This window comes from Mobula hypostoma, chromosome 8 (genome assembly GCF_963921235.1).
Source record: "Mobula hypostoma chromosome 8, sMobHyp1.1, whole genome shotgun sequence".
Taxonomy (NCBI): Eukaryota; Metazoa; Chordata; class Chondrichthyes; order Myliobatiformes; family Myliobatidae; genus Mobula; species Mobula hypostoma.
The window spans coordinates 31,215,442-31,731,227 of record NC_086104.1 but is presented as its reverse complement, the minus strand read 5'-3'; the positions used below and the strand labels follow the sequence as shown (position 1 = coordinate 31,731,227).

Here is a 515,786-nt window from a genome sequence, read left to right as displayed (position 1 = left end):
CACTGCACCTGGAGTATTGTGAGCTGCTTTGGGCCCCTTATCTAAGAAAGGATGCACTGACTTTGGAGAGGGTTCAGAGGGGAGATCACAAGAATAATTTTGGAAATAAAAGGGTTACCATATGAGGACCAGTTGATGGCTCAGGGCCTGCACTCACTGGAATTTAGAAGAATGAAGGGGGGTCTCATTGAAACCTATCAAATTTTGAAAGGCCTTGATAGAGTTGATGTGGACAGGTGGAGGAGTCTAGAACCAAAGGACACATCCTCAGAATAGAGAGACGTCCATTTAGAATAGGGATGAGAAGAAATTTCTTTAGCCAGAGACTGGTGAATCTGTGGTATTCATTGCCATAGGCAGCTGTGGAGGCCAAATTTAAGGCAGAGGTTGATAGATTCTTAATTAGTCAGGGTATGAGGGGATATGGGGAGAAGGCAGGAGACTGGGGCTGAAAGGGAAGTTAATCAGACATGGTGAAATAGCAGAGCAGACTAAATGGGCCAAAGGGCCTAATTCTGCTCCTATATTATATGTACTGATGAATTTATTCTTACAGCAAGTTAAAAAAACCTAATCAATAGTGGAAAGTAATTAACATTTCTAGGCCTTTATTCTACTATGTGCAATCTTGTCATGCAATGAATCTTTAATCTAACTGATAGATCTGTACATTCAGGCTGAGATATTCTACCGTTGTAGAGAACCTCAGTCAAAAATAATAAAAACATGCAATCCACTATTGTGCTTATTATTTACAAATACAAGTCAGAAGGAGCATCACATAAGAAGACGAGAGAATTTAATTTTCAGAAAATGCAGAACAACATAAAGGTTCTTGAAATGCCTCCAGTATATCCACTCACTTACTCTCCAAGGGAATGTTGGCTGTTGCTGTGTGAGCATATCTGATGGCTCAGCTCTTATGCAGAGTGGTTCTTGTGAAACAAAATATGCGGAAGAGGAGCTGTCAGAACAGAGGTAGGCCCCATACTGCAGAATACACCCAAGTTGGCAAACATTATTTTTATATTTTAGGGATATAGCATGGAACCAGCAAAATGAGTTGCACCACCCAGTAACCTGCACCAATTTACCCAGAGACTAATCATAGGATAATTTACAATGACCAATTAACCTACCTACCAGTATGTTTTTGGATTGTAGTGGGAAATCAAAGCACCCAAAGGAAACCCATCTGCTCCTGGGAAGGAGTTACAGGTGGCTTCAGAATTGGATTCTGAACTCTGAGGCTTCGAGCAGTAACAGTGTCGCGCTAACAGCCTCGCTACCATGACAACCCCAGTTATGATACACACAGTGGCCTCACTAAGTGTATGTGTGAACATATGTTTAAGAACATTTTTGTCTGTGTGCATTCAGGAAGTTGCCAGGGTCCCATCTTTCCCTGTCATTGCACTGCCTGTGTTGAGAATACAGAGCAGGTCAGAGGGTGAGTGAGTGATATGCCTCCTTCCATCATCTACAAGGCATCTCTCTCCTTGTATGGATGAGCTCGACTCCAACAACATTCAAAATGATGTTTTTCTTAACTCAAACTGTGACTAACCCATTCAGGAGTTCACAACCCAGAGTCCACAGACCCCTTGCTTCATGGTATTAGTCCATGGCATTAAAAGGTTGGGATATGTCTATGAAGGTTCTCAGTCATCCAGATCATTGTGTATCAAGCAGTAGTAATCAAGGCAACTGGACTTACTGTGTTGTCTAGAAGATGTTTCACCGCTCATCCAAGAGGCTTAGAAAGATAAAAACCTACAGCACATTACAGGCTCTTCCATCCACAGTGTTGTGCCGAACATGTACTTACTTTAGAAATTACTTAGCTTTCATAGTGGGTAGTTTCCTGGCTTATAAACTCTGTGAGTTGTTTAAAGGTAATCACATGAGGGTTGTTAAGAGTCGTAGAGGTAATTTCGGGCTGGAACGTCCACTGATCGTTTCCACGGATGCTGCCTGACATGCTGAGTTCCTCCAGCGTGTTGTGAGTGTTGCTTTGACCCCAGCGTCTGCAGATTATTTTGTAATTAGAGGGCCATTAGTCTTATCTGTGCATGAACGGAGGGAATTCTTGCACCCATTTCACACCTGATGGCTTTTTTTGTTCGAGCCTCCCTTGCCCCATAAACACAGAGTGTTGTACATTGTACAGGGTAATTGGTGTGACTGGCAACATTGTTCAGCTCCCTACACATCTGACAACTCCACCTGTAGTCATTTTGTACCATGTATTAAATGTACTGCTGTTATTTTCCTAAACTATTCCCAAAGTACCATCCAAAACCATATCGTCATCTACTTTTAAGATTACGCTTTATTTAATTCCTGCCACAACAACGAATTAAATCATCGGACAGATACTTCATGGGAACATGAACGTCTCTCACACTAGATGATGGGGCAGATACAAGGGCAGCTGACCAAAAGCATGGGCATGGAATTCAGGAGTTGGAGATGTTTGGATGGGAATCAAGAGACCCTTATTAGGAAAAGGCAAGGCCTTCAACCAGGAGGCAATTCATTCAGAAATGATCAAGCCCAGTACTTGTGGAGTGAAAATATTTGAGGGTTGATAACTGCATAAGACTGCAGAGACAGAGAGAGGTGTGTCCACAGAGGGATGTTACAATTATGGTGCACATTTTAAGACTAAGTTGTTTAACAGAAGTCAACATGTCAGCACTTGCAAGGATGATGGGTGGATCTGACATCACAGGCAGCAAAACTTTGGATGCCCTAAAGTTTATGGGCAACGGGAGGTGGAACAAAAGAAATCATCCAGATCATTGTATATCAAGCAAGTAAATCAAGGCATAGTCAAAGTTTGAGCTAAGGAAGGCATAGATAAGAATTCAGCAGCTGGTGGTCAAAGGTAGATGTGAAGTTGGTAAATTGCAAATGTAAGTGCAAAGGAAATAACCATGTTTCTGAGGTTGCTGTCAACAGTTGCTCACTGACGGGTTACATACTGAGTTTGGTATTCCAACACAGATATTTCACAGCAGGTAAACCCATAAATATTTACTTTGTATGTTCCCTCTATTGACATGACTAAGCTAAAAACACCTCCAAAAAGAGAGTTTCCTCCTACAACACAAAGGTTCGTAGACCGCTAGGTCAACTGGCAATGTAAATTCACCCCACCAGGTAGGTGAGTGGTAGAATCTAGAAGTGTTGATAGATTCTAGAAGATAGGTGGACGGCCAGGAGTTTTCAGGAAGTAGAGAGGCTGAAGAAGGACTTAGACAGATTGGGAGAATGGGAAAAGGAATAGCAGATGGAATACAGTGTTGGAAAGTATATAGTCATGCATTTTAGTAGAAGAAATAAAAGATTAAACTATTTTCTGAATGGCGAGCAAATTAAAATATCTGAGGTGCAAAGGGACGGCAGTCCTCGTGCAGGATCCCCTAAAGGTTAATTTGCAGATTGTGTTGGTGGTGAGGAAGGCAAATGAAAAGTTAGCATTCATTTCAGGAGGACTAGAGTCTAAAAGTAAGGATGTAATATTGAGACTTTATAAGCACCGATGAGGCCTCACTTGGAGTATTGTGAACAGTTTTGCATTCCTTATTTAAGAAAGGATGTGCTAACATCAGGGAGGGTTCAAAGGAGGCTCACAAGAATGATTCCCGGACTGAAACTCTTGTCATATGAAAAGCATTTGATGGCTCTGGGCCACGACACACTGGAATTCAGAAGAATGGGAGGTGACGTCACTGAGGTCTATCCAATGTTGAAAGGCCTCAGTAGAGTGGATGTGAAGAGTGTATTTCCTATGGTGGAAGAATCTAAGGTGAGAAGTCACAGACTCAGAATAGAGAGGTGTTCTTTTAGACAGGAGATGAAGAGGAATTTATTTAGCTAGAGAGTGGAGAATCTGTGGAATTTCTTTGCCACAGGCAGCTCTGGAGGCCAAGTCTTTGGGTACATTTAAGGCAGAAGTTGACAGATTCTTAATTAGTCAGGGCATGAAGGGAAATGGGAGAAGGCAAGAGAATGGGGCTGAGAAGGAAATGGATCAGCTATGATAAGATGGCAGGGCAGACTCGATGGGCCAAATGGCCTTTCTGTTCCTATATCTTACGGTCTTATGATTCCAGTAAGATGGTAGTGCACTCGGTATGTAGCAGCCTCTCTGGGTCCAACCAAAGATGTAATTGTTTGTCCTTTACGTCTTTGACACTGCTGGTTATCATCAAGTACTGCAGGTCTGCCCCACAGGCGCATTGATCGACAGTGGTGCAGCTCAGCTTGCTGCGCACCCTGTTCCAGCCACCCAGGGGAAACAGGAATCAGAGGCAGTGTACAATCCAGCATACAGTGCAAACGGTTTGCTTCGATGTTTTATTGTGATTGTTGTACATTGGTAATGTAGACTACAGCAAGTCCTATTTACTGGTCCATTGGAAAAACTGATGGTGGGGGAGCTCAGTTGTGGTACGGACCAGGCCCTCATGCCTTGGACCGCCACTGAGGAAAGAGATGCTGGAGCTGGCTGTGTGCCGCTGGATTCCATACTGGCTTGTGGTCTGGCCCGGCCCATTGGTGCTGCTCTCCAGTGTTCACTTGGTGGAAGACAAGCTGGAATACGTTCATCTGCGGCTGCACTGCACGATATGAGGAACTGCTGTGGGCTTGTTCTTGCAGGAACACGGCTCCAGGCCAACAGCCCATGCCCCATCAATCTACAAGCCATGACACTCAGGGACTTGGGCTATATTATTTCCTTAAATATTATTTTTTATAACTGTATGCTTTTGTGCTATAATAATTATATTGCTCTATGTGTTGTGTGCTTTGTGTGACTGTGGTTCTGTGTTTTGCACTTTGGCCACAGCGGAACACTGTTTTGTTTGGCTGTATTCATGTACTTGACTGAACGACAATTAAACTTGAACTTGAGCTTGAAATGTGAGAAGGATAACATGGGATTGATGTTGGCTTAAATAAATGCTTGATGGCCAATGTGGACTCAATGGGCCGGGATTCCTAGAAATATGACTATATGTACTGAACATGAATCAACTACTTCAGGAAAGAAAGGAGATAAATTGAGAAACATTATCCGTGTCTGGATATTTATTATCTTAAAGAAATCAATATCTTACATTTTTGTCAAACTGCAAATGTCCATATTTCCTAATTGTTAGAAAATCTACAACATCTATGTTTTCCAAAATATACAATTTTTAAATGATTGTGCAAAAAGTAATGTTTCTCCAAGTACAAAAGTTGTTTTAACTACTTTTGCTTTTGTACTGGGAGTAAGCAAAATAAATTATTGATATCTGCAAGCTTTCTGCTTGCAAGAGACACAAAGATGAGAAGGGATGAGTGTAGATCGACGAGGGAGTATGTAATCTTAGTACAAATAGCAATGTGGCATAACCCACAATTTAGGTTTAGATTTGCCGGATGTAATTTATAAAGCTCTTGGTTACTTTGAAGCTGTTTTCAAGAAAAAGTATTTCTATTACAGACTGAAGGCTTTTGACTGTCACTGAAAGTTAAGCCATGCCATGAAGAAAACTATGTAAGGACTCTTTGGGTGTGGCATTTATTATGGGTTAAACTTAGAAACGTAAGAGTCAATGATGAACTGTGTACTGGGGTGATGAACTGTGCCTGCAATGTCTTAAACTAGTTTTGGGCATCCACCCAGCTGCAATCAGAGCAGTTTTACATAATGCAAATCAGTTCTTCATTGATTGAAATCACATCGGCTGAGTGTAATAGATACTGTAGGTGAATGATATCATTACAGACATTTCATCTTTCCTTGATCCTGCTGTTAAATGGTCATATTTTGGAAATGTAAAAAGACAGGATGCTATTTATAGTCCTCCAGGTTTACAGGAGTGTTAATAGGAGCTCTTCATATGCCAGTGGTAAACGTGGATAAAATAATCAATAAAATATAGTTACACAGTTTCTTCAAATTTTTGCTAGTATCATTTAACAAATACTGCATACATTAAAGTATCACTGATTGATTAAGACATAACAGCCAATGCTCTCTGTGCTCTGTTTCCACCTCCCCCTTGGTTTCCACAAGTCACTAATTATTGAAAGCATGGATGTTCTCTGTTTAAGCAGCCATTCTTTAGGTATGATTTTAATCTGTTCAGTTTGGAACCATCCTGATCCCACTGCCAAAGACTTTGATTCAGGGTCTGGGATTGGTGAAAAATAACTGCAGTTCACCAGTAAAACAGGAAGGCTCTCTACTCACACATGGTCATTAATGTTTTGTTGTTCTTTTAGCAGTGACCTACGCAAGGAATCAACTCCAGATTTTATGCCAAGTTCAGGGTACTCTTCTTCCAGGGCCAGAACGGAGGAGGTACTTTCTCAAGCTGCACAAGTTTAAGTCATTCCTGCCTCCATTGTCACTTCCCATCTCTTCCTTTCCACCAGCTTCACAGCGAGTTACTGGCTGTGGCCAGTCAGGGCTGCCCAGTGTCCTGCAAGCTGTCAGCTGGTTCTGTCAGTACCATGGATGGGCAGTGAATGGTGGGAGGCAAAGAAAGTTGAGAGACGAGACAGCCTGGGACAACTTTCTGTTGCTGCAGGCAAGCATCTAAATCAGCCATTCACGCATCTGATCCTCAGACCTCCAATTAGATGTTGGATGATTATATAACAGGGTGAGTTCCAGAATTTGTATCCATATACAGTAAACACACAGAAAGTGTCATTGAGATCCAGTGCAGGGCAGGGCAATTTAACATAATCACTGCAACAGTCCAGGTGATGATCAAATAGTTCTGGCATGATTTCAGGCAATATAAACAAGCAATGCAGCACCAACGGATGTCCAATTTACACCATCCTCAGCTCTCCACTGATCTCTGTCTGGAGGTAGGAAATCACCATCCTTGCAGTGTAGAGCGTTTGACAGAATTGTGCTAATTGCATTTTACCAATCCTGGTTTGATTTCTGCTTGATAAACCTTAATGAAACATAGTAGAGTATCAGGAATCCAATACATATGGCTATTAGGATGATGTAGCACACGTAGAGTGGTTCTGAATTCATGTCCATAGATTCAATTATCTAGAAAATAAAATCAAACACAGAGGAACAAGCTATCAGTTATCGATCAGTCAGCTTCTCAGCTTGCTTTGGTTACACTGTATATTACAACATCAGCTCCATTGGTTACATGTCTTTCTGCAGTGAACTTAAATTCATTCCCTACAACGCAGTTAAGATTTATAGAGCGTATTTACATTCTAACTTCTTCATTAGTTCCTTGTGTGCTTTTCTAACTAAATTGCCTACTAAGCTGGATGATTTCAATCAAATTTACAATTGCTGTGAAACCAAAATATGTTTAAATTCAACATTATCTACTTTTTTATTGAATGTATCTAAACGTAAAATACATGATTATTTTGGCCTCCTATGTGTATGGGTATTGTCAAAAATCCTCTTCCTTGTGCTCTGTTTGTAATCATAGTGCATTCACTTTGTGACAGTTACTTCCAAAGCACAATCTCTCTTTCTATTTGCAACTACAGTGGTGCTAGAAGGTTTGTGAACCCAGTAGAAATTTCTCTTATTTCTGCATAAGTATGATCTAAAATGTGATCACATCTTCATGTAAGTCCTAAAACTCGATAAAGATAACTCAATTAAATGCATAAAATGAAAACCGTTATACTTGTTCATTTATTTGTTGAGGAAAAATGATACAATATTACATGTACTTGTTGAGAAAAGTATGTTGGGTAATGCCTTCTACAAAAGCTATTTGGAGTTAGGTGTTCCAATCAATGAAGTTAGATTGGAGGTGTGGGTTGTAGAGGCCCTATAAAAAAGACACACCAAGTCAGGTTCCTGACTGAGCCTGCTCTTCTCAAGAAAGATCTCTTTATGTGCACCATGCCTCGATCAAAACAACTTTCATAGGACTTCAGAAAATTTGTAGAGATGCATGAAGCTGGAAAAGGCTACAAAAGCATTTCTAAAGACCTGAGTGTTCATCAGTCCACAGTTTGAGAAATTGTCTACAAATGGAGGAAACTCAGTACTGTTGATACTCTCCCTCGGAGTGGGCATCCTGCAAAGATCACACCAAGAGCACAAGATGCAATGCTGAAGGAGGTGAAAAAGTACCCAAGGATAACAGCAAAAGACATGCAGTGACCTCTAGGACTTGCTAAAATATCTGTTAATGTGTCCACTATGAGAAAGACACTGAACAAGAATGGTGTTCATTGAAGGACACCACAGAGGAAACCACTGCTCTCCAAAAAAAACATTGTTGCATGTCTCAACTTTGCAAAAGACCATCTGGGTGTTCTACAACACTTCTGGGGCAATGTTCTGTGGACAGATGAGACAAATGTTGAACATTTTGGCAGGAATGCATATTGCTATGTTTGAAGGAAAATAGGCAGTGCACCAACACCAAAACCTCATCCCAACTGTGAAGTATGGTGGAAAGAGCACTATGGTTTGGGGCTGCTTTGCCGTCTTAGGGCTTGGATAGCTTGCAATTGTTGAGGGAACAATGAATTTAAAATTGTATCAAGACATTTTAGGGAATGTCAGGGTAGCAGTCCATCACCTGAAGTTTAATAGAAGTTGGATAATGCAGCAAGGCAATTTTCCGAAAGACAAGAGTAAATCAACAACAGAATGTGTTTTGGAATGGCCAAGTCAAAGTCCTGACCTTAAATCTATAAAAATTTTGTGGAAGAACCTGAAGCAAGCAGTTCATGCAAGGAAGTCCACCAACATCCCAGAGTTCAATCATCTTTGTAAGGATTAATGGCCTAAAATTCCTCCGAGTCGAGGTGCAGGATTGATTAACAGCTACCGGAAACGTTTGGTTGAAGTTATTGCAGTACAAAGGGTCACAACAGTTACCAAAAGCAAAGGTTCACGTACTTTTCCCAACAAATACTTGTAATATTGGATCATCTTTCTCAATAAGTAAATGAACAAGTATAATGTTTTTTTGTGTTAGTTATTTAATTGGATTCTCCTTATCTAATTTTAGGACTTACGTGTAGATCTGCAGAAATAAGTGAAACTTCCTCTGGGTTCACAAACATTCTAGCACCCCGCTGTATTGCCTACTTGCCAGTTGTTGTTGTTCCTTTTCATGCCTTGCGGCACATCAGACGGCATTTTTGCCATTTCCTTAGCATTTGTCCGTGTCTTATAAGGTCAAGTTGCTAGCTCAACGCTTAACCCAACATGAATAGAAAGTGTGCAAGCAGCTGGCTGGATTCGAACCCGAGACCATTTGCCTCAAAGTCCAGTGCTAATGCTACTACGCCACTGGCCAGCATCTTTTGCAGGTGGTATGCTTAAAAAATGTTTATGTAGTTCTTCAGTATTTGTGTCAAAATGACTTCTGAAGATGACCACCCACAATCTCAATCTGTGTTAAACGTGTCACCAGATCTACTCAGTGAAAGTACTTTCTATCTTCATGCAATGTTTGTTGCACCAAACTGTCCTTTCACGAGCTCCATTAATTCAATAGATTATTGTCTTCGGAATCAAATACAATGGTAAAGAATTCATATGATTACATTCCACATGTTAACTGGAAGTGTTTTGCTTATCTTAAAGTTAACTTCAGTGTAAGTCTCACTTACATCTGTGCCTTTGATTGGAATGGTAATATTTCCTATCATGAAGGAATAATAATGTCCAGTGAACTGAACCTGGATAAGACCTTCAAAGCCCCATCGAAGGAAGGATATCTTGGAGAACCAAGAAGCAACTGCAATGAAGTGCAAAGAAATAATATTAGTTTACAAATAGTCTTTTCCTTGATTTCCACAGCACAAACAATCAGCCTCTGCTTCCAATGCTCCCAACTCATGACCATTTGCAAAGCAAAGGGTAATTTTAACAGGATTTAATTCAATACTGCTTTTCACATCTCTTCGAGTGAAAGAATAAGACAAAATAAGCATATACCTTGTGTGTGAATTATCCTTGAGTTTGTGGAAGTCTGGATTCAATTTTGGACTGAAGATACAGGGGCTCTGTACAAGAAGGGACAGAACCGACTATACTTCCTGAAGATGCTCCAGTCATTCAATGTCTGTAGTACTATGCTGCTGATGTTCTACAATTCAGTGGTGGCCAGCATTCTATTCTACGCTGTACTCTGCTGGGGCAGCGAGGTGAGAGCAGCTGATGCCAAGAAAATCGATAAGCTCATCAGGAAGGTTGGTTCTGTTCTGGGGATGGACCTGGACTCCCTGGTAGTTGTGTCTGAGAGGAGGATGCTGCAGAAGCTACTGAGTATTATGGACAATCCCTCTCACCCCCTCCATGACACACTGGACAAACAGAGGAGCACCTTTAGTAACAGACTGATTCCACTGAGGTGCACCACTGAGTGCCACAGGAGATCCTTTCTCCCTGTGGCTATAAGAACAACTCCTCTTCCTTAAGTACATTAGTTTATGGTTTCATTGCGCATCTGTATTTTGCACTATTTCTTTTTAATACACATTTTATTTTTATTTCATACCTCAATGCTTACATTTTCTATTTTAAAGTATGTATTTCTGACTGAGCAACCTTGCAACAATAATTTCCTTCAGGATAAATAAAGTTTTAACTTATCTTAATTTTGATTTAATATTAAGTATCCAAGAGCAAATGGTCAATCTGTGTCTCAAAAACAATCGTAGAATCAATGAGTAAAACAACTTAAAAATAAGTCCTTGAACTTCATGCAGACCACTAAGAACCATCTATACTGATCCCATTTACTTGAGTCTTAGCCTTCTATGCTTTGACATTTCCATTCCTTAGTACTCCCTAGGGTGCTACCATGCACAGTATCTGTTCTACCCTTACTAATTCTCCCAAACATCATTACCTTGTACATAGCAGGATTACACTCCATCCTCCATTATTCTCTGTGTCTTAGCAAGTGATCAAGATCATACTGTTGCTGAGACTGTCCTCTTCATCATCAACTACATGCCAGTTTTCATATCATCTGTGAACTTACTCATTACTTATTGCTAAATTCATATCTCAAACCATTAACACATATAATAGACAGTAAGAGTCCTGTGCAGATTTCTGTAGTACACCACTGGTCACAAACTTTCAATCACAAAACTAATCCCTGCATAACAACATTCTGCCTCCTATTGTCAAATCAATTTTAGAACCATTCATCCCATTTGATATCACTGGACAACAAAGATTTTGCTTTCTGAATACTTTTGGGCTGCTGATCATGAAAATCACCATGACATTTCCCTATCACGCACCATTTTTTTAAAAAATCACCTATATTTGTAATTTCAATTCATATTTCAAGTCAATTACAATGTTGCCCACAATGTAAGCAGAAAAGTATTCTATCTTGTCTAGGCATGGTGGATGCAGCATGGCAGGACTGGCTTTAGAAAGGCTATAAAAGCAACACACACACACACACTCGTCACCCTATGCACTGTGTTAACATGCATATCGGTTTGCAATCACGTTGATGCGTGTGCTGTACAGGTGCAGCATACTGTATGTACTCATAATAATAAAGTAATTGTATTTTCAGGTGTATCTGTGATAGCAAAATGTCTCACCAATGTTGCAACAGCCACAATTCTATTTGTTATATTTGTGGCGAATATACGCTTCATATCAAAGACAGAGCATGACTCCTCTTATTAAGAAAGCCCACAAGCTCGACTTTGGGTGTAAAATTGACAACCAAGACAAAGAATGGGCAACATGCGCTGTCAATCTTAGAGCTTGGCTCAGGAGTCAATGCAGTTCACTGTCCCAATGATATGGTGAGAGCAGAAGGATTATGTGACAGACTGCTACATCTGTCTGACCAGCAAATCTGATTTCTCTGCTAAAAATAAGAAATCCATTGAATACCCCAATCTCCCTTCAGCCATGAGACCTTTGCCACATGACAACAGTCTTCCTGGAGTGAAGCCACCATTGACATGGAGTCTAGAGGAGGCAGACAAAGATGCTATGATGCACAAGCCAGGAATAGAAAATGACACTGATACTGATACAGATTTTGAACCCTTTATGTTTAGTGAGCCTCATCTGATAACTCATTAAATGACCTGGTCAAAGACTTGGGTTTGTCAAAGGCAAAAGAACATAAGAACATAAGAAATAGGAGCAGGAGTAGGCCATCCGGCCCATCGAGCCTGCCCCATCATTCAATAAGATCATGGCTGATCTGTCCGTAAACTCAGCTCCATCTACCTGCCTTTTCCCCATATCCCTTAATTCCCTTACTATGTAAAAATCTATCTATCTCTATCTTAAATATATTTAGTAAAGAAGTCTCAACTGCTTCCCTGGGCAGAGAATTCCACAGATTTTCCACTCTCTGGGAAAAACAGTTTCTCCTCACCTTCATCCTAAATCTTCTCCCCTGAATCTTGAGGCAATGTCCCCTGGTTCTAGTCTTACTTACCAATGGAAACAACTTTCCTACTTTTATCTATCCCTTTCAAAATTTTGTATGTTTCTGTAAGATCCCCTCTCATTCTTCTGAATTCCAGAGAGTATAGTACCAGGTGACTCAATCTCTCCTCATAGGTTAACCCCTTCATCCCTGGAATCAATCTGATGAACCTCCTCTGCAGTGCCTCCGAAGCCAGTGTATCCTTCCTCAAGTATGGAGACCAGAACTGCACACAGTGCTCCAGGTGTGGCCTCACCAGTACCCTGTATAGTTGCAGCATGACTTCCCTGCTCTTGAATTCAATCCCTCTAGCAATGAAGGCCAACATTCCATTTGCCTTCTTAATAACCAGAATTAAGAAGAATTACTCAGTTCAAGACCGCAAGGGTGGAATCAACTGTCACCAGGCACAAAAATTCCCATGAAGGATTTCAATATTTTAGACAAATGTTTCCCAAAATAACTGATGCCAAGATTAAGGATGGCATTTTTGTTGGTCCACAAATCAATCAGGTCATCAATGACGGGCAATTTGAAGACTTTCTAGTGGGACCGGAGAAAATCACATGGAAGGCATTTGAGGATGTTGTTGAAATTTTTTTGGCAACTACAGTGCACCAAACTATGTGCAGCTGATTGACAAAATGCTTCAAGCATACAAAACCATGAAGTGTAACATGTCACTAAAGACTCATTTTCTGCATTCCCATTTAGACTTCCCTGCAAATCTTGGTGCTGCCAGTGATGAACATGGTGAAAGGTTTCACCAGCACATTATGGTCATGGAGAAAAGATACTAGGGCAACTGGAATCCATCAATGCTGGCTGATTATTGTTGGACACTTAAACAAGAAGTTTCAGACACTGAGAATAAATGAAAATCATCAACAAAATATTTTACCTTAGTTGAACTATTGCAAAGTGTCAGCACTGTTATGCAATTAAACACATTATATTCAATAAAAGTTAATTTCTTGTTTCTCCAAAGTCCTTCATGATACAAGTGGCCTGAAATTACATTTGTGTTCAGCTTCAAGTGGTCTATCATAACTAAAATAGATTTCTGAGGAAACAACACTTTCAAAAAGATTTTGCTGTCAGTGTAATCTTTGACACTTTTACTAATCAAGAACCTATCAACAAACAAGAGAAAATCTGCAGATGCTGGAAATCCAAGCAGCACACACAGGCACAAAAGACTGGAGGAACTCAGTAGGCCAGGCAGCATCTATGGGAAAAAGTACAGTTGACGTTTCTGGCCAAGGCCCTTCGTCAGGACAGATCAACCTATCAATCTCTGTTTTAAATATACCCAGTGACATACCCTCCATAGCCATCTTTGGAAATGAATTCCACAGGTTCGCCATGCTCTGGTGAAAGAAATTCCTCCTTATCCGTTTTTTAAAAAAATAGATGTCCCCTTTATTTTGAGGCTGTGCTCTCTGGTCCTAGACTCTCCCAGTACTGGAAACATCCTTTCCACATTCATTCTATCTCAGCTGTTAAAATTTGTCAGGATTCAATAAGGTCGCCCTTCATCCATCTGACTAATTGCATTTACCTTCCTTACCACTGACTCAACCTGCAAGTTAACCCTTAGGGAATCCTGCAAGAGGAACCCTAAGTCCCTTTGCACCACTGATTTCTGTATTTGCTCTCTGTTTTGAAGAAATTCTGCACCTTTATTCTTTCTATCAGAGTGTACAACCACACACTTCCCTACACTGTAATCCATCTTGCCCAATCTCCTAGTCTGTCCAAGTCCTTCAGTAGATTCTCTGCTTCTTCAACGCTACCTGCTCCTCCTCCTTTCATTGTATTATCTTGGCTACAGGGCCATCAATTCAGTTGTCCAGATCATTGACATACTGTGTAAAATGTAACAGACTCAACACCAATCCCTGTGGAGCACTGACAGCCAACCAGAAAATGTTCCCTTTATTCCCACTCTTTGCCTTCTGCTAGTCAATCTTATATCCATGCTCATACCTTTCATTTAATATTACGGGCTCCTATCACGTTCAGCAGCTTAATATGAGGCACCTTCTGAGAACCTAGTGAACAACGTTCACTGACTCTCCTTTGTCTCTCCTGTTTGTTAGTTATTTATCTACCTATTTATCTATTTATTTAGCGATACAGCATTCTGGCTCAAAGAGCCTTTACCATCTAATAGCACCCTTGTGACTTGTACGTCTTTGGAACGTGGAGGAAACTGGAGCACCCAGAGGAAACCTACATGGTCATATGAAGAATGTAGAAACTCCTTAAAAAGAAGTTGGACCTGTGTCATTGGTGCTGTAATAGCATTATGCTAACCGCTATACTACCCTGCCACCCTCAAAAACTTTTTACAGATTAGTCAGGCAAGATTTACCCTTCAGAAAACCATGCTGACTTTGGTCCATTTCATCTTGTGCTCACAGTACCCCAAAACCTTATCTTTAAAATCATCATCATCATCATCATCATGTGCTATGTCATAAGACGTGGCTATTCATGGTCTTTGACCATGATTGTTCTTGGAAACTTTTTCTACAGAAGTGGTTTGCCATTGCCTTCTTCCGGACAGTGTCTTTACAAGATTGGTGACCCCAGCCATTATCAATATTCTTCAGAGACTGTCCGCCTGCTGCCAGGGCTTGTGATATGCACCAGCTGCTCATACGACCATCCACCACCTGCTCGCACCCGGCTTCACGTAACCCTGATCAGGGGCTAAACAGGTGCTACACCTTGCCCAAGGGTGACCTGCAGGCTACTGGAGGGAAGGAGTGCCTTACACCTCCTTTGGTAGAGGCATGTCTTCACCCAGCCACCCAACGTTTAATAATGGACTATAAAATCTTACCAGTCACTGAAGTCAGGCTAGCTGACCTATAATTTTCTGTCTTTTGCCCCCCTCCTTTCTTAAAGAGGATTTTCTAATCCTCTGGAACCATTCCCAATTCTGTTGATTCTTAAAAGATCACCACCAATACCTCCACAATATCCTCAGTTACCTCTTTCAGAACCTTGAGGTGTAGTCCATAGAATCTAACTTCCTTTTTCTCTATGGTCCAAAACCTTTGTGGACTAGTTTCTCAGGTGGAACCATGTCAAAGGTTTTACTGGAGTGTATACTAAACCATAAGACCATAAGACATAGGAGCAGAATTAGGCAACCTGGCCCATTGAGTCTGTTCCGCCATTCAATCATGGCTGATCTTTTTTTCTATCTCCTCCTCAACCCCAGTTCCCAGCCTTCTCCCCCTATCCTTTGATGCCATGTCCAATCAAGAACCTATCAATCCTTGCCTTAAATAGACTCAACAACCTGGCCTCCACAGCTGCATGTGGCAACAAATTCCACAAATTCACCACCCTTTGGCTAAAGAAATTTCTCCGCATCTTTGTTTTGAAAGGGCGCCCTTTTATCCTGAGGCTGTGCCTTCTTGTCCTAGACTCTCCCACCGTGGTAAACATCCTTACCACATCTACTCTGTCTAGGCCTTTCAACATTCAAAAGGTTTCAATGAGATAACCCCTCATCCTTCTGAATTCCAGCAAGTACAGACCCAGAGCCATCAAACGTTCCTCGTATGATAACCCTTTCATTCCTGGAATCATCCTTGTGAACCTCCTCTGGACCCTCTCCAATGCCAGCACATCTTTTCTTAGCTGAGGTGCCCAAAACTGTTCACAATACTCAAGGTGAGGCCTCACCAATGCCTTACAAAGCCTCAGCATTGCATCCTTGCTCGTGTATTCTAGACCTCTTGAAATGAATGCTAACACGGCATTTGCCTTCCTCACCACCGACTCAACCTGCAAGTGAACCTTCAGGGTATTCTGCACAAGGACTCCCAAGTCCCTCTGCATCTCAGATTCCTGGATTTTCTCCCCATTTAGAAAACAGTCTGCGCATTTATTTCTACTACCAAAGTGCATGACCATGCATTTTCCAATTTGTATTTCATTTGCCACTTTCTTGCCCATTCTCCTAATTTGTCTAAGTCCTTCTGCATCCTACCTGTTTCTTCAACACTACCTGCCCCTCCACCAATCTTCGTATCATCTGCAAACTTGGCAACAAAGCCATCTATTCCATCATCTAAATACAGCATAAAAGAAGTGGTCCTAACACTGACCCCTGTGGTACACTACTAGTCACTGGCAACCAACCAGAAAAAGATCCTTTTATTCCCACTCGCTGCCTCCCACCAATCAGCCAATGCTCTAACCATGTTAGTAACTTTCCTGTAATACCATGGGCTCTTAACTTAGTAAGCAGCCTCATGTGTTGCACCTTGTCAAAGGCCTTCTGAAAGTCCAAATATATAACACCCACTGCATCTCCTTTATCCATCCTATGTGTAATCTCCTCAAAAATTCCAATAGATTCATCAGCAGGATTTTCCCTGAAGGAAACAATGCTGATTTTGTCCTATCTTGTCCTGTGTCACCAAGTACTCTATCACCTCATCCTTAAAAATTGACTCTAACATCTTCCCAACCACTGAGGTTAGGCTAACTAGTCTATAATTTCCTTTCTGATGCCTTCCTCCTTTCTTAAAGAGTGGAGTAACATTTGTAATTTTCCAGTCCTCTGGCACCATGCCAGAGTCCAATTGTTTTTGAAAGATTATTTCCAATGCCACCACAATCTCTAACGCTACCTCTTTCAGAAACCTAGTTCACCTGGTCTGGATGACTCATGTACCTTTAGGTCTTTCAGCTTTTTGAGCACCTTCTCTCTTGTAACAGTAACTGCAACCTCTTCTCTCTCTTCACACACTGCAACATCAGGCACATTGCTAGTGTCTTCCACAGTGAAGACTGACGCAAAATACTCATTTAGTTCAGCAGCCATCTCCTTGTCCCCTGTTATTATTTCTCCTGCCTCATTTTTTAATGGTCCTATATCCACTCTCATTTCTCTTATTATTAATATACTTGAAAAACTTTTACTATCCACTTTGATATTATTTGCTAGCTTGCTTTCATATTTCATCTTTTCCCTTCAATTATTTTTTAGTTGCTCTCTGTAGGTTTTTAAAAACTTCCCAATCTATTTTCCCACTAATTTTTGCTTTGTTGTACGCCCTTTCTTTTGTTTTTACAATAGCTTTGACTTCCCTTGTCAGCCATAGTTGTACTATTTTACCATTTGAATATTTCTTCATTTTTGGAATACACATGTCCTGCACCTTCCTCATTTTCCCCAGAAACGCACACCATTGCTGCTCTGATGACATCCCTGCCAGCAGCTCCTTCCAATTTACTTTGGCCAACTGCTCTCTCATAGCACTGTAATTTCCCTTACTCCACTGAAATACTGCTACATCAGACTTTACTCTCTCCCTATATAATTTCAATTTGAACACAATCATATTGTGATCACTGCTTCCTAATTGCCTCCAGTTCATTACATAACACCCAATCCAGTATAGCTGAGCCCCTAGTAGGCTCAATGACAAACTGCTCTATCTCTTAGGTATTCAACAAACTCACTCTCTTGACATCCATTACCAACCTGATTTTCCCAATCAACCTACATGTTAAAATCTCCCATAACTACAATAACATTGCCCTTTTGACTCGCCTTTTCTGTTTCCTGTGGTAACTTGTGGTCTACCTCCCAGCCACTGTTGGGAGGCCTGTATATAACTGCTATCAAAGTACGTTTACCCTTGCAGTTTCTATATAACTGCCATCAATGTCCTTCTACCTTTGCAGTTTACACCAATCAGACTGCCTCATTAATTTAATGAAAATCGTCTTACTCATCAAGTCAATTGTTCGCTACCAGGTAGAAAAAAAGAAGTGGGACACCATCCAGGTAAAATAGAACTGGAAATTAGAAAGCAACTCAATAAAATATTGACATCATGTTTGCCTATGTTATCATCCCACAATGTACAGATAAAATTGTCCTTATATAGAATATACAATACAAAATTGGACCACTCAGCATGAACTAGTCAGTGTTTGTCAATATACCACCCATTCTATCATTAACTTGTAATGTTCACTCCATTTTATCTGTCTTCACAGATACTACCTGACCTGCTGAGTATTTCCAGCCTCTTATTTTATTTCAGGTTTCTAGTAACTATATTTCATAGTTCAAGCAACACTTCTCTCTCCCTTGCTCCATTCTTGCATCTCCTTCAGACAGATCAAGTACAACTAACAAGTTTTCATTTAACTCTGATTACTGAATTAAAACATTAACTATTTTTTTCTCTTTGGAGATGCTCCCTGTCCTGCTGAGTACTTTCAACATTTCCTGTATTAATTTCAGAGTTCTAGCATCTGTGGTTTTGCACTTAACATAGATTTAGTACTTTAAAATTGTTCGTCTGATCCACTTGTTCTTCTACTTCATTCATTTTCTTATTTCCTAAGGCAGGTGACATTTCTGCTTCTTTGTTAACTGTTCATTGTCCATTTGAGTGAATACATGTTTTCTATCATTTTCTTGCATTCCTTTATGTTAAGCTCTTCTTCAGTTTCGGGATCATCAGCCAATTAGAATGTTGAGTTACTTATCTTTAAATCCATATCACTAATGTTGGAATCTATGTAGAGTATTTTTGTCATATCTTCTGTATGCTTATACTGTTAAATCTCTTTTGGTCTAGATTTCTGAACCGCACCCCTTCACTTAAATTTAGCTAAGTTTAGTTCTATTGTCAGAAAGGCAGCCTCTTACTTTGTTCTATTGACAGACACCCCATTTAAGGTTGAGGAATTGCACCTCACCTTCTGTCCAGGCATGATGGGATTCAGTACAGAAATCAACTATTCCTAATGGCCAACCTTTCTTGTTTGTATCATTCTTGATCAGATCTGAGGTGAGGTTTTCTACTTATACTCAGTCCTTTTTGCCTCCACAATTGCTGATATTCCTGGATTCTCTTAAATTTGAAGTTGCTCTTCAATTTCCAGCGACTGTTAAGTTCTGCACTCCACAGTTCCTACATTTTCTTTTATTTCTCTTCCAACTCTGTCAGGATCAAAAGTAATATATTTTTTGATCATTTTTGGTCTCCATCCTATTCTGCTTCATCTGCTGAGAACTTACAGCATTTTCTGTTTTAGCTGTCTGCCACTCTCTCTCTCTCTCAGAGTGTAGAAACAATACTATCTATTCACCAATCCTCTGGCATCAACCTCTCTTCTGTGGAACTTCTGAATATAAATTTGATTTGCATCATTTGAGTGTGACCACCAGCTATCAGTTCAAGACTTAAAGCTATCTCCATGTATCCATTACGGTTTATAAAAAATCATTCTGTTCTGTTTTCTGTTTCCCTGAGTTATCTCTCATTATATTGCATTTCCCAGCAGTATCATGTGGGATTTCAATAGGAGCATGCTCTTTATGCAGCTGATATCTGATGGCAGACTGAATGAAAGATTGACAAGCTTATCCACTGATAAATGCTGTGGATTCCTGGGAAATAACATTTTATATTATATAGCTAAAGTCATGATTGAAGTAATCTGCTTCTCTTTGTGGAAAGAAATCGACAGTATAAAATGAATTTTATCTTCACAAATGTCATCTTGCAGTTTGGTGAAATTGTGAAAAATGAGAAATGATGTTTGGTGCAGTGTAATGTAATCATTGGAGACAAGTGTTCAATCACTTCTGAGATTAGGGCTGATGATGTGCTGTTGCAATTTAATGTGAATAAATGTGAAGTTATCCACTTTGGTGGCAAAAATAGGAAAACAGATTATTATCTGAATGGTGGCCGATTAGGAAAAGGGGAGGTGCAACGAGACCTGGGTGTCATTATACACCAGTCATTGAAAGTGGGCATGCAGGTACAGCAGGCGGTGAAAAAGGCGAACGGTATGCTGGCATTTATAGCGAGAGGATTCGAGTACAGGAGCAGGGAGGTACTACTGCAGTTGTACAAGGCCTTGGTGAGACCACACCTGGAGTATTGTGTGCAGTTTTGGTCCCCTAATCTGAGGAAAGACATCCTTGCCATAGAGGGAGTACAAAGAAGGTTCACCAGATTGATTCCTGGGATGGCAGGACTTTCATATGATAAAAGATTGGATGAACTAGGCTTATACTCGTTGGAATTTAGAAGATTGAGGGGGGATCTGATTGAAACGTATAAAATCCTAAAGGGATTGGACAGGCTAGATGCAGGAAGATTGTTCCCGATGTTGGGGAAGTCCAGAACGAGGGGCCACAGTTTGAGGATAGAGGGGAAGCCTTTTAGGATCGAGATTAGGAAAAACTTCTTCACACAGAGAGTGGTGAATCTGTGGAATTCTCTGCCACAGGAAACAGTTGAGGCCAGTTCATTGGCTATATTTAAGAGGGAGTTAGATATGGCCCTTGTGGCTACGGGGGTCAGGGGATATGGAGGGAAGGCTGGGGTGGGGTTCTGAGTTGGAGGATCAGCCATGATCATAATAAATGGCGGTACAGGCTCGAAGGGCCGAATGGCCTACTCCTGCACCTATTTTCTATGTTTCTAAATCTGATCTGCTCACGTTCCCATCTTTCTAAGCAACAGTGTAAAAACAGTTTCTCCTTAGGTTTCTCACCATTTACAAAAATTGTATAAAGTAACAGCTTATCTAAATGAAGCATTGGAGATATTTGTATATAAGATATTTATGCAAGAAGACCTCAACAATGGAAACATGAAATAAAAATAGAAAGCGTGCAACTACCCATTCAGCTTCCAGAACAGAATGCAGGATCCACAGATACACAGTTATACACCATGGAAACAAGCTCTTCAGTCCAACTTGACCATGCTGACCAAGATGCCTAAACAAATCTCATTTGTCTGCATTTGACCCATGACTCACATTTATTCATGTACCTGTCCAAAGGACTTTTAAGCATTGTAATTCTGTCTGCCTCTACCACCACTCAAGTGATTACAAATGCTGGAATATGGAGCAAAAAAAACAAATAAACTGCTGGAAGTAGACAGCAGGTCAGGAAGCACCCTCAGAGGCAAAGGGATAGTCAACATTTTGGACCAAGACCCTGCATCAGGACTACCTTCTCTGACAGCTTGTTCCATATGCCCGCCATCATGTATGAGCACAATGCTCTTCAGATCGCCTCTAAATTATTCCCTCCCCTCCTCAATCTTAGACTCCCCTAACCCTGGGAAAAAGGCTATCAAACATCTCTTAATTTTATAAACCTTTAAAAGGTCACCCCTCAGCCGCCTTGTTCCAGGTAAAAAAGTCCCAGCCTTTCCAATACAGTGTCGGGAAGTCTATGGTCATGCACTTCTGAAGAAGAAATGAAAGCATAGACTATTTTCAAAATGGAGAGAAAATGAAAAAAATCTGAGATGCAAAGGGACTTCGGGGTATTTGTGCAGGATTCCCTAAAGGGTAACTTGCAGATTGAGTTGCTGGTGAGGAAGGCAAATGTGATGTTAGTATTTAAGAGGACTGGAATATAAAAGGATGTAATGTTGAGGCTTTATAAAGCACTGGTGAAGTTTCTCTTGGAGTATTGTGAGTAGTTTTGGGCCCCCTGTCTAAGAAAGGATGTGCTGAAATTGGAGAGGGTTCAAGAGGTTCACGAAAATGGTTCCAGGAATGAAAGGGTTAATGTTGAAAGGATTGTCATATGAAGAGTGTCTGAAGGCTCCGGGCCTGTATTTAGTGGAACTCAGAAGAATGAGGGGTGACGTTATTGAACTCTATCGAATGTTAAAAGGCCCCGAAAGAGTGGATATGGAGAGGATGTTTGCTCTGGTGGGGAAGTCAAAGACCAGAGGACACTGCCTCGTGATAGGAGGGCATCCTTTTAGAATGGAGATGAGGAGGAATTTCTTTTGCCAGAGAGTGGTGAATCTGTGGTATTCTCTGCTACAGGTAGCTGTAGAGGCTAAGTACATTTAATGTACATTTAAGACAGAGGTTGATAGATTTTTGATTAGTCAGGAGATGAGAGGGAAGATGGATCAGCCATAATGAAAGGATGGAGCAGATTTAATGGGCCAAATGGCCTAATTCTTCTCCTAGATCTTATGGTTTTATGGTCTTAGTCAATTGAGTAACTTACTATAGATTCCATGTGTTCTAACTTCTGGTCAGCCTTACCATGTAGCACGTTGTCAAGGCCTTGCTAAAGTCCAAATACATAATACAGTATTGTCTGCTCCACTGTCTGTCCTCTTGGTCACCTCTTCAAAAAGCTCCATGAAATTTGTGAGACGATTGCCAACTTGACCTTGCCTTTACAAATGCAAATAAATCCTATCTCTCAGAATCCCTTCCAGTAACTTTCACACATTGACGTAATGCTCACCAGTCTGTAGCTCCTTGATTACTTTTAATTAAAGCTTTTAAATAATAGAAAATGTTTAATAAATAATTTGGTTTAAATCTTGATGTGCCTTTTACTTAAATAATAATAATCTATAATATATGAAATATTAGATTCTGTTCCTATATTCCCAATCATTCACCATGACAGTTATTTGTTAAAAAGAAACATCTAGTATCTGTGTAATATATCTAATATGACAGTACACAATTAACTATTGTCAATAATTACATTAACATTCATCTTGCAAATTCTTTTGCAACAGGAATTGCAGAAAAAAGGGACTATGAAAAGATTGGAACTAAATTTCTAACACTATAAGAATCAAAGATTGTTACAGAATTACTGTCAAATGTCTGTGGACTCACAGCAATTGACAAGCAATGCAATAATCAAAAAATACCGACACCAACAGGAACTTGTTGAAGTAAGGTCAATTATGAAAGGTTTTTAAACCATAAGATATAGGAACAGAATTAGGCCATTTGGTGTATCGAGTCTGCTCTGCCATTTCTTCATGGCTGATCCAAATCCCCCAGTCCCAATCTCCTGCCTTCTCCCCATATTCCTTCATTCCCTGATTTCAATCAAGAACCTATCAACCTCTGCCTTAAATATACCCAATGACTAGGCCTCCACACCTGCCTGTGGCAATGAGTTCCACTGATTCACCACTCCCTGGCTAAATAAGTTCCTCCTCATCTCTGTTCTAAATGGACATCCCTCTGTTCTGAGGCTGTGTCCCCTGGTCTTAGATTCCTCCACCATCTTCTCCACGTCCACTCTCTCGAGGCCTTTCAACATTCTATAGGTTTCAATGAGATCCCCCCCTCATTCTTCTGAATTCCAGTGAGTACAGGTTCAGAGCCATCAAATGATCCTCCTGTGATGAGCATTTTAATCCCAGAATCATTTTTGTGAACCTCTTTGAACCCTCTCCAATATCAGCACATGCTTTCTTAGATAAATTGCTCACAATACTCCAAGTGAGGCCTCAGTAGTGCCTTATAAAGCATCAACATTACATCCTTGCTTTCATATTCTAGTCATATTTTAAATGCAGAAAACCTTCAATACTGGCACCAAATCAAAAAAAAAGGGAGAGATTAAAAAGTTCAACTATAGGTTTGGCTGAAGAAATCGCCTTCACAGAAAGCTTTAGAGGACAGAATAGAGAAGGACAGGTGAGAAGATTTAGAGAGGAGATTCTGTAGCCTGGAGTTTAGGGTGCCGAAGCTACTTACACAAATGGCAGATTAAGAGGGTTGGGCTGATAGCAGAAATCAGGGTTGGAGGAACATAGAGCTCTTAGAGAATTGTAATCTTTCAGGAAGTGAGGGATGACTCATGGAAGTCTCTGAATGGACATTTTCCTGACAAGCCTTATCTGAATATCATTAACTATTATGAGTTTGAAACTGCAGCTCTTTCATATATTTTGAAAACAGTCTAAATGTCAGTCCCCTTCTCTTTTTCCCAAACTCTCACTTATATCCCATTGTATCCAATCCCTGAGATGAATCCAAACTAAACAACCACAGGCAATTTAGCAGGAATGAGGTACTGAAGCTACAGAAGGAAATTATTACCAAGTCTGGAAATCCAATAGAGCCCGGAAGTCAGGACAGGCAGCATTGCTCTTGAGAGAAGCAAAGTTAACATTTCAAGAAATGACTTTTCATCAAAACTGGGAAAGTTCGATATGCAAAACGTATTCAGCAAGTACAGAATCAGGGAAAGCAGGGAAGCAGGACTGCAGACAGGGGAGAGTAAGAGAGATAATGTTTGTGCTAGGGTGCAAGACAGAATAACTGACTAAGGCAGTACTGATAAAGGCATAAGGGGGGTACAAACAGGATAAATGAAGAATCAAACAAACCCCGAGGTTTTGATTTGCAGGTAGGATCATTGACAAAGTTGCTGTCCAGAAGCATGGGTGACAGACTCAGGAATGGAAATTGCTGAATTGAAGTGTGTGTTCAGAAGGGGAACTAAGTGAAAGAAATGAAACACGTCAAAGTCACGCAGGACACAGTGGTCCGTAAATTCTGAAGATCAGAACCTGTTGACGTAGGAAATGTGAACATTCAGCAAGTCAGGTAGCATCCATGGAAAGAGAAACGGTGTTGGTGTTTTAGATCAAGTCCACTGGGAAAACAAACAGTGAGGAAAACAAAATAAGATGTCCATGAAAGAATAGACACCAGGGTTGTCCAGGCAACACAATACTTTTGATGTGGAATGCAGACAGTTGGACAAGAGAGAGAGAATAAAAGTTAACAAGCTGGAACTGTTAGAAGAAACCAGCAGATTTTCTAATGTTTACTACAATGTTATTACAGTAAAAATGCCACAATTCCATTTAAAAGACAATTGTACAATTCCATGAATATGCAGTCTATTTTACAAAACTGGATGGTACATGTGCTAAGGGATTGTTTGGGAAGTGTGCCCATGTCAAAGAGCAGAGAATGAAGGGCTGCTTTCGCAGCATGCAACAGGCCCATACCGCCAATTTCATGATGCTCGAGCCACAACACCTTCAATCAAACTGAATGCTGTTCACCTTGAAGTAAATGCACTGACAGCTTCAGCTGGAGTGCCTGACCACAACAACTCTGTCCCTGTTGCCCCATTCCAATAACATGATGCACTGTTGGTCAACAGAGGTGCATGGTAGCTAGCCTCTTCGCTCAAGCTGTGGGCTGTTGAATACTTGCCCCCACACTCATGCACCAAACCAGCCATTTTGAATCACAAAGAAATGTCTAGCCCATGATCTTTAGGCAGAAGATCATCAGCCTATTGGAGCTACATTTCAGAGTGATATACAGTCAGTGGCTACTGGTCATTAACGCAAATATCTAATCAGCCAATCCTATGGCAGCAATTCAAAGCTTAAAAGCATACAGACATGGTCAAGCAGTAGTTGTTCAGACCAAACATCAGAATGGGGAAAAAATCTGATACAAGTGACATTGACTATGGAATGATTGTTGGGGTCAGAAAGAGTGGTTTGATATCTCAGAAACTGCTGATCTGCTGGAATTTTCACACACAACAGTCTCTTAAAGTATACAGAAATTGGTGTGAAAAACAAAAAAAGACATCTAGTGAGCATCAGTTCTGTGGGCAAAAATGTCTTGTTAATGAGAGAGGTCAGAGGAGAATGGCTAGACTGATTCAAGCTGACAAGAAAGTGATAGAAACTCAAATGACCATGCGTTACAACAGTAGTGTGCAGGAGAGCATCTCTGAAATCACACCACATCAAGCCTTAAAGTGAATGGACTACAGCAGCAGAAGAAAATGAGCATACATTGTGGCCACCTTATTATCTACACGAGATACATAATAAAGTGGCGACTGAGTGTATATTAAAACAAGCCACATTTTAAAAGAAACTTAATAAGCAAAGTATGATTGATGTGTGTGGTAGGATTGTAATCAGGTTTAATATCACTGGCATAAGTTGTGAAATATGCTGGTTTGTGGCAACAGTACATTGCAATACATAATTATAAAAACTATAAATTACAACAATAAATAAATAAGTAAAGTAAGCAATGCAAAAAAAGAAACAAAAATAGTGAGGTAGTGCACAGGGGTTCATTGTCCATTCGGAAATCTGGTGGTGGAGAGGAGGAAGCTGTTGAGTGTGTGCTCTCAGGCTCCTGTACCTCGCCCTTGATGGAAACAATGAGAAGAGGCTGTGTTCTGGGTGATGGGGGTCCTCAGTAATGGATGCAACCTTTTTGAGGCATCAACCTTTTGAAGGTGACCTTCTTAAGGCATTCTTTAGAAGATGGGATTATTGAAGGTCAAAAATGAACTTAATGAGCAATTGTGAGATTAGTTTTGCAGGATATCATATCCTTCTTGGTAGTTAGGTAGTTCTGTTAAAAACACATCAGAAATTAGACATACAGGATTCCCTGATTGGATTTAAACATGCTTACCTGTCCACATGTTTTTTAGACTAATGACAAAACCTCCTGTCAAGTAGAAGATTGTAAAAAAGGTGTTTCCTATTAAAGAAGATAACTGGAGTGTTGGGAGTAGTGCCGAGACCCACAAAGCCATGACTCTGCTGCAGTAAACCACCAGCCACACCAACAAAAAACTCAAGAGGAACAGGCGGGCCTCAGGTCTGAGAGCTGCTATCCAGTAGAAAGGTACGCCATAGATTATTACAAATGCACAGTGTTCTGGCAGTTCTCCCAAAAGCTGCAGAATGAGAGATAATGACAAGTGGTTATAAACAAACTAATTACAAATTAAATAATTAAAATAGAAAATGCCAGAAACATTCAGCACTTCAGACTACATCTGTGGAAAGATAAACTGTGTTAATATTTCTCTGACAGGAAAGAGTTCTGACAAAGGGTGTTCACCCCTGTTTGGTTTACATTGATATGGCCTGATTTCTATGTGTTTCCAACATTTGCTGATTTTATTTCAGATTTTCAGCACCTGCAGTTTCATTTACAAATTAAGTGAAATGAAAAGTTCCATCACCCCAACTGTTTTGGTTTGTAGCAGTTGTAAAACAATTACAGAAACAACCAAAGCATTCATGGGACAGCCTGATAGGCTGAGAACTATAATCCTCAACTCCCCTGTGTGAAAATACAGAAAAATAAACTAACCAGGTAAATATGCATTGGATATTTAACTAGGAAGCAGATCAAGTATGCACACAAATAGAAAACCAAGATTATTATTTTTGATTCCTGCAGTATATCAATCAAAACCCCTTTATATGCCATTTGAAACAAATTTATTGTACATGATTTTCACCCATACACAAAACCATTCATTTGGTGGAGATAGTTTTCCTACTTTACACTTTTCCCATAGTTTTCCCAATGGACACAAATATTTACTGTTAATTACTGTCCATGACGCCGCAGGCATTCAGGGCAGCAATGAAGGTCCTTCATCTCTGTCTGTCCTTGGCCCTATACCGTCGCACACAATTTTTATTTGACCAGTTAGGGTTGTTAGCCCTGAGCTGAACCCCTGAACCTGGAGGACTGGTGGGACCACCCTTAGTCTGGCCTCTACCCTTTGACATGTTTACCATGGGTGACCCAACCAAAAGCCAAAGTATAAATCCCTGACTCCAGCCGACATAGCTCTCCAGGTCATTGAAGCACATAAGCCTCCAAACGTTATGACAAGGCTGTGGTCCTCTTGGAGGATATTTACAGTACTTCTCTAGCATTTCTGATTTAGTTAGAAAAGTGAAGATTAACTTACCTTAGCAAAAAAGTAGGAAGTGATGGAATACATCCCATCCTCCAATTCATGGTAAAGCATTGCCCTTTCTGAATGACCTATGGAAAGATAAAGATAATTGTTTTCAGTCCAGAAGAACTTAGCAATGTATGTGGTCAAGTGTCTTCCAGTAGTTATAGTTTTTAGAAGACGCAAGATGCTGCAAATACTGGAGCAGTAAACAAAATGCTGGTTAAGTTCAGTGGGTCAAGCGGCCTCTGTGAAGGGAAAGGAATTGTCAGTGACGCAGGATTTCTACTCGAATTATCAATACTTTCTTTCCTCCCATAGTTGTTGCTTGACCTGCTGATTTCTCCAGCACATGGTTTATAGTTTTTGGTATTGCCTTGGGTTGGCTGGTGGTGTAGTAGCATCAGCACTGGACTTTGAGGGAGATGGTCCTGAGTACAACCCCAGCTGTATCTGCATGGAAGAAAGGCCTGGCAATCTACTTCTGTATCTTGCCACAGAAACATTATGGACAACTACACTATCCATTGTCGAGTCAAAGGCACTCAACAATTGCCTTTCCGAGCATCCTTTAAGGGAGGAAGGGTAGAGACAATTGTTGCACTTTTTAGTTGCAGGGGAAATCAAAAGAGCAACGCTTAGATATCTAACGCTTTCCTACAGAGCTGATAGAAGTAACTAATGTGTTATTTCACAATGGCAAAATTTCTTACTGTTGACAATTCTTCTTTTGCTGCTACAGAATTATACAGTATGTGTAATCTCTTTCAGGTTAGGCCCCATATTTGCGATCTGGCTGTCCAAGTTAAAATGCTGTAGATGTAGCTTGAGGTCAGAGTTTAATAATTTTTGGATGAAAACTTGGAAACTGCAATGTTTTGGATTTTGGTAATTTTTCATCTTGAGAACTTTCTCTTAATTAAATATTCAAGTATCCACAGATTATTTTTATTTACTTATTATTTGCAAAATTACAATTTCTCTAATGTGTTTAGAAATTGTATTTGGCATGAATGAATTCAGTCTGCCCAAAAGGCATTGAGTGCAGATAAATCCAACAGATTCTTTCAATGTCTTGCGTTCAGGAGGAAACATAATTAAAAATAAAATACTTTATTAAAACATTTTAAACGATAGGAAATAAAAACAACTTACATTTAGCAGTAACATCCAAAACGACTGCAAATGGTGTCAAAGCTCCAATCATGTATAACAATGCCACCATGTCCTGGAAGGGTAATTTCTTACCGCCTTCATTGTAGTATAAAAAGCCAATCAGTAAAGACATCAGAAGCGCCTCAAATCCATGCACAGCTAGGGTTGGCAAATCTCTGAAGTCATTAGAAACCTGTCGACTGGCTCAAAACAAATAGTACTTTAAAAAGTGTTTTAAGAGTCATTTATTTCAAAAAGAAAAGTTGACTTAAAACTACAGCTAACTCTCTTACCTCACTAAGACACAAAATTGTCTGAAGTGTCCAGGTAGGTTGTCCACAGATTCTGTTTTAACACTATTAATCTCGTCTGAAGTTAGTGAAGCTCTGAAAGAATTTTAAAATGAGATTTTAAAAAACAAAAGCAATATGTTGGAAACATCATATTTATGATGCTAAATTTAATTTCTCCACATGCTGATTATCTATGAAATTACAATTTCCCTAATGTTTTGACATGAATTAATTCCGTTTGCCCAATAGGCAATAACTGTTGATAATATTTGCATAATAAAGCCATAAATATTTCATGAACCACATTGCAGCAAAAATAATAACTAAGAAATAAAATTTTCGGAACTTCACATTTACTTCTAATTTAAAAATTTTTTAAAAGCTTTCTATTTGACACAATCACTAAGAATCAATAATTTAAACATTCACATACACAATGTATTTACTGCTTCAATTATATCACTCAAAAAAAGCAAACCAACAGGTTTTCTTTCAGTTTTCTCCTGCTTAACTTTCCTACTTGACTTCTACCTCAGCTCTCCTCCAAACTCTACAAAGCTTATCGTTGTTCACCTGCTTCCGCCATGGGCCTCTCATTCCTTCAACATCCTTGATCTTGTCCTATGCTCCATTGCAAATGTGCTCTTTCAAATATGTTTCCATTCTTTATAGTTTTCACATAATACTATGCCTTTTAGATACTGATGCAGATTTGCAACTGTTTGTTTCTCAGACTCAGTATTCTCAATTTAGATTAGATTAGATTAGAGTCAACTTTATTGTCATTGTGCTGAATACAGATACAAAGCCAATGAAATGCATTTAGCATCTGACCAGAAATGCAAAGAATAGTGTTATTTACAAAATAACTGTGAATAAAAAAAGCGCTACAGCACACAAATATAAAAGTACTGAGACAGTACAATACAGATGCAATACTGCTTAGTGCTGTGATGAGAGGTTCAGCAGTGTCACAGCCTCAGGGAAGAAGCTCTTCCTGTGCCTGCTGATGCAGGAGCGGAGGCTCCTGTAGCGCCTACTGGATGGGAGGAGAGTAAAAAGTCCATGGTTAGGGTGAGATGCATCCCTGATAATGCTTTTCGTCCTGCCCAGGCAGCGTTTATGGTAGATGTTCTCAATGGTGGGCAATTGGGTGCCGACCATCCGCTGGGCAGTTTTCACCACACGCTGGAGTGCTTTACGGTCTAATACGGGACAATTGCCATAGCACACTAAGATGCAGTTGGTGAGCATGCTCTCACTGGTACAGTGGTAAAAGTCTGTCAGTATCCTGGGACAGAGGTGAGCTTTCCTGATGCTCCACAGGAAATAAAGGTGCTGTTGCGCCTTTTTGATCAGGATGGAGGAGTTCAGGGACCAGGTGAGATCCTTGGAAATGTGGACACCAAGGAATTTGAAGCTTGATACATGCTCCACGACAGCTCCGTTGATGTAGATGGGGATGTGAGTGTGACTCCTAGCATGCCCGGTCCACAATGATCTCCTTGGTCTTCTGGGTGTTAAGGGCCAGGTTGTTATTGGCACACCACATGGCCAGGTGCTGGACCTCATCCCTGTAGGCCATCTCGTCATTCCCTCTGATCAGGCCAACCACCGTGGTGTCATCTGCGAACTTGATTATGGAGTTAGAACCATGTACAGGAACGCAGTCATAGGTGAAAAGGGAGTACAGAAGAGGGCTCAGCACACAGCCTTGAGGCACGCCAGTGTTCAGGGTGAGAGTGGAGGAGGAGAGGTTATCTAACTTAACTGATTGGGGTCTGTTAGTCAGAAAGTCCAAAGTCCAATTGCAGAGGGATAAGCTGATACCAAGCTGGCAAAGTTTGGTGACTAGCTTACAGGGGATCACAGTATTGAATGCCGAACTAAAGTCAATGAACAACATTCTGATGTAAGAGTTGGGGCTGTCCAGGTGGGTCAGGGCAGAGTGAAGTGCCATGGAGATGGCATCCTCTGTTGACCTGTTGGTGCAATAGGCAAATTGATGGGGGTCCAGGGTAGTGGGCAGACAGGATTTCAGATGTGATAGAACCAGTCTCTCAAAGCACTTTGCAATGATGGGGGTGAGTGCAACTGGACGGAAGTCATTCAGGCTCGTGGCAGTGGAATGCTTCGGCACTGGCACAATGGTGGCGATCTCGAAGCTTGTGGGGACAACTGCCTGGGCCAGGGACAGATTAAAGATGTCCATGAAGACCCCGGCCAACTGTCCTGCACAGACTCTGAGCACACGGCCAGGTATTCCATCCGGACCAGCTGCCTCCCGTACATTCACCCTGCTCAGGGTGGCGCAAACGTCGGAGGTGGAAAGTGAGAGAGGCAGTTCACCAGGTGGGAGATCCGCTTTGAGGGTGACCTCCTTTTCTCTCGGCCAAAGCAAGCGTAGAAGTAATTGAGCTCATCAGGGAGGGAAGCAGAGCTGGAAGGGGCACAGTACTAGGAGGTTTGAAGTCTGTAATGACCTGTATGTCATGCCACATGCACCGGGGGTCCGAGGAGTTGTGCCTGGATTCCATAACACTAGGCAACTGGTAAACTACACAAGCTCAATCTAATGAAGGTGCTACAGTTAATGATTTTCTTGTCTCCTGAAACTTCTCAATTGATTTTATATAGAAATTATTTTTCATTAATATTTCAGATTATTAGAACATTTAGCATTTGAAATTTATTATAATAAACAAGCACATAAAGGTTTTCGGTTTTGTTGAAGATTTGCTTCGCCTGATTACCATAACATAGAGGAGCAGAATTAGTCCATATGGCCCATTGAGCCTGCTCCATCATTTCATCATGGCTGTTCCATTTCTCTTGTAGCCCCAATCTCCTTCCTTCTCCCCGTATATCTTCATGCCCCTATTAATTAAGCATCTATCAACCTTTGCATTCAATATACCCAATGACTTGACCTCCACAGCCACCTGTGAGAAAGAATTTCACAGATTCCACCTCATCTCTGTTCTAAAAGTATGTCCCTCTATTCTGAGGCTCTACCCTCTGGTTCTACATCTCTCAACATAGGAAACGTCCTCTCCATATCCACTCTATTGAGGCTTTTCAATATTCGATAGAATTCAATAAAATTACCCCCCCCCCAATCTTCTGAATTCCACTGAGTACAGGCCTGAATCCATAAAACACTCCTCATATGATAAGCTTTTCAATCCCAGAAACATGTTTGTGAACTTCCTTTGAACCCTCTTCAAAGACAGCACACACTTCCTTAGGTAAGGGGCCCAAAGCTGCTCACAATGCTCCAAGTAAGTGCTTTATAAAGTCTCAACTTTACATCCTTGCTTTCATATTCTACTTCTCTTGAAATAAATGGGAACATTGCATTTGCTTTCCTCACCACCGACTCAACCGGCAAATGAACCTTTAGAGAAACCTGCACGAGGACTCCCAAGTCCCTTTGTACCTCAGAATTTTGAATCTTCTCTCCATTTATAAAATAGTCTGCACTATTTTTTATTCCACCAATGTGCACGACCATATGCTTCCTGACACTGTATTCCATCTACGACTTCTTTGCTCTTTCTCCTAATCTGTCTAAATCCTTCTGTAGCTTCTTTGCTTCCTCAACACTAACCGCCCTTCCGCCTGTCTTCATATTGTCCACAAACTTGGCCACAAAAACATCAATTCCACTGTCCAAGTCATTGACGTATAACGTAAAAATCGGTCTCAACATTGACCCCTGAGGAAAACCACTAGTCACTGGCAGCCAAACAGAAAAGGCTCCTTTTATTCCCACTCTTTGACTTCAGCCAATCAACCAATGCCCTAACCATGCTAATATCCTTTCTGCAATACCATGGGCTCTTAACTTGTTAAACAGTCTTATATGCGGCAACCTGTCAAAGGCATTTTGAAAATCCAAGTACACAATATCCACCGATTCTCCTTTGTCCATCCTGCTTGTAAATTCTTCAAAGAATTCTAACAAATTTGTCAGGCAAGATTTTCCCTTAAGGAAACCATGCTGACTTCAGCTTATTTTATTACGTGCCACCAAGTACCCCAAAAGCACATACTTAACAATCAACTCCAAACTCTTCCCAACTGCTGTGATCAGACTAACTGGTTTATATATTTCCTTTCTTCTGCCTCTCTGCCTTCTTGAAGATTGGAGTGACATTTGCGATTTCCAGTCCTCTGGAACCATGTCACAATCTTTTGATTCTTGAAAGATCATTACTAATGCCTCTACAATCTCCTCAGCCACCTCTCCAGCATCATTTTCCCTCGGTCTGATATCTACTCTTGCCTCTCCTTTACTCTTTATATTTTTGAAGGAAGTTTTGGTATCCTCTTTAATATTATAGGCTAGCTTATCTTTGTATTCCATCTTTTCTTTCTTAATCACAAACAAGAGAAAAACGCTGGATATCCAAGCAACACACACAAAATGCTGCAGCAACTCAGGAGGCTAGGCAGCGTCTATAGAAAAAGGTACAGTTGACATTTTGGGGTGGAACCCTTCTTAAATACTTTTTTAGTTGCCTTCTGCTGGTTTTTAAAGGCTTCCCAATCCTCTAACTTCCCACTAATCTTTGTTCTATTTTTGCCCTCTCTTTGGCTTTTATGTTGGCTTTGACTTCCTTTGTCAGCCACAGTTGCATCATCCTGCCTTTAGAATACCCCTTCTTCTTTAGGATGTATCTATCCTGCACCTTTCAAACTGCTCACAAAAACTCTAGCTGTTGCTGCTCTGCTGTCATCCCTGCTAGTGTCCCCTTTCAATCACCTTTGTCCAACTCCTCTCTCATGCCTCTGTAATTCCTTTTAATCCACCGTAATTCTGATGCATCTAAATTTAGCTTCTCCCTCTCAAACTACAGAGTGAATTCTATCATATTATGATCACTGCCTCCCTAAGGGTCCCTTTACCTTAAGCTCTCTAATCAATTCCAGTTCATTGCACAACACCCAATCCAGAGTAGCTGATCCCCTAGTGGGCTTAACCACAAGCCTCTTTAAAAAGCCATTAGGCATTCCACAAATTTCCCCTCTTGGAATCCAGCAACAACCTGATTTTTCCAATCTATCTGCATATTGAAACCCCCCATGACTATTGTAACATTGCCCTTTTAACATACATTTTCTATCTCCCATTGTAATTTGTAGCCCACATCTTTGCTGCTGTTCGGAGGCCTATATTTAACTCCCATCAGGGTCTTATTACCCTTGCAGTTTCTTAGCTCTATCCACAATGATTCGACACCTTCCGATTCTGTATCACCTCTTTCTAAAGATTTGATTTCATTTTTTACCAACAGAGCCACCCCACCTCCTCTGCTTACCTGCATATCCTTTTGATACAATGTGCATCCTTGGATGTTAAACTCCCAGCTGTAATTCCCTTTCAGCCACAATTCAGTGATGCCCATAATGTCATACATGCCAATCTGTAACTGCTACAGGTTCATCTATCTTATTCCGTATAATGTGTGCTTTAAAATATAACACCTTCAGTCCTGTATTCATCACCATTTTCAATTTTGTCTCCCTTTTTATGTTACAACATTATTGACTGCAATGTTGCCGTATTATCAGCCTGTCCTTGCTAGAAGTCTCACTATACATTGCCTTTGTCTGTAAGCCAACTAACTCATCTTCAGCACTATCACTCTGGTTCCCCTCCCCCTAAACTAAAACTAAATTAGCTTAAACCCTTCCAAATAGATCTAGCAAACCTGCCCACAAGAATATTGCGACCCCTCGAGTTCAGGTGTAACCAAGCCTTTTGTACAGGTCATACCTTCCCCAGAAGAGATCCCAATGTTCTACTAGTCTGAACCCCCGCCCCCTCTTCCAGTTCCTCAGCCACGCATTTATCTGCCAAATGCTGCTAGTCTAATCCTCAAGGGTGCGTGGCACAGGCAGCAATCCAGAGATTACTACTCTGGCAGTCCTGCTTTTTGGCTTTCTACCTAGCTCCCTAACATGTCTCTTCAGGACCTCCTCGACTTTCCTACCTTTGTCATTGGTGCCAATATGTACCATGACTTCCAGCTGCTCATCCTCCCCTTTTAGAATGCTGTGGACTTGATCTGAGACATCCCCGAACCTGGCATCTGGGAGGCAACATACAATATGGATGTCTCTATCACGTCCATAGAATCTCACCCCTCTTCCCCTAACTATGGAATCTCTTATCACTACTACAATCATCTTCACCTCTCTTCTCTTCTTACCTTTTTGTGTTGCTTTTATCTGGAGTGGTGTGACAGCTATCAGATTTCCAAGTGTAATCATCTGTGCCTTTGACTTTTTCCCAAAATATGGAAGCAAATCTGTTGGCTTTTTCCTGTGTGATTTGCTCCTGTTCCTTGGAACGCCTATCAATGCTGATTAGATCAACTGCAAGAGACAATATAATTTTTTTTCAGAGCTGTTACTGACCATTCTAAACAAATCAACAGTAGAGGTCATAATTAAGAGTTGCACAACAAAATTACTTTTGAATGACATTGGCCCAGATTTTGAGGTAAAGGTAATGGTGAACCAGTTAGAAATTACTGTTATCAAGAAATCGTACAGGCAGTAACTTTGGCATCTGCATGAATATAAGTGCAAATATCAAGACATTTCTCTGAGTTGTTCAACTTCTCCAAAATTAAATTTTTTGCTATCTCACCTTTCCTTTCATTAATTCCACCTTCCTTTACTCCATTCCTCTTCATGTGTGCCACAGTTCCCAAGGAGACGTTGGATTGTACATAATTAGTCATTTGGGAAGGAGTTAAGTTAAAATAAAAAGATGTTAAGTTTAAGCGGAGTGGCCATTGTGTGAGTTGGCAACTGCAGCTGGATATACTTTTTGTGAGTGTAGTTGTCAGGGATATTGGAGATCTCCTTGCCTTGCCACATTCTACAAGAGGACCATTCCACTAACCTGCCTGGCATCTCCACTGCTCCATGAAATAAGAAAGAAAGAAAAATTAAACCAAAATATCTGCCTACAGCCTCTGCATCTCCTTGCTGAAGCTTCTGTAAGTTAAAACCTGAGCTCCCCACTCAGAATCAGAATCACTGACATGTCATGAAATTTGTTGTTATGTGGCAACAGTACATTGCAATACATAATAATAAAACAGTAAATTCCACACACACACACACACACACACACACACACACTATATAAATATATATATAATGTTACACACACACACACACACACACATACACACACTATATAAATATATATATAATGTTACACACACACATACACATACACACACTATATAAATATATATATATATATGTTACACACACACACTATATAAATATATACATATAATGTTAAATTAAATAAGTAGTGCGTGAAGAAGAGAAAATGAAAGAAGAGGAAATGTATACTTTTGGGTTTACCCTATGGATTTTGGCTGCCGATTATGAAAACCACCATGAAATTCCCACTATCACGCATCATTTTAATTGTTATTTCAATTGGGAAGATGTTGGAGTCAATTGCTAAGGATGAGGTTATGGAGTACTTGGTGACACAGGACACGATAGGACAAAATCAGCATGGTTTTCTTCATGGAAAATTTTGCCTGATAAAACTGTTGGAATTCTTTGAGGAAATTACAGGTAGGATAGATAAAGGGGATGTTGTATATTTGGATTTTCAGAAGGCCTTTTACAAAGTGCCACACATGAGGCTGCTAACCAAGTTAAGAACCCATGGTATTTCAGGAAAGTTACTAACATGGTTAGAGCAATGGCAGATTGGAAGGAGGCAGCGAGTGGGAATAAAAGGATCCTTTTCTGATTGGCTGTCAGTGGCTAGTGGTGTTCTGCAAGGGTCGGTGTTGGAACCATTTCTTTTTATGCTGTATATAAATAATTTAGATGATGGAATAGATGGCTTTGTTGCCAAGTTTGCCAATGACACAAAGATTGGTGGAGGGGCAGGTAGTGTTGAGGAAACATGTATGCTGAAGAAGGACTTAGACGGATTTGGAGAATGGGCAAGAAAGTAGCAAATGAAATACAATGTTGTAAAATGCATGGTCATGCACTTTGGTAATAGAAATAAATGGGCAGACTGTTTTCTAAATGGAGAGAAAATCCAAAAATCTGAGATGCAAAGGGACTTGGGAGTCCTTGTGCAGAACATGCTAAAATAAACTTGTAGGTTGAGTTGGTGGTGAGGAAGGCAAATGCAATGTTAGCATTCATTTCAAGAGGTCCAGAATACAACAGCAGGGATGTGATGCTGAGGCTTTGTAAGGCACTGGTGAGGCCTCACCTTGAGTATTGTGAAAAGTTCTGTGTTCCTCATCTAAGAAAAGATGTGCTGGCATTGGAGAGGGTCTAGAGGAGATTCACAAGGATGATTCCAGGAGTGAAAGGATTATCATAAGAGGAACATTTGATGGCTCTGGGTCTGTACTTGCTGGAATTTAAAAGGATTGGGGGGGGGGGGAATCTCATTGAAACCTTTCGAACGTAAAAAGCCCTAGACAGAGTAGATGTGGAAAGGATGGTTCCCATAGTGGAGGAGTCTTGGACAATAGGGTACAACCTCAGGATAGAGGGGCGTCAATTTAAAACAGAGATGTGGAGAAATTTCTTTTGCCAGAGGGTGGTGAATTTGTGGAATTTGTTACCACAGGCAGCTGTGGAGGCCAGGTCATTGGGTGTATTTAAGGCAGAGATTGATAGGTTCTTGATTGGACACAGCATAAAAGGTTATGGGGAGAAGGCTGGGAAATGGGGTTGAGGAGGGGAAAAAAGGATCAGCCATGATTAAATGGCGGAGCAGACTTGGTGAGCCAAATGGCCTAATTCTGCTCCTATGTCTTATGGTCTTATGGTCTAGTTAATAATTCAAGTCGATTAAAATGTTGACCACAATGAAAAGTTTTCTACCTTGTCTAGGCATGCCTGGGCATGCTTAGACAGGGCGGATGTTGCATGGCAGGACAGGTTTTAGAAAGACTATAAAAGTATCATGCACACTCCATTCTATACATTGCCTTTACATGTATATCGGTTTGCGATCACATTGAACTGCATGCTCTACATGCATAGCATATTGTGCGTACTCATTATAATAAAGTAATTGTATTTTCAGGAGTACTTGTGATAGCAAAATGTTTTGCCAATGATGCAACAGCCACGATACTTTCTGTTATATTTGTAGTGAATATATTCTTAAATCTGAAAGATGGAGCATTTCTCCTCTTATTAAGAAAGCCTATGAACTCTATTTTAGGTGTAAAACTAGCTCCAAGCCAAAACCTGGGCTCCTCAGATTTGTTGCACAACATGTGCTTTCAATCTTAGAGCTTGGCTCAGAAGTACTCGAATGTCAAAGCCATTTGCTGTCCCGATGATATGGCAAGAACAGAAGGATCAGGTAACAGACTGCTACTTCTGTCTGACCAGTGCATCTGATTTCTCTGCTAAAAACAAGAAATCCATTGAATATCCCAATCTTCCTTCAGCCATGAGACCTTTGACACATGACAACAGTCTGCCAGGATTGAAGCCACCATTGACATGGAGTCTAGAGGAGGCAGACAAAGATGCCATGATGCACAAGCCAGGAATTGAAAACAACACTGACACTGATACAGATTTTGAACCCTTATTGTCGAGTGAGCCTCATCTGATAACTCAATCTGAGTTAATTGACTTGATCAGAGACTGGGGTTTGTTACAGGCAAAAAGCAGAGTTACACGGTTCAAGGCTGCAAGGATGGACTCTGTGGTCACCAGGCACAAAAATTTCTTTTTCATAGCTACTAAGCAGATTTGACCCAATTCTTTGGTTAGGTTGATAATCTGTGTTTCTGCATGGACAGATCAAACAGATAATCAATGACAGGCAAATTGAAGAACTTCTAGTGGGACTGAAGAAAATCACATAGGAGCATTCAACGATGTTGTTGAAAATTTCCTTGGCTACTACAGAGCACCAAACTTCATGCAGCTGATTGACAACATGCTTCAAGCGTACAAAACCATGAAATGCAACATGTCACTAAAGATTCATTTTCCGCATTCTCGTTTAGACTTCTTCCCTGCAAATCTTGGTACTGTCAGTGATGAGCATGGTGAAAGGTTTCACCAGGACTTGCAGTCATGGAGAAATGGTGTCAGAGCAATTGGAATACAACAGTGCTGGCTGATTATTGTTGAACATTTCAGTGAGAAGCCTCAGACGCGTCAGCACTACTATGCAATTAAATTCATTATATTCAATAAAAGATAATTTGTTGTTTCTCCAAATTCCTACGTGATGCAAGTGGTCTGTAGTTATATTTGTGTTCAGCTTCAAATGGTCACAAATACATTCTGAGGAAGCAACCTGTTTGAAAAATTTGCTAATACGGCTCAGGAAGTTCCAGAGTACAGAGTTCAATTCCAGCGTTGTTTTATATGGAGTGGAATGCATGGGTTTTCCCAGGGTGCTCTGATTTCCTCAAACAGTCCATAGATGTACCGGGTAGATTAATTGTCCATCGTAAATTGCCCTGTGTTTAGGTGAGGGTTAATCGCGTTTGTCAGAGGTTGCAAGGTTGGTATGGCTCAAAGGGCCGTTAGTGCCTACTCTGCCTTGTATTACTAAATAAAATAAGTAAATAATAAGAAAGACATCAGGAAAGCTAAAAGAAAGCACAAGGTTGCTCTAGCAGACAAGTTGAAGGAGAATCCTAAAAGATTCTACAGATATGTTAAGAGCAAAAGGGTTGCAAGGGACAAAATTGGTCCTGTGGGAGCACATGCAGAAATTGCCAGGGCCCTAGTAGAAATATTAAAATGATCATTACTGACAGGTAAGGTACCAGAGGATTGGAGGATAGCTAATGTTGTTCTGCTGTTTCAAAAAAGCTCTAAAAATAAACCAGGAAATTATAGGCCAGTGAGTCTGACATCAGTAGTAGGAAAGTTACTGGAAGGTCTTCTAAGGGACCAGATATATAAGTATTTGGATAGACATGGACTGATTAAGGATAGTCAGCATGGCTTTGTGCATGGTAAGTCAAATCTAACCAATTTTATAGAGTTTTTCAAGGAGGTTACCAGGAATGTGGATGAAGGCAAGGCGGTGGATGTTGTCTACATGGACTTTAGCAAGGTGTTTGACAAGATCCCACATGGGAGGTTGGTCAAGAAGGTTCAGTCGCTCAACATTCAAGATGAGGTAGTAAATTGGATTGCACATTGGCTTTGTGGGAAAAGCCTGAGAGTGGTAGTAGATGGATGCCTTTCTGACTAGAGGCCTGTGACAAGTGGAGTGCTGCAGGGATTGGTGCTGGGTCCATTGTTGTTTGTCATCTATATCAATGATCTGGATAATAATGCAATTAACTTGATCAGCATATTTGCAGATGGCACCAAGATTGGGGGTGTAGTGGACAGCAAGGAAAGTCTATCATGGCTTGCAGCGTGATCTGTACCAGGTGGAAAAACGGGGTGAAAAGCGGCAGATCGAATTTAATGCAGACAAGTGCGAGGTGTTGCACTTTGGGAGGACCATCCAGGGTAGATCTTACACAGTGAATGGCAGGGCACTAAGGAATGTGGTAGAACAAAGGGATCTGGGAATACAGGTCCATAATACATAGAAAGTAGTGTCACAGGTAGATAGGGTCGTAAAGAAAGCTTTTGGTACATTGGCCTTCATAAATCGAAGTACTGAGTACAGGAGAAGGGATGTTATGTTGGAGTTGTATAAAACATTGGTGAGGCCTAATTTGGTGTATTTGCAGTTTTGGTCACCTACCTACAGGGAAGATGTAAATAAGGTGGCTTTTCAAAAGATGAAGGAAATTGTGACGTCAGACACTGTACTCACACATTATGATCCACGTTGTCCTGTGAAGGACACACCTTCTGTTATAGATATAGTAATTTTACATGCTATGAGTGATGGAAGTGAACGCCCCATAATCTTTGCACTACATTCCCTTACCACTGCAGAGAAAGATTATGCACAGATCAACACAGAGGCCTTGAGTCCAGTTTGGAGTGTAAAACATTTTAACCAGTATGGGAGAGAGATTACCCTCATTACTGATCATCAACCACTGGTGTCCATTTTCAATCCCCAGAATGGTGTTCCACTAACAGTAGCAGCATGAATGCAGAGATGGGCTCTATTTCTTGGAGGATACAATTACAAGATCAAATTCAAGAGAACAACTAATCAAGGAAATGCATACAGATTGTCCCAGTTACCCTTGGAAAAAGAAATACCTGAAAAATGTACAAAAGAGGACACTCCTCTTGATGTATTCTCCCTAATGCAAATTGAAGGTCTCCCAATTATGGCCAAGATGATCCAAAGGGAAAGTAGATAAGACCCCACACTCAGGTCTACATGGCAACCCAAAATGGCTGGAATGTGCAGCAGAAATTCCAGTTCCTCCATTTTCACCAGCGCCAGGATAAACTTGCCTTTGATGGGGGTTGCCTTATGTGGCGATTGAGAGTTGTTGCACCATCCAAGCTGAGAGTTAAACTGTTGGAGGAGCTATACACCAGCTATCTGGGGATGGTCAAAATGAAAGTGTTGGCTCAAAGCTTTGTCTGGTGGCTTGGGATAGATCAGCCTCTACCTCCTCAGGAGCTTGCGCAGATTCAACATCTCATCAAAAACCTTGACCAACACCAATGCCTTTGAGTGGAAAATCCTGCAAAAGGTAGTGGATTCGGCCCAGTACTTCATGGGCAAAGCCCTCCAACCTTTGAAACATTGGCATAGAAAAGCAGCATCTATCATCAAAGATCCTTCCCACCCAGGCCATGCTCTTTTCTCGGTGCTGCCATCAGGTAGAAGGTACAAATGCCTCAGGACTCGCACCACCAGGTTCAAGAACAGTTACTACCCCTCAACCATCAGGCTCCTGAACAAAAAGGGATAACTACAACTCATTCTATTTCTCGTCTCATTTTAAGGACTCTTTACCTTGTTATTTATACTTGTTATTTATTGCTATTTATTTATATTTGCATTTGCACAATTTGTTGCTCATTAATCCTGAACTGACCATTCTCCTACACGGTGGAGATTGCATCTGATGTCATCTGCAGACAGCACATTGATCAGTTGAGGAGAGCAGAGTCAATTGATGTCCATATATGTCAGAACCACTTCCTGCAGTACCAGAGTCAACCCCTACAACCACAACGGAAGAGGCCCCAGAACCTGAGATTGTTTCACAGCCACAAGTCTCACTTGCCAAGAAGAGTGACTCCCCCCCACTTGTCAGGAACGACATTATACCACAACAGTAAGAAATTCTCCACAGCGATTAACACTCTTGGCCTGAATGGGGTAATTTAAAAGTTACTGTGGTGTTAATGTCTATATAGTAATTGTTTTATATAGTATAACTTATATATAGTATATGATGACTAGAGAGCAATACATTACATATCTGAGTTGAGATGCATTCTATATTGAGCTAAGCAGGGAGAAGTGTAGTGTATTTAATCTTTCAGTCACATGTATTTGAGTAATATTGTAAATGGATTGCCTGATTAAGCATCTTTTGTTTGTTTATATAATTCATTATGGATTACACATAAGAAGTACATGAATGGCATACGTCATCATGCCACCATGTCATACAAGAGTGCCTCACTTAAAAAAAAAGAGAAACTGAGTAGACAAGTAAACTAAGTTGGTTCTTGTGTTTTTCTTTCGACGAGTTTCCCGAGTTACAAAACATAACAGTTCCTTCTAATTTTTGTTTAACCGCTGCGCTGACCAACCATTGCTCCGAGCAGGACATTTTTACACAGCCTGAAGACCGCACAGCACCTCGGATGGTTTTTTTGTAATATGCACACTATGAACATTTAGAATGAAAATTGAAAGTCACATACTTCTGATTTATTTATTAACTGAAAGGTATAATGAAATCAAAGTTCAAGGTTCAGGTTCAAAGTAAATTTGTAATCAAAGTATGTACATGTCACCATATCCAACCCTGAGATTCAATTTCTTCTAGCATAGTCTGTAAATCCAATAACAGTAATATAATCAATGAAAGACTGCACTGACAGGACGTCCAACCACTGTGCAAAAGACAACAAATTGCAAATGCAGAAGGAAAGAAAAAAGTAATAATAATAAAAGATAAAGAAACAATAAATATCAAGATAAGCAATAACTATCAAGAACATGAGATGAAGAGTCCTTGAAACTGAGTCCATGGGTTGTGGGAACAATTCAGTGATGGGGTATATGAGGCTAATCGCTCTGGTTTAGGGGCCTGATGGTTGAGGAGTAATAACTTTTCCTGAACCTGGTGGTGTGAGTCCTGAAGCTCCTCTACTTTCTTCCTGATGGCAGTAGCAAGAAGAAATCATGACCTGGGTGGTGGGAGTCCCTGATGATGGATGCAGCTTTCCTGTGATAGCACTCCATGTAGATTTGCTGAATGGTGGGGGCAGATTTATCTGTGATGGACTAGGCTATGTCCACTACTTTTTGTAAGATTTTCCATTCAAGGATTTTTCATTTCAGAGGGCCTGTCTTGGGTCCAGCACGTAGGTGCAATTATGAAGAAAGCACGGCAGTGCCTCCACTTCCTTAGGAGTTGTATGACATCTATAACTTTGACTAATCTCTATAGGTATGTGGTGGAGAAATCAATTATTGGTGGGAAATCAACGATGAGTAAAAGCTATTCAATATATCACCTGTCATTGATAACCCTGGTTGTGGCAATACTGTATTGGGGAAATGTTTTCATTGGGAAAACAAAAGCAGAAACCAGAACTAGCTTCCTTGTAAACAACAGGAATTCTGCAGATGCTGGAAATTCAAGCAACACACTGTCCTGACGAAGGGTCTCGGCCTGAAACGTCGACTGCACCTCTTCCTAGAGATGCTGCCTGGCTTGCTGCATTCACCAGCAACTTTTATGTGTGTTACTAGCTTCCTTGTGCCCCTCTCCCAGGGTAGTCTGATCACCTTCCTCAACGGGAACAGAAAGAAAGTAATTCTGGTTTCTGCTTTTGTTTTTGCAAAGAAAAAAATTATTTGCAAGATATCATGACAGAATTCTTCCACTGCAAATTTGGGTACATTTCAAAGATTACTTAATTAGATATAATGTACTGTGGGTAATACTGAAAGGGATGTGAAAACTACAGTATAGCTGTTGGTTTAACTAATATGTCTCCACATGACAAGGAAATGAGAACTGAGACTGAATAATGAATACTTTTGAAAACTGATGGCTGTCTGTTGGTGATTCATGGCTTCACTAATGACAATTGAAAGCCACTAAGTCAAACTTATATGTGAATGTTCTGATTAATTATTTTACAATGTCACAAGGAGAGAATTTGCTGACAAATGGCAGGGGGAATGTGTTTTATAAATGCTGATATAGATCAGCTTATTGCAAGAGACCTTTGACCACAGACAGTTCAACGTGGAGGTTCATTGTAAATGTGCAGACATAAGCTGGAATCAAGAACAGCCAACTCCAGATTTGGCAGCAGGTGGAGCATAATGCTTATGACATGAAGGTTGGCAGTGTTGTGGATAGTGCAGAAGGTTGTCATAGGTTACAAAGGGAAATAGATGATGCAGACTGGGCTGAGAAGTGGCAGATGGAGTTAAACCTGTAACAGTTTGAAGTGACACACTTTGGAAGATGGAACTGAAAGCCGGATACAAGGTTAATGGCAGGACTCTTAGCAGTGTTGAGGAACTTGGAGTTCAAGTTCATAGACCCCTCAAAGTTGATTGGGTGGTTAATAAAGTATGTGGTGTATTGGCCATCATAGGCCACACATGGAGCATTGTGTTCAGTTTTATTTGCCTTGTTTTGGAAGGATGTGGAAGTTTTAGAGACAGTGCAAAGGAAATTTATATCAGGATGCTCACAAAATACTGGAGGAACTCAGCAGACCAGACATTTTGTGTGTATTGCTAGGATTTCCAGCATCTGCAAAATTTCTCTTGTTTGTTATCAGGATGCTGCCTAGATTTGAGAACATGTCTTTTGAAGGAAGTTTGAGTGAACTAGGACTTTCCTTTTTGGAGCTAAGGATAATGAAGGTCAACTTCACAGAGGTGTATAAAATTATGAGAAGCATAGACAGAGTGGACATCCAGAACATTTTTCCAAGGATGGTAATGGCTAATACTAGAGATTATGGTTTTAGGGTGCGTAGAGCTATGTTTAGGGGAGATGTCAAAGGTAGGCTGCTTTTTTCACACAAAGAATGGTCGGTGTTTGTAATATATTGTTGGGCCGTGGTGGTAGAGGCTCATGCATTAGGAATTTTTAAGAAACTCCTACATATGTACATAGATGAAAGAAAAATTGAGGGTTATGGGCTGTGTAGGAGGGAAGAGTTAGAGTGGACTGTGGAGTAGGTTTATTTCAGTTGGCACAACATCACATCTGAACTGTGCTGTACCGTTCTATGTTCTACAATGTGAGAGGTCACAGAACGTGACCAAAAAGGCACTTTGCTGGGGTATTTGGGACAACAAACAAGAGGCAAATCCACTGACTCCTAGACTTGGATTTTCTCTGAATATTGATCCAGCAGACCTCATTTGTTGTAGCAGAGTTTTGAGATAAGATGGAGTTTTCAAACATCTAAATTATGGATTCATACCGAACAGGAATACTTCAACCTTCAGTACCTCGATGGCTGCTTCTCATAATAATTTGTAGTGATTCTATGGAAACCATCCTCTGTATTGTGGTCAAGCAATGCCACTGGGAGGCTCTCAAAGCTCAATAATGCTGTGATGATCCTGGGGAGCAAGCTGGTTCACAGGGTTCTACTGGTATTTAAGCATGGTATTAGAAGAGCAAATACACTTAAACTAATGAACACCCAGTGCACAACTCTATAATTAAAGTCACTCCCATTATCTCAAATTTAATATAGATAGGGTTGTTAGGATTTATTTACCGACTTATTGTGATATACAAGACATTCAAGGCATTCATTTACAAGCCCACCAAATCCATGCCAGCTTTTCACAGAACAATCCCATCAGTTCCATTCTCATTTCTCTTTGCCCCTTCAACTTATTCTGCCTGATGTGCCCATTCACACCTTTAATCCTTTTGTCAGTTGCCTACACAAGAAGCCATTCAACCTACTGGTACATCTTTGATACGTGGCACGAAACTGGAGCAATTTACAGAAATCCATGTGGTCACAGGGAGAACGTACAAACTCCATGAGGACATTACTTGGGGTCAGCACCACAGTGGCACAATGCTTTACAGTACCAGCGACCTGGGTTCAATTCCTGTCAGTAAGGAGTTTGTACATTCTCCTTGTGTCTACATGGCTTTCCACCAGATGCTCCAGTTCCCTCCCACAGTAAAAGACGTACTGGTTGGTAGGTTAATTGGTCACTGTAAATTGTCCTGTGATTAGGCTCGGATTAAATTGGGGGATTGCTGGGCAGCTGGTAACACCTATTCAGCACTGTGTCTCAATAAGCAAATAACCAGATGCTGTGAGGGTGCAGCTCCAACTGGTGGGCCACCACACCACCCGGAAACATTTGGATAGATATTTAAATTTAAACTGAACTGTGCCAGAACAAAAAGGGATATACTTCAGAAGTTCTGCTCATGGCTGTAGAAGAAACATTAACCCATATTCGCTTTCAGATGCTGACTGGGCTAATGAACATTTTCAGCACTTTCCCGCTCTTTTCATTTTACGGCCTCTGAAAGGTTGTCAATGCTTGAGGTAATAACAAGGATGGATAAAAGCTACTATAATGAGAATTACTGTGAATAGTTCACACATGCTTGACGTCGTAAAGCTTCTTATTCTCTATCACTGTCATGGAGCCAGTGATATAACTGAAAAAGTATAACTTTCATACTTTTGATTTCAGTCTAATGAAGATTTCCCAACCTGGTGTCCAGGGACCCCTTGATTAATGGTATTGGTCCATGGCATTAAAAAGGTTGGGAACCCCTGGTCTAACATGTTGTAATTACCATAGGGAACTACTACCAGTATATTTATTTACTTACCGTAAAAATCACAAGGATTGCAAAACCTTGGACAGGGATGTCCAATGGAGGTAAAGTAGGGAATCATATCCCTAGCTGTCCCACAATAGGCTGTTAATCCTGAAGAAAGGAGAACTACCAGATCGAATAAGTGAAATATGTCCGATCGTGGCTGATGGATTGACATTAGGATCAGTCGATTTCCTCTGGCAAGTCTTGAGAGAGTCATCACCAAGTTGTGTGCTGTAAAACTATCAAGTCCAGACGTAGGCTCATCTAATATTAAAATACCTAGAATGACAAAAAAAAACAGTAAATGAAACCAAGAAATCAGTTTAAATAGTGGCTTTTCTTTCAATACTGGAGGAGCTCGTATTTCATTGTAAGACAGGGGTTCCCAACCTGGGATCACGGACCCTGCGGTTAATGGTAGGGGTCCATGGCATAAAAAAGGTTGGGGGCCCCTGCTGTATGCCACTGTAATTAGAAAGGATTGATATAGGCATTAAACTGATGTAATATGAAGGTAGTGGCAATACTGAATATTTAAATGTTTTACAGAGATTACTAGAAATACACTGCACATCAGTTAGCATCTCTGTGGAGAGAAACAAAATTAATGTTTCAGGTCAACAACTTGAAATTAATCTGGGAAAAAGGATGAGACTTTAAGTCAAGGGAATGAAGTCTGGAAGGAGAAAATAATAGAGAAGTAAAAACAGAAAATTCTGGAAATACTCTGCTGATCAGACCACATCTATGGGAAGAGAAAAATTAGCTCCAATTCTCTTCCTAGAGATGTGGCCTGACTTGCTGAGTATTGTCAATTTTTATTTTCATTACTTTAGATTTACAGCATCTGCAGCTTTCTTTTTTATTTTCATGAATATCAGGAAAAGGTTTTGATAATATGGAGGACAGAAGAACTTAAAAGCAAAAGTGATGGTTAGATTTGTGGACCTTCGCCCCATCCTCAACAGGCAACATTTCCTATTGGCAAACAATTTTAATTCCAATTCCCAGTCTGACAAGTCAGTCCACGGCCTCCTCTACTGCCACGATGAGGCCACCCTCAGGGTGGAGGAGCAAAACCTCATATTCTGTTTGGACAGCTTCCAAACTCATGACATAAACATCAATTTCTCTAACTTCTGATAAGTTTCTAACCTAACCCGCTCCACCCCCCTTCCTTTCCTCTTCTTCCATTCCCCACTCTGGCTGCCTTACTCTTCTTTTCCCTTCACCTGCTTATTACCTCCCCTATTGTCACCTTCCTTCCCTTTCTCCCATGGTAAACTCTCCTCTCATATAAGATTCCTTCTTCTTTTTCAGCTCTGTCCCTTTTGCATTTATCACCTCCCAGTTTCTCACTTCATTCGCACCCCCCACCTCTCCCAACCATCCAGCTTTACCTATCACCTTCTAGCTTGTATTCCCTCCCCTCTCACCACCTTCTTATTCTGGTTTCTTCACCCTTTCATTCCAGTCCTAATATAAGGGTTCGATCTGAAACGTTGACTGTTTATTCCTTTCCATAGATGCTACCTGACCTGATGAGCTCCTCCAGCACTCTGAATTTCCAACATCTGCAGAATCTCTTGTCTTTATGAAGAAGGTAAGTGCTGGTTCAGAGGAGGCGTAAAGCAGAATCATTACAACAGCTGTTGTCAGAAATAATATGGCCGCCATTTTGATGTGACACTGTTCAATTCAGCTCAAAGTCCAAAAGTACTTATCCAAAAGACAGCATGCCATTAGCTCCAATAATTTAAGAGGCTAAGGAGAGATCTGGGGTCCCAAACACTCCTTCCAGATTCATCAAAAAATTACTTGCAATTCTTTAAGATACCTCTAGTACTGGGGATAAGGATCATTTGGTGTTTGACTGAAGTGTGCAGATGCCACACTCTCTGGAAAGAATTTGATGGGATAAATAATTCTCATTATCACAAGACTCTTTACACCCAAACTTTAAAAATTGTGCAAGACTCCCAGAACATGAAAAGTCACGTCAACCTAACCAAAAATAGGTAAAGCTCACCTATTGGTCTGTTTTTCATATTAATCTTTCCAGATACCTATGTAAATGCTTTTAGCACAAGTTTATCACATCAGTCTTAATGACTCCCAAGTAATTTTTTTTCTACACATTTTTCCAATTTTGATGTAAAGCATCTATTAAATCTTTTTAATTTTTTATTCAATTTTGTTTTATTTTGTTTTAGCTTTTCAAAATGTCTTTACTATTTTGATTTTTCCCAGTATTGACCAATATCAGTGATATGGAGCATTCCCCAATACACCAGTGAAATGCACAGCAAATCTCATGAGTCCCCAGACCCAATAAACAGGTATTAAATACAGAAATAAGTGATGATTAGAGTCCTGAGAGTGATCTGAGTCTTGTCAAGTAGCACATCAAAGGATATCAACATCTAAATGGCAGGTAATTTCTTAAACACATCAAAGAAAGTAATAAAACAAATATTGTGAGGAATTAGGGAAGCAAATAATATATTCTAAAATCACTGCCAATGTACTGAATCAAAATGAATAGATTAGTATTTATTTATTTCTTTCTAGCCCTTTCTAGCCCTTTGAGCCGTGCTGCCCAACAACCTTCGATTGTCTCCTGATCATGGGATAACTTACAATGACTAATTAACTTATCAATTGCTACGTCTTTGGACTGTGGAGGGGAACTGGAGCACCCAGAGGAAACCCACACGGTCACTGGGAGAAGATACAAACTCCTTACAGACAGCGTCATGTAGTAAACAAAGTTAATGTCAAGTATGGGGTGACACTGAAAGATCATAAAGATTAAATTGCAGGAAGGAATGGAAAATATAAGAAATGAATTGCCTCTTGAGGCACATAATTGAATGCATACAATGTGAAATCTACCTTTTTTTTGGATGTCATGGATGGTAAGGAAACAAAAATGTATCCATGGAAATAAAAAGTTTCAGAAAGGGTGAATCTCTGATAAACTGATGGTCAGATCAGCATGCGACCTTCAAGTTAAGTTGATACAAAAGAAAATCAGCTTGCAAAAGCAGTGATATCCTTTTTAACTCTTTACAGAATAATCAGAAAAGGGCATAGTGCCCAAGGTTTGGAAAACAGCTAATACGTGAAAACAATTTTTCAGATTGGAAAATTCCAGGAAATTATAGACTGATGTCACTGCCTTATGATACTTTAACAGGTAACTTGGAAGAAAACAACTTAGCCTGACAAACCTTTGGAAGATATGCATAATTATTTATTCATGGGAGGGAGATCATTTTTAACAAAGGTATTGGAATTCTTGGAGAAAAATCATACACCCTATTGATGAAGGCAATTCTATGGATGTAAACTAATAACTGTTCTCCATGTTAGTGACTGGTGCACAGGGGGTAAAGTCATGGAATAGCAGACAGGCTTTCCCAGGTGAATCAGAAATTTGGCCAAACCTAAGCAATGGGGAAGGTGAATGAAGTTATGATCAAGAAAACGTAAAAATCAGTCATATAAACGCTACTAGCAATGAACGCTTCTCAATATCTAAGCTGGTTGGTAGCAATAGCTTCAGGTAAAGATCTCAGCACTTTTAGAGATAGTAATGTGACAGTAATTTGTTTACCAGGATTCCACAGAAGCTGAACTCCAATGCTCACTCGACGCCGCTCTCCTCCAGAGACTCCTCGAATTAAGTAATTCCCCACTCTAGTATTTGCACATTGTCTCAGTCGGAGTTCTGCTATAACATCCTCTACCTGAGAAATGTAAGAAACCACTTTAATAGTTACCAATTACTCTATTGTTTCTTCGGTTCCTAAGGTGGGTGGTAGTGGGGATAAGCTCCCACTACCTATAAAGTGCTCCAAATGGCATGCAGCTCTAACAGCTGCTGACAACCAAGTCCAACTCTTGGCCTTCACGTGTGGCTTAGCTACTAGGCCCAGCGGAACTGTTTCTACTGACAAGAGAAGGGTCAAAGGCAGACCACTGGCACCTCAAATCCAGTTGCTTCGGGCAGATAGGGCCTCATCAGCCTTGGATGGCAGCCCACCTAGGAGAAGGAAAACTCTGACTTTAAACAACCGCTGCCTTGCGGCCATACCCACCCATGGGAAACGCTTCGGGAATAAACCCCGAGGCAGAAATCTGGAGCCAGGCTCCCCAAGGCAGTTTGATGTTGTTTACAACTTCACTCTGGCAACCTCTGTGACAACACTGGTGCCAAGCTCTATTGGCACTTGCCCTTCCCTTGGTCTCCATCAGTGACGTGGAGAGGGGGGAGCCCGCTGCATGGGCAACAGCCGGTTCTTCAGTCCACCAGAGGCGCAAACCCATGATCCCCTGGGATCGACGGCTGCCCCTACTACTGTTATTACTATTGTTTCTTTAACTATTACAGTCTGATCTTCATTAAATCACAAAGGCAACATAACTTTACATAAAGCTCTGATCATCTGCTAAATGTAAATCCTTATGGATCAGCATATGGTTCATTGGGGCTGATTCCCATGTTTCCTGGAAACTCACTAGGCCCTTTCCTGATTCCCATGTTTCCTGTAAACTCACTGGGCCCTTTCCTGATTCACATGTTTCTGGTAAACTCACTGGGCCCTTTCCTGATTCCCATGTTTCCTGTAAACTCACTGGGCCCTTTCCTGATTCCCATGTTTCCTGTAAACTCACTGGGCCCTTTCCTGATTCCCATGTTTCCTATAAACTCACTGGGTCCATTCCTGATTCCCATGTTTCCTGTAAACTCACTGGGCCCTTTCCTGATTCCCATGTTTCCTATAAACTCACCGGGCCCATTCCTGATTCACATGTTTCCTGTAAACTCACTGGGCCCTTTCCTGATTCACATGTTTCTGGTAAACTCACTGGGCCCTTTCCTGATTCCCATGTTTCCTGTAAACTCACTGGGCCCTTTCCTGATTCCCATGTTTCCTGTAAACTCACCGGGCCCATTCCTGATTCACATGTTTCCTGTAAACTCACCGGGCCCTTTCCTGATTCCCATGTTTCCTGTAAACTCACTGGGCCCTTTCCTGATTCCCATGTTTCCTATAAACTCACTGGGTCCATTCCTGATTCCCATGTTTCCTGTAAACTCACCGGGCCCTTTCCTGATTCCCATGTTTCCTGTAAACTCACTGGGTCCATTCCTGATTCCCATGTTTCCTGTAAACTCACTGGGTCCATTCCTGATTCCCATGTTTCCTGTAAACTCACTGGGCCCTTTCCTGATTCCCATGTTTCCTATAAACTCACCGGGCCCATTCCTGATTCACATGTTTCCTGTAAACTCACTGGGCCCTTTCCTGATTCACATGTTTCTGGTAAACTCACTGGGCCCTTTCCTGATTCCCATGTTTCCTGTAAACTCACTGGGCCCTTTCCTGATTCCCATGTTTCCTGTAAACTCACCGGGCCCTTTCCTGATTCACATGTTTCCTGTAAACTCACCGGGCCCTTTCCTGATTCCCATGTTTCCTGTAAACTCACTGGGTCCATTCCTGATTCCCATGTTTCCTGTAAACTCACCGGGCCCTTTCCTGATTCCCATGTTTCCTGTAAACTCACTGGGTCCATTCCTGATTCCCATGTTTCCTGTAAACTCACTGGGTCCATTCCTGATTCCCATGTTTCCTGTAAACTCACTGGGCCCTTTCCTGATTCCCATGTTTCCTATAAACTCACTGGGTCCATTCCTGATTCCCATGTTTCCTGTAAACTCACTGGGCCCTTTCCTGATTCCCATGTTTCCTATAAACTCACCGGGCCCTTTCCTGATTCCCATGTTTCCTGTAAACTCACTGGGTCCATTCCTGATTCCCATGTTTCCTGTAAACTCACTGGGCCCTTTCCTGATTCCCATGTTTCCTATAAACTCACTGGGTCCATTCCTGTGCTTCCTTTATACTTATTGGGTTCACAGGAAATGTTATTGTACTTATGCGTAACACACGGGTTTGACTGAGTGGCACAGGCTTGTTGGGAAGGGCCTGTTACCGTGCAGTTTCCCTAAATTAATACAGTAAATAGATTGACTGACAGACAAACAAACAAATTAAAACTTTGTTTGGATATCAATTGGAAGAAGATCCAATTGTCTAAAAAAAATCTGGCACTTTCAAGCATATTGGACTAACAGAATTCTACTTGAAATAAGAACACAAGTTTTTAAATGTTTTTTAAAAATCCTAATATACTGTATACAAATGTTCATAGGGATGAGCACAGAATAACAGGGTGATTCATCTGCCTCATAACTACTTACTTTGGTTCCAATTAAAATAGACAAACTGGTGGCTTAAAACTACTCATAACTTGGTACAAGAGTTATGACCTCATTAGAAAAATCTTCAGAATACCAGACATGCGAAAATGAAAACTGCCTTTTTGATGAAATAGAGGGTATCTACTTGATTGGAATAATGCAGTTTGGATTTGTGTCTCCTTGCACGACACCAAGTGATCAGTACTCAAATGTGAAATGGAAAATGCTCAAACCCTTTGCCACAACATCTTTCACACTCGGAAAATGAAATTATTGTACACAGAGATATTTAACAATTCTAACTTAATGTTAAAAAGGCATAACAGTGATGTCTATGCAAATGTTATGTTACTGAATTAATAATCCATGTTTGAGAATTTGCAAAAACTATTCCTGGTAAGTGACCACAAAACTATCAGATTTTTGTAAAAAAAAGACTTCATTTTAACTGAGAAAATAACAAGTATCCTTTCTAACACGGATCCATATGTGACTTACTTGGATGCATCAAATCATCATGTGTTAAGTTGATACTATTGGTTAACATTGTGAGATTACAACCAAGTCTGATAATTCTTTGTCATCCAGTTTCTTTTCATAAAAAAGGACCAAAATTGACACGCATTCTATGAGAGAAAATTTTTATCCAATATCTCAGATTTTTTTTGCTGGTGATTTGTGAACCCTGTACAGGTGAATTTCTGTTATCTAAACTGCTGTAATGCAGGGGTCACCTGTGCACTTTACAGGCACCACTAAGACAACCTGACATAGAAATCGTGGCTGATATTTTTTCCCCTCCCTGACAGAAAGATCAGGACACGGCAAAGATGGAAGCTGTGATCTTCATGTCTCTGTGATTCTCAGTGCCACACAGAACTGTTATTTTGGAAGTGTGGTGAGGATTATGAAATAACACCTTGCAGCACAAGCTGTAGAACAATCGGACAGATCAGTGACATTAATTTTGAATTATACTTTCAAAGAGTCATTAACAACAGATAAAAGACTAAGCTCTCTCTGTGTTTTGAATTTCTACGAATCTTACCCTTCTATTTCTCTGTTCTTCAGTGAAGTCTTTTGGAAGACGTAACTTTGCAACAAAGTTAAATGTTTCTCTTACAGTGAGGTTGGGTAACAATCGGTCATCTTGTCGCACATGCGCAATACATTTTTTAACCAGTTGCTCGTTGACTGGAGTTCCATTGAGCAATATTTTTCCTGATTTGCTTCTCCCTCCTTCATCTCTGCAGGTAATGATGTCAAGTAAAGATGTTTTCCCACATCCTGTTTACGAGTCATAGACACATAGATTCATATCCATCCACAAATTACTAAATAATAACTACTATTGTTTAACTTACTTTAAGGAGCATTATCAAGTAAATTTCCAACATGTTCATAGGATAATAGTGTGTTTTTCCTTTAAGTAACTAGTATTCATTTAAAATTAAGAAAGGACGATGCTGTTTCATTGCCATCTGCAGGAATTGGCTGTGTGTGGATTAAAGATGGTGAGAATATCAAATCAATGCATTAATATTAGCAGAAGTTTGAAACAACTGTTATAAAGCTCAGCAAATTGGGAAGCACTCCAGTTAACATACAGGTAGTTGTGTCACTAAGCCTAAAATTTCTGGCCTTAAAAAATCCAATTGACAAAACTGCAGTATCTAGAATAACATAAACGTTATTTTCCATATTTCAAATATTGGCTGCACATTTTAAAAATTTATTCAATAAGTTTTCTAGAGAGCTCTGACTCAGCTAGAGGTAAAGTTTCTTAAACAATTGACCATTAATGATGGTAGACTATTCAATTATTGATTAGGCAGACCTAATTGTGTGGTCCATCAGATACTCATGACCAGAAAACCATTCCCCTTCTGCAGCTGTAAACACAGTCTGCAGTTACATCAGATCACAGTGTTCCACATCCAAAGTCTATTCCAGTCTAGAATAACTTTCTAAACAGCTATGTTACAAAAAGTAAACAGATCCAAAAATCGCTTATGTTAGGAACCTGAAATTAAAATAACAAAGACAGTTACATCATTCGGTAAAAAAATAGAATTGATTTTTCCGCTCAAGGACACTTCATCAAAGCTGGGAAAATGAGAAGATGTGAGTTTTAATTTGCAGAGAAGGGAAGAGTCCAGAGAATAGAGATTCTGCCACAGGAAAGAAACAAGAACACAATCTGAAACTAAAAGTTATGCACTTTCTTAAATTATGGACATTTAGTGAGGGGTGGTCTCACCTTCTACCTGTGCCACATTAATCGCCATCATGAATACAGAATATTATTTGCTGTCTAGGCCCAGGGAGGGGAAAACCTCCTCCCATATCCCAAAGACTGGTCACTGTAAACTCCCCTGAGTGTGAGGTTGAACGGCAGAACCTAGAGCTAATGGGAATGTGAGGAGAAAGATTAAAAAATGATAATTAGGGATGAGAAGAGATTGCTTTGTGAACTGAAGCAGGGCTTGCCCTCGTCACAAATTAAGGTGCTCAGAACATTGTCTTTCATTCACAAATGTATACATTTGTATACAAATGTATATATATATCACACAATTAGAAAACCGATTACAAAAAGATATCATTAATTTGTACTACTCTTACCGGAACTCCCTATAATAGCCAACATTTGCCCACTTTTGACTTTAAGATTTAAATTCTTCAATGCTATTATTTGCCCATCTGAACTTGAGTTCCATTCCCATGGCATTTGTAGTTCCGCCAGTTTTTCATACCAGGGGATCTGTGCAGCAGTGTTAACCTGCAATTGGTAGCCAAGAAAAACAAATTAAAATATTGTCTTGAAACACGATTTCCGGACAACACTGTAAAGCACATCAGACTCTAGTAATGGCCCAATTACCGTTTGTTATAACACACTTGAGTTAGACTGTTGAGGAATGTCCATATGACTAGGTCCATAGGACATTTGGCACATTGAGTTTGCTCTGCCTTTGTATCATGGCTGATCCATTTCCCTCTTAGCCCCAATCTCCTGCTTCCTACCCGTAACCCTTTATGCCCTGACCAATCAAGAACCTATCAACCTCTGCTTTTAATTTAGCCAATCTTTGCCCTCCACAGCCACCTGTGGCAACAAATCCCACAGATTCACCCTCTCTGGTGATAGAAATTCCTCCTCATCTCCATTCTAAATGGATGTTCTTCTATTCTTAGGCTGTATTCTCTCCACCACAGGACATATCCTCTCCACATTTGCTCTACCAAGGCCTTTCACCATTCAATATGTTTCAATTAGATTCCCCCCACCCCCCATTCTTCTGAATTCCAGTGAGGACAGGCCCAGAGCCATCAAACACACCTCATATGATAATCCTTTCAACCCCAGAATCCTTTTCATGAACCTCCTTTGAACCCTCTCCAATGTCAGCATATCTTTTCTAAGATAAGAGGCCCAAAACTATTTACAATATTCCAAGTGAGGCCTCACCAGTGTCTTATAAAGCTCAACATTACATCCTTGCTTTTATATTCTAGATCTCTCAAAATGAATGCTAACATTGCATTTGCCTTCCTCATCACCGACTCAACCTGAAAATTAACCTTCAGGGAATCCTGCACAAGGTCTCCCAAGTTCCGTTGCACCTCAGATATCTTAATTTTCTCTCCATTTAGAAAACAGTTTATCCTTTTATTTCTTCTACTAAAGTGCATGACTATATATTTCCCAATACTATATTCCATCTGCCATTTCTTTGCCCATTCTTTTAATCTGTCTAAGACCTTCTGTAGCCTCTCTGCTGCCTCAACACTATCTGCTCCTTCTGCAAACTCGGCCATAAAGCCATCAATTCTGATATACAGGTCTTTGCCATATAATGTAAAAAGAAGTGGTCCCAACACAGGCCCCCGTGGAACACCACAATCTCTTCAGCCACCTCCTTCAGAACAGTAGATCATCTGGTCCAGGGGAATTATCTACCCTCAGACTTTTCTCTTTCTCAAGCACCTTCTTCCTAGTATTGCCACCTTCACTCGCGTTTTCCCCCGATTCTTGAACTTCTGGCACGCTGCTAGTCCTTCTACAGTGAAGACTAATGCAAAATACTTATTCAGTGCATCCGCCATTTTCTTGTATCCCATTACTACCTCTCCAGCATCATTTTCCAGTGGTCCGATATCTACTCTCTCGTCTCGTTTACTCTTCATATACCTGAAGAAACTTTTGGTATCCTCTTTAATATTATTGCCTGGCTTACTTTTATATTCCATCTTTTCCTTCTTTATGATTTTTTTTGTTGCCTTCTGTTGGTTTTTAAAAGCTTCCCACTATTTTTGCTCTATTATATGCTCTGTCTTTGATTTTTATGTTGGTTTTGACATCCTTTGTCAGCCACAGTTGTGTCATCCTGCTTTTAGAATACTTCTTGTTCTTTGGAATGTATCTATCCTGCTCCCTGACTTGAGCTATTGCTGTTCTGCCGTCATCCCTGGTAGTGTTACCTTCCAAACAATTTTGGCCAGCTCTGTCTCTCACACCTCTGTAGTTCTCTTCACTCCACTGTAACTCTGATACATCTGACCTTTGCTTTTCCTTCTCAAATTGCATTCTCCCATAAGTGTTTTTATTTAGCTGATCACAGGCAGGGCATTGGTGGTTTGCTACAGTTGTCCATTCTCTGTGCCTTGACTAAGATGGGAAACTCATTGGCCTGATTTTACTTTTGTTGCAATGTACGTTTATGTGATAGTGGTTTAGGTAGGACTAGGCTTGGTTAAACATCCTTTTTATTAAAAAAGACAGTCATAGGCTCTTGCACGAATAATAGCGAACATATTGCAGGCAAATGTGGAAAAATTGCCTATACTGTTTGACAAAAATATCCTCCAAAGTTTTTAAAATGATTGCCAGTGTTATCCATGAAGAATGCCTTTTGATGTAAGGTTATGATAATGCAGAAATCTACTCCAATCTGCAGTGGTTTCTTCAGAAAATAAGAATAAAATATTCTATTTTTCAATATTATTTACAACATACCATAAAAAGAGCTATATACAGCTATATACATAAACTAAAAAGAATTTCAGTTTTTTCGGGTATTAATTGTTACCATTTTAGAGATCCTGATTCAGGAACTCCATTGCATATTAAGATGATATTCTATCTCAAAATGGATTAAAGCTAAATCTCACCCCTTGGCAAGATCTGATTTACAATCTGCAGTCATATCTTCAATTTTTTAAATGTTATGATAGTTGTTTATTGCATTAATTTAATGTACTGTTATATAATGTAATTGGTCCCAATAGACTGCTGCAGTTTTACAATTGTGCCACCAGACGGCAGTATGGGAAACTGGATTCCACATTATTGCAAATCAATGCAACAATGAGTACTTTTATATGTTCCATGAGAGCTGGCCAAATTACTTGAAATTAATCCTAGCTATCTCTGATTTTCAATGATAGGTGGTCATGTTTCAATGTCACTACTCAGTAATAGACTGACCTATAATATAGTCTTTCACTTTTGCTTAAGAATAGAAATGGGGGAAACCTTGGGCACTTCCTCTTGGATTGAAGTGGTGACCTCTAAGGAGGAGATGAATGTTGCTGCTTCATCCAAGGAGTTGACCAGATCCTGATGTCAGGCCAATATGTCACAGCTTATCTCCCCTTCATAGATGCTGCCTGACTTGTAGGAGTTGTGAACTGCTGGATTGCAACACATGTCCAACTGGTCTGGTTAAGCTAATAAAGAGAAAAACATGAACTACTATGACAGATGGTTGACCTGGTCCTTTCTGAGACAAAGAGAGCTTACTGAAGCTGTAGAAACTAACACTGAGTCAGGAAGGCTGCAATGCATGCAAATAAAGAAGAGGTAATATTTCTTGAGCTTGTGTTAGGCCTTACTCTGACAGTGAAGGAGATCATAGACAGATATTTCAAAATGGGAATGAGACAGAGAATTAAAGTGGAAGGCAACAAGAAGCTCATGGTCATTCCTGCAGACTAAACACAGATTCCCCATCAAACATCTGACCTGCATTTGGTTTCTTTACTGTGGAGGACTCCATTGGAAAAAATGCAAATAAATTACTGCTTCACTTAGAAGGAGAATTTTGTTTGCTGTAAGCTGAAGAGGTGAAAAGACAGGTAGTGTATACCCTGTATTTGCATGGGATCTGCCAAAAGAGTGACTGGTCTGCAAAGAGAGCTGACCAGGGAATCAAAAAGTAAACCTCTCTCTAAATGCTACAAGGGGAGTGAGGGGATGGAAGGATGTGTCCAGTGCTGAAATTTCTTGGAGGTGTTGGCAATTGTGAAGAAAGAGTTGTTGAATGTGGAGACCAGTGGAGTGGAAGCACCAGGGAATCGCTATCCCTGCTCTATCCAGCAGAGGGAGAAAGTACTGAAGAACAGTTACGAGATCAAGCTACTTTAAGTCAAAGTCTGTCCCGAGCCTTGTGGCCCATCAGGCCGTGAAGTGACTGAGAGTACGAGAATCCCCCCCTCCCCCCACCGGATAGGATGCCAGTCTATAAGGGGGGCTGTTAAATACCTCGCTCTTGAAATATAGCCCTAAAAAGCTATTTTAACATTCACATATAAATCATTTTAAATATCTGCAGCATTTCTAAGCATAGAAATTTAAAAAAATAATTTCTTTAAACCTAATGAACTAAGAGCAACTCACTGAATACTGGAGGAACTCAACCAGTCAGGTAGCAGCTAAGGTGGAAAATGAACAGTTAGCATATCAGGTTGAGATGTAGACTGTTGACTGTCCATTTCCCTCCGTAGATGCTACCTGATGCTAAATACCTCCAGCGTTTTGTACATTGCTCCAGATTCTAGCACCTGCAGTCTCATGTGCATCTAATGAAATAAGAATTCAATTTAGAGGAAAATCTTTCCAGGTGCAAGTTTTATGACAATGGTCAGCATCAAAACAGCTAGTCACAATGACTCAAGTTACAAAACGCTTACAAGCAGCCACATCAGTTTGATTGAAAATCACATCTGGTGCCTATTGTACAGTGATCCACAAATCAGTTCTATTGGTGAAGAGATGTTTCCCAATAATATATTATTGTGAAGCCAAACAGTAGTGAAATAAAATTAAAGTGAACATTTAAATTAATACAATGCCTTTAAAAATACAAGATGTCTTGAAATTTTAAAGCCAATTTACTATTTTTGAACAACACACATCAAAGTTGCTGGTGAACGCAGCAGGCCAGGCAGCATCTATAGGAAGAGGCGCAGTCGACGTTTCAGGCCGAGACCCTTCGTCAGGACTAACTGAAGGAAGAGTGAGTAAGGGAGTAAGATCTCAAATCCCTTACTCACTCTTCCTTCAGTTAGTCCTGACGAAGGGTCTCGGCCTGAAACGTCGACTGCGCCTCTTCCTATAGATGCTGCCTGGCCTGCTGCGTTCACCAGCAACTTTGATGTGTGTTGCTTGAATTTCCAGCATCTGCAGAATTCCTGTTGTTTACTATTTTTGAAGTTGTAATTGGTAACTGTATTTAGTTAACAGCTACATAAATCACTGAAGGATAGTACACCTGCATCTTCAGATTGAACATTTTCCACCTTTCACATTTCTCATTTAAAATTCCCCAGTCACTAGCTTCTGCAAATCCTGGTATAATACCACATGCATTCACATGGGAAACTTCATGTATTCTGAATAGTGAACTTATTCCCCATCTTCAAGCTTGAGACACAGTTCCTTACTAATAACCTTTAACAAAGTCTTTAATACAAGGGTTGACGCAATAATTTTACTTTCTGGAAACTGGCTAACGTCAGACTAACCCATAGATATGAGTAGAGTACTGCACATGCGTGCAATGTGAAAGTTAAAAAATGCTGCAGACACTCAGCAGATCAGAGAGCAAGGCTGAACAGGGAGTGAGGCAAGGTTAGTTCAGGTCAATGAACTTTCATCACTTTCGAATTCTTATCAAAGATCATTGGCTTGAAATGTTGACCAGATTTCTCTCTCTCTAAATCCTACTTAACCCGTTAGGTTCAGTGCTGTTTTCATAACATACTACCAGTACATTATTTGGTTTTATTTGTTTAAGATTTGAGAGTACGGAAACATCTGCATTCCATGTCAAACACTTTTGGTTATTGATGCCTTTCGGTAAACAAAGAGCAAGCATCACATACAAAATGCTGGAGGAACTCAGCAGGCCAGGCAGCATGTATGTAAAGGAGTAAATAGTCGACGTTTCAGGCTGAGACCCCCCACCCCCCCATCAGGACTGTAAAAATAAATGAGAAATCAGAGTAAGAAGTAGTACAAGGTGGTAGGTGATAGGTGTAACCAGGAGAGGGGGTGGGGTGAAGGAAAGAGCTGGCAGGTTGAATGGTGAAAGAGATAGACGGCTGGAGAGGGGGGATTCTGATAGGAGAGAGTTGAAGACCACGGAAGAAAGGGAAGGGGAAGGAGCGCCAGAGAGAGGCGATGGGCAAGTGAAGAGATAGGGTGAGAGAGGGGAACGGGAAGGAGTCAGCATGCAGTCCGAGAGAGACCACCTATCCTGTCTCAAACGGATAAAGTGTTCGTGAAGAACTTTGCATCCATCTCTTGCTGCATTTAGTTTCTCTACCATTAAACATGAACATTCAGGACAATTAGTGAAGAGTTCTGTGTGTCTCTTGCTTCAGTGTGGTCACGATGCCATCACCAAACAGCCAAGTTTAAATTACACCATTTCACGTACATATAAATAAACAGCGCGGAGTATGTCCTTCCGGCCCTTCCAACCCTACCTCGCCAGCAATCCCGACAAACCCTAACCTAATCACGGGACGAATTGGCCTGTGTAAGGAAACCGGGGCATCTATGGGGAGGATGCATAGACGGAACCGTACTCCAAAACGCCCCGAGCTGTCACAGCATCGCGCTAACCTCCACGCACCCGTATTTTGTCCAATGCAACATTAAATCGTTATCAACAGTCTCTCAAAATAGAGACGTTACCATTAAAATTGTACTTCTACGCTTGTTTAATACAGAACAGCTTTAAGTAAATAGCTAGCTAACAGTGAATCTAGATCTTCCGAACAAGAGAAGTCACTCGCCTCGTAACTAAGGTCCAGCACTTGGAGTAAGTTGGGTTTGCCGCTGTAGGTGAAGTAAAGGCTACTTTCTTCCTCCAATGTACAGAACACCTGATCTTGGAGATGGCCAATCTAATTTAAAAATACAATGGAAATCAACTAAAATAGTTATAACTCGTACAGAATAGAACTCAATCAAACTTATAATTGTCAAAACCCAAACGTCCCAGAGTTAGTTCTGGGCAGTTTCAGCTCACGACTGGGTCACTCACATTGGGCTCCATGCTTTTGGTCAGGACGCTTGAGGGGCGATTGAATTCTGCGGATCCTGGAAACTGTGAACCTTTTCCCCATAAAGAGGCAAATAATTAATCAATCCACGGCGACAGACGCACCGATGGGCTTTAGTATGAGCAATGACCTCTGCGATCGCGCAGCCATGCCCAGGAGTAAAGGGAACTCGATACAAGGCGGGAGTTGCGGGTTTAAAGGCAACTCGGTGCACCGGGCCCGCCTCACGCCGTTCCTGGGGCAAGGGTCGGAACCGCCTCACGCCGCGCCGGGCTCAAAAGGTCGGAATACCGGCTCCAATTGCCCATCTTCCCCGCAGAAGAAAGGCAGTGGAATACCCTGCTATCATTTTGCTTAAATGGGTGTTTTGATACTTGTTTATTTTTAACATTTTTTTGTAATTTACTGTGTTCTAGAACATGAGCTGTATGGAAATAACGGGCGTGGAAGTCACTTCGTCGGCGAATTTATCTCCTCCGAATAGCGCGTGCAGCAACCCCGATTCTCCGGGAAAAGCAAAAGCGAATTGCACGCTCTGTGTAAGCCACTTCAACTACACCGTCAGGTAAACACACCCCTCCCTCTCAGTTTTTGCGGGTGGCTCCAATTCAAATGTAAATGAATAAATTTAGATCAGGTCAATTCAGTGCAATTTATTCAGAAAACACTGCAGTGCGTACGAAAAACAAACAAAAAAAAATGGGTCCCAATTTCTGGTGCTCCCTTGTAACTCATTGGGTCGCCAGCGATGAAAATTTTCCCTATTGGAAAGTTAGAGAATATTGATTTGTGATGAAAGCAGAAATGAAAAAAAAAATTCTTTGTAGCTAAGGTTGAATCCCTCATTTAGGATGTTGGTGCTCAGAGTAAACTGTAAAATATCCTCCATCAGGTACAAAGTTAGCGTAAAATTGTGATCTATCTGTCAGCAATCAGACTACTGGTTCAGAAGCCATGCATTATCGAAACTGCATCTATATTTAATAGAATCAGATGTATTATCACTGTAATATGTGCTGAAATTTGTTATTTTGTAGCATCAATACATAAAAATTACAATAAATGTTGCAAAATAGAAATGCGAAGCATTTCATGGGTTTATGGACCATTCGGAAATCTGATGGCAGAGGGGAGGAAGCTGTTCCTATGACATTTGAGTGTGGGGTCTTTAGGCTCCTGTACCTCCTCCCTGGTGGTGGTAATGAGAAGAGGGCATGGCTCGTTGGTGATGGTCATTAATAATGGATGCCACCTTTTGAGAATGTCCTTAATGGTGGGGAGATGGAACTGGCTGAGTCTAGAACCCTCTGCTTAGAAACTCTATATCCAACCAGACAGAATGTTCTCCACTGTACATCTGTATGTCAGAGGAGGGAGATGGAAGTGGACCCAAATGCAAGACACAGACACTGAAGTACTAGGAACTGGACTATGTTCATTAAGAATGCTAGGGAAGCCAAGGAGCGAGGACAAAATGATAACACAAAGGTAGACATAGAGTGACAAACCAGAAAACCTGGACTTGGACTTGGGACTTGAACTTGACAGGGAACTCAGGTCTTGGCAGGGACTCAGTACCTGGGTCTAGACTTGGCTCTTGGCTTGGACTTAGACTCGGACTTGGCCTTTGCTCGGACTTGGCTTGGACTTGACTCGGACTTGGCTTGGACTTGACTCGGACTTGACTTGGACTTGACTCGGACTTGACTTGGCCTTTGCTCGGACTTGACTTGGACTTGACTCGGAGTTGACTTGGAACTTGACTCTCAACTTGGACTTGGAAATTGACTCTTGACTTGGACTAGGGTCAGACTTGACTTAGACACAGGACACAGAACACTGAGCCGGGGCTCCTCCTTGGACACAGGACATTGAGCCGGGACTCTTCTTAGACACAGAGCACAAAACACTGAGACTGCTCCCCCCTCAGGGTAGCAGAAAATGGCCGGACTTACCCAGCAGAGGAGAGAACACGGAGAAACGAAATCACACAATGATAGACTGTTCTTTATCTTGATACGAAAAGGCTCCAAGTAGCAGCAAGCCCTCGACATGGCCCCGGAACTACAGACAGTGGCTCTAGTCTCACTCCAGTGGTTTAACTTGATGGGGATTCTGACGAGGTTACTGATGAGGATGGTCCAGCAAGAAATCATTGGACCCCAGAGCTATTTATGTTGCCAGCCCCAAACAAGAATCAGGTGCCTCAATTAAGGTGCCCAATGGAACAAGGGGGAAAAGGAATAGCCAGAATACAGAATCCATGGACCGGACCGTGAACCGGAATATGGACTTCACGGGCCGGACCGTGATAGTATCCACCCCCTCTATGGGAGCCTCCTGGCGAACAAACAGGCTTGCCTGGATTATCAATGACCTAGGTGGGTGGGAGGGTTTTCAACAAGAGGGAACCCTGGATGGCGAGAGTTTAATGACAGTGTCTGTGTCGGTGGGTCCATGTTTGACTGGGTCGTTCTGTCATAGGAGGGTGATGGAAATGGACCCAAGTGCAAGACACAGACACTGAAATACTAGGAACTGGACTATGTTTATTAAGAATGCTGGGGAAGCCAAGGAGTGAGGACAAAATGATAACACAAAGGTAGACGTAGAGTGACAAACCGGAAAACCTGGACTTGGACTTGGGACTTGAACTTGACGGGGAACTCAGGTCATGATTTGGAACTTGGGTCTTGGCAGGGTCTTGGCACCTAGGTCTAGACGTGGCTCTTGGCTTGGACTCAGACTTGACTCGGCTTGGACCTGACTCTCAACTTGGACTTGGAACTTGACTCTTGACTTGGACTAGGGTCAGACTTGACTTAGACACAGGACACGGAACACTGAGCCAGGTCACCTCCTTGGACACAGGACATAAAGCCGGGACTCCTCTTAGACACAGGGCACAAAACACTGAGACCGTTTCCCCCTCAGGGTAGCAGGAAATGGCCGGACCTACCCAGCAGAGGAGAGAACATGGAGAGACAAAATCACACAATGATAGACTGTTCTTTATCTTGACACGAAAAGGCTCCAAGTAGCGGCAAGCCCTCGACGTGGCCCAGGAACTACAGACAGCAGCTCTAGTCTCACTCTGACAGGTTAACTTGACAGGGATTCTGACGAGGTTACTGATGAGGTTACTGACGAGGATGGTCCAGCAAGGAATCATTGGACCCCAGAGCTATTTATGTTGCCATCCCGAAACGAGAATCAGGTGCCTCAATTAAGGCGCCCAACTGAACAATGGAAAAAAGTAATAGCTGGAATACTGAATCCACGGACCAGACTGTGTACCGGAATGCAGACTTCACGGATCAGACCTTGGCACTGTAGAAATTTTCTAGAGACTTTGGTGACATCTCCTCAAACTCCTAATGAAGTACATCTGCTGATGTGCCATCTTCATGACTGCACCAATGTGTTGATCCATATGAAGATTCACGAGACCCTCAGAGCCAAGTTGGAGGTTGACCCTCGAGGCAGAGGTTGCTAGACTCTTGATTGGTCAGGACATAAAGGGATATGGGGAGAAGGCAGGAGATTGGGGCTGAGAAGGAAAAAGGGATCAGCCATGATGAAATGGTGGCACAGACTCAGTGGGCCAAATGGCCCAGTTCTGTTCCTATACTTTATGGATATGGACTTATTATTGCAGTAAGTTAAAAAACCTAATGAATAGTGGAAAGTAATTAATGTTAGAATATAGTATTAATGGTAAGATTCTTGGCAGTGTGGAGGATCAGTGTGGCTTTGAGTCCATAGGACACTCAAAGCTGCTGCACAGGATGACTGTGTGGTTAAGAAGGCATATGGTGTATTGGTCTTTGTCAACCATGGGATTGAGTTCAAGAGCTGAGAGGTAATGTTACAGCTATATAGGACGCTGCTCAGACCCCACTTGGAGTACTGTGCTCAGTTCTGGTCAACTCACTACAGGAATGTTGTGTAAACTATAGAAAGGGTGCAGAGGAGATTTACAAGGATGTTGCCAGGATTGGAGAGCATGCCTTATGATAATAGGTTGAGTGAACTCGGCCTTTTCTCCTTGGAGTGACAGAGGATGAGAGGTGACCTGATAACAGTGTAAAGGATGATGAGGGGCATTGAATATGTGGATAGCCAGAGGCTTTTTCCCAGGGCTGAAATGGCTAACACGGGAGGACACAGTTTTAAGGTGCTTGGAAGAAGGTACAGAGGAGATGTCAGGGGTAGTTTTTTTACACAGAGAGTGGTGAGTTCGTGGAATGGGCTGCCGGTGACAGTGGTGGGGGCGAATACAATAGGGTCTTTTAAGAGACTCTTGGATAGGTACATGGAGCTTAAAAAACTTGAGGGCTATGGGTAACCTTAGGTAATTTCTAAAGTAAGTACATGCTCGGCACAGCATTATGGGCCAAAGGGCCTGTACTGTGCTGTAGGTTTTCTATGTTTCTATGTTTCTATTTATAGACCTTTATTCTATCATGTGCATTTCTACTCCTAAATCTTGTGGTTTTATGGTCTTAAAACTGAGTCCACACCAAACATTACGAACACCCATTTACAATCATCCCATTTTATTCTTTGCACATTTCCATCAACTCCTTCCCAGCTTCTTCCACCCACCTACACACTCGGAGCAATTTACAGTGTGAATTAATCCAACAACCAGAGCATCTTTGGAATGGAGAAGAAACCAAAACATCCAATCTCATAGAGAGATCATGCAGATTTGAAGTCAGGATTGAGTGCAGATTGCTGGAACCATGCTGAACAGATGTACCACCTGTGGCACTGTGCAAATAAGGGTCAACTGGAAGATGATGGATTTGGAAAATTGTTATGATTTACCGACTATCTGTTGTCTTTTGTTTCATGTGTTCTTGCAGTGAGAGAGTTGGGCCTTGGTGGGACGTACAGTTGTACCTTAAAAAGTGGACAAGGCACATCCTGAAAGATGTTTCATTTTATGTGGAAAGTGGACAACTTATGGGAATTTTAGGAAATTCTGGTAATTAATTTATGGATGTTAAAATAATCATTTTGTATCGCTTAATACCTTCTTTATTCTCAAATAACTTGCATTTTCTATTAGTTTGACTCATTTTACCCATTTTCCTCAGATTTACACATCCAAATTAGGTCAGGTTACTACAAAAAATATTTACAAGAATAAACCATTCAGTGCCTTCTCATTCTTTACATTCATAGTCAGTGGTTTCAATACAATCCTAATACAGATCTAATACATTCCTATACATCAGGGATGGCCAACCTTTTACATTCCATGTGTCAATTTTTTCACTCACGAGTTCAGATGCGCCATACAACTCTTGTACCCCTATTCAATTGTTGTAAAAATATGTTAATATAGAACTTGTGCGTGAAAAAAATCTCAGTGTGAAAAAATTGACGCATGGAATGTAAAAGGTTGGCCACCCCTGCTGTACATCAATAGTACCTGCTGCCTCTCATGTGGCCCTCTAGGGTGATATAATTAAATATAAAACCACAATAATTAAAGGGCTTCCTCACACATCCTAAAGGGTCCCTCCCTATCCAGTAGCAGAAGAACCCCGTACTGTGGTCCTTCCCCACCAAGATTTTGCAGTGGCTGCACCAAGCTTCAGTGTGTTTCTCAGTACATACCCCAGCAGCATGGAATGTGCCAGTCAGACATCTCTGTGTCCTGGCAGATCAACAACATTTGGGCAGACCAACACCATTCTATTAGTAGATTTTTGCAAGTAGACAATGCTGCTTGATCAGCCTCTTTCCCCCATTGCTGAACTTAACCTGTCTCTTTAAGAAATTCCTACGTTCTACTTGCCATCTTCCCTAACAATATTTCAGATCTGGCGACAGAAACATGAGTACAAACAATACCTTATTGTCTAAAAATATAACATTACCCTGCTCAATTGCAATGCTTCATAAACAATACTACAATTTGCAATATGCAAATAATTTGAACTGAATTTTGGGCACTTCAGAAAATGATCACAATTTCCAGTGCAGTTTGGCCATACTAAAGACTAAGGTTTGTATTTTTGCCACCATTTTGCTAAAGGTGCTTGCCCATTATCTGGATAATATCAGCAACTTCAGCATTGATTGAGCATTTGAGTTGGATCTACCTCATCTGGTTGCCCACCAGACTATCCTGCCAGTGTGACAGACAATTTAACATATATAATAGCATGAAGGATTGAATTATTTTTATTTTGATATATAAATAATTTTTATTTAAAAATATCCTAGTTCAAACTTTATTTTTTAGGGTCTGGAAAGACTACCCTGCTGGATGCAATTGCAGGAAGATTACGAGGGCCAGCAAACCTAACTGGTGATGTATATGTGAATGGATGCAAAGTTAGGAAGGGAGATTTTCACAACTACTTTTCCTATGTTTTACAGGTAATGATAGTGTCGTAAATATTTTAAACTGTATCCTTGTAACAATGTGTCTACAGCTGTAATATTTTGATGTACACATTTATATCCTGATTCAAGAAAAAAACCCACAACATACTTGCTTAGAAACTGTGCAATGAATGTTCAATATACTAATTCCTGGAATGAGAATCTGGTCTGTGAGGAAATTGCTTATATTCTTTGAAATTTAGAAAAATGAAAGGTGTTGCCTTTACTTATTTTCTCTCTGTATTGGGTTAAGAATGTGTACAGTACATGGAGACTAAATTTGAGGCCTTAATTTATTTTTCAAACCAGCGATACTTGCTGTTAGCCAGAATGTATCTTTATAGTCCTGAGAATTTGTAGAAGGGAAGGGAAACCTGTATCACTGTATTTTTGGTTGTATCATTTGCTCTGATGTAACATTCTTTACTTTTGAAGATTGTAGAAGAAAGGATTTATTAGACTGTGACTAAGACAAAAGTGTATTGACTAATAAATGTCAAAAGAACAGAAATGCAAGTTTAATTTTTCTTTCTTGGAATGATAGATTAATCTATCTTTGTATACTTTTTATTCTTTTTTATTCCCTTTTATCCTGGTGTCTACCCTCTTCCATCTCGGCCTGAAATGACAACTGTTTATCCATTTCTGTAGATGCTGCCCGACCTGCTGAGTTCCTCCAGCATGTTGTGTGTGTGGCTTTGTACAGCTTTTTTTTCCTTTTGAACAGAGATTTCAGAGGTAATGGTGATGTTAAGGTTTTCTTTCCTGTTACTAAAATGTTGCTCAGCTAATCTGGAGTGCTGCATAATAACACATTTGGCAAGTATTCATGTATGGTTTGGTACTGAATTATACAGATAGCTCATCCATGCTGAATTAAGGAAAAATATCTGATTTGTGACATGTCCAAGGAAAAAAACATCAATCAATAGTTGTTATTGCAGCCGATATTTGATAGGTCGTAATGGACAGAGTGTGAGTGTTTGGTGAGGCTTGATTACCAAAATGAGGTTTTGCAGTTGAAGCGCTTCCTTAGACATCGATGATAGTAACTAGGGGCTCTTAAAGTAGATAATAATGAATAATTTTGTGATGAATTTCCAAGGTGAGCTCACTCCACCTGTTTGTTTTTCAGAGTGACAATTTACTCAGTTACCTTACAGTGGAGGAAACACTGACATACATAGCTTTGCTCACACTTTGTGGAGATACCAATGCCATCAAAGAGAAGGTATATTTACTTTTCAAATTGGTTTAACATAAATAATTTGTGAAATGACATCGTCAGTGGCAAAATACAGATTATGCATTCTTATGCTTTGTTTTTCTAATTGTCTTATGTTTGTCACAAGTCTTATGCTTCTAGAATTCCAGTATTTTCCTGTTCTGACCAATCATGCTCCCACAAGAAGAACTACTATTTTTTCCGACCCAGTTTGTGGCTTTGTGAGGGGCAGGTCATACCTTACAAGCCCGATTGAATTCTTTGAGAGAACAATGAAACAAATTGATGAAGGTAGAGCAGCGGATGTGGTATATAGGGGATTTAGTAAGGTGTTCAACAAGCTTCCTCATGGTAAATTCATGTAGTGAGTCAGGAGATATGGGATCCAGAGAAACTTGGCTGCATGGATTCAGAATCAGCTTGCCACAGAAGGTGGAGTGTGGCAGTAGATAATGCGCATTCTGCCTGGAAGTAGGTGACCAGTGGTGTTCTACAGGGATCTGTTCCAGAACACCTGTGCTGTGATTTTTTTTTACAGATTACTTGGATCAGGAGGTAGAAGGGTGGGTTAGTACGGCTGTGGATGACACAAAGATTGGCAGTGTTGTGGAAAGTGTAGAGGGTTGTTGCAGGTTCCAACAGGACGTTGATGGGACGCAGAGCTGGGCTGAGAAGTGGCGATGGATTTCAGTCTGGAAAAGCGTGAAGTGATTCAGTTTGGAAGGTTTAACTTGAAGGCAGAGTACAAGGTTAATGGCAGGATTCTTAGCAGGGTGGAGGAACAGAGAGGTCCTGGGGTCCACATCCATAGATCCCTCAAAGTTACTGTGCAAGTTGATAGGGTGGTTAAGAAGGTGTAAGGTGTGTTGGCCTTTAGTAGTTGGGAGACTGTTAAAGAGCCATGGTAGTGTAGTGGTTAGTGTGTTATTATTACAGCTCAGGGCATCGGAGTTCAGAGTTCAATCCCAATGTCCTCTGGAAGGAGTCTGTACATCCTCCCCATGGAATGCATGTGTTTCCCCCGGGTGCTGCAGTTTCCTCCCGCAGTCCAAAGACGTACCGGGTAAGTTAGTTGGTCATTGCAAGTTGTCCCGTGATTAGGTTGGGGTTATATCAGGGTTGTTGGAGCGGCACTGCTTGAAGGGCCAGAAAGGGCCCTCTCTATGCTGTATTTCTAAACAATGAACTGTGAGGTAATGTTGCAGCTCTATAATACTCTGGACAGACCACATTCAGAGTATTGTGATCAATTTCTAGTTATAGGAAGTATATGGTAACTTTAGAGACCCTCTAGAGTTGACTTACCAGGACACTGTCCGATTCGGGAGTGTATGTTATGAGGACAGGTTGAGCAAGTTTGGGCTCTTCACTTTGGAGCGGAAGAGGAAGAGCAGTGACTTTAATAGAGGTATATCAGATAAGGGTGGCGGAAGGAGGTACACCAAAGGAGGTGTGAGGCGCTACTTCCCTCCGCTAGCCTGGAGTTCACCGTTGGGCAAGGTGTAGCACCTGCTTAACCCCTCCCGATCAGGGTCACATGAAGCCATGGAGCAGGTGGTGGATGGTTGTATGAGCCGCTGGTGCACATCATAGGTCCTAGTTACACAACTACTGACACCAGGCAGGTTATACTTACCTGAGGAAAAAGAAGTAATTTTTCTTAGCCTCAGGTTTTTCTTGAGAGGGACATGAACCTTCTGAAAAAAATGGCAAGATTTCTAACAGCTGCGTTTGATACTTCAAATGGAATTTTCCAACAGATTACGTTCTCTACACTCTCTGGCAGTCTGCAAGAACTGTTGCAAATTTTAATTCTGTATTAATTTTATTGAACTACTTTATTAACTCATAAAAATTCATTTAAAAATATTATATGGCTTGGTGCACTAATCTTTCACTTAATGCTTTTTATACATAGATGTGCTATACCCTGTGAAGATGCTAGAGGGATATATTTGATAGGTTCATAAAACACTGAACGGCTCCCAATTGCCCACCATTGAGAACATCTACCATAAACGCCGCCTGGGCAGGGTGAAAAGCATTATCAGGGATGCATCTCACTCTAACCATGGACTTCTTACTCTCCTCCCATCTGGTAGGCGCTACAGGAGCCTCCACTCCCATCCAGCAGGCACAGGAAGAGCTTCTTCCCTGAAGCTGTGACACTGCTGAACCTCTCATCACAGCGCTAAGCAGTATTGCATCTGTATTGTACTGTCTCAGTACTTTTATATTTTGTGCTGTAGCACTTTTTTACTCGCAGTTATTTTGTAAATAACACTATTCTTTGCATTTCTGGTCAGATGCTAAATGCATTTCATTGGCTTTGTATCTGTACTTGGCACAATGACAATAAAGTTGAATCTAAATCTAAATCTAAAACTTCATTGAAAATCAACTGAAAATCCAACAAAGGGTCTTTGGCCTAAAACGTTAACTCTGTTTCTATTCCCACAGATGGGTCCTGACCTTTTATAAAGAAGATTTCATTAACTGTTCTTGTGTATTGATATCTACAGGTGAAATCTGTCATGTTAGAGCTTAGCCTAAGTCATGTAGCCAATCAGGTGATTGGTGGCCGTGTGTTTCGAGGAATTTCAGGTGGTGAAAGACGTCGGGTCTCTATTGCTGCACAGCTTCTCCAAGATCCAAGTAAGACAGGATATAACATAGCTTCAATCGACTTTCACCTTGGCGCAGTGAAATTGTTATCTGCATAAATATTTTTGTTTTGTATAGAATCTTTAATAGTCATTGGCCATCTGAATGAAACGTTCCAGTCAGTCATGTAGGAATTAATGAAGGCATCAATCTCAGAATGAATTTTGTGCTGGATATGTAAAACTATCTGAGAGGGATTTTCAAAAATGGTGTATTTTAATAGGTGTTTAAAATTCAAATATCATAGGAGGAAAGATGAATTCCACTCTGAGCACACTGTAATTGGCCATAACTTCTTAACAATTTGATTTTATCAATTTATGTGTTATAGTGAGCTTGTGACTCGCTGGAGTTTAGAAGAATGAGGGGTGAATCTCACTAAAACCTGTTGAGTATGGAAAGGCCTAGATAGAGTGGATGTGGAGAGGATGAATCCTATAGTAGGATAATCTAAAACCAGAGGAAACAGCCTCAGAACAGAAGGATGTCCCTTCAAAACAGAGTTGAGTAGGAATTTCTTTAGTCAGAAGCTGGTGAATCTGTACAATTCATTGCCATGGACAGCTGTGGAGGTCACACCATTGGGTATATTTGAAGTTGAGGTTGATAGGTTCTTGATTAGTAAGGACTGAATTAACTGGTCTTGTGTATTGATATCTACAGGTGAAATCTGTCATGATAGAGCTTAGCCTAAATCATGTAGCCAATCAGGTGATTGGTGGCCATGTGTTTCGAGGAATTTCAGGTGGTGAAAGACGTCGGGTCCAATGTCATATGATCTAAATATTTGTTTATTTGATCAGCAAATTCTTTTTCTTTGTGTTTACTTATGTATCTGGAGCTTAAATGTATATTCTCTAGAGATTTAATATGATTACAATTGTTTTATGCTGCTGCTTGTTTTAAACAATCATGACGATAGGATACTAAGCATCAGTTGGAATGTAATTAGTTAAGTTTGAGATATCTTGGTGAAAAGCCAACCTCTGACACTGTAGCTATTGGAAAAAAATTACACGAGACTGGAAGATCTAGATTTTTCTAAGAAAGTGTATATTATATTTCAATATGTGTCTTTGTTTTAAATCAGAAGTCATCTTACTCGATGAACCAACCACAGGTCTGGATAGTATGACGTCCAACCAGATTATTCGTTTACTCTCCGAACTAGCTCACAAAAATCGAATAGTTATCCTGTCAATTCATCAACCTAGGTCAGAACTTTTCAAGGTGAGCATGCTCTCAGTGTCACTGATTAAAGCTTTCTAAATTTGGGAGACAGAAGCATTAATGTCGTTTCAGTGAGAAAATGCTGAATCAGCTTGCTTAGCTGGGCCAAGGTTCTGAAATAATTGGAATGAGGTGTGATTTTTGGAGAAAATCCTTAAACCTGCTGTCAGAAAGAAAAAAAATCATCCTTCGTCTATAAAAATAGACATACTTTCTGAAGAGGTAAAAAGGAAAAAAAAAAGAAATACCACAAGTCATAACATAAGTTGCAATGCACAACTCCCCCATTGTGCTCTGAAAGATTAAGATGTGCTTTGGGAACATTCCCACATTTCTGTACTTATCTCAATTGCATGAGCTTTTGTTTTGTTACTGCACATGTACAGAAGAGACCATTTAATTTTTTGATTTCAAATTTCTCAAGTTATTTGACAGAATTGCAATAATGAGTTGTGGAGAGTTGGTGTTCTGTGGTGGAACCGAAGATATAGTAGAATTTTTCGGAAGTTGTGGCTATCAATGTCCTGAATATTGCAATCCATTTGATTTATATGGTAGGTACTATAATCATTTTTATGTGTCTTACATGGAAAAGGGAAAAAACATGAACACCATAAACTGGAAGTTAGCAGCTCATCAGACTAGGCATGGTAGCATCAGCTTCTAAAAGACAAAAATAGGCTAAAATTAAAGTTTCAAACAACAATGCATCTTTTTCTGTATTGGTTACTGATACAACTTTTTATGTCTATTAACAAATCTAATCTAATCTAAAAATATTAGCAACTTAAAAAGAGAAAATTCCATTAAAATGTCATTTTGATTCACACTTTTAAGGAAGAAAACTAGTGCAGGTGCTTGGAATACTGCATTTGGACATTGAGCCAAAAATAATATTAGGAGGGAGGTCAAATGAAATCTGAGGAGATTGCTTTTAGGGTGAATCAGAAAAGAGTGTGGGAGGCAAAGAGAGAGTTTGAGGAAAGTATTGCAAAATGCTGAAACATTTAAAAAGCACAGACAGGTGCATGGGTAGGAATGGTGTAGAAATGGGGCTTCTATATATGAAAATGCAAGATTAAATGATAAAGTAGGAATCACCTCTGGCTGAAAATCACTACATTTGTTTCAAGCATGATTTTAGCACTCGGATACTTGACCCTGCCATTTTTGAGATTAGAGCTTTCTCCTCCTGTTAGCTGTTTAATTGTATGCCAACATTAAAATAATTAAATGTGATAGGATTACAAGACTTCAGGGAAATCCACAGGAAAGAATACTGCTTATGCTGTGAATCAGAGTTAGAAACTTCTCATGTGGCACCATTAGTTAGAGAAGTGGACTAATCTTCTGGTACACCTGCATGAGTGTTGGGGAAGGGCACTTGTAATCATGGGCACGCAACTACAAATTTTATTTGCAGGTTTCAGGCACCCTTGAAGGGACATTCCAATTTTCTGCAGTGGAGATCAGGAAGTAGAGAGAGAAATGGTGTCTGAAGGGTAAGAATCAGGTCACCATGGGAGGCTAAGTAGAAGCACACAGAAGATTTGTTGGGGAGATGCAGAGTGAGTGGTATAAAATCTGGGGTCAAGAATCAGAACTTGGGACAGTTGAGCGGTTAAATGGTGCAGGTGGGAGTATAGATTGGAGATCTCACCAGGACTTGAGAGTGAGGTGAGTGAGAGGGGACAAGCTCAGGAAAATTCATTTTGATTCGTATTTCATACATTTACAGTGCCCTGTAAAGGTATTCAGCCCCAACCCTTTGTTTACATAAATGAGTATTACAACCAGGGATTTTGATCAATTGAACTGAGAGTTTTTATTTGTGACAGCTTAGAGATTGCAGAGTCTTGAACTTCATCTCCAGTTGCAGGCACTGACTTCTGCCGCTCACTCAGAGTGACTGTTGGCGTCACAGTGGGCTCTCTTTAACGTGCCATTCATCTCCAGCAACCAAGTTTAGAGGGGCGGTGTGACCTAGGTAGTATGGCTTTGGTTTTCATATTTTTTCCACTTTTTTGCAGTGGACTGCGTTGAGTTTCAAGGTATGTTCAGTGCCTTTGCGATGGTCTTGTACCCTTCGCCAGATTTGTGCTCCTCTATTATCATTTCCCTGACTTGTTTTGAATGCTCTTTTGTCTTCATTTTGGCTTGATCTGTTGAAAATCTACCATACTGTTGGAACTTAAAGTGAGAGAGGACATTTATTCTTATGAATTCATTGAAAGCAGGTGATCCTCCAATTTTCTACATCAACAAATTGGGCGAGCTGGTAAGTTAATATCTGAGGAAAGGTAGCATTGTACTTACAAGGGAAATTAATACTTCTTCAGCTTCACAATTTTGGTTTTTAATTTTTAGTTCATTATTGACAGGTGTTTGAATTTTTTTTCTTTTGATTTGACATGATGCACAATATTTTGTAAATTAGTGCAAAAATCCTACTTCAATATATTTTAAATTTAGAAAACGAGACATAAAAATGTGAAGATAATTGTGGGGCTGAATACTTTTTCAAGGCAATGTATCTGCTATCATTGTCTTCATTGGGATTAATTGGAAAAAAATCAGTGGCATCCTGGCAGATGGAAGGTTAGTAATGTCAGAGGCTCTGAAGGCGAGGAACTTCAGAAGCTTGGGAGTCATGTGTTCGATTGATGTGCAAATTGTACCAGACAGACAAGGGAGATATCCACTAGGAAATGTCTGGTTAAATTTCTGAAGTGACCTGGAAATTGTATTTCACTCCAGGAAGCATTTTCAATGGCAAAAGCCTGAGAGCAGTAGAGTGTTGCAAATGTTTCAGGTTATTGACCTCTTATTCGAACTTTGTTTGACAGTGAGTGCTGTTGAAAGGTGCATGCATTTTCAGTATTGAGAAAGGCAATCAATTTGATCACCTCCTGCAGCATTTCCCCCTTATAACAGATGGTACAGCTGTACACATACTATCGAATGCTGAACATCGTGCAACAAACAAACCAACAATGTCAATCCGCAGAGTTTGTAGTTAATAGTGCAGCAATAAGAGCTTTCTTTGCCATCTGTCAGAGTCAATTTTACTTTAGTGCTAATTTAGACTGATTAAAAATAGTTTTCTTTGCGTAGGGTGTCACAAATTCCCCATTTAGTACACCTTACTTTATATTTAAAAGTAAATTGAAACATTGAGATGTGTATTAGATCCGGAATAGAGCACAAATGGAAATGCACAGAAAGTGGACATAGTGATTTTAGCTACTCTTGTATGAACAGTTTGTATCAGTTTACCCAGTATCAGTGATGGAACCTGTTTGAACAATGCTTCAATTTGTTTATTTAAAATTAGATATCCATGTACAAGAAGGCATAACTGTTGGCATGCCATTGAAAAGGTGAGGTCTTTTTGTACTGGAGAGGGTGGAGATTCATTAGGATGTTGCCTAGTTTGGAGAATCACAGTTATAAGGAGTGATTGGGAAGGCTGGGGTTGTTTCCCCTGGAGCAGAAGATAATCTGATGGAGGTATATAAAGTTATGAGGGCAACGATTTAGGTAGATAGTAAGAGTCTTTTTCCAAAAGGGCAAAGTTTAAAAGTGAGGAGTTAGTTTTTAGAGGACTCTAGGGGGTGTTTTTCATACAAAGTGGTTCTGAATCTGGAATGTGCTGTCTGAGGAGGTGGTGAAGGCAAATACTCTTACAACAATTAAGGAGCATCTATCCAAGATCTTGATTCACCAAGGCATAGAAGGCAGGTTGAATGGGTGCAGCAGTTGGTGTGTAGGTGGTGGTGGACTGAAGGCCTGTTTCTATGCTGTATGACTCCAGGATTCTATGACCCTGTGAACAGACTTAATATTAGTTTGATGTGAACTGAACTGTCCATTTCTATACCTGTTAACTTGTTAAAATTTCCAGTGGACCTGACATCTGTTGACACCAGAAGCAAGGAGAGAGAAATTGAGACTTACAGCAGAGTCCAAGAAATTTCAACATCCTATCAAAATTCAAGAATATTTAATGACACCCTGCAGCTTATTGATGCTGCAAAGAAAACAAACCAGTTGACATCCATTCCTTTCAAGAACACAGCTTCTCCAAGCGTACTCTTCAAACTCTGGATACTGATCAGGTAGAAAGAACATCTGCAAGGATATCTTGCACCAAGTGTTATATCTGATAACATTTATTCCATTTGTGGTTTATTTTAATATAGATTAGATATTGAGAGTGTGCAACCGTACAGATAGCACTTACTCACCAAAAACCTGTTGAGTTTGGGTTTCACCAGTACTTTTTGTCCTGCCCCCGACATTCCCACAGTCTTGGAACAGGTGAAGGGTTAAATTGCAGATGTAGAGTGAGAGCAACTGCCCATGCCTGTGCCATCAGGCAGCAGCTGACTGAATGTGGCGTTAAGAGGAGTGATGAAGCTGACTGACATCAATGGGTGTCCAGGGAAAATCACTCCAATGGTTTCACAAAAAGAACTGGGTGAGGTTGTTGAAGGTCAGGTAGTTATCCTGGGTCCGAGACACTGCATGAGTTTCACGGGGTAATGGCCTTGGCCCGGCCAACTTCAGTTGCTTCATCAATGATCTTTTTCCATGTTAAGTCCAGAAATGGGGATGATCACTTCTAACTACAGAATGTTCAGTTTCAGTAGCAACCTCACAACAAGTGCAGGAGTCCACATCTGTGCACAGCAAACCGAGACAGCCTTCAGGTCTAGGCTGATAGATGCCAGGTAAATTTGAGCAGTTAAGCTAACGGGGGAGGAGCACATTAAAAAGAGAGAGTCTAATTATGTACTCTTGACAGTCACTGACATTACCCTCAGCTGGTCCTTTACCATTAACAAACTGGAGATCATCGTTGACTGGAGAGTCAGCTGCACTGCTACACAAGAAAGGATTTACTGAGAATTGATTTACTGAAATATTTCTCATTTTCAATTAAAGGCGAATTGTGAGAAATTTATCAAGAAACAAAACTGGGATATTAATGCGCCTCTCCCAAAACCTGCTGTATGGCTTGTTTGTTGTGTTCTTCTTGATGAGGTTGAACAATGATGCATCAACAGGTGCTCTGCAGGACCGAATTGGAATCATCTACCAAAGCATAGGTGCCCCACCATATACTGGGATGCTGAATGCTGTTGCTTTATGTACGTACCTCACTGATCATGCTTTGGTTCATAGAACTCTGGCGAGTCTGTTTGGTTAAATGAGTAGATGACGGGATAAAAGAATATTTACCACGACAAACATCAGCATTTCAGTACTTAAAAACAAATCAGTTCAAAGCCAGTTTATATAATAGAACATAGAATATAGAAAACCTACAGCACATTACAGGCCCTTCAACCCACAATATTGTGCTGACCATGTAACCAACTCTAGAAACTGCCTAGAATTTCCCTATCATGTAGCCCTCTATTTTTCTAAGCTCCATGTACCTATCTAAGAGTCTCTTAAAAGACCTTATTGTATCCACCTCTACCACCTTCGCTGGCAGTGCATTCCACGCACCCACCACTCTCTGTGTGAAATACTTACCTTTGACATCCCCCTTGTACCTACTTCCAAGCACCTTAAAACTATGCACCCTCGTGTTAGCCATTTCAGCCCTAGGAAAAAAGCCTCTGGCTATCCCCACGATCAATAAAAGCAAAATACTGCAGGAAATGGAAATGAAGACAGGAAATGTTGGAAATACTGTGATCTTGCCCCCAAACCAATGATCCTACCTGAAATGTTCACTTTTTCCAGCCAGCTTAATTTGTACATAATATTTTAAGTACTTTGTTGACATCTTGTGCTCTTAAAAAATGTGTTTACACTGATAAGGTTTCAGAATCCTGGCAACAGTACAGAAACTGCTCATGTTCAATCTGTACTTTAAAAAAAAAATTCCAGTATGTTCCATAAATTAAAATTCTGTAATTTAACATTTACATGTATTAACATGTTTTGTTTCTTTTCATCATACATATTTTTGAAAGAAGACCCTTCATTACGTTCAGTCAGTGACCAGGAAAACTCAGATGGCATTTATCAGAAATGGTTGATGTTGATGGCCTACATTATTCACATCCTTCCTTTCAGCATTGTTAGTGTGGCTATTTACAGCACTTTTGTCTACTGGTAAGAGTTGTTCCACCTATCAGAGAAACATTTTAGCAACGTGTGTTCTGTGAAATTCTAGAAGAATGATCTGAAACTAAAATTGTGTTTTTTAAAATAGTATCATGGGAACTTTTACTTTTACCTGAGTAAGAAGATAGAACCCTGATTTAACATCCAATTTGAAAAGTGGTACCTGCAAAAGTGAAGCGTTCCCTCAATGTCGTTGAAATTGGCAACAAAGATCTTTCTGGAGAAGGAGTCTCACCTACAAATTCTTGATTCAAAGGCAAAAATGCTTCTAACAGAGTAAAAGCTGACAATCTGGAAATCAGAAGGGATGTTTAATAGATGGCAGATTCACAGTCAAAATTCCCTGCAACAGATGACAGATTCACAGGCAAATTCCTTCCTCGATCTTTTGTTTTTTTGTTTTAGCAAACGTAAGCCCACCCAAAAAAAGCAGGTTCTACGGGCTTTACTTGGAGTGAAGATGGGTGCCCTCAGCTTCCTCTCCTCTGCAATCATCAACCAAGTTGCATTACCTTCGTGACCCTTAGAACAACATTGATTTCGACTGGGGTATGATAGTCACTGTTGGCACAAAATATAATCTAGAATTTGTGTGAGATAAAAATTGTGTTGATTTTAAGAACTGCCCTTTTTCTGGAGATTCTGCTCAAACTTATTTTCATATCTATCATTTGCTGTAAACCAATGCATTATTTTGAAATTGTTGCTTTGAAAAATATTCCATGTTATATTCATAATAACAACAGTACAACTTAATTAGCATTGTTGAAATTAGATAATACACTGGATTCCAGTTAATTGGGCCATCGGTTAATCAGAACACTGCTTCTTTGGGACAACTCTTAAAGAACACAAACTAATTGAAAAAAAAATTGCTGTGACTCCCTACGTTTATTTGGCACAGTAGACTGTTGCTTAACAGTTTCTAACTAGCATCAGTCGCGTGCACTTGTGTGGCCATTAGACACTACACCATGCCTAGAGTGATCAGTTTTTATAGCATTAGTTGCATGTGTTTGTGTTCAAAAAGCAGTGATTTTTGTTACTGATAGTTGGCATGAAAGAAGCGGTAAGACAATTTGGAAGTGTTTTGCTCACTGTGGTTTCAAGAATTCAGGCTTAGAGATGCGAGAAATGGCCGGGAGTGAAATTGAAACAGGCAGTGAGCAAAACACTTCCAAATTGTCTTACTGCTTACCTCTCTGCCTCAACTCACTACCTTAGCAAGTTAGGAACTACAAAGATTTTGACGGTATCGACAATTATCTTGAATGTGACAGTGAAATTAAAGAATTGGAGGTTGCAGTCTCCAAAGGCATTGTACGAAGGCAGTCCATTATCTAGACTAGGTGTCTGCGCTGATTTTGTTCATTTATAGTCAATCAAGTGAAGATGGCAGCATACAATTCCTCCTTTGATAACTATTGGAAGCTAATACACAATTTTATAGCAATGTTGTGTATTGGTAGTGTTCTAATTTGTTCTGTATTTCATTTAAATACATAATTTGTTACTCATTCACTAATTGGGCCAAACTGTACTGATCACGATGTGTTCCAATTAACCATAATCTAAATTATTTAGCTTTTGCCTTATTAGGTATAGATGTAAATTTCTTTCCCCTTTTTCTAGAGGAGATCACTTTTTTTCCCTATGCCTAATTTCCAAAACGGTTTTGGTAAATTTATTTGTGCAAATGTTAGCAGTAAGAGAGATACGTTGCGCTTAGTGTATTGAATTGAATCACTTTGTTTTTCAGGACTCTGGGAATGTTTCCATTGTGGGAGCGATTTGGATGTTTTTTTGCTGTACTCATTGTTCCACATCTAGTTGGTGAACTTCTGACACTCATCTTACTCGGTGTTGTTCAGAATCCCAATTTAGTTAATAGTGCTGTGGCTTTGATTAATGTTGCAGGACTTCTGGTGGGATCAGGTTTCCTAAGGTGAGAAGCATTGCAATGCATTATGATTCCTACAACTTTTCTTCCAGAACTAAATGAATATATGCTGATACATTATAATCTGGGGTTTTAGACTATAAAATACCCAAGATACAATTCCTAAATAACAGAATCACAATTGTGACCTGCCTTGATTATTACAAAACAGAATTGTTATCTTTGGGATAAAATAATTGGTAACCTATTAAAGGAGAACTTAATATACTTCACGCAATGGGAATGGGGCAATAATATTTTGATCACAGCATGGCCTTTGGCATTTTATCAGAGCCGAGCCAGTAGTGGCCTTTTTTTCAGGTTTTTAATACAGGTAACCCTCCCCCCCCCCCCATGTTACAGTAAGGGGGTTCCTAGAAAATGGTCTACATTGTAATTTTCTGTAATGTGAAACTCACATCAAGAGATGCAAGTGCAGATAGTAATAGAATGTGTTTGTTTCATTACTTGATTTCACATAACATCAAGGAGAGCAAACTTCAATCCATATTTTGAAGCTTTGGGTAGTGATTTGTGAATTCTGTAACGGTGAATTCCCTTTACCTAAAGGGCTGTGACCTGATTGTCGCCTGTGGGTAGAGCACACATTTCAGTACATTGAATGGATTATGATTATGAAGACACATAGTCCTCTGTTATTGTCATTTAGTAATGCATGCATTAAGAAATGATACAATATTTCCTCCAGTGTGATATCACAAAACACAGGACAAACCAAGACTGAAAAAAACTGATAAAACCACATAATTACAACATATAGTTACAAACAGTGTAACAATACCATAACTTGATGAAGAAACCCATGAGCACAGTAAAGTTCAAAGTTTCTCAAATGTCCCACATCTCACGCAGACGGGAGAAGGAAGAAAAACTCTCCCTGCCATACCGACCACAATCCGACTCGAGTCATCCGAAAACTTCGAGCTCTGATCAGCTCTCCGACACCGAGCACTGAGCGCCATCTCTGTCCGAACAATTCGACCTCCTTCTCGGTCGCCAAAAGCAGGCAAGGCCGGGGATTTTGAGGCCTACCCTCTGAAAGATTCCCGACCACACAGTAACGACAGCAGCGAACGGGCGTTTCAGAAATTTCTCCAGATGTTCCTCTGTGCTTTCACGTCCATTCTCCATCAAATCAGAATTGTCCATGGCCCCTATTTAACAGATATGATATCATTTTTCACCAGAGGGCTGCGCACACGTGGCGCACCGCCATCTTCTCCTCCCGCCGAAAGAGGCATGACATTTTAATAAAAACTTTTTGTTTCAAATTTCTCACAATTTTTGTCAGCACTCCTGTGAGTTGTGACTCAGTTAATAGTTCTTTCATGTTGGAATTACAAAGTTGTGGGCTCAAGGCCTAAGCCAAACATATCAGAACACAAATTTAGATAGACACTCTTGACCAGTGAGCATTGAGAGACCACTGCATTATTGAAGGATAAGCATGCAGCTGAGGCCTAATGCTCTCTGAAGTATAAGGATCCTATGGCCTTACTCTGAAGGACAGAGGGGAATTCAATCGGTGTACAGGCAATTCTTTTCACTTAACCTACGTTACCAGAAATGGTTTTCCTTCTGATACTGCTATTTCCTTTGATTGAAGTGATTACCACTTTCTGTACATTGCAGACTATGCTTTACACTTCACATTAAATCTTCTGGGATGTGTTATTTAGTGCATATAAATTCAAATCTACCTGATACTTAATATAATGAAATAATTACACTATTTAGTGATGGGAAGTGAAAGATTACTTGAAAACACAGTCCAACACAAATTTCCGGCTTTCAGACTCTTACTGACTTTTCTAATTTATTTAAAATAATATCTGTTCTGATTAAATGACTGCATTGTGAGTGTATAATGGGAGACGTTGAAATGCAATGAACAAGGTCACAGTTCTGATTATTGTCCTGATCTTGACTAGATCAACAAGTCGAACAGTACAACAAGTCTTGGTGATAACCAGGAGGAAATCTTCCAACTACCTCATAACTGTGACTCTACAAAGTCCTTGAATGAGGAAATGAATGGTGTTATTTAACGTGTTTGTTCATTCTTCCTTATCTAGTACCCTTGCTAGAGAATGTATTGGGTAGAATTTTGGCTATAGTGGCATTATAATCTAATAACTTCTTGGCAATTGGTGTCCATGTTTACCCGTGAGCCATGGCAACTTAATACTTGCTGGCACTTTGGGAAAAAAATGTTACGTACCGTAGGAGAAGGTGGATGAAAACTGAAGCAGTATTTCAACAAACTATTGCTCATACTGTTTTGTTATAAGACAATATGACCTAATACTGGCTTGCTTTGATTCCATGATGTTAGGAGTGCAGAAGGAATGCCCGAACTGTTTCGCTGGCTGAGTTACCTCACATTTCAGAAATATGGTGTGGAAGTCCTGATGGTTAATGAGTTTTATGGTCTAAATTTTACATGCGGGAATGGTGAGTGTTTACTTTGATAAAGAGTGAAAATGAGAGAAGCTTTTCACCTGATGATTAGCCATGTTGATTGAACATTAAAGATTCAAGATCAAGATTGTGATAAGTAGGGTCATAAGTTACACAGCTGTTGCATATCAAAACCAAATTTTAATAGCTTAATAAAATAAATTGGTAGTGTTAACCAACTCTTACCAAGAGTTTAATTAAACAAACCTTACAAATGCAATAAGTAAAGGTCTTATAAATAGAATTATGATAGAAAAATAATAAGAAATTTCTCCTTTTTTGTTACTATCCAAAAGATGTTGTTTTGGTAGTTTTAAAATTATAGAATTGGTGCTGATACTAAATTCTCACCAGGTCTGTCCAAATGATTTGTATTTAAATAGAATTCAGTGACTTCAAATGTTCATTGCAGTTTAGTCTGCTGGTTACTAGGATGAGGTGAGTCAGTGATACCAGGTATGAGGCACTTTCATGATGGAAGAATTTAGTAAGGTTTCATCTTCTGGTCCTGACATCTAGAGTGCTATTTTGAAAATAAATGATATCATTGATCCTTATTATCAGCTTTCTAGTCTGTGTAGCCTTTAATTTATATCACTTCATGATGTCCTTAAATTGAGAGTTTAAAAGTCAAAAATTAAATTCTAAACAGGTTGTGGGTGAATTTCCCAGTTCTTTCAATATCAGAGATAAGAAACACGACTGATAAATTATATAGTTGTAGTTCTTGCAGTAACAGCTTTTGAACCTTCTCCTGGCTGTTAAGTGTCTATCATTTTTGTTATCTGGTTAGTCTTTTGTTTTAGCATAGCTGCTTAATTACGTAATTCTAAAGGATGACAGCATTGAGCCCAGTATCTAAGAAAGTCTATGCTGGCATTGGAGAGGACCCGGAAGAGGTTTACATACTCAGATATCTGGTCCCTTAGAATATCTTCTAATAACTTCCCCACTACCGATGTCAAGCTCACTGGCCTATAATTTCCTGGTTTATTCTTAGAACCTTTTCTAAACAACGGAATAACACTAGGCTACCTCCAGCATTTCACCCGTGGCTAAGGACATTTTAAATATCTCTGCTAGGGCCACTGCAATTTCTGCACTAACCTCCCACAAGGTCTGACAGAAGCCATAAGGATTGTCAGGCCATGGGGATTTATCCACCCTAATTTGCCTCAAGACAACAAACACCTGCTTCCCTGTAATCTGTAAAAGGTCCATGACCTCACTGATACATTATTTCACATCCATAGACTCTGTGTCAATTTCCTGAGTAAATACAGATACGAAAATCCGTTTAAGATTTCTTCCATCTCTTTCGACTCCACACATAGACTACCACTTTGATCATCCAGAGGACTAATATTGTCTCTCGCAGTCCTTCTGCTCTTAATGCATCTGGAGAAGCCCTTGGGATCCTCTTTCACCTGTCTGTTCGAGCAACTTCAGGTCTTCTTTTAGCCCTCCTGATTTCCTTCTTAAGCATTTCTCTACCATTTCTTATACTCCTTAAGTACCTCATTTGTTCCTATCTGCCGATACCTGCTATGCACCACCTTCTTTTTCTTAATCAGGGCCTCCATATCTCTCGAAAACCAAGGTTTGGTAAACCTGTTATCCTTGCCTTTTATTCTGATGGGAACATACACATTCTGTATTCTCAAAATTTCTCATCTGAAGGCCTCCCATTTATCAACAGCAGTCCTCAGCCAGAAAACAACCGATCCCATTCCTTTCTGATTCCATCAAAATTGGCCTTTCTCCAATTTAGAATCTCAAACCAGGCAGAATCAGAATCAGAATCTTAATTCCATGTGCTTTCTCCAATTTAGAATCTCAAACCAGGCAGAATCAGAACCAGAATCATAATTCCACGTGCTGATCCATGCCCTACTCCTTGCATTGAAATATACACAGCTTAGAACAGTAGCCGCACCATGCTCAACCCTTTGATTCCTGACCTTGAAGGTAGGCTTCACAACATGTTTCTCCACAACCACTCCACTATTTGTTCTGGTGCTCCAGTTCCCATCCCCCTGCAACTCTAGTTTAAGAATTGGAGCAAAACGTTTGATGAGCAAAGTTATTATAGAAAATACAAAACTGCATGTAAAGCAATAGCTCATACAAATTCTCCCTCAACCTCTCGCTCAATGTTGCAAAAACAAAGGAGCTGGTTGTGAACTATAGGAGGAATGGAGACAAGCTAGCCCCAATGGACATCAATGGATCTGCGGTTGAGAGTGTGAACAGCTTTAAGTTCCTCAGCATAAACATCACCGAGGATCTCATGTGGTCTGAACATACCAGCTGTGTGGTGAAAAAGGCACAACAGCGCCTCTTTCACTTCAGACGGTTGAAGAAGCTTGGTGTAGGCCCCCAAATCCTAAGAACTTTCTATTGGGGCACAATTGAGAGCATCCTGACTGGCTGCATCACTGCCTGGTATAGGAACTGTACTTCCCTCAATCATAGGACTCTGCAGAGAATGGTGAGGACAGCCCAGCACATCTGCAGATGTGAACTTCCCATGATTCAGGACATTTAGAAAGACAGGTGTCTAAAAGGACCTGAACGATCATTGGGAACCCGAGTCACCCCAACCACAAACTGTTCCAGATGCTACCACCTGGGAAACAGTACCGCAGCATGAAAGCCAGGACCAACAGGCTCTGGGACATCTTCTTCCACCAGGCCATCAGAATCATTAATTGATGTTGACACAATTATATTTCTATGTTATATTGACTATCCTGTTGTATGTACTATTTATTATAAATTACTATAAATTGCACATTGCAGAGTTATACAGAAACGTAACATAAAGATTATTACTCCTAATGTATATGAAGGATGTAAATAATAAAGCCAATTCAATTCCAATTTTTATGTATAACATTGTTTATGAGACTAAAGAATGCAACAGATAGTGAGGTCAGCTGAGAAGATCATCAGGGTCTCTCTTCCTGCTATTACAGACATTTACACCACACGCTGCACCTGCAAAGCTAACAGTATTGTGAAGGACCCCACGCACCCCTCAGACAAACTCTTCTCCCTCCTGCCATCTGGCAAAAGGTACTGAAGCATTCGGGCTCTGACAACCAGACTGTGCAACAGTTTCTTCCCCCAAGCCATCAGACTCCTCAATAGTCAGTCTAGACTGACATCTACATCATTTATTATTATATTGTAATTTGTCCTCTACTGTGCCTATTGTCTTGTTTATTAATTATTCTACTGCCCTGCACTGTTTTGTGCACTTTATGTAGTCCTGTGCAGGTCTGTAGTCTAGTGCGGTTTTTATGTTACTTCACGTAGTCTAGTGTAGCTTTGTGCTGTCTCACATAGTCTAGTGTAGTTTTATGTTGTTTCATGTAGCACCATGGTCCTGGAGGAATGTTGTTTCATTTTTACTGTGTACTGTACCAGCAGCTTATGGTCGAAATGACAGTAAACTTGACTTGACAACTAATTGTTTGGTATTTATACTTTCCAGGTGCACAGACATCTCCTAACACCACAAGTGCTTTTTGCCAGCTTACCCAAGGGGTTCAATATCTTGACGCTACATATCCAGGGGCACCTTCCAGATTCGTCTTTGATTTTCTGATGCTGTATGCCTTCTTGCCTGCTCTAGTTATCTTTGGCATTATTAGCTTTAAGATTCGAGATTCAATACAATGGTAATGAGAACAATGATCAGGAACTTGTAATGCATACACTCTGCAAAGGATGAGAGGAAAAAGGTTCAAATTTAAAGTTATCTTTTCATGTGGTCAGTGCTTTACACCTTGCCTGCTGATTACAGTTCTTTCCTACATTTCATCAGTATTATGAGTGAAAATTTTAATGCAGCTAGCACCACAGCCAAGGCAAAGTCAATCCCTTTCTCAATTCTGCATTGAATGGTAGGATGAAGATAATGCAAGAATCCTGACAGATACCTTTCCTTCTCGAGAGTAAATTTTACCTAAAGTGCTTCTTTAGGTAATATCTAGAATGCAGATACTTGATATTCCTGTCCTGTGTTTTTAATGATCTTTCATTGATCCTGTTATAGTTACTATTTTATAAATTTTGCTGAGTATGCCCACAGGAAAATGAATCTCAGGGTTGTATATGGTGACATATGTACTTTGATAATAAATTTACTTTGAACTTTAATGGAACTTTCCTAACTATGAGGGGGAGAAGGAAAGCAGAGGGGTTTAACAATTTATTTGAACTTTAGCCACAGACATGAATCTGGGACCATTTTAAGTAAAAAGCAATCAGGTTGAATTTTGATAAGAGCATGCAAAAAAAAAAATGATTGTTTATTGAAGCAGCCAAATATGATAGTGGACTGGTCACGGAGAAAATGTATGGTAGAAATAGATTGGGTAGAGAGATATTTACACTGTAAAATATTAAGTTAAAGTGGATAATGTTTGTGTAAGGTATTTCTATTCCTACCCATATACTTCAACACATGCCTGATATATTAGCTAATATTAAAATATTTTAGTCAATTTGTATCAGTGTACCAATTTTCATACAAATTTTCAAACAAGAAAAACAACAAAGGCACAGTTTTCCACAATTTCTAAATGTGGCCCATGACAGTGGATGGCTTTTTGATATCACAGACATAAAAATACTATTTGCACATCCTATAAAGATTGGTCATTTTGCTTTCAGTCTAAATCTTTGTGGTGTATGCTGATTTTTAATTGTTGGTACCACATTCACAGAATAAGTTATTTTGAAAATAAGTTTCTGAACAAAACAAAACTAAATCTGATTTTCTTTATGTTCCAGTTCTATAGCAATGAAATAAGAAATTGTAGAGTTGTAAATAAAAGGTAATAAAACTGCATTATCAAAAAATATTTTGGTATATTTTGTTACAAGTTTAGCAAAAAGTTTTGATGTTCATAGTTGCAATCTTAAAGTAATTTGGGTTGATAATTTGGTTGCAGTAATTTTTTTTGTCATGATAGTACTCAAGAGTACAGTACCTGTTTTGGGAGTCTGATATTGGCTTTGCCTGTCTGGTGTATTTAAAGACTAGATGCTAGGAATGCCTGGTAGAGGATACTGATACTGACTGGTTCACTGTCCTGCCAGTGGAGTTGTAGGATTTTGCAGAGATAGGTTCCACCAGCACTTTTCACAGACATCCTGTCTGTGGTAGGTAGTCCATACCTTTGAAGTACAGAAGGAAGTGGAAATCATTGTCCAATAGATAATGAATTTTATACCAGGTAAAACGCAATGTACCAGCAGAATGAAGGCAATTTTGAATTCATTGATATTTAAGTCGATGAAAGGTGGCTACTTAGATATGCTAACAGAAGCACATCCTCCAGAACCTTATTACAAACCTTTACTGCCAGAGTGTTGGACCATGCAATGGAGGTAGGTTGGCAGAAAACCTTTGCTTTGCAAATACATTCTGCCCATTCTCTCATACCTTTCAGTGAATAATTTGACATTGACGTGGAATTTGGCTTTTGAATGTACGAATACATGTATGAGTGTCATCTTCATAATTCACCTTTAAAGAGTTGCAGTTACTATGGTTCTGGAGTTGAAATGTTTATAGGCTGAATAGTTATTCATTTGCTTCAATAGGGATTAGCTCCACTCCTGCTTCAAGTTTTGGAAGTGAGATGTAGTATCCTGTTGACAAAGTGCAACTATGACAGGATCAGATCGGATGCTAGAAATGCGCTTAACCAACAGGACGTTAGGTCTGTTGCGGATTGGTGTCAAGCAAAGCTATATCATTGTCTCCCAACACACACACCCCCACATCCCCCAGGACTAGGATTGTCAGACCTGGTAACAGCTTCTTCCCTCAGGCTGAGAGACAATGAATATCCTGCCACCACTGAGATCTTGCCACTAGGACAGCAAGCTATTTACTATATGGTTTACTTTTTATAGTATAATATTTTGGTTAATGTGCTGTGTGTGATATATGTTGTGTGGGTGCACCGTGGTCTGGAGAACATTGCTTTGTTTGGTTGTGTATATGTATAGTCAGATTACAATAAACTTGAACTTCATCATTGTCTTCCAGAGTGCTGAACTAGTTAGCATCTAGTGGGAGTAAATTAAACATTTTCTGAGTAAGGATTTTACATTCAAAACATTAATCTTTCTCCTTTTTAGATGTAAAAACTGATATTTATAAAAGATTGCTATTTTACATTTATACAGTCTGTATTTCATTCAATTCAATTTCCAGTGTTTGCAGTTTTCTCACTAATTGCCCATATACAGTTTCTACAAAACTTTATTTTTGAATTATTTGAAATGGCACAAAAGCTGGTGAATTTATTCATTGATTCATGAGAAGTATTGGGCCAATTAGTCAGTAGGGATATTTTATTTTCAAAAGGTCATAAAGAGTCTTCCACATTTCTATAGGTCTGGATTTACATGTGGGCCTACCTGAGCCAGCACTGAACCAGATGAGTTTTAATGTTAGATCAGCAGCTTCATGATCATCATCAAGGTTAATGTGGGCCTTTAGAACATAATATGATTGAATTTTATATTAAAAAAACTTAAAGTGACTGGAGTCAATACAAAACTTGCTATAAGGATTGTGTTGGCTATATTAGTAAGTTACTTTTAAAGGGTATGACAGAAAATTAGCAATGTCCAGTATTTAAATAATTAATATATTATTTACTAATCCCTGTAAGGGACAAAAATGTCCAACAGGGGAAATGGTGCATTCAGTTTAAGCTATCAAGTCATTGTCTAAATTAAAGGAAAAGATGGGCAATATTGTCAAACTAAAAGCAGGTTTTTTTTAAAAAAAGTCAGCATCCAAAGGGAGACCAAGGAAATAAGATTGTGAGAATGGTCCAATGAGAAACAGTACCAGAGCTAGAGCTTTGAAGGATATGTGAAAAGGAAAGGAATGGCTAGTTAATGTGGGTACCTCAGAGACTGAAACAGGAGAATATAGGAACTCTTTTCTGCCATTTTCTTCTCTTCAACCTGAACCTGCATGAATGGGAAAGAGCAGTACAACTCAATACTTTTAAAAGTTTATTAAAATCTGACTGAACACCAGGAGTAAGTGATACAAATAATATGTCAGACTATATTCCCTCTACACTCTGTCCTGAAGCAGGGGCTCCACCCAATTCATCAACTGTCCCTTTACCACCGCAGATGTTGCTCAGCCTGTTGAGTTCCTCCAGCAGTTTTGTTTGCTTTTGCATATGACAGTGTTATTTGATAACACTGGAACTATGATATAAAATGTTACAGATTATCTAATCTAATTATACTTCTATTTCCCTAACCCTTGTTTAACTTCTGATTACTGTCTTTCTACAGAAATGGTCAATCGTATGTGCAGTACCTTTGCAACTGCCTTTTTAACTTTAATTACTACTTATCCTTCCACTTTTGATGATTTTAATAGAGCTCAATCACAACAACTGTTCAGTGTTCTGACTACAACTCGTAGCAAATTGCCCCCATCTCTTTCTTTCTGAGACCTTTTCATTTATTATCCAAAAACTACACCAGTGATTATAGGATTGACAACATTTTCCATTTTGTTTGCACCAATATCCTTTTATTCCAGACTGCCTAGTAGTGTCCTCAGTTGGCATTTGCAAATGTGAACATCAGGAGAAATATCCTAATGGTTGGAGTTCAGATATTTCAATATTCTGAGACACTAAAAAATCTACAGATGGATTTCCAGCATCTGCAGATTTATTCATGTTTCAGAATATGGGAAAGTCTGATGTCCAATCAGTAAGATATTTCTCCTGATGTTCATATTTGCAAATGCCAACTGAGGATAGAAATAGGCAGTCTGGAACAAAAGGCTGTACTATTTCTGCTCAGCCATTCTGCATGATCTCTGATAATTTTAAAAACTTAACAAAATGTATTCATCTGTGAAACAGACAGACAGGCAAGTTGCACCTTGTTCTAATCACCTTTTATTTTATATCCTTTCTAATACAGTCATATTTAAAATGTATGGCATAAAAATATACAAAGTACATAATCAATTTTTCCATAGACAAATCTTTACAGATCTTACCATCAGACTGAGGGGAGAACAGAAATTAAATTATCAAAATAGAACTGAAGTGTGCAATACAAGTTTGTATACAAAACAAACAATAGTGTTAAAATAATACAAGTATAATGGCTCTTTAATGCCCTTTATAGATAACTGCCAAAAAGTTAATATTGAATTACACAAATTATTCATTGTTTGAATCAAAAATGCTCCATTACATACTTAATGTTCAATTATTTTCCACGTATGTCAAATTCCATTTCTTTCCATAATTTAGAAGCATTTCTTCTAAAATGCTCAAGTTCCTGAAAGGATAAAGATAAAAATAAAAAATTGAAAAATTTTGTTACTGGCTAGTGTCTAAAGTAATTCTCTCAAAAAAAAAGCTATGACTTGCAAGTCACCGGGAAGTATGCACTTGTTTGACCTGTTTTAATCAGTGAAGGCTCTCCATTTCTTTAACAGACCCGGCCAGTTCCCCTCCATCACCACTCTCCTCTAACTGACGGAACTGGTTCTCACCTCAACAATTTCTTTTTCAGTTCCTCCCACTTTCTCTAAACTCAAGAGGTAGCCATGGGCACCTGCATGGGCTCCAGCTATGCCTACCTTTTCAATGGCTGTGTGGAACAGTCCATGTTCCAAGCCCTCCCTGGTAATACTCCCCAACTCCTTATGCAGTACATTGACAACTGCACTGGTGTTGCTTCATACACCCATACTGAGCTCATCAATTTTGCCAACTTCGCCTCCAACTTCCATCATGCTCTTAAATTCACTTGATCCATTTCTGACAACTTTCTCCCCTTTCCCAATCTCCCTGTTTCCATCTCTGGAGACAAACTGTCTTCTAATACCTCTTATAAGCCTAACAATTCCCATGGCTATCTTGACTATACTTCTTCCCACACTGTCTCCTGCAAAATGTGCCAGTTCTTTCTCTCAATTCCTTTGTCTTCACTGCATTGGTTCCAGAATGATGCTTCCTTTTCCAGAACGTTAGATATGTCCTCCTCCTTCAAAGTATGGGGTTACCTTTCCCCCACCATTGATTCTGCTCTCACCCAATTCTCCTCCATTTCCCAGATATCCACGCTTCCCGCCATTGTAACAGGGGTAGAGTTCATTTTGTCTTATTTACCACCCTCATTCTCCACACCTACCGCCATCTTCAATGGGACCCTACCACCAAACATATCTTTATCTCCCACTTCACTCTCCACTGTCCGCAGGGATTGCGGCCTCAATGAATCCCTTGCCCCTCACTACTGATCTCTCTCTTAGCATTTATCACTGCAAGCAGAAGTGCTACACCAGCCTAGGTCACCTCCTCCCACACCTACATTCAGGGCCCCAAACAGTCCTTCCAGATGAGGAAACACTTCACCCATGACTCTGTTGGGGGTTGTCTATGGTATCCAGTGCTGCTGATTTGGTCTCCTTTATATTGGTGAGACATGACAAAGATTGGGGAGTCACTTTGTCAAGCACCTGTGTGCCATCCACAAGAAGGATATCCCAGTGGCCAACCATTTTAATTCCAATCCCATTTCTGTCTGACATATTGGCCCATGGCCTCGTCTTCTGCCACAGTAAGGCCACCTCATATTCAGTCTAGGTAGCCTCCAATCTGATGGCATGAGTGTCGATTTCTCTAACTTCCGGTAATTATTTCCCTTCCCCATCCTCATCTTCAACTCCCCACTCCAGTCTCTTACCTCTTCTCCTCACCTGCCTATCACCTCCCTTTGGTCCCCCTCCTCCTCCTCCTTCTCCCATGGTCCACTCTCCTATCAGATTCCTTCTTCTCCAGATCTTTACCTTTTCCACGTATCACCTCCTAGTTTTCAACTTCAACCACCTCCTCACCCACCTGGCTTCAGCTATTCCTTTTTACCTTGTCCTCCTTCCACTCCATCCACCCTTTTATTTTGGCATCTTCCCCCTCCCTTTCTACACCTGAAAATGGGTCTTGACCCGAAATGTCATCTGTTTAGTCATTTCCATAAATACTGCCTAGCCTCCTGAATTCCTCCATCATATTGTGTGTGTTGCTCTGGATCTCCAGCTTCTGCAGAATCTCTTGTGTGTGGATGGTTGAATTATTTGGTCACGGAATCTAACTTTAAAGTGAGCATATATAATGCAATTAGACTTTAAAAGAAGTGTATGGGGTGTCTGGGAAGGGGCTTGTCGTGTCTATTCTAGGACAACTCACTCACCGTTGGGCCCCACTGGACACTCAGCTCTCACCTTTGGCTCCATGTAGCTGTTTGCATGTGACAGTGGCCACAACCTAGGCCACTTCCACAAGTGGGCTAAACCAGGCGAGGGTAGCCTGCGGCCTTCATACCCTGGTGAGATAGGGACATACCTGTCCTAGCATGTGATGTCAGCTCCAGTGGACTTGGCGGATGAAATCTACAGTGAAATACAACAACCAGGTAGGCCATTCTGCAAAGCTATGTGGAGAGCAAAAGGCATGGTAAGGCACACAAGTCATGGCCATCCACTGCAACCAAGGAAGACCTCAGTTGCGACACTACGCGTGCCACTGGACTGGGACTTCTGAGGTTGACAGAATGGGACCGACCCAGTGTAACAGTTTTTCCACTTTTAAAATACTCTCACATGGGTCTCCTGTCATTGTTGGATATGACAGACAACCAACAATATTTAAATGTTTTGAGGCAGCAGTTGATACATTCTACTCACTCATGTAAAGGACAAGAATTTTCTACAATAACCCTGGAACTCAGTATTTTACCCAGACACCAAACAGATCTTTGCTTATGGAAGTCTCTGTTGCTGATAACTCCAAAAAAATATCATGTATACTAAACTTTAACAATGCTTTAAAATATTTCAATGTTTTCTGAGAATATGACTTGCCAACGTCTTGTTATTTTTACTTTACTCTGTAAGGCTCTGGCTTATGTGTTATACACTAATAATAGGAACTTGCATATAGCATGGTTGCATTTGACCTGCTAAACTTCAAGTCATAACAATATCAGCCCAAACTTTACAAGTCAGAGTAGGATTCAGAGTAGCTGGGTGACTGTCAGGAGAAATGGAAATAGGCTGTTAGAGCAGAGCACCCCTGTGGCCGTTCCCCTCAAAAACATCCTTTTGTGTGGAATGACCTCCTGAGAGAATGCCACGGCGACTGGGTTACAGGCACTGAGCATGGGTCCATAGTGCAGAAGAGTAAGAGAAAGAAGAAGGGAGCAGTAGTGATAGGGGACTCAAGAGTGAGGGGAACAGACAAGAGATTCTGTGGACATGAACAGGACACCTGAATGGTATGTTGCCTCCGAGGTGCCAGGGTCTCAGATCTCGTCCATAACATTTTAGAGAGGGAGGGGGAGCAGCTAGATGTCTTGGAACATATTGGTACCAAGGACATAGGAAGGAAAAGCAAAGAGGTCCTGAAAAGAGAATTTAGAGAGCTAGGTAGAAAGCTAAGAAACAGGATCTCCCGGGTAGTAATTTCTGGATTGCTGCCTGTGCCACGCGCCAGTGAGGGTAGAAACAGGATGATTTGGCTGCGAAGCTGGTGCAAGAGGGCAGGGCTTTAGGTTCTTGGATAATTGGGATCTCTTCTGGGGGAGGTATGACCTGTTCAAAAGTGACAGGTTGCACTTGAACCCGAGGGGGACCAATATTCTCATGGGCAGGTTTGTCAGATCTGTTGAGGAGGGTTTAAACTAACTTTGCAGGGGGATGGGAACCAAAGTGAAGTGACTCAGGATAGGATGGTAAAAAAGTGAAGACAGCATGCAGTCAGACTGTCAGGAAGGGCAGGCAGGTGATGGGAATTAGTTGCAGGCAACAGGCTAAGTATCAAATCATTAGGGATGCAAAATCAGAAATGATCGCAAATACGGTACTCAAGGTGTTGTATCTAAATGTGCATAGAATAAGGAATAAAGTGGATGCTCTTGTTGCAATATTACAGATTGCCAGGTATGATGTTGTGGCCATCACTGAATCGTGGCTAATGGACGGTTGTAGTTGGGAGCTGAATGTCCGAGGTTACACATTACATCTGAGGGACAGGAAGGTAGGCCGAGAGGGTGGTGTGGCTCTATTGGTAAAGAATGGCATCAAATCAGTAGAAAGATGTGACATAGGATCGGAAGGGGTTGAATCCTTGTGGGTTGAGTTAGGAAACTGCAAGGGTAAAAGGATGTTGATGGCAGTTACATACAGGCCTCCCAACAGTGGCTGGGAAGTGGACCACAGGTTACAAAAGGAAATAGAAAAGGCGAGTCAGAAGGTCAATATTATGGTAGTCATTGGAGATTTTAACATGCAGGTCCATTGGGAAAATCAGTTTGGTAATGGATCTCAAAAGAGTGAGTTTGTTGAATGCCTAAGAGATAGCCTCTTAGAGCAGTTTGTCATTGAGCCTACTAGGGGACAGCTATATTGGATTGGGTGTTATGTAATGAACCTGAGGTGATTAGGGAGCTTAAAGAACCCTTAGGAACCAGTGATCACAATATAAATGTGTTCAATGTGAAATTCGATAGGGAGAAAGTAAAGTCTGATGTAGCAGTATTTCAGTGGAGTAAAGGAAATTACAGTGGTATGAGAGAGGAGTTGGCCAAAGTACATTGGAAGGAGCTGCTGGCAGGGATGTCAGTAGAGCTTCAATGACATGCATTTCTGGGAAAAATGAGGAAGCTGCGGGACATGTATATTCCAAAAATGAAGAAATACTCAAAAGGTAAAATAGTATAACTGTGGCTGACAACGAAAGATAAAGCTACTGTAAAAGCAAATGAAAGGGCATATAACCAAGCAAAAATTAGTGGGAAGCTAGAGGATAGGGAAGTTTTTAAAAACCTACAGAGAGCAACTAAAAAAATCATTAGAAGGGAAAAGATGAAATATGAAAGCAAGCTAGCAAATAATATCAAAGTGGATAGTAAAAGTTTTTTCAAGTACGTTAAAAATAACAGATAGATGAGACTGGATATAGGACCCCTAGAAAATGAGGCAGGAGAAATAATAACAGGGAACAAGGAGATGACTGCTGAACTAAATGAACATAGCGGTATGCCTGATGTTATAATGTGTGAAGGAAGAGAAGTGGATGCAGTTACTGTTACAAGAGAGAAGGTGCTCAAAAAGCTGAAAGACTTAAAGGTACGCAAGTCATCCGGACCAGAAGAACTGCACCTAGGGTTGTGAAAGAGCTAGTGTTAGAGATTATAGTGGCATTAGAAATGATCTTTCAAAAATCATTGGACTCTGGCATGGTGCCAGAGGACTAGAAAATTGCAAATGTTACTCTGCTCTTTAAGAAAGGAGCAAAGCAGCAGAAAGGAAATTATAGACCAGTTAGCCTGACCTCAGTGGTTGTGAAGATGTTAGGGACAATTGTTAAGAATGAGGTGATGGAGTATTTGGTGACACAGGACAAGATAGTACAAAGTCATCATGGTTTCCAGGGAACATCCTGCCTGACGAACCTGTTGAGATTCTTTGAGGAGATTACAAGTAGGATAGATAAAGGGGTTGCAGTGGATGTTATATATTTGGACTTTCAGAAGTCAAGTCAAGTCAAGTCAGTCAAGTTTATTGTCAGTTCGACCATACACAGTAAAAACGAAACAACGTTCCTCCAGGACCATGGTGCTACATGAAACAACACAAAACTACACTAAACTATGTGAGACAGCACAAGGCTACACTAGACTACGTAAAACAACACAAAAACTACACTAGACTACAGACCTACACAGGACTACATAAAGTGCACAAAACAGTGCAGGGCAGTACAATAATTAATAAATACAACAGGCATAGTAGAGGACAAATTACAATATAATAATAAATGAAATAGATGTCAGTCTAGACTCTGAGTATTGAAGAGTCTGATGGCTTGGGGGAAGAAACTGTTGCATAGTCTGGTTGTGAGAGCCCGAATGCTTTGGTACCTTTTGCCAGATGGCAGGAGGCAGAAGAATTTGAGGGCGAAGGCCTTTGACAAGGTGCCACACATGAGACCGCTTACCAAGTTAAGAGCCCATGGTGTTACAGGAAAGTTACTAACATAATTAGAGCATTGGCTGATTGGTAGGAGGCAGAGAGTGGGAATAAAAGGATCCTTTTCTGGTTGGCTGCCAGTGATTATTATTGTTCCGCGGGGGTTGGTGTTGGGACCACTTCCTTTTATACTGTATATAAGTGATTTAGATGATAGAATAGATGGCTTTGTTGCCAAGTTTGCAGATGATACGAAGATTGGTGGAGGGGCAGGTAGTGTTGAGGAAACAGGTAGGATGCAAAAGGAGAATGGGCAAGAAAGTGGAAAATGAAATACAATGTTGGAAAATGCATGGTCATGCACTTTGGTAGTAGAAACAAATGTGCGGACTGTTTTCTAAATGGGGAGAAAATCCAGGAATCTGAGATGCAGAGAGACTTCGGAGTCCTTGTACAGAACACCCTGAAGGTTAACTTGCAGGTTGAGTCGGTGGTGAGGAAGGCAAATGCCATATTAGCATTCATTTCAAGAGGTCTAGAATACAAGAGGAAGATGTGACGCTGAGGCTTTATAAGGCACTGGTGAGGCCTCAACTTGAGTATTGTGAACAGTTTTGGGCCCCTCATCTTAGAAAAGATGTGCTGGCAAAGGAGAGGGTTCAGAGGAAGTTCACAAGGATGATTCCAGGAATGAAAGAATTATCATAAGAAGAGTGTTTGATGGGTCTGGGTCTGTACTCACTGGAATTCAGAAGGATGAGGGGGAATCTCATTGAAACCTTTTGAACGTTGAAAGACCTAGACAGAGTAGATGTGGAAAGGATGTTTCCCCATAGTGGGAGAGTCTAGGACAAGAGGGCACAGCCTCAGGATAGAGGGGCGCCCTTTCAAAACAGAGATGTGGAGAAATTTCTTTAGCCAAAGGGTGGTGAATTTGTGGAATTTGTTGTCACATGCAGCTATGGAGGCCAGGTCATTTGGTGTATTTAAGGCAGACATTGATAAGTTCTTGATTGGACATGGCATCAAAGGTTATGGGGAGAAGGCTGGGAACTGGTGTTGAAGAGGAGATTTAAAACAAAAGGATCAGCCATGATGGCCTAATTCTGCTCCTATGTCTTACGATCTTAGTGTTTGAAAGGTTATGAGGAAGATTTGTTTTTATTATTTTGCATATTTATTGCACCTAATTTAGATTACTTATTTTCCTTATCTCAAGGTGAAATTTGTTATAGCTGACCATAGGTCAGATAAGTACACACACCTTGACAGCACAAAGAGTTGGGATAACCATTTAAAAGTAATTTGTTTTTCACAAAACTATGTATCACTGAATTGTTAACTTGATAACAGCATGAGATCAACAAATACCCAAATACAGGTAAGAGACAATTGTTTACTTCCTGTAATATGCCTTAGATTGACATTGGCAAAGATCACACATATTCCTAAGAATATTATGGAAAACATTTCTAAAAATTAACTATTGGTAATATATCAGATATAACATAATGAAATGTATTCATGGAAAACCTTTAAGATATTCATTAGGGAAGAGCCAAGACTAAAATGAACCGAAGTAACCTAGGGTAATTATAGATCATAATCTGTGGGGAATCTTGTGAACTCTAACTCAAGGTTAACTTACATAATGGCACAACTGTTGTGAGTTCAGAGTAATAACATTATTAGCTGGATTCATCATTCATATATGATTATTCATTTTTAGAAAGAATACCGACTGACCTATGAGTTGGGAAAATGTGCCTCGTGAACTACTTCAGGAAAATTTGCAACTTTTTATAATCACTCAGATTAACTTGTCAATTTATGTACAATGCATCTTGAAGTTATTGGTTTGATAAGCGGAGAAACTACAAAAGGAATTTTAGTAATAGTGCTGATAAAACTAAAAGTATGGCCAATATAATTGAAATTTAACAAATGCACACTTTCAAGTATGAAGGATATATTGTCCATGCTAAATAAACTGCTGCAACTATTTAGTAAATCTCTTAAAAAACACAGGATTGAATTCAAAGCATTAGGAGTGATACAAAATCTGTACATAGCCCAAGTTGTCAAGTCTCTGAGCAGTTAACTAAGCATGGTTAATAAAACAAGGTCGGTGCCAAACTGAAAGTATTAGCTCAAAGCAAAGTGGAAACCCAATGCAATGAAATAAATGAAAGAGGTAATATGATAGAGAACAATTCTAGAAAAAAAATCTATACATTGTTGAAAAGTAAAAGTAAAACATTACATTTAACATTACATATTTCTTTTTAACCATTTGCATGCTTATTAAATACATATTCGGCAATGTATTATGAGCAAAAGGTAAATGGCTTATATTCAGCAATAACTTTACTGCTGAGGAGCACATTTTTATGGCATAGTCCTTCAATATTAGCATTTTGCATACTGTGTAAAAGTTTCAAAACATTTGCCAATTTTTTTCAGCAACTTAGCTTGGCAACCTGGGGTGATGAACCTTTATTTATTTAGAGATTATCATCATCAGGTGCCGTGCCCAGTTTGAGCTTTGACTGTCATGGCCCACACACTCTTGATTCGGGTCAAGTGGATCAATTCATTGGTATTCATTTCCAGTTCTTTGGCTGCTGTCTCCATCATCATTTGTCTTTGTCTTCCTCTTGTTTTTTTCCCTTCAATCTTTCCCATAATTACCGTGCATTCTAACTCCTCTTTCCTAATCACAAGTCCAATGAAGTTACGTTGCCTTTTCATGTATTTAGAGATACAGCATGGTAACAGGCCCTTCTAGCCCAGCAAGCCTGTGCCACCAAATTACATCTATTTGACCAATTAACTTATGCGTCTTTGGAATATGAGAGAAATCTGGAGCACCCAGAGGAAGCATACACAGTAACAGGGAGAATGTCTAAACTCCTTGCAGACAGTGGCAGAAATGAACCCGATTTGCTGGTGCTGAAAGCATTTGCCTTTATAAAACATATTTCATGACTAAAAGTACTAAATTGGCAGTAAAATACTTATAGTTGTAATGGAAAATAGAAAGAGAATAAATAATGGCCTGAATCCAATTTTCCTCCTCTTCAAAGTTGTGCCACACAGTATCTTCTAAATCCTAATAGAGTGGATGAGACCTAGATTCTCATCTGAAAGATGGCACCTTCAACAATACAAATCACTCTGTCTTAGGTTCTTGTACTCAAGTGCTTAGAGTGGATTTGAACTCACAGCTACTAACTGAACTGCAGCTGATGCAATCCTGACAATGACACTGGTATTAGTGGATTTAAAATATGACAGATAAATAAAATATGCATCTTACTGAAACTTTGTAAGTTACCTGGTCCTTTTGTGTTCTCATTGCATCCACTTCAGGTTCAGCATACCGTGGGTCCTTGGCTGGATCCAAAACCTCTTTGATTTCTCTGGTACTCTGTAAGTAGAAAACAACTAAGTCTACAAAACCATAAGATATAGGAGCTGAAGCAGACTACTCGGCCCATCAAATCTGCTCTGCCATTCAATCATTGGCTGTTCCAATTTTTCCAGTCATCCCCACTCCCCTGCCTTCTCCCCATACCCTTTGATGCCCTGGCTAATCAAGAACCTATCTATCTCTGCCTTAAATACACCCGATGACTTGGCTTCCACAACCGCTCGTGGCAAAAAATTCCACAGACTTACCACACTCTGACTAAAGTAATTTCTCCGCATCTCTGTTCTAAATGGATGCCCTTCAATCCTGAAGTTGTGCCCTCTTGTCCTAGACTCCCCTACCATGGGAAATAACTTTGCCATATCTAATCTGTTCAGGCCTTGTAACATTTGGAATGTTTCTATGAAATCCCCCTCATTCTCCTGAACTCCAGGGAATATAGCCCAAGAGCTGCCAAACATTCCTCATACGGTAACTCTTTCATTCCTGGAATCATCCTCGTGAATCTTCGCTGAACCCTCCCCAATGTCAGTCTATCCTTTCTAAAATAAGGAGCCCAAAACTGCACACAATACTCCAAGTGTGGTCTCATGAGTGCCTTTTAGAGCCTCAACATCACATCCCTGCTCTTATATTCTATACCTCTAGAAATGAATGTCAACATTGCATTCGCCTTCTTCACCACTGACTCAACCTGGAGGTTAACCTTTAGGGTATCCTGCACAAGAACTCCCAAGTCCCTTTGCATCTCTGCATTTTGAATTCTCTCCCCACCTAAATAATAGTCTGCCCGTTTATTTCTTCCACCAAAGTGCATGACCATACACTTTCCAACATTGCATTTCATTTGCCACTTCTTTGCCCAATCCCCTAAACTAACTAAGTCTCTCTACAGGCTATTTCCTTAACACTACCCGCTCTTCCACCTTTGTATCATCGGCAAATTTAGTCACAAATCCTTTAATCCCATAGTCCAGATCATTGACATACATCATAAAAAGTCAAAACTGAAGAGCCACAAGACTGTTAAGATTTAGGATTTAAATACTTACATGTTAATTCAATTATTCACAAGCAAATTCCATGTTTAGAATGGAAACTTAACTGGATTTTACAATATTCCTCCCAGCTTGAAAATAGTAGCTAGAGATAATAAGGTTTATGTAGAAGTTTACAGAAATCTGAATGCAACCAATTAAAAATAAAATGGATGTATTAGGGCAAAGGAGGCAGCTAATCGGTTCATTAAATCCATGCTGTCTATTTGCAGAGCAATCCAGTCAGACCCATTCTCCTGCTTAGTCTCCAAAGCTCTTAAAACTTATTTCCCTTCAATGCCTATTCAATTTCCTTTTGAAGTTATATTTCACCTCTGCTTTCATCATCTGTGAACAGCTAGTTCATTACCACTGCCTACTTAAAAAAAAATATTCTGCACATTTTCCAAGCATCCATTGTCCTGGTATATTTCTGATAATTTTCTGGTTAATGGTGACTCAGGTATATTGATGACAGAGGAATAATCATTCAACGTATTACCGTCAGCATGTGTGGGTGGCAAGATTCTTTCTTACTGATGATTGTAATACTCTGTCACCTTTAAGGTATAAATGTTAACTGGCATTTAAAATAAAACAGAAAATGCCAGAAACACACAGCAGGACAGGCAGCACATGGAAAGAGAAACAGAATTACCAGTTTAGGTTCAATGCCCTCTGTTAAATCTGGGAAAGAGAGAAACAAGTTAGTTTTCAGTAACTGAGGCCCTGGGAGGGATGTCAACCAAATAGGACATCCCTGATGGAGTGAGGTCAAATGGGTGAAATACAGAATTTGAGCTGCTACATTATGTGTTGCAGGGTTGAGGGACATGCTCAAGGAGGCCAGGCTACACAATGGAGAGAAAAAGCTGAGCTAAACTTCCAAGTGGATGGCAAGTAGAAATACTCCAGTTCTCATACAGTCAAAAAAGAGCAAGTTACCTAAAGTAGGAGAATTCATTGCTGACTGTGCTCAGATTGAAGAGATGGTGTTCTTCAAACTTGTGCTGGGCCTCATTATAACAGTGCAGAGGCCTCTGACAGTGTGGTACTGGGGTGGAAATTAGATTGGTGAGCAACTGGAAGCTCAAGCTCACTCCAGTAGATTGAATACAGAATCTCTGCAAGTGACTATCCACTTTCCTCCTCAGATGCTGCATGACCCACTGAGTTCCTTCAGCTGTTGTGTTTTGCACTTAACACACTGATCATTAGCTTACAAATTACCTCACATGGGAATAACCTCTCATATACTTTCTTCCACAGATCAATTGGATTTCGTGCACTAATTTTGCTCAATTCAACTTCAGCAGCAGGTGGAGATCCTGCATATAGAAACATACAAATAGATTTAAATAGTACAAATTATATTCAAATAGACTTAAGATTCCTTTGAATCTGTAGTATTTACATGCAGATTTACCAGGTCCACATGATCAAAACTAATTGGCACGAAGCATGCTTCCAAACGTCACTGCATATTTAAGTTTGTAATGTTCAATATATCCCTGCAAATAAAAATCTCATAATCTTATAATAGCTAGAAGTTCACAGCACAATGATGAAAAAAAGATCAGTTCGCACAAGTGAAGTTTGAGAGCCAGAAAATACAAAATAAAATAGATCCCTTGATAGCTTCATTTCCTGGTTTAATCTTTTGGGTCTATGCTGACTTTGGTTGGAATTCTATACCCATCTTCAGTACCTTGAAATAATAATAATAATAATAATAAGAAGAAGAAGAATAAGAAGAAAGAAATAAAAAAAAAATAATAATAATAATAAGAGAAAGATCCTCCATGGAAGGCATCCCCACGATCTTAACAGGTGAGATGTTGACAAGAAAGTGTTGAAAGCCTGGGTCAGTGTTGGAGACCTCCTCCCAGAAACAGAAGGGTTCCTTGTGGCAATACAGGACTAGATGGTTAACGTAAAAAATTATCAAAAATAAAATAATAAAAAATATATAATAAAGGACCAACAAATTCAAGATGATAAATGCAGAAAATGCATGATGGCGGAGACGATGGTGGCGCGATGCAGTGTGCAGCGGCCACTCCGGTGATGAATATCTGTTATCTGTCAAGCAGGAGACAGTGCACAATCCTGATTTGATGGAGACAGATGTGAAAGCATGGAGGAACATCTGGGAAAACTTCTGAAATGCCCGTTTCGCCGCCGCTGCTACTGTGTGATCCAGAATCTCCGGAGGGGAAGGCCCCGAGTCCTCGGCTTTGCTTGTTGCTCGGCGACCAGGGCAGGGTCGAAGTGCTCGGCAGAGATGGTGCTCGGTGTCGGAGGGCTGGTCGGAGGCTCGAAGTTTTCAGACGGACCCAGAGTCGGCTGCAGTTGGGTGCTTCCAATGCATCGGCAAGTTTGCGGTGCTTCCGTCTGCGTGAGATGATGGGGCTATCGGGACTTGAGACTTTTTTTTTAACCATGCCCATGGTCTGCTCTTTATCAAATTACGGTATTGCTTTGCACTGTTGTAACTATATGTTATAATTATGTGGTTATGTCAGTTTTAGTCTTGGTTTGTCCTGTGTTTCTGTGATATCTTTCTGGAGGAACATTTTTATCATTTTTTAATGCATGCATTTCTAAATGACAATATACAAGGACTGAGTGTCCTCATAATCTAAAAAAAATTTTTTAAATTGCCAAGAGAAACCAGAAACAATCCAGCACATTACAAGATCCTGCAGCTCGTTGACTCAATCTGATTATTTACACAGGCACAATCAACTGGCAAACATTATTCAGCAAAAACTTGCTTTAAAATACAAACTCATAAAAGAAACTATACCTTACTATAAATGCAAGTCTGATCCAGTTTTAGAGTCTTGAGTCCCACAGAAGTATATTACGACTGATCCGTTATTACAGATAGAACAATCCATAATAAAATCCAGATATAATATCACAGGATAAACAGGCAAGAATAACTTACTAATAGAAATAACCATTCCAAACACACATAACATACAGAAATCAGTAAGTGAAAGAAATATGCTGAATTAAAAGAGGAAATTGAAAGACAATGGAACATGAACTGGGTACGTGTATATGTATATATTGCTCCAATAGTAACATCTACAACTGGTATAATCCCAAAGTCACAATTAGGTCTACAAAGCAATATTTATGTAAATCTCCACAAAGCCACAATACTAAAAACCATTAGAATAGTCCGAAGGTTCCTAGCAATTGAGAAATGAATGTGCTTGGCTATGCCGTAGCTCAGGTTTTACCAGCTTGAGCTGAGAAAAATATAAAAATACAACAATAATAATAATAAATAGAAAAAAAAAGGATTTTAGGGTTCCCCACCTTGACTGCTCTATGTAACAGGTTCATGTTGGAATTCATATGGACAAGCAGTAAGCATTCATTGGGTTTTTCCACAGTTTATGAAAAGTAGTTTCATATGAACTAACTGCCATTTAGACGACTAGAGATGCAGGTAGAATTCTGGACAAGTTCTGATTTAAGATTTTTTCAATGGCAGTACATACTAGGAAATTGCAATCTGCTGCAGAAAGATGACAAAGACATGATATCACACTGGTTGTAGGTCTGCTGAAGTCCTAGAAGTGCTTCTCTGGCTCTTGATTGTTCACTGAGTTTCTGATAATTTGTCCCTAGTCTATTTTGCAAGGAATTAATGTAAAATTTCTCCAAAGACATCAACAATAATAATGGTGGGTGGGGTTAGGATTAAACAGCAATGTATATGTACGCTATGGGCTGGTCCTATAAAAAATGACATAGAAGACCGTGCTACTACTTAAAAGGTGCATTTGGAGCTTCCTCTTCAGTCGTTCATAAGAGTTCAGTTCCATGATAAAATAGCAAAAGCAAGTATTTACAAGTCTTCTTTTCAAGCACTTAAAGAGACTAACACCTAAGCAAATATACAATGGGTTGATTTATTCTAATAAAAAAAGACTGTTTGATTTCTGATTCTGGGGCACTGTAAAAGTGTATTTTTTATCATATAAATAAGAGGTTGCCAATTTTAGTAAGCACTCAAAGAATCTATTAAATTATAAATATATATTCTGAGAGGAAACACATTTTTCTTTGTAGGTCACATTAACAGAATAAGTAAATGGGCAAATTGTTCCTTGCCACTCAGATGTCAGGACAGCTTACTGCATCTAATGTCCTGCTCTTGTGATAAGATGGGCTGCAGGAAGTTACCTCTCTACCTCAGTCATATGTTATAATAACTGACATTGCCAAATGAATTTGTAGCACTATAGATAATTGTGTGGTAGAACCAATTTTTCTCCTTCATTTCCTGGACATCCGTTCTCACCCCACGTTCCCACCATCTAAACAATGATAGAGTTCCTCTTGCCCTTACCTACCATCCCATGAGCCCCCAAATCCAACAGATCATTGTCCATAACTTCTGCCATCTTCAAACCCATCTTTACCTCCCCCTCTCTATTTTCCGCAGGGACTGTTCCCTCTGTGATTCCCTTGTCCATTTGTCACTCCCCACTAATCTCCATCCAGGCACTCTTATTCCTGCAAGTGGCAGAAGTTCCTCACCTTCCCATTCACCTCCTCCCTCAGCTCCATTTAGGGCTCCAAAAAGAGCTTCCAGGTGAGGCAACACTTTATCTGTGAACCTGTTGGGGTCGTCTACTGTATCCAGTGCTCTAAATGTAGCCTCCTCTACACTGGTGAGAGACGACTTGATTGAGGGACCGTTTTGTCAAACACTTCAGCTCCATCCAAAAAAAGCAGAATTTCCCAGTGGTCAACCATTTCAATTCCCATCCTCATTCCCATTCTAACATGTCGGTCCATGGCCTCATCTTCTGCAATGATGAGGCCATTCTCAAGTTGGAAGAGCAACACCTCACACTCCATCTCAGTAGCCTCTAACCTTATTGCATAAACATCGATTTTCTCACCTGCCTATCACCTCCCCTGGAGTCCCTCCTCCTTCCCTTTCTCTCATGATCCACTCTCCTCTCCTATTAAATTCCTTCTTCTCTACCCTTTGCCTTTTCCACTTATCACCTCCCAGCTTCCTACTTCTTCACCCCTCCTCAACCCACCTGGTTTCACTCATCATCTACAAGAGAAAATCTGCAGATGCTGGAAATCCAAGCAACACACACAAAATGCTGGAGGATCTCAGCAGGCCAGGCAGCATCTATGGAAAATAATACAGTTGACATTTTGGGCCGAGACCCTTCAGCAGGACTGTACTCTTTTCTATGGATGCAGCCTGGCCTGCTGAGTTCCTCCAGCATTTTGTGTGTGTTGCTTCACCTATCACCTTCTAGTTTGTCCCCCCTCTCCTCTCCCACCCTCTTATTCCAGGATCTTCCCCCTTTGTTTCCAGTCCTGATGAAGGGTCTTGGCCTGAAACTTTGACAGATTACTTATTTCCATAGATGCTGCCTGACCTGCCGAGTTCCTCCAGCATTTTGTGTGTTTTATCAATTTCTGTTGTTCACTTACCAATCTGACTCAATGAATCCATCCCAGCAGGGACAAACAGTGGTTTGTTATACTCTACGGATATTGTTTTGCTACAAAACAAAATAAATTAAGTATTTTGAGGTTATCGCATTTTTAAATTTTAAAAATTCTACTTCCATTCCATCACTTTGGAAAGACTGTTGGACCCTTCTAGTCTGCAAAATCAGGAGCTGATATGCAATGTTCAAACTGAGCCATCATTCAGTTTTGCCAAGAATCAAAGTTAGCAAGCTAGTGTTTAGTGTTATTCTTTTCAAGAATGGCAGAGCATTTTACTATTATTCCCCACAATACACACTTAGCTATTGGAAGTGAAATACAAAATGCTACTCACCTTCTATCAGTGCCAAATGCCAAATTGTTCAGGACAGTTCGCATCTTTGATATTGTACTTTCTGATTTATTGCTGAAAAACTAAATAGATATCATATAATATTGATAGGATTTGATATGAAAGTTTTTCTTCTAGGTTGTTACTATTTGACAAAACTGACACAAAGCTCAAATTGCTGACAACAGAAGTAAATGGCTAGGTTCCTGACTGATTGATGTCACTTTATGCACAGAGAAAATGGAAGCAGTAAATATAGCCATTTCACATAGGATCATGCCTATGATTGTCTATAAAACCATGAACACTACCTTGTTTATTTTTGAACTATTTATTTATTTCATCATTTATAGTAATTTATGTCTTTCCTCTCTACTGCTGCTGCAAAACAAGTTTGACAACATACAAGTCAGTGTAATAAACCTGATTCTGATGAAATTATCTGTATAATTAATGAAGAACCATTCCAGATTTACTTTGGTTTCCTCTATGAGTCACAGTGGCCAAAAACATTTTTTACACTGTTGGTTTTCACAAGCAAGGAGGCAAAAGGCAAGTTAACTCTCCTTCATGACTATTTTGTTTTGCCTCATCAATTGTTCATAATTATTATTTATCAGACCATCTATATTGTGAATATCGAATCATTGTTTTGGTTACCATTGGCAATTCGTTTTCCTATTCACTTTAACCCCACATTAAGTTTTGGACCTCATATCGATGCTACTGAGACCTTCTTTTCCAAATGACTCCACCCTTGGTACATTTCATTTGCTGCCTTAGTTTCCTTCAAACTGGTCTTACTAATATACTCTTGGCCGGCCTCCATTATGTTTCCCTCCAAAATCCTACCTCATTGATCTTAACTTGGACTGAACCATTCCCCTGTCCTTTTACTATGCCTCTAGCATTGGTTTTGAGATTCTTATCCTTCTAGGGCCTTGTCTTCCTCATCTCCGCCATTTCCTCTAGCCTTCCCTCCGGAATTTTGCTCATTTCCTGTATTTATTCATTCCATTACTGGTGTTTATGTTCAGTTCCCAAGGACCTAAGCTCTGTAATTCCTTAACCACATCTGATTCCAAAGATACTCATTTAAACCTACACCACTAATGCAACTTCTGGTCACCTGCAACAGCCCATTCTGCTCATCTCCACTATCAAGTACCTATCTAAACCAATCTTATCTTTTCTCCTCTCACACACAAATCAAATCCTCAGTCTCCAATTTTCCTGCCACCCACCTCCACAGGTGCAATTTACAAAAGCCTATCAACCAGCATATCTTTGGCATGTGGGAAGAAACTGGAAAACCGTGAGGAAACTACATGTTCACAGAGAGAACGTGTACATAGACAGCATCTAAAGTTAGGAATGAATCTGGTTCTCTGGGGCCATGAGAGAGGGGCACTAACCTTTGTATCACTAGAATTTCCTGATATAAATTGCATTTTATTTCTAAAATAATGGTCCAGTAAAGCATAGTTTTTCCCCCCATTATGATAAAAACTCAGTTGTACAGAAAGTTGAACTTATTACAAACGTTAACAATGAAAACATACCAACAGTGAAGCTCCATAGTAATGAGCAACAAAACGCAGTGTCTTGCAAATTACTTTTCTTTTCTCAGATTCAAAATTCTATGGAAAGAATATTAAATTAGCACACCACTGGAACAACTGTTTTCACAAATATAACATAATACTATGAATTAAATGACAATACAAGCTTCACTGTACCTGAAAAATATCATACTTGCTTCCCATTATAACTAGAGGAAGGGGAAATGGATCAACAAGTTCCCAATCCTGATGGAATTTAGAAGAAAAAATAAATATACTTTGGTGCTTAAGAAGTACACATACTGTTTAAAAAAAAGCTAGAAAAATCTTTGACTGTCAAAAGTCTGGATTCAAAATTCAATTCACTAAACCTACTTCATTAAAGCTGAGCAAATAACACCATCCTGAGATTAAGTAAGAACCAAAGCAAGTAACTGCCCTGACACAATTGAGCAAAATGTGTTCTTCAGCACTTTAAATATGTATTGAGAGATCACCCAATTATAATAAATTTTATTTCACCCAACCAAAATTTAAAGAGAAAATTAGAGTAGCTGTCATCTATATTTAAGGTAGCAGAATAAAGGAACCACGAAGGGATATTCTAGAAATAAATAAAACTCTTTCTTACACTCACATCTGAGATAATATAATCTTAATATCAGCCTCTGTGATTCACTACAAAGGTACTTCCATGCTGGCATAATTCAGCAACAGAATATACACACAGTGGCCACTTTATTAGGTACTGCTGGTACCTAATTCAAAGTCACAAAGAACAAGGAATTGATTGTGGAGTTCAAGAAGGTGGGAAAACACATGCCTGTCCTCGTTGAGTATCAGTGGTAGAAGGGTGAGCAACTTAACAGAATCTATCCTGGGCCCAACATATTGATGCAACCACAAGAAAGGTATGCCAGTTGTTATATTTCATTAGAAGTTTGAGGAGATTTGGTATGTCACCAAAGACTCTAGCAAATTTCTATTGATGATGGTGGAGAGCATTCTGATCACTTCCTGGTATAGAGTCTCCAATTTATGGGATCAAAAGAGGCTGCAGAGGGTTGTAGACTGAGCCAACTCTATCATGTGCACAAGCTTCTTCAACATTGAGGGCATCTTCAAGGGGCAGCGTCTCAAAAAGACAGCATCCATCATCAAGGACCCCCATCTAGGACATGCTCTCTTTAAAAGAGGTTTGAAGCTCAGATTCAAGGTCATCAACTTTGAACATGTGTTCCTTAAGCAACCAACATGATGCAGATGTGGTTACAATGAACCACAATGGGGTCCACCAGCATGGTATCCAATTTTACTGATGATATAACAATGTTTGAAAATCAAGCTCCCAGGAATGTATAATGAGACATAAATAGGTTAAGCACTTGATTTATTACAAACATCAGTTCAGATGGGTAATGGCAGTTACATGTGAACATGAACCTCTCTTATATTCTCCCACAGCAGCAGCATTTCATTTCCACTTTCCTGCCTATCAACTTGTATTACATAGGAACTCTACTGCTTTGCTTATCAAATAGTCATGTCTTTCTCTTTAATATAAAAATCATTGTATTGTGTAAAATCGGGATAGGTGAATAGGTTAGAAAATTTTAGTGAGGAATTTGTGAAAACTCTACCAAATTTTCCCCTGTACCCTACCTTTGCCTAAAACTGAAGAACATATTTGGTTTTCACATCACCTGTACATAAACCAAAATTATCTCAACAAAATCTTACTTCTAAAGGTAAGATTGCAGAAAGTTTTCTTGAAGCTACACTCACCGGATGATCCTTCTGCAACATTTTCCAGGTGCTTTGCTTGATTTCATTTACTTTAATGGAATCTTTTTTAGCTAGTTCATTAATGGTTTTATTTATCTGGTTCTTTGTCACACTCAGTAGCTTCTCCATGCACGGCCACAGTTCATTGGGTTTGGAAAGATCCAAAACCAAAACAACAGAAAGGCTCCTATTGCAAATTAAGTATCACAAATATCTGTTAATAAATATCTTTTCAATGCATTTTAATTAGATTAGGCATGATAGTACTGAATGGCATGAATCCAGATGATCTAGTTGTGCTACTTATTAGATGCTTATGTGAAAATCACTGCTCAGTATATTCCTGTAGGTAATATTACATCCATATAAGCCAACTGTAATATACAAAGTGGCAATTTTTTTGGCTATTAAGTAAATTGTACAGATGTGGTATTCTACTTAAATGGATTTCTTTCATCAGCATAAATATCCAATCATAAATTATGGGTGAAATAAAGCATGAGCATAGGTCAGAAGTTTCTTCATATAAAAGAATGACAACTGGTAGGCTAAACCTCTGTGTGATCTTGCGAATATTTTAAGGAATTCAGTTAGACTAGCATTTGAGGTTCTGAAAACTTTAGAATTCTAGCACATATGATCATGATCTATCCTTGAGCAATGAATTTAAAATTTTAATAATAGGCTGTAATAATAAAACTACAAATGTTGTAAATTGTGCAACAACCATGAGTAATGATAAAAAAAATCAAAGTCTACAGGCCAACCAGAGTGAAAATACAAGTACAGTACAATTTCTTCATGTGGACTTTGGTCTCAGCATGAGCATGTAGAACTCTGACCAGGCATAAAGCAGTTCTCAAGCACTTATTCAAAGGACAAAAGCATGCAACAAATAAATTCTTGTTAAAATCTATTTCAGTTCCATTTTTATAATTTTCCAGTGGAGGTCAACCCCTGGACCAAATAGCAACACAAACCTTATGTTGTTGACAGTGATTGGAATCTGGGCAAGGTCAGACAGAGAGGTTCCACCACCTAGTTCCCAAAACTGGGCAATATCTTTTGGCTGCAAAATAGAGTTCAACACATCAAATAGAGACACAAGAGACTGAAGGCGCTGGAATATGTAGCAACAGACAAGTTGCTGGAGTGGTACTAATTGCCAGTGCACCTTGCTGAAACATAATAGAAAATTCTGCAAATACACAGATGCTGGTTATATTTGGTATAGATTGTCACCAGAGCTCCAAATGAAAACTCAACCAAAATGTCCATCATGTTAATTTGGATTTCTTGCAATGTATTATTACACAGGTTTTATTAGGGTTGAAAATTAAGCTAATGCCCTCCAGTGACAGAAAATTGATGAATTGTGAAATAAATATCACCAAAAAAAAAAGTTACAATCTCCTTTATATTATATCTCCAATCTTACTTATCAGCTCTATCTAACTTTTATCTTTTTACTTGGAACTGCTTGGAACAGATCACACCTATGAAACTTTAACACAACATCACTAAGATCTGTTGTGCTGACCAATTGTGAAGATGATTGATGGTATTCCCTAAACTGTGCTCACATTCACACAAATCATACAAATTAATTTGTTAGCACTTCATACACTCATTTACATTTCTTTGCAACAGAACTCAGTGCCTTTGATATGACAATGTGTACATTACATATTAAAATAATTGTATGGAGCAAAATGACTATCTTCAGAGGCCTGGCAAGTATATTCAATTAGTACTAGGGTATGGCAGATCTACCTATTTTTTTTGAAGATTGTCAGCTTACAAAAAATTCTACAACTCCTACTAAGGAACACATACAATATGGATTTAACATGCATATAATGTATTTAAGACCAACTTGTGGGGTCTAATGAAGATTTTTAATTCAATTTAGCTTAAAGAAATTTAGACTGGCAGCTTGTGAGGGTTTAATAATTGATGGGCTTGGGGACACAGAGATTTTAGAGTATAAATTCCTTTTGGTGTGATTGACAAAGCCCTCTCTCACATTTTCTTTGATTCTTAGATGTCTGCTCTTACTCCACCTCACCCAGGCAGAACAGATACAGCTTCCCTAGTCCTCACCCCAGGCTCTGCATCCTTCATTTCTGCCAGCAGTAACAGGACTCCAGCACTGGCCACACCTTCCCATCCTCATCCCTTGTACTTCCACAAGAACCACCTTCTGTGACTCCATGGTCTGTTTATTCCCCCCCATCTACCCTTCATGACCCCTGGCATTCTTCTCTGCAACACAGAAGATACAACACTTGTTCAGACACCTCCTCCATCACCACCATCCAGGGAACTAAATAGCCCTTCAAGGTGCAGATTCACATGCATCCCCTCCAACCTTGTCTACTGCATTTCCTACTCTCTCTTCTATATCGGCTAGACCAAGGGCAGTCTAGGCGACCAATCCGCAGAGCACCCGCACACAATACCTGTTGCATGCCGTTTCAACTCCTCTTCTCATTCCCACAGCAACCTGCCCAACGCAAACTAAAACAACACTTCCTATTCCACATGGCTACATCGCAATGGTATGAGCATTGAACTTTTCATTTCCAGGTAATCTGTGCTCCCTTTCCTTCAGATTCGCCTCTGAACCTTCCATTTTGTTCGCTTTCCCATACTGACCGCTGTTCCAGATTCCATCACCCTTCTGGTTTCATCCACCTAATACCCACACACTTCATCCATTATATTCCCTCTTCCACCTGCCCCTTACCTCTCCCATTTTCACCTTCCTTACTGATCAGTCTCTTGCACTTGGACCCATGTGCCCTGCTTATCACCCTCCATCCTGTCTCAGCTTTCACCTTGCCCTCCCTCTGCCTAGCTCTTCTCGGCTTCCATCAATCATATACTTGCCGATAACCTCACTCCACTTCTCCCCCTTCCCCACATCATCCTTTACCCCCCCCCCAGTCCACCTGTAACTACCAACCCCTCCCTTAGCACACGCCCTCTTCTATCATCTTTCTTCTGTCTCAGTCCTAATGTAAGGTCTTGAGCCAAAATGTCAACAATTCCTCTCCTCCAATAGATGCTGTTTGAGGAGAGTTGTTGAGTTCCTCCAGCAATTTGTTTTTTTTTTTGGTTAATAAGTCTATTGTTTACCTCCATTTAATCACTATATTAGTTCACCACAAGGAATTTAACATTCTGTTACAATTACCAGTCTGACATACAATCCCGATTTCCTGCTTTGTCTATACTTCATTAGCTAACTAGACAGGAGCTTGGACCAGCCATAGTTTTGCTCCAAATCTCTCTGGAAGTGTTTTCTTGCTTGGAATCAATTTACCAACAATGTCAGTGCTTACAGTGCTATGTCCTCTTGCTCTTCTTCCAAAAGTATATTCCAAAGCTAACGTAGGCTTTGAAATTTCATCTCTGCCAAAACAAGTTTATTGCACACATTATTATCAAGCTCATCAAGTACTGCATGGTTCTAATTTTTCAATTATTTATCTGAAGTTATATCTGGTAACATAAATATTACAAATGTGTAACAGTGATAAACTATTATGTTGGTATGGGCAGTTTAAATCCACACTCTGGAATCACTCAATTTTATAGATTTTAAACTCATTGACCAAGACATACCTGTCAAGAAATCTGAGTAATATTGTAGTTTTCCCCTGTAAAATAAAATACAATTACATGTAAGCGACTCCAGACATGTATACATCCTAATTAACAATGTCCATAATTATTTTGTTATTGAAATTGTTTATGAAGAGCAGTTTTTTTTAAATTGACACATAAAGCAAGAGCATAATTTTCTGGAAAACAAATTTGGAGAATACATTTTGAAAACTGACACCCATCCACTCTTCCCCAGTTCTGAAGGTATAATATTAATCATTTATTTTCTTTCCAGTTCTGCCAGCTGCATTTCTGTTTATGATTTGTCCTGGGCCCAATATATTGATAAAATCATGATGAAGGCATGCTTCAGTAGCAGTTTCGAGGAATTTAGCCAAAAGACTAGTAAATTTCGCTGCCACAAATATAACAAGTTTCATGTCATAAAACAGAATAAACCCATTGCTAACAAATAATCTTGATTTTGATTATTACATGCTAATTATGAAACTTTAGTCAATGCAATTATTTATATTAATTATGCAATCAAAAGGACAATAGCCCGCATAATCAACAAACTCATTCGTAAGGCCACTGATGTTGTGGGGATGGAACTGGACTCTCTGACGGTGGTGTCTGAAAAGAGGATGCTGTCCAAGTAGCATGCCATCTTGGACAACGTCTCCCATCCACTACATAATGCACTGGTTGGGTACAGGAGTACATTCAGCCAGAGACTCATTCCACCAAGATGCAACATAGAACGTCATAGGAAGTCATTCCTGCCTGTGGCTATCAAACTCTAGAACTCCACCCTTGGAGGGTCAGACACCCTGAGCCAATAGGCTGGTAATGGACTTATTTCCTGGCATAATTTACATATTATTATTTAATTATTTATGGTTTTATATGGGTATATTTATACTCTGTTCTTGGTTGGTGCAACTGTAACAAAACTAAAGTTCCCTGGGGATCAATAAAGTATGATTATGACTATATTAACCTCCAATAATATCATAAGGACTGAGCACCAGGAGATATATGGGAAAGCACTCCCTCATAATAAGGATGAATTACTTCTACTTTAGTTTTATGGGCTCCATGCTGGCTAATCAGCAAGTTGCATATATTTCCAGATAGGTGAACGCTGACAAGATAGAATCTTGGACTGAAATGTCAGCTATCTATTCATTTCCATAGATGCTGCCTGACCTGCTGAGTTCCTCCAGATTTTTGTGTCTATTGCTTAGGATAGGCAGTTTGTATTTTTCTTTCCTTCTGCTATCTAAACAGAATGTCTGTCTGCCTGTAATGAATGCCTGGTCTCAAGGTTCTCAATTTCATCCCAAATGCTTCTTTTTCTTTGAATGGTCAAGGGCCAGGAATTCCTGGGAATCAATGGGCAGTGAGGATTTGATCTTCAAATATCTTTTCCTCATCTGACCAAAGATTGCCCAGGCACATTGAGGTAGTGTTACATTTTTATCATCAATGCCTGCCTATGCCGAGAAGTAGCTTCTGACATAAGGGAAGTGGTTGAGATTTCTGGAGTCCGACCATTAACCTTTATGGTCATAGACAATGTGATGCAGGTATTGCACTCAACATGAGCAAGATCAAGGTCCTCTACCAATGCAAAAGCAATTAAGGGGAAACTCACACCCTCTGATACATTCCCCTCTGATATATTAACAAGTATCTCACTTCTCCTAGCCAGGTATCTACAACAATGAGACCAAAGAAATGAGTTGAGACCATATTAATTGTGATAGAATCAGCTAGTTGGGGTTTTTGTGGTGAACCAACAGTTGGCTGCAGAGTGTATGGTGGTACATTCTGAACTTCCTTGACTGCACATTTTTGCATTGAAATTGAGCTGGAGGTCAGAACTGCTTAGAATCAGAACCAAGTTTAATATCGTGGGTGTTGTGAAATGTGTTAACTTAGTGGCAGCAGTACAATGTGACACGTGATAAATATAGAAAAAAAATGAAATAAGTATATATGTATATTAAATAGTTAGATTAAAAATAGTGTAAAAACAGAAATAATTTAAAAAGTGAAGTCTTAGCTTTGGGTACGATGTCCATTTAGAAATTGCATGCCAGGGAGGAAGAAGCTGTTTCTTAATCGTTGAGTGTGTGCCTTCAGGCTTCTGTACCTCCTTCCTGATGGTAACAATGAGAAGAGGGCATGTCCTATGTGATGGGGGGGGGGTCCTTAATAACAGACGCTGCCTTTCTGAGGTACTACTCCCTGAAGATGTCTTGGATACTGTGGAGGTTAGTGCCCAAGATGGAGCTGATTAATTTTACAATTTTCTGTAGCTTCTTTCGATCCTATGCAGTAGCCCCCACCCCACCCCCACTCCCATACCAGACAGTGATGCAGCCTGTCAGAATACTCTCCACGGTACATCTGTAGAAGTTTTCGGGTGTTTTTGGTGACAAGCCAAATGTCCTTAAACTCATAATGAAATATAGCCACCGTCTTGCCTTCTTTATAGCTGCATCAATATGTTGGGACCGGGTTAGATTGTCAGAAACACTGACACCCAGGAACTTGAAATTGCTCCTTCTTTGTTCCCTCATCTTACTCTTCCTGAAGACCACAGTCAGCTCTGTGGTCTTACCTATTCAACTGGTAAAGAAAATCCCAAACTTTCATCAAAAAGGTGCAATTTTTGTACATTTTCTTTACTTAACTGTATATTTAAGTTTTTAATTATTTCACAATTCAGAATCAGAATTAGGTTGACAATCATTGGCATATGTTGTGAAATTTACTGTTTTGCAGCAGAGGTAACACATAATAAACTATTAAACTCAATAAGTATATAAAAAATTAAATTAAACAAGTAGTGCAAAAAGAGAATAAAAAAATGGCAGAAGGGAAGAAGCCGTTCCTGAAAAATTTGAGTGTGTCTTGATGCTCCTGTACCTCCTCTTTGATGGTAGCAATAAGACCATAAGACCCTAAGATACAGGAGCAGAATTAGGCCATTTGGCCCATTGAGTCTTCTCCACCATATCACTATGGCTGATACAATTTTCCTCTCCGCCCCAATCTCCTGCCTTCTCTCCATATCCCTTCATCCCCAGACCAACCCAGAATCTATCAACTTCTGCCTTAAATATCCATAAAGGCTTGGCCTCCACAGCTGCCTGTGACAAAGAATTCCACAGATTCACCACTCTTTGGCTAAAGAAATTCCTCATCTCCATTCTAAAAGGACGCCCCTCTATTCTGAGGTTGAGACTTCTGGTCTTAGACTCTCCCAAAATAGGAAACATCCTTTGCACATCCACTCTATCAATGCCTTTCACCTTTCAATAGGTTTCAATGAGATCACCCCTCAATCTTCTGAATTCGAGTGAATACAGGCCCAGAGCCATCAGGTGCTCTTCATGTGACAAGCCATTCAATCCTGGAATCCTTTCTGTGAACCTCCTTTGAATCCTCTCCAGTTTCAGCACATCCTTTCTAAGATAAGGGGCCCAAACCTGCTCACAATATTCCAAGTGAGGCCTCACCAGTGCTTTATAAAGTTTCTACATTACACCCATGCTTTTAGTTTCTAGTCCTCCTGAAATGAATGCTAACACTGCATTCATTACACTGTGGTGCCTTCCTCACCACAGACTCAACCTGCAAATTAACCTTTAGGGAATCCTACACAAGGACTCCCAAATCCCTTTATGTCTCTGTTTTTTGTAGTTTCTCTATATTGCATTTAATGAGAAGAGGGCATGTCCTGGGTGATGTGGGTCCTTAATGATGGATGTCTCTTTTCTGAGGCATCGCCCTTTGAAACTGGGGAAGCATGATGGAGCTGGCTGAGTTTATAGCTTTCTGCAGCTATCCCCCCATTCTGGGCAGTGACCCTCCAAACCAGACAGTGATGCAACCATTTAGAATACTCTCCACAGTATATCTGTAGAAATTCTTGAGTGTCTTTGGTGACATACCAATCTCCTCAAACTCCTGATGAAATATAGTGGCTGTTGTGCCTTCTTTGTAATTGCATCAATATGTTGGGCCCAGTACAGATTTTCAGAGATGTTGGTGTTGACACCCAGGAACTTGAAACTGCTTATTCTTTCCTCCGCTCATCCTTTGATGAGGACTGGTGTGTGTTCCCTTGAACTCCCCTTCCTGAAGTCCACAATAAATTCTTTGGTCTTGCTGATGTTGAGTGCAATGTTTTTGTTGTGACTACACTCGACCAGCTGATCTATCTCGCTCCTGTGTCACCAAATGAAATTCTACTAACAATAGATGTATGGTTGGCAAATTTAGAGATGGCATATGAGCTGTGTCTAGCTAGAGTCATGGGTATAGAGAGAGTAGAGAAGTGGGCTAAGCACACATCCTTGAGGAGTGCCAGTTTTAATTGTCAGCAAGGAGGAGATGCTACTTCTGATCCACACTGTGGTTTCTAGCTGAGGAAGTCCAGATCTAGTTGCAAAGGGAGGTACAGAGACCTAGATCTTGGAGCTTTGTTGATTAGAACTGAGAGAATGAATGTGTTCAACACTGAACTGTAATCAATAAATAGCAGCCTGATGTAGGTATTGCTATTGTCTAGGTAATTCAAGGCTGAGTGGAGAGCCAGTGAGATTGCATCTGCTGTAGACCTATTGTGGCAACAGACAAATTTCAGCAGGTCCAGGTCCTTGCTTAAGATAAGTTGATTCTAACCATGACCAACCTCTTGAAACACTTCATCATAGTAGATATTAGTGCCACTGGATGATAGTTGTTGAGGCAGCTCATCCTGCACTTCTAATTTAAGTTTTTTTATTTAAAAAATACTTGAACTTCTCAAATAATCAAAAAAAATAAATGTTTGATTTGCACCATTCGTCTTTAATAAACGATGCTTGCTACTGACTTAACCTCATGCAGCAAGGCTGGTAGGACTTAAAGAACCGTGCAATCACCAAAGGCTAGGGCATTCACAGTCTGACCTTGGGGAAAACGGTGAGACAAAGGCTATGCTGACTGAATTTCAGCCCATTAACTCTGATATTTTACTCTCTCCATTGAGGCTGCCTGGTTATACATTTCTGGCAGTTTTTAAAAATTAAATTCAGACTCCTAGTATTCATAATATAATGTTATTATTTTAAGCAATCGTTCTTTATCAATCTTTCACTGTTATTTGGCATTTGCAAACACATGAGTGACTAATTTTAGGCCTTTGATTTTCTCTGTCCATTTGTGAGGAAAGTATGTGTGTGCGTGAGGGTGGGGGGGGGTGGCGAGAAGGAAGTGGTGTGCAGGGGCAAGAGGGCTGACAGTTGGGGGAAAATATGTTGCGAAAAATTCTTTAGCTTTGAAAGTGGTCCACACAACTTACCCCACTCTTATTTCCCAAGAAAAATACAGATCTTTCCCTGGCTTCCACATTATCTTCATTTTCGTTCTTTTTAGAAACTTCAGCCAAAGCTATGTCCCACAGAGTGTCACTGCAAGTGAAAAGCAATGTCCATACAAAAAGAATATTGCTAGACAAGTCAATGCAGCAAAGTATTATTTCATTTTCTCACAGCAAATGATTTTAGGACAGTTACGCCAACTTATATTGGGGGAAATACAACAAACTCTTCAGCACAAGCTTATTACCATTATTGATTTTTGTTTAGGTTTCTAAGTGCTGTAAAACTACTGCTACTCATTTGAATTTTACATTTTTCCTTTATATCTCCAGATAAAATAATTAGGCTTTTGTTAAAAAAATAGCAGATATTTAACACAATGTTTGATTCTCTTCATGCTATTGAGTCCTAGAGAGTGTGAAGTGATGCAATTAAAATGAGAACGTATAACTTTGTTCCTTCATCTACGGCAGCACAGTGCAGGAGTCTCACAACTCCAGTGATTCAAGTTCAATTCTGACCTCTAGTGCAATCTTTGTGCAATTTACTAATTCTCCTTGTAACCTCAGGCTTTTCTCCAAATGTGCCCATTTCCTCCCACATTCCACAGAGATTAACTGGCAACTGTAAAATTGTCTCTATGTTAGGGGCACACTCATTGGGTTGAACAGACTCTACATCACAGGAACACAAGAAAATAGGGAAAGGAGTAGGTCATCATCAGGTCTTCTTGCCTACCCACCATTTAATATGATCTATGATGGCCTCAATTCCTTTTCTGTGCTATTTCTTCAGCCCCCTCTATTCTTTAATCTAATAAATATTTATTCACTTCTACTTTAAATATTTCTAATGATCCAGCATCCACCAAACGCTGCAAGAAGAAATTTCAATTTACCTAATTTTTAAGTGAGCAGTAAGTAGCTTAGAGCTATGTTACCTTGTTTGAGACTCTTCTTCTAACGATAAAAACAATCCAACATCTACCTTGTCAATCCCCCTTGGGAACTAATATGTTGGAATACAATTACCACTCATTCTTCTAAACTCCAAGGAATACAGGCCCAAACCATTTGGTTGCTCATTACAGGACAACTCTCTCAATGCTGGAATTAGACTGATGAATCCTCCTTTATACTGCCTTCAATATTACTACATTTTTTTGGGTAAGGGGACCAAAACTATGCTGCAGAGTATTCCAGGTGAGGCTTCACCAATACTTGCAATAAAACCTCCCTATTTTAAAACTCTAATCCTTTTGCAATGAAAGTCAAAATGCTGTTGTCCTAGTCCTTTGGCCTAACACCCTTGCCATTTTTATGCCCCAATTTTCAATTTAATATAAATCTTTACCTTCTTGGTTAACTACAGATTCTGCCTCTTTCTCATGGAATCCCTCCTTTTCATGGAATACACTCCTGCCGAGCACTGTAGACCAGTTGTTTGAATACCTGCCATATTTCCTCTACAGATCTGTCTCTTAGTTTGTTAACCCACTTCACCTTAAACGACTTCTCCGTCATACTGTTATAACTGTACACATTTATGTATATTTAAGATTCTGGTTATAGACCATGGTGTTTATTGTCAAATTGCATTTGGTCACTCACAAATTGCACTTGGAATTCTATCATATTATAATCCCTACTACCCGTAACCACAAGATCCCTTATTAGTCCTTACATTACATAAGATCACATTTTACATAGCCTGTTCCTGGGTAGGCTCTACAATGTACTACTCTAAAAGCAATCTCTGCCATATTCGACAAATTCTTCTTCTGCAGTGCCCTTGCCAATCATAAAGAGATGTAAGAAACTAGTATTTCAAAAGGTAAAGGAACAGCTTTACTCTCATTCAGTAAGGCCATGTTTGTGGATATAACACATATTATTACACTACTCAAGGTGCAGTGACTACTCAGCTTCCCATACAGCATTCAATGATACAAGCAAAATTACCAACTAGTTCTGGTTTGCACATATTTATTGCAATATTTGAAAATGAAATACCATCAGCACTTCAAATTAATTCAATGGCTATGCAATGACTTAGCAGTAAATAGAACATAGAATTGTACAGCACAGGAACAGGCCATTCGGCCCACAATGTTGTGCCCGACCAGCTATAAAGCAAATCAAAACCACCGTAACACTAATCCCTCCTACCTCCACAATGTCCATACCCCTCCATCTTCCTTACATCCATATGCCTAGCCAAACGTCTCTTAAAAGCCTCTAAGGTATTTGCCTCTACCACCATGCCAGGCAGCACATTCCAGGCAGCCACGACTCTTGGGTAAAAAACTTACCCCTCAGATCCACCTTGAACCTACCCCCTTTCACCTTCAATGATTGTTCCCTGGTATTAGAGATATTAACTCTGGGAAGCAGATACTGCCTCTCATAATCTTGTAAACCTCCATCAGATCTCCCCTCAGCTTCTGCTGCTCCGGAAAAAACAACTCGAGTTTATCTAGCTTCTATAGCGTCTACACCAACCAGCATCCTGGTGAACCTCTTCTGCACCCTCTTCAAAGCCTCAACATCCTTCCTATAGTGGGGTGACCAGAACAGTATGCAATACTTCAGATGTGGCCTAAACAGGGTTTTAAATATTCATTTTCTTTTACTACTCATAGACTTGGGTTGAAATTTGAGAATTCAGATTTTTGTACGACATAGGTGGTCACTTACCCCACCTAATTTATGTATTTGACCCATTTAGTCTATATTATTTTTCAGAGCAATCACATTAACCCACCAATTTCCGTACCTCTCTTCCCATCAACTACCCGATTCTCCTACCATCCACCTACACTAGAGGTGATTTACAGTTACCAATTAACCCACCAAACAGAACATTTTGGGGTAGAACCCAGACGGTCACACAAAACACGCGAAAACACTGCAGGCATTTGTGGCTGGAAATCAAACCCGGGATCGTGTTTGTGCGGCTGCAGAACCCTGTGCAGTGAATACAAGCTAAATAATGAAATAGTATTTCCAAAGTTAGACAAGGGCAGAAAAGCAGGATTAAAAGATGCAAAGGCGGGTTAGCAGGGAGCATTTTCACAATCCCCCAAATGGCTAGCGCCCTAAAGATTATTTACCCTGTCAGCCAGTATCGCTACAATGCATTCCAGGGTTGCAAAGCGTATCCATCGCCCACGATATCTATGGTGCACGATCTAGTTATCGTGTTTCCGATATTACATGAAATAATATTTTAAAGGTATTTTATTGCCTGTCTAGGGGTTTGGAAACTTAAAGGGACTCGGAAAGCGCTATGTAAATGCAGATCTTGAATTAAACAGATCGGTTTGTGACTGGGAATGAACAAGAAATTGCATAGATCCGTGGTTGCCAACTGGGATGGCGTGCAGCCCGCGTGTGACTGAACCAGTCTGCTGAAGCTGCTAACCAAGCCGCTAGACAGCATCGTTATCTAATCACCTCGACCGAGGCATCCTCCTCGCTGAAATAACCGCTCACTCCAAAGCAGCCTTCATCGCCGTCTCTGTCACCATTACGTGCCTAGGCCCCCGTTGTCATAGATACTGTGAATGGTTACGTCAACGAATACGTCCCACACGTCACACTTACTCTCGTAAGGATCTCTGGGAATTGTAGTAAGATTTAGCCAATCGAATTAATCTAGTAAGTGGAGGAGCAGTGATCTTTTTTTCAAAGCAGAATTAAACATCCATACGATACAAGAAAATAAAGAAATAAAAACTGCTGAAGCTATATATCTAAAATTTAAAAAAAACAAAATGCTGAAAACACTCAGCAAGGCCATAGAAACACACAAAAAATGTCTCAGGTCAGAATCAAAATCAGAATCAGGTTTAAGATCACCAGCATATGTCGGGAAATTTGCGGTAGCAGTACAATGCAATTGAGAGAAAAATGTAAATTACAAAAATTATATATAATAGTTATATTAAATAAATATGCAAAATAGAAAAAAAAGTAGTGAAGTAGTGTTCCTGAGTTCAATGTCCACTCACAAATCGGATGGCAGAGGAGAAGCTGTTCCTGAATCGTGTAGTGTGTGCATTCAGACTTCTGCATCTCCTCCCTGATGGTTACAAGGAGGTGAAGGCATGCTCAGGGTGGTGGGGGTGCTTAATGATGGACGCCATCTTTTTGAGGCCCCACTCGTTGAAGATGTCCTGGATACTACAGAGGCTAGTGCCCATGATGTAGCCGACCAAACTTACCTCTCCCTGCAACTTACTTCAATCCTGTGCAGTAGTTTCAACACCCCCTCCCCCCATACCGGACAGTAGTGCAGACAGTCAGAATGCTCTCCACCATACCTATGTAGAAGTTGCGAGTGTTTTAGGTGACAAATCAAATGTCTCCAAACTCCAAATGAAATATAGTCACCGTCTTGCCTTACTTCTAGCTGCGTCAATATGTTAGGTCCAGGTTAGATCTTCAGAGATATTGACACCCAGGAACTTGAAATTGACCATCCTCACCATTTCTGAACCCTCTGTGAGGACTAGTGTGTGTTCCTTTGTCTTAACCTTTCTGAAGTCCACAATCAGCTCTTTCATCTTACTGACAGTGAGTGCAAGGTTGTCGCTGTGACACCACTCAACCAGCTGGTATATCTCACTCCTGTAGGCTCTCATCACCATCTGAGATTCTGCCAACAATGGTTGTAGCATCAGCAAATTGATAGATGGCATTTGAGCTCTGCCTAGCCACACAGTCATGGGAGTAGAGTAGTGGGCTAAGCACACACCTCTGAGGTGTGCCAGAGTTGATTATCAGTGAGGTGGAGATGGTCCAATCCACACAGATTGTGGTCTTCTGGTCAGGCAGACCATTCTTCAGAGTCTTCTTGGAAGGATTTTACAATTCTACCACCTTCAGTGAGATTTTGATACCAGATGAATTGTCCCCTTTCAACATTCCAAATTCGCTGGGTCTACTTTTATAACTCCATCAACCACTTTCCATCTCTTTGCATTTTTCCAAGCAGCTATAGAAGATGCAATACCTGCTCTTTTACCTCAGCAACTCACCAGGAATCCAAACTGCAGGGATTCACATGTGCCTCATCCAGTTAATTACCTCAGTGCCCTTAAGAATCTAAATGTAGATTGGGTGACTGTTTTGTGAACTACCTTAATTCTGTCCACGACAATGCCTCTCAGCTTCTTGCTATATCTGGCACTTTAATTCTCAAACACTCTTCCACTCTGTTGTATCTGTGGCTATCATGAGGTTGAGTATAAGCTTGGTGAACAGCATTTCACCTGCATGTGGTGAAACTAAAGTTCAAACAATTTGCCTTTTTCTGAAGGCATCAGAACTGGCCAGCCTTGTTAAAAGAATATCCGTTTATAATATGACTCAGTTGTCTTTCTCCACATATGTTGCCTGATCTGCCAGATAATTCCAGCATTTTTATTTGGATTTAGATTTAGAAGCAGCGCTGAACTGCATTCTAGAACTTTAACAGGTTCCTTTGTCTATTTTTTTCTCTCTCTAACTTCCCTCTTTAATCTGTTACACAGATGGCTCTGTTAACACCTTGGCCACCCTGGTATCACTTCCCTCAGCAAAACCTTCCTCTCTGAAACTTAAATCGAACATATTTTCTTACTTTCCTTGATCCAAAGACGGGTCTTTGGCCTGAAATATTAAACTTTGCTTTCTTTTGACAGTTGCTTCCTTGAGTTGCTGAATCTCTCCCGCATTTTTTGCCTTGCCAGCAACTGTACATTTTGATTGCCTGACACCAAACTAGCTTATCCTGGAAACATCACATAATCTTCCTCCTACAGAAACCTCATCCAGTCAAAATCCATTATTTTAATTATCAATAATTTTAAACTAATAAAACAATAGGTTAAAAAAATCATGTAAATTAATTTCTAATCCCTAGAATCTACAGGGGAGTTGCCAACAGCCAAGATGTTGAAGGATCTCAGCAGGTTAAGCAGCAGCTGTGGAGGGAAATGGACAAGTATGTTTCACATGGAGATTCCTTATCAGTCTAGCTGAAGGGTTTTGATCCAAAATGTTGACCGTCCATTTCCCTCCATGGATGCTGTCTGACCTGCTGAATACTGCCAGCATCTGGATTGCTGCTCCAGTTTCTTACACACGCAGTCATCTGACTCCCGAAAGTTGCCGCCTCTGATACAGGGTGACTGGGGATAGACAGGAAGTTAGCAGACTTACAAATTCCAAAGATCCACACATTTCAAAGATGACCTTTAAAATCACATTAAGATAAGCTGGTTGTATATGTTAATAATGTGAAAATTTTAAACACAATTTTACCACCAATAAGTTAAAAAGCAGCAATACCTTAGGCCCAGAGGCAACTGCAAACACCCACCATGTAATACCCAAGATGCCAAATTTCCTGGATTTTCCTCAAATCTCCAATATTTAATGATCAGTAACTGGAGTGGGGGATTGAATTCAAGAGCTGTGAGGTAATGCCGCAGCTCTACAAACCTCCAGCTTTTCCACACTTCAAGTGTTGTGTTTAGTCCTGGTCCCCTCATTCTAGAAAGTTTGTGGAAGCCTTAGGAAGCCTTGTGGAAGTGCAGGGTATATTTACCAGGATGCTGCCTGAATTAGAGAGCGTATCTTGTGAGGCTATGTTGAGTGAGCTAGGGCTTTTCTCTTTGGAGTGAAGGGGGATGAGAGGTGACTTGATGGAGGTGTATAAGATGATAAGAGGCATAAACAGAGTGGTCAGCCAGAGACATTTTTCCCAGGACAGAAATGGATAATATGAGGGACTTCAAGCTGTTTGGAAGAAAGTATAGGGGGATGTCAGAGGCAGGTTTTCTATGTGAAGAAGTGTATGTTGCAAGAGGCATAAATACTAAGGACATTTAACAGACTTTTAGATAGACAAGTGAATGAAAGAAAAATGGAGGGCTATTTGTGGGGGAAGAGGTTTTAGAGTCGCTTAAAGGGTCAGTCCAATTTCGTGAGCTGAAAGACCTGTACTGTGTTGTTTTGATCTATTATTCTGATGGATTTAACAGTAAGCAGCATAGAAGTAACAGCAAGGAAATATTATTAATTAGAAAAAGAGCAGGGATGGGAAAATGGGATGTTTAACTGAATGTACTACAAAAAATTAGTAGTCGTGTGTGAAAACCTTTCCACTCCTCTCTACACACGTGCAAACAAGCAATTAAATATCATCATTTTTAAGAGACATTTTAAACAGATATCTATTATTTGGATAAGTGGATAAACAGACATAAAGATTGTGCAAAATGATTATTGTTGGGGGTACTGATAGGGAGTTGTTCCCTGTAGGAGTTAAGCAAGGTGCAATAATCGCAAAGGATATAGAGCTGATGGTGATTACAAAGGTATGGTGGGATGAGGCAATGTGAGCTTTGAAAACAAGAATTTTCAATTCAATATCTTGCTTAATTGTAGGTTTCAAAGCACAGGTTGATGGGTGAATGGAATTGGATGTGAGCTAGGACACAGGCATTAGAACTTTGAATAACCTCAAGAGCACAGAGCTTTAAGATGGGGAGATCAGCCAGGATTGCTTTAGAAAAATCTGAATCTAGAGGTAACAAAGGCACTGAGGAGAGTTTCTGCTAAACAGAAATTGAAGCTGCAAACGGAGTCTAGTGATTTTACAGAAGTGAAAATGAGTTAATTTTAGTAATTGCACAAATGTATACACACACACATACAGACACACACAAATATATATATATTATAATATATAAAATTAGTAACAAAGATCACATAATGGTCAATATACATTTTATACTATTAGCATTTGTACTTTGATATACTTAAGTATTTAATCCATGTATTGTAAAATGAGTTATTAATTTATAGTAGCTTTGCAGGAGCTTTAAGAAAAAAAACTGTTTGTGTTTTTAATTAGCATTTTCCAATTGAAACATCTGGTAACCATGAAACTTTGTGACAAGATTATGTTTAGCTATATTTTCGTGTGTGTGTGTGTGTGTGTGTGTGTGTGTGTGTGTGTGTGTGTGTGTGTGTGTGTGTGTGTGTGTGTGTGTGTGTGTGTGTGTGTGTGTGTGTGTGAGAGAGAGAGAGAGAGAGAGGGAGGGAGGGGGAGGGAAACAATTAAAACTACAACTCCCAGCGTGCTCGGCGGGAACATAGAGACGCAGGTTTCTGATTTACATGTTTGGCTGCAGTTCCTTTTTTGGTGGTTCAGTCAGATTGCAATGGCTTCCAGAATATCTTTTTCACAGTACAAATTGGAGGCGGAAATAGAAAAATGTAGGGGAGAATGTCAGTGGGACAAAATTCAAAATCTTGTGAAGCAACTTTCTCCAGAGAATGGTCAGTCATACTTAACTTTCTTTCCCTATTTCTAACTAACATGCGTTTTCTTTCTGGAGCAGTATGTTGACCTTTAGGTCTTTTAAATGTTATTAATTTAAGTAATTAATAACATTTCAAGAATGAGAAGTAGGGAAAAGATAATGTATGGGGATACAGGTCTGAAGATTTGCACAAATTACTGTGTTGCCTGTTGATCTGAAGAAACTTGAAGGTGTACTAATCGCATAAATAATTAACTTTTGTACTTGCAGTGTTTACATTCGCAGAAGAGCCGCAATACAGTACTTCTCTTACCTCTGAATATTTTTCACAATTATTTCCTAATAGGGCTGTTGCTTACTTGTTCTACCTATGGTATGTAAATATTCCTGGCATGACCACCATTTATTGCCAAACTCCAAGTGTCCTTGAAAAGCTAATAGTGAGACTGCATGAACTGCCGCTGCCCTGATGTAGAGTAGGCAGTTCCAGGATTTAGGCTCAGCATTCATGAAGAACAATGGTACATTTCCAAGACAGGATGGTTTTTTTACTTGGAGAGGTACCTACAGGTGAAGGCCTGATGCTCTTGTCATTGAGGTGGTAGAGGCTGCAGGTTTAGTACTGAGTTGTGGTGCGTTGCCATTTCTAGATGACCTATACTGCAGCCGTGATGCAACAAGTAGTGCTGGTCAGTCTTACAGGCTGCTTTCTCCTTGATAATGTTGATGCTGCGATATTCTGCCTTTTGCCTTTTGAAACTAGGGGTTGAGATACTTGGCACAGAATACCTAATTACTTGATGTTGTATCTAATGGTAGCTGGACCAGTTTGACTTTCTGACGCTCAGAATGTTGACAATGGGAGATTTGGGAATGGTAAAGTTGTTGAATTGTTAAACATAGACAACAAAACTTGCTCCTGCTGGAAATTATAAGATGAAATTGTTATTTCTTTCTTTCATCCAACTTTTGGGCAGCTTCATTTTCTGTTTCTGATGACCTTTACACACAATCATCAGTGAACACCCCCACTCCTGACCATATGAAAGCAGAAAAGACATTGTTGAAACTGTTGATGGTGTTGGAGACAGCAGAGACTTAAAGGAGGACAAGGATGAGTTTTCACATTTCCTAACATACTTAGTTCTTTGTCAGAAATTTCTGAGGGCATTCATATCAGCCTGGAAATTTTTGGATGCAGCTTCATTATATTTTCATATTAACTTTGACTGTCTGCAGTAATGAAAGGTGCTCTTCATTTTTAATGTGTTAAGGAATTTGATCTGCTTTTGTGGTTTTAACAATATAATGGCATCATTTATTAAACTTGGAGTTTGGTAACAAAGTGTTCTTGCCAAGTCATGCTTTGTTTGCAGGCATTAATGCACAGGGAAATTTATATCTTCCTTGAGGGTACTACTGTACTATTTAGAAGGATAAATAGGTCTTAACAATGCATAATACTTGAATGCAGCATAATTCTTTTCACACTGTTTTTTAAATGTAGTAAAATTTCATGGATCTTTGTGTCCTCCCTGGAGTAGTTCCAGAGGATTGGAGGATGGCAAATGTCGTTCCCTTATTCAGGGAAGGTGACAGTGATACTCCTGAGAATTATAGACCAGTGAGTTTTATATCAGTGGTGGACAAACTAATGGAGAGGATTCTTAGGGACAATATTTAAATGCAGTTTCAGCATGTCAGCTTGGCTTTGTGAGGGGCAGGTTGTGTCGTATGAGCCTACTTGAGTTTTTCAAGGAGGTGACAAGACAACTTGATGAAGGTAGAGTGGTGGATGTGGTGTATATGGATTTTAGTGAGGAGTTTGATAAGGTTACCCATGATGGGCTCATCCAGAAATTCATGAGGCACAGGATCCATGGAAACTTCACTGTGTGGGATTCAGAATTAGCTTGCCCAGGGAGGGCGGTAGCTGGGGAAGTATTTTCTGCCTGGAAACTGGTGGATAGTGGTGTTCCACAGGGATCTGTTCTGGGATCTCTGCTGTTTGTGGTTTTTATTATTTTCTTGGATGAAGAAGTGAAGGATAGGTTAATAAGTTTGTAGATGAAAAGTAGGTGGAGTTATGGACAGTGTAGAAGGGTGTTTAGGTTACAACAGGATTTAGACAGGACCCAGAGTTGGGCGGATGAAACTTGTAGGTGCGGTATGAGTTTAATGGCAGGATCTTAGCAGTGTGGAGGAACAGAGCTGTCTTGGGGTCCATGTCCTTAGATCCCTCAAAGTGCAAGTTGATAGGGTAGTAAAGAATATCAGAATCAGGTTTATTATCACTGGCATGTGACGTGAAATGTGTTAACTTAGCAGCAGTAGTTCAATGTAATACATAATCTAGAAGAGAAAATAAATAAATAAATAAATAAACAAACAAGTAAATCAATTACAGTGTACGTATAATGAATAGTTTAAAATCATGCAAAAACAGAAATACTGTATATTTAAAAAAGTGAGGTAGTGTTCAGGGATTCAATGTCCATTTAGGAATCAGATGGCAGAGGAGAAGAAGCTGTTCCTGAATCACTGAGTGTGTGCCTTCAGACTTCTGTACCTCCTACCTGACGGTAACAGTGAGAAAAGGGCATGCCCTGGGTGCTAAGGGTCCTTAATAATGGACGCTGTCTTTCAAAGACACCACTCCCTAAAGATGTCCTGGGTACTTTGTAGGCTAGTACCCAAGATGGAGCTGACTAGATTTATAACCCTCTGCAGCTTCTTTCGGTCCTGTGCATTAGCGCCCCCCCCCCCCCCAATGCCAGAGAGTGATACAGCCTATCAGAATGCTCTCCACGGTACAACTATAGAAGTTTTTGAGTGTATTTGTTGACATGCCAAATCTCTCCAAACTCATAATAAAGTATAACTGCTGTCTTGCCTTCTTTATAACTACATTGATGTGTTGGGCCCAGGTTAGATCCTCAGAGATCTTGACACCCAGGAACTTGAAACTGCTCACTCTCTCCACTTCTGATCCCTCTGTGAGGATTGATATGTGTTCCTTCGTCTTACCCTTCCTGAAGTCCACAATCAGCTGTTTCATGTTACTGACATTGAGTGCCAGGTTGTTTCTGCGGCATCACTCCGCTGGCTTTCAGTCATCAAGGAACTGAGTTCAGGAGCTGCGAGGCGAATTCACTGCTGTATAAAACTCTAGTTGGACCACACTTTGAATACAGTGCTCAGTTATGCTTGCTTCATTATAGGGAAGATGTGAAAGCTTTAGAGGAGGGGCAGAGGAGATCTACTGAGATGCTGCCTGGATTAGAGAACATCTTTTTTAAGGAAATCTTGAGTGAGTTAGGGCTTTTCTCTTTAAAGCAAAGGAGGATGAGTGGTGACATGATAGAGGTGCATACTATTATGAGAGGCATAGATCTAGTGGACAGCCAGAACCTTTATCCGAGGGTGGCAATGGTGAAGACCAGAGGACATGCGATTAAGGTGAGTGGAAGAACGTTTAGGGGAGATATCAGAGGTGGGTATTTACACAGAGAGTGGTGGGTGCCAAGAACACCACCGAAGTTGGTGGTAGAGTCTGATTCAATAGGTACATTTGAGAGTCTTAGGTAAGCACATGGTTGTAAGAAAAATAATAGTTTATGGGTTGTATAGGAGGGAAGGGTTAGATTGATCATGGAATAGATGTGTATAATCAGCACAGCATCATGGGCCGAAGGGTTTGTACTCTGTAGCACTGTTCTATGCTCTCAATAGTCTCTTGCACTTGACTCATGTTGAACATCCTACTATTTCCATGTTAATGTTGCTTAGTTAAAATGATAATTCAAATTTGATCTGCATCAAAGTATTGAATTATTGGGAATAGACCCAACTCAAACAAAATACTGCTGTGGAGGCTACCTCAGTAAAGATATTTAAGACAAGGTTGGATAGATTTCTGCACAGTAGGGAAATTAAAGGTTATGGGGAAAAGGCAAGTAGGTGGAGATGAGTCCATGGTCAGATCAGCCATGATCTTATTGAATGGCGGAGCAAGCTTGATGGGTCAGATGGCCAACTCCTGCTCCTATTTCTTATGTTCTTATGCATTTGGGATTAGTAAATATTTAATGAAGACAAAATAGTGCAGGAATAGTTTGTGACTTGGAACTGTAGGCAGTGGTATTCCAATGTACCTGCTGTCTTTCTCTAATTTCTGTTGTAACCTCTACTAGGTTTGGAAAGAGCTGATCAATTAATTCCAGTATCTTTTGCTCATGGCACTCACTGTGATCATAGCACGGCAGTCAGGGGATTTTTTTTTGTTGTCTTGGATAATATCAAGTGGCTTGCATGTTTTGGAATTATACTCATCCAGAGAAACGGTGTGTGCCTTATAGATCATGAAAGTATTTTTGGATGTTTGTCTCTTGCTATAGGATGCCTAACTCTGGACTGCTCTAACTTTATCCCAAACTGTGGGGGTATTGTATTCTCTGATGCTTTTGGTAAATAATTTTTTTTATAATTTTAAAAAATGGTGGAGTTGTGGTTAGTTGTCAATGGATACAAATCAGTTGCAGACATGTTTTTAATCTGTGCAAGTGAGGCATTACACTTTTGGAGGTCAAGTGTAAGAGGAAAGTATACAGTAAATGGCATGACCCTCTGCAGCATTGATGTACAGAGGGAGCTTGGTGTCCACATCTCCATGAAAATGGCAACACAGGTAGATAGGGTTATATGGCATGCTAGCCTTCATTGAGTACAAGAGTCAGGACATCATGTTGCAGCTGTGTAAAACTTTAGTTAGGCCACATTTGGGGTATAGTCTGCATTTCTTATCAGTGTATTACAGGAAGGATGTGGAGGCTTTGGAGAGGGTGCAGAGTGCACAGCTTCAAGATGGTGAGAGGTTCACTTGGATTAATTAAGGTGTATTATCTATAAGGAGAGATTGGACAATCTTGTGGATTGTATTCTGTTGAGCAGCATAGAAATGTCAAATTTGAGAGAACATAGCTGTATGTCGAAAGGGAAAATTGGAATTGGTTTATTATTGTCACGTACTGGGGTACAGGTACAGTGAAAAGCATGTCTTCAAGATTCCAGATTGTTTGTCATTCTTCAGTACTCGAGTGTAACATACAGATCAAATCATTACACAAGCCCTGAGGTAGTACAAGGTAAAGTAATAAGACACAGTGGAAGGCAGCTGGAACGTGCCGCCAGGGATAGTGGTGGAAGCAGACACAGTGGCAGCAGTTAAGAGTAATTTAGACAGGCATATGAGAGGCGGAACAGAGAAATACAGATCATATGGAGAGAGATGGGAGTAGAATGATTTGGCATTGTGATTGGCGCAGATATTGTGGGATGAATAGCCTGTTCCTGCACTGTACTGTTCTATATTCCCAATCTTTGTATTGGTTTGCAAATTGCCATCACACAACAAGTTCAAACGCAAAATGGAGACAAATTTAGAAACAGTTTACTTTAACTAGTGTCTAAATTATTTTATAGCTTCACTCTCCCCTATTTTAATAGCCTTCTTCGGGTCTACATTGCTGTTTAAACTCCCCATTTCCTATGACTTTGCTCCCCTTTCCCTTCCCTTCACCCACATTTAATAAAGTTGCACTTAAAAACTGAGTAATTGTTCCTAAATTCTTTTTATCTTTGGCTGACTGCCACCTTTGAGTTTAATTGCACTTCTGTATTGACATGCAATATCTTGGGACATAATTCCATGTCAAAAACATTTATAAATATTTGTTGTAGCGAAAGAAGAAATGGATTGGAAAGTATTTCTTGGCTCTGAAATATGATTGAACTTCTTTATATACATGCTCCATTGTTCCAATGGTATTTTGTTATTTTGTTTGCACATGGCGAAATAAAGATGATTTTGGGAATCTGCTGCTTGCTGAGGTTCTCTTGGAACAGTGCCTGATGGAAAACACAGTCAAGCTGAAAGATTGCATTCCTTTAATGGAAAAGAATGAACCCAAAATGAGAGAAGCCAAAAATCACTTGAGCAGTATTTTGAAAAGAGGCAAACTACAAGTAAGTACAGAGCATGAATCCGCTGTATAAACTGCCAATTTGCTGTTTTATTTCCTACATATGAGTTGAAGTCACATCAGGGGAGATTGCTACTGCTTCAGTATATCGCAGAATGCCAAGCACTGGAAGTAATGCATTCCCATATCCAAGTGTTTGAAAATCATGTTGCTTCAGATTCTGATATGCTCGATAGTGCGGAATGTGAGCAGGATGTGCAGCCAGGTCTGTGGTTGGGGTCAGGAACATGGGTAGGTTTAAAACTTACAAACTGATATGCTGGGTTTTATTTCCTGCTTCCTGTAAACTCACCAGGTTCCCGCAAACATTTATACTGCAGTGCAATGTGTAAAACAAAAAGCCTCTTCTTTTGTAGGTACACTTGCATGCTGTTCAAGAAAACTATCACAAATACAGTGGTGCTAGAAGTTTGTAAACCCTGTTGAATTTTCTTTATTTCTGAATAAATATGACCTAAAATGTGATCAGATCTACACACAAGTCCTAAAATTAGATGAAGAGAATCCAATTAAATAAATAACACAAAAATAATTATCCTTGTTCATTTATTTATTCAGAAAAATGTATTTGTTGGAAAAAAAGTATGTGAACTTTTGCTTTCAGTAACTGGTGTGACTCCTTGTACAGCAATAACTTCAACCAAACATCTCCAGTAACTGTTGTCCTGCACATTGGCTTGGAGGAATTTTAGGAATTTTAGGCCATTCCTCCTTAGAAAACTGCTTCAGCTCTGGGATGTTGGTGGATTTCTTTGCATGAACTGCTTGCTTCAGGTCCTTCCACAACACCTCTATCGGATTAAGGTCAGGACTTTGACTCAGCCATTCCAAAACACAAATTTTCTTCTTTTTAAACTATTCTGTTATTGATTTACTTGTCTTTCAGATCGTTGCCTTTTTGCATCATCCAATTTCTATTAAGCTTCAGGTGATAGACTGCTGCTCTGACATTTTCCTGTAAAATGCCTTGATACAATTTTGAATTCATTGCTCCCTCAGTGATTGCAAGCTGTCCAGGCCCTGGGGCAGCAAAGCAGCCACAGACCATAGTGCTCCATCTACCATGCTTCACAGTTCGGATGACGTATTGGTGTTGGTGTACAGTACCCTTCCTCCTCCAAACGTAGCAGTGTGCATTTCTGCCAAAAAGTTCAACTTTTGTCTCATTTGTCCACAGAACATTGTCCCAGAAGCGTTGTAGAACATCCAGGTGGTCTTTTGCAAACTTGAGGCGTGCAGCTATGTTTTTTGGAGAGCAGCTGTTTCCACTGTGGTGTTCTTCCATGAACACCATTCTTGTTCAGTTTTTTTCTTATAGTGGACACATGAACAGAGACTTCAGCGAGTTCTAGAGATTTCTGCAGGTCTTTTGCTGTTATCCTTGGGTTCTTTTTTTTTACCTCCTTCAACATTTTACATTGTGCTCTTGGTGTGATCTTTGCAGGGAGAGTAGCAACAGTACTGAGTTTCCTCCATTTGTAGACAATTTCTCTTAACTGTGGACTGATGAACACTCAGGTTTTTAGAACCTCTTTGAAAGTTGTTTTGATTGAAGCATGGTGCACATAAACAAATCTTTCTTGAGAAGAGCATCACTGTCAGTAATCTGACTTTGTATGTCTTTTTTTTTAACAGGACAGGGAACCTCTACAACCCACACCTCCAATCTCATCTCATTGATTGGAACACCTGACTCCAAATAGCTTTTGTAGAAGGCATTACCCCAGTGGTTCACATACTTTTTCCAACAAATACATATAATATTGGATTATTTTTCTCAATAAATTAACAATAATAATGTTTTTTTTTTGTTATTTATTTAATTGGATTCTCTTTATCTAGTTTTAGGACTTGCATGAAGATCTGATCTCATTTTAGGTCATATTTATGCAGAAATAAAGAAACTTCTACCGTGTTAACAAACTTTCTAGCACCACTGTACATTCTATGAAGTCTTCCTCAAGACTGCCTCACCAACTTCATTCACCTAATCTATGTCCAAGTTGAAGTCCACCATGACACCCTTACATGCATTTTTGTGGCTTATTGCAGATCCTATTGTAATATTATTACTTGATGGCCAATAGACAACTCCCACAAGTAATTTTTTTTTCATCACTATTCCTAATCTTTACCCAGATGGACTCCTTAGATCTTACCTCATCTCACCCTGATCTTACCCTGATCTCATCCTTAATTAAGAGTGCTACCACACCTCCCTTACCTTCCTGCCTATCCTTATATATTACCTGATATCTCTGGATATTTAATTCCCAGTCATGTCCACCCTGAATCACAGTTCTGTGATGGTTACCAACTCAGACTCCTTTGTACTGATTTGTGCCACAAGTTCATGGATCTTATTTCAAATACTATGGGCGTTTTACAAAATATTCTTACAGATTTGTTTGTTGTTTTTTTTTGTTTTCAGCATAACCTGATGTCTGAAGCCATTCTTACCTTAGCAAAGTTACAGTTTGTGGAAGGGTCATATCGTGATGCGCTCAGCATGTATGCTCGAGTAGGCATCGATGATCTTTGTATTGACGATGAACCACTTTATAAGAAAAGACTTTTAGCAGAGGCCTATGTTATTAAAGGTAATGACAATTATACATTTATCTTGCTGTTGTCGTTACTTTATCAACCACTTCAGTACATTTAAAGAAAACATTGCAACTTTTTAAAGTACTAAGCAGTTTTGAGAAATCTATAAACTATGTTGACAATGTCAATCTTTTAAGTTGTTAATGGGCATTATCGTGGACAAACTTCATTGGAAAGATGTTGTTTGATTCCAGGCCATTTTTTAAATGAAGAATTTACATAATTAGTGACCGTTCTGTTTAACAACGTTGTTGCATGAACCAAGTCACCGGACAGATGTCACTGGTAGATACGAAGTGGTCTTTTTATTGGACAAAATGAAACATTTTGAGATCCTTTCGGAGGAAGAGGCCTGTTCGACCCAACATTACATGACATTTTATATGCTATATATCAGAGGACAATTCTAAATTAACAATGTATCTATGGTGCTTTCCTTTGAATTACTTATAACTTTCGCACCTCCTTCATCGTATCCACACTATAGACACACAAATGAATTTTAGATCAGCATTGTCTGGTCTTCCAATTAACTGGTTCACAGCTCTTCAGAACCCATTGTCCAGAACTGCATTTTAAATTTAATCTACAGTCCATATTCAGATCTGAAGATTGGTGGCTGAAATTAATTGATGAAGTTATTATTTTGCTATACACCTTGAGTCTAGAATATGCTCTAACAAACAACATTGTGTGCATGAATTTGTTCACTAAATTAATTTCTTAATTTTCTCCTATCAACTTCAGTGGGATGAAATTCCAAAGCTGCAATGACCTCTCAATACCTTGTTCAAGGGACAGTTTGGAAAAGGAGTGTTGTCAACTTGCAGAATTGTCTTGAGGAATATGGTTTAATACAACCCCAAAAGTACTCCAGATTGCATTTTCCAGTAGGACTAGATATTATGATGAGAATTTTGGGCACCCCCTCCTGATACCCACACTTGCTTAAGAATGTTAAGACTAAAGAAACAACTTCTACTGGTGCATTGATTGGTATTAACCTGCTCAGTGACATTTCGGTATTGAATTTGGACTTTCGCGTCTTTATATGGCAGTGCTCATCACCAATTGTCTGATTTTCTCCTTTTGGGATGACTGAGATGAAGATGAGTCAAGTCGTCACTTTTTATTGTCATTTTGACCATAACTGCTGGTACAGTACACAGTAAAAACGAGACAAAGTTTTTCAGGATCATGATGCTACATGAACAATACAAAAACTACACTGAACTACGTAAAACAGAAAACTACACTAGACTACAGACCTACCCAGGACTGCATAAAGTGCACAAAACAGTGCAGGCATTACAATAAATGATAAACAACACAATAGGCACAGTAGAGGGCAGTAGGTTGGTGTCAGTCCAGGCTTTGGGTATTGAGAAAGCTGATGGCTTGGGGGGAAAAGCTGTTACATAGTCTGGTCGTGAGAGCCCGAATGCTTCGGTGACTTTTGCCAGATGGCAGGAGGGAGAAGAGTTTGTATGAGGGGTGCGTGGGGTCCTTCATAATGCTGTTTGCTTTACTGATGCAGCGTGTAGTGTAAATGTCTGTAATGGCGGGAAGAGAGACCCCGATGATCTTCTCAGCTGACCTCACTATCTGCTGCAGGGTCTTGCAATCCAAGATGGTGCAATTTCTGAACTAGGCAGTGATACAGCTGCTCAGGATGCTCTCAATACAACCTTTGTAGAATGTGGTGAGGATGGGGGGTGGGAGATGGATTTTTCTCAGCCTTTGCAGAAAGTAGAGATGCTGCTGGGCTTTCTTTGCTATGGAGCTGGTGTTGAGGGACCATGTGAGATTCTCTGCCAGGTGAACACCAAGAAATTTGGTGCTCTTAATGATCTCTATGGAGTCGTCGTCGATGTTCAGCAGAGAGTGGTCGCGCCGTGTCCTCCTGAAGTCAACAACCATCTTTTTCACATTCAGAGACAGGTTGTTGGCTCTGCACCAGTCCGTTAGCCGCTGCACCTCCTCTCTGTGTGCTGACTCATCGTTCTTGCTGATGAGACCCACTACGGTTGTGTCATCGGCGAACTTGATGATGTGATTCGAGCTGTGTGTTGCAGCACAGTCGTGGGTCAGCGGAGTGAACAGAAGTGGACTGAGCACACAGCCCTGGGGGGCCCCCGTGCTCAGTGTGATGGTATTGGAGATGCTGCTTCCAATCCGGACTGACTGATGTCTCCCAGTCAGGAAGTCTAGGATCCAGCTGCAGAGGGAGGTGTTCAGGCCCAGTAGGCTCAGCTTTCCAGTCAGTTTCTGAGGAATGATTGTGTTGAATGCTGAACTGAAGTCTATGAACAGCATTTGAACGTACGTGTCTTTTTTTGTCCAGGTGGGTTAGGGCCAGGTGGAGGGTGATGGCAATGGCGTTGTCTGTTGAATGGTTGGGACAGTACACGAACTGCAGTGGGTCCAGTGAGGGGGGGCAGCAGGGTCTTGATGTGCCTCATGACGAGACTTTCGAAACATTTCATGATGATGGATGTGAGTGCAACGGGACGGTAGTTGTTGAGGCAGGACACTGAAGACTTCTCCAGCACGGGGACAATGGTGGCGACCTTGAAGCACGTAGGAACGACGGCACTGCTCAGGGAGATGTCGAAGATGTCAGTGAGAATCTCAACTAGCTGGTCTGCACGTCCTCTAAGCACTCTGACAGGATTATTGCCTGGCCCAGCAGCCTTCCGTGTGTTGACCCCGCACAGGGTTCTCCTCATATTGGCCATGGTAAGAAACAGCACCTGGTCATTTGGAGGAGGGGTGGTCTTCCTTGCCGCCACGTCATTTTCCGCCTCAAAACGAGCGTAGAAGTTGTTCAATGCATCTGGGAGGGAGGCATCACCAGCACAGGCAGGTGGTGTTGTCTTGTAGTTGGTGATGTCCTGAATGCCCTTCCACATGCGCCGCGTGTCGCCGCTGTCCTGCAAGTGGCTGTGGATTCGCTGGGCGTGTGCATGTTTTGCCTCTCTGATGGCCCGGGACAGCTTGGCCCTCGCTGTTGTTAGGGCTGCCTTGTCGCCTGCTCTGAAGGCAGAGTCACGGGTCCTCAGCAGTGCACGTACCTCTGAGGTCATCCATGGCTTCTGGTTAGCGTGTGTAGTGATGGTCTTGGCCATCACTATAGGATTGAGGCATTGGGCAGCTAGCAACAATGGATACAATGATATCAATCAACTCATGGGGTAGATCCTTAGGCTAAGTGTTTATTATTTAGAATTTGGATCATTATTTTAAGTTAGGAATTTATACCTCTCGTCCTCATTAAGGATGTCATTATCATGGTTTCAGTGACATGCTTTAGCTCCCATTTCAATGAATGGACTTTCTTTAGCATCCTCTACTGTGTATTCTTCGACTGGAGTTCATCTTTGCACAGATTATAGTTTGCAAAGAATTATGCTGTCTTCTCAATTTGATATTAATATAATTGAAATTCTAATGACTGTTTAAATAGTATTTCTTTTTGTATAGGAATTATTCATTGAATGAAAAACCATTTGTAAAAAGACTGGAGGAGTAATGTTTTCCCTTTATTATGCTGAAAACGAATAAGATTGTTACCAGGCATTTAAGAAGTGAACTGTTTGCCAGTGTGTGGAATATAATGTTCATATTGGCATATAAAAAGACAGTTGTTTATTTTTAAATTGATTTCAATTTATAGGCTGTTATTTTTGATTGTTGGTAGAGCTCTGCTGAATTTTGTGTGGTCCATATTGGAGAAAAGTTTTCATTTTCCTTTATGCAAATTGTGCTGCAAAGGGTCAATCAGCTTCATTTCAGCTTTCCAAACTGAATGTGGAACCATCCTGAGCATGATTATATCACAACCAATATAAAGCAGGTTTTAATGTGTAAAATTTAAGATTCCTTGAATTGTATTTTTAGACACTAACCGAACAAAGGGCCAAAAAGGATCATCAGCTCTACTTTTTTACTAAGATCAAAAAGAACACCTGTTTTTGGACATTTCAGCAGTGTCGTTTCCTTCTGATTTGAAAGGAGCATGGAAGTAAGAAATCAATATTGTACTCAGATTGGAGAGCAGAGTGTTACATTGTCAAACCCCAGTGTGAAGTGTAATGACATGATTGAGGCATTTAAAGATCACAACTTAAAAGATGTAATCTCTTTTGAGAAAAATCTGACAATATTGTCTTGCCTCACAATATTGATATGTAGTATTGAAGAAAACATTTTAATGATGTCAGTATTCTTCTGGAAGATAGTGGAAGGATAGTAAATTAACCTCTTTACAGTTAATCTTGAGTTTGGTGTAAATTTGCCTAGATTGAATGGTGTTGTATAATGGTGTTTGTTTTATTGCAACCGATGTATAAATGACAATTTCTTCCTTCATAAGCGCAATCTCTTTTGCAGAAGAGGACATGTTTTATTCATAATACAGTAAAAACTTCATTTAACAACTTTTCATAGAATGCCAAAGTAGTTTTGATTAAGGACCTACATGGAGCTCCATTGCCATATAGAGTAAGAGATTGTTACATCTCTGGTGGTGTGCTTCCAAAGATTTCATTATAGATAGTTAGAGTTCTCTCAATAATGAAAGGAATTCTTTGCACTTTACAAGAAAGAGAGAAGGATGTTGAAGTAGGGGTAGGATATGGAGGAAAACCCTAAAGTTGTGCTTGAGAAGATATTATACTGCTGAGCAAATGGTGATGAAATTGATCAAGCAGCATATCTGCCAAAGGTAATGTTTGCTACGTTCCCTAATTGTATAAAAGCACACAGTTAATAGGTCAACTGGGCAAGTGGCTTACTGTTGCTCCTGTTTTGTATGTTTGTCTTTACAGGTGGGTAAAGATTTTTTTTTTTTCGTTTTTAGAGCTTGCTAACAAGCTCCATTCTGTAATGTCTTTCAAAAGTTGTTGAAAAGCCACTTCCCAGAACTGCTGCAGTACAAGTAACACACTTTATAGTAATGAAGTTTCATAATAAGTCAAAGTTGAGTTTTCTGCTGTATGCAGAGGTACACTGAAAAACCTTACAATAATTGGGGAGAGTTTATCGTATTTTAGACCACATAACAAGTTAGATTAGTAATGTTCAGAATCAGAATCAGGTTTATTATTACCGGAATGTGTTGAGAAATTTGTTAACTTAGCAGCAACAGTTCAATGCAATACATGGTATAGAAGAAGAAGAAGAAGAAAAAAAAAGTAAATCAATTATAGTATATGTATATTGAATAGATTAAAAATCATGGAAAAACAGAAATAATTTATATTTAAAAAGTGAGCTAGTGTTCATTAGTTCAATGTCCATTTAGGAATCAGATGGCAGAGGGGAAGAAGTTGTTCCTGAATCACTGAGTTGTGCCTTCACATTTCTGTACCTCCTACCCAATGGTAACAGTAAGAAAAGGGCATTCCCTGGGTGCTGGGGGTCCTTAATAATGGATGCTGCCTTTCTGAGACACCGCTCCTTGAAGATGTCCTGGGTACTTTGTAGGCCAGTACCCAAGATGGAGCCGAGTAAATCTACGACCCTCTGCAGCTTCTTTCGGTCCTGTGCAGTTCCCCCTCCCCCCCCCCCATACCAGACAGCGATGCAGCCTGTCAGAGTGCTTTCCACAGTACATCTATAGAAGTTTTTTGAGCATTTTTGTTGACATGCCAAATCTCTTCAAACTCCTAATGAAGGGTAATTACTGTCTTGCCTTCTTTGTAGCTGTATTGATATGTCGGGACCAGGTTAGGTCCTCAGAGATGTTGCCATCCAGGAACTTGAAGCTGCTCACTCTCTCCACTTCTGATCCCTCTATGAGGATTGGTATGTGTTTCCTCATCTTACCCTTCCTGAAGTCCACAATCAGCTCTTTTGTCTTACTGACGTTGAGTGCAAGATTGTTTCTGTGACACCACTCCACTAGTTGGCATATCTCGCTCTTGTATGCCGTCTCATCTCCATCTGAGATTCTACCAACAATGATTGTATCGTCAGCAAATTTATAGATGGGATTTGAGCTATGCCTAGCCACACAATCATGGGTATAGAGAGAGTAGAGCAGTGAGCTAAGCACACACCCCTGAGGTGCGCCAGTGTTAACCGTCAGCAAGGAGGAGATGTTATCACCAGTCCACACAGATTGTGGTCTTCCATTAGGAAGTTGAGAATCCAATTGCCGAAGGAGGTACAGAAGCCCAGGTTCAGTAACTTCTCAATCAGGATTATGAAAACGATGGTGTTAAATGCTGAGCTGTAGTTGATGAACAGCATCCTGACATTGGTGTTTGTATCATCCAAGTGGTCTAATGCCATGTGAAGAGTCATTGAGATTGTATCTGCTGTTGACCTATTATGGCGATAAGCAAATTGCAATGGGTCCAGGTCATTGCTGAGGTAGGAATTCAGCCTAGTCATGACCAACCTCTCAAAGCATTTCATCACTGTAGATGTGAATGCTACCGGGTGATAGTCATTATGGCAACTCACGCTATTTTTCTTAGGCACTGGCATAATTGTTGCCTTTTTGAAGCAAGTGGAACTTCTGGCCGTAGCAATGAAAAGTTGAAAATGTCCTTGAATATTCCCGCCAGTTAGTTGGCACGGGTTTTCAGAGCATTACCAGATACTCTGTCGGGACCTTCCATCTTGCAAAGGTCCACCCCCTATAAGGACAACCTAACATCAGCCTCTGAGACAGAGATCACAGGGTCACCGGGTACAGCAGGGATCTTCACAGCTGTAGTTGTGCTCTCCCTTTCAAAGCAGGTATAGAAGGCATTGCGTTCACCTGGTAGTGAAGCATCACTGCCATTCATGCTATTGGGTTTCGCTTTGTTGGAAGTAATGTCTTGCAGACCCTGCTAGAGTTGCCGTGCATCCGATGTTGCCTCCAACCTCATTCGAAATGATCTCTTTGCCCTTGAACTAGCCTTCTGCAAGTCATACCTGGTTTTCTGGTACAAACCTGGGTCGCCAGCCTTGAATGCCACAGATCTAGCCTTCAGCAGACAACGTACTTCCTGGTTCACCTACAGCTTTTGGTTTGAGGTACTTTAGATGGAATTCGAGATAGTGTACGGTGATATGAACAATCATGTAGAATAAGCTTGGGAAACTGATCAACACTACACTGGAGAGTCAGCAAGCTTCTGCACAATTTTCTATACTAGAACTTGTACTTACCGACTTCTGACCCAGCGTTGGGTGCTGTTGGGCACTGGGAAGAGTGCAAAGATGATATGTTCAGGGTTCATACCTTTAAATTATCAAGAAAGAATTAACAGACTGGACCGCTTCTCTTGAAAAGAGAAAGCTGAGTTGTTTAAGTTATGAATGTGTGATTTTACTTGTTGGAAAGAGTGAAACAAAACATGATTAAAATGAGAAGGTAGCCAAAAAATTCCAAATAAAAGTCATTATCAGAGAGTGATGAAAATATGGAACTTGCAACAATAGAAAGATATTGTTGCAATAATATATGCATTTAGGTGTTATTACAAAAGGTTATACTTTTAGCAGGTTATTGAGCAATAAATTTTTAAAAAACGATTCCTGGATGCTTTTATGGGAAACATTATGACAATTTTATGCTTGTGTTATGCATGCGCAAGGAAAAAAGAAATAACATTTTGGCTTACACACCAGATCAGATGTACATTGCTGTACGGTAAATTTTACACTGATCCCAGCTGATAATGAGGGTAATTTTTTAATGTACAACTGTACTCTCTCTCAATGTAAAGAATTAGAATTACCTGAAAATGAGTTTAATTTATAAGTTTTAAAATTTAAGTTTGATTCTTTGGCTTGTAAATCAATTGAGGTTCTTCAATAAGGGAAGATAAATTATTCATTTTATGATTTCTAACAGCTTGTTGCAGCTTCCACTGCTTCATGTTTTTGAGAATTTAAAAGTCTTGTTAATTATCTTGCTGTGTAAAGATAATTGAAGGATACTCAGCTTTTAAATGCATGGAAACACGTGCTTTTTAAAAGTTTTTTTTTTAGTTTTGATGCCTTATGCTATTTCTATGTTGTTCTGTTCTGCATGCAATCCCTACCAGCCATTGCTTAGATGTTCTTTCTACCTTGATGATTTATGGAGGAAAATTATACATATCTGTACTTAAAAAATCCACACTGTTCTTGCAAATGAGAATATTCTTAGCGTTCCTGTTGTAAATGTTGCTTAACCTTGCTATCTGTCCACTGCTCTCTTCCCTTTTTCCAGCACGAACAACCTGTTTCGCCATTGAAAGCACAGCGATGAGACAAGGTCTTTAAATGGTATGTACACTTTACACTTCAATGCCACTGCTGAAAGCACACGCATAACTTGCTTGCTTTGCTAAGACTGTACATTAATTAGCAAATTGGTTTGATGTGATGGAATATATTCCTACTTGCCAGTAATTAAATTTCTGATTCTCTGGATGACTTGTGTTACAAATTTCAGTCCTGCCTCTTGGGTTTAAAATCTCAGATTTCTTTACCACACCTTATATTTGTTGCTTCATCGATACTATAAATTTCTAGATGTCTCCCTTAAAGGCTATCTTGTCCAAACCAAAAATCCTTAGCATACAGCAATTTTTGTCAATGACAGTTAATTTATTAACTGTTCTTTGTTAGCAAACAACAAGCGGAAGTTAATGCTTTACTAAAAGAAGGTAAGTGTTTGGATGACATATTAATACAACTGTATTTCTACTGAGATTAAAAACAGGCTAACATTTTAAAATTATTCTTTACCATGAGATGGAGCCATAGCTCTTTGGTCTAACAGCTTGCAATATGTATTATATGTAACTGTATAATGAAGTCCCATCAGGTGAATGAGAGACATGAACAAAATAACATCCTTCAAATTTGACATTTGTGGTTTGGATTGAATCTGCCGCCTTCAGATGACATTTCTCCCTTCACCGCACCCCGCCCCCCCCCCCCAGTTGCCATAATTTTACTAGTTTAAAATGGATTGACACCATTTAGAATTTTTCTTGGAAGTTAATACTCGAATAGTGTATCAGAAATATGTGCCTGGGATTTTTCGGTAGTTATGATATAGCTGATTTAGGAGCTGGGAGAGCACACTAAATTTCAGTGAATCTTTGAAATTTTGTCTGGACTCCTAGGGACTCAAGGTGAAGGAACTTTGTGGTCCTGCCTAATTAGTAGGAGCACGATTTGAAGACAAAAATCTCATAGTAAGGGTATCAAATAGCTTCAGTTGTCTGTGTTTCAGTGTTGCCTAAGTGGACAAGACTGCAGATGAAACTTTCAATCAGCTCCTTTATTTGATAGGGAAGAGACAGGGAAATGTATTTGGTAGAAAAAGCTCACACCACTACTGTATTGCTTGTAAATTTGACAGCATGCAGAAAGTTAGTTACAGTCAAGAAAATTAGTTTTCTGAAGCAGAACCAGGTTTATTTTCACTGACTTGTTTGTTGTGAAATTTGTTGTTTTTGCAGCAGCAATACAGTTCATAAAATTACTATATTCAATTTAATTCAAGTTTAATTGTCATTCAACCATGCATGAATACAGCAAACAAGAGGCCATTTCTCTGGGGCCAAGGTGCAAAACACAGTACCAACAGTTACATACAGCACAAGCACACATGGCACATACAAGCTAGCAAGCTCATGTAAGATATCTGTAAAGTACAGCCACGCAAAAAAAAAAGTCTCTACCCGGAGTACATGAATGCTGCAGAGATATGCAGTTGACCACAATACGGCTCATTTTCTGCCAAGTCAATACTGGGGCGGGCAGAACCAACTCCAGTCTGGATGCTGCACCACAGTGGCCCCTGATGGATCACACCGGCTTCATCACCTTTCTCCTCCTGGCTGTATACAGGTGACACCACGGCTCCAGGCCTTGTTCTTGCTGTGGCTGGGGCCACGCAACTCCCCCACTGTCCACTGCGAATAAATCAGTGAATCGGACTTGCAGATTTTCACATTAACAATGTTCAAGAGGGTCGTGGAATCCCAAGAAAAGTGACTAAGACAGTCACTCGCTACCAGATTGCATGCCTCCTTCACGTACCGACTCCTCTGAAGCCTGTCTGATGCAAGCAGCTACATGATCCACACCAAGTCCAGCTCCCTCGGTTTCTCCGCCAACGAGCAACTCACTCGTGGTCGATCTACAGTACTTCAAGTTCTTAATGTCTACCAGGATCGTGCGATCATAACAAATATGTTTAAAAAGGACTGAAGCACCCATCGTTGACCCCATAGAAGCTGCTGTGATCAAACATGTCGCCATCTAAATGACGAAGTAAACCAAAAGTGCAAAAAAGAAGGATATGTAATGGTGTTTATTAGTTAATGGACCGTTCAGAAATCTGATGGCGAAGGGGAAGAATCTATTCCTAAATCATCGAGTGTGTACCTCCCTGCATACAATGACAGTAAAGAGAGGAGGATATGTCCCAGATGGGTGAGGGTTCTTAGAAATGGATGCTGCCTTTTTGAGGCACTGCATCTTGGAGATGTCCCTGATGGACATGTCCGTCATGGAGCTGGCTGAGTCTACAAACCATTGCAGCCTCTGTAGATACCGTGCATTGGAAGCTCCACACCAGGCTGTGATTCAACCAGTCAGAATGCTCTCCACTGTGCATCTATAGAAATTTACAAGGATGCCCGGTGACACACCAAATATCCTCAAACTCCCAATTAAATAGAGCCACTGGCATGCCTTTTTCATGGTTACATTGATGTGTTGGGCCCAGGATAGATCTCCAAGGTGTTGACACCCAGGAATTTGAAGCTGTCCACCGCTGACCGCTCAATAAGGACAGGTGTGTGTTCTCCTTGACTTTCTTTTCCTGAACTCTGCAATTAATTCCTTAATCGTGCTGATGCTGAGTGCAAGATTGTTGTTGCAACAATTAGCCAACTGATCTGTCTCACTCTTGCATGCCTCCTCATTGCCATCGGAGAGTCTACCAACAGTGAACTTATAATGGAATTTTAGCAATGCTTGGCCACACAGTCATGAGTGTCGCACTGAGTTATGGGAGGCACGGTAGCATAGTGGTAGGCGCAATGCTTTACAGCACTAGCAGTAAGTTCGAGGTATGATTGCCTCTGCTGTCTGAATGGAGTTTTTCTGTTCTTCCCCATTACTGTGTGGGCTTCCCCTAGGTGCTCCCATTTCCTCCCGCATTCCAGTACGTATAGTTAGGGTTAGTGAGTTGTGGATGTGCAATGTGGAAAAGTGTGGCAATATTGACATAATCCTTGCAGATTTGATGTGACTCAAACAATGCTTTTCACTGTATACTTCGTACATGTGACAAGTAAAGCTAACCTTTAATCTTTAGAATTATCCAGCATAGATACAGGCCATTCAGATCAACTTATCCCTGCTGACTGCTGGGCACCCTTCTATATTAACTCTTATCGCCAGAAAATCATGTTCTCCTCCTCCAAGACATTGAAGTTGAATAGTAAGCGGCCTTAAGTGAGTTTGGATGATATTCCTGCAATGCTTGACCAGCTGACAAAGGGAAAACTTTGAGATGAATGTGAGGATTAGGGCAGATGTGAGAGTGGGATGATGTGACTGAGCATTTGAACGTTGAGTTGGAATCTTGATAACAAGTGGCTAGATGAGTGACTGTTTAGTGAGAGCTGGCATTTGGCAATGTAAAAACTGATCTTGATCATTTTTGTATTACAGCATCCTTATCTTGGCGACTTCTTGTCCTCATTTCCTGGTACACTACAGTGGGTTAGATACCTTCCAGTACATCTTAGTAAAAGGACCTACCATTCACTGAATAAACCAAGGGCTTCCGAGCCTCACCAATACATCTGGGTCCCCATTACTTTTTCTTGCACTGCAAAAGCTTTCAGCAGACTCAAAAGCCTGTAGAATGACTTCCAGCCTTGATTGCAGGCGCAGACCTGGTTTTGTCAATACAAGCTCACTTTAGCTGGTTCTTGTGGATGAGCAGTAAGGCACTAAATGGTGCTTTTAGTGATGACTGGTCATTGAAAAAAAGCAAATGAGACTGCAGCATTCATTTTGTGCGTCCTGCATCAGGTTATATTAGTGTAGAGTTATTGACCATCATGATTCCAGCAACTATTGTCCATCGTTTTTCAGTTTAACCACTGAATGATTTTGATAATGATTATAGATGTAACAATGTAGGAACAATTTCTTAGGAGATACCTCAGAAAAAGAAATTAGTTTGTAAAAGATTAACTGAACTCGAGATAGGTAAACCACAGAGTTCTTGCATTGCTGTATGAATTACTGAGTAGATAATAGAAAATGAAGGCACAATTCTCTAGTCTTTTAAAATATTTATGTTGTATAATGGAATTGGAGAGTAAATGCAGGAGCATCGTTAAATTGCTCTATAGTTACTCAATTTATTCTTCCCTTTTTCAAACATCAGCTGTATTTGAAATCTTAGAATCCTTACTTTAAAACAAATTGGCCAGCATTTAGGAAAGCTCAAATCAATCAATGTGACTCAGCACAGATTTGTGGAAAGCAAGTTGCATTTAATAAATTTAATATATTAAAATAACCAATTGGAAAGCTGAATAAATTCAGGGTGTGCTGCGGGATTTGAAGTCTGAAATAAAAGTGGAAAATGCTGGAAGTAACTCAAAGGAAAGTAATGGAAATAATCAGGTCAAGCAGCATTTTTGGAAAGAGTTCAGCAGCACAGCAAGAAATTACTGGCAAGTCCATATGTATTGGCAGCACTTGTATCAAAGATTTGGGCTAGTATAATGAAAATTTGCATTAGGAAATGAGGCACCAAGGGGAAATGAAAGATTAAAGATTAAGAATAGGTCTACATGAAACTTTATGAAATGGGACCTATTTCCTTAAATTTAAATGGTCTTTTATTATTTTTAGGAACTATTCTCTAGGAATACTTAGCTTTCTTGTGGAATTACTGAAAGGATACTGATCTTCAGCTTTAGATCGGTGGGAACATTCTCACAGGACATCAGTATATCGTGAACGTTTCCCAAGTTATAATCCATAAAATGCCACAAAAGGAAAAGGATAATAACTTTGCTAGCAATCTAAAACAAAGACAAACATTCTGTAGATGCATAACAGCTCTAAGTAAGTATTGCATCAGAAAAATTTAATCAGGTGTTCCCTCCAATAGTCCCTAAATGAGAGACCCTGCATTGAAATCGAGGGACGGGTGAGATGTTGCAGCGCTTAATATATTTCCTAATGAACAGACTTCGGATAGTCAGGATGCACAGTAATTTCTCCCTCCCCATCATCAACACAGGTGCCCAGCAAGGGCTGTGTGCTGAGCCCACTGCTGTACGCTCTGCTCTTACATGACTGCATGGCCAAACATCTGAGTAATCACATTGTCAAGTTCACTGATGACATGGCAGTGGTGGTGCTGATCACCCACAGTGATGAGATAGACTACAGAGAGAAGATGGAAGAACTCGAGGCCTGGTGTTAGGCACTTTCCTTAATGTCAACAAGACCAAGGAGCTGGTTATTGTCTTCAGGAGAACTCACACCACTCACACTCCCCTTTACATTGGTGGCACAGCAGGCAGTTTCAAACTCCTGGGAGTGCACATCACACACACAACCTCTCATGGTCTAAGAACATATCCTATGCAGTCAAGAAAGCTTAACGACTCCTCTACTTTCCGAGGAGTCTGAAGAGAGCTGGACTTTGCATATCTCTACTCATATCCTTCTACAGATGCGTGGTAGAGAGCATCCTAACAAGCTACATCACTGCTTGGTACAGAAACTGCACTGTGGCGGATAGTAAGTCTCTACAACGGGTGGTCAAAACTGCCTGATGTATTACCGGCATCAGCCTACGTGCCATCAAAGATGTATATATACAGGAAGGTGCCAGAAGAGAGTCAGTATCATCACGAAGGATCCCACGCACCCTGCTCGTGGACTGTTTGCCCCACTCCCATCATAGAGGAGGCTACGTAGCATTGACACCATCAAATTCAAAAAGTTACTTTCCCCAAGTAGTAAGGCTGATCAACACCTTCACCCACTAACTCACACCTCTATGCCCCCAACCACCATTACTTCACTTTTTCCCTGTCAGGCACCGTTTGTACAGACACTCCTTTGCCGAGTGTCTCTTTATGGACATAAAATTAATCTATGTATATAAACTATCTTATGTATTTATATTTATTATTTTTTATCATTATTATTGTGTTCTTTTTTTTGTGCTGCATCTGATCTGGATAACAATTACTTTGTTCTCCTTTACACTCGTGTACAGGAAATTACATTAAACAATCTTGAATCTTCAACTTGTAATTCTTCAAAGAGTTGAATGGATTTCAGATGGGAGTGATTAAATAATAATTATTACTGGCAGGGAACTTTTCAGGCATAGTATACATAATTTTCTAGCCTTATTCTTTAGAGCTCAAGTTGTTTAGATATCTGAAAAGGAACAATATTATTTTGTCTGTCCTTGTCAAGCAATTGCTTCTCTCCCTGTGCTGCTTTGTCCATTCAACTTGTCTTTTCAGTCTTCGTTTTATGGATGTTTATACATACACTGGGTGACAAGATGGCGATGCGTCTCTACCAAAGGAGGTGTAAGGTGCTCCTTCCCTCCGCTAGCCTGCAGGTCACCCTTGGGCAATGTATGGCATCTGCTTAGCTCCCTGATCAGGGTCACGTGAAGCCATGGGAGCAGATGGTTGTATGAGCAGCTGGCGCATATCACGAGTCCTGGTTACGCAACCACTGATGTCAGGCAGACAAACTTTGAAGAGTATTGATAATGGATGGGGTCACATGTCTTGTAAAGGCACTGCTCAGAAGAAGGAAATGGCAAAGCACTTTTGTAGAAAAATTTGCCCAAGAGCAATCATGGTCATGGAGAGACCATGATCGCCCACGTCATACCACACGGCAGATAACGAACGAATGATACATATATGTGTGCGTCTCTCTCCCTCTTCCCCCATGGCGGAGTTGCTATCCAACCTAGAGACAAAAATCGAGGGCCATGTCTTCCAGCACATACTATACTCTTTACTCAACAAATTGGTTATAAATCATACACTGCATACACCCCAGATCAAACTGCTGCAGTCAGTCTGCATTCTCTCATAGTTAGTGAAAATGTGTTGTGCTCACGGTCTTTCAGCAGAATACTTCTGTGGAATACCGGAGATGTTTATTACAGGCCATGCTCGTACTCATTAGATTTGAGTGTTAACAATCTGCATTTATTTTGTCGATGATGCTGAAGCTGAATTGGGTAAAGAATGTTGTTATGAAGAAAGAAACACAATTGTTAACTCAGAATGAGAAGAAGATTTTTGCATTCACTGTTGAATGCGTCTTATCTGTAAAGTATTGCCCCACGAACCCCAGAGCATCACCACAAAATGCGTCTCAAGTTTTCATCTATATATCCTTCTAGATCAGAATTCAGGAAAAACAAAACTCATTAAAGACATGCCTGAACAGGCAATAGGCACTAATATTTGGGTATTATAAGGGAGGTGAGTAGACTGGTGATGTGTTGTTTCCCTCCCTCCCTCCCCTCCATCCCCATCTATTTTATGAACTTGCTTTTGTCTGTTTGGGAATGTTTCGTGAAATCTGTTAGTCTGCAGTGTATGAATTTCCTTAAAACGAATGGGGTTGCTGTTTGCTTTTTTTTTCCAGAATAGCTTTATATGTTGGGCTTCCCACTTGCTGCAAGCCCGAAAAACATTTTAAAGCCATGTTCTATGAATGCAGTATTGGCTGCAAAGAATATGCAGAAGCTGCTGTTTGAATTTTTGTGAACCTGAGCATGATGCACACAATGATAATAAGCAAATGTAGAAGAGAAATATATGAAGTTAAAAATGGTTTGCACAGTTATTAACTCCAATTGATAAGAACCATTTTGACATAAAAGTCTCCCGAAACAAAATGATTCACACGTTTGCAAGTTTTCAGTACAGTATATTAACGAAGTTCTTAATGTTGCCAAAACAAAGGTTGAGTAGATATAAGTTTAATTGGTTCATTTTACTACAGTTGTATGGTTTAAAGTTCAATTCAGGTCAAGTTTATTGTCATTTATGTATATATAAGTACATAACATAAGTAACCATATAATATATATAGAAACGACACGTTTTTCCCAGCCAGGGTGTAAAGCACAGTAGTACACATGACACATGTAGCACATGATAACTTATGAAGATGAGGGTAAAGTCTACAAATGAATCACACATAAATAACAAGCTAAAGTAAATATTGTAAGGTACAGAACAGATTAACCAGTGACACTTTGAATACAATGTGGCTGGGAATTCAGAAGCCTAATGGCCTGGGGGAAGAAACTGTTTCTTATCCTGACCATTTAAAAACGCAAACAACAGGAATTCTGCGGATGCTGGAAACTCAAGCAACACACATCAAAGTTGCTGGTGAACGCAGCAGGCCAGGCAGCATCTCTAGGAAGAGGTACGGTCGACGTTTCAGGCCGAGACCCTTCGTCAGGACTAACTGAAGGAAGAGCTAGTAAGAGATTTGAAAGTGGGAGGGGGAGGGGGAGATCCAAAATGATAGGAGAAGACAGGAGGGGGAAGGATGGAGCCAAGAGCTGGACAGGTGATTGGCAAAAGAGCCTAAAGCCAACTGGAGTAAGTTGGCGACGGAGGCACATTCCAAGAAAGGATATATGGCTGTGATAGCGAGTCTGAGTCAAAGTGTGGTCGAAAAGTTGAAGAGCCGAAGAAATTACAGATGAGGAGCAGTGAGAGATGGTTTCACTGAACTCCCGTCGAAGAGAGGATTTAAACTTCTTCGGTGTAGGCATCACCGGAAGAGGCTTCGCAGTAGTGAATTTAAAAACGCAAACAACAGGAATTCTGCAGATGCTGGAAATTCAAGCAACACACATCAAAGTTGCTGATGAACGCAGCAGGCCAGGCAGCATCTCTAGGAAGAGGTGCAGTCAACGTTTCAACGTAGCCCTTTTGCCCCGTCACCAACTTACTCCAGTTGGCTTTAGGCCCTTTTGCCCCTCCGTCGCCAACTTACTCCAGTTGGCTTTAGGCCCTTTTGCCAATCACCTGTCCAGCTCTTGGCTTCATCCCTCCCCCTCCTGTCTTCTCCTATCATTTTGGATCTCCCCCTCCCCCTCCAACTTTCAAATCCCTTACTCACTCTTCCTTCATTTAGTCCTGACGAAGGGTCTCGGCCTGAAACGTCGACTGCATCTCTTCCTAGAGATGCTGCCTGGCCTGTTGCGTTCACCAGCAACTTTGATGTGTGTTGCTTATCCTGACCATTCTTGTTTTTATGCATCAGAGCCTTCTGCCTGGTGATAGAAAGTCAGAGAGGATGCTGGATGGATGGGTGGGATCCTTAATAATACTAACGGCCTTGCATACATAGCACTCCCAAGAAACGTCCCTGATGGATGGATCATAGTACCCCTATGATCCTCTCAGCTATTCTCACAGTCCTTTGCAGGGACTTCTGGTCTGATTGATGACTGTTCCCATACCAGATGGAAAATGGAGTTAAGAAGTGGGGGGGGGGCCTTGCTTGCCTCAATACTCTTAGGAAGTGGAGGTGCTGCTGTGCTGCCTTGTTCAGGGAGGTGATATTAAGGGACCAGGTGGGGTCATCTGTGATGTGATCTCCCAGGAACTTGGTGCACTTAACTTTCTCTATGGAGGAGCCATGTAGTCACAGAGGGGGATGGTTCATCTGCACCCTCCTGATTTCCTTTGTCTTTTCCACATTCAGGCTTAGGCTGTTCTTCTCACATCAATCCACCATTATTTTAATTCCTAAATAATCAATGACTGTTAGTAGCAGCAGGTTCTATTTCATGAGAGACTTTTCTTGGCATCTGGAAATTTCTCATAAGATAAATAATTAGCAAATTGTCAATGTGACTGCTGTAGATGGCTGAGGGGAAGTCACACATCAATATTTCAAATGCACAGATTCTGAATTTAAAGAATCCAAATGTTTGCTTTAAACACAGTGCAGTTCGGGTAACAGGAATTTGCCCTTGAAGAAATCACAGATCACTACCAAAAATGTTGTGACAGGGAATAAAAATTCATTCTTATGTATGCAAGAGAAAAATAACCAAGTAAATACAAAAGGAACAAATGTAATTTTTTCTCAAGGATTTGTGTTGTGGAAAACTGCAGTACAAATGGTTTTCTAGAAATGCAGTCCCTGCATGATGCAGGGGTGCACTGTTTATCTTTAAGTGAACGACAGTATTTCCAGTTGATCTGTATCCTGCTCAATCTTTTGTGGCCTTCCTCACTATTCGCAGCTCCTCCAATTTTTGTATTATCTGCAAACTTACTAATCAGCCCACCTGCATTTTCTTCCAATCATTTATATATTGGATTCAGTGACCCAGTTTGTGTATCTTTAACATTCTGGACCAGTCTACAATGCAGGACCTTGTCAAAAGTCTTACTAAAGTCCACATCGATAATGCCTACTGCCCTGCCTTCACCAGTTTTCTCAGTTATCTCCTAAAGACTCAGACAAGGAAGAGAGGCAGCATTCCCCCTGCACAAAGCCATGTTGACTATCACTGTATACTGTATATTGTCTCTTAGAATTTCCTCCAATAATTTCCCATTACTAATATAAGGCTCACCAGCCTGCAGTTACCTGGCTTGTCCCTCCGGCCTCTCTTGAATAATGGAAAAATATGTGCTATCAGTCACTCGTTTGGCACCTCATGTTGTTATAAAAGATGCAAATATCTTTGTTTGGGCCTTGATTTCTCCTCCTTTGCTTCCCATAGCAAAATGGGATTGATCACATTCATTTCTGGGGATTTATCACCTCTTATTCAAGCCATCTGACATTTTCCTTTTTTAATAGTGACCTGGCCCAGATAATCCACATTGCTGTCCTTGAATTCACCACCTTCTCTGTCTATCTCCTTGGTGAATACAGGCAAGGAGTATTCATTTTGGATCTTGTTCACATTGTCTGGCTCTATACAGAATGTTTGGCTGATAAGTTGTCCCCAATCTCCGGGCCGCGGACCGATACCGGGCCGCGAAGCATGCAGGGGTGCAGCGGGAGCCGGAGCGCACCCAGCACGTCTTTAAGAAAAAAGCCGAAATAAACAAGCTAATTAATTAGGTGCCACCCGGTACGTAAATGTCGGTCCAGATCAGAGGCGATTGCCGATTTCACTCGCTCTACACGATGTTCACTCCTCTTTCCAGGGTGCTGGAGCCTTTAGCTGTTCCATTGTTTGGTCAATTTAAACACCAGCCAGACAGGCTGAAAAGACAGGGCTGTCAGGATCGAGGTGACATGTTGAACCTTTCAAACTTCTAATAAAGTATGGGTGCTGCCATGCTTTCTTTGTAATGACAATCACGTGCTGGTCCCGGGACAGATCCTCTGACACTTTTCAGAGAGAGAAACGTCGATCCTTAATGTCGAAGAATTTAAAGTTATTGACTCTCTCCATCTCAGTTCCTCTAATGAAGACTGGCTTCTGGGTGGCACCTAATTAATTAGCTTGTTTATTTCGACTTTTTTCTTAAAAATGTGCTGGGTGTGCTCCGGCTACTGCTACACCGCTGCATGCTTCGTGGCCTGGTATCAGTCCATGGCCTGGAGCTTGAGGACCACTGATCTAGTATAATGGCTCAAAACAGAAAGCATTCAATGTACAGCTACTTTTGGGGGAGCAAGTCATACAGTCCTTGTATAAAATGCACGTTAGTCAGCATTATGAATTATTTTCTCCCCAGTTGAGAAATTGCTGAATTGATGAGAGCTTTTCCATTTCTTCAATTGTTGATTCCTTTTTTGTTCATACTCATTAACTTGTTAGTATCCCCCCCACCCCACTTAGATAAAATTAGGATCAACTTGTCTCAAATTTTAGTGTACAGTTAGCAGAATGATATATTATTTGAAATCTATCCCAATTTAGGGATGCAATTTCCCACTGGAATGCAATAAATCTATGTTAGTGTAAAGATTTCGTATTGTATTTCTGTGAGATTGTGCAAAACAGTACTGATTGTAAACTGCAACTAATTAATTAATGTTCCTGCCCATGAACATTGTCACCATTTATAATCAAAGGTCTGAATAAATTAAGTGTAAAGGAAATGAAGTAAGAATTTCTTGAAACGTTATCCTATGCTTAACTCAAATGTTTATACCAAACCTGTTGTGATATCAAGTAGAAAAATTGCATATAGGAAAGGAAAAGGATTTGTGGTTTATGTGTGGAAGCATTTTCCATAATTGGAACATTTTTGTTTGCTTGCAGGCAAATTCAATGTTCCAGTTTGAAAATTTACTCAGTCATCAGATCATTCCAGTCAATAACTTCTTAAAAGTGTATGCAGGTTTCCGTGACAATTGTACTGTCCTTAGCTGTGCTGCCTATGTTTTTTGAAGGACAGTGCTCCATCCTTGGTAATTCTACAAAAGAGCTTTTAAAGGCTAAGCTGTAATTGCCTTCTATTAAACAAGTAGAAGGTGTTTCTAAACAGCAGATAACCCATTCATTTTTCCAATGAATTATATTGAATTTAATGTTCTGGGCTTTCTAGAGACTAAAATATGTTTCTGTAGCAACAAAGTAAAAGATTTCCCATGGTTGTGCAGAATTATGTGCTTTCTATTTAAAGAGTAGATGCTTGACACCATGTTTAGCCGTAACTCAAGTATTAACCCAGAGTATTGATAAATTTGCACTCTCGGTTTTCTTGTGGAGTTTAGAGAAGAATTACATGGAAGAATAAACTACTTATTCTGCAATAAAGTTCCATGTTATAATGTTGCAAGTTACATGCACATAGCATTTCCTGTGAAGTTGTATGGATTAATCATGAAGCGAGAAGTTATTTCTAATTTATTAGGTCACTATTGTGAATTGATAAATACTTCCATCATGAAACTTTCTTGAAGTACAACAGATCTCCAAAACTCAAAATGCAATATGAGAACTTCCGCAACAAAAATCTTGCCAGCAGTAGGTAGGAAATAGTTTATTGCTTTTAGCCAGCTTTCTCCCAGTCCTTTCTCCCATCAGATTCTCCCTTCTCCAGCCCTTTATGTCTTTCAGCAATCAAATTCCCAGCTCTTTACTTCACCCCCTCTCCCTCTCCTGGTTTCACCTATAACTTACCATCGTCTTTTTTCCCCTCTCTCCACCTTCTTACTCTGATTCCTTCTCTTCTGTCCAGTCCTGATGAAGGGTCTTGGCCTGAAGTGTTGACTGTTTACTTCTTTCCAAAGATGATGCCTGGCTTGCCGATTTCCTGGTGCATTTTGTGTTTATTCCTTTCTCTAGGACTTGACTCTTACTGAGATTGGAAGTCAGCTTTCCTCTTGTACCTTGTACAAGAAACCTTTCATATGTGAAAATGGATAATACAGCCACGTTGTTCAGATATTCTTGCCATGAATTATTTTTCACTGGACTTATCTCATGCTAAGATCAGCAATGGTTTTGAACCAAACAGCAATTATGTCTTTTGAGATGTTTAATCCTTGGTTGAGTTGCTTAATGTAAACTCCAATTTCACTATTGGCTGACAATGTCATTTGTACTGGTTGAAGTGAAACTGACATTCTTAGTAATTGAAAAATGTTGGAAACACTTGACTGGTCTTTGAAAAGAGAAGCAGATGTAATGTTTCTGGTTACAAACACTTCATCCAAATTCAGTTTGATGAAGGGTCTTTGACCTGAAAAGATAACTCAGATTTTCTTTTCTCAGTTATGACTTGTGTGTTTTTTTAGCATTGTCTATTTATATTTCAAATTTCTAGCAGTTTTTTTCACTTTGTGTACACAATTGAGGACATAAGGACAAGATTGCTGTATTGGAGGGAAATGAGGGATTGCTGCATTCTGTGTTTTATGGAGACATGGTGGATCTCAGACACACCAGATACGTCGGTAAGATCTGAGGGCTTCTTGATTACTGGATGGAATGAATTGCTTATTCTGAGCAGGCATAAACTGGGGATTTGTGTTTCAGGATAAGCTTTTTGTGGTACTCAGATCTAGTGATTTAGTCACATTCTTGTTCCCCTGACCCAGAACATCTAATGAATAAGTGCTGAGCGTTCTACTTACTTTCTCCTCCTCCTGTCGAGGCATATGGCGTTGACACACCCAGCACCAACAGATTCACCTACCTGGGCAGCATCTTTTGGCAGGATGGTGGAACCAAGATGACATCTAGTGCAGACTCAGCAAAGCTAGAAGTGTCTTTGGATCAATGAGCAACATAATGGCGATCAACCAAGTACAGCGTACACACCAAAGTGAAGCTGTGCCGGAGCTGTGTACTGTCCACATTCTTGTACGGATCCAAATGCGGGCTCATGACAGTGACTTTGCCAAGCTGTTGTCATTCCAGGCTCATGACAGAGAGTGACCTTGCCAAGCTGTTGTCATTCCACACCATGAGCCTCTGGAAGATCCTCCGGTTGGAGAGAGATCTCCAACCACACCCTACTCCTTCAGTGTCTTCAAGAGGACATGGCCACAATCATCATGAGGAAACATTGAAGATGGATTGGCACGCGATGAGAAGAGAGGCCAACTCCATCATCAAGACAGCATTTCATTGGACCCCTGAAGGATGGAGAAAAGGTGGGAGACCAAGACCATTTGATGCCATACCATAGAGGCAAAAATGAGGGCCCTGAACCACACCTGAGGTACTATAGAGAAGATGGCCAAGGACAGACAGTGATGGAAGTCCTTCATTGCTGCCCTAAATGCTAGCAGCGAACTGGCAGTAAGTTAGTTCTACTTACCAAGAGTTCTCCTTTGTGGTCCTGAACACAGTTTACATACCACCAAAGGCCAATATTAAGCAAGCACTCGAGTATTGAGGGCTGTGATCAATAAACAAGAAATAGCTTACTCTAACACCTTTCAAATCACTGCCAGGGATTTCAATCAGCCTTGTTTGACAAAATCTCTGCCCAATTATCATTAACATGTCACCTGCAACACAAGTGGTCCCAACACACTCAACCACTGTTATACTTTGATTAGGGATGCCTACGATTCGAGCCTAGACCACATTTCGGGAAGCATGATCAACTGGCTGTCCTCCTACCTGTATACAGACAGAGGCTAGAGAACAAGACTCCAGAGATAAGGACAACAAAGGAGTGGTTGTGGAAGGCAGAGGACCGGTTATGGGATTGCTTTCAGGCGTGGACTGGGCTCTGCTCAAGGAGTCAGGAGAGGATCTGAACAAGTATGCCACAGTTGTCATGGACTTTAGAAAAACAGTTGTGGACGAGTGTGTCCCCACAGAATCATTCAGAGTCTTCCTCAACCAGAAGCCCTGAATGGACCATGAGATCTGCAGTCTACTGTGGGCTAGGACAGTGGTGTTCAGGTCTGGTGAGCAAGTAGAATCCAGGAAGCAATCTCACATACGAAGTGGCAACCCCAGACTGAACTTACGTCACTGAAGGATGCTTGACAGCTGTGGCAGGACTTGATGCTGTTACCTTCTGTAAAGTGAAAACAAGTGACAAAGGTGACAACAAAATTTCACTCTCGGATGAGCTCAATGCCTTTTATAAACAAGAGAAAATCTGCAGTGGCTGGAAATCCAAGCAACACATGCAAAAATGCTGGAGGAACTCAGTAGGCCAGGCAGCATCTATGGAAAAGATATTTTTTGATGTTTTGATGTTGATGTTTTGGGCCGAGATCCTTTGGCAGTGCCTGGCCTACTGAGTTCCTCCAACATTTTGTGTGTCAATGCCTTTTATGTTTGCTATGACCATCCAAACCTTAACAAACTCCCACAGCCTCTGATGACCCTGCGATTTCAGAGGCTGATGAGAGAGCATCCTTCAGGAGGGTGAACCCATGGAAAGCATCCGGCTTAGATGGGGTAGCTGGCTGAGTACTAAAGACCTGTGCTGATCAACTGGCTGGAGTGTTCACTGAGATCTTTAACCTGTCGCTACAGGAGTCTGAAGTACCCACCTGCTTCAAGCAGGCTTAGTTATACCAGTGCCTAAGAAGAGTGTGATGGACTGCCTCAATGACTGTCATCCAGTAATACATCTTATGGCTGTATGGCTAAGCACAGCTCCAGTGCCACAGTTAAGTTTGATGATGACGCCACTGTCGTCTGTGTCAAAGGTGGTGACGAATCAGCATATAGGAGGGAGATTGAAAATATGGCTGAGTGATGACACAACAACCTCTGATTCTATGTCAGCAAGACCAAGGAGAAGATTGTTGACTTCAAGAGGAGGAAACCAGAGGTACATGAGCCAGTCCTCACTGGGGGGAATATGTGGTGGGAGAGGGTCAGCAACTTCTTTGATGATATTATTTCATAGGATCTGTCCTGGATCCAGCACGTAATTGCCGATATGAAGGAAGCATGTTGGTGCCTCTACTTCCTGAGAAGTTTGCAAAGATTTGGCATGATTTCTAAAACTTTGGCAAACTTCTATAGATACATGGGGGAGAGTACATTAACTGGTTGCATCATGACCTGGTATGGAAGCACCTACGCCCTTGAACGGAAAAGTTTACAGAAAGTGGATACGGCCCCATCCATCATGGGTAATGCCCTCCCCACCTTTGGGCACAAGTACACAGAGTGCTATTGCAGGAAAGCCACATCCATTATCTAGGACCTGCCATCCAGGCCGTGCTCCCTTCTCACTGCTGCTATCAGGAAGAAGGTACAGGAGCCTCAGGACCTGCACCACCAGGTTCGGGAACAGTTATTAGCCCTCAACCATCAGGCTCTTGAACCAGGGGGGATAACATCCCGACACTGAACTGTTCCTACTGAACTAGACTCTCTTTCAAGAACACTTCCTCCCTTTTTTTTTCTCTTTTTGTATTTGCAGTTTGTTTTTTTCTGCATATTGATTGTTGTCTGCCCTATTAGGTGCAGACTTTAATTGATTTTATTAAACTTCTTGTATCCACTGTGATTCTGGTTTAAGATGGCGCTGGGGAAGCCCACTGACTACATATTGGTGGCAAACAAAAGGAAGACAGTACTAAATACCTTATTAATAACACCTTATTAATAATGATCACCGCTAACAATGGAGAGATGAGTGGAGGCGGAGGCACAGGCAAGGCAGAGTCGAGGCACCCCGAGAGCGAGGATAGACCCGATGTTTGGATGATTTAAGCGCTGGGTGAGATTGAAGAGGTCTGGGTGTTGGGACCAGAGGCGAGGGACGGGCTGTTTCCGCTGGCTGTTCTGTGACGTTTACTCAGCTGTGCGCTGAACTGAACCATTGCTCCGGCTGCAGTAATGCCTGGCTTCATGTCTGTGATCTCGCGACATTTACTCGGCTCTGCAATGAACTGAGGCCGTGGCCTGCTGCGGCTGTAGTGATGCCTGGCTCTATGTCATTTGTAAAATTTCAGTTCTGAATGCTGTTTGCTTGCTTTTGTTAGCACAATTTCTTGTTTTTTTTTGTCTTTCTGCATGTTGGACTGTCTTTTTTTTTAATGGAGTTCCTGTGTTCTGTGGCTGCCTGTAAGAAGATGGACCTCAAGGTTGTCTAATGTATACATTGATAAGAAATGTACTTAGAACTTTGATTGCCTGTAAGAAAATGAATCTCAGGGCTGGCTGTATATGGTGACCTATACAGTATGTACTTTGATAATAAATTTAATTAGAACTTTGATCTTTGGGTAATCATGTATCCATCAGATTATTCCCAAGATATGTTTGATTCTATAAGGTACAACCACTAGGCAGTCTAAATTTTATCAAATATTTTTATCTAAATCTTTTCAATATGTAAATATCTTTTCAATAAAGTAACTCTACTTCTAGCTATGTTTTGTCATTCACATGTCAGAAGGAGATACAGAATCTTTAGTCAGAGAGATCTATTAATAGTATTTTTAATTTCTCAGGCTTTTCTCTTGAGCGTCAGACTTCATCTGTTACCTCAAGAGTTCGTCTGTCTGAACGAGAAGAGGAAACAATGTCCTGTTTTGAGAAAGCTGGTGATATTGCTCTGATTTATTTACAAGAAGGGGAGCAGGTAAGGAAGACTCTTTAATTTTCTTTTGGTTCTGAGTGAGTGAGGATGGTGGAGAAAACCAAGAGGCTGTGTAACTGGGGAGTGCAGAGGGCTTGATGACTTTCATCTGTTTGGTGTCATGACAGCAACTAGCAATGTCAGCAAAATGAAAGAGTTGGTCATTGACTTCGGGAAGGGGAAGGGGATGGTACACATCCTCCTAGTCTACATCAGTGGTGTTGAGTTTGAGAGCTTCACATTCTAAGGAATGAACATCACCAATGGCCTTTCTTTGTCAAGAACATAGATGCCAGGGCCGAGAAAGCTCACTACTTCCTCAGGAGGCTAAAGAAATTTGGCATCACCCTTAGACCTTTACCAATTTTTTATCAAATGAAAGCATCAAATTTGAATACACAGCAGCTGGCTAAAGCAATTGCGCTGACTGTGACTGCAGGAAGTTGTGGACACAGCTCAGTACATCATGGGAGCCAGCCTCCCCTACGCGGATGAAAGGTGTCAGTCAGCCTTAAACATCAACTCTTTATTCCTCTCTGTCGATTCCACCTGACCTGCTGAGTTATCCAGCTTTTGTGTGTGTTATTCTGGATTTCCAGCATCTGCAGAACCTCGTGGGTTTATGATGCCCTTCCTGTACTCTGTCTATACTTCTCAGCGCCTCAGTAAAGCAGCCAGCATAATCAAAGACCCCACTTACCCCTGACATTCTCTCTTCTCCCCTCTTCCATCGAGCAGAAGCCACTAAAGCCCATGAACACAACTACTAGGCTGAAAGGCAGTTTCTACCCCCACTGTTATAAGACTATTAACTCGTTTCCCAGTACAATCAGATGGATTATTGACTTGACAATTTACCTCATTATGATATTGCACCTTATTGATTACCTGCACTGCACGTTCTCTATACCCAAGAGATTCTGCAGACGCTGTTATTCTGCATTCTGTTATTGTTTTATTTGATCTGTATGAACAATATGGAAGACAAGCTTTACTATATCTCAGTACATGTGACAATTAAAAATGAATTCCAATTATAATTGGGTGTGAATTTAGTCAAGGCTGATGACCTGCAAGTCTCTCTTCACTTCCAGGAGCCTATATGAATTAACTCTTAAACATTCTAAGATATCAGAATCAAGTTTAACGTCACTGACACATGTTGTGAAACTTGTTAACTTTGCAGCAGCAGTACAATGCAATACATGATATATATAGAGAGAAAAACTGAATTACAATAATTATATATGTATATTAAATAGTTGAGGTAGTATGCAAAAACAGAAGAAATGAAGTAGTGAGGTAGTGTTCATGGGTTCAATGTCCATTTAGACATCAAATTGCGGAGGGGAAGAAGCTGTTCCTGAATCGCTGAGTATGTGCCTTCAGACTCCTGTAGCACCTCCTTGACAGTAACAATGGAAGAGGGCATGTCCTGGGTGGTGGGGGCCCTTAATGATGGATGCCGCTTTCCTGAGGTACTGCTCCTTGAAGATGTCTTGGATACCACGGAGGCTGACACCAGTGATGGAGAGGACTAATTTTACAACTTTCTGCAACTTACTTCAGCCTTGTGTGGTAGCTCCTCCATACCAGATGGTGATGCTGCCCGTCAGAATGCTCTCCGTGGTATACTTGTAGATGTTTTTGAGTGTTTTATGTATAAACCAAAACTCCTCAAACTCCTTATAAAGTATTGAAATATAGCTGCTGTCTTGACTTCTTTATAGTTGCATCGATATGTTGCAACCAGGTTAGGTCCTCAGAGATCTTGACACCCAGGAACTTGAAATTGCTCACTCTCTCCACTTCCAATCCCTCTATGAGGATTGGTTTATTTTCCCTCGTCTTGCCCTTCCGGAATTACAGAATCAGCTCTTTGATCTTACTCAGTGCAAGGTTGTTACTACAACACCACTCAACCAGCTGATATATCTCGCACTTGTACGCCCTCTCACCTCCATCTGAGATTCTGCCAATAATGGTTGTATCATCAGCAAATTTATAGATGGCATTTAAGCTATGCCTACCACACAGGCATGGGTGAAGAGAGATTAGAGCAGTGGGCTAAGCACACATCCCAGTGCTGATTGTCAGTGAGGTGGAGATGTTATTTCCAAACCGCACAGATGGTGGTCTTCCGGTTAGGAAGTAGAGGCTCCAGTTGCAGAAGGAGCTACAGAGGCCCAGGTTCTGTAGCTTATCGATCAGGACTATAGGAATAACGATGTTAAATGCTGAGCTATAGTCACAGAGAAGCAGAGAAGTAGTCTCTGTCTTTTTGTCTGCCCTGGAAATAATTTAATTTTAAATTCATAACTCAGGCTGCGTGCCTTACTTTTAGAAGTTGCTCAAGGATATGAACTTCTTATTCTGTCCGTACCCATTTTCCCCTCCCCTCCTCTTAATTGTAATCACTGCTTTTTGCATCTCAGTAGCTCCCTAGAATCTAGTTCAGGTGCCTATGTAGAAGCAAGCCTAGCCAGAGAGAACGGCAAACCATCCAGGTATATCAAAGAAGTTGTAAGCAAGTAATCCCATCAAACCCTGCCATCAGTGATATTTAGAGCTCTTCTATTTGTCAACATGGTTGCAGGCAGTAGTCAGATACAAGATTAGCTTGTATGTCTGTGGGAAAGATGAGCTTTCTTGCAGAATGATACAGGACAAGCCAGTTGATTTTTTTTGGACTTCTAGAAGGAGTGCCCAACAAGCAATTTTTAAATGAAGTTAGACTGACAGATTGACATACTTCATATCCATATGGTGTTGTGAAAGAACCTAGATTAGCAAAAGCGAGTAAGAATAACATGTTTGGGCTTTGTACCAGTGTGTTTCAAGCCTAGACCTTAACTCCTCCAATCCTGCTGAAACAAAATTGCATTGCATAACTGCAGAATCACATCTCTTGGAAAATGTTGTCTGGATTTCCAATTCTTTTTATATTAACCCTTTCTCCCCCCGTTTTTTTACTTGAAGGCCATGATGAATACTCAGTCCAGATCGATCAAGGGGATTGTCCCGGTCCGAGAGGTGGAGCTTACTTACTTTCTTGAAGCTGCATTGCAAAGTGCTTATGTGTCCTATTTCAAAAAAAGGTAAATATCCTCGAAATCTATGTGTGGCCTTCCACCTGCTTTTAATGATCGCCCTTTATTATTTGCTTGTGATGTAGTTCATTCCAGGGGAATCATTTGTACAACTTCTTTATGCACTTTTAAGTAGTAGGTAACCTTCAGACAAGGATGTGTGAAAAACGTAAGGTAATATGAAAGTGTAAGTATTGACCCATAATTTCCTGTCAAAATATCAACGTTGTTTATGGCAACTTGGCACAGCAATTTAATGAGAGCAGGTACAAGGTTAAACATGGAAAATGATATGCTGAGTGTTAAGTTCTGCTGATCTAATACTGAAAATTGACCACTGTAACTAATTCTTTCATGGTTTACTTGGTGCAGATTTTTAAAAAAAATCCTGTCCTTATTTCTGTCTCATTCTGGTCTTTCTTTACCTACAACTCTCTTTAATCTGACATTAGATTTATTTTCAAATTGTTAATTTTGCATTGCTTCACTGTGACTGTTTGAGATGATGCGCATTGTTTTTACAGTTCACCGTCTTCCTGATATACACTCAGTGGCCATTTTATTAGGTACAGGAGTGAAACACTGCTTTAATACATCCACTTCAGGGTTCGACATGTTGAGTGTTCAGAGATGTTCTTCTGCGAACTACCATTGTAATACATAGTTATTTGAGTTACTCTCACCTTCCTGTCAGCTTGAATTAGCCTGACCATTCTCCTCTGACCTCTCATCATTAACAAGGCGTTTTTGCCCACAGAACTGCATTTTGTTTTTTGTTTCTCTGTTACCTCTAGAGACTGTTGTGCATGAAAATCTCAGGAGATGAGCAGTTTTTGAAATGCTCAGACCACCCTAAGTGGCACCAACAATCATTCACAGTCAAAATCACGTAGATCACATTTCTTCCCCATTTTGAACTTCGGTCTGAACAACAAGTGAACCTCTTGACCTTGTCTGCACTTCTTTATTGCTGATTTGATATTTGCATTAATGAGCAGGTGTACAGAAGTTCAAAGGTTCATTTTATTATCAAAATATGTATGCAGAATACAACTCTGAAATGTGTCTTCACCACAGAATACAGAAAACCATATAAGTAGTTGAAAGAAAGACATCAATACCCTCCCCCCACGAAAAGAAAAAGAAACAAAAACTCGCACACCCCAACCCCTCCCCTACACAAAAACTAACACACCATCCAAACTCCCAGCAACCCCGCCCCCGATCCACAACAAGAAAGAATAGGCAAGAATATGAAAGAAACATAGAACTGAAAGTAATCAGTGTGAGAGTATCCGTTTAGTTTGAACTACAGTCCTATCTATAAATCTCAGAATTTTGATAATATCTCTGAGAGCATCGGGACTCAGCAGCCCCTCCTAAGGCAGCGACTCAAGCCAGGGGCCCCTCCGAGGGAAGCAACTCAACCTAGCAGCCCCTTTGAGGGAAGTGACATGAACCAGTGACCCCTCTGAGGAAAGCAACACGAACCAGCAGCCTCTCTGAGAACCGCTCGCTTTTCTTTGCGTTTGCCTCGATGTTTCAATCTTCCTTGTCACTTTAATCAGCGAGAAATGTAGTCGATCATGGCCCCTCGTCTTGTCTTTGAGTTTCACCTTGCGGTAGTTTGTGCTCGCATTTCTCTGCTGGAGTATTCACAGGGTCAGCAGAATGCTAGCTCACTTGAACAAACTACAGACTGTAAGCCACAGGCTCCAACAGTTTCAAAAACAAAATTAAGATAAAGATAAGTAGAAGATGTAGATAAGCTGAAATGATTGACTATCTGGAAGATGTTGCCTGAGGAATGTTTGCTGGCGCCATCTTGTAGGTAGGTCATAGAATCTAACCTAATAAAGTGGTGACTGAGTGCGCAGTTTGCTAGATGACAAAGTTATCAGTATATCGACACATAGAGAGAAGTCTGATCAGTCTAGATAGGCTATTGCAGGAAATTATGGCCCAGAATGATTTCATTCAGTAATCCTTTCAGAAGTAGATACAACAAATAGAACTTCTCTGCAATGGCATATTCTGTCTCATGTTTTCAACATATAGTGTTTTTGATTTTTATATACTGCAGAAATTTATTTTGGGAGCTTGTGTTTAATTTATTTTGTGTAAGTTTATTTGGCATTGGTTTATTACTGTCACATGCACCAAGATAACGAAAAGCTTGTCTTGCACACTGTACAGATCAGATCATTGCACAGTGCATCGAGGTAGAACAAGGTAAATAATAACAATGCAGAGCAAAGTGTAATGGCTACAAAGGAAGTGCAGTGCAGGTAAGCAGTGAGCTGCCAGATCATAACAAAGTAGATTGTAAGGTCAAGAGTCCAATTTCTCATACTAGGGAACTATTTAATAGTCTTAAAACAGCGGGGTTGAAACTGTCCTCGAGCCTGGTTATACATGCTTTCAGGATTTTGCATCTTCTTCCTGATGGAAGAAGGGAGTAGAGAGAATAGACTGTGCTTTAACCGTTCTGTCAATCATATTCAAGTTTGGAAGGCAAATCCATTACAGTCATTGTGAAGTGAAGCCAGGAGTGGAGTAGGGTGAAAGAATTGCAGTGGTAAATAGGAAACTTTTGTTTATAAAAAAAAAGATCATTGAGGGATCAAAAATATTATGAGTGAATTCAACACAAGTTAACTTGGAGGATTAGTACTGTAATTGAATGTGGCCGGTCACTTTTCCTTTCCTATCTTCTGGTGCATTCCAGAGCTTTGAATGGATGCCTACCAGAGGAATTGCTTGCAGCTCTGTGGAATCTGAGGAGAGAGCTTAAAGTAGTAATGTCAATGATACTTATTCAAAGGGAGTGCAGGAAATGGAAGAGCTAAATACACAAATTCTTCAAATTGGTGGGATAAGTTGAGAGCCTCTTTCCCATTATGATCAGGGGTAAACAATACTAAAGTAATTATGAAATTATGCAATAAAAGAATACTAAAATAAAGTAATTATGTTAATCATGTGTTGGGCCTCAGCAAGAATATGGTCCAGATCTGGGGACCCCACTATAGGAAGGATGATGCTAGAGCTGTATTCATTTCACATCAGACATCCATAATGTGAGCAACATTTGCAGTAAAATCTTTGAAGTGGTCAGCTTATTGGTAAATTCTGGCAATATTTAATTGTGATTATATATAAAAGATTGGCCATATTGTGCAGATAATTCTGTTTGGGTGGATTGGCTGGCTGACATGTATGTGCCTACCAGCACTGCATAGCTCAGATTTGGTTGCTGATTGAACTGAGGCAAGGATTTGGATATACGTTGTACATGGCCCCTCAGCTAAGTGTAGTACACAAACCAATCTTCCGTCCTTGGACTCACTTTACACAGCACGCTGTCGGAGCAGTGCTGCCAGGATAATCAAGGACACGACCCACCCAACGAACACACTTTTCGTCCCTCTTCCCTCTGGGCGAAGGCTCAGGAGCTTGAAGACTCATACGGCCAGATTTGGGAAGAGCTTCTTTCCAACTGTGATAAGACTGCTGAACAGATCCTGACCGGGATCTGGGCCATACCCTCCAAATATCCGGACCTGCCTATCGTTTTTTTTTTGCACTAGCTTACTTTCCCTCTTCTAGTTTCAATTTAAGATTTATAATTTAAATTTTTAATATTTACTATCGATTTGTACTCCAGGGAGTGCAAAGCGCAGAATCAAATATTGCTGTGATGATTGTACGCTCTAGTATCAATTGTTTGGTGACAATAAAGTATAAAGTACAATGGGTTTGCTCATTATGGTCCTTTGTATTTTAATTAATTTACACAAGTTAAATGTTTCTAATTTTTTTTACTTTATTTAATTTTGACTGCATCTAAAAAAAAATGCTGACTTTCAAAAGTTTGGAAACATTAAGGAATTCTAGCTTCTGCTGCTTAAGGCCTAGTCACCACTTACAGACCACTTTCTTTCATGGGACGGCTACGGCAGTGCAATCACTGGATGATTACAGAGAGTATTCATGTTTAGACCTCTCTTACCCACGCTGAAAGTGAGCTGCCTGTCATCAATGTCGATGGATTTGTTGGTGTGGGTGGTGATGATATATGGCGATGCAAAAGTTAAGGAACTTCCTTCACAGACCTGATAGTTCCTCAAAACACTTGTGTATTTGCACAGGTGCTTACAAAGTCAATCAGAGAACTTGATTTTATTTTGAATGGGTTAGCATTTGTAGTGAAATAGGAGTTTTTTTTATGTGTATGTATTCAGTGGTAAATCTCAAAGCAAATATGAGATGACAGCTGTACACAGAAATGCCAAATTCCCAATTTGTTCTAATTTTTAGCCATTATTGAAAGGCCTGGAAGTGAGAAAAGGCATTGCATAATATAATACTTCATATTGCCCAAATGTCCTTAAGTTATTTAGACCAGGTTCACTATTTTGGCAGTGTAAATGCTGAAGTAATTTAAGGATCTGTGCTGGGACCAGCACATATATGCCATTACAAAGAAGGGATGCCTGTTCCTCCGCTTTTAGATGTTTGCACAGATTTAGCATGTCACTTAAAACTTTGGTAAACTTCTGTAGATGCACAGCGGAGAATATCCTGACTGGTTGTATCTTGACCTGGTATGGAAACACCAATGCTCGTGAATGGTAGAGCCTACAGAAAGTGGTGGATATAGCCCAGCCCATCACTGGCAAAGCCCTCCCCACCACTGAGCATGTTTACAAGGAGTGCTGCCACAAACAAGAAAGCAGCGTCCATCCATAAGGACCCCCACCATCCAGCCACCCTCTCTTCTCGCTACTACCATTGGGCAGGAAGTACAGGAGCCTTAGGTCCCACACTACCAGGTTTAGGAACAGTTATTATCCTTCAGCCATCAGGCACCTGAATGGCATGGATAATTTCATTCACCACATCACAGAACTGATTCCACAACCAGCAGACTCACTTTCAAAGAGCCTACAACTCATGTTTTGTCTTCTTTTGCACTTTGGTTGTTTGTTAGTCTTTGTTCATGTATAGTTTTTCATGAACAATATTGCATTTATTATTTACCTGTAAGTGTCTGTAAGGAAATCAATGTCAAGTACATATCAATATGGTAACATAGCTAAACTTTGATATTAAATTTCCTTTGACTTTAGCACAATCTTGGTGCTTTAATTGTGGGTTTATTTTTTCCTTAGGAATATGGTCAAGGGAGTAAAACGAATTCGGGAAATGTTAAGAGCAATGGAGACAAGAGCCACACAGAATTTTAGAATGGTATGGTTACAAGGTGTTTATTATACAGTATGTAAAAAATTTGTCAATTCCAAAGCATTAAATCATATTGATTGAGGAGGTATTGTAATATAAAATGCGAGGATCAAGTCTGCAATTGCACACTGACATAACTGCCACCTTGACACTTCACAGTGTTAGTCAATGCAAATCATCTCCTGATCTTCACATCATGATCCATTCATCAGGATTAGACCGATTAATTTACGTTGTACAAAATCCTGCTGTGGACGCTATGCAATCTGTGGCCTGGTGTCGTGATATCTAATGTCTGGCTACCTGTGACAGTGAGCAATAATTTTTCAATAACATTTCTAGAAGCATTGCATTGCATGTTGATCAGGCAGTTGCACTTGGCAAGAGCTGATCAGTATCTGAGCAGCACATCTTACTCATTAATTTCTGTGGCATCTCACTTGGCTTTGTAGTTACTTTACACATCCTTGTGCTTTCAGAGAGTTGCAGCGGATTCAGAAAAGTTATTCATTTTTAAAAGGATGACATGTTGGTGCTTCAGATGCAAGCTTATGCAGCTTCATCTAGATTCGATGCCAGTGAAGTTGAGCAGACCTAATTTTATGTTTATAAGAGACATTCATGTTGTTAGTTTAGCATGAAATATCTTCAGTTTCCTGTACTCTGAATATCTGCAGTTAGAATTTGCATTTTATTTTTAATGTGGCTTTTTAAAGGACCAAGAATAAGAATTAAAGTTAACTGTAAATGTAAAAGATATTTTGAAGAAAACACATTGTAAATGTGTGTTGTTAATAAGATGTTCCTTAAATATTTTTTGGTATTAGTGATTTAATTTCTGATACTAATATGTCATTTTTTTATTATCAGTCTAGTCAGGTTAGTAACTGTATTGCCTTCAGAAAGAAAATAGTTTTCAATTCTAAAAATCCTATCAATTCTAGTTCATATCAAGAAGATTAATTAGAAGGAAAGAGACATGAATATTTTGCAGTATTTTTCAGGGTAATGGGACATTCCAAAGCATTCTACTACCACTAGACTTGGGGAATAAGACAGGCCTACATGTCTTGATTGGGTGAGATGTGCAGGATTTTCAGTAATACATACGGGCACTTTGCAGAAGTCATCGTGGGAAATGACAGCTGTGCCTTTCCACCTCCCAGCATACCCAAAGAAATCTAAGTTATAGTACCCTGACTACCTCTTCATGGCACACCACAGTGAGAACTTGGTACAGCTAAAGGATTGGCTTTGGGAGAAAATGTGCCAACTTGCAGCAGTTAGTCCTTCCTCACAGGAACACTCTTGAGCTCGGTTGCTTAATAGTGAGATTCTGGTCATCGCATGTATTTGGAGGGATACCCCACATAAGCAGAATTTCATAGCACCCATTCTCAGACATCCCACCTCTCCCGGAAGTTCCGGGAGTCTCCCGCATATGAATAGTGGCTCCCTGATGCCCACAAATTATATACAATATCCGGGAAATCAAATTTTCGGGGGGCGGGGAGGGGAGAGAGACAGAGAGAGAGAGAGACACAGAGCAGAGAGAGAGAGAGAGAGAGAGATAGATAGATGGCAGACTGTTCCAAAAAAAAGAAAATGTAAAACGTATGTCACCTCAGACTACCCTAAAGTATACCCCTGCCTAATAGGGGTCAAAAATAATGACAGTGTTGCTCGCTGCACTGTTTGCAACAGTGACTTTTCTATTACCCCATGGTGGGTTAAGACTGTAAAAGGCACGTTGAGGTGAGTTTAACAGGTGTCATTCATTCATTAGCATAGCTGACGTTATTTAAACTAGCTGGCTAGCTGCTAAAGAGCTACTCTATTGCAGACATCCCACCTCTCCTGGAAGTTCCGGGAGTCTCCTGCAAATTGATGGTGCGACCTCCCTGAAATGAGTTTTTGCAGGGTGAGATGTCTGCTTTCTGTACTGTAATCTCAATCTCAAGAGTCATTTGACCTCACAATACCATTTTGCCGAGCAGGCAGCATCATCTATTAAATGGGTTCCAGGGATACGCTGTATGTAATTTATTCTTTTGAACTAACTTCTGTTTAATTGTTTCAGGACAAGCAAAATAGTTCAGTGTATTTTTATGGGTCTATGATTTGAAGCTATGATTTGAATCATGGATTGCATTTTGATAATCTCAGGAACAGAGAAAACAAAAGAATACTTAATTATCTGTAAAAAGCTTAAAGCTTAGTCCTATTAAACACAAATTCATTCTCCAGAGCAGTTGCAAATGATGCACTAATTTTATTTTGAGATTCTTAATGATTTAGTTTGTAGAGTGCTGTGCTTACTTTTTTAATACATAAGTTTATTATCCTCTTTCACAGACAATAGCCAGACAACTGGCTGAGGTGCTTCTACACAGCCTGTGTGAGGACTGCTACTGGAATCTATTTTCAGACCCGCCTTCTGAGCTCATTACTGAGGAAAGTGGACCTTTTTCAAGTGTTGGCTACATTAAAACCACTGGTCCTCAGCTCTACCAAGGAGACAAGTATGTGATGAAAATTTTATTTATTTGTATAAAGCAATACTTATGAACAAAGTGCTTGTGATGTTTAAGAATTTTTACGTCAAACTGAAGTAATTTTCCCATTTATTCTCATAAACTATATGCCATATATTTAACAAAACTGCAGGGCTATCACAAAATCAAAATATAGTCATTCTTGTTAGTATGTTCTGAAGTATACTGCAAGAAATTAACATTAATGCTTTCAATGCCTTGCTGTCTCCATAATTTCTTCCACACCTCGCTATAGTTTAGTTAATTTCATGCCGGGAGGGAGAAGATCATTCTGTTGTAATGAATGATACAGTATTGCACGCTGTCATGGAAGATATGATTTTGAACAAATAATAGTACTTTCATCATGTTTAAGAAACAGTACAAAGAAGCAACAAATCAAACATGTTGGTCCCTCCTGGCCAAACTGATTCCAAACGTGATAGAACTAATTCCATCTATCCATTAATCAACTCTATCTGTAAACTTTTGTAAACACTGTAAATGCTAGGGGCTGATCAATTCAGACAGTGATGTTGATTGTAAGTAGGGCTGAACATCCAAAGTGCATGGAAATTGCTGAAACTTCCCTTCAAAGCAATTACTCACCTTTTTCTTTACTCTAAGCAGTGGAAACAACAATGCAAAGAACAAAACATAACAAAAATAGAATAACAGGTCTGAAATTGAGCTATTTTTGAAAATGTAAAGATTTTGTACCTTAATAATCAAAGCATAAAATGCTAATCTATGGATTGGTTATTTTATCTAAACTCCGAGAGTGTTTGAACAATCCTTTCACCAAAGCCAGTCTCAAAGCAGCCAGATGTATTTTCATGCACCCTTCCTGTCTATGCATCGTGTTTTAGCAAATGAAATATGTGAAGTACTTACTCTATTAAAGTAAGAAATTTTGAGAGTAATTACCAGCCTAAGCCAGTGTTGTATTTTTTTTGTAAGAATAAGATAAAAGTCAATCCTTTTCTGACCTGATGTGAAAAGGTTTGAGGAATTTTTGCTGGTCATATAAAAGGAGCAGGCACTCCATCTGCCTTTTTGGTGCAACATCAAAGTAAGGACATTGAGATCGTACGGGGGAAAGTAACCTTTGCCTTCTTGTAGGTGAGATTGTAAAGCAGCCATCAAAACTGGAGTCATAATCAGTGTAGTTATGCAATACATACTTCATTTATGAACTCAACTTTTGAGTTGCTTGTTTCTAGTAATCATCACTGATTGTGTGGCAAACAAATAGGAGACCAAGTATAAAGGTGCATCAGAGCATTATCATTGAATGGCACTGAATAATATTTATATATCTTATCACTGATGAATAATACATAAAATCTGTAGACACTAGCTCGCTTTAACAATGAAAGGAAGGAATTATGCAGGGTGAATTTGACCTAATTCAATGCAGTCTTTTTCTCAGCCTTTTCTGCCCACGGGATATTGTTGAAGAAGCACTCCTTCTCCTCCTAATCAGCGAGTCGATGGTAAGCAATGTCGATAATGAGAATAGAACTTCCAGTCTTTCGAATCATGAATTTTTATGAATTTGGTCTTGAGCTCATCAACAAAACTGTGAAGAGAAACTCAGCTACATTACTAATGTCAAGTGTCTCTTGGAAAAATAAATGCCTACATCTACAAGTCAGTTTCTCTTGGAATAAAACATGTATAAATTCTTTACAAAGTCTCTGGTACTTTCTGACAATTTAGTTTCATTGTTATTTTCATTGTACTTACACAGTCACTTGCTTCTTTGCACTTGTGTGGTGATTGGGATGAGGCAAATGATTTGATCTTTGTTGCCTCTTAATATTTGAAGGTTTGCTGCCAATCAAGATACCTGCATATTAAGAAGAGACCAAAGTTATATTCTGGAGAGAGTTAGGTGGATTATATTCCAGATTTCTTTCTGCAGACAGTTTGTTTTCAAGGTTTTCCATTAAGAATGCAGTTGGATTTCTGTTTATTTTTGTTGATGAGTCCATGATATCAACTGTGGAGAGAAGCAATGTGCAAAAAAATCGGAACTGCTGGGACATGTTGTAATGAGTTTATTTTGATATCTAAAATATGCAAAATTTTGACTTGTTGAAATATGGGATACAATAAATATTACTGTATATAACAATTGGGGTAAGGAATCATTAAGAGAGCTTGCACAGAAGTTGCACATCTGGCTAGACAAGTGAAAGATAATTAATAAAAGTCAAATTGAATTTTTGGCTTTATATTCAGAACAGTATAATCAAACTCATAGATAACACCAGATATTAAAAGGATGCTCAGATTTTTAACTGGTATATAAAAAGCAACGGTGACAGAGTTTGTAGGCTTGGTGGCTGCTGTCAGAGTAATCTTGATGAATAATATCATTGTATTTTGTAGATAGTGTATGCTGCATCTACTATGCATTGATAGTGGAGAGAATGAGTGTTTAGATTGGTTCTTGGGATGCCAACCAAATGGGCTGCTTTGTTTTAGATCGTGGCAAGCACTTTGAGAGTTATTAGAGCTGGATGAATACGGATAAGTGAAGACTATTTGATCATGCTTCTGATTTGCACTTGTAGATGGAAAAATTTGGGAATGCTAAGAGGACAGCAGACAATAGGTGCAGGAGTAGGCCATTCAGCCCTTCGAGCCATCACCACCATTCACTGTGATCATGGCTGATCATCCACAATCAGTACCCTTTTCCTGCCTTCTCCCCATATCCCTTCACTCCGCTATCTTTAAGAGCTCTATCTAAGTCTTTTTTGAAAGAATCCAGAGAATTGGCCTCCACTGCCTTCTGACACCCAGTCTCTGATCTGCTCTTGAACCATATTATTACTTGTGATTGGTCCAGTTGAATTTATGGTCAGTTTTAATGCCAGGATTTTGATGTCAAGGGACTTGATGGTAGTTGTGCTATTGAGTTTCAAGGGCAGGTGGTTAGATTTTCTCTTGTTGGAGCAGGCTATTGTGTGGAACTTTTGTGGCATGGATTTGTAGCTCAAGCTGCAGAAAAACACAGTTTCAAAAACTGCAAGAGTGAAATTAAACAGAAAATTAGGAAAGCAGATAATATTTAAAACAAAACCTGGCAATTAACATCAAAGAAAATCAGAAGTTGTTTTATAAGTACATAGATAGCAAGAGTATAAAAAGGAAAGAATTTGGCCAGTAGGGACATAAAGAAGGCTTGGAGGCGGAGGATGGATTAAGGTTCCTGATCCATATTTTGTGGCGAATCTTTGTGAGACTTGAACATAGGGTACATGATGAAGTTTGCAGATGAAGTAGATATCCTGTAAAGCAGAGAACCGGAGGAATCCTGATCCCAAAGTAAAAGGGTTCATCAGAAATCGGCCAATTCTGCCAGATTAGTCTCCTAAATGTTGAGGGCAAAATCTTCTTTAGTGTGGTGGCTCATAGGCTGTCAAGATATCTGCAAAGAAACCAGCTGATTGATACGTGAATCCAGGAAGCAGGGATCCCGGGCTTCTCCGGCAGTCTGGAACACGCTTGCACTATCTGGCATCAGATCCAGGTCGCCAAGGAGGAGGGAACAGATCTTCACATGGTGTTCCTGGACCTCGCCAACACCTTCAGCTCAGTCCCTCATAACCTCCTCTGGACTGCTTTTGATTTCTTCAGGGTCCCAGTGGCCCTTCCAAGCCTCGTTCCAGGCCTACTTCCAGGATGTGCAGCTATGTTTGACAACAGCAGATTACACCAAAGTGTGGCAACATCTGGATGTGGGAATCATGGCCGGTTATACCATCTCCCCGCTAGCCTTCCCCATGGCCATGGAGGTGACCATTAGAGCATCTCGATGGGTGGTTGGAGGACAGTGCATAACACCTGGCCTGAGGCTGCCGCCTATCAGAGTATACATGGGCAATCTCACAATACTCACCATGACCAAGGCTTGTACTGTACGCTTGTTGAGAAAGCTTCAAGAGAACATCGAGCAGGTTCGGCTGAAGATCAAGCCGAGCAAGTCCAGAAGCATCTCTATTGTCAAGGGGAAGGTGGTAGACCAATGCTTCTACATGGGCGATGAGATGATTCCAGCGGTCTATGAGAAGCCTGTGAAGAGCCTAGGTCGGTGGTTTAATGCATCCCTCAAAGACACAGAGCAGGTAGATCAGCTCAGGAAGGACGCCGTCGGTGGCCTCGAGAGCATCGACAGAACCACACTCCCTGGCAAGTTGAAGCTCTGGTGTATGCAGTTTGGGCTCCTTCCATGCCTCATGTGGCCACTAACCTTGTATGAGATTCCAATCTCAAAGGTGGAAAAGCTGGAGAGACTGATCAGCTCATACATAAGGAAGTGGCTTGGTCTTCCCAGGTGCCTCAGCAGCTTAGGGCCCTACGGCAAGGGAGTCCTAGAGCTACCCATTTCCAGTCTTTCAGAGGAGTACAAGTACGCCAGATTAAGACTGGAGATGATGTTAACAGAGGCGAGTGATCCATTTGTAGCACAAGCTGCCCACATCCTGGATACTGGGAGGAAATGGACTCCATCAGAAGCAGCGAGCAAGCAAAGGTGGCACTCGAGCACAGGGACGTCGTGGGCCGAGCGCAGCAAGGGAGGAGCGGTCTTGGCCTTGGGGACAGTACACCAGCCTGGAACAAGGCTGCTCCGTCTCAGAGACGCAGGCTCGTGATGCAGGAGATACGTCGGCAGGAGGAGGCAGCAAGGTGCGCAAAGGCCGTCGCTCAGGCAAGGCAAGGGAAATGGATGAGATGGGAGGGAGTGGAGAAAAGAAAGATCTCTTGGAAAGAGCTGTGGGAGATGGGGACATTCAGAGCAAGCTTCACCATCAGGGCTGCCTACGATGTCTTGCCGTCTCCCATGAATCTCAGCCAGTGGTATGGAGAGGACCCCACGTGCTCCCTCTGCCCGACTTCAGCAACACTAAAACACATTCTGGTGGGCTGCAAGACCAGCCTTACTCAAGACCGATACACCTGGCAGCACAACCAGGTGCAATGGTGTCTTGCAGCAGTGCTGGAATATCGGTAGATGAGCGTCAATGCTCTCCTTCCCCCTTCATCCCACTGGCCGTTAACAGCATTTGTCCTGGAAGGTGAGGGTCAAACCAGACTCAATACATCGAGACCAGATACCAGGTGGCTAGGCGGGGCACATGATTGGAAGATGGTGGCAGACTTAGGCCAGAGGCTCTGCTTCCCAACTGAAATTGTGGAAGCCAACCTCAAACCAGACCTTGTACTACGGTCGGCCTCGCTTCATCTCGTTTACATCATCGAGCTTACAGTGCCGTGGGAGGATGCGGTGGAGGAGGCCTACGAGCACAAGAAGCTGAGGAATGCTGAACTTGCAGCCGATGCGCAACGACGTGGCTGGAAAGCAAGGGTCCGACCGGTCGAAGTCGGCTGCAGAGGATTCGTAGCCACACCACAGGCATACAAAGCAGCCCCCACCCCCCCGCCCCCATCTTGGCCACGCTGACCACCTATCTGTCATGCTAACACCAGCATATAAACCACTGCTTAAACGTGTGAGAGCAGAGAAAAGAGAGATAAGGGTCTGGCCAAAAGGAGCAGCCTCAGCACTACAAGACTGTTTTTTTGCACACAGACTGGGACATATTCAGAACAGCAGCCTCCTATGATGACCATACAGACATTGAGGAGTATGCGAAGGCAGTAATCAGCTACATAGCCAAATGCACAGAGGATGTCACTGTGATGAAAACCTTCACCGCACGTGGTTGTAAAAAGCCATGGATGACAACAGAGGTGCGTTCACTACTGAAGGCCCGTGACAGCCTACAGATCGGGGGACAGGAGTGCGCTTCGCTCAGCCAGGTCTGCGCTTTCACTAGGGATCAGGAAAGCGAAAAGGGCCTACGCGGGCAAAATACATGGACACTTCTGTGACACAAGTGACACCAGATGGATGTGGCAGGGAATTAAAGCTCTGACAGACTACTGGATCAGGCAGAAAACTGATGACAGAAAACTCTCTTCCTGACAGGCTTAACAATTTCTTTGCACGCTTCGAAGCATCAAACACTACAGCAAGGGGGAGAGCCAGTCCCTTTTTACCATCTGACCAGCCGGCTCCAATCATTGATCCAGAGCAAACACGGAGGACCCTTGCCAGGGTCAACCCATGAAAAGTGGGAGGTCCCGACAACATCCCTGGACATGTGCTCAAGGAATGTGCTGATGTATCAGCAGATGTCCTGACAGACATTTTCAACATCTCCCTTAGTCAAGCTATTGTCCCCAGATGCTTCAAAACCTCCACAATCATCCCTGTAGCAAAGAAATCAGTTGTTGTCTGTCTGAATGATTACTGTCCTGTTGCCCTGACCCCCCATAGCGATGAAATGTTTTGAACGGCTTGTCAAGCCTCATATCACAGCCAGCCTCCACTCATCGCTGGATCCTCTACAGTTTGCTTATCGTCCAAATCGCTGTACGGAGGACACAATATCCATCACACTGCACACAGATCTCTCTCACTTGGACAACAAAGACACTTATGCCAGAATCCTGTACATTGATTTCAGTTCAGCATTCAATACCATCATCCCGCAGAGACTAGTGGAGAAACTGTCGCTACTTGGCCTTAACACTGCCATGTGTCGCCGAATTCTGGATTTCTTGACAGAGAGACCACAGTCAGTCTGTGTTGGCACGAACATCTCTGACTCCATCATACTGAGCACTGGATCCCCACAAGGCTGTGTGCTTAGCCCATTGCTGTTTGCACTGCTAACACATGACTGTGCCGCCAGATTCAAGGAGAACCTGATCATTAAATTTGCTGATGATACCACAGTGGTGGGGCTCATCAGCAAAAATGATGAAACAATGTACAGGGAGGAGATCAAACACCTAGAGAGCTGGTACAGTGATAACAACTTGATGCTTAATGTCACCAAAACCAAGGAGATGATCGTCGATTTCAGACGGTCTCAGCCTGAGCACACACCCCTCAGCATCAGCGGCTCCACAGGGGAGACATCAAGTTCCTTGGGGTGCAGATCTCAGACAATCTCACCTGGTCCAGGAACACCACTGGGATTGTGAAATGGGCCCAGCAGAGATTGCACTTTCTGAGGAAGCTTAAATAAGCATCACTCCCCACTAATATCTTAACTACATTCTACAGAGGCGTGGTTGAGAGTGTGCTGACCTTTTGCATCACAACCTGGTACTCCAGCCGCACTGCTGTCGACAAAAAAGCCTTGCAGAGGGTGGTTAGGGGAGCAGAGAAGGTTATTGGGGTCTCCCTACCTTCTGTCCAAGACCTCTTTCAGAGTCGATGCCTCCAGAAGACACGGTACATCATTAAAGACCCCTCACACCCTCTCCATGAACTTCTTGTTCTTCTGCCATCAGGCAAACGTTACAGGAGCATCAAAACTAAAACCACAAGGCTACCAAACAGCTTTCTCCCACAGGCAGTCAGACTGCTAAATAGCTGCTCTACCTGACTCTGCTTTGGACACTTTCAACTTGCACTGGACACTTATAACTTGATTTTAACTGACATGTGGCTGTTGTGTTTTACTATTTATTGTTAGGTTTATTATTTAGTTTTGTGTTTGTTCTGTTATGATTGCGCTGCTCCTGGGAAACACTGTCTCATTCTGCCCTGCAGAGCTGACAATAAAGTTTTTTGAATCTTTTGAATCTTGAATCTTGAATCAACATCAAGGCTGCTCCAGGAGTTGGGAGTACGAGGGAAGACACACTGACAAGCAAAGACCTCTCCAGAGCTGCTGAAAAGGGTAGTCAACAACAGGAATTCTGCAGATGCTGGAAATTCAAGCAACACACATCGAAGTTGCTGGTGAATGCAGCAGGCCAGGCAGCATCTCTAGGAAGAGGTACAGTCGACGTTTCAGGCCGAGACCCTTCGTCAGGAGTCCTGATGAAGGGTCTCGGCCTGAAACGTCAACTGTACCTCTTCCTTAAAAAAAAGGGTAGTCAGTGGCTCTGGATGAAGAGAAAGGATTCCATCCGGGCCTCCAAGTGAGTGAAAGGCATCTAGGGGGTGAGCCCGGGACGCCGGGATTCACTGCTGAACCCTCCGGAGGTGTCGTGGGCCTATCTGTGAAACACTGAGGAAAGAGGGCGCCCACTTGATAACCCAGAAGATGCCACCACTCACTTGCCACCCCACAGAGTCTAGGCAGCAGGTCTCAGGAGTGTAGATAAGGGATATTAACATCTAGTTCTACATAACATATCATAGTCACAAAAGGAACTGTGTCTACTGTAGCATGTTGACAGCTCAGGGTTCCATGGCTTGTAATTCATCTGACTTACCAATGTCTTTCCACCAATTAGAAGAAGCAAGCCGGGGCACAATGGGATGCTCTCCACTTGGAATGAGTGCAGCTCTAACAGCTCAATTATTTTAAAAGCTATCCAGGACAAAACAGTAAAACAATAATGCCAACATTACCTGTAATGTTCTCATAGAATGTAGAATAGTACAACACAGGAATCAGCTTGGTCTGTGATATTGGGCAGAACTAATTGACCTAATAGCATCGAATCTCTCCTGTCTGCATGTGGACCATAGTCCCTCCATCCCCTTCATGCACCTATCTAAGCCTCTTGAATCCCTCTATTGTATTTGTCTCCACCACCACCCCGGCACATATCCCAGGTACACACCATCTGTATAATTTTTAAAAATGACTCACCTTGCACATCTTCTTTGAACTTGCTCCTTTCAACCATAAACGTATGTCCTCTGGTGTTAGACATTTCAATCCTGGAGAAAAGATACTGGCTGTCTACTCTTATTTGTCCAACCTCTCCTTAAAGCCTGTGCCCTCTAATCCAGGCAACATCCTTTAACAGATGCCAAATTTCAACTGCATTTGATGCGGTCTCCACCTTTGTAGGCTGCATCGCGAATGCCCAACATCAATTGTGTTTCTTGCCCCAGGGTTGCCAATTATGTCACTGTAGTGAGTTACAATGTCTTCAAAACTATTGCTTTGGCTATTCTGATTGATTGATTAATTAATTATTTAACTGACTAACTAGCCAATTATTGAAACAATGGTGACTCCAGTAATCTAAGTTAGAAGTGTAATATTTATATTGTGACAAAAGGTATATTAATGTTGATTAGGACACATCTGTCAGATACTTGTGGAAACAAAGATTTTGGGGTTATTTAGAAGGAAGTGAATAGATAACAAATAGGGGTTCACTTTAAGCTGATCCTGAACCATAATTGAGTCCACCTGTGGTAACAGCGGGCTTCATGCCCAGGGGAACTTGCAAAGTTTGATACAGCAGTAATAGGTTTTGTTTGGGAAAGAAGACTAAACATTGTAAATTTTAAAATTATTAATGAAGTGTATAAGGTAAACACAAAGAGGATGTTTCTACTTAGGAGCGAGTGCAAAACTGGAGTACACAATTGATGAATTAATTTAAAATTAGTTTGTGAAATACTGCAGGAAGTTTTGCTGAAATGACAAGCTCAGAGAAAGCTTAGTAAAAAATCGATGAAAAGAATCAGACACCGTTACCTGTGTGAAACAAGTGGCCTGAAGGGCCTGTATTTACTTGAAGTTATTTTTGTGCATTCTTTGTCTGGCGTACCGCCACCAAATTAACTTGCCAAACAAGAAATCAATCCAGTATTTCCTTGTCAGAAGAGTGGTCCTGTCTTGGCCTTAATTAGCAAATGCTCGCTGCTCCTGCCAGTGATTTTATTTTAAATCAGATTGGTACTAGTTTATTTTAGTTTGATTGTGGAATTGCTGATGGTCTCTGGTCAGGATTTCTGTTTCAGAAAAATCAATTACAATTGATTTGAACAGAAGAAAGGATCTATTCAATCATGGTGACTGTCTCTAAGTATTATTCATTGATTGTTTTTAGGGCAATGTATTGATTAAGTAAAATTGCAGCTGATGCAAAATGTCATGGCTTATTGACAAAAAATGCTGCAGATGAGTGCAATGTTGTCAGTGCACACTATGCTAATGTGCTGATCAGCACACAGTGTTTATACACACGTAATTTAACGATGTAACACTGTGGATTATTAGAGAATTGTTACAATCATAATTTGCAAAATAACCATTCCATTCATTTTGTGTTTAAGCTGCACAAAAATCAAAATACTTCCCAGTCCTTCTCACTTCTCTATCTGTAATCTTGTAAATTTTACAAGATTAAGCATTTATCCCTTTAAATGTGATGAGGTTATTTTGTCACTACCACCCTTTCAGGCAGTGAATTCCAAGCTCCAATTATTCTTTAGTTAAAAATGATTTTCCTTTAATTTTTTTCTTACCTTTCTGCTATTGTCTTAAACCTGTATCTCCTAGTTGTTGACCTCTCTGTTAAGGGAAATGTATCTTTCCTCTTCACTCCGTCTAGATCTCTCATGATTTTTTTTTTCCACACACGAACACATTAAGAACAGGACAGGCCCCTCAGGCCTGCTTTGCCATTCAGTTGGATTGTGGCTGATCTTATTTCAACTGCAATTCCACACTCCTGTCTAGCCCTGGTAACTTTTCAGCTATTTGCTTGTCAAGAATCAAACTCTACTTTAAAAATATTCAAAGATTGTACTTCCACAATCGTTTAAGCAAAGGGAATTCCAAAGACTCACAGCCCTCAAAAAGAAAAAATTATTTTCCTCCTCTAAGGGTAAACGTCAACTGTGTTTTCTTTTCCATAGATGCTTCCTGGCCTGCTGAGTTCCTCCAGCATTTTGTGTGTTGCTTGGATTTCCAGCATCTGCAGATTTTCTCATCTTTGCCTCCTCTATTTCTTAAATGCATGATCCCTTATTTTTAAACAGTGACTCCTAGTTCTAAATTATTCCATGAGGAAACTTCCTCTCCCTGTTCATCTTGTTAAGACAAGGGAATAATACTTCAGTAATGGCATGTTAGTGTAGTGATTAGCACAGCGCTTTACGTGACCAGTGATCTGGGTTCAATTCCCTTTGATTCATACCTGCAGAAGGCAAATTTTCAGTGGTGTAAAGGCAAATTTTCAGATGAGGGTTGCACAGGACTCAGTAGGCCCGCTGTGTTTTGTTGTTAGGCCTCAGTTTGAGTACTGTGCACAATCCTGTTTGTACATTCTTCCCGTGACCCCATGGCTTTCCTCCAGGTGCTCTGGTTTCCTCCCGCACTCCAAAGACATACCAGTTGGCAGGTTAATTGGTCATTGTGAATTGTCCCATGCTTACGCTAAGATTAAATCAGTGGATTACTGGGTGATGTGGCTTGAAGGGCCGGAAAGGCCTTTTCCGTGCTGTATGTCAATAAATTTAAAAAAAACATAAACATGAGATACTGCAGGATGCTGGAAATCCAGAGCAACACGCAAGATGCAGGAGGACCTCAGCAGGTCAGGCAACATATATGGAGGGGAGTAAGCAGTTGATGTTTTGGGCTGAGACCCTTCACCAGGACCTAAGTTAAATCTTCCCTCAGTCTCCATTGTGATGAGAAAGCTATGCCTGTAGAATCAGTCCTTCCCTATAATTATATTCTGGCAGCTTCCTTATAAATCTCTGTGCTATCACAGAGGAGGTTTATAAGGGAGCTATCTATGGATCAAGAGGTGTGACCCGTGGACCAATGCTGCTGGGGCGCAAGCCAGGGCCTGATCATCCCTGGCTGTGTCACCTGGATGAGAGTGTCTGATGTTGAAAGACCCGAAACACCCGATAGCCCCAGCTTATATCACTGATGACATGTCCCAGAGCATCCTAGGATGTATCCCAGTATCATATCCTTTCTTGTAGGGGAATGCTCAGGATTCTGCACAGTACTTCAGCTGTGGCCTACTGCAAAACATAAGGGATTTATTACTGAGTCCTGTGCAACCCTCATTGGATAGAGTTTGTTCAGTTTTTCTTTACAGCTCTGAAAATTTTGTTTGCAGGTATGAATCAAAAATTTCCTTTGCACTGTCCTGTTTTCTCTGGCTCTTGGTCTAATTGTGAGTTAACCACAATTTGTAGTTTCTGGTTATTGATCCTGTGGTACAGAAGATAAATTTTCCCTGTTTATTTTCTCTGTCAATATATATTTTTCTGCTTTATGGAGATCAGTGCAATCTGACTTCTGAGAATTTCTTGCTCTTTGTGACGTGGAAATCAGTAACATTGCTGACCAATTCAAGTATCAATTAAGTTTATCCAATAAAAATAGTCTTGTCTAGGTACCGATGTGGCTTCTATAATAACCACTATGACCAAGGGTACTAATTTTAGTGATGCATTCCTTGTATTTGCTCACAGTATTGAGATAAAATTACATTGCTTGTGTATATTTACTATGGGCACCATTTTGTAACCAAGGAAGCAAAACATTACAAAAATGCTATTATATGTAGAAAAAACAGCCGTGGTTCAAGATTAAAAATCAAACGACTCCATCTATTAACCCATTCTGTACTTATTAACAGATCTGCAAAGAATCACATTCTAAATTCCAGTTTCCTACATGACTAGTGACTGATGGATTGGTCAGTGCTGGGCTATTTGAACTTACTGTTCCAGTGAGACTCCTTGCATTCACATGTACAGTGCCTTATAAAAGTATTCAGATCCTAACCCTTTGTTCACATAAATGAGAATTCCAACCAGGAATTTTGATCAATTCAACTGATAATTTTCATTTGTGAATCCAAGCTTCATGTCTATGGACTCACTTTTGTCCTGATTGCTGATGCTTTCTGTTATTGTTTGCACGATGTGTGTTATTTTTCTCCTGTCTGCGCATTGGGTGTTTATTGGTCTTTTTTTAAAATAGTTTCTTTCAGGTTTCTTGTTTTGTGGCTGCCTGTGAGCAGACAAATCTCAAGGTTGTGTAATTTATACATACTTCGATAATAAATTACTCTGAGCTTTGGACTTGCTCATTTTTTTCACAGTAGAGCCCAAAAAACTGGGAAAATTGTAAAACATGAATAACTAAAAATTCAAAAACTGAAATGTCAGCAGTTCAAAAGTATTTATCTCCCACCTCTGGCAGCTTTACAGCCAGTAGCCTTTTTGGATAAGTTGCTCTACGTGATGGAGTGAGATTTGCCATTCCGCCTTGCAAGTTTTTCAAGCTGTGCCAGTTCAGTTGGGTAATGGCAGTGGACAGCCATCTTGAGGATTTGCCAGAGATGTTCAATCAGGTTAAGATCAGGATTCTGACAGGGCTACTCAAGAACTATCTGGCAGTTGCGATGTTGTCCCGCTGAAAGATGAATCTCCCCCTCCTCCCCCAGTTTAAGCTTTTCTGGCAGAGGCTAGCAGGTTTTTATCCAGGATCTCTCTGTATTTAGCAGTATCCATCTTCCCATCAACTCTGACTAGCTTTCCAGTCCCTGCTGCTGAAAAGCACCCCGATAGCATGATTTACAGTAGAGACGATGTTGCCTGGGTAAAAGTGTTGGATTTACGCCACGTGTACTGCTTATTGCTGAGGTTGAAACGTTCCACTTCAGTCCCAACCACTACAAGACCTTCTTCCACATCTTTACAGCATCTTCTAAGTCACTCATTGCAAGGTCTTTACAGGCAAGGATATGCTTATTTTTAACCAGGGGTTCTTCCTTGCTACTCTTTCATAAATACTCTTTTTGTACAAGGGCTTAAAGATTGTGGAGCCATAAACTTCATCTCCACTTGCAGCTATTGACTTCTGCAGCTCAATCAGCGTGACTGTGGCATTGCAGTAGCCTCTCTTACAAGTGCCGTCCTTTGGCAACTAAGTTTAGAGGGGAGGTCTGGCCTAGGCAGTGTGGGTGTGGTTTCATATTTTTTCAACTTTTTCACGATAGACTGCACTGAGCTCCAGCGTATGTTCAGTGCCTTTGAGATGATCTTGGACTCTTCCCCAGATTTGTCCTTCTTTGTTATCATTTCCTGCTTGTCTTGAATGTCCTTTTGTCTACATTTGGTTTGGTCTGTTGAAATCCTACCATACTATTGGACCTTACAGAGAGAGGGGGCATTATGATTTCATTGAAAACAGGTGATTCTCCAAATTTCCACATCAACAAATTGGGTGAATTGGTAAGGTAATGGTCAGTGTAGTAATTACAAAGGGGTTGAATACTTTTTCACAATATTGGTTTTTAACTTTCAGTTAATTGTTGACAGGTTTTGGAATTTTTCCTTTGATTTGACGTGATGCATAATATTTTGTAGATTAGCTCAATATATTTTAAATTTAGAAAATGAGACAGTAAAATGTGAAACTAGTTGCGGGGGATGAATACTTTTTCAAGACAGTGTATATGGCTTAACCTGGAGGCTCTGTGTAACTTCTGCTTTATTGTTGCCTTGTACCTTTAGCCCAGTACAGCACAGTACAGGTGTTTTGGCCCTTGGTATTGTGCTGACTTTTTAAGCTGGTATAAGACCGATCTAACCCTTCCTCTTACATAACACTCTATTTTTCTAACATCTATGTGCCCATCTAAGAGTTTCTTAAATGCCCCTAATATATCTGCCTCTGGCAGGGCATTTCATGCAACACCACTTTCCGTCGAAAGGACTTGCCTCTGACCACCCCCCATACTTGCCTGCAATGACATTAAAATTATGGCCCCCCTTGTATTAGCCATTTCCATTTTGGGAAAAAGTCTCCGGTTATCCACGAGATCTCTGCCTCTTACCATCTTGTACACCTCTATCAAGTCACCTCTCATCCTCCTTCATTTCCAAGAAAAAAGCCCTAGCTTGTTCAACCTTATAGAGCCACATTACCTCACGGCTTGTGAACTGAATCCTCTGACTAATAAAAGCCAACACATCATGTGCCTTCTTAACAACCACATCAACTTGCATGGCAATTTTGTAGATGTAAAAGTCTCAGAATTGCATTGGCAGAAGCATTTTGGTCAGTTACTGAAGTGCAAATCACAGATGTCATAAATTGGCGTCACAAAAAAGTAATAGTTAAGCCAATGCACTTTAGTGTTATATTTTTTTGTGGTTTTGCTTGTGTAAGGGAACTGTAACTCATCTGTGTGTCATTGCGTCTCAAGACGTTGCATTCAAGCTTTTCCAAAATTTAAAATGACAGAATGTGTAATTTCACACCCAGGGCTTAAAATGCAATATTCAATGTTCAAAATATCTTGCCAGTATTGTAAAGACAAAGCTGCACCAATGCGGATTTTCATGAGCCTTTTTTCCTTTACACCCTATCCTTGTTATATGCGTCTTCAGACAATGCAGATTCACAGTTATGCATCGAACCTATTTCTATGAACTTCTTCTATGTGTCCAAAACTCACAGTTATGCGAGGCTGTTGGGACGAGAAGCACCGCTTTCCCACCAATACAAGTCACGTGCGCACGCCTCACAGTCCCACTCCTGCCAGTCTTGCATTGGTTTTGGCAGCGTGTGGATGTGCGATCTTGCGCTCTTAAACTTTTGTTGTTATTACCTACGGGGCACTGATTTTGTGCTTGAAATATGTAACTATGCCTCCTAAGCATCCTATGTCAAGTCCTGGGCCATCAGCCAAGCGGCAGAGAACCGCTTTAACACTTAGGGGGGAAAGGTTGGAAATTATAAACAGGGCTGTGTCAGGTGAAGGTAACACAGCTCTGGGACGCTACTTCGGCCTGGGTGAGTCCACGATCAGAAACGTAAAGAAAAATGCAGAGAAAATAAAAAGTGCAGTGATTGATTCATCACAAGTGTCTTCAAAGATTGTTACCAAAGTGCATAACCCGATTATGACAAAAATGGAGAAAATGCTGAGTTTGTACATTGAGCATGAAACAAAGGAAAAAACAACACTCAGTTCCGATCATCTTCGTGTGAAAGCTTTGGAAATTTATGGTCGCCTTTGTTCAGAGGCTAGTGAGGAAGTGTCAAGTGATATTGTTAGCTTTAATGCAAGTAGGGGATGGTTTCATAAGTTTGTTAATTGTCACAGGCTTCACAACTTAGCTGTGCATGGTGAGCAAGCCAGTGCTGACCACCAAGCCGCTGAACGCTACCCTGTGCAGTCGCGGGCTATGATATGTGTGCACACCCTCAAGGGGTTTCCTGCCTTTACTGCAGCTGTCCAGGACTGTGTGGCCCTGGGCCGTAAAATTGGTGGGGAAGGATTCTCAGATCTTGAGACTGCTGAACTCTGCTGAACTCCTGGATTCTCATGATGAAGAAATAAGTGTGGATGACCTTCTGCGTTTAACTCAGACTGAAGGTGATAACGATGAAGGAAGTGTCGAGTTGCAGGTGAAGGATTTTACGGTGAAGCAACTGGCAGAATTTTTTAAGGCTGCGGAACACTTGGCACAAATGGCGATGGACATGGACCCACGTTTAGGACGGAGTCAGCATTTCAGTCGTTCCCTGCAGTCAATCCTTCTTCCCTACAAGCAAATTTATGCTGAAAAACAATATACTGCCAAGCAGACAACTCTCACCACTTTCTTCAAACCAGTGTCATCTCCTGCTGCCGGCAGTTTTGAGAGTTCTGTGAGTCTTCCTTCACCCCTTGCTGTCCTTGATGATTCTGATGACCCACAACCATCCACGTAAAGCTGCCCGACACCACAACAACCAGTCATCCCCGGAGCCAACACAGCTGGCACTGTTGGTGAGTACTGTACACCCGAGTATGTTAACTTTCTATGATTTATTACGTTGAATATTACCTGAAATTGATGAAATATAATACGAATGTTGCCTTGTGGTACTGCTTTTGCGTCGTATTGGTATGAAAATGAGAATCAGTTACAGATAAAGCATACTTAGGAAGCCCCCTGGAACGCATCCCTATTTTCTCCATGTAAATAATTATTCACGTTGTGCATTTTCCATACTATGCGTTGACTGCGAGGAACGTATCCCCCACATATAATGAGGATAGGGTGTATTTCTTTATTATATGTAGGCATTGTTAATAATGATCATGCCTAAGTCTCCTTGAGAAAGTGGCAGTGATACATTTCTGAACTTTTATAATCTGTAGGGGTCAAATGGTTGTTGTGATGAGTCTAGTGTGGTAGTGTAGTGGCTAGCGCTTGTCACTCTCACTTTCAGCTTCCACCCCTGGCTACCAGTCTTGCAAAAAGGAAAGTTGAAAGTCTCTCCTTGCCAGTACATAGCCTCTCCAACAGCAGGCTTCATGTAGTGCCTCCTCACTGGTGACACATGGAAACTGAACACCTTTCTGACTCAGGCTGAACTACAGAGGACGGGGAGGAGGTCTGGCCCCTGCACTCGCAGTACGCAGGCCACCGGTGTGCGGACACGCCCTGGTACTTGTGAACCAGATGCCCAGCTGTGGGTAAATGGCCTCACTGCCTTGTGGGCACCCTTGGGAGAGATGAAGACTACAGGAGTAAACGCAGATAGAAAATCTGAATTGGAGCCCCTAAGGCGGCTGGACATCATTGAACATACTTTCGGCAGCTCCTGCAGCCAAGCTGGGACCAAACGTATTGCTTTGCTTTCCTTTGAACTATACTGGTGAGGTCGAGAGGGGGGATCTTGACAACTGGGCACCTCAGGATCTACACACTTTCCACCCAGGCTTGTGCCCTGGAGAGGTCACTCCATTGCCAAAAAAAAACCATTCTCCTTTGAGACAAACGGATGCCATCGCCATCATAATCTGTTGTGAAGGCACTCCCGTAGTGCTGCTAGGTGTAATGTTAATTCAAGTATACAACAATACATTGCCAGAAGTGTTACTGAAGTGGGAATTTAAGGCAATGTTGTTCCGATATGCCTATATGCATTTGTGTGTTGGCGCGTGGCCACGTGGTTAAGGCGCTCGTCTATCGATCTGAAGGTCGCTGAACGTTTCAGGCCGAGACCCTTCGTCAGGACTAACTGAAGGAAGAGTGAGTAAGGGATTTGAAAGTTGGAGGGGGAGGGGGAGATCCAAAATGATAGGAGAAGACAGGAGGGGGAGGGATAGAGCCAAGAGCTGGACAGGTGATAGGCAAAAGGGGATACGAGAGGATCATGGGACAGGAGGTCCGGGAAGAAAGACAAGGCGGGGGGGACCCAGAGGATGGGCAAGAGGTATATTCAGAGGGACAGAGGGAGAAAAAGGAGAGTGAGAGAAAGAATGTGTGCATAAAAATAAGTAACAGATGGGGTATGAGGGGTAGGTGGGGCCTTAGCGGAAGTTAGAGAAGTCGATGTTCATGCCATCAGGTTGGAGGCTACCCAGACGGAATATAAGGTGTTGTTCCTCCAACCTGAGTGTGGCTTCATCTTTACAGTAGAGAAGGGCGTGGATAGACATGTCAGAATGGGAATGGGATGTGGAATTAAAATGTGTGGCCGCTGGGAGATCCTGCTTTCTCTGGCGGACAGAGCGTAGATGTTCAGCAAAGCGGTCTCCCAGTCTGCGTTGGGTCTCACCAATATATAAAAGGCCACATCGGGAGCACCGGACGCAGTATATCACCCCAGTCGACTCACAGGTGAAGTGTTGCCTCACCTGGAAGGACTGTTTGGGGCCCTGAATGGTGGTAAGGGAGGAAGTGTAAGGGCATGTGTAGCACTTGTTCCGCTTACACAGATAAGTGCCAGGAGGGAGATCAGTGGGGAGGGATGGGGGGGACGAATGGACAAGGGAGTTGTGTAGGGAGCGATCCCTGCGGAATGCAGAGGGGGGGGGAGGGAAAGATGTGCTTAGTGGTGGGATCCCGTTGGAGGTGGCGGAAGTTACGGAGAATAATGTTGGACCCGGAGGCTGGTGGGGTGGTAGGTGGTAGGGTGGTGGCTCTGACAATACCTCCTTATGATGGAGGAAGTGAATGTTCAAGTTAATGGAGGGGACCTTTTTAACCAAGTAGTTAGTTTCTGGATTGCGATGAGCATGAACGCTATTGGAGCTCATCTCATTAAGGCAAAAGGGAGTATTCCATCACACTCCTGCATTGTGGCCTGTGGATGAGAACCTTAAAAATAAGCCGCTAGATACATAACACCTAGCCTCTGACCAATTTTTGCAGCTATAGTATTTATTTAGCAGCTGTATTTAAATTTCAGGCAACCTCCGCAATGTTATTAGGGCTGGATTGAATAGAGATAATGCTGTTGAGAGCAGTTTGACTTTGTCTAGTTGGAAGTAGTTAATGCCATTCCTGATGGTGCTGTTGAAGTCAGCTGTCATTTTTCAGTCCTTGATTGAATGACATCAAGTCACATAGCTCAGATCAGGCCCTTTTATAACATCACAGCCAAGCGCGCCTTGGAGACTATGAGATATAGGAGCAGAATTAGGCTAGTTGATCCATCGAGTCTGCTCCGCCATTTCATCATGGCTGATCCAATTTTCCTCTCAGCCCCAATCTCCTGCCTTCTCCCCGTATCCCTTCATGCCCTGACCAATCAAGAATCTACCAACCTCTGCCTTAAATATATAGAAAATATTGGCCTCCACAGCTGCCTCTGGCAACGAATTCCACATATTTACCACTTCCTGGCGAAAGAAATTCCTTCTCATCTCCGTTCTAAATGCATGCCCCTCTGTTTAGAGGCTGTGTCCTTTGACCATAAGACATAGGAGCAGAATTAGGCCGTCTGCCCCATCGAGTCTGCTCCGTCATTCAATCATGGCTGATCCTTTTTTTTTTCTCCTCCTTAACCCCAGTTTCTGGCCTTCTCACCGTAACCTTTGATGCCATGTCCAGTCAAGAATCTGCCAAACTCTGCCTTAAATATACCCAATGACCTGGCCTCCACAACTGCATGTGGCAACAAATTCCACAAATTCACCATCCTTTGGCTAAAGAAATTTCTCTGTATCTTTGTTTTGAAAGGGCACTGCTCTATCCTGAGGCTGTGCCTCTTGTCCTAGACTCTTCCACCATGGGAAACATCTTTTCCACATCTACTCTATCTAGGCCTTTCAACATTCGAAAGGTTTCAATGAAATTGCCCCTCATCCTTCTGAATTCCAGTAAGGATAGACCCAGAGCCATCAAATGTTCCTCGTATGATGACTCTTTCATTCCTGGAATTATCCTTGTGAACCTCCTGTGGACCCTCTCCAATGCCAGCGAAGCTGAGGGTCCCAAAACTGTTCACAATACTCAAGGTGAGGCCTCACCAATACCTTATAAAGCCTCAGCATCACATCCTTGCTCTTGTATTCTAGACCTCTTGAAATGAATGCTAACATGGCATTTGCCTTCCTCACCACCAACTCGACCTGCAAGTTAACCTTTAGGGTGTTCTGCACAAGGACTCCCAAGTCCCTTTGCATCTCAGATTTTTGGATTTTCTCTCCGTTTAGAAAATAGTCCACACATTTATTTCTACTACCAAAGTGCATGACCACGCATTTTCCAACATTGTATTTCATTTGCCACTTTCTTGACCATTCTGCTAATCTGTCTGTCCTGCATCTGACCTGTTTCCTCAACCTGCCCCTCCATCAATCTTCATATTATCTGCAAACTTGGCAACAAAGCTGTCTATTCCATCATCTAAATAAATCATTTACTTACAGCATAAAAAGAAGTGGTCCCAACACTGACCCCTGCGGAACACCACTAGTCACTGGCAGCCAACCCGAAAAGGATCTTTTATTCCCACTTGCTGCCTCCTACCAATCAGCCAATGCTCTACCCATGTTAGTAACTTTCCTGTAATACCGTGGGGTCTTACCTTGGTAAGTAGACTCATGTGCGGCACCTTGTCAAAGGCCTTCTGAAAGTCCAAATATACATCATCCACTGCATCCCCTTTATCTATCCTACTTGTAATCTCCTCAAAGAATTCCAACAGATTCGTCAGGCAGGATTTTCCCTGACGGAAACCATGCTGACTTTGTACTATGCAAACACGAGGAATTCTGCAGATGCTGGAGATTCAAGCAACACATATCAAAGTTGCTGGTGAACGCAGCAGGCCAGGCAGCATCTCTAGGAAGAGGTACAGTCGACGTTTCGGGCCGAGACCCTTCGTCCTGATGAAGGGTCTTGGCTTGAAACGTTGACTGCACCTCTTCCTAGAGATGCTGCCTGGCCTGCTGCGTTCACCAGCAACTTTGATGCGTGTTGCCTGACTTTCTACTATCTTGGCCTGTATCACCAAGTACTCCATCACCTCATCCTTAACAATTTACTCCAACATCTTCCCAACCACTGAGGTCAGGCTAACTGGTCTGTAACTTCTTTTCTGCTGTGTTGTTCCTTTCTTAAAGAGTGGAGTGAAATTTGCAATTTTCTGGTCCTCTGGCACCATGCCAGGGTCCAATGATTTTTGAAAGATCATTTCTAAAGCCACCACTATCTCTAATGCTACCTCTTTCAGAACCCTAGGGTGCAGTTCATCTGGTCCAAGTGACTTATGTACCTATAGGTCTTTCAGCTTTTCGAACACCTTCTGTCTCGTAACAGTAACTGCACCCACTTCTCTTCCTTCACAGACTACATCAGGCATACTGCTAGTGTCTTCCACAGTGAAGACTGATGCAAGATACTTATTTAGTTCATCAGCCATTGCCTTGTCCCCTGTCATTATTTCTCCTGCCTCATTTTCTAGTGGTCCTATATCCACTCTCATTTCTCTTTGGTCTTAGACTCTCCCACTATAGGAAACACCCTCTCCACATCCACTCTATCAAGGCCTTTCATCATTCGATAGGTTTCAATGAGGTCACCCCTCATTCTTCTGAATTCCAGTGAATACAGTCCCAGAGCCATCATATGCTCTTCATATGACAAGCCAAGCCCTTCAATCCTGGAATCATTTTTGTGAACCTCCTTTGAACTCTCCAAGTTTCAGCACATCATTTCTAAGATAAAGGGCTCAAAACTGCTCACAGTACTCCAAGTGAGTTCTCAGCAGTGCTTTATAAGGTCCCAACATTACATCCTTAATTTTATATTCTAGTCCTCTTGAAATGAATGCTAACATTGTATTTGACTTCCTCACCACAGACTCAACCTGCAAGTTAGCATTTAGGGAATCCTGCACTAGGACTCCCAAGTCTCTTTGCATCGCAATTTTTTGTATTCTCTCTCTATTTAGAAAATAGTCAACCTTTTCATTTCTTCAACCACGTGCATGACCAACACTGTATTCCATCTGCCATTTCTTTGCCCATTCTCCTAATCTGCTTAAACCGTTCTGTAGCCTCTCTACTTCCTCAAATTTACTTGCCTGTCCACCCGTCTTCATATCATCTGCAAACTTTGCTACAAAGCCATCAATTCCATCATCCAAATCATTGATATATAGCGTAAAAAGAATCAGTCCCAACACAGATCCCTCTGAAACACCATTAGTCACTGGCAACCAGCCAGAAAAGGCTCCTTTTATTCCTAATCCTTTCCACTGACCAATCCGTACCTCTGACCAATCAGCCATTGCTTTATCCATGGTAGAATCTTTCCAGTAATACCATGAGCTTGTAGCTTGTTAAGCAGCCATAGGCATGGCACCTTATCAAAGGCCTTCTGAAAATCCAAGTACATATCAACTGGTTCTCTTTTGTCTATCTTGCTTGTTATTTCTTCAAAGAATTCCAACAGATATGTCAGGCAAGATTTTCCCATGAGGAAACCATGCTGACTGTGGCATATCTTATCATGTGCCTCCAAGTACTCTGAGTCCTCAGCCTTAATAATCGACCCCAACATCTTCCCGACTACTGAGGTCAGACTTAACTGGCCTATAGTTTCCTTCCTTCTGGCTCTCTTCCTTCTGGAAGAGTGGACTGACATTTGTAATTTTCCAGTCTTCTGGAAGCATCCCAGAATCTAGTGATTCTTGAATGATCATTACTATTGCCTCCACAGTTTCTTCAGCCACCTCTTTCAGAACTCTGGGGGGTGTACACTGGATGCTCATGTGTTCTCCTGCATCACAAACACGTGCAGGTCAGTATTAGCCATTGTAAATTGGAAGTAGAAAGTGGTCATCAAATTGATAGTTTTACCAAGCAAGATCACGGTGCTACAGGGGTGTAGCGGTTCGTGCGACGCTATTACAGATCAGGACATTTGGAGTTCGGTGTTCAATTCTGGTGGCATTCTGTAAGAAGTCTCTATACGTCCTCCCCATGGTTTTCCCTGGGTGCTCTGGTTTCCTCTCGGATGTACTGGGTAGGTTAATTGGTGATTGTAAATTGTGCTGTGATTGGGTTCGAGTTAATCAGGGTTACGGGGTTGCTGGGGCGGCTTGGCTCCAAAGGCCAGAAGGGCCAACTCTACCTGGTATTGCTAAATTAGTGAAATAAACAAACCATTCAGTTTGAATGAAGACCTTGGACAAGCCCTCAAAACTTAACAATTGCACAAAATGGTTCATTTCAGCAAATCAAAAGTTTATTAATTTTATTTATTAAGATACAGTATAGACCCTTCCAGCCCTTCGAGCTGCATCACCAAGCAATCCCCTGATTTAATCCTAGCCTAATCACAGGACAATTTACAATGAGCAATTAACCTACCAACCGGTACGCCTTTGGACTGCGGGTGGAAACCAGAGCACCCGGAGGAAACCCATGCGGACATGGGGAGAATGTACAAACTCCTTACAGGCAGTGTCGGGAAAATTACAGTACCCCTTTACTAGTACTTTATTATTTTACTTGCCTTTTTTATGATTGCTTCAGCTTGCATTTCCATTTTCAGTAAAGTTACGTAGTTATAAAGACTTGCCTCAGGTTAAATACCATCCTCCAGTACAGGGCTTGACCATTCCCAATATAAATAAAAATAATACAGTCAACTTTTAATTTAAGAAAATATAGATTTTTTTTTCTTGAATATCCTTACAGGCAAACCGCGATGCTGTAATAAGCCGTGCACCTGACCAAAAGAAAGATCGCAGCATCAGCTTCGAGATTGCTTCCACGTTATATGACCTCTTGAGCATTACTTTGGGCAGAAGGGGACAGTATGAGATGCTCTCGGAAGTAAGTAGTTAAAATTAATTTGAATATGTGCTCAATGTCTGCAGCAGGTTTTCTCAGATGATCAAGTTTAATCACAATTATTGTGTAGATTTGATCAGGTTAGAACATAAGTTGTGGAGTAATTGGTATTGGGTTGCTATTGAAAATTTTCATTAATAACTGTTCACCAGATGTTAATAAGTTTAAATGGATGAACTATAAGTTACATAATTTCCGATGCTACTGATTGTTAGGAAAGAAAGGATAGCTTGGATTGAACTGTTTTTGGTAAGTTTAAACTCTCCTTCTAGCACACCCTCCCCATCTCCCACACACACATTCAGTTCAATATGAAATATTTTGTTGTTTCTCAGAAAACAGTGTATCCACTGCTTGAAGCTAAATTTCTTCACGATATTTTTCCATACAGTATACAAGACAGATAACTGGAAAATATGTTTGCATCATTTCCATCAATAATCTTGTTTACAGGGCAGTGTAGACTTATGGTAACATTACTGGACTAGCAGCCAAAGTGATGGATTCAGAGATGGAGTCCAGACCCCAGCAGGAATCAGAATCAGGTTTATTATCACTGGCATCAGACGTGAAATTTGTTAGCAGCAGCAGTTCAATACAATACATAATATAGAAGAGGAAAAAAAATAAGTAAATCAATTACAGCATACATATATTGAATAGATTAAGAACATGCAAAAAACAGAAATACTGTATGTTTAAAAAAAAGTGAGGTAGTGTCCAAGGGTTCAATGTCCATTTAGGAATCATATGGCAGAGGGGAAGAAGCTGTTCCTGAATCGATGAGTGTGTGCTTTCAGGCTTCTGTACCTCCTAACAGTAAGGTTGCGGTGAGAAAAGTGCATGCCCTGGGTGCTGGAGGTCCTTAATAATGGATGCTGCCTTTCTGAGACACCGCTCCCTAAAGATGTCCTGGGTACTTTGTAGGCTAGTGCCCAAGATGGAGCTGACAAGATTTACAACCCTCTGCAATTCTTTCGGTCCTGTGCAGTAGCTCCCCCATACCAGACAGTGATGCAGCCCGTCAGAATGCTCTTCATAGTACAACTATAGAAGTTTTTGAGTGTATTTGTTGATATGCCAAATCTCTTCAAACTCCTAGTAAACTATAGCCGCTGACTTGCCTTCTTTATAACTACGTGGATATGTTGGGACCAGGTTAGATCCTCAGAGATCTTGACACCCAGGAACTTGAAGCTGCTCACTCTCTCCACTTCTGACCCCCCTCTATGAGGATTGGTATGTGTTCCTTCGTCTTACCCTTCCTGAAGTCCACAATCAGCTCTTTCGTCTTACTGACGTTGAGTGCCAGGTCGTTGCTGTGGCACCATTCCACTAGTTGGCATATCTCACTCCTGTATGCCCTCTTGTCGCCACCTGAGATTCTACTAACAATTGTTGTATCATCAGCAAATTTATAGATGGTATTGAGCTATGCCTAGCCACACAGTCATGGGTATATAAAGAGTAGAGCAGTGGGCTAAGCCCTGAAGTGCATCAGTGTTGATCGTCAGCGAGGAGGATATGTTATCACCAATCCCCACAGATTGTGGTCTTCCGGTTAGGAAATCGAGTATCCCATTGCAGAGGGAGGTACAGAGGCCCAGGTTCTGCAGCTTCTCAATAGGATTGTGGGAATGATGGTATTAAGTGCTGAACTATAGTCGATGAACAGCATGCTGATATAGGTGTTTGTGTTGTCCAGGTGTGCAGAGTCATTGAGGTTGCGTCTGCTGTTGACCCATTGTGACGATAGGCTAGTTGCAATGGATCCAGGTCCTTGCTGAGGCAGGAGTTCCATCTGGTCATAACCAACCTCTCAAAGCATTTCATCACTGTCGATGTGAGTGCTACCGGGTGATAGTCATTAAGGCAGCTTACATTATTCTTCTTAGGCACTGCTATAATTGTTGCCTTTTGAAGCAAGTGGGAACTTCCACCTGTAGCAGCGAGAGGTTGAAAATGTCCTTGAATACTCCTCAAAGTTGCTGATGAACGCAGCAGGCCAGGCAGCATCTCTAGGAAGAGGTACGGTCGACGTTTCAGGCCGAGACCCTTTGTCAGGACTAACTGAAAGAAGAGCTAGTAAGAGATTTGAAAGTGGGAGGGGGAGGGGGAGATCTGAAATGATAGGAGAAAACAGGAGGGGGAGGAATGGAGCCAAGAGCTGGACAGTTTATTGGCAAAAGGGATATGAGAGGATCATGGGTCAGGAGGCCCAGGGAGAAAGAAAAGGGGGAGGGGGGGAAACCCAGAGGATGGACAAGGGGTATAGTGAGAGGGACAGAGGGAGAAAAAGGAGAGAGAGAGAGAGAGAGAGAGAGAGAGAGAGAGAGAGAGAAAATATAATAAGTAAATAAATAACGGATGGAATACGAGGGGGAGGTGGGTCATTAGCGGAAGTTTGAGAAGTCAATGTTCATGCCATGATTCCCCCCCCCCCCAGCTTTTCTTTCTCCCTAGGCCTCCTGTCCCATGATCCTCTCATATCCCTTTTGCCAATCACCTGTCCAGCTCTTGGCTCCATCCCTCCCCCTCCTGTCTTCTCCTATCATTTTGGATCTCCACCTCCTCCTCCCACTTTCAAATCCCTTACTAGCTCTTCTTTCAGTTAGTCCTGACGAAGGGTCTCGGCCCGAAACATCGACTGTACCTCTTCCTAGAGATGCTGCCTGGCCTGCTGCATTCACCATCAACTTTGATGTGTGTTGCTTGAATTTCCAGCATTTGCAGATTTCCTCATGTTTGAATACTTCTGCTAGTTGATTGGCACAGGTTTTCAGAGCCTTACCAGGTACTCCATCGGGACCTTCTGCCTCGCGAGGGTTCACTGTCTTTAAAGACAGTCTAACATCGGCCTCTGAGACAGAGATCGCAGAGTCATCTGGTGCAGCAGGGATTTTCACAGCTGTAGTTGTGTTCTCCCTTTCCAAGAGGGCATAGAAGACCTTAAGTTCATCTGGTAGTGAAGCATCGCTGCCGTTCACGCTATTGGGTTTTGCTTTGTAGGAACTAATGTCCTGCAAACTCTGCCAGAGTTGCTGTGCATCCGATGTTGCCTCCAATCTCATTCGAAATTGTCTCTTCAGCCTTGAAATAGCCCTCCGCAAATCATACCTGGTTTTCTGGTACAGGCCTGGGTCGCCAGACTTGAATGGCACAGATCTAGCCTTCAGAAGGTGACGTACCTCCTGGTTCATCCACAGCTTTTGGTTTGGGAATGTCCAGTAAGTCTGTGTAGGCACACACTCATCCGCTCAGGTTTTAATGAAGTCAGTAACAACTGCAACATACTCATCCAGATTCGAAGATGAATCCTGGATGAGTATGAAAACTGGGGAATTTGAATTCAAATAATTAAAAAATTTAATTGAAAAAAAACTATTCTCATGATGAGCACTATAAATCTACTGGATTGTCAGTAAAAATCCAAATGGGAGTGAAATCTGTCATTTAGGCCTACAGTTGTCTCATGTAGTCAATGCAACTTCCTTTCAGTTTAGGGAAAAATGGGGATGGACAAAGACATCTATATTATTTGAGTAAATAAAGAAAAGCTAGGTTGGTGTAAACAACCTGTCATCCTTTTAAATTCATGCCACTTTGATGTGATTCAGTGATGTGTAGAATGAAGAAAAAAGAAAGATTATTCACTTTGAAAGAGCATCTTATCTCAATGATGTGCATCCTCAAACTTGCCAGAGTATCATTTTTTAGTCTGAGTAAGAGTTAATTTTGTGAGAGGCAAATATTAGAGTCACAGAATTGTACAACAATTCTAATAAAGCAAGTGAGACTGGTGTAGATGGGCAAAAAGTTTGGCTTGGACATGTTGAGACAAAGGGCCCATCTCAATGTCCGAGCCAGTCTTTTTGCCCAATTTCTTTTGCTTGTATTAGAATGATATCCTTCTGTGCCTCGTCTGTTCAAGTGCCTTTTAAACATCTCTTGAATGCAGTGATTGTAAATGATTGTATCTGATGCCACCATCTCCTCTAGCAGTGAGTTGCACAAACTTAATATGTGTGTATGTACATAATTGCAAACAGCAAGTGTACCGCCTTCAAAACCTGTAGCACATCATTAGTTACAGACTAGCAATCAGGAATAAATCCATCTCTCACTCCCTCTGCTTCCTATCACTAATTCAATTTTGGACTGAATGAGCAAACCTGTCTTGGACCCCATATATCTTAACTTTCTGGATCAGCTGACCATGCAGGACCTTGTCAAATGGCTTCATTAAAGTCTATATAAGCAACATCTGCAGCCCTGACTTTATTAATTTTCTTATCCCATTATTATACTTGTTAGTTAATTTAATTTTAGTCAATTGAATGTTGTGGTACATGTGTGGGCTTAGTGAAGTTAAATTATTCTGTGCTATTACTGTAAGATTATGAAGGTTTTTGAAGATGCAAGCTTGATAGGTAGTTTATGTAAAATCCAAGGAACCATTTTATTGTAATGTAAAAGAAATGATCCACCTTTCAATCAAAACCTAGCCGAGAAGATTACAATTTAGCACTATAAATTGCTATGTCATGGATGGCTACTCAACAAACTGTAGATTGAAATGATGGAGACCCATTTTGTGAACCCTTTACAATCAGCAAGAAGCAGAAGGATAATTTAACTCACCATTTTAAAATAATTTTCTTTTCTTTTTGTGACTCTTCTGTAGCTATCAATGACAATGTGCAAGCATATCTAGAAATAATGAGTGTACAGAAATAGGGAAAAGATCCTAAAGTAATTTCAGCTTATAAAATACCCCATTTCAATTGAATCTGTTCTGTCACATACTACAGCAGGCCTTAAAGATATGAAAAGCCATGAGATCCTTGCAATCGGGTGACAACTAACATCCATGAACTGTTTCTTCAATTATCAATGGTCTTCAGTAACCAGAAATCTGATTTTGAGCTGCAACAGTGAATCAGATATTCCATGGCAAGACACCCAGCTGATTTGTTGTTTAGCATGTAATACATCTTCAGAGCAATCCATTTTTAGCCACATGTTGACAGGAAGCAATCTCCTGAATGTGCCATTTGCCCTCTGAGGATTTTGAGAGCATCTTATGCATGTGAATAGTTGCTCTGTTCTTTTGCACAGAAGATGATTATCTAAGTTGCTAAATGATTGTTGAGAAATTTGTTAAATTCTAACATGAGGACAACTGCAAGCCTGTGTTAATTATATTACATAAAATGACACTGAAATTACAAGATATCCTTCCCAACTGCCCATGGTTATCATTACTATACACCTCATCCCATTCTAATTCATATAAATTTGTCAAGTCTTAAAATTCTTTTTCTCTCTCCCAACACATCTATGGAATGTGAAAAGACACCTCAGCATCCAGAGGGAACGTACACAATCACAGAGTGGATGTGCAAAAACCAACAGGCAGCACCCATGCGATCGGATTGAACTGTTTCTCTGACGTTGAGAGGCAATGGTTGTACCGGCCTTATTTGATTTGTTAATGGCAAGCATATTATTATTCTCCAATTCTGAACGTACTCACAGTTGGAAGTTTTTTCACCATACCCATCCATCATACATATGATAATTTTAAAGCTTTTTTTCCAATAAAATTCAGAAATAGTTTGTCTTTCCTTCTAGCTGTTATTTCTGTTTTCTGACAATATTTTTAATGCTGGTTAATATTTTTACTGCTCTCACCTTACAGTTCTATGTATAGAGTTATGTAAATTTGCAGTAAATTACAATTCCCCTTTACTAATACTTTTATGTCTCTGTATTTTAAAAAACTGAAGTTTTCGTTCCCTATGTTGTTATTGTTTCAGCCTCCGTTTCCGTTTTCAGGAAAATGATGTCGTTCTACATTCAAACAATGATGCCTTAGTGGTAGGAGCCAAGATAGTAATCAAGAATTTTTAAAAAGCTTGTTTATTCACACAATACGACGTTGTTGGAAACGGAAGCATTTATTATACATCTTTAATTGCTGCTGCCTTAAGTCAACCACAGGGTCACCTAGAGGCCAAAGCTGATAAAGAGTGATGTTAGCGTTGAGGCCACACTCAGGTTGGAGTAACAACATCTTATATTCCATCTGGGTACCTCCAACCTGCTGGCATGAACATCGATTTCTCACACTTCTGGTAATGCCCACCCCCCTGCTCTCTCCTTCACCAGTCCCATCCCCTTCTTCCTCTCTCACCTTATCTTCTTGCCTGTCCGTCACCTCCCTCTGGTCCTCCCCCCTTTTCTTTCTTCCATGGCCTTCTATCCCCACCTAACAGGCTCCCCTGTATCCCTTTCACCAATCAACTTCCCAGCTATGTACTTCATCCCTACCCCTCCCGGTTTCACCTGTCACCTGGTGGTTCTCTGTCCCCTCCCTGCCTTTTAAATCTACTCATCTTTTATTCTCCAGACCTACTGAAGGGTCTCGCCCGAAACGTTGACTCCTTTTTTCCACAGATGCTGCCTTGCCTGCTGAGTTCCTCAAGCAATTTGTGTGTGTTGTAGGTTAGTGAAACAGATGGGCTTTGAATCACAGTATAGTAGTTTCATTGTTATCATTTCAGAGCCAGATTTCCCAATGCCAGATTCACCTGATGGAATGGAATTTAATTTAAACAGTCCCAGAACTCTTGCTGCTAACCCAGCAAAAAACCTAATCACTATGTCCACTCCATAAAGGTAATTCTATGTGGGATAAATGGTAAAATGTACTTGTCAATTGTCTATCATACATAACTGAATGCCTGGAAGATGGTGGGGCTTCCCTTCCTCCACCATCACTTTGCTCTCAAACACATCTCTCCTATTTCACGCATATCTGCTCTCACTCCATCCTCCTGCCACCCCACTAGGAATAAGGTTCCCCTTGTCCTCACCTACCACCCTACCAGCCTCCAGATCCAACATATAATTCTCCGTAACTTCCGCCACCTCCAACGGGATCCCACCTTGAAGCACATCTTTCCCTCCCTCCCCCCCCTCCCGGTTTCCGCAAGGATCACTCCCTATGCAATTCCCTTGTCCATTCGTCCCCCCCATCCCTTCCCACCAATCTCCCTCCTGGTACTTATCCTTGTAAGCGGAACAAGTGCTACACATGCCCTTACATTTCCTCCCTCACCACCATTCAGAGCTCCAGACAGTCCTTCCAGGTGAGGCGACACTTCACCTGTGAGTTGGCTGTGGTGATATACTGCGTCCGGTGCTCCCGATGTGGCCTTCTGTATATTCGCGAGACCCGACGCAGGCTGGGAGACTGTTTCGCGGAACTCCTATGCTCTGTCCGCCAGAGAAAGCAGGATCTCCCAGTGGCCACCCATTTTAATTTCACGTCCCATTCTCATTCTGGTATGTCTATCCACGGCCTCCTCTACTGTCAAGATGAAGCCATACTCAGCTTGGAGGAACAACGCCTTATATTCCGTCTGGGTGGCCTCCAACCTGATGGCATGAACATTGACTTCTCTAAATTCCCCCTCTCCCCCTCTCCTCATCTTTTATTCTCCAGACCTACTGAAGGGTCTCGCCCGAAACGTTGACTCCTTTTTTCCACAGATGCTGCCTTGCCTGCTGAGTTCCTCAAGCAATTTGTGTGTGTTGTATGTTAGTGAAACAGATGGGCTTTGAATCACAGTATAGTAGTTTCATTGTTATCATTTCAGAGCCTTTCTTTCTCCCAAGGCCTCCCGTCCCATGATCCTCTCATATCCCTTTTGCCAATCAACTGTCCAGCTCTTGGCTCCATCCCTCCTCCTCCTGTCTTCTCCTATCATTTCGGATCTCCCCCTCCCCTTCCCACTTTCAAATCTCTTACTAGCTCTTCTTTCAGTTAGTCCTGACGAAGGGTCCCGGCCCGAAACGTCGACTGTACCTCTTCCTATAGATGCTGCCTGGCCTGCTGCGTTCACCAGCATTTTTTATGTGTGTTGCCTGAAATTCCAGCATCTGCAGATTTCCTTGTGTTTGCGCTTGGAAGAGAAGCAGGCTATTTGAAATGGGCCCAATTCAGTTACAAGCAGTAGAATTACTGCTCATGATCTAATCTAATCGAATCTAATCATGTTTCCTTTAACTTAATGGCTAGGCTGCTGTTCCTGAGGTTGCAAAACTTGAGCTAAACAGGGGAAACTCAGGAAAGGTTTATTCTCCTAGACACTGTCTGGTGACACCTGCTGGAAATGGGTGAAAACAGAGGTTTGTTTCATTATGTTGCTCTGCAGTAGGTAAACTTAACAGATGGTGAAGTGCAGAATGCTCACACTGTGGTAACGAAGTCACCAAAGAATTGCTAACTTTATTGGAGAGTTAGAGAAGATTTTGTTTTCATTATTTATTTTTGAGTTTCTTATTGCGCATGTAGAGCAGTAGGCATACCAGGCAGGATAGTGGAATCCTCCTCTTGCAGGTTGTGAGAAGGCAGGGAGACCTCCAGCGTCCCTGATGACTACACCAGCGAGAAGTGCATCCAGCTGCAGCGTCTAACAGACCGTGTTAAGGAGCTCCAGCTGGAACTGGATGAACTCTGGAACAAGGGAGGTAGCTGCATCCAAGATGCAGGACACAGGTAACTAGGTGACCATCAGGAGGGAGAAAGAGGATAGGTAACCTGTGCAAGTATCCCTGTGGCCATTTCTCTCAACAGCAGCTTTGGATACTGTTGGAGGGAATGTGCTAGCAGAGGAAAGCCACAGTGGTCAGGTCTCTGGCACTGAGTTTGGTTCTGTGGCTCAGAATCTAAGGGGGAGAAGAGGTGAACTGTAGTGATAGGGATTTCGCTGGTTAGGGGAACAGAAAGGCAGTTCTGTGGAAGAGAACAAGATTCCCAGATGGAATGTTGCCTCCTGGATGTCAGAGTCAGGGAAACTCGAATAGAGTGCACAGAGTTCTTAAATGGGAGGGTGAGTAGCCAGAAGTCGTGGTCCATGTTGGTACTAGTGACATGGGTAGGAGGGGTGATGAGGTCTTGCAAAATGAGTTCAGGGAATTGGGTGCTAAGTTAAAGGCCAGGAACTCAAGACTGTGATCTCAGAATTTCTACCTCTGCCACATGGCAGTGATGCCAGAAGTAGGAAGATCATACAATTTAACATGTGGCTAAGGAGTTGGTGCAGGAGGGAGGGCTTCAGATCTTTGGATCATTGGGCTCTCTTCCAAAGAAGGTGGGACCTGTACAGATGGGACAGTTTGCACCTGAACTAGAGGAGGACTAATATCCTATTGAGAAGGTTTGCTAGTGCTGCATGACGGGGAAGGAGGTGGGTTTAAATTCAAGTTGCAGGGGATAGGAACCAGAGTGCCAAAACAGATGGTGGAGTGGTTGTGGAGAAAGTTGTTGTTAAGCTTACATACAAAGTCATGAATCAAAAGATTGAGCATGGTGGGTCAAATGTTCTGAGCTGCATCTATTTCATTGCAAGTAATATTGTAGGAAAGGTGAATGAACTTAGGGCATGGATCAGCATTTGGAATTATGACATGTAAGTCATTAGTGAGACTTGGATTTGGGAGGGGTAGAACTAGCAGCTCAATATTCCGGGGTTCTACACAAGAACATAAGAAATAGGAGCAGGAGTAGGCCATCCGGCCCATCGAGCCTGCCCCGCCATTCAATAAGATCATGGCTGATCTGTCCGTAAACTCAGCTCCATCTACCTGCCTTTTCCCCATATCCCTTAATTCCCTTACTATGTAAAAACCTATCTAACTGTATCTTAAATATATTTAGTGAAGAAGCCTCAACTGCTTCCCTGGGCAGAGAATTCCACAGATTCACCACTCTCTGGGAAAAACAGTTCCTCCTCATCTCCATCCTAAATCTTCTCCCCTGAATCAGCATATGTTAGATATAAGAAGCAGGAAGCAAGTGGGGCTCATGAAAATTATAGGGTAGCCAGAAAGGAACTTAGGAAAGGACTTAGGAGAGCTCAAAGGGGGTATGAGAAGACCTTGGCATGTAGGATTAAGGAGAACCCCAAGGCGTTCTATGTGTATGTGAAGAACAGAAGGATGACAAGAATGAAGCCGCTAAAGGATAAAGAAGGCAACATGTTCCTGGAGGCGGAGGAGGTTGGGGAAGTCCTAAATGAATACTTTGCTTCAGTATTCACAAGTGAAAAGGACCTTGATCTGGGTGTGGTTGAAATAGAACAGGCCTGTGTGCTGGACAATGTGGAGATTAAGGAAGAAGAAGTGTTGGATCTTCTTAAAAACATCAAGATTGATAAGTCCCCAGGGCCGGACATGATATACCCCAGGTTGCAGTGGGAAGTGAGAGAAGAGATCGCTGGAGCAGTAGCTATGATCTTTGAATCCTCTTTGGCTGCAGGGGAGGTGCCAGAGGATTGGAGAATAGCAAATGTAGCTCCCTTGTTTAAAAAAGGTAATAGGGAGAATCCTGGGAACTATAGACCGGTGAGCCTTACGTCGGTGGTTTGCAAACGATTGGAAAGGATTCTTAAGAATAGGATCTACAAGCACTTGGAGAAGTACATTCTACTCAAGGATAGTCAACATGGCTTTGTGAAGGGAAGGTCGTGCCCCACGAGTCTAATTGAGTTTTTTGAAGAGGTAACAAAAGAAATTGATGAGGGTAGGGCGGTAGATGTGGTCTGCATGGATCTTAGCAAGGCATTTGACAAGGTCCCCCACGAGAGACTCATCCAGAAAGTCATGAGGCAAGGGATCAGTGGAACCTTGGCTGTTTGGATAAAAAATTGGCTTAAAGGAAGAAAGCAGAGGGTAGTAATGGAAGGAAAGTATTCTGCCTGGAGGTCGGTGACTAGTGGAGTGCCGCAAGGATCTGTCCTGGGATCCCTGCTCTTTGTGATTTTTATAAATGACCTGGAATGACTTGCTAGGGATGGTGGTGGAGGCTAAAACCTTAGGGGTATTGAAGAGCCTCTTGGACAGGCACAGGGATGAAAGAAGAACAGAGGGTTACGGGGTAGTGTGGGTTTAGTACTTTTTTTAAAGGAATATATGGGTCGGCACAACATTGAGGGCCGAAGCACCTGTACTGTGCTGTAGTATTCTAGTGTCTAGTGTCTTCTAGTGTCTAGAATCCTGAGGCAATGTCCCCTAGTTCTAGTCTCACCCTCCAATGGAAACAACTTTCCTACTTCTATCTTATCTATCCCTTTCAAAATTTTGTGTGTTTCTATAAGATCCCCTCTCATTCTTCTGAACTCCAGAGAGTATAGTCCCAGGCGACTCAATCTCTCCTCATAGGTTAACCCCCTCATCCCTGGAATCAACCTGGTGAACCTCCTCTGCACTGCCTCCAAAGCCAGTATATCCTTCCTCAAGTATGGAGACCAGAACTGCACACAGTACTCCAGGTGCGGCCTCACCAGTATCCTGTATAGTTGCAGCATGACCTCCCTGCTCTTGAATTCAATCCCTCTATCAATGAAGGCCAACATTCTGTTTGCCTTTTTAATAACCTGTTGTATCTGCAAGCCAACTTTTTGCGATTCATGAACAAGCACTCCCAAGTCCCTCAGCACAATAGCATGCTGCAATCTTTCACCATTTAAGTAATAACCTGCTCTTCTATTATTCCTTCCAAAGTCGATGATCTCACACTTACCAACGTATTCCATCTGCCAGAACTTGGCCCACTCACTTAAACTATCTATATCCCACTGCAGACTCTCCACATCCTCTGTATAATTTGCTTTTCCACTCAGTTTAGTGTTATCAGCAAATTTTGCTATGCTACACTCAGTCCCCTCTTCCAAATCATCAGCGTAAATGGTAAACAGCTGCAGGCCCAGCACCAACCCCTGCAGCACCCCACTCACTACTGACTGCCAACCAGAGAAACACCCATTTATACCAACTCTCTGCCTTCTATTGGTTAACCTATCCACTGTCCGTGCCAATACACTTCCTCTAACTCCATGCATCCATATCTTATTTATAAGTCTCTTGTGCGGCACCTTATCGAATGCCTTCTGGAAATCCAAGTATACGACATCCACCTGTTCCCCTCTATCCACTGCACTCATTATGTCCTCAAAGAACTCCAGTAAGTTTGTCAAACAGGATCTGCCCTTTCTGAATCCATGCTGTGTCTGTCTAATGGAACCACTCCTTTCTAAATGTTTTGCTACTTCTTCCTTAATGACAGCTTCAAGCACTTTCCCGACTACAGATGTTCAGGTAACTGGCCTATAGTGCCTGTCTTTTGCCTATATCCTTTTTTAAAAAGTGGCGTTACATTTGCTGTCTTCCAATCCGCTGGGACCTGCCCAGAGTCTAGAGAGTTTGGATAAATGATTACCAACATGTCAACTATAACCTCCGCCAATTCCTTCAGCACCCTGGGATGCATCCCATCAGGACCAGGGGAATTAGCTACCTTCAGGTCCTCTAGTTTGCTCATCACTATCTCTTTAGCGACAGTGATTTTATCGAGGTCCTCCTCACCTCCCATTTCGTCCATAACATTCTCCTTTGGCATATTAGACGTGTTCTCCACTGTGGAGACTGACACAAAATAGTCATTCAATGCCTCAGCCATTTCCTTATCACCTAATATCAATTTCCCCTTCTCGTCTTCCAAGGGACCTACGTTGACTTTAGCCACCCTCTTCTGCTTTATATATTTATAAAAGCTTTTGCTATCTGTTTTTATATTTTGTGCTAATTTACTTTCATACTCTATCTTCCCATTCTTTATTTCTTGTTTAGTTATTCTCTGTTGCTTTTTAAAGTTTTCCCAGTCCTCCAGTCACCCACTACTCTTTGCAGCTTTGTACACATGAGCTTTTAGTTTGATACTATCTCTTATTTCCTTAGTTATCGAAGGCTGGCTCTCTCCACACTTACTGTCCTTACTTTTGACTGGAATATACTTTTGTTGAGCACTGTGAAAAATCTCTTTGAAAGTATTCCACTGTCCCTCAACTGTTCCACCAAATAGCCTGTGCTCCCAATCCACATTAGTCAACTCCTCCCTCATTCCGTTGTTGTCTCCCTTGTTCAAGAATAATACACTAGTTTTTGATCTATTTCATCCTCCATCTGAATGCGAAATTCAATCATACTATGATCACTCTTTCCAATTCTGTTTTAGACATGATAGAGCGGGAGGGACTTAAAGGGAGAGGGGTGTCATTACTAGTCAGGGAAAATGTCACAGCAGTGCACAGTCAGGACGAAATGGAAAGTGTGTCTAGTGAGGGTGGAAAATGAGGAATGAGATGGGTATGAACATGTTAATGGGGTTATATTATAGACTACCCAATAGTCTGAGGGATTTAGAGGAGCAAATTTGTAGAGAGGTCGCAGACTGTTGCATGAAACGTAAGGTTGTGATAGTAGGTGATCTTAACTTTCCAAATATTGACTAGGACTCCAATACTGTAAATGGACTCGATGGGATAAAGCTTGTCAGATGTGTTCAGGTAAGGTTTCTGCATTAGGACTTCACTAGTTGAAGTCTCAACTAGCAAAAGTGCAATACTAGATCTCCGATTAGTGAATGAGACAGGGCAGGTGACAGAAGTTTGTGTAGGGAAACACTTTGTATTTAGTGATCATAATGACATTAGTTCCAAGATAATTATGGAGGATTATAGATCTGGTCCTCATGTTGAGTTTCTGAATTGGAGAAAGGCCAATTTTGTTGGTATCAGAGTGGATCTGGCAAATATGGGTTGGGATAGCTTATTTTCTGGCAAAGGTATACTTGGAAAGTGGGAGGTCTTCAAAAGTAAATTTTGAGAGAACACTGTTTTTATGTTTCTGTCAGAATAAAAGGCAAGGATAACGGGTTTAGGAACCTTGGTTTTCGAGGCCCTGGTTAAGGAAAAGGAGGTGCACGGCAGTGATGGGCACGTAGGTACAAATGAGGTACTTGAGTATAAGAAATGCAGAAGAACACTTTAGAAAGAAATCTGGAAGGCTAAGAGAAGGCATGTGGTTGCTCTAGTAGACAAGGTGAAGGAACATCCCAAGGGCTTCTACAGATACACCAAGAGCAAAAGAATAGCAATAGACAAAACTTGTCCTTTGGAAGATCAAAGTGGTAATCTATGTGTGGAGCCAAAAGAGATGGCAAAGCCCGTAAATGGATTTTTTGCATCTGTATTTACTACGGAGGTACACATAGAGTCTCTGGGAGTGAGGCAAAGCAGCATCAACGTCATGGACTCTATACAGATTATAGAGGAGGAGGTGTTTGCTGTCTTGAAACGAATTGGAGTGGATAAATCCCCAGGATCAGAAAAGGTGTTCCCTTCGGACCCTGTGAGAGGCAAGTGCAGAAATTGCAGAGGCCTTAGCAGAGATATTTAAAATATCCTTGGCCACTGGTGAGGTGCTGGAAGATTGACGGATAGCTAATATTGTTCCATTGTTTAAGAAAGGAGTTAAGATGATGCCAGGAAATTATAGATGAGCCGGACATCGGTAGTGGGAAAATTATTGGAGGGTATTCTAAGGGACCAGATATGTAAGTATTTGGATAGACAGGGATTAATTAGGGATAGACAGCATGGCTTCGTGTGTGGTAAATCATGTCTAAGCAATCTTATGGATATCTTCGAGGAAGTTACTAGGAAAGTTGATGAAGGCTAGGCAGTGGATGTTGTCTACATGGACTTCAGCAAGGCCATAAGACACAGGAGCAGAATTAGATCATTCATTCCATCAAGTCTGCTCCGCTGTTCCATCATGGCTGATCCTGGATCCCACTCAACCCCATGCATCTGCCTTCTTGCCATATCCTTTGATGTCCTGACCAATCAGGAAACTATCTACTTCAACTTTAAATATACCCACGGACTTGGCCTCTACCACAGTCTGTGGCAGAGCATTCTACAGTTTAACTATTCACTAGCTAAAAAAAAATACTCCTTATTTCTTTTCTAAAAGGTTGTCCCTCAATTTTGAGGCTGTGCTCTCTAGTTCTGGATACCCCCACCATAGGAAACATCCTCTCCACCTCCATCTTATCTAGTCCTCTCAACATTCAGTAGGCTTTAATGAGATTCCCCCCTGCCCTACCAGCATTCTTCTAAATTCCAGAGAGTACAGGCCAATAAAAGGCCACTCATGGGAGGCTGGTCAAGTAGGTTTACTTGGCATTCAAGATGTGGTAGCAAATTGTATTAGACATTAACTTCACGGGAGAAGCCAGAGAATGGTAATAGATGGTTGTTTCTCTGGAGGCCTGTGACTAGCGGTGTGCCACAGGGATCAGTATTGGGTCCTTTGTTGTTTGCCATCTGTACCAACAATCTGGATGATAATGTGGTAAACTGGACCTGTAAATTTGCCTGGGATTTGAACCAGCTGGAAAAATGAGCTGAAAAATGGCATGTGGAATTTAATGCAGATAAGTGGTAGGTCTTGCACAGTGAATGGTAAGGCACTGAGGAGGGTGGTAGAACAGAGGGTCCTGGGAATACAGATCAATAATTCCTTGAGAGTGGCATCACAGCTAGATAGGGTTGTAAAGAAAACTGTAGGCTCATTGGCCTTCATAGATCAGTGTATAGAGTACAGGAGGTGTGATGTTATGTTGAAATTTATTAAGACTTTGTTGAGGTCTGATTTGGGGTATTGTGTGCAGTTTTGGTCACCCATCTACTGAAAAGCTGTAAAGAAGTTTGAAAGAGTGCAAAATAAATTTATAATGATGATGCCAGGTCTTGAGAACCTGAATTATAGGAAAGGTTGAATATTCCCTGGGGTGTAGAAGATAGAGGGAAGATTTGATAGCAGTGTACAGAATTATGAATGGAATAGATACACTTCATTATTCTTTACAAATCTTCTTTGTTCCATCAGATCTAGAATTTCTTTGTTTATCCACCCCTTTTTGGTGTGTTGGATTTCTTGTACCGGGATTATCTCCTCTGCTGATTGCTGTATAGCATATTTAAATCTGTCCCAAATAGGTGTTGTTTCGTTTTCATTCAGATGTTATTCTACAGCTGTTATGAATTGTTGCTTAAGTATGCTATCATTTTTAAGTTCTCCCAACATACACTACTTTCTCTTTTTTCCATGTTTCAGTTTCTTTAATTTTGTTTTGATGGTAGCTATTACTGGATGGTGATCTGAACCACAATCTGTTCCTGGGTGGGCTTTAGAATTTGTGATATTATTTCTAAAGTGTTCATTGATGGTAATGAAATCGATTTGATTCCTTGTTCAATCTCCAGGGCTAATCCAAGTACACAATCTATGTGGATGGTTTTTATACCAAGTATTGCTGATCACTTGGTTGTTTCTGACACACCAATCAGTAAACCTTTCTCCATTTTCATTTTTCTCCCCTAATCCAAAAGGTCCTATGATGTTATTAACCCTTTCCTGTCTAACTTTGGAGTTAAAATCTCCCATGACTAATTTTGTATCCTGAGATTTACATTGCTCATAAGCACTGTCGTGATCTTCATAAAACTTGTTGATATCCTCTTCATCCGCATCATTTGTTGGCACATAGGCTTGGATTATGCTAATGTTAAAAGGGTTACTCCTTAATTTAACTAAAAGCAGCCGGTCGAATATTGCCCAAAATCCCATAAGACATTTTGATACTTGTTTGTTTAAAATAATTCCAACTCCATACATATGCTGTTGACCTCCAGAATACATTATCAGAGAACTATTCTTAGTGAATTTGCCACTGTTGGTCCATCTAATTTCTGACAGGCCTAAGATATCAACTTCCAAACTGTTCATTTCATTTAATGTGTTGTCCAACTTTCCTTTCTGGTAAAGTATACGGATGCTCCATGTTGCTACCCTTAGCCTTTCCCTGTTGCTTACAGTCTCTGGATGACGGTCTGGTGTCACCTGTAGCACATGACTACCCCTACCGAGCGAGGTGTTGTTCTGTTGATTAGAATCAACCCCACTCACGCTGTTGTCTGGTTTCCTTCTTTTGTTTCTTTCCATGATTGACTAGGCAGAAATTTCAACAGTAGTTTGCCGCTGCCGCAGTGCTCGTCTAGCTCGAGCATTTGACCTCTACTGGTGTTCCCAATTGGGAATCATACACTAGACATCGCCCAACCTTTGCTGTTGTTGTACAAAGACAATCCTCCACCAAAGCTTGGAATCCATCTCCCTGCTGCCGGAGACTCCAGTGATTTTAGGTGACACCACCTCCATTGGTCTGTTGTGACGGCACCAGAGATTTTTTCTTGCTGGTGCTACAGTGGTGCTGAATTATTCAGTGATGGTGCTGAGAGATGTACCCTATGGTAATATGTATTCGCAAGGCCAGACGCGTGGCGTTCAAAAGTCAGTTTCAAGCATTATGTGCCTACTATAAATGCCTCTGTTGATTCACAAGCAACAGCAATTGATAAATATAATATAGAAGTGAACTGTGACAGTGTCAACAGCATTGGAGGCAACCCAGGCTACACAGAGCATAAACAAACAAACCAACAGAGCATCCGACCCACAGCGCACAACGTGAATCACGCACCAATCCCGCAATCAGCGTCAAATGCGTGCTTTTCAACTGAAAAACACAACACTAACCCACAATGTCCACTGCTATTCACATTACATAGACAGACAATACCAAAAGATACACTGTTATTAAAGTCAAATAAGGCAAACAACAGATGCAAGGTTTTACCAGAAGTTGGACAAATCATACTCTGACCATGTAATACCTCAATTAATTCAGCTACCGAATTTAAAACAAAAATCAACAGAATCACAGCTTGGAAGTCTAAGCAAAACCAGTAGGCTTAATAGCAGTGAATGTAATAGTTTAGGATTTGCAGGAAACATAAGGACTATGGAGTATCCACCACAAAATAATAATAATAATCAGCATTAGTCTTGGCCCAAATTTAAAAAAAATATCAGCTGCACTCACCATTGATGTTTTCAGAGAAGCACAATCCGTCTGTTGTTGTGATTGGTGGTGAAAGCATCAGTGATTTTCTGGATGTCAAGTGCTTTGGTCCTCCAACTGCTTATGGCCAACATGGCCAAGTTGCTGTTCTGAGAATCGCCACTGCTGTTCTTTAGGTAATTTTTGAGGCGTCTGAGGCAAGAGAAACTCCGTTTGCATGAGGCAGATGTCACAGGTACAGTCAGTGATATGCAGATTAGTTTGTATAAATCTATAAATACATCGCGGTAGGGTCTCATTAGAGCTAGAAATTCCACTGTGCCATTCACTGTTTGTCCTTGCTAGAGACTCAACCACTGCTCTCATATACTCACAATTTTCTTGGACAATCTTTGCATGTCCATTGTCAAGCATATTTCCCAATCTTGAACCGTCTTGTTTTCTCAATCTGAATTCGGCCCATGCCTTCATAGCAAACTTATGAGCTGCACTTACATGGTGGATTTTGAAAGCTGTTGTAGCTTTCTGCCAGTTGTGGTAACCGGTGACAGTGAAGGTAGACTCAGAATGGAAACCATGTCCTCCACACAGGAAACGCCTGCGTGCGAAGCAGAACATAGTATTTTTCGTGATTGAATATTCCAGTCAGTCAAACCAGCCACGAATAAAACTCCTTTGCTGATTGACAAACTGTTGCGAAGGGTACTTTTTCAATGATGACCGACCGGGTCCTTTCTCAGGCTGCTGGCTAACATCGCTAACAGTATTCCCACTCGCACTAAGAGCGGCTTCATCCACGTTCTCTTCCGAATCCTGCTCCATTTCTTGTTCCTCTACTTCGCCCTCACATTCCTTCGATGAACTGCTGTCGTCCTCATCCCCACTTACTCCTTTCTGCATGTCACTTTCACTTAAGACAGGCTCAGGCTGAGACACCACTGATTCCTCTGGATGACGTCGTTTTCTCACTAAAGAATCGATCCATTTTTCACGCTGGCCAAAATAATGCACATTCCAGGCCCACACTAGCTTGTAAAAGCACAATATGTGTGTGTGTGTGGGGCATCCGTTAGTCTCACAAGACCATGGATCTGCACCTGGATCCTTCACAATGTATGTATACTATCAATCTCCCGCATGAGTGAGAGTGAATGACATCACCACCTGAAGTGTTCTTAGATCAACTTAACTGATCTGAGGACAGCAACGGCAAGACATTGACAAGGAACAAGTAAACAGAAGTGTAGAGTGGATCTGACAGAGTTTATAACTTTATTGCTGTGTGGGTGCTATTGTAATTGGGGGCACTGTTTCACTAGATCAACTGGAGAAACAAGCTGTATTCAAAACTATAAAGAGAAAGCAAAGCAGCTGCAATTTGTTTGTGAAATTTCAGTTAATTTCTTGCTGGTGCTATTGCAATTTCTGCTGGAACTATAGCACCAGCTAGCACCACCTTAGCACCGCCCCTGTTGGTCTGGTTATTTTTCTGGCGCCAAGCATTCACCATAGACAGAGCTCCTTCAGTGAGACAGGGTGCACCGGGACCTTAGCCCTATGTGAAGGCAGAGTTGTCTTGGGTGGTAGAAGCTATATAATTGCTATTGGCATTTCCTGGATATTTAGTCAGGACCAACCACCCCATACACCCCAAGGTTAGTGAAGAATAATGAAGTGCAATACAGAGAACTAGACAGACAAATTAGACAATTGTGCAATATTGCAAAGGAAGAATAGCTGACTCAAAAATGCAATGAAGTAGAAGGCCATATTAACAGCAGCAAAGAAATGCACAAGAAAATTAAGGAAATTACTGGAATTAAGAAAACCTCCTCTACAGGATGCATAAGATCAGCAGAGGGATCCATACTAACAGATCCAGATAAAGTATGTGAGAGGTAGATTCAGTATATAGAGCATATTTTTGAAGCTAATAGAGGGAACCCCCCAGATATTAAACACCCTAATTCTGGCCCACCTATTACCAAAGAAGAAATAACTAAAGCAGTGAAAAGCATGAAACATGGTAAAGCCACTGGACCTAATGAAATTTCAGCGGAAATGATACAAGCCCTAGAAGATCTGGGCATAGATATTCTTTTTGAACTGTTTAATGGCATATATGAGTCTGGTGTATTGCCTGACAATCTCTTGAAATCAGTATTTATAACTCTGCCAAAAATTCCTGGAAATATTGACTGCGAAAATTATAGAACAATCAGTCTTATGAGTCACATAATAAAGATTTTGTTCAGAATTGTTCTGAGTCCAATTAAAAACAAGTTAAGGTCAGAAACTTTTTAAACTGCAATATAGGTTTATTGAGGATAGAGAAACTAGGAACGCAATTTTCAAACTACAAATGCTTTCAGAAAGGGCAATTGAATATCAAAATGATGTCTTTTTGTGTTTTATTGATTTCACTAAAGCATTCGACAAAGTGCAACATGAAAAATTAATTCAAGTTCTCGCTAAACTAAACATTGACGGAAGGGACCAACAACTGCTTCAAAATTTATATTGGAATCAAACGGTGGCGGTAAAAATTGATGATAATATAAGCAGTTGGACTAAAATTCTAAGAGGAGTTAGACAGGGATGCGTTGCCTCACCTGAATTGTTTAATACCTATAGTGAAATAATTCTCAGAGAAATAGAAGACCTAGATGGGATAAAAATTGGAGGTGTTAACATCAACAATATAAGATATGCAGATGATACCACCCTAATAGCAAGTGCTGCAGAAGACCTACAAATCCTCCTAGACAAAGCAGTACAAACAAGTGCAAATTTTGGTCTAACCATCAACTGCAAAAAAAAACCCAAATGTATGGTGATATCAAAACAGCAGGATACTCCCAACTGCCAATTGTACATCGGTAACCAAGAGATTGAACATAAGACCAGCTTTAATTACCTTGGTAGCTTTATATCACAAGATGCTAGAAGTAAAGTAGAAATAAAAAGAAGAATTGCCATTGCCAAAACCAACTTCCATAAAATGAAACCCATTTTTACCAACAGACATACTTCTATGACAACAAGGCTACTAAAATGTTACATCTGGTCAATCCTACTGTATGCTTCCGAAACATGGACTATAACACCAGAATGCCAAAGAAACTTAGAAGCAACAGAAATATGGTTTCTTAGAAGAATGCTGAAAATATCATATAGAAATAGGGTAACTAATGAGACAGTACTCCAACGTGCCCATACAAAAAGATCTTTAATGAGAACATTAAATGAGAGGAAACTTAAATTCCTGGGCCATGTCATCAGAAAGTAAGAAATAGAATGCCTTACATTACAAGACCGAATGCCTGGGAAATGCGGAAGAGGAGGGCAAAGAAGAAAATATACGGACACCGTGAAAGAACTAATAGATCTAAGTGTGCGAGATATCACTGACGCTGCGAGGGATTGTTCGATATGGAGAGCCATGATCGCCCAAGCGTGTAACATGCAAGGCACATGAAGAAGAAGATAGATGCACTGAGGTTGTGTGAGACGACAACTAGAGGTCATTGGTTAAGGGTGAAAGGTGAAATGTTTAAGGGGAACATGAGGGGGTACTTTAATCAGAGGGTGGTGGGAGTGGGGAACAAGCTGCAAGCAAGTTTTGGGTAAGGGTGTGATTTCAACATTTAAGAGAAATTTGGATAGGTATAGGAATGGGAGAGGTTTGGAGGGCTATGACCCGGGTGCAGGCCATCGAGACTAGTCAGATTAATGGTTCGGCATGGACTAGGTGGGCAGACGGTCCTGTTTCTATGCTGTAGTATTCTATGACTATCACTGCCTCCGGGAGAAAATACACTGTTTCAAATCAGAGAGAATTGCCACGTTTAAATCAAACTATTTGCATGTTACCTGGTAAGTAATACTGGGTAGTCATATTTTAAACTTCAGCAATAAATTGCGTTATATATTTTATATACTACATCATCTCAGTTTTTTATATTAAATACAGAAAATTGCTTAAGCTATGCCTGTAATTATTAATGTAGGGGTGCCAATTTACATTCTCAATTTCAGACATTATAGTCGGCTAAGAGTTCAGATGAGCGTCACTAGCCGAGACGATTTGTCTGTAACTTCATGGGTTCTGTGAAGTTGCCTGCTTTTGGATTCATTGCCATGCTGGATGGCAGTGCAATGAAATATAATTTTATTGATACTTTCGCTCTGCTCCAATACTGTGCCACAGACACTCAACCTAAATATGTCCGTGAGGTTGCAGGACAGTGCCAGATACAGTTCTGTTAATTATCCTCAAGTTGATATAACCATTGGGAAGAAAGTTCAAATCCAAGTACTTTGGATTGCTTTAAAACAGTTTGTTACTGTTAAAGAATATCCCATGGACCTAATTTGAAATATATTTATTTTTTATGATTCTCATGCTAATGAGTGTGATTGCTAGATTAAGAAAAACTGTCAGCTAAAACAGGGTTAAATTTCCAGATGATATTCCTTCAGCATATGGGCCATGAGGTGATTGTGGGTCGCATGATAAAGACTGGTTCTTGGTGAGTAGTGTAGTGTGCTGTTATTACAGTATGGTTTGGTTAAGCAGTCAATACTTTGTCTTGGGGAAATGTGTGTGTCTGAGCAAATACAGTAAACCATGGGAAACATTTTTACCTGTATGATCGGCTCTTTATCTGCTTCTTTTGGCAGCCACATGCAGATTTAGGTAGGGATTGCAATGGGAATTGGTTTATTATTGTCATATGTACTGAGGTACAGTGAAAAACTTGTCTTGCATATTCTCCATAAGGATCAATTCATTGCACAGTACATCAAGGTAGTACAAGGTACGGAAATAACATAATGCAGAATAAAGTGCAACAGCTACCGAGAGAATATGGTGCAGGTAAACAATAAAGTGTAAGACCATGACAAGGTAGATTTTGAAGTCTGGAATTCATCATGTCGTAGTAGGGAACCATTCAATAATCTTATAATCGCAGGGCAGAAGCTGTCATTGGGGCTGGTGGTATATGTTTTCAGACTTTTGTATCTTCTGCCCAATGGGAGAGGAGAAAAGGGAGAATGTCCAGAGGATTTTTGATTGTGCTGGCTTCTTTACTGAGACAGCAAGAAGCACAGACACATGGAGGGGAGGCTGGTTTCTCTGATGTGCTAAGCTGTGTCTGCAACTTTCTGCAGTTTCTTGTGTTCTTGGGCAAAGCAGTTGCCATGATGATCATGGCACGTATGTAATTTATTTCACTCTTGAAAATGTTACTAAGGATGATTTTATTCCTTGGATTTCTCTAGACTGGTTTAATGGAACTTTAGCCTAATTCCAGTTATGCAGTCATTATTTCCTAATCTAGCATTTAATTTGCAAGTTCAGGAAACTGCCCAGCAGATGGCATGATTATAATGTAAAACAAAGAATGAGCTGTGGACTGTTGAAGTAAACCAAACCGTTATCAGAGCAGCAGACACTGTGCGTGAACAGTGTTCTAAGCTGTGATATGTAATAGTCAAGTGGAGAGTGTGGTATTCTTATCAATATGCTTTGTCTGATCTGTCAAGCACAAACCTCATGTTAAAATGTTTCTTTCCTCAGTGTTTAGAACGAGCAATGAAGTTTGCATTTGATGAATTCCACCTGTGGTATCAGTTGGCACTTTCACTGGTGGCTAGTGGGAAGGTAAGATTTCTAACTGCATAGTAGCTGCCATTTATACCTGTCTTCATGTTGATTTGTGTAAATGTAATTTTGAAGTTTTTCATAAATTTGTTTCTGAATGATGCTTGTTATCTTTTGTGTGTGTCTGCAGTTAAAGAGCAAGCCTTTAATTAAACTATAATTTATTCTTTTCCACCTTTCTCTGTCTCTCAATCTTTGCCATGTTTACACATGCAATTTGCATATTGAAGTAAGTTGGAAATGAATCGAATTGTTGTAATAACTCTTGAAATGGATTACTTTCCTCAAACCCATGAAAAACTGACTTAAAATGCCAAGTTATTTTAACTTCTAAAAATGTATTCTAAATCAAAGCAATTTATGTATAGGAGTAGCATTGCACATTTGATGCCTAATTTAATGAATCAAATTACTGAGAGCATTATTTGTAAATTCTCCCTTTTTATTGGTATGCATTAATTATCACCAGATGTTTTAGTATTCTACATTTGAATAGTTAATAAGTACTTTTCAAAAGTACTTATTTAGCTGTACAGTGTTTTGAAATGAACTGAGGTTGTGTTAATAAATTGTCTTTACAGTATTTACAAAATGTATTACTGCTATGTAATGCTGTAGCTTTAACATACAAATAATACAAGCTACTCTAATGTGGTATTGAGTTCACACAATGATCTGTACACAGATTTAATTGTTTAGTGTACTGTAGTTTTAATTATGTATTAACTGCAACACTGCATGGATGAGAAAGTACTTTTTAATAATCAGCTGCTACACAGTACTAGTGATGAGATGCCATATAATTTCCTATCTTATATTTCCCTAATCACAAGTTTAAAATGGTTAGGTTAATCATGACCACGTAGCCCATCTGAGCCTATACATTTCTACAGTTCCATAAAATCTATGTATTGCCAATATTCTGCATGTCAGGCAGCATGACAGTTTGAGGTTGATGGCCTTTCATTGGAACTGAGGAATGTTACAAATCAAACAGGTTTCAGTTGTGGAGAAAGGGGAAGAGAGAACAAAGAAAACGTCTCCGACAGGTGGAGACAAGAAAAGACTGAATTGTGCCACAGAGTGATGGTGACTTGACTGAGAGGGGACAGTGATAGCTTGTTGATCGCAGTTGATCTGTCTAGAAGAGATCTAAATGGAAAGAAACTGGGGAGAGGAGGAAAAAAATTGGAGTGATAACAAAACTACAGTTGCTGGAAATCTAAATTGAAAGAGAACATGGGTCAGGAGTCCCTTGTGGAGAGAAAAAATGAATTAACTTTACAGGTTGATAATCAATTATCAGAGCTGGCAAGTTCTGGTACAAACTGGAAAGGCAGGTTATCTAAAATTTTGGGTCTTGAAGGTTGTTATGCATTTAGAGTTGAAATGCTGTACTTTCAATTTTCGTTAAGCCTTATTGAAAAAGTCTATGAGGTCAAGTACATAGATCAGCGTGGGAGTAAGGTGGAGAATTAACCTGAAATGCAGCTGGAAGCTGAGTATCATCACTGAGAATTGAATGGAGGTGTTCTGTATATGATTAAGCAAGTGAATCACTGATTCACCAAGAAGAGGAGTTTGGGTGTCTGACTGTTAGGAAGGGAAGTCATTAAAAGGGCAGGTCTTAATTGTTTTGAGATTACATGAGAGATTGCATGAGAAAACCAGTGGGTGTTAATGTAGACCAGGGGTTCCCAACCTGGGGCCCACACACCCCTTGCTTAATGATATTGGTCCCTGACATAAATAAGGTTGGGAACCCCTGATGTAGATGGAAAACGAATCTCGGACCTTAAGGTTGAAAAGGTATCTTTGAAATACTGAACAGGGAGAGGAAGATGAGTTTTGTGGTGATGGAAATGACACTGGTGGAATGGAAGGGAAGGGTGAGTCGAACCCTGTCCTTGATCCGGGTGGGAGGTGAGGAGCTGAGAACAGATCTGCAAGAAATGAAATATGCGTAGTTGTAGACAAAAGAGACCACATAAGCTGGAACCTGGAACAAAAAAGCAGAATACTGGAAGAGCTCAGCAGGGAAGCTGCCAAGTGAAAGGGAGGGATTCGTGAGGACAGATCCACCTACCAGGGTTTGTTATGAAGAGAGTGGTTTCTGTAGAAATCAGAAAGGGTGAGGGTGGGAGAATATATGACTGGTGGTGAGATCAAGTTGGAGTTGGTGAAAATGGTGCGGGGTGAGGTGAAAGATGAAGACTAAGACATCTGAATTGCAGTTCTGTCTGTGAAGAGTAGGAAGATGAGATTAAGCATACAGGGAATGGAGGAAATGTGTGTGAGGGCTCTGTCAACTATGGTAGAGGGGTGGTCATGTATCAGGAAGGAGAACACTTCCAAAGCCCTGGGACAAAAAGGCCTTAGAGTCATAGACACTACAACAAAGAAACAGGCCCAAAACTATTATTCTGCCTAATCCCATCGACCTGCATGTGCACCAAATCTATGTTGATAAAGGATCAGCCAGAGGCAGAAAAATTGAGAGTGGATGCATTCCTATCAGGATGCGGGCTGGGAAAGGACAAAGCCAAGGTAGCTTGTGAGTTGGTGGAATTTATATTCATTTCAGCAGTAAGTCTGTCTTCTCACAGAGAAAGATCCAGAAATATAAGAGAAGTGTCAGACATTTCAGATAGTCCTGATTAAATTGAGGGCAGGATAGAAGTTAGTGGCAAAAGTTTAGGAAATCATGTTCCATGTGAACGCAGGATGCAGCACTGATGTAGTCACGGGTGTAGCAGAGAATGAATGGGGGGGTGGGTAAGGTGTCAAATATTTGGAATGGGGATTATTCCTCTTAGTCAATGAAGTTAGGCATAGAAAGAGCCCATTCAAATGCCCATGGCCCAATCTTTGATCTTCAAAAGAGAAGTTGTTGGGTAAGGATAAGCAGTTGAGAGTGTTAGTTGAGGGGAACTAGTCAGGACTTTGTTCAGGAGGAAAGTGGTGGGGCCAAAGACTTTCTTGATTGAGGCTAAAAGTTGGAACCAGGGAGCTGGAAGTTTAGGGATGGTAGAGGACATGAGAGATGTTCCTCCATAAAACCAATGGATAAGGAAGAAGGAAGACATTTCAGAAACGCAGAGTTCTTGTAGGTGAATGTTGAGATGAACATTTCCCTAGCCAGGAGGTCACAGTCACAAAAATACTTTCTGACCATAGAAGGATATGGGGTTAACAGAAGAAGGTACACAAAGGAAAACAGTGAATAGTGTAGCAGACAGAAGGGGCTATATGGCCAACTGCTGCATCGTATAAGTTTGTTGTAGAAATGAATAAACATTGCACATAGGAAGAAAAGTAGGCCATATATTCCTTTGTTTATGGCCTACTTCTGTAAGATCAGTGTACTTCCGTACCTATTCCTCCTCCTCCTCATTTCCCTTGATCCTTTACAGAGAGCATTGAGGAATATATCTGCCTCCTTTCTGAATATATTTAACGTTTTGACCTCCACTGCTTTCTGTAGTAGAGAATTCTACAGGTTCACCGTACTCCAGGTGAAAGAAATTCTCCTGACGTTGAATCCAAATATCCTGAGGCAGAGCACTAGCCATTATAGACAATAGGCGCAGGAGTAGGCCATTTGGCCCTTCGAGCCAGCACCGCCATTCACTGTGATCATGGCTGATCATCCACAATCAGTACCCCATTCCTGCCTTCTCCCCATATCCCTTGACTCCGCTATCATTAAGAGCTCTATCTAACTCTTCCTTGAAGACATCCAGAGAATTGGCCTCCACTGCCTTCTGAGACAGAGCATTCCACAGATCCACAACTCTCTGGGTAAAAAAGTTTTTCCTCAACTCCGTTCTGAATGGCCTTCCCCTTATTCTCAAATTGTGGTCTGTGGTTCTGAACTCCCCCAACATTGGGAACATGTTTCCTGCCTCTAGCGTGTCCAATCCCTCAGGAACTGATCCTGAATCTATATAAAAAATTGGAAAATAATTACCAGTGCGTCCACGATTTCTAGAGCCACCTCCTTAAGTACCCTGTAGTGTAGACCATCAGGCCCTGGGGATTTATCAGCCTTTAGTCCCATTAGTCTATCCAACACCATTTTCTGCCTAATGTGAATCTCCTTCAGTTCCTCCATTACCCTAGTTCCTCTGGCCACTATTACATCTGGGAAATTATTTGTGTCTTCCCTAGTGAAGACAGATCCAAAGTACCTGTTCAACTCGCCTGCAATTTCCTTGTTCCCCATAATAAATTCACCTGTTTCTGTCTTCAAGGGCCCAGCTTTGGTCTTAGCTAATTTTTTCCTCTTCACATACCTAAAGAAGCTTTTACTATCCTCCTTTATATTCTTGGCTAGCTTGCCTTCGTATCTTATCTTTCCGTATTGCCTTTTTAGTTATCCTCTGTTGCTCTTTAAAAGTTTCCCAATCCTCTGGCTTCCTGCTCATCTTTGCTGTTATACTTCTCTTTTATTTTTATACTATCCTTGACTTCCCTTGTCAGCTACGGTCGCCCCTTACTCCCTTTAGAGTCTTTCTTCCTCTTTGGAATGAACTGATCCTGCACCTTCTGTATTATTCCCAGAAATACCTGCCATTGTTGTTCCACTGTCATCCCTGCTAGGGTATCTTTCCAGTCAACTTTGGCCAGCTCCTCACTCATGTGTCCATAGTCCCCTTTATTCAACTGCAATACTGACTCTTCCGATTTTCCCTTCTCCCTCTCAAATTGTAGTTTAAAACTTACCATATTATGGTCACTACCTCCTAATGGCTCCTTTACCTCAAGTTCCCGTATCAAATCTGGTTCATTACACAACACTAAATCCAGAATTGCCTTCTCCCTGGTAGGTTTGAGATGATCCTTTCCGCATTTAGACTGTTTAGTCCTGTTAGAATGTTATGACTTTCTCTGAGACAATGTCATTCTTCTAAACTGCAGTAAATTTAAGCCTAATCAACCCAACCTCCCTTCATGTATTAGTCCTGCATCCCAGCCAGCAGTCGGTAAAACATTTGCTAAAAATTTCTTGACACATTCGGTGAATGCCGACTTAAAAAGTGAAAATGTGATGTGTTCTCTGTCCTCTCTCACCAAGCTATCCCCCTTTTGTGGTATTCATTAACATCAGAATATAAGCAATCTTTATCTGAATTACAGTCTGTTGATTACTTGTACAATAATGCCACTAGAATGTGGAAGTTATAATGTGATATTTATGCCCCTTAGTGCATCTGGGAAGCTGTATGCACTTGATGATTAGGCTTTTGAACATTATCTAGCAGCCTCCACTACTGATGCATGTGTACTTGCTAAGCAATGAGGGCTTTTGTTTTGGGCATTGCGCAACTTTGGCATTCAAAATCAATGATCGATAATTCATTCAAAATTGTAGGAATAAACTGAATTGTTGGCCTCATATGTAAACACACAGAGGTGTGAAAAAGTTCTAGCTTTTCTGCAACTAATGGCAAAAGTTGTGTATGATCTCTCGCCCTCCCACCCCCACTCTCTCCTCTCAGCTTCTTTTCGGAAATATTTTTTCAACCACTGGAGTTTGTTAACATGTTATTAAAAACAATAGATAGGAAATTTTCCTATACCTTCTATTTCATGCAATACACTTGGCTGGACCAAAAGCTTTACTTGATGTACTAAATAAAGGAGATGTGCATTTTACTTTGAAGTGGGAAATGGTAAATGTGGTGACTTGGAACCATTTGTCGATTTTAATGAATCAAAGTACAAATTTTGCAAAATTGTCCCTAAGCTCCGTAGAAAAAACAAGGTCTCCCTGTAGCCACCCATTTAATTCTACTTCTCATTTCCATTCTGACATGTCAATCTGCGGCATTCTCTACTGCTGCAAAGAAGCCACACTCAGGTTGGAGAAGTAACCTTGTATTCCGTCTGGCTGGGTAGCCTCCAACCTGATAGCATGGACATCAATTTCTCCAACTTCCGCTAATTGCACCCTTTTCCTTTCACCATTTCCCATTTCTGTTTCCCTCGCTCACCTTATTTCCTTACCTACCCATCACCTCCCTCTGGTGCTCCACTCCCTTCCCTTTCTTCCATGGTCTTCTGTCCTCTCCTATCAGATTCCCCCTTCTCCATCTCTTTATCTTTCGCCAATCAGCTTCCGAGCTCTTTACTTCACAACCCTTCTCCTGGTTTCACCTATCACCTGCCACCTTGCACTTCTTTCTTCCTTCTCCCCTTCCTTCCCAGTCTTGAAGAAGGGTCTCAGCCCGAAATGTTAACTGTTTACCCTTTTCCATAGATGCACCTGACTCACTGAGTTCCTCCAGCATTTTGTGTGTGTTGCCCTAAACTGTAAAGAGTGTTCATTTACAACAAGAATACTAGCTGCTTTGGAATTTGATAAGATCTATTCTTTCAATATTTTTTTCTGTTATTAATTGAATGCCTGTATCCTATAATGGATGAAGCAGAAGGCAAAGAAATTATCATTCTTTTGGTACCATGCACTAGGATAGCAATCAATCTTCTGCAATCTTAAAGCATTTAAAAGAAAGAAGGGAGAATTATCGATTGTCGGACAGCTCTGGTGATATGAATTACTGTGTCACGGAAGTCACTTCAGTCATTTTCAAAGATGTCACAAGGCTTTTTATAGCTTTAATTTTCTAGTTCTTTCTGATTGAATTGCAAAATAGCTTTGGTGTCATGCAATAACATTTTCAGGATTAAAGACCGGCAATGTAAAAGGGTGGAAGTATTAAGAAAGTGAAATATTAAACATACGAGTTTGGAAGGGGTAAGTAAAAATAGAGATAAATGGAAGTAAGGGAAAGAAGTATTCTAATTTGAAAGATTGTAGAGGGGAGAGGAAAGGAAAGAGGTGATAATGATGGGAAGAGTAAGAAGGGACTGTTTAAAGTTGAAAGAAATTTGAAGAATCTCCTGGAACAGTGCTGAATAATTCACCAATGTACTGTGTAGTCTCATTCACAAGTGGACTGAATGTGAGCAATCAAATGAAAATCTTTATCTTTAAACATCCGTTAGCCTGGCAACGGCCAGTGCCTTCAGCTGAGGAGAAATTGGAAGTAATAGATAATTGGTTACTTCCAATATTCCTGTCACGCAATAAAAACAATTATTGCAGACAATAAAAATTGTAGCATTACCGTACTACTATTTCCAAAGTTGTACCAAGGAACATTGCATTTGTTTTCATCAATGGTGCTGAGATTGAGTGGATTGAAAGCTTCAAGATCCAAGGAGTGGACATTACTAATAGGCTGCCCTGGACCAACCATTGCCAAGAAAGTGCATCAATTGTTTGACTTCCTGAAGAGGCTAAAGAAATTTGGCATCTTAGACCCTCACCAACTTTCAACGATGCACCATAGAAAGAGTCCTATCCGGATGCATCTCGGCTTGGTATGGCAAATGCTTTTCCCAAGACTGCAAAAAAATTATAGATAGTTGTAGATACAGCTCAGCGCATCAAGGAAACCAGCCTCCATGCTATGTATTCCGTCTATACTTCTTGCTACCTCGATAAAGCTGCCAACATAATCAAAGACCCCTCTTGCCCTGGATATCCTCTCTTCTCTGTCCTCTCATCAGGCAGAAGATACAAAACCTGAAAACACGTACCACCACGATCAAGGACGCCTTCTATCCCACTGTTAAAAGACCATAGATGGTTCCCTACTCTATACCTTATTGTCTGCCTGCACTGTACTTCCCTCGTACTGTTGGAATGAAATAGATCTGTATGAATGGCATACAAAACAAAAATGTTAATTACCTCAGTACATGTGACAATAATAAACCAATTTACCAATGTATAACTTATATGACTTATACAACCAATTTATATGACTTATCTATTGGATTCTAATATGCTTTTGAAGCACCACAAAGTTGATGTACAGTCCTGATTCAGGTTGACAGTCTGAAACTTTGAACATGTACTTTTGCTTCCACAAATGCTGTTTAACCTACTGAGTTTTTCTAACTTTGTTTTTTACTGTTCGAGATTCCAGCATCCGCTGTCTCTTTTGTCAACACGAAGTCGATTTTGTCTAAATAGATGATAGTGAAAGGATTTCTTCTTACGGAGTAATTCCAATTGCTTTCTAACAGACCAAAGTTCAAAGTTAATTTTATTATCAGAGTACATATACATTATGTCACCTCATACAAAACTGAGATTCTTTTAATCCTGCAGGCATTTTCATCAAATCTATAGAACAGTAACTGTAACAGGATCATTGAAAGATCACGTAAAGCAGAGAAGGCAATAAACTCTGCAAATGCAAATATAAATAATAGCAATAAGACCAGAATACCATGAGACATAGGAGCAGAATTAAGCCATTGGGCCCATTGAGTCTGCTCTGCCATTCCTCATGGCTGATCCCGGATCCCACTCAACACCATACATCTGCCTTCTCACCCTATCCTTTGATGCCCTGACTGATCAGGAAACAGTCAACTTCCGCCTTAAATATACGCACGGGCTTGGCCTCCACCACAGTCAGTGGCAGAGCATTCTACAGATCTACTGCTCTGTGGTTAAACCTCCTTACCTCTGTTCTAAAGGGTCACCCCTCAATTTTGAGGCATCTTTCTAGTTCTAGATACACCCACTACTGGAAACATCCTCTCCACATTCACCCTATCTAGTCCTTTCAACATTTGGTAGGTTTCAATGAGATCCCCACGCATTCTTCTAAATTCCAGTGAGTACAGGCCCAAAGACGCCAAACGCTCCTCACATGTTAACCCCTTCATTCCCAAAATCATCTTTGTGAACCTCCTCTGGACTCTCTCCAATGACAACACATACTTTCTGAGTTATGGGACCCAAAACTGTTGACAAAGCTCCAAATGCGGCCTGACTAGTGTCTTATAAAGGCTCAGCATTATCTCCTTGCTTTTATATTCTATTCCCCTTGAAATAAATGCTTGTATTGCATTTGGCTTCTTTACCACAAACTCAACTTGTAAATTAACCTTCTGGGAGTCTTGCACGAGGACTCCTAAATCCCTCTGCAGCTTTGATGTTTGAACCTTTTCCCCATTTAGAAAACTAGTCTGTATTATTGTTCCTTTTACCAAAATGCATTATCATATATTTCCCAACACCGTTTTGCATCTGCCACCTTTTTGCCCATTCTTCCAATTTTTCTAAGCTCTACTGCAATCACATTGCTTCCTTAGCGCTACCTACCCCTCCACCTATCGCCACTAACTTTGCCATAAAGCCATCAATTCCAATATCTAAATCACCGATAAACAATGTGAAAAGCAGTGGTCCTAATACTGACCCTTGAGCAACATCAGTAGACGCAGGCAGCCAACCAGAAAAGGCCCTTTTTTCCCCTACTTGCTGCCTTCTGGCTGTCAGCCATTCCTCTATCCATGCCAATATCTTTCCTGTAACACCATAGGATTTTATCTTGTTAAGCAGCCTCATGTGTGGCACCTTATCAAATGCCTTCTGAAACTCCAAGTAAATAACATACACTGCCTCTCCTTTGTCCACCATGCTTGTTATTTCCTCGAAGAACTGTTAACAGATTTGTCAGGCAAGATTTCTCTTTATAGAAACCATGTTGACTTTGACTTACTTTCTCATTAGTCTCCAGGTATCCAGAAACCTCATCCTTAATAATAGACTCCAGTACCTTCCCAATCATTGAGTTTGGGCTGACTGGCCTATAATTTCCTTGTGAGTCTGTTGGGGTCATCTATTGCATCCGGTGCTCCTGGTGCGGCCTCCTCTACATCGGTGAAACCTGACGCAGATTAGGGGACCGCTTTGTCGAGCACCTCCACTCCATCCGCCACAACAGATAGGATCTCCCGGTAGCCACCCACTTCAACTCTGCTTCCCATTCCCATTCAGATATGTCCATACATGGCCTCCTCTACTGCCATGATGAGGCTAAACTCAGGTTGGAGGAGCAACACCTCATATACCGTCTAGGTAGTCTCCAGCCCCTGGTATGAACATAGAATTCTCCAACTTCCGGTAATTCCCTCCCCCTCCCTTCCTCTATCCCTATTTCACTCTGCCCCCTCCTCCAGCTCCCTCATGGTTCCACCTCCTTCTTCTACTACCCATTGTTTTCAGAGCTATGATGTCAATGCTTCCCCTCCCCCACCACTTTGTCTTTCAAATTACTGGTCTTTCAACTGACGCTACAAGCATTCTTCAAATCCTTCCCCATCTTTCATTCTTCAGTCCTGACGAAGGGTTCCGGCCCAAAACGTCGACTCATCGTTTCTGACTGATGCTGCCCGATCTGCTGAGTTCATCCAGCGTACTGAAAGTGTTGCTTTGATCTTTTACAGCATCTGCAGATTACTTTTTGTCTATAATTTCCTTTCTTTTGCCTTCTTCCCTACTTAAAGAGTAGAGTAAGATTTGCAATGTTCAGGTCTTCCAGGACCATGTCAGAATCAAGTGATGCTTGAAAGATCAAGAGCAATGCATCTGCTGTCTCTTCAGTGACCCCCGTCAGGGCTCTGGGATGTAGTCCACCTGGTCCAGGAGACGTCCATTTTAACACCAATCTCTTACTAGCTCTTCTTTCAGTTAGTCCTGACGAAGGGTCTCAGCCCGAAACGTCGACTGTACCTCTTCCTAGAGATGCTGCCTGGCCTGCTGCGTTCACCAGCAACTTTGATGTGTGTGGCTTACCACCTTTGAGTTTGCTTAGCACTTTTTCCTTTGTAGTAGCAATGGCACCCACGGACCTCTGGCACACTGCTAGTGTCTTCTACAGTGAAGATAATTATGAAATACCCATTAAGTTTATCTGCCATTTCTTTGTCCTTTATTACTACCTCACCAGCATCATTTCCCAGTGGTCCAATATCACCTCCCTTTTATTCTTTATATAACAAAAAAAAAATTGGGTATCCTGCTGCATATTATTGGCTAGTCTGCCCTCATTTTTCACCTTTTCCCTTCCTATGGCTTCTTTAGTTGCCTTTTGTTGGATTTTAAAAGCTTCCCAATCATCCAAGGTCCCACTCACTTTTGCTACCTTATATGCCCTTTCCTTGGATTTTATGCAGTTCTTAACTTCCTCTGTCAGCCACGGTTGCCAAACCCTGCCATTTGAGAAGTTCTACCTCTGTGGGACATATTTATGCTGCACCTTGTGAACTGTCCCCAGAAACCTCAGCCATCTCTGCTCTGCCATCATCCCCGCCAGTATTGTCTTCCAGTCCACCAGGGCAAGCTCCTCTCTCATGCCTCTAATTCCCTTTATTCCATTGTGATACTGATACATCTGACTTGTGCTTCTCCCTTTTAAATTGCAATATGAATTCAATCATATTATGATCACTGCCTCCAGTGTGACAGTGGAAAAGTGTATATGGAACCGGAGGAAATAGCGGAGGTACTTAATGAATACTTTGCTTCAGTATTCACTATGGAAAAGGATCTTGGTGATTGTAGGGTTGACTTTCAGTGGACTAAAAAGCTTGAGAATGTAGATATTAAGAAAGAGGATGTGCTGGAGCTTTTGGAAAGCATCAAGTTATAAGTCACCGGGACCGGCTGGGCTACTGTAGGAAGTGAGGGAGGAGATTAGTGAGCCTCTGGCAATGATCTTTGCATCATCAATGAGGACGAGAGAAGTTCCAGAGGATTGGAGGGTTGCGGATGTTGTTCTCTTATTCAAGAAAGGGAGTAGGGATAGCCCAGGAAATTATAGGCCAGTGAGTCTTACCTCAGTGGTTGGTAAGTTGATGGAGAAGATCCTGAGAGGCAGGATTTATGAACATTTGGAGATGCATAATATGATTAGGAATAGTCAGCATGGTTTTGTTAAAGGCAGGTTCTGCCTTATGAGCCTGATTGAATTTTTTGAGGATGTGACTAAACACATTGATGAAGGTAGAGCCGTAGATGTAGTGTGCATGGATTTTAGCAAGGCATTTGATAAGGTACCCCATGCCAGGCTCATTGAGAAAGTAAGGAGGCATGGGATCCAAGGGGACATTGCTTTGTGAATCCAGAACTGGCTTGCCCACAGAAGGCAAAGAGTGGTTGTAGATGGGTCACATTCTTCATGGAGGCCAGTGACCAGTGGTGTGCTTCAGGGATCTGTTCTGACACCCCTACTCTTTGTGATTTTTATAAATGACCTGGATGAGGAAGTGGAGGAATGGGTTAGTAAATTTGCTGATGACACAAAAATTGGTGTTGTAAATAGTGTGGAGGGCTGTCAGAGGTTACAACGGGACATTGATAGGATGCAAAACTGGGCTGAGAAGTGGCAGATGGAGTTCAACCCAGATAAGTGTGAGGTGGTTCATTTTGGTAGGTCAATTATGATGGCAGAATATAGCATTAATGGCAAGACTCTTGGCAGTGTGGAGGATCAGAGGGATCTTGGAGTCCGAGTCCATAGGACACTCAATGCTGCTACGCAGGTGGAATCTGTGGTTAAGAAGGCATACAGTGCATTGGCCTTCATCAACCATGGAATTGAGTTTAAGAGCCGAGAGGTAATGTTGCAGCTATATAGGACCCTGGTCAGACCCCACTTGGAGTACTGTGCTCAGTTCTGGTTGCCTCATTACAGGAAGGACGTGGAAACCATAGAAAGGGTGCAGAGGAGATTTACAAGGATTGGGGAGCATGCCTTATGAGAATAGTTTGAGTGAACTTGGCCTTTTTTCCTTGGAGCGACGGAAGATGAGAGGTGACCTGATAGAGGTGTACAAGATAATGAGAGGCATTGATCGTGTGGATAGTCCAAGGCTTTTTCCCAGGGCTGAAATGACTAGCACGAGAGGGCATAGTTTTAAGGTGCTTGGAAGTAGGTGCAGAAGAGATGTCAGGGGTAAGTTTTTTACACAGAGAGTGGTGAGTGTGTGGAATGGGCTGCCGGCGGCGGTGGTGGAGGCGGAAACAATGGGGTCTTTTAAGTGACTGCTGGATGGCTTCATGGAGCTTAGAAAAATAGAAGGCTATGGGCAAAGCCTAGGTAGTTCTAAGGTAGGGACATGTTCGACACAGCTTTGTGGGCCGAAGGGCCTGTTTTGTGCTCTATGTTTTCTATGTTTCTACTCAGTGCCAGAGGCACAGCCACTATTGCTGCCTCCATGTAGATTCCTCTCCCCCCCCCCCCCAACAGTACTCAAAAAGGAGTGTTACTTATTATGGAGGTTGATGTCCACAGGGTTACTCTCCACTATCTGACATTCTCCCTTCCCTCTCGTGACAGTCACCCATTTATCTGTCTGCCTTGGGGTGGTTACCTCCCTGTATTTCCTGTCTATCACTGCTTCACTTTCCCTAACAAGCTGAATCACTAATAAAAGATGAAATAACAAGGTAAAGAAAGTGAGATCATAGGTTGTGGGAACATCTCATTAGATGAGTGTAATGATCCCTTTTTGTTCAAGAACCCGATGTTTGAGGTTCTTGAACCTGGTGGTGCAAGTCCTGAGACACTTGGACCTTCCACCTGATGACAGCAGTGTGAAAAGAGCATGGCGTGGATGGTGAGGATCTTTGATGATGGATGCTGCTTTTCTACAACAGCGTTTCATGTAGATGTGACTATGGGTTAGATTTGATTAGCCATAAAAATAAATGATCACTATTTATAGATATCTTTATTATGTCAGAATGCTGTTCGTTGACTGTAGCTCAGCATTTAACACTAGCATTCCCACAGTCCTGATTGATAAGCTACAGGACCTGGGCCTTTGTACTCCCCTCTGCAATTGGAAACTTGACTTCCTAACCCAAAGACCACTATCTGTGCATGTTGGTAATAATATCTCCTCCTCGCTGACAATCGACACCGGCGCACCTCATGGACCTGTGCTTAGCTCTACTCTCTCTATACCCATGACAACGTGGCTGGGTATAGCTCAAATGTCATCTATGAGTTTGCTGAAGATACAACCACTGTTGGTAGAATCTCAGGTGGAGATGAGAGGGCATACAGGAGCGAGATATACCAGCGAGTTGAATGGTGTCACAGACCAAAGAGCTGATTGTGGATTGTGGACTTCAGGAAGTGTAAGACAGGGGATCATGAACCAATCCTCATAAAAGGATTAGAAGTCAAGTTCCTAAGGTTCAAGATCTCTGAGAATCTAACCTAGTCCCAACATATCAATGCAGCTATAAAGAAGGCAAGTCAGCGGTTATATTTCATTAGGAGTTTGAGGAGATTTGGTTTGTCACCTAATCACTTGAAAACTTCTACAGATGCACAGGGAGGGCATTCTGACAGACTGCATCACTCTCTGTATTGGGGGCAGGGGGGATTGCTCCTACACAAGACCGAACAGGAAGTTGTAAAATTAGTCACTCCATCATGGGAACTCGCCTCCATAGTCGCCTTCAAGAAGCAGTGCCTTAGAAAGTCCCCCATCACCCAGGACTTTCCCTCTTCTATTGTTACCATCAGGAAGGAGGTACAGAAGCCTGAAGGAACACACTCAGCAATTCAGGAACACCTTCTTCCCTGCTGCCATCCTATTTCTAAATGCACATTAAATCTATAAACACTACCTCACTTTTTTATTTTTTCTGTTTTTGCAGTACTTTTTTGAATTTAACTATTTAATACAGTGGTCCCCAACCTCCGGGCCGTGGCCCGGTATCGGTCCGCGGCCTGAAGGTTGGGGACCACTGGTTTAACATATGTATATACTTACTGTAATTCATTTATTTATTTTTTTCTGTATTTATCATGTACTTCTTTGTACTGCTGCCACTAAGTTAACAGATTTCACGACCCATGCCAGTGGTATTAAACCTGATTCTGATTCTAAATGGTCCAAAATAACGCACTGAAACTTGCAGTCTTTAAGTAATTGACGCAGTTATATGTGTGATGCAGTACACTGAAATATTATTACCATGCTGAGATCCTTTATATTACAATTCTGCTAATTACAGTCATGACAATGTTTTTAAACACTTTTTCCAAAATGATCATATTATTTCCCTCTGGTGAACATGGGTTCTAAAATAACATCTTCCTACATTAACAAGCAGCTAAGGGAATGAACTAAAAATGCTTCCTCAGTGATGACCTAATTTTTGTCTTGACTTGCTACCAAATTATTGATGTTAACAGTGTAGTAGGTTAAGGAGTATCTTGGGTCTTCTCAGCAGCTTCAGGTCGATAAGTTGTTTCTGAAAATTTGTCAACAGGTAAAGAACAGAAATTCTAAGAAATTACATTCTGGACATTCATTAATAAATCATAAACCACCCTGTTTGTAGAATTTGACAGTAAGGAGGGTATTGTTGTGATTCCTACTTTTGGAACAGCTATCTACATAATGCCATTCCCTCATGTCCAATTCCCCAACCTGTTTAAATTCTACTTTTTCAAATATTTACCTACTCTTCTAAAACCTATTATAGGTACTGCTTTCACTCAGAACATCATGTCATAACTGTCTTCTGAATTATGAGATTTCTCCTCTTCTCTCCATTAATTTTCTTAGTGACTTCCATAAATTTATGATCTTTTTTTCGGGCACTTGAAGGTTGTGTTGTTGCTCAAGGAAAGGGTGCCCAGAATTCTGGTGTAGTCCCAGATTTGCCTAGATTTTGTTTTGAGCCATTAGAAACAAAACGTGGTCAGATAACCCACATAAACACAAGAGATTCTGCAGATGATGGAAATCTTGAGCAACACTCAAAATGCTGGAGGAACTTAGCAAGTCCAGCAGCATCTATGGAAAGGAATAAACAGTCAACATTTCAGGCTGAAATCTTTTATCAGGACTGGAAAGGAAGAGGGCAGAAGCAAGGATAAGAAGATGGGAGGGGGGAGGAAAGGAGTTCAAGCTGGCAGGTGAGAGGGGAGGGCAGATGAGAAGGAAGGTGGGTGGGTGAGTTGAAAGAGGTAAAGGGCTGAAGAAGAAGGAATCCAATGGGACAGAGCAGGAGGCAATATGAGAAAGGGAAGGAGGAAGAGAACCAGAGGGAGGTGATGGGCAAGCAAGAAGTATAACCTAAATTGGAACAGTCTACTTTGCATCAATGTTAATTTAACTTTTGGCCAAAAGATGTGATATATTTTGAATATTTGAAAACCTGCAGGATGTCAAATGAGTATCTTGCTCATAGGAGGTGGTGTCCAAGTGGAAACACAATATAGTGTTAGTGAAATAGAGAGTAATACATTCAATATTTTTGTTGTTGAATTTCCTTCTACTACCCTTTTCAGGCTGTGCATTCTACATCATAACAAGAAATTTATTTATTCATAACATAGCATCTGATTCCTTGTGCCTACACTTATCTGCTTCCTGCTTCTTAGAATCATTGAAGTTTAAAGCACAGAAGCAGCCCATGTTAGGCCCAGTGTGCCGAACTGACTCTTCGAAAGAGCATTTGTTGCTATGACACCACTGGCCCAACCCAACTTACCACACTTTTGTCAGTACCATTTAAGTTCCTTAGTAAATGAAAATTAAGAAATAAATAATTACAGATGCTGCAAATCAGAAGTAATGATTGAAAGCTCTTGAAACTCTTGGCGGTTCAGGCAGCATTTGCCGAAAGCAAAGCAGAGTTAATGTTTTAGGTCAGAAACCCTTTATTAGACCAAGAGTCTTTGACCTGAAATAGTAACTCTGTTTATGTCTTCATCGTTGCTGCCTGATCTCCTGAGTATTTCTAACACATTCTGTTTTAGTTTCAGATTTCCTGCATATGCAATATCTGCTGTTCATTTGCCACCAGGGATTTGCCTTCTAAGGTCTGGCAGACCTTGCTAGAGTTGGCTCTGTGCTCTCATGCCCCTGTGAAGCCAAATGAAGACTTAGGAGAGTTTAGAGGGAGGATGTGACTTTGTATAAGGAAATGACAGGACACGAAACAGGGCTATCTTGGATGAGTGTGCTACACAGGCATTGGATTTTCACCTTTCACTGACTGATAATGGTTGGAAGTGCACGATGATATTGGATGAGGATGTAGAGAGGAGCACTTACGATGCTCCTTCCACCATGTCTTTCAGGAGCAGTTGAACTTGATGACACACCTATAGATTGATAGCACAACTGAGTGAAAATAGAGAAGAAACAGCAGTGAACTTTTCTGCGAAAGTTGAATATGCTACTATATTACTCACTGCTCTAACAAGAACTACAGTGGAAAGAGGACCAGTGTTGGTCATCAAGCCACCATTGGTCTTTCTAGCTAAACTGGAACCCTGATGAGTAGGATTATTTACTTTCCTCGTTTTTACTATAAAGCACTTTTTGAAGGTTAATATTTATATGTGTTAATTCTACTTCAATCAAATGTTCTTGAAATAGGAAGAACATATCCACTCTAAATGTGTGTTTTCATTTTGGATGTCGTCATTACCTTTTTAAAAGAAGTCAAACCATTTTAGCATATTATAATTAAATGCTAACAGCCTCTCATTTCTGTCTATCATTACTCCTTATCTTTTTTGGAATATTTTGACTAGAGCACTGCTGTAATGATGTTGTTTGTGAACCAGCTTTGAAACAGTCATTTCTATTTCCTTACAAAGCCAGTAACTTACAATTCAAATGAATCACATGTAGGATAAGTCATAGCAATTTAGTGTTTAGTTCAACTGGAGGAATGCCTAGTTGGCTGATCAGATGATGTCATTAGCAATAATTATTGGAGTCACAGAGGTTAACCCAATTCCCGATGCATTTTGCTGAGTAATTAGTACATCTCTGGAAAATTACTGTGTAAAGTAATTGTTATGCTATTTCATTTGAAGAGTTTACCATCAAAGTTTAGACAATTCAACAGAAGGATATTAACCATTATTTTAGTTTCTCATATAACATCGATGATTCCAGTTCATTATTTTGGTTGAATATAGATTTCTGGTTTGTAGCCAGTTAATCATTTGTTGTAGTCCTGGGCCACAAAATGGGAAAGACCGATTTGAACAGGAAAGTAGTCCAGGGATCCTATCCCTGATGGTCATACATTTCTACGTATTTGATCTTTTGTGTGTTATCAGATGAGGATGGTGAGGGGGTGGGGCAGATAGGCATGTCTGGGATATTTATGTTCCCATTTCCCTCAATCTGCCTCTGACCCATTATTGTAAAATATACCAAAGTCAACTATGTAGAGTCAAACATAAATGGTAGTAATTTGGACAAAGTGCACCAAAGAACTGCGATTACTTGCGGAAAAGTATGCTAGTATGACTCATGCCCATTGGGGGCTGGAAGGAAAATTAAAGAAAAAAGAGACTAGAATAAAAGGATGCATCTAATTATAGACTAAATAATTTGTTTCCTTTAGTTCCTTGGTCGACTCAATATTATTTGATACTTACTAATATGCATTGTGACGAATGTCATTCTTTGTACAAGCATTACTTTGCCTTCGGGGTTAAAGGTGCTGAATTTAATATTCTGTAGTTTTTTTGGAATGGATTTATTAATGTTCCATTTTGAACTATGTCAAAATAGATTCTGAATGTTACCAAGAATTAAAAAAAATGATTTGTGATTATTTTGTTTAATTTTCAGTTTACTTGGGCTGTGTCTGCTCTCAGAGAATGTGCAAAACTCCAACCTAAAGATCCATGCATACCACTCATGGCTGCCAAGGTTTGCATTGGCTCTCTACACTGGGTAAGTGTATCCTTTCCCTAATCCTTTGATGTTGTGCAGATCAGTAGCTGGTGATAGAAACCTAATGTGCATTACAGTGAAGGAGTCATGCTATTTTTGTGGGGTATTCTGCAACGGGCATTGTAATGATTATCATCTGAAAATGCTCCTTTATTAAAACAAAATAAAGCTGAAAAGAAAGTGAGTAGTACAGTATATACTCTGTGACTTTTATATAATCCTTTTATAATAATTACTAATTCAACTTCATATGTTGCTCATCAGAGTTCATCTCAATGGGTTTATCAATTAATTTACTCATTGCCATTTCTTTTAATCCCACCCAATCTGAATTGAGCCCTTGCCTGTATTGGACTCAGCCAGCAATGTATTTCTGATTGGTTGTTTTCAAACTTGACCATAAGCCCAACTTGCTCCTTTTTCCAGTGTGTACCTCATCACAATCTTGAGCTCTGCCCCACCACCCTTTGGTGTCCTGGCCTGCCGACTTCAAGGCACTGTGGCTAGACTTTCACTTAAGACCTTTCTCTGGGCTGGATTCTGTGCTGAGTTGGCTGGTTTCAACCACGTCACGAAACTAATTCACCTTCTTCTCCTTGCCCCATATCAGTCCTCATTTTGAGTCTGATCCCTGTACCATTCAGTCCTGTTGCAGGGTTTTGACTGAAATGTCCATTTGTATCTTTTGCCCCCATAGAAGCTGTTTGACCTGCTACATTCTGGCTCTCTGTGAAGTGAGTGTGTATCTCCTTTAGAAGGCAGTGTGACTGAGAAAATGAGCAGGGGTATGAGGTAGTAAAAAAGATGCAAGAAGAGGGAGAAGCAGGGAGCCATATCTGCCCAGAGCGTTCCACCACCTAAATTTCAAAGAACGATGATGTGGAAAATGTCAAACAATTCAGTAACTTCACTGAAACTTTCCTCCTACTGTAACTACAACCGCAACTGCAGCTTTAGAATGGGGCTAGAACGCCACTGTGTGTGGTTGTCAAGGTGACCGTGGTGATACTATTTTAAAACACCTCTTCTTCGGGGCTGGGAAAGGAGATATTTACAACATCTTGCTGTTATTTAAACACCATTGTATAAGAGCTATTTATTCATTGACCTCGCTATGCTTCACTGTCTCATGACAGAGGCCAGTAGGGGACGATGATACCTAGTTTTGAAGAAGTTGAATCACCTCAGTGTAAGCGTGCTTTAAGCAGGTGGTGTGGTTGCTTGAGTGGTAGCACACCTTTTAACCTAAATATTTGCTCACAATACATCCAGCTGTGTTGATAAAGATAGCAACATCATGTAACATTTGCATGCATTGTGAACTTCATCCTAGATTTTGGAAGCACTGTCTTCCTTGTACTTTGCTGATAAAACAAACTTCTCATCGACTCTTTGAGGGGTACCATGGAGATATCTGTTGTTTTGAAATTGATTTTGTGGGCTTTGTTTTAGAGTCTCAGAGACCTTTTCCAGGGATGTCAAGCTGATGCCATGAAAGTCACTCAACCCTGCACCCATTCAGAAGGCTGTGTCAGTGCAAGTTTAGCCACAGATCCATTAATCCCATAGTCCAAATCATTGACATACATTGTAAAATGCAGCGGTCCTAGCATCGACCCCTGTGGAACTCCACTGGTAACTGGCAGCCAGCCAGAATAAGATCCCTTTATTCCCACTCTCTGCCAATCAGCCAATGCTCCACCCATGCTAGTAACTTCCCTGTAATTCCATGGGCTCTTATCTTGCTAAGCAGCCTCATGTATGGCACCTTTCCAAAGGCCTTCTGAAAATCCAAGTCCACCAAGTCTACTATATCTCCTTTGTCTACCCTGCTTGTAATTTCCTCAAAAAATTGCAGTAGGTTAGTCAAGCAGGATTTTCCTTTCAGGAAACCATGCTGGCTTTGGCCTATTTTGTCATGTGCCTCCAGGTATGTCGTGATCTCATCCCTAACGATCGATTCCAACAACTTCCTAACCACTGATGTCAGGCTAACAGGTCTATAGTTTCCTTTCTGCTGCCTCAGACCCTTCTTAAATAGTGGAGTAACATTTCCAATTTTCCAGTCATCCAGTACAATGCCAGAATTATCAATTCTTGAAAAATCATTGTTAATGCTTCCACAATCTCTCCAGCTACTTCCTTCAGAACCTGAGGGTGCATTCCAACAGGTCCAGGAGATTCAGACCATTAAGCTTCCTGAGCACCTTCTCAGTCGTAATTTTCACTGCACATACTTCACTTTCCTGACACTCTTGAATGTCCAGTATACTGCAGATGTCTTCCACTGTGAAGCCTGATGCAAAATACGCATTCAGTTTCTCTGCCATCTCTACGTTTCTCATTACAATATCTCCAGTGTCATTTTCTATTGGTACTATATCTACCTTCAACTCTCTTTTACCTTTATATACTTAAAAAAGCTTAGTATCTTCTTTGATATTAGTCGCTAGCTCCCTTTCATAATTCATCTTTTCCTTCCTAATGACCTTCTGCAAGTTTTTAAAAGCTTTCCAATCCTTTAGCTTCCCACTAGCTTTGGCTTCCTTGTATGCCCTCTCTTTTGCTTTTACTTTGGCTCTGACTTCACTTGTCAGCCACAATAGTGTCCTTCTTCCATTCGAAAATTTCTTCATATTTGGAATATATCTGTCTTGCACATCCCTTATTTTTCGCAGAAACTCCAGCCATTGCTGCTCTGCTGTCCTTCCTGCTAGTGTCCCTTTCCAGTCAACTTTGGCCAATTCCGCTCTCATGCCATTGTAATTTCCTTTATTCCACTGAAATACTGACACATTGGAATTTAGTTTCTCCTTCTCAAATTTCAAAGTGAACTCGATTATATTGTGATCATAGTTCCCTAAGGGTTCCTTAATCTTAAACTCTCTTATCGCCTCTGGATCATTGCACAACATTCAATCCAGCACATCCGATCCCCTAGTGGGCTCAACAACAAGCTGTTCTAAAAAGCCATCCCTTACACATTCTGCAGATTCTCCCTCTTGAGGTCCAGTACTGGCCTGGTTTTCCCAATCCACTTTCATGTTAAAATCCCCAACGATTATTATGACATTGCCCTTCTGACACACATTTTCTATCTCCTGCTGTAATTTGTAATCCACGTCCTGGCTGCTGTTTGGAGGGCTCTATACAACTGTCATTCGGGTCTTTTTACCATTGCCATTTCATAACTCAACCCTTAGAGACTCTATACCCTCAGATCCTATGTCATCCCTTTCTAATGATTTAATATTATTTCTTATACACCGGGCCACACCACCCCCTCTGCCTACTAACCTATCTTTCTGAATCACTGTATATCCTTGGATGTTCAGCTCCCAATGGCAGTCATCTTTTAGCCAAGTTTCAGAAATGGCCACAACGTCATACTTGCCAATTTGTAGCTGAATTTCAAGATCGTCCATTTTATTTCTTATGCTGCATGCATTCAAGTATAACACTTTCAGTCCAGTATTTGTTGCTTTCTGTTTTAACTGCACCTCACCTCTATTGCCCTGTAACTCATCCCACTGGCTGTGATTATGCCTCATTGCCTGCCTGTCCTTTCTATCATCTCTGTTGCACGCTATCTTTGATTTATTTCTGTTTCCCCTTCCTTATCCCTATCACTCAGGTTCCCACCCCCTGCCAAATTAGTTTAAACCCTCCCTAACAGCTCTATTAAACCTGCCTTCTTTATATAGAAGTGGAATTAGGAAGGCATCAAGGAAGATTGAGAAAACATTGGGGAAATAGGAGGATAGTGAATTAATAAGCAGAAATTCCCAACCTAGACCAAGTTTGCATTTGTTTAGATTATACAATTTTATGAAGTGTTTTCAATATTGCAATAACTTTAGTGATTGATTTTGAAATGTTTGTGAAAACTATCTGACTTGTTCATTTTGTTTATCAGAAATCTCTTCCTAATATTGGCATTTCTAAGGTCTGTAGTCAGCAAACAGATTAGCTATGAGTACTAAGGGGAGAACTGAGCTACATGCAGTGAAAAATTTGGCAAACTGTCATTGTTCTCCTGCCTGCGGTGAGGGGCCCAGCTGAATGTGGAGTCAGCATTTCATCTATTTTAATCATGTAGAGTTCAGAGAGTCTAAAATGAGTGTATCAGTAGAACTGCAGTCAGTGTCGGTAAGGTTAATTATTACTGACAGGATCTGCATTGGATTCTGCATGCACTAATGAAGTTTCTGTGGAATAATCCAGCAGCGAGCGCCTGCAGTACTGTACCTGCTGCTGATATCTTCAAGGGGAAATACTACTTTCATATCCTAGTCAGCACTTCCAAATGTAGTAGGTGGTGGGAGAGATGGGTAATTACTATCTATGATTAATTATCCTTATTACCGTGGGTGGCAGGAAGTTTTGTAAATATGCTTCAAATGTGATTATTTTTCTAATAATATCATGCCTGGTAAATATCTAGAAAATATAATTTTGGCATTCATCTCTGCTTCCTTAGATCTCCGCTCCTCATTTAATCTCTACCATATATTAGTTTGCAACATTTCAAACAAGAAGGACATTGATAATCTCTCCCTCATTCTCAACAATCTACCTTGTTATGGTCTTGCATTTTAGTGTTTACCTGCACTGTAATTTTTCGATAGTTTTTACACTTTACCCTGCATTGTTATTATTTTATTGTATCCTACCTCAATGTGCTATGTAATAATTTGATCTGTACAAACAGGATGCAAGACAAGCTTTTCACTGTATTTTGGTACATCTGACAATAATAAACCAATACCAAGACAAATACAATTGCTGATCTGGTTGGAGCCTCAGTTAAGTATTTCCACCTGTCCTCAGCAACCTTTTACCACCTTGCTTATTAAGAATCTGTCTATTTCTATCTCTTTCTTAAGAACATTCAAACACTCTGCATCCTATGAGGAAGGGCGTTCCAAAGACACTCAGTTTTCAGAATATTTTGCTTCTTTTCTGACTTAAATGGGCCATCCATTCTTGGATGTAAAAGATCCCATTGTAATAATTCAAAAGATGAGCAGTATCGTGGCTATTATTTACCCTCCAGACCAGTGGTTCTCAGAGTGGTCGATATCACCCTCCTGGCAGAGGTGGGAACTTCTGTGGGACAATAATGATAAAGAGGGTAGTGGAGGATTGCTCGGTAGCAAGAGGAGCAGCTGAGGGATTACAGCCTTAATTTAAGAAATTAATTACTTATTATAAGCATTTGATCCTCAGTGATTCATAATTGATTACAATGATCACGTAATCACCTCTTGCTAACCCTCTGTTCTCTGAGCGTTTTCTGAGTGCATTATAGTTGTTGAAGTGCAATGTGACAATTCTGTATTTGGCATATCATGAGAAATCCGGACTGGAGAAATCATGTTATTTCTGGGCTCATTATTGCCATTCATTATCGTAGTACAGTGTTAGCTAGTACGATCCCTGCGCTCTAATTATGCAGTGGCACAGTACCTGTGAGTTCCTGTGAAAAGAGCAGGCCGTGCTCATTTCTCGCTGCTACCTTCAGGTAGAAGGTACAAGTGCCTTAGAATCTTGTGGGTGGAGTTAAGAAATTGCAAGGGTTTTAAAAAAAACATTGTGGGAATCATATATAGGCCCCCAAACTGTAGCTAAAATGTGGGGTTGAGATTGAAAAGGGAGCTGGAAAAGGCATGTAAAGGGGTAATGACACAATTGTAATGCAGGACTTCAATATGCAAGGAGATTGGGAAAATCAGGTTGGTGTTGGATCACAAGACAGGGAATTTGTTAAGTGCCTTTGAGATGGCTTTTTAGAGCAGCTTGTGCTTGAGCCTACTCAGGGAAAGGCTATCTTAGATTGGGTGTGGTGTAATGACCCAGATCTTGTTAGGGAGCTTAACATAAAGGAGCCTGTAGTCATAATCTGATTGAATTCATGCTGCAAATTGAGTGGGAGAAGCATAACTCACATGTATCAGCAATGGAAAAAAGGGAATTACAGAGGCATGAAAGAGGAGCTTGCCCAGGTGGTTTGGAGAAGGATACTGGTGAGGATGACAGCAGAACAGAGATGGCTGAAGTTTCTGGGAATAGTGCACAAGGTGCAGGATAAATGTGTCCAACAGAAGAAGAAGAAATGGCAGGGCTAGACAACCGTGGCTGACATAGGAAGTAAGGACGGCATAAAAGCCAAGGAAAGGGCATATAAGGTAGCAGAAGTGAGCGGGAAGGCGGATGATTGGGATGCTTTTAAAATCCAAAGAAGGCAACGGGATAAGATGAAATATGAGGGCAGACTAGCCAATAATATAAAGCAGGATACCAAAAGTTTTTTCAGTTATATAAGGAGTAAAAGAGAGGTGAAAATGGCAGATAAACGTAATGGGTACTTTGCATTTGTCTTCACTGTGGAAGACACTAGCAGTATGTCAGAGGTCAGAGAGTGTCAGGGAGCAGAAGTGAGTGCCATTGTTATTACAAAGGAAAAAAGTGCTAGGCAAACTCAAAGGTGTTAATGTGGATAAGTTACCTGGGCCAAATGGACTACATCCCAGAGTGAGAGAGATTGCTGAAGAGATAACGTGTTTATTGGTCAAGAATCGGTTGATTCTGGCATGGTCCCAGGGGACTGGAAGATTGCAAATGTCCCTCCACTCTTTAAGAATTGAGGAAGACAAAAGAGAAGGAAATTATAGGCCAGTTAACCTAACATCAGTGGTTGGGAAAGTGTTGGAGTCTGTTAATAAGGATGAGGCTTCGAGGTACTTGGAGGCTAATGATGAAATAGATCAAAGTCAGCATGGTTTCTGTAAAGGGAAATCTTACCTGACAAATCTGTTAGAGTTCTTCGAGGAAGTAACAAGCATGGTGGACAAAGGAGATGCAGTGGATGTCATTTACTTGGATTTTCAGAAGGTGTTTGATAAGGTGCGACACATGAGGCTGCTTAACAAGATAACATCCTATGGCGTTACAGGAAAGATACTGGCATCAGTGGCGTATCTAGGGTAGGGCAGGTATGGCACATGCCCTGGGCACCACTTGAAGGGGAGCGCCACTGAGCAGTTTCTATTAAAGTCAGACAAGCCATCCTCGGATAGTGAAAAAAGAATTTTCTTCAGATGTATGATCTGCCTTTGATTATCATGGGTAAGAATCACAACATACAGTGGCATGCAAAAGTTTGGGCACCCCGGTCAAAATTTCTGTTACTGTGAATAGCTAAGCGAGTAAAAGATGAACTGATTTCCAAAAAGCATAAAGTTAAAGATGACACATTTCTTTAATATTTTAAGCAAGAAAACTTTTTTTATTTCTATCTTTTACAGTTTCAAAATAACTAAAAAGGAAAAGGGCCCGAAGTAAAAGTTTGGGCACCCTGCATGGCAGTACTTAGTAACACCCCCTTTGGCAAGTATCACAGCTTGTAAACGCTTTTTGTAGCCAGCTATGAGTCTTTCAATTCTTGTTTGGGGGATTTCCGCCCATTCTTTCATACAAAAGGCTTCTAGTTCTGTGAGATTCTTGGGCCGTCTTGCATGCACTGCTCTTTTGAGGTCTATCCACAGATTCTTGATGATGTTTAGGTCGGGGGACTGTGAGGGCCATGGCAAAACCTTCAGCTTGCACCTCTTGAGGTAGTCCATTGTGGATTTTGAGGAGTGTTTAGGATCATTATCCTGTTGTAGAAGCCATCCTCTTTTCATCTTCAGCTTTTTTACAGACGGTGTGATGTTTGCTTCCAGAATTTGCTGGTATTTAATTGAATTCATTCTTCCCTCCACCAGTGCCACTGTCTGCAACACAAGCCCAAAGCATGATCGATCCACCCCCGTGCTTAACAGTTGGAGAGGGGTTCTTTTCATGAAATTCTGCACCCTTATTTCTCCAAACATACCTTTGCTCATTGCGGCCTGAAAGTTCTATTTTAACTTCATCAGTCCACAGGAATTTGTTTCTAAAATGCATCAAGCTTGTTTAGATGTTCCTTTGAACCTTCTGAATAGAACTTTTCGGGACACAGAGGTCATGGTCATCATCTGCAGTCCTGTTTGTGATGACTATTTGTACAACTGGACCCAGACTGTAAGTTGAAGAGAGTGGACCTAGCCCAATGCAACGGCTTTTCCACTTTAAGAACTCTCCTGTCGGGGTTTCACTGTTACTGTCAGATAAGATGGACAACCAAGATGCTGCCCTAAAGGAAGAAAATTAGCATAGATACCTAGAGCAGATAATGGGCTGCCTTCACACAATGCTTTCAACGTTTGCATCCTCCAAATCTTCATTTTTCATTGCAACATTCAAGATGATTATCAATATCTTCAAATTCTTCATAGGTCCTATCATTTCCAAGCCTCAATACTTGAAACTGCAGTAGGCAAAACAATTCTAACTTGTCTTACTGCTTACCTCTCTAACTATCAGGTTAAAAAAAATCAACGTTTTTTGAACACAAACACAGGCAACTGACGCTACTTAAAAACTCTTCACTGTATACACGGTGTAGCGTCTAACAGACACTTAAGTTCACACGCCTGACACTAGTTAGAAACATTTTGGCAATAGTCTCCTGTTGCAATTCAAGAAACAGAAACTTAGAAAACCTACAGCACAATACAGGCCCTTTGGCCCACAACGCTGTGCCAAACATGTACTTACTTTAGAAATTACCAGGGTTACCCATAGCCCTCTATTTTTCTAAGCTCCATGCACCTATCCAGGAGTCTCTTAAAAGACCCTATCGTATCCGCCTCCACCACCGTCGCTGGCAGCCCATTCCACGTACTCACCACTCTCTGCGTAAAAAAACCTACCCCTGACATCTCCTCTGTACCTACTTCCAAGCACCTTAAAACTGTGCCCTCTCATGTTAGTCATTTCAGCCCTGGGAAAGAGCCTCTGACTATCCACATAATCAATGCTTCCCATCATCTTATACACCTCTATCAGGTCACCTCTCATCCTCCTTCACTCCAAGGAGAAAAGGCCGAGTTCACTCAACTTATTCTCATAAGGCATGCTCCCCAATCCAGGCAACATCCTTGTGAATCTCCTCTGCACCCTTTCTATGGTTTCCACATCCTTCCTGTAGTGAGGTGACCAGAACTGAGTGGGGTCTGACCAGGGTCCTATATAGCAGTAACATTACCTCTCAGCTCTTGAACTCAATTCCACCGTTGATGAAGGCCAATGCACTGTATGCCTTCTGAACCACAGAGTCAACCTGCACAGCAGCTTTGAGCGTCCTATGGACTTGGACCCCAAGATCCCTCTGATCCTCCACACTACCAAGAATCTTACCATTAATACTATATTCTGCCATCATATTTGACCTACCAAAACGAACCACCTCACACCTGGGTTGAACTCCATCTGCCACTTCTCAGCCCAGTTTTGCATCCTATCAATGCCCTGCTGAAACCTCTGACAGCCCTCCACACTATCCACAACACCCGCAACCTTTGTGTCATCAGCATATTTACTACTAGCCCATCCTTCCACTTCCTCATCCAGGTCATTTATAAAAATCACGAAGAGAAGGGGTCCCAGAACAGATCCCTGAGGCACACCACTGGCACCAACCTCCATGCAGAATATGACCCGTCTACAACCACTCTTTGCCTTCTGTGGGCAAGCCAATTCTGGATCCACAAAGCAAAGACCCCTTGGATCCCGTGCCTCCTTACTTTCTCAATAAGCCTTGCATGGAGTACCTTGTCACATGCCTTGCTGAAATCCATATACACTACATCTACTGCTCTACCTTCATCAATGCGTTTCGTCACATCCTCAAAAAATTCATTCAGGCTTGTCAGGCATAACCTGCTTTTGACAAAGCCATGCTGACTATTCCTAATCATATTATGCCTCTCCAAATACTCATAAATCCTGCTTCTCAGGATCTTCTCCATCAGCTTACCAACCACTGAAGCAAGACTCACTGGTCTATAATTTCCTGGGCTATCTCCACTCCCTTTCTTGAATAAGGGAACAACACCTGCAACCCTCATCCACTGGAACCTCACCCATCTCCAGTAATGATGCAAAGATCATTGCCAGAGGCTCAGCAATCTCCTTCCTCGCCTCCCACAGTAGCCTGGGGTACATCTCATCCGGTCCCAGTGACGTATCCAACTTGATGCTTTCCAAAAGCTCTAGCACCTCCTCTTTCTTAATGTCTGTATGCTCAAGATTTTCAGTCTGCTGTAAGTCATCCCTACAATCGCCCAGGTCTTTTTCCGTGGTGAATATTGAAGCGAAGTATTTATTAAGTACCTCTCTCCTTTCCACTGTCACACGTGAGTATTCTCTAACGTCTTATCCTTATTAAATGGCATAGTGTCCCAAATAAACAAAGGGAACCTTGGCTATTTTCTCATTTAGTTTTTGTTCTTTAAGAGTTGTCCCAAATAAGTGGCTGCCTTGATTAACCAATGGACCGATTAACTGGAATCCTCTATATTAAGGTAACATCCAGGTCTATTGGCAAGATTTCTCCCGTTTATTTGCAAGCTATAAACCCAGAAGAATTATGAGTTAAAAAGTTAGCTCAATTCATGTCTCATTTGATAAAGAAAAAGTGACTGAGGAATTCATTATTGAAATGCATTAAAACTATGCTGAACTTTGCATCTGAGCCTCATTGAGTAACTGCCATTTGGAAAACCAATGTTTTTTTTTAATGTGAAAGAAAAGTAGTGTTGAGTATGTTGACTGTTTGCCTCATGGCCTGGTGTGGAAACAGCAATGCCCAGGAACAGAAAGGTCAAAAGAAGGAGATAGATACAGCTCAGTACATCACAGTCAAAGTCCTCCCTGCCCCCGCCATTGAGCACATTTGCAAGGAGTACTGCCACAAGAAAGAAACAGCTGTCATCAAAGACCTCCACCATCCATGCCATTATGCTCAATATTACCAACAGTAAAAGGTACAGAAGCCTTAGGCTCCATGTCACCAGGTTCCGATACAGTTATTAGTCTTCAACCATCGTGCTCCTGAATCACGTAGCTTCACTTACCTGAACTCTGAACTGGTTCCACAACCTGCAGCACACACAAAATGCTGGAGGAACTCAGCAGGCCAGGCATTATCTATGAAAAAGAGTACGGTTGACGTTTTGGACTGAAACCCTTCAGCCTCATTTTCAAGGACTCTACAATTTCATGTCCTCAGAACATAACATATCTTTATAGTTTTCCAGTTTTGCATAGGAGGTTGCATGTATTTTTATCCACAGAACCAGTTTCCTCTGAAACACTTCTGCTCTTTTCCCATTGGGTAATTGGCTGGTACAGCCTGTTGAAGCACTTCCGCTCCAACCACAAAAAGCGGAATTTCCCGGTGGCCAACTGTTTTAATTTCTATTCCCAGTCTCATTCCGACATGTTGATCAAGAGAGACATAAATGTTAGAGAAATATTTTTAATAAAGTCTCAGATGGAAAGGAATTGATAACAAATTCTAAAATAATGATTGCTGAACTACAGCATTGCCTTCAATGATGTAATTTGTCTGCACATCCTCAATGATCTTATCCTGTCCTTCCTTTTGTTTAGAGCAGTCTAAATTTTTTGTATATTTTGACACAATTTGTGAAAATTTCTGGGTTTTCTATCCTCCCCTTTTTACACTTAGAAAGATTGGTTTTCTTTTAATAAAAGAATGCAGTGTTTATTTATTCATTTATTTTCGAGGTTGAATTCATCTTAGCTCCTCAGGTGCAGCAAAAAGCATAAACTCTCTACTTAGTGTGATAACTTATTTTGGCGCAGTTCTTGCCCAATCACAATAGCATGTTGAAACAATGATCTGAAAGTAAAACAGAAACTCTAGAAACATAAAAGGACTCCATCACCCAAAGCAAGTATGCAGAAACTTGTTAGGCCTGTGAAAGAAAAATTTGGCTTATCTTTCAGGCAAGAACTTTTGTTGCCAGAGATGAGAATCACTTTACTAGAATGAATCTCAGACAAAAGAAGGGGGTTGGACTTGGGGAAAGTGGACAAGGGGTGAAAATGTATTATCAATCATGTAAATAATTAGTTTTTTAACCCTGCTGTCCTCACCATTCTGTGATATCATGAAATTCCATTTTCAATATATTCAACATGTCTGTCATTCCTTCACATTAACATCATTCAGCAATGCAACATAGGCTGATTTGCACTTTTAGTACCTCTGTCCGTCTCCAGAGTTTACTATTTTTATTGCAGAATTTGCTTTACAATTACCCATGAATACAGCCAAAGGAAACAGTGTTACTCCGGGGCCAAGATGCAAAACACAATACCAACAGTCACACACAGCACAAGGCATGTATAGCACATATCATCATCATCATCATCGTCATGGCTTGGCTTCGGGAATGAACATTTAGGAAGGGGGCTTCCCACATCTGCTGCAGGCTCGCTGGTGGCTGACGAGGCCAATACGGGACAGGCAGGTCCGGCCACAGCGGTTGCAAGGGAAATTCTGTTCTGGGTTTGGTGCTGCTGTGTCATGGTTCTTCCTCCTTCTCCTTTTGTCCTCAATGCCAGCCCTGCGTGCATTCTTGAAGGAGGAGACAGACTGGTGAATAGTGTGTCGCCAGGCCTCGCGATCGGAGGCTAGATTCGACCACTAGCGATGGTCAATGTGACAGGCACTAAGGGATTTCTTCAGCGAGTCCTTGTACCTCTTCTTCGGTGCCCCTCTGTCACGGTGGTCAGTGGAGAGTTCGCCATATAGCACAGTCTTGGGCAGGCAATGATCCTCCATCCTGGAGACGTGCCCTGCCCAGAGCAGCTGTGTCTTCAACAGCATGGCCTCGATGCTGGTGATCTCCGCCTGTTCGAGGACTTCGATGCTGGTGATGAAGTCACCCCAGTGGATGTTGAGGATGGTGCGGAGGCAGCACTGGTGGAAACGCTCAAGGAGTCGTAGATGATGACGGTAAGTGACCTACGACTCAGAGCCGTACAGGAGGGTAGTCAGTACAACGGCTCTGTACACGCTGATCTTTGTGCCTTTCTTCAAATGCTTGGAGCAACATTGGAGCAACTCATCCGAGAACTACTCTTCACAGATGATGCTGCCCTTGTTGCCCATACAGAGACAGCCCTGCAGCGTATAACATCCTGCTTCGCAGAGGCTGCCGAGCTCTTCGGACTGGAAGCCAGCTTGAAGAAGACAGAAGTTCTCCATCAGCCTGCACTTCAGGAAGATTACCATCCTCCCCGCATCACCATCGGTGAGGTAGAGCTGAAGACAGTCCACCAGTTCAGCTACCTGGGGTGCACCATCTTGTCAGATGCCAAGATCGACAAAGAGATTGACAACAGATTGGCAAAGGCAAACAGTGCATTCAGCAAGCTGTACAAAAGAGTCTGGGACAACAAGCATTTGAAGAAAGGCACAAAGATCAACATATATAAGATAGGAGTAAACTACAGCCATACAGAAAAAAGTATAGTCCAAGTCCTTGAGTCTATGAATGTTGCAGCAGTCTGCAGTTAAACACAATGAAGCTTGTCTTCTGCCAGGCGAACACAGGAGGGAAGCACTGATGCTGCGTCACAATATCTCTGGCACGCCAGTTGAGGCTCACCAACTCCGACACCTCTCTCCTGGATGGCTGCAAACAGGTGACACCATAGCTTGAGGCCTAGACCTCACCACAGTTGGAGACTAGGCCTCAAGTAGGTTCACCTTCACTTGTAAATGTGCTGAAAAACCTCCTTTGTCAATGCCTTGCCATCATGTGAACTTTCACAAAACCCTCTCTTAGGGATTTGCTGTTGCCTGGATTTTGAGTGAAATAAAATACTTAAAGTATAAACTGTTGCAGTAGGACACCTTAAATTTTAGTAATGATATGATTTCAAACACTCCATACAGACTATTCTACATTATCTGTAAATTGATTTTGTGCACATTTTATTTGGATGCTATGCCAGGATTGCAGGCAAATGACTGTTTGGTTGTTGATATCTACTAAACTATCAGGCTAAGGACATCATGTGTAAGGTATTAAAATCAAATAATTTAAGAAGGAAAATTCTGAGTTGTCCAATAAGTCATCATTTCTATGCTCCTCACAAGATGATTCTTGATTTCAAAAAAAATGTATTAAAAACCTCAAATGTTTCAAGCCTTCTTTGGATATAAGGGGAGACGTGTTTTTAAAATATCCATAGCATCTGTTCTGATAATAAGGGTTGCTATGGAAACTAAGTCTGTAGCTTCCCTGTATACAGCTAGGATATGCAGTATTTTGGAAGCAGGAAGTAGATACATGTCACAAATTGGGTTTTGTATATATGAGCACATAAAATTCAGGATTAACGGATAACCTGGGATAAGATGTGTACCTTTCTCTCTGGTATTTAACCTAAGTGGACTATGAAGATTAAAAAGGATTTTCGACTTTAAACCTGGCCCAGTTCCTAACAAGAAAAATATAAAGCTGACTAATGCACAATTTAATGAGCTGGAAGCAGTCAGTTGAAACTGTTATTTAATAGTTGATCCATAACCTAATCCCTACCTGGTGTAATCTGGGATACAAAAAAATGGTATTTGAATTAGTAATGATAACAAATGAAGTAATTAATTTTGTGTTCAAATTTCCAGTTCTTGTATATAAATTCATATTTAATAAAACAGTAAATTGTCAAAAAGCTACTAGTGCAGAACTGTCACAATTTGCATCTGGTAATTTTCTGGGTTTTTATGCAAATGCTATTACATTCTTGTGTGACCTTTATTCTGAATTGATTAGATTTCAATCAGAATTTTATTTTATCTGGTGTGCCTAAAGTCATAAAAATTTCTGAGGTGCATCATTGGAGCATTGTTTAACACAATTTGATACAAGGAAGTAATGATAGCCAAAATCCCGGTCACAGTAATAGATTTTAATGAGTACTTTAAAGGAAAGAGGCAGCGTTGTTTCGGGAGATAAGTTGGGGTCATAGGCTCTTGGCATCTAAAGTCACAGCCACAAATGAAGTTATTGAAATTAAGTTTACTGAAGAAGTTGGAACAGGAGGAGTACTAATACCTCTGAGGGGTTGTAGGGATGGAAAGTATTTTAGAAATAGGGAGGGGCAAAGTCATAGAATAATTTGCACAGATGAATTTTTGCTAACTGCTGTTGCGATTCATACATTCTTGTGCACTTTAGATGTGAAGGATAAGTCATAAAAGTTGTTGATATCCTGGAATTTGATACCAGAGATAGTGGAGGAGACAGTGTAAGAGATAACCCTCATAGATAAACACACTAACTCGCTATTGATGGAGAAAAGTTACTGTTCTGGTTTTTCAATAGATCTGTACAATAGATAAGCACACGCACAGTATATGTTGCACTATTACCACTTAACCATGAAAAATTGGAGTAATTTCAGCCATACTGGTGATCTGGAAATGACAACTTAGCCAACAGCTTTGTGAGCAGGCAATTAGTTGTCTACAAAGGCAGCAGTTACAGCTCGCTGCCAAAGGGAATTCAAATAAAATGGGCTTTGAACCAGTTCATGAAAGGTTAAAGAGGAGATCCAAACATGAGGTCTTATGAACAATACCCAGCAGTTGCCAGCTGAAGGCCATCTGTTTCGATTGTCGTGTTATTTAATAGCTTGGTGAGATATGGCAGTTGTTTCCACCATTTAGCTGATTGTTTTCTCATTTGCTCATGCTGTTAGGTTATTAACAATATTGCCTTATCTTGCTTTTTGCTGATACACTTCAGTCAATGCCAGAATCACATAAGCTAAGATGCAGAAGCCATTCTGAGCCACCTTTCTGAAAGGAATTACATTCTAAGTAATGTAACTAAGTACATAAGGAGATGTAAACACAAGGAATTCTGCAGATGCTGGAGATTCAAGCAACACACATCAAAGTTGCTGGTGAACGCAGCAGGCCAGGCAGCATCTCTAGGAAGAGGTAGAGTCGACGTTTCGGGCCGAGACCCTTCATCAGGACATCGTGGCCTGCTGCGTTCACCAGCAACTTTGATGTGTGTTACATAAGGAGATGTAAGCTAGGGATGAAAAGAGTGGACATCTTATTCACTTGCAGCATGTGAGTGTAGCTGTTAAGCCGTTGAGAAGGTGATCTTAAAAAAAAAGAGGTGGTAAATTGCCACCTTGAAGATCTGCAGGCTGTCTGGTGGTGGTACTCCCATAATTCTGTGGGGTAGCTAGTTACAGTAGTGAAAAAGGAAAATTTTCAGCACATATACAGCTTAAGTGCCTAAGACTTTGTACAGTGCCGTAATTGTGAATGTGGAGTGGAGAGCAAGTTTGTAAATCTGGTGGGAACAAAGGATGTTGAATGTCAAGGGCAGAGCATCGTGGGAGGGCTGTGGGACAGGTAGCAGACAAGGAGTGGAAGGGGTGAGGGGTGATGGAGCTGCAAACACACCTATCCCTTGAGATCAGATATTTGATTCCAAACAATTGGCTAATTGATCATTTCAGAATGTCTCTCTAGTGCTTCCCACTCCCTCCCCTCCCCCTACCCCTTTTCCAGTCATGATTCCCCTCTCCCTGCCCCTGCCCCTGCCTACTCTCAGTCCACAATAGACACCCATATCAGAGTCAGGTTTCTCATCACATGTGTACGTCATGAAATTAGTTTTTATATATATACCTAAGACTTTTGCATAGTAATGTATAGATAGAAATTCAGTTGGAGTGGATATTGAAGGGAAACGTGCAGGTTGTGGTGTTTTTATGCACCTAGTGACTTTGTCCTCTGAGTTTGGAAGCTGCAGTCAACGTTTAGCTTGTGGTGTTGATACAATGTATTCTTTCACTGGTACGTATAAGAACCACTGTGCTGTGGGCAAAAGTGAGAGTGAATATTTTGAGTGATAGATAAGGGTAGGCTGCTTTGCTTTGGTTGGTGTTGATCTGTTTGACTGCTGTTAGATTGGCACACATCCGGACAATTGAAGGTATTCAATGTCATCCTTGACATGTGGTTTTTAAATGATGGAAAGGTATTGTAGAAGTAAATCGACAGGTCATTTAGTACAGCGCACCTGGTCTTTGACCTAGCTTTGTAGGCACAGCATTATGGCTGTGATGGTGAGTGACACTAGGATTAGATGTTAAGGGCAGGTGGTTAGACAGTGTCTTTTAGAGATGATCGTTGTGTGGCATGATTGTTGCTTGTCAGTTACCAGTCCATGACAAGCAGACAGAATAATTTATGAGTTTAGGAATTATGAATGGAGTTGAACATTGTGCAATCTCCAAACTCTCCACATTTGACATAATGAAGAAGGGACAGTCATTGATGAAGCTTTGAAAGATGATTGGTGCTGAAATCGAGTGACTGAGGTGATGGACTTGTAATAACCACAACCATGCTATTTTGGATGTGGTTCTCGTCATTGGAGAGTTTTTCCCATAGCATTTACATTAATCAACTTCTCAGCAGTTTAATACCTTGTACTTTATGAGCTTTTACTTCCTCAAGACAAATTTGTCCTACAAATTAATTGCTTAACAGCTTATCCTTAACAGCGTAACACCCAAGTTCAATTACCAAAATCCTGAAAAGCATTGACTTTCTATCACTGATTGAAATGTGTGAAGTAATCAGATGGTTTTATGATAAGTACTGTATACTTTGTTTACAGCTGGAAGAAGGAGAGCGGTTTTGCACCATTGTGACCACCATGGGGGAAGAAGCTGGAGAATTTCTTGCCAAAGGCTACCTGGGCCTAGGGTTGGTGTACAGTCTCCAAGCTACAGATGGTAGGTTAAATTAAATTGAGTATGCATTTCACCTTTCTGTGACACTGATTTTTGTGTTCAGCAATGCAACTTTCCAAGGTCATTATGGCTGTAATGTTTTATATTTTATGAACAGACCTGTTGAAATGTCATCAACCTGAAATAGTCATAGAGTGTCACAGAAATATGCCATTTGGCCCATCACTTCCATGCCAAACTTTTTGTCTGACTGTATCCTTTGCTTAGCCTATTTAATTATCTTTTTAGTTGCCTCTTCAATGTAGAAATTGTCTCTGATTCCTCCACTACCTCTGGCAACAAATTCCAGGATATCAACAATTTTTTATGTTAAAGAAAGACTTATCCCTCATCTCTCTTTTGAAACTCCTTCTTCTCACTTTAAACCTGTTCTTTGTCAGTCCTTGCATTGGAAAAGATTGTGTCTTTACATCTTTCCTCTTTCATGCAGGGTCTTGACCCAACCCAGATTATTGATTTATACTGTTTGCCTCCTCTGCTGCTTGGCCCATGTTGTTGTCTTTTCACCCCTCTTAAGAACATATGAAAGGCCAGAAGAGCAAAGTTATCAAATAACTGTAAACATGAGAAACTCTACAGATAGCTGGAAATCCAAGGCAACATATACAAAACTCAGCAGGGGGCAAGCCACAACTATGGAGATGAGTGAACAGTGGAATAATCAACTGTCTTCTCAACAAACTGTGTATATTATATATAAATAAAATAAAACTTCTGCCGCACTGCTCATTAAGTAAAATATTAAATTTGTCTTTACTGTCATCATATATTTAGTTGAATGTGATGAAGGAATGTGGGGCAGTGTGATTTCAGAGGTTTGTTTTCATTTTGAATTTGATGAGTAAAACTGATCAGAATGACAATTAGGTTTACTATCCCCATCCTGAAGTTCATTGTTTTGCAGCAGCACTACTGTGCAAAGATATACAATTTTCAAAAAATATATCATGCAAAAAAAGGATTGATGAGGTAGCACCCGTGAGTTCGTGGACTATTCAGAAATTCGATGCTGGAGGGGAAGAAGCTGTAGCTGAATTGTTGAGTGAGAATGGTTGATTGACCTTTTGTAGTATCACTCTACAGCTCCATTAAGAAGCACGCAGGACGACCTTCATAAGAAAGCTTTGAAAGCCCTGAGAAGGTAAGAATGGATGTCTGAATTTACATTAGTGTAAGCAAGAACTGAGTTGGCAGAGAACAAAGCTTGCATTAGTGCTGAATGTTAGCAATTCATTTATATTACACTGTCGGAGTCAACAGAAGCTGATTTGTAAGTGCAAACCTGATGAACAATTTTCTCAAATCAAGCAGTTTTTAACTTGTTAAAACCTGTTAACGATTTCTTGTTTTTGACCTGTTAAAACTTATAAAACTAGTTGACAGTAGTCTGTTGGACTAGATGAATGCATCAAAACACAGCGAGTCTGTTTCCCTTATGGCTTATAGTTCCTACTAGGACTGCTGTGAACTGTTCTCGATTTATTGCAGATATATTGCAGTTATATGGTACTTTCAACAATGATAAAATATATTTTTTCCAGAGGCACATCTTTACTTATAATTCTGGCAAATCATAGGTCCTCTGAATATATTAATTTATCAGCTATTTAGTGTCCCACTGTTAAAACTAAAGATGTTATGCAGTGTACTTGACTATATTAGTATTGGATTACCAGTCTCCTATGGAATAATGCACTGGTATCCATTTGGATCAGGGAAGACTAGATGGCTCAGAGAAGACTAAATCAGGGAGAAGAGGCTGAAAAGTGGTAGAAGAAAGAGAGTGAACGGAGGGAAGAATGGTCAGATGATCTGAGGAGATAGAGATATGGGACAGAGTAGGCCAGAAGAACAGCGGTAGGGGAATGAACGTTGAGCTTCCTTATTAACTTCTGTAAATCCTTTGGTCTGGTCAGTTGGGCAGAAAGTAACACATGCAATTTAATTCAGAGAAGTGCAAGATAATGAATTTGGGAAGATTCATCAAAGTGAGGGGGTTTTCAGTAAATGGGAGTAGTGTAGAGGAACAATGGAATCCTGATGTTTATCCACAGATTCTGAAACAGAACAGGAATGGGTCGATAAAATGATTTACAAAATATAACAAACAAGAGGAAATCAGCAGATGCTGGAAATCAAAGTAATGCACACAAAATGCTGGAAGAACTCGGCAGGCCAGTCAGCATCTGTGGAAAAGAGTAAACTGTTGACATTTCGGGCCGAGACCTTTAATCAAGACTGGAAAAGAGATTACGTCAGAGTTAGAAGGTGGGGGAGGAGAGGAAGAGTACAAGGTGGTAGGTGATAGGTGAAACAGGGAGACTGGGACGGGTGAAGTAAAGAGCTGGGAAGTAGATTGGTGAAAGGGATAAAGGGTTGCAGAAAGGGGAATCTGATAGGGGAGAACGGGAGGCCATGGAAGAAAGGGAAGGGGGAGCACCAGGGGGAGATGATGGGCAGGTAAGTAGATAAGGTGAGAAATAATGAAGGAGAAGGGGGGGGTGCAATTACCAGAAGTTCAGGAATTCGATGTTCATGCCATCAGGTTGGAGGCTACCCAGGTGGAATATAAGGTGTTGCTTTTCCAAACCGAGTATGGCCTCAATGCGGCAGCAGTGGAGGACATGGACGGACATGTCAGAATGTGAAGTGGAATTGAAATGGGTGACCACTGGGAGATCTTGCTTTTTCTGGCAGACAGAGCACAGGTTCATGGCAAAGTGATCTCCCAATCTATGTCGGTTCTTACCGATGTACAGGAGGCCACACTGGGAGCACCGGACAGAGTAGGTGACCCCAACAGAGTCACCGGGGAAGTGCTGCCTCACTTGGAAGGATTGTTTGGGGCCCTGAATGGTAGTGAGGAAGGAGGCGTAGGGGCAGGTGTGACGCTTGTTCAGCTTGCCAGGATAATAGACAGTTCCTTTATTTGCTAAAGCGCAGATTCTAAGACCAGGACGATTACATTAGAATTGCATATGTTATTTGTTAAACCACAGCTTAAACACTGTATAAATTCTGGTCACTGTCTTACAGAAAAGATGTAAGGACACTGGAGAGGGTACAGAGGAGATTTATAAGGCTATTTTCAAAAATTGAAAATGTGGCTGTGAGGAAAAATTGAATAATCCAGAGATACTTTATTTGTTACAAAGGTGGCTAAAGAAGATACGTAATATTACGAGGGGCCTTTTTGGAATACATAGGAAGGACAGTTTTCCTTTAACAAAGGAGTCAAAAGTCAGGAAGCATAGATTTAAATTCATTTGTAGAAGATGAGATGAAATGTCTGATAAAGGCCTGACAGTCACTGCATAGATGGATGGTAGAGGCATAAATCCTCATCACATGCATCTAGTGTTGGGATGTATCCCACAAGAGCAATTGCTCCAGAGCAGTCCAACTCCAATCTCATGGACACCATTACAGCAGTCTTCTGTGGAAGGAGACACATTTAATGCTTCAGGTGCAAAACATTTCTTTTGAGAGATGAACCTGAAATATTAACCCTTTTTTTTCCACAGATGCTGTTTTACATGCTTGATTTTTGTAGTATTTTCTGTTTCTATTTCAGAGTTCCAGTATATGCAAGTTTTTTTTTCAATTTTCATAAGGCTGTGGATCTCTTTTTCCAGCTGACAGAGACAACATGGTTTAAATAGCCTCCATCTGTTTTATAAATTTTTTTATGTGAGATGGAGGTTGAAACCTGAGTAAACTGAGTAAAACTTCAGCTATTTTACAATTGATCAATACAGATTTCGATTTAAGTTAATCATATGCACTCTGCAGTGGCTCTTTCAAAGATCCAATTTAATGTCAGAGAAATGTATACAATATACATCTTGAAATGCTTTTTCTTCACAAACATCCACGAAAATGAAAACAGGGGAATGCCCCAAAGAATGAACAACAATTAAATGTGAGAACCCCAAAATCCCCCCCCAACTTCCCCCTCTCACGCGTAAGCGGCAGCGAGCAACGATCCCCCCTCCTCCCTCCCCCCACCAGCAAAAAAAAACAGGCATCACCACCGCCATCGAGCACCCAAGCATGAGCAAAGCAATAGCAAAGACACAGACTTGCAGTTACCCCAAAGACTTCACGTTTTATCCGGCATTTGACATACCACCGGTGTCTCCATTTTCCCAGCGAGTGGGGAGATATAACAACAACTTGCCGGTTTCTGATGTTAAAATTCTGTTACGTCGCTTATTTTGAGTTCTGTGCCTGAAGACCGCAAAGATCTCAGGTCTTCGGGCCCACAGCAGTAGATTTTCCGACTCCCCCGATTACACACGGGTCTCCTGCTGTGACACTGACTCTCGATCCACCCATCTCCAGAGCCCTGACATCTTAGGCTTCCAAATACGAGCCGGACTCTCAGGCCGAACCCTTGGCATGCCAAACAATGAAACCCTGAGAACCCTGAATTATCCTCTGATAATCTTGGAAGCAATCATTTCTGGGTCCAACATAGAAGTTCTTATAAACTCCAATATTGGTTTATATACCACCCTCCCTCCCCCAGCTCCCCATGTTCATGGCTTTCAAAGAGGTGACATAGGGACAGTGAATGCTGTATTTTAGTGGGGTTGAGATTGCAAAGGGAACTGGAAAAGGCACATAATAAGAGTAATGACACAATTGTAATGGGGGACTTCAGTCTGCAAGGGGATTGGGAAAGTCAGGTTGGTGTTGGATTACAAGAATGGAAATTTTTTGATTGCCTACGAGATAGCTTTTTAGAGCAGCTTGTGCTTGAACCTACTTGGGGAAAGGCTATCTTCGATTGGGTGTTGTTATTAAACCAGATCTTAGTAGGCAGCTTAATGTAAAGGAACCCTTAGGAGACAGTGATCATAATATGATTGAATTCATTCTGCAATTTGAGGGGGATAAGTCACATCTATCAGTATCACAATGGAATAAAGGGAATTACAGAGGCATGAGAGAGGAGCTTGCCCAATTGGATTGGAGGAGGATACTGTCGGGGATGATGGCAGAGCAGAGATTGCTGAAGTTTCTGGGAATAGTTCACAAGGCACAGGATAAATATGTCTGACAGAAGAAGTGGGAGGGCTAGGCAACCATGGCTGACAAGGGAAGTTAAGGGCTGCATAAAAGGGCATATAAGGTAGCAAAAGTGAGTGAGAAGTTGGATGATTGGGAAGCTTTTAAAATCCAACAAAAGGCACCAAAAAAAGCTATAAGAAGGGAAAAGGTGATATATGACGGCAAACTAGCCAAAAATATAAAGCGGGATACTAAAAGTTTTTTTTCAGTAATATAAAGATTAAAAGGAAGGTGAGAGTTGATATTGAACCACTGGAAAATGTTGCTGGTGAGGTAGTAATGGGGGACAAAGAAATGACAATGAACTTAATGGGTACTTTGCATCTGCCTTTACTGAGGAAGACACTAGCAGTTTGCCAGATGTCCGTGAATGTCAGGGAGCAGGAGTGAGTGCCATTGCTATTAGAAAGGATAAAGTGTTAGGCAAACTCAAAGATCTTAAGGTGGGTAAGTCAACTGGACCAAATGGACCACATCGCAGAGCCCCGAGAAGAAATAATAGATGCATTGGTTACGAACTTCCAAGAATCACTTGATCCTGGCATGGTCCCGGAGGACATGAAGATTGCAAATGTCACTCCACTCTTTAAGAAGGGAGGAAGGCAAAAGAAAGAAAATTATAGACCAGTTAGCCTAACCTCAGTGGATGGAAAGTGTTGGAGTATATTATTAAGGATGAGGTTTTGGGGTACTTGAAGACTCATGATAAAATAAGTCAAAGTCAGCATGGTTTCTGTAAAGGGAAATCTTGCCTGACAAATCTGTTGGAGTTCTTTGAGGGAGTAACAAGCAGGGTGGACAAAGGAGAAGCAGTGGATGTTATGTACTTGGATTTTCAGAAGGCACTTGATAAGGTGTCACACATGAGGCTACTTAAGATAAAGTTCCATGGCATTATAGCAAAGATACTGGCATGAATAGAGGAATGGCTAACAGGCAGGAGACACAGTGTGGGAATAAAGGGGGCCTTTTCTGGTTGGCTGCCAGTGACTAGTGGTGTTCCTCAGGGATCAGTATTGGGACAGCAACTTTTCACATTGTTTGTCAATGATTTAGATAATGGAATTGATGGCTTTGTGGCAAAGTTTGCAGATGATAGGAAGATAGGTGGAGGAGTAGGTAGTGCTGAGGAAGCAATGTGATTGCAGAAGGACTTAGACAAATTGGAAGAATGGACAAAAAAGTGGCAGATGAAATACAGTGTTGGGAAATGTATGATAATGCATTTTGGTAAAAGGAACAATAGTGCAGACTATTATTTAAATTGGGAGAAGGTTCAAACGTCAGAGGTGCAGAGGGACCTGGGACTCCCAGACGGTTAATTTACAGGTTGAGTGTGTGGTAAAGAAGACAAATGTAATGTTGGCATTTATTTCAAGGAGAATAGAATATAAAAACAAGGAGATAATGCTGAGCCTTTATAAGACTAGTCAGGCTGCACTGGAGTATTGTCAACAGTCTTGGGCCCCATATCGCAGAAAGTATGTGTTGTCATTGGAGAGAATCCAGAGGAGGTTCCTGAGAATGATTCCAGGAATGAAGGGGTTAACATATGAGAAACGTTTGGCATCTTTAGGCCTATACTCACTGGAATTTAGAAGAATGCGAGGGGATTTCATTGAAACCTTACCAAATGTTGAAAGGACTATATAGGATGGATGTGGAGAGGATGTTTCCTATGGTAGGGGTATTCAGAACCAGAGGGCACAGCCTCCAAATTGAGGGCTGACCTTTTAGAACAGAGGTAAGGAGGATTTTTTTTTATCCAGCGAGTAGTGTATTGTTGAATGCTCTGCCACAGACTGTGGTGGAGGCCAAGTCCGTAAATATATCTAAAGCAGAAGTTGATCGTTTCTTGATCGTTCAAGGCATCAAAGGATATGGTGAGAAGGCAGGTGTATGGGGTTGAGTGGGATCTGGGATCAGCCATGATGGTATTGCGGAGCAGACTCGATGGGCCAAATGGCTTAGTTTTGCTTCTACGTCTTATGGTCCTATGGTCTTATGAATAAGAACATTAAACCATCTATCACAATAAATAAGTAGTCTGTATGTTCACAGTTTTTAAGAGAATTTTGGTTTGATTTGTTTCCCAATAGACTCTTTGCCTGAAAATGACTCATGGCCCAGTTGATTAAACTGTGTGCATAATGTTTGTTTGTGAAGTGGTGAGATAATGTGAAATGCTCTTGTTACTAGCAATCACTTGATGTTGTTGTTTGCTTTGTTTCATTCCATTCAGATAACTGTATTTTCAAAGGTGACAGCAAAATGGTTATTCAAGATCTTCAAGGCTGAAATTCAGTTTTCTGCAGTAAAATGCTAGTGTGTTGGGTATGAAGGTACCATGATTAAGAGCCTTAGGATTCTATGAACTCCCTTATGGGACATTATGGAGTATATAGACTGGCAAAAGACCAAGTTTGTGATCCTTCGTACATCAATAGGAACAAAACTGGAACTTATCCAGTTAAAGTTATGTCACCACTGAGTATGTCATGCTGAAGATCACAGCTTTGTTACTTAGTCAGATCTACCGTTGACTCAAAACATTGACCATGTATTTCTGTCCGGAGATGCTGCCTGGTCTTCCAGCATCTTGTTTATTGCTACATCTGCATTCTCTTGTGTCTCCTTTGTCCTTTTGACTTGTCTAAGCTAACCAAGAGTTAGTGAGGAAGCTCTTTTTTAATGAATATATTCATCAGTATTGTTTTAAATGAGAAAGAACACCTAAAAGACAGTGAAGAAATAAATACATTAGTCCACGTGAATCCTGGCTTTAGGAAAGAAACTTGATACAAGAAAACCTTTAAATATTCTGTCATTTTCTGAAAGAGGTTCATTTTCAATTCTTCATCAGTATGTGTGGCGGAAAGGAATAATCTTTTTGTTATGTATGCTATTCTTGGTTCTTTGCCACATACAGATATGTGGCTTTATAAATGGAAATGATCAGATAGACCAGACATTGACATTAACTGTAATATTTAGCTTTGGTGTGCTAAGATTTGCAGAATTTAATTAACATTAAATTCAAAGCATTGCCAACTGATCTATTTTTAAGCAATATTTTTAAATGTCACTATATTCACATAGAGCTATTATGGTTGCAATTAAGTCATCTCAAAATTGTAGCTGTGTAACTAGGTTTTATTACTTCATCACATTAAATAAAGAAAGATTAGGTTTATTGGTTACATGTATATAGAAACATACAGTGAAATGCGTCATTTGTGTCACACACTAGCACAGTCCAGGGATGTGCTGGAGACAGCTCATAAGTGTTGTCATGCTTCCAGTGCCAACATAGCATTCACTCAAATTACTAACCTGTACGTCTTTGGAACGTGGGAGGAGCGTGGCGCACCCACATGGTCACGGGGAGAATGTACAGGACAGCGGTGGGCACTGAACCCTGACAGCTGATGCAGTAAAGCATCACACTGGCTGCTATGCTACCGTGTGGAAATTTCACCTTGATTTATTATTGTTTTCCTCTTGTATTGAATTTTTGAATATTTATTGTGTGGCTTTATTTATTAATCTAATTAATTTATTTTATAATTTATCAAAATCCTATGTACCATCCCCCTAGAGCTCACAGTTTGGATCCTGACGATCATCGGATTGCCCTATACCTATCTTTACAGATGGCATTCAACAGGCAGGTTGGTATTCCAGTTATTATTTGCTGGCCCCATTTGTTCAATTTTTACATTTAAAGCAATGGTATAGCGCAAAGTTTTATGTGCAAGCAATAGTTTAAGCACAGAAACCTGAACCCCGGAAGTGTTTTTTGCATTTCAGTGTGTTCATGAAGCGTTATGTTAAATTATTTTTCTTCATGTACATAGATGGTGACATACTTAGAAGTAGCAATGCTCTGTGGTGGGAGTGTGCTGCTCCTGTCCCCTTAAGAGGTGGCTCAAAGGTCTTATATGTTGCATTGTAACGACTGAGAATCTGCAATACATCAGTAGGAGATGTTGTGCTGAACCTGACATTGCAGGGAAACCCATCAACACCTCTGTGTACTTCGTGTTTGAGTTCTCCTTCGTCATTTAGCTGCAATAAACAATGTTAAGTGGACTCACAAAACTAAACATGACATGGAGTGATTTCAAGGCCGTTGTGTTTCTAATAGAAGTTGGCTACTATTGCCCAGAAAATAAAATAAACCACACAACTTCCCACATCACAAATACAACAGGCACACAAGTCAGTAAGCTGCTCACAGGTGATTCACAGTGGCAGTAAATCTAAACAGAGGAATGACTGCACTGTGGAGTTACTTAGAAGCTTGCAATACTTGCGATAATCTTTCACAAATGTAAAAACAATGTGTTGATAATCGTAATACTCTGAAAATAAAAATGAAAGCTCATCCCTAATTGCTCATGAGTACATGGTGGTGAGCCACCACCCTGAACCACTGCAGTCCGTGAGGTGTGGGTATTCCCAAAACGCTGTTAGGGAGAGAGCTCCGGGATTTTGATCCTGCAACAAATAATTGGTAATAAATTTCCAAGTCAGCATGGTGTGTGGCTTGGCGGGCAACTTCCAGGTGTTGGTGTTCCATGTTTCTGCTGCCCTTGTCCGAGCTGGTGCAGATCTTCGATTTAAGGCGCTTTCAAGGACTCTTTACAACTCATGTTCCCAGTATTAGTTTTATCTGCACAATTTGTCTTCTTTTGCATATACTGTATTTGTCAGTATTTGTCTGTTTATGTACAGTTTTTCATTAAATTCTATTGTACTTTTCCCTGTAAATTCCTGGAAGTAATTGTATCTAATGGTAGCATATGGTAACATATGTACTTTGATAATAAATTAACTTTAAACTTTGAACCTTTGGTACAAACTGCGGTTACTGTTCATTGGTGGTGGAGTGAGTGAATGGCTATGGATCAGAATATGTTGTAAAATTTGTTAACTTCGTAGTAGCAGTACAAGTGCAATACATGATAAAGTAGAAAAATAACTTACTCTTTTATTGTCATTTAGTAATGCATGCATTAAGAAATGATACAATATTCCTCCAGTATGATATCACAGAAACACAAGACAAACCGAGACTGAAAAACTGACAAAAAACACATAATTATAACATATAGTTACAACAGTGCAAAACAATACCGTAATTTGATAAAGAACAGACCACAGGCACGGTAAAAAAAAAGTCTCAAAGTCTCTCGAAAGACCCATCATCTCACACAGACGGTAGAAGGAAGAAAAACTCTCCCTGACATGAACCTCCAGCACCGCAAACTTGCCAGTGCAGCACCCTGGAAGCACCCGACGACAGCCAACTCTTGAGTCCGTCCGTAAACTTCAAGCCTCCGACACCGAGCACCATCTCTGCCGAGCGCTTCGACCCCGGCCCCAGCAACAGGCAATAGGCAAAGCCGAGGATTTGGGGCCTTCCCCTCTGGAGATTCTCGATCACACAGCAGCAGCGGCATTTCAGAAGTTTCTCCAGATGTTCCTCTGTGCTTCTCACGTCTGTCTCCATCAAATCAGGATTGTGCACGGTACCTACTTAACAAATACTGATATCATTTCGGAGCGGCCGCGTGCGCTGCGTCGCGCCACCATCTTCTCCTCCCCTCCTGATTAATTAACTAATTACAATAAGTATATGTACATTAAATAGTTTAATTATAATTGTGCTGAAACAGAAATAATACAAGTGAGGTAGTGTCCAAGGGTTCAATGTCTATTTAGGAATCAGGTGGCAGAGGGAAAGAAGCTATTCCTAAATCATTGAGAGTGTGCCTTCAGGCTTCAGTACCTCCTTCCTTCCCCATGGTTAACAATGAGAAGAGGGCAGGTCCTGGGTGTTGGGGGTCTTTAACAACTGAAGCTGCCTTTTTCAGGCACCGCTTCTTGAAGAGGCTCAGGATACTATGGAGACTAGTACCCTTGATGGAGCTGTCTAATTTTACAACTTTCTGTAGCTTTCTTATATCCTGTGCAGTAGCTCCCCCCCCCACCCCCCATGCCAGACTGTGATGCAGCCAGTTAGAATGTTCTCCACAGTACATCTGTGTAAATTTGTGCATCAATATATTGGGTCCAGGTTAAGTCCTCAGACAAATTGACACCGAGGAATTTGAAACTGCACACTCAATCTGCTTCTGATCCCTCTATGAGGACTGGTGTGTGTTCCCTCATCTTACCATTTCTGAAGTCCACAGTCAGTTCATTGGTCTTTCTGACAATGAGTGCGAAGTTGTTGCTATGAAACCACTCAACTAGCTGGTATATCATGTTCCTGTATGCCCTTTCGTCCCCTTCTGAGATTCTGCCAACAATCAGTAAATTTATGAGCCACACTCATCTATGCAAGTGGAGAGTATTCCATCACATTCCTGACGTGAGCCTTGTAGATGGTAGACCAGTAGGTGATGAATTTGTTACAGGAGAGTTCTGAGCCTTTGATCTGCCCTTGGAGCCACAGAGTGGAACTGGCTGTTCCAGTTCAGTTTCTGGTCAGTGGTGACCCCCACAATGTTACAGTGGGGGATTCAGTGATGGTAACGCCATCTGATGTCGGGATAAAAGCTGAATTTTTTCATGTTAGATATCGTTATTGTTGGGCACTTGTGTGGTGCAAATGTGAGTTAAAACTGGCATGTTGCAAAGGTAATGCTACAGTTGTTATGGGGGATTTCAACATGCAGGTAGACTGGAAGAATCAGGTTGGTACTGGACCCCAAGGGAGTTTGTGGAGTCCCTTCAAGATGGATTCTTACCAGAGCCTACCAGAGAGAAGGCAATTCTGGATTTAGTGTTGTGCAATGAACCAGATTTGATCAGGGACCTCGAGGTGAAGGAGCCATTAGGAGGTAGTGACCATAATATGATAAGTTTTAATCTACAAATTGAGAGGGAGAAGGGAAAAACAGAAGTGTCAATATTACAGTTGAACAAAGGGAACTATGGAGCTATGAGGGAGGAGCTGGCCAAAGTTCAATGGAACAATACCCTAGCAGGGATGACAGTGGAACAGTAATGGCAGGTATTTCTGGGAATAATGCAGAAGGTGCAGGATCAGTTCATTCTAAAGAGGAAGAAGGATCCTAAGGGAGGGAAAGATGCTGAAGTCAATTATAAAAGATAAAATTACGATACATTTGGATAGCAGTAACAGGATAGGTCTGAGTCAGCATGGATTTACAAAGGGAAAGTCGTGCTTGACTAATCTGGAATTTTTTGAGGTTGTAACTATGAAAATGGACAAGGGAGAGCCAGTGGATGTAGTGTGCCTGGACTTTCAGAAAGCCTTTGATAAAGTCCCACATAGGAGATTAGTGGGCAAAATTAGGGTACGTGGTATTGGGGGCAGAGTACTGACATGGATTGAAAATTGGCTGGCTGACAGGAAACAAAGGGTAGTGATTAACATGTCCCTTTCGGAATGGCAGGCGGTGACCAGTGGGGTACCGCAGGGTTCAGTGCTGGGACCGCAGCTGTTTACAATATACATTAATGATTTAGATGAAGGGATTAAAAGTAACATTAGCAAATTTGCCGATGACACAAAGCTAGGTGGCAGTGTGAAATGTGAGGAGGATGTTATGAGAATGCAGGGTGACTTGGACAGGCTGGGTTAGTGGGCGGATGCATGGCAGATGCAGTTTAATGTGAATAAATGTGAGGTTATCCACTCTGGTGGTAAGAACGGGAAGGCAGATTATTATCTAAATGGAGTGAACTTGGGAAAAGGGGAAGTACAACGAGATCTAGGTGTTCTTGTACATCAGTCACTGAAAACAAGCATGCAGGTACAGCAGGCAGTGAAGAAAGCTAATGGCATACTGGCCTTCATAACAAGGGGAATTGAGTATAGGAGCAAAGAGGTCCTTCTGCAGCTGTACAGGGCCCTGGTGAGACCACATCTGGAATATTGTGTGCAGTTTTGGTCTCTAAATTTGAGGAAGAACATTCTTGCTATTGAGGGAGTGCAGCGTAGGTTCACAAGGTTAATTCCCGGGATGGTGGGACTGTCGTATGTTGAAAGATTGGAGCAACTGGGCTTGTATACACTGGAATTTAGAAGGATGAGAGGGGATCTGATTGAAACATATAAGATTATTAAGCGATTGGACATGCTGGAGGTAGGAAGCATGTTCCCGCTGATGGGTGAGTCCAGAACCAGAGGCCACAGTTTAAGAATAATGGGTAGGCCATTTAGAATGAAGTTAAGGAAGAACTTTTTCACCCAGAGAGTGGTGGATATGTGGAATGCTCTGTCCCAGACGGCAGTGGAGGCCAAGTCTCTGGATGCTTTCAAGAAAGAGATGGATAGAGCTCTTAAAGATAGTGGAATCAAAGGTTATGGGGATAAGGCAGGAACTGGATACTGATTGTGGATGATCAGCCATGATCACAGTGAATGGCGGTGCTGACTCAAAGGGCCGAATGGCCTACTCCTGCACCTTTTGTCTATTGTCTATAAATGTTACTTGGCATGGTTATTTTAATTACAGCATTCTCTTTGCTATGTGAAAATACCTTGGAACATCTCCACATGACAAAACCTGTGCAGGTGAACAGATTCAGGTATTTATTTTCCCCATTTTAATTGTTCCTCATGCACTAAAATTTCCATCATGTGAGATGATTAGTGCTCAAAGGCTTCAAGTGCTTCAAGAGGTTGGATGGTGCAATTCACATCCAGCCTCAAAAATAACCTTGATCCCCTTCAATTTGCCTATCACCACCACATATCAACAGCAGATGCTATTGCATTGTGTCTCCATTCTGTTCTCAACCATCTGGATAACAAAAGCACAGAGGTCAGACTACAGCCCGACGTTTAACATAATCATTCCCTCTATAATTATCACCAAGCTCCCCTGCACTTGTGTCTAGATCCTTGACATCTACATTGGCAGGCCTCAGTCAGTATGGAATGGTAACAACATCTCGTCCCCACTGACAGTAAACTCAGGTGCAAGTCAAGGCTGCATCTATAGGCTCTTTACACCCATGACTGTGTGACTAAACACAGCACCAGCCCCTTGACAAAGTCGCCGATGACACAGTTGACATTGGTATTGAATAAATCAGTATGCAGGAGTGAGATGGAGCAGCATATTGAGCAATTCAGCAACAAGCTCTCACCTATCATAAACTAAACAATTAGTCCCTTGGTTTCCTTCAAAAATGGAACTTGGTAGATCATGCTTTTGGATTTGGATTGGCAGTGGAATGATGTTAACATCTTAGGTGATTTGTGCTGGACCCAGCACATAGATGTAATCATGAAGAAGGCTCACCAGTGCCTCTACTTTCTTAGACACTTGAAATTTGGCATGTCACCAAACACTTAACAAACTTCTATGCACTTACTGTAGAAAATATCCTCAGTGGCTGCACAGTGGCCTGGTGTGGCACTTCCAATGCACAGGAATGCAGGAGACCACAGACAGTAGGGAACATCATGGTCTATGATGGCGCAGCCGTTCCCTACTATTGTTGGTATCTACAGGATGTGCTGCCTCAAGAAGGCAGCATCTGTCACTGAGGATTCCCACCATCTGGGCTAGGCCCTCTTGCTGCTCCCATTGGTCTGGAGATAGGGCACAGAAGAGTGCAACATAGGAACAGATCTTTCAGCCTTTGATATCGATATGAAAATGATGCTGAGTTAAACTACATCTTTTCTGCTAGGATATGATCTGCATCCCTCCATTACCTGAATATTCATGTGTACAGAATCTCTGGTCCAATTCAAAAGCCTGAAGGCCCACATGATTAAGTTCAGAAAAGGCTACTTTGCTGCAACCATCAGATTGTTGAACTGACCTGCACAACTCCAGTCCTACCTCAGCAGCAGAATATTATGGCCACCTCTTACACTACCATGGATTTGGTTCAAATAATGATTTTGCACTACTATCTTGTTTTGTGCAGATTTTTTTCTTCATTGTCATATAAGATTTCTGTATAATTTATGTCCTGTGTATTGTCTGAATCGACGTGCCTGTGATACTCCTGCAAGCAAGTTTTTTGTTGTACTTCACTGGACTTGTGTATATGAGAATAAACTCAACGTGGACTTGGAGCCATCACATTAAAGGCTGCTACTGTTCTTACCTTTAGTCATATACAAACAAAGATTACTTGGCAGGATACACTAATGTTACTTGTTGCTGATCATACTCTTCCCTAGCTCAAGATTACAAAGTCCTTTTGTTTCCATTTGAATATTTCCAGCATGTTTTCCATCATGTCCTTCCAGCATTGGGTACTAGCTTCCACGCCAAATGTCATTACCTATATCAGTGATGAGTGACCTGATTCTTATTCTAAATTTGCCTAAGGATTCATTGGGGAAAATTTGCAGTGGGTCCCTGCTGCACAACTTTCTAGTCGATGACTAAAGCTGTTGGTCTGCAGCAGTGCTTCCCAACGTCAGCTAGTGGTAGGGGTCCATGGCATGATAAAGGTTGGAACTCCTGGTCTAGAGGGATTTTTCTTTAATTTCCAGCATTTTCTTCTAATTTGTATATTAGCCAACTTCTCTCCAATGAAGAAATTAGAAACATAAAAACATTTTTAAGTCTTCTAACTTTTTATATTCAAAGTAAGAAGAGCAATCAGGTTCTTCCTGGATTTGAATAACGTTGTGTCCATCACAATGCTGGTTTTAACAAATGTAGTACACCAAAAACACTGAAACAGTTTCTCAAGAACATTAACTGAGGATGTTCGCCAAAGTCAAATTAGTCAGGTCAAGTACAGTATTGTCAAATAGGAAATATTATTCCCAGCAATGTTTTTCATGATCTAACTACCTCTCATCACCTTTCTTGAATGTTTTACTTGCAGTGGGTTCACTGGGATTTGCAACTATGATATGGAAAGATGCCAGATATCTGGAGACAGGCCTGATGGATACATATTTTGGAACAGAACTTTTCTGATTGTGTGCTAGATTTAGACACTATTGCAAGGTTCTTCACAAACCTAAATTAAATAAGATATATCCTCGGGCACCAGATATGATTTTTTTCTCACAGCTTGTAGTGACAATGTTTTATGAAAAGGGCACTATATTCCATCTTCTCTTTCCAACATAATTTCCTTTTTATTCATTCTTTTGATTAATCATTTTATTATTATATCTCTTGTTCTTTTTACTTCTTTTATCTTTTTGTCTGATCTTTGCTTCTTATTTTTTCTTTAAACTTCCATTGCTATTACTGTCATTGATTGACGGATGATTTAAATGCTGCTTTGAAAAAATCTTTCTCTTCTAGGTGATGTTTCTAAAAGAGGTATTGTTAAAGTTGCTGTTTAAATTTCTGAATAGTACTTAGTGAAGTTTAATTGATAATTATGCAATGACTTTCTGTTTAATTGAATCAACTGTTTTGATTGATACATCTTCCTTCCATCTTCTTGTAGCTCCCAACAATTTGCATATGCACACTTAATGCAAGCTTTGAGCAGTTCCTTATTTTTGAGTTAGCTATATTACTAGTGACTATTATTTATGGTGAATTAACAAGCAGTAAATATTTCAATTCACCTTCATCTTCTGCCTTTGTCTCCTCGGTGCTGTAAGTGGCAGCAGACATATTTTTTAATTCCCTTCTTACAGACTAATTTAATTGACTCTCTTTATAGCATTTCTTTCCTGCATTCATCCCTTTGATTGGCTAGTGCCATTTGGAAGAATAAAAAATTAATTTCAAGTGACAGGGAATTAGAGAACAAATTTAGTTCCTGTATTCTAAGGCAGGTTATGACAATCCAGAAGTTAGCTGACCTAGGGCTTCTAAGTGTTGTTGCAGTTTTATTATATACTTCCCCTGTGTTTTGTTTCTTTTGCAGATCTCTGAAGCGATTGAACTGTTACAAATAGCCCTTAAACTCAGGAATGATGACATGCATTCTCTCCATTTACTGGCACTTCTGTTTTCTGCTCAAAAACACTATCAACAGTCTTTGGAGGTTATTAACATGGCAATCAACGAATATCCTGAAAACTTCAGGTATTGTTAAAGTATTCATATCTGAGGACTTATTCCCATTATCTGTGATTGATACCTTCCCATTTGTCAATGGTAGTTAGGAACTTGTAGAAGGAGCTTCTGTTGCCTTAATTAGTACCAAAATGGATTTCATTCTGAAGGTAATAATTTATAGAACATGTATGAGTTGTACAAAACATAGCATATGATAAGAATGGTAGTTCATGGGAAAGTGAGCTTACAGTTTTCAGAAATTTCGAATGTGTACAGAGTAAATGTAATTTAAATATTTGACTTCTTGAATTTTATAATTTTCAATGTAACTGATCTCACCAATTATAACTGTTTTCTCTGGAGCAGTGGAGACTGAGGGGAGATCTGATAGAGGTTTACAAGATGATGAGAGGCATGGATAGAGTGGACAGAGAGTATTTGCTTCCCAGGTTTGAAATGTCTCATACCAGAGGGCATGCATCGAAGGTGAGAGGGGGTGGGTTCAAGGAGACTGTGAGGGGTAAGTTTTTTTTACTCAGAGGGTGGTGGATGCCTGGAATGCACTGCCTGTATGGTGGTAGAAGCAAATACAGAGATGTTTGGAAAGGCACATGGATGTAAGGAGAGATATGGGCATGGTGTAGGTAGGATGGATTAATGTTTTGGGTGTTTTTGAATTGCTTTTTAGCTGGTTCAGCACAACATTGTGGGCCGAATGGCCTGTTCCTGTGTTGAGGTCTTCTATGTACTCATACTGACTAAGTTTTGGAAATTAATTATTCTAGCATCAAGCTAGGTGTTACTTTTGAGTAAAAATAAGCATGCTATAAACATTGTTGCTATAAAATGAACGTTGTGGGTAGAATCTCAGGCGGCAACGAGAGTACGTGCAGGAGTGAGATACGCCAACTAGTGGAATGGTGCCACAACAACAACTTAGCACTCAACGTCAGTAAGATGAAAGAGCTGATAGTGGACTTCAGGAAGGGTAAGACGAAGGAGAACATACCTATCCTCATAGAGGGATCAGAAGTGGAGAGAGTGAGCAGCTTCAAGTTCCTGTGTGTCAAGATCTCTGAGGAGCTATCCTGGTCCCAACATATCAATGTAGTTATAGAGAAGGCAAGACAGCGGCTATACTTTATTAGGATTTTGAAGAGATTTGGCATGTCAACAAATGCGCTCAAAAACTTCTATAGTTGTTCTGTGGAGAGCATTCTGACAGGTAGCATCACTGTCTGGTATGGAGGGGCTACTGCACAGGACCGAAAGAAGCTGCAGATGATTGTAAATCTAGTCAGCTCCATCCTTGGCACTAGCCTACAAAGTACCCAGGACATCTGGTGGGACATTGATAGGATGCAAAAGTGGGCTGAGAAGTGGCAGATGGAGTTCAACCCAGATACGTGTGAGGTGGTTCATTTTGGTAGGTCAAATAGGATGGCAGAATATAGTATTAATGGTAAGACTCTTGGCAGTGTGGAGGATCAGAGGGATCTTGGGATCTGAGTCCATAGGACACTCAAAGCTGTGCAGGTTGACTCTGTGGTTAAGAAAGCATACCATGTATTAGCGTCATCAATCGTGGGATTGAGTTTAGGAGCCAAGAGGTATTGTTGCTGTATAGGACCTTGGTCAGACCCCACTTGAGTACTGTGCTCAGTTCTGGTAGCCTCACTATAGAAAGGATGTGGAAACCATAGAACGGGTACAGAAGAAATTTACAAGGATGTTGCCTTGATTGGGGAACATGCCTTATGAGAATAGGTTGAGTGAACTCGTCCTTTTTTCCTTGGAGTGACGGAGGATGAGAGGTGACCTGATAGTGGTGTATAAGATGATGAGAGGCATTGATCGTGTGGATAGTCAGAGGCTTTTTCCAGGGCTGAAATAGCTAGCACAAGAGGGCACAACTTGGAAGCAGGTACAGAGGGGATGTCAGGGGTAAGTTTTTCGTTAGAAAGTAGTGAGTGCATGGATTGGGCTACCGGCGACGGTGGTGGTGGCGATTATGATAGGGTCTTTTAAGGGACTCCTGGACAGGTTCACGGAGCTCAGAAAGATAGAGGGCTACGGGTAACCCTAGGTAATTTCTAAGGTAGAGACATGTTTGGCACAGCTCTGTGGGCCGAAGGGCCTGTATTGTGCTGTAGGTTTTCTGTGTTTCTATCTTCAGGGAGTGGTGTCTCAGAAAGACAGCGTCCATTATTAAAGACCTCCAGCACCCAGGGCATGCCCTTTTCTCACTGTTACCATCAGGTAGGAGATACAGAAGCTTAAAGGCACACACTCAGTGATTCAGGAACAGCTTCTTCCCCTCTGCCATCCGATTCCTAAATGGACATTGAAGCTTTGAACACTACCTCACTTTTTTTTAATATACAGTATTTCTGTTTTTGCACTTTAAAAATATCTATTCAATATACTTAATTGATTTACTTGTTTATTTATTATTATGTTTTATTTTATTTATTATTATTTGTTTTTATGTCTGCTTGATTATGCATTGCTTTGAACTGCTGCTGCTAAGTTAACAAATTTCATGTCACATGACGGTGATAATAAACCTGATTCTAATTCTGATATAAATATTGCAGTCAAATTTAGAAAAGGAACATGTACAAGTCTGTGTATCTGTTCCTTTAGAGATCTACACAGAGCACAATAGATCACATAAGAAAAGAGCTGGTAACTCATGGTAATGAGGACATTGGTTGTTTGCATTATCTATTGTTAGTAATGTACATTTATCATTCACCTGCAATGAGAAAGCAAACAAGGTACATCTTTTTTGGAATCCATTAGGAAAACAACATTATATTTCTCTTCCAAACTTTTCAATCCTTAAAATGGCAAACTATATTTCATTCTTACCTACATTCTCTCATTGATCTTTGCAGGCCTCTGCTCCTAGCTTATAACTTAGCGTAAGCAATCTGAATGCCATTGACTTGCTTAAGGAATGTAAAACACCACAGGGTAAAATTGTTTAAATTTTTCTTAATTAGCCACTTCTAAGTTGCTGATCCATTACTGACATTGCCATTCACTCTGCATCTTTAATGAGAAGCTGGTTTCTGCTGCTGACATGCACAGCTTGATGAAGGCTTTAAATTTAGAAGCTGTTATCAAAATCATCTTATAAACTTGAAGAACTATTACAGTACTTTATAAATTTTGGGGATGTAGATCATTTTCGTGAGGCCTTTGGCTTGAACCATTGGGTTATGCAGCTGCTGATTTTTTGGGAATTTTAAGTTTCCAGAATGTTAGCAACAATTCATGAACTATTCTTTCAGTAACTATCATCATATTGGCTCCTAGATCGATTGGATTAATACCGTGCTTTATCTTTGACTGCGTTATACCTATTAGAAAATGCTGAAGTTCTCTCTGACGTAATATTAGCTGCTCCACTTATCTAATTTTGGAATGTGAGTCACATTTATTGTTTCTCCTGTTTTTATTTCCCTTTGAAGAGGGTAGCAAATATCCTTAGTGGCAGTAAGTATTTTGACCCTGTCTGATGAAGGGATGTCATATATGTCCAGTTGAGAAGAGTTTTATCGTTGGAGTCTGATGGGATATGATCCCTGCCCCAGAAAGAAATCATTCAGTTGTTACCATAGAGGAACAGACATATGCACCTTAAGTTTGTCCTTGCTTGTCAGTCCTATTCTTCTGCTGTTTAGTTGTACCTGTGGCACTGAGAACTGACGTAGCAGAGGAATTTCACAGCAGTCAGGTCTCTGACTCTGTGGCTCAGAAGGGAACGGGAGAGAAGGGGCACACTGTGGTGACAGAGGATTTGTTAGTTAGGGGAACAGAGAGGAGGTTCTGTGAATGAGAACAAGACTCCCAGATGGTATGTTGCCTCCCAGGTGCCAGGGTCCAAGACATCTCAGATGGACTCCTTGGCATTCTTAAGTGGGAGGGTGAGCAGTGATTGTGGTCCATATAGGTACTAATGACATAGATAGGAAGAGGGACAAGGTTCTGCAAAATGAGTTTGGGCAGTTAGGTGCCCGGTTAAAGGGTGGAACCTCCAGGGTTGTGATTTCAGGATTGCGACCCATGCCATGTACTAGTGAGGCCAGAAATAGGAAGATCATACAGTTTTAACACGTGTCTAAGGAGTTGGTGTAGAAGGAAGGGCTTCAGATTTTTAGATCTTTGTGCTGTCTTCTAGGGAAGGTGGGACCTGTACAGAAGACGAGGTTGCACCTAAACTGGAGGGGGACTAATATACTAGCGGGAAGGTTTGCTAGTACTGCACGGGGTGGGGGGCTGCAGGGTGCAGGGGAATGGGAAGCAGAGATAGTGGAGTGGTTGTGAAGACAGATGTTAAAATCTTGAAGTCGGGAGATGAAATAGCGAGCATGGTGGGACTAATGTACTGAGTTGTGTATATTTTAATACAAGAAGTATTGTAGGAAAGCAAGAGGAGCTCATGGCATGAATCAACACTTGGAATTATGATATTGTAGCCATTAGTGAGACTTGGTTGCAGGAGGGGCAGGACTGGCAGCTCAATATTCCCGGGGTTCCATTGTTAGAAGTGATGAAGTGGGAAGGATTAGAGGGGGAGGGAAGGCGTTACAAATCAGGGAAATTGTAATGGCACTGCTTAGTCATGACGGATTGGAGAACTCGTCCAGTGAGACTTTATGGTGGTATAACCACTTTAATGGGGCTACATTACAGACTACTCAACAGACTGCAGGATTTAGAGGAACAAATTTGTGGGAGATTACAGAGTTTTGCAAGAAACATAAGGTTGTGATAGTAGGTGATTTTAACTTTCGACATATTGACTGGGATTCCCATACTGTACAAAGACTCAATGGGATAGAGTTTCTTAAATGTGTTCAGATAAGTTTCTGTAATCAGTACGTAGAAGTCCCAGCTAGAAAGTTTACAATACTTGATCTGTTATTAGGGAATGAGACAGGGCAGGTGACAGAAGTTTGTGTAGGGGAACACTTTCCGTCTAGTGATCATAATGCCATTAGTTTCAAGGATGGGTCTGGTCCTCAGGTTGAGATTCTAAATTGAAGAAAGGCCAATTTTGATGGTATCAGAGAGGATCTAGCAAGTATGGATTAGGATAGGCTGTTTTCTAGTAAAACTGTACTTAGTAAGTGGCAGGTCTTCAAAAGTGAAATCTTGAGAGTACAGAGTTTGTATGTGTCTCTGATAAAAGGCAAGGACAGCAGGTTTAGGGAACCTTGATTTTCAGGAGATATTGAGGTTCTGGTTAACAAAAAAAAGAAAGTATATAGCAGGAACAAATGAGGTACTTGAGGAGCATAAGAAATGCAAGAAAATACTTAAGAAAGAAATCAGGAGGGCTAAAAGAAGGCATGAGGTGGCTCTAACAAACAAGGTGAAGGAGGATCCTAAGGGTTCGTACAGATATGTTAAGAGCAAAAGGTTTACAAGGATAAAATTAGTCCTTTGAAAGATCAGAGTGACAGTCTGTGCATGGAGCCAAAAAAAATGAGGGAGATCTTAATTTCTTTTTGCATCTTTATTGACTCAGGAGACAGACACAGAATCTATAGAAGTGAAGTGAGGCAAAGCACCATAAACTTCATGGAGTCTGTACAGATTACAGAGGAGGAGGTGATTACTGCCCTGAGGCAAATCAGAGTGGATAAATCCCCCAGGGTCAGACAAGGTGTTCCCTCAGACCATGTGGGAGGCAAGTGCAGAAATTGCTGAGGCCCTAGCAGAGATACTTAAGACATCCTTAGCAACAGGGGAGGTACCAGAGGATTGGAGGATAGCCAGTGTTGTTCTGCTGTTTAAAAAGGGCTTCAAACATAAACCAGGAAATTATAGGCCAGAGAGCCCGACATCAGTAGTGGAAAAGTTATTGGAAGGTATTCTGTGTGTCTGGATATATAAATATTTGGATAGACATGGACTAATTAGGGACATTCAGCATGGCTTTGTGTGTAGAAGGTCATGTCTAACCAATTGAGGAAGTTTCCAGGAAGGTTGACAAAGACAAGGAGTGAACATTTGACAAGCTCCTGCGTGGGAGGTTGGTCAAGATGGTTCAGTTGCTTGGCATTCAAGATTAGGTAGTAAATTGGATTAGATATTGGCTTTGTGAAAGAAGCCAGAGAGTGGTAGTAGCTGGTTGCCTCTCTGACTGGAGAAGTGTGACTACTGGAGTGCAGCAGGGATTGGTGCTGAGTCCTATGTTGCTTGTCATCTATATCAGGGGTCCCCAACCTTTTTTGCGCTGTGGACCGGTTTAATATTGACAATATTCTTGCGGACCAGTCGATCCGGGCGGTGGGGGGGGTGGGTGGTAGGTGGGTAGGGTTGCCAACGGAGAAGAGTAGCAGTCAAATACGTTGTGTTTACCCCGAGAAAGACTACCATGACCATGAAGCCTTGCGTGGGCACTTGTGTGCGCATGTGTGTACGTGCTGATTTTTTTCTACAAATCATTTTTGGCGATTCTTTTCTGGGGGGTGGGGTGTTTATCACGACCGGAATATTGGTGATAAGTGGCTAATACCCTCAATTTCGTTTCTAAAAGGGTTTATCTAACGAATTTAATATTAAACACACAGCGCATATTTTCCTCGCATGAATATAGTGATAAGTCAATTATCAGGGGAGGACAGGGGAGCTTGAAGTAAGTATTGAACGAACTTCCAGTAGAAGTGGTAGGGGCAGGTTCGATATTATCATTTAAAGAAAAATTGGATAGGTATATGGACAGGAAAGGAATGGAGGGTTATGGGCTGAGTGCAGGTCGGTGGGACTAGGTGAGAGTAGCGTTCGGCACGGACTAGAAGGACAGAGATGGCCTGTTTCCGTGCTGTAATTGTTATATGGTTATATGGTTATATAAGTCACTTATAAGTCAATAGCATTATAACATCTTAAGTAATGTTTGGATGTTAAACACACAGCACATATTTTCCCCATATGAACATAGAAAATCATTGCAACACACCAATATTGCTGAATCAGTGGGAGCCCTGGGCTTGTTTTCCTGCAACAAGACGGTCCTATCGAGGGGTGATGGGAGACAGCGATACTCGAACAGGGTTCCTTATGTCCAGTCTATTCTGCAATTTAGTTTTTGTTGCATTCATTGCAGAGATATGTTGGAAATGGAAGCAACGTTTTCAGTGCTTTCGTGGCTACTTCAGAATATTCAACCTTGACTTTGATTCGGAATGCCGGCGGAGATTTTATGTCAATGTACTTTTCAGCCTGCCGTCATTTGCAAGCTCGAGGAGTTGATCTCCTTCCCGCGCTGACATGGATGATGTGCGGGTAATGACCTCGTGTGCGTTCAAGCTCAACAGTGGCCGTGACAGGGAATGAGGAAAGGTGCAGCTGACTCATATCACCAAATCATATCATTTCCTCGCGGCCCGGTAGCACATGCTTTGCGGCCTGGTGGTTGGGGACCGCTGATCTATATCTATGACCTGGATGATAATGTCGTTAACTGGATCAGCAAATTTGCGGATGACACCAAGATTGGGGGTGTCATGGACAGTGAGGAAGACTATCAAAGCTTGCAGTGGAATCTGGACCGGCTGGAAAAATGGGATCTGGACAAAGGGATCTGGGAATACAGGTCCATAATTCATTGAAAGTGGCATCACAGGTAGAAAGGATTAGAACGAAAGCTTTTGGCACAATGGCCTTTATAGATCAAAGTATTGAGTGCAGGAGGTGGGATGTTATGTTGAAGTTGTCTTGGATGTTGGTGAGGGCTAATTTGGAGTATTATGTGCAATTTTGATCACCTACAAATGAGAGAGGTAAATAAATTTGAAAGATTACAGAGAAAATTTACAAGAATGCTGCCGGGACTGGAGAACCTGAGTTATAAGGAAAGATGGAATAGGTTGGGATTTCATTCTCTAGAACGTAGAAGATTATGGGGAGATTTGATAGAGGCATAGAAAATTATGAGGGGTATAGACAGGATAAATGCAAGCAGGCTGTTTTCCACTGAAGTTGGATGAGACTACAACTAGAGTTCATGGTTCATGGTGAAGGGTGAAAAGTTGAAGAGAAGTTTAGATAGGCACATGGATGGGAGGGTTATGGTCTGGTGCAGGTTGATGGGACTAGGCAGTTTAAATTGTTAGGGCCTGATTCTGTGCTATTGTTTTCTATGACTCTAATTCTTATTTCCTTATGTGCCAATCCAGTTCTCATTAGGAAGCCTGATTGACTTTGTTTTTACCAATGTTACCAACAATTAGTTCCAAATCATCATTACTGTCCATTTGTTTTATTATTCAGTGTATAGTAAGGCCAGAATTTTATATTTGCTGGTTGTTGGAATTAACTACTAATGGATATGATCTTCCATTTCCTGTCAAAACTATCATGATATTGCATGCAGTGGATAACCAACAGGGGAGCTTGTAATTCTCTGTGGTAGACCGTGTGGCATTGCTGAGAGCTATTGAAATACAACTGTAGTGTATCATCAAGTTTCTGTAGCACCACCATGTCATGTTGATCTTCCATTCAGGCAACCTCTCACCCCTTTCTAGCTAACAAAATCAACATGTCCTGTTGTGTGTTGTTTCTTTCCCCACCTTGTGGCGCACTGTGCGGCAACTTTGCCGTTTCTTTAGCATTTTGTCTTTTTTTTTTAAACGAGGCCGAGTTACTAGCTCAATATTCAGCCTAGCCCCGATGGAAGGCGTGCATGGAGCCAGCCTGATTTGAACCCGGGACCACTTACCTCGAAGTCTAGTGAGGATGACACTATACCACAAATATGCCCTGTTGTTTCGATGTTATTAGCCTCATTAATCCATGTAGTAACAACATCCACATTCTAGCTTCACTTTGAATCAAGCCATTATTTTCTGAATTTCCCCAGGAAATGTGTCCCTGGGCCCAACTTCTTGTACCATACTTCAGTGCTTCAGTGGAGACATTACTACACCTACTCTACTAAGTCTTATCATAATCTTAAAGGCAGCTCCTTGTAAACTCTGTCTTCTGTTTTCTGTTGAAGAAATATCTCCAGTCTAGGTGATCTTTCCAAAGAATTTAATCCTTAGGTTTTGGTATGATCTTTCTCTTGTTCCTCTAAAATCTTTTCATAGTGTGAATTGAGAACAGTTGACATTTAATCCAAGGTTTTGTACAAGTTCAACATAACTTCTCTGCATTTTGCTTTTGTTCTATTTTCTTTTGAACTATGCTTAAGCAATACTTTACAATACTTGGCCTTTTTTTAAAACCTACGTCACCCCTGGGTAATTGTATCTCAGATCACTCTGTTCCTCCACCAAACTTGGACACTTCCGAGGGTTATTTTTGCCTCCTCATCCTACGTACCAACATGCATCGCAACGCTGTTTTTACATTGGTATTCGATTGTCACTCATGCTCATTGTTTAAGTTAAGTTCACAGGGGAGGTCATGTCTCACTAACTTGATTGAGGATGTTGAGGAAGTAAGAAGATTGATGAGGGTACAGCAGTGGATGTTGTCTACATCGACCGAGTTTCTCATGGTCGGCTGATCCAGAAGTTTAAGGCTTGTGGAAGCCGCAGTGAGCTGGTAGTTGGATTTAAAATTGGTTTGGCTGTAGACAACAAAAGATAATGGTAAAAGGGATTTATTTTGTCAGAATATTGTGACCAATGGTATTCTCAAGGAACATGCTGGGACCTGTTTGTAATATATAAGTTATTTGGATGAAAGTGTATGTGGTCTGGTTAGCAGGTTTATGGATGACATAGAAATTGGTGAACAAAGTTGTCAAAGGACACAGCAGGATATAGATCAGTTGGAAACTTGGGCAAAGAGATGGAGTTTAAACTGGACAAGTGTGAGTTGATGCATTTTGAGAGGTCGTATACTGTAAATGACAGGACCATGAGGAGCATTGATATACCAAGGGATGTTGGATGCAAGTCCACAGCCTCCTGAAAGTGGTAACACAGTAGATAGGGTGTACAAAATTTTGGTTATGCCACAATTCGACTACTGTGTGCACTTTTGGTTCACCAGGATGTTATCTGGATTAAACAGTATAAGCTATAAAGAAGACTAGACAAATGGATTGCTCAAGGATTGAAGACTGAGGGATGACCTGATGGAAAATATGTAGACTTATGGTAGTTATGGTATCTCAGTCTCCAGTTTTTGATATTTCCAAAGTGGAAGTATCAAATACTAGAGGCATAGGTTTCGAGTGAGAGGGGAAGAATTCAATGGAGATTTATGTGGCAATTTTTTCTACAGGGGGTGGTATTGTCTGGAACACAGTGCCAGAGGAGCTGGTGGAAGCCGATATGATGGCAACATTGAAGAAGCATATAGAGCAACCCACGAACAGGCAGGGAACAGAGGGATATGGACCCTCTGTTCCAAATAGATGGGATTTATTTTGTTGCCAGTCAACACAGACATCACAGGCAAAGGGCCTGTTCCTGTGTTTTTCTGTATCTATCTCAGTCCTCCTCTGTTTTAACTTGAGTTCTTAACGTTGTCATGGTCTGGTCCGTGATGTTCGCGTTCCGGTTCACGGTCCGGTCCATCGATCCGTATTCCAGGTTTTCCGGTTTCCCTTGTCCTGTTGTGTGCCTTAATTGAGGCACTTGATTCTCATTTTGGGCTGGCTACATACACAGCTCCTGGGTTCAGCTTCGGTTGCTGGACTGTTCCCTCCCCTTCCCTTCCTTCCTTCTGAAGCCTCGCCTGCTACCTTCGCCTGTGTCCTCGCCTATAACGCCCTCAGGTTCAACCGCCAGGGCAAGATCATGGCCTTGCAGTGACTAGATAAGGAACTGTCTTTCGTTGTTTGGAACTGTCTCTTTGTGTCCTCACCTTCGCTAGGTAGTTCTGGTTGTTTGCTGCTACCTTGAGTTGGGAACTTTCTCTGTGTCCACTCCTTCACTAGTTAGGTCCCCGGCCCCGAGTCCTGTTCCCAAGGAGGGGTCCCAGCTCTGTGTTTCATGTTACTGTTCTCTCACGGCTGAGGCTCTGCGCTCCTGTTCTCCCTCGTCCAAGGCTCTGCGTTCCTGTTCTCCCTCGTCCAAGGCTCTGCGTTCCTGTCTCCCTCGACCGAGGCTCTGCATTCCTGTCTCTCTCGACCGAGGCTCTACGTTCCTGTCTCCCTCGACCGAGGCTCTGCGTTCCTATCTCCCTCGATCTAGTCAAGGCTTCATGTTCTCGTCCCGTCCATGTGCCTTGCCCAGCCCGGTGCTGGGGTTCCCTTGTACTGTGCTTGAGTTCCCTCGTCCTGTCCAGGAATCTCACGTCCAGTCCTGTTACCACTCCTCGTCCTGTAGCCACGTCTTGTTCGAACCTAGATCTGGGGTCCGAGCCCGAGTCAAGACCCAGGTTCCGGGTCCCTGTTCAGTCTCTGGCTCGGAGTCCTTGTCCAGGTTCCAAGTTCCTAGTTCCTCATCCAGGTCCCGCTTTCCTAGTCTAGTCCTAGCCCAGGCCCTGTGTCCTAGTCTCGTCCAGGGCCTGTGTCTTGTCCAGCGTCGTTTCTTCCCCACTTCCCTTGCTTGCGTGACACACCTTGTCCTGTTCCTAGTACCTCAGTATCTGTGTCTTGTTCCCAGCATCCCCGTTATGACAAATGTGGGGTCAACTGTAACTTTTGAAATTTGAAATTGTACTTCTCCAGACTCTCCATCAGCACAGGTGCACCACAAGGCTGTGTGCTTAGCCCCCTGCTCTCTTGCTTTCTGTTCATGACTGTGAGGCTAAGCACAGCTCCAATGCCGTTTTCAAGTTTGCTGACAACACCACTGTCATTGGCCGAATCAAAGGTGATGTCACAGGAAAGCAGCATTTGTAAAGTGAAAGAGTCGTCGTTAGGTCGCATCTGGAATTTCCAGTTGGCGGACCATTTCCCTCCACGCCGCTCTGACATATTGGGAAATCATGTTCGTGGCAGTTTACAGCAGTGGTTGGCCTTTGCCTGCTGCCGGGTGAGTTTAAAGAGATCACCGCCTCTCGCAGTGGATGACCAGGACATCTAAGTGCCTTGTCGTGCTCTCAGCGCTCAATCCGCCATGGCCAGACTTCACATGCTGGGACAAGCAGATCCCCTACCTCACCGAGGGTCGAAGACTTGTCGGCTACCCTCACCTGGTTTAGCCTGTTTGCCGAGATGGTTTACCGGGGTGTGGCCGCTGCGTGCGTTACAGCTACTTGGAGCAAAAGCTGAGAGCGGAGCGCCAGGTGAGAGCGGAGCAAAGGTGGAAAAGCTGCCCTGAAAAGGGCACGGCAGGCCCCCCCTACCCACCAGAGGTGCTATCCCTTCCTACACACCCCATGCACCCCAAAGTGAAAGAGTAGTGGATGACAAAAGTTAAGTGTGAATGAAGTGAAACAGGTCATAGATTGATAAAGAACGTAAGTGGCCCCTCTGGCCCACAACATACTTGCCAACCTTATTGCCTAAATATGCCAATCCCATGTTCCTGGATTAGGACTGTAATGACCCCCCCCACCCACCCACCCACCCACCACCACCACCACCACCACCACCACCACCACCACCACCACCACCACCAATCTGGGGTTTAGGTCAATAGTAGTAAAAAGTAAAGGTGGTATGAGTGAGTGAAATGTTGTCTTTGTCAGTCACTTAAATCAAATACATTCTAAGTGTGAGAATCAAGAAAGGTACGGATGCTTGAAATCTAAAATCTAAAGAAAATGCTGGAAACACTCAGTGGGGCATCTGTGGAAAGAGAAACAAGAATGAGCATTTCGGGTCTGACCAAGGGTTCTTCATCTGAAACATTAACTATGTTTATCTACCTGACTGGCTGAATGGTTTCCAGCATTTTCCATGTTACATAATAAGCAATTGACTTAGCTCTTGGAGATCAAACCTGATAATTGGAAAATAACATTTCCTCTGTAATGTTATATATTCATGATTTATTATTAGAAAATCATGAATATGTTCCCTTGAGATGCATTAATTTAATATATCTCTCACATACTGCTTCTGTCAGTCAATGCTTACAACAGATGATTTGAGGTTTGCCTGGATAAGGGCGACCATTTTGTGGTGAAGGTTTTTAATGGTGTAATGATTGAATACTTTTATTTCCCACAGCCAACAACAAACTGAATTGTTAAGCTGTCAGACTAAGTAATAATTAAAAACCCAGATTTCAGCAGAGCAGCAATGAGATCATATTCAATTACTGTCATAAGTTTTAACTTTATGATGAGCTTTAGTGATCCTTAATAAATTTGGCAATGTTTTCTCTGTGTTGCATGATAGCACTGATTAGCTAAGCTGTCATCTTCAAGTCCCTTGTTAAATCATTCAAGGATTCCTGACAGCTGCGCAATTGCTACCCGCGTTTCTCTCTGTCCTGATATTATATGTGCCACTCCAACCTAAATTTAATACTCTGATGGCTACTTTGCAAACCAATGAAATAGGAATGTCCGCATCTCTGGGGAGGGAAAGAGAAAGAGAGGTGAGCGTTCACAACTGAACTGGGAAATGTTAGCAGCAGCTCAACAAACAGACAAACGCAGTCGGTGGATGGAGGTAGCAACGAGCCGAAGTATGAATTCATTGGAATTGAATTGTGCCCTGCAATGACAGATGGCCGGCTGCCGAGACAGACTGTCAGCGTGACAAGATTCCCTTCACATTGCCGACTAACCTGCATCCATTAACCTGCTTGATCTGGCTACAGTCAGCCCAATTCCCAAATGTAAAGCTCTACTGCCAAAAGGAAATAAAGTGTTTTGGTTTTGAAACACCGTTTAAAAAATATCTTTAGGCGCGCCTCACCTGCACACTGGGAGCTTTTGGTGACTTTTCCCCTGGAAAATACGGAGGAATAATCTCAAATGACACGTTTGCATTCATATTTAAGTGTTTTGTCTAGTTAGGCTGAACAGCTTCATCTAAGCTTTAGAATGCAGAACGCACTACTATTCAGGATTGTTACTTTGTTTAAATGCTTTTCCATAATGTTATTTCTGTCTATATTTACCGTGAATTTTCATGAGATAAGCTTGTGAGTGCACCAATCAGATCTCATACAAGTTGCTGAGTGTATCTCTGCAGTGTTCTTAGTCGTACGGCGGAGAGAGGTTAATTTTTAAACGGAGCGGGAGTGAGGAGAGACAGTCTGCGGTTCCTCCATTTTAGACCTCTATGTCTGCGAGCTGTACCCTGGAGTACACTCGCTTCCGTTGATTCAGCCTGCGGTGGAGCTGCAGTATGACTAATGACAGCCACTGCAGCTTAACACTGAGATCAGCAGAGGCGAGGCAAAAAGCGCCGTGCTGCAGCTGCCGTGGCTGACACTCGCCAATGCAGTTTAATTTCGATGCGATTGCGTCAGCGGGTTATTTGCAGCACCTGCCGGGTGGTTCCCTCTCACTGTATTAGGGCTGTGTGTGAGTACAGACTGTTTATGTGGCTTTCACTTTGTATCGCCTGCAGCATTATTTTCCAAATGTTATCTTCAGTGATTTTGCCTTTACTATAACAAATAATAATTTTGAAACAAATGTATTGTCGAAGTCCATGTTTCAAACTCCATTAGTTTTACTTCAGTAGGTTATATTTGACTATCAGTTAATCAGCCTTTCGCGCCGGTGCCCATTGTGGGGGTTTTGATGACCGCTGTGCAGAACAGGCGCTGCCAGCTTTGCTGAGGTCTGAGACGGAGAGCTGTCCCTCTCGGCATCCCTTCAGACTGAATCTCAATTGCCTGAACGTTAATTTGCCCTTCCAATCAGCTCATTCGGTAAAGTCTCTGAGCGGTGTAGGCGAAGGTCATGAACCTCCTCTCCGGGTGATTAACTTGTCTTGCGGAGCGGGGTAACTACAGTACTTAGTTGTTGCTGTCAAAGAATCATATGTGAAACACATGGCAGACAACAGAATGTTTTCTTCCGCATCGTTGATTCTATCAGCAATTTTATATCCACAATTAGAGCCGAGTTAATAAAACGATTAGTAGCTAAGCTAACCTTTAAATGAAAAATGAGTTGATACAGTAATGAGGAAAATTTCTTGTCGGCCCACGAAAACCATTTACCCGTTGTTCAATTTGCGTATCTTGTAGATGGAGGGGGGAACCACGGCCCAATTTTTTAAATTAAAATTGCGCCAATCTGGTTATTAACGATTACAATATTTTAAAACATTTATGGGAACAGAATGACTTCGCTAACTGCCACTGGCTTCAGCTATATGGTGACGGTAATCTAACCTGCAGTGACCTACTGAGAGAAGACTGCTGTGTATTTAATGGACTTTAGGCGGTGCACCCTAACAATACAAATAAAGGAACGCCGTTATTGGTATTTACCCGAACTAATTAGGCTTTCAATATATATGCATTTTGCTGCACCGAGAAATGTACTTCACCAGAAATGAATCATGATTTCAGCGATGTTGTTACACATATTGTATTTAAGTATTAGGAACTGGGGCAGACTTCTTCAGGGCATCCATAAGATCATGGCTAGTCTTACTGTAATCACAACACTGCATCCCCGAATACAGTACCAGTGGTGACCACTTCCACTCACTTGCTTAACGATTTTTTTCTTATCCCTGCCATAAAAATATTTAAATATTTTGCTTCAATTTACATTTGCAGGAGAGCTCAAAGGCACATGATGCTGAGAGATGCCTTGTCTCTATTTTAAATGAGCCACCATTTAGTTTTAAACAGTGGCCCTCTAGTTCTGCATTCTGTCACAGGAGGAAACATTTTCTCCACATCAACCCTATCAAGACCCTTCAGAAACTGTATATTTCAATCAGATCACCTCTTCTAAACATCAGCAGATACAAGCTCAGCCAATAGGATCTCTCCTCATAAGATCAATCACTCATTAGTTTGCAAACCCTTTTTTTAACTGCTTAGGCATCAATATCCTTCCTTAAATAAGGGGGCAAATTCTATACAATATTCGTGATGTGGCCTCACTAATGCCCTATGTAACAGAAGCATAATCTCCCCCTACTTTAGGATGCAGTCCCACTAGCAAGGATAACCAGCTCTAAGAGCATACTAACCTTTTTCAAAACACAGACATGGTCACACAGAACATTTGGACCCCAGGACTCTGCTATCTTTCACCATTCTGATATTTTAATTGTTCCTTCCAAGGGATGGCACGATTGCATAGCAGTTAGTGTATCAGTATTATAGTACGAGTGACCCAGGTTCACTTCCGCCACTCTTCATTAGGAGTTTGCACATTCTCTTTGTGACTGAATGGATTTTTTCCGGGTGTTCTGGTTTCCTCCCACATTCCAAAGACTTACCAGTTAGTAGGCTAATCAGTCATATGGGTGCAACTGGGCGGCATGAGCTCATTGGAAGGACCTGTTACTGTGCTGTATCTCCAAATAAAATGGGCAATTTCACATTCTGTAAGAGAATGCTCCATTTTTCTACTCTTTGTCTACTGACTTGACCTATGTACATCCATTTAATCTCTTTAGGTTCTCTCCTTATCCTCAGCAAATTTCACATTCGTAGCTTTGGTGGTATCAGGCTGGCATAGTACCTGGTAGCTCCAGTAATCTGGGTTCAGTTTCGACCTCAGGTGCTGTGTATATGAAGTTTGCGTGTTCTCCCCATGACACACATGTTTTCCCCCAGATGCTGTATATAGGGAGTTTACGTGTTCTCCCCATGACACATGGGTCTCCCCCCCCCGTGCTGTGTTTATGGAGTTTGTGTGTTCTCCCCATGACACACGTTTTTCCCCAGGTGCTGTCTATATGGAGTTTGCGTGTTTTCCCCATGACACGTGTTCCCCCTCCCAGGTGCTGTCTATATGGAGTTTGCGTGTTTTCCCCATGACACGTGTTCCCCCTCCCAGGTGCTGTGTATATGGAGTTTGCGTGTTTTCCCCCAGGTGCTGTGTATATGAAGTTTGTGCGTTCTCCCCATGACACACATTGTTTTCCCTCAGGTCCTCTTGTTTCCTCTCACGTTGGCAGGTTAATTGACAATGGTAAATCATCCCTAATGCACAGTTGAGTGGTAGAACCCGAGAAATAGTTCTTGGGAATGTGAGGAGGATAAAATTGGGTGAGGTAAGATTGGTGTAAGTGGGTGTGTGATGATCGTTTTAAAAATGTACTATTCTGTGAGATAGGAAAAGTAATAAATTAACTGAACAAGAATATTAGACCGCAGAATCAATCAGTGGGGAATCTTCAAAGATCATAGACTAAGTATATTCTTGCAAAATGAAAATCAATCAATCAATAAATGCCTTCTTTCTTAATGGGAGTAGGGTTCCTGTGTCTTGAGGAATGTGGGCAAAAAAACATTGAGAAACTGTAGATTACATTTATTGGGTTAGGTCAAAAGCAGCTTGTAGGCTGTGATAGCATTATTGGAATTAGTGAAATTTAAAGTATATGATATAAATGGGACTAATCATATTGGAAAACTGAGATTAAAAGGGAGATTATGAGCTAAAAAAGCAGATCCCATGAAAGTAGATGAGTACTTTCATAGATAAATAAATATTGATATTGTAAATGCAGTTCTGCAGCTTGGAAATGAGTGACAGAAGGTAAATGTGGAAAATTGTGAAATAGCAAAGATTATATTGAAACTAGAAACAGAAACTGATTTCCTAACATCATTTATGTGTTTCATTGCTGTCTTTATAGGTCATGCTGGAGAAGAAAAGATAAGTTATGTACGTAGATTCTGTATCAAATTTAGTTATAAATCACTAATGTACAAAATTGCACAGATTTATGGAGTTTAAGGATGTAGATGCTGGGGTAATTTAAAATTTTAAGACTAATATTATTGTATTCTACTTAAATAAGATCCTCAAGGGATATAAAGAAATAGAGGCTAAATGGAATCAGTCACAGTCTAACTGAATAGTTTAATATATTCCAGAGTCCAAATAATTCAATTCTGACCTTTTATCACTTCAGATTTTGCTGAGTGAGGGCCCTTAGCGTCTTACAAAAACCCATGTTTTAGTGAAAAAAGTTATCAAAGGGTACAGCTGGACATAGATCAGCTGGAGATGTGCGAAGAAAAATGACAGCTGGAGCTTAATTTGACAAGTGTGAGGTGTTGCACTATGGGATGTCAAATATGAGGCGGGGGGGAATATAGAGTAAATGGCAGGACTCTTATGGGCTCTTGTATATAGAGGATAAGACAATAAGCCATAGGAGCAGAATTAGGCCATGCAGCCTATCGAGTCTGCTCCGCCATTCCGTCATGGCTGATTTATTATCCCTCTGAATCCCATTTTCTTGCCTTCTCCCTGTAACTTTGATGTCCTGACTAATCTAGGATCTATCAGCCTCTGCTTTAAGTATACTCTGTGATTTGGCCTGCATAACTGTATGTGGCAATGAATTCCTCAGATTTATTACCCTCTGGCTAAAGAAATTCCTCGTAATCTCTGTACTAAATGGATGTACCTCCAGTCTATTCTGAGACTGTGCCTTCTGGTCCTATACTCACCCACATCCACTCTATCCAGAATTTTCAATATTCGATAGGTTTCAATGACATGCCCCCTCCCCCCATTCTTCGAAATGTCTTCGAGTACAGTCCCAGGGACATCAAATGCTCCTCATACCTTAACCCCTTCATTCCCAAAATCATTCTCATGAACCTCCAATGCCAGCACGTCTTTTCTTCAATAAAGGGCCTAAAGCTGCTCACAATACTTCAAGTGTGGTCTAACCAATCCCTTATAAAGTCTCAGCATTAATTACATCCTAGCTGTTACATTCCAATCCTCTTGAAATAAATGCTAACATTGCATTTGCCTTCCTTACCACTGACTCAGACTGTGAGTTAATCTTTAGGGACTCCTGCACAGGGACTCCAAGACCTTTTGCACATCTAATATTTGAATTATTTCCCCACTTAGAAAATATTCTACACCTTTATTCCTTTGACCATACACTTCCCTATACTATATTCCATCTGCCACTCCTTTGCCCATTCTCCTAATCTCCTTCTGCAAGACTCCCTGCTTCCTCAACACTACCTGCCCCTCCACTTATCTGTGTATCATCCACAAACTTGGCTACAAAACCTTCAATTCTGTCATCTAAATCATTGACATATAATGTAAAAAAAAAAGTGCTAACATTGACCCCCTGTGCAACTCTACCAGTTACTGGCAGCCAACCAGAAGAGGCCCCCTTTATTCCCACTATTTGCATCCTGATAATCAGTCAATCTTCATACATGTTTGTATTGTTCCTGTAATAACGTGGAATCTTAACTTGCTAAGCAGAACTCGTGTGGCACCTTGTCAAATGCCCTCTGAAATTTCAAATAAGCAACATCCACTGACTCTACTTTGGCTATCATTTGTCTGTTATTACCCTGAAACCAAATGCTTAATAATGGACTCCAATATCTTCCCAACACTTCTGCCCCGACACTCAAATCTTTTTGCATACTGCTAACATCTTCCACATTGAAGACTGACGCAAAATACTTACTAAGTTAGTCCGCCATTTCTTTGTTCTCCCATTACTACCTCTCCAGGGTAATTTTCTAGCTGTCCGATATCCACTCTCATCTCACGTTTACTCTCTGTATTTGAAAAAACTTGCAATATCCTCTTTTATGTTATTGGCTCGCTTCTCTTCATGTTAAATCTTTTTTGTCCTTACGGCTCTTTTAGTTGCTTTGTCTTGTTTTTGTTTAAAAGCTTCCCAATCCTCTAACTTCCTACTAATTTTTGCTGCATTATAAGCCCTCTCTTTTCCTTTTATGTTGTCTTTTACTTCCCTTCTCAGTCATGGTTGCCTCATCCTCCTTTTAGAATACTTCTTCATCTTTGGGAACACTCTCTCATTGCACCTTCTGAATTTTCCCAGAAACTTCAGCCAAGATCTTGGAATGTTTAAGTCCATAACTTCCTGCAAATTGCAACACGTGTAGATAGAGTGGTAAAGAAACTATAGAGCATGCTTGCCTTTCTCAACTGAATTCATTATACCTTGTTTAATGCAAACATAAAAATCTAAGAGACTGCTTCCCTTTGAGTTATTTAAAAATAAATATATAACAATATAACCATATAACAATTACAGCACGGAAACAGGCCATCTCGGCCCTTCTAGTCCGTGCCGAACTCTTACTCTCACCTAGTCTCACCAACCTGCACTCAGCCCACAACCCTCCATTCCTTTCCTGTCCATATATCTATCCAATTTAACTTTAAATGACAACATCAAACCTGCTTAAACCACTTCTGCTGGAAGCTCGTTCCACACAGCTACCACTCTCTGAGTAAAGAAGTTCCCCCTCATGTTACCCCTAAACTTTTGCCCTTTAACTCTCAACTCACGTCCTCTTGTTTGAATCTCCCCCACTCTCAATGGAAAAAACCTATCCACGTCAACTCTATCTATCGCCCTCATAATTTTAAATACCTCTATCAATTCCCCCCTCAACCTTCTACGTTCCAAAGAATAAAGACCCAACTTGTTCAATCTTTCTCTGTAACTTAGGAGATGAAACCCAGGCAACATTCTTGTAAATCTCCTCTGTACTCTCTCAATTTTGTTGACATCTTTCCTATAATTTGGTGACCAGAACTGTACACCACACTCCAAATTTGGCCTTACCAATGCCATATACAATTTCAACATTACATTCCAACTCCTATACTCAATCAACAGGAATTCTGCAGATGCTGGAAATTCAAGCAACATACATCAAAGTTGCTGGTGAACGCAGCAGGCCAAGCAGCATCTATAGGAAGAGGCGCAGTCGACATTTCAGGCCGAGACCCTTCGTCAGGACTAACTGAAGGAAGAGTGAGTAAGGGATTTGAAAGCTGGAGGGGGAGGGGGAGATGCAAAATGATAGGAGAAGACAGGAGGGGGAGGGATAGAGCCGAGAGCTGGACAGGTGATAGGCAAAAGGGGATACGAGAGGATCATGGGACAGGAGGTCCGGGAAGAAAGACAAGGGGGGGGGTGACCCAGAGGATGGGCAAGAGGTATATTCAGAGGGACAGAGGGAGAAAAAGGAGAGTGAGAGAAAGAATGTGTGCATAAAAATGAGTAACAGATGGGGTACGAGGGGGAGGTGGGGCCTTAGCGGAAGTTAGAGAAGTCGATGTTCATGCCATCAGGTTGGAGGCTACCCAGACGGAATATAAGGTGTTGTTCCTCCAACCTGAGTGTGGCTTCATCTTTACAGTAGAGGAGGCCGTGGATAGACATGTCAGAATGGGAATGGGATGTGGAATTAAAATGTGTGGCCACTGGGAGATCCTGCTTTCTCTGGCGGACAGAGCTTGGATGTTCAGCAAAGCGGTCTCCCAGTCTGCGTCGGGTCTCACCAATATATAAAAGGCCACATCGGGAGCACCAGACGCAGTATATCACCCCAGTCGACTCACAGGTGAAGTGATGCCTCACCTGGAAGGACTGTTTGGGGCCCTGAATGGTGGTAAGGGAGGAAGTGTAAGGGCATGTGTAGCACTTGTTCCGCTTACACGGATAAGTGCCAGGAGGGAGATCAGTGGGGAGGGATGGGGGGGACGAATGGACAAGGGAGTTGTGTAGGGAGCGATCCCTGCGGAATGCAGAGAGAGGAGGGGAGGGAAAGATGTGCTTAGTGGTGAGATCCCGTTGGAGGTGGCGGAAGTTACGGAGAATAATATGTTGGACCCGGAGGCTGGTGGGGTGGTAGGTGAGGACCAGGGGAACCCTATTCCTAGTGGGGTGGTGGGAGGATGGAGTGAGAGCAGATGTACGTGAAATGGGGGAGATGCGTTTAAGAGCAGAGTTGATAGTGGAGGAAGGGAAGCCCTTTTCTTTAAAAAATGAAGACATCTCCCTCGTCCTAGAATGAAAAGCCTCATCCCGAGAGCAGATGCGGCAGAGACGGAGGAATTGCGAGAAGGGGATGGCACTTTTGCAAGAGACAGGGTGAGAAGAGGAATAGTCCAGATAGCTGTGAGAGTCAGTAGGCTTATAGTAGACATCAGTGGATAAGCTGTCTCCAGAGACAGAGACAGAAAGATCTAAAAAGGGGAGGGAGGTGTCGGAAATGGACCAGGTAAACTTGAGGGCAGGGTGAAAGTTGGAGGCAAAGTTAATAAAGTCAACGAGTTCTGCATGCGTGCAGGAAGCAGTGCCAATGCAGTCGTCAATGTAGCGAAGGAAAAGTGGGGGACATATACCAGAATAGGCACGGAACATAGATTGTTCCACAAACCCAACAAAAAGGCAGGCATAGCTAGGACCCATACGGGTGCCCATAGCTACACCTTTAGTTTGGAGGAAATGGGAGGAGCAAAAGGAGAAATTATTAAGAGTAAGGACTAATTCCGCTAGACGGAGCAGAGTGGTGGTAGAAACTGATTGGGTCTGGAATCCAAAAAGAAGCGTAGAGCTTTGAGACCTTCCTGATGGGGGATGGAAGTATATAAGGACTGGACATCCATGGTGAAAATAAAGTGGTGGGGGCCAGGGAACTTAAAATCATCGAAAAGTTTAAGAGCGTGAGAAGTGTCACGAACATAGGTCGGAAGGGATTGAACAAGGGGTGATAAAACAGTGTCGAGGTATGCAGAAACGAGTTCGGTGGGGCAGGAGCAAGCTGAGACAATAGGTCGGCCAGGACAGGCAGGTTTGTGGATCTTGGGTAGGAGGTAGAAACGGGAAGTGCGGGGTGTGGGAACTATAAGGTTGGTAGCAGTGGATGGGAGATCCCCTGAGCGGATAAAGTTAGTGATGGTGTGGGAGGCAATGGCCTGGTGCTCCTTAGTGGGGTCACGATCGAGGGGTAAATAAGAGGAGGTATCCGCGAGTTGTCGCTGCGCCTCGGCAAGGTAGAGGTCAGTACGCCAGACTACAACAGCACCCCACTTATCAGCGGGTTTAATAATAAGGTTAGGATTAGTGCGGAGGGAGTGGAGAGCAGAGCGTTCCGAAGGAGTGAGGTTGGAATGGGGACAAGGTGCGGTGAAGTCGAGACGGTTGATGTCCCGTCGGCAGTTAGCAATAAAGAGATCCAGAGCAGGCAGAAGACCAGAGCGGGGTGTCCATGAAGAAGAGGAGGGTTGAAGACGGGAGAAGGGGTCATCGGTGGGGGTGGAAGAGTCCTTGCCGAAGAAGTAGGCTCGGAGACGGAGACGGTGGAAGAAAAGTTCCGCATCATGGCGAACACGGAACTCACTGAGGTGTGGGCGAAGGGGGACAAACGTGAGGCCCTTACTGAGAACAGAGCGTTCTGCCTCCGACAGTTGAAGGTCGGAGGGGATGGTAAAGACCCAGCACGGATGAGAGCTGGGATCAGAGGGGGGAGGGGGGAGGCTGGTGGTGATCTATTATTCTCCGTAACTTCCGCCACCTCCAACGGGATCCCACCACTAAGCACATCTTTCCCTCCCCCCCCCCCTGCATTCCGCAGGGATCGCTCCCTACACAACTCCCTTGTCCATTCGTCCTCCCCATCCCTCCCCACTGATCTCCCTCCTGGCACTTATCCGTGTAAGCGGAACAAGTGCTACACATGCCCTTACACTTCCTCCCTTACCACCATTCAGGGCCCCAAACAGTCCTTCCAGGTGAGGCATCACTTCACCTGTGAGTCGACTGGGGTGATATACTGCGTCTGGTGCTCCCGATGTGGCCTTTTATATATTGGTGAGACCCGACGCAGACTGGGAGACCGCTTTGCTGAACATCTACGCTCTGTCCGCCAGAGAAAGCAGGATCTCCCAGTGGCCACACATTTTAATTCCACATCCCATTCCCATTCTGACATGTCTATCCACGGCCTCCTCTACTGTAAAGATGAAGCCACACTCAGGTTGGAGGAACAACACCTTATATTCCGTCTGGGTAGCCTCCAACCTGATGGCATGAACATCGACTTCTCTAACTTCCGCTAAGGCCCCACCTCCCCCTCGTACCCCATCTGTTACTCATTTTTATGCACACATTCTTTCTCTCACTCTCCTTTTTCTCCCTCTGTCCCTCTGAATATACCTCTTGCCCATCCTCTGGGTCACCTCCCCCTCCTTGTCTTTCTTCCCGGACCTCCTGTCCCATGATCCTCTCGTATCCCCTTTTGCCTATCACCTGTCCAGCTCTCGGCTCTATCCCTCCCCCTCCTGTTTTCTCCTATCATTTTGCATCTCCCCCTCCCCCTCCAGCTTTCAAATCCCTTACTCACTCTTCCTTCAGTTAGTCCTGACGAAGGGTCTCGGCCTGAAACGTCGACTGCGCCTCTTCCTATAGATGCTGCTTGGCCTGCTGCGTTCACCAGCAACTTTGATGTATGTTCCTATACTCAATGCTCTGATTTATAAAGGCCAACATACCAAAAGCTTTCTTCACCACCCTATCCACATGAGATTCCACCTTCAGGGAACTATGCACCATTATTCCTAGATCCCTCTGTTTTACTGCATTCTTCAGTGCCCTACCATTTACCATGTATGTCCTATTTTGATTCGTCCTACCAAAATGTAGCACCTCACATTTATCAGCGTTAAACTCCATCTGCCATCTTTCAGCCCACTCTTCTAAGTGGTCTAAGTCTCTTCGCAAGCTTTGAAAACCTACTTCATTATCCACAGCTCCACCTATCTCAGTATCATCTGTATACTTACTAATCCAATATATCACCCCATCATCCAGATCATTAATATATATGACAAACAACATTGGACTCAGTACAGATCCCTGAGGCACACCACTAGTCACCGGCCTCCAATCTGACAAACAGTTATCCACCACTACTCTCTGGTGTCTCCCATCCAGCCACTGCTGAATCCATTGTTCAATGGTTCAATTTTGAAAGAAACAGAAAACTGAACTGACAACTCAGATGGAAGAGGTTTGCATATATAGGATAGTACCTGGATGGACAGACAAAAGGTGTTATCCTAATATGAGGTCTTTAAAAGAAGCTATCAAAGGCATTTGAATCAAAAATGGAAGTGATATCTAAGTTAAGGATTAACAGTTTTTGATCACTCTCATTCTTGGAGGAGCCATACCAATAAATGTAACCTGCAGTTTCACTGGTTTCTTCTCCCACTTCATTAAGCCATAATTATCCTAACTTCTACTTACAGGAAAGAGAAAAAGCCAAAGAAAAACAGGGCAATGAAAAAAATCTTTGAAGTAGAAAAGTAGATTTGAAGATGATAGAAAATATGAAGACGATTGCAGAAAGTGTGGGGAAAGGAGAGATTGTATACTCCAATTTACCACAGAATATACAAGATGCCAGAATTCCTGAATTGCCTTGTTTTAATACAACTAACGGCATTGTTGCATTTGTAATACTTGATATTCTTCTACTTCTCCACCAGGTGACACTAATTACCCTCACAGTAAAGTTTATAGGAATGCCTTATTCTTTATCTTGATGTTGCACTATTTATAATAGCTGGAAGACAAACTCACCTATTTTTTCTCTCTCAGCCCAGTATGTCAATAGAGGATACTGGGAAAGAAGATGTGGATGACTCCTGTGCCTTCCTAAAACCCAGGAACCCTGATGTCAAATCTTGACCGCATAGCCCTCAGTAAACATGAGAAATAGGATCAGTAACCCATATGCCCCGTCAATCTGACTCTGCTATTCAGTGAGATTATGGTTAATCTGATCCTGGCCTCAGTCTAATTTCCTGCCAGTTTCTTGGTATGCTTGACTCCCCTGCAGACAAATCTCTAGGATATATTCATCAGTTCAGCTCCTCGCAGTTCTCCAATGTAGAAAGTTGTTAAGATTCTCTAGTCATAATCAATTCCTCCTCATCTCTGCCTTAAACGAGTTACTCCTGTATTCCTAGTTCAATTTTTGACCATATTTTTCTCTTGTTTAACAAGGTAGCATTTGTGATAATACATAAACCTTATCCCCACCTCTCCTCTTGGTCTTAGTCACCTAATTATCCAGACACACACAGACTCTTTTAAGTTGTGCAGTAAAATTTTTTGGGTATTAAATGCTTTTCTGTAAAATCTTCAGGAATGACATTTCCTTACTCTACCTGCCATGGATGTGTACAATGTCTCGGATCCTCTGGTTTAGGACTTGTTTTTGCATCCTCAGGATCCTCTTTCCTGTAATTCTTACTTAAAACCCGTTCATGTTCCAGAACAGACTTGATGGATTGAATGGCCTAATGCTACTCTTTTGTCTTATGGTTTTATACAAGAGGAGGCACTAGTAAAATCAAACTCCTGTTTGATCTGGAACTGCAGCAAAATGGTTGAATAAATTAGATTTTTGTGTGGAGAGAAACTGGCAGAAGACTATAACCTCCCTTCTCCCACCCCCACCAATAACACAGATAATTGTAGTACACATTTCTACTGCAGTTTATGTTCACGGTATTGCATGAACGCCAGCTTTGTGCTACCGTATCTGGTCTGAGTCTATTGCTTCTGCATGACTATAACGCTGCACAACACAATGGATGGTGTCCTGGGAGAAGACAAGACTTTGCCTTCAGAAGGACTGTGCAGGGGTCACTTCTATCAAAGCTGCAGTAGACAGTTAGGCCTGCTGCAGATAGACTGGTGAAGGCAGCGTCAGGTAAGCTTACCCCTTGTTGTGTTCACTTCCTGCTACCGACTCCGGCTGCCATCTTCTTCAAGATTCAGTGAGTGGACATTTAGCTTAGCTGGTGGTAACCTAAACGACCCTTGCTGATGGATGTTGAAGTTTTCCATTCTGAGTGCTTTCTGTGCTCTTGTTACTTTTGGTGCCATTTCTAAGTATTGTTCAAGAAAGAGGAGAGTGTCTAGATCAGGGGTTACCAATGTGGGGTTCAGAGAGTCCTCGCTTAATAGTAATGGTTCCATGGCATAAAAAAAGGTTAGGAACCTCTCGTTGAGATGGTGGTGGGCTGATTCAACAGTGGAGGAAGAAGGCTAGTAACCAAGAGTGGTTTCATGGCCCATGTTTGACCTAATGCCATTCGGTGTGGAGTCAAACATTGAGAACTCACTAGTTTGCTCCCTCCTGCCTGCAGATTAACGTACGAACACCACGGGGAATTCCGACCATCTTGTGGTACAATATATACCTAGTTTCTGTGATGGAGCGGTCTGGCATGATGATTGTTGTATGATCCTGTGATTATGAATGTGTTTGCTATTGCTTAACTAAACTATAGAATAGCTGTCCCTGTTTAGACACTTATTCCCAGACGGTTGTGAGGAATAATGTCTTTCAGTTGAAGTATGATGTCTCTGTGGAGTTTACGTGTGCTACCAGCGACTGTATGAGTTTCCTCTGGATGCTTCAGTTCTTTTCACATTCCAGCGCACTGAGTTACTCCTAGTGTGTACTGTAGGTGAGTGGTAGAAGCTGTGAGAGTTGCTGAAGTGTCGGATCAATGGAGGTGATTGGCTCTTGGTGATACAGACTGATTGGGTTGAAGGACTATTTTCCATGCTATACCGTTCCATGATTCCAATTGTTAGTTCAGATCTAGAGTTGTGTGTGTTCTGGAACTTGCTACACCAACACCTCACCAATGCGCTGCAAGCTTTTTCTGTTTTTTAGACTTGCAAGCAGCTCACTATAAAGCAAACTCAGGTTTTGGCTGCCGAAAGTCGCCAGAAGGCCCTTTGTTAGATCATTTTCCTGTAATTGATGCTTATTTACATATGCTTGTTGTTCGTTAAGAAAATGCATGTTTTCACTGGTCACAAAGTTCCTATAAAGTATTGGTTCTACTTATAAATTAAACAAGAGCCTCCTGTAAGTCACAGTTATTAGCAGAGTAAAATACACAAAAATGCTTGAAAAGCATACTCTGGCATTACTACAATGGCAGCACCAGTATTTTCCACATCGGTAGCTTTGTTTAAGCCTCATAATTTTTTAAGAAGCTCATTCTATAAGATCAGTGGTAATCCAGGAGAGGAAAGGAAAGAACAATGCCCAAACACATTCCAGCACTGAGAAAAGTTATTCTATTTATATTTCCCACCTTTTGTATGTCAACTGTAATGATCAATTCCATACATTTCCAAACATGGCCAATTTATTAAGTTCAGTGGTTCTGCACTCATTTATTGTGAATAGATGGGCTGTTCACAGACCACTGGAGCAGTCTGAATTCCATGTCACTGCAGGAATATTTGTTTGTTTAGAATATTGAAAATAAGAGCTGTTCTTTGCAGCTAATCATTTAAAAGAGGAAATAAAAAAAGAATGTTGTTTTCTATATTTTAGATACTAATTACCTATCACAAATTCAGACATTTTCTTGGAATTTTCACTTGATATATATTTTTCTGCTTTTCATATACTTGGCATCAAACACTGTTCTCTGTTAGATGGTGGAGGCTAGAAAATGTATTGGAGGAACTAACTTTCAAGGTTTGGATTTATTATCACATGTATAAGTACATCAAAACATACACTGAAATGGGTTGTTTGTGTTAACAACCAACACAACCTAGGATGTGTTGGGGCAGCTCACAAGTGTCACCACACATTCTAGCGCCAATATGTGTAGTATGCCCACAATGCTCAACTGAACATTTCCTTTATTGGCTGCCTGTTCAACCAATGCTGTAGACGGAAATTAATTTTGAGACATCCTAAGCAATTTGGGTAAAACCCACTGAACCTTTCTTACTTTGCTGAATTCCTCCAATCTTTTCATTTAAAAGCTTTAGTTGTTTTTTATTCATCTTTTGTGTGTGTATATCTGTGGAATTCCAAGGCATTGTACTCCATACTCGTGTAGCCCTTATGCAAGTATGTCAGCCCTTCATTTGCTGTTAACAAGTTTGGTCTAAATTCTGAGATTTGTTATTTTTCTGAAAAACAAAATGTCATCACTGGATGCCAAGCCAATTCCTTTCATCTTGACAGTCTGCTCCCTATCTTTGATAACAGATATAGTCTGAATTTTATCAATATTCTGTTATAGCTCTGCTAGCTTTCTTATTGGAGTTTGCCTCTTCCTGCTCTCTTTATGAAAGTTTGCTGTTCGTACCACCTTCCATTAATCCTGTGTAGCCTCAAAGCTGGTAAATTTTGGAAGACTACAACTAATACATTTCTAATGATCTTGCCTTGAGTGAAAACAGTTGGGTTTGGAAGGTTGCTTCAACGATTATCACCAAGGATTATATTAATCCTTGTCAGTTTCTTTTTTTTCCCCACAAATCTCCTTGTTTCCCAGCCCTTTTCCTGTGTATTCTGTTCCATTACCCATTCATTGCCTCTTATTTTTAAAGAATAATATAATTTATACAACATCATTAATTTGTGAATATAATTTTTAAAAAGGATCACCTTTTCAGCAATGTTACACTTGTGTTTTGGTATATCTCTCTATTTATTTCCCTAAATACTTATCTATCAGTTTTTGAATTCTATGGGAGGGTATTTTTGGTGGCGATCCCTTATCTTTTAATTTTTTTCATCTATGTTGAAGCACTAGAAATACTCTTAAGTCATTAAGATTGCATCTTTAACTGGACATGAAATGAGGTTAATGACAATTCAGGCATGGCTTCAGGTTTCTTTCTGTCCAACTTTGAGAAAGTCATTTTCTGCTCAGCTCAGCTAAGGGTGGTAGCAAATGACATCTATCTGCATTGCACAAGCAATACTGAAAATGCTAAAGACAAATCTGTACATTATACCCTGCCTGAGCCATCTAATCACCTGAGCAAAAATCCATGGATATCTTCTCGCCCTATCCCCTTGTTCAAGGCAAATTCAAAATCCAAAGATGTTTCTGGTATGATCTGTGCATGAACTTTCCTTTCGTCCCAGAATACTAAGAAAATAAATCTCGGGTTATGTTATGGTGATATAAGTGTACTTCGATAAGAAATATACTTTGAACTATGGTCCCAAGAGTTTGGAATTTATCATATTAACAGCGCTCTGTTGTTCATAATTATTATATCTTTCAAACCTTTGCTGTACCAGCTGTTCAAAGGTGTTATGTGTAACACCCTTGATGAAATAATTGCAACAAGTTCCTCCTTTATTCAGTAAAATGATTTGTACCATGCATCTATGTACACTATTGTTGCTTTAGTCTGCCAGGGTGAATGTGTTCAAAATTTCAAGCAACATTCAAAAATGTGAAAAAAATGTTGCAAGATACCCTGTTATGTCTAAGGGTCTATTTCGCATGCTTATGATGGACAATGGGGAGGGGAAAAAAGGAAATATTCCTTCCGCTGACTTTGAAGCTGAATAATTCTGAGCTAATGGCTTTATTTAATGTTGTCAGCAATTTATGTGCATAGTATGAGGGTGGTGTTATTTGTGTTTGTGCCACTCTGCCTACAATAGGTACAAATCTAAACTACAAAGAATACATATAAATGCTTGCTGACATTATTTTATGTGTAATTTGCTGAAGGTTAGATTGAACAGTAGAAATGTCTTTCAGATTCCTGAACTTCACTTTTTAGATGTGGTAGGTATATTCGGACATCTTAAATATGTATAACTGCTTGTCAAGGAAAATATGCATGTCACAATCTGTAATGTAGGAGGAAACTGCTTGAGCAATCTTTAGTCTTGTTAGTTTGTATACAAATTAGGTTGGGCACACCAAATCATGGAAGGTTCAAATGTTAGCTCTCATTTCAAAACTAGCTGGATCATCCTGTGGATATTTAAGAACAAGGTTGGCACCTTTTTGCTGTGTTAGTCAGAGCTTAAGCACTTGGGTTGCTTCTCAATGTGGACAGGTGGCTGAGGGATCGGCTTTGGCTCCGTATTGAAAATGATCTATGCTCTAGAGATTGCATTCTACTGAGTTGGAGCCAATTCTACTCGATTGCAGCCAATTCAGCAATCCTTCACTTGACAGCTGGAGGCAATAGGCATTGCTCCAGTTGGCTTCAGATTCTCGATTTGCCCACCAGAGACAAATGGGTCAACCACAGGTAAATAAGCAAGTTCCAGACAACCCATTAACTGATTCTCTACCATCAATTAAAAATAATCTGCTATATTTCACTTGTAGCAACTTGTAATATGCTATTAAGCTCTAGTTAAATTGTTTATCAATGTGCATAAGCTTCCACTACCAGTTAAATGCTCCCAATGGCATTTGGGTTCATCAGCTGCATGGGGGGGGAGGGGAGTCCTGTTACATGGGCAACAGCTTGCTCTCCATATCACACTGCCCTGACTGCATATCACATAGGCAACTAGGACGCAACATCCATGGTCAACCTTTGTCAAAGGAGGGCCTGCAATAAACTATCTTTGAAAAATAGTTGTTGAGTTACAATGGGATATAGTCTTTAATTGGTACTCTGTTATCGTTTCTGTAACACACCGTGTAGTTATCTCCATTAGTAAACTAGGTTCCTGTGTCTGAAAATTATGCATTGCAAATGGTCCTATTTTGTGAAAAATAAATAACTTATAGAATATATACCACACAAGATGGGGCATTTTATTTTATATTCCCTTCTTTTGCAGTTTACTTTTCACTAAAGTCAGACTTGAGGCAGTACAGAAGGGACCCGATGAAGCTCTCGAAACCTGCAAACATATGTTAAATGTGTGGCAGACAACATACAGTTCTCATTGCAGGTAGGCTCTGCTGCAAATACTTCATGGCAAATGCAGTGCATTGGTACACTTTGAAGCAAAATCAATTTTAATAGTTTTAAGGGATCATTAAGTGAAAGATGTGTAGTGGATTGTGATTATGTTGTAATAGTATATCAATCAGCTGTTTTCCTTATCTAAAATAAAATCCCTCAGTGGCCAGCATCCAAGGAGATGCAACAAATTAATATTTCAGGTCAGTGACCTTTTGAAAGATTAGCATTGTGTGATATTTCTATATTCAAATTTGTGCAGTTGGCCAGAAAAATAATAATGGCACTGCATTCCATGTGCTTTAGAATTTTAACCACACTGTGCTCCTTGTTTGCAAGTTAGAAACTTTGCATTTTTTTTCAATGATTTGCATCAAAGAGACAAGATATGTTGTGATTGTGAATTTCATCTGGAAACTCTGATTGATTACTGCAGTCACAGAAAAGGTTACTACACAAAATAAGAATGATGGGATGGGTAATTGGCTAACTAAAGGAAAGTAGTCATGATAAATGGGTCCTTTTTGGATTGGCAATTAGTGACTAATCAAGAACTGATATTGGGCCTCAGCTATTTACAATAAATGTTAATGACTTGGGTAAAGGGAACAAGTGTACTGTTGCCAGATTTACAGATGATACAAAGATGGGCTTGCAGGTTCTGAGGAGAACACCAATGGGTACAGAAAGTTATAGAAAGCAACACACGCAAAACGCTGGAGGAACTCAGCAGGCTTGGCAGCATCAATGGAAAAGAATAAACAGTCACTGTTTCGGGCCGAGACCAACACAGAATGCTGAAGGAACTCAGCAGGCTAGGTAGCATCTGTGGAAAAGAGTAAACTGTCGATGCTTCAGGCCAAGACCCTTCATCAGGACTCCTGAAGTTGTCCATAGATGCTGCCTGGCCTGCCGAGTTCCTCTAGCATTTTGTGTGTGTTGCTTTGGATTCCAAGCATCTGCAGATTTTCTTGTGTTTGTGACAGAAAGATGTAGTTAGGTTAAGTGAGTGGACAAGAATTTGGCAGATGGACTACAACATGGAAACGTGAGGTATACCATGGGGGTGCATGGTAGCTTAGTTAGTGTAACAGTTTACAGCACTAGGTGTAAGATTGGGGTTCAGTTCCCTCCACTGTCTGTAAGGAGTTTGTACATTTTCCCTGAGACCTCGTGAGTTTCCCCTGGGTGCTCCAGTTTCTCCCTGCATTCCAAAAAAACATGAGTTAAGGTTAGTAAGTTGTGGGTATGCTATGTTGGCACTGGAGACTTGGCAACACTTGCGGGCTGTTCCCAGCAGATATTTGGACTGTTTGGTCATTGTCACAAGCAATGCATTTCACTGTATGTTTCAATGTACATGTGACAAAGAAAGCTGATATTTAATCTTTAAAATCTTTAAACCATTTTAGAACAGAATGAGAAAGCAAATTGAGCAATACTACACACACAAAATGCTAGAGGAAGTCAACAGGCCAGGCAGCAGCTATGGAAGTGAATTGTCAACGTATTGGGCTGAGACCCTTCCTCAGTCCTGACGAAGAATCACAGCCCAACACGTTGACTGTTTACTTATTTCCTTAGATGCTGCTTGACCTGCTGAGTTCCTCCAGCATTTTGTGTGTTGCTTTGGATTTCCAGCATCTGCAGAATCGCTTGTGTTGAGTGACACTACAAATGTTGCTGTGCAGCAGCCTTGTGGGGGATTCATGTGCATGAAACATAAGGGGTCATCTTATTGAAAGGCGGAAGTTACAAAGTGTTTGAAGGAAGGATGCTAAGAGGATGTTTACCTTTGTGAAGTTATCAAAAACAAGGGCATAGTTTCAGACTTGGAGATGACCACTTTAAGAAAGTCTAATGGGGAGAGAGCAGGGAAGTGGTTTTGCAGCTAAGATTGAATCAGACATGGTCTCATTGAATTGAGGGGCTTATGCCTGCTTTCTGCCTGTTTCACATTTCAATAATAACAAAAATACCCTAGAAGGAAATATATTTTTGACATTGTCCTGCATTTATGGTCTGTACATAGATTTTTGAATGAAAAATGGTATTATTATCAAGGTGACCAGCTTTATTTTAACTAAACGCCATTATACAATGTGTTTATTATATTTGAACTAGTTGGAGTACTCTGGTTACCTGTGTTACCTAGAAATGAAAAACAATGACATCTTCATTTGCTGCAGAATATACAGTATAGTTATATAATGAATAAATGGGCATGAATGTGAAATAATAAAGCTATATTCTCACTAGATGATTAAAAGAACATGCAACCCATAGAAAGTTTTCTTCTCTTCCCCATATTTTGCAGATGCACATGAGTAGTATAATATGTGCTACCAGAGAAATATTTTTTTCCCATACAAATCAATAGTGCCTCAATTGTTAAATTGTGGTCTAATCTTGTACGATCTTTCCAAATCGTAATGGAGATGGAATTTCAAAATGTATGCTTTATGTAACATTTAAATAAATTTCAATGCTCTGTTTGTAAAGCAATAACATTGCTTTGTAAGTAGAGCATTGAAACTCATTGCTTTACAAATGCAGCATTGAAACTTAAAGATCAAGATGAGTTTATATTTTCCCAGCCGGACTGAACAGATGCTGCCTGTTTGTCGACCTCTTGATTTTGGGACTGACAAAAAAGTTCTACTAATGTTAGCATTTTGTTCCACTTGGTCTTACCATATAACTGCTTGTATGCCATTGGTTTCTAATAATAATTTTTGACAGTTGTTGTAAACAGAGAGATATGTAAAACTCCAATCTCAGAAACTCTTTTGCCTTCGATAGGATTCAGTAAGGCAGATAGGTGTCATCATTTTTTTTAGATTATGAAGACACGTAGTCCTCTTTTATTGTCATTTAGTAATGCATGCATTAAGAAATGATACATTATTTCCTCCGGTGTGATATCACAAAACACAGGACAGACCAAGACTGAAAAAATTGACAAAACCACATAATTATAACATATAGTTACAAACAGTGTAACAATACCATAACTTGATGAGCACAGTAAAGTTCAAAGTATAGTCCATGAGCACAGTAAGGTTCAAAGTTTCTGAAATGTCCCACATCTCACGCAGAGCGGAGAAGGAAGAAAAACTCTCCCTGCCATGCCGACCACAATCTGACTCTGAGTCATCCGAAAACTTCGAGCTCTGATCAGCTCTCTGACACCCGAGTATTGAGCGCCATCTCTGTCTGAACGATTCGACCTTCTTCTCGGTCGCCAAAAGCAGGCAAGGCTGGGGATTTTGAGGCCTACCCTCCGAAAGATTCCCGACCACACAGTAACGACAGCAGCGAACGGGCGTTTCAGAAATTTCTCCAGATGTTCTTCTGTGCTTTCACGTCCATTTTCCATCAAATCAGAATTGTCCACGGCCCCTATTTAACAGATACGATATCATTTTTCACCGGAGGGCTGCGCACACGCAGGCGTTGCGCCATCTTCTCCTCCCGCTAATTTAAATGTAATTGAAGAACCATTCAACAAAATACTGTTGTGGCAAAGCTAACACCATCCCTCCAGAAGCAACTTTTGGATTTCCACCTGAAGAAAGAATGGAGAATATTTGCAGCAACAAGGTTCACATTCCGGGAACCAAACTGTACACAACAATGTTAGAAAGCATGCAGTAATTTTGTAATCATATGGTACCATACAAAGTGCGGTATTTAAGCCAAAAAATTTTAAATGAGTTGTTATTAGACAATTAATCAGTGCTTGCTACTTCCAGATAGAAATGTCGGAAATTGCAACACATATTTCTTCTACGAAGGGCACTAATGATGAATGTTTCTAAAATTATTTTTAACGTCCACATCAGTTTCTAATTAGCACCAGTCATGTTGATTTTTGTGGTGGTTAGACAATGCTCAGAGCGAACAGTTTTTAAATAGTGTCAGTTGCACATGTTTGTGTTCAAAAAGCAGTGATTTTTGCCACTGATAGTTGGCAAGAAGTAAGTACTAAGACAACATAGAATTGTTTTGCTCACTGTGGTTACAAGTATCCAGGCTTGGAGATGCAAGAAATGGCTGGGAATGAAAATGAAGTATTTTCACAGCTTCAACAGCTTAGGAACTACGAAGAATTTGAAGGTATCAACAACCATCTTGAATGTTACAATGAAAATGAAGATTTGGAGGAAGCAATCGTCAAAAGCATTGTATGAAAGTAGACCATTATGTGCACTGTGTCTGTGCTAATTTTGTTCATTTACAGTTAATGAAAAGAACAAAGCAGTGGGTTGGTTGTCCATTGTATGCGACGACAACAACAAAACCTGTGCGGGAGAGTTTTTAAAGCGGAAAAGCCGTTGCACTGGGACAGTTCCACTCTCTAGACCTCGGAAGTCCTGGTGCAGTGCCTCAAGCAGTCGTCACCAATGGGGTTTTTCTTGGATGCACTCACCCTATCGTGCCCTTCACTCTCCACCAAGCGTTTTAGAACCGTCTTCTTGGCCATTGGACCTCACTGTTGATCTCATCCACCTAGTCCGCCAGAGCTGATTTCACATGTTAGGACAGGCATCCCTATTTCACCAGGGTATGGGGCTGGCCAGCTACCCTCACCTGGTTTAGCCCGCCTGTCGAAGCCCCGTACTGGGGTGTGGCTGCTGTTGCATGCAAGCTGGTTCTTCGAGCTGCCAGTGAGAGCTGAGTGTCCAGTGGGGCCCAAAATTGAGTGAGCTGCCATAATAAGCCATTTCACCAGAGGTGCTAGCCCTCCCAGGACACCCCATATGGCAGTGTACACTGAACGTGTTCCTCCATTTATAACGATTAGGAAATAGAGTTTTATGGTACTGTGGTAGCATTGGTGTGTTCTAATTTTATCTAAATACGTAATTGTTACTCAGTTCAACAGTAGTTTGTCTTTTTATACCTTTTCAACTATTCGTATGAAGCTTTGGCTAATTGGGGCAGCCGCTTAATTGGTCCAAAATGTACTGGTGCTGATGTGTTTCAATTAACTGGAACCCACTGTATTTCATTCCTGTCTCTATGATTTCTGCTCCAGGATCACTCAAAAAAACTAAACATCACCCAGGATCACAACATGGTTGATTGGAACACCATTGTCACTGTGAACAAGCACTTCCAACAGTCATGGCTGTAATCTGTACCTTTTATGCACTACAAAACCATTTGACAGCTTCTCCCATACTCATGGATCTATCATCGAGTCATAGAATATTACAGCATGGAAAAAAGTCCTTCGGCTCATCTGGTCCATGTTGAACTATTGTGCTGTCTAATCCCATCGACCTGTAGCCGGAACATGGCCTCCCCCATACCTCTCCCATCCATGTACCTATCCAAATTTCTCTTAAGTGTTGAAATCAAACCTGCATCCACCACTTCTACTGGCAGCTTGTCCTCTAGAAAGAACGGCAGGCTCATGGGAAGTTTCATCACCTCAAAGTTATAAAGTTACCTTAAAGTCTTAGTTGCTCTTTCATTGTAGCTGGATTAATACCCTGAAACTAACCTTTTAATAGTACTCTGGATTTATATATTCAGAACAGTCTGTCAGTGGGTAGTATCACTTCCTCAAGGAGAATTAAAAATGGGCAATAAATAACGGCTTACACAGGAACACACACATTGCACGTTTAGACAGAGATGTAACATAAAGATTTCTACTCCTCGTGTATGTGAAGGATGTAAGAAATAAAGTCAATTTATTCAATTCATTCATTCATTCATTCACGAGAGAATAAATTTCAAATTTCAAAGTAAATTTATTATCAAAGTACATATATGTCACCAGATACAACCCTGAGATTCATTTTATTATTGGGCATATTCAGTAAATCCAATAACCATAATAGAATCAATGAAAGACCGCAACAACTGGGTGGACTACCAATGTGACAACAAACTGTGCAAATACAAAAGAAGATAATAATAATCAATAAGCAATAGAGAACATGAGATGGAATCCTTGAAAGTGAGTCCATAGGTTAATTAATAAGTCCATTAATTAAAGAAACATTAATGAATGATAGCCATTTTCATCATTATAGAGGCTAACTACAAGGACACTCTTTGTAACACATTAAGCATGTTAACTGGGACAGACTCAGTTGTTTAACTCAGCTCACAGATGGAGAAAGGAAAATTGGGCACAATACTGGATGTCTTTAGGAAACATGATTAACGACTCTGGAAAGGAGAGATGAAATGATAGAAAACATCCTATAGTCTCATCCTTGTGATGAAATCTATTCTCCTTATTTCAGTGATTGGGACAAAGAGAGCAGCCTAACTGAAGGGGCGCAGATGGAAAAACGGAGCACTCTTCAAAGTAGTGTTGGTGAGGGAGCGTCGGTTGAGAAACGAAGCATGGTTCATCTTGCTTTCCCAGATTTCCATGAGGGCGAATCAGGTAAGGAGGAATTACATGTCAGGTTTTACAGGATTACGCTTGCCCTATTGAACTATACTTGAAATCTCTACATAAATATTTCAGCTATTTATTTATTTATAGGGAGCAAAAAAACAAGGGGATTTTGCTTGAACTTTAAATGTTGTAAGAAGTATTTTAGGCAAATTCCACAAAGTCAAATATTACTGAATCCTAATCAGATTGGAACTCCCGTGAGCTTTTATTTATTATTTAAATGCCCTAATTTCTTGTACTGGTGTTACAGTTAGCACTTATCTAAGATGCAGATCTTTTATGGTTGGAACCTATTTAAGGTACAGATTATTTTATGCTAAATGCCATGAGTTACACTGAGGTATAGTCACAGTAAATCACTTGTTCAGGAAGAGCAGTCCCCATCATGAGAGTTTTTCCGTTAGTGCCAGATCCTGTCCTCTTGTGACACCTGTCCATAACTGCATTCTCCAGGAGAGAGCAAAGAGATACAAAGACCATTCCTTTTTCCCAAATCATTGGCAAGAAATAAAACTCAAGGAATGAAGCACTACTTTTTCAAACATTAATGTCCAGAAATAAACAAAAAGGTTGAAAGCACCTCTCAAACCCACAACCTCCATCGTCAGGAAGGGTAAGAGCAGATGTGCACTGGAACACCACACACTACAGATTCCCCGTCAAGTTGCACGTCATTCTGATCTGAACATATATTGCTTGTCTTTCTTGCTGCTGGGTCTAACTCTCAGAACCCCCTTCCCAACACCGCTTGGAAACTGGGCTGCTGTGATTCATAAAACCAACTCATCATCTTTTCAAGAGCAATTAGGGATGGATAGTGAAAAAAGAGCCCCATTAATGATGCCCAAGAGTTTTAAAAAATGGTCATAATATGGTCCCTTGTGCATTACTGTGTTATGTGACACAAACTTGTCGTTATAAAGCTGTTAAAAATATACTTGCATTCTGTACGCTCTTACAAGACTCATGCATTGGAACTGTAAAATACACAGCCATCCCCAGATCAGTTTAGCTATTGTAGTAACTTTGTAACCGATCTATTGTGCAATGAAGATGATCATCACCATCTTCATTCCAGACAAGCATAATGTTTGTATGGTAGTGGTGTATAATATTATGGTGGTGCAGAGCACAACTTCAACCAAATAGTGCACCAGGGTGGTGTTCAAATGTTCACGAAAGTGTTTTCATTGATGGAGAAAAAACAGCAAGTGATGAAGCCTAGATTATTCCATCGCTCTTCTGAATGGGATTGGAAACTGGATGCATAAATAAAGGAATGAGATTTGTTTCTTAACCCCACATAGCACTGTGTCGCAGAAACCTTCTCTGTTGTCCTCTTTGCATTTCAGAATCAGATTTAATATCATCAGCATAGAACACAGAACATAGAAACCTACAGCACATTGCAGGCCCTTCAGCCCACAATGTTGTTGCAACCATGTTACCTACTCTAGAGACTGCCTAGAATTTCCCAGCGCATAACCCTCTATTTTACAAAGCTCCATGTACCTCTCTAAGAGGCTCTTAAAAGACCCTGTTGTATCCGCTTCCACCACTGCCGCCGGCAGTGCATTCCATGTACCCACCACTCTGTGAAAAACTTACTCCTGATATCCCCTCGGTACCTATTTCCAAGCACCTTAAAACTATGCCCCCTCGTGTTAGCCGTTTCAGCCCTGGGAAAAAACCTCTGGCTATCCACACAATCAATGCCCCTCATCATCATATACACCTCTATCAGGTCACCTCTCATCCCCCATTGCTCCAAGGAGAAAAGGCCAAGTTCACTCAACCTATTCTCATAAGGTATGCTCTCCAATCCTGGCAACATCCTTGTAAATCTCCTCTGCACCCTTTCTATAGTTTACACATCCTTCCTGTAGTGAGGTGACCAGAACTGACAACAGTACTTCAAGTGGGGTCTGACCAGGGTCCTCTATAGCTGTAACATTACCTCTCAGCTCCTGAACTCAATCCCATGGTTGATGAAGGCCAATGCACCGTATGCCTTCTTAACCACACAATCATCCTGCGCAGCAGCTTTGAGTGTCCTATGGACTCAGGCTCCAAGATCCCTCTAATCCTCCACACTGCCAGGAGTCTTACCATTAATGGTTTACTAAGTGTTCGCAAACATGGAGCAAATGTCTTTCCTATCTCCCTTCTTCCTGAAAACTCTGCCAATTTCTTGCTGCCTCGACAAAACAAACCACTCATTTGCACCCATAAAAAATACTCCTACCATTGGTGAAACTCACGTATTTAATTTCAGACTACAGTTCCTTTTCAGCCTTTAAATGGAAACACTCAAACTGACACTGCTGAACTGTGCCCCAGGTTCCCAGCATGTCCCATCCGTTGCTGCTTCCCGAATGGAACAGGCAGCGTCTGAGGAGTCTGCACAAAGCAGCAGTGTGAAGAACTCCCCCAAGCACTTGTCCATCATGCTGGAGCAAATTTGGTTGCAGGCTGGTAAGTGTCAATATCTTATTGATGTATGGCAATCTGATAGCATAAATTGCTATATTACAAGGTGACTAATCTTTAGAAGCCCTGGAAGAACAATGTTTCATTTAGCTGTATACATGTGTATGGTTGAATGACATTGAACTTGACATCATTTGTGAAGTGGTCTGGGTAGTGTTTATTGTCTCAGGTTTGTAATCTTCCTCCTTAGATGTCAGAAAACTACAGCACAGAAATAGGCCCTTCGGTCTACCTAGTCCATGCCACTATTGAAACTGCCTAGTCCCACCGACCTGCACCCGGACCATACCCCTATCATCCATGTACTTATCCAAACTTCTCTTAAATGTTGAAATCAAGCTTGCATGCACCACTCGTACTGGCATTTTGTTCCACACTCTCACGACCTGAGTGAAGAACTTTCCCCTTGTATTCCCCTTAAACAGTTCACCCTTATCCATGACCTCTAGTTGTAGTCCCACCCAACCTCCGTGGAAAAAGCCTGCTTGCATTTATCCTGTCAATACCCCTCATTATTTTGTATACCTCTATTAAATCTCTCCTCAATCTTCTACATTCTAGGGAATAAAATTCTAACCTATTCTATCTTTCCTTATAACTCAGATCCTCCAGACCTGGCAACATCCTTGTAAGTTTTCTCTCTATTCTTTCAACTTTACTTACATCTTTCCTGTAGGTAGGTGACCAAAACTTCACACAGTACTCCAAATTAGGCCTCACTCGTGTCTTATACAACTCAACGTAACATCCCAATTGCTGTACTCAGTACTTTGATCTATGAAGGCCATTGTGCCAAAAAGCTTTCTTTACAACCCTAACTGTCTGTGACTCCACTTTCAATGAGTTATGGACCTGTATTCTGAGATCCGTTTGTTCGACAGCACTGATCAGTGCCCCACTACTCACTGTGCAAGTCCGACCCTGGTTGGTCCTACTGAAGTGCAACACCTCACGTTTGTTTCCAGAAAATTCCATCTGCCATTTTTCAGCTCATTTTTCCAGCTGGTCCAGAGCCCACTGCAAGCTCAGATAGTCTTTCTCATTGTCCGCTACACCCCTAATCTTGGTGCCGTCCGCAAACTTGCTGATCCATTTAACCACATTATCATCCAGATCACTGATACAGATGACAAACAATGACCCAGCACCTGGTAACTTCCTCGAAAAACTCTACAAGATTGGTTAGCCATGAGCTACCATGCACAAAGCTTTGCTGATTATCCCTAATCAGTCCCTGTCCATCCAAATACTCATAACTGTGGTCCCTTTGAATACCCTCCAATTATCTACTCACTCATGATGTCAGTCTCACCGGCCTCTACTTTCCTCGTTTATTCTTAGTGCTTTTCTTCAACAGTGGAAAACATTAGCTATTCTCCAATCCTTTGGTACCTCACCTCTCACCAAGGATGATTTAAATGTTTCTGCTTGGACCCCTGCAATTACCGCACTTGCCTCCCACAGGGTCCCTCTGTGCATTCCCAGTACAAAATCCAATGATGTAGATAACTCCACATTCCTACACAAGAGCTGTCATGTGTATACTGTGATAATTGTAATGCCTGGTATTGTAACACCCACTTATCTATTATCTGCTGTTTCCCCTGACTGGGTTTTTTTTTCCAATCTAGGGGTTACAGTTTCAAAACAAGATCATGTTTTTCACCCAGATAGTATGCAATACTAGAATTCCCTCTGCAGAGTAGTCACAGCGGCGATTGATATGTTTTCAGATATCAAGGGAACAAAGTGATATGGGATAAAGGCAGAAACCTGGTGATATTGATAAAGGATCATCTATGATTTTATTGAATGGCAAAGCAGGCACGAGGGCTGTATAGCCTGCTCCTGGTTATATATTTGTTCTTCATTCAGTAGTACATAAAACAAAGGTAACATTGGAATCATGGGGGACTTGCAACTGCATTTAAAAAAAACTCTGGAAACCAAATTTGCAGTAACAGTAAGGGGAATGAATTAAAGATGGTTTCTAGGTCAGTGTGTCGCAGAACCACCAAGGGAACTGGTTATTTTAGATCTAGTATTTTGCAATGAAACAGGGTTAATTAATAACCTCGTAGTAAAAGAGCCTCTGGGGAAGAGTGGTCATAATATAATGGAATTTTATATAGAGTTTGAGAGTGATTCAATTAACTCTGAAACTGGAGTCTTATATTTGAACAGAATGAAAGTACGAGGGGTGTATTGGATGAGGTAGATTGGCAAACTAGATTTCAAAAATATGAAGGTGGATAAATACAGTAGTTATTTCTTTAAATGGCCAGTGCTTAAAGAAATTGTGCAAAAAACAACAGATTTCTAAAATGTATAGGAAAAATGGTCAAACGTGAGTGATGAAAGAAGAAAGATTAAAGATTAGTTTTATTTGTCTCAGGTACACCAAAACATACAGTGAAACATCTTGTTTTGGGATAATGACCAACACAGTCCGAGGATGTGTTGGGGACAGTCTACAAGTGTCACCTTGTTTCTTGTGCCAACATTGCAAAACTTGCAGGCTTTAAATATTAAATAAGTATTTAATCTGAATTTTCCAAAGGAGCTATAAACCTGAAGAGTGTGAGAGCTTAGAATTCAACAAAGTATAGGCAGAATAATTACAGAAAATAGTGCTAACTAGCAGCAGACATAAAAATAGACTGTTTATGCTTACAAAGGCATGTAAAAAGGAAGAGATTTGCAATTATAAACATCGGTTTCTCTCAGAAGATGTAGGAGAAATAATGAGAAGAAAATTGGCAGAGACATTTAGAAAAATTGGTTTGTTGCTACTTTCATGGTGTGGTAACTTCAGGACAGGAAGACTCTTTGTATACTATTGAACTGACATTGAATTTGGCATTGTACTTGAAACAGATCCAAGTCATGCCTGGAGTCCTCCTCAAATGAAGTTTAAAAAGATGGCTATTGCAAAGCTCATTCATGTTAATCTGCCTCTCAATAAAATGGGATTTTGTATTTGATCAGTGATTCCATTATGATAACTGACTGTTGATACTACTTTCAGGAGCAAATTTTATTTTCCTGTTGTGAGGTTTTTGGGTGCTTTGGACTGATTTGTGGTTACTGATAAAGTCCAATCTGAGTCTAGGAGTGAATGAAACTTTCCGTCCACAACAGTGCCCAGCATCTTTAAATAAGTTGCTGCCTGTTGCAGTTTTGTATGCATGACCTAGATGGGTTGTTGGACTTCTCATATAAGTCAGTGGTGCAATGAACCTTCCATTTGTCCATATACATTAAAGGAAAGAAAGTGTCAAATTGCCTGGCGTTTACCATTTCTAACATGACTCAGTAAAAACTTTTGATCATATTACTTCATTGTAGTTCTTGCTCTGTCCATGTGTTACAGTCTGCTATACTGATGATGCATGAGCAAAAATTCAAACCAAATTGGCCAGATGACTCCTTGAAATCCAGATACCAGCATCTTTGTACATAAACTAGGGAAAGAATCAAGAAGGTAATATGACATTACAGTAAGAAATGGTAGGGGTGAAGAAAAACTCCTTTATACTGTTTCAGGGCAAGGATCCGATTAGAAATGACTATCAAAGATCTGGCTAGATTGGAAAGAGAACTAAATTGTGAAAGAATTCTCAATTCGCTTTCAAGGAAGCAGGTATCATTGAACTGTGGATTATAACTTAATAATCATTAGAGAATTAAAGTTGGAAATAAAACCTTTAAGTCTGTTGATTTGTTGGCTTAGCTAGTTGCAAACAGACTTCCACTATTCTTGACTGGTCATATCTTATCAGCATTTTGAGTTGATCAAAGGGATATTCAGATTAAATAATTGTAGTTCACTGTTCCAAAACAACAACCTTTGATTTGAGATATTTGATATAAGTTAAGTGTAAAAAGGCATCCGTTAGTCTTGCAAGACCATGGAAAGTCTTCATTCTCCAGGTCGCAGGTCTGGGCAAGGTTGTATGAAAGACCAGCAGTTGCCCATGCTGCAAGTCTCCCCTCACCACAACACCGATGTTGTCCAAGGGAAGGGCATTAGGACCCATACAGCTTGGCACCAGTGTCGTTGCAGAGCACTGTGTGATTAAGTGCCTTGCTTGAAGACACAACATGTTGCCTCATCTGGGGCTGAAACTCACAACCTTCAGGTCGCTAGTCGAATGCCTTAACCATTTGGCCACGTGCCCACACAAATTAAGTGTATCTTTGTTACTATTTGACTTTAACAAAAGCTGCTCTAAGACCTTAGTCATTGGGGGAGGGGGAGAACTATGTCCAAGCAATATTAGGTAAACCAAGTCCTGTCAACTTGGAGTTGAAAGCTTGTCCAGTATTGTTCACTTACTATGGAAAGCTGATGTCATCTTTAGTAGATATGAAAAGACCTCAATACAGAATCACAAGACATAATAGATGTAGAGAAGAAAGAAAGAAGCTATGTGCCATGTGTTGATAGATTTGCTGCTGAGTTTGCCAGGCACTTGTTTATTATGACACAGTGAAGCCAATGCTGCTTCCTTGTGATGCATCACCTGTTTTAGTTGGTGTAACTTTGACAGGCTGTATGAAGAATAAAGATGGCAAGGTTTTATATTTTCAAGGTAAAACAGAATTCCTTGCCAATAGATAAATTATTAAAACAGTTATAGATGAATGTGTCCCCACAAAATCATTCAGAGTCTTCCCCAGTCTGAAGCCCTGAAAGAACCGCGAGTTCTGCAGTCTGTTGAGGGCCAGGTCAGAGGTGACCAAGTCTGGTGACCAAAAAAATTCCGGACTAAATTTGAATCAACAAAGGATGCTCAATGTTTGTGTCACCGCTTGAATATTACCACCTCTTATAAGGCAAAATTAGCCGACATAGACGACAACAGGGCTTCACTTTCAGATGAGCTTAATGCCTTCTGTGCTCACTTTGACCATCAAAACATGGAGGGACCATCACAAACTCCCACAGATCTGGATGATCCTGTGATTCCAGACTCTGAGGCCAACATTAGAGCATCCTTTAGGAGGGAAAACCCACAGAAAGCCTCCTGCTCAGATGGGGTACCTGGCTGAGTACTAAAGACCTGTGCTGATCAAATGGTTGCAGTGTTCACTGAGATCTTTAACCTCTTGCTTTGGCATTCTGAGGTACCCAAATACTTCAAGCAAGCTTCACTTATACCAATGCCTAAGAAGAACATGGTGACTTGCCTCAATGACTATCACCTGGTAGCACTTACATTCACAGTGATGAAGTGTTTTGAGAGGTTGGTGATGAAATATACCAACTCCTGCCTGAGAAGCGACCTAGAGCCACTCCACAAACAAGAGAAAATCTGCAGATGCTGGAAATCCAACAAATACACACAAAATGTTGGAAGAACTCAGCAGACCAGACGGCACCTGTGGAAAAGAGTACAGTTGACATTTCAGGCCGAGACCCTTCAGCAAGGCCTCTTGAGTGAGTGGGGCATTGGTGGGGCTTAAAGCTCGATCCTGAATGGTTGGATCTGAATTACCTATTTCTGACTGGTTAATTTGAATTGGCGTTGAACTGTCTGGTCAATTTTTCAGGCCAAACCCTTTTTAGGAATGTGTGGTCCCAGACTGGAGCTATCTCTGTATTCTTAGAAGCTACATTTAGGTCACCCCACATGTTCCATCTCTAATGATTCCGTAATCTTTCTCTTGTAGGCAGTCTCTTCCTAGTCAAGGATGTTGGGCTCATCAAAACGTGGTCTACATGAGCATGATAGGCAGTGTTCAGCAATCCCACTTCGTTCTGCTCTTAACTTTTTTAATTCAGTCTTTTGTTCTGCTATCCTTGTCTTCAATGGCTTTCCAGTCTCACCAATATATACTTCTTTGCATGGTGATAGAGGTACGGAGTACACAACTCCCTGACACATTTCGTTAGATCTTCTAGGTGTCATTTTGCTTAGCCTTTTCCTGATTGTGTCCTTACTTTTTGCTATTAACTGGACACCACATTTTTGATGAATTTGTCTTAGCTTTTCAGTTTAGCTGCCACTGTATGGCACAATAACCGTTCTATCGGGAGCTGGTCTTTGTCGTGTTGCACTACATTCCGTTTTTGATTAAGTGCATAGGGTAGCGGTTTTTCTTGAATGCTTCTCTGATCTTCCTGTACTCTTCCTCCTTTGCAGTTCTAGTTGTGCACAGGGTGTTTGCTCTTAGTGCCATGCCTCAAAACAATGCCAAGCATTGTCTTCTTTGAATGATTTGACCAGAAATTCAGATGCTGGTCTGTGTGAGTCTTTTTCCTGTAAAAACTCAACTCCAGCTTGTCTACCATCTGTTTTACCATAACATCTAAAAATGCAAAGTACCTCACTTTCTACTTCTATAGTAAACTGTACGGGCTTGTTCTGATTGCTTAGATGTGTTAAAAATGCTTCTAATACTTCTTGACCGTGTTTCCATAGGATAAAGGTGTTATCCACATAGCGCAGCTTTAAGTCTGACTTTTTAGTAGTTGTAGCGAAGGCTTTTGTTTCAAGGCTGTCCATGAGTAAATTGCGGAGTACAGGAGATCTCATGCCCATTCCATCCTTTTGTTTGTAGAAATTTTCACCAAACTGGGAAACTGTGCAAGTCACACAAAATGTAGACACCTTCAAGATTTTGTCTAAATACAATGATGTCTTTTCTTTCCATGAAGCATTTTTGTTCATTGCCTCTCTCAAGCATGGCACATTCCTAAAGAGGCTTTGGCCTGAAAAATTGATCAGTTCAATTAACCAAGGCCAATTCAAAATAACCAATCAGGAAAAGCCAATTCAGATCTAGCCAATCAGGATTGAGCTTTATGCCCCACCCATGCCCTGCTCACCCGAGAGTTTATGTAAGACCATAAGACATAGGAGCAGAATTAGGCCATTCAGCCCCTCGTGTTTGCTACAGGTTTCCATTATGGCTGATCCCGGATCACACTCAACCCCATACACCTGCCTTCTCACCATATCTTTTGATGCCCTGGCTGATCAGGAAACAATCAACTTCTGCTTTAAATATACGCATGGACTTGGCCTCCACTGCAGTCTGTGGCAGAGCATTCCACAAATTCACTACTGTGGCTAAAAAATTTCCTCCCTACCTCTTCTAAAAGGTTGCCTATCAATTTTAAGGCTGTGTCCTCTAGCTCTGGATGTCCCCACTATAGGAAACATCCTTTTCACATCCACCCTGTCTAGTCCTTTCAATATTTGGTAGGTTTCAGTGAGACCTCCCTGCATTCTTCTAAGTTCCAGTGAGTACAAAGCTGCCAAACGCTCCTCATATGTTAACCCCTTCATTCCTAGAATCATCCTTGTGAACCTCCTCTGGACTCTCCCCAATGACAACACATTCTTTCGGAGATATGGGGCCCAAAACTGTTGATAGTACTCCACATGTGGCCTGACTAGTGTCTTATAAAGCCTCAGCATTATCTCCTTGCTTTTATATATTTTTCCCTTGGAAATAAATTCCAACATTGCATCTGCCTTCTTTATTACAGACTCAACCTGTAAGTTAACCTCCTGGGAGTCTTGCATGAGGACTCCAAAGTCCCTGCACCTCCTGATGTTTGAACCTTCTTCCCATTTAGATAATAGTCCGCACTATTGTTCCTTTTACCAAAATGCATTATCATAGATTTCCCAACCACTTTTTTTGACCGTTCATCCAATTTGTCTTTCCTTGGCTTTTATGCAGTCTTTAATTTCCCTTGTCAGTCACAGTTGCTTACCCTGGCCATTGAGAACAAGTTCTTCAGTGGGACCTATCTATCCTGTCCCTTGTGATAGAAATTTCAGCCACCTGCGCTCTGCCGTCATCCCCGCCAGTATCTCCCTTCAATCCACCTGGGCAAGCTCCTCTCTCATGCCTCTGTAATTCCCTTGATTGCATTGTGATACTGATACACTGACTTGTGCTTCTGCCTCTCAAACTGCAGTATGAATTCGATTGTATCATGATTACTGCCTCCTAAAGGTTCCTTTACATTATGCTCCCTAATAAGATCTGGGTTATTACACAGCACCTATTGGTGTGTGTAATATGACATGGTTGAGGATTACATATATCTGGGGATACGAATTGACAATAAACTGGACTGGTCAAAGAACATTGAGGCTGTCTACAAGAAGGGTCAGAGCTGTCTCTATTTCCTGAGGAGACTGAGGTCCTTTAACATCTGCTGGATGATGCTGAGGATGTTCTACGAGTCTGTGGTGGCCAGTGCTATCATGTTTGCTGTTGTGTGCTGGGGCAGCAGGCTGAGGGTAGCAGACACCAACAAAATCAACAAACTCATTTGTAAGGCCAGTGATGTTGTGGGGATGGAACTGGACTCTCTGACGGTGGTGTCTGAAAAGAGGATGCTGTCCAAGTTGCATACCATCTTGGTCAATGTCTCCCATCCACTACATAATGTACTGGGTGGGCACAGGAGTACATTCAGCCAGAGACTCATTCCACCGAGATGCAACATAGAGCGTCATAGGAAGTCATTCCTGCCTGTGGCCATCAAACTTTATAACTCCTCCCTTGGAGGGTCAGACACCCTGAGCCAATAGGCTGGTCCTGGACTTATTTCATAATTTACTGACATAATTTCCTTATTACTATTTAACTATTTATGGTTCTATTACTATTTATTATTTATGGTGCAACTGTAACGAAAACCAATTTCCCCCAAGATCAATAAAGTATGACTATGACTATGACCTAATCTGAGAAAGCCTTTCCCCATGTAGGCTCAAGCACAACCTGCTCTAAAAAGCCATCTTGTCGGCATTCAACAGAATTCCCACTCTTGTGATCAGACATCAACCTGATTTTCCCAGTCCCCTTGCATATTGAAGTCACCATTACAATTGTGACATTACCCTTACTATGCCTTTTCTAGCTCCCTTTGCAATCTCAATCCCACATATTGGCTACTATTTGGAGGCCTATATATGATTCCCATAATGGTTTTTTTTAACCCTTGCAGTTTCTTAATTCCACCCACAAAGATTCAACATTCTCTGACCCTGTGTCACTGCTTTCTAAAGATGTAATTTCATTCCTTGCCAACAGAGCCACACCTCTGCCTCCCTCCCTCCCTCTCTGTCTTTTCAACACAAAGTATATCATTTGATGTTAAGCTCCCAGCTACGGCCTTCTTTCAGCCACGACTCAGTGATGCCCACAACATCGTACCGAACAATCTCCAATTGCACCACGAGTTAGTCCACCTTATTCCGAATGCTACATGCATTTAAATACAGCACCTTCCATTTAAGAACAAATTCTTCGCCCTTTTGAATTTCTTCTGTGGTACAATTTAACTCTTTGCTCTGTCTGCATTTGTACCCAATAATTGGCTTGTCCTTCCTTGCATTCATGTTACATCAATCATCTACTTGTGAACCTGCTGGCTCATCTTCAGCTCTATCATACTGGTTCCCATCCCCCTCCCATATTAGCTTAAACCGCTCCCAACATCTCTAGTAAGACTGCCCAGGAGAATATTGATCCCACTTGGATTCAAGTGTGGCCTTTTGTACAGGTCACCTCATTCTATTCCTATCCTCACTGTCGCATGGCACGGGTAGCAGTCCCGAGATTACTGCCCTTGGTGTCCTGTTTCTCAGTTTCCTTCCTAACGCGCTGTATTCTGTTTTCAGGACCTCATCCCTTTTTCTACCTATGTAGTTGCCGCCAATACGTACCATGACTTCTGGCTGCCTATCCTCCCTTTTCAGGATATTGTGGACACATTCAGAAACATCGTGGACCCTGGCATCTGGGAGGCAAACTACCATCTACGTTTCTTTTTCGCGCACACAGTATCGCCTCTCTGTCTCTCCCCCTCCTCCCCCAACTATAGGGATGGGGAGGGGAACGTCGACTCAGACCATGAGAGGCCTGCGTCAGGCATTTTCATGCCTTATAAGGTGCAGATTGAAAGGCTGAGTGGGGCGCCACTCCTCGCCCAGACTAGAGCAATGTGTGATTAAGTGCCTTGCTCAAGGGCACAAACACGCTGCCACAGTTGAGGCTCGAACTAGTGACCTTGAGATAACTAGACGAACGCCTTAACCACTTGGCCACGTGCCCAACTATAGAGTCCCCTATAATTGCTGCCATCCTCTTCAGTTCCCCACCCTTCTGCACCACAGAGCCAGACTCAGTGCCAGAGGCATGGCCACTGCTGCTTCCCCCAGGTAGGTACCCCCACCCCCCAACAGTACTCAAATTAGAGTACTTATTGTTGGGGGGTACAGCCACAGGGGTGCTCTCCACTATCTGAAGTTCTCTCTTTCTTCTGACAATCACCCATTTATCTGTCCCTTGTAGCCTTGGGTTGATTAACTCCTTGTAGCACTCCTGCCTTTCACCTCTTCACTTGCCGTAACAAGCTGTAGCTCCAGTTCCCTAACACAGTCTCTAAGGAGCTGCATCTTAATGTACCTAGTGCAGATATGGCTATCGGGGATATAAACCTATCCCTTATTCTTTCAAGAGTTAAATAAGAAAGAAGAAATAAGGAGTGAACTTATCTACTTACCTTGCCTCCACCTGTTGAGCCAAAGCCTTTCCGGTCTTGACGATGACCGCTTCGCCAGATGGTATCCCTATTTTATGGAGACTGGGTTTTTAAAGCTCTTTGCTGGACTTGCATGGGAACGCTTCTCCTGCAGTACTCCAATCAATGACTCCTGCTGAAGAAACTTCCTGCTTTCTCAGGCTCTTCACTGGACTTGCATGGGAACACTTCTCCTACATCTGCGCAGTACTCCAATCAACGAGTGATTTGAATCAAAGAATCGAGGTATTTCCAGGGTGACTTGTCATTTGGCTAACTTGTGCCTGACGTAGATGGTTGTGTTTACCATTGAAATGTTGCATTCAGTATCTGTAAGTATGTGACTGCTGGCCAAAAGATAGTATGGATAGATTTGACAACCAGTCTCAAAGCTTCTGTATTCAGTTCAACAAAACTATGGTCATAGGTTGAATCAAAGGTGGTGATGAATCAGCATGTAGGAGGGGGACTGAAAATGTGGTTGAGTGGTTCCACCACAACAAACTATCACTCAATGCCAGCAAGACCAAGGAGCTGATTATTGACTTCGGGAGAAGGAAATCAGAGGTCCATGAGCCAGTCCTCATCAGAGGTGAAGAAGATTAGCAACTTTAAATTCCTTCATGTCAGCTTGTCAGAGGACCTGTCCTGGGCCCAGCATGAAAGAGTAATTATGAAACAGGACAGCGCCTCTATTTCCTACGGAGTTTGTGAAGATTCAGCGTGACATCTATAACTTCGGCAAACTTCTATAGATGTGTAGTGGAGAGTATATTGACTGGCTACATCACAGTCTGGTATGGAAACACCAGTGCCCTTGAATGGAAAATCCAACAAAATGTAGTGGACACAGCCCAGTTGATCACAGATAAAGCCCTCCCCACCACGGAGAACATCTACCCGAAGCGTTGTCGCAGGAAAGGAGCATCCATTATCAGTGACCCCCACGTCACCTAGGTCATGCTTTCTTCATGCTGCCAGCAGGAAGAAGGTACAGGAGCCTCAGGACTCTCATTACCAGGTTCAGGAATAGTTATTACCCCTTCACCATCGGGCCCTTGAACCAAAGGGATAACTTCACTGAACTTCATTTGCCCTGTCACTAAACTGTTCCCACAACCTATGGATTCACTTTCAAAATCTCTTCATCTCATGTTCTCTGTATTTATTCCTTATTTATTTATGATTATTATTTCTTTCTGTTTGTATTAGCAGAGTTCATTCTCTTTTGCACTCTGTTTGAACACCCAAGTTGGTGTGGTTTTTCATTGATTCTATTACGGCTATTATTCCATTGTAGATTTATGGAGTATGCCTGCAAGAAAATGAATCTCGGTGTTGTCTGGTTACCTATATGTACTTCGGTAATAAATTTACCTTGAACTTTGAAAAAAGAAGATTTAACTGTTATCCATAAAGTGAAGTTTCACAAATATCTCAGTGGACCGAACTTTTCACGGACCAGAAACCTATTCGGTGATTCCTTGGCTAACGGGTAAAGATTGACATTAGCACTGTCTGTGGAGGACTGTTCTGAAATAGACGGGTGGACAGTACAATCGGAGTGGAATATGAATTCAAGTTGAGAGCCATTTGCTATGCCTCTACATGAATCACCAGTATCAGGACAGATTATGGCATTGTGGAAATGTTTGGATATTTCTCCGGTCATAATCCCAGAGCTTGCTACCATGTGTAGATGCAATCCCACCCTATTGTGATTCCATAACCACATCCAGTGTAAATGGAAAAGAAAATGTGACAGTGACTTGTTATTACCGCAATACAGAAAATGTCACAAGATAAGCCTATTGCACGCTGGTGGAACTCAGCAGGTCAGGTGGAATCTGTGGGAATGAATAAATAGTCAACGTTCTGTGCCGAGACCCTCCATCAGGATGACCCCATAGAATGCTGTGGTACTGCGGGGATTGATCCATTTGTTGGTACTGTGGGGATTGATCCATTTGTTGGTACTGTGGGGATTGATCCATTTATTGGTATTGTGGGGATTGATCCATTTGTTGGTACTGTGGGGATTGAATGCTGCTGATCCATTACAAGAAAGAGCAGCTACTTTGAAATGTTTGCATGAAGGACACCCAGATGTACCTCATCATATCAAGCAGTCAGTGTTATCTGAAACAGTCAAATGACAAGATGAAAGATAATCACACAAATCTACCAGCTGCTCCTCCTCTACCACAGCCCAACTGAGAAAGCTGCAGTTAAGGATACAAATGGGCCTTGGAACTGCATTTGTGGAAAATTGCCGTGATCGTAATAGATATCCATTTCAGGTGGATATGTACAGTTTCCATGATCATTTTTGAAGCTAAAACATTTAATTTCAAAGTTAAAATTGATCATCACAACACCCAACCTCTTTTAATTACTTTTGATGAATAATGGCGGCAGTGGTGCTGAGTTTGCCAAATCCCTGAAGAAGAATGTTATCAAGTGTTTGGGCACAGGCTTGACCGGTTAGAAAGACCGTTCTAATTGGGAAAGATGAACTGAAAATGGTTCTGCAGTTGAAAGTGAAACGGAGGTTGCAGACTTTTTGTTACAAGACACTCAATTAATAAACAGACGCACGTTGAGTTACTGATAGGCAGAAGTGCTCAAACTGTAATTGGTTTTGACGGAGTCAAATCTTGGCTGTAGTGTGTTTTTTAAAAAACAAGTGAAGCAAAGGGAACATTGTGACGATAGAGCTTGTGATCATTTCAATGCAGATGATTCCATATTTCTGAAGGACAGCAGAATCTGGTAATCAAACTCGTTATTGATGGTACTAAACCATTATTTCTCAATGATCATTACATTTTGAAGCCTCATCAAGATTACTGAAAACTTGATGTGTTACTGTCATTGGATCATCTAGATATGTCTTAATGTGTGAAACACAGATTTTAACATGTAATACGTGTATGTGTGTATGTATATGTGTGTGTGTGTCTGTGTATGTGTGTGTGTGTATATATATATATATATATATATCCCATAAAAAGTATAAAAACCCCCTTGGAAGTTTTCATGTTTTATTGTTTTACAATACTGCATCACAGTGGATTTAACTTGGCTTTTTTGACACTGATCAACAGAAAAAGACGCTTCCATGTCAAAATGAAAACAGATTTCTACAAAGTGATCTAAATTAATTACAAATATAAAACACAAAATAATTGACTGCTTAAGTATTCACTGCCCCCCCCCTTAATATGACACACCAAATTATTACGGGTGCAGCCAATTAGTTTTAGAAGTCACATAATTAGTTAAATGGAGATTTGTTTTGGAGACCTGTGTGCAGTGAAGGTGTTTCAATTGATTGTAGTAAATGTACACCTGTACCTGGAAAGTCCAACTGCTGGTGAGTCAGTATCCTGGCTAAAACTTCACCATGAAGACAAAAGAACACTCCAGGCAACTTTGTGAAAAAGTTATTGAAAAGTAGTAGTCTGGAGATGGATCCAAGAAAATTTCCAAGTCACTGAATATTCCTTGGAGTACAGTTAAATCAATCATCAAGAAATGGAAAGAATATGGCACAGCCGTAAATCTGCCTAGAGCAGGCCATCCTCAAACTGGTGTGACCATGTAGGAAGGGGACTAGTGAGTGAGGCCACCAAGAGACCTATGACAACTGTGGAGAAGTTACAAGCTTCAGTGGCTGAGATGGGAGAGATTGTGCATACAACTGTTGCCCGGGTGCTTCGCCAGTCTCGGCTTTATGGGAGGATGGCAAAGAAAAAGCTACTGCTGGGAAAAAAAACTCATTTGAAATCTCGGTTAGAGTTTCCCAGAAGGCATATGGGAGACTCTGAAGTCAGCTGAAAAAAGATTCTATGATATGATGAAACCAAAATTGAGTTTTTTGGCCATCAGACTAAACATTATTTTTGGCGTAAGCCGAGCACTGCACATCAGATACACACTATCCCTACCGTGAAGCGTGGTGGTGGCTGTATCATGATGTGGGGGTGCTTTACTGCAGCAGGGCCCTGAAAGGTTTGTGAATGTAGAGGGTAAAATGAATGCAGCAAAATATAGGGAAATCCTGGGATAAAACCTGATGCAGTCTGCAAGAGAACTGTGACTTTGGGAGAAGATTTGTTTTCCAGCAAGACAATGATCAAAGCATAAAGCTAAATGGAATGGCTTACAAACAACAAAGTTGATGTCCTGGAGTGGCCAAGTCAGAGTCGAGACCTCAAACCAGTTGAGCATTTGTGGCTGGACTTAGAAGCCTTATGATCCCTGTGCAATCTGACAGAGCTTGTGCAGTTTTGTAAAGAATGGGGAAAAATTGCAGTGTCCAGATGTGCAAAGCTGACAGAGACTATCCACACAGACTCAAAACTGTAATTACTGCCAAAGGTGCATCTAGTAAATACTGACTTGAACGGGTGAATACTTATGCAATCAATTGTTTTGTTTTTTATATTTGTAATTAATTCACATCACTTTGTAGAGATCTGTTTTCACTTTGACCTGGAAGAGTCTTTTTCTGGTGATTAGTATCAAAAAAAAGCCAAATTAAAACCACTGTGATTCAATGTTGTAAAGCAATAAAATATGAAAACTTCTGTTGGGGGGGCAGTAATACTTTTTATAGGCTGTGTGTGTGTGTGTGTGTGTGTGTGTGTGTGTGTGTGTGTGTGTGTGTATATATGTATATGTGTACACATGTGTGTATGCGTATATATGTTTGTGTGTATGTGTATGTATATATAGAGATAGAGAGATAGATATAAAATGCAATCATCACAAGATCAAATCTCAAGAAGTAATTCAATTGTTTAATACCCTTTAATAAAAGGAGATAACAGAATTCAATTTAGATAAAATTGAAGGAGCTGCACATTTCAGTGTATTTAATTTCAAATGGTGCTTTTCAATTTTTATGAGCATCCTAGAAACTCTATATTCTATTAGCTGACATTTTAGATGAGGCTTTGATAGTTTGTTATTCTAATCTCTTCAAATGGAAGTGAATAACTAAATCAACAGTAAGTTAAGACAAATATTGAAAAGAGTGGTAAAAGTCAATGAGCAATTTTCAGTAGATTTACAATTTAGCTCTTGCACATTCCTCTGGGTTACTGCTTGTGAATTTTTACTTAAATGGGCAGATGGAAAATAATTTGTGAATTCTGAACAGCTTCAAGTACAGTTTTTCATTTAACTCAGGAGCCCCTGCAAGTATCATTTGCTCAATTATGTTCCAGGCAAAGAACTTCCACTATGAAGCTCAGGGATGCAAGGATCTTCTTATAACATATTAAAAAACGTATCTTCTCATCAGAAAAGTTATATTTAAGATGCATTTAAATCTGATATTCTCGCCTGATGTGATTTGTGTACAATGCAAGCCAGAGTCTTCCAGACACCAACCTTTCCAGGTCTCTCACCATTTAATTTCAAGTTTGTTACTCAACCAAACATGAATACCCATGAATAAAGCCAAACAAAAAAGTGTTAATCCCCTGGGGTGCAAAACACAGTAACAATAGTCATACTCAGCACAAGGCACATATAAGATAGCAGTAAAATAGTCACACACACAAAAAAATTTTGTCCAAGTCCCTGAGTCCATGAATGTTGCAGCAGTCTTCCGTCAAACACAATACAGCTTGACTTCTGCAAGTGAACACTGGGTGTGGGCAGCACCGATTCCAGCTTGGGCATTACACCACACTGCCTCCAGCCCTCCGGTGGAGTGCCCAACTCTAATGCCTCTCCTGGGCAGCTGCAGACAGGCAGCACCATGGCTTGAGGTCTAGACCTCACCACAGCTGAGGCCATGCAGCTCCTCTGCTGTTTGCCAATAAATCAATAAATTGGATTTGCAGCATTCCGCACCATCAGCTAGTGGTGAGCCACAGATAGCAGTGTTGGGTTCTTTGTCTTTTTGTCATCTAAATCAATGATCTGTATGATGAAGTGGTAAACTGGATCAGCAAATTTGTGGATGATTCCAAGATAGGGAGTGTAGTGGACAGTGAGGAAGGTTACCAAAGCTTGCAGTGGGATCTGGACCAAATAGAAAAATGGCAGATGGAATTTAATGCAGACAGATGTGAAATGTTGCACTTTGAGAGGACAAACCAGGATAGGACGTGCACAGTGAACAGTAGGACATTAAGGAATGTGGTACAGCAAAGGGTTTGGGGAATTCTAGTCCATAATTCCTTGAAAGTGGCATCACAGGTAGACAGGGTCACAAAGAGAGCTCTTGGCATGGTGTCCTTCAAAAATCAAAGTATTGAGTACAGCAGTTACCATAGTTCATTACTCCAATTATGGAATTATTGAGAGGTTATAGGTCAGAAAGAGGCTATTGTGCTCACACCGGCTCGCTAAAAGATCGACTGACTTGTTCCATTCTCCTGTCTCATCTCTGTAAACCTGCATATTTTCCTTCACAGTATCTTTATCCAATTCCCTCTTGAAGACCAGAAAGGCATCTGCCTCCACCACATATTCATGTAATGCAATCCTCATTTCAAGCACATAAAAAGAGTTGTCCTCATGTCACTTTTTAAGTAGATAGATCATGTATTTTGTACCCCAATTACTGTGATAAAATGGAACTTGTACATTTCTTTGTGGTAGCTGCCTGTACTGTCATTGAGATTATTGCACAAGGGAATTGAGATAGGATTTGAAGGATAGGTCTCCTTGCTTAAAATGAGAAGCCATAGAAAAGTTAACCCTGCACATAAGAGAGTGCATGAAAAGTGGGGAACATATGTCTTCAGCGTGTCTGACAAACCAGTACATATTTTACCTAACTTTCCCCCAGCTAACTTTTATGATTGTCCTATGGTGTCTGTGACCTCGTGTTAGGCACAGGCTCAATATTAAGGCAGATACCACAACATCTCCATGTTGTTCACAAATTCGAAAGTCTGCAATAAATACAATGAGACCTGGTAATCACATTCTGAAACAGCACATTGATTTGGTACCACACACAAAATGCTGGAAGAGCTCAGCAGGTCAGGCAGCATCAATGGAGAGGACTAACCATTTGACACTTTGGGCTGAGACCCTTCATCAGGACTTTGTCTTGGTTGGGATCTTTAATTCTCATCTCATGGCTGATGGTTTGGAATTTGTTCCTTATTTTACTGAAAGTTAAAAGAGAAAGATTATGGGTTGCTTTATTGCTCCAGTATTTACCAATTAGGTAGGGAAGGTTGCTGTACAAATTGGTACCCATCATCACGTGCTAAATGAAGCTGGAACAGTCATGATATAATGTATAATGTCCTGATGCTAGAGCTTCCACAGAAAATGTAAAACATTTACAAAGTAGTTTTTATGCTCTCAAAAGTTGGGTGATATACGCCACAATTTCTTGGCTTCAGATTCTTTATCTACCCAGAAAATGTTAGTGTTCTGAAAAGAAAGGAAATAGTAGAAAAGAATTACTAATATTGATCTTTAGATCATTGGCATTCTCCTCTCTATGTCAAGGGGCTTAAATCCCACTTCAGAAATCATTGATCACATAACTTTTCTTACTGACAAGTTGCTGTTCCCTTCTCCCACACTGCCCTCCTCCCTATCGAAGTCAGATTAATTAACACTTCAAAAATAAGGCTACTAACCCATCTCCAGCTTTCCTGTATTCTCCAGAGACCATGGGTAAATTCATGTGAGATATAAATTTGCTGAATGGGAATCAGCAGTACAATATGTGAGTAGAGAAACCCTAAGACAAAAACATTTCAGATAACTGGTCCAAATCTTTTCCTATTTTAGTGCATTTCTCTTTCACAGGATTTGAACAATGTTTGTTTGTGTTTTTTTAATTAGCTGAACTTTTTATTGAACTACAAAGAACCAAAGAAGCTTCATTTTGCATCCAAGAAGCAGCAAGCCTTTTTTCCGTATCACATGATGTAATGTTTATGCGTGGGTGGTTGGCAGAGGTGAGCGGCAACTTGAATGCAGCCAAGCACTTTTATGATGAAGCTCTTGCCATGAATCCAAGAAGTGCAAAGATCATGGAGCACTTGGTGAGTTATTTTTAAATGAACTTTCTAAGTCTTGCAAAAATTAAATATGTTCTTGAATTTCAGTTTCTCACTCTCTCAATCACGCAAAGACACACACACACACCTCCCACACTCCCACACTCATCCACCCACCCCTATTAGAGCCATCAGCAATCTTGTTTTTTGTGCAGAGTTCACATGTGATTAACTCCAGCCAAACTGACTGGATGGGAGCCATAAGAAACATGGACTGTGGTACAACACCCAAGAACACCAGAGGAACTCAGTGGGTCAGGCAGTATCTACGAAGACAAATGGACATTCAACCTTTCATCTGGACCAAATGAAGAGTCGCAATTCGAAACAACCACGGTCCATTTCACTCCATAGATGCTGCCTAGCCTGCTGGGTTTCTGGCTAGATAGGAATCAGAAACAAGGCCCTGCCTGATTTTCTTTGTTTTGTTTCCTTCCCTTCCACCCTTCCTCCTCTCCTTATCTGAGCTAGAAACCAAGAAATCAATATTAGCATATTCTCCACTGAGATAAATAAACACAGAGGAGACTGAAATTGAATCTGTGATTTTTTTTTTCTGTGTAGTTCAGTACCACAGCTGTTAGGTGGTAAAATGAACAAACCCTAATTTATTTAATGCATAGCATCTGATGCCAATTAGGATATATATTCAATATATTAATTTAGGTCAACGAAAATCAAAGAACTCTCAGGATACCAATTAACTCTCAAGTCACAAATTTCTGTAATTGAACAAATTAGGTTTTAATAAGAGAGGTTAAATAAAAGTTAGCAGAGGTTACCATATCTTTCAGTGTGATTGGAATGGAAGGGAGACCAACCTGTGGATTGGGAGAGAATTTATGCCCAATTACCGAATGCTGGCAATTCGGCCCAACTTTCTCTCGAAATAGTAATGGCCGAATTACACATGAACATCCAGAACTCATAAAACTTCTCTTTACTTTTAACTTCATATCTAACATATTAGTAAATATTGCTTCTGAGACTAACTCTGGCTTTAAAATTTGTTTGTAATTTTATTTTTCTCTTGTCTGGTCCAAATGTCCTGCATTTAATATTTCATCATCTCAAGGCTGTCAAAATTATTGGACAGAGTCTACTTTGATCTACTGCAGTCAAAACTTAATGAGCACTTCCTTCAAATCCTCCTGTAATCTTCCTTGCCCGAAAGAAAACAGCTACCATTCTGTTTTAAAGTGAATCATTCTTTCCGTATGTGCCTTCATTCAAGCAGCATGCCAGTGAATCCGGGCAGCTCCTTTGATGTCCAATATCCTTCCAATTATACAAAGCCCCAAACTCCACATGATCTTGCAGCCTTTCATAAGTTCATCATTACATCTCAATTGTAACATCTGAATACTGTTTGAAATGCTGTTTTTAATAACTTCTGAATCTGATTGCCTATATCCTCTGAAACAGCAGAACAAGAAGTCCAACGCAAGTGTTTCAACATCCTAAATTTGGGTTGTGTATCTTTAGATGCATTGATGTTTCCAAGAGAGGCCAGTGTGGGATAATTTAGCAAGCTGCACCAGCTTTTCATTAGTGTTTTGAAGGGCATTTTACTTTCTAGACAGCTCTTACACTGTTTTTCTTGGTGCCAGCTTAGTCATACTTTGTTAGGAAAGGTTGCAAGCAGGTCAGTTTTGGTTGCTTATTGGAGACAAGTTTCTTCAAATAATTTACAGAATTATAAATTAAACCTGAACTGCATGTGTGCGCTGTTGAACACAGCTGGCAGAACAGTGTGTCAGTGAGGATCAACTATAAATGCCAGAAAACTAAAATGAGGGAAGGCACAAATTCACAATAAGGCTGGCAGGATCTGGGAAGAATGGAAAGGTAAGTTAAGCTTTTTTTTAATGGAACCTCTCTTCTTACATCAAAAATTGAAATTAATAATCTGCTTCAGCTGTTGGGTGACCTGGATATGTATTTCTGGCATGTTCTGGTTTTCAATTTTGTTACATCATATTTAAAAAAAATCATATTGCTTTTCTGAAAGTAAGTTATTTGGAACCATGACATATTTCTTGACAGTGAAATTATTCGATCTAAGGCCTTTTAAGTAGGATTACGATTTCCAAAATCCTTGATATTTTGCTTTGTCATCATCATGGAAAGAGACAAATGGAAGACGGCTGCAGATTTTGTTTTGAGTGGAGATAGCAGCCACATTTCCCTGATGCTGTGAAGACATTTTACTTGCTTAGATCACTTCCATTCAATTAATCCCAATAAATTAGCTGATGTTTCAGGTTCATATACCTGTGACAGTTCACATAAACATACCATTAGTTAGCACATGCCTCCTGCGTTGTATAACAGGGTATGGATAACCTTAATATTGAAACTCTGTGAAATAGCTTTCGAACAATTAATTTGGAACATTTTTTGATCTGCTAAGTGACTACATTTGAGATTCTTTCTGAAGTGGTAATATGTGGAGCAACTTTTATCCAAAGTAACCAGTGGCATCAGAGTGTTGTGCTGACTGTTCTGAGTATGTATAGTCAAATTTTCTAAAATTTCTGAATTCTCTCAACATTATTCTCTTTGAAAACAAACTGAACTGTTATTGAACTAACTCTTCTTTTCAATCATAAGGAACAGTGTAGCCATAATCAGAACCATGCAGGTTAACAAAAGCAGACCTGATCCTGGATTTCACTTCCCGAGGCATGGCTTCCTGTTGTTAATGACCTCATTGCTTATTTGCTATGATGTCTAGATATTACTAATATGATTTGACAAGGAAAAAGGAAGAAAGACGGATTAAGTACTGAACGAACATCACCATAAATAGTGATTAACCGGTTACATTCGCATTACTGCTGTGTGTGCATTAGTTCCTGTGTCTTTTTCTAAAGGTACTTAACTGACAGCAAAGCACTTCTGGATACTCACTTTGGGAGTCATGGAATATGTTTGAAATAAAGAGCAGGATAATAAGCTTGAATATGAAAGCTGTAGACAGTGCACAAAAAGGCTTTGGGAAGCAACATTTGAACTAAGAAATGGTTACAGTAGGTGAAAGTGTAATCAATGTGGATATTAGTTGTAGTAAGAATGGTAAGATGGTAAATCTAGGAATGAATCAATTACTCTGTAGTGTATAAAGTGCCAAGCACAGTAGTACTGGCAAAATGAAAAGAACAATACAGATTGTGAAGAGAATTTGCAGGCTAGATATTTTGCTTGTAAAACCTGTAGGAGTGCTAGAGGAGAATTAGAAAAGTTACCAAGATACGGGAACACTGTAGAACATCTGAACTGATAACGGTATTGTTTTTATATTGAAGAATTTGGAATTGCTTCTGGGCATAAGTTTCAGTAACAAAGTAAATCTATTGAATTATCATTTGTCAAATTTTCTAAAAATCAACTGAGGCATAGTTTGTGTTATATTTCAGACATCTAAGATTTATTTGTTTTTAATCTGATTTGAGTCATTTGCCTGGTTTTCACAAATGGGTACCTATGTTGAGACCTGCACAATAGGAATACAACTTCCCCATACCAGCAGTAAACCCATTACAAAATTAAAAGTTGGAGGCATAAGAAAATAAAAGAGAAAACTGTGAGGCTCCCAGAATTGAAGCTAAAACATAGGATTGGTTATACTTGTGTAATGTGACCTTTAATAAGTGTTAACTTTGTGCATATTGATGGTGGTTACAAAATGGAAATGAAATACCACCTATTGTGTGTGTGTGTGTGTGAGAGAGAGAGAGAGATAGTTAGATGTGAGATGGTGTTTTATTCTCCATCCACTTCCCCCCCACCAGACCCTTACCCTTCCATCCAGTACGTTCCTCATCTCCCAGATCTGCACAACATGTGCTTTTGAGTGCATCAGAATCAACCGTGTATGACCTAGATTTGTTGGAGTATACCATTTGAATGATATGTCACATACTATAAAGGTTGCAAAAGTAACTTGGTTTACTGTTACAGAAACTGTGTAATTACAGTGACCTCCGCTGGGATTTACAAGAAGTTTTGTAGCATAGAAACACGACATTTGGCCTATGCTGATATTTCAATGCGTTCCTCAGCGTATACACATGCTGTCTGCAATGTGTTGGTCAGCAGCGTTCCCTTACAGTCACCTTGCTCTCCTGGAACACCAACAGGTTTTGAGCAGACCAACGAGAGTCTTTCATTAAGTTGAAGATCTTCCAGTAGTGTTTGATACCTGTCCCTGCATGTGTCTCTGGGTACAGCCCATAAATCAGAGATCTCTCTCTCACACAGCTACTTGCGATGAACTATTATGAGGATAATTCTCCATTCTCTCTTGGCAAATTCACAGTCTGCAAAGAGGTAGGCAGCCATCTCGTCCCCATCACAGTCATCCTGAGGGAATTGTGTGTTGGAAGTGATAGATCTGACTGGGAGGGTTCCTATCGCTGCTAATTAAATGAGCTTTTGGTGATTGTTGGTGGGTGTTAGGGTGTATGCTGGAGTTATGTGAATATAGCAGATATTAATTCAAACAAGAACCAGGCTTCAGTTTGTAAATGTAAGTAAGTTCAGGCTGCCCCACTAAGAGATTGCATATAGAAAAGCCAAGCATTAAGATAATGGGGTTGTCTTAATTGGCTTGCATCAAACCAGGCAACATGGGCTAAGTTATTTACACCATTGTGACTTGGATACAAGCTGGCAGACCAGACTGATGTTCTCACTCAGCATATCAAACATGGTTACAGTTATAGGCAATCAGTAATTTTTGTGTACTCAGGATATTTGTGTACTTAGTGACAGCCTTGACAACAGTCATTTTAGGTGCCTGGCTGTCTGTCATCAAAAGGTTTTAGAATATTTGTGTTAATTAGTTTCTCCCAAAGTTGTTTGGATTTTCAGAGGTGTCTTACCATTACAATGTGCTTCCACTATGTATCTCAAAGGAACCATTTGTCAACCAAAAGTATTGAAGTAAATAATGTCATTGTAACGATTGAAATTGTATTGAATCACCTGCTGTTACCGTTGATCTTAAGATATAAAAATGAGATGTGTAAATAAGAGAAAATCCGCAGATGCCGGAAATCCAAGCAACACACACAAAATGCTGGAGGAACTCAGCAGGCCAGGCAGCATCCACCAGAACAAGCAGGATCTCCCAGTGGCCACCCATTTTAATTCCACTTCCCATTCCCATTCCAATATGTCCATCTATGGCCTCCTCCGCTATCGTTATGAGGCCACACTTAGGTTGGAGGAATAACACCTTGTATTCCTTTTGGGTAGCCTCCAACCTGATGGCATGAATATGAATTTCTCAAACTTTCAGTAATGCTCCTCACCCCCCCCCTTCACCATTTTTCATCCTCTTATCCATCCTTGCCTGCCCATCACCTCCCTATGGTGCTCCTCCCCCCTTTTTCTTTCATCCGTGGCCATATATCTCTTCCCAGCTCTTTACTTCATCCCTTCCCCCTCCAGGTTTCACCTATTACCTGGTGTTTCTCTGTCCCCTCCTCCCACCTTTAAAATCCACTCCACAGCTTTTTATTCTCCAGTCCTGCCGAAGGGTTTCGGTCTAAAACGTGGACTGTACTTTTTTCCATTGATGCTGCCTGGCCTGCTGAGTTCCTGCAGCATTAAAATGTGATGTATCTTTGTATTTGTGAGCCTCTACCTGGTAGTGTCTCCAGAATAATGCCTGCTTACTGTACTGAGTGAAGACTTCGATATCACCAGCTTCAGTGACTTTGATCACAGTCACAGCAGTGTACAGTGTAGACAAGTACAGCACAGAAGCAAGCCCTTCAGCCCATCTAGTCCATGCTGAAACCATTTAAATTGCCTACCCACATCGACCTGCACTGGGACCATAGACCCCACACCCCTACTATCCAAACTTCTCTTAAACATTGAAATTGAGCTCGCATGCACCTCTTGTGCTGGCAGCTCATTCCACACTCTCATGACCCTCTGAGTGAAGATGTTTCCCCTCATGTTCCCCTTAAACTTCTCACCTTTCACCCTTAACCCATGACCTCTAGTTATAGTTCCACCCAACTTCAGTGAAAAAAAAGCCTTCTTGCATTTACACTTTCTATACCGCCCATAATTTTTTTATACTTCTATCAAATCTCCTCTTAATCTTCTGCGTTCTAAAGAATACAGTCCTAACCTATTCAATATTTCCTTATAACTCAGGCCCTCCAGACCCGGCAACATCCTTGTAAATTTTCTCTGTACTCTTTCAGCCTTGTTTACATCTTTCTTGTAGATAGGTGACCAAAACTGCACACAGTACTCCAAATTAGGCCTCATCAATCTCTTATACAACTTCAACGTAACATCAGAATCAGGATCAGGTTTAACTTCACTGACATAGGTCATGAAATTCGTTAACTTTCCATTTCCAGTACTCAATGCATTGTTTTATGAAGGCCAATGTCCCAAAAGCTTTCTTTACGATCCTATCCATCTTTGATGCCACTTTCAACGAATTATGGATCTATATTCCAAGATCCCTTTGTTCTGCCACACACCTCAGTGCCTTACCGTTCACTGTGTAAGACCTACCTGGTTGGTCCTACAGAAGTGCAAAACCTCCCACTTGTCTGTGTTAAATTCCATCTGCCACTTTTCAGCCTATTTTTCCAACTGATGCAGATCACTCTGCAAACTGTGATTGCCTTCCTCACTGTCCAGTACACCCCCAGTCTTGGTGTCATCCACAAATTTGCTGATCCAGTTAACCACATTATCATCCAGATCAATAAAGGACTAAGCACTGATCCCTGTGGTACACCACTAGTCACTGGCCTCCAGTCAGAGAGGCAACTCTCTGTCTGCCACTCTCTGGCTTCTCCCACATATGATGTCTAATCCTATTTACTACCTCATCCTGAATGCCGAGCAACTGAACCTTCTTGACCAGCCTCCCATGTGGGACCTTGTCAAATGCCTTACTAAAGTCTATGGAGACAACATCCACTGCCTTGCCTTCATCAACTTTCCTTCTAATGTTATTGAAAAATTCTATAAGATTAGTTAGGCATGACTTACTATGATCAAAGCTATGCTGACTATCCTTAATCAGTCCATATCTATCCAAATACTTGTATATCCTGTCCCTTAGAATACCTTCCAATAACTTTCTCACAACTGATGTCAGACTCACTGGCCTACAATTTCCTGGTTTATGTTTAGAGCCTTTTTTTAAACAGCAGAACAACATTGACTATCCTCCATTCCCCTGTACCTCCATTGTTGTAAAGGACAATTTAAATATCTTTGCTGAGGCTCTGGCAATTTCTGCACATGCTTCCCATGGGGTGTGAGGGAACGCCTTGTCAGGCCCTGGGGATTTATCCACCCTGATTGCCACAGGGTAGCAAACACCTCCTCCTCTGTAATCTGTACTGGGTCCATGAAGTTGATGCCGCTTTGCCTCACTTCTGTAGACTCCGTCTGTTCACCGAGTAAATACAGATACAAAAATTTATTTATGATCTTCTCCATCTGTTTCGACACCACACATGGATTACCATTCTGATGTTCTGATGTCCTGACGAAGGGTCTCGGCCGGAAACGTCGACTGCACCTCTTCCTAGAGATGCTGCCTGGCCTGCTGCGTTCACCAGCAACTTTGATGTGTGTTCCAGAGGACCATTTTTGTCCCTTGCAGGCTTTTGTTTTTAACAGATCTGTAGAATCCCTTAGGATTCTCCTTCACCTTGTTTGCTAGAGCAACTTCAGTTCTTCTTTAGCCTTCCTGATTTCTTTTTTAAGTGTTCTCTTGCATTTCTTATACTCCATAAGCACCTCATTTTGTCCTACCTGCCTATAGTTGCTATACTCCTTTTTTCTCTTTACCAGGGCCTCAATATCTCTTGAAAACCAAGGTTCCCCACACTTGTTATCTTTACCTTTTATTCTGACAGGCACATACAAGCTTTGCACTCAAAGTTTTGTTTTTGAAGGCCTCACACTTAGCAAGTACACCTTTTCACAGAAAACAGCCTGTCTCAATCCATACTTGCCAGATCATTTCTGATACCATCAAAATTGGCCCTTCACCAATTTAGAATCTCAACCTATGGACCAGACCTATCTCTTTGCATATTTAATTTGTAATTAATGGCATTGTGGTCACTGGATGTAAAGTGATCCCCTACACAAACTTATGTCACCTGCTGTGTCATTCCCTAATAGCCGATCCAGTATTTCACGTTCTCTCATTGGGACTTCTACATACTCATGAAGGAAACTTTCCTAAACACATTTCACAAACTCTACCCCATCTAGTGCCTTTACAATATGGGATTGTCAGTTAATATGTGGAAAGTTAAAATCACCTGCTATACATCCTTATGTTTCTTGCAACAGTCTGATCTCTTTACAAATTTGTTCCTCTAAATCCCTTGGACTGTTGGGTGGTCTGTAGTACAGCCCCATTAACGTGGTCATACCTTTCTTATTTCTCAGTTTCACCCGTAGCGTCTCAACAGTCACATGGTGTGAGCAGAATTATCTGCAGCTTAATGTGAAAAAGACTAAGGAGCTGGTGGTAGACCTGAGGAGAGCTAAGGTACTGGTGACCCCTGTTTCCATCCAGGGGGTCAATGTGGACATGGTGGAGGATTATAAATACCTGGGGATACAAATTGACAATAAACTGGACTGGTCAAAGAACACTGAGGCTGTCTACAAGAAGGGTCAGAGCTGTCTCTATTTCCTGAGGACTGAGGTCTTTTAACATCTGCTGGACGATGCTGAGGATGTTCTACGAGTCTGTGGTGGCCAGTGCGATCATGTTTCTGTTGTGTGCTGGGGCAGCAGGCTGAGGGTAGCAGACACCAACAGAATCAACAAACTCATTCGTAAGGCCAGTGATGTTGTGGGGATGGAACTGGACTTTCTGACGGTGGTGTCTGAAAAGAGGGTGCTGTCCAAGTTTCATGCCATCTTGGACAATGTCTCCCATCCACTACATAACGTACTGGTTGGGCACAGGAGTACATTCAGCCAGAGACTCATTCCACCGAGATGCAGCACAGAGCGTCATAGGAAGTCATTCCTGCCTGTGGCCATCAAACTTTATAACTCCTCCCTTGGAGGGTCAGACACCCTGAGCCGATAGGCTGGTCCTGGACATTTCCTGGCATAATTTACATATTACTATTTAATTATTTATAGCTTTATTACTATTTAATTATTTATGGTGCAACTGTAATGAAAACCAATTTCCCCCGGGATCAATAAAGTATGACTATGACTGTGACTATGACAGTCAAATTCTCCAGTCTGTCTTGATGGAGCACTGCAGTGACATTTTACCTGACTAGTGCCACCCTTCCTCCTTTAATTTTCCCCTCTGTCATGTCTAAAACAACGAAGCCCCAGAATGCTGCAACTAAGTCTCACTAATGGCTCCAAAGTCATAATTCCAGGGGTTGATCCATGCCTGAGCTCATCCATCTTTCCTACGATACTTCTTGCATAGAAATATATGCTGCTCAGGACACTAGTTGCACCATGCTTAATCTTTTGATCCCTGACTTCGTCTGACGTCTTAACACCTGTCTCCACTATCTGTTCTGGCACTGTGATTCCTGTTGCACTGCAACTCTAATTTAAACCTCATCGTGCAGCATTATCAAACCTTTCTGCTAGGATATTAGTCCTCCTTCTGTTCAGGTGCAAACTGTTCCTTCTGTATAGGTCCCACCTTCCCTGGAAGAGAGCCCAATGATCCAAAAATGTTATGCCCTTCCTCCTACACCAACTCCTTAGCCACGTATAAAACTGTATAATCTTCCTAGTTCTGGCCTCACTCGCATGTGGCATGATGGGTAACGACCCTGAGATCACAACCCTGGAGGTCAATGCCTTTAACTTAGCACCCAGCTCCATGAACTTCCTATGCAGAACACGTCCTACCTCTTGTCATGGATACCTACATGGACCACGGCCTCTAGCTGTTCACCCTCCCACTCAAGAATGCTGAGGACTGCATCCGAGAGGCAACATACCATCTGGGAATCTTGTTCTCGCCCGCAGAACCACCTGTCCTTCCCCTTAACTAACAAATACCCTATCACCACTGTGTGCCTCTTCTTCCCCCTTCCCTTCTGAGTCACAGAGGCTGGCTCGGTGCCAGAGACCCGACTGCTGTGGCTGTCCTCTGTTAGTGTGTTCTAGCAATGGGCCATTCTGCCAGATGAGTAGGACTTTCCGCCCGGGGTATCCATCAAGTTCTTGGTTCCATGCAGTTTGCTGCCTGATGAACCTGTGGCCCTAGTTGTTGTCAGGAATATTTTTTTCCATGCAGAATAGCTATTGTGGCAATGTCCAGCTGACATGGCAATGGGGCCAGCCTGATCCTGCACAACACTGGAGACAGGTGGAACCTGTGCATACAGTGACACTGGTATCCAGCAGGCGTTGGTTCCGATCATAGACTGATTCAGCCACATGCTCATCACTACGAGGATGATATTGGGTACAGTTTTGTCACTATTGTCTAAGGCAAGGGTTCCCAACCTTTTTTATGCTATGAACCAATACCATTAAGTAATTATGTGGACCCCAGGTAGGAATCCCCTGGTCTAGGGACTTGCGCATCGCAACCCTTAGAACTCATTCTACCTTGGATCTCCGGATGAACTGGAAGACAATCCCTCTTAATCTGAAAAAAAACTTTCTTTCCTGTTTCATGCTAGATGCCTCGGACTCTCTGAACCAGATCTGTAGCACCTGCAGGCAGTCCGACCTGAGGATGAGATGATGGATCAGTCAGACCAGCCATCTAAATTCATGGTCCTGTCCCTCTTCAGCTTTACTCTGGCCACTGATGTCAGCTCAAGTTAGTTGCAGACACTGATCAATCTGTGAACCCACCTTGGATCTGAGCAGGAAATGGCAGTATCATTCACGTACAGGGAGGTTTTGACCTGTGTGACTCAACATCACCCTTCTGGTGCCCTCGTCCTTTCTGATGGATTTGGCAAAGGACTCTATACAGCACACAAACAAAATGGGGAAATGGGTAATCATGCCTAACTCCAGACTTGATAGAGTATCTGTTTTGTTTTCCACTCAATGATTTGTACTGCCTTATGGATATCTGTCTAGAGGAGCTGGATCCAATTTCTGATTCCCTCTCAAAAGTACCTTTATAAGAGCACATTCAAAATGTGCATGCAATATTCTGCTAAAGATCTTCTGGTTCAAACCTGCTATTGACCACTCCTTTGTCCTGCACTCCCCCCCCCCCCCCACCCATCACCTCTTGGGGCATAGGCTGCTGACTGCAACTCGCCAGAGTACTCTGTGTTGAGCTGGTTTCTCAAGTTGTCCTCAGGTGTGGCCTATCTTATTGGTCATGTCACCAAGTGCTATTTAGCCAGCCTTGCATCTGCTTTCCCTGAATTCCATGTTAGCACTAGCTTAGTGATGTTGGTTCTTGTTTACACAGAGTGTGTCCCATCCATCCCCATCTACTTTTCCCCAGTTCTTCTTCCACTGCTAGCTGGTGTGTTCTCTGCCGTAGATCGGTGTTGCTGATGACTCCTAGCCAGAGGATCCAGGGGATTTTTCTCAAATAGCTGTTATTAAGGTTCTGGACTTCCCTAATGATAGTCTTTGTTGTCCTCCAAGTGTTTTCCTCAAATAGAAGAACTAACTTCATATGAGAGTTGAGCAGCCCGATGTTAGTGCGCAGTGACAGCTTCTTGGAGCACCGGACGTTCTTGAGCTGTACGAAGCTGCCCTAGCTTTGCCGGTCCTTGTCTTGACATCCGCTTGTGCCAGCCTGTCTGCCAATGCCACTACCTAGGTAGGTGAAGGCTTCTATCTCCTCAAGTGGACTTCCCTCGAGAGTGACTGGGTCATCATAGGTTGAATTGATCTTGAGGACTTCAGTTTCCCCTTTGTGGATGTTAAGCCCACCTGCGCTGGTGTGGTTGTCGGATCTGTTCTTTCCTGCATCTGACTGTGGGTAAAGGGCAGCAGAGCTTTATCATCAGCAAGTCCAGGTCACCCAGTTGTTTCCCTAGGGGCCAATGGATCCCATTCCTTTTCTGCTCTGTAGATGTCTTCATGACCCAGTCTTAGATGAGAAGGAACAAGAAAGGGGACATCAGGCGTCCATGTCTGACTCCTGTCTTCACCTGAAAGCACCATGCCTGACTCTGCAGGATATTCACTCATACGAATTCTTGATCAGTCTGACCATCTTCCCTGGTGCTCAGTAGTGATACGGGATTCTCCATAGGATGTCTCTGTCTACACTGTTGAAGGCTTGTTCATAATCAACAAAGTGCATGCACAGAGATGAATTCCCCTCAGGTGACTGCTCGACTGTGATGCGTAGTGTGGCCATTTGGTCAGTTCGTGATCTGTTCTTGTAGAAGCCTGTTTGTTCATCTCCTAATTTTGTGTCTACAGCATCCTTCATCCTCTCTAGTATTATCCTGAAGAAGACTGTTCCCGAGGCTGGAATGGGTGTGATGCCTTTGTAATTTGAGCAGTTGCTAAGGCTTCTCTTTGAATCTTGACAAGGTGGCCCTCTTTACAGTCTTTTAAAACTTGCTCTTCTTTCTGGATATTCTGAAAGAGAGAGTGCAGCATCCCTACTGTAGTGTTAAGGTCTGCCTGGAGAGCCTCTCCAAGAATGCCATTTGGACCAGCTGCTTTACTCATTGGGGTTCCCAATCTGGGGTCAACAGGCCCCTTGCTTAATGGTATTGGTCCATGGCATAACAAAGATTAGGAACCCCTGTGGCAGCTTTATTGCTTTCCTGATTTCCTCTCTGGTAGACTTGTTGCAGTTTATAAGCAGGTCAGTATTGGCTAGAGGGATGTTAGTTGGGTTTAGAGATGAGGGTCTCTTCAGCAGATCTTCAAAGCCCACCAGTTCAGCTGCAGCTCTGTGGCCTTTCCGCCCCTGTCCTCGACTGGCCTCTCAGGCTTACTGTACTTGCTGACAGTTTCTTGGTTGTGTGTACAGCTTCCTTGTGTATCTACACCCCACTGCTTGTTCTGCTTCTTCATCAGGCTGTCTTAATGCTCTTCAGTACCCTGTGAGCCTCTGCGTGCTCATCCTGTGCTTTCACCTTTCCCGCTCTAGTCCTGTTATTCATGACTGCTTTTTTCTCTCTGCTCACTTCGATCTCGTGTAACATTTCAGCTGAGATCCATTCTTCCTGCTGGTTCTTTTTGGCACTTAGTATCTTTTGACATTTCCGTAACTTTCTGCCACTTGCTCTTTAGATGCTTTTCGGAGTGCAGTTCTTGTAGAACTTGGAACCTGTTACTGAGGACCAATTTGAATGTTTCATGGTCTGTGTATCTCTCATAAGGTGGAAGTTAAATATCTGCCTCATTGATGCTGATTCTTCTTCAGTTTGAGTTTTAGCCTCACAACCAAAAGGTGATTGTCAGATGTGACTTCTGTCCTCTCCTCAATCTGACATCTTGAAGTGATCTCCTGGATTTCTTGGATATACAGATGTGGTCTAGTTGGTTCTCTGTTATGTGGTCAAGTGACACCCAGGAGTTCTTGTGAGTTCTTTTGTGGGAGAAGGTGCTACCTCCCATGACCATGTTATTCAATGTGCACATATCGACAAAGTGTGCCTCAGTCTCGCTCATGGAATCTGTTGTAGAAAGCGCCCTTGGTTACTTCATTGCTGTCGTTAGTTGGCACATATACTGTATGACGTTCATTTCATAGAAACATTGGAAACCTACAGCAGTGGTCCCCAACCACCGGGCCGTGGACTGGTACCAGGCTGCAAAGCATGTGCTACAGGGCTGCGAGGAAACGATATGATTTGGCGATATGAAACTATATGAGTCAGCTGCACCGTTCCTCATTCCCTGTCATGCCCACTGTTGAACTTTAACGCACGTGAGGTCATTACGCACACGAGGTCATCACGCACACGAGGTCATCAGTGACCCAAGTCGTGCAAAGGAATGGGTTTGTGAATGTTTCCGGTGAATCTTCCATGTCAGCACGGGAAAAAGATCAACTTCTCGAGCTTGCAAATGACAGCGAGCTGAAAAGTATGTTTGACATAACATCTCTGCCGGCATTCTGGATCAAAATCAAGGCTGAATATCCTGAGATAGCCACGAAAGCACTAAAAACGTTGCTTCCATTTCCACTATCATATCGCTGCGAAGCGGAGTTTTCTGCAATGAAAACTAAGTTGCGGAATAGACTGGACATAAGGGACCCCCTTCGAGTATGGCTGTCTCTCATCATCCCTCAATAGGACCGTGTTGTTGCAGGAAAACAAGCCCAGGGCTCCCACTGATTCAGCGATATTGGTGTGTTGCAATGATTTTATATGTTCATACGAGGAAAATATGAGCTGTGAGTTTAATATGCAAACGTTACTTAAAATGTTATGATGCTATTGACTTATAAGTGACTTATAATTCAGTGGTCCCCAGCCTCCGGGCTGCCAAGAATACAGCGGTACAGTGGTAGCCAGAACGCACCCAGCACATCTTTAAGAAAAAAGCCGAAATAAACAAGCTAATTGATTACGTGTTGGGCAGCACCTAATCAATTAGCTCGTTTATTTTGGCTTTTTTCTTAAAGATGTGCTGGGTGTGTTCCGGCCACCGCTGTACCGCTGCATTCTTCGCGGTAATGTATTGGTCCGCAGCCCAGAGGTTTGGGACCACTGTTATAATTGACTTATCATTACATTCATGCAAGGAAATATGCGCTGTGTGTTTAATATTAAATTTGTTAGATAAGCCCCTTTAGAAAGGAAATTGAGTGTATTAGCCACTTATAAGTGACTTATAGTTGACTTATCACCTATATTCCGGTCATGATTAACCTCCCCTCCCCCCCCCCCAGTTGGCTGGTCCGCAAGAATATTGTCAATATTAAACCGGTCTGCAGTGCAAAAAATGGTTGGGGACCCCTGAGCTACAGCACAATACAGGCCCTTCAGCCCACAATGCTGTGCCAAACATGTACTTACTTTAGAAATTACGTAACGTTACCTAGGGTTTCGATCTTTGCCTTCTTTGTTCTAAAGGATACTGAGATGATGTGAGGACCATAGGCTTCCCATACTGTCAATGCCTTCTATGCTACTTTTGATAGCATGAATGTCATTCCTTCTGTGTGCAGGCTGTCATCTTCCTCATACCCTGAATAAAGCAGCAGTTCCTTCCCCTGTTATCAGTCGCCTCTGCCAGACTGTGTCCATCTTGTCTTGCTGATGATGAGCAGGCTCAGATTGTTGTTCTTCATTTTGGCTGCCACCTGCACTATCTTTCCACTTTCATACATGGCCTTTACATTCCATGTTCCAGTGGTGGTGGTCCTGGATGATAGAAGGATGATGGCCTCCGTAGCTTCCACAGACTTGCGTCTTTTACCACATGAGTTCATAGGCCGTCAAGGCGATTTCCTTCCTTTCCCAGGGATAAGGTCTTTGGAGCTTCTGTTGGCGTTACTGCAGCTCTAGGGTTTTATAGGATGGCGTTGCTACCCTCCACCCCCCAAACACAGATAGTTATCCAGATACATTCCTGTTTTTAGCATCTAGTTTTCATCTTGTCACTTTGCCCGTGTCCAGAGTCAGTGATGTATAAAACTTAAATCATATGACATTCTCTGCTACTGTTGGATCAGTTAAGCAGTTATCTTTTAAAGATAATAACTTTTGTTTTTCAAGATCTAAGGCTATAATATTTTGTCTCGTTAGTTACTGTACTGTGCAAAAGTCTTGGGTGCAGATATATAGCTGGGGTGCCTAAGACTTTTGCACAGTAGCAACGTGCTGTGGAGAACGAGTTTGTAAATCTGACAGGAGCAAAGGATGGAATGCCCCGGGAGGGGTGTGTCACAGGTGGCAGAGAAGGAGTGCCAGGGATGGGGTATGGCGCGGGTGCAGACGTACACAGCCTGAGACACTAGGTAAGGTCATTTGATTCTAAACAGTTGGTTGATTGAACGTTACAGAATGCCTCTCTGGTGCTTCCTGCTCCCTCCCTTTTCCCTTCCCCCTTTCCCCAACCATGATTCCCCTCTCCCTGCCCCCCTCCCACTCTCAGACCACAATAGAGACCCATATCAGAATCAACTTTATCAACCCTCACATATGCCATATAAAAAAAAGGCATCCGTTAGTCTTGCGAGACCATGATCTGCGCCTGGAAAGTCTTCATTCTCCAGGGCGCAGGCCTGGGCAAGGTTGTATGGAAGACCAGCAGTTGCTCATGCTGCAAGTCTCCCCTCTCCACGACACCAATGTTGTTCAAGGGAAGGGCAAGGGCCGATACAGCTTGGCACCAGTGTCATCGCAGAGCAATGTGTGGTTAAGTGCCTTGCTTAAGGACACAACACGCAGCCTCGGCTGGGGATCGAACTCACAACCTTCAGATCGCTAGTCCAATGCTTTAACCACTTGGCCACATGCCTATATATATATATATAAGACCATAAGACGTAGGAGCAGAATTAGGCCATTTGCCATTTCAGTCTGCTCCACAGATGAACTGTTTCTGATCCGTATCCCTCTCAACCACATTCTGCTACCTTTTCCCTGTACCCTTTCACACCCTGACTTATCAATCTTTCAACCTCTGCCTTAAATACACTCAACAACTTGGCCTCCATAGCCAACTGTGGAAATGACTTCCACAGATTCACCACCCTCTGGCGAAAGAAATTCCTCCACATCTCCGTTCTAAGTTAGCCTCCCTCTATTCTGAAGTCGTGCCCTCTGGTCCTATACTTCCCCACTTTTGGAAACGTCCTTTCCACCTTCCAGTCTATCTAGGCCTTTCAACATTTGATAGGTTTCAACTAGATCCTCCCTCATTCTTCTAAATTCCAGAGAGTACAGGCCCAGAGCCATCAAACGTTCCTCATATGATAAACCTTTCATTCCCAGGATAATTTTCGTCAGCACAATGCCTCCAATGTCAGCATGTCCTTTCTTAGATAAAGGGCCCAAAACTCATAATACTCCAAGTGAGGCCTCACCCGTGTCTTATAAAGCCTCAGCCTTACATCCTTGTTTTTATTAGATTAGATTCAACTTTATTATCATTGTACTGAGTACAGATACAAAGCCAATGAAATGCAGTTAGCATCTAACCAGAAATGCAAAGAGTAGTGTTATTTACAAAATAACTGCGAATAAAAAGTAAGTGCTACAACACACAAATAGAGAAGTACTAAGACAGTACAATATGGGTGCAATACTGTTTAGCGCTGTGATGTGAGGTTCAGCAGGGTCACAGCCTCAGGGAAGAAGATCTTCCTGTGCCTGCTGATGCAGGAGCGGAGGCTCCTGTAGCGCCTACTGGATGGGAGGAGAGTAAAAAGTCCATGCTTAGGGTGAGATGCATCCTTGATAATGCTTTTCGTCCTGCCCAGGCAGTGTTTATGGTAGATGTTCTCAATGGTGGGCAATTGGGTGCTGATAATCCGCTGGGCAGTTTTCACCACATGCTGGAGTGCTTTGCGGTCCGATAGGGGACAATTGCCATAATACACTGAGATGCAATTGGTGAATATGCTCTCAATGGTACAATGGTGAAAGTCCGTCAGTATCCTCTGACAGAGGTGAGCTTTCTTGATGCTCCACAGGAAATAAAGGTGCTGTTGGGCCTTTTTGATCAAGATGGAGGAGTTCAGGGACCAGGTGAGATCCTCGGAAATGTGGACACCAAGAAATTTGAAGCTTGATACACACTCCACTACAGCTCTGTTGATGTAGATGGGGATGTGAGTGTGACTCCTGGCATGCCTGAAGTCCACAATGATCTCCTTGGTTTTCAGGGTGTTAAGGGCCAGGTTGTTGTTGGCACACCATTCGGCCAGGTGCTGGACCTTGTCCCTGTAGGCCTTCCCGTCATCCCCTCTGATCAGGCCAACCACTGTGGTGTCATCTGCAAACTTGATTATGGAGTTAGAACCATGTACAGGAACGCAGTCATAGGTGAAAAGGGAGTACAGAAGAGGGCTCAGCACACAGCCTTGAGGTACGCCGGTGTTCAGGGTGAGAGTGGAGGAGGAGAGGTTGTCTAACTTAACTGATTGGGGTCTGTTAGTCAGAAAGTCCAAGGTCCAATTGCAGAGGGATGAGTTGATACCAAGCTGGCGAAGTTTGGCGATCAGCTTGGAGGGGATCACAGTATTGAATGCCGAACTAAAGTCAATGAACAGCATTCTGACGTAAGAGTTGGGGCTGTCCAGGTGGGTTAGGGCAGAGTGAAGTGCCGTGAAGATGGCATCCTCTGTTGACCTGTTGGTGCGATAGGCAAATTGATGGGGTCCAGGGTAGTGGGCAGACAGGATTTCAGATGTGATAGAACCAGTCTCTCAAAGCACTTTGGGGGTGAGTGCAACTGGGCGGAAGTCATTCATGCCCGTGGCAGTGGAATATTCTCTCAAAATGAATGCTAACATTGCATTTGCCTTCCTCACCACTGACTCAATCTGCAAGTTAACCTTTAGGGAATCCTGCGTGAGGACTCCCCAGGTTCCTTTGCAACTTGGATTTTTAAAATTTTTCTCCCTGTTTGAAAAATAGTGTATGCTTTTATTCCTTCTACCAAAGTGTATGCCCGTACACTTCCCAACACTGTATTCCATCTGCCATTTCTTTGCCCATTCTCCTAATCTGTCTAAGTCCTTCTGCAGCCTCCCTGCTTCCTCAACACAACGTGCCCCTCCACCTACCTTCATTTCCTCCTCAGACTTGGTCACAGAGCCATCAATAAATAATTAATAAAAGAAATAGAACTGTTTGTTTTTCTAACTATAAATTTCGTTAAATATTTGTCATTTCTGATAGAACAGAATGCTTGAAATAAAAGATGACTGGTCAACACTAGGAGAAATAATATGCCACATAATCTGGGTCAGTTACAATGACCACCAGTATTTTCTTCTGGATGTTGAGTGGTCAGCTTCATTTTTTCCTGGTGATTTGTTTCTAGCTTGTGTATCTCAGTAGTTCACTTTTCTATTAGGGCTGCTAGTAGGATAAGCCTTAAAAATCAAATGGAGAGTTAAATTGGCTAACTCAAAATTAGTTCTTCGCAATCACATTTATAGTATTAGGCCTCTTCACAAATACTAAAAATACTGGGAATATACATTGCCAGTTAGTGCCTAAGGAAGCTTTGGGTTGTTTTGTTTGTCGGGACCATTCCAGTGAGCTAAAGGGAAAATGCATTATTATTTTTGTCATGTTTAATTGTTCCCACAGTACTTGTTCACAGCTATGTACATTTTTTTTAAAAAACCTGCCCTTCCTGCCTTCCTGTTGTTTGTTTTCATCATTGATGCTAAAACTGGCTGAGCAGCTGGAAGAGGTCAGATTTCTTTGATTTGCATATGTTGTTTACTGGTTTGTATGTGTGCTTTTGCCCAAAGAAGGAAATGGCACTATCAGATTCTTTAATCTTTTATCTGGAGGTGTTCCCACCAGCAGGAACACAGAAACTGTCAGTTTAAACTGACACAGAGTCATAGTTACAGCTGGCTTTATGAGAAGCCTTTGATTCGGTATTGTGAAGCTGGCCTCGCCTCTGATAGAGACTACATTGTAACAGACTATTGAATGACTAGACTCAGAATTCTTAGTTAAGCATTAATGATCGTAATTGTAATATGTAATCAGAACTCCTCACACATACCAAAATTACTGGGAATGTGCATTGCCATTCAGCACTTGAAGAACAAGAGAGGTTGATGCTTTGGGTAGGTCTCTTCATCAGCATTTCTATCCAAAACATCAATGCTTTTTTTTTCAGGGTCTTTTACTGTTCGTATTTAAGTCTTTGTTTTTTCCTTATTGCAAGTCTGGAGTTCTTCCTTTTTGCAACTGGTTTGAATCTGCTAGTCTGGAATTCTTCTGTTAATTGAAAAGAAGCCTCCACATAACCAGGAAAAAATAATTTCTTGCCCTGAAGTGATTATAATAGAATCAGTCAGGGTTCCTGTTCCAAGTTGCTGCCCTGGTTGCCTACTGGAGAAGTCTATGTGACTGCTAAAGGAAGATACTTATTTGCTCTCATTAAACATGGCCAAACTTGGTGTCAACATACTACCTATGGTAAGTGCTTCTTGGTCAGTTTTGCTAAACCAACCCAAGTCTGCATAATGCAGGTTTGATGTAAAGTTATTAAAATACTGAAGAGTAATTTATGAATCAGTGATTAGAAATAGCTTTAATTTAAAGTCTGGAGACTCTAGAACGAGGGATTGAAGGAGCTAAGAAGAAATGCTTCAGAGGGGTTTTGGAGAGTTAATGAAGGAAAAGGAAGAGAATAATGTATGTATAAGTTAGTAAGAGCAAAAAGTGAGAAATCTCCGAAACCAGCAGTGGGTGCTGATAACTTGGGAGAAACAAAAACAGAGGTGACTGTGATGAGTCTGTTTGTGATCCCTTGGCTGAAGAACTGAAAACTCAGCATCACTATCAGATTCAAACCATAATAACAATCACAGCAATCGAGAAGGGTTTTGGGGGGGGGGCGGGGTGGTTTCTGTTAACTGGAATAAGAGGATAAAAAAATACACCATACATTCCATACAATTTCAGTCAGCTAGCCAACAGCTGATCTTCAAAGAACAAACTTCTCTGCTTCATAACATAGTTGTGATGAATGAGAATAAAGAGGTTATATGTCACCCAGTTTTAATCCAAAATGTGCAAGCTACACCAAACATGGAACACAATTTGACTGTTCTCCTCCCCCACTCCCCATCAGCTAAGTTCACATTGTTAACTGTTGAATACATCCCTTAAATAGTTAAAAAATTAAAGCATCTGATTAAAGTTGTTTTTTTAATTGGGAAAGAAAGCAATATTGCCTTTACTTTTAAAGATATCATTCAGCATATTTCACTAGAATGGAAACAATTCACATATTGTTTTAAAATAGCACATTGGTGTCTACTCTCTAAGGCCACACCTGCCTTCAAAGGTACGTAAAACGTCTCTTGTAGTGATTGAAAAGGAAGTAGGTCTTCCTGGTGTCCTGCCAACATTATCAAAACACTTTGTTATGTCATTGCTGTTTGTGGCACTTTGCTATGTATGAATTGACTACTGTATTTGATACATGCCTACACCATTTCTCATTGCTTCTGAGGCACTTGGCGATCCAGAGCCATGAAAAACCACTGTGCATAGCATTATTTTTTCCTACATCTCACAAATACAGAATGTATTCAGCTTTATTTTCATTAATTTCCTGTTTCTGATATTTAATTCCACAAGTGTAAGCTTTGCCCCAGTGTAACTGCTCTCCATTTTTGACCCTCAGATGTGATAGAGTATTCTTTCATCTCTCATGTCAGGGCAAAAAGTTACTTTGAAGAAGAGCAGGATTCCAAAATCCACTAACTTCTTAGGCTATGTCCACATTAGACCAGATAATTTTAAAAACAAAGCTTTTTCTCTATGTTTTCTCCGTCCACATTGAAATGGCGTTTTCATCCCTGGAGCTTTTCTAAAACACCCTCCAGAGTGTGTAAATTTGAAAACGATTGTTGCGCGTTGTATTGTGGACGGGCTAAACAGAGATATTTTAAAATGCTGTCATGACAACACCACAACAACAATGCTTTTTCTGCTTCTGCTTGGTACTGTGCAAGCATTGCCAGACAGCTGTTATAATGCGCAGTTGGTGTGAACGGCGTGAGAGTTAAATTATAAAGAGAGCTTTTTTGACTAGATCCCCTAAATTGATTTGATTGAGTCTCCTATCTTTAAAAATAATAATGTCAGAAATACTGCGCAGGTCTGGTGGCAGAAGATTCCACTCTCTTGTTGATCTTGGGTAGAGGACAGCTTCATGCGTGTGTTGTTTACTTAATTGTCTACGTTAATAGCTTGTTTGGAGTTAAACATCTCCACGTTCTCCACTGCTTTGCTGACTTTGTAGTCATTTGTAACTCACAGAAACAGGTCGACTTAATTGTCTGTCTAAACGAAGAAGTCCAGTCTGTTTTTTCCAGTGGAGGTTTTCCTTTGTATTCCTTGAAGACATTGTTGAAAACTTTGTTGTTGTTGGTACTCTAGCTTTTGACCAATGGAAATAGCACAACGCCACCGCGGAAACGTAAATATTATACCGTTTCCGCTTCGCTTGTTTTCTGTAGATGTGTCTGCGCTTGCCCAGTAGGAGTAGATTCGCCCAAATATCCGTTTTAATGTGGACAGAGATATTTTGAAAAACGCCTAGTGTGGACGCCTGTCGTTTTTACTCAAAACCGGCGTTCTCAAAATTATCCGGTCTAGTGTGGACGTAGCCTCAGTGAATTTACTTGCCCAAGCCATCGTTGTGACATCAAAGTTCAAGTGTATAGATCATCTGCTCAGGCTTCTGGATTTTTGATAATCGTGTCTACAATTCCACAGAGCCTTATTGGTTCAGAGCCTTGGGACATAGGGATCTTGAAAAGCATTGTATATTCTATCATCTGCCTTCTACTCTTCAGGGGCTTGCAATATAGCTGTGAGCAAAAACTGTGCCCACAGGATAGTGGGATTATCTCAGATGTTGTGCACCAATATGAATCTCAACAGTAATTCTTACGGTTTTCAGTGTATGCACCTTATCCAAATAAGGGACCTGAATGAATATGCCACAGCTGTCACTGACTTTATAAAGATATGCATGGATGACTGTGTCTCCACAAAATCATTCAGAGTCTTCTCCAACCAGAAACCCTGGATGAACCAAGAGATTCACAATCTGCTGAGGGCTAAACTAATGGTGTATAGGACAGAGGTTCAGGAAAATAGAAGATGTCTCGGTATGACCTCCTCCAGAAAGTCATGTCACATGCAAAGTGGCAGCTCCAGACTAAACTTGAATCACAGAAGGATATCCGGCAGCTGTGGCAGTGTTTGATGCCATCACCCGCACAAAGCAAAATCAAGCAACATAAATGGCAGCAAGATCTCATTCCCAGGTGAGCTCAGCTCCTATTATGCTCACTTTGGCTGACAGACCATGAAGATAATTCCATACAGCCCCACAGCCCCTGACGACCCTGTGATCCCAGTCTCTGAGGTCTATGGGAGAGCATTCTTCAGGAAGGTAAATCCATGGAAAAGATCTGTTCCAGATGGTGTTTCTGATCGAGTACTGAAGACCTGTGTTCATCAAATGACAGGAGTGTTTACGTACATCTTCAACCTCTCACTTCAGAAGTCTGAGGTATCTGTTGAAGCAAGCATCAGTTACACTGGAGCCCAAGAAGAACATGGTACTCTGCCTCAATGACTATGGTACAGCAGTACTTACATCCACTGCGATAAACTGCTTCAAGTATTTGATCATAAAGCATATCAACTGCTGCCTGAGAAGTGACTTGGATCCACTCCATTTTATCTACCATCACAACAGGACAACAGCAGATGCCATTTTATTGGCCCTTCACTCAGCCCTGGAACCTCCTGAATAATGAAGGTGCATCTCTCAGGACTATAGCTCGGCAATCAACACTATCATCCACTCAAAACTCTTTACTGAGCTCCAAAACCTGGTCTTCATGGCCTCTCTGTGCAACTAGATCCTCATTTTCCTCATTGGCTGACCCCAGTTTGTACGGATTGGAAACAACATCTCCTTCACACTCGCCATCAGCACAGATACACCATAGGGCTGTGTGCTTAATTCAAAATGTCACTTAAAGTGGCCCTTGACTGCTTCTATTCCTGGCTTTCAGCAGGTTGGGACCTTTGTGGTCTTTGGACCAATAAGCAGTTTTGACAATAAGGAAGAATCTGTGTACCTCATGGTTTAGAATAAATTGCTGAACCTTCTGCACTTTTTCCACCCCCATTTGTTCTTTAGCTCACTGGTTTTGTGTTTGACAATGGCTTTTGGGTGCCAGTCAAGATGCTCATTGTCCATTGAGATAAGATTGAACTTCCAAGCCAAGAATATCGAGTGTTTGCTCTGAAAAGAATCATGTACTTCACAAAGAGAATGGGCTTCTGTTCTTTCAAGCTCACTGCATGTGAGCTACTGTTAAAGAGGAATTTGTGTTTCATTTTGTTTCTGTTTATGGATGCAGAATCCCCAAAAGTAACAAATAATTAACATTTTAATAACTCAGATGCTAGCTTTAAGGAGCTCTTTGTTAAATAATTTTTCATTTAATGATATTGTTGCAACTTTTCCAAATTTTGTATCCAAAGTACATAAATGCCACCAAATGCTACCCTGAGATCCATTTTCTTGCAGGCATTCACAGTAGAACAAAGAAGTACAATGAAATAATTGAAAATAAAACACACACAAAAACTGACTGTGCAAATACGAATATATAAATGGATGGATGAATCTGAGAAATGAGTTGTAAAGTCCTTGAAAGTGAGTCCAAAAATTGTTGTGTTTAATGATCAGTTCAGTGTTGTAGTGAGTGAAGATGTCCATGCTGATTCAGAGCCTGATGGTTATAGGATAGTAACTGTTCCTGAACCTGGTGGTGTGGGATCTACGGCTCTTATACCTCCTTCCTGATGGTGGTAGCAAGAAAGGAGCTTGGCATAGATGGTCGGTGATGGATTCTACTTTCTTGTGGCAGCACCTTTTGCAGAAGTGCTCAATGGTGACAAGGGCTTTTCCTTTGATATAGGTATTTTCATTCTTGTGAATTTATATTTCCATACCCGACCGTGATGCAATCAATAAGGTTACTCTCCACTGTGCATCTATAGAAGTTTGTCAGAGTTTTAGATGACATGCCGAGTCTGCGCAAACTTCTCTGAAAGTAGAGGCGCTGCCATGCTTTCTTTGAAATGGCATTCATGTGCTAGTCTCAGGACAGATCCTCTGATATGATAACACCCAGGAATTTAAAGTTACTGACCCTTTTCACCTCCAATCCCCTAATGACACTCATGGACTCCCAATTTCTTCCAGCTATAGTCCATAATCAGCTTTGCTGACATTGAGTGTGAGGTTGTTGTTATGGCACCACTCCAAGAGACTTTCAGTCTCCCTCCTATATGGCAGCTTGATTCAGCCACAATCATGGTGTCAACAGCAAACTTGAATATGCCACTGGAGCTGTATCTCGTCTCATAGTCATAAGCATAAAACGAGTAGAGCAGGGGACGAAGCACACAGCCTTGTGGTGCACTTGTGCTGATGGGGATTGAGGAGGAGATTCGAGGAATTTGAGGATCCAGTTACACAAGGAGGTATCGAAGCCTAGGGACTGGAGCTTATTGATTAGTTTTGAGGGCTCACAGTGTTAAATGATGAACTGTAGTCAATGGAGAGCATCTTGAGTATACTCTCCCTGCATCTTCAGCTTAGATTGAGATATTGATTAAGAATGTTTTTATTTATTTGCACTAAGTAAATACAAATTGTTTTGAATCCAGGCAAAATTATGTAGGATAGAAGTAAGTAAAATAATTTACTGGAAATCTGCATGTCTCAGCCCAGTGAGAAGGAACTTCAGCCCATTTGATTTATTTGCTTAGATCAAATACATTAAGTAACTAGCAGAACTTTAATTCACTGCCTTTTAGTTTTCATTGCACACAGACAATTGAAAGAGAAAACTTCTCATTAATTTTGCAATACAATGTTTATACACTAAAGTAGGAGGTTTTATTTTCATGCTCCTTCTCTGCAATTTATTGGCCTTCAGTCCTTTGAAAAATGAAGCCTGTGGTTTGTGTCTATTGCAGTTTCCAGAGCAAAGCCTTGAAGCAGGAAACTGTGATTATATCTGGGAAACTCATTGCATACCTCACCCACAATTAAAAATTAATCATTAATCTAAATATTATTGTGCCAATCACAGTAATGGAATCAAACCAAGAAAACGCTGGAACTACTCAGCCCTGATTAATCTGCTTAATGGGTATCAAAGGGAATACTTTTCAGAAAAGACAATGTATTGGCCATTAGAGGTCAGTCATCCCAGGAAATTGTTTCTCAGGGGTGTGCCCTTGGCCCAACCATCTTCAGCTACTTCATCAATAATCTTCCTTGTATCAGAAAGCCTCAGCTAAAAATGATTGATGATTCCATTTTACAACCCTTCCACAAATAAAGCAGCCTGGCCCCACATGCGGTATCATGTAGACAACAATGAGATTTGGCCTGATAAATAGCCAGTTATATTCTCACCACGTAAATGCCAAGCAATGACCACTCCAGCAAGAGAGAGTCTAATCACTTAGCACTGGCATTCAGTGGAATTTCCATTCTATATCAGTATCTTGGCATAGGGTAGGGGTTGGGTCACAGTTGACTAGAAGATATTGTGCACTTCTGCCTGAATAAAGCTATAAATACTTCAATCTTGTGTTCAGCACTCACTCATTGAAAATTGGATTATTCTTGAAACTGCCTCCCACTATTAGCTGCTACTACTGTTCATGACAGGACTGGAGAACCTTGATCTGAGTTGGTTGTGAAGTTGCTTGGTTCTGTCTAATGCCTGCTGCTTTGCTGTATAGCACACAGATATTCCTTTGATGCAGCTTCGCTAGACTGGCCACTATGCTTTTAGATGTCTGATGCTGTTCCTGTTATCCCTTTCCACACTCCTCATTGAACTATGGTTGATGGTGGTAGAGTGAGTGATATATTAGACCATAAGGTGACATACACTGAGTGGCCACTCAGAGCGGTCTTCTGCTGCTGTAGCCATCCACTTTAAGGTTTGATGTGTTGTATGTTCAGAGATGCTCTTCTACACACCACAGTTGCAATGCGTGGTTGTTTGAGTTGCTGTCACCTTCCTGTCATCCTGGACCAGTATGGTTATTCTCCTCTGACCTCTCTCATTAACAAGGTGTTTTGGCCCACGGAACTGCTGCTCGCTGGATGTTTTTTGTTTCTTGCACCAATCTCTGTAAGCTCTAGAGATTGTTGTGTGTGAAAACCCCAGGAGATCAACAATTTCTGAGATACTCAGACCTCCCCATCTGGCACTAACAATTATTCCACAATAAAAATCACTTAGATTACAGTTCTTCCCCATTCTGATGTTTGATCTGTACGAAAACTGAATTTCTTGACCATATCTGCATGTTTGAATTGCTGCCACATGATTGGCTGATTAGATTTTTGCATTAATGAGAAGATGTACAGGCGTACCTAATAAAATGGCTTTTTGAGTGTGTTGTTTTGACGTATATTTCTGCTGCTACATTATAGACACCCTGTTCTGAGTAGCTAGATCTGGCCTGAGAGTATCTCATGTAACAAAATTGTATTGTTACACAACATGGTGAAGGTGTCATTGGTGTGAAGACAGCTTTTGCCTCTTAAAGGACTATGTGGTTTTCCCTTCTTCCAACTAAGTGGACATCTGTCTGCCTGCACTATAATTTATGCTTTTAGCTACAAACTGCAGACCGTCGCCTGAATGAGTCTCAGTCTAATTGGCATCACATTCTATCTGCTTGCAAGTGGTAATTACCATAATGCAAATAATGTAATTTAACCATAAAGCCATCGAATAAGGTTCCATTCATCTTTTAACCAGATGCTGTGTTATCACCACATTAAAACCTGACCTCAGCCCATTAGAAATATTTCCATTCTATCCATCTCTCCCTTATTCTCTCTACAACTTAATATGAAGTTGCTTCTTTTCTTTCCCAATTCTGATTCTTTGACCAGAGGCACTAGTTTTGTTTTTGCTTTCCACTGAGGCTACCTGAGTGTTTATTTTCTGCTTTGATTTCAGATATACAGCATCTAATGGGTTTTGATTTATATTTCCATGAGGTACATGGATGTTTCACCAACTATAGGTTCCCATACACGCCACACACTTTCTGTCACACTTTCTTCGTCGTTCCTGAATTAAGATTCTTACAATTACTTTAGAACCCTGTAAAAGTCTCCCTGTCACCTGGTCTGGCATGATTCCTGTCATAAGTTGGAGGATGTGCATCAGTAGTTAGGGAAGAGCATTAACTGTTGACTATGTCAGCAATGCAGAAACCGGCATAAGCACAGGCCTGATGGGCCACAAAGACTCGGGACAGACTTAGACTTGATGTCAGCAATCATGTATTTCATGCTTCAGTAATTTTCTTAAATATTCCAAAGTATTTGTGAATGATAAATCCTGTGGAATTCTGATGTTACTTCAATTCTTTTCCTTACCCTTTTTTTTTGTTTCTCTATCCTATTGTTAGGACATTAAGCAGAATTGCCTTAATCCTGTGTGGCTTAACCTTTCAAGTACACAGTTAATCTGATTTTTTAACTTTAGTACACCGGCAACTAAAAAAACATGAAGTGTAAAATTGGAATTTAAAAGGACAATTTAAAATTATCTGAGAAATGTGCTTAAGGAAGTATTATTCACTCTGTATCTTTTCTATCCTTTAACCACTTTGTGGGTAAGAGTAGAATTCGGCATTTTAAAATTCCTATAATTTGTGCAATGCAAGTTAATACTATGTTGGCAGCCAAGAGTGTTATTTTCACCACGGACGACAGCTATTTAATATTAATTCAACTATAAGTTAGGATTCCAGTATTGGGCAGCTGGCTGAGTTTCCAGGATTCAAAACCCTGACCCACCAGTGGGTTACAGAACTTCAATGCAATGACATCAGCATCCAGGTCTTAAACAGCATATTTAACTAAGTGACTTTATTGTAGAACGTTTCCCTCTGTGAATGCAACAAGTCTACACACCATTCCTTGACTAACCAAATATCTTTCCTGTAAGCTTCAGGATCATTATGGAAAACCTCAGGGCTCCCAACATGTCTGTAACTGTGAGCCTTGTTGTCTGTACTAATACGCTACCGATGCTGTGTTTTTCATTTTGCCTGTGTCACACCATACCTTATGCACATGGCAATAAATGTAACTTGACTTAAACATCCACATTTTGTAATTTCACATGTAATTTCCTCCACATGTAATTTCCTCCACATGAGGCTATGTACGGAAGGGGTTACTCTTGAGAAGTTGACATTTTAATAAGTAAAATAGAAGGAATTTGAACCTCTTCCACATCTCGGTGTACCCAAGCTGAACATGTGCAATGGATTAGAATTTCCATAATAAAATTTTCTGTTATGATCACTGGCATAATTTACCTATTTTATTACTTATTATTATGACAAACATAATAAAGAGCATCATTCACAGAGTACCAATAGACACTGAATTTCAGATGGAGAAATCATGGTGCAAATCAAAAGATTGATCAGTTACAAGACGGATTTTTTAAGGATGACAGAAATGGAAAGGTCTAAGGCCTAAATTCCAATGGACGCATACAGGGGTGCACAAGGCTCTGGAGAGAGAATTTGTAGCAGGTAATAAAGCTGATAGAGGTTTTGAACTTCTGCAGATGTGCTATAGAAAGTACAGGTTATGTCTCAGTTTGCTATGGCAACCACACTGCTCTTGAACATCTCAACTTGCAGGGACTGGTAAACGCAGCCCAGTCACTCACTTCTATCTAGTCCATTTTCATGGTGTATTGCCTCAGGAGGGTTAAGTGGTGTTGTCAAGGATGCCTACCACCTTTGTCACTTCCTTTTTTCCCCTTTACATTCTGGGAGAAAATCAAGGAGCTTGAAAGCCTGAGCATCAAAATTTCGGAAGTGTTATTAGATTCTTAAACCAATCACTTATTTCACATCCCCTTCCCAACATTGCTGTTACATTCTTGAATTAATTATTAATCTCTAGTTTATTCTGATAATGTCACTTTATTTTTGTTGTACTACTTCAGATTGCACTACAATCTTTACATTTTTCTGCTATTTAGTGCTCATGCTTGCATTTATTTTAACCAGGTATACTATTTACTCCGTATACTTCGTTCAAATAAAGAATTTCATTGTATTCTAGTTTACATGACAATAAACTAATCCAATCTAATCTAATCTAATTTTGAAGTAGTTGAATTTGGATGGAATGAAGTGGTAGAGCCAAGGCAGTTTGTAATAGAAAGGAATCTCAGCTCATGCTGGAATAAACACCGTCTGACATTGAGTGTAACAGTGTTTGTCCTGGGATTTGAAGACATTGGGTTTAATATCCCTTTGCCTGCTGAGCTTGTGAAAGACTGGACAAAAAGTAATTGGGTTGAGTCTACAGAAGCAGGTGGAAGGATTAAAATAAATAACTATTTTTTGAAATATTTGCATTGTCTCTTCATCTAGAACATAGAACAGTACAGCATAGTACAGGCCCTTCGGCCCACAATGTTGTGCTAATAATGTTACTGCATGATCAGCCTAACTCTTTCCTCCTATACAGCCCATTTTTCTTATATCCTTTAAATGTCGCTTAAATGTCCTATACCATAGTCTCCCCTATATCAGCCTCTGCCACCACCACTGACAGTGAATTCCAGACACCTACCACTCTCTGTATTAAAACAAAATTACCTCTGAAACCTCCCCTAAACATTCCTCCATTTGCCTTAACAGATGTCCTCTGGTATTGGCCATTGCTGTCCTGGGAATAAGGTGCTGGATAGCTACTCTATTTATACCTCTCATAATCTTATACACCTCTATCAGTCGCCTTTCATCCTCCTTCACTCCAAAGAGAAAAGTCTTGCTCAGCCTTTCCTCGTAAATATGCTCCCTAATACAGGCAGTATTTTGCTAAGTCTCCTCTACACTCTCTCTAAAGCTTCAACAGCTTTCCTATATTGAGGCAACGAAAACTAAGCACAATGCAAAATCGTGGTCAACTATCACGGCAAACAATGAAGAAGGAAGCGGAGGCGAAGCAGATTGGAAGGATGGACAAAGTCGTAGGGCAAAGTGTTCAAGATGAGGTCGCAGATGAAATTCGTATCAATGTCGCTGTTGGAGTGAACGGTTTGGAGAGGGGCCAATGCAGAAGAGTTTCGATACCCATCTACCTAACCCGGGTGCGAGGTTGGACCGCTTGAAGTGGCGAGCCAATTTGGTGAGATCGAGAATGGCTTAGGGCTGTGCAGCCCAAACGTGTCGCTGTGCCACGATCCGGATCCTAGAATGAGACACTACCCGGTGCTTAGACAATTTAAATCTAAATGCCAGCCCAGATAAGACTGGAAAACCCGAGTGTTGGGACCTGAGATGAAGATTGGGCTGATTTCACTCACTCTCCCACGATGTTCATCCCTCTTTCGGGCAGCTGTTGTCTTTGTGAGTTTCGTAGTGATTTTGCCCCACTAATATGATGAACTGAGATGGCTAATATGAGTAGACTTGGGCCTACTCTGGCTGCACTGGGGAGTGGATATAAGGACTCTGTCTGATTTGGAATGCTGTCCTTTACTTCTATTGTTTGCATAATGTGTGGTGTTTTTCTCTTTTATGGTCTTTTTTAAAATTGGGTTCTTCATATTTCTTGCTTTGTGACTGCCTGTAAGCAAACAAATCTCAAGGTGTATAAACTATGCATCCTTTGATACTAAATGTACGTGAATCTTGAATAATGTTTTTCAGAAGCTCTAGCACTGAATTTCAGATGGAATTCTTAACTTCCACGTGTTCCAGTCCATTAGCCTGTTCTACGTTGACCTCACAATCATCAAGGCCCCTCTCCTTGGTGAACACTGAAGCGAAGTATTCATTAAGGACTTACCATACTTCTTCCAGGCACACTTTCCCCTTTACCTCTGAGTAGTCCTACCCCCCACTTTAGTCACCCTCCTTACGGCTTTTCCTTAATCCTATTCACCAAGGCCTTTTCATGTCCCCTTCTAACTCTCCTAAGTCTCTTCTGAAGCTCCTTCCTGACTACTGTATAACTCTCTAGAGCCCTGTCTGATATTTGTATCCTAAATTTTAAGTATGTTTCCTGTTTCCTCTTGACTAAATGATCTTTTCTCTGCCTCAGTGGGACAATCCAGCACCCTGTGCAAGTGCTCCATAAATAACCTCCACATTTCTATTGGCTGTTAAAAGCTGCAGGTCAGGACCATGATGGAATACTCTAAACGAAAGAGTGCAGCATCCAGGTTGGAGCATCCCACTGGATTTGCATCCCATCGACGGTCATAAGCGTTCATCTCCTTCACTATTGGTGCGTAATGGCTGCTGTTTGTACCATTTACAAAATGGACTAAGGAACTGCAGAAGCTACTGGCATCTTGTTTGATGTAAAAGTAGGCAAGTTTTGCATTTTAACTTCTGAAGCATATCAACCCACACATTAAAATTCAGCTCCTGAACTAATTTCTTTCCTTTCCCTCCGTTAATCTCCCTAGGGTTTATATTACCAACCCTGTCAATCATAATGAAGCTGCTGTTGTAGCAGTGCTCCAGTGTTAAATAATATTCAGTCAAACTGGCAAACTATGTAGATCTTTATAAAGTAGGTTTAAAACATAAATCAATTAATTAATGGCCCTTCTGCACATCATGTGTTCAACTGTTTCTGTACAGAATAATTCCCTGCACAGAAGACCGGAAAGTGAACAAAATTGGTTTTGTGCTATGCAACTATCTCTGTATGACTTTAATGTAATACCATTACTCTCTTTGTACCACTGCAGTCCCAGTGACACTAAAACAGTAAGGAATGGTGGGTGTGACTTCCCTAATCATTTTCAGTGGTGTCCCTAAACTAGAGAGATGGATGGGGTCATTAACATGTAGAAGAGTGTTTAATCTACATTGCTCTGATGGACTCTTTCACTCCATGTGTGCGACTAATGACTTTGTAAATGCCCTGTGATATCAATTCACTGCAGTGAAATAAATAATTCAGCACACTTTGTTTTCATTTAAAAGTTTACTTTGTGCCTCCCAACAGCTTCCCAGACATGGAATAAGTTTGTTAATGTGTTAGAGGAAGTGATTCCATTTGTGTTGGGTGCCATACCCTGGGACATTCCTCCTTGCACTATACAGGGCTCAGTTGGCTAAATTGGCAACAGCAGTTAAAAGTCACATGCAGTTATTTTGGCTGAAGATCTTCTTTGATGTTTCGTACAGACCAACAAATGAAAATTGTATCATTTGACTTATTAGCCGTGACCACTGATGAGTGAAATTGTATGTTTTAATGTAAATGGTGTTAGTAATTAACATGGTTTTACTTTGTATTCACCTTTTGATGCAGCTGCACTGTCAGTGGTGAAGAGCATACATTTAAAATTCACTAGCAATAATTCAATACAATGGATTCAGGTTAATTGGGCCATCAGTTAATCGGACCAGCCATTTATTTGGGATAACTCTCAAAGAACAAAAACTAATTGAGAAAATTGCAGATCCCCTTGTCTGTTTGGGGCACTTTGTCACTTTATTAAGGCAGGAGACTGTTGCCGAACGGTTTCTGACTAGCAGCAGTTGTGAGCGCTTGTGTGGCTGTTGTGTGCACTGGTGTGCACTGTGCTTAGAGCAAACAGTTTTTAAATAGCGTCAGTTGCATATACTCGTATTATATTATTCATTTGGGCTGACTGACGCCAAAATAAAAAGCAGTGATTTTTTGACACTACATCATGCACATTCAGGAAGGCAATGAAGGCAGTCCATTTTCTGCACTGATTTTGTTCATTTACAATCAATCAAAGGAACATGGCAGCATTCACTGTATGAATTCCTCCATTGATAACTATTAGAAACCTTTCATAGTACTGTAATGATATTTGTAGTGTTCATATTTGTTGTATATTTCATTGAAATACATAATTTGTAGCTCATTTAAACAGAGTTTATCTTTGTTATACTCTTTCAATGAAATTTCGGCTAATTGGGTCAGCCGCTTAATTGGGCCAAAATGTACTGGTCATGATCCCAATTAATCGAATCCACTGTACTAGGAAGAAGATAGGCAGCTGCTAAGCTGCAAAAATGTATAGATAGATGACCTGGACTTTTAGATAGAAGATAGCTGCTGAGTGATTTTGATGTTTGAGCAGAAACTCTAGTACAAAACCTACCAAGCTGGCAATAGAGCCCTAGGTCAGAACAACCTTTGATATTTTTACATAACTGTTGTATTAATCTATTGTAACCTCTGAGTCTTCCAGGATTAAAATGGAACAAGTTTGTCAGCCAACAGACATCCAGTTATATCTGTTACAAAGTGCAGATTTCATTCAGAGTGTATCGAGAACATACTTGGACATAAGTAAAGTTTCTCCTTAGCAGTGGGTTCTCAAAATTGCTTGATTTTACAGCTGTTTTCAAAGAAATATTTTGCATGGCTGCAGCAAGGTTTATATCAATTTCCCCCAGGATCAATAAAGTATGACTATGACTATTGAGCTATAGTAAATGATAGGGTCGTAGGGTAACACAGTATAGAAACAGGCCCTGTGGACCATGTGTACCACAGGATCCTGGCTGCTGGTTGCCTGCCCTTCCATGAACCTGTCCAAATGCCTCTTAAATGTTGCAATTGTACCCACCTCAACCACTTCTTCTGTCATCTCATTCCCGTTGTGTGCAAAAGTTGCCTCTCAAGTTTCTTTTAAGTCTCTCCCCTCTTGTATCTGGGCCCTCTAGTTTCGGACTCCCCAAACCTGGGGAAAAGGCAATGACCACTTTGAGTGAGCTGTGCACTTGGACTCCCAGTTCCCTCTCTTCCACATCACTTCTCAGTGTCCTACCATTCACTCTATGGTCTACACTCGTTTGATTGTTCAAAATATATCGCCTCACACTTACTAAATTGAAACCAATTTACCACTCTTCGGGCCATTTCAACCTCCTTCACTTTCGCCTTGAGCTGCCAGTCCTGCCCTTGTGTCAGCCATGTTCCAGTTATGCTGAAATATCCCAGTAAAGGCAGAGCGCGCTCTCAGTTCATCCACCATTACCTGGTAAGCTCTGTGCATTGAACGAGATGTAATTTAAAGCAGTGATCCTATCTGCCCTTTTACTGTAAACATGGCTAACCTGATTGCTAGGTTTACACTCTTTGGTTGCTATACATATCTCTGCCATCTTATTGACTTCACGTTCTCGAGTTTCACCCCCTCTCAATTGAATTTAATTCCTCCCTGGTGGGAAAAACAAATATCCCACAGCGATATTAGTTACCCCCTCTGGTTCAAGTACGCTGCATCCCTTTTGTACAGGTTGCCTCTATTCGAGAAGAGACCCCAAGAACCTGAATCCCTAAACCCACCCCCCTCCCGCACAGATCTTCAACCATGTAATCATCTGGTCAATCTTCCTATTCCTGGACTCATGGAGTATTCTGGAGTTCAATATCCTCATATCCTACATTTGAATTTCTTACCCAACTCCCTGTGCTCATTTTGCAGGACCTCATCCCTGGCCAGTGTTGTTTGTACCAACATGTACTGTACAACAACCTTTGGACTGTACAACATCCTCTCCTTGCAAATTTTCTGCTACCACTCCGAGACATCCTTAACCCTGGCACCCGAGAGGCTACACAGCATCCCCGGTATCTCTTCTGCAGCCACAGAATATCTTGCCTGATCTATATAGTTATTCTATGGAAGGGATGAAGCCACAGTTTAAATTTAAATACCTTTTTTTTAACTGGATAATATTCTGGAATTCCTGTTGGTGCCATGGATAAAGCATTCCACAATTCTGTGTCATATTTTCCTATAATTTGTAAAAGGTTGAAGCAGTGGGTCAGGAAGAAAGCTCACTGCCACTTTCACAGGGACTTATAGACTATTATACCCAGGTGCTGAATGACTTTGGCTGCAGATATTGTGGCCTGGATTGTGCCACTTTTCAGTAATGTCTCAGCAAAGTCTAAAGACAAATTCTACAACAGAGACTGCTGTAGTCATGCTCTGTAGATGGCTAGACTATTAAATTTCAATGGCACTGGTTATTTTAAGTATATTTTCTGTAGCTTGAGTAACAGACTTTCCAAAATTCCATTACATAATTATTGATCTAATTTGGGTTTCTAATAAGAGTTTCATTGGCACAACTGGTACAATCATATTTTGTCTTTGAACTGTGGCTAAAAGTAGATTAATAAGTAAAGTTTTTTTTTACATTTCACCAAACATATCTGGAAAAAACAGCCTCTGTAATTGTATCCAAGGCACTTCATTGGAATCTCACTAAACTTGGTTCTTATATATTCATCTAACCTGTGTAAATTGTAGCTGATCTCCTGCAGAAACTTGGTGCACAGATTTCACTTTCTCGTTGCAATTCAGGTAGCCTGGTGATGTAAAGCAATGCACGATGCTGAGCTGAACCCGAATTCCATGTAAAATTTCATATTTCTAGGCTGTTTTGTAATGGAGCCATGTACAGGGCACACAGACATTTATTGTATGCCTTTGGATTAAAACCAAAGTTTAAACATTTAAAAGCACAGGCAGTTAAAATATTTAATTCACAATGATTCTGAAGATCTAAATTACCTTTTACTGGTATAGTAATCATTAAAATAAATGGACTGAGTATTCCTGATCTGGTTTAATTGAGTAGATTCTGTAGTGGAGACTGGAGAATTAAAAAAAAATCATGCTCCATTGCTGGAGCCTAAGGAGTCCGATGTCAGAATAGTCAGGTCAATTCTGCTCGATAAAGCAGGTGTTCTCAGCATTCTCTTTAGTCTCAGATCTTCACTACTGCTGCCTTCTCTGTCTCACATTCCCAACATGCATGTTTGTTTATTTATTTGTTCTCTCCTACTGCAAGGACCACAGTAATGTTACCCAGAAACCTTGGCCTACCACAGATACTCCCTCTGCTCCCTTTGCTCACTTTGACATGAAATGTTGAGTCTGCTCCTCTCTCTCTGTAGCTGAGTGTTCCTGGCATTTTCTGGTTTTGCTTCTGATTTCCAGTTTATCCTTTCAACTTAAAGTACCCTATTTGTTCTGCAATGGGTAATTTTTCTATGGTGGTAATTATTGGTTCATTTTATTCTTTATCATGATGATGTGCCAATGCAACTGCTGGGTCTCTAACACAACATTTGCTCAAATGTACTTCTAGTCCCTGCTCCTATCTCAAAGTGAATTATGATTACTGGAGGGATGTAACAACTACATGTGGGGGTTATTATGCTGAGTAATCATACAGATCGCTAATCTACAAGTATCACAATGTTCAAGATTAACTCTTGCACATTCAGAGGCACTATTTACCAGACCCTTCTTTATTCAGAAACCCAAAATTGGGAATCACTTGCAAGAAGGAAAATTATATAAGTTATTAACATCGCACTTGTCATTGGAAAATTGAGCAAAAAAGAATCAAGCTAGGTTGAGAACACCAGCTCTAAATATCAGTTTATTTTTAATGTGGTGAAATGAGTAACTAATGTTGGTGACCATAATGGAAGTGAGTGTAAACAAGTGAGAAACCAACCCTGTTGCAGTATTTTATAATTTATTCTGAGAATTCTCTGAAACTTCAACCTATTTTCTGTATTAGATGCTTGTATTCTGTTCTCTACTTTCAGCATGTTGTTTCTGTCAGTGCTATTTCACACTGGGGGTGAATGAACTGATTTAATCAAGATAGTAAGGTAAATAATCATTATTTTTAAAAAAGACTGATTATTCACATTGGTCAGTATTGACAGCTAACGGCACCAGCTCTTTTCCTCCGAATGGTGGAGAACCTGTCTGAATTCTGTATAAGTACTTTACAGTTAACACTGAAACCTTTTCCTTCCTTCTGGATGCTGACTGGTCAGCTGTGCTTTTCTAAAACTTTCTTTTTCAACTTTAAGCTTATTTTCTCCTTTTGGATTTTTAAAATTCAAACCACAGGTAACGTACTGATTAAACAGTACAGTTGTATAGGCCTTGTCAAATTACATTTGTTTAAATGAAATTAACTGATTTATATTCAGAATTCATTACAAATTCTTTTTCAATGAAGTCAGCTTCTAAAGTAAGACTCTGCAATTCTTAAAAGGCTTCACTGTTTCCAGTATCCTGACCTTGGCAAGGTTTTATTTATTGAGTATGAAATACTGTTATTTGCTGTTTGGGTGGGGAATTATTCTGGCCAGAATTTTGCATTCCTACGCTTCCAAAGTTCAACTTCCAAACTTGGCTAATAGTCAGACTGGGCCGAGTTTCAATGCTTTGAGGCTTAACCGATTCTCAACTGAGCACCCATTCTGATGATTATGAAAAAGGGAGAAGAGGTAAATTCTGAAAAAGAATATACTTCACATATTAGATTGAGATGTCTTCTTTTATTGCCTGACCTAAAATATTTCTTTCATGCTACCTTGCTCAGCAATAAAGTTGTGGTTAACCTCAGATTGCTGTAACATTTTAGAGCATTCATTAATAAAGGAAGAACTATTAAATTGTGTCTCAGTCACTTCACACTGTCATAAGGACTGGGCGATCATACTGTTCTGTGCACCTAAGAATGAAACAGGCATCAGGGTGGGAGCGTTTGAACTGTGATCAATGGGAAAGCCTCTGTTCTCACAGATTCAGGAAGAGTATTTTTGTCTGCTTTATTTTCTTTCTCTCACCCAGAATTTTTTTTATAAAAATAGGCTTCATCTTTATTATTTTCCAGACTTGGTCTGAGGGAAATCAACTGTTTCTGCTGTGAAAACTATGTATTGTTTAGTTTCCCTAAAATTAAGGTTTAAAGCCACTCCAGCATCATTAAACTGCTTTTCAGTTTGCTTGAGGAAAAGCGAAAATGACAGTGTCACGTGCAACATTTCAGTGCTGTGCTTTTATTACATTTCCCTTAGATAGTCTATCAGCAGTAAAGGATCTACTCAAGGGAAAAGAAACCAGCCAGGAGAAGTCACTGGTGCCACTGACCTGGAAAATGTGACAGGAAGTGTGAAACTACAGGATTTGACTCCATTTTGCCTACTAATTAACAAAGTAACTGTGTTAATCAGGCTATCTTTAAACTGCTGAGTTAATATTTGGGAAACAAATTCACATATCCATTGTAAATCAAAATTTTAACTTTGCTCTTACTCCGGTAAAGTATAATTATGCGAGGCCTCAAAGCTGGCCTTTCGCCCAGATCTAGTTAATCGTCAGTGTGACTTTCTGCTTAATTCCATTTGTGGCCCACTCTCTCTGAAGTGATTTTTAAACGGATTATTTTATTAAGTGCACAGACACTATTAATCTTATTATAAAAGCATTTATTTTTTTAAATTTATTAAGAAACTGGCTGGTGTATATTAACATAATTAGTAAAGAAAATATTTAATTTTGAATTGGTTACAATCAGTTTAAACTTCGCGGATTGGGATGGTGATTAAAATGCTTATACTTTATGATAAACCATCCTTCATCTGTAGTATTTAATGAAGTTACCTGTCACTCTTAAATAAAAAAACGATATTTTAAATCATAATATTAGAAAACTCAAATACACAATTGCTGTAGATTATGGCAGACTGTATGTTTGTCATTTATGTAATCAGAATCTGGTCTATTATCACCATGTTGTGAAATTTATTAACTTAGCAGCAGCAGTTCAATGCAATACGTAATATAGAAGAAAAATAAATCATAATAAATAAGTAAAATCAATTACAGTATACATATATTGAATAGATTAAAAATTGTGCAAGAAACAGAAATAATATATATTAAGTAAGTGAGGTAGTGATCACGGGTTCAGTGTCCATTTAGGAATCGGGCAGAGGGGAAGAAGCTGTTCCTGAATTGCTGAGTGTGTGCCTTCAGGCTTCTGTATCTCCTGCCTGATGGTGATAGTGAGAAAAGGGCATACCCTGGGTACTGGAGGTCCTTAATAATGGATGCTGCCTTTCTGAGACATTGCTCCCTGAAGATGTCCTGGGTACTTTGTAGGCTAGTACCCAAAATGGAGCCAACTAAATTTACAACCATTTGCAGCTTCTTTCAGTCCTATGCAGTAGCCACCCCATACCACACAGTGATGCAGCCTGTCAGAATGCTCACTATGGTATATCTATAGAAGTTTTTGAGTGTATTTGTTGACTTACCAAATCTCTTCAAACTCCTAATGAAGTACAGTTGCTGTGTTGCCTTCTTTATAACTGCATTGATATGTTGGGACCAGGTTAGGTCCTCAGAGATCTTGCCATCCAGGAACTTGAAGCTGCTCACTCTCTCCACTTCTGATCCCTCTATGAGGATTGGTCTTACCATTCCTCAAGTCCACAATCATCTCTTTCATCTTACTGACGTTGAGTGCCAGGTTGTTGCTTCACTAGTTGGTATATCTCACTCCTGTACACCCTCTCATCACCATCTGAGATTCTACCAACAATGGTTATATTATCAGCAAATTTGTAGATGGTATTTGAGCTATGCCTAGGCACATAGTCATTTGTATGTAGAGAGTAGAGCAGTGGGCTAAGCACACACCCCTGAGGTGCACCAGAGATGGTTGTTAGCGAGGAGGGGATGTTATCACCAATCCACACAGATTGTGGTCTTCCAGTTAGGAAGTCAAGGATCCAATTGCAGCAGGAGCTACAGAGGCCCAGGTTCTGCAACTTCTCAATCAGGATTGTGGGAATGATGGTATTAAATGCTGAGCTGTAATCAATGAGCAGCATCCTAACATAGGTATTTGTGTTATCCAGGTGGTTTAAAGCCGTGTGAAGAGCCATTGAGATTGCATCTGCCGTTGACCTATTGTGGCGATAGGCAAATTGCAATGGGTCCAGGTTCATGCTGAGCTGTAGTCGATGAACAGCATCCTGACATAGGTGTTTGTGTTGTTCAGGTGCTCTAAAGCCGTGTGAAGAGCCATTGAGATTGCATCTGCCATTGACCTATTGTGGCGATAGGCAAATTGCAATGGGTCCAGGTCCTTGCTGAGACAGGAGTTCAGTCTAGCCATGACCAACCTCTCAAAGTATTCCATCACTGTAAGTGTGAGTGCTACCAGGTGATAGTCATTAAGGCAACTCACGTTTTTCTTCTTAGGCACTGGTATAATTGTTGCCTTTTTGAAGTAAATGGGAACTTCCGCCCATAGCAGTGAGAAGTTGAAAATGTCCTTGAATACTCCCACTAGTTGGTTGGCACAGGTTTTCAGAGCCTTACCAGGTACTCCATTGGGACCTTCCACCTTGCAAAGGTTCACTCTCTTTAAAGACAGCCTAACATCAGCCTCTGGGTCAGAGATCACAGGGTCATCAGGTGCAGCAGGGATCTTCACAGCTGTAGTTATATTCTCTCTTTCAAAGTGGGCATAGAAGGTGTTGTGTTCATCTGGTAGTGAAGCATTGCTGCCATTCATGTTGTTGGGTTTCGCTTTGTAGGAAGTAATGTCTTGCAAACCAATCCAGATTTGTCGTACATCCAATGTCACCTTCAACCTTGTTCGAAACTGTCTCTTTGCCCTTGAAATAGCCCTCCGCAAATCATTCCTGGTTTTCTGGTACAGGCCTGGGTTGCCAGACTTGATTGCCACATATCTAGCCTAAGCAGACGACATACCTCCTGGTTCATCCATGGCTTTTGGTTTGGGAAGTCTTTGTGGGCACACACTCATCTACATGGGTTTTAATGAAGTCGGTAACAACTGCAGCATACTCATCCAGATTTGAAGATGAATCCCTGAGTACAGTCCAGTCCACTGATTCAAAGCAGTCCTGTAAACGCTCGTGTGCTTCCCTTGTCCAAACCTTCTTGGTCCTCACTGCTGGTGCTGCAGTCTTCAGTCTCTGCCTATACTCAGGGAGTAGAAGTATAGCCAGGTGATCAGACTTTCTGAAGTGTGAGCATGATATAGCATGGTAGGCATTCTCGAAGGTGGTGTAACAGTGGTCCAGTGTGTTGTTCCCTCTAGTATTGCAAGTGATCTGTTGATGATAATTGCTAAGTGATGTTTTCAGACTGGCCTGGTTAAAATCCCCCAAAACGATGGTGAAGGCGTAAGGATGCTCTGTTTCATGCATGTTGATCCCATTTCTCATACTATCTAAAGCGTGATTGACATTGGCCTGAGGTGGAATGTATACTGCTACCAAAATGATCCCGGAGATCTCCTGCGGTAGGTAAAAAGTACAGCATTTCACTCCTAGATATTCCAGGGCTGGTGAGCAGAATTGGATAGCACTGATATATTTGTGCACCAAGAAGAGTTGATCATGAGGCGTTCTCCTCCACCTCTGCTTTTGAGAGACTCTATAGATCTGTCTTGACAGTGTATAATAAATCCGTCGCTCTGAATCACTGCATCCGGTACAGAAGGGGTTAACCAGGATTCCGGGGAACAAAGGACCTATGCAGTCCTAATGTCCCTCTTATTCAGCACCCTAGCTCTGAGATCATCAATTTTATTCACTGAGACTGCGCGTTCGCCAACAAGATAGTCGGTATTACGAGTTTTGAAAGCCCGTATCCTTAAACGCACTTGTATCCTTGACCTGCAGCCATGTTTCCTGCGTGGAATCCTACAAGGACGAATCCATCCCAAATCAGCATTGTTTCCGTCAGTTTTAGGCAGTGATAGTTCATTTAAACGCATGAAGGCATCTTTGTTGACTACTGACCTTGGAAGCAGTTGTGCTTTTTATCTGTAGGAGTAGTAGCTGTATCAGTAGTCTTTTCAGCTGTAAGTGAATGTAGCCAGAAAATTAATAGGAATGACGTGCTTTCTGCACCAGAATCTCTGATCATGCCAAAGTATTCACTCTATCTCAGTGAACCTTTTAAAAATTCTCTCCAGATATGTTGAAGTTTAGGAAATAAGCTTAAAGAAATCAAAGAGGCATTGACCATAATCAAAGGACTTCAGCAATCAGCTCTGAAGTGGTGGGATAAAACAGGTAGACTGACTCCTTCCTGCCTGTGCTTTGTGTGGTTAGAAAATCACCTTTCCAAGCTAAGTCAGTCAGCAACTGGTCACATCAAATTTCTCCAAGGTGTTTTTTGAATTTTACTATAATTGTGATATTATTAGCTGAATGAAGGAATGCAATGAGGTATTTTTCAAGTTTGCAACATTTAAGTTGGGAGACACAAATAGAATGAATGGGAGGCAGAAATTACAATACAAATGAAAGGTATGAGCAAATTGCAGGGTAATGTTAGGAGGCAAACAAGGGTGGTACACAGTAAACGGCAGGGCTTTGAGGAGTGCGGTAGAACAGAGGGATCTGGGAATGCAGATCCATAATTCCTTGAAAGTGGTGTCACTTATTCACTTAGAGGGTGGTGCAAGTGTAGATTGGGCTGCCAGTGGAAGTGATGGATGTGGGCTTTCTTTCAAAATCTAAGAGAAGTGTGGATAAGTACACGGATGGGAGGGGTGTGGCGGTCTATGGCCCAGGTCCAGGTCTATAAGAATAATAATTCAGCATGGACTAAATGGGCCTGTTTCTTTGCTGTTGTGCGCTGTGACTCCATTACACGAAATCATAAACTTGAATCTCCCTCCAATATTTGAATCATATCAAGTTGGTCGTGAAACATATCAACTCATGCCTGAAGAATGCCTTCAATCCACTCCAATTTGTCTACCATGTCAACAGCAGATGCCATTTCATTTGCTCTTCACTCAGCACTCCATAACCCTCCTTGTGCAACGGGATCCTCAAGTTCCTCACTTGCAGATGCCAATCAGCATCCTGCACACTTGCAGATGCAACAACATCCCCCACAATCACCAGCAACACAGGTGCACCTCAATGCTGAACTGTTTCCACAACCTAGGGACTCTACAACTCATGTTCTCATTATTATTTATTTATTATGTTGTTGTTGTTATTATTTTCATATTTCCATTGTTTACCTTTGTTTGCACATTGGTTGTCAGTCCATGTGTGTAGATTTTCATTGATTCTATTGTATTTCTTTGTTCTACTGTGAATGCCTGCAAGAAATCTCAGGGTAGCATATGGTGACATACAGTATGCACTCTTTGATAATAAATTTACTTTGATCTCTGAACTCAGAATCTGATCTGAATCAAAGAATTTGAGGTGATTAGGAAACCAATAATAAAACATGAATTTTAATGTTAGCCTTCATCTCAAGGGGACAGGAATTCTGCATGAAAGTAATGTTTTAGTTGTTCAGAGTCTTGGTCAGATTTAATCTCTAATTCTGCATTCAGTTTTGGATGCTGGTCTTTGGTAGATATATTGGCCTTGTAGGGTGAGTCAATCAGGTCACTCCTGAAGATGTCAAATTACAGGGACATGTTGCAAAAATTTGATTTTATTCCTTTCAGAAATGACTTAATCAGATATGAAGAATTTGAGAGCCTAAATGCTAGGAAGTCTTTCACATGATGTGGAAATCCAGTGCATTTTAAGCGACCTTGCCCTAATTTAAAGATTGAAAATCATTTCTCTCTTCATTCAAAACAATAGCTCAGTCTCTCAGAAGTCCATGTATCATCTGAAGTTTGAAACTGGGATTTTTCATTGGCAAGGCAATCACTGCAAGTTAGGTGGGGCTTGCATACTAATGTGTCATCAAACCAGTGAAGCCAGCTCAGGGAGGTTGAAAGGGCCGCTTTTTTTCTTGTATTGTAAGAGGAAATAGTCATTGTCATAGAAGAGAATTCTAAATAGACATTACTATATTAAGTAAAAGGAAATTTTAAAATTGACTTAGAATGGAAATATTAGTACACAGACAAGACTTGTAACATGACGTTATCAAACCCATAGCTAGCCAAATATAGAGTCATAAGTTGGCAGCAACTTTGATAGCAATCGATGGAAAATGAAATGACCTGATCCCAATGAAAAGGAAAGTGAGAATATTGACAAGAACTTGTATCATGAGAGAGTAACACCTAATGTGGTTGCTGTAATTTGATTTGAAATCACATTGGTGAATTTGTAAGTGCAGTTTATGGATTCAGAAAGAGTGATTCATTCATACAGGATGTCAGAACTGCATGGTTATCGTTGTGGGCTGAATATTTGCAACTAGGAATGTTGGATTGAGTCCAACACACTGCAGTCTATGTGACTTTTTTTGAATAAGAAAGTTTATTTATTCTTGATTTTTAAATTTTTTTGTGTGGGTGTTGCTGGCAAGCTTATATTCATTGGCCAAGCCTAATCATCTGCGAAGGAAGTGGTAGGATTCCTTCTTGAGTAGCTGCAGATTTTGTAGGTCCCTTTAGGTAGGGAAGTCCAAGTTTTGACCGAGCAGTAACAAAGAAAGGGTGACATCTTTTCATGTCAAAGTGGTCAATGACTTAGTAGGGAACTAGAGGGTAATAAATTTTTCTGCTGCTGTGTCCACTGCCCTTTTCCTTCTAGCTTGGTCCTGCCAGAACTCAAATGCGGAATTAGTTATTAGTAGTTGGTGACAGGTGCTACTCAAAAACATGATCACTGTCCCATTCCATTACTTCATTATAAATTAGTCATAGTCATACTTTATTGATCCCGGGGGAAATTGGTTTTCGTTACAGTTGCACCATAAATAATAAATAGTAATAGAAATAGTAATAGAACCATAAATAGTTAAATAGTAATATGTAAATTATGCCAGTAAATTATGAAATAAGTCCAGGGCCAGCCTATCGGCATAGGGTGTCTGACCCTCCAAGGGAGGAGTTGTAAAGTTTGATGGCCACAGGCAGGAATGACTTCCTATGACGCTCTGTGCTGCATCTTGGAGGAATGAGTCTCTGGCTGAATGTACTCCTGTGCCCACCCAGTACATTATGCAGTGGATGGGAGACATTGACCAAGATGGCATGCAACTTGGACAGCATCCTCTTTTCAGACACCACCGTCAGAGAGTCCAGTTCTATCCCCACAACATCACTGGCCTTACGAATGAGTTTGTTGATTCTGTTGGTGTCTGCTACCCTCAGCCTGCTGCCCCAGTACACAACAGCAAACATGATAGCACTGGCCACCACAGACTCGTAGAACATCCTCAGCATCGTCCAGCAGATGTTAAAGGACCTCAGTCTCCTCAGGAAATAGAGACGGCTCTGACCCTTCTTGTAGACAGCCTCAGTGTTCTTTGACCGGTCCAGTTTATTGTCAATACGTATCCCCAGGTATTTGTAATCCTCCACCATGTCCACACTGACGCCCTGGATGAAAGCAGGGGGTCACCGGTGCCTTAGCTCTGCTCAGGTCTACCACCAGCTCCTTAGTCTTTTTCACATTAACCTGCAGATAATTCTGCTCACACCATGTGACAAAGTTTCCTACAGTAGCCCTGTACTTGACCTCATCTCCCTTGCTGATGCATCCAACTATGGCAGAGTCATCAGAAAAACTTCTGAAGATGACACGACTCTGTGCTGTAGTTGAAGTCCGAGGTGTAAATGGTGAAGAGAAAGGGAGACAAGACAGTCCCCTGTGGAGCCCCAGTGCTGCTGATCACCCTGTCGGACACACAGTGTTGCAAGCACATGTACTGTGGTCTGCCAGTCAGGTAATCAAGAATCCATGATACCAGGGAAGCATCCACCTGCATCGCTGTCAGCTTCTCCCCCAGCAGAGCAGGGCGGATGGTGTTGAACGCACTGGAGAAGTCAAAAAACATGACCCTCACAGTGCTCGCTGGCTTGTCCAGGTGGGCGTAGACACTGTTCAGCAGGTAGACGATGGCATCCTCAACTCCTAGTCGGGGCTGGTAGGTGAACTGGAGGGGATCTAAGTGTGGCCTGACCATAGGCCGGAGCAGCTCCAGAACAAGTCTCTCCAGGGTCTTCATGATGTGGAAGGTCAATGCCACCGGTCGGTAGTCACTGAGGCCACTGGGGCACGGCGTCTTCGGCACAGGGACGAGGCAGGACGTCTTCCACAGTACAGGAACCCTCCGGAGCCTCAGGCTCGGGTTGAATACATGGTGAAGTACTCCACATAGCTGAGGGGCACAGGCTTTGAGCACCCTGGTACTGACACCATCCGGTCCTGCAGCCTTGCTTGGGTTGAGACGTTTCAGCTGTCTTCTCACCTGTAGAGCTGTGAAGCTCACCGTGGTGGTTTCGTGTGGGGAAGGGGTATAGTCATGAGAGCAGGGTGGGGGACTGTGAGGAGGGGTAGGAGGGGAGAGTGGAACATGTGTTGATTGGGGGCCAACAACAGATGGCTCATGTGGGGGATGGGCAGGGGTCACAATGTCAAATCTGTTAAAGAACAGGTTAAGTTCATTGGCCCTGTCCACACTGCCCTCAGCTCCTCTGTTGCTTGTTTGCCGGAACCCAGTGATGGTCCTCATCCCCCTCCAGACCTCTCTCATGTTGTTCTGCTGGAGTTTCCACTCAAGCTTCCTCCTGTACCTGTCTTTAGCCTCCCTGATCCTGGCTTTCAGGTCCCTCTGTATTGCCCTCAGCTCCTCCCTATTTCCATCTCTAAACGCCCTCTTTTTAGCATTCAGAATGTCCTTAATGTCCTTTGTCACCCATGGCTTGTTATTTGAATAACAAAGGACAGTTCTTGTCAGAACATTGCAGTCCACACAGAAGTTGATGTAATTCGTGATGCATTCTGTGAGCAAATCAATATCCTCTCCATGTGGCTCACAGAGAGCCTGCCAGTCTGTCACCTCAAAACAACCCTGGAGCGCCTCATAAACCTCCTCCAACCATTTCCTCACTGTCCTCGAGGTTGCAGGTTTACTCTTCACCAGAGGCACTTAGCAGGGTTTTAGATGCACCAGGTTGTGATCTGACCTTCCCAGTGGGGGGAGGGGAGAGGAGCTGTATGCATCCTTAACGTTAGTGTATATCAAATCCAGAGTCCTCTCCCCTCTGGTTGTACAGCTCACATACTGCGTGAAGTTGGGCAGTGTTCTAGCCATGGTAACCTGGTTGAAGTCACCCGAGATGGTAATAAGGGCACTCGGGTGCTGGGTTTGTAATCTGGCAATGATGGTGTAAATGATGTTACACGCCGACGTCGGGTTGGCAGAGGGAGGGATGTACACAACAACCACTATTGCCTGCGAAATTTCCCTTGGCAGATAATATGGCCGGAGTCCAACAGCAAAAAGTTCAATATCTGGGCTACAGACCCGTTCCTTGATCGTAATATGCGCAGGATTGCACCATCTGTTATTTACCAGAACTGCCAGCCCTCCTCCTTTACGCTTACCGCTCTCAGTGCAATTCCGGTCAGCTCGAACCGTCTGGAAGCCCTCTATGGAAACGGTTTGATCGGGTATGTCCTCGTGCAGCCACGTCTCAGTAAAGCACATGACACTGCTCTCCCAAAGTGTTCTCTGACTCCTGACAAGCGCAGTCAGTTCGTCGATTTTATTCCCCAGCAATCTCACATTTCCCATGATGAGAGAGGGGAGACACGGCTTATAACTTCTCTTCTCCATAAGCCTCTGTTGTCTCGACCCGGTCCTCTTCCCTCACCTTTTTGATCCCCCTCTGCATCCTCTGTGTGTTTTCCTCCAGATTTCAGCCGGGGTGTCCACTGCTCTGTTTGCTAAGCCAGCGGGCAGGAGCGCCATCAATTGTTCCCTGGAATACACAATGCGGTTATCCTGCTGCCACGCTAACGAGACGTGTCCGAATGTAACTAATTCCAGCGCTAAAAAAACAAGTAAAACTCTCTCCACCAGCATGTTAGAGAGGGTGCAGCTTCAGCGTGTTACAGTGAGAAAAAAAAATACAACAAATAACTAAGTTTAAAAAGTTTAAAAGTAAGAAATTGCGGAGCAACTATATCAGGCTACATGCACCACCGGAGCATGCGCACTAAATTAGGAAGATGTGGTGGATTTGTTCAGAGTAGGACATGCTTGAGCAAACTTCTTCTTTGTAGGGTAGATAGTGCTAGCCTAGCCATCTGGAGCACAAAGCTTTTGCTATCCTGCTGGAATGTTCTGTTGGCCAATAGTCTCTTGAGTAATGATGAGAACCTGAAAAGGTGGAAAGGGGGTCATCTTTTTGACGCATCTGGTGAAAGATGGCTATAAATGCTTTATCCATATTGTCTTTATGTATGCTGGGATAATATCAGCAATGAGAATGGGAATGTTCATAGAACTATCCATTCCCATAATTTTTCAGTTGTCTACCGCCATTCTTGAGTGGATGTGGCAAGAGTGGAGAGTTATGTTTATATTTAGTTCTGCATGTTGATTGTAACCTCCGTTAAACTCATTGTAGTGGAGCATCACTTAAAAGATATACTTGGCGCTGTTGCCAATCTGCTCACCTGCCCTATTCATTGAGCAAGGATGTGTTGGCTGATACGATAGAAACAAGAGAATGAGGGATAGGCTGTGATTGACGGAGTATTCAGATTGCAGGAAAAATACTTCTGGTGTTGGAGGTCTGCACGGCTTGGTGGATGTCCAGTTTTGAGCTGTGTCAATGAATTGCAGAAATGAAGCACTAAGCACTTATGCCATCGTGTTGTATGTGGTGGTGCACGTGAACTGAAACAAATTCCTTTTTTGAATTTGAGTGCTTTTAAGGCCTTGAACCAGTCTGTTGCCTACAGTCATTGCTCAGACTTAACCAGGTGACTAGCTTTGAGAATTGGACATGAACTAGCTTTGTTACCTTGAACTAGCAGTGATTCGTTGAACAACCCAGTTTGATGAAAGGAGAAAATACTGGAATCATCCAGCAAGTCAAGCAAGATCTGAGGAAGGAGAAACATTCAATGTTTTAGGTTTGAATATTCCTTGTCAAATCTGGTACGTGAACTGTTTCTTTCTGCATTACATTAAATGTTAAAAGATGCATACAACAGGAGATTCTTTATCGACTACAGCTCAGCATTCAATGCTGTCATACTCAAAGTTAGTCAATAAGGGTCATGACCTTGGCCTCAATACCTCCTTGTGCAATTGGATCCTTGATTTCCTCACTTGTAGACCCCAGTCAGTTCAGATTGGCAACAACATCTCCTCTACAATCTCCATCAGCACAGGTGCACCACAAGTCTGTGTGCTTAGCCCCTGCTCTACTCGCTAAGCACAGCGCCAATGCCATTTTCATGTTTGCTGACAACACCACTGTCATAGGCCAAATCAAAGGTGGTGATGAACCACCTCATAGGAGGGAGATTGAATATCTGGCTGAGTGGTGGGACAATAACAACCTCTTACTCAATGTCAGCAAAACCAAAGAGCTGGTTATTGACTTCAGGAAGTGAAAACTGGGGGTCCATAAGCCAGTTCTCTTCGGAGGATCAGAGGAGGAGACGGTCAACGACTTTAAATATCTCTGTGTTATCATTTCCGAGGACCGAGCACGTAAGTACAATTATGAAGAAAGCCCAACAGTGCCTCTACTTCTTTAGGAGTTTGTATGATATCCAAAACATTGACAAACTTCTATGGATATGTGGTGGAGGGTATGTTGACTGGCTGCAATTCAGCGTGGTATGGAAACACCAATGTCATTGAATGGAAAATCCTACCAAAAGGAGTGAATTTGGCCGAGTCCATCTTGGGGAAAGCCCTCCTCATCATTGAGCACATCTACATGGAGCATTGTTGTAGGAAAGCAATATCCATCATCAGGCATCCCCACCCCCAGCATGCAGGTCATGCTCTCTTCTTGCTGCTGCCATCAGGATGAAGGTACAGGAGCTTTAGGACTCACGCCACTGGGTTCAGAAACAGTTATTACCCCTTAATCTTCAGGCTCCATCAAAACCAAAGGGGATAACTTCACTCAACTTCATTTACCCCATCATTAAAATGTTCCCACAACCTGTGGACTCACTTTCAAGGACTCTTCATCTCATGTTCTCAATATTTATTGCTTATTTATTATTATTATTGCTTTCTTTTTGTATTTGCAGAGTTTATTGTCATTTGCACATGGAATTGAATGCCCAGTTAGTCTGGTCTTCTGTTGATTCTATTAGGGCTATTATCCTGTTCTGGATTTATTAAGTATTCCTGCAAGAAAATTAATCTCAGGGTTGTACATGGTGACATATATGTACTTTGAACTTTGAGCTTTTGAACTTTGTTTCTCTTACCACAAACGTTCAGTGGTTACAATGTTTTCTGTTTTTATTTCACATTTCTGACTGCCTGCTTTTTTAGTTGAATGTGAAAAATTCCATGCTCACATTTTCCAAGATACACAACGGTTGATTAATTCAGGGGTCCCCAATCATTTTTGCACTGCGGACCGGCCGACCGGGGGAGGGTGGGTGTTCAAGTAGGGTTAAACTCACCTCAACATGTCTTTTACAGTTAGGGTTGCCAACTTTCTCACTCCCAAATAAGGGACAAAAGTAGCAGTCAAATCCCGGGACACTTTACCCCAGGAAAGACTACCATGAACATGAAGCCTTGCGCGGGCACCTGTGTGAGCATGACTGACGTGCGCATGCGCAAATGTGCCATTTTTTTCTCCCACGAATTGGTTTTGCCTTCATCTTCCCGACTATACTGTACATACATTATTTCTACTTTATATGGGCTGTGTATTTATCATATCATTCCTGCTTTTACTATATGTTAGTGTTATTTATTTTCGGTTTTATGTGTTATTTGATATGATTTGTGAGGTTATTTTTTGGGTCTGGGAACGCTCAAAAATTTTTCTCATATAAGTTAGTGGTAATTGCTTCTTCGCTTCACGCCATTTTGGCACGAAAGGTTTCATAGGAACACTCTACCTTAGCGGGAGAAATACGGGACAAGGGCGGTCCCGTATGGGAGAAACCAATTTAGCCCAATATACGGGATGTCCCGGTTAATACGGGACAGTTGGCAACCCTATGTTCAAGTTCACCAGTGCATGACAGGGAATGAGGAAAGGTGCAGCTGACTCATATCGTTTCCTCACGGCCCGGTAGCACATGCTTTGCTGCCCGGTACTGGTCCGTGGCCCGGTGGTTGGGGACCGCTGGTTTAACGAGTAGCATGGACAGCACAGGGCTCAGCATGGAGGTGAAGATAGTAGAGCAGCTGACCTCCGGTTATACCTCTTTGGAGTTTGCACGTACTTCCTATGAGCATATGGGTTTTCATGGAGTACTCTCGAGTTCCTTCCACATCCAAAGCTGTGCACATTAATGGGTTAATTTCCCCCCACTCTGTATGCAAATGACAGAATCTATGGGAGAATAAAATAATATGAACAGATTTATGCTATTTTATTTTACAAATATATACATTTATTTTATTAATTTATACATTTATTAACTAGTATAAATGTGTACTCAATGGTCGCTAGAGACTCAGTGGACCATGGGGCCTGTTTCCTTGCTGAAAGATTATTTGATTCCTTTGCCATGTCAACCAAAAAGAGGTTATCATTTTATCTTCTTACTGTCTGTGAGTCTGTGCATGCTTCATTTAACTGCCCTGCTTGCCTTCACATCCCTATACTTCAAATGTAATGGATTAGCAGTGGACTGTTTTGCAGTTTCCTGAGTACATGAAAGGTGCTCTATAAATGCTAGTACTTTGATTTCTAAGTTTATACTTTCCACATCTTTGTCATGAAATGTGATAATTCTCAGCTTGGTACATCGACCTACTGATCTTTGTCTGTTGTTTCATTGCAGGGAAGGATAGTCTACAAAATGGGCCAAAGTAGCTTGGCAAAGAAGGTTCTGAGAGATGCCGTTCAGACTCTGTCAACATCCCATGAGGCCTGGAACAGCTTGGGGGAGGTGCTGCAAGACCAGGGGAAAAATGAAGATGCTGCAGAATATTTTCTTACTGCCTTAGAGCTAGAAGCTAGCAGTCCTGTAGTGCCATTTACTGTCATCCCAAGAGTACTTTGAAATTAATCACATGGGTCACTTTTTATAAATTTTGCACATTCCAATCCAAAGATTTAATTTACTGTCTCCTGGAACAGAGTTCAACTATGAAGTATTAGGAACAACTGAGCTAAGGTTCGTCAACCATACTTTTCCCAAACTGAATTGTACACCACTTCCCAACATTGAACAAACCCCAACCACCAATCCTAACCATCCCTCACCCCCAGTGCACTTTCATAACAATTATAATGTCATAACATTCAAAACAATGGTTCTGAGACTGTATTAAGCCAATCATGGTACATTTATGGAATCAGCTCCTTGCACTGAACAATATCCAGGATTAGGCAAGAACATAATTCACAGCAGCTGTGGCAGCATCTTTCCAGAATTGCTTCACCTTGGTCCAGGAAGCAAATGAGATAGATCTGTGTGACTGCCCTTAGTCAAATGCTAATTTCAGGGCCTGGAAGTAAGAATTCCTGTCCTTAATCCCTTCATTTTTATACCTGGGACCTTAGTGTTGTATGAGACGTTCTCATTTAATACTCTTTCAAGACAAACAGTTAATTTATAGAAACATCTTTCAAATTGTTTGATTCACAAACCTCACAAAGCTTTCATAATTTTTGAAATTGTTTCTGGTAACTAGTCGCACATATTTTTATTGTAAATGTTATATATAACCATTTGGTTTGAATATTAATTACATGTTTGCCAAACTTTGTGTTCACCTCTTCCATCATTTCTGTATGATATAGTTATTTTCATAAATCTTTCCCTCAATACGTAATAGTAATTCCACACCCCTAATGCAAGCATGACTTTCAATATGAGATATTTTCAGTTTTATGTGGTTTGTTTTGCCACAGATCTAGCACGGGGAAAGCACACTATTGGCACAATATTCAACGCATCAAACTGTCAGGAAGGCAAGTTATTCTTAGTTCATTGCTTCCTAAATGTCTCATCAGTTAGCTAATCAGATAGCAGTTATTGTTGGACAATATTCATCCAGTGTGCGTTGGGGCACTGTCACTTTTCTGCAGTGCCTACAATGTCCAAAAGTATGTAGTTTATGTAGTTCCTCCAAAAGTTAGTCTTTTTCCCTCCCCTTCTCCCTCTCTCGAACATATTTATAAATTTATGTAACCCTCTCACCAGAGCTCGTATACAGACTTGGCACTTAAACTAACTCTGCTACCAGCCACGTGACTCAGCAGTAAGGAAGCCGCCTTTCATTAGCAGTATGTGTTTAGGGCCGGTATGATTTGGGGTTCAACCAAACAGGAACGTCGTCGTGTTCTGATTACAGAAACCTCAATTTGAGCAAATACTGTGTAAATATTGCCCATGCACAGTTATCAGTAGCCCAGTTATGACAGATTGTGCAGCAATGTAAAATTGTAAAGAAACTACATTTACCAAATGTTCAACTTTAACAAACAGTTACCGAAAAAGAAAAAGAGCCTATTACAATTAAATCAGGCTGATGTGCACATAATATTGGAGCTCATACTGGAGTAGTTGGGGTTATGTGAAAGCATCCACCACATTCCAAACTCCCTTTGAAGGCCATCTTGAATGAACTGTCTCTCTCATGAGTATTGGTCCTTCCTCCCTCGAGCTATTCATCTGCACAAAGCTCTTCTTGCAACGGGGAATGTCCTTCCAATAGCATTCTGCAGCATCTTCACTCGTGCCCCTCTCCACATCTCCCGGCAAAAGATGACTGTCCTTCAGAAAACTCTCTCCCCACGGCTCACATCCCACAATCCTGGTTGGCTGACACAACACTCCCAAGTTTGACAACATGGGTCCTTATCTTAGCTGAAGCCAAAACACGCTTTCTAGCATAACACACTGCTTTTACAGAAAACTGTTGATATAAACTACACACACATACAAATATATATTAGATAGATCTTTTGAGAGTATTTAATGTTGACAGTGAGAAATGTTCTAGAGTACAATCTTTTTATGCAGGGTCTCTGGAATTACAAGTAGGTTAGAAGGAGCAATCATTTAGCAATCTCATTTACCAAGAATCTGGCAGATCAAAATAACATGTTGATGCAATAATGGTTTTTCAGTGTTTCACTACTGAGCATAAAAGCCACATTTACAAATCCTGTCACATCTCAGAATTTGCATACAATTCGTCACCTTCAGATTCCCATATCAGGAAGCTATGATGAAATTAATCGTAATTGGGGCAACAGAGAATCATGTTACTTCTGTCCAGAATCACACTTCATCGTATTGTGTAAAGGCTTTGGGTTTAAAAGATGACAAAATGGGAAGTAGTCTGGTGGAAAGAGGAAATTAGAACCTTGCTTCATTTTACTGAATACCAACCATGTCTTGGCTCATAAGCAAACCAAGCACCACTCAATGCAAGTTTCATGAGATGGATTTCACCTCATTTTCGTCATAGTGAATAATAATCTCTACTCTTGCTGGAATTTCCAGTTGTCATTATGAGCTGGATCCTCATTTGTTTTGCCACTGCTCAGTAGAGAGCTTTTTCTACACCTAGTTTCCCAATCACCCATCTTCCCACCATTCTGCACTCAAGTTACAGACTTTGAATAAAAATGGACTGTTTATATTTGCTTCCTTTCTAATATTGTCCCATATCCAGCAATATGAAAGCATAGGTTTGGATTGCAGACTTGTGCATGGATATGATGTGAACCGTAGCTTGTGTGTAATTGAATGTTTCAGTTACAGCTGAGTACGTTATCTAGTTTAAAGCTGCAACCACAAAAACATATAACTCATGTAGTTTGGTGCAGGTGCAGACAAGAGCATCCCAAAGAGACCAGCTGTAACCCCATCAAAAGTGTGCGCACTTATTTCACTACTTCTGTCGCCGCTTTGCCATGCAGGCTCTGAGTGCTGGCTCCTGCACAAGAAACACATGCAGGTTTTATTTGCACCTTAACACTTTGGGCTGTGGAGTCTTCCATGATGTGAAGGTTGGTACAAATTGCTTAAAATTGTGAATGGAACATATTTAGTTATTTTGGCAATCAGTCAGAATTAATTCAACTAGTTTGAGATGGAATCGTATAAACATGAAAACAGGGCCTTCAGCCCAACAGGTCAATGCCAACCAGTCCCATTTGCCATCTTGGTCCATATCCGCCAGGGGTTCCCAAACTGGGGTCCACTGACCCTGTGTTTAACGGTAAGGGCCCATGGCATAAGAAAGGTCAGGAACCCCTACTCTAAAGCTTTTCTGGCCATGTACCTGTTAAAGTGCTTTTAAATACTGTCTTACTAATGACATCTATCCTGCAACCAGTTGCTTGAGATCCACCAGGAAATCTGGTGTGGAAGGAGGAGGGGGAGCAGCGAGGATTAAAGTCCCATTTGAAATAACTCCATGTTCTGCAAACTGAAGGAGTTCCTTTCCTATTCCATTCACATGGTGTATCGTCATGTCAATTTAACTGCAGCTAATTGACTTTGATTTGAAGATTATAAAAATAGCAAGATCAGAATCAGTAATTATTAAATCAATTTGAAATGCAGTCACGTGAGGGATATGTAGAGGCAGGAGACTGCTAATGAGCCTTCCAAGCCTGCAGTCCACCCTGTTCTCCCTCTCCTCACCCTCCGTTTCACTTCCTGCTCCCCCCTGTCTGAGGTTTCCTTTATTTGGGACGCAGCTGCTGTTAAGTATAAGATACGATAGCAACTGAGAAAACTTAGAGCATATAGAGTCACTAAGCGAGATTAAGAAAAGTTTATTGAGTTCATATATTCCTCACACACTCTCAACCTAGAAACAGTTAAACCTGGAATCCTGAAAGATTCTTAATTTGATGGGACTGAATCTGAGAAAACCTTTTGGAATGAATGACAGTGTGTTTCCATTTTCATATGTTTACCATAATTCGCTTCTCTGTTCTATGGGAAAAGGCCCTTTGGTCCAACTCTCCATCCTGACCAAATTGCCTGCCTGAGCTAGTTTCATGTATCTGCCTTGTCCCATACCTCCTTAAACCCTTGCTCTCCGTGTTCCTGAATGTCTTTTAAACGTCATTAACTATCATAATGCCAGCATTCTCATTTAGATCTCCAGGTGGAATACACAAAGATGTAATTCAGTAATGTGGGCTGTATTACCTCTGGCGCTTGGTACGTTAGTGGCTGGCACTTCATTCTCTGTAATCGTTGCAAGTTGATTTTGTAAAATAACACGTCTGCTTTTGCTGTCTGTTTTTTAAAAAATCTTAGGGAAAGCCTATTGATTGTTAAAATTGATTATTTTACTGCATTGGAGCCTTCACTGTCATTTGCTGTCACTAACAATGTCTGCAAGTTATTCTTCCATTCACTCTAAGACATTCCCCTGCCAGCTAAAGGCCATCTGAAGTTTGTCAGAATTAAAGAGGGAAATTTATTTTTTGTAATTGTAACTTTTTATTAGGAGGTGTAGAGATCAACTGATACTGTGAAATAGCATCCTTGCTGAGGCCCCTGCAGTCTTTTGAACAGTGACACAATATTTACTTGGGTTTCCGTTTCACATTCCCTGCACTGGGTGTAAGTTGCCTGGAGCCGACTCCAGGAACTTGGAAGACACCATTATTAATTCACATCGTGGACCACTCTGGAAGGCGCTGCTGGTTTGCTGTGTTATAAAAGTGTACAATGTCAAGGGAAATATACTTCTGACAACTTGATCCTGCAGATCATTAATACCTGTCACACAAAAATCATCTATTGTTAATAATCCGGGACTAAAGAAATTGTACAAGAAGTGTGAAGTAATTAATTTGATCCAGGTGTTATTCAGGGAATGAAGACTGGTTTTTAACGTAATTTTCACAACAAAGGGACTGATTAAATATTTTATTAGAACCTGTCACGAGGTACATGTTTGAACAATACAAAGATGAGTATTTATTTTGCTGTATATAAGTGCACTCCAGCCAGCTGTAGCTGGAAACAACTGTATCAGATGTGGCTTGAGTACTTCAGCTGTTGCTTTTGCAATGTCCTGACTGCACTGAGTTACAGTAAATTAATGTGATTCCTGTATCTAAAATATCTGAAATGTATTTAATGCTATTTTGAAATCACAATCTGTTATGTTGTGTAACTGTATTATGCCTTATAATAGAGAGAATTTTATAGGTTAGCCAATAAACTCTATTTGAGTTGCCCAATGTTTTCAGGACATTGCTTCTCAGGTACTTCAGTGAGAGAGTTGATTGGTTTATGTTTGATATCTTTAAGTAATTAATCATTCTAATGAATACTTAGATATGATATAGCACACTTACTTAATATTTCATGAGAGGAAAAATAAATCAGCCATGATCAAATGCCGGAGAAGGTGCGGAGGCCTAATGGCCTAATTCTGCTCTTCACAGTTGGAATTGTGCCTCTGGCTCTTGTAGAACAGGACTGCACAGTCTTTATTTGGTTGTGCCTTCATGATGGGACCTGTTGGCATGGCCCATCAGTACCTCTGCATCTTACATGTGATCTAAAGCAACATGTACAAAATGCTGGAGCGATTTAGCAAATCAGGCAGCATCTATGGAGGGGTGTAAACAGTCAACGTTTTGGGCCAAGACCCTTCATCAGGACAGAAAAGGAAGGGGGCAGAAGCCAGAATAAGAAGGTGGGGGTGAAGGGGAGGGGGAAGGAGTACAATCTGGTATGTCTCTAACTTCCAGTAAATTTCCCCTCTCCCTTTATCCATTCTGTACTCTGGTTCCCCTCTCATCCCTTCTCTTCACTTGGCCATCATCTTCCTGTGGTTCCTCTCCATCTTCCTTTTCTTCCATGATCAACTGTCCTTTTATTAGATCCCATCTTCTTCACCCCTTACCTCTTTCACCTATCACCTCCCAGCTTCTTACCTCAAACCCCCTTCCTCACACACCCACCTTCTCTGTCCCCCGGTTTCACCTCAAGATTTCCAGCATCTACTGAACCTCTTGTGTTTATGTTCTTATCTAAAACTACATTTCCTCACGTTGCAAGTATATGGACCTGTCTATCAGATGGTTGCCTATATAGTGAAGTAAGAACCTTACAGAATGATTGTTAGATCCAAGTGCCACTTCCTGATGCAAGAACCAGTTTTCCCATCTATTTGTCTGAGGGAAAAGAGCAAGATGTAGGAAAGCTGAAATCTGAGTATAAAAATAAGATTTTAGGGTACGTATGTTGACTAACCCACTGTTAGAGTGCAATCGCATCAATAGAAAGACACTGATAATGTTCTACAACACGATCTGCCAGGGTTGCTGGTAGAGGCTGATGCAATAGGGACTTTTAAATATTCTTAGACAGGCACATGGGTGTAAGAAAAATGTGGATTATGGACTATGTAGGAGGGAAGGGTTGAATTGATCTGGAGTGGTGTATGTTAGTAGGCACAACGTCATGAGCTGAAGGGCCTGTACTGATCTGTGTTCTATGTTCTGCAGTCAACATTCCCAGACTTATAACAGTTGGATGCCTCCTATCATATTGTTGTACTTCATTTTTGGGATGCTTGACTATGTGAGATTAACCTGACTCAAAGAGAATTACGGCCATCACTGTAGAGGGTGTTTTGTGATCTGGATTTGCACACAGTGTTAACATAGGGTCATTATGTAATGATTAAATCATGAAATAAATTGTTCTATGTAAAAAAATGCTTCAGACCTCGTGTTGCTGATGTGATGCTTTCGCTTGTTGACGATTTAATGATTAAAGAGGTATTGAAGCTGTATTTCTCCCATACCTGAGTCACAGAGTAACACAGTATAGAAATAGGACCTTTGACCCAATTCATCCTTGCTGACCAAGATGCCCAACTGAGCTAGTCCCATCTCATCCTTTCCAAACTGTGTATGTGTCCAAGTGACTTTTAAATATTAGTTTATCTGCCTCAACCACTTCCCTATCATCTCATACAATATTCACACCACCCTCCGCTTGAACGAGTTGCCACTCAGGTCCTGTTTAAACTTTTCTCTTCTCACCTTAAACCTACTCCTTCTTGTTTTTGAATGTATTTTCCTGAGAAAAAGACTGTGCTCATTTACAAAGACCATGCCCCTCATGATTTTACACACCTCTAAGAGATCATCCCTTTGTCATCTACTCTTCTAGCCTGCCCTATATGTATATATATCCTGCAACAACACTGGGTTGGAAAGTAAAATATTGCTGTTGCTGCTTGAAACTCTACATAATGGTCGATATAGCTATACAATCGTCGCTTTGCTTCTTTGTGTAGATGGAAGTTCTACTAATAAAAATCTATATACACAAGCCCGTTGATTTTTGGCCCAAGTTTCCTGAAAGTATTTACCAAGGAAAAGGATATGGAGGACCAGCAGATCAGTGCTGAGTGTATAAATACATTAAGGTGTTTAGACGTCAAGAAAGAGGAAGTGTTGGGCCTAAGGTGGATAAGTCTCCAGGGCCTGATGGGATATACTTCAGGTTATTGAAAGAGGCAAGAGATGAGATTGCTGGGCCCTTGACCAGTATCTTTGTGTCCTCTGTTGCCATAGGAGAGGTGCCAGAGGACTGGCAAGTGGCTAATGTTGTTATGGTTACAGATCCCACAACTGGCCTGCATTGTAGGGGTGCTGTACAGATGAACACTGCACCATTTGTCTCCATCTCTCACGGTTGTGAGTGAGTACCTGGCCTGCGGCAAAGCTCTCACCCATCCACTCTGCAATGTTGTCTGTCCATTTCTTCTTCTGTCTGCTCCTTTTTCTTGTCCAATGCACTGTTCCTTGAAGAATAGTCTTTCAGAGTCCACTTGATCTTGTTATGTGACCATACCATCTCAGTTTCTTCTTCTTTACTGTGGACAGTAGATCATCAGAGTGTCTCATGCGCTGGGTGATGGTTCTTCACACTTCATCATTTGAGATATGTTCTGTATAGGAGATGCCAAGGAACCTTCTGGAGCATTTCATTTCTACTGTCTGGATCTTCTTTTGCAGTTCTGCTGTCAAAGTCCATAATTCACATGCATACAAGAAGGTGGAGAGCACAAGTGCATGCAGAAGTTCCAACTTGGAACAGAGAGCAATACTAATGTTTCCCCAGATTAGCTTTAGCATAGCCAGTGTTGCAAAGACTTCAAGCTTTGATTGTTCTTGGTTGATGATGGCGTCAAGGTACTTGAACTGTATCTTGTTCTTGTCCACTGACTGTGATTCTTGTTGTGATTGCCTCCTCACCGTTTCTCATCAGCTTGGTTTTCTCTGCACTGGTCTCCATGCCATATCTAATAGACGTATCTTCCAGATGGTTCACAAGGCAGATGAATTCTTCCTCACTTCTTGCCAGCCCATCAATGTCACCGGCAAACCTGAGGTTGGTTGTGATCTGTCCTCCAATGCTGACTGTGCCAATATGGTCTTCTGGGGGCATCTGCCATTATTTGTTCCAGGAAAATGCTGAACAGTGTTGTTGAAAATTTTGGAGGCAGCCTTGTCAGACTCCAACTGATGCGTGGAACCACTGTCCAACTGTGCCTTGAACAAATAGCGCGCTGCTAGCTTTGGTCTGGTCTCCGATCCAAACCATCAGCTAATGTTATACCTCCATTTAAGAAGGAAACAAGAGAAAATCTTGGGAATTATGGACCAGTGAGTCTCATGTCAGTTGTAGGGAAATTGCTGGAGAAAATTCTTACGGATAGGAAATATGAGCATTTGGAAACCCATAGCCCAGTTAGGGAGAGGCAGCATGGCTTTGTGCGTGGCAGGTTATGCCTTACCAACTTGATAGAGTTTTTTTGACAAGGTGACAAGAGAAATTGATGAGGGTAGGACAGGTGATGTTGTCTACATGGATTTTGGTAAGGTGTTTGTGTTTGACGATGTCCCTCGTGGGAGGCTAATCCAGAAGATTAAGATGCATGGGGTTTGTGGCGAATTGGCTGTTTGGGTTCAGAACTGGCTTGCCCATTGAAGACAGAGGGTTGTTATTGAAGGAACTTAGTCAAGCTAGAGGTTTGTAATTAATAGATTTCCACAGGGATCTGTGTTGCTGTTTGTGATATATGAAAATGTAGATGGGTAGGTTAGAAAATTTGTGGATGGTAGTAAGATTGATAGAGTTGTGGACAGTGTAGAAAACTGGCAAAGAATACATCACAATATACATCAGTGGCAGATATGGGCTGAGAAATGGTAGATGGAGTTCAACCCAAAAAACTGAAATGTTGCACCTCAGTAGGGCAAATGCATGGAGTCAGTACACTGTTCAGGGCAAGATCCTTAACAGCGTTGCTGAGCAGAGAGATCTTGGGATCCAAGTTTATAGCTCCTTGAAAGTGGCTACACAATAATGTGGTCAATAATGTGGTTAAGGAGGCCTATGGAATGCTTGCTTCTATTAGTCGAGGCATTGAGTCCAAAAGTCCAGAGGTTCTGTGCAAACTTTATAAAACTCTGGTTAGGCCACACCTGGAATATTGCATACAGTTCTGGCCACCCCACTACAGGAAGGATTTTGAGGCTTTGAAGAGGGTGCAGAAGAGGCTCACCAGGATGCTGTATGGCTTAGAGGGCATGTGCTATCACGAGAGGCTGGATAAACTTGGGTTGTTTTCTCAGAAGCGCCGGAGGCTGAGGGGAGATCTGATTGAGGTTGACAAGATTATGAAAGGCATAGATAGAGAGGACAGAGAGCATCTGTTTCCCTGGAAGGTGAGAGGGGGTAGGTTCAAGGGGGATGTGAGGAGAAAGCTTTTTACTAGGAGTTGTGGGTGCCTGGAATGCGCTGCTTGGTATGGTGATAGAGGTAAATACATCAGAGACTTTTAAGAGATGTTTGGTTCGGCACATGGATATAAGGAAGATGGAGGGATATGGGCATGGTGTAGGTAGGAGGGATTCGTGTTGGGTGGTTTTAATTTGCTTTTTCGCTGGTTTGCCACAGTATTGTGGACCAAAGGGCCTGTTCCTGTGTCTAAAGGAATCTGAACTATGAATGTCCTTTTCACCATCTTGATGCACCAATGTGAGAGCCTGGGCAACATTCAATCCCTCCGCCTACCTACCTCCTGTCACTTGAGGTTAGGAGATGAGGGTGAGGAATGGGCACAAGTCACAGAGCCAGCCCTGCCATGAACAGGGCTGAGAAAGACATTGGCCATCAGTTAAGTCGACAGAAAAACATGCAGTAATTTAGGCATTTCTGATTTGCGTCTGCCTTTATGAGAAAGTTCAAAATAAATTTATGATGAAAGTATATACGTATATGTCATCATATACGACAATGAGGTTCGCTTTCTTGCGGACATACTCAATAAATCCATAATAGAATAATAACCATAACAGAATCAATGAAAGACCATTTGTCTTGTGTTCAACAAGGATACAAAAGAAAACAAACTGTGCAAATACAGGAGAAAGAAAGATAAAATAATCAATAAATATTGAGAACATGAGATGAAGAGTCCTTGAAAGTGAGTCCATAGATTATTGGGTCATTTCAGTGATGGGTTTATTGAAGTTATCCTCTCTGGTTCAAGAGCCCAATGGTTGAGGGGTAATGATAGTTCCTGAACCTGGTGCTGTGAGTCCTGAGGCTCCTGTACCCTTTTCCTGATGGCAGCAGCGAGAAGAGAGCATGTCCTGGGCAGTAGGGGTCCCTGATGATGGATGCTGCTTTCCTGGACTTGAAACCTTCATAAGGAAATGGCTTTAGTTACCTATGTTACTGGTTACTAGTGCTTCTCTGAAAAGTTCAGCCCTTTATTAGCCTGATTCAAAGGCACTAAGGCTCATTGTGGCAGTTTTCCAGAACAGCTGAAATCTGCTATCTCAGACTGAGAACTGGATCAAGAACATTTGCAGATAATGGTTTACTCCTGGACTACTTGATAGCTTCACTCGCCTTTTCACTGAATTATTCCTACAACCTATGGATTACTTTCAAGAACTCCATCTTATATCTCTATATTTCTTGTTTATTTATTTATTGCTGTTATTATTACTATTTCTACTATTTCTTTATTTCTTTCTTTTTGTTTTTGCACAGTTTGTTATCTTTTGCACATTGGTTGTTTGTCCGTCTTGTTGGGTGTAGTATTTCATTGATTCTATTCTTCTTGTATTTACTGTGAATGCCTGCAAGAAAATTAATCTCAGGGTTGTACATGGTGACATATGTGCACTTTGATAATGAATTTACTCTGAACTTTGAACTTGACCTACTGTACTTTCAAACTAAGGTGCAGGAGGAAGCTCAGAACCACTGCTAAAAAAGAGGCACTGTGAGCAATTCCTGGGCTGTAATTTCATCTTAAGGTTTAGATGACAGTTATAAACTGCTCAGGACTTATGCTTGTGGTTTCTGACATCATTTGACCTGTTGATTAGGTTACCGCCATGTAATCGCTCCCTAGTGTATGCCTTGTAATACATATTACATACTTCATCTCTCTGGAAAACAGCCTACACTTCAGTGAGCACAGCATCCAGAGAAGAGACAGATTGGCATCTCTATGGCTCCTTTCACAGTCCTTTGAAGACAGCCCACATGCTTGATCACCATTTGCACTTTTGAGGCTACTGTTATGTAGGAAATATGCTAATTAATTTGTGCATAGCAAGGTTCCACAAGCAACAATGTGAGAAGGATTAATGTAATCCCTTAAAGTGATATTGATGCAGGGTATTGGCCAAGACTGCTCCACACAGCCACAGGATTTTCTAAATCCTCCTTTGCGATTTCACAGAGCATCAGTTTAATAATTTTAACAGTGCTGTGCTCCTTCCCTACTAGATTGTCACCTTATATTCTTGGGCTCTGATATCTGCAGTGTGACTTGAACCCACGTTCTTACTGAAAGCTGAGAGTTCTGCCACCAAAACCAGTGCCAAAGTATAAATGTTTCTACAATTTAACTTCCCGTTCTCCTTCCCTGAGGCCAAATCTTAAATTTTTTACATGAAAAATTAGAGCTCTGGATGTACTTCTATTTTAATAACCATTTCTCCTCAAAGATCATTTTTATATCAGAAATTTAACTCTGTAGAACTTAACTCTGATTGTAGCTTTGCATGGTCAGGAGCCGTAAGCTCCCCCCTACAATTTCCATGCAAGTCAGCCCTTTGATTCCCAACATACTGGTGCCTCTTAGTCTTTCACCAAAAACCACCATTGTGCCTCAGTGGTTTGCTCAAAGTATAGTCCAATTTGTCATTTGCCTGCTTGAAGATTATTTACCAGCAATGTATTCAGCATTATTTTTACCTAATGCCGATGTGAGCCGATGCATAATTGAACTAATCTATAAATGTGGACCTCTTGCAACTTCATTCTTACCACCAGTCTCCAAGAATTGATTTTTTTTTTTCCAAATGTTCTTTTCTTAGTATTTTATCAGACATCAAACAACTACATATTTTTAATAGCACTCCTTGTAGATTCTCCCCATTGAGATAATTCTGTTTGCCAATTTGACTGTTTCCATTATGAATTAACAATTTTGGTCCACAAATGTGGTCCCATTAATAGATGCGGTAACCTGTCATCCATGTTGAGAGGCTTCTAGCCATAAAGCTCGGCCTTTGAGCCTGCCTGCTGTCTCCTCCATCAGACAGGCCACAGTCGCTGAGAGGCACTGGGGCCAGGAAATGCACGTGAAGGATTGGAATGCACAAGCCTGCACAAGCTTCTTGTTGACCTTGGGTGCAACATGATAAGATTCCATTTATATCATCGTTGTGGAATGCCTTCTAGCAGTGGATTTCATATTGTGAACAAGCAGGATGTGTGAAAGCCAACATTCAGAGGGAAATTAAACCATGGCAGTGATGGCAAAAGGGGAATAGGTGAAGTGAAATTCTTCACAGACTACGTATACAGGGAGATGCTACTCAAGTTGTCCCTGGCCTTCTTCCTTCTTCTTCTCCTCCTCACCTCCAGAAGGTGCGTGGCGCATCACGTAGCAGTCTATTTCAAACCGTGCAGAGTACTGATTGCGCACATTTTGACATGCTGTTGGTCTGCCCTTTCACATTCCATGTGGCACAATGGCTTGCAATTCACATGTTCTTGTTTACTGAGACCATCAACCATATTGCCAATAGATAGATCTTGTCACCTTTATTTGACTGCAGTGACTCAAAAGCAGGTTGCTCAATAGACTGTTGCTAAGGCATTGGGGTCTGGGCATCAGGAGTGATGCCAGGTGATGGGGTTTGCCATACATAACTCACTGCCTATGATCACACACTGAAATTCCTGTCAGTTCTGTTATAGGCCAATGTTGACATGTGATATAGAACATAGAACAGTACAGCCACAGTACAGGCCCTTTGGCCCACAATGTTGTGCCAACCCTTAAACCCTGCCTCCCATATAAACCCCCACCTTAAATTCCTCCATATACCTGTCTAGTAGTCTCTTAAGTTTCACTAGTGTATCTGCCTCCACCACTGACTCAGGCAGTGCATTCCACGCACCAACCACTCTCTGAGTGAAAAACCTTCCTCCAATATCCCCCTTGAATTTCCCACCCCTTACCTTAAAGCCATGTCCTCTTGTATTGAGCAGTGGTGCCCTGGGGAAGAGGCGCTGGCTATCCACTCTATCTATTCCTCTTAATATTGGCAAAAACAATGTGTATGCAGCCAATGGCATCCTGTAGCAGAGAAACCAGCAAATACTGTACACTGAAATTAATTACTCGATCTTTGAAAGGAGAACTCAATGACCTGTTTTCAGTAGCAAAAGGAAATTTTGCAAAGATTTCCCAGCCCTGTCTAGAAGGAGCCGGCCAGTATGAATGTCAGATTCATATTTAGATTTATTTATCAAGAGCACATGAAGCATACGGTGAAATGTACCACTCACAACACGCTGGAAAAACTCAGCAGCTCGGGCAGCATCCATGGAAATGATCAGTCGATGTTTCGGGCCGGAACCCTTCATCAGGACTGAAGATGGAAGGGGCAGAGGCCCTATAAAGAAGGTGGGGGGAGGGTGGGAAGGAGAAGGCTGGTAGGTTCCAGGTGAAAAACCAGTAAGGGGAACGATAAAGGGGTGGGGGAGGGGAAGCAGGGAGGTGATAGGCAGGAAAGGTGAAGCAAGAATAAGGGAAAGCACAATGGGTAGTAGAAGGAGGCGGAACCATGAGGAAGGTGATAGACAGCTGGGGTGAAATGTACCATTTGTGTTCACAGTGAACACACCCAATGATGTTCAAAGGGCAGCCCACAGGTGCCGCCAACATGGCATTCCCACAATGCTTGATAGAACAACACTGAACACAACAAAACAGCACATACAAAGCGACAACAGCAAACCAGGGCCCATTCCTCCCGTCCACTCACAGTCCTCTAACCCCCAGATCCTGGATATCTTGGGAATAATGGAGCTCTGACCTTGCTCTGAGTTTTCAGTTCTTGTGGAACCGATGGCAGGTTTCAGTAGGGACCTGGTTATGAAGCACACGTACCTCACACAGTGATGCTTGTGAGGCTGCATTGAGATGGGTGATTTTTTTCCTGCTCATGGATACATCTTCAATCTTGCAAAGTAAGGAAAGGGGATTAACTTGAACATAGGTCTCCAAAACTGCAATGCTGTCATCGGATCAATATTGTACACCCCTTGCAGTTTTTTCAGCAAATGTAACATCACAGACACTAACCTATTCACCATTACCATATCTGGTGCTATTTGTCCTTTTGAAGCTCTTGTGACAATCATTACAGCCAAAGATGTCCCTAGTTTTCTGGCATATGTAATAATCACTCATAAATGAGGTGGGTGTTGTAACTGACTCTCAGCATTCTGATTACAGCCAGCATAATCTTCTCTCCCCATTTCTGTAAATTCCAACGCTGTTAAACCAAGTCCTTCGTCCACACTCCTAAACCCAGTCAACATCTAGTAATTTGTATTGAAAGGCGTGCGTCTGCTTTGAACATGGTTCGGGTGCCTTTAAACCACTTTTCGCATTGCACAGGAATACACTGCCTGTTCATAATACAGCTTTGGAAAGTGATGTCCTTGCTGAGCCATATCCCACCAAACATGAATGTCTTCTGGGGGAAGACAATCGAAAGCAGTGAAAATACGCACATTTGCAAGCAGTGTGCAGTATTGATCTGATGACAGCATTGCTGTGTTGGAGCTCTATGTTCAAGTTAATATCCTTTCTTTACTTCCATGTTGTACTCTTAACAGCTTCCAAGCTTCACCTTGGTGATGTGTGTCTATAATAAATTCCACAAATCTTTATGTATAAACCACTTATGCTAAACCTTCCTACCTCATTCAATATCACTCATGACCACATTCACTAAAGTTAATTTTGTATTCTTGTAAGGATAAGGTAACTTGCCCTTTAACTGTGCACAGAACAAAAGGTGTTAATAGAGAATTATTAACCAGAAGAAGCGAGATTTCACTTCCCATTCCCATTCCAATATGTCAATCCATGGGCTCCTCTACTATTGCAATGAGGCCACACTCAGGTTGGAGGAACAGCACCTTATGTTCCATCCGGGTAGCCTCCAACCTGATGGCATGAACATCGATTTCTTGAACTTCTGGTAATTCTCTTCTCTTCCCCGCCCCCCCCCCCAACCCAACTCCCCCATCTCCACCGACCTTATCTCCTTACCTGTTCATCACCTCCCTCTGGTGCTCCTCCCCCCTTTACTTCCTTCCATGGCCTTCTGTTCTCTCCTATCAGATTCCCCCTTCTCCAGCCCTGTATCTCTTTCACCAATCTACTTCACTGCTCTCCACTCATCCCTCCCCCTCACCTTTCACCTATCACTTTGTGTTTCTCCCTCCCCTCCCCCCACCTTTAAAATCTACTACTCATCTTTTTTTCTCTAGTCCTCATGAAGGGTCTTGGCCAGAAACATCGATTGTACTCTTTTCCATAGATGCTGTCCGGCCTGCTGAGTTCCTCCAGCATTTTGATGTGTGTTGCTTGGATTTCCAGCATTGCAGATTTTCTCTTGTTTGTAATAGATAATTCCCTCACATTCCAGCAGTAAATCTCTTATGAAATGGTCAGAGAGCTTGGAATTTCCCACACAGTCTGATTCTGGCTCCATTGATACTTTATAAAAGAAAATAGCATTCTATTAGTGTTATGTATATTTGAAAGAGTATCTCATAGCACCAGGTATTAATATTTATTACTCAGTAGATGTTGGAATATTAAGTTGTATTAGGAGTCAATGGGAAATTAATGTGGTAAGATTTCTTTTCTCTCATGGAACTAACATGAAGAATAATTTATCTGGTTCGGAACCGGCTATAAGCCAATATTCTGTTTCTTTCCATACTAACTCCTGATAAATGGCCTAACCTGAAACATTAACCACTTCTTTGCACGTTGACCGATGGGCCTTCATTCCGTTTCAGTTATTTTCTCATATATCTACTTAGAAGTTCAATCACCTAGCACTGGAAAGGCATAATGTAATGCAAAAACAATAACGTCTGGAAACTAATTCAGTAGACCCACTATTCAGATCCGGTGCTTGTCCAGACTTGTCTCTGAAAAGCCACTGCGCAGCAAACACCAGGGTTACCATAATTTGAAAACGTTGCTTTTATAAAGCAAAATGATGCCCATGTGTAGCTGTAATTTTGAGGTTAAGATGAAGAGCTTTGTTGCAAACTTGCTTCCTTGCAGAGTTTGCAGGAAAGCTCAGGTTTTGATACAAGAAAGAGCAAATGATTTCAATTACAAAAGACGCTAAAAGGTTGTCAGATTGCTTGCTGTGCAAGGTTCACAGTGCAGAAAGTACACAAAGCCTGGGAATTGCTATGGGCAAGCACTACTACAATTAATCAGGCAACATTTTTGAAACACATTGCTGTACTATTTAAATGGAAGATTTAGTAACCAATTAAAATGATGCACTGAAAAATTTGATGTCTATGTGTTAGTATCCATATAATCATAACTAGGCTTATACTTCCAACGATGAGTAATTTGCTGTATGAATTACTTGGATTGCCATGGTGAAAGCGTAAATGCTTGCAGGTGCTTCTGATAAATCTGCAGTTAAAGTAAAAATAACTAGCTGGGAAGAAAGTCTGCATTATTATATATGGTCGATTTGGGGTGTTTCGCTGGGGAATTCCATTGCAGGTGACAAAGGCCTTTACTTCCATTTAAGTCTAGTATTTTGTGAGATGATCTCAGACACTGTCCATGAACCTTGCTGCCAAACCAAAGGAAATTCTATTAATTGCTCTGCCCCCAGTTTTCCCCATCCCTCTCCCGCCCTATAGCATTAAAAGTGATGCCCAACATGTCCAAAGGATTATTGACCCAGTGGAAGCATGAATGGTCCTTGATCAGTCCAATTTCCAATGTTGTTTAAAAAAATAATTATACTGTAACATCGTGAGCAGGAGCAGACTATTCAACCCCCGGGACCTGACATTCAGGTAGATCATGGTTGATCTGTCACTCAATTGAATTTTACTGCTTACTTCCACTTCCCTTGACACAATTGCCTAGCAAAAGTCTACCTCAGTCCTGAAATTTTGATGTCCCAACAGCCACAGCCTTTTGGGTGATACTGATTCAAATTTGTGCATAATTTGGCTTTAAAAAGTACTTTCTGACTTTGTTCCTAAATGGCCAAGTTGTTCTGCTTTTAATTCCCCTATTATGAACACAGTCACTTTAACCATCTGAATCTGAAATGTGTGAAAGATATTACTTATTTAAATTTGGGCTAATAATAGAAATTATTTGGTTCTCGGTAGAATCTGTGAAATGATTGCCAATCAGAACACTTCGCTCAGTATTGATCTTCCTCTGATGAAGATCCTGCAAATAATCAGGAGTCAGCATTCTCTTTACTGCAAGATCAAGAAGAGTTATGTTTTTCACTGTGATTGAGATGCCCATTCAAGTTCGTTTATTTTAAAATTCAGAGATTTCATAGATTTTAAAATAATACAAATTACGTATAAAGTAAAAAATGGACAGCTATCACAAAGTATCCAAAGGGTTGTTTAAAATGAGAGAAAGTCAACATGATTTGAGAGGAACATGTATATTTCAAAAGCAAAGGATAAGAACAAATTAAAAAATCGTTGTATTTCAGTCAGAGGGGTGAATCAATGGAACAGTTGTAGTGAGAATTTAAAAACATGCACCGCACTTAAGTTTAAAAAATTATTTAAAAATAACTTAATGAACAAATATAAAATACATGATTTAAAATGAATGGGAGTAATGTAAATAAATGATACTTGGAATTGGATTTTGTGTTAAAAGATTATGAATTATTTTGTTTTGATGTGATGATTGACGCCAAATATGTTGTTGTATAAGTGAGAGGGGTAGGCCTAATAAGCTGTAGCTTCAGCCTACACCCTTTCGGTCTGTTTTAAAGAACATCTTTTTTTTTTGTTGTCATTTTGTCCTATGAAATCATCGTTGAAAATTATACTTTTTGTTACGTTTGTACTGACCGAAATAAATTTCATTCATTCATTGTCGTCCGATTGTACCTTTATGCAAACAAGTGAAACAACGTTCCTCCAGACCAGAGTGCACCCACAATACATATATCACACGCAGCACATAAAACAAAAATATAGACTATATAGTTTTCCCACATCAAAACATATGGCTAACTAGAAAGCTCTGTCAAAGATACAGCAATATGCTGATTCTTCTTGGCGTAAGATTACACAGTTCTATATTTCACCATGTATGTGGAAGGTTTTACAATCAAGCATTTCAGGCACCTCATCACTCACAGCTGGGGAATGAAATAAAGGTTGCCAAACAGACTGACAAGATTGAATTTCTTTTTATTTCACTCTCTGATCATGACTTACAAGCACTAGAGCAGGGATTCCCAACCTTGGGTCCACGGACTCCTCAGTTAATGGTAGGGTGTCCATGACATGAAAAAGGTTGGGAACCCCTGCACTAGGGTCAGATCAACATTGGCCTTTGGCTCCTGATTGATCATTTGGGCATATAATTATTTTTCTAGGAAACTATGCATCAAATTTCCAATAGGCTATAGTGAAGCACCACAAGCTTTTAAGAAAATGTGATGGCCGACCTTTTGACCTACTCCAAGATCAATCTAATCCTTCCCTACCACATAGCCTTCCATTTTCCTTTCACTCCTGTGCCCTGTGTCGATGTACCCATTCATAGCAGGTAATTGTTTGGCCCGCAGGACAACATTTCACTAAATCGATATGCAGCAGGAATTTCACTCACAGATGAATGATCTGCAGTCAACAACACCCCGGGACTAAAGGAAAATCTGGCATGTAGTGTATTTCAAATCCCCAAACTATCTCATAGAACTTTTGTTGCAATTAGTTGGGCCTTATAGGTCATTGAGAAAGCTGGTTGTGGAATATATTCCACTCCAGAGACTCAGGCAGAAACTGAAATGTGATATTGACAAAGTGCTTGCCATGTGTCTTTCCATAAAGTGATAGGCATTGAAGAGGATACCAGGGAGGACTCCCTGCTCTTATTGAAAACAGATCTTACTTTTCCAACAAAGAGAGCAGTGGCATGTCAAAGAACACTGCACTCCATTAGATACACACTGGATTACCAGCTACTGAAAGATCAGAAACCCAGTCGAAGGATCCAAGTATGTTATGAACTTGGTCGAGGGGGAAAAAAAAGCTTCTTGTTTCACTGCTGAGAAACAAGGTATTCTAGAAAGTTGTGATTTTGGTGTATTAGCTACAGCCAAAGCTATCTGAGTTCAAGTGGTTCATGCTAATTGAGCATTGGCACTTTTTATGACTTCCAAGGTCAAGAGGCCCATTAGGATGAGAGCATAAATTACTGATGCATCTGAATCAGGACTGACTTGAAAAGGCGATTAGGTAGATTGTTGTATAGTGCAGGATACAAAGACTAAAACTGTACTTTAATGTGACATGTAGTTGAAGCTAAAGTTAGATGCAAAAGCAAAGAAGAATGCCACACAGATCACACTCTTGGTCCTAATAGAATGGAGCTATTCCTTACAACTTGGTAAGGATAGAGACAGACAAGCCTGCAGATGGTAGAATATATAAAAATAGCCAAACTACATGGTTGTCAAACAGCATCTGTACAGATAAAAGGACTGTTGCTGCCTTGGGTTAAGACCCTAGATCAGGACTGGTAATGAGAAAGATTATTTTAAAGAATTGGAAGCAGATTCACATTAAAAATGAATCCAGTCTCAGAAATGTAATGCTCGTAGGCTGCCCATTTGTGATAAAGTGTCATCGGAGATGCTTTGTTTGACTGGCTTGATGGAGAAGCAGTTTGTGCATTTGTATACAAAATGTGGAAGCAATGTGAATATTTTTTGTCCTTCCTGACTCCACATTGAGGGTCTGAAGTGACTCTTGAGCCAAGTTTCCTTCTCCGAAGTATGCTTGTAAGCCAAGTGACGTCCTGGGAGTTTAACAATTACATTATGGAGACCACCCTTTTGTAGCTACTTTAACCCTGAGTTCTCCAGCTGGCATGGTGGGATCAAACTTGTGTCTGTGGATCAGTGGACTAGGACTCAGAATGACTTGCCCACTCAACTACTCAACTGGCTCGTCAAAGCATTTCTGTAGCAGGAAGTAAATCCACAGGTGCCATCTTGCTCAGGAGTACCACGCTCTGCTCTGAATCACAAACTCGTGGGTTTAAACCCCACTCCAGGGATGCTAAGTGGCACTTAAGAGGATAGTGAGAGCCAGCTGCAGTTAGAGATGTTGCCTTTCACCTTGCCCTCCCCCTCAGGTCAATGCAAATGATTCTGTGCCACTGTTGTAAAGATTTCACCCAGTGTCCTGGCCCTTATTTATTCTTCTGAAAGTGTTTGAAGTGTTTTAATTATTTCATCACTGTTTGTGAAAGCTTCCTGCATACCCTTTGGAAGTATTCAGTACTGTTAACTGCTTGGAGATATCTGTAGATCTCTGGAATTGGGTTGACATCATTTTAGCAGCGTATGACAAAATAGAACATAGAATAGTACAGCACAGGAACAGGCCATTCGGCCCACAATGTTGTGCCCGACCAGCTATAAAGCAAATCAAAACCACCGTAACACTAATCCCTCCTACCTCCACAATGTCCATACCCCTCCATCTTCCTTACATCCATATGCCTAGCCAAACGTCTCTTAAAAGCCTCTAAGGTATTTGCCTCTACCACCATGCCAGGCAGCACATTCCAGGCATCCACGACTCTGAGTAAAACACTTACCCCTCAGATCCACCTTGAACCTACCCCCTTTCACCCTCAATGCTTGTTCCCTGGTATTAGAGATTTCAACCCTGGGAAGCAGATACTGCCTCTCATAATCTTGTAAACCTCCATCAGATCTCCCCTCAGCTTCCACTGCTCCGGAAAAAACAACTCGAGTTTATCTATCTTCTTGCGATAGTACATAGCCTCTACCTCTACACCAAGTAGCATCCTGGTAAACCTCTTCTGCACCCTCTTCAAAGCCTCAACATCCTTCCTATAGTGGGGTGACCAGAACAGTATGCAATACTTCAGATGTGGCCTAAATAGGGTTTTAAATATTCGTTTTCTTTTACGACTCATAGATTAGAGCCCTGAGCTCTCGGTAGGGGACAGGGAGCATTATCCTAAAGCAGAGAGTACCTGTAGTGAGGAAGGGAAAAAATCAGCTTGACTGGATCTAGAGTGTACACTATTGTTTATCTGAACTGTTTAGGACAAAAATAGGATTTCTCACACAGTGCTTTGGGCAGAGGGGATCAAGAAGTCAATGAGCTGAAAATCAACTCTGTCATATACCTCATTTAAAATGGTGGGCTTTATAAAAGTTGGGTTCAGCTGGAGTCTTTCTGCTGGGATATAGGTCCCTGACTGAATGAACTTAATGGAAAATGGACGACCAGGCCCCACAACATAAAGCCCATACATTACATATCAGTAGCAATAAAGTGTAACCCAGGCTTCCTGATTTCACCAGCAAGCCCAGCATTTACTAACTGCCTGCTGGCTTCCTGGGACATTTCCTCCATTTTATTAGGCCTGGAGTCACGCATGGACCACTGGAGATAAGAACTGGAAGTTGCCTTCCCTGAAAGATATCAGTGAAGCTGATAGGTGTTTATAACAATCCAGCAGTTCCATGACTCTTGTTGCAATTTTATTTATTAGTTGCTTTTACCTTGCCATTGGGGATTCAACATCAGCAGCCCAGGACTCTGCACACTAGCCTAAACAGGCAGCCCATTCGAGGCTCCATTTAACCATAGCCATGTATAACAGTGCAGGAAATTAAAATGCAACAGTATTCTGAGATCAGATAACAGGAGGAAATGTTATATTTGATCAGCATTCTGAAGATGGAGTTTCCTGTAATTCATAGAAACATAGAAAATAGGTGCAGGAGTAGGCCATTCGGCCCTTCGAGCCTGCACCGCCATTTATTATGATCATGGCTGATCATCCAACTCAGAACCCAGCCTTCCCTCCATACCCCCTGACCCCTGTAGCCACAAGGGCCATATCTAACTTCCTTTTAAACATAGCTAATGAACTGGCCTCAACAGTTTGCTGTGGCAGAGAATTCCACAGATTCACCACTCTCTGTGTGAAGAAGTTTTTCCTAACCTCGGTCCTAAAAGGCTTCCCCTCTATCCTCAAACTGTGACCCCTCGTTCTAGACTTCCCCAACATCGGGAACAATCTTCCCGCATCTAGCCTGTCCAATCCCTTTAGGATCTTATACGTTTCAATCAGATCCCCCCTCAATCTTCTAAATTCCAACGAGTACAAGCCCAGTTCATCCAGTCTTTCTTCATATGAAAGACCTGCCATCCCAGGAATCAATCTGGTGAACCTTCCTTGTACTCCCTCTACGGCAAAGATGTCTTTCCTCAGATTAGGAGACCAAAACTGCACACAATACTCCAGGTGTGGTCTCACCAAGGCCTTGTACAACTGCAGTAGTACCTCCCTGCTCCTGTACTCGAATCCTCTCGCTATAAATGCCAGCATACCGTTCGCCTTTTTCACCGCCTGCTGTACCTGCATGCCCACTTTCAATGACTGGTGTATAATGACACCCAGGTCTCGTTGCACCTCCCCTTTTCCTAATCGGCCACCATTCAGATAATAATCTGTTTTCCTATTTTTGCCACCAAAGTGGATAACTTCACATTTATCCACATTAAATTGCATCTGCCATGAGTTTGCCCACTCACCCAACCTATCCAAGTCACCCTGCATCCTCTTAGCATCCTCCTCACTGCTAACACTGCCACCCAGCTTCGTGTCATCCGCAAACTTGGAGATGCTGCATTTAATTCCCTCATCCAAGTCATTAATATATATTGTAAACAACTGGGGTCCCAGCACTGAGCCTTGCGGTACCCCACTAGTCACCGCCTGCCATTCTGAAAAGGTCCCGTTTATTCCCACTCTTTGCTTCCTGTCTGCTAACCAATTCTCCACCCACACCAATACCTTACCCCCAATACCGTGTGCTTTAAGTTTGCACACTAATCTCCTATGTGGGACCTTGTCAAAAGCCTTTTGAAAATCCAAATATACCACATCCACTGGTTCTCCCCTATCCACTCTACTAGTTACATCCTCAAAAAATTCTATGAGATTCGTCAGACATGATTTTCCTTTCACAAATCCATGCTGACTTTGTCCGATCATTTCACCGCTTTCCAAATGTGCTGTTATCACATCCTTAATAACTGACTCCAGCAGTTTCCCCACCACCGACGTTAGGCTAACCGGCCTATAATTCCCCGGTTTCTCTCTCCCTCCTTTTTTAAAAAGTGGGGTTACATTAGCCACCCTCCAATCCTCAGGAACTAGTCCAGAATCTAACGAGTTTTGAAAAATTATCACTAATGCATCCACTATTTCTTGGGCCACTTCCTTAAGCACTCTGGGATGCAGACCATCTGGCCCTGGGGATTTATCTGCCTTCAATCCCTTCAATTTACCTAACACCACTTCCCTACTAACATGTATTTCGCTCAGTTCCTCCATCTCACTGGACCCTCTGTCCCTTACTATTTCTGGAAGATTATTTATGTCCTCCTTAGTGAAGACAGAACCAAAGTAATTATTCAATTGGTCTGCCATGTCCTTGCTCCCCATAATCAATTCACCTGTTTCTGTTTGCAGGGGACCTACATTTGTCTTTATCAGTCTTTTCCTTTTTACATATCTATAAAAGCTTTTACAGTCCGTTTTTATGTTCTCTGCCAGTTTTCTCTCATAATCTTTTTTCCCCTTCCTAATTAAGCCCTTTGTCCTCCTCTGCTGAACTCTGAATTTCTCCCAGTCCTCAGGTGAGCCACTTTCTCTGGCTAATTTGTATGCTACTTCTTTGGAATTGATACTATCCTTAATTTCTCTTGTCAGCCACGGGTGCACTACCTTCCTTGATTTATTCTTTTGCCAAACTGGGATGAACAATTGTTGTAGTTCATCCATGCAACCTTTAAATGCCTGCCATTGCATATCCACCGTCAATCCTTGAAGTGTCATTTGCCAGTCTATCTTAGCTAATTCACGTCTCATACCTTCAAAGTTACCCCTCTTTAAGTTCAGAACCTTTGAAGATTATCTGGTTTCCAGGGACTTTGGCAGAAACTCTTGGTTACCTGACTCAGGCCTGCATGTGTGCTACTGAAGCCAGACCGGAACACAGGTCAAAGACTGCAGTAAAGTGTATATATTTGTGTCGGGATGTTTATGGGTGCCAACATAAAAGCTGGAGCCAAGGCTTGGAAGGACTAAGGGTTGAACTCACGACAAACTTTTCTAAGTATGCAGAGCAGGTTCGGCTGATGATTTAAGCACGTTAAGCTAAGAGGAAAAAGTATAAACAGTAAAATCATATATTTACAGTACTGTATGTAGCTGATGTAGATTGTGAGTGTTGGGCTGACAATTTCAAATACAATGCTCAAAAAGATTAATTGTGCAAGAAGATGCAATTGTAAACTTTACAAAAATTGGGTCAGAAATTGATTGTCACTATTCAATTATACCTAGAAAATGTAATAATTTATAAAATACTCCTTCCAATTTCTTGTTCATGGAATGCTCCCCAGCTCATCATCTTTGAAGCCACTTGCTCTTCATCAGTTTTATTTTGCTGAAAGCAAATCAACTCCCCTCGTAAGAGCTAATGATTAGAAACTTGGTGTCAATTATAATAATTGCAGGGCTGAGGGGAAGCATCACAAAATGGCGAAATATCCAACTGACGCCCAGCTCTCCGCTCGATGCCAAGAAGAAGCGGCTGAAGGAATGAAAATGGTCGGCAGTGTGTTATTTATTTAAACTTAAGGATAATGAATCTATTAGTACTGTGATTGGACCTGTATAGATTTCCATTGGTAATACAAACCCTGCCCCATGAAGTGTTTACGTCACAGTACACTGTGTGAGCTTCACAGGGGTATTTCTCACTGAGTTCTGTGGAACTGTGGAAGAGCTCAGAGGATTCACCAGAGTCCCGGACGTTTTCAATTTTGGCTTAGTTCAGAGACCAATAGCATTAAATATTATACATTTAATAAAATGTTAACGCAACAGAAAACACAAAACAATTGAAAAATATGTAAATTAATGAATACTGACCTTTCTCTATCACAGTGAAGCATGGTTAAAGAGATAATGAGAAAGATTTTGTTGAAAGTTTTGGGTTTATTTTGGTAAGTTTGGGATTTGTCAAGAAAAGGCTGATCTCGGTAAGGACTTTGAAGACTCAGGATTCAAATTTATTCATCATGTGTACATCAAAACCTATGTGAAATATGCAGTTGGGCGTAGCCTGCAAGTGTCGCCACACGTTCTCGTGGCAATATGGCAGCCCACAATGCTTGGCAGAATAACACAGAATACAACACAACAGGACAGAACAAGCAATAAAAGACCAACAGCAATACAAGCCCCTTTCCGACCTTCCAATGCATGCACACAGACCTCCAAAATCATGACAGACCGCCTTTGGCCCCCATCTTCTAACATGTGTGAACTTGGGCTCACAGACATAGGGCTTTGATTTCCCCAGTAAACTCACAGAGATTCTCAGACTTGGACCCCGAGCCATCGGGCTTCAACTTCGGACTTTGGACTGAATCTCAGGCCTCATTCTTAAACTTCTGCCCCAGGACCTGCTGATCATCGAACTCTAGGCCTCGAACTCCAGTCTCGCCGATTCACATACCCAGAGGTTATGGGATCTGTTCCTCTTACTTGCACAGAACTCTGGTAGCTGAACCTGCTGACAACTTGCTGACCCTGGGGGTGGGAGCAGGTGGGGGTGGGTGGCTCCAGCCCTTGTCCATACTGGTCTGCTGGCCCATCATCCGCCCACGGATGTCCCATGTTTGTGTTGCTGCCATTCAAATGTGGAGCAGAGGGTTAGACTCTAGTCTGACCTCTAATTTCCCCACATCCTTGTCTCTAATCTGACCCCTTACTTCTCTCTCTGTCCACAAAATGATCCCTATGAACCTAAAAAAACAAAGCAGAGCTTCTCCCTCAACCGAGTCTTGCAGCTGAGCATCATCTTGAAAAATAAAGAACGACTTAGAGGAGAGCAGAGACAGTAGATTTCTTGCATCTGCTTCATTTATCCTTGCATCCCATGAAGATTCTGAAGTTATTCCCATGGACTGCTAATTATTTCTGAGTGCTTTACTTCTATAAATAAAACCTTTCTCTGAAATAAAGTTGACTCCACAAAAGCTGCAAAAATCTTCAAAAGATGCAGAGTTAAGGGAAGCAGGTATCTCCCAGTGGATGGTAGAGGTTGTGGACTTGTTTTTGCTGGTGTTGAATATACTTGGAGCTATTCTCATCCAGGTTAGTGGGGAATATCTCTTCATATTAATGACTTGTAGATGGCAGAAAGCCTTTGGGGAGTCATTGTGAATCTATTAAACCAAAACACACAATTATTAGCTGGTCATGAGAGTCATTTCAGAATCTTTGTAGGATGCAACATAAATGAATCAAGATCTATTCTTCATCTATTGTTGCCCTTGGTCAACTCTTTATTTTCTCTAATATATGATGATTTATTTTTCTATAATTCAAGTCCTATTATTATTGCATGTGTAATTCATTATTTTACTTTTCATCTGTGAAGATTTTGACTGTAAATGTTAACACCCTATAAAAGTTGAGCATATTAAATATACTTCAAGTTAAATGAACAAGAATGAATATAGGTAATGGGACCAACATGAAATAAAGTGATTGCTAAATTATTTGGGCTGAAAAAGGCAATTAATTGACAGAACGGTCAGTAATTTTGGCATATATATGGAAGTGCAATTAAGAGATCTATGAGCATCTTTCATATAGTTTGCATTTGTAAGGGTCAAAGTCAGATCAATTTTAGAAATTTGCTTGATTTAGTTTTGGTGTCAGAGAGCAGTTTTGCTCGGGGGATTAAATACTTCTTAACTTAAAACTGATCAATATCATCAACAAAGTAGTTAATTCAAAATGAGCTGGAGACAGGAAAAGCTCAAAATGCTTTGGAATGTAAGTTTATATCTTAAAATACAACTTTCTAATATCAACTTTTGTAACATAGGAAAAGAAATGGACCACTTAACCATCTTTCAGCCTCTTCTACCATTTGGTGAGATCTGTGACCTCACTCTATATATCTGATATTTTTAATATTTTAATTATCAAAATATCAAACCTAACATCATTGGGCCACTTCTGCCACTTTATCTGTGTCATAATATCACACCTAATAGACTTGGTCTAGTTATTTGACTTTTCCCATAGTTCTGGGCTCCCCAACCGGAGAGATTGATTCTCTTTTCAGTTCCCCATAATATTGTGGAGTGAAATGTCAGTGAAATTTGCCCCCCTTCCCCACCCCCCCATAATTAACCTGGAATACAAATTTGAAAATTAAATTGTAGAGACTTTCTTTGTGATGGTATCCTAAATTCAATGAGTTAAGTTGTGATTGTCTGCAGTGGAATTGGTTGAAGATCTATCATCAGCTGGCTGGATATATGTCTTTGAGGTAAGATACCTGAAATAACAAACTACTGAACATTCCCACCCAGTCTAACTCATTGGCAAAATCTCTGAATAATTCAATTCTCGAATGACAACAGTATATAATGATTGTAGGACAGAATTTCAGCAAGCTGCTTAATTCATCAAGGATATAAAGTTGTAAATTACTTGAAGACCCGTCAGTAAAAGGTTAATCCGGTAATTATTAAGGAGTTTTGGTCCTGTGACACTGAAGCCTTGCAGTTTAGCATAGAAGGGAGAGCAATATAAAAGCTACAGCTCAGCTTTCAACCTAATTTCCTTCCACAAATAAAAGCTATTTCAATGTTATGTTGGAAGTGTATAATTAGAGATCTTTCTAAGGGTATTATTATTTTAAATATCCTATGTATAACCTGTGTGTCTATTCAACTAATTAATTTCCAACAGAATGGAGAAGCAGGGGTGAGGTTGGATACGATCTGAAATTTGTCATAGAGATCATGCTGCATAATTAACCCATGGAATTAGGACTGGAATTAGATTTGGTTTATTATTGTCACAAGTACTGAGATACAGTGAAAACCTTGCCTCATGCAGATCACATCGTTACACAGGGCATTGAGGTAGAACAAGGTAAAACAATAACAGAATGCAAAATGAAGTGCAACAGTTGCAGAGAAAGTGCAGTGCAAATAAACAATGAGATGCACGGTCATAAGGAGGTAGATTATGAGGTCAGGAGTCCATCTTATCACACTACAGAACTATTCAATAGTCTTATAACAGTGGGGTAGAAGCTTGGACACCCACTGAATTTAATGCATATTGAATGCCAACTATTTCTCCTCCCACTCATATCAATGTCTGGGGATTTCTCCTATCCAAATCTTTATACGTGCTGGTGCCTGTTTCAATATTCAAACAAGATGTCCAATTACTTCATCTATATTTCAATATTTGAGAATTTTGTGACAGATAGCAAGATAATCTCAAGCTATTATCACTTTTGATTTGACAAGGTTTAAGAAATCAGAGTGATTATGTCAGGCCAAGCACTCATTTAATAAAAGTTGTTCTGTTTTGCACCAGTTGAAGAAAACGTTGTTTCGTGCCATTACAAGGGCATTGCTCTTGTTTCCCAAAAGCCCAGTATCCAGGAGGCACATGAGACAGCAGATGCTGGAACTTGGGACAAAAATAACCAAATTACTGGAGGAATCCAGCAGCTGCTGTAGAGGAAAACGGATTATTGAAGTTTTGGACTGCGGCCATTTTGTGTACTGCTCTCCAGTTCGGCAGTTCAGATCTACGGTTGAACATGAGGTGGGGAGAGGGATAGCCAAAATAAGATGAGCTCAGCTGCTTTTACATTTTACAAAATCATATATAGTTGAGAACTTGAGACTATGATTTGTTATTTGTAACTAATCAGAAATCCTTCAAAAACTACGGGTTTAAGAGCACTACTAATTATGGTGCTGAGACATAAGCACAAGTTATGTCCCTGATACAATAGAGACACAAAAGTCTTCTAGATCAAGGCCCTGCATTAGGTCTTTGATGATACGGTCTCGACCCGAAATGATGATAATTCCCCTTCCCTCACAAATGCTGCTCAGTCTTCTGAGTTTCTCCAGCAGATAGTTTTGTTCCCAGTACAATGTTTGCCATGTACTGAGTTCATTTCTTAAAACTGAAGTAGTTCTCAGAAAGCTACAAGTGGCCTTGCCAAAAAAAAAGGTCTAAGGAGGGCATTAACTGAACCAAGGCCTCTGCTCCGAAGTATTGGCCAATGCCACACTCCTGTAATGTACCTGAACAGAACTGGGGTCACAAACAGACAGGCACTAAACTGCAGGGACGGTTTAAAATCTTCATCTCAGGGTGACTCAGAAGGGCAATCAACATGCCAACAGCAAACAACCTGTTAACAGGGTTTGAATGGTACCACAGCTCACAGAACTGTGGCCAGTCAGCTCTGGAAATAAAGGAGAAACATAAAAGAACCTTATTCCAAATCTGTCCCTGCCTGCACAGCTATCTAGTTAACCTTACATCCTGCATTATTCAGCACTAACTACTTACCTTCCATGCCACAACATTTCCATGGCCGCAGAGGGTCAGGAATGATCAAGTTTCAGGTAGCTTTCAATCTTCTCTGGCTGTATTTATTCTTGAAATCTGCCATTCTATCCCAGCCCCATATCTCAACTTATGCATGTTTATTTTTAATTCATAAACAGACAGAGTGGAGGGTGAGTTTCCAGAAAGCATTTCCGTTCAGTATCATCTGTTGCAGAGACACTCAAACACCAGCAGCCAATAGTAGGAAGCTTATATGCTGAACAGTGAACCTGTCCCCTGCACCACCCCCACTTTCTCCACCAAATTCCTTATGTCAGTCCGCAGCACAAAGAGAAGAGAAGGGACAGAGTGATTCTATCAATTGCTATCTCACTGAAAAAGCACGTGGATTTGAACAGAAGCAATATTTTGGAAGAATAAGAAAAAGGTGCAATTGGACTGTAACACTGATACAGCTGGTGTCAAATCCTGCTAACATCTTCAGCCAATATTGAATGTACAGAATAGAGCAAGTCAAAGTACACAAAAACTGAGAATGTTTCATAGTTTCCGGCTCACTACAATCAGATTGGCAAGTAAAATCTAATCCTCTGTTTAAAATGCGCATTTTCTTGTTAATTTCCCTCAATCCATACTTTGATGCTGGACAAAAAAATTAGGACATGGAACAGTGAAGAGTACAGCATAGTCCAGGCCCTTTGGCTCATGGTGTTGTGTTGACTCAAAGTTCAAAGTCCATTTATTATCAAAGTACGTATTCTTTATACAACCTTGGGGTTCATCTCCCAACAGGCAGCCTCAAAACAAAGAAACCAACAAGAACCCACAAAGAAACAAAAGAAGGCTGTCAGACACCCAGTGTGCAGTGCGAGAGAAGAAAAAACAAGTCACACAAACAATAAAAACAAGCAAACAGCATTCAGAACTGATCCAAGATCAATCTAACGCTTCCCTTCCAAATAACCCTACATTTTTCTATTTCTACATGTGCTGATTTAAGAATCTCTTCAATGCCCCTACTGTATCTGTCTCTGCCACCCATTCCACGCACCCACCACTCTCTGTGTAAAACACCTGTCTCTGATATCCCCTCCTATATTTCCTTCCAATCATCTTAAACTTATGCCCTGGGTGAAAAAAGGCACTGGCTGTCCACTCTATCAATTCCTCATCACCTCTATGAAGTCACTGCTCAGAAAAATAGCATGAATGACCTTTGTTACACGAATGACCTTTGTTACACGAATGACCGTTGTTACACGAATGACCTTTGTTACACGAATGACCGTTGTTACACGAATGGCCGTTGTTTCATGAATGACCATTGTTACATGAATGACTGTTGTTACAAGCCTGACCGTTGTTACATGCCTGACGGTTGTTACATGAATGACCGTTGTTACATGCCTGACCGTTGTTACATGAATGACCATTGTTACACGAATGTCCATTGTTACACGAATGACCATTGTTACACGAATGACCTTTGTTACATGAATGACCATTGTTACATGCCTGACCATTGTTACATGAATGACTGTTGTTACAAGCCTGACCGTTGTTACATGCCTGACGGTTGTTACATGAATGACCGTTGTTACATGCCTGACCGTTGTTACATGAATGACCATTGTTACATGAATGACTGTTGTTACACGAATGACCTTTGTTACACGAATGTCCGTTGTTACACGAATGACCATTGTTACACGAATGACCTTTGTTACATGAATGACCATTGTTACATGCCTGACCATGGTTACATGCCTGACCGTTGTTACATGAATGACTGTTGTTACAAGCCTGTCCTTCACTGGACACAACCAGGTAGAGGGAGCAAGCCCCTGAGGTATAGCTGTGAGCGTATTCGGCATGTTTTTGGGTTTTTAGGAACCTCTTTCGCCTCTGAACACTGGGGGTCCGGACAGTCTATAGGACTATTTCATCTAGTTATCTCCCTCCTCAGACATTTACTGGGTCAAAATGAGAAGGCCACCTACTGCCTCATTTGCATATATCAGCCAATCCTTGGATCAGGGATCCTCCAAACAAGATTAAGACTACTGGTGAAGAAAACTAATGTTTCAAATCTCTTAACAACCAACAACAAATACTGTACATCAACTAGTCAGTAATTACTTTGTTGTTTGTGGCTATTAATTGGACGTTGTTTTTCCATGCATGACAACAGTCTTTGCATATCAACACATCTCACTGGAGGTGAAAAACCTTTTTTATATTTCCTAGAGCTGTATTATTTTTTACCAGTAACAAGCCACTGAAAGTAAGGAATCAAATGACCGCCCCTCTCTCCTCATACTAAGTTACTATCTTCCATCTAATTATGATGGCTAATTCATTGGGGTCTATTCTGACATCTTCATTTTCGTGCCAGATGGGAGAGGCAGAGAGCACCATGACACTGAGGTCTGTTTACCATTGTCAGCAATGGTACCACTGACTGCAATTTTACCCCATAATCTGCCTATCCTTCCTGACAGTCTCACCTGCCTCTCTTGCCTCTGCTTGCATACCAGCCGCCCTATCTTCAGTCCTAACACTCCGACTCCCAGCCCCCTGCCAAATTAGTTTAAACCCTTCCCAACAGTTTTAGTAATCCTGCCCACATGGATATTGGACCCTCTCAAGCTCAGGTGTAACCCGTCCTTTTTGTACAGGTCACACCTTCCTGAGAAGAGGTCCCAATGTTCCAGCAATCTGAAGCCCTGCCCCTTGCACCACTTCCTCAGCCACACATTCATCTGTCAAATTATCCTAGTCTAACCCTTAGTGGTGCATGGTACAGGAGGAAATCCAGTGGTTACTACCCTATCTAGCTCCCTAAATTCCACTTCAGGACTTCCTCCCTTTTCCTACCTAGGACATTGGCATCTATACGTGCCAAGATTCTGGCAGCTCGCCCTCCCCTTTAGAATGTGATGGACCCACTTGACCAATTTTAGTCAAGATTAAAATTGACAGATACTAACCAACAAGCGAGCCAAAGGAATGTGGGGAGTGAGAACGGGTCATGATTACAATGACTATCATCTCATTGAATGGCTCAGCACACACACACACACACACACACACACACACACAGAGGGACATCTGATCTGCTCCTGCCCCGATCCCTTGTGCTCTTAGGATATATCTTTGTATAAAACAGATCAAAAGAGGTCATTTACCCCTTAAAGCCTGTTCTGCCAGATCATAGCCATTACATTAGTTAACTCCATCTCTAACCTTTAATGACATAGAAACATAGAAACATAGAAAATAGGTGCAGGAGTAGGCCATTCGGCCATTCGGCCCTTCGAGCCTGCACCGCCATTTATTATGATCATGGCTGATCATCCAACTCAGAACCCAGCCTTCCCTCCATACCCCCTGACCCCTGTAGCCACAAGGGCCATATCTAACTTCCTTTTAAACATAGCTAATGAACTGGCCTCAACAGTTTGCTGTGGCAGAGAATTCCACAGATTCACCACTCTCTGTGTGAAGAAGTTTTTCCTAACCTCGGTCCTAAAAGGCTTCCCCTCTATCCTCAAACTGTGACCCCTCGTTCTAGACCTCCCCAACATCGGGAACAATCTTCCCGCATCTAGCCTGTCCAATCCCTTTAGGATCTTATACGTTTCAATCAGATCCCCCCTCAATCTTCTAAATTCCAACGAGTACAAGCCCAGTTCATCCAGTCTTTCTTCATATGAAAGACCTGCCATCCCAGGAATCAATCTGGTGAACCTTCTTTGTACTCCCTCTATGGCAAAGATGTCTTTCCTCAGATTAGGGGACCAAAACTGCACACAATACTCCAGGTGTGGTCTCACCAAGGCCTTGTACAACTGCAGTAGTACCTCCCTGCTCCTGTACTCGAATCCTCTCGCTATAAATGCCAGCATACCGTTCGCCTTTTTCACCGCCTGCTGTACCTGCATGCCCACTTTCAATGACTGGTGTATAATGACACCCAGGTCTCGTTGCACCTCCCCTTTTCCTAATCGGCCACCATTCAGATAATAATCTGTTTTCCTATTTTTGCCACCAAAGTGGATAACTTCACATTTATCCACATTAAATTGCATCTGCCATGAGTTTGCCCACTCACCCAACCTATCCAAGTCACCCTGCATCCTCTTAGCATCCTCCTCACTGCTAACACTGCCACCCAGCTTCGTGTCATCCGCAAACTTGGAGATGCTGCATTTAATTCCCTCATCCAAGTCATTAATATATATTGTAAACAACTGGGGTCCCAGCACTGAGCCTTGCGGTACCCCACTAGTCACCGCCTGCCATTCTGAAAAGGTCCCGTTTATTCCCACTCTTTGCTTCCTGTCTGCTAACCAATTCTCCACCCACACCAATACCTTACCCCCAATACCGTGTGCTTTAAGTTTGCACACTAATCTCCTATGTGGGACCTTGTCAAAAGCCTTTTGAAAATCCAAATATACCACATCCACTGGTTCTCCCCTATCCACTCTACTAGTTACATCCTCAAAAAATTCTATGAGATTCGTCAGACATGATTTTCCTTTCACAAATCCATGCTGACTTTGTCCGATCATTTCACCGCTTTCCAAATGTGCTGTTATCACATCCTTGATAACTGACTCCAGCAGTTTCCCCACCACCGACGTTAGGCTAACCGGCCTATAATTCCCCGGTTTCTCTCTCCCTCCTTTTTTAAAAAGTGGGGTTACATTAGCCACCCTCCAATCCTCAGGAACTAGTCCAGAATCTAACGAGTTTTGAAAAATTATCACTAATGCATCCACTATTTCTTGGGCCACTTCCTTAAGCACTCTGGGATGCAGACCATCTGGCCCTGGGGATTTATCTGCCTTCAATCCCTTCAATTTACCTAATACCACTTCCCTACTAACATGTATTTCGCTCAGTTCCTCCATCTCACTGGACCCTCTGTCCCTTACTATTTCTGGAAGATTATTTATGTCCTCCTTAGTGAAGACCTCGGCTAACAAAAAGCAATTGGGTCTCCTTCATAACTTTCAGCTGGCCTGCTCCAAGGGCAGCTGCAGAGAAGTTCCAGGTTATTCGTACCTTAAGTGTGAAATATTGCTCCCTGACATCACCCCTTTAATAACATTGTGCTAGTTTTAAGTGTGTACTTGCAATTCTAAACTTTGCTCCAGAGGAAATAATTTTATTCTGTATTCATCCTATCAACTCATTTAATCATCTTAATTACCTCAATTAGATCACTTCTTCGTGTTCTGCCATTAAGAGTAGTCTACCTAGCCTGCAATCTTAATTTAATCTGTTTTGTTCTGCTTTCGCTAATACTGATACATTTTTCTTGATGGTATGCTCAGAAATGGAAACAGTATTCCAGGTAGGGTCTATTCCACCCTCAGAACAGCTGTAACCTGACTTCCATCTCATTATTCGCAGTCCTCAAGATAACTTGCAATGCTCCCAAACCTGTTTTAAGTTTTTAAAAAATCCCTGATTTTCTTCAGTAATTTTTGTTTGAGGTATTTTTAATTGACACTTGGTCATTCGGCCTCCGTGATTTTTGCACTTCTCTCTCTCTCTCTCTGTAGATGAAGGTTTGCCACCATTAAGAAATATTCCTACCAACTTGCCTGCGAATCCGTTGCCTTCTGAGGAGTCTCACTGGACAATAGACACATGACTTAACCTCACAGGCATCCTGTGAGGGTAATATGCATCATTAAAACTTCCAACCTTTCCCAATACCTAGTTGACTCATTTAGTGATTGTGCCTGAAGCTGTCTTGTCAAACAGATGAAATAATTTGCTTTATCATAGTGGTAGCAGGAAGTTAAAATAGTTTCAGGGTTTGAGAAGTGAAAGAGTCACAAAGAAAAAGGATATAAGGCTATTTGATAACTAGTGCTCAGTCCTATGTATATCCAGGTTTGTTGTGAATACACAGGGTCCAGGAATAACTAACCTCCTGAGGCCAGTGAGGATTTTCTCAGATCCAGATGATTTACAGGTTCGTCAAATATGAAGTAGGAGGTGTCCAGGGAGGGATGCGCCTCTGGTGAAGGGGCTTATCGTGTCCAATCTGGGGCATCTCACTTACTTTTGTCCTTATTGGACACTGAGCTGTCACCTGTAGCTACAAGTGGCTGTTTGCATGCGACATCAGTCACACCTTGGCACACCGCTTCAACGGGAAGGATGAACAAGGTGGGGGAAACCGATGGGCCTCATACCCCAGGTGAGACAGAGACATGCCTGTCCTAGCATGCAAAGTCATCTCCGGCAGACTAGGTGGATGAGATCTACAGTGAGATCTAATGGCCAGGAAGGCAGTTCTGCATCACTCTGTGGAGAGAGAAGGGCATTCCACAACTCCTGCATTGCAATCAGAGAATCATGCAGTGCAGATCCACCTGGTTTATGCAAGCCACGATAATCCCATTAGGCCCGTATCTATTCTGTCCAAGTGCCCATTCAAATGCCCTTTAAACATTGTAATTTTATCTGCCTCTGCTACCTCCACTGACAGCTCATTCAGATATTCTCCACTCATTGTGTGGAAAAACCTACCCCCAAGACCTCCTTTAAATTTCTCCCCTCTTTTTCTGCTTTAAACCTGTGGCTCTAGTTCTGGACTCACCTGCCTCGGGATAAAGATGATAACTTTCTACCCTGTTTTGTTATGTAAAGATAATTTTATAGATCTTTACAACGTCCCCTACATCCCAGTGAGAATAAACCCAGCCAATGCTATCTCTCTTTATAATTCTAGCCTTCCGTTCAAAGTTCAAAGTTCAGGGTAAATTTATTATCAAAGTACGCATATGTTACCATATAAAACCCTAAGGTTCTTCTGCGGGCAAATTCAGTAAATCTAAGAACCATAATAGAATCAATAAAAGACTGCAACCAACACAGTGGACAATATGCAAAAGGCAACAAGCTGAAAATATATAAGAATAAAGAAATAATAATCAGTGAATAAACAATAAATATCGAGAACATGAGACTCCACAGGTTGTGGGAACAGTTCACTGATGGGGCAAGTGGAGTTGAATGACATTATCCCCACTGGTTCAAGTGCCTGATGGTTGAGGGGCAATAACTGTTCCTGAACCTGGTGGTGTGAGTTCTGAGGCTCCTGTACCTTCCTCCTGATGGCAGCAATGAGAAGAGAGCGTGACCTGAGATGGATGCTACTTTCCTGCAATAGCGCTCCGTGTAGATGCACTCAATGATGGGAAGGGCTTTATCTGTGATGGACTGGGCTGTATCCATTACGCTTTGTAGGTTTTTACAAACAAAGGCATTAGTGTTTCCATACCAGGCTGTGAGGCAACCAGTCAATAAACTCTCCACCACACAACTATAGAAGTTTGTCAAAGTTATAGATGTCATGACAAATCTTTGCAAACTCCTAAGGAAGTAGAGGCGCTGCTGTGCGTTCTTCGTAATTGCACTTGCATGCTGGGCCCAGGGCAGGTCCTCTGACATGATAACACTGAAGAAATTACAGTTACTGATGCTCTGATCCCCCTATGAGGACTTTCTCCTCTTGAAGTCAATAATCAGCTCTTTGGTCTTGCCGATATTGACCCGACAGGTTGTCGTTGTGGTACCACTCAGCCAGATTTCCTTTTTTTTTGGTGTGTGCCTGCGTGCGTGCGCGTCTGTGCCTGTGCGTCTGCGTGTCCATGCGTGCGTCTGTGATGATGTCTTTTTCATGGCTTTTTACGAGGCGCAGAGTGAGAGAGAGACTGTGTGGCGCGCCACTCCTCACAGACATTTTCGCAGTATTTTCCCTTTATTTTACGAGGTCGAGTTGCGATCCTGACATTCAACCCAGCACGGATGGAAAACGTACTCGGGAGCGGACCCGACTAGTTTTGAACCCGGGAACCTCCGCTCCCGGGTCTGGCGCCGATGTCATTACGCCACCAGCCAGCCCTCTCAGCCAGATTTCCAATCTCCCTCCTATATGCTGATGCATCACCATCTTTGATTCAGCCAATGACAGTGGAGTTGTCAGCTAATTTAAGTATGGCATTAGAGCTGTGCTTACAACCCCATCCTATTACGGCAATTTTTGGATTGCCAATGGTAGAACATAGAGTTTTATCCTCTTCAGCCTGTCGGATGATTGCTTTTGTTACTTTAATGGCCAGAAGATCCATCTTATTGAACGGGAAGGAGACCAATCCTCCTACTACATTTCAATGGTTTTCCCAAACTATATGATGTTTAAATTTAGAAAAAATTAGAAGGGACATTTTTGATCCTTCGGTTAAATTTGAAGAGACTTCGAAACCATTTATTCAACATTTTCATTTGATGTAATTTGACCTTTCCGAATCCTTCTTATTACTTAAAATATATGAATAGAGGAGCGGAGTTGACGACATTACTGGACGTGTTCGATTTAAGATAATGGTCTAGCCTTGTTTTGTTCCATTTGCTTTTTTGGGTTTAGTATTTAATTCTTTTTTTTTGTTTCTTTTTGGGGTTTTTCTTTGTACTTTTTATTTTTATTTCTTTTTTCTCTATGATTAATTACATCATGAGTTTGGAAGTCTATTATACTTGTATTATTTGAAATCATTTTTGTATATGCTTATTAACAATAAAATTATCCTAATCTCTCTGTATCAACATTGTTATTCTGTTTATAACTTTGGAAAATTAATAAAAAGATTTAAAAAGAAAAAGGAGCTGTGCTTAACCACACAATCATAAGTGTAAAGAGATGGATCAGGGGGCTAAGCACACAGCCTTGTGGTGTGCCTGTACTGCTGAAGGCAACACCCTATGAATCTCCTGCACTCTCTCTATTGCCACCACAGCCTTTGACCACACTGTACACAATGCTCTACATGTGGTCTGCCACATAGAGCTACATTGTCACATTCCAACGGGTGCCATCACAGTGTAGCATTTAGTGCGATGTTATTACAGCTTGCGGCATTTCGGAGTTGAGAGTTCAATCATAGTGCCATTCACCTGGCTTTTCTTCCGGTCCTCTGGTTTCCTCCCACAGTCCAAAGACGTGCCGGGTAGGTTAATTGGTCACTGTAATTTGTCCCGTGATTAGGTGGGGGTTAAACAGATTTGTCGGGGGCTGCTGGGGCAACGTGGCTCAAAGAGTCAGTAGGGCCTGCTCTGCACTGTATTGTTAAATAAATAAAATAAGTCCTACTCTGCCTTGGACTACGGAGGCAAACATGCCGATACCTTTACCATGACCTCATCCACATATCTAACCATTTTTGGGGAGCTATTGTTTTGCACAGCCTTCTTTCTAACTAGAACTCCACCAATTTTCATACCATCTGCATATTTATGAATCAGACCCCTGTATTCTCATTCAAATTACAGTGCCTTTCATGTTTTACAGCATTGAATCGCTGTGGATTTAATTTGGCTTTTTTGACACTGATCAACAGAAAAAGACTCTTTTATGTCAAAGTGAAAACAGATCTTTAAAAACTGAGCTAAATTAATAATAAATATAAAACACAGAATAACTGATTGCAAAAGTATTAACCCCTTTCAAGTCAGTATTTAGTAATTACAGCCTTTAGTCTGTGTGGATAGGACCCTATCAACTTTGCACATCTGGACACTGCGATTTTCTCCCATTCTTCTTTACAAAACTGCTCAATCTCTATCAGATTGCGTGGGGATCGTGAGTGAGCAGTCCTTTTCAAGTCCAGCCACAAATGCTCAATTGGATTGAGGTCTGGACTCTGACCTGGCCACTCCAGGACATTAACTTTGTTGTTTTTAAGCTATTCCGTTTAGCTTTGGCTTTATGCTTGGGGTCATTGTCTTGCTGGAAAACAAATTTTCTCCCAAGTCATAGTTCTCTTGCAGACTACATCAGGTTTTCCTCCAGAATTTTCCTGTATTTTGCTGCATTCATTTCACCCTCTACCTTCACGAGCCTTCCAGGGCCTGCTGTAGTGAAGCATCCCCACAGCATGATGCAGCCACCACCATGCTTCACAGTAGGGATGGTGTGTTTTTGATGATGTGCAGTGTTTGGCATATGCCAAACATAGTGTTTAGTGTTTAGTCTGATGGTTTCATAGAACCTTCTTCCAGCGGATTTCAGAGTCTCCCACATGCCTTCTGGCAAATGCTAGCTGAGATTCAATGTGAGATTTTCCAACAGAGGCTTTCTCTTTGCCACTCTCCCATAAAGCTGCAACTGGTGAAGCAGCTGGGCAACAGTTGTTTTATGCACAGTCTCTCCTATCTCAGCCACTTGTAACTCCTCCAGAGTTGACATAGGTCTCTTGGTGGCCTCCCCTCACTAGTCCCTTTCTTGCATGGTCACTCAGATTTTGAGGACAGCCTGCTCTAGGCAGATTTACAGCTGTGCCATATTCTTTCCATTTATTGATGATTGACTTAACTGTACTCCAAGGGATATTCATTGTTTTCAATAACCTTCTCGCAGAGTTGCTTGGGGTGTTCTTTTGTCTTCAAGGTGTAGTTTTTTGCCAGGATACTGACTCACCAGCAGTTGGACCATCCAGATACAGGTATATTTTTACTACAATCAATTGAAACACCTTGACTACACACAGTTATCTCTGTTTAACAAATTATGTGACTTCTAAAGCCAATTGGCTGCACCAGTGATGACTTGGTGTGTCATATTAAAGGGTAGATACTTATGCAATCAATTATCTTGTGTCTTATAAGTGTAGTTAATTTAGATCACCTTGTAGAGACCTGTTTTCACTTTGACACAAAAGAGTCTTTTTCTTTTGATCAGTGTCAAAAAAGCCAAATTAAATCCACTGTGATTCAATGTTGTAAGACAATAAAATATGAAAACTTCCAAGGGGAGTGAATAGTTTTTGTAGGCACTGTACACTACAAACAACAGAAGTCCCAGTACTGATCCCTGCAGTACTCCATGGATTTCCAGTCAATAAAACGTCCAGCTCCCACCACCCTCAGTTTCCTCTCACCCAGCTTGCCAACACACTTCGGATCCCTCCTGCCTTTATCTTCAGCACCAGATTTACCATGCAGGACTTTGTCAAAGCCCTTTCTAAAGTTCACATAAACCATGCTCTGTCCTCAGCAATTTTCCTAGACACCTGCTCAAGAAACTCATCAGATTTGTGTTGTGAGGCATGATCCTGCATAAATGCTCACTCCTGCCCTTCCAAATGTTCCTTACAACCTTCTCCAATGACTTCACTACCACTGATGTAAGTCTCACTGTTCTGTAATTTCCTCATATGTCCCTACGGCCCTTTTTTAATCAAGGATCTATGCTAGTGCTTCCTAAGTCTTCTACTGTCACACCAGTTGCTCATGAAAATAGAAAAATCTCTGTAAGAGTCACAACAACCTGCACCCCCTCATACTTTCCTCTCATTATCATCCTGGCACAGCTCCCATCCTGCCTGATGGAAATATCCTTCAAAAGGTCAACGTACCTCTCCCTTAACTCAACATCCTCCATGTCTTCCTCCCTGGTGAATACCAATGAGAAGTATTCTTTTGTCGATGGTCTCGCCTTCTAACTGCTCCCATTCACCCACTGATCTAATCAGTTTGTTTACTAGCTTGTCACCGCGGTCAGCACACACAAACTACTGCAGGAACTTTGCAGATCAGTCAGCACCTATGGAGGGAGTCGATGTTTCAGGTCCTGATGACAGGTCTTGTCCCAAAACAATGACTGTTTAATTACCTCCTTGGTAAATTGAAACCAGAATCAAAGACCCCACTCACCTCAGACATTGCCACTTCTCCCCTCTCCCATTGGTCCTAGTTACCAGACACTGGAACATAGAAAGATAGAAACATAGAAAATAGGTGCAGGAGTAGGCCATTCAGCCCTTCAAGCTTGCACCGCCATTCAGTATGATCATGGCTGATCATCCAACTTAGAACCCTGTACCTGCTTTCTCTCCATACCCCCTGATCCCTTTAGTCACAAGGGCCATATCTAACTCCCTCTTAAATATAGCCAATGAACTGGCCTCAACTGTTTCCTGTGGCAGAGAATTCCACAGATTCACCACTCTCTGTGTGAAGAAGTTTTTCCTCATCTCGGTCCTAAAAGGCTTCCCCTTTATCCTTAAACTGTGACCCCTCGTTCTGGACTTCCCCAACATCGGGAACAATCGTCCTGCATCTAGCCTGCCTGTCCAATCCCTTTAGGATTTTATATGTTTCAATAAGATCTCCCCCTCAATCTTCTAAATTCCAGTGAGTATAATTCACAACAGACCTCTTGTATAATAAACTGGATTCTTAATCTCACAATGTACCTTGTTATGAAGTTGCACTTTACCGTTTACCTGCAATGCATCTTTTTGGCAGCTTTTACACTTCATTCTGCATTTTTATTGTCTTTCCTTACTCTACCTCAATGCACTGTGAAATGATTTGGTCTGTATGAACAGTACGCAAGACAAGCCTTTTCTGTATTTTTTGGTACATGTGACAATTACTCTAATAGCGATCTCTCCTTTTATTTCAGGCTGTAAATGAGCAGAGACCAGTTGATCATTGTCTATATCAGAGCTGGCCATTGCTGGTTTAAATCATCCAACTTGCATATGGGCACTGAGGCTGCACAATAGTACAAGAGTCACAAGTTCAGGAAAGTTATCAAGACTAGCTGTTAATTCATCAACATTGAGCCAAGATGAAAATGAAGGATACAAAAATATGAATGAATAAATAAATGAATATTTTAGAAAGAACATCATTGTGCAAGAAACTTAAAGCTTGACATTTAAGTTATAATTGATGTTACTTCAAACCATCCAAGCAGACATGGGGTTTCGTTAATTTTTTTTCCCCCAGCAAGACCACGATGGGGATTGTTGGTTTCTTGGAGCACACAAATCTATTTGTTACTTAAATAGGGAAGGCAAGTGCATGCACGCTTTCCACTTCATTAGTGCATCATGAGTTATTCATCAGAGCAGTCAATGCTAATCACATCAGTCATCAGGAAATTGATCCCAGAGTTCTTCTCAGTTACCCACGCAGGTCAGGACCAGTTTGGCGTACTTTTAGAAAACGGATCTTGATGGAAAGCTTTTGACTAATTTAACATTGTTATATTTAGATCTAATTGGTCATTTTAAGGAACAGACATCACCCAAGTTGTTCAGCATTTCACAAACTTACAACCCATGTAAAATGTGGTGACACTGAATCAGGAAGCTAATACCTTCACATTGAGAAATCAAGACATTAAAGTATCAAGTAAACGTTAGCCTCTGATAACCATCCATCCGTGCCTGTTTGAAATGTAACTCTGGAAAATGTGGAGCATTGTTGATAACATTTAGAGTCAAGATGTCCGTGAAGACAATGGGTTGATACAGAACACTGAGGGTCCTGTAATCTACTTTAGCTGTGTTTGCTTTGTTCAGTAAAGCACCTGGATAGATTTGTTGTTACCTCGATGAAAATTAGAATAAACAAATGTTGTTGTGCTGCGATCTGTGACTAATTATGATACTGCTGCTCCTATTATCCTAGAACTGACTTGAGTTGTATGAAGTTTCAGCATATTTTCAACTCTGAGACTTTAAATTCTTTTCCTTCCTGTATATTTACACTTTGTAGGAAAATCTGAAGTATTTCTGCTAAACTTTGCCAGGTTTTTCATTGTTGAAATTTGTCATACCAAAATATTCCTTTAATACTTAAGACCAAAAGACCTTAAGGTATAGGAGCAGAATTAGACCATTTGGCCCATTGAGTCTGATCCACCATTTCACAATGGCTGACACATTTTCCCTCTCAGCTCCAATCTCCTGCTTTCTCCACATATCCCTTCATGCCCTGACCAATCAAGAATCTGCCAATTTCTGTCTTACATATACATAAAGACTTGGCCTCCACAGCTGCCTGTGGCAATGAATTCTACAAATTCATCACTCTCTGGCTAAATAAATTCTTCCTCAACTCCTTTCTAAAAGGATGTTCCTCAATTCTGAAGCTGTGTCCGTTGGTCTTAGACTCTCCCACCATAGGAAACATCCTCTCCACATCCAGTCTATCAAGGCCTTTCACCATTCGATAAGTTTCAATGTGGTAACCTCTCATTCTTCTGAACTTACAGAATGTACAAAAGTTGTATTCGGGCTGTGAGGTACAAATTACAATGGGAAATAGAAAATCAGGTTGCTGCTGGATCCCAAGAGAGACAATTTGCAGAATGCCTTTTAGGAACAGCCCACTAGGGGATCAGCTATTCTGAAATGGTTGTTGTGTAATGATCCAGATTTGGTTATGGAGTTAAGGTAAGGGAACCTTTAGGAGGCAGTGATCATAATATTATAGAATTCACTCCGCAGCTTGACAGGGAGAGAAGCTAGAATCCAGTGTATCAGCATTTCAGTGAGGTAAAGGAAATTACAGAAGCATAAGAGAGGAGCTGGTCAAAGTTGATTGGAAGGGAACACTAGCAGGGATGACAGCAATGGCTGGACTTCTGGGAGCAATTTAGAAGGTGCAGGATAGATACATTTCAAAGAAGAAGTATTCTAAAGGCCGAATGATGCAACCATGGCTGACAAGGGAAGTTCAAGCCAACATAAAAGCCAAAGAAAGGGCATATAATAGAGTAAAAATTAATGGGAAGTTGGAGGTTTTGGAAGTGCTTAAAAACCAACAAAAGACAACTATAAAAAGCTCTAAGGAGTGAAAAGATAAAATGCGAAGTATACCAAAAGCTTTTTCAGATACATAAAGAGTAAAAGAGAAGTGGGAGCAGGTATCAGACGTTGAAAAATTTCACTAGAGAAGTTGTAGTGGGAGACAAGGAAATGGTGGACAAACTGAATATGTATTTTGCATCAATTTTCACTGTGGAAGACACTAGCAGTATGCTGGAAGTTCGAGAATGTCAGCCGGCAAAAATGTGTGCAATTGCTATTACTAGGGAGTAGGTGCTTGGGAAGCTGAAAGGTCTGAAGGTAGATAAGTCACCAGGACTAGATGGTCTACACCCTAAAGTTCTGGAAAAGGTGGCTGAAGAAATTGTGAAGGTATTAGTAAAGATCTTTCAAGAATCAACGGATTCTCATGGTTCTGGAGGAATGGAAATTTTCAAATGTCATTCCACCCTTCAGGAAGGAAGGGAGGCAGAATAAAGGAAATTATGAACCAGTTAGCCTGTCCTTAGTGGTTGGGAAGATGTTGGACTCAATTGTTAAGGATGAGGTTTCAAGTTACTTGGAAGCACATGATAAAATAGGCTAAAATCAGCACGGCTTGCTTAAGGGAAAATCTTACCTAACAAATCTGGGACTCACGCACCATAGGAAACTTAAAGTGAAGGATCACTTAAGCTTTAAAAGCCCATTTAAATGACTGACTAGAAACCAGCAAATATACCATTCCCTCCTTCAGTCCCCCTAATGTTGTTCCAAATTCTACAAGAAGTGTCATGGTCTGGTCCGTGAAGTCTGCATTCCGGTTCACAGTCCGGTCCATTGTTCCTTATTCCAGGTTTTCCAGTTTTCCCTTATTCTGTTGGGTGCTCTAATTGAGGCACCTGATTCTCATTTTAGGCTGGCTACATAAATAGCTCCTGGGGTCAGCTTCATTTGCTGGACTGTTTCCTTCCTTCTGAAGTCCTGCCTGCAACCTTATCTGTGTCCTCACCTGTATCGCTGTCAGGTTCTACTGCTGGAGCAAGACTGGAGCGCTTGCTGTGTCTTGATAAGGAACTGTCTATTGTTGTTTGGAACTGTCTCTGTGTCCATGCCTTTGCTAGGTAGGTCTGGCTGTTTGCTGCTACCTAGTGTTGGGAACTGTCTCTGTGTCCACGCCTTTGCTAGGTAGGTCCAGCTGTTTGCTGCTACCTTGTGTTGTGAACTATCTGTCTGCGTTCTGTGTACGCGTCCCGGCCCTACGTCCTGCTCCCTAGGAGGGGTCCTGACTCTGTGTTGAGCCCCGGCCCCAAGTCCTGTTCCCAAGGAGGAGTCCCAGCTCTGTGTTCCTGTTCTGCCAAGACCACATCAAGGCTTCGGGGTCCCTTCCTGTATCTTGTGCCTCGCCCAGCCCAGGTACCTCGTCCTCCCCAGGAAAGCCTCGAAGAATCCCAAGCCATGTCCAGTCCTGTAGCCATGTCATGTCCTCGCCTAGTTCCAGGGTCTGAACCTGAGTCAAGACCCAGGTTCTGGATTCTTGTCCAGTCTTTAGCTTAGAGTCCAAGCCCAGTGTCCTAGTTCCCAGTTCCTTGTCCCGGTCCTGCTTTCCTAGTCAAGTCCTAGCCAAGCCCTGTATCCTAGTCTCGTCAGGGCCTGTGTCAAAGTCCAGCGTCATTTCTTCCCTACTTCCCTTGCTTTCTTGACAAACCTAGTCCTGTTCCTATACTTCAGAGTCTGTGTCTTGCATTTGGGTCTGCTCCCAGCACCCCAGCTATGACAAGAAGACTATTTGGGAAACTAGTGTTGTATCAGCTTGGTTCAGTTGCCACCTCTATGTTCAAGACCAATTTCTAGGTAAATGCCCTTGTGCACTCCTGAAGGAACAATGCGTGGCAAGAGGGCTGATACCTTTTAGTATTTCCTCTGATTCCTCAGGTGTTACTTAAGAAGTAATGAAAACTTGAAGAAGGGTCTTGGCCTGAAAAGTGGAATGTTTATTCATTTTCATAGATGCTGCCTGTCTTGCTGAGTTCCTCCAGCATTTTGTGTGTGTTACTTGTCACATTTATTTAGGATGTGTTCCTCTGCCTGTATGATTAAAAATGGAATAATAAGTCATTCATTCCATTTGCTATTTGTTCAGCCTCGTTGTATACACACTGAATCCTTACTTTATTTAACCACAATGTCTACATTTCAAAAATAATTAATAGGTTGTGGAATGCTTTGCAAAGTTCTGGGGATATGATAGGGTATTATAAAAATGCAGATCTCTAATTTAGTGCAGTATTCTTTTGAATTTTAGGTGAATGCTCATAATGTGATTCAGATACAAGATGTCAGTTGCATACTTACCAGCCTTGATGGAGTTCAGCAGACAGTATATCAAATGATTTTTATCGTTAATGCTGATCATAAACAGACAAACTATAGGTGCTTAAAAGCACAATGTACAGTCATTAAGAATTACAAAGAACTTGATTAGATAGTTTTGTCATTTTGAATTGGAAAGCTCCGAGGAATGTGGAATTTGTACTGTACTAAAAAGAGAAAAGATTAACTGTATTTGTTACATGTACATCAAAATCTCGAGACATATAGTGAAATGCATCATTTGTGTCAAATCGGATCAATGAGGATTGTGCTGTGGGTCGCCACGCTTCCAGCTTCAACATTGTATGATCGCAATTTACTAACCATAACCATATATTTTAGGAATATGGGAGGAAACTGGAGCACCTGGGAGAAGCACATATAGTCACAGGAAGGACATACAAACTCCTTACAGAGAACGGTGGGAATCGGTGAACGCAGGCACTATAAAGCAATTGCACTCACCACTATACCACTGTGTCACCATAAGCAGACTCTAGATGGACCAGGGGCTCAGTCGTCTATTTCTTGTCTTTGGAATTAAAAAGGCAGAGTCCAGATAAGAACAGCGGCAAAATTACACATTCATGCACACCTGAATTACTTGGTTCTTCACGTCATCATAAATGTATCATTTAATATTTTGTTAAATGGGAAAAATGTGTTAATTGAGTTTTTTTTTAAATCCATTCACTGAGGGGTGAGTTTAACTTGGTTCAAGCCACATTTCCAAAGTGAGTATGCAGGTTTAGAAAGAAGTGAAGAGTGGAAGACTTCTGAGCAAGTATATAACAGCACAGTGCTCAACTCTACATCCATGTTTCTGGAATAAAACACAGTTTCATAAAGAAGGACAACCGTTATGACAAGTCATTGGGTGTGTTAATGGCCATCAGCAAGGAAATCGGCCATCTTTGCTCAGTCTGGCCTATACATAAATATAGACACCCTCCCCGCTTCCCCCCACCCTTGCTGCACTCTGAAGTGGCTAAACAAGCCGCTCTGTTGACACAAGAGATTCTGAAGATGCTGGACATCCAGAGGAATACACACAAAATGCTGGAGGAACTCAACAGGTCAGACAGCATCTGAGAGGAATAAACAGTTGGTGTTTCAGGCTGAGACCCTGTAATGGGACACTGACAGGTGATTAGAGAAGGACAATAAATACTGTCTCTCCAGCAATGTCCATATCCTGTGAATTAATAAAAGAAGAACAGAAAATCCCATGAGATAGGATCATTTCAGTTACAATTATATGAAGGAACAAGGCCATGAAATAACAAAAGGAGCATAGAAGCAACACAGGATTGGAACAAATGTTGGCAAGAGCCGGGACAATTCATTTTATTTCCTCCCTCCCATCTAATTTATCAACATATGCCACATGTCACCTTCACATTAATGTTTGCTGATATGTGTATATTCTTCTCAGGTGCCTGGAGAAAGATGTTGACAACAACCATCCATCCCTCCTATCCTCCATCTGAGTGACCTTCTCAACAGGATAAGTCAAGCTTGGCCAGTTCCTCACAAACCCTTGCTGTATCTGTTATCGGTTTGCACTTGTCTGGTTACTCAGACATTCTATTCTCGATGATAGACACGAGTAGCACCAGTAATCTTCCCACAAATAATATTAAACTCTGGTCTGCTGTTACCCGGTTTCTAATTCCCTTTACATAACTGACATTTGCAATTTCCTGATTCAAGGTCACAGTTACTAAATCTGAAGGGGTCAGGAAAATTATGACTGGGATGGTGAGGGGGAGGGGTGATGGTGGGAGGGCACAGAAGAAAAAAATTTAAAGCTGAGGCAAAAGAGTTGGCATAGAACAAGGCAACTGGAGTTGGACATGGTCTTAGAGTTATACAGCACCTTCGGCCCAACTCTCCCCTGCCAATCAGTTGGCTCCACCAACTCTCATCCCATGTCGCTGCATTCGATCTAAACTTTCCCTCTCCATTTATGGGTCCAAATGTCTTTGAAATATTGCAATTGACTCGGCCTCCCCCAGTTTCTCTGGCAGCTCATTCTAAATATCCATCACCCACAGTGTGAAAAAGTTTTCCTCTCAGATCCCTTTACATTTTTCCCTTCTCATCTTAAATCTATTCTCTCCACCCTACCTTGGGGAAAAAGACTGGCCATTCACCTTATCTGTGCCCTTCATAATGTATAAACCTCTATAATGTGCCCCCCCAGCCTCCTTCGCTCCAGAGAATAGTCCCAGTCTATGCAGGCTCTCCTTAAAAGGAGACTCCATTCCAAGTAACATCTTTATGAACCATTTCTGACATCCTTCCTATAGCAGGGTGACCAGAACTGCACAAAATACTCAAAGTATGGTCTCACCAACATCTTGGACATCTGACTCTTGTACTCAGTGCTTTGACCAATAAAATCAAGAATACCAAACACTGTCTTTATTACCCTCTCTACTTGTGTTGTCACCTTCAGAGAGCTGTGATCTTGCACCCTTCGTTTTCCCTATTTTACAAAATTTTCCAGTGCCCTGTCACTTACTGTATAATTTCTGCTCTGGTTTAACCTACTGAGTTGAATTCTATCTGATGTTTCTTGGCTCACTTTCCCAGTTGATCTATGTCCTGTTGTAATCTTAGATACCTTCCTCACTGTCCATTATACACCAAGTTTGGTGTCAGTTGCAAATTATTAACCATGTCATCTGTATTCTCACTGAAATCATTAATATGGATGATGAACAACAATGCATCTAAGCACTGATCCCCAAACACTTCTAGTCACAGGTCTCCAATCAAAAAGCAACTCTTCACAACCACCCTCTGACCCCAGCCTCCAAGCCAATTTTATATCCAATTGGCTAGGCTACCCTTGATCCTGTAATACCATAAGCCTATAATGTATTTGAGCAGAATTGGGACATTCTTCCCCTTGAGTCTGCTCCTCCATTCCATCATGGCTGATTTACTATGCCTTCTCCCCGTAACCTTTCATGCCCTGACTAACCAAGAAGCTATCAACCTCCACTTTAAATATACCCAATGACTTGGCCTTCACAGTGGCCTATGGCAATCAGTTTCACAGATTTCACCACCCTCTGGCTAAAGAAATTCCTCCCCATCGCTGTTCTAAAAGGAAACCGTTCTATTCTGAGGCTGTCCCCTCAGGTCGTAGACTCCCTCACTAGAGGAAACATCCTCTCCACATAAACTCTATCTAGGCCTATCAATATTCAACAGGTTTCAATGAGAGCCCCTCCCCGCCATCATTCTTCTAAACTCCCGTTGTGTACAGGCGGAGCCATCAAAACCTGTTCATTCCTGGGATAATTCTCGTGAACCTCCTCCGGATTCCTCTCTCATCCTTTCTTAGGTAAGGGGCCCAAAGCTGCTCACAGTACTTCAAGCAACACACACAATACCGGAGGATCTCAACAGGCCAGGCAGCATCTATGGAAAAGAGCACAGTCGACGTTTCTGGCCGAGACCCTTCACAGTACCAAGTGCAGTGTGACAAATGCCTCGAAAAGCATCAGCATTACATCATTGCTTTTATATTCTAGTCCTCGGGAGATGAATACTAACATTATATTTGCCTTCCTTACCACGGACTCAACCTACAAGTTAACCTTTAGGAATCCTGCAACATGACTCCAAAGTCATATTGTACCTTGAATTTCTGAATTACCTCCCTTATTAGGAAATAGTCTACGCCTTTATTCCTTCTACTAAAGTACATGATCATACACTTCCCAACACTGTATTCCATCTGCCACTACTTTGCTCATTCTCCAGATCTGACTAAGTCCTTCTGCAGGCTCCCTGCTTCCTCAACACTACTTGTCATTCACCTATCTTCGTATCGTCTGCAAACTTGGCCACAGAGCCATCAATTCCATCATTCAAATCATTGACATATAACATGAAAAGAAACAGGCCCATCACCAACCTCTGCAGAGTACCTCTAGTATCTGGCAGCCAACAAGAAAAGACCCCATTATTACCCTTCTTTGCCTCCTGCCAGTCAACAGTATCTAACCATTGGTTCTTATCTTGTTTAGCAGACTCATGTGCGGTACCTTATCAAAGGCCTTCTGAAAATTCAAGTAAACAACATTCATTAACCAGTCCTGTTGAAGGGTCTCCACCTGAAACGTTGATTGTACTTTTTTCCATAGATGCTGCCTGGCCTGCTGAGTTCCTCCAGCAATTTGTGTGTGTTGCTTGGATTTCCAGCATCTGCAGATTATCTCTTGTTTGTGATTTGATCCAATAACTCTTCTTTGTCTATCCTGCCTGCTATTTTCTCAAAAGAATTCCAACAGATATGTCAGACAAGACTTCCCCTTAAGGAAACCATGCTGACTTCAGCCTATTGTGATCCTATGTGATCTAAACTTCTGGACAAGCCTACAAGCAGGAACATTGGCAAAAGACTCTCTAAAGTTCAAGGTGCCAGAAGGATTAGTACAGAAAGCACCATGTGATTTAGTGATTGAGGTTACAAAGTAATGAGGGTGGTAGAAACAGAGGAAATGCTGCTGATGTAGTGAAGCTTCCTTGTGAAGCCTATTATAATTCTGAATATTGGAGGATAATCAAATATACAAAACATGAAGAAACTCGGCTGGTTAGGCAGCCTCTAGAGAGGGAAATGAGCAGTCAACGTTCAAGGCTGAGACTCTTCATCAGGAATAGGAAGGAAGAGGGCAGAAGCCAGAAATAAAAGGTAGGGGGAGAGGAGAAGCACAAACTGGCAGGAAATAGGTGAGTCTAGATGAGGGGAAGGTAGGTGGGTGGAGGAGGAGGGGAGAAGGGCAATGATGTGAGAATCTAGGGGATGATAGGTGGAAGAGGTAAAGGGCTGAAGAAGGAATTTGGCAGTAGAGGACGGTAGACCATGGAATAAAAGGAAGGGTGTGGAGAACGAGATGGAGCCACTAACAACAGAGGAATAGGAGTAAGATGGTGTTTCCTGGCCAGGTACTGAAAACCTGTGCCGTCCAAAGACATCTTCAAGCTTTCACCGCTGTATTCAAAGGTTCCCATCTCCTTTGAAAGGGCAGCAGTCATACCAGTGCCCAGGAAGAGCGGGGTGAGCTGCCTGAATGACTATCGCCCTGTAGCGCTCACACCTACCATGATGAAGTGATCCAAGAGGTTAGTTATAACTAGAAATAACTCCTGCCGGAGCAAGGACTTGGACCCTTTGCAATTTGCCTACTGCTGCAACAAGTCTGCAGTGAATACAATCCTACTGGCTCTCCACTCTGGCTTTCGAGCACCTGGACAACAAAAACATAGAAAGGCTATTCATCAATTACAGCTTGGCATTATATAAGACTGAGATTATAAACCTGATTATTTCACCCCCTCCCCAATCTTATTCCTGTCATGTAGGGCCCTTTCTGTGGGTGCCACTACGGGGCTGCAGAGACCCTTCAGAGAGCTTTAATAAGGGAATCAGAGTGCTCTGGACTAGCACATACTTAGGCGAAGGAAACTGTATCTTTATCCTTAAATCCATCAGCATTTCAAATGAATATTTATAACACTCTATATTTTCAGGCTTATCAATACCAAGGTTAGCTTTTATAAAAAATTCAAAACGCAGACCATTGTCGGGTTACAAATACCCAGCCTCTGGACAATTGTGCTCCCCTAACATTATTAAATGCAAAAGACTGACATGCATGCATTCCTTCATTCCTACCCGCAGCAAATCTAGTCCCCCACCCAACCTCTCTCCCTATGCACTGTTAGAAGTTGTTCTTCCTTGTTAGATTGATATGGTTTTGATGCCATTCATGATGATACTGAGGAGATTTAGTTACCATATTGAATGATTTTCCAGCTTGTGGACAAAATCTGTAAAACGGACCTAAGTAAAAGCAGAACCATTTGTTGTCTGAGGATGGACTGTATTTAATTAACTGAATTTATTTTCAGTTACAATTGCCTTGTGGCATCTGAACCGGTGCCTCTGAATTGTTTTCAAATGCCTTCTAAATTATAGTGCAGTGACTTATCCATCATACCCACCATCGTGGGATTTAAACTTAGGACTGTGAGCCTGAAACATTAATTCTCTTTAAGTGGCTACAAATTCAGCCTGACTTAAAAAAGAAAAGAAAAGCTGGAAACATTCCTTACTTCAAGGTCCAGGAATAGCAGGAAGGGGACAGAAGAATGAAAAGAATGGTTTGTACTTCAAAGGAAAGCAGAAAGGGTTAAGTGAAGAAAAGGATAATCGTGCAAGTCAGAAGGAAAAGATAATGAGACAAGGAAGGATTCTGTTGGAAGAGTAAATGGGAAGAGCAGAATTATTATTTGAAATTAATGAATTCTATTTTGACTTTGCAAACTCATAATGTGCCAGAATGGTGACATGCTGTACCTTACAAGATGACATGTTTAGCTTAAGCTTAATCTAGTTTATATCAGAGCACTGTGAAAGGCTTAAAACACAAATCGAAGTTGGAGTAGACCAAAGAATTCGAGTGACAGACAGTAAAAGTTCAGAGTTATACTTGTAGATGTAGTAGAAGCTTGTAGCAAAGTAGTGAACTGATCTGAGTAATGAGGAACAACCACAGTAACAATAACATTATTTTATCTTGGATTTCCAGCATCTGACAAGTTCTATTGCTCTTCAACCACTAACATTTACTCAATTTGTAATTCTCTGAATCACTAGTCCTCAGTCTCAAAGCCATTAATGTTCGTTTGCATGTATTGAATTGAGCACTGGGGACAACATCTCAGTTGGCAATGGAATGAACGCCAGGACTGGAAAAGCATCAACATTTTCTGTGAAGCAAAAGAAAGGAATTTGGAGCAACAAAATGCTAACAGTTACCAAAAAAGCTCATTTATATGTCTGTGTGCTTTGTTACCACTCAGTGAAAATGAATCATGGATAACTTACAAAAAAGAAGAAATAAATATCAACAGCTTGATATTGGTCTCAGTTGTATACTGAATTCAACTATAAAACAAATACTGAAATCCTGGCACATGCTCAAACGGCTAATATCCATGCTGTGTTGATCCAACATTGCGGCCAGTAACTGAACCGTGTCTGCTGAATGTGCAATGGCTGAATCCATAAATATATACTATGTACAGGGATGGCAAGAAACTATTTGGCAGACCTCAGTCATACTTCAAAGTTGTGAAAGAATCCATGAGGAAATTCTGTTAGGCAGTTCTTCAGGACTGAGTGTGACTTCAATTTTTGTGCATGCTAGGGTAATTAATGAGCCAGTGTGCCAACTGCAGACTGTTGCACAGGTAATACAGGAGATAACTAATGGGTGAGGATATTGTGAAATGGCGGGCTTCTTTCACCACTTTTGTAGCGTTTCGGTGCACTTTCGCTGCATGACTTCAATACCATTGTTAAGCAATTCACAAATATAAATATCTCATCCCTATTTTCAAATTCCTCCATGACATTGTGTATTTAATATTTTGGAAATATTTGAGTAATATTGTAAAGTTATTATTTCATTAAGCATTCTTTGTTGTTTACATGTTGTATTGTGGGTTATATGTAAAAGTATGTAAATGGTATGCATCATTATGCTACCACGTTATACATGTGTGCCTCTCCTAAAGTAAAAATGAATGTACACAAGTTGTTTCTGGGCTCTCTTATTCCCTTTTCAATTATTTTTTATATTTTGGTGTTACAAAACATGACAGTGTGAATGAGGTAGTTTTAAAATGAACCTGAGACGACTACTTACCTGGTGAAGCACAGCAAAATATTTGTGTTTTTAAAAAAGCGCAGCAAGAATTGGTTCAGTAAAAAAAAGACAGCACAGCACTTCCTTGTTCAAGAATGCACAGATATTGTCAAGTTAAAAAAGGTAGAAAATGGACAAATTCATTGGTTCATAAACAATGTGTACCGGGTGATTATAATCATAAAAAAAGAGCAGAAATGGTTAGCCACATCAGAAAGATTGATGTACTTGATTACAAAACAAATAACTGGATGTTATATATGAAGCAGATTGAACAGTATTTAAAGCAAATAAAGTAGCAATGAGAAACAAGTATCAGTTTTGAATTAGATTTAAAAGCATAAAGTTTACTTTGATGGTTGTCTGCTCCAACCGAATCAGCTGAAATGAGCTTTGGTAATATGAATATAATGCAGGAACATTTAGAACCAAAACTATTGCTGATTGCAGAATGATTTAGGTTTCATAAGCGGAAGCAAAAGGAAGGGGAATTTAGTTCAGTGCACGTGACTGAACTGAAGAGATTGTCTTAGCATTGACAATTCAACAATGGGATTAATGATGCACTAAGAGATCATTTAGTTTGTGGAATCTTACAAGAAAGCATTCAAAAATGGCTCCTAACTGAAGCACAACTTACATTTAAAAAAGTAGTTGAAATAGCTGTATCAATGGAAAGGACAGAGATTTAATTGTGTTGTAGTCAGAAATGAAAAAAACTGCAACCTTTACACAGAAATCAGCCTGGCCAAACAAACCGTCTTACCATTGTGGCAGGGGCTCACATACATTTGACCGATGCTGGGTTAAAGGTGAAACTTGCAGAAAATGCAACAGAGTATGACACATGCAAAGAAAATGTTCGGCAAACAAAACTAAATGAACTGCACAGGAAAGAGAAAAAAAAAACTAAAACGTCAAGTTGCAGTTTCAGAAAGAGCACTAATCTGATAATAATGAGAGTGACACAGGACTGAGTAGCCTTAAGAATCAGAATCAGAATCAGAATTAGATTTATTATCACCGGCATGTGACGTGACATTTGTTAACTTAGCAGCAGAAGTTCAATGCGATACATAATCTAGCAGAGAAAAAAAAAAGCAAATAAATCAATTACATATATTGAAGAGAATACAAAAAAGTGCAAAAACAGAAATACTGTATATTTAAAAAAATGAGGTAGTGTCCAAAGATTCAATGTCCATTTAGGAATCGGATGGCAGAGGGGAAGAAGCTGTTCCTGAATCACTGAGTGTGTGCCTTCAGGCTTCTGTACCTCTTACCTGGTATTAACAGTGAGAAAAGGGCATGCCCTGGATGCTGGAGGTCCTTAACAATGGTCAGTGCCTTTCTGAGATATCGCTCCCTGAAGATGTCCTGGGCACTTTGTAGGCTAGTGCCCAAGATGGAGCTGACTAGATTTATAACCTTCAGCAGCTTCTTTTGGTCCTGTGCTGTAGCCCCTCCATACCAGACAGTGATGCAGCCTGTCAGAATGCTCTCCATGGTACATCTATAGAAGTTTTTGAGTGTATTTGTTGACATGCCAAATCTCTTCAAACTCATAATAAAGTATAGCCACTGTCTTGCCTTCTTTATAACTACATCAATATGTTGGGACCAGGTTAGATCCTCAGAGATCTTGACACCCAGGAACTTGAAACTGCTCACTCTCTCCACTTCTGATCCCTCTATGAGGATTGGTATGTGTCCCTTCATCTTACCCTTCCTGAAGTCCACAATCAGCTCTTTTGTCTTACTGATGTTGAGTGCCAGGTTGTTGCTGCGGCACCACTCCACTAGTTGGCATGTCTCACTCCTGTACGCCCTCTCGTCACCACCTGAGATTCTACCAACAATGGTTGTATCATCAGCAAATTCATAGATGATATTTGAGCTATGCCAAGCCACACAATCATGTGTATACAGAGAGTAGAGCAGTGGGCTAAGCACACACCCCTGAGGTGCACCAGTGTTGATCGTCAGCGAGGAGGACATATTATTACTGATCCGTACAGACTGTGGTCTTTCAGTTAGGAAGTCGATGATCCCATTGCAGAGGGAGGTACAGATGCCCAAGTTCTGCAACTTCTCAGTCAGGATTGTGGGAATGATGGTATTAAATGCTGAGCTATAGTCGATGAACAGCATCCTGACGTAGGTGTTTGTGTTGTCCAGGTGATCTAAGGCCATGTGGAGAGCCATTGAGATTGTGTCTGCCGTTGACCTATTGTGGCGTTAGGCAAATTGCAATGGATCCAGGTCCTTGCTGAGGCAGGAGTTCGGTTTAGTCATGACCAACCTCTCAAAGCATTTTACCACTGTGAACGTGAGTGCTACCGGGCGATAGTCATTAAGGCAGCCCACATTATTCACATACAATGTGAAAACTAACAGGAAATAAGCAATATAGCTTACACCAGAAATGACCGACAAATGAAGTAAAATGCAATTGGACACTGGCTTGGCTGTTTCAGTCTTTCCAAAAAAATATGTTTAAATGGCATTACAAAGATACTGTGGATATTCAGCTCTGCACTTATACTGGAGAAAAAATAATTCTTTTGGGAATGACATTCATAACAGTGAAATATGACAACCAGCAAGCCACATTGGGCTTGCATGTGGTCAAAACCAGAAGGCTAGCATTGTTGGGGCGTGATTGGCTGACACAAGTACAACTTAATTGGAGATCCATCCACAATTTGCACGCCACATCTCCTGCAATAAAGGCAACTGAAAGTTAATTAAGTGAGGTACTGGATGATGCCACAGCAATGTTCAAGTATGGCATTGAAAAACTCAAGCATATCAAGGTAAAGTAGTGTTAAATGAAAATGCCACACCCAAGTTTTACAAAGCCTGGCCTGTTCCTTATACCATCTGTGAGCCATCTGTAGTCAGTGAGACAGATTGCATTGAGGCTAAAGGAATTCTTACCAAGGTTGATTGGAGCCCATGGACAACACCAGTGGTCCCAGTAGCCATGAAGAATGGGTCTGTCAGGATCTGTGGTGATTTTAAAGTCACCATCAGTCCAGTACAGAAAGTGGATCAATACCCTCTGCTCAGGATGGAGGATAACTTATAAACCTTTCTGCAGGTAAACACTTCAGCAAAATGGGCTTAGCTGAGGCCTACCCACAGATGGACATGGAAGAGGATTTGAAAGTTTTTCTCACTATAAGCAATCTCAAATGGCTTTACCACTACAATAACCTTACTTTGGAGAAGCATTTGCACTTTCACTTTGGCAGAAAACAATAGACCAGGTGCTGCAAGGCTGTCTCCTTATTATGGCAGAGATGATCCAAAGGGAAACCAGAAAAGACTCCCTCAGGTCTACATAGCAGCTCAAAATACCTGAAACACAGCAGAAACTCCAGTTCCCCATTTTTGACAGCACTGAGATTAACTTGCCTTTGACAGAGGTTGCCTTATCTGGGGATTCAGAGTTTTGTACCATCCAAGCAGAGAGCTAAAATGTTGGAGGAGCTGCATGCCAGTAAACTAGATGTAGTTAAAATGAAAGCACTGGCTTGAAGCTTTCTCAGATGGCTTGGGATAGATCAACAGATTGAGCAGCTTGCCACGCATTGTGTGGGTTGCCAACACGTCCAGAAGATACCAATATCAGCACCTCTCCATCCCTGAGAATGGCATACATTGCCCTGGCAGAGAATTCATGTGCATTTTTCTGGACCATTCATAGGTAAGAATTCTGTAGTAGCAGTAGTAGTAAATGAAGCTACAAAGTGGCCAGAAGTGTTCCCAATAGCTTCCACTGCAGCCACACTTACTGTTGATGTGTTGAGAAGCCTCTTCTCAAGGTCTGGTGTTCTAGAACACTCAATCAATGATAATGGACCACAGTTTGTTCTAAAACACATAGACGGTGATAATGGACCATAGTTTGTTCTAGAACACTCAGTCAATGGCAATGGACCACAGATTGTTCTAGAACATCCAGCCAATGATAATAGGCTACAGTTTGTTCAAGAACACCTAGTCAATGACAATGGACAACAATTTGTTGAGGAACACTTAGAGTCATTCCTGAAAATGAATGGAATAAGACATGTTATATCTGCACAGTATCACCCAACTACAAATGGCTTGGCAGAAATGTTTGTTCAGAGTTTAAAGAACGCAGTGCAAGCAATGTCAACAGAACACACTACACTGACACTGAATCAGAAACTTGCTAATTTCCTCCTTGCATATCACAGTGCAGCACACTCCACAACCAACAACAGCTAGAATGGTTCATCCATCGTCGTTGATGAATACCTCGACACCATTAGCCACTTTGAGAGAGGATGTGGTGTGTCCGAAGATGACTGGTCAGGCCAATTCGGGCACAAAATGTCCTGGCACATGTTGGGCAGACATGCGTAGACACTGCAGTTGTTGCGTTGGTGGGTCTGGACTTGCGCAGCTCGCGCTTATGTTGTGCTTCAGAAATACGCCTTGCTTCGTAAGCTTGACAGCCCTTGTGGATGAGGCCACGCCAGGTAGGGCGGTTTTGTGCGAGCATTTCCCAGGGGGTCATGTCTATGTCAAATGACTTCAGGGAGGCCTTTAGTGTGTCTTTGTAACGTTTCTTCTGCCCTCCATGCGAGCGTCTTCCAGCAGAGAGTTCCCCAAAAGGGAGCTGCTTGGGTATGCGCTCGTCCGGCATGTGGATGACATGACCTGCCCACCGGGTCTGTGCTCTCATCAGCAGTGTGTGGACTGATGGCAGACTTGCTCCAGAGAGAACTTCAGTGTCTGGTGCTGTACCCCTTGTGTTCATATTTGGATCTCCTCAATCTCCATTGTGGTTATAGAGTCAACTCTTGCAACCACAATGGAGGCGGTCCCATTGTGATCCCCTTGTCAGAAAAGATGTTATCTCACCAAAGTAAGAAATCCTCTGTAGTCATTAAGTCCTTAGGACTGTATTGGACAACTTAAAATTTACTATGCTGTGGATGTCGATATAGTAGTTGTATTATATTGTACACCGTGCATATAGTTGAGATGCAGCTTATATGTAAAAGTATGTGAGTAGAATACGTCATTACATCATTTAAAGTAAAAACAAACATATATGAGTTATCTCCTGGCTCCATTGTTTTCCTTTCAATTAATTTGTATGTTTTGGAGTAACAAAACATAACAGATGTCTCCTGCTCTATCTCTTCCAGCACTGTAAATCTCCAAGGTTTCTGCATCCCCTCTTTCAGCCAGTAGCCCAGTACTCTGAACCTGTCAGTCAAGCTTTTCTGGTCTCCATCCTATCGCAGATCATTCCTTTTATTCTGTCTGCCCTTCATCACTTTCCCTATAGTTTGAAACCTTCTTTACAACTGGCAGCTCTTGGGCTGTATTCCCTGGAGTTCAGGAGAATGAGGGGGGATCTCATAGAAACGTTCCGAATGTTTAAAGGCCTGAACAGATTAGATATGGCAAAGTTATTTCCCATGGTAGGGGATTCTGGGACAAGAAGGCATGACTTCAGGATTGAAGGACGTCCATTTAGAACAGATATGTGGAGAAATTACTTTAGTCAGAGGGTGGCAAATCTGTGGAATTTGTTGCCACTAGCGGCTATGGAGGCCAAGTCGTTGGGTGCATTTAAGGCAGAGATTGATAGGTTCTTGATTAGCCAGGGCATTAAAGGGTATGGGGAGAAGGTGGGGGGGGGGGGGGATGACTGGAAGAATTGGATCAGCCATGGAGCAGACTCAATGGGCCAAATGGCCTACTTCTGCTCCTATATCTTATGGTCTTAAACTCTAACATTTCCCAGTACCAATAAAAGGACACTGGCCAATAACATGTTAACTCCATGCTTGTCTCCAAAAATGCTGACTGATTTAATGAAGGTTTTTAGCATATTGTCTTTTTGTTTTGCGTTACCAATTTCCGTTTTTTTTAATTTTTCACAGGCATGTAGCACTTTCAACAGCAGCCTATTTCTGTAGGTAACTGTGGAATGGCTGCTTTGCACCAGTTAACAATAATTGATATTCAACTGATGCCAGGCAAATGTCATTGTGCCAATGTAAATCATGCCAGGAAGCACCTGTGCCTATTTTCCAGTGGTTGCTAAGCAACCAAGCCATGAATGGTAGTGCAGCTTGCCATATCCAGACACTGGTTTCCTCCAGAGTGAAACATGGAGCAAAATTGTTTTGATAAGGTATCTACTTGCTTGAATGACAAACTTAAAGGGGGGGTTTAAAGTAATTTTAAATTTAATGAACAAAGTTCAATACACATTTTCTGTTTTTAGTTTGAAGTTCCTGCAGCTGCAGCATTTTGCCTTCTGACAAGGTAATTTACCTGCCAGTTAATCTCGCTACCTAAGTTGGCAAATTGGTTTATTGTCACATGTACATTCACCGAGGTGCTGTGAAGAATTTTGTTTTGCGTGCTGTGCATGTGGATCATTTCATTGCATCACTGTTTTGAGGTAGTACGAGATAAATAATGACAGGATGCAGAATAAAATGTTACAATTACAGAGAAAGTGGAGTGCAGCCAGACAATAAAATGCAAGGTCATAACAAGGTAGATTGTGAGGTCAAGACTCCATCTTATCATACATGTGGACCGTTTAAAGAGCTTAATGCATTCTATGCATGTTTTGAACAGAAGGGGATTGGAATAGCACCATTCACCCCAACAAAATTTTTTAACCATTCCCTGCTTCAGTTGGAGGTTATCATCCAGTACCTAAGAGAAGCAACATAATGTGCCTTCATTAAGACCATCCAGAGGCTCTGACATCCACCATCATGAAGTTCTTTGTGAGGTTGGAGTTATCACTAATTCCAGCCTCCCAGACAACTTTAATTTATTTCAATTTGCCTAATGCTAAAACAGGTCTGCAACAGATGCCATTTTCCTGACCCTAAGTTCATCTCCGGAGGATCTGTACAATAAAGGTACCTATGAACATTGGATTATTGTTTATTGATGATAGCTCTAGCTCCAATAATATAATCACGAGCAAACTCATCTCCAAACTCCTGGACCTGGGACTCAACATCTCTCTTTGCAACTGGATCCTTGTCTTGCTGACCAACAGACCACAATCAGGAAGGATAAGTAACAACCAGGATGATTATCCTCAACACTGGTGCCCCACAAAGCTGCAGCCTCAGCCCCCTTTTCTACTCCTTGTTTACGCAGAAATCTGTCTCCATATTCTGCTCGAGCTCCATCTACGAATTTGCAGATGATACTGTTACGTTTTGTAATTACAAAGCATAAGACTAATTGAAAGAAAGACGCAGGAGCCCAGTGATAAATGTGTCAACTTCATTTTTACTTTTAGCGAGGTGCACACTTATGACATGGTGGCGTAATAACGTATGCCATTCACATACTTTTACATGGAACCTGTAATGAATTATGTAAACAAACAATGAATGCTTAATCAAACAATATATTTATAATATTATCAAATATTACTGAAATATTAAATACACAACACATATACAACACTTCTCCCTACTTAGTATAAACTCCAACTCAATATAGAATGCATCTCAACTAAAATATTTATTTATTATTTATTGATATACCATGTGGAGTAGGCCCTTCCAGTCCTTCAAGCCACTCTGCCCAGCAATCCCCCAATTTAATCCTAGCCTAATCACAGAATAATTTATAATGACCAATTAACCTACCAGCTGGTACATCTTTGGGCCAATGGGTGGAGCATAGTAGCCAGGTTTGGCAGCAACCTGTTGTAGTAATTACCAAACCTAAAATAGGCCACAGGTGTGACACATCCTTTGGTCTTGGGCATCCATCACTGCTTGAGTTTTCTCAGCACACTTGTGTAATTCTTCTGCATCAATTGTGTGACCACAGTAAGTGATGCTTGGCTTAAAGAATTCACACTTGTTGTGTCATGCTCTGAATCCATAATCTTCTAATCTTTTTAACACCGTCTTGAGATTTTGGAGGTGATCCTTGTCATCATTACCGGTAACAATGATGTCATCCAGGTAAGACTGAGTGCCTGGGTAGCCTTTCAGCACCCAGTCCATCGCTTTCTGTCAGAGTGCAGATGCAGATACTACTTCAGAAATAAGCCTATTATAGCAGTAAAGCCCCTTATAAATGTATATAGTGAGAAAGACTTTGAGCATTTCTGCCACCTCCATCTCAAGGCAGGTCTCAGCTAAGTACACTTTGCTGAAGTGTTTCCCTCCAGAAAGCTGTACAAAGAAATCTTCTATCCTGGGCAGAGGCTATTAACCTACTTTCAGTACTGGGTCAATGATGACCTTAAAATCACCACAGACCCTGACAGATTCATTTTTCTAGGGTACTGGGACCACTGGAGTTGCCCACCGGCTCCACTCAACCTTGGAAAGAATTCTTTCAGCCTCTCTCCGATCAAGCTCACTGGCTATTTTATCATGGAGGGTTTAAGGATCTGGACAGGCTTTGCAAAACTTGGGTGTGGCATTTTCATTTAACACTATTTTACCCTTGATATGCCACCCTTGATCACTGCTGTGGCATCATCAGGTACCTTTCTTAATTTGCTTCTGGTTGACTCTATTGCAGGGGGTGTGGTATACAAATTGTGGATAGATCTTCAATCAAGTTGCAGCTGTCTCAGTTGATTATAGCCCGACTATGCTCGCTCTCCTATCTTTAACCACAAACAAGCCCAATGTAGCTTGTTGGTTGTTGTATTTTGCTGTTACAAATATCATTTCCACAGGAATTATCTTTTCTCCAGCATAAGTTATTAGCTGAATATCTGCAGGCTTCATTTCAGTATCCTTGAATTGCCATTCAAACTCATTTTGTGGAATTACTGAAACAGCTGAGCTAGTGTCCAATTCCATATTAATAACTTGCCCATATTCACTTGTGCTGCAAGCCATATTGCTTGTCACTTGGTAGTTTTTGCCTTATAAATCTGAAGATTATCCAGTCCTGTGTCACTCCCACCATTAATGCCCTTTATGAAAATGTATTTTGATTTTTTATGCTTTTCGCTTCCCTGTGCAGTCCATTTATTTTTCTTCCTGACATGCTCTTATTATGTTCCTATTTTGTTGCATTTTCTGCAAGTTCCACCTTTAAATCTATGTTGGTTTGGTGCACGTGAGCCCCTGCCACAATGGTAACACAATTTGTTTGGCCAGGCAGGTTTCTGTTTAGACGTTGCAATTCTGTTCACACTCACTTTCATTCTGGACTGCAATTCAGTTGCATCTGTATCTACCGCCTCCACTGATACAGCAATTCCAACTGCTGTTTTAAATATCAGTTGTTCCTCAGTTAGGACCTGCTTTTGAAAGCTTTTTTGCAAGATTATGCAAACTAAGCAAGCTCTCAGTGCATCATTAAGCCCATCACTGAACTTCCAATACTCAGACATGTAATTCAGCTGTGTAAGCTGGAATGTACTCCCCTTCCTTTTGATTCCACTTGTGAAATTTAAAGCTTTCTGCAATTAACAATGGTTTCGGTTCTAAATGTTCCTGAATTACTTTCATGATACAAGCAAAGCTAATTTTGGCTGGTTTGGCTGGAGCAGTCAAGCTTCTAAGCAAACTATATACTCTTCCATCAATTACACTCAGGAAAACCAGCGCTCATTTCTCATTAGCTATTTCATTTGCTTCAAAATACTGCTCTATTCATTCAGTATGTATCCCCCAGTTACCCTTCATGCAATCGAACGAGTCTATCTTTCTGAGGTAGCCAGCCATTTCTGCTTTTTTTAATTTATTGTTACTATCACCCAGTACTCACTGACTATGAACCCTTGAATTTTGTCCATTTTCTTCCTTTTATTTTAACTCCAAAAGAGGCAGGTGTTGCACTTAAAAAAAAAATCAAACATCTCTCTGTGCTTCAACATACAAGCCCAATATGGCTGGTTGACTGTTATGAATGTCATTCCCAAGGAACTATCTTTTCTCAAGTTTAAGTCATTAGCTGGATATGTGCAGGCTTCAATTTAGAATCTTTGAAATGCTGTTCAAACTTATTTTGTAGAATAACTGAAACAGCCAAACCAGTGTCCAAATTCATTTTAATTAATTTGCTGGTCACTTCTGGTCGTCATATTGGGTTCATTTTAAAACCACCTTGTCACCAATATTATGTCTTGTAGCTCCAAAACATAAAACTAATGGAAAGAAAGACATGAAAGCCTGGGGATAAACATGTGGACTTCTTTTTTACTTTAGCAAATGGTGCACTTTTGACTGGTGGCATAATGAAGTATGGCATTCAGGGACCTTTACATATAACCCATTATGAATTATGTAAGCAAACAAAGAATATTTGATCAAACAATGTATTTATGATATTCCTTAAATATGATGAAACATTAAATACACAACTTATACTACGGTAGTGGGCCACTTAATTAGCAATGAGTTGGGGTACAAGTTGGATAGAAAGCCTATGATATGGCGTCATGACAATACCTTTCCCTCAGTGCCAGCAAGAAAGAACTGGTCATTGACTTCTACAACACTGGCAGGGCCCATGCTCCTGTTTGCATCAATGGTGCAGAAGTTGAGAGGGTTGAGAGCTTCAAGTTCTTGGGAGCCAACATCACCAATAACCTGTTTGGTTCAACCACACTGAAGCCACAGCTAAGAAAACTCACCAGCACTCTGCTTCCTCTGGAGGAAAAATAAATTTGGCATGTCTCTTTTGACCTTTGTCAATTTTAACAGTGCGCTATCGAAAGCATATTACCTGAATGCGTTATTGCTTGGTATGGCAATATGATTATTGATGGTTCCCTAGTGCAATAAGATGCACTCTTGACTTCATGTTGTAACTCGGTGTGGCCTTGCGCCTTATTGTCTCTGCACGCATTTTCTCTGTAGCTGTAACACTTTATTCTGCACTCTATTATTGGTTTACCCTGTAGTACTCTTGTACAGCACTGTAATGGATTAATCTGTAATAAATAACATGAAAGACAAGACACGAAGGGCTATGGTCCAAGTGCGGGTTGATAGGAACAGGCAGGACAATAGTTCAACATTGTCTGGAAGGGCTGAAGGGCCTGTCTCCCTCCTGTAGTGCTCTCTGATTCTATAACTTTATGCAAATCACTTTGAGGCAACCTGAAGTCAAAATTCATATCATGGAAATGCAAATGCTTGCTTTGATGATCAGGGAGGGAATATATGAGGAGAGTTCAGGGGAGACCATCCCAGTCTAAAGTTAAACTTGGCATGCATGGATGCATTCCTTCCAGCAGAGGTACTGGACCAGAATCAGCTACAAAAACTTTGACTGATCTTCACCTCCCCACTTCAAGCATAGAAGTGTGCATAATAAAACTAATCAAGCACATTGCCAGCAGTGTTTATTGACATCGGCCAGTGGGTTGGTGGCTCAAAGCCCATATGTTAATTATACACAGGAACTATTTGGTCAAATAATAAATATACAGGGAATGTACTACAATGATGGGAGACGCAGTAGACTGGAAATGCTGGAATGTGGAGCAAAAATAAACGGCTGGGCAGGCATCACCCATGGAGACAGAAGGGTAGTCCTCTTCCAGTTCTTAAACTCTTCTCGGGCTTCCAGCCGGGTATGGAGAGTTTATTTCAGCCCAAGAAGAGTTTATTTGCCAGGAAAGCACTAGATCCTTTTTCACTCATCTAACCTACTACAAAGAACAAACTACTGCAAATCATGCACCATCTGTGGAGGCAAACGGATGGTCGATGTTTTGGGTTGAGTCCCTGCGTCATGAGTTCCTCCCGCAGTTTGCATTACGCTCCAGGTTACAGATCTGCTCCCTCTTGTGCTTCACCTAATTCATCTCCAGAGCATTAGGTAAATTAGAATAAATTATGATAATCCTCTTCAACAGGCTTCCAAGGCTACCTTTAGAATAAAAACAGGAAAGGATGGAAAAATCAACAGGACAGGCCGCATGAGTGGAAAGAGAAACATAGCTAATGCTTTATGTCAGAAACTTTAGCTCTGCTTCTCTTCCCCCTGATGGGGCCTGATCTACTGAGCATTTCCAATATTCTCTGTTTTTAATTTAGATTTCCAGTATCTATAGCCTTTTTGAAAATTTAAATCTACGTTTTAATATCATCAGTAGTTCTTTTTATCATAGGGAAGAAGTTGGAAAATACAACTAAGTAGACACCATTCAGGATGATGGAGCATTCTGAGGGTCAGGATGGACAAGAGGAGCACAGAAGAGCCCACTTGATGTGCAGCTGTCAGCCTTATTAAGCGAACTTCACAGTATGACCTCCTGTTCTCCGCTCACAGAAAAAAAAAATCAAAATGAGAGCTTATAGAGATAGAATCTAGGTTACAAGTCGATGATGGAAAGCCCCCCAGCAGTGGGTGTTACAAGCTTCTTCTCCAGGACACCAGCAGAACCTCAGAGGTGAGAAGCCCTGCTGGCCTACTGACTGGAGTCCGAGGGCCTAGCTGCACAGATACTACAAAGCCTCAGGCAGCAGGCCAACACAGTGGTATAAGTGGTTGAGGGCATTGTGTCAGGAAATTATGGAAAGGGTCTATCTGGGATGGGGGGAATGATCAGGAGTGGAGTAGGGTGGTGAAGGATTAGGTGGGAAAAGCATCTGAACTGAAGATGGACTGTCAAGCAGTGGAAAGGATCAGGCCAAAATTCTGTTCCACTGCACTTCCTCCAGCTCAATTGAAACTTTCAGATGTTTTCTTTTGAAAACAAATATCAAAATACAGGAAGTTAAAGTTAAGGAATGGAACAAATTACTGTTGTCATGGACACAGCATCGGTATCCAGCAGAGCCTGGAGAGAATCAACATGGCCACAAACTGTGCAAGATCAGACCACTAAACCAGATGTAATATTTCAATTTCCAACAGCTATTCTGAACAGAACCAAAATGATTTCTGGATATTTCTGACCCATTGTTATGCTTGGATGGGCATCGACCACATCAATGCTGTTCACTTTACAAAGGTAGATTACAGTCAAAAGACTGAAGGAAAAACTCAACCTGGCATCCTAGAAATTCTCCTGTGATTCACAAGGTGCACTAAAATGGCTCTGTGTGAAGAACTAGTACCTGTGTTTGCCAGTTTGCATTGCAACATAGAAATCTGCAGCACACTACAGGCCCACAATGTTGTGCCATCCACGTAACCTACTCTAGAAACTTCCTAGAATTTCCCATCCGCATAGCCCACTATTTTTCTAAGCTCCATGTACCTATCTAAGAGTCTCTAATAAGACCCCATTGTATCCACCTCTACTACCTACGCTGGTAGTGCATTCCACGCACCCACCACTCTCTGTGTGAAAAACTTACCTCTGACATCTCCTTTGTACCAACTTACAAGCCCCTTAAAACTATGCTTCCTCATGTTAGCCATTTCAGCCCTGGGAGAAAGCCTCTGGCTATCCACACGATCAATGCCTCTCACCTTCTTATGAGGTCACCTCTCATCCTCTGTCGGCCAATGAGAAAAGGCCAAGTTCCTTCAACCTATTCTCATAAGGCATGCTCTCCAATCCAGGCATCATCCCTGTAAATCTCTTCTGCACTCCCTCTATAGTATCCACATCCTTCCTGTAATGAGTTGATCAGAACTGAACACAGTTCTCCAAGTGGGGTCTAACTAAGGTCTTATATAGTCGCAACACACATCAAAGTTGCTGGTGAACGCAGCAGGCCAGGCAACATCTCAAGGAAGAGGTACAGTCAACGTTTCAGGCTGAGACTCTTCGTCAGGACTAACTGAAAGAAGAGCTAGTAAAGAGATTTGAAAGTGGGAAGGGGAGGGGGAGATCCAAAATGATAGGAGAAGACAGGAGGGGAAGGGATGGAGCCAAGAGCTGGACAGGTGATTGGCAAAAGGGATATGAAAGGATCATGGGACAGGAGGCCCAGGGAGAAAGAAAAGGGGGGGGGGAACCCAGAGGATGGGCAAGGGGTATAGTCAGAGGGACAGAGGGAGAAAAAGGAGAGAGAGAGAAAGAATGTGTGTATATAAATAAATAACAGATGGGGTACGAGGGGAGGTGGGGCATTAACTGAAGTTAGAGAAGTCGATGTTCATGCCATCAGGTTGGAGGCTACCCAGACGGAATATAAGGTGTTGTTCCTCCAACCTGAGTGTGGCTTCATCTTTACAGTAGAGGAGGCCGTGGATAGACATATCAGAATGGGAATGGGACATGGAATTAAAATGTGTGGCCACTGGGAGATCCTGCTTTCTTTGGCGGACAGAGCGTAGGTGTTCAGCGAAACGATCTCCCAGTCTGCGTCGGGTCTCGCCAATATATAGAAGGCCACATCGGGAGCACCGGTCACAGTATATCACCCCAGCCGACTCACAGGTGAAGTGTTGCCTCACCTGGAAGGACTGTCTGAGGCCCTGAATGGTGGTAAGGGAGGAAGTGTAAGGGCATGTGTAGCACTTGTTCTGCTTACAAGGATAAGTGCCAAGGGGGAGATTGGTGGGGAGGGATGGGGGGACGAATGGACAAGGGAGCCGCGTAGGGAGCGATCCCTGTGGAAAACGGGGGGGGGGCGGGAAGATGTGCTTAGTGGTGGGATCCCGTTGGAGGTGGCGGAAGTTACGGAGAATAATATGTTGGACCCGGAGGCTGGTGTGGTGGTAGGTGAGGACAAGGGGAACCCTATTCCTAGTGGAGTGGCGGGAGGATGGAGTGAGAGCAGACGTGCGTGTGTTACAACTTATATAGTTGTAACATTTCTTCACGGCTCTTGAACTCAATCCCACGGTTGATGAAGGCCAGCACACCATATGCTTTCTTAACAACACTGTCAACCTGCACAGCAGCCTTGAGTGTCCTATGGACACGGACCTCAAGATCTCACTGATCCTCCACGCTGCCAAGAGTCTTACCATTAATATTATATCCTGTCTTCAAATTTGACCTACCGAAATGAATCACTTCACACTTAAGCATGTAACATTCAACACTCTGGTGTCCTTCTGGCACATCTTTGGGATGCTTAATTGAACTAAGGTTTAAATAGTACTTGCATCTGTTGCAATAACTGTATCACCTTGAGAGGGACGAGCATCTTTACCCAAATAAATACGTACGTGCAAAGACACAACCTCACTTTTTAAAATATACAGTATTTCTGGGTTTTTTTGCACATTTTAAATAATCTATTCAATATACATAATTGATTTACTTTTTTATTTATTATTATGTTTTCTTTATTATTTTTTTCTCTCTCTACTGGATTATGTATTGCATTGAACTGCTGCTGCTAAGTTAACAAATTTCACGTCACATGCCGGTGATAATAAACCTGATTCCGATTCTGAATCTAGAGAGCACTGTAAGATCGACTGCTTCATCTTAACAAATTAGATATAAAGATCCTCTTAACAGTATTTCTAACAAAACTGTTCTCCCTCAGTGGTTCAGTGATATATGTGGCAATATAAGGCAGTCCTTGGGTTAAATCATTTGCTCTTCCTGAAAACTGCCCATAAGCTATTTTCTCCATAAGTCAGAAACATTTGTTTTCCATAGCTACCCATTGCATTTCTCTCTACATATACGTGAGTACCATGAAATAGTTCATCATTATTACTTACTTGAAAAGTACTTTAAAAATGCCTATGTGAATTTGCATAAAGTTGGATTTTCATAAGTCAGGTTATTAATATCCTGTGGAGCTCCAGTGTTGGGTAGATTTTGTGAGCCCTTCAACTAACATTTGAAACCTGATAAAACTTATATGGGGGGGTGGAAAATGGGCAAAACTTGGTTTTATTGAGACCACAGACAGATTTTTAAAAAACCTACATAGTCCTGTAAATTAGTTTGGAGATCTGCAGCTTCTTGTCATCCACAGTTAACATTAGTCCTTTCAGTTAAGTTTAATTGAAGCCAGTGAACAGGATATTCAATACTTCAGTTACTTTCATGTGATCCAGAACTATAAACCTTTAGGTGATTTAGTTAGATTTGAGAGATTTTCTACCCACCTTTATATCAAAGAACATTTCCACAAAACCAGCTTGTGTTTCTTCTGTGCAAAGATGCCTCAGGCAAGTTTTGTCAAACAAAATTTACCATCAGGCTGCAGAAGATGTAAGAGAACACTAATAAGGAGGATTGTCGGAGGATCGTAAAATCTTAAGAGGGAGGCAAAATGGTTTAGGGAAGCGTTTGTTAGAGATTAGAGTGAAGACAGTGGACAATATGGCTGCCAATGACATTCTCTGATTTAGCGGAGCACTGTTACTTCCAGTGGTTTGTCGGACTGTAGGAGATTACAAAGGTTGTGATTTGTGATGTTATCAAATGATTTGAAAATAAGGACACAAATTTAAAATTAAAACATTATTAAGCAAGTGTCAACAAGCACAGGAGGTGGTAGGTGAATGGTACTTGGTAGTCCTTATGATAACAGATGGGCCCAAAGCTCAGATCCATGGGGTCAATGGAGGTAGTGGTGTAAGAGCAGATGGAGAAGCTATGGATGGTGTTTCTCTGGCCAGGCATTAAACCAGGTAACTGCAGGCTCACCGGCTCCACAACAGCAAAGAATGGACATTATTTGTGACCTTGTGAGTTGTCTTAGTACTGTGGCAAGGTGAAAACCTGGTAGAGGCACAAACACATATTTTGAGATACACCTTGTTAGCTGATGGCACAGAATAATACTCTGTCATCAGTTCATTTCCTGATAAGTATGGGATTAAGATGTGATGAAACTTGATATTTTAAAATGCAGTGTCCAAGAAAGTTTTGAATAATGCTTATACTATGCTGCAAATTTTTCCTTTTTCAAATAATCTCTGTATAGTGCTTCCAAAATAAACCTTGCAGGGACCTTTGTATCTATCACTGCATTACCACTAAAAAAGGACTACAGACTTTCCTGGGTGTGTCAAAGAATTTGCATTTGTGAATTGATAAAATCCAAAATAATCTCTGCGTGAGCAGAAATGAACAGCAGTCAGTGATACTGTCTATTTATAATAGCTCATTGCATTCAATGGATGTTTTATCCAGAGGTTACTTATGTTTTTGTAACAGCTCGTAAAACACCTGTTAGACAATACTGTTCCAATCAACCCGCCAGACTTTTTGAATCATAAGGAGCTGAGCTTTTTTGCATATTACCAGCAACAACTGGTTCTACTTGTGGTGGCACCTGGAAGTTATTTTGAGGGCAAGGTGTTTGTTTTGGCATTTCTTCTATTTTTCCCATGCATCACTGCTGGTGGAAGCAAATAAGAGACATGGGTGACAAAATGGGGCTCATACTGTACAGAACCAGAGTGTGAAACAAGCCCAGACCTTCAGAGTAACCAGGATAACTAGCACTAAGGCAAATAATACAAGTTCACTTAATCGAGGAAAAGCATATAGGTATATAGGAGGGAGATTGCAAATATGGTTCAGTGGTGTCACAACAACCTCTCCCTCAGCATCAGCAAAACCAAAGAGTTGATTTTTGACTACAGGAGGAAGAAGCCAGTTGTCCATGAGACAGTCCCCTTTAGGGGATTGGAAGTGGAGAGTGTCAGTCATTTTAAATTTCTTGAAGTCAGCATTTTAGAGGATCTGGCTTGGGACCAGCACAAACGTGTCATCACAAAGAAGGCACAACAGTGCCAATACTTCCCTAGAAATAGGTGCAGATTTGGCATGTCATGAAAACTTCAACGAACTTTTTTAGCTGCACAGTGGAGAGTTTTCAGACTAGTTGTATCATGACCTGGTACAGAAACATCAAGGCCCAGGAACAGAAGAGTCTACAGAAAGTGGTGGATACAGCCCAGCCTATCACAGGGGAAGCCCTCTCCACCATTGAGTACATTTACATGGAGCGCTGCCAAAAGAAAGCAGCATCCATCATCAAAGATCCCCACCATCCAGGCTATGCTCTCTTTTCACTTCTATCATGGGGTAGGAGGTACAGAAACCTCAGCTTTAGGGACAGTTTTTACGCTACAACCACCAGGCTCCCGAACCGGTGTGGGTAACTTCATTCACCACTACACTGAAGTGATTCTGCAACCTATAGACTCTCTTTCAAGGACTCTTTCCAGCTCATGCTCTCAGTATTTCTTTTGTACAGCTTGTCTATTTCTGCACACTGGGCTGTTGCTCTTTGCTAATGCATAGTTTTTCGCAAAAATCTACTGTATTTCTTTTTTCCTGTAAATACCTGCAAGGTAATGAATCTCAAGAAATATATACATACTTTGATAATAAATTTACTTTAAACTTTGAAGCAGAGTGAACAACAAACGTATGCGAAATGTGGTTCAATTCCAAGTTCATGTTCAAGTTTATTGTCATTTCAACCTCATTCATGTACTCCGCTAAACCAGGCGTTCCCAACCTTTTTTAGACTGTGGGTTCCTACCATTAACTGAGGAGTCCATGGACCCCTGTGCTAAACGAAACAACATTCCTCTGGACCAAGGAGAACACACAGTACATACAACATACATGCAGCACATAAAGTAATGTCACCACAAATAAATTAACAAGTAATAAGCTGCATTTACAACACAAGTTAAACAGTATAAAGCTATGCCCGCTTCATACATGGTGAGACCTAGGAGGTGGTAGGGAATGCAAGAGTTTTATGGCCTGGGGAAGAAGCTGTTTCCCATCCTAACAGTTCTTATGCTAATTCCACATATTAAGCTGGTAATAATAACTTAGTAAGGCAGGTTAATTTTAAAAGCTCCACTAATACCACTGATAGAATACATTAAGAATAAAGCTGAAATATCACCCTCAAAGACTGCTATTCTCATAAACATGTTTGGGCCCACTTATCCATGATCCACATGGAACAGGAAAAAGTGAATGAGATCTCTGGTTTCATATCTGTGCCCCTTCTCACTGCTCAGATTCCATCCAACTTTGGATGCTTGAGTTCCACAGAACTTTCATCTCAGCCAGAACTGAATATGGAGTCTGGGCTATCACTTCTGGAGTTCGCCAAGAGCTGCTTTGTTAATATTGCTGTCTCTTGCATATGATTGCACATTGGAGCCTTCACTGTTCAAATGGATGTAAAACAATACTTCATAGCTCAGGTCTTCTTGATTCCTCGTCAAAATTCCACCTCTGAAAACAACGCTGACAAAATAACCTGTTTAACTAGCATTTCAGCTCACTTGCAATCTGTGAGTTCTTATTGTTTGCAACTATCTGTTGATCAAGAGCTGTGAAGTAATGTTGCAGCTCTAGAGAACTGGTTAAACAATGCTTGCAATATTGTGTTCAGTTCCGGTTGACTCATTATAAGAAGGATGTGGAAGCTTTAGAGAGAATGAAGAGGAGATTTTCCAGGATGCTGCCTGAATTAGAGAGCATGTCTTATGAGGAAAGGTTGAGTGATCTAGGGCCTTCCTGATGAAAGGTTTCGGCCCAAAATATCAACAGTTTACTCTTCTTCATAGATGCAGCTTGGCCTGCTGAGCTCCTCCAGCATTTTGTGTGTATTACTTTTATTTCCAGCATCTGCAGAGTGTCTCTTGAATAGGGCTTTCATCTTTGGAGTGAAGGAAGATGAGCGATGACTTGATGTATAGGATGATAAGAGACAGAGATAGAGTGGACACCCAGCACCGTTTTCCCAGGGTGGAAAGCACTGATACTAGAGGGCATAATCTTAAAGTGATTGGAGGAAAATATAGAGGGATGTCAGAGTTAAGTCGTGTTGCACAGAGAGTGGTAGGTGCATGGATTGTACTAACGGGCAGAGGTAGAGGCTGATAGATTATGGGCATTTAAGAGGTTCTTAGATAGGCTCATGAATGAAAGAAAATGGAAGGCTATGTGGGAGAGAAGGGTTAGATTGATCTTAGAGTATGTTAAAATGTCGGCACAACATTGTGGGCAGTAGAGCCCGCACTGTGCCGTATTTTTTCTATGTTCTACTTACTACACACCACTGCATACAGCAATTTAATATTAAAATGCCACTCAAGGAAACAAATGCAGCAATCTAAAAGCAAGTACTGCAGATGTTGGATGTCTGAAGTGAAAAGTACAGAAAATACTTTAACTCTCCAGGTCAGAATTATCTGTGATGGAAATTAGTATTTTGGGTCAGAGACAAAATGAAGAGACAGTTTGACTTAACTGGTAATTCAAAAGGCACAGGACGTTGCCATGATGGCCACAGCAGCCCTAACTCTTCTGAGGAAGGGTCACCGACTTCAAACAGTTTCTCTCTCCAGGTGTTGCTTGGCACGCTGAGTATTTCTAGAACTTTCTGATTTTATTTCCGATTTCCAGCGTCTGCAGTCATTCCTTTTCAATTATTGACTTTATGATTTTCACCATTCAGTGAGATCATGTGACAGGATGGAATCCTCTTCCACACAGTTCCCAATTGTAACTGAGTGAGTGGTTTGCTGATCTCACACCAGGCTGGACTGCTGCAAATACAGTAATCAGTGGACAAAACCAGATGCCGCGACAAAGGTAAGTAAAGCTTTATATTTGTGTTAATTAAATGAATTTAAATATTTAATTGTTTATAAGTGCGTGGTTTATTACTCTTAATTTTCAACACTTTAAAGATGCTTTTAGAGTTACTAATTTTTTTTGACAAGGTCATATTTCCAACCTATTCTTTCAGGTATTTTGTTTATGTAGCTGATGGTACAGCTGAGTTTCTGGAAGCAGCTTATCCTCAAGGGATTGATGGCGATGGATTCGGCAATGTTATTATTAAAGGGAGGCTGGTTTTGCTTCCTTTCGGTGGAGGCGTTCATTGCCTGACATGTGTGAGGCAGAACCTTCCACTTGCTGCAACACTGCACAGGACGTGATAAACATGGGCAATAGCTGAGTATGTAAAAGAGAAAATGCTGGAAACACTCAGCAGGCCAGGCAACATGTGGAGAGAGAAACAGAAAAATCATTTCAGCTCAAACATCTTTCTGATGATTGGCCTAAATATTAATTGTATTTCCCTGCCGAGTGTTTGTAACATATTCTGTTTTTATTTCAGATTTCCTACATCGGCTATTATTTTTATTTCCATTACCTGGCGACTCGGGAATGGAATTGGACGCTGATCAAACATGAGTGAGCAGCTCCACTGTGAGATGTCTGGACCTTGGTCATGGCTCTGAGGAATTCCTGTGGGAATATTTTGGATTGGAGAAGCTAGGCCTCCAATCACTACTTCGTACTCAGCGGGAGGCAAAATTGTGAGGAGCTTTCTGCTTAATCAGATTGATTTTAATTATACTGTGCTACCTAACTTGCCTCTCACCTTCCAATTCAGCACTTCAAAAAGATAGACTGCAGATGCTGGGAAATGGAGCAACAAACAATCTGCTGGAGGACCCAGAGGGTCAAACAGCGTCTGTGAGACAAAAGAAATTGCCACGAGTGGAACCCTCTATCAGGACTGAGAGTGAAGAAGGGGAGTGGCAGGAAAGGATTCGGACGTGGTTGCTATCTGCTGAGGATCTTCCTCCTGGCAAGAGCAGCACCTTATATTCTGCCTGGGTTGTCTACAACCCAATGGCATGATTATTAAGTTTTTCAATTAGGTAAGCTCCCTTTCCCCCCTTTTTTTTTAACCTCTTTACCCACCACACCTTTCTTCTCCTCCCTTCTCTTCTGATAGAAAAAAGAGTCATAGAAAAATTCAGCACAGAACCAGGCCCTTTGGCCCATCTGAACCATTTAAACTGCCTACTCCCATCGACCTGCACTGGGACCATAGCCCTCCATACCCCTACCATCCACGCACCTCTCCAAACTTCTCTGAAATGTGGAAATCAAGCTCACGTGTAGCAACTGCACTGGCAGTTTGTTTCACACTTTTACACCCTCTGAGTAAAGAAATTTCCTTTCATGATCCCCTTAAACTTTTCACCTTTCACCCTTGATCTATAACGTCTAGTTGTAGCCCCACCCAACCTCCATGGAAAAAGCCTGCTTGCATTCACCCTGTTTATACCCCTCATAATTTTGTAACCTCTATCAAACCTTTCCTCAATCTTCCATGTTCCAAGGAATAAAGTCCTAACCTATTCAATCTTTCCTTATAGCTCAGGTCCTCCAGACCTGGCAACGTCCTTGTAAGTTTCCTCTGTACTATTCCAGCCTTATTTACATCTTTCCTGTATGTAGGTGACCAAAACTGCACACAATACTCCAAATTACACCTCACTAACAACTTATACAACTTCAACATAACATCCCAACTCCTGTACTCAAAACTTTGATTTACGAAGGCCAATGTGCCAAAAACTTTCTTTAATACTCTACTAACTGTGCCACCACTTTCAATGAATTATTCCCAAAGCCCGTTGGTCTACCACACTCCTCAGTGCCCTACTGTTCGCTGTGTAAATCCTACCCTGGTTGGTCCTACCAAAGTGCAATGCCTCGCACTTCTCTGCATCAAATTCCACCTGCCATAAGGATCCTCCAGTTCTCCCATTTTTATCCCCTTTCCCACTCTCTCCCTAACCGCTTTCGCTAATCTTCACCCGCTTCCTTCTTCTGATCCATCCGGCCATTTCACGCACAGATTCCACCATCTGGTTCCAGTTGTCATTCACCTCTCCTCCTGGTTTCCATTCTCATCTCCTTTGCTAATCCAAATCAGTTCCTTCATATCCCCCTCCTGCAGCTGTCACCCACCTTCACACTCCCCTTTTCCACCTTGCTCCCTGAGATATCCATTGCTTTGTCTCCTTTTTCCCTTTGTTTGTCTCCATCTATCATTCACTTGCCACAGTCTTCCAACCCCATCCTCTGCTCACCTCCCCTACCTCACTCCATATGTCATCTTACACCCCTCCTCAGTCCACCAGTTGCCTTGGAATCCCTTCTCACCACTCCCCTTCTTCTCTCTCTGTTGGCCATCTCGCCTCTCCGCTCTCAGATCCGATGCAGGGGTTTGAGCTGAAACAGAGATACAAGAGATTCTACAGATGCTGGACATTTTGAGCAAGTCAGGTAACATCTCTGACCTGAGTCCTGATGAAGGGTCTCAGCTCAAAATGTCAACTGTTCAATTCCCTCTATAGATTGCTGTCGGACCTGCTGAGATCCTTCAGCATCTTGTCTCTGTTACCTTTGATCGGAACGGTCAACAATTTCTTTCCTCCTGCTAATGCAGCATGAAAAAGATTTAATCAAATGAATCTCAAATTTCTCATCTGTATGGAGGTATTATTTGTCCAGGCTCCCTCATAAGCAATCATTATTCTACCATTTTCATTATTAGTCTGCTACTTTGGTAAATTAACTGTACCAGCAGTTAGAATGTTTTTGTCAACCTGGTTATTAGGTGCAACCCCCAAAAATAATGGAGAGATTAACTAAATTGAATGAGGCTGTGAGATCATTCAGGAAGAGTGGCTGTGAGAATCTCTATACTGTACCTGATCTTGGCATTCAATGACACAACCATCACTGAGCCTCCCAGCAGTGACACTCTGAGTCAGAGGGGGTATACCCATTGTCCAGAGAAGAGATTACCAAACAGACAGAAAGGAGAAATGCAATGTTCCTTCTGACTGGGAACTTCTGGCCCATGACCGTCAAGGTGGTATTAAGAACCTCAAGTGCATCTATGGGGAAACACGGAAGCCCTTCCCCAGTGGTAGAAGGAAAGCACCACCACTACCTACACAAACACTCACCTGCTCCGTCTGTGGAGGAGGCTACAGTCCCCAGATTTCTCTCTTTAGCCCCCTCAGCAGCCACAGAACCTAAGGGAATGCCTAAGGAAAGGACAACCCATGATGTGTTATTTGCTTTATGATTCCACAAAGACTTTCCACCCACTACAAGGCATATCAGGAACAAAATCAAATGTGTCTCAGTAAAGCTGCCAGCACATTCAAATACCCCACCTACTCCAGAATTCTCTAACTCACCCTCCCCACCCCACCCGGGCAGAAGATGCAAAAGCCTGGAAACAGGTAACACCAGGCCCAACCTTCTATCCCCCTGTTATAAGACTATTAAATGGTTCCCTAGTACGGTGAGATGGACCCTTGACCTTATAATCTACCTCTTGTGATCCTGCACCTTGTTGCCTACCTGTACTGGACTTTCTCTGTAGCTGTTTCACTTTATTCTGCATTCTGTTATGGTTTTACCTTGTGCATTGCATAAAAAAATTGATCAATACGCAAGACAAGTTTTTCACTGTATCTCGGCACATGTGACAGTAATAAACCAATACCATTTTCAATTCCGGTCTTCAGCAAGACTCAAAAGATGCTAGACAAAGCACTCCTCTGGACTGAGTGCCACTCTAAGTATTCACTCCATGTCTGCTTGGTGTCTTCTACAAAATGCACTGTGCTTATTCAACCTAGGTTCTCAGTCAGCTGAGATGCCACTGGTGCCCAAAAAGGACAAGTATGACTGCACATAATGACGACAGAACTGTAAGTTCCCCTCTAATTTGCTTACTGTCCTAAAATGCAGAAGTGTTGCTGTTCATTCATCGGTGACTCCTCAGGCACCAGAACCGTGGGAGTGCAATCATCACACAGACAGTGGCAGTTCAAGAAGTCTCTAACACCATCTTCTGAAGGGGGAATTAGGATGGGTGATTGCACAACCTGCAGACTCACTTTCATGTACTCTAGAATTCATGTTCTCAATATTATTTACTTTATATTATTTACACAGTTTGTCTTCATTTGCACATTGTTTGTCAGTCAGTGAGTTAGTCCTGACGAAGGGTCTCGGCCTGAAACGTCGACTGTGCTTCTTCCTATGGATGCTGCCTGGCCTGCTGCGTTCCACCAGCATTTTGTGTGTGTTGCTAGTCTTTTTATCTATTGGTTTTTCAGAAATTCTTTTGTTTCTTTATTTTTCTGTAAATGCCTTGAAGAAAATAAATCTCAAGGTGGGGTATGGTGACAGTTACACACTTTGATAATAAACTTACTTTGACTTTGCCAGTAATGGTATGTACCATGAAATTAATTTTAAAAGGGTCAGGGACATGCAAGACGAGTTCCACAAATATAAACAGTAAAATCACAATGGATGAAAGCATGTATATAGATAAAACGTCCCAGAGAGGGGTTTTGAGCATGAACTGTTTGTCTAGGGAGCAGTGAAAACAGGACAGCCTTCCTGATGCCAGTCTGAACTAACCGCAAATGTGTCATAGCTGAGTAAGATCCACACTGGGCTCAGCTTGAAAAGCCTTGCTAGTCAGAACCCATAATTATGTAAGGAACACAGAATGCTAAATCAAACAATATATTTACAATACCACTCAAGTATTACTACAATATGCTGTGTTTCTAGAAATCCAGATCTAGGCCACTGCTGTGAGTACCTCTGAATTCATGAGGCTTTATGATGCATAAGTTCACTCATTTCTCTTGCAATATCAGGTGTCCCCTGGAGAGGGCACAAGGAGTGGCCGTGGGCCAGCTTGCCAGGGCTATGCCACACTCTGATCCAGGATAGATTAGAGAGGTGCTCGCATACCTTTGCAAGGGTCCATTATAACAGAGAACTTTGACCTGTCTCATTGCCCTTCATGTGTAAGTAATCCTGTTTCTGCTTTGGAGGTAACCACTGATGGATTATTGAATTTCTGATCACAAGTTGATTACCAGGAACATATATCAAGACATATATCAAGGAGCACTGGGGCTCCACAGGGGACTGTCTTGTCTCCCTTTCTCTTCACCATTTACACCTCAGACTTCAACTACTGCACAGAGTCTTGTCATCTTCAGAAGTTTTCTGATGACTCTGCCATAGCTGGATGCATCAGCAAGGGAGATGAGGCTGAGTACAGGGCTACGGTAGGAAACTTTGTCACATGGTGTGAGCAGAATTATCTGCAGCTTAATGTGAAAAAGACTAAGGAGCTGGTGGTAGACCTGAGGAGAGCTAAGGCACTGGTGACCCCTGTTTCCATCCAGGGAGTCAGTGTGGACATGGTGGAGGATTACAAATACCTGGGGATACGAATTGACAATAAACTGGACTGGTCAAAGAATACTGAGGCTGTCTACAAGAGGGGTCAGAGCCATCTCTATTTCCTGAGGAGACTGAAGTCCTTTAACATCTGCGGGACGATGCTGAGGATGTTCTACGAGTCTGTGGCGGCCAGTGCGATCATGTTTGCTGTTGTGTGCTGGGGCAGCAGGCTGAGGGTAGCAGACACCAACAGAGTCAACAAACTCATTCGTAAGGCCAGTGATGTTGTGGGGATGGAACTGGACTCTCTGACGGTGGTGTCTGAAAAGAGGATGCTGTCCAAGTTGCATGCCATCTTGGACAATGTCTCCCATCCACTACATAATGTACTGGGTGGGCACAGGAGTACATTCAGCCAGAGACTCATTCCACCGAGATGCAACACAGAGCGTCATAGGAAGTCATTCCTGCCTGTGGCCATCAAACTTTACAGCTCCTCCCTTGGAGGGTCAGAAGCCCTGAGTCAATAGGCTGGTCCTGGACTTATTTCCTGGCATAATTTACATATTACTACTTAATTATTTATTGTTTTATTACTATTTAATTATTTATGGTGCAACTGTAACGAAAACCAATTTCTCCCGGGATCAATAAAGTATGACTATGACTATAACTATATTGCATAACAACAGTCAGAGTATATATTAGGTGCTATGGAAATCCTTTATGTTGCAAACAGAGCAATTGGTTGCCAGGGGCTGTTGCCTAAACAAAGCTTTGAGTTGGTGTGTATCAAAATGACTAAGCAACAGGAATTGACTGGAAAGAAACTCATTAATGCTTCCTATCACTGCATTTTAAAGGCCCTGCCCACTGCCACACAGTGCTGAGTGCTGTCCTACCCCAAATTAATAAGTAACTAAATTCTTCTGCATATCCAAACAGACTTTTCGCGATAATTTTACTTTTCTCTCCAAGGAAAACTCTGGTGTGTATTTTGGTGTCCATTCTACCCTGTTTGCTGCTATTTTATGGGGCAAGTGTGAAATATAAAAGCAGTCCCATCTATTCTCAGTCCAAAACCATTTGCAATTGGATCATTGGAAATTATCGTCTTGTGGATCATCTGTTGGAAATTCTCAACTGCGGCAAGTGGGAGTTTTAATTGCTAAATTCTAAGGGTAGTGGGGAAGAACTGAATCTCATTAATGGCATAAAGAGTGACAATTGCCCCCAATGCCTAGAAATGCTGGAAATTGGTCCTCATTTTATTGTTAAGCTTGAGAGCTGAGATAGGTACAGTAAGGATGCGGTCTCTGTCACTTTAATGCACAGGCTTCATTATCACGCAGATGGTTGGTCTCCTGTCCAAAAGCAGCAAAAGTAAGATGGTGGGCAGGAACAGGAGTTTGCAAGACAAGGGTCTGCCATTGGTGACTCAAGGGAACGGTCTCCCAAAGGGAGAATGAGAGGACATCAACAGTTATGATTGATAATGGAATATCTCGGTATACCCATGACTATGTTGCCACCCACAGCTCCAACCTGCTAATTAAATTTGCTGATGACACTACACTGGTTGGCCTAATCTCAACTAATAATGAGGCAGCCTACAGAGAGGAAGTCATCACCCTGACACAGTAAACAACAGGAATTCTGCAGATGCTGGAAATTCAAGCAACGTACATCAAAGTTGCTGGTGAACACAGCAGGCCAGGCAGCATCTATAGGAAGAGGCGCAGTCGACGTTTCAGGCCGAGACCCTTCATGACAGTGGTGTCATGAAAACAACCTCTCCCTCAACGTCGCAAAAACAAAGGAGCTGATTGTGGACTACAGGTGGAATGGAGATGGGCTACCCCTATAGACATCAATGGATCTGGGGTTGAGAGCGTGAACAGCTTTAAGTTTCTCGGCATAAACATCATCAAGGACCTTATGTGGTCTGTACATATCGGCTATGTGGTGAAAAAGGCACAACAGCGCCTCTTACACTTCAGATGGCTGAAGAAGTTTGGTATGGCCCCCCAAATTCTAAGAACTTTCTACAGGAGCACAATTGAGACCATCCGGACTGGCTGCATCACTGCCTGGTATAGGAACTGTACTTCCCTCAGTCGCAGGACTCTGCAGAGAGTGGTGTGGACAGCCCAACACATCTGTAGATGTGAACTTCCCACTATTCAGGACATTTACAAAGACAGGTGTGTAAAAAGGGCCCGAAGGATCATTGGAGACCCGAGTCAACCCAGCCACAAACTGTTCCAGCTGCTACCATCTATGATGCATCCAGATAAGATACATTCTAGGGTACATGTGTAAAAATTGGTAAGGGTCATCAGAGACTTGCCAAATTTCCTTAGCCTTCTGAGGAAGTAGAACATTCATCAAAGAACAAAGTCTTTCAGATGCTAAGGACACAGTGGGCACCTCTTGAGGTGATAACCTGAGGTAACCTTTTGGTAAAAAAAAAGATTTGTTGTCTAGAAAGTTGGTTACCAATGCTGCCTGTTTTTGGCCACGTTCCCAAAGTAGAACACAATAATGCTAGTTGCTAGGCTGGAATCACAGCATATTTTTGCTTGAATTATGTGAATTAACAGTTTTGTACATCAGGCTTGCCAATTATTGTCATTGAGAAAGTATATCATGTGGTCTGGAGGTGCACTTGTTCATCAGGAACTTAATGTTTCCTTGTGGTCCAGCTGAGTTTGATTCATAGCAACTTGGCACTGGGAACTTCACTGAGGCAGATTAGCAGTGGGCCTTAAGCTTCCTGTTTCCTGCCCCTATATTCCTGACATCACAATCTTCACTTGAGCATCTGACTTAATCAGTCATCCAGAATCGCAGCTCTGCCCAAAGGCTCATGACTACACACACACAGACCCCAACTCACTAACCCTCTCCAAATACCCCAACCACAAAAAGTGTTACTGATGACTCCAGTTGTAAGAGCTGGTGTGGGCCCTTTTTTGGTTCTCTAAAGAATAGAAGTAATTGAGCCTAGGTGACCCATGACGTTAATTTATTAACTAGGTTAGTTCACCCAGTTCTTCTTTTTCAGAATGATCTCCTCTACTGTGGCTGTGCCTCCTATATAACTCTAACACTCATTGCATGGTCACATGGTACAGATGCAGTGCACTTTTATGATAACGTAAGATCGGGCATTTCTGTGTGCTACCTACAACAGCACACTTGCTGTTTCCCCGGTACAAGCTCCATGGCATACTGGCTTCCCATGACTGCCACCACTTGCTTGCGCCGAAAGACTTTCTTTCTTAATGGGATCTTGGTGAGACCACATCTGAATTATTGTCTTCTTATCAGAAAATAGATACACCAATCATTGAGGACATGCAAGAAAAATTCACTGGACTGGTTCCTGGAATGTGTGTTTGCTAAGTGAGGAGAGATTTAGTAGACAGCTTGGTTTCTTCATTCTCCAGACTTTAGAAGAATGAGAGTAGATCTCTTAGAAACCTATAACATTTTTGCAGGTTTGACAACATGGATGCAATGAATCAATGATTCAACAGTTCCATTTAATGTCAGAGAACGTATACAGTATACAAACTGAAATTCGTACTCTTTGCAGACATCCATGAAACAGAAGAAATCCCTAAAGGATGAGAGAGGATGAATGTTAAAATGTGAACAGATTAGATATGGCAAAGTTATTTCCCATGGTAGGGGATTCTAGGACAAGAGGGCATGACTTCAGGATTGAAGGACGTCTATTTAGAACTGAGATGCGGAGAAATTACTTTAGTCAGAGGGTGGTAAATCTGTGGAATTTGTTGCCACGAGCAGCTGTTGAGGCCAAGTCATTGGGTGTATTTAAGGCAGAGATAAATAGGTTCTTGATTAGCCAGGGCATCAAAGGGTATGGGGTGAAGGCAGGGGAGTGGGGATGTCTGGAAGAATTGGATCAGCCATTATTGAATGGCAGAGCAGACTCAATGGGCCAAATGGCCTATTTCTGCTCCTATATCTTATGGTTTTATGATTCCCCTGACTAAGGAGTCTAGCAAGGGGTCATAATCTCAGAATATGGGTAGGACTGGGATGAGAACTTCCTTCACTCAAACCCTTTGAATTCTCAAAATTTCAGGTAGTGACCTCATTCATGAAATTAATAGATTTGTGGATATTGTAGAATCCGAGGCTATAGCAATAGTACAGGAAAATGGATCTCAGGTAAACCAGCTGTGAACATAATTGATGATGAAGCATGCCCAAAGTGCTGGATAGTGTCGAGTTCTTGTGATTTTGTAATCCACAGATCCTTCGGAAGTCAAGAATGAGGCTTAAAATTTATGGTTGTGGCTATTTATTAAGTATAATAAGAATAGAATGAAACAAATAAATTATAGGCATCCTATACTAAAAACTACCTCAAACTAGACAGATAACAAGACACACCATGATAATAAATAACCTGTGAAATAGTAAGATTCAAGTGGCACGAGAAACTAAGAAGCTTCTAGGAAAATGCAGTATCAGCTATATTACAATGATTCAAGATTCAAAAAACTTTATTGTCATTCTAACCATACATCAGCTCTGCAGGGCAGAATGAGACAGCGTTTCTCAGGGGCAGTGCAATCATAACATAACAAGCGCAACTCTAAATAATAAACATAACAATAAATAGTAAAACACAACAGCCACATGTCAGTTAAAATCAAGTTATAAGTGTCCAGTGCAAGTTAAAAGTGTCCAAAGCAGAGTCAGGTGGAGCAGCTATTTAGCAGTCTGACTGCCTGTGGGAGGAAGCTGTTTAGTAGCCTTGTGGTTTTAGTTTTGATACTCCTGTAACGTTTGCCTTATGGCAGAAGAACAAACAGTACACGGAGAGGGTGTGAGGGGTCTTTAATGATGTACCGTGTCTTCTGGAGACATCGACTCTGAAAGAGGTCTTGGACAGAAGGTAGGGAGACGCCAATAACCTTCTCTGCTCCCCTAACCACCCTCTGCAAGGCTTTTTTGTCGACAGCACTGCAGTTGGAGTACCAGGTTGTGATGCAAAAGGTCAGCACACTCTCAACCACGCCTCTGTAGAATGTAGTTAAGATGTTAGTGGGGAGTGATGCTTGTTTAAGCTTCCTCAGAAAGTGCAATCTCTGCTGGGCCCGTTTCACAATCCCAGTGGTGTTCCTGGACCAGGTGAGATTGTCCGAGATCTGCACCCCAAGGAATGTGATGTTTTCCACTCTCTCCACTGTGGAGCCGCTGATGCTGAGGGGTGTGTGCTCAGGCTGAGACCGTCTGAAATTGACGATCATCTAGAAATGACTAGAAAATTTACTTAATCATCACTTATTATATAAAAGTGATTATGTACGTGATTATATAAAAGTACAAGTAAGCATAGGAAAAGTTAAACTAGGAGAAAAGTATCATTTATACACTCTAATCCAATAATTGTTTACTCCTGTTTCTTATTCTTATGTTCTTTTGTGAGGTTTTCACTCACTCATTTTAAGGATACTATGGATCAGAGGGGAAAGAACCTTGTTTCCTGGGCAGAACACACAATTCCTTCATCCTGAAGCAGTCTGCACTGCCAGACATTTTTACAGGGCACAACCTGGAGTTATTCATCCTGGGGTAGTATAGGGTTTTCTCTGGTTTTCTGGCTTCTGATTGATGATACAAGAGTCAGGATAGTAGCGGGAAGTGTCGCCAGTCTCTTCCTTGAAGTAGATTCCATTGCCACAAATCATGCGCGAGTGTCCTGCAAGGCTTCCCAAGCACATCCTGAGATAGTGTTGTGTGCAGAATGCTTCACAGTCCAGCAAACTGTGGACAGCTGATAGTGACAGATAACAAACACCAAAGAGACCCAGAGCCTAAGGGCCTTGAGAAGGTCAAGAGCAGCAGAGAGATGAAGATTGCTATTCAGCACCCACATCTTATTTACCAGTTTACCTGAGCAAAGGACACAGAACTGGCCAAATGGGCCTCAGGACTTTGCCTATTGGATGAGTATTTCTGCCAGGCACCTTGGGAAATCATAGTGCCCAGTCCAGGCCAACTGATCTCATCTCCGCTCCAAACATCACACCAATAATCAGCGGGGTGAGGCCAGGTGGAATGTAGAATCCACTCACATCCTGCAGCACAGCTCCACCTGTGCTTCACGTAGCACATGAATGATGGAGCCCTAGTTCCTATTTTATAGCCAGCTATAACATTTCTATACTTTTGTTTCACTGGAACCTTACTTGATAAACTTGGGTTTTGGCGTCAAAAAGCATGATCTCTGAGAATGTCCGCTCTGCAGCTTGACATAACTTCTGGAGATCTACTGTTTCAGTTTTGAGACTCCCACACCTGGAGGTGACTACTGTTAGATTATGAGGACACTCAGTTCTCATTTATTGTCATTTAAAAATGCATGCATTAAAAATGATACAATGTTGCAGCATCCTGATGTCCCTGACCTATAGGGTCTTCCTTCTGGTATGTACCTTGTTGACTTGGACTTGCATCTGTTCTTTGAGTAAAAGTTGGTGCAAATTTCCTGCTCTCTGTAGCCTCTGAGTTTTCTGTGCCATTCAAAGTATACGTTGCTGCTGTGTGGTAGGCCTGGAGCATGTGTTTTTCAAGCCTAATGCCCTTCTCCAATCCTAGACTGTGAATTTGTGTAAACTTCTATTGGGAATCATGCAGGTCCCACTTTGGAGATTGTTTCTGGGTATAAACTTTCTAAAGGCATTTAAAACTTGGTTTTGACCTGAAAGTTCAGCAATTCCTTTCATCCCACAGACACTGCTTGACATGCTGAGTTGGTCCAGCGGAATTGTTACTGGTCCAGACTCCAGCATCTGGAGTTCCTTGCATCTCTCTAAAACAGGGTTTTGTCCGATTTCACCCTTCTTGTGGCTGTGGCTGGGAGGTGGTGGATGCTAAATGTAGCCATGTTTTAGCACATCAGAAATTGGTGAAATTTCATTTCTAGAGAGAACGATGATCCAGATGGCTTTCAGCATCCTCTGCTGCAAAAACTCCTCAGTGAGGTTTCTGAATGAGTAATTAGAAATTGGTAGCAATGCTGTGGCCTGTGTTCATGTCTTCACTCCATCACTTGAGATGAAGCGTGTGAGTGTTCAAGTTCAAAGTTCAAAGTAAATTTATTATCAAAGTACATATATGTCACCAAATACCACCCTGAGATGCATTTTCTTATGGCCGTTCTCAGTAAGTACGAAGGAACACAATAGAAACAATGAAAAACCGCTTATAACAAAGACAGACAAGCAACCAATGTGCAAAAGACAACAAACTATGCAAATACACGTAAATAAATAAATAAGCAATAAATAGCGAGAACCTGAGTTGAAGAGTCCTTGAATGTGAATCCATTGGTTGTGGAATCAGTTCTGAGCCAGGGTGAGTGAAATTGAGTGAAGTTATCCCCTCTGGTTCAAGAGCCTGATGGTTGAGGGGTAATAACTGTTCCTGAGCCTGATGGTTGGGACCTGAGTCTCCTGTACCTCCTTCCTGATGGCAGCAGTGAACGGAGAGCATGGTCTGGATGATAGAGGTCCTTGATAATGGACGCTGCTTTTCTGCAACAGCACTCCTTGTAGATGTACAGAATGGTGGGGAAAGCATTATCTGTGATGGACAGCTGTATCCACCACTTTTTGTTAGACTTTTCTGTTGAAGGACACTGATATTACAGTATTACCTCCTTTACAGCTTTACAGTTATCATAAATAATTCTGACCTTATTGAGTGCTTTCGTCAGCATGAAGAAGACTTCTAAAAGCGGTTGGAACTACTGAGCACATATTGGCATGGGTCCTTCCCTACTGAAGATAAAAAGACCTCTATACTTATCAACCAGCCAGAGTAAAACTTGCAGCATTTTGATCGTGCTAGAGCCAACTTCATAAATTCCCACAATTTCTTTATTGCTGCCTCTACATGTCACATTAGCAGCACCTGATCACTGAGAACCTTGCAGAAGCTGGAGCTTGCGAACCACTAGATCTGGGCTTCAAGGCAGAGCGATGGTCTCATCATCGGTTCACATCATAGAGTGCACATCAATTCTTAATGATTCAGGAAAAGAAGTTTATTAATGAAGAAATCTTAATTTAACCATGTTGACACTCCACAGACAGTAATCCTGCTGTGCAGCGCTCATATTTTTGTTCCAAATTTTATTCCTACATTTTAATTTCCTGTTTGTTCTATTCTTATCTTGATTCATGTTTTCATTTCATTAAAGTTTAATTCCAAGCCATTGTTTCATGTTTGGTTACAGGAATCTGTACGCTTCTTTCCAAAACAGAAGAGCTGTGAAAATTTAAAAATAAAATCTGCAGATACTTAAACTCTAAAATAAAAGCAGAAAATACTGGAAATACTCGGCAGGTCTGGTTGCATCTGTGGGACAAGAAATAGAGTTAATGTTTCAGATCCCCTCTGAAAAAAACACCTAGTCATAGAGCAACTCAGCACAGAAACAGGCCCTTTGGCCCATCAAGTTCATGCCAACTCAATCTTCTGCCTAGTCTCATCAACCAAACTTTTCTTAAATGTTACAATGTTTTGATGGGCTGTGTGGCAGAGGCTTTGTTTCAGTCCTACCTGGACCCACAAGAGGGTCCTTATCTAGTTTTAAGGAGATCACCTAATCACTAACATCCATTATCAGCTTACTGGTTTGCAAAGTGATCTTGATTACTGTTCATCCCACTCTGCCTTCTGTAAGAACATTCTCATGGTATCTCCATCTCCATCATTATTCTGATATTGACACCTTTTGTACAGGTGCATCTGAAATGTCTTCCTTCTCCTCTATCATCTTTAATAAAGCCGTTGACCACATCTCATCCCTCTCCCACAGCTCAAATTGCACTCCCTCTCCTCTAGTAGGGACCAAGTGTAGAGATTCCTCTGTCCCAACTGGCCTCTGCATTCAGCAGATCATTCGCCACAGTTCATGTTACATTTACAGAGGTTCCACCACCAATCACATCTTCTCCTCTCAGCATTTCACTGTGGTTCTTCCCTTTGCAACTCTCCGGTCCCTCTTCTATTCCCACCGACCAATCACCTACTTACAACTCTTACCCTTTCAACCATGTGTGATGTAACATTTATCCTTTCATTTCTTCCCTTCCCACAGCAAAATTTTCTTGAAATCATAATTTGCCTTTATTGGAGTTTATCTTTATCTTTTTCCTAACACTCCCAACACTAACTGTAAGAAGCTCTTTAATTTACCTTCTACAGCCCATACTTAATCTAATTTGTTGGAGCTTCTTGGCCACCCAAATTCCCAGCTGCAAGTAAATCACCACAACTTCTCAACTTGCAATCATGCTCCTAAAAAAGGGGAAAAAAAAGATCTGTTACATGATACACTGTTTACATTTCCATCCCACCCTCAGTTTACCTGTGAATTTACTTCTCAGGACTAGCTCAGATAGACTTCTGGATCAGCATGGACCATTTGAGCTGAGGGGCCTGTTTCCACACTGTATTACCTTATGATTCCACAGATTTTGTGCATTTAGTCCAGTAAGTTTAAAATGTGCATTCAGAAAAGTAAGGGAATGCTAAACATGCACTTGGAATTTATAAAATCATGGAATCAGATTAGATTAGATTAGATTATGAGGACACTCAGTCCTCGTTTATTGTCATTGAGAAATGCATGCATTAAAAAATGATACAATGTTCCTCCAGAAAGATATCACAGAAACACAGGACAAACCAAGACTAAAACTGACAAAACCACATAATTATAACATATAGTCACAACAGTGCAAAGCAATACCGTAATTTGATAAAGAGCAGACCATGGGCACGGTAAAAAAGAAGTCTCAAGTCCCGATAGCCTCATCATCTCACGCAGACTGTAGAAGGGAGAAACTCTCCCTGCCATGAACTCCAAGCGCTGCAAATTTGCCGATGCATTGGAAGCACCTGACCGCAGCCGACTCTGAGTCTGTCCGAAAACTTCGAGCCTCCGACCAGCCCTCCGACACTGAGCACCGAGCACCATCTCTGCCGAGCGCTTCGACCCCGCCCCGGCCACCAAGCAACAAGCAAAGCCGAGGACTCGGGACCTTCCCCTCCGGAGATTCTGGCTCACACAGTAGCAGTGGCAGCGAAACAGTCATTTCAGAAGTTTCACAGATGTTCCTCTGTGCTCTCACGTCTGTCTCCATCAAATCGGGATTGTGCATGGCACCCTACTTGACAAATAACAGATATCATTCACTGGAGTGGCCACTGCAAGCTGTGTCGCATCGCCATCTTCTCCTCAATAATTAATATGGTACAGGAGGAGGCCATTCAGTCCGTTGAGTCTGTTGCTGGTTCCCAATAGAACAATTGATATCCTATCCTTTCCCACAGATAAGTGCAGTGAAGGTGCTCCTGGTGCAGAATTCAGTGGTACTCCATTAGAAAATCAAATCAATTTTGGAACTTCTTTGTCCGCAATCCATCCCATCATGGATGCTCCAGTATTAGCCACCTCCTAGTCCTTCTCCAAATACTCCCTATTCCAGAATCAGATCTACTCAGCGTTTCTCTTTGCATATTCTTTCATGCCAAACCCAATGATGGTTAATTTTTGTTATTGATACTATAATACACAGAGAAGCAATATTCCCATCATTTTGATCTTTGTTTCAGCATAATTTGAAGTGAGCTAAAAAGGCACAAAGTTATCACCAAAAAAAAACAAACATAAGGCAGATATTAGTCATTTGGCTGACCCTGTTTGATGGAAGCCAAAGGGCAAATATCTGCATTCTTACAATAGGTCAATTATACACACACACACACACACTTGTATGAGAAAAAGCATAAAGAAACAGACATGCACAAATCACACAATGATCCACAAACACATACACATATTTAATTTCAATATGCTTTAATGAAAAAGGTGTGAATATAGGGGCACATGTGATAAATAATGCCATAATGTGAGATTCGGGCTGATTACAGTCAGTTGTTCATTCTGTTCTGTGGAGTTAATTTCCTTTGATTAGAATTCAGCGAGTGATTCCAGCACAGTTCCATGAAAGCTCCAGAGAGTAGATTTGAAGTCAGTGATAGCCAGTGTATGAATAAGGCAGTCGTGTTGCCATGTTTGGAAGTTTCAGGCTATGTAAAATCTAGAAACATTCAGGGACAGCTCAATATTCTCAAAACCCCATTCTGACATTATGTCATCTACCACAGTGAGTTCTTACAACTTCAGATATTTGTTGGAATACAGTTTTTCTATGCATCTTTTTTCCATATATTAACTCTTGCAATATGATCTTCTTGAACTACAAGAAACCTAAAAGTGCTGAAAAGAGCATTTCAGTCCATTATATCTAGAGCAGGGATGTCCAACCTTTTTTATGCCATGGACCAATACAATTAAGCAAAGGATCCGTGGTCCACAGGCCAGGAACTCCTGATCTAGAGGCTTCCCTCACCCTGCCAGAATGATTGTGATCAACAAAACTAAGAGTACTAGTTAGAGTCAGAATCACAGAGACAGAAACAGATACTATTGTTCTGCTGAGTCCATGCTGACCATCAATTCAAGATTTAAATTAATCCTACATTAAACCCATTTCCTATTTTCTCATTAACTCTTTCCTTCCAAGTATCTGCAAGTTTTTTTGTATGGTAAATTGCTAAATTTTGAAGGCTGGGTGACATTTATTGAACTATACAGCATGGGAAATAGGCCTATTGACCCAACTCATTCTTGCTGACCAAGGTAGAATAAAGTAATCCCATCTTCCTGAATTTGGACTATTTTCTTCTAAACTTTTCCTGTATTGTATAGGGTGGCCTGTTGGGCTGTGCTAAGCAGCACAGTATATACAAATAAATCAGAAGTGTAGAGAACAGGCAAGCACAAATGGGCATGTTTGGACACAAAGAGAAAAAGCTAATCACTTGAAGGATTGGTGGTCATCTACCTTGAGTTACTTTGTCAATGACCTTACCTCATACTTGTCAGATATGGAGCTGTTCATAATGATTGTGCTTTTCTACATCAGTAGTGTAAATTTGTTTGGCATATCACCCTTGTGTGGTTTCCGTGATCAAGACTGTCAAGGAACTACTGTAGAAGCAGGTGATTTCGCTGTTGTGTTTCTCATCAAGAGGAATGAATGAGAATCACATCAATTATGTGCTCTTCCAACCTTACGAAGGGTGATTGATAAGTTTGTGGCCTAAAGTAGAAGGAGTCAATTTTAGAAAACCTAGCACATTTATTTTTCAACATAGTCCCCTCCTAAGGTAGAAGGAGATGAGTTATTATTTTCACACTTTCTGCATAATCACTCAAAGAGTTGAACTGTACGTGCATGTAACGAGAGCTGTATAAGTCATCTCCTTCTACCTAAGGCTATGAACTTATCAATCACCCCTGCTGTGGACCACTTTCTGAAGGTCCAAGGTGCTGACTTCTACAAAGGAGGGATCCGTATGCTCCACGACCTCTGGACTAAGTGTGTAAATGTAGGTGGGGACTATGCAGAAAAATAAATGTGCTAGGTTTTCTAAAATTGACTCCTTCTATCTCGGCCACGAACTTATCAATCACCCCTCGTATATATGCCTTGCGCTGTGTATGACTGTTGGTACTGTGTTTTGTACCTTGGCCCTGGAATAACATTGTTTCCTTTTGTTGTATTCATGGGCATTCGTGTATGGTTGGATGGCAATCATATTTCATGTATTCATATGTGGTTCATTGATATTCATGTATGGTTGGATTGACAAAGATATTTTCCTTTTTCTCTCTAGGATTCCATTTCAAACCACAGCTTCACCCCTTTTCACTGCAGTAGTAGTCTTGCTGCTTCACTGCCCTGATTTCCCCAAGGTCATCAAAGGGTAGTTCTCATTTGCAGGATCCCCTTAACCCCAACTCATCACAATGAAGAAACAACCAAAACCAATGTGTCAAAAATGACCTGCAGACTAACCAGGCCCAAAGCATTCTATGATGGCTAGAACACTATAACAATCATCTTCCCCACATCCTCGCCTCCCATCCTCAGTCACATAAAGTGAGAAACAGCAGGAGATCCTTCTAGAGTTCCAGTGGAGATGGAGCAGTGAGTGGACTCTCTGTTAAACCATAAAACATCTCCCCATAACCATTGATGCATTGACTAATCAAGAACCTATCAACATCCACTTTAAAAATCAATGACTTGGCCTCCACAGCTGTCTGTGGCAATGAATTCCACAGATTCACTACCCTCTGGCTAAAGAAATTCCTCCTCATCTCTGTTCTAAATGGATATCCCTCTATTCTGAGGCTGTGCCCTTTGGTCCTAGAGTCCCCAGCTATAAGAAACATCCTCTCCACATTCACTCTATTTAGGCCTTTCAACAGGTTTCAATGAGATCTCCACTCATTCTTCTAAACTCCAACAAGTATAGGCCCAGAACCAACAAACACTTTTCATACATTAACCTTTTCCTTCCCAGAATCATTCTCGTGAACCTCCTCTGGACCCTCTCCAATGCCAGCATACCTTTGCCTGGATAAGGGGCCCAAAACTGCTCACAATACTCTAGATGCAGGCGGACCAATGCATTATAAAGCCTCAGCATTACATCCTTGCTTTTATGTTATAGTCCTCTCAAAATCTATGTTGACATTGCATTTGCCTTCCTTACCACCAATTCATCCTGCAACCTTTAGGAAATCCTACGTGAATACTCCCAAGTCCCTTTGCACCTCTGAATTTTGAATTTTCTCACCGTTTAGAAAATATTCCATGCCTTTATTCTTTATACCAAAGAGCACACCATAGACTTCTCTACACTAAATTCTATCTGCCTCTTCTTTGCCCTTTCTCCTAATCTGTCTAAGTCTTTCCGAAGACTCCCTGCTTCCTCGACACTACCTGCCCCTCCACCCTTCCTTCTATTGTCTGCAAACTTGGTAACAAAATAATCAAAATTCAAAATAATCAATAATCAAAATAATCTCTCTCTGCATTCCGCAGGGATCGCTCCCTACACAACTCCCTTGTCCATTCGTCCCCCCCATCCCTCCCCACTGATCTCCCTCCTGGCACTTATCCGTGTAAGCGGAACAAGTGCTACACATGCCCTTACACTTCCTCCCTTACCACCATTCAGGGCCCCAAATAGTCCTTCCAGTTGAGGCATCACTTCACCTGTGAGTCGACTGGGGTGATATACTGCGTCCGGTGCTCCCGATGTGGCCTTTTATATATTGGTGAGACCCGACGCAGACTGGGAGACCGCTTTGCTGAACATCTACGCTCTGTCCGCCAGAGAAAGCAGGATCTCCCAGTGGCCACACATTTTAATTCCACATCCCATTCCCATTCTGACATGTCTATCCACGGCCTCCTCTACTGTAAAGATGAAGCCACACTCAGGTTGGAGGAACAACACCTTATATTCCGTATGGGTAGCCTCCAACCTGGTGGCATGAACATTGACTTCTCTAACTTCCGCTAGGCCCCACCTCCCCCTCGTACCCCATCTGTTACTCTTTTTTATGCACACATTCTTTCTCTCACTCTCCTTTTTCTCCCTCTGTCCCTCTGAATATACCTCTTGCCCATCCTCTGGGTCACCCCCCCCCCGTCTTTCTTCCCGGACCTCCTGTCCCATGATCCTCTCGTATCCCCTTTTGCCTATCACCTGTCTAGCTCTCGGCTCTATCCCTCCCCCTCCTGTTTTCTCCTATCATTTTGCATCTCCCCCTCCCCCTCCAGCTTTCAAATCCCTTACTCACTCTTCCTTCAGTTAGTCCTGACGAAGGGTCTCGGCCTGAAACGTCGACTGCGCCTCTTCCTATAGATGCTGCTTGGCCTGCTGCGTTCACCAGCAACTTTGATGTGTGTAACAAAATAATCAATTCTGTCATCCAAATCGTTGACACATAATGTGAACAAAAATGGTCCCAACATCTATCCCTGTGGAATACCACTAGTTAGCAGCAGCCAACCAGAAAAGGCCCCCTTTATTCCCACTCCTTGCTTCCTTTGGCTCTTATCTTGCTAAACAGCTTCATGTATAGCACTTTGTCAAAGGCCTTCTGAAAATCCAAGTAAACAATATCCACTGACTCTCTGTTTATCCTGTCTGTGATTTCTTCAAAGAATTCCAACAGATTTGTCAGGCAAGATTTCCTCTTAAGGAAACTATGGTGATTTTGGATTATTTTATTATGTGCCTCCTAGTACTCTGTAACCTCTTCCTTAATAATGGACTCCAACATCATCCCAACTATTGAAGTCAGACAAACTGGCCTATATTTTCCTTTCTTCTTCCTCCCTCCCTTCTTAAAGAGTGGAATGACATTTGCAATCTTCCAGTCCTTCAGAACCATCCAGCATCTATTAATTCTTGAAAGATCATTTACTACTGCCTCCACCTCCACAATCTCTTTAGCTACCTCTTTCAGAACTCTGAGGTGTCGTCCATCTGGTCCAGATGACTTATCTACCTTGAGATCTTTTAGCTTCCTAAACACCTTCTCCTACTCTCAAATCTGCCCTCTGACACTCTCAAATTTCTGGCATACTGCTAGTGTCTTCCACAGAGAAGACTGACACAAAATACTTATTAAATTCATCCACCATTTCTTCATCCCCCATTACTCCTCCAAAATCATTTTCCAGTGGTATGATATCCACTTTTGCCTCTCTTTTACTTAATATATATCTGGAAAAAAAGTGTCCTGATTTCCTCTTTTATATTATTGGCTAGCTTTCATCTTTTCCATCCTTTTTTTTATACTTGCCTTCTGTTCTTTTTAAAAGCTTCCAATCCTCTAACTTCCCACTATATTTTGCTCTACTGTCCTCTTCAATGCTGTACTGAAGACAAGAATTCAATCTTGAGAATAACATGAAAATCACCTAATGGAAGAAACTAACTTATTGTCAAAAACAAATTAACTATGAAAGTAAAAGGAAAATATGTGTCATTTATTTTTAGAGATCCTACTTATATCGATGTTGAACAGATGTTGCTGAGAACAACTGCAGAATCAGAGAAGTGCCACCTTACCATGAAAGGCCCTAATTAAACGTTTTAGGATCCAATGAAAATTACAATGCTATGCTAAAAATACCCAAAATTGTAGAAATGTGTTCAGTTTGAGGTGATTATGTGGTGAGGAAAATACTTAAAGCTTGTTTCCCCTTCAGCTTTGAGCCTTTAGGCAGTGCTACATGTTATCTTCAGTCATGATCCGCCTGCCTTTATCTGACAGCTTAGTTGTCTTCCCATTCCTTTCCCTTTAATTGTTATCCAACTGGAGCTTCCAACCTCAACACAGCATGCTGACTGGCCTTTATAAGATAAAGCTGTGGGCTTGTTTCTTCAAGACCAGTAGCACCCCTGCAGAATATTATGGCAAATAGTTTTACTTTACCTTTGTCTTCCATTTATCCATGTATCTGTCTTCCATTTTATGCTCAACGTTCTCACAGCTACCTGGACTTGTAAAAATGTGATACCCTTCTCTCAGTACCTCTGCATCTGCTCTCAGGATGAGGCTTTTCATTTTAGAATAAGGAGAAATCCTTCTTCAAGGAAAGGAGCTTTCTTTCCTCTGCCATCAACACTGCACTCAACTGCATCTTTTCCATTTCATGCACGTCTGCCCTAACCCTATCCACCCGCCACTCCATCAGGGATAGGGTTCCTCTTGTCCTCACCTACCACTCCATCAGCCTCTGTGTCCAGCACATAATTCTCCATAACTTCGGCTATATCCAACGGGATCCCACCACCAATGGGATCCCATCTTTCCCTCCCGCCCACCCTCCACTTTTCACTTTACACAGGGATGACTCCCTCAAAGACCTCCTGGTACTTATCCTTGCCAACGGAACAAGTGCCACACCTGCCCCTACACCTCCACCCTCATTACCATTCAGGGCCCAAAATGATCCTTCCAGGTGAGGCAACACTTCACCCGTGAGTCTGTTGGGATTGTCCACTGTATCCGGTGCTCCTGTTGTGGCCTCCTGTATACCAGTGAGACCCAATGTAAATTGGGAGACCGCTTCGCCGAGCACCCACCAGAAAATCTTCTGCCAGAGATAGCAAGGTCTCCTGGTGGCCACCCATTTTAGTTCTACTTGCCGATCCCATTCCTACATGTCAGCCCATGGCCTCCTCTACTGCCACACTCATTTTGGAGGAGCAACACCTTATATTCAACCTGATGGCATGGACATTAATTTCTCGAACTTCTAGTAATGATCCCCTCCTTCACCATTTCCATTTCCATTTCCCTCTCTCACCTTATCTCCTTACCTGACCATTTCCTCCCTCTGGTGCTCCTCCTCCTTCCCTTTCTTCCGTGCCTTCTACCATCTCCTATCAGATTTTCCCTTTTCCAGCCCTTTATCTCTTTCGCCAGTCAATTTCCCAGCTCTTTACTTCACACCTCCCCTTCTCCTGGTTTCACCAATCACCTACCATCTTGTACTTCTTTCTTCCCTCCTCCCACCTTCTTGCGCTAATTTTTCATCTTTTTTTCTCCGGTCCTGATGAAGGGCCTCGGCCCAAAACTCTTTTCCATAGATGCTGCCTGGCCTGCTGAGTTCCTCCAGCACTTTGTGTGTAATGCTTCTATTTTATACTCACGGTGTCAACTGCTGGAAACCTGAGACAAGACACAAGTCTCATCATTCACTGTCTGACCAGTTGTTAGGTGCTCCAGAAGAATGAAGTGTGAGTAAGAGAGAGTAATAAATTGTAATGGAGAAGATAGAGTAAAGTGTGTGTTTTGCTGACTTACCTTGTTTCTCTGCGTGTGAGCTCCGTTAGGTGCTGCTTTTTAGCAAGGCAGTTGAAAATGGAATCTCTTGGGGAAGATAGAGAGGGAGGTGGATTTGGAGGGTAGAAACCAAAGTCTTAGTTTGTATCTATGAAAGGTTTATTTGATTTTCTGCATTGTGTAAATTTCTTGAGGCACTGTGGAAAGTGAGCTTCTTTCATTTAAAGTTCTCTAATGCTGAACATCTCAGCAGTTTAAATGGAACAGGAACTGCATCTGAAAGATAATTCATTAAACCCATGGCAGTTGCTATAGTATTGCCAAGTGGAATATTAAAATCAGATCTACAGGCTACATTTTTGGCAGCGTTTGTGCAGTGTCGCTGGAGCTAATCATATAAAGCAGGAACTTGGTACTTGAAAGGATAAATTTTGTTTAAAAAACGTAGAAAACATCTGAAGACCATATAATCATGGTTAAACATACAAAGAGTACCAATCATATTGTGGGCAACAGTTTGCAACTGTTTGATGAAACAATACAGATTTGTGAAAATATTTATGGGGTGTCACTAAAGAAACGCCATAACTGTACTATATTTTTTGGTGATGTATGTCTTTAACTCCCTGGGAAACACGTCAATTAATCCAGCAATCAATGACAATACAGAATGAATACATCACTTTGGTCAATTTGTTCCACATTACTGGTTTAGTTCAATAGAAACAAATTGGGCAGAGGATCTATCTACTCCATATCTACTGCTGAGGCAAGGAAGGTGAAAATTACCCCATCAGGTGGTACTCTCTCCTTAGCCTGGATGAAGTAATAGCTGAGTAATTAATTAACGGCTCCATCTGTCTAAGTAGACAATGGATGCGCCCGCACAGGGTGCAGACCTGGGCGATGAACATGGAGATCCTGGACTGCCCAGACATCAAGATCCCCCTCTCGGCCTCGCGGATGTGGTCCAAAGGAATGCGAAGCAGTAGATTTGGCAGCAGCTTGGCTGCAGGAGCTGCCGGGAGGTGATGTGATACGTCATCCAACCACCTGAGGGGCTCCACTCCAGATTTGTGTAGGGTTTACTCCTTAGCCTTCTCTTCTCCCGAAGATACCCACAAGGCAGTGAGATCCGTAACCCTGGATAGGGGCCCACACCGGGTACTGTCAGCCAGAGCCAGCTGAGCCCAGGACTCGTGTAAGGCAGGGTCGTCACGCCCTGTAGTAGTGACATATGGAGCCACTACCCACTACCAGCATAGCTGAGTACTAATGTTGAACCCCATATGTTATGGATATCCTGTGTTAACTAGAGGAGAAGAATGGTTTCTGGGTAGGAAGGAAAGACTTGCCTTTAGCTGCAACCACTGAGCGTTATGGGTAGTCAATGTTTTGCCGATGAAGCATTGACCATTCCCTCAGAGGCTGGATCATCAATCATGCAAATACAGAGCACATCCAATAACTGAGAGGATTTTGTAATAGACAATTGGTTTAAAATGGGCATTCAGAAGCCTTCATCATACTGTAGGCTTCTTTCCAATACCAACAAAATGATGCTAATATGCAGTAACAGGAGAGCAAGAGCTCTCAGGTGGTGATGAGCAAGCGTACAGGCACGAGATATGCCAACTAGTGGAGTGGTGTTGCAGCAACAATCTGGCACTCAACATCAGTAAGACGAAAGAGCTGATTGTGGACTTCAGGAAGGGTAAGACGAAGCAACACGTACCAATCCTCATAGAGGGATCAGAAGTGGGAGAGTGAGCAGTTTCAAGTTCCTGGGTGTCAAGATCTCTGAGGATCTAATCTGGTCCTCACATATCGATACAGCTACAAAGAAGGCAAGACTGCGACTATACTTCATTAGGAGTTTGAAGAGATTTGATATGTCAACAAAAATTCTCAAAAACTTCTACAGATGTACCGTGAAGAGCATTATGACAGGCTGCATCACTGTCTGGTATGGGGGGGGGGGGCGGGTGGGGTGCTAATGCACAGGACCAAAAGAAGCTGCAGAGGGTTGTAAATTTAGTCAGCTCCATCTTGGGTACTAGCCTACAAAGTACCCAGGACATCTTTAGGGAGCGGTGTCTCAGAAAGGCAGCGTCCATTATTAAGGACCCTTAGCACCCAGGGCATGCCCTTTTCTCACTGTTACCATCAGGTAAGAGATACAGAAGCCTGAAGGCACACACTCAGCGATTCAGGAACAGCTTCTTCCCCTCTGCCATCCGATTCCTGAATGGACATTGACCCCATGAACACTACCTCACATTTTAAAAATATATTATTTCTCTTTTTGCATGATTTTTAATCTATTCAATATATGTACACTGTAATAGTTTTATTTATTTACTTCTCCTTCTTCTATATTATGTATTGCATTGAACTGCTGCTGCTAAGTTAACAAATTTCACGACACATGCCAGTGATAATAAACCTGATTCTGATTCCGATACTCAGTGAGTGCATTAGGTTCAGTTCAGGAGAAGGATCAGGCTGAGACATGTCAACTCAATGGGGTTCCTTTCACTTTGATTTTGAGCATGTTTTCCTATTCTCTCACTTCAGTCAAGGTTGCAAGATGTTTTTCATCAAATTTTGCCTTTGCTTTAAATTTCACCAGTTGTGTAATGTTTCTTTGCTCCTTCTAAACATTGCCCAATTTGCACCACTACAGAATAAAGAGAAAAATTTTTTAAAATCTGTACACCTAAAGATAAATCGTACACCTCACTATGACCAATTGTTAGATCTGTTGCAAATTATCTGGATGCAAAAAGAAGATGATGTTACTTTTGGGATCTGGGCACCCGGAGCTGTGACACATTGGGACACCAGCAATCAGGATGATGTGTGACTTGGAGAGGTGGGCAGTGTTCCCATGCACAAGTTGACCTTGGGATTTCTAGTGGTAGAGGTCACAGGTTTATGACTCTAAGCAAGTGAAGACTATTTCAGTGCTCTCTAATCTGTGCAGTGTGGATTTGGAAAGGTGTCAGACTTTGAGTTACTTGCTGCCCCTGACTTGATTTCGTAGCCACAAGCCTATCCAATTCTGGTCAATGGTGATGTCCAGCATGTTGCTGGGAATTCAGCAATTGTAATGCCATTAAAGATAAAGAGCAGTTGGTTAGACTCTCTTATCAGTGATCATTTATGGCTGGCACTTTGGTATGGTGTAGACAGGAACAACATCAGCCAGAACCAATACTGCAAACCCAGATGTGAAGCGCAGGTATTTGGAGCGACACTGTCTCAGATAGGAATTCCTTTGAAGTATGAATCTCTGCTCTCCGGGTTGTGGAGATTGGCTGCGAAATGTAGCAAGAGGTGAGATGAGACAAATATAACTGGATGACTATCTGGTATCTCATTAGGAACATCAGTCACTGTTGGGTAAGCATCGGCAGAAATGATCACATGTCCCAAAGTGTATAAGGCAGTCTACAGCTGCACAAAGTAGCCATCTACTTCTCAATTCACTAAGCACACATGATCCAAATGTAAATAGAGGAGGGAGCACATCTCCCTATCTACCTACCCCTCCCAACAGGCACCACCTATCCCATCTGTGGAAGATTCTGTTGGTCCATATCAGTCATCTCATAGAAATGGAGTAAAAGCCAGTTGTCCTTGATATCAAGGGACTACCTAAGGAGCTCCAGAACAGTATCTGCTCTACTGCATGACCCAGCCTAATGAAGAGCCACTCCCTAAAACCCTCCTCGCAGAATTCCTGCACTACCTATTCCCCAATGGCTGGACTAATTTTAGAGGCTTCTTGGCGTCATTCTGTGCACTCTGCACATTTGTTTTCTGAAAATGCAAACCACAGAGAATTAACTCCTTTTGAGCAAAAAAATTACATCCAGCATTTGTTATAAAAATTGCCAACTACTGATTGGCTTTTATTTTAATCCAACGCATATCTCCCAGCTGAACTTCTAATTTTGTAAACGTTTGTGTGGTAATAATGCTTGAGCTCTGTGGCAATTTTTCTGGTTGGCTGGAATATTCTTCATGAGTTAGTAGAGAGGAAGTTGTTTACACATTCCCAGCTAATGGAGTTAGTCCATTCCTCTTGTTTTAGCCCTAGTCTGCTTCTATCACATGTGCCAATCAGTTGATTCTAGAATGCAAAGATTCTCAGTTGCCACATTGAATTACTTACATACTGAATGAAAACAACCTCACTGTTTCTGAATGTTGCTTTGGGCTATTAAACATATTGTTAACAAAGCCATCCATCCTTTCATCAAAGCAGTTCTCTTTTAAACACGAGTATCAGTTGGAATTAAAACGTCTGGTGATAACAGAGAAACAAGACTCTCCAAATGCTACTCAGTCTGCCCAAAGCAAAGTCCCTGCTGAGGATATAGGATAAGTCCCCGGGGCCTGATGGGATTTACTCCAGGTTATTGAAGGAGGCAAGATACACAATTGCTGGGGTATTGGCCTCTCTAGCCACAGGTGAGGTCCCAGAGGAATAGCGAGTGGCTAATTTTGTACCTCTATTTAAGAAGGGAACAAAGGAATATCCTGGGAACTCTTGACCAATGATTCTCACATCAGTTGTAGGGAAATTGCTGGAGAAAATTCTTTGGGATGGGATACATGAGCATTTGGAAGCCAATGGCTTACTTAGGGAGAGCCAGCATGGATTTGTGCGGGCATGTCGTGCCTTACCAACTTGATTTATGACTTACAGTGGACTGAAAAGCTTGAGCATATAGACATTAGGAATGAGGATGAGCTGGAGCTTTTGGAAAGCATCAAGTTGATTAAGTCACCGGGACCGGATGAGATATACCCTGGGCTACTGTGGGAAGTGAGGCAGGAGATTACTGAGCCTCTGGCAATGATCTTTGTATCGTCAATGGGGACAGGAGAGGTTCCGGAGGATTGTAAGGTTGCAGATGTTGTTCCCTTATTCAAGAAAGGGTGTAGAGAGAGCCCAGGAAATTATAGACCAGTGAGCCTTACTTCAGTGGTTGGTAAGTTGATGGAGAAGATCCTGAGAAACAGGAATAGTCAGTATGGCTTTGTCAAAGGCAGGTCGTGCCTTATGAGCCTGATTGAGTTTTTTGAGGAAGTGACTAAACACACTGATGAAGGAAGAGCAGTAGATGTAGTCTATATGGATTTCAGCAAGGCATTTGATAAGGTACCCCATGCAAGGCTTATTGAGAAAGTAAGGAGGCACAGGATTCAAGGGGACCTTGCTTTGTGGATCCAGAACTGGCTTGCGCACAGAAGGCAAAGAGTGGTTGTAGATGGGTCATATTCTGCATGGAGATTGGTGACCAGTGGTGTGCCTCAGGGATCTGTTCTGGGACCCCTACTCTTAGTGATTTTTATAAATGACCTAGATGAGGAAGTGGAGGGATGGATTAGTAAATTTGCTGATGCCACAAAGATTGGGGGTGTTGTGGATTGTGTGGAGGGCTATCAGAGGTTACAGCGGGACACAGATAGGATGCAAAACTGGGCTGAGAGGTGGCAGATGGAGTTCAACCCAGATAAGTGTGAGGTAGTTCATTTTGGTAGGTCAAATATGATGGCAAAATATAGTATTAATGTTAAGACTCTTGGCAGTGTGGAGGATTAGAAGGATCTGGGGGTCCGAGTCCATAGACCACTCAAAGCTGCTGCACAGGTTGACTGTGTGGTTAAAAAGGCACACAGTGTATTGGCCTTCGTCAACTGTGGGAATGAGTTCAAGAGCCAAGAGGTAATGTTACAGCTATATAGGACCCTGGTCAGGCCCCACTTGGAGTACTATGCTCAGTTCTGGTCACCTCAGTACAGGAAGGATGTGGAAACTATAGAAAAGGTGCAGAGGAGATTTAAAAGGATGCTGTCTGGACTGGTGAGCATGCCTTTTGAGAATAGGTTGAATGAACTTGGCCTTTTCTCCTCGGAGCGACGGAGGATGAGGGGTGACCTGATAAAGGTGTATAAGATGATGAGAGTCATTGATCATGTCGATAGTCAGAGGCTTTTTCCCAGGGCTGAAATGGCTAACCCAAGAGGGCACAGTTTTAGGGTGCTTGGAAGTAGGTACAGAGGAGGTGTCAGGGATAAGTTTTTTATGCAGAGAGTTGTGAGTGCGTGGAATGGGCTGCTAGCGACCATGGTGGAGGCGGATATGATAGGGTCTTTTAAGAGGCTCCTGGACAGGTACATGGAGCTTAGAAAAATAGAGGGCTATGGGTAACCCTAGGTAATTTCTAAAGTAAATACATGTTCGGTGCAGTATTGTGGGCTGAAGGGCCTGTATTGTGCTGCAAGTTTTTTATGTTTCTATGATTGAGTTTTTGACAAGGTTGCAAGAAAGATTGATGAAGGTAGGGCAGTGGATGTTTACACAGATTTGACAAAGTCCCTCACAGGAGGCCTGTTCCCAAGATTAAGATGCATGGGGTCCACATGGATTCAGAACTAGCTCGCACATAGAAGACAGAGGGATTTATTTGAGCAGGAGGTCTGTAGTTAGCGGTGTTCCCAAGGGATCTGTGCTGGGCCCTCTGCTGTTTCTGATGTATATAAATAACCTGGATGAAAATGTAGATGGGTGGGTTAGTAAGTTTGCTGATGATTGGTGGAGTTGTGCATAGTGTAGAAGATTGGCAAAGAATACAGTGCAGTACTAATTACAGACCTCCTGCTCAAATAAATCCCTCTGTCTTCCATGTGCGAGACAGTTCTGAATCCATGTGGACCCCATGCATCCTAATCATCTGAATAGGCCTCCTGTGAGGGACTTTGTGAAATCTATGTAAACATCCACTGCCCTACCTTCATCAATCTCTCTTGCGACCTTGTCAAAAACTGCACTGTTAAGGGAAAGATCCTTAACAGTGTTGCTGAGCAGAGAGCAGAGCGATCTTGGGATCCAAGTTCATTGCTCTTTGAAAGTAGGTACACTGGTTGATAAAGTAGTTAAGAAAGCTGTGGAACGCTTGTTTTTATTAGTCAAGGCACTGAGTTCAAAAGTCAAGAGGTTATGTGTCAACTTTATGAAACTCTGGTTAGGCCACATCTGGAGTATTGTGCACAGTTCTGCTCATCCCACTATAGGAAGGATTTTGAGGCCTTGGAGAGGTTTACCAGGATGCTGCCCAGTGTAGAGGCCATGTTCTATCACAAGAGGCTGGATAAGCTTGGGTTGTTTTCTCTGGAGCATAGGAGTCTGAGAGGAGATCTGATGGAGGTTTACAAGATTATACGAGGTAGAGATAGAGTGGACAAATAGTATCTGTTTCCCAGGGTTGAAATGTCTAATACCAGAGACCGTGCATTGAAGGTGAGAGGGGGTAGGTTCAAGCGGGATGTGAGAGGGAAGTTTTCTACTCGAGAGCCGTGAATACCTGGAATGCACTGCCTGGTAGAGGCAAATACCTTAGAGGCTTTTAAGAGCTGTTTGTATAGGCACGTGGATATAAGGAAGATGGAGGGATATTGATGTGGTGTAGTTAGGAGGGATTAATGTTTGGTTGTTTATGATTTTCTTTTTAGCTGGTTTGGCACAACATTATGGGCCAAATGATCTGTTCTTGAGCTGTACTGTTCTGTGTCTATGTAAGTGGACCAGGACTGAGCAGAAAGAGGGCAGTACATCTGTGCATTAACACAGGAGATTCTGCAGATGCTGAAATCCAGAGGAACAAACACAAAATGCTGGAGGAACTGAAGTCGGTCAGGTAGCACCTATGGAAAAGAATGACCAATCCATGTTTCGGGTCAAGACCCTTCATCTGTTTTTTTGCTTTTTTTCAGTTAGTGGAGAAGGTAAAGGTCCCATTCAAGTTTAGCTTTTAAAAATATAATTTAATGCCCCTGTCTTAACCATCGTTCTCATCGCTCCTCTCTACCCTGCTTCAGCACGTCTGAGGAACATCTAAATGGGTAGCTTCTGCAGTTTTGGCTTCACAAACACTGGATGCAAGAAGGCACTTAATTATACCTCCCATCTCACCTTGGCTCACTTTGCTTTTTATAAAAATAACTTTCCATTTTTATAAATGTGTTACTAAACCCAGTGATGGGCATGGCTGAAGAGAACAAACAACATACGCTTGTAGGCATTCAGAAGAAAGGTGTGTGTCTAATATTCTATAAAAGATAAACAGCCTAATTGTAGGATTCACGTTCTCTGTGGATTCCCAACCTTCATCAAAGAGTGTACAGACAAATACACATGAGGCACGAAGAGCTCAAAACAAGGAATGCTTCTTTTTACTCAATGACTCCCCCAAGACTGCTCTTCTGGAATTTGCCATAAATTATCGCAGTCTAAAGAACAGTTAGTCATATGACACATCTTTAAAACAGTTATGGCATTAAAACAACAATTATGGTAGAAAATCAATATTACATATTCCCAATGGCCACTTTGTTGTGTACCTGATGTCTGTGGTCTTCTGCTGCTGTAGCCCATCCACTCCAAGCTTCAACATGTTGTGCATTCAGAGTTGCTCTTCTGCACATCAATGTTGTAGCGCATGGTTGTTTGATTTACTGTCACCTTCTTGTCAAATTGAAGCAGCCTGGCCTCTCTCATTAACAAGGCATGTTTGAATAAGGGAAGTGGTGTAAAGTGCAAACACCATATGTAATCTATTCAATATAAAGTGGAAGTTCTGAAAAAACTCGGCAGTGGTGTATCTGTGAAAAACATACATGGCTTGTATAACAATGGTTCTTCAACAGTTTATGATATAAAGAAACAAAAAGAAAAGTTGCTCCGGTTTTTAGCTGACAGTGAATTTAAAAAAAAGCTGTGCATCAGAAAAACAATGAAAGATGGAAATGTTCACAACTTGATAAAGTTCTCATAAAGTTGTTTAAACTGTGCGTCATTGAAGGTGTAGAACTGTCAGGAGAGATGGCGATGGAACAAGCAAAATTACTTCATGAGCAATTTGGACTGGATTATGAATGCCATTACAGTGAAGGGTGGTTTCAATGTTTCAAGCAGCTACAAGCCATAAAATTTCATGTAGTGTGTACTGTGAGATGGTCAACAGATAAAGGAGCAGCTGCTGTGTTTGTTGATGAGTTCGCTAAGTTAGTTTCTGATGAAAATTTAAGTCCCGAGCAGGTCTACAATGTGGACCGAACAGCCTTATATTGGCATAGTAGTCCAAGATGAACACTGACTACAGAGGATGCAGAATCACCAACAGTTTATAAAGCATCAAAAGATCGTGTTGGGCTGCTCTAATGCTGCAGGAACCCACAGGTGTAAGTTGTTAGTCATTGGCAAAAGTTTACTTCTGAGAGCATTCAAAGATATGACGCTGCTTCCAGGAATTTACTGTGCCAATAAAAATGGATTTATTACAACTGACATTGCATTGGAATGGCTCAGACATTGATTTGTTCCTGAAGTGAGAGCTCACTGTGACTTTGTTGGTCTGGACAAAAGCTGTAAGATAATGCTGATTTTAGATAACTGCTCTGCGCATCCAAAAGCAAAAGTCTTGTTAAAGAATAATGTTTGCAGCATCTTCCTGCCACCTAACTGTACGTCATTAATTCAACCCCTGGACGATGGCATATTACGCTCTTTGAAAACAAAATATCACTCCCTGTTTATGAAGTAGTTACTGAGTGCAGTTGACTCTGGCAGACCAGTACAGGAATTGTGAAAAAATTGCTTTTCATTCATCATTTCTTTTCCCTTTATTATGCAAGGGTGAGGTGATAATCAAATGGGTTAGAGATATTTATTCATTTTGTCCTAACCTAACCAGCTGTGATTCGGCAAATTCACTAATATGACACTGCACAGGTCCCAATCATTCTGGATTTGTGGTTGTCAACCTGTTTAAACTTGGGACTCAGAGGGTAATCATTCAAAATTCTTATAGAAGAGCAGAAGTTATTTGCTAATGGTGGAAGGAAAGTAAAAGATCAATGAGCCAATAAACTGTCCGTCTGTCTTTGCTGGGTAAATGTGTCCTTATTTTGGTCGCGCTGACATATTACAGTCAGCAGCTTGTTTGTTGTCAAGTCTGTAAAAAATCCTGATAACTAGCCTTTTGAAAGGATATGCAGGAAAATTCTAGGTGATAAAAGATAACCAGTGAGATATTTGAAAAGGAACATGTGAAAATGTGGGCAGTTGTAAAGAAAAGAGATGCAGATTTATACTGAAGCTTGGTGCTGGAAAAAGACCTGGAGTTTAGACATTCCTATAACTACGCTGACACTCAGTGCAAGGGGAAAGCTGCCTAGCAAGGGGAAAGCTGCTGAGATTTAATGGAGAATACTGAGATGGCATTGTGCATGGCCGCAAATAGTTATGACTCTTGAAGGCTGGCAATGTCTTGGCATGTGCAGGAGCAGTCTGTCCCACTGGCTTTGATGGGCTGAGCGGCAGATAGCTGGCGTGGCATCATCCTGAGACAGGACTACTGGTGGTGCTTTTAACAAAGTAAAGCAGCTCTTCACACACTTCCAGTACCGAGTAGGAGCAGGAGTGTATGTGTCATGACAGGTCCAGGCAATACGTGTCCAAACAAGCCCTCGGGCATAAAGTCGTATAGGAAGAGTTGTCTTGTAAGTGATCAGCAGAGGTTCCATCCTGGAGCCTGGAGCTAACCATTCCTTTTATACGGGATAGAAGAGTTTCCAAGTTCTGGAGACACCCCTGCACATGTTGGAGTAGGACTTCTCCATGATGAGTTGTTACACGCAATTGTAGCCAGTGTTCCTATCTGCCAATCATCCTTCCTTGCTAACCTGCTTTTATCCGAGTAGTTTGCAGCAGAGGTGGAGTATTACCTAACCCTTTGATAAGCAAACACCTCTGGTGTCTAACTCTACGAGCCGGTATATCACATTGATTCATCATGAAATGCCTTGTCCTTTCTCTTGCATCTAAAATGCATGTGGTGTCAATCCCTGGTGGTTGCAAGTTTTAACTTGGATTTCAGTATATTGGCTTCTGTGATTAAAGGCCAATATTCATTCTTTTCAATTCAATTTCCATAGACAAGAATTAACTTCATTAATCCATGTTCATTCTCACAAAAGCCCAACAACCAAGTTAGAAGAATGTTAATATCTTAAAATCAGCTTGTAGGTTTACAACATATTAATTTGCCATTTATCTCACTGTTTATAAAATCCTATCAATTCACAGCAGCCCATTGGATGTGAACTGGTTTAAGATTCATTATTGTGAAAAATGCAAGGTAAAGAATCTTGATAACAGACTCCAATGGACAAGAAGATCAGAGCTAAAATGATTGCAGGGAATTATTACCAGTTTGCATCTATTGATGCAGATGATTTAAAATAGGAGTAAGAATAATACCTCTAGGGATGGTTAGATTTTTTTTTGTTTCTGGAGCAAAACACCAGTGGGAGTATAACTGAAGTCAGTACTGGCACAAGCACCAAAACAAGCAGGTAACAGTTTTGATTTTACAAATAACTGACAATAATTTCTGGTATTAATTTTAATTTATTTTATTTTAATTTTAATCTCTCATCCGGAGGACAAACTGGTGAGAGAGAAAGAATAAACAGGAACTGGCAGAAGCAGACATTTACAACAATAACAACTTGTGCTTATATAGCCTCCTTAAGCAAAACATCCCAGGGCAACCCAGAGGGGTGTTACCAAACAATCCGGCACTGAGCAGATTAAAAGTTTTAAGGAGGAACTGAAAGAGTGAAAGGAGGAATAAGGCAGAGCAGTTCAAGGAGGGAATCCTGAGAGAATCCCCATGCTTACCACGTCGACAGCTAGTGTAGCTTCTGATGGAAAGACAGGAACGTACAGGGCTCTGGAATTCAAGAAATGCAGTTATCTCAGAGAGCTGCTGGGCTAGAAGGTGTCAAGTAAATGCAGGTGAGGAGTGTATGAGGTGGTTTGATTTTGGAATGTGCAGATTAGACACCCCAAGGGATACATGTACTAGATAATTAAATAAAGGTACAGATACAATGGTTAATTGTACAAACCACAAACAAGTAGACTGGATCCAGGTGCTTGCATTCACACAAATACAGACAAATGGTCTCAGATATAGTTACAGAGTGAAGAATTGCAAACAATGAAAGTGACAGATAAAAAGGTTCAATGACAATTTGCATGCATGCACACAAAGAAATATGTAATTATTCACACGAGGGTAGACCAAAAAAATGTTTCTAACACATCAAGAGAGAAAGGAGATATAAAGGGAAAGCCAAAATAAAAGCAGGTAGATTTACTTTGACAAATTCCTTTTTCTAAAATTCACTGGTATTTCATATTTCACATCAAAAATTGGCATATTTTGACACATTTTCAATTCCTTATTGAAAAAAATATTCTGAATTCAATAAAGAAAAAAATGACATGGATCAAAATGAATAGTGAGCAGAGATATATTTCAACACTTAGTCTGACATCCCAAATGACAGTAAGAACAGAAGTCACAACTCAGATAGAATGCCTCCCTCCCTCCCAAAGAATCTGCTGCCTGAACTCACATCATGCTAACAATCTGCCTTCAGCTAAATGTAATGTGAATAATAGTGTCAACTGGATGGGTCTATATTTTGAGGCACATTCCAGCTTCTTCTCTGGTAAATAAGCACCCAAGAACGTACAAACATGGAAAATGTAACTGTGATGTCACCACTGGCTCAGGAGACCAATTATCTGGCTGGCATCAGATGAGAAATGTAACCCTTTCAAGACTACTTCTTCTTGATTGACAGATAGCAAGCAAAGTTGATTCAAATACTAGCCTGCTGGAATTTCAGGGATGTTTTCATTGGCTGGGTCTCTGCAGCTACCAAAGCAATAGTTCTGGATACCTAAGTGAAGGCTTTACATTATACACAACAGTGAGATAAAATTACTCACAAGCAACACACTTGGATATACAACAGTGGCAACATATAGCTGAGGCCAGAAGACAGAAATGATCCCCAGAAGGTGGCTAGGGAGAAGGCAGAACTGCTCAAGGAGTGAATTTATACCTTAAGGCAGATGAAGCACCTGATGATGGTTCATATTGACATTCTCCAAGAAGAACATGTGGCATAATTAGATCTGGGAGGGTGGGCCAATATTCTAGGGCATGTTGATATAAAGTCTTTTCAGGAACATAAGATGGATACACCTTGAGATTCTGAGGGGATCCATCCCAGGTTATTGACAGAGGTAAGAGGAAATTACAGGTACCTTGATATAGACCTTTGTATCTTTTTTAGCTACAGGTGAGGTCCCAGAAGACTGGAGAATAACTAGTGTTGTTCCTGCATTTTAGAAGTGCTATTATAGGCTGGCAAGGCTTATAGCAGTGGGAGGTAAATCCTTAGTAATATTGCTTATTCACCTGGAATAACATGGAGTTTAGGGATAGTCAACATTACTTTTTGAGGGAGAGATCACAATTTATAAATCTTTGAGGTGACAATGTGACTGATGGGGGTAAGATCTACGCAGTCCTCCAGTGCTTCATGGTAAACTGGTCCACAAAATCAAAGCACAAAGGATCCATGGAGACCTGGATTCAAAATTAGCTTAGCCCAGAGTAGCAGGACCCTTAGAAACACTGATGTATAGAGAGATCTTGGGATGCAACTCCATAGCTCCCTGAAAGTGACAGTACAAGTAGATATTGGTACAGAAAGTGTTTAAAATATTTGCCTTCATTAGTCTGGGTTTTGAACACAAGGCAGGAAGTCACGTTGCAGCTGCATAAAATTTTGTTTAAGCCAGCTTTGGAGTATTATATGGATTTCTAGGTGCTGTGTTACAGGGAGCTGGAGGCTTTAGAAGAAGTATGAAAGATATTTACCGGGGCTTTGCCTGGATTAGAGTGTTTTAGCTACAATGAGAGATTGGACATAATTGGATTGGTTTCTCTGGAGTTTGAGCCTGAGTGGCAACTCGATAGAAATATGTAAAATTATGAGAGGGATGGAGGATGGATAGTCAAAGTCAATTTCCCAATGTCAAAGACTAGAGGGCATCAATGTAAGATGAGAGGGGAAAACTTAAAGATCAAGTCAAGTGTCTATTTAATATGAACAACTGGGGCACACTGCCAGGAAAACAGTAGACGCAGATACAATAAGATTTTAGAAGCACCTACCAGGCCTATGAACAGTCAGAGGACAGAGGTGTTCCAGTTTACTATGGTGCTGGTGAGGCACAGTGATGATTTGTTGACAGCAAAAACAACTACTAACTACTCTATTAATCATAATTTCTCTAGTAATTGGTTACCGCTTCTGTTTCAGAGTTGAGCTTTCAAACCTCATGTATGATGTGGCATTTTTGCATGTGAACTGAGGTCTCGAAGGTGCGGGATTGTTGTGGTGTGGCATGTACGGACTGAACTGTGGAGGTGGAATGAGCCAATGAACCCCGGCCCGAGAGCAAGTAATGAGCCAATGTTTGTCAGCTGCTGGAGCGGACTTGGAGCTGATTCAAAGCAGCAGAACCAAGGTGAGGCAGAGTTGAGGTGGCAAAGCCCGAGCCCAAGGGCAAGGAACAAGCCGATTTTTGACCGATTTAAGTGCTGGGCCAGTTTGGAAAGGTCGGGTATGGGCCAAATCGAAGGGACAGGTCCTGAGTCCAAGAGCATATTGAAGCAGATGGGCCCAGGTCCAAGAGTGAGGGAAGACCCGCTGTTTGTCTGATTTAAGCACCGGGCCAGGTTGAAAAGGTCAGGATGTTGGGGCCAGAGGTGAGGGATGGGCCAATGTTCAGCTTGCTGCTCATAAGGTTTAGTCATCTCTGCACGGTGGTCGGCAGCTAATGGATTCCTGGGCACTGTAACTGGCTTTGTGTCTGGGGACTCACCTTTGTGAACTTCAGTACTGAACGCTACTTGCTTACTTTTATTATTTACTCAATCTGATTTATTTTTCTGCTTATCGGGTATTTGAGAGTCTTTTTTAATGGGTACATTTGTTTTGTAGCCGCCTGTAAGGAGACAAATTTCAAGGATGTATATAGTATATACACTTTGGTAATAAATGTACTTTGAACTTTGATATGGACCGTGTGCAGGCAGATGGGATTATTTCAAATTGATGCTCTGCTCGGCATTGACTTTGTGAGCCAGAAGACCTGAACATCAACATAGAACGGAGAACAGTACAGCACAGGAACAGCTCCTTTGGCCTGTAATATTGTGCTGAACCAATTAAATTAGTCATCAAATGGCTAACTAAACTAATCTCTTCTGTCTACACAATGTCCATATCCTTGCATTTCCTCACTTTGGCATGCCTATTTAAAAAAAACTCTAAAATGTCTCTAATACTTCTGTCTTTAAGACCACCCCAGTCAGCACATTTCAGGCACCCAGTAATGTGTAAAAAACTTGCCCCACACATCTCCTTTGAAAATACCTCCTTTCACCTTAAATGCATCTCCTCTGACATTAAACATCCAACCCTTGAAAAAAAGATTCTGTCTGTCTACCCTATCTATGCCACTCATAATCTTATAAACCTCTATCAGATCTCCCCTCAGCCTCTGGCACTCCAGAGAAAACAACCCAAGTTTGTCCATAGTTCAAAGTAAATCTATTATAAAGTACATACAGTATATGTCACAATAGGCAATCCTGAGATTCATTTTCTTGCGGACGATCACAGTGGATACAAGCAACACGATAGAATCAAAAGATTGCACCCAACAGGAAGGACAAACAAAAAACAACAAACTATGCATATACAAAAAATATAATATTAATAATAATAATAAATAAATATTGAGAACGTGAGATGGAGAGTCCTTAAAAGTGAGTCCAGAAGTTCCGAGAACATTTCAATGATGGGGCAAGTGAAGTTATCTCTGCTGGTTCAAGTGCCTAATGGTTAAGGGGTAATAATTGTTCCTGAACCTGGTGGTGTGGGTCCTGAGGCTCCTGGACTTTCTTCCTGATGGCAACAGTAAGAAGAGAGCGTGGTCTGGATGGTGGGTGTCCCTGATGATGGACACTGCTTTCCTGCAACAGCATTTCATGTAGATGTGCTCAATGATAGTGGTCTTATGGTCTTATGATAGGGAGGGCTTTACCCATGATGGACTGGACGGCATCCACTACTTTTTGAGGATTTTCCATTCAAGGACATTGGCGGTTCCATACCAGACCATGATGCTATATACCTTCCACCAGACATCTATAGAAGTTTGTCAAAATTTCAGATGACATGCTGAATCTTTACAAACTTCTTAGAAAGCAGAGGCGCTGACATTCTTTCGTCGTAAGGACACGTATGTGCTGGATCCAGGTCAGATCCTCTGAAGAGATAACACTGAAGAATATAAAGTTGTTGACCTTCTCCACTTCTGGTCTCCTGAAGACGATTGGATTATGGACCTCCGGTTTCCTCCTCCTGAAGTCAATAATCATCTCCTTGGTTGTGCTAACATTGAATAAGTGATTGTTCTCGTGGTACCACTCAACCAGGTTTTCAATTTTTTTCCTATATGCTGATTCATCAACACCTTTGTCCAACCTCTTGTCAGTATCAGAATCAGAATCAGCTTTATTATCACCGGCATGTGACGTGAAAATTGTTAACAGCAGCAGTTCAATGCAATACATAATATAGAAGAAGAAAAAAAAATTATAATAATAAATAAATAAATTACAGTATGCTTATACTGAATAGATTAAAAATTGTGCAAAATCCGGAAATTATATATATTAAAAAAATGAGGCAGTATTCACGGGTTCAATGTCCATTTAGGAATCAGATAGCGGGGGGAAGAAGCTGTTCCTGAATCACTGAGTGTGTGCCTTCAGGTTTCTGTACCTCCTACCTGATGGTAAAAGTGAATAAAGGGTATGCCTTGGGTGCTGGAGGCCCTTAATAATGGACGCTGCCTTTCTGAGACACTGCTCCTTGAAGATGTCCTACGTACTTTGTAGGCTGGTACCCAAGATGGAGCTGACTAAATTTATAATCCTCTGCAGCTTCTTTCAGTCCTGTGCAGTAGCCCCTCCATACCAGACAGTGATGCAGCCTGTCAGAATGCCCTCCATGGTACAATTATAGAAGTTTTTGAGTGTATTTGTTGACATGCCAAATCTCTTCAAACTCTGAATGAAGTATAGCCTTTTTTATAACTGCATCGATATGTTGGGACCAGGTTAGGTCCTCAGAGATCTTGACACGCAGATCTTGATCTTGAAACTGCTCACTCTCTCCACTTCTGAACCCTCTATGAAGATTGGTATGTGTTCCTTCATCTTGCTCTTCCTGAAGTCCACAGTTAGCTTACTAATGTTGAGTACCAGGTTGTTGCTGCGACACCACTCCATTAGTTGGCATATCTCGCTCCTCTGTGCCCTCTTGTCTCCATCTGAGATTCTACCAACAATGGTTGTATCATCAGCAAACTTACAGATGGTATTTGAGCTATGCCTAGCTACTCAGTCATGGGTATATAGAGAGCAGAGCAGTGGGCTAAGCACAGACCCCAGAGGTGCACTAGTGTTGATTGTCAAAAAGGAGGAGATATTATTACCAATCCGCACAGATTGTGGTTTTCCAGTTAGGAAGTCGAGGATCCAATTGCAGAGGGAAGTACAGAGGCCCAGGTTCTGTAACTTCTCAATCAGGATTGTTGGAATGATGGTATTAAATGCTGAGCTATAGTCAATGAGCAGCATCCTGACACAGGTGTCTATGTTGTCCAGGTGGTCTAAGGCCATGTGGAGAGCCATTGAGATTGCATCTATCATTGACCTACTGTGGCAATAGGCAAACAACAATGAGTCCAGGTCCTTGCTGAACAGGAGTTCAGTCTAGTCATGACCAGCCTCTCAAAGCATTTCATTGCTGTAGATGTGAGTGCTACCGGGCGATAGTCATTAAGACAGCTCACATTATTCTTCATAGACACTGGTATAATTGTTGTCTTTTTGAAACAAGTGGAAACTTCCATCTATGGCAGTGAGAGGTTGAAAATGTCCTTGAATACTCCCACCAGTTGGTTGGCATAAGTATTCAGAGCCTTGCCAGGTATTACATCAGGACCTTCTGCCTTGCGAGGGTTCGCCCTCTTTAAAGACAGTCTAATATCAGCCTCTGAGGCAGAGATCACAGGGTCATCAAGTTCATCAGGGATCTTCACAGCTGTAGTTATATACTCCCTTTCAAAGCAGGCATAGAAGGTGTAGAGTTCATCTGGTAGTGAAGCATCACTGCCATTCATGCTACTGGGATTCGCTTTGCTGGAAGTAATGTCTTGCAAACCCTGCCAGAGTTGTGCCAGTGTCACCCCAACCTCATTGTAGCATATGCTTTCTAAGCCAGGCAACATCCTAGTAAAACTCTCCTACACCCTCTCCAAAGCCTCAGCATCCTTCTTATAATGGGGCGACCGGGACTGTATGCAACACTCCAGATGAGGCCTAACTAGAGTTTTACAAGGCTGCAAACATAACTTCTTGACCTTTGAACCCAGTGCCTCAACTAATACAGACAAGCATGCATGACATCTGCCTTCCTAACCACCCTGTCAACCCGTGTAGTCACTTTCAGTAAGCTATGAACTTGGACCGCAAGTTCCTCTGCTTATCATCACTGTTAAGAAGTTTGTCCTTGACAGTGTAATGCCTCTTTGACCTACCAAGGTGCAATATTTCACACTTTGCCGGTTAAACACCACCTGCCATTTCTCCATCCATATCTGCAACTGATCTATGTCCTGTTGCATTCTCTGTCAGTCTGCTACGTTATCCGCACCGCCAATCCTTGTATCATCTGCAAGCTTACTAACTTACCTATCTACATCATCACCTCATCAAAAAGAACTCAGTCAAGTTAGTCAGACATGACTTGTCCTACACAAATCCTGACTCTTCCTAATTAAGCCATGGTTTTCCAAATGCTCATAAATCCTATCCCTAAGAATTCTCTTCAGTAATTTCCCTACCACTGATGTGAGCCTCACCAGTTTATAGTTTCTAGGATTATCCCTGGTTCCTTCTTGAATAATGGAACAACACCAGTCCTCCGAGACCTTGCCTGTGGCTAGAAAGGACATGAAAATATTGATCAAGGCCCCAGCAATCTCTTCTCTTGCCTCTCTCAATAACCTAGGGTATATCCCATCAGGTCCTAGGGACTTACCTTCCTTAATGCTCTTTTAATCCCAATACTACGTCCTCCACTACCTCAAAATGTTCTAGCATATCAATAAGCTCAACACTGATCTCCCTATCATCCAAGTCCTTTTCATTGGTAAATATTGATGTAAAGTACTAGTTAAGGACATCACCCACATCCTCTGCATCCAAGCAAACGTTACCCGCTTTATCTTTGAGTGGCCCTAACCTCTCCCTAGTTATCCCTTTGCTCTTGATGTATTTGGGATGCCTTGGGATTCTCTTTAATCCTATTTGCCAAGGACTTTCCATGGCCCCTGTTGGCTTTCCTAATTGCCATCTTCTTTATAATCATCAGGGTTCTGCTTGATTCTAGTTTTGTAAGCTTTACATACTTTTCCATTCTCTTCTTGACTAAATTCATCACCTCCCTTGACACCCAAGGTTCTTTTACCTTGCCATCGCTGTCCTTCCTTCTGAATAGAATATATCTGTCCTGTACTCTGTGCATTTGGTCTTTAAACACCCTCCACATGTCAGATCTAGGCTTTCCCAAAAGCAGCTCTTCCCAATTAACTCTCCCTAGTTCCTGCCTAATGCTCTCAAAATTTACACTGCTCCAATTTAATACTCTCTCACAAGGTCCATACTTATCATTATATATAACTATACTAAAAATTTTTTTTAGATTATGAGGACACTCAGTCCTCGTTTATTGTCATTTAGAAATGCATGTTTTAAAAAATGATACAATGTTCCTCCAGTATGATATCACAGAAACACAAGACAGACCAAGAATAAAACTGACAAAAACCACATAATTATAACATATAGTTACAACAGTGCAAAGCAATATCGTAATTTGATGAGAGCAGACCATGGGCACGGTAAAAAAAAAAGTCTCAAAGTCCCGATAGACTCATCATCTCATGCAGACGGTAGAAGTTGATGGTAGAAGTTCCCTGCCATGAACTGCTAGTACCGCAAACTTACCGATGCAGCATCCTGGAAGCACCTGACCACAGTCCAACTCTGAGTCCGTCCGAAAACTTCGAGCCTCCGACACTGAGCACCGAACACCATCTCTGCCAAGCGCTTCAACCCCAGCCCCGGCCGCCAAGCAACAGGCAAAGCTGAGGACTCGGGGCCTTCCCCTCCGGGGATTCTGGACCACACAGTAGCGGCGGCAGCGGAACAGGCATTTCAGAAGTTTCACCAGATGTTCCTCCATTCTCTCACGTCTGCCTCCATCAAATCAGAATTGTGCACTGCCTCCTACTTGACAGATAACAGATATTCATCACTGGAGAGGCTGTGCACGCTGCGTCACGCCGCCATCTTCTCCTCCCGCCTTTTAAGGACTTGTGCTCACTGTTCCCGAACTGCTCACACACTGAAAGTTCGGTCACCTAGCCAGACTCATTACCCAGTGCCTCTGGTACAGCTCCTCCTCTTGCTGGACCATCTACATATTGACTTAAGAAGCCCTCCTGGATGTACAAACACTTAAACAAATTCTGCCCTGTCTAAACTTCTTGAACTCAGAAGGTCCAAGTTTTTATTAGGGCACTTGAAGTCCCCCATGACACTGTAACATTTTAACAGTGACTGTTATTCTTCCGTTTCTCTGTGAAATGGGTGATATCGGTCTATAGCTTGTTAGAGAGTGAGAGAGAGAGAGAGAGAGAGAGAAAAAACATGTTGAACTGTCAGGCAAACAACAGATTTTTTTGACTGCAGATCATGGTCTCTCGTTGGGTGCTTTGCTGTTGTTTGGTGGATGGTGGATGATGATGCTTTTTGCTGAAATGGGTGGGGGTGAAGGGGGAGAGTTGATACTTGCTGCTGCTTGCAAGGGGGGGAGATTGGGCTTTAGGGTTCGAACTTTTTCTGTCATTCATCTTTAGGGATTCTTCAGTTTTTTGTAAAGACAAATATTTCAGGTTTTGTATACATTCTCTGATAATAAACAGAACCATTTGAACCATTTGAAACAACGTTATTGTTTTTACACCTTTCCTTAAATGCCTGCAAATCTGTTCCATGCTACGGGGTGGAGGTATCTGTAGTACAATCCCATCAGAGTGATCACGCCATTCATACTTTTGAGTTCCACCCATATAGACTCCGCGAACGAGCCCTCCATTATGTCCCCTATGAGTGCAGCTGTGATATTGTCCCTGATTTGTAGTACAGTAATGCCCTCCCACCTCTTTTACCTCTCTGTCAGTATTTTCTAAAATATTAAACCCCTGGGACATTTAGCATCCATTCCTGTCCCTCTCTCAGCCACATCAGCATGCTGAAGCTTTTCCTTGTTCTATTTCATTACTCAAAGTGCAATATTGAGCTGAAGCTGGTTGCTAGGAAAGATGTCTGTAGCCTGGATGAAATGTTGTAAAAGCAGAAAAATTAGAGAGGTTGTGGATACAATCAAAAAGATTCAAGTCCTTCCTCATCTGTTTTGATGTTTCCATATAAATGTGACAAATAAATCTAAAGATTTGGCTCTGTGAAGAAAGATGAAATACTATACTCTGGTGGAGACATATTAAAACACACAGAATACACAGTTAAAAGTTTAGTATGAAGAATATTACAAAATTCTAATTTACTTGTTTTCAAAGTTCTAAGTTTATTTATTATCAAAGTATGGATACTATAGTCAACCTTGAGATTCTTCTCCTTATTGGCAAAGAAATCCGAAAGAACGCAATAAAAAAGGAGACAGTCAAACACCCAATGTGTAAAACAAAGAACAAATCATGCAACAAAGAAAAAGTAAGCAAATAACATTCAGAACTAAAGTTCGTGAAAGTGAGTTCACAGCCATGAAGCTAGTCGTCACTGCAGCCAGTCTAAGGAGCCTGTTAGTTGCAGGCTGCAGCCTCAGCTCAGCGCAGTGTTGAGTAAACTTCCCTGAGCAGTGAGCTGAATACTGCCCTGTCCCTCACCTCTGACCCCAACATCGTGACTTTTTCAATCTGGCCCAGTACTTGTCCAAATATCAGCTCATTGTTGCTCTTGGACCTGGGTCCTGCTGCTTTGATATGTTCTCGAGCCTGGGTTCTATCACCTCAACCCAGCCTTGACTCGGCTTGCCTCTCCTTGGACCCGCTGCTTCAAATTGGCTTCAAGTCCACTCCGGCAATGGCCAAACATTAGTTCATTCCTTGCTCTCATGCCTGCGCCCTGCTGGCTCAATTTGGCCCATACACACCATCCTGCACCTTTGAGACTTCAGTTCACACTTTAAAAATGCCAGATTGTAAGGGAGGTTCAAAAGCTCAATTCTGAAAGAGAAGTTACAGGTTATTGATTGCAGTGATTGCAGTTGAAGAGCAGCAACAGACTTGGACACTCAATGTTCTCTGTGGAAAAACATCCAGAGAAGGCCACTTAACCCCTTGAACATGCTTGCTGTCTCATGTCCTTATGTTTGTCTGCACAGAAATCTACTTGTCCCAATGCTGCCTATTTGCACAATGTCCTTCCATTTACACCCATCTTTGTGTCACAATCGAACTTCAATACCTGTTTTTTTTTGGTTCATTGTTTATATTGTAAATACAGGGAATATTTGAGGCTTTGCAAGACCCCTGCAGAATCCTACTAGTTACATCTGGTTGATTTGAGTGGTTGTTTTTTTACCCTATTCTGTATACTTTATGGTTCTGCCAGTCTCCAAGCCAAGTCAATTAATAGTTTTAGAGTCATAGTCAGAGAAAATTACAGCACGAAAACAGGACCCTCAGCTCATCTAGTCCATGCCTAAACCATCTAAACTGCCTTCTCCCATTGACCTGCACTGGGACCGTAGCCCTCCATACCCCTACCATCCATGTAGCTATCCAAACTTCGCTTAAACATTGAAATTGAGCTTGCATGCACACTTGTGCTGGCAGTTCATTCCACACTTTCATGGCCCTCTGAGCGAAGGTGTTTCCCCTCATGTTCTCCTCAAACCTCTCACCTTTCACCCTTAACCCATGACCTCTGGTTGTAGTCCCACCCAACTTCAGTGGAGAAAGCTTGTTTGCATTTACCCTATCTATACCCCTCATAGTGGGCACGTGGCCAAGTGGTTAAGGCATTGGACTAACGACCTGAAGGTCGTGAGTTCGAGCCCCAGCCGAGGCAATGTGTTGTGTCCTTGAGCAAGGCACTTAATCACACATTGCTCTGCGACGACACTGGTGCCAAGCTGTATGGGTCCTAATGCCCTTCCCTTGGACAACATTGGTGTCGTGGAGAGGGGAGACTTGCAACATGGGCAACTGCTGGTCCTCCATACAACCTTGCCCAGGCCTGCGCCCTGGAGAGTGAAGACCTTCCAGGCGCAGATCCATGGTCTCGCAAGACTAACGGATGCCTTTAATTTTACCCCTCATAATTTTGAATACCTCTATCAAAACTCTTCTCAATCTTCTGCATTCTAAGGAATGAAGTTAGATATGGCCCTTGTGGCTACAGGGGTCAGGGGGTATGGAGGGAAGGCTGGGGCGGGGTTCTGAGTTGGATGATCAGCCATGATCATAATAAATGGCGGTGCAGGCTCGAAGGGCCGAATGGCCTACTCCTGCACCTATTTTCTATGTTTCTATGTTTCTAAGTTCTAACTTCAATTTTTCCTTATAACTCAGGTCCTCCAGTTCCAACAACATCCTTGTAAATTTTCTCTGTACTCTTTCAATCTTATTTACATCTTTCCTGTAGGTAAGTGACCAAAACTGCACACAATACTCCAAATTAAGCCTCGCCAATGTCACATACAACCATATATAATGTCTTATACAATGCCTTCTGGTAAACTGGCCACACAATTTCACAACAAGCCTCGAGTGACCTGGAAACTGCACGCCCAAATGGATGTTCCAGATGGCTGTTCAGCAGTTAAGGAGCCTCTTGGAAATGAAGCAGATTCCTGGGGATTGGATGAGATAGAGGTCCAAATGTTGGATGACAAGACTGACAGGAAACTGCTGTCAGAACTCAGGGGGTCAGGCACCATTGTGGAGACAGAGGAATGTTCAGCATTTTGCCTTGAGACCCTACGTCAAAACCTGAAATGTCAACTATCCTATTGCCTCACCTACTGAACTCCTCCAACAGAATGATCACTTGCTCCAGGTTCCAGCCTCTGCTGTCACTTGCATCACCAGATGAAAAGATAGGGTTGCCAAGTATGGTGTAGTTGGAGAGAGGCTAATAATCAGGGGCTGAGGTTAATGGGGAAGAATTTGAAGGTCAGTCAAGGACTCAGGGGTGGTGATCAAGTAATAGATAAGGAAGGAGAATCTTCAGATAATTGCCAGATTATGAAGTGAGTCACAGAAGAGTGGAACAGTGCAGGGACTCACAAAACTTGAGGTTCGGAAGAATTGTGAGGAGTCAGCGTGTGGGGGTGTGGGATGACTGGACCAGAATTCGGAGCTTTAGTGGCATTGGAGGGTCAAGTCCTGGTTCTTAAGGGATGAAGCATCAGTGGACAAAAGATAACAGCAGTTAAGGGACACTTCTTACAATGGTGGGTACCTGCAGGACAGCTTCAGCCATGAGCCAGTGCAACACTGGACAGGCATTTCATCCCACAACATTGTGCCAATTCATATTAAACATCCTCCTCCCGTGTATCATCTATATCCCTTGATTCCCTTCATATTCATGTGTCTATTTAAAAACCTCCCAAATACCACAAAACTGCCTGCTTCCACTACTACCCCAGGCACTTAGCACTCTCTGCATAAAGACACTGAAAGCCATTCCAAAACAGACTCCCCACCTTCATATCATTGGGCACTGTTAATTAGTTAATTATCCAATCAACTATCAACAATTAATAACTTTCTCCTTTTAAACTCTTCCCTCTCCTGCTCCAAGTCTTAACTCTTACAATGTCAAAATTAAGAGAAATTGTTGCCGGGGCCAGGGTCGAAGCGCTCGGCAGAGATGGTGCTCGGTGCTCGGTATCGGAGAGCTGCTCAGAGGCTCGGAGTTTTCGGACGGACTCGGAGTTGGACTGTGGTCGGATGCTTCCAGGATGTTGCATCGGCAAGTTTGCGGCGCTGGAGGTTCACCGTCTGCGTGAGATGATGGGACTTTCGAGAGACTTTGAGACTTTTTACTGTGCCCATGGTCTGTTCTTTATCAAATTACGGTATTGCTTTGCTCTGTTGTAACCATATGTTATAATTATGTGGTTTTTGTCAGTTTTTCAGTTGGTTTGTCATGTGTTTCTGTGATATCATTCTGGAGAAACATTGTATCATTTCTTAATGCATGTATTATTAAATTACAATAAAAGAGGACTGCGTGTCCTCATAATATAATCTAATCTAATCTAAAATTTGGATAGGTACATGGATGGGAAGGGCATGAAAGTCTATGGTTTGGGTTCAAGTAATGAGATTAGGCAGAATAATAGTTCAACGAGGAGTAGATGGGCTAAAGAGCCTGATTCTGTGCTGTAGTGTTCTATCTATGACAAGTGAAACTCACGAGCAATCTCAGTCTAAATTCTTCTGCAATGCCCTACTGCAAGGCATAGGGATGATACTATCCTGTGCCTAGCTAATGTGCACAAGGGTGCATCACACTAAAAGGCTGGTTGAATATTCAGAGTAACATGAAATGATTTAGGAATTATCGGGAAAAGTCTCTTGACAATTGGCAATGTTTAGGTAATTAACCAGTCACTCTATCGTTGGTACCCTTGGGAGTTCACTGTGCATGACCTGACTGCAGCCACCAACACTTCAAAATGAATCATGAATGGTCATACATCAAGGTAATTTGTTCTTTCACCTGAGGTTGTCTGAGGACCTTTACCATTTAGATAGATAGATAGACAGATAGATAGATATACTTTATTGATTCCGAGGGAAATTGGGTTTCGTTACAGCCGCACCAACCAAGAATAGAGCATAAATATAGCAATACAAAAACCACAAACAATCAAACAACAAAATGCAAACTATGCCAGATGGAAAATAAGTCCAGGGCCAGCCTATTGGCTCAGGGTGTCTGACCCTCCACGGGAGGAGCTGCAAGTTCGATGGCCACAGACAGGGACGACCTCCCGTGCTGCCCAGTGTTGTATTTGAAGTCAGCCTGAAGTTTGCTGAAATGTAGTTAAGTTAATAGAAATGAACTTATTTGAAGTATAGGCAGGGAAATAGAATCTAAGGCTAGATCAGCTTTGGCTGAACTGAGTGGAACAGCAGACCCAGGGGAGACGAATGACTTACTGCTGTCCCTAACATGTTTACATTACCTTGTCTTTTGGAATCGAGTTTTACCCTTAAAACGGAGCCTAGTTAATATGAAAGATTGAACGACAAGAGCAAATTGCTTGTCATAGGTGTTCCCTTCAGAAGGTTTTTATTGTGTTTCACTTTTATTGGTTTCCAGAATGTGCCATGTTTTATAGCTCATTGGAGAGATGATGTCAGCAGAGTCAAGCAATAAGGAACCAAAGTCCAAAACAATAATTGTCAGGCTGTGCTCCTGTAAGGGTTCATACAGATTTTAGATGCAATCAGCAGAAAGAAAACTTGCATACAGTCAAGATCCATTAATTTAATTAGGTCACTGAAATCCTTCAGATCTCAAACAAATGAAAGTAGTTAATGCATTATTTAGGATTTTTTTTTGTCTTGCTTCGGTTTTAATGGCCATAAAACAGTATTGAATGATAGTACAGTTCAATTAAAATCCCAACAACAACTTATTTATTAAGCACTTTTAATGTCGTAAACTATGCAATGATGAAACATTTTCAAAGTTCAAAGTAAATGTGTAATCAAAGTACATAAATGTTACCGTATATGATCTTGAGATTAATTTTCTCGCAGGCATTTACAAGGGGGAGGGGAGAAATACCATAGAACTTACACAAAAATTAAACATAAGCAGCCAAAGACTGACAAGCAAACAATGTGCAGAGGAAGACTAACTGCGCAGTTTACCGAGAACATGATTTGCAAAGAGTTCTTGAAGGTGATTCTGTAGGTTGTAGAACCAACTTAGCATTGTGGTGATTGAAGTTATTCACGCCGGCTCAGGGGCTTGATAGTTGTAGTGTAATAACTGTTCCTGAACCTGGTGGTAGAGGACCTGCTGCCCAGTGGTTGTAGCGAGAAGACTGCTTGGCCTGGATGGTGGGGGTCGATGATGATAGGTGCTGTTTTCCTGTGGCAGTGCTCTATGTAAATGTGTTCCATGGTGGAGAGGAAGGTGGGCTTTGCCTGTGAGAGGATCAAGAGGTGCTGAGCCAGTGAAGTAGAAATTGGGCTTAATCAAGGTGGTGGTTTGGAGAAACACCTTAAACAAGGAAGGAGACCGAGAGAGAGGTGGTGAGAGTTAAAGAATGATCTTCAGACCTTAGGTCAGTTGGCTGAAGACTTTAAAAACTGAAGAGCAGGGACGATCACATTTGGAGTTCTGTTGTTATCCTGGAACACTGAGTGCTGGAATTACAGAGTAGAGACGAGGCAAATTTAAAAACGAGGATGAGAATTTTAAAGCTAAGGTGATGTTTAAGCGAAGACAAATGTAAAATCAGTGTGTCAGCCAGTTACTATAGGTTCGGGGTGACACAGCAGACATCATGTCTTACGGAATGTGTAACTGGGAGGCAGGAAGGCAGAAAGAGGTCAAATTTTGAGGTAACAGAGGCATGAATGAGGGTCTCTGCAGGTGACTGAGTTGTGACAGGGAGCAGTCTTTGTGATGAAAAGGATACCTGCTCCCAAAACATAGCAATGAATTCTGTAACTAGCATGAGTCAAACCTTAAATCTATCTTGCAGACTGAGTGTGGTGTGTCAAGGAGAAAAAGAAATATTGTTATTTTGATGGTTGTATTTCATAGTTCTAAAATCAAGTTACACAATTTGTATAGTGTTCCAGGCCTTTTACACTTAATGACATGATTGCTGTGTCAAAAGATTTAACTCACAAATGACACAGCCAAGTTCTCAAAGGATTAATATTCCCATTGAAAGTTTGTATGAAATGATGAAATTCCAGAACTTAATAATTGTAATGGAAAATATAGTTACAGTATAGGCATTTCTGAAATGATTTGGTTGAGAGACATGTTTTCCAGTGCCAGGGACATAAACTAGAGAGAGTTATCCTTCTATTGGAGTGTCGTGGAGTTGACACTGTTTCTCTTTCCACAGATGCTGCCTGGCCTGTTGAGAGTTTCCAGCACTTTCTGTTTTTATTTCAGATATCCAGCATATGTGTTGCTTTATTTATTTTCAGGTTAGAGAGATTTCCACTTGAATCTCTGCTCTACTATGTGACGAAAAACCAAGTTATCAGAAGATTGATGCTAATGAGAGAGATAAGTGAGACAATGGAGAAACATTCAAAATGCTAATAAAGGAGAAGAGAGAGATTAACGAGAAAGAAACACATTTCAGAATATTGACAACACACATCAAAGTTGCTGGTGAATGCAGCAGGCCAGACTGATTGCTTTGAAGCTGAACTGTTTGAAGTTTGATGGACAGGCGATACCCCAGCAGGGGGATGAAAAGAACAGGTTTGCTAAGGCATGACACACCACGAGATCACGAGACCCTGGAAGAGCAGTGTGCCCCCACAAGTTGGTTAGAGTTTGGAGGTCTGGTCGCGGGAACCGACCATAGACACACAGGGTGAAAAGGGACGATCGGCGGGAACCTGGTGTGTGTATCCGCCCTTGCCTGGGTGCCGGGTTCACTGCGGAAGAACGGTCGTATCCGGAACGGAGGGGTCACAGTCAGTGACCACAGAAGACATAAAAAAGGGTCCGCCCAAAAGCTAACTGTGAAGAACATCAAAGGTCTGTTTGAATCAAAATTTGC

At 41.3% G+C, this 515,786-nt stretch overlaps 4 protein-coding genes across 8 annotated transcripts; 2 read left to right on the top strand and 2 right to left on the bottom strand.

The window, feature by feature from the left end:
• Window positions 1-4,339: 4,339 nt before the first annotated feature.
• abcg8 (ATP-binding cassette, sub-family G (WHITE), member 8) lies at window positions 4,340-63,234 on the bottom strand. The gene is made up of 13 exons (XM_063055648.1): window positions 63,095-63,234; window positions 62,844-62,954; window positions 56,382-56,538; window positions 54,805-55,043; window positions 51,102-51,234; window positions 47,492-47,761; window positions 35,684-35,849; window positions 29,466-29,558; window positions 29,173-29,372; window positions 28,030-28,106; window positions 26,727-26,994; window positions 9,640-9,767; window positions 4,340-7,078 (listed from the first exon to the last, which is right to left on the bottom strand). The coding sequence occupies exons 1-13, from the start codon at window positions 63,104-63,106 to the stop codon at window positions 6,941-6,943; spliced, it is 1,992 nt and encodes a 663-aa protein (XP_062911718.1). The 5' UTR covers window positions 63,107-63,234; the 3' UTR covers window positions 4,340-6,940.
• Window positions 63,235-63,238: 4 nt separating this feature from the next.
• Window positions 63,239-91,228, top strand: abcg5 (ATP-binding cassette, sub-family G (WHITE), member 5). Its single transcript, XM_063055647.1, has 14 exons — window positions 63,239-63,394; window positions 63,530-63,678; window positions 67,985-68,106; window positions 69,376-69,512; window positions 70,654-70,749; window positions 73,266-73,398; window positions 74,498-74,637; window positions 75,062-75,191; window positions 78,542-78,755; window positions 79,585-79,790; window positions 80,631-80,769; window positions 82,541-82,726; window positions 85,077-85,195; window positions 88,701-91,228. The coding sequence occupies exons 1-14, from the start codon at window positions 63,239-63,241 to the stop codon at window positions 88,889-88,891; spliced, it is 2,118 nt and encodes a 705-aa protein (XP_062911717.1). The 3' UTR covers window positions 88,892-91,228.
• A 1,903-nt stretch (window positions 91,229-93,131) lies between these two features.
• dync2li1 (dynein, cytoplasmic 2, light intermediate chain 1) lies at window positions 93,132-125,450 on the bottom strand. Of its 2 annotated transcripts, XM_063055645.1 has the most exons (13): window positions 125,359-125,450; window positions 121,885-121,993; window positions 116,541-116,575; window positions 116,258-116,327; window positions 113,891-113,979; window positions 112,911-113,097; window positions 111,303-111,371; window positions 111,126-111,203; window positions 109,567-109,646; window positions 109,212-109,282; window positions 104,955-105,052; window positions 102,592-102,684; window positions 93,134-93,559 (listed from the first exon to the last, which is right to left on the bottom strand). In XM_063055645.1, exons 1-13 carry the CDS (start codon window positions 125,370-125,372, stop codon window positions 93,488-93,490), a joined length of 1,065 nt encoding a protein of 354 aa, XP_062911715.1. In that variant the 5' UTR covers window positions 125,373-125,450; the 3' UTR covers window positions 93,134-93,487. The 2 variants fall into 2 exon arrangements, with proteins under 2 accessions (XP_062911716.1, XP_062911715.1); XM_063055646.1 differs by lacking the exon at window positions 104,955-105,052 and having other exon boundaries at window positions 93,132-93,559.
• A 4,625-nt stretch (window positions 125,451-130,075) lies between these two features.
• LOC134350445 (tetratricopeptide repeat protein 7A-like) lies at window positions 130,076-395,631 on the top strand. 4 transcript variants are annotated; one of them, XM_063055642.1, is made up of 20 exons: window positions 130,076-130,236; window positions 136,081-136,244; window positions 138,693-138,861; window positions 164,792-164,922; window positions 167,899-168,017; window positions 173,183-173,261; window positions 175,611-175,777; window positions 177,222-177,285; window positions 199,550-199,687; window positions 223,126-223,209; window positions 241,711-241,815; window positions 259,434-259,551; window positions 260,653-260,710; window positions 268,244-268,316; window positions 276,496-276,656; window positions 308,087-308,200; window positions 314,478-314,623; window positions 316,979-317,113; window positions 335,517-335,719; window positions 388,076-395,630. In XM_063055642.1, the coding sequence occupies exons 1-20, from the start codon at window positions 130,119-130,121 to the stop codon at window positions 388,295-388,297; spliced, it is 2,568 nt and encodes an 855-aa protein (XP_062911712.1). In that variant the 5' UTR covers window positions 130,076-130,118; the 3' UTR covers window positions 388,298-395,630. The 4 variants fall into 4 exon arrangements, with proteins under 4 accessions (XP_062911712.1, XP_062911711.1, XP_062911713.1 ...); XM_063055641.1 differs by having other exon boundaries at window positions 177,210-177,285; XM_063055643.1 differs by lacking the exons at window positions 136,081-136,244; window positions 138,693-138,861 and having other exon boundaries at window positions 177,210-177,285; window positions 388,076-395,631.
• The last annotated feature ends 120,155 nt before the right edge of the window (window positions 395,632-515,786 follow it).

What these genes read in the sequence shown, in the direction of transcription:
- abcg8 (XM_063055648.1), bottom strand. An exon ending in TGCTGGACCTTAGTTACGAG is followed by an intron (nt 56,539 to 62,843) that starts GCGAGTGACTTC and finishes TACCAATTGCAG; the next exon opens with GTTAACACTGCTGCACAGAT. An exon ending in TTTGGATGTTACTGCTAAAT is followed by an intron (nt 28,107 to 29,172) that starts GTAAGTTGTTTT and finishes ATCTTTCCATAG; the next exon opens with GTCATTCAGAAAGGGCAATG.
- abcg5 (XM_063055647.1), top strand. Translation starts at nt 63,239, where the DNA reads ATGACCTCTGCGATCGCGCAGCCATGCCCAGGAGTAAAGGGAACTCGA. An exon ending in CTAGGTCAGAACTTTTCAAG is followed by an intron (nt 74,638 to 75,061) that starts GTGAGCATGCTC and finishes AAATTTCTCAAG; the next exon opens with TTATTTGACAGAATTGCAAT. An exon ending in GCTGAATGCTGTTGCTTTAT is followed by an intron (nt 79,791 to 80,630) that starts GTACGTACCTCA and finishes TTTTGAAAGAAG; the next exon opens with ACCCTTCATTACGTTCAGTC.
- dync2li1 (XM_063055645.1), bottom strand. An exon ending in GCAAGTATGATATTTTTCAG is followed by an intron (nt 111,204 to 111,302) that starts GTACAGTGAAGC and finishes TTCTTTCCATAG; the next exon opens with AATTTTGAATCTGAGAAAAG. An exon ending in ACTATGGAGCTTCACTGTTG is followed by an intron (nt 109,647 to 111,125) that starts GTATGTTTTCAT and finishes ATATCTATTTAG; the next exon opens with TTTTTCAGCAATAAATCAGA.
- LOC134350445 (XM_063055641.1), top strand. Translation starts at nt 130,119, where the DNA reads ATGGCTTCCAGAATATCTTTTTCACAGTACAAATTGGAGGCGGAAATA. An exon ending in GCAACTTTCTCCAGAGAATG is followed by an intron (nt 130,237 to 136,080) that starts GTCAGTCATACT and finishes GGCGAAATAAAG; the next exon opens with ATGATTTTGGGAATCTGCTG. An exon ending in ATTTACAAGAAGGGGAGCAG is followed by an intron (nt 164,923 to 167,898) that starts GTAAGGAAGACT and finishes TTTTACTTGAAG; the next exon opens with GCCATGATGAATACTCAGTC.